This window comes from Elephas maximus, chromosome 8 (assembly GCF_024166365.1).
Source record: "Elephas maximus indicus isolate mEleMax1 chromosome 8, mEleMax1 primary haplotype, whole genome shotgun sequence".
In the NCBI taxonomy this organism is placed as follows: Eukaryota; Metazoa; Chordata; class Mammalia; order Proboscidea; family Elephantidae; genus Elephas; species Elephas maximus.
In genome coordinates, this window is record NC_064826.1 from 125,406,669 (window position 1) to 125,965,752 (window position 559,084).

A 559,084-nucleotide genomic window follows, 5' to 3' on the forward strand; every position below is an offset into this window, starting at 1 on the left:
GAAAAATAAATGAAATGGAATGCTTAAAAATCGATATCCTAATTTTTTTTAAGCATTAGGGATCTGAAATGGACTGGTATGGTCCATTTTGAATCAGATAATCTTATGGTCTACTATGTCAGGAATGACAAATTGAAGAGTAATGGCGTTGTGTTCATCATCAAAAAGAACATTTCAAAATCTACCCTGAAGTACAATGCTGTCAGTGATACGATAATATCCATACACCTACAAGGGAGACCAGTTAATATAACTATTATTCAAATTTACGCACCAACCACTAAGGCCAAAGATGAAAAACTTCAAGATTTTTACCAACTTCTGCAGTCTTAAATTGACCAAACATACAGTCAAGAAGCATTGATAATTGCTAGTGATTGGAATTCAAAAGTTGCAGATGAAATAGAAGTATTGGCAGTTGGAGAATATGGCCTTGATGATAGAAATGGTGCTAGATGTCACATGATAGAATTTTGCAAGACCAATGACTTCTTCATTGCAAATACCTTTTTTCAACAGCATAAACTGTGACTATACATGTGGAACTCACCAGATGGAATACACAGGAATCAAATTGAATACATTTGCAGAAAGAAACAATGGAAAAACTCAATATTATCAGTCTGAACAAGGACAGGGGCCGGCTGTGGAAGAGACCTTCAATTGCTCACATGCAAGTTCCAGTTGAAGCTGAAAATTTTTTTTAAAAATCCACAAGAGCCAAAGTACAGCCTTGAATATATTCCACCCAAATTTAGAGACCATCTCAAGAATAGATTTGAGGCATTGAACACTAATGACCGAAGACCAGACCAGTTGTGAAATGACATCAAAGGCATCATACATGAAGAAAGCAAGAGGTTATTAAAAAGACAGGAAAGAAAGAAAAGACCAAAATGGATGTCAGAAGAGGCTCTGGTAGTTGTTCTTGAACATGGAGTAGCTAAAGTGAAAGGAAGAAATGATGAAGTAAAATAGCTAAACAGAAGATTTCAAAGGGCAGCTCAAGAAGACAGTAAAGTATTATAATGAAATGTGCAAAGACCTGGAGATGGAAAACCAAAATGGAAGAATGCACTCAGTATTTCTCAAGCTAAAAGAACTGAAGAAAAAATTCAAGCCACGAGTTGCAATATTGAAGTACTCTACTGGAAAATATTAAATGATGCAGGAAGCATCAAAAGGAATACACAGAGTCATTACACCAAAAAGAATTGGTTGGTGTTCAACCTTTTGAAGACATAGCATATGATCAAGCTACACTAAAGACATTGGCGAAATACAAGGCTCCAAGAACTGGCAGAATACCAGTTGAGATGTTTCAACAAATGGATGCAGACTGGAAGTGCTCACTAGTCTATGCCAAGAAATTTGGAAGACAGCTACTTGGCCAACCTACTGGAAGAGATCCATATTTGTACCTGTTCCAAAGAAGGGCGATCCAGCAGAATGAGGAAATCACGGAACAATAACATTAATATCACACACAGGTAAAATTTTGCTGAAGATAATTCAAAAGTTGTTGCAGGAGTACATCAACTGGGAACTGCCAGAAATTTAAGCCAGATTCAGAAGGACGTGGAATGAGGGATATCATTGCTGATGTCAGACGGAGCTTGGCTGAAAGCAGAGAATACCAGAAAGATGTTTACCTGTGTTTTATTGACTATACAAAGGCATTCTGCTGTATGGGTCATATCAAATTATGGATAACATTGCAAAGAATGGGAATTCCAGAACACTTAATTGTGCTCATGAGGAAACTGTACATAGACCAAGAGGCAGTCATTTGAACAGAACAGGGGATTCTGCATGGTTTAAGGTTAAGAAACGTGTGTATCAGGGTTATATCCTTTCACCATACTTATTCAAACTGTATGTTGAGCAAATAATCTGAGAAACTGAACGATATGTAGAAGAACGCGGCATTAGGATTGGAGGAAGACTCATTAACAACCTGTGATACGTAGATGACACAACATTGCTTGCTGAAAGTGAAGAGGACTTGAAGCACTTACTGAGAAAGATCAGACTACAGCCTTCAGTATTGGTAAAGAACATAAAGAAAACAAAAGTCCTCTCAGCTTCACAACTGGACAAATAAGCAACATCATGATAAATGGAGAAAATATTGAAGTTGTCAAGGATTTCATTTTACCTGGGTCCACAATCAACACCTTTGGAAGCAGCAGTCAAAAAAGCGTTGCATTAGGCAACCTGCTGCAAAAAACCTCTTTAAAGTGTTAAAAAGCGAAGATGTCACGCTTTTTAAAGCCACGGTGTTTTCAATCGCCTCATATGCATGCAAAAGCTGGACAATGAATAAGGAAGACCAAAAAAAAAAAAAAAATTTTTTTTAAGAAGAATTGATGCCTTTGAATTATGGTGTTGGCAAAGAATGTTGACTATACCATGGACTGCCACAAGAACAAACAAATCTGTCTACAGCTAGAATGTTCCTTATAAGCAAGGATGGCAAGACTTCATCTCACATGCTTTGGACATGTTATCAGGAGGGATGAGTCCTGGAAAAGGACATCATGCTTGATCAAGTAGAGGGTCAGTGGAAAAGTGAAAGACCCTCAACGAGATGGGCTGACACAGTGGCTGCAACAGGGGGCTCAAGCACAACAATGATTGTGAGAATGGCACAGGACGAAGCATTGCTTTGTTCTGTTGTATATAGGGTCACTATGAGTTGGTTCTTACTCTATGGCATCTAACAACAACAACCCCAGAAATGAGATAATTTTATGGAGAAAAACATATAATACTCAACAGTACCCAAAAATAAGGCCAAGACATCAAAGGAGATAAGTCTGGGAAAGCGATGATTTGGTTCAGCAATTCAAAAACTCCTGATGACCTCAGGGACCAGATGGCAGTAGATTAAGCAGCAAATGTGAAGTAAGGAGTTGGGGGAAATGATTATTGACTCTGCCTTTAACGCTACCAAAAATATCAACTAGTAATGTTTTCATCATATAACTCTGGTGTCTGATATCGTCGTGATGATTCAGTTTGATGGAAGTAAAATTATTCTATTTTGACAATAGTTTCATGTCTCCTATGCCTATTTTTTTAATAAGTTAAATATTTTGCTCAAAAAAAAGTGCTTTTTTCCCATCAGCCACAGTCATCCTCTGACAATGACTCTTTTTGAATGTATATTTATTACATTTTTATTTTTTGAATAGTCAATACATACACATGACTTTTTTAAAAGACTCATAGCATACAGAAGGATATGAAGTAAAAAGCAAAGCTTTCTCTCCCTTGTTCTCCCATTAAAAGCACTATTACCAGTCTCTTGTCAATATTTCCAGGGGTCATAAATGCAAACACAAGCATGTAGATATATTATTCCCTTCTCTCCACCACCTGTCTGTCAGCGTGTGGTACTTTGGTAGCTTATGCGTTGCTGTGATGCTGGAAGCTATGCCACCAATGTATCAAATACCAGCAGGGTCACTCATGGTGGACAGGTTTCAGCAGAGCCTCCAGACTAAGACAGACTAGGAAGAAAGGCCTGGAGATCTACTTCCAAAAATTATCCAATGAAACTCTATGAATCACAACAGATTATTATCCACTATAATATTGGAAGATGAGCCTCTAATGTTGGAAGGCACTCAAAATACATAGTAGCTGCAACAATGGACTCAAGCATACTAACAGTCTTGAAGATGGCACAGGACCAGGCAATGTTTCATTTTGTTGACCCAATGGCAGCTAACAACAATTCCTTTTTCTCACAAAGGTTGGCATCTAGATCCACTGCTCTGTACCTCGCTTCTTCTACTTCATGCAGCTCTGCGAATGCTCCATATTGCCGCTTATAGATCTGCCTCCCACTTTTTAATGTCTACATGATATTTCCTTGGATCAATTTATTGCATTGTATTTTATTAGACTCCTGTTGATGAACCTTTAGGTTGTTTCCATTATTTTGCTGATATGATCAGGGTTGCAGTAGATGCTCTTACACATTTCTGTGGATGTAACTGTAGGACAAATTCCTATCACTGAAATTGTTAAGTTAAAGGGAATGTGCCCTTAAAATTCTGGTAAATATGCTCGAATTATCAAACAATGTATGATAACGGCAGTTCCACTACACACTCACCCAATGCATGTGTTATGATGCCTTTACTCTTTGCAATATTACGATCAGAGACAAAAGGGTTAATATCAACCTGGGCCGACCCAGGTATGCCTAGGAAAATAACCTCAGAGTCCTGTTTCCTTGGAAACTAAATATCAGGTAAAGATGCATGTAGAATGTGGTGTCCATCTTGTCTGCAGAGTGGGCCTGCTCCTGTGAGCTGATATGCAGGCTCCAGGCCACAATACATAGAAGGGTATAGAAGAATGTGTCGGGGTGACCCACATACACCTTGGTGCTTGTTCACAGCAATGATATATACCCTGTGCAGGTAAGGTGGCAAGAGAACCTGTCTATGTAGGAAGTTTCTTTTCCTCATCAGCCACAGTCATCCTCAACCAATAACTCTTTTTTCAATGTATGTATTATTTTTTATTTTTTGAATAGATAATACATACATGTGACTGCCTCTCATCTGATGAAATGAAGATGCTGCGCAATTGTATTAGCTGTCCCTGTATCTTTAAAAAAGTTAAGTAACTTCAGCATTAAAGTTGGTCTTATCTCATGAATCTGTGCAGGTACACAACTCGTTTATTTAAATTTACATTTATTTTATCATCAGTAAAGTTGAGCATTTTTCCTATAATTTCAAAGGGAAATTTTTTCCATTTTTTGTGAACTATTAAGATCTTTGCCTACTAGGGTGAGGGTGAGGGGATGATGTTTATATTCTTATTGATATATAAATACTTTTTATATATTACAGAATACATGCTTTTGCCACATGTTGCAATTTTTTTCCAATTTTCCATTTGTCTTTCAACTGTGTTTAAGGTATGTTCTTTAACATGAAGAATTATTTCATTTTTATAGAGTCATATTTATCCATCTTTTTTCCTATGACTACTGAGTTTTACAATGTTCTTTCAAAAGTCTTTTCTATTTTAAGATTATAAAAGTTTTCCATCATGTTTCCTTCTAGTTCTTTTATTTTTTTCCTTATTTAAGTTCTCAATATAACTGGATTTTACATTTTTGTATAAAGAGTGAGGTAAAGATCTAACTTTATTTACTTCTTCCAGATTACTACCTAAGTCAGTCTGTTGATAATAAAAGCTTTCATACTCTACTACAGGATTGTTTTATATGTTCTTTTTCAGAGTTAGCAATATTAGGCTCTCAAAATACTTAAAAATTTTATCAGCAATATAGATCAGATTATGCCAATAGAAATCTATGGGCATCTAATGCTCTATTCCTACTTTTTAATAACCTATTGCTAAAACACTCAATATAAAAGGATTTGGAAACTTTCAACAGGAATTGAAATTGCAATGTAGGTAAACAGCTGCCAGATGCGCAGAAGATTGTTCATGAGCCAAAACAAGATAAAGGCACCTACCACCACTGCATGCTTCTTCACAAAGAAGAGGATTTTACTGACAAAATGGGAAGCCACAACCAGATAGGGAGGGTGCAGCTCTCTGAGGCTGCAAAGGATGAATCAACAGGCATCCTTCCCACATTTGTAGCTTTTTTCTAGAGATTCTAGAGTTTAGTTCACCAACTCTAACTCCCCGCTGCATAAATCAAAGGTATAAGTGAATGTGAATCTGATCTTAAAGTTTGGTACGTGTAGTAAAGAGGTCAGCAGTAGGCAGGAGCTAGGCCTTAATGCCTCTCGGAGTGGGACACAGCTGGGCATGGAGCTGGGGGTGGAGAGAAAAGAGGAGAGAGTGAGATCTTCCTTCCTGTTTTCTAGAAACAAAGCCACAGTGTGATCCATGTTACTCACAAATCAGGGAACTCTTTGTAGCAAATAACAAAGAAATGGAACCAAGAAAGTTCTTCATAGTTCAACAGGTCGGCACTAAATAAGTAATTGCCGAACACCAGCAAATGTGGTTGGGGGCTGTGCGTGTTAACCAGCCCCTTAGCATAAGTCCTGAGATGATGACACTAACAGCAACAAAATTAATGGTGAAATTAATCCACCAGCTGATGAGAAAACACTAGACAGTAGACTAGATCGGTGCTGTCAGTAGATTTCTTTTAGATCAGCCAGAGGCAGTTTATGTAGCATTTAATAAAGAGCCCCAGAATTGCCAGCAAGGCTGCAGAATTGGGCTTGGAAAATGGTCAGGATCAAGGAGAAAAGGCACCACCACAAACACAGCTGAACTCCTTCCACAAGACAGGCCTGGGGCTGGCATGTCAGTGGCTGAACAGAGGGGGCAATGCCTGCATCCCACCCCCACATCCCAATCTGCGTGCTGCTCCTGCACCATCGCTTTCTGCCCCTGGAAATCAGCCATAACCGCCACCACTGAAGATACTCCATAAATTCGGTACTGACCTGGGTCTTGGTTTCACTTTCTTCAGACTCAAAACCCTAAGTAAGTACATGTAATCGGCCCTGTCAGGTGCCTTGGTCGGACTTCCTACAGAGTTGGAAACTGCCCATCTGGCTATTTAGTTTCCACAGCATGAGATTTGCTCAGCCCTCCAATAAGACCATACACTGGGAAGTAAAGGCAATGACAAATGTCTGCTCTATCAAAGAAGAGGATGAACAAATCTGTCTTGGAAGAAGTACAGCCAGAATGCTCCTTAGAAGCAAGGATGGCAAGACTTCATTTCACATACTTTGGACATGTTATTAGGAGGGCCCAGTCCTTGAAGAAGGATGTCATGCTTGGTAAAGCAGAGGGTCAGTGAAAGAGAGAAAGACCCTCAATGAGATGGATTGACATAGTGTCTGCGACAATGGGCTCAAATATAACAATTGTGAGAACAGTGCAGGATAGGGCAGTGTTTCGTTCTGTTATGCATACGGTCCCTATGAGTCGGAACTGACTCAATGACACCTAACAACAACAACAACATCAACAACCTGACATGAACAGTCTGGATGATCCTGCTGAACTCCAACATTGCCAGCCCTAAATACCACTGCACTGCACCTGTCTCAGAAAATGAATTGTACATGATCCTTTGTCTTTCCCTCTCCCAGTTCATGTCCTGGGAAGAAGCATCTAAGGGACCAAGCTCAGATCATATATCAAGCCCTAGCTGCCAGAAGAAAAGAAGGAGAGAGCACCTGGGCCCTTAGGTTTCCAAAGAGAAAAGCAAGCAGTAAATATATACCAAAACTAAACCCATGGCCATTGAGTCGATTCTGACTCACAGCAACCCTATAGGACAGAGTAGGATAGCCACACAGGTTTTCCAAGGAGCTCCTGGTGAATTTGAACTGCCAACCTTTTGGTTAGCAGCCATAGCTCTTAACCACTACACTACCAGGGTTTCCACAATAAATATAGCACCCGAAGTTCAGAAGAAGAAATTAATTTTGAAAATTAATCTTTATGCTTTGGTTTCTCATTTAAATTACAGAAAACACAGAGTCCCTAAACCAAAAAGAACAGGGATCTGATTAAGGGAAGAATATAAAGGTATTAATAAGGTCACATTTGGATCTAATATTACTTTAGACATTGCAGAAAACAGCCATTAAAGAGAGGAAAGTCTCAAAACCTCTCTCTTAATTCAGAGAAGAGCACAGAAATTTAAAAGATGAAAAATATAGAAGCAACGGGCATGAAGAGTGACATAGACATAAATACTACACCTTAAGAAGACATACATGTACCACACCCAAAACCATTGCCATCAAGTCAATTTCGACTCATAACAACCCTATAGGACAGGGTAGAACTGCCCCATAGAGTTTCCAAGGAGTGGCTAGTGGATTCAAACTGCTAACCTTTTGGTTAGCAGCTATAGCTCTTAACAACTGTGCCACCAGGGCTCCATAGTAAATTGAAAATAAGCAATCCTCAGAGATATAACACAAGAAAGCATTTCTGAAGCAAAGCAATACCTTCTGATACCTCAGATCAAAGTTATTCTTAAATAACCAAACATAATTAATGAAAAAGAATGACACACAGATATAGCCTGGTGACTTTAAAAATTACAACAATTAAGAGAGAATTCTATAAACTGATGGCACTAAAAAAAAAGAAAGAAAGAAATGCCTCAGGCATTTCCTTTCAGGCATACCAGAAGACTGGAACACCCTTAGTGAAAAACTTGTTATGGTTGAATTGTGTCCCTCAAAAACATGTGCTGTGAATCCTAACCCCCTATAACTGTGGATGTAATTCCATTGGGAACTAGGACTTCTTTGTTGTGTTAATAAGACCATATCAGTGTAGGGTGTGTCTTAAGCCAATTACCTTTGAGATATAAAAGAGGAAATTAGGGACAGAGAAGGAAGCATAGAGAGGAAGATATATGCCACATGAAGATGGCCAAGGAATTGAGAGACAGAAACTGAGAAGAGACAAGGACTTTCCCTTACAGCCTACAGACAGAAAGCCTTCCCCTCGAGCTGGCAACCTAAATTAGGATGTCTAGCCTCCTAAACTGTGAGAAAATAAATTTCTGTTTGTTAAAGCTATCTACCGTGGTATTTCTGTTATTACAGCACTAAGAAATTAAGACAACTTGTTTTAAATCTATTGTAGGCAATCTAAATAAAAATCAAGCTAAGAAATACATAAGTAGAGAAACTAAGGTGTAACAAGTTAGTAACAAGCATTGAAATTACTTAAGTATAAAGTAGTTAAAATATTTTTCTTAGTTAAAAGAATAAAGCAAATGCCAAATTTTATTCTATAAGATAAAAATCAACAAAATTAATAATTATCATTTTTTATTTCTTGTTTCTTTTATTGTTGTAAAAATCTATTTAGCACAACATATGTCAATTCAACATTTTTCAGGTGTACAACTTAGTAATATCAACTGCATTAATCATGATGTTTAACCATTATCCTTAATCAATAACAAATTTCCCATCTCCATAAACAGAAACTCACAGCTTCTCAAAGAGTGACTACCCTTTTCCCCTCTCTCCCACACCTGGTAACCACTGATAAGCTTTGGACTCTATACATTTGCCTATTCTTGTCATTTCACATAAATGAGATCATACAATATTTGTTCTTTTGTAACTAACTTCTTTCACTCAAGGTTCATCCACGCTGCAGCATGTATCAGGATTTCATTTTTCTTTACGGCTGAGTAATATTCCATTGTATGCATACACATTTTGTTTATCCAGTCATCTGTTTTTGTTGTTGTTGTTGAGTACACACACAGCAAAACATACACCTATTCAACAGTTTCCACATGTACAATTTAGTGGCATTGATTACATTCTTTGAGCTGTGCAATCATGCTTACCCCCATTCTCTGAGTTGTTCCTCCTCCATTAATATAAATTCACTGCCTCCTAAGGTTTCTAGCTTATCTTTCGAGTTGCCATTATCAATTTGATTTCATATAGATAGTTCTTAAAAGAGTGTAATGTTCAAGGCAGACTTTTGTTTCTAGTTAAGCTAAACTATTGTTTGTATTTGAGAAGACCTCAGGGGATATTTTTGGTTTAAGTTTTAAAGATTGTCTCAGGGTAATAGTTTTAGGGGTTCATCCAAACTTCACTGTTCCAGAAAGGCTAGAGTCCATGAGAAATTGAAATTCTTTTCTGAATTTTCCCCCTTTTGATCAGGATCCTTCTACAGAATCTTTGATCAAAATGTTCAGTAATGGTAGCTGGGCACCATCCAGTCTCATGGCAAAGGAGGTGGTTGTTCATGGAGGCAATTAATCACATATTCCATATCCTCCTTTTATTCCTGACTCTCTTTCTTCCTCTGTTGCTCTAGGTGAATAGAAACCAACTGTTGTTCCTTAGATGGCAGCTTGCAAGCTTTTAAGACCCCAGGCACTATGCAAGGAACCAGGAGGTAGAACAGAAGCACTAAACACATAATTAGGCTAATTAACTGAGATGTCCCATGAAACCATGGCCCTAAACCTTCAAACCAAGGAACCAAATCCCATGAAGTGTGCACAGCTTGGCTGCTAACCAAGGTCAGTGGTTCAAATCCACCAGCCACTCATTGGAAATCCTATGGGTCAGTTCTACTCTGTCCTATAAGGTCACTATGAGTCAGAATCAACTCAATGGCAATGGATTTTGTTTTGTTTTGTGTTTGAAGCAGCCTCAGCAGCTACTGTTTTGCTGTTGTTGTTGTAAATATATCTATCGCACAACTTTTATCAATTCAACTTTTTACAGGTGTACACCTTATTGATACCAAATACAATAAACAACACGAAATTTGAGGAAAAAACTGTGTTTTTCCTCATGTTAAAGTTGAGGAGGAAATAGAAATATTTTATTTTTAATACTGATAATTAAAGGAAACTATGATGAGGTGTTTTGAATTAAATATATTTATTTGTAGAATTCAATACTAGTTGCGTAACTTGTAAATTACTACAGGGTAAAGAAAAAATCAGATGGAACAGTCCATATCGTAAAATATGGAGGATGGGAAATATGAGTAGACTTTTGGAAAAACAAAAAGCAAAATGAAAAAATATGGAATTAGATGTGTAGTTTTTGACAATAAGTGTAAATTAGTTAAACTATTATCCTAAAGGAGTTCCTGGATGGTGTAAACAATTAATGTGCTCAGCTGCTAACCAAAAGGTTGAAGGTTCAAGTCCACCCAGAAATGCCTCAGAAAAAAAGGGCCTGGCAATCTACTTCCAAAAAACCAGACATTGAAAACCCTATGGAGCACAAATCTACTATGACACACACCACACACAGGAATACCATGAGTCTGAATCGACTCGACTGCAACTGGTTTTTATCATTTTAAAACAAAAGCACTACCAAATAAAGACACAACTATTGGTCTGCACTCAGCTGGAGCAAAAAAGAAAGAAGGAAACCAAGGAGTCAAAGAAGAAACTAGTCTACAGGACTAATAGCCTACACAAACCATGGCCTCATCTATCCTGAGACTGGAAGAACTAGATAGTGCCTGGCTACCACTACCGACTGCTCTGATCAGGGACACAATAGATGGTCTCAAATAGAACAAGAGTAAAATGTAGTGCAAAACACAGATTCCTAAAAAAGGCCAGACTTACTGGTTTGGTAGAGACTAGAGGAACCCCTGAGACTGTTGCCCTGAGATACCCTTTAAAGTTAGAACTGAAGCCACTCCCAGAGATCGCCTTTCAGCAAAGTAACAAATTGGCTCATAAAATAAACAATATCATCCATAACTACTGTGCTCCTTTAAATTATCATCTATATGAGACCAAATGGTCAACGTTTACCCTAAAGCAAAGATGAGAAGGTAATGGGGGGCAGGAAAGCTAGATCAGTGGAAACAGAACAACCAGAATGGAAATAATGAGAACGCCGATACACTGAAAAATCTAATCAATGTCACTGAACAATATGCATAGAATTGTTTTATGGGAACTTAATTTTCTATGTAAACTTTCACCAAAAACACAATAAAATATTATTTTTAAAAAAGGCACTACAAAATAACTGCCAAAAGTGCACCTACAAGCTGTTTTCAAGAATCTGAAGCAAAAATAACACAGAAAAGGTAAAAAATCGAGCAACGGTAAACCAGACAATAAAAGTAGAGGCATAGCATTCATAGCAAACAATGTAAATTCCAAACCATTAAAAAGTGTTAAACTGGACAAATATAATCATTTAACTTTGGTAAAGGCACATTTTACACGACACTCCAATATTTAAAGAAAAAAGCTTAGATACCAAGTGACGTATAACTAAATATATGAAGAAAAATCTGTTGGAAATACAAGAAGAACCTAAAGGAAACACTATATGTATCTGAGAATTTAATATACACATAGAACATGTAAAACAAAAAATAGAAAAGAAACGAAAAAGGATCTAAAGTATGGTTTTCAGACTGTGGGAAGAGGCTGTGGTGAGAAGGAAGGTATGAGACACTGAGGAGGCAAAGTGTTGACCAAAGATCCTGCAAACATCAGGGTTCCATATGACCTCGCATTTAGGAAAATACATTGCTGCTTAAAAAAAAAACAAAAACAAAAATTTGAAAAACTGAATAGAACTGTGATCTCCAAAACACACATTTTTTAAAAGTTCTTGCTGATCTTTTACATAAATGATAAAGACATGGCTGTCAGTGGGTTTTTGGGTCATTAAACATTAGCAGTGGTGTGGGCTGAAAATTATATACGTATGTATATATATATTTTTATATACACGCATTTATTATGTACGTAAGTATATATACATAACATATAATTATGTAAAAGCCTGTTGCCATCAAGTTGATTCCAACTGACAGCAACCCTACAGGACAGAGTAGAACCGCCTCACATGTTTCCAAGACTATAATCTTTATGGAAGCAGATTGCCAGGTCTTTTGCTCTCGAGGAGCAGCTGGTGGGTTTGAACCTCCAACCTTTTAGTTAGCTGCCAGTAATTACTACAGGGCTAACATATTCTTTTCATAATAAAGCACACACAAAAAAAAACTAGAAATTTTAAAAAGATAAAATTTCATTCAAAAATATGAAAAATATTTTACTCTTCTTGAGAATATTATTAAGGACCCTAGGTGGCCCAGTGGTTAAGCGCTCGGTTGCTAACCGAAACATCGGCGGTTCAAACCCACCATCTGCTCCTTGAGAGCAGAAGACCTGGCAATCTGCTTCCATAAAGTTATAGTCTTGGAAACCCTATGGGGCAGTTTTACTCTTTCCTCTAGGATTCCTATGAGTCAGAATCTACTTGATTCCACGATGGGTTTTTTTGGGTTTTGTAGTTTAAGAATATTGTTATTAATAAAATAACTTTTTTTGGTTTGTGAAAGCAATTAGTTTGAATACACTTTATTGTTTTTTAAGATCTTGGTAACACTGATTCACAAATCTAGTTCTAAATTCAGTTTAAGTTAATATTTACTTTTAATGGGAGCTATCATCAAAAAAAGCCACTCCACAGACCCAAAGGAAGCAGCACACCCTTTGCCGCCCTTTCTGAATTCATTATGCAAAGCTTTTTGCTGAAACTCTGCTAGTAAATCTCCATACTCCCAGCTGTCAATCAGTGAGTCATGCCAAATAGCTGGAAGGTAACGTTCTGATTTTTTTGAAAATTAAATAAGCTCAAAATTAACAAAATTCTTTGAATAGTGTTTTAAACAACTTAGAATATTTTATTCCAAGTTTTTTAGGTGTGCATTGTGAATGATAAGTGACATAAATTGTCTTCAGCAACAAAACCATGAAGGAGGAAACGTTCCTAAAATTCGCTTTCAAAATGCTCTTTCCTTGCACAGGTTTCTGTCAAAAAGCAGTTTCTGGCTTTTTGTTAAATGTTTCTGTTGTTAAACGTTCTCTTTGCCTTAAAGGGATAGATTAAATGTGTTTGTTTCTTCAAAAATGTCTGCTTGGTAGTACCATTAACTGCCCCTTGTCACCACAGAAAAAAAGTCAGCAAATTTGAAATACTTATCTTTCTGTGCAAGAAAAATGTGTTTAACTTATCTGTAAGTTTGACAAATCTTTCAAACACATTGCCATGAGAAAACCAGTATTTCTCTGAGAGGTACAAATAATACACTTGGTCCCTCCCCTTCCATTTAGATGTGTTATTCTTCCTCTTTGTTTCCTTTTTTAACTGCATCAGTGACACTTCTGGCTTCAATCGAGCTGGTATATTTCCTTCCTCTGCTGGATGCCATAGATGCATCTCACATGTGGTGTGGCCCATGAATTCACCCTGCCAGTTGCCATCGGATGGATCCTGACTCATAGCAGCCCCATGTGTGTCAGAGGAGAACTGTGCTCTGTCACGTTCCAATGGCTGATTTTTCAAAAGTACATCACCAGGCCTTTCTTCGGAGGTGTCTTTATGTGGACTGGAACCTCCAACCTCTCAGCGAGAAGCAGAGTGTATTAACCATCTACACCACCCAGGGACTCTGAATTTACCCCAAACCTGTCGCTTTCCAGTTGATTCCAACTCATAGAGACCCTTTAGGACAGAGTAGAACTGCCCCGCAGGGTTTCCAAGGCTTTACAGAAGCAGACTGCCGTATCTTTCTCCTGGAGAGCAGCCTGTGGGTTCAAATTGCCCACCTTTTGGTTAGCAGCTGAGTGTTTAACCATTGCACCTCCAAGGCTCCTTGAATTTGCCCTAGAATCCGTTTTATTCCGGTAGAAGCAGCTGCTCCATCAGAAGCGACATAGTTTTCCACTCCCTTCCCCCCTTAAACAGCAACATTTTAAATATATATATAAAAAATAATATGCAATTGAAAACCTATCTTCTCTAGCACATTCAGAGAATGTACTAAAGTGGCTCAACACACACACACACGCACCCACAGACTGTCTTAGTCTCCTAGAACTGCCATAACAAAATGCCTCAAACTAGGTGGCTTTAAAGAACAGAAATTCATTTTCTCACAGTGGTGGAGGCTAGAAATCCAAATCCAGGGCATTCGCAAGGCTATCCTTGGCTCTCGCTCTTTCTCTCTCAGTTCTAGGAGAAGATCCTTCTTTGTCTTGTTCATTTTCTGGTAGCCCTGAGCATTTCTTGGCATTCCTTGGTTTTCCTAGTCACATGGCATCTGTCTTCCCCTGTGTGTGTCTCTCCTTTTATAAGACACCACTCAGAAGGGATTAGGGTTAGAAGCAACCTTACCCTGGTATGACCTCATTGATTTAACTGGTCACATCTGCAAGGAAAAACCTTCTCTCCCAAACAAGGTCACATTCACCAATGCATGGGTTAAAAAAAACCCACTGCTGTTCAGTCAATTTCAACTCATAGCAACCCTATAGGCAGAGTAGAAGTGTCCCATAGGGTTTCCAAGGAGAAGCTAGTGGATTCGAACTGCAACCCTTTGGTCGGCAGCCATAGCTCTTAACAACTACAGGGATTAGAACTTCAAAATACCTTTTGGGTGTACGTAATTCAAATCATCATGCACACACACGTACACAAATGTGCTTTGTGCATTTAATTACTGAACGACCCTCTAGTAAACATGCTAAACTGAAACATCCTAGAGACATCTACACTTTTACCCAACTAGATAACAAATCTCCCATATTGAAAAATGTGTTTTAAAATTTGTTCCTTCAAATATATAACACAGATATTTAAATTTTTTTATTATACTTTAGATGAAGGTTTATAGAACAAAGTAGCTTCTCATTAAACATTTAGTGCACATATTGTTTTGTGACATTGGTTGCCAACCCCACAACAAGTCAACAGTCTCCCTTTCAACCTTGGGTTCCCTAATAGCAGTTTTCCCGTCTCCTCCTGCCTCCTTGTCCCAGAGCTGGTATGCCCATTTAGTCTTACTTTGTTTTAGGAGCCTGTCTAATCTTTGGCTGAAGTGTGAACCTCAGGAGTGACTTCATTACTGAGCTGAAAGTGTGCCCGGGGCCATACTCTTGATGTTTCTCCAGTCTCTGTCAGGCCACTAAGTCTGGCCTGTGTGTGTGTGTGTGTGTGTGTGTGTGTGTGTGAGTTAGAATTTTGTTCTGCATTTTTCTCCAGCTCTGCCCAGGACCCTCTATTGTGATCCCTGTCAGAGCAGTCAGGGGTGGTAGCACCGTCTTGTTGGGCTGGACTCAGTCTGGTAAAGGCTGTGGTAGCTGTGGTCCATTAGTCCTTTGGACTAACCTTTCCCTTTTGTCTTTGGGTCTCTTCATTCTCCCTTGCTCCAGACAGGGTGAGACCAGTGGAGTATCTTAAATGGCCACTCACAAGCTTTTAAGATCCCAGACGTTATTCGCCAAAGTAGAATGTAGAACATTTTCTTTATAAATAATGTTATGCCAATTCAGCTAGATATTCCCTGAAACCATGGTCCCCAAAGCCCTCAGCCCAGTAATTTGGTCCATCAGGGAGTTTGGATGTGTCTATGGAGCTTCCATGATCTTGCCTTGGACAAGTTGTACTGGCTTCCCCAGTACTATGTACTGTCTTACCCTTCACCAAAGTTGCCACGTATTTATTGTCTATTTAGTGTTTTTCCATCCCCACCCCTCCCCTCCCTGGTAACCATCAAAGATTGCTTCTTTTTGTGTGTAAACCTTTTTCATTAGTTTTTATAGTAGTGGTCTCATACAATATTTGTTCTTTCGTGACTGACTTATTTCACTCAGCATAATGCCCTCCAGATTCATCCACGTTGTGAGATGCCTTGCAGATTCATCCCTGTGCTTTATTTTTTCTTAGCATTCCATCGTGTGTAGTTTGTTTATCCATTTATCTGTTGATGGGCATCTAGGTTGCTTCCATCTTTTTGCTGTTGTGAACAATGCTGCACTGAACATGGGTGTGCATATGTCTATTGGTGTGACAGCTTGTATAATTTTTTTTTTTTTTATATTCCTAGGAGTGGGATTGCTAGATCATATGGTATTCCTACTTCTAGCTTTTCAAGGAAGCTCCATTTCATTTTCCAAAATGGTTGTATCATTTTGCATTCCCACCAGCAGTGCATAAGAGTTCCAATCTCCCCACAGCCTCTCCAACATTTGTTATTTTCTGATTTTTGATTAGCGCCAGTAATTTCGGGGTGAGACGATATCCCATTGTGGTTTTGATTTGCATTTCTCTAACGGCTAGTGATCACAAACATTTCCTCATGTGTCTGTTAGCCACTTGAATGTCTTCTTTGGTGAAGTGTCTGTTCACTTCCTTTGCCCCTTTTTTAATTGGATTATTTGTCTTTTTGTTGTAGAGGTGTTGGATTTTCCCGTACATTTTAGAGATTAGACCTTTGTCGGATTTGTCATAGCTGAAAATTTTTTCTCAGTCTGTAGGTTCTCTTTTTACTGTTTTGGTGAAGCCTTTTGATGAACAGAAGTGTTTGATTTTTGGAAGATCCCAGTTATCTAGCTTATCTTCTGGAATTTGCGTGTTGTTAGTTATGGTTTATATTCTCTTAATACTGTGCATTAGGGCCTCTTGCATTGATACTATTCTCTCTTCTATGATCTTTATAGTTTTGGGTTTTATATTTTGGCGTTTGATACATTTTAAATTAGTTTTTGTGTGTGATGTGAAGTATGGGTCCTGTTTCCTTTTTTTTTTTTTTTTGCAGATGGACATCCAGTTTTGCCAGCACCATTTGTTTAAAAGACTTCCTTTTCCCCCATTCGATGACTTTGGGCCCTTGTTGAAGATCAGGTGATGGCAGGTGGATGGATTTACATCTGGCTTCTTAATTCTGTTCCATTGGTCAACGTATCTGTCATTGTACCAGTACCAGGCTGTTTTGGCTGCCGTAGCTGTATTGTAGGTTCTGAGGTCAGGTAGTGCGAGTCCTCCTACTTTATTCTTCTTCTTTAACAGTGCCTCTTCCCTTTCCATATAAAATTAATGCTTAGTTTTTCCAACACTTTAAAGAATGTTGTTGGTATTTGGGTCAAGATTGCATTACATTTGTAGATCGCTTTGAGTAGAATTAACATTTTCACAGTGTTGACTCTACCGATCCATGAACATGGTATTTTTTTTTTCCATTTATGTAGATCTCTTTTGGTTTCTTGCAGTAGTGTATTGTACCTTTCTTCGTGTAGGTCTTTTACATCCATGGTTAGATTTGTTCCTAAGTATTTTAGCTTTTTGGGGGCTATTATAAATGCTGTTGTTTTCCTGATTTCCTTTTCATTGTTCTCTTTATTGGTGTCTAGGAATCCAGCTGGTGTTTGTATGTTCATCTTACATTCTGCTGTATCTTTCTGTTAGTTTCAGTAGTTTTCTCATGGAGTCTTCTGGGTTTTCTATGTATAGTATCATATCATTTATAAATAGGGACATTTTTACTTCTTCATTACCAAAATTTTGATATCCTTTCTTTTTTTTTTTTTTGCCTTACTGCTCTAGCTAGGACTTCCAGCACAATGTTAAATAGGAGTGGTGATAAAGGGCATCCTTGACTTGTTCTCAAGGGGAATGCTTTCAGCCTCTCTCCATTAAGAATGATGTTGGCTGTTGGTTTTCTATAGATGCGCTTTATTAGAGGAATTTCCCTTCTATATCTATTTTACTGAGAGATTTTATCAGAAATGAGTGTTGGACTTTGTCAAATGCCTTTTCTGCGTAAATTAAGAAGATTATGTCTTCTTTTATTTCATTTATGTGATGGATTACATTGATTGATTTTCTAATGTTGAGCCATCTTGGTATGGATCCCACCTGGTACGGTGCATTAGTTTTTTGACATGATGCTGAATTCTATTGGCTAGAATTTTGTTGAGAATTTTTGCATCTACATTCATGAGAGGTATTGGTCTGTAATTTTCTTTTTTTGTGTGGTCTCTTTGCCTGGATTTGGTATCAGGGCTATGCTGGCTTCACAGAATGAATTCGGAAGTATCCCTTCCTTTTCTATGTTCTGAATTAGTTTGAGTAGTACTGGTATAAGCTCTTCTTTGAATATTTGGTAGAGTTCTCCAGGGAAGCCATCTGGGCCAGGGCTTTTGGCAGGGAGGGGAGAACTTTTTTTATTACCTTTTCAGTCTCTTCTCTTGTTATGGGTCTTTTCAGGTTTTCAACTTCAGTTTGTGTTAGTTTGGGTAGGTACTGTGTTTCTAGAAATTTGTCCAATTCCTCTAGGTTTTCAAATTTGTTGGAGTATAAGTTTTAATAATACTCTGTTATGGTCCTTTTTATTTCAGTTGGGTCTGTTGTAATTTCCCCCATTTCATTTCTTATTTGGGTTATATGTCTTCTTTTTTTCTTTTGTCAATTTGGCCAATGGTTTGTTGATTTTGTTGATCCTCTCAAAGAACCAACTTTTGGTTTTGTTGATTCTTTTTATTGTTTCTCTATTTCCTATTTCATTTATTTCTGCTCTGATCTTTAGTATTTCCTTTCTTCTGGTGGCTGTGAGTTTCTTTTGCTGTTCTCTTTCTGTTTGTTTGAGTTGTGTAGCTAATGTTTTGATTTTTTCCCTTACTTCTTTTTTGATGTGTGCATCTATTGCTATAAATTGACCTCTGAGGACTGCCTTTACTGTGTCCCAAAGGTTTTGGTATGATATGTTTTCATTCTTGTTTGGTTCCAGAAATTTTTTAATTCCATCTTTGATTTCTTCTGTTACCCAGTGGTTTTTAAGCAGGGTGTTATTCAGATTCCACATTGTTGTTTGTTTTCTTGCTATTCTTGTTAATTTTTACTTTAATGGTGTTATGATCAGAGAAGATACTTTGTATTATCTCAGTGTTTGGGATTTTGTTGAGAGTTGCTCCGTGGCCTAAGATGTGGTCTACTCTGGAGAATGTTCCATGTGCATTGGAAAACAATGTGTACTTTGCAGCTGTTGGGTGGAGAGTCCTACATAATGTTTATGAGGTCAAGTTAGTTGATTGTGGCCTTTAGATCTTCTGTATCTTTGCTGAGTTTTTTTCTAGATGTTCTGTCCTTTACTGAGAGTGGTGTGTTGACACCTCCTACTATTATTGCAGAACTGTCATTTTCTCTTTTCAGTGCTGTTAGAGTTTGTTTTATGTATTTGAAGCCCTGTCAATGGGTATGTAGATATTTATTATGGCTATGTCTTCATAATGGACTGTCCTTTAATCATGATATAATGTCCTTCCTTGTCTTTTATGATGGATTTTGTTTTAAAGTCTATTTTATCTGAGATTAGTATTGCCACTCCTGCTCTTTTTTGGTAGCTGCTTGCTTGATATATTTTTTTCCATCCTTTGATTTTTAATAAATTTACATCTGTGTTTCTAAGGTGTGTCTCTTATAGACAGTATATTGATAGGTCCTAACCTGTTTCTTTATGGGTGCATTTAGGCCATTGACATTCAATGTAATTATTGATAGCTGTGAGTTTATTGCTGTCATTTTGTAGCACTTTTTTTTTGGTGTGGTGCTGATGTTTTCTTTGTTCCTCTCACTCTACTGTGCTGAGCTTCTTTTGGTTTTGGATTGTTTGTGGTTTTTTATAGATTTTGTGTTTACTGATAATTTTTGTTTTTCTTCTTTATTTTGATGAGTAGGTTTGTTAACTTTCTTTGTGATTACCTTTAAAGCTACCTGTATCTTCCTAACTTTGAACCAGTCTTTATTACTTGGTATCCCCTTTTACTTCCTCACCATTTGAAAGTTGTATACCTACAAAGTTCGTTGCCTTTTTTATTGTTCTGATGTTGTTGTCATTTACAGATTAACCTCTCTTGTTCCCTGCTGTAAGTCTTTTAGTTTTATTTTATCCTTCAGAGTTCATTACCTAGGTTGGTATCTGGCTGATGTGGTCCTGAGTCCTAGGTTCAGACTGTTGTCTGATGTCATTGGCTCGCTAACCAAATGATTCTCTTTAATAATTCTTGTAAGTTTAGTTTGGTTTTTACATATCCCCTTAATTTGTGTTTATCTGGAAATGTCCTAACTTCACCATCATATTTGAGCATGGGTTTTGCAGGATATATTGTTCTTGGTTGGCAATTTTTTTTTTTTCATTCAAGATTTTACATATGTCATCCCATTGCCTTGTTGCCTTTGTGGTTTCCGCCAAGTAATAAGAGCTTAGTCTTATTGTTTCCCCTCTGCATGTGACTTTTTGTTTTTCCAAGCTGCTCTCAGGATTCTTTCTTTGTCTTTGGTTTTAGTAAGTGTGATTATGATATGCCTTGTTGATTTTCTTTTAGGGTCTATCCTATATGGGGTTTGTTGAGCTTCTTGGATGGTCAGCTTTTCATATTTCGTATTAGAGAAGTTTTTTGTCAGCAATCCTTCAATGATTCTCTCTGTGTTTTCCATTTTCTCCCCCTGTTCTGGAACTCCCATCACTCACAGACTTTTACTTTTGATTTTATCCCACATAATTCTCAGAGTTTCTTCATTTTCCTTTGCTCTTTTCTCTGATTTTTTCTCAAACAAAGTGGTATCCAATGATTTGTCTTCAATTTTTTTGATTCTGTTTTCCATTGTTTCAAATTCACTCCTCATACCTTCTATGACACTGTCCATTTCTGAAATCTTGTTATCTTGTGAATTTCTAATTGCTCTTTTTGTATGATTTCTAATTCTGTTTATTTTGACATTTTGTTTCTGTATTCTTTTCCTGAATTCTTCCATTGTTTTGTCTGTCTTTTCCATGATTATGTCAGTCTTTTCCACGATTATGTCAGTCTTTTCCATGATTTTGTCTATTTTTTCCTCATTTTTGTCTTCTTTTTCTTTCATCTCTTGGATAGCCCTGAATATTAGAGATTTGAATTCCCTATCTTGTAGTTCCAGTGCCTTTCTTCCACCAAAAGGTTATATGATGCTTTATTTTGGATGCCATCTGGAAGCGTCCTGTCCTTTTTTTTTTTTTTAAATATGTTTTGATATAGTCTGCTGCCTTTGGGACATTCAGTAATTATTTTCACCATTTATTGATTGTAGATTTGTTTGTTTCATCCTGCTTTTTTGTTTTATTTGGTTATGTCTGAGCAGACAAGCTGGGTGTTTGTTGTTTGCTCATCTGTGGGCACGATACTTCTCACTACCTTGTCCAGTGGGCAGGGCCAGTCACTCAGCTATGGTGCAGCAGGGCAGCTCCAGCAGAGGAGGAGAGCCTGGGATAGGTCACCTGCAGCACTTACTGGGGTTGACAGGACAAGGCCGGGGGCAGTGCAGGGGAGGGTCCAGTTTGTCATGCCCGTGCCACTCAGGAAGCGATGCTCAGCACACAGTTCAGATAGGCAGGAGGGAGGGGGGAAGATATGATATGTGGAGCTAAGTTGGTGTGGGAAAGAAGAGAAAGGAGAAACAGAAGACAAAAAAAAAAGTGCTGAAAGAGCCTACCATTGGAGTGGCAAAGATCCAGGGAAGCCATATGCCAGTGGCTTTCTACCCAGGTGGTGTGGTACAGCCCATCAAGAAGTGGCAAATACAGCTCATACAGCTATGTGGGTGGGAGAAAGGAACAGAAGGAAGGGAGAGGGAGATAAGAAACTAGATTAAAAAAAAAAGAAATGCTCGTGTGGCCAGGTGGTTGGGAGAAGAGAAAAGAAGGAAGGTAGAGAGCAACAGGAACCAGAGAGAGGGGGAAAAAAAAGATGTCAGGTGGTTGGGAGGGGAGGAAATTAAGGAAGGTAGAGAGAGAGAAGAAATCGAGAAAAAAAAAAAAGAAAACGAAAATATGCCCCAAGGGAGCCCACTGGAAGTGAATCCCCAGCCAAGGGGCACTGCCCATCAAGAAAGAATGGAGATGGCACACAGCACCAGGTGTTCAGGAAAAAGATAAGGAAGGAAGATAGAGAGATACAAGAAACCAAGGAAAGAAAGGAAGAGAAAAAATGCCCTGAGGGAGCCCACTGGCATGGTGGTGTAGACCAGGGAAGGGGCTTCTTAGCTGAATGGTGCTGCACAGCCTGTCTAGAAGGAGTAGAGATGGCACACAGTGCCAGGTGTTCAGGAGTAAAGAAAGGAAGGATGGTAGAGAGAGATGAGAAACCAAGAAAAGAAAAAAGAAAGAATAATGCCCCCAGGGAGCCCACCTTTGTAGCAGCACAGACCAGGGACGTGGCTCTCCAGCAGAATGGCACTGCACAGCCCATAAGAAGGAGCAGAGATGGCTCATGGTGCCAGGTATTCAGGAAAATGACAAGAAGAAAGGTAGAGACAAGAAACCAAAAAATGAACAAAAACAAAAAAGAAAAAAATGCCCCCAGGGAGCCCACTGGCATGGCAGTTCAGACTGGGGACGTGGCTCCCCAGCCAAGTGATGCTGCACAGCCTGTCAAGAAGGAGCAGAGATGGCACAGAGACAGGTGTTTGAAAGAAAGGAAAGGAAAGAGGTGTGAGAGAGAGAGAAGAAACCAAAAGAAGCCAAAACAAGCAACAACAGCAAAAAAACAAATAAAAGGCACTGAAGGAGCCAGCCAGTGTGAGGGCGTGCAAATTCAAGCAGGAAAGAGCTGGTGCCTCCTGGCCCAGCAACTGCCCACCAGAAAGCAGCAGAGGCTGAGCAGGGGGAAGAAGGGTAGGGGGTGGGAAATTGTGTATCTCTGGTTACTGGGTGCTCTGACTCCTGGTGGGACATCCATGAAGCAGCCTTCCTGTACTCCCTGTCCACCATTCTTGGTGACTGAGGGGACCAAGATGGCAAATTTGTGCCTCATTAGCTAGTAGGGGACCTTGACTCCATAGCTCTCCTCGCTCTCTGTTCTCTATCAGTTTCTTATTCCCTTCAGTGTTTGGTTGAGTTTTTTATCCCTTAGGGTTCTAGGATTGACTTTTTTATGTCTTAGGGTTTTTTATCCCTCAGGGTTCTAGGATTGAAGTTTGTCTCTGTTTAACTTAGTTTTTTGGGGCCTTTGCTCTGTAGGGATGGCATGGTGCTTCTGTCTATAGCACCATGTTGGCTCTGCCTCCATTACAATAGATTTTTACTTGACTTCAAACTGTATTTGCTAAAAAAAAAAAAAAAATGCGTTTCTTGTTGGTCATGCTTTGGTTTTCTGAGTATAATTTCAGTTACTTTTACCATGCAAGGAAGAATAATTGTGTCCCCTGTGATGCACGGATTTTTGTCTTTTATGATAGAGAAAGAATCTCAAAAGGGTTTTTAATGTTTTATTACATTTGGATTGAATGTCATATGACTTAAACATTGCTGGAAAAGAATTGCAGAAGCTTGTCTTCAGATTCTGAATGCTCAGTTTTTTAAATGTCTTGCTATTGTGACAGCTTCACACTATTCAGAAATAGCATCTCAGGGTACATTATACTTAGGTACACCTCTTGTAAGATTGGATTAAATCATCATCATTTTTGCCTTTTAGTGTGACTGAAGAAGACTTACACTAAGAGTAAGAGAAGTGTTGACATGCCTTTTTCAGTTGTTGTTATTGTTGTCTTGCGTTTGCATCATTAGTATCATCTGTAATCTAAGATTGTTTTACAAGAACCTTTATAACCCATTTATCTTCTGTTCTGGGAATTAGTTTTGTTAAAATTAGGAAATAATCTTTAAATCTGTCTACCTGGGAGCAGACAAACCGTAATGCATCACAATATGCTGAAATCTAATGGAAACAGAATGGATCTGCTGCCACCCCTCTGGTTTGGAGACACCCACAGATATTTTGGGGAAACTTACATACGGCACATAGCATGTAAGCCTCTGGGATGTAGACACTGTACCGGTTATCTATAGCCAAAATAAAACTGTGTAACAAACAACAACAGAATCTTAATGGTATATAACAATAAACACTCATTTCACTCAGAAACCTGGGGGGTTCAGCTGACTGCAGCTAGGTTCACTCAGGAGTCCGAGGTCAGCTGCAGGTCAGCCTGATCTTGGCTTCTTCTCACATCTGCGTGTTAGCTAACTGTAAACTGGTCTGGGGTGGCGTTGGCTGGAATTATGGGATCGGGTTGGTTTTTTTCCACCTGTCTCATCTTCAAGCAGGCAAGCCCAAGTATATTCTCATGGCAGTGACAGACCAGGGCAAGAATGAGCAAACCCAAACATCAAAGCTGTTTTCAAGCCCCTGCTTATATCATGTTTCCTCACATCCCATAGGCCAAAGCAAGTCATGTGGCTGAGCTCAGAGTGGGAGAGGGCCAAAAAGTTACATGGCAAAAGCGGTAGATACAGGAGGAATGAAGAATGGGGGCTATGACTATAATTGCAATCGATCTGCTGTTATCAGAGTGAGAGTGACCATTTCACAAGAATTATTGATGTTAGCTGTTGTCGAGTTGATCCAAACTCATGAGACTTCATGCACAATGATACAAAACATCATCTGGTTCTGTACCATCCATAGGAAGTTGTTTTGTTTGTTGTGCTTTGTTTTGTGTATTTTGTACCAAGGTTAATGAGCTACAGCGGAAAAGGCCACCAATTTCTGAGGAGAATGCAAATTGGTGCCGTATTTCTGGAGGGCCATTTAGAACCATAGATCCAGTGTCTTTAATCAGGTCATCCTCTTTAGAAAACAACTCTAAGGAAATAACTAGAGGTGTGCACAGAGACATTTGTACAACAGTGTTCGCTACAGTGATACTGATAATGCCAAAAAAATTAGCAGCCACCTAAATATCAAACAATAGGGGCATACAGCAATAAGAGATAGGTTAAATAATTTGTATTACATCTCTATCAGGAAATAGCTATTAAAATCATGAATGAAGATTAATTAATGAGGTAAGAAATTCTTTATAGTGTAACGACAAAGTCAGACCATGTCTGATCACCTGTTTGTTTATGAGACTTGGAAAATAAGAAAATGTGCCATCATTTTAATGTTGATGGTAGCTCTCTTCTCTTTACTTTTCTGCATTCTAATTTTTACAATGAAAGTATATTACATTTATAAGTCAGGTGGAAAGTAATAAATCTTAAAAATATTACTCATTCAACATTTGTAAAAGTACAATGTTTCCCAAGGTCAGCACCTTAACAACTCTCCTAAATAATCCACTGTTCGCTCCAGTAGACTGAAGTCCTGGACTCCAAAGGCTGAAGACAGCCATTTCAGATTTTCCAGGGTTCTTTCACTCACACAGCAGGAAAATATAGACAATTGAAGTTTTGATTCACATTTTGAATGAGAGTATGTAACAAATTGAGCCAAGTGGCCAAAAGGAGCACACCGTTAAAAAATTTCCCAAATCAAGCTGCAGACTGTTCTATCATGTTGGAGTTGAAATTTTCTTTAAATCTGCTGGCAGAATGTAACATCGCAAAGCCAAACAGATATACCAGGACAAGCCATCAGTGGGGTGGCATGCTATGCCCTCCTTCACAGGCCTGTGGCCCACTTCCAAGTTTGGACAGTTCTCAGAACATCAGAACCCCAGTTCTCAGGAAACCAGTTATCCATAATCCTCAATATTTGAACAGCCCTGAGCCCAGCTAGAGAAAAGGAGACGCGGAGGAGGTAAAAACTGACTGCGATGGTGGGCGCTCAAACAGTCCAAGCAGGCAGCGTCTGTGAGGGAGAATAAGCAGTGGGAGCCCCATACAAAGGGAAGAGTGTGAGCGGGCAGAGGACGATGCCCAGGCGGGGGCAGATTATCCAATAGGCAAGGTAAGCACAGTGTTTACCTTGCTTACCAGATCATCTGTAGTGAACAATTTCACATTTCTTTTCACCATATCAAAGATTCTGCTTCTAGGTATGGTTGGCACCTGTCTCTCTCCCAAACCCACATCATCTTCCTACAGAATCAAATCCTCTTTTCAAGTTTACAATCCTTGACAGGGTCTGATGACTCAGTAAGCAAGGTAAGGATGGGTTTACTCGTGCTTACTTCTAATCTGTAGTGACCAATTTTACATGTTTTGGTGGTAAAAAACGTGAAATTTCTCACTACAGATCAGTCAGGAAGCACAAGTAAACCCATGCTTACCTTGCTTATGCCCAGGGTCTCTGCCATAAGGGGAGGGTGTTGTGCTTGCATTCATAACCTCCTTGGAGCCCCTCAACAGAGGCAGAGTAATTTGCCAGAGACTGGTGAGCAGGATCAAATGCAGATCTGTCTGGCTGCAAAGCTCCAGCTTATTTGACTGCACTCTTGCTGCGCAACAGCCTGGCATGGCGCCCAGCAGGAGACGTAGCTCAAACACTTTCCTTTTGCAGGGGCAGGTAGGCTTATGGCAGCCCAATCTCATCTCTCTCATCTTTGTATCCTCCTCATCCTTTCTCTGATTTCCTGCAAGAGTCTCTTGGCTCCTAGCTGGCCTTTTTATACCCCCTGGTCTGGACTGCTCCCTACCACCGTCATCATTGTCTCTAAATGCCCTATTCTGTCCCCAGGCTGTGCACCTTCTCCCATATGGCTGGAACTGCTAACTCACAGGGTTCAAGCCCTTTCCCGACCTATCCACCTTCACTCTAGCCATCCTCACAACAAGGCTCTGAACTGTAAAACGTCTAGAAGCCTTTGCAGTGCAGAACATTTCAAGAAAAAAATAAGACCCAAACCACTCCATAAAATAAACTATATATATAATGTATTAAATAAAGGAGACATTAACTACAGAGGGAAAGGCTATCCAAAAACAAGAAAGGCTACTAAAATTAAAGTAAATTTAGGAAACAGAACACCTATCTCCTCTTCACCATACACAAGAGTCTATTAAAAGGCTCAGAAAAGTCCTCCAGGTAAGGACTATTTTTTTTAACTCAGATTTCTTTGAGCACAGAAGCCTTTTGTAGGACACTTTTTATGGAACACTTATAATACAGTAATGGACTAAAGAACACAGTGTGATAAATGGTGATACTTACATTATATGTACACACATATATGTATGTACCTAACAGTGCAACACTAAATGCTACACTACATGCCAGGGGACAATGAGGAACGTGCCTGCCCTGGTCATGCTTTCAACTTCCTCTGCAGCTGTCTGTTCTGCCTCACTCCCTGGCCCACCTCTGGGATGGTCCCTGGCTCACATGCATGAATGAGCAGGGTGCTCTGGATTCCAGTAGACCTGGGCTCAATCCTCTGTGACAGGGATAACCTCATCAGCCTCAGATTTCCACTGGTCAAAGGAACATAATGACACCTATGTGTGACATACCTGCTATGGACCTGGGCTGCAATAATACACCCCTATACACAATTTTTTTATACACACACACAAACGTGTACACTCTGATTATTCTATCCTAAATTGATCTCTCCACTCTATCAAGGTTGATAGACTTATTCTGAGACTCTTCAAACTCTGTGTCTGAAAATCACTTCAAGTTTAGCCTTGCAAGCAAGAACTCCAGCAAGCGTGAGTCTATTTTTTTTTTTTAGCTATTTCCATTTTCCACTCGTTGGTGACAGGTGCATGCAATTACTAAAACTTCAGGAACAACATTTCCTTCCAAACCACTCTGCAAATATGTGCAACAGTCACAGGGCCAGATTACCTGATAAGCACAGTGTGCACAGGTTTATAGTAAGCAAGGCACCCAAGGAATGTACACATGGATTTAATTGTGTTTACTCACTAACCTGTAGTGCACAGTTTCATGTGGGTTTCACCACATCTTGGACGTGATGAAAAACAGGTGAAATTATGCATTAGATTTGTAAATAAGCACAATTAAGCCCATGTATACCTTGGTTATTGGGTAATCCATGCCTGGCAAGAGAACATCTTCTCCTCTTGGCTGCTTCATTGAGGTGGGGAGTTAGGGTTGTAGCTGGTCCTACCTTTGACAGAAGAGAACAGCTTCCAAGCTGAATTTTCCTGAACATCTCCTCACTTCTTGGGGTTTCTGTGCTCAGTGATTAGGTCCTGAGTCTCACTCTCAAACCCTCTCCCTCCCCACAATTTGTTTTAAAGCTATGCCACCTGCTTTACCAGGTTCGCGGTACAACCCTCCAAGGCCAAGCACACCTGCCCCACCTCATAACAAGCCTAGGCAGCAGTCAGTTCACTTGCAAAGAGTTACCCTTTGATCTTGGATGACATAACAGTGTATGTAATTACCCACAGAGACTAGAACTTGAAAATGCAATCACATTTTCCTTGTTACTTGTTAGAACAAAGGAGACTGCATCTTGCTCTTCAGGGCTCCCCAAGTCCTGGCATTTTCATTCCTGTACCGAGCTCACCACCTCATGCCATTCTTGCCCTGGAATGGGAAACTACTACTTCCAGACAGACATAAGGCTGGAGTCCTTGGGTAGTTAATATGTTTGGCTGCTAACTGAAAGGCTGGCAGTTCGAGTCTGCCCAGATGCACTTCAGAAGAAAGGCCTGATGATCTACTTCTGAAAAACCAGCCATTGAAAACCCTCTGGGGTACAGTTCTACTTCAGCATACATGGGGTCGCCTTGAGTCAGAATCAACATGACAGGAACTGATAAAGCTAGTGTTTGAAAAATCCCATCAGAAGAAAGGCTTCATGGCCTGGAGTTATCCATGAACCTGCCTGAATGAGCCCCTGGGGCTTTGCCTTCCAACCTGGGCCTCAGGGTTGACAGTTTATTGCAGAACAGACTTGAAATGAGGTCCCACTGAGGGCGTAGTATTCCCAGCCTGCAGGAGAGCGTGGTGGAAGAGCAAGGACTTGGGAGACTACTTGGATGACAACACCTGCCCCACTATTTATTGGCTATGGGATCCTAAGCAAAAAAAAAAAAAAAAAAATAGTTCATACAGTAACATATGTCAACATGACAGGGCCTCAGGGTTAAACTGCCTCTTTTCTCCCTTTGAAATAATTCACATGTCTTCCAATACATTTAACCACCATCACATAGGAGGCTCCAATAAAACCATTACACTGGGAGATGTTCTTGTCAAAGTGAGGCTTAGGCTTAACCTCTATATGGACCACCAAGGCCCCTGGAGAGGCCCTAAACAGCAGAAATGACCTCCACTTACAAAGGCAGATCCAACCTCCCAGTATCCTTCCAGGATATCTTCCACTTCACAGCAGGAAGAGGCATGTGGACTGGGCAGAGACGCAGAGACAAGGGAGATCCAGGTCTAAGGTGACAGCTCCTGGCTAGGTCCTGCCTTTTAGTTGGGCTTTACATATAGAAATGAATTTGCCCTTGATAACAAATGTTCTCTTTAGAAGAAGCTCAAGGAGCCCAGGTGGCGCAACAGTTAAGTGCTTAGCTGCTAACCAAAAGGTTGGAGGTTCAAATCACCCCCAACCCCCAGCATCTCTGCAGGAGAAAGACCTGGTGATCTGTTCCCATTAAAGATTATTGTTGTTGTTCCGATTCATAGTGACCGTATGTATAACAGAAGAGAAGGTTGCCCAGTCCTGCACCATCCTCAAACCTGTTCCTATGTTTGAACCAATTGTTGCAGCCACTGTGTCAATCCATCTTGTTGTGGGCCTTCTTCTTTTTTGCTAACCCTTTACTTTATCAAGCATGATGTTCTTCTTCAGGGATTGGTCCCTCCTGATGACATGCCCTCAGTAAGTGAGACAAAGTCCGCCATCCTTGTTTCTAAGGTTCTTTCTGGCTGTACTTCTTCCAAGACAGATTTATTTGTTCTTCTGGCAGTCCACGTTATATTCGGTATTCTTCACCAGCACCGTAATTCAAATGTGTCAGTTCTTCTTTGGATTTCCTTTTTCATTGTCCAGCTTTTGCATGCATATGAGGCCTCAAAGCCCTATGGGCTAGCTCTACTCTGTCATACAGGGTCACTATGGATTGAAATTGACTCAAAGGCACCTAACGACAACAGGAGAAGCTCACATATTATTTTCTTTAAGCCCCAAATATCATTCCAATGCACTCCTCCTTCCCCATACTTTTTGCCTGCCCCACCAATTCTCCCCTAAGCCCCTCTGTAGTTACCGACCTCCGGCCACACTCCTCTCCCTGCTATACTCCCCTTAACTGCCAAGGTGATATATCAAAAATAAGAACCTGGTCACTCTAACATTGTTTGGGCAATAGCCTATCCAAACAAACCCCCACTGGTCTCCTGACCATCTCTTGCTGTGTCCCATAATCCATACTCCATACAACAGCCAAAATGATAAGCTGAAAAATAGAAATTATAACATGTCCTTTCCCAGCTAAAACACCATCACACACACCTGGAAAATAATTCAGATCACAGGGTCCCATATGATGCTCAGCCCTTTACCCATTATAGTCCAACCACACGTGCCATCTTTTTATACATGGGACCCACCCAGTTTATTTCAACCTTTGCACTCGTTACATCTTTAGACTGGAACCCACATCCCCTGATCCTTGTGCGGCTGAGTCCTCTTCCCTCCAGCCTGACTACTCCCAGAGCCTTCCATGACTCCCCTGACTAAAGCTGACCATCCCCGGAGAATCTACATGTTTTTTGCACTTCTCCCTCCACTAGATGCAAACTCCTCAAGAGTAGAAAATGTATCTGTATTGCATTCTCTACTGCTCTGAGACTAGTACTTGACACATTCAATAAATATTTGCCAAATAAATGAATGAATGGAGAGATAATCATGTTTCTTCTTTGATTTAAAACCCTTCAGTGGCCTGCATAGCCCCAGGATGAAGTCTACACACCTCAGCATTGCAGGCAAAGCCCCTCACATCAGCCCACCTACCTCACCAGACTCATTGACCACCTCTCCCCAGTTCTTCAAGCTTGGGAACAAGGCAAAAAGATTTCTAATGCCTTCCGATGTCATACCAGCCCATTGTCTAGCAAGTCAACCTAAGAATCCCCTGATGTTCTATGGGAAAGTAGTTTTGACTTACTACTGATTAAGACTCAGGCTCTGCGGAGGTATACATTAACTTCAGAATATTGACATATTGCAAATGCTTTTTGTTGGTAGAGATATAAGTTAATTCTGTCCGTTAGAAAAAATAACCAAACGTTACCTTTTTGTCTCCATGTCAAATATTAACCAAGTTTCTATCTTAATTCAGCATTCTTTCTTATATTGACCAATTGACTATACACTTCAGGTTCTCATGTTCTCCTTCAAACCACCTTTATCATCCTGCTGGGTCCCTCTTTCTTGTGTTAAGTGAAAATCTGACATATGCTTATTACATACTTCTGGATATTGTGCTTTGACAATTACTAACAGTTACAAGGCTGCTCTGTTTTCTCACAACTCTGCAATATTTGCTCCGTTTGCTGGTGCAACATGTCCTTTCTCAGCCCTACCCTCTACTTCCTCTTCAGACCTGTTTTCCTCCAAGCTGTCACCTAATCATCACTCTAGGCTAAACTAAAATGTCAACTCCTTAAGAAGGCTTTCCTGACACACTCCAACACACACACAGGTATATACCTCCCTGATAAATATTCAGTTTTTCTCTGGATTTAGTGACCCATTCAAAGAAAAGAAAAGCAAAAATGATGGAAAAGGGGAAACTGGCCAGGCGTGCACGAAGGTCCGAACTAATATCAGTGTCCTTTACCTATGAAAGGCTGTAACCCAGCTCCTTCTGGGCCTTTAGGATCTACCAGGGTGGGGCACGGGAAAGAGAAACCTTCTCTCTGATTCTCTTCTGGAAAACCTCCTCTCCTCAGAACCCAAGCCTGTACTCCAAATAGCAGGTCAGTTCGAAACTTTTCTTCCATGATGTTGGCTTTGCTCATACTGCTGGGCATTGCAGCTACAGTCAAGCACACAGCCTCTGGATCCTGACTGTACAGGTTCAAACCCTGCTTTGGCTGCTTGATAGCTGTGTGACCTTGAGTGACTTACTTCCAGGTTCTCAGAGCCATGGTTTTCCCCTCCGTAAATGAGAATAAGAGTAGCACACACACCTCATGGCTGCTTTAAGAATCAAATGGATTGATGTAAATAGGGCACCTAGAAGAGGAACTGGCATATCAGGAAGTGACATGTGGGTGCTGCTGTGATGGATGTCATTCCAGTCTCCCGAAGCACTGGCATTCTCCTCACAGAGTCAGCAGGAGCTGCATACGGGAGATCTAACTGGCTAGGTTAGTGGGTAGGAGTTAGTTACTGCAGCAACAGTGGGGATAAATCCATTGTGTCCACATTTCCAGCAGCCATAAGCAATTGGGAATCATGAATGTCTCATAATACCTGGCACAGTAGTTCTTCAATAAATATTGCTTCTTCCCTCTGCTATCCCTATCCCACCCATTCCCAACCCCAATCCTAACCTTAGGGTCAAGTAAAAATTTGGATGCTTTCAGTGCTCCTGTGTAACATTGACTCAGAGGTAAGGGGCTGTTTCAGATCATAATTCATCTTTTCATTACTGTCATATTCTTTATTGATTTTTATGTTAAAATATTTTCCCAACATCTTAAAATGAGGTTCTTGCTTCAGCAGATCCCAGGTCTTAACATTTGATGAATTACAAACAATTGTGTGGGTTTTGTTTTTCTTCTGTTTTAATTTTTTTTTTAATCAATAAATATCCTGTGAAGCCTTTCAAAAAACCAAACCCAGTGCCGTCGAGTCGATTCTGACTCATAGAGACCCTATAGGACAGAGCAGAACTGCCCCATAGAGTTTCTGAGGAGCGCCTGGTGGATTTGAACTGCCGACCCTTTGGTTAGCAGCCGTAGCACTTAATCGGTATGCCACCAGGGTTTCCATGAAGCCTTTAGAAGATATTAAATAACACAATCAACTTAGATTTCATTATGAAGTTGATGTTTTCAACAGTGTCTGCACAAAATCACAGGGTTTGTGAGACCTTGAGGTACTGGACTTTCCAGAAAATTTCCCGTTAGGATTCAGAGTGGGATTGAAAGGGCCTGTGGAGGATAGCCCGGCCAGCAAAATGTTTGCAAATCCAAGGAAAATTAACAGATTTACTGGAAATTTTTTTTCCGTTCAAAATAAAAATAGCTTTATGAAGTGCTTTGGAATGGAAAAAAACAACAAAACATTACCTATTATTAAAAGAATAAAAGAACAGCAATGAGAGCACTGACGTATTTGGTCATTAAAATATTTATACATAGGCCATGCGAGGAGAAACAACATGAAGAAAGCTTTCTAATCACTGGCTGTGGAAATAGACGGAGATCAGATGCAGAAGCTGGGTACCCTGGAGAACAGATTTCTTTCCGGTTGCCAGGAGTCGGCTCTGACTCATGGTGACCCCGTGTGTGTCAGAGTAGAACTGCACCCCATAGGGTTTTTAATGACTGATTTTCGAAAGTAGATCTCCAGGCTTTTCGCTGAGCTTTTAATCATTTTCACCACCCAGGGGCCTGCTCCAGGTGACCCAGCCCCACTGATTCCCTGCCCAGAGCCCTTCCTATATTTCACGCTAAAGGCGCCACTCAGAAGATCACCAGCCACTCGCCAAGGGAAGTTCCTGCAGGCAGTGCCTGCAGGCTGGCTGCTGACCTGTTTGATATCTGGGGGTCAAGCTGAGGACAGCTATCTCCTGAGCTCCCCCACAGAGACAAGCTTTCTCTGTAGCTTGAGAAGATCTGCAATAGCAAGAAATTCAGTCTTCTCTGCAGCAGCTGGGTATAAAATTACGCACATGCACACACATTTTGTGTAAGTCTGGCTTTGCCCAAGTCTACGTGACCCTCTCTGACCCTAAAGTGCATTCCACTGTACACAATACAGGATAGTCAGTGGTCTGCTAACCCACACTCCCATTCCATGCTGCCTGAGCCTACTCCCTAACTAGTCCCTGCCCAGCGCCTCCTCCTGGTGGAGTTCCACCCTCACCTCCCAGCTCACTTGCCCCGGAATCTGGCCAAGGCTGGGAGGAGTGTTTGTCTAACCTCCTCAGTTCTTGAAATACCAGGTTGGGCAGCACCAGGCAAGCTTGGGAGTGCTGGCCGCTCATCTGTAGCTGAGACAACACTGACATCTTGTGGTCTGCAATTCTGCCGCTCCATACCTTGCCGGCCACAGCAGATCCTAGTCGTCCAAGGAGTCTTTCCCAGGCCTCTCCCAGGACCAGGCCTTGTGGACCCTGCCTGCAGGGAGCTCTCAGTCCAGGGGACACCCAAGGCCACCAGTAACATACATACCATTCTTGACAGAGAGCACACGTACCCATCCAGCCACACACTCAGACATCAAACCAGCTAGGATGTACTCAGAGTGCAGTGCCATGGGCAGCCCCAGGCCAGGAGCTAAGAAGATGCTCATAGCCTTGAGGGGCCAAACATGGAGACAAAGGCAATACGGTGAGCAAAGTGCCAGTGAAGGTATTTATAATTGCTGTCCACCATCTTCTGTCAGTTTTTGTCCGACGATGGTGCCTTGTGTGTTGCTATGTCCCTGATTCCCATTTGGGTCTGTACCGCCTCCCTACACAGCTCACCTTCTGATCATCAGTGTAGCCAGATGCTCAGCATAGCACAGCAAGGACCTATGGCAACATATGCCCACAGGTGGCCACAGAACCAGAGTTCCACCTCCCTAGGCCAGGCACTTGCTCAGCATCTTCCCCGTTCAAGGTGGGCCCTCAGCCACACCACAGCATACCCTAACTCTTCACCTGAAGTTGGAAGCCACTGAGCACGAGCAGCTCTACATGAGACCATCCAGTAGTTCTCAAGTGTGGCCGGGGACCCAGGGGAAGCCAGGTCTTTTCAGGGCTCTGTGAAGTCAAAACTACTTTTGTAATAACACTAAGGCACCACTGGCTTCCTCTCTCTCCTGCTGGCGTGAGCAGCAGTGGCTTTCTCCAGAGGTGATCTGACTTGTAAGGGCCTAAAGAAAATAGCAAAAAGTGTAAAAAAAAATGCCACTTCTCTCACTAATTTTTGTGTTGGAAAATAGATATTTTAAAATGTTATTTATATTTACAAGTAACACCTGTATTGTTTTATGTTTAGTGAATTTGTAAATAAACAGTTAAAATTTCTCATCTCTAATGTATAATAAGGTAAATATTGATAGATCTGCCTCACATAAACCAAAACTCTTTGGAGCCACCAACAATTTTCAAGAGTGCAAAGAGGGCCTGAGACCAAAATCTCTGAGGATGTCTGATCCTCTTCTCTAGTTTATTATTCTACACCCCTCCCTGACACCACCACCTGCCTCGGTCCACACCTTCAGGAGCCGGACAGACAAACAGACCTCCTCTCTAATCCTCCGGGCTCAGAGGGACACCATTTCCTAACGGATCCAGGGGCTCACTCGCTCACTCTCTCTCTCCCTGTTCCCTATCTGTGGCCCAGGCTGTGCTCTCAGCCCCAGGCTGGGCAGTCTAACAGCATCCTGGCTTCAGAGGGTTTTTCCTTCCTCTCTCCTGTTTTTCTGATACCTGTTACAGTCCTAGAGTCTGAATCCTGAAAGCTGCCTGTCTTCTTGCCTTCCAAGTGCTTCTAAAGCAGCATTTCTCCCAATAAATTGGCCCCTAAACCTCTTAAGGGGATCAGAGACTGAGGAACCTGGTAGAATGAAGTCAGCACCTGTTTTGTCGTCATTCAGCAATCGCTTCAGGAATCCCACTATGTGCCAGAGCTGAGGATCCAAAGACGGGTGAGACTCGTTCCCTCACCCTGCCCACAGCTTCCTGGGGAAATGCAGAGGGGCTAATAGCTCCATCTAAGAAAGCCAGGAATGCTTCACAGTCGATGCGACATTTGACGTGGCTCACACAAGATGAGGCGTTTACTGAGGGAAGAGCTGAAGACATTTCCTTAATCAGGAAGCGGTGCTCTCAGAGGTACACAAATGTGGAAAACACAGCATATTCAGGGAACTGAAGAGTTCTATGTGTGTAGAATACAGTGTATGTGTGCCCGTATGCAGGTATTGTGTGCATGTGTGCGCTAGTTGGCATGCATGCATATGTATGTGTACATGCGCATGTCTTTATATGATTTGTACTTATTGCATACATGTTTCTGTGCTTGTATACATGTGTGTGGACATATGTGCGTGCCTGTGTATGCATGCGTGTAGATTGTGTGCATGTGTGTACCTGGCTCTATGCATGCATATGTGTGCATGTGTGTCGCATTTGTGCACACAAGTGAATCGTGTACATGCACATGTGTGTTTGTGTGTGAGCACTATGGTGATGAAGCATGAGTGTGTCTTTTGGGCAATGACAGGAGGAAGCTGGAAGAAAGAGAATTGTGCTAAACATATTACACGTGTTACCTTATTTAGTCCGCACAACACTGTTGTGGTGTGGGTGTCATTATAACCTTGCACAAAAAGATAATTGCCCCAGGACAAACCAGTAACAGGTAATAAAGCTATAACTCAGATCAAACCTCACCCTGGAGACTGCTAATAACAAGCCCCCACCACGAGGACTGCCAAAAAGCCAGGAAGCCCAGACCTTCCCAAATACGCCCCTCGGTGGAACCTCACTGATTGTCATTGTCAGAATGTTGATGCACCCTCTGAGAACTTCAGGGCTAGGTGTTGATCTTTAAATAGTTCAACTGAGGCTAATGCTTTCCTGAAGTTTTTTGACCAATTCAGAGAGACAATATTAAACCACAAAACTAGGGTTTCTGGTCTTTTGTAATGGCCTACTGGGAAATGAAATGGAAGGTCAAAGGTTTGAGGAAGCTGGAAAGGCCTGTCAAATGCTCTCTGACAAGGGCTTGCTTTAGCTCTCCACAGAAATGTCCAGAAGAGGTCAGGCACTGCCAGCTTGCTGACTGGGGCCTTCCTGACTTCTCCTCTGTGCTCCACCTGGCCCACCCAGCACTGGTGGGTCCACCTGGACCCATCTCCTGCATCTACAGCAGCTGAGTGAAAAATGGACAACCCTCACACCAGCAAGCATCAGAGCATATTTCCTGTGCAGGCAACTCTTCTGAGGCTGTATGTACACACGTTCACTTAAGTTACATAGTTCTCTGTAACATACTTTATATTTCCTTACTGTATATTATCTGTGATCAATTTATATATCACATATTACATATATCAAGGCTATTTATTTTATATACTTAAATATTATGTGTTACTTAACATCTATTATATATTACATGATATATTTTACTAATACTTTTAGTACAATCCTTTGAAGCAGGTATTTACTACCCCATTTGTCAGGTGAGAAAACTAAAGCCCAGCAGTCTTGGACAACATTTCTAAAGTCCTGCAGCTAGTAAGCCATGACTAGAATGTAGACCTGTAACTTCCTGCCTCCTGGAGCTGTACCATTTCCTCTCTGTCAGCCCCCTCACTCTTAGTTACAGCCAGGACTTAACCAGAGGTGGCCAGGACCTCAGAGGACCTGTTCACTGTCACTCCTCTCCTCAGGTGAGAAGGTGGCAACCCTGTGCATGTACCTATATGTGCCTGAAATCACTCAGCAAATTGTGGCTCATTCAGAAAAACAATATTATGGAAGCATTAAAAATCATGTATACAGGAGGTAGAGCCAAGACGGCAGAATAGCCAGAGGCCTCCTGAGATCCCTCTTACAACAAAGACCTGAAAAAAAACAAGTGAAATGATTATATGTATGACAAGCTAGGACCCCTGAGCATCAAATGCAAAGTTAGAAAAAGGACTGAGTGGCAGAGGGAGGAAGAGATGGTTCAGAAGCAGAGAGGAGTTACTGGACACTCGGGCGCCATTCTCAGAAGTGGCTGCAGCAGGCTGATAGTAGCCTTCAGCCGCGGTTTCCTCAGAGAAAAGCAGCCAGATGCACAGCCTACTCACATCTCCAGAACCAGACAAGAATGGCACTCTCTGCAAAAGCTAAGTCCTTGTGTACATTTTACCGTGCCCCCCACCTCCAAGCTGGCTTCAGTGGCTGTGATTTCCCTGGGCCTGAGATATGCCCTGTTGAGCACCGGGAGCCATCCTCCCGGACTTGGAGAAGGAATAAATTCGCAATTGGGGGAAAAGATCACCTGCCAGCTCCACTAGCCTGGGAAGCTCAGGACAGAAGCGGCTCCAGTTCAGGCATAAACAGTCCATGGACTTTGAATATCTTTCCCCCCTGCATGAACCTGTGAGGGCCTATTTCAGGAGAATAGGCCCTTGTTGGCAAACTGCAACCATTTCAGCTGTGTGGTGGAGAGGTGAGTGTTTGATGTTTGACACCAGTTTGCCTATTAAACAGGGTCCTCACCTACCCACATCAGGGGAAAGAACTGATGGCTCCACCCAGGTCACCCAGCCACCCATGACAGGGATCCAAGCATAACTGGTACCTCCCAGTCCTTACAACCAAAAGCACTGGGTGCCCATGATCCGTCTGCAGAACCCACCTGCCTGTACACTGTAGGGAACAGGGACACGCTTTCCTCACAGACACTTGGAGGATGGTTGTCAGCCCCCTGCCTTGTTTAGAGCTTGATCCCCTGCTGCAACCAGATACCGGTACCTACACCAGTCAGCCCTGCCTCTCTAAGACTGTAGGACAGAGCCTGTACCATACACTTGATTATCAGCCACCTGGATAACTGAGCTGAATTCATACAAGAAAAGTGAATAAACCCCTAGACTGATATACCTGATAACAGCTTTAGCCACCTGGTGACAGGACGTTAGAGCTTCAAAGGTGAAAATAATCAAGCTAGCTCACTCAAGCAACCCATTTGGGAATGTCAAAACAAAACAAAGAAGCTAGAATACATTAAGCAAACATAAAATAAACTAAAACAATAACTTAAAGATGGCTTGGAGACAACAGTCAAAATCAAGTTACATAAAGAAACAGACCATGATCGCCTCAACAAGCTCTCAAAACAAGGAATCAATGGGATCTTCTGGATGAAGGTGGCTTCCTGGAATCACTGGATACAGAATTCAAAAGATTAATATAAAGAACTCTTCAAGATATCAGCAACGAAAATTAGGAAGATCAGGCAATATGCAGAACAAGGCAAGGGACACACAGATAAAGTAGTTGAAGAAATTAAGAAGGTTATTCAAGAACATAATGAAAAATTTCATAAGCTGCAAGAATCCATAGAGAGACAGCAATCAGAAATTCTGAAGATTAACAATAAAATTACTGAATTAGACAACTGAATAGAAAGTCATAGGAGCAGAATTGAGCACGCAGAAGGCAGAATTGGTGAGCTTGAGGATAAGGCACTTAGCAATAATACATTTAAAGAAAAATCAGATAAAAGAATTTAAAAAAATGAAGAAACCTTAAGAATCATGTGGGATTCTATCAAGAAAAATAACCTATGAGTGATTGAGTACCAGAACAGGAAGGGATAACAGAAAATACAGAGAGAGTTGTTGAAGATTTGTTGGCAGAAAACTTCCCTGATATTGCAAAAGATGAGACGATATCTACGCAAGATGCTCATCAAACTCCACATAAGGTAGATTTTAAAAGAAAGACACAAAGACATATTATAATCAAACTTGCCAAAACCAAAGATAAAGAGAGAATTTTCAGAGCAGCTAGGGATAAATGAAAAGTCACCTACAAAGGAGAGTCAATAAGACTAAACTCGGACTACTCGGCAGAAACCATGCAGGCAAGAAGGAAATGGGATAACTTCTATAAAGCCCTGAAGGAAAAAAATTGCCAGCCCAGAATCATATATACAGCAAAACTGTCTCTCAAATATGAAGGTGAAATTAGGACATTTCCAGGTAAACAGAAGATTAGGGAATTTGTGAAAACCAAACCAAAACTACAAGGAATACTAAAGGGAGTTCTTTGGTTAGAAGATCAATAATACCAGGTATCAACCCAAGACTAGAACACTGGACAGAGCAATAAGATGTCAACCCAGACAGGGAAATCACTAAAATAAATCAAGATAAAAAAAAAAACACACAAAACAGGGAAATAGTGATGTTATTATGTAAAAGAAAACAACATTAAAACGATAAAGAGGGACTAAGAAATGTAGTTGTAGATCTTTCCTATGGGAAGGAAGACAAGGCAATATAAAGAAATAAAAGTTAGGTTGAAACATAGAAAAATAGCGGTAAATATTCAGGTAACCACAAAGGAGACTATCCTACTCAACAAAATAAAATACAAGAAAAAAACAAAGACTCAGCAGGAACAAAATCAACAATAACAAATAAGAGGAAAAGACAATACGTAAAGATAAACTACTCACCACAAAAAATTAAGTGGGAAAAAGAAACTGTCAAGAACACACACACACAAAAAAAAAACATCAAAAAGCAGAACTGAGCTCACACCTATCTATAGTTAAGCTCTAAGTTAATGGACTAAATGCACCAATAAAGAGACAGAGAGTGACAGAATGCATTAAAAAACATGATCCATCTATATGCTGCCTACAAGAGACACCCCTTAGATTTAGAGACACAAAAACTTAAAGGATGGAAAAAAATATATGAAGCAAACAACAATAAAAAAAACTGACAAAATAGACTTTAAAGTTAAATCTACCACAAAGGACAAGGAAGGACACTATATAATGATTAAAGGCACAATACACCAAGAAGATATAACCATATTAAATATTTATGCACCCAATGACAGGGCTGCAAGATACATAAAACAAACTCTATCAGCATTGAAAAGTGAGATAGAGCGGGCGGAGCCAAGATGGCGGACTAGGCAGACGTTACCTCGGATCCCTCTTACAACAAAGACACGGAAAAACAAGTGAATCGATCACATACATAACAATCTACGAACCCTGAACAACAAACACAGATTTAGAGACGGAGAACGAACTAATACGGGGAAGCAGCAATAGTTTCCAGAGCCTGGAGCCAGCGTACCAGTCAGGTACGGCACAAGCACAGAGACCTGCTCCACCCCCCTGAACTAACCCCGGGAGGGGGACCAGCCGGTTCCACGGGCGGCGTGGGACGCAGCCGGTAGGAGAAGTCCCCGGGAGGCAGTGACTGATCTTGGAGCAGAAAGAGCAGCATCCGAGCCGGGGAACCGTCCCGCAGGGATTTGGACTGCACGCAGGTACGCCATAAACACGGAGAGTTGCTCCACCCCCTGAACTAACCCCAGGAAGGGGACCAGCCGGGTCGCGCGGGCGGCGTGGGACGCAGCCGGTAGGAGAAGTCCCCGGGAGGCAGCGACTGGTATTGGAGCGGGGAGAACAGCGTTCCAGCCGGGACACTCGGTCGCGGCACAAGCACGGGGAGCTGCTCCACCCATCTAAACTAACCCCGGGAGGGGGCCCACCTGGTTCACGGGGGCGGCACAGCCACGCGGCTGGAGGGACGAGAAGTCCCCGGAAGGCAGCGACTGATTTTGGAGTCGAGAGTGCACCGTCCCAGTAGGGGAGCCTTGACGCTGGGCGTGGGGCTGGAAGCGGAGGATCTGACCGTGACTCCAGTGGGCCAGACCCCCTGGGGGCAATCTCCACACAGCCAGCACACATAGGCGACGCACCCGCTGGAATCTCAGATATAATAGTCATTCCAAGCAAGACAAGCAACTCTGGCTATATTCTGAGGTGCTACTCTCCTATCTCTCTGTTCCCTCCCCCACCCTCCCCAGGCGGCTTCATTAACATCAGAATAGCCTGAGCCAGAGGGAGAACTCTGATAGGGATCTGACTGCAATTTTTTTTTTAGCGGATTTTCTGGAAAAACTAGTTTCCCAGTGATGGCTCGGAGACAACAATCCATATCAAACCACTTAAAGAAGCAGACCGTGACAGCTTCTCCAACCCCCCAAACAAAAGAATCAAAATCTTTCCCAAATGAAGATACAATTTTGGAATTATCAGATACAGAATATAAAAAACTAATTTACAGAATGCTTAATGATATCACAAATGAAATTAGGATATCTGCAGAAAAAGCCAAGGAACACACTGATAAAACTGTTGAAGAACTCAAAAAGATTATTCAAGAACATACTGGAAAAACTAATAAGTTGCAAGAATCCATAGAGAGACAACATGTAGAAATCCAAAAGATTAACAATAAAATAACAGAATTAGACAACACACTAGGAAGTCAGAGGAGCAGACTCGAGCAATTAGAATGCAGACTGGGACATCTGGAGGACCAGGGAATCAACACCAACATAGCTGAAAAAAATCAGATAAAAGAATTAAAAAAAATGAAGAAACCCTAAGAATTATGTGGGACTCTATCAAGAAGGATAACCTGTGGGTGATTGGAGTCCCAGAACAGGGAGGGGGGACAGAAAACACAGAGAAAATAGTTGAAGATCTTCTGACAGAAAACTTCCCTGACATCATGAAAGACGAAAGGATATCTATCCAAGATGCTCATCGAACCCCATTTAAGACTGATACAAAAAGAAAAACACCAAGACATATTATCATCAAACTCACCAAAACCAAAGATAAACAGAAAATTTTAAAAGCAGCCAGGGAGAAAAGAAAGGTTTCCTTCAAGGGAGAATCAATAAGAATATGTTCTGACTACTCAGCAGAAACCATGCAGGCAAGAAGGGAATGGGACGACATATACAGAACACTGAAGGAGAAAAACTGCCAACCAAGGATCATATATCCAGCAAAACTCTCTCTGAAATATGAAGGCGAAATTAAGATATTTACAGACAAACACAAGTTTAGAGAATTTGCAAAAACCAAACCAAAGCTACAAGAAATACTAAAGGATAATTTTTGGTCACAGAACCAATAATATCAGATATCAGCACAACACAAGGTCACAAAACAGAACGTCCTGATATCAACTCAAATAGGGAAATCACAAAAACAAACAAATTAAGATTAATTAAAAAAAAAAAATACACATAACAGGGAATCATGGAAGTCAACAGGTAAAAGATCACAATAATCAAAAAGAGGGACTAAATACAGGAGGCATTGAACTGCCATATGGAGAGTGATACAAGGCGATATAGAACAATACAAGTTAGGTTTTTACTTAGAAAAATAGGGGTATATAATGAGGTAACCACAAAAAGGTATAACAACTCTATAACTCAAGATAAAAACCAAGAAAAACGTAACGACTCAACTAACATAAAGTCAAACACTATGAAAATGAGGATCTCACAATTTACTAAGAAAAACGCCTCAGCACAAAAAAGTATGTGGAAAAATGAAATTGTCAACAACACACATAAAAAGGCATCAAAATGACAGCACTAAAAACTTACTTATCTATAATTACCCTGAATGTAAATGGACTAAATGCACCAATAAAGAGACAGAGAGTCACAGACTGGATAAAGAAACACGATCCATCTATATGCTGCCTACAAGAGACACACCTTAGACTTAGAGACACAAACAAACTAAAACTCAAAGGATGGAAAAAAGTATATCAAGCAAACAATAAGCAAAAAAGAAGAGGAGTAGCAATATTAATTTCTGACAAAATAGACTTTAGACTTAAATCCACCACAAAGGATAAAGAAGGACACTATATAATGATAAAAGGGACAATTGATCAGGAAGACATAACCATATTAAATATTTACGCACCCAATGACAGGGCTGCAAGATACATAAATCAAATTTTAACAGAACTGAAAAGCGAGATAGATACCTCCACAATTATAGTAGGAGACTTCAACACACCACTTTCGGAGAAGGACAGGACATCCAGTAAGAAGCTCAACAGAGACACGGAAGATCTAATTACAACAATCAACCAACTTGACCTCATCGACTTATACAGAACTCTCCACCCAACTGCTGCAAAATATACTTTTTTTTCTAGCGCACATGGAACATTCTCTAGAATAGACCACATATTAAGTCATAAAACAAACCTTTGCAGAGTCCAAAACATCGAAATATTACAAAGCATCTTCTCAGACCACAAGGCAATAAAACTAGAGATCAATAACAGAAAAACGAGGGAAAAGAAATCAAATACTTGGAAAATGAACAATACCCTCCTGAAAAAAGACTGGGTTATAGAAGACATCAAGGAGGGAATAAGGAAATTCATAGAAAGCAACGAGAATGAAAATACTTCCTATCAAAACCTCTGGGACACAGCAAAAGCAGTGCTCAGAGGCCAATTTATATCAATAAATGCACACATACAAAAAGAAGAAAGAGCCAAAAGCAGAGAACTGTCCCTACAACTTGAACAAATAGAAAGTGAGCAACAAAAGAATCCATCAGGCACCAGCAGAAAACAAATAATAAAAATTAGAGCTGAACTGAATGAATTAGAGAACAGAAAAACAATCGAAAGAATTAACAAAGCCAAAAGCTGGTTCTTTGAAAAAATTAACAAAATTGATAAACCATTGGCTAGACTGACTAAAGAAAAACAGGAAAGGAAACAAATAACCCGAATAAGAAATGAGAAGGACCACATCACAACAGAACCAAATGAAATTAAAAGAATCATTTCAGATTATTATGAAAAATTGTACTCTAACAAATTTGAAAACCTCGAAGAAATGGATGAATTCCTGGAAAAACACTACCTACCTAAACTAACACATTCAGAAGTAGAACAACTAAATAGACCCATAACAAAAAAAGAGATTGAAACGGTAATCAAAAAACTCCCAACAAAAAAAAGTCCTGGCCCGGACGGCTTCACTGCAGAGTTCTACCAAATTTTCAGAGAAGAGTTAACACCACTACTACTAAAGGTATTCCAAAGCATAGAAAATGACGGAATACTACCCAACTCATTCTATGAAGCCACCATCTCCCTGATACCAAAACCAGGTAAAGACATTACAAAAAAAGAAAATTATAGACCTATATCCCTCATGAACATTGATGCAAAAATCCTCAACAAAATTCTAGCCAATAGAATCCAGCGACACATCAAAAAAATAATTCACCCTGATCAAGTGGGATTTATACCAGGTATGCAAGGCTGGTTTAATATCAGAAAAACCATTAATGTAATCCATCACATAAATAAAACAAAAGACAAAAACCACATGATCTTATCAATTGATGCAGAAAAGGCATTTGACAAAGTCCAACACCCATTCATGATAAAAACTCTTACCAAAATAGGAATTGAAGGAAAATTCCTCAACATAATAAAGGGCATCTATGCAAAGCCAACAGCCAATATCACTCTAAATGGAGAGAACCTGAAAGCATTTCCCTTGAGAACGGGAACCAGACAAGGATGCCCTTTATCACCGCTCTTATTCAACATCGTGTTGGAAGTCTTAGCCAGGGCAATCAGGCTAGACAAAGAAATAAAAGGTATCCGGATTGGCAAGGAAGAAGTAAAGTTATCACTATTTGCAGATGACATGATTATATACACAGAAAACCCTAAGGAATTCTCCAGAAAACTACTGAAACTAATAGAAGAGTTTGGCAGAGTCTCAGGTTATAAAATAAACATACAAAAATCACTTGGATTCCTCTACATCAACAAAAAGAACACCGAAGAGGAAATAACCAAATCAATACCATTCACAGTAGCCCCCAAGAAGATAAGATACTTAGGAATAAATCTTACCAAGGATGTAAAAGACCTATACAAAGAAAACTACAAAGCTCTACTACAAGAAATTCAAAAGGACGTACTTAAGTGGAAAAACATACCTTGCTCATGGATAGGAAGACTTAACATAGTAAAAATGTCTATTCTACCAAAAGCCATCTATACATTTAACGCACTTCCGATCCAAATTCCAATATCATATTTTAAGGGGATAGAGAAACAAATCACCAATTTCATATGGAAGGGAAAGAAGCCCCGGATAAGCAAAGCACTACTGAAAAAGAAGAAGAAAGTGGGAGGCCTCACCTTACCTGACTTCAGAACCTATTATACAGCCACAGTAGTCAAAACAGCCTGGTATTGGTACAACAACAGACACATAGACCAATGGAACAGAATTGAGAACCCAGACATAGATCCATCCACGTATGAGCAGCTGATATTTGACAAAGGACCAGTGTCAATTAACTGGGGAAAAGATAGCCTTTTTAACAAATGGTGCTGGCATAACTGGATATCCATTTGCAAAAAAATGAAACAGGACCCATACCTCACACCATGCACAAAAACTAACTCCAAGTGGATCAAAGACCTAAACATAAAGACTAAAACGATAAAGATCATGGAAGAAAAAATTGGGACAACCCTAGGAGCCCTAATACAAGGTATAAACAGAATACAAAACATTACCAAAAATGATGAAGAGAAACCCGATAACTGGGAGCTCCTAAAAATCAAACACCTATGCTCATCTAAAGACTTCACCAAAAGAGTAAAAAGACCACCTACAGATTGGGAAAGAATTTTCAGCTATGACATCTCCGACCAGCGCCTGATCTCTAAAATCTACATGATTCTGTCAAAACTCAACCACAAAAAGACAAACAACCCAATCAAGAAGTGGGCAAAGGATATGAACACACATTTCTCTAAAGAAGATATTCAGGCAGCCAACAGATACGTGAGAAAATGCTCTCGATCATTAGCCATTAGAGAAATGCAAATTAAAACTACGATGAGATTCCATCTCACACCAGCAAGGCTGGCATTAATCCAAAAAACACAAAATAATAAATGTTGGAGAGGCTGCGGAGAGATTGGAACTCTTATACACTGCTGGTGGGAATGTAAAATGGTACAACCACTTTGGAAATCTATCTGGCGTTATCTTAAACAGTTAGAAATAGAACTACCATACAACCCAGAAATCCCACTCCTAGGAATATACCCTAGAGATACAAGAGCCTTCACACAAACAGATATATGCCCACCCATGTTTATTGCAGCTCTGTTTACAATAGCAAAAAGTTGGAAGCAACCAAGGTGTCCATCAACGGATGAATGGGTAAATAAATTGTGGTATATTCACACAATGGAATACTACGCATCGATAAAGAACAGTGACGAATCTCTGAAACATTTCATAACATGGAGGAACCTGGAAGGCATTATGCTGAGCGAAATGAGTCAGAGGCAAAAGGACAAATATTGTATAAGACCACTATTATAAGATCTTGAGAAATAGTAAACCTGAGAAGAACACATACTTTTGTGGTTACGAGGGGGGGAGGGAGGGAGGGTGGGAGAGGGTTTTTTTATTGATTAATCAGTAGATAAGAACTGCTTTAGGTGAAGGGAAAGACAACACTCAATACATGGAAGGTCAGCTCAATTGGACTGGACCAAAAGCAAAGAAGTTTCCGGGATAAAATGAATGCTTCAAAGCTCAGCGGAGCAAGTGCGGGGGTCTGGAGAACATGGTTTGCGGGGACTTCTAAGTCAATTGGCAAAATAATTCTATTATGAAATCATTCTGCATCCCACTTTGAAATGTGGCGTCTGGGGTCTTAAATGCTAACAAGCAGCCATCTAAGATGCAGCAATTGGTCTCAACCCACCTGGAGCAAAGGAAAATGAAGAACACCAAGCCCACATGACAACTAAGAGCCCAAGAGACAGAAAGGGCCACATGAACCAGAGACCTACATCATCCTGAGACCAGAAGAACTAGTTGGTGCCCGGCCACAATCGATGACTGCCCTGACAGGGAGCTCAGCAGAGGACCCCTGAGGGAGCAGGAGATCAGTGGGATGCAGACCCCAAATTCTCATAAGAAGACCAAACTTAATGGTCTGACTGAGACTGGAGGAATCCCGGCGGTCATGCTCTCCAGACCTTCTGTTGACACAGGACAGGAACCATCCCTGAAGACAACTCATCAGACATGAAAGGGACTGGTCAGCGGGTGGGAGAGAGACGCTGATGAAGAGTGAGCTAATTATATCAGGTGTACACTTGAGATTGTGTTGGCAACTCTTGTCTGGAGGGGGGATGGGAGGATAGAGAGAGAGGGAAGCCGGCAAAATTGTCAAGAAAGGAGAGACTGAAAGGGCTGACTCAAGACGGGGAGAGTAAGTGGGAGTAGGGAGTGAGATGTATGTAAACTTATATGTGACAGACTGATTGGATTTGTAAACGTTCACTTGAAGCTTAATAAAAGTTATTATAAAAAAATAAAAAATAAAAAGTGAGATAGACAGCTCCACAATAATAGTAGGAGACTTCAACACACCACTTTCGGTGAAGGAGAGGACATCCAGGAAGAAACTCAATAAAGACACGGAACATCTAAATGCCACAATCAACCAACTTGACCTCGCAGACATATACAGAACACTCCAACCAACAAGAGCCAAGTATACTTTCTTTTCTCGTGCACATGGGACATTCTATAGAATAGACCACGTATTAGGTCATAAAGAAGCCTTAGTAGAATACATAACATCAAAATATTACAGAACATCTTCTCTGACCACAAGGCCATAAAAGTGGAAATCAATAACAGCAGGACTGTCCCTCCCTCTGATTTCCTCCATTGCTGTCACCCAGGACCACATGGGTGGCTTCACAACTGCACATGTCTACTTACTTCTTCACAAACACTTCATTGGAGCATCCTCTGGGGAAGAGGACACAGGCAGCTCCCCTGGGGAGAGACTAGGGGTCTGCACCACGTCCAGCAGCAGTGGCAGGGCACTGGGTCCCTGAAGGGTGAGGAGAGATTCGTGGTTAGACAGAAAATGATCAACATTGTGTGCAGAGGAACAGCATGACAAAGGAGCAGACATGCAGCCTGGATCAGAGCATTTGGTCTTCATCGGAGGCAAGAGAGGCTAGCACCTCTTTTGCAGTGCCAGGAGCTTTGCAGTGCCAGGAGCAGGGATCCTTCCTTTTGGGAAATGGAGCTGCTGAGTCCATGAGTAGAGGAGCTATGACCGGGCCTTGCCTTAGGACAGGGACTGCAGGAGCACAAGGGAGAGGGCAGAAGGTGGAACCCCAAGGAAAGAAGTTGCGATGGACATCTTGTCTGCCCACCCCTGCTCTTCAGGGGAAACCATGGAGTAGGAGTAGTTTGGCAGAAATGAGAACTGATGCAACCTGGAGGATGCACAGGCCCTTCCGAGACCCAACCCTACCAGGGCACCTGGCCTGAACTGACCAGTGAGTCCTGCCCCTGGGAACTGGGCCATGGGACCGCAGGTTGATTCCATCTCCCTGGGGACAGCTGCTCTAGAGCCTGTTCATCTTATTGGCCAAGATTAAGGAGGGTCAGAGGAAGCTGTTCTGTAAGAAATGAAGCAAACCTTCAGGGAAAAACAGAGAAGAGAGATGGCAAGTGAGGACTGTCTAGGCTCGATGTTGCCCCAGCCTCTGGTTCCAGTCCTGAGGCCCAACTTAAGCCCTTTCCCTGCATTCCATGACAGTCTAATGCTTTTTTTTTTAATTAACACTACAAAAAAGTCCTAAATTACATAAAGCTCTTGTTCAAATTCAAGCCTGAACTAAGGCAGTCGTGGTGGGGCAGAAGAGAACAGGGATTATTTGAGAACTATTTAGATTATGAACTTGACAGACAGGAGACTGTCTGCCTTGTCAACTGTTGTTAGTTGCTGTCAACTCATGGCAATTTCATGTACAACACAACAAAACATTGTCCAGTCCCGCACCATCTTCATGACTGTTGGTATGCTCAAGTTAATTGTATGGCCGCTGTATATTTTGAGTGCCTTCCCACCTAGGGTGTTCACTTTCCAGCATTGTATCAGACAATATTCAGTTGTGATTCATAGGGTTTTCACTGGCTAATTTTCAAAATTAGATTACCAGGCCTTTCTTCCTCATCCATCTTAGCTGAAAGCTGTACTGAAACCTGTCCACCATGGGTGATCCCGCAGGTATTTTGAAATACCAATGGCGTAACTTCCAGCACCATAGCAACATAAAAGCCACCATAGTACGATGAATTGACAAATGGGTAGTGGTTTTGTCAGCTGACACCACCCACTGCCATCAAGTCAATTCTGGCTCATTGTTGTTCTTGTCAGGTGCTGTCGAGTCAATTCCAACTCATAGTGAACCTACATACCACAGAAAAAAACACTGCCCAGTCCTGTGCCATCCTCACAATCATTGTTATGCTTGAGCCCCTTGTTGCAACCAACGTGTCAATTCATCTCCTTGAGGGTCTTCTTTTTTTGCTGACTGTCTGCTTTACCAAGAATGATGTCCTTCCCCAGGGACTGGTCCCATTTGATAACGTCCAAAGTACATGAGACAAAATCTCGCCATCCTTGCTCCCAAGGTCTGACTCATAACAACCCTATATAGGATAGGGTAGAACTGCCTCATAGGGTTTCCAAGTCTGTAAGTCTTTACAAAAGCAGACTGCCACATCTTTTTCCCATGGAGCAGCTGGTGGGTTCAAACTGCCAACCTTTTGGTTAGCACCCAAGCATTTAACCACTTACCACCAGGGCTGTTTTGTCAACTAGCCAAGCTCAATTAGTCACAGACACCCTGCATGCCTTCCCAAGACATCCATGACCTTGAAAAAGGGAATGCATTGGGTCTGCATTATCAAGAAGCCACTTGTCCACAAGCGGATTCCAAGGCAGCTCAAGAGAGGCTAGCAGGGCCTCTTCCACCTGAGACAAGGACAGAGGGCTCTGGTGTCTGGGGACAGTCTTGGCCCCTACACCCACAGAGAGAATACTTGGATAACTGGCACTGCTGAACCACCCCAGACTGGGTTCTCGGAGGCCTAAGGATAAGAAGGCATTATGACCTTTGTGGGTAGCAAGTTGTCTGGTTGTCTGTAGCAGGCTAATGTGGACTGGGGCATCAGCACTGCCATGAACAAAAGGAGAGATGGAGAAAGTCTCGGGGCAGGATGGAGCTCCAAGGCTGGTCCTGGGACATTCACACTCCTCCCTCCCTCCTCCCACGGCTGTGTATGTCACTCAAAAGTCATTTCTCCCTTCGATTAGAAATGCGTACATTATATGCCAAAGTTCAGTGACTGCATTTTGCAGCTTGGGAAGTTTTCCATTTCAAAATAAAAATCATGCCGAGATTTTTCTCTGCTCCACATCTCAGAGCAGCAGCATGCTGGATGGTCTAGAAAGAGAACAGGAAGAGGGCTCAGCCAGCTTCATCCAGGCACACTTAGCATCATGCCTTCTGGGAACAGAGGCTCTAAGCCAAAGCAAGGGGGAACCCTTTCCCAGGTGAATGGAGTCTTAGAAATCTGACCCCCACCTACGTCCCAGGTACCATGGATGAAGAGTGCAGGTGTATGCAGCCTGGGAGGCAGTGGGAGAGGACAATTTCTTTTAGGCCTGAGCTTGTCTGCAGCCTAGCAAATCCAGGTTCTGCCACCCCTTGCATTTCCACACCAAAGCAAGCTCCATTTCAGCAAAGACAAAACACTACCTGCAGTCCCAGAATCAGACAATGGTTACAGCAAGCTTTCTCCTTTCACCACCTCCGGAAGATTCAGGGCTCCTGCAGGAAATAGTTAAGCATATATATCTTTCCTCCCTGGGGTGGAAAATCTCCCTTCTATTCCTGCAGAAGCCCCATTTTCTCTCCTCACTGGCTCTAAATGGGTCAAGGTACGAAGCCGACTCTCCTGGTTTGTATGACATTCCGCCCTGCCTGAGCTCACAAACCCTTTGTAACTTGTGCCCTGAGCCTTTTCACAGAAGCAGCTATGAATCTCAGAGCCAAAGAGAAGGCCCTAGAGGGGCAGGGACAGCTACAAGCACAGCAGAGGAGTGGAACGTGCTCTTGGCTTGATGCAGGTGGCTGCCTCGTCCCATGAAAATGTCCATCTTACATCCTGCATGGAAAAGGTGTGAAGCCCCTTATGCAGCTACAGCTGACAAATAGGCAGCTCCTCTTTGGTCCCCTGCGAAGGAACTGCTCTCATATATGCCTCCAGACATATGTTTATTGGGCAGACACCCTCACCTTCCATCTTCATGACATCTTTTCATTTCCTACTCCAGCACAGTCAGGAGAGTTCTAGACACAATTCAATCCATAACACCCTACCTTCCTCCACCGGACACGCAGGGCAGGGTGTGCCAAAGTCTCCCTGTGAGCCAGGAGCAAAGAGACCCATGGACCACGCGCACCATCCCCCTCAAAACCAAGAGAAGTGCAGAGGAACAATTGGTGCCTGGGAGCCAGGCTGAGGGAAAGCCCACGAGATGAAAAGACCATGGGGTCTCTTCGGACCAACGTTTTTTATTATTTATTGAACATAACAGAAGAAAGAAAGAAACTTATCCTCTGCTAAGACAAATTGTATGTTTCTTTTTGTTCAAAATAACGTATTGCTTTAATACACAGAACATCACACAACGTTTTAACAGGTTTGGGATTTCTCTCAATTAGCAGGTTTTCTGCCATTCTGGAAAACATTAGTTACACTTGCTAAAGATGAAAGTAACTTACAAGGATATAAAATCTTGTTAAAGATATATTTAAAAGTTTTCATATTTTGGCTTTTTTTTTTCCCCTAGCATTTACCACAGCAAAGTATTTCTATTTAGGCTGTAGTTTTTGTTCTCTCCCTGGATGTTTGTTTGTGGGGGTGTGCAATTTTCTGAAATGGAGACTTTTTTAATTTAAAAATTGGAGAAAAAAAGAATCCTCCTGCTCCTGTCGGTCATGCATCCTTAGGCCTCAGGACTCCAGCTGACACCAACCACCAACTTCAGGCCATCGCAGCTCCTTGGCTTACAGATGTGTGTCACAAAAATGCACAGCAGTGATAGGCTAGCCATAGACACGAAAAGGGGAAGTGAGAATGTGTGTGTGTGTGTGTGTGTGTGTGTGTGACGGTGAGTGTGAATTTGTGTGTCAATATGTGTGAGTGTGTGTGACAGTGTGTGTATTTGTAGTGTGTGTGTGACTGCGAGTGTAAATTTGTGTGTGAATGTGGGAGTATGAATGTGTAAGTGTGTGAGAATTAATGTGTGTGTTTGTGAATGTGTGTGTTTGTGAATGCGTGTGTTTGAATGTGCGTGTGCATATATGTGTGTGAATGTAAGTGCACGAATGAATGTGTGTAAGTGGGTGAGTGTGAATGTGTGTGAGTGTGTTTGAATTTGTGTGTGCGTGTATGTGTGTGTTTAATTGTCCCCAGTGCGCCCTCTCCTTTGAGAGCAGGATTTGCAGGTGGAAACGTGAGTTGTCTGGCCCCATATTTTTATTATTTATCCACCTCGTAGTGGGGGTGTCCTGGAGGCTCCTTCCTCAGCAGGCCTGCCTCCATCCAGTCCTCCCTTCTGGCAGGCAACACCTCCTGGGCAGAGACTGGGGGTAGTGGGGATGTGTCCAGAGGACAGCTGAGACAGCCTGGAGCATACACAACACATGTGCAAGGCAAGCATCTGCCCTAGCCCTCCGGAAGCTCCCTCTGGGGTCTGCAGTGTCCTAGAAGAAAGGCCCACTGTACGTGGGAGGCTCCACATTCCCTTGGATCAAGTCTTCACTCAGAGCCCTGTGAGGCTTTGTCCCCACACCTTGAGGGGAAGGGGAGTAGGGGAGTCTTCTGGGGGCCAAAGCCAATCTCCATTTTATTGGCAGGGGACCACATACCATCCACAGGCAGACAGACAAACAGCCATGGTTTCATCCACCCTGGCTGCCTCTTCCTCTGGACAATAAGTCTGCACTGTGCTCACTGGTTCTGCCTCATCCTTCCCCTCTCTGGATCTGAGAGCTTTCAGGATACAGGCAGAGCCCACAGAGGTGGGCATTTTTGTCAGAGAGTGGGAATGAGCACCCCGCAGCTGCATTAGGTAGCTGAGCATTTCACAGCTGCATCAGTGAGCTGGGTCCCACAGCTGCATAAGGTAGCTGGGCGTCCCACAGCTGCATCAGGTAGCTGGAGGAACAAGGGCACCACCACCTTGGGAAAAAGAGACCTAGACTTCTGCCATTTTTCTCACACCAGATAAGCTTGCGATTCCTTGGTAACATCATGAGGATGGTGAGACCTCTTATTAGTAACTGCAGTTGGATATCTTGCCAGCCAGGCAGGAGAAGTCTCAAAGCAAATTAACTCCATTTAGGAGAAGTAAAGTGGCATGTCATATGTCCTGTTGTCATGCGCTAAACTCACATGTGCTGCCGGTTAAAACCCATTGGCTGAATACGTACGACTCCATGATCAGATCCTAGCCCTCATTTCTACTCTAACCCACCCCACCGCTGCCTAACGTCTATCATACACCATTATCAAACAATGCCTGCGCCTCCTCATGTTTTTGCCTTTACAAGGTCTTTTCCCCTGTTTGGAATGCCTTTTCTTCCTTTGTCGCCTGTTGAAATCCTATCCAGTTCTGCCTAATTCATGAGGCACCTTTACGGGGCAACACTAGGTCCTCTTCCCAAACAAAAATGACCTCCCCCTTGCCTATGCTCCCATCTACATTCACTTGTAGCACTGTGACATTATCATGGTCAGTCTCATTATAAGTCTCTACACATTTGTTCCAACTTCCCACCAGGCTGTAAACTCCTTGAAGGAGTGATTGTTATTGTTGTTGTTAGGTGCCACTGAGTCACTTCCAAATCACAGTGACCCTATATACAACAGAATGAAACCTGGCCGGTCCTGCACCATCCTCACAACCATTGCTATGTTTGAGCCCATTGTTGCAGCCACTGTGTCAATCTTTCCCATCGAGGGTCTTCCTCATTTTTGCTGGCCGTCTACTTTACCAAGCATGATGTCCATCTCCAGGGATTCGTCCCTCCTAATAACATGTCCAAAATACAGGAGACAAAGTCTTGCCATCTTCTTTCTAAGGAGTATTTTGGCTGTACTTCTTCCAAGACAGATTTGTTTGTTCTTTTGGCAGTCCATGGTGTATTCAATATTCTTCAATACTGAATGTCAATAATTCAAAGACATCAATTCTTCAGCCTTCCTTATTCATTGTACAGCTTTCAAATGCATATGAGGCAATTGAAACTATCATGGCTTGTGTCAATATCACCTCAGTCCTCAGAGTGACATCTTTGCTTTTCAACACTTTAAAGAGGTTTTTTGCAACAGATCTGTCCAATGCAAAATGTCCTGTGATTTCTTGACTGCTGCTTCCATTGGTGTTGATTGTGGATCCAAATAAAATGAAATCCTCGACAACCTCAATCTTTCCTCTTTTTATCATGATGTTGCTTATTGATCCAGTTGTGAGGATTTTTGTTTTCTTTATGTTCAGGTGTAATCCATACTGAAGGCTGTGGTCTTTGATCTTCATCACTAAGTGTTTCAAATCCTCTTCACTTTCAGCAAGCAAGGTTGTGTCATCTGCACATCGCAGGTTGTTCATGAGTCTTCTTCCAATTCTGAGGTTGCCTTCTTCTTCATATAGCCTAGCTTCTTGAATTATTTGCTCAGCATACAGATTTAATAAGTAAGACAAAAGGATACAACCCTGACGCACACCTTTCCTGACTTTAAACTGCACAGTATCCCCTTGTTCTTTTCAAAGGACTGCCTCTTGATCTATGTACAGGTTCCTCATGAGCACGATTAGGTGTTCTGAAACTCCCATTCTTCGTAATGTTATCCATAATTTGTTATGATCTACACAGCCAAATGCCTTGGCATAGTCAATAAAACACAGGTAAACATCCTTCTGGTATTCTCTGCTTTCATTTAAGGTCCATCTGACATCAGCAATGATATCCCTCATTCCATGTCCTCTTCTGAATCTGGCTTGAATTCTGGCAGTTCCCTGTTGATGTACTGCTGCAACTGTTTTTGAAAGATCTTCAGCAAAATTTTACTTGTGTGTGATATTAATAATATTGTTCAATAATTTCCACATTCTGTTCAATCACCCTTCTTTGGAATGGGCACAAATATGGATCTCTTCCAGTCAGTTGGCCAGGTAGCTGTTCCAATTTTTTTGGCACAGATGAGTCTTCAGTGCAGTTTGGATTTCTTCCTTCAATACCATAGGTTCTTGATCATATGCTACCTTCTGAAGTGGTTGAATGTCAACCACTTATTTTTGGTACAGTGACTGTGTATTCCTTTCATCTGCTTTAGATGCTTCCTGCATCGTTCAGTATTTTGCCCATAGAATCCTTCAATATTGCAACTTAAGGCTTGAATTTTTTCTTGAGTTCTTTCAGCTTGTGAAATGCCAAGCATGGTCTTCCCTTTTGGTTTTCTAACTCAGGTCTTTGTCTTCTTGAGCCTCCCTTTAAAAATCTTCCATTCAACTCTTTAACTTCATCATTTGTTCTGTTCACTTTAGACACTCCACATTCAAGAACAAACCAGAATCTCTTCTGACATCCATTTTGGTCTTTTCTTTCTCTCCTGTCTTTTCAATGACCTTTTGTTTCCTTCATGTATGATCTCCAGCATAGTTTCTATCACCAATGACATATTTCCAACTACTGGTACTCCTTCTTTGCATCTAACTTTTTGCATCCCAATCACCAGTAATTATCAATGCATCTTATTTCATGTTTCATCAATTTCAGATTGCAGAAGTTGGTAAAAGTCTTCAATTTCTTCATCTTTTGCCTTAGTGGTTGCTGTGTAAATTTGAATAATTGGCATTTTAATTGGTCTTCCTTATAAGCATATGGATATTATCTTATCATATGGCTTTTATTCTATATTACCTGTTTGTGTCTAGGACAGTGTCATGGATTGAATTATGTCCCCAAAAAATATCTGTCAACTTGGCTAGGTCATGATTCCCAGTATTGTATAATTGTCTACCATTTTGTCATCTGATGTGATTTCTCTATGTCTTGTAAATTCTATCTCTAATGATGTTGATAAGGTGGGATTAACAGCAGTTATGTTAATGAGGCATGACTCAATCTACAAGACTAGATTGTGTCTTGAGCCAATCTCTTTTGAGATATAAAAGAGAGAAGCCTGCAGAGAGACATGGGAACCTCATACCACCCAGGAAGCAATGTCAGAAGCAGAGCACATCCTTTGGACCCGTGATCCCTGTGTCTGAGAAGCTCCTAGTCCAGGAGAAGATTGATAACAAGGACCTTCCTCCAGAGTTGACAGAGAGAGAAAGCCTTCCCTCGGAGGTGGCACCCTGAATTTGGACTTCTAGCCTCCTAGACTATGAGAGAATAAGTTTCTGTTCGTTAAAGCCATTCACTTTTGGTATTTCTGCTATAGCAGCACTAGATAACGAATACAGACCATGTCCTGTACAACACAGTTAAATATCAAATATTTGTTCAATGTATTAATGAATGGCTCAGTGAGTCAACAGACAAATAGATGGATCATGGATGGATGGATGGGTGGGTGGATGGATGGATGGATGGATGGATGGATGGATGGATGGATGGATGGATGGACAGATGGGTGGATGCAGTGGTCTGACAGTCCAATAGAAGGGATAATAATGGAACCTAGCTTTGCATAGCCCTAACTTAGCGTTCAAAAAAGCCTCCCTAAGCAAGTGTGAAGCCTAGGACTTGGAACACCTTGCCTATACACATGAGGGGAAGCATTGGAAAAAATCTCTGCTATATGCGTTTGGGAAAAAATGGTTTTGACTACATTTCTCAGTTTTTACCCAGTTCATGTAGAGATATGGCCTCTGACTTTCCGCCTAGGAAGGCTGGGTGAGGGAAAAAAAAACTGTATTCCTACAAGAGGGACAAACAAAACATGGGAACCCAGGCAGCAAACTCACCAAGCCTTCAGCCACTGCTCCTGCAGGCATAGCAAAGGGAGCCTGGAACACACACTGCAAACTAAGTGTATTTTTCGTAAAGTGTGGTCCTTCTGCCCACCCTGCACCATGATGCTGCCATATTCACTGAGTCTCTAGCCAAGAAAATCAACAGAGAAATTTGTCAGATTTCATCTTGGAGATCCCACAATGCCCTGGAGCTGGGGATGCCCAGGGCTTGTAGCATTATTTCTTGAATGGAAAACATGTCAAGAGCCATATCATTGAGTGCTATCCTGTGCTGTTCAATGCCAGAAGAGGGAGCAGAGGGAGGTAACTAAGTCAAGTATAGAGGGGAAAAAAGGAAGAGGTGAGAGAAGATGGCTTCAAGACAAATACAGGGGAAAGAAGAAAGAGAAAGATTGTCCTCCATCTGACTTTTCCAGTACAAGGCTATTGTGGTTTGGGTGGGTTCCCAGGTAGCATCTGTCCATGCTATTCAATAATTCAGGTAGTAATCTAGATCAGGAAGGAAATGCACATCTGTTGATGTGCACCTGTACAGTGCCATTGACCCATTCAACTCTAAAGACGTTATGAAGTAGGTATTAGTACTCCTGTTTAGAGATAAGAACCTGAAACTCAATAAGGACAGCTGATTTATCCACAGCCACCCAACTACGAAGCAGCAGAGTGAGAATTCATCTCCAATCTACCTCACTGCAAACCACCACAGTGACCAATCAGTGCCACTTCTATTCTTGTGAGCCCTGATGCATGGTGACCCCATGGACAGTAGAATGAAATGCTTCCCACTCCTACACCATCCCCATGATCAGTTGCAGATCAGACTGTTGTGATTCATAGGGTTTTCATTGACTAATTTTTGGAAGTAGATTACCAGGCCTTTCTTCTTAGTCTGCTTTAGTCTGGAAGCTCCACTAAAACCTGTTCAGCATCATAGAAACATGCAAGCCTCCAGTAACAGACAGGTGGTGGCTGCTCATGTGGTACGTTGTCTGAGAATCGAACCCTGGTATCCCACATGGAAGGTGAGAATTCTACCAATGAACCACTACTGAGCCCCCCAGTCCATAAACTAGACTCGATATGTATTAATTAATCCTTTAAGACACAAGTCCTGCAGTTTTACTGTGTTAAAAGTAAGGGTGGTGTTTTGAAGAGGCTAAATAATATAGTATTTAGAGATTAAGAGACGTATAAATTGTGCTCACCTCCAAGGATGCAGAAAACCCAGACAATGACAAAAAGAAAACAGGAACCAAAATATCACATCGTTATTAGCAGGGCAGTGGCAAGAACCCACAGAGTAGAACTCTAACAAGTCTGGTTCCAATATGCAGCTTAAGGTTGAGCCTATTCTTTCCTACGTCACAAAGGAAAACTTGTTTCTTCTCATTGTCTGGTGAACATGTCAAGCTGTGATCAGCCTCCTTCAGAAATACTGTGTCACTGTATAGAGGGTAATCTGAAAGTGCTAAAGGAGGCTTTCCCACTCCATACATGCTCTTTACTGAATGATGGCCTTGTCCAGTAAACAAGGCAAAATCAATGTCTTTACCCTTTCCTGCTTAAAGAAGACCCAAGAAGGTCTAAGCAGAGAGGAAGGCTTGGCACATGGAGAGGGAACTGGGAGTTTCCATTACCTCACTTCAACATACAGTTATTTTAGCAGGATGAAGAATGGCCCTGAAGACACATGGCATATGTATAAATGGGAATTAACCAAAAAAGGCAACAAGGGGACAATTTTTATAGAAATATGCTGACAACATGAAACAGATTGTATATATGTGTAATGGAGATTCATTCTATTTTTCCTACACTAAGGGATGCATAAGTTCAACTCCCTTTGATGACAAGGGTCAGAAAGATTAATGGAGGCAGCCAGTCTACCTTCATCCTGAGTAACCCAAATAAACTCACTAGAGTCACCAATAACATGAGCTCTACTGACCCCACACCAGTGTAGTGCAGGTGATAAGTAGGACAGGTGGGTTCAAACACACTAAGTGACCATGACTTGCCTGTGGCCCAGCCCGCAGGATAGACTACAGATGGGAATGTCCAATAGTTCTCAAATCTAAGGCCCAATGCCTTTTCCTTTATCCTCAAATCAAGCATGTCTCCACACATATGCAGCCATCATACTCGCCACAAACTCCTCTCAAGCATCAGACCAGTCCCTCTCTCTCTCCCTCTCTCTCTCCCTCTCTTTCTCCCTCTTTCTCATGATTGTCAAAAAAATAAAAATAAAAAGTCAGCCTACATTATATGGGTATTATGGGATAAAGCAAAAGGCAAACTATGTTGGTGTCGTTGAGACCAGGAATTTTCAGCACAAAGGAAAAAATATAGATTAATAAGATTAAGTAAAAACTCAACATTCCTGAATTAGAATTGGAAGTAGCAGTATGAACTGATGATGTATTTTATTTAAAAACAAATAGGCATTTGGATTCTGGGACAATGGTGTATAAACAGACCATTATTCTCATCCTCCCCCACAAATACAACAAGGAAACAGTGCTCAACTTTGAAAGACTCTAAATCAGTAAGTATAGAAAAGAAGCAGAAAACTGCAGACAGGCAAGAATCATTAAATAAAAAATGAGTTGCATATGGTAGGAAAATCACTTCTCCCACCATTCCCATCCCTACCCCCAGCCACACAGGTCACTAGCTGCTGTGAACTGAAAAGTGTCCCCAAAAGGGCCTGCTTCCCTAACAGCCACACCCCTGCTTGAACACAGAGACAGGACCTTAAGCTTATGCTCCAAAAGCAACAAGGCAGACCTCCCTGAGGGTCCTTTTGGGGTGTGCCAGCATGTCCCCCCACCCAGACTGTTAGCTGCAAGCCTACTGTGAATTCTTATAGAAGGCCTCTGCAGTAGAGTCTGCTCTCATCATCAACACTCCACCTGCCTCCCTGAACACCCCATAGCTCAGCTCTCTGAAATGAACAGGGCAGACCTCCCTAGAAAAAGAAAAAGTCACTCCTGGAACCCAAAGTGTCAAACGAAGAGATAAAGAATTCAACCAAGCACCAAATAGAATAAGAAACTGGCAGAGACAGACAGCCAGGAGAGGTAAGTGCAGAGGTTCCCTGTAAGCTAATGCAGCACAGATTCACCATCTTGGACTCCTGTCAGAGATCAAAGTACAGGCAGCATGGGAAAGCAGCTTCACGGAGCTCCCAGCAGGAGACAGAGCACCTGGTAACCAGCGATATATGCTTTCCCACCCCCAATCCTCTCCCCACTGCTCTACCTCTGCACCTTCTGGCTGGCAGAAGTGGCTACACCAGCCGGGAAGAGCAGCATCTATGCCGCTTGAAGTCACCCCACTCACTTAGGAGATCTACAGACAAGGGGTATGGGAAAGCAGCTTCATGAAGTTCCCAGCAGGAGACAGAACACACACTAGACCTGCCCTGCTACACCATAGCTGAGTGACTGGACCTGCCCATCGGCCAAGGAGATGAAAAGTATCATAACTACAGACAAGCAAACAAGAACGCACAGCTCGCCTGCTCAGACATAACCAAATAAAACAGAAAAAGGAGGATGAAGCAAACAAATCTACAATCAAGAAATGAAGAAAATAACTACTGAATGTCCCAAAGACAGCAAACAATATCAAACATATTAAAAAAAAAAAAAAAAAAAAGGACAGGATGGGTGCAGTAGGCATCTAAAATAAAACATCAAATGACTTTCCACTAGAAGAAAAGGGACTAGAACTACCTGACAGGGAATTCAAATCTCTAATATTCAGAGCAATCCAAGAGTTGAAGCAAAAAGCAGACAAAAATGAGGAAAAAATAGACCAGTTTATGGAAAACACAGACACATTCATGGAAAATACAGACAAAAAGAATGGAACAATTCAGAAAAGTAATACAGGAACAAAATGTCAAAATAAATTCACAACTAGAAATCATACGAAAACAACAATTAGAAAACCAAAAGATAAACAACAAGATTTCAGAAATGGACAGTGTCATAGAAAGGCTGAGGAGCAGGTTTGAAATGATGGAACAGAGGATCAGCAAAATTGAAGACAGACACTTGGATAAAACTCTGAGGAAAAATCAGAAAAAAGAACAAAGAAAAATGAAGAAACCCTGAGAATTATGTGGAATACAATCGAAAGCAAAAATTTGTGACTGATCAGAGTTCCAGAACAGGGGGAGAAAACGGAAAAAACAGAGAGGATTATTGAAGAATTGCTGACAAAAAAACTTCCCAAATGTCATGAAAGATGAAAAGCTGACCATCCAAGAAGCTTAATGAACCCCATATAGGAAAACCCCCCAAAAAAATCACCAGTGCATATCATAGTCACGCTTGCAAAAAACCAAAGACAAAGAAAAAAATCCTGAGAGCAGTTCAAAAAAAAAAAAAAGTCACATACAGAGGAGAAACAATAAGACAAAGTTCTGATTATTCACCAGAAACCATGCAGGCAAGAAGATAATGGGATGACACATACAAAATCTTGAAAGAAAAAAATTGCCAACCAAGAATAATATATCCTGCAAAACTCTTGTTTGAATACTATTGTGAAATTAGGACATTTCCAGATAAACAGAAATTAAGGGAATATGTAAAAACCAAACCAAACAAGAATTATTAAAGGGAGTGCTTCAGTCTGAGAACAAACAACACCAGACCACAGACTGAATCTAGGAAGCAAGATCGTGCAAGCAAGTCACCAACCTAGGAAATGAATTCTCAAGGACTATCCAAAAACAAAGGAAACACAACACGGAATGGGAGAGGTTAATCTGTAAATGACAACAACGTCAGAAAATAAAAGAGGGAATAAATGCTATAGATATAGAACTTTCTAATGGAGGGGAAGACAAGGTGATAACAAGTGATAATAGACTGGGGCAAACATAGGAAGATAAGGATAAATTTCAAGGTAACCACAAAGTTAACAAACCTATTCATCAAAATAAAGAAGAAAAACATAAAGTCTCAATAAAAACAAAATCTACCAAAAAAAAAATCCACAAACAGTAATTCAGCACACGAGAGTAAGAGGAACAAAGAAAATGTCAGCACCACAAAAAAAAACTACAAAATGACAGCAATAAACTCACCTATCAATAACTACACTGAATGTAAATGGTCTACATGCACCCATAAAGAGACAGAGTGACAGAACAGATTAAAAAACAAGATCCATCAATATGCTGTCTACAAGAGACACACCTTAGAAACGAAGACATAAGTTTATTAAAATTCAAGGGATGGAAAAATTATCTCAAGCAAAGAGCTACCAAAAAAGAGCAGAAGCACCAAAACTAATCTCCGGAAAAAAATAGACTTTAAAACACAATCTACCAGAAAAGACAAAGAAAAGCACAATATAATGATTAACGCGTTAATCTATCATGAAGACTTAACCATAATAAACATCTATACACCCAATGACAGGACTCCAAAATACATAAAACAAGCTCTAACACCACTGAAAACAGAAAATCACAGTACCACAATAACAGTAGAATTCAACACACCATTCTCACTAAAGGACAGAACATCTAGAAAAAAACTCAGCAAAGATATAGAAGAGCTAAAGGGCACAATCAGCCAACTTTACCTCATAGACATATATAGAACATTCCACCCAACAGCTGCAAAGAACACATTCTTTTCCAATGCACGAGGAACATTCTCCAGAATAGACCACACTTTTTTTTTATTAACTTTTATTGAGCTTCAAGTGAACGTTTACAAATCAAGTCAGATTGTCACATATAAGTTTATATGTATCTTACTCAGTACACCCACTTGCTCTCACCCTAATGAGTCAACCCTTCCAGTCTCTCCTTTGGTGACAATTTTGCCAGCTTCCAACTCTCTCTATCCTCCCATCCCCCCTCCAGACAGGAGATGGCAACACAGTCTCAAGTGTCTGCCTGATATAATTAGCTCACTCTTCATCAGCATCTCTCTCCTACCCACTGTCCAGTCCCTTTCATGTCTGATGAGTTGTCTTCGGGAATGGTTCCTGTCCTGTGCCAACAGAAGGTTTGGGGACCATGACCGCCGGGATTCCTCTAGTCTCAGTCAGACCATTAAGTATGGTCTTTTTATGAGAATTTGGGGTCTGCATCCCACTGATCTCCTGCTCCCTCAGGGGTTCTCTGTTGTGCTCCCTGTCAGGGCAGTCATCGATTGTGGCCAGGCACCAACTAGTTTTTCTGGTCTCAGGATGATGTAGGTCTCTGGTTCATGTGGCCCTTTCTGTCTCTTGGGCTCTTAGTTGTCGTGTGACCTTGGTGTTCTTCCATTCTCCTTTGCTCCAGGTGGGTTGAGACCAATTGATGCATCTTAGATGGCCACTTGTTAGCATTTAAGACCCCAGATGCCACATTTCAAAGTGGGATGCAGAATGTTTTTATAATAGAATTATTTTGCCAATTGACTTAGAAGTCCCCTTAAACCATGGTCCCCAAACCCCCACCCTTGCTTCGCTGACCTTTGAAGCATTCATTTTATCCCGGAAACTTCTTTGCTTTTGGTCCAGTCCAATTGAGCTGACCGTCCATGTATTGAGTGTTGTCCTTCCCTTCACCTAAAGCAGTTCTTATCTACTAATTCATCAGTAAAAAACCCTCTCCCTCCCTCCCTCCCCTCCTCGTAACCACAAAAGTATGTGTTCTTCTCAGTTTATACTATTTCTCAAGATCTTATAATAGTGGTCTTATACAATATTTGTCCTTTTGCCTCTGACTCATTTCGCTCAGCATAATGCCTTCCAGGTTCCTCCATGTTATGAAATGTTTCAGAGATTCGTCACTGTTCTTTATCGATGCGTAGTATTCCATTGTGTGAATATACCACAATTTATTTACCCATTCATCCGTTGATGGACACCTTGGTTGCTTCCAACTTTTTGCTATTGTAAACAGAGCTGCAATAAACATGGGTGGGCATATATCTGTTTGTATGAAGGCTCTTGTTTCTCTAGGGTATATTCCGAGGAGTAGGATTTCTGGGTTGTATGGTAGTTCTATTTCTAACAGTTTAAGATAATGCCAGATGGATTTCCAAAGTGGTTGGACCGTTTTACATTCCCACCAGCTGTGTATAAGAGTTCCAATCTCTCCGCAGCCTCTCCAACATTTATTATTTTGTGTTTTTTGGATTAATGCCAGCCTTGTTGGAGTGAGATGGAATCTCATCATAGTTTTAATTTGCATTTCTCTAATGGCTAATGATCGAGAGCATTTTCTCATGTATCTGTTAGCTGCCTGAATATCTTCTTTAGTGAAGTGTGTGTTCATATCCTTTGCCCACTTCTTGACTGGGTTGTTTGTCTTTTTGTGGTTGAGTTTTGACAGAATCATATAGATTTTAGAGCTCAGGCGCTGGTCGGAGATGTCATAGGTGAAAATTCTTTCCCAGTCTGTAGGTGGTCTTTTTACTCTTTTGGTGAAATCTTTAGATGAGCATAGGTGCTCCCAGTTATCTGATTTTTCTTTGTCATTTTGGTTATGTTTTGCGTTCTGTTTATGCCTTGTATTAGGGCTCCTAGGGTTGTCCCTATTTTTTCTTCCATGATCTTTATCCTTTTAGTCTTTATGTTTAGGTCTTTGATCCACTTGGAGTTAGTTTTTGTGTTTGGTGTGAGGTATGGGTCCTGTTTCATTTTTTTGCAAATGGATATCCAGTTATACCAGCACCATTTGTTAAGAAGACTATCTTTTCCCCAATTAACTGACACTGGGCCTTTGCAGAATAGACCACATTTTAAGCAACAGAGCAACCATGAACAAATTTCAGAACACTGAAATAATGCAAAGTATCTTCTCTGACCACAATGCCATTAAGTAGAAATTAACAACAGGAAGAGCAAGGGGAAAAAAAGTTACATGGAAACTGAATAACACCCTGCTTGTAAACCACCAGGTAGTAGAAGAAATCAGAGATGGAATAGAAAAATTCTTAGAATCAAACAAGAATGAAAAAACATCATACAAAACCTTTGAGACACAGCAAAGGCAGTCCTCAGAGGTCAATTTATACCAATAGATGCACACATCAAAAAAGAAGAAAGGGACAAAATCAAAATATTAGCTATACCACTTGAACAACTAGAAATAGACGAGCAAAAGAAGCCCACAGCCAACAGAAGAAAGGAAATAATAAAGATCAGGGAAGAAATAAATGAAATAGAGAATTAAAAAAAAAAAACAATAGAAAGAACCAACAAAACCAAAAGTTGGCTCTTTGAAAGGATCAACAAAATCAACAAACCACTGGCCAAAATGACAAAAGAAAGACACGGGAGGATGCAAATAACTGAAATAAGAAATGAAATGGGGACATTACAACAGATCCAAATGAAATAAAAATAATCATAACATAAAAATGATACTCCAACAAATTTGAAAACCTAGAGGAAATGGACAAATTTCTAAAAACACATTGTTTTTGTTGTTAGGTGCCGTCGAGTCGGTTCCAACTCATAGGACCCTATGCACAACAGGACAAACACTGCCCGGTCCTGAGCCATCCATACAGTTGTCCTTATGCTTGGGCTCATTGTTGCAGCCACTGTGTCAATCCACCTCCTTGAAGGTCTTCCTCTTCTTCGCTGACCCTGTACTCTGCCAAGCATGATGTCCTTCTCCAGGGACTGATCTCTCCTGACAACGTGTCCAAAGTATGCAAGACCCAGTCTCGCCATCCTTGCCTCTAAGTAGCATTCTGGCCACACTTCTTCCAAGACAGATTCATTCGTTCTTTTGGCAGTCTGCGGTATATTCAATATTTTACGCCAACACCACAATTCAAAGGCGTCAATTCTTCTTCGGTCTTCCTTATTCATTGTCCAGCTTTCACATGCATATGATGCAATTGGAAATACCATGGCTTGGGTCAGGTGCACCTTAGTCTTCAAGGAAACATCTTTGCTCTTCAACACTTTAAAGAGGTCCTTTACAGCACATTTACCCAATGCAATCTGTCCTTTGATTTCTTGACTGCTGCTTCCATGGCTGTTGATAGTGGATCCAAGTAAAATGAAATCCTTGACAACTTCAATCTTTTCTCCGTTTATCATGATGTTGCTCACTGGTCCAGTGGTGAGGATTTTTGTTTTCTTTATGTTGAGGTGCAATCCATACTGAAGGATGTGGTCTTTGATATTCATTAGTAAGTGCTTCAAGTCCTCTTCACATTCAGCAAGGAAGGTTGTGTCATCTGCATAACGCAGGTTGTTAATGAGTCTCCTGATGCCCCGTTCTTCTTCATATAGTCCAGCTTCTCAGATTATTTGCTCAGCATACAGACTGAATAGGTATGGTGATAGAATACAACCCTGACACACACCTTTCCTGACTTTAAACCAGTCAGTTTCCCCTTGTTCCATCCAAACAACTGCCTCTTGATCTATGTAAAGATTCCTCATGAGCACAATTAATTGTTTTGGAATTCCCATTCTTCCCAACGTTATCCATAATTTGTTATGATCCACACAGTTGAATGCCTTTGCATAGTCAATAAAACACAGGTAAACATCCTTCTGGTATTCTCTGCTTTCAGCCAGGATCCATCTGACATCAGCAATTATATCCCTGGTCCCACATAATCTTCTGAAACCAGCATGAACTTCTCACAGTTCCCTGTCTATATACTGCTGCAGCTGTTTTTGAATGATCTTCAGCAGAATTTTGCTTGCGTGTGATATTAATGACTTTGTTTTATAATTTCCACATTCAGTTGGATCACCTTTTTTGGGAATAGGCATAAATATGGATCTCTTCCAGTCAGTTGGCCAGGAAGCTGTCTTCCATATTTCTTGGCATAGACGAGTGAGCACCTACAGTGCTGCATCTGTTGAAACATCTCAACTGATGTTCCATCGGTTCCTGGATCGGTTCCTGATCATATGCCACCTCTTGAAATGGTTGAACATCGACTAATTCTTTTTGGTATAATGACTCTTGTGTGTTCCTTCCATCTCCTTTTGATGCTTCCTGCGTCCTTTACTATTTTCCCCGTAGAATCCTTCACTATTCCAACTCGAGGCTTGATTTTTTTCTTCAGTTCTTTCAGCTTCAGAAACGCCAAGCGTGTTCTTCCCTTTTGGTTTTCCATCTCCAGCTCTTTGCACATATCGTTATAATACCTTATTTTGTCTTCTCAAGCCACCCTTTGAAATCTTCTGTTCAGTGCTTTTACTTCATCAATTCTTCCTTTTGCTTTAGCTGCTCAACGTTCAAGAGCAAGTTTCAGAGTCTCCTCTGACATCCATCTTGGTCTTTTCTTTCTTTCCTGTCTTTTCAATGACCTCTTGCTTTCTTCATGGATGATGGCCTTGATGTCATTCCACAACTCGTCTGGTCTTCAGTCACTAGTGTTCAATGCGTCAAATCTATTTTTCAGATGGTCTCTATATTCAGGTGGGATATACTCAAGGTCATATTTTGGCCTCTCGTGGACTTGCTCTGATTTTCTTCAGTTTCAGCTTGAACTTGCATAGGAGCAATTGATGGTCTGTTCCACAGTCGGCCTCTGGCCCTGTTCTGACTGATGATATTGAGCTTTTCCATCATCTCTTTCCATAGATGTAGTCAATTTGATTTCTGTGTGCTCCATCTGGTGAGGTCCATGTGTATAGTAGCCATTTATGTTGGTGAAAGAAGGTATTTGTAATGAAGAAGTCACTGGTCTTGCAAAATTCTATCATTCGATCTCTGGCATTGTTTCTATCACCAAGGCCATATTGTCCAACTACTGATCCTTCTTCTTTGTTTCCAACTTTCACATTCCAATCACCAGTAATTATCAATGCATCTTGATTGCATGTTCGGTCAATTTCAGACTGCGGCAGCTGATAAAAATCTTCTATTTCTTCATCTTTGGCCCTAGTGGTTGGTGCGTAAATTTGAATAATAGTCATATTAACTGGTCTTCCTTGTAGGCTTATGGATATTATCCTATCACTGACAGCATTCTACTTCAGGATAGATCTTGAAACCTTCTTTTTGACTAGGAAAGCAACACCATTCCTCTTCAAATTGTCATTCCCAGCACAGTAGACTATATGATTGTCCAATTCAAAATGGCCATTTCACCTCACTAATGCCTAGGATATCGATGTTTATGTGTTCCATTTCATTTTTGACAACTTTCAATTTTCCTAGATTCATACTTCGGACATTCCAGGTTCCGATTATTAATGGGTGTTTGCAGTTGTTTCTTCTCATTTTGGGTTGTGCCTCATCAGGAAATGAAGGTCCCAAAAGCTTTACTCCATCCACTTCATTAAGGTCGACTCTACTTTGAGGAGGCAGCTCTTCCCCAGTCATCTTTAGAGTGCCTTCCAACCTGGGGGGGCTCATCTTCCAGCACTATATCAGACAATGTTCCACTGCTATTCATAAGGTTTTCATTGGCTAATGCTTTTCAGAAGTAGACTCCTGGGTCCTTCTTCCTAGTCTGTCTTAGCCTGGAAGCTCAGCTGAAGCCTGTACTCCATGGGTGACCCTGCTGGTATCTGAATGCCGGTGGCATAGCTTCCAGCATCGCAGCAACACGCAAGCCCCCACAGTATGGCAAACTGACAGACACGTGGGGAAGAAACACATTACCTACCCCAAACTAGCACAAAATGATGTTGAAAATCTGAATAGGCTCATAACAAGAGAAGAGAGTGAAAAGGTAAATTAAAAAAAAAATCTCCCAACAACAGCAACAAAAAAAAAGCCCTGGCCCAGATGGCTTCACTGGAGAATTCTACCAAACGTTCACAGAAGAGCTTAAGCTAATACCACTCCAACTATTTCAGAACATAGAAAGGAAGCCATACTTCCCAATTCATTCTATAAAGCCAGCATAACCCTGATACCAACACCAGGCAAAGACACCACAAAAAAAAATTACAGAGCAATATCTCTCATGAATATAGATGCAAAAATTCTGAACAAAATTCTAGCCAATAGAATTCAGCATCGTCACAAGAAAAAATAATACACTAAGACCAAGCAGGATTCATACCAGGTATGCAAGGATGGTTCAAGATTAGAAAATCAGTTAATGTATTCCACCATATAAATACAAGGAAAAAATCACATGAGCATCTCAATCGACACAGAAAAGGCATTCGACAAAGTTCAACACCAATTCCTGATAAAAACTCTCGATAAAATAGGTGTTGAAGGGAAATTTCTCAACACAATAAAGGGCATCTATGTAAAACCAATGGCCAACATCATTCTTAATGGAGACAGGCTGAAAACTTCCCCTTGAGAACAGGAACAAAACAAGTTTGCCCTTTATCACCACTCTTATTTAACACTGTGCTGGAAATCCTAGCCAGAGCAATAAGGCAAGAAAAAGAAATAAAGGGCATCCAAATTGGTAATGAAGAAGCTAAACTGTTCCTATTTGCAGATGATATGGTGCTATACATAAAAAAAAAAAAAAATACCCAAAAGACTCCATGAGAAAACTACTAGAACTAATAGAAAGATTCAGCAGAGTGGCAAGATACAAGATAAACATACAAAAATCAGTTGGATTCCTATACACCAATAAAGAGAATGATGAAAACAATACCATTTATAACAGCCCCTAAAAAAAATAAAATACTTAGGAATAAATCTAACTAGGGATGTAAAAGACCTATACAAATAAAACTACAAAACACTACTGCAAGAAACCAAAAGAGATCTACATAAAGGAAAACACATACCATGCTCGTGGATAGGTAGACTCAACATTGTGAAAATGACAATTCTACCCAAAACAATTTACAAATACAGTGCAATCCTGATCCAAATACCAACAACATTCTTTAAAGAGATGGAAAAAATTGTCATTAACTTAATATGGAAAAGGAAGAACCCCCAGATAAGTAAAGCACTACTGAAGAAGAATAAAGTAGGAGAGCTCTCACTACTTCACCTCAGAACCTGCTATACAGCTATGGTAGTCAAAACAGCCTGGTACTGGTACAATGACAGATACACTGACCAACGGAACAGAACTGAGAACTCAGGTGTAAATCCATCCGCTTATGGTCACCTGATCTTTGACGAGGGCCCAAAGTCCATCAAATGGGGAAAAGACAGTTTTTTTTTAACAAAATGGTGCTGGGAAAACTGGATGTCCATCTGCAAAAAAATGAAACAGGACGCATACCTCACATCGTACACAAAACTAACTCAAAATGGATCAAAGACCTAAATATAAAGCCAAAACTATGAAGTTCTTAAAAGAAAAAATAGGATCAATGCTAGAGGCCCTAATACACAGCATTAACAGGATACATACCACAACCAACAACACACAAACTCCAGAATATAAGCTAGATAACTGGGATCTTCTAAATATTAAACACTTACGCTCATCAATATACTTCACTGAAAGAGTAAAAAGAGAGCCTACAGACTAGGAAAAAAAATTTGGCTATTACAAAGCAGATCAAGTTCTAATCTCTAAAATCTACAAGAAAATGCAACACTTCTACAACAAAAAGACAAGCAATCCAATTAAAAAATGGGCAAAGAAAATGAACAGGCACATTCAAGCAGCCAACAGACACATGAGAAAATGGTCGCAATAACTAGCCATTAAAAATGCAAATCAAAACTACAATGAGATACCATCTCACCCCAGCATTACTGGCACGAATCAAAAAAAAAAAAAAAAAAAACAGGAAATAACAAATGTTAGAGAGGCTTTGGAGAGACAGGAACTCTTATGCCCTCCTGGTGGGAATGAAAAATGATACAACCGTTTTGGAAAATTATATGGCACTTTCTTAGAAAGCTAGATATAGAAATACCATACGATCCAGCAATCCCACTCCTAGGAATATATCCTAGAGAAATAAACGTTGTTAAATCAATTGACATATGCACACTCATGTTCATTTTAGTATTGTTGACAATAGCAAAAAGATGGAAACAACCTAGATCACCATCAACAGACGAAGGGATAAACAAACTGTGGTAAATACACACAATCGAGTATTACCCAACAGTAAAAAACAACCACAAATCTGTGAAGCATCTCATAACATGGAAGAATCTGGACGGCATTATGTTGAGTGAAATAAGTCAACCACAAAAGGACAAATATTGCATGAGACCATTACTGTAAAAACTCATGAAAGGGTTTACACACAATAAGAAATAATCTTTGATGGTTACAAGGGAGGGGGAGGGTGGGGATGGAAAAACACTAAACAGACGATAGGTAAGTGGTAACTTTGGTGAAGGGTAAGACAGTACACAATACTGGGGAAGCCAGGTCAACTTGTACAAGGCAAGGTCATGGAAGCTCCATTGTTGTTGTTGTTGTTAGGTGCCTTCAAGTCAGTTCCGACCCATAGCGACCCTATGCACAACAGAATGAAACACTGCCCAGTCCGGAGCCATCCTTACAATCATTGTTATGCTTGAGCTTATTGTTGCAGCCATGGTCTTAATCCACCTCGTTGAGGGTCTTCCTCTTTTGCGCTGACCCTGTACTCTGCCAAGCGTGATGTCTTTCTCCAGGGACTAATTCCTAGGTATGTCCAAAACTTCCTGAAGGACCAAATTAATGGGCTGAGGGCTGTGGGTCTCAGGTCTCCGGGAACATCTAGCTCAACTGGCATAACATAGTTTATAAAGAAAATGTTTTGCATTCTACTGTGGTGAGTAGTGTCTGGGGTCTTAAAAACCTGTGTGAGGCCATCAAGGATACTCCACTGGTCTCACCACATCGGAAGCAAGGAAGAATAAAGAAAACTAAAGATACAAGGGAAAGATTAGTTCAAAGGACTAATGGATCACATCTACCACCACCTTCACCAGATTGAGTCTAGTATAACTAGATGGTGCCTGGATACCATCACTGACTGTTCTGACAGGGATAACAGTAGAGGGTCTCAGACAGACCTGGAGAAAAACGTAAAACAAAATTCTAACTGAAAAACAAAGACCAAACTTGCTGGCCTGACTATATACATACACACGCTTTACTGGCTTTGCATCGCTAGAGAGCTCAGCCTAAAACAGACACCTTAAAAGATCTCCTGTATTCCAGATATAATCTTCTTTACCTCCATTATGCAACCCCAATCCGATTTCCTCTTGGTAGTCAGGATCAATCACACCAGTCAATGTGGTAACTCCCTTCTTTTCCTATTGATCCAGAGGCATGAGGAGCCCGAAGTGGATGGGTGGCATTCTTAAATTCCAGTTAAATGAAATCCACGGAGTCTCTCCAGGTGGGAGCATTCTTCCCTTTGGAACTAAGACCTCCAGACTCTCAAAACATAGGGTTGTGGAGACAGAAGGCAAAAACTTTTTCAAGTGGGTTACTAGGGGTAACAATGAATGGTGCCACTCTTTCCACCCTTGATTCATGGAATCGCAAATCCTGGCTATGGGAAAAACAGCACCATATATTAAATGTTAGTTTAGCGCATAATCAATCTCCTGGAGTATATTGTCCCAAATCTGCAAAGTACTGACATCTAGCTGGCACCTTAATTGCATCCTCAGGAGTTGTTATGGATTGAACTGTGTCCTCCCAAAAACGCGTATCAATTTAGCTAGGCCATAAGTTCCAGTATTGTATGGTTTTCTACCATCTTGTCATCTGATGTGATTTTTGTATCTTTTGTAAATCATATCTTTATGATGTTGTGGTGTGATTAAATACTTTTGTATGTGGCCTTTCTAGCCACAGGCTTGTAACTCCCACGAGGTGATTGTGTGATAGGGTAATTGTGGCCTACAAGGGGATTGGTCAGTTTTGCCTTAAAAGAAAGCCAATTTCAGAGCAGAGAGGAGGAGCCCACCACCAAAGCAGCAGAGACCTGGCAGCAGAGACCCAGCAGCAGAAGGCAGTACAGTGGGCTACCCAGCCCATGGAGATAGAAAGCTCAGTGCCTTTGGGCAGAGACGGAGGGCCAGGAGAGGCATGCCTGCGAGCACACCTGGGAAGGGGCTATCCTGATGCAAGAAGTGTATTTTGAGTGCTCCTGAGCCTGAACTGTAACTGTTGTTTCCCTAATAAACCCATAATTTTGAGTATGGTCTATGAGTTCTGTGTGGCCATTGCAATGAATTATCAAACCCAGTAGAGAGAGCTATGGGAGGGATGGTTGGTGTCAGAGTTGGTAAAGATGGCAGAGAGAGGCAGCTTGCCTGACCTCTGCCTCATAGGAATCAGCCTTGGGCTGTTGATCTTGGTTCTCCTTCCCCGTTGTGTGGTTGGGGGAGGACAGACACTGTCCCCATGCCATTTTTACACATGTTAATGAAGTGAGATTAGCAGCGGTTATGTTAATGAGGCAGGGTTTAATCTACAAGATTAGGTTGTGTCTTAAATCAATCTCTTCTGAGATGTAAAAGAAGCAAGCAGAGACACATGAGAAAGCAGTGCCGGGAGAAAAACACAGCCTTTGGAACCAGGGTTCCTGTGCTGAGAAGCTCCTACACCAGGGGAAGATTGATGACAATGGCCTTTCCCCAGAGCCAAAAGAGAGAGAAAGCCTTTCCCTGGAGCTGGCACCCTAAATTAGGACGGCAGTTCAAATCCATCATGTGCTCCTCAGAAGCTGTATGGGGCAGTTCTACTCTGTCCTATAGGCTCGCTATGAGCCGGAACTGACTTGACAGCAGCAGGTTGGTTGGTTGGTTGGTTAGCCTCCTAAACTGGGAGAGAATAAATTTCCCTTTGTTAAAGCCACTCACTTGTGGTATTTCTGTTATAGCAGCACTAGATAACTAAGACAGAGTCCATTTCATCATTCTGTCAAGACTGCTATTTCAGGATGAGGGTAACATGGTAAAACCAGTGAATTCCAGAAGCATGGGCTCATTGCCACACTTTATTTGTTGTGCATTAGACCCTAGATCCAAGACAATGCTTTGTGGGATACTATGACAGTGGATAAGGCATTCTGTGAGTCCACAGATGGTAGTTTTGGCTGAAGTATTGCGTGCAGGGAAGTTAAATCCATTTTCAGAATGTCTATCCCAGTGAGAACAAAATGCTGCCCTTTCCATGATGGAAGCAGTTCAAAGTAATGAACCTGCCGCCAAGTTGCTGGCTGATTGCCTAGATGAATGGTGCCATATTGGGGACTCAAAGCTGGTCTCTCCTGCTGGCAGATTGGGCACTTAGCAGTGGCTTTAGCCAAGTCAACCTTGGCGAGTGGAAGTCCATGTTGCTGAACACATGCATAACCTCCATCCCTGCCACTGTAACCTGACCCTACTAATGCCTGTAAATTTTCACTAGTCCTAAAAATAGCCCAAGTCAGATTGGGCCCACGCTACATGCACAGAAAGGCCAGTTGTGACTCCTGACTTTAACAGAGGACGCATCAATAGGTGGAATGAATCAGAAGGAAAATCATCACTCAGACTCTATTCTGAAACGAGAGGTCCAACAAAAACCACATCACCTCCTGTTTCCTGGCCACCTTCTAGAGTTTCCCCTCCCCATTATGCCTGTGCACCCAGCATCTTGCTACCCAAATCACATATAAGCCCTTCCCCAGAGCTTCAGGGAGCCAGATCTGAGGAACTTCCTCCCAGCTCCTTGCTCAGCACGTTGCAATAAAGTTACTTTCTCTTTCTCAAAAACCGGTGTCCAGGTAATTGGCAAGTCTGAGTGTGCCAAACAAGGACCCACCTTCTAGTGTTTGGAAACACTACCAGGGCCACTTTGTTCATGAGCCAGTTTGACAATGAAGGGAGTGACTGGGGAAAGAGGATAAGTATTTTACACAGAACATGTCATCCTACCCCTTTGATTGTTAAAATTCTCCTCTGCTGAGGTCACCTTTTGGTAGGCATTAACATGAGACACAAATATCTTCACTTTTTTGGCCCATTCAGAGAGGTCCATCCACATACCTTTTCCCCATACCTCCTAGTCTCCAATTTTCCAATCACATTCCTTCCGAGTTCCTGACTACCAAGCCAAGCAACTGACCGCAGCCCATGAATCAGAATACAATCATACATCTGGCCATTTCTTCTTTGAAGCAAAATGAGCAGCCAGGTGTAGTTCTTGGAGTCCTACCCATTGAGAAAATTTTCCTTCACCACTCTCCTTCAGAGAGGTCCTAGAAAGGGACTGTAGTGCTGCCACTGTCCACTTTCGAGTGGTGCCTCCATATTGCACAAAACCATCTGGTTTTTGAATGGGTTTTCTCTTTCTCAGTCAACTGATCAAAAGGAACTCCCCATGAGGTCATAGATGCACATAGAGCTACTTCCTCATGCAACTTACTTGTGCCTTCAGGTCCTGCGTGGGCCTGATGTCTTATATACCACTTCCATTTTATGATAGGGTGCCACTATGCACAGCTGATGTTATAGTTCTGTGAGTCAGGCAACACCTAGTTCATGCTGGGAAGCTCAGGCTGCATGGTGACTTGGTGGCCCATGGTTAAGTATTCATCTCTGCTAAGCCAAGTAACACACCAAAAGCTGTTTTGCAAAAGGAGAGTAGTCATCTGCAGAGGATGGAAGGGGTTTGCTCCAAAATAAGGACCTGCACTGTGACTGACAAATAGGAACCTAACAAAGATTCCAAACAGCATCTTTATCTGCCACTGAAATGCTTCAAGCACTATTGGATCAGCCAAATCATATAGGCCAAGTGGCAGAGTGTCTTGCACATAGCCAGAATTTGTTGCAGAGCCTACTCTTGTTCTGGGCCCCCCTCAAAACTAAAACCTTTTAGAGTCACTTGATAAATAGGCTGGAGTAACACACCCAAGTGAGGGAAATTTTGCCTCCTTTTTAGTTGTGGAAAACCCTGGTGGCGTAGTGGTTAAGTGCTACAGCTGCTACCCAAAGAGTCGGCAGTTTGAATACACCAGGCGCTCCTTGGAAACTCTATGCGGCAGTTCTATTCTGTCCTATAGGGTCGCTATGAGTCGGAACCGACTCGATGGCACTGGGTTTTTGGTTTGGTTTTAGTTGTGGGTGGGGCTAGATGTAACAACTTATCTTTCACTTTAGAAGAAATGTCTCAACATTCCCCACAACACTGGACTCCTAGAAACTTCACTGAGCTGAAAGGCCCCTGAATTTTTGTGGGACTAATTTCCCACCTTCTAGCAGACAAATGTTTTACCAATAAGATCAGGGTCATTGAATTTCTTCCTTTCTAGGTCCAGTAAGCATAATGTCATCAATGTAATGGACAAGTGTGACATCTTGTGGAAAGGCGATTAAGGTCCCGGTGAAATAAATTATGACACGGAGCTGGAGAGTTGACATACTTTGAGGCAGGGCTGCGAAGGTGTATTCTGTCCTTTCCAGCTAAAGGCAAACCGCTTCTGTGGTCCTTCAAAACCAGAAATGAGAAAAAGGCATTGGCCAAATCAATAGCCGCATACCAGCTACCAGGAGATGTATTAATTTGCTCAAGCAATGAAACCACGTCTAGAATAGCAGCTGCAATTGGAGTCACCACCTAGCTAAGTTTTTGATAACCTATCATCATTCTCCAAAGATCCATCTGTTTTTTACACAATTCTCCAAAGATCCATCTGTTTTTTACACAAGCCAAATGGGCGAGTTGAAGGAGGATGTTGTGGGAATCACCACCCCTGTATCCTTCAAGTCCTTGATGGTGGCAGTGATCTCTGCAACACCTTCAGGAACTAGATATTGCTTTTGGTTTACTATTTTCCCAGGTAGGGGCAGTTCTAATGGCTTCCACTTGGCTTTTCCTACCATAATACCCCTTACTCCATTTGTCAGGGATCCAATGTGGGGATTCTGCAATTATGCATTCTGCAACTGGTGAAATCACTATAGGATGGGCTCGGAGACACAGGGGAAACACCTTGAGACAAACCTAAGCTAAGATGCCGTTAATAACTTGATCTCCATATGCCCCCACTCTGACTGGTGGGCTACAGTGATGTTTTGGCTCTTCTGAAATTAGTGTCAGGTCAGAGCCACTATCCACAAATCCCCCAAAAGTTTGATTATTTCCCTTTCCCCAATGAACAGTCACTCTAGTAAAAGGCCATAGGCCCCAAAGAGGAAGGCTGGGAGAAAGACTAACAGTAAAAATATTGGACAGTGTAGTGGGTTCCTTCCTCAAGGAGACCCAGCCTCCCCTTCAGTCAAAGTGTTGTGTGTCTAAATTGGCCAAAGACTGGGAATTGATTGAGGACTCATGACTATTCTGGTGATTTGAGTTAGACTGCCATTTACTAGACCTAGAATAGTGGTTAAGTGCTATGGCTTCTAATCAAAAGGTAGGCAGTTCAGATCCACCAGGCACTCCTTGGAAACTCTATGGGGCAGTTCTACTCTGTCCTATAGGGTCACTATGAGTCAGAATCAACAGATCAAGTAAATAATTAGTAGATTTCCCATCTATTTCAGTCCTAGGGACACCATGACCAAGTAGCCAACACCATAAGCCCATACAAGTTAGGCTATTCTGGTTACTGCTTTGACTCTGCTGTCCATTATGGTAACCACGCCCACCTTGTCTTTGTCATTTGAGTGCTGTCACTTGGCCATTACCACCACAAGGTCCAGTCATCCACACTGTACTTAGGTGTCTTAATTCAGTTAGGGAAGTTTGCACTGTCAAATTTGAATTACATAAAATAGCAATCACAGCAGTCTTCAAGGATGCTGGGGCTCCCTTCACAAATTTGTTCCTCACTATTGTGGTAAAAAGTGTGTTCCCTGGGCACTTCATGTTTGGGCCTGTGGGTCTAACAGGATAAATCCACTCTAAAGATGCAAATATCCCTAAGCCTTTTGATGCCTTATTCTGTGGTATATCAAGGCAGATCTGATACTTCAACTTGATTTCATGTAGGCCACCGTGTACTCTATGCTTCAGTGAACCAACCAAATAAACTATTTGATCCTTCCTAACCTCTTTTTTTTTTTTTTAACCTCTAGAGCTGAAACACTGAATGAAGAATCTGTGCTTAGTGGGCCCATATTAATAAACTCATACTGATTCAACTTTATGTTCCTTGTGCCATTCCCACACATATTCCCTAGGTTTCTGTGTGTACATGTCAGAAAAGCTAAGCAGTTCCTTTGGAGTGTAGCATACCATTTCCTGGCTCACACTTTGTACTTCACCTTTTGGGGCTCACTGGCACTTAAGACTAATTATAGTTCTAAAAGCAAAAACGGTGGTGGTGGAGTGGGTCCTGGGAACATTCAGCAATGTCTTATAAGGCATCTACCCCCGGCAATGCTCCAGACAATGACTTAGACACCACCTCAGTCAATATCTCAAGGGCTGTTCAGACACAGTTATGTTAATCACAAAACATGGGTTTGAAGGGGATAATGCTTTTACTGGGGAGGGTGCTATATCAGATAAAGATGGAGTAATCTCTTCAGATGGGAGTTAGAGGGCTGGTTCTGTTGGCAGAATTGATCCAACCAAATTTAGGGGCTTAATAACTCCAGCTTCCTGATTATCTGACCATATGTCCCCATTCCAAGTTTCAGGATCCCATTTCTTCATAATAAATGCCCTCACTTTAACTTCAAATGCCATTTGAGTTTGGGAATTGAGTTGGAATTGTAATTCAGCCACTCTTATGAAAAGACTCTGAATTTGGTTTTCAACAATATCAGCTCTGTTACTACAAGAAATAAGGCTTTCTTTCAGGGCACAAGTGACTCTGAAGCCCTGAACTCATCTCTTTTTGTCACCATTTTTTGTAGAGGAAATAGGACCAATCAACCAACTCCCCTATACTTCTCATTCTGACAAAATGTAGAAACTATCAAACTTGCGATCACCCAGAGCCTTGCTTCTCACCAGTACTTGATCTACTGGTGGTGATACTGTGCGTATTAATGTTGCCTCTTCATGCCATGGATTAGCAGTGCACTCTTTAATACTGGAGACAGAGTCATTAGTGCCATTAAGACTAGTCAGACTTGAAAATCAATTTAAAAAATTCATCCTTACAATTTTGTTTCTCTAGAACCACTCTCAGTACCAAATGTCTTAGGCTGGGTTCTCTAGAGAAGCAAAACCAGTGAAGCGTGTATATATATATATATATATATACACACATATCATAACATACATATATATATGTATACGTTATGACAGCAACGGGTTTGAGTCAGTTCTGACTTATAGCTACACTATAGGACAGAGTAGAACTGCCCCATAGGGTTTCCAGCGAGCAGCTGGTGGATTCAAACTGCCAACCTTTTGGTTGGCAAGTGAGCTCTTAACCACTGCGCCACAATATGAGAGATTTACCTCAAGGAAATAAAAAAAATCCCTAGTCCTTGGGTCAAGCATCAGGCTGGCAGCTTCTCCTGACTCACATGGCTGCAGGGTTGATAAACTCAAGATCGGCAGGTCAGATAGCAGGCTGTTAGCTCACAGGCCGTGGAGGCTGATGAATTCCAAGATCAACAGGCAATACAACAGGTTGTTGGCTCAAGTTCTAAGAACCAGAGATCAGATGATGACTAGCCCAATGTAAGCTTGGCCAGAACATCCATGTATGTATTGGATGCCAACCACACTCCTGAGGAAACTCCCCTCACAACTAATTGGCTGATGATCACATTAGATCACATCATAGAGTTGGAAAGTACAGGTAGACAGCTCCACCAAACTGAATTTGGCAATGAACTCATCAAACACGTTCAGAGAACAAACTGAAAAAGATGAAAATATCAAAGAGGAGAAATTCAGCAATAAATTGTATCAGAACTTATGGCAAACAGGCTTTAACTTGAATTTGTAAGCAGGGAAAAAATGCTGAACTTGAACTTGTAAGCAGGAAAAAAGTGAAAGTAGAATATACAGGAGGAAAAAATCTTGAAACTGCAGGGGTAAAAAAGCAAAAGTAGAAATAGGTCCTCAATAAAAGCTCAGAAAGTTCTAACGCAACAGGGCGGAGCTCAAAATCTGAGAGGCACTCATCTCAAGGGGCTCTCGAAATGTCCACGAACAAATAGGAGAGTATAAGTAGCTCAGCTGTTTCCTGGGGGCTATCCTCCAGATTCCACTGTTCTGAGACCATTCTATGCTCTAGAGCTCAAAATCACAATTTCTGACATCAAATATGTTGAAGGGCTAAAAAATAAATAAATAACCAAACCCATTGCCACTGAGCCCACTCCAACTCATAAGGACCCTATAGGACAGAGTAAAACTGTCCCATAGAGTCTCCAAGGAGTGTCTGGTGGATTCAAACTGCTGACCTTTTGGTTAGCAGCAGTAGCGCTTAGCCACCACACCACCAGGGTTTCTCATTACAAAATCTGGTAAAATTAAAAGAGTTTTACAGGGATCACAAGAGAGAGTTCCCAAGAGAGCTGGAGAAAAATGAAGGACAAACTCTAACTCACAAAAACAGACCAAAATTATTGGTCTGACAGAGACTGGAGAAACCCCAAGAGTGTGGCCTCCGAATGCCATTTTAACTCAGTACTGAAGTCACTCCTGAGGCCCACCCTTCAGCCAACAATTAGACAGGCCGATAAAACAAAACGAGGCTGGATGGACACACCAACCCAGGTGATGAGAAAGCCAGAGGGGACAGGAAAACCAGCAATGGGTACCCAAGGTGGAGAAGGGGAGAGTGTTTACACGTTACCAGGTTGGCAACCAATGTCACAAAACACTATGTGTCTTGCTTGTTTAATGAGAAAATAATCTGCTCTGTAAACCATCTAAAAAACAATAAAAAATAATAATAAATAAATAAAAGTAAAGAGCTTTATTAAGGATCAAGAGCAGCCACAGCCACAGAGCAGCTATAGCTGGAGAAATACCAAGCAAGGTGTGAAGTGCTCCCTGCTAAGAGCTCCCAAGGGAGGGGATTTTATGGTACCTTTTGTACAAATTGGTTGACACTAAAAAACAATTACAGGATGTGATTAATGTTATAATGATGATGAGTCCTTGTCATAAGACTTCTATTCATGATTACTCACACAAACACATTGCATTATGAACATATCTTCCTGGGGGTGGTCTCAGCACAAATAATCTTAAGCAAAACATGATCTTACATATGTACTTTCTGAGAACAAAAACAGTTTTATGCAAAATACATTTTTTCATATATATCCTGGAGCATTTTCTCCTTGCTTAAGTATTATGATATTATTGCTACCCCCTTCTGTTGCTTGTAAAGCTAGTGCAGAGGTTAATTTTAAACAAAGAATGAAAGTGGGAACAGAAATAAAATGATGTTTTGGCCTACTCCTTTGTAAGCCCCTTCAGTAATGTCAACTACCTTAAAGTTTTGAGTGTTCTATGTCACTAGGAAGCAGGGATCTTTTTTTTGCTTTTTTGCATTGAGCAAATCAGCTGCAAAATATCTTCTTTTAATTGTACTTTAGATGAAGGTTTACAGAACAAACTAGCTTCTCATTAAACAGTTAGTACACATATTGTTTTATGACGTTGGTTAACAACCCTAGGACATACCAACACTCTCCCTTCTCGATCTTGGGTTCCCTATTACCAGCTTTCCTGTCCCCTCCTGCTTTCTAGCCCTTGCCCCCGGGCTGGTGTGCCCCTGTAGTCTTGTTTTGTTTTATGGAACTGTCAAATCTTTGGCTGAAGGTTGAGACACAGGAGTGACTTCATTACTGAGCTAAAAGGATGTCTGGGGACCATACTTTCAGGATTTCTCCAGTCTCTGTCAGGCCAGTAAGTCTGGTCTTTTTTTGTGAGCTAAAATTTTGTTCTACATTTTTCTCCAGCTCTGCCCAGGACCCTCTATTGTGATCCCTGTCAGAGCAGTTGGTGGTGGTAGCCAGGCACCATCTAGTTGTGCTGGACTCAGTCTGGTGTAGGCTGTGGTAGTTGGGGTCCCTTTGTCCTAGATGTCTGTTCACGGGCTTTTAAGACCCTGGACGCTACTCAGCAAAGCACAATATAGAACATTTTCTTTACAAATTATGTTATGCCAACTGAGCTACATGTTCCCCAAGACCATGGTTCCCACAGCCCTTAGACCAGTAATTCAGCTCCTCAGGGAGTTTGGATGTATTTATGGAGCTTCCATGACCTTGCCTTGTACAAGTTGTGTTGGCTTCCCCAATGTCGTGTACTGCCTCACCCTTCACCAAAGTTACCACTTATCTATTGTCTGTTTAGTGTTTTTCCATCCCCACCCCTCCAATCTCTCATAACCATCAGAGATTGTTTCTTTTTGTGTGTAAACTTTTCCATGAGTGGTTTCATACAATATTTGTCCTTTTGTGATAGGCTAATTTCACTTAGCATAATGCCCTCCAGATTGATCCATGTTGTGAGATGCTTCACAGATTCGTGGTTGTTCTTTACCGTTGGGTAGTACTCCATTGTGTGTATGTACCACAGTTTGTTTATCCATTCATCTGTTGATGGGCATCTAGGTTGTTTCCATCTTTTTGCTATTGTCAACAATGCTTCAATGAACATGGGTGTGCATATGTCTATCCATGTGACAACTTTTATTTCTCTAAGATATATTCCTAGGGGTGGGATTGCTGGACCATATGGTATTTCTATTTCAAGTTTTCCAAGGAAGTGCCACATCATTTTCCAAAATGATCGTACCATTTTGCATTTCCGCCAGTAGGGCATAAGTGTTGCAATCTCCCCGCAGCCTGTCTAACGTTTGTTATTTTCTGTTTTTTTTTTATTATTATTCGTGTCAGTAGTGCTGGGATGAGATGATATCTCATTGTGATTTTGATTTGCATTTCTCTAGTGGCTAGTGATCATGAGTATTTCCTCATGTGACTGTTAGCTGCTTGAATGTCTTCTTTGGCGAAGTGTCTGTTCATTTCTTTTGCCCATTTTTTAATTGGATCATTTGTCTTTTTTTGTTGAGGTGTTGGATTTTCCTGTAGATTTTAGAGATTAGACCTTTGTTTGATTTGCCATAGCCAAAATTTTTTTCCCAGTCTGTAGGTTCTCTTTTTACTCTTTTGGTGAAGTTTTTTGATTAGCATAAGTGCTTACTTTTTAGAAGATCCCAGCTATCTAGCTTATCTTCTGGAGTTTGTGTGTTGTTAGTTATGGTTTGTATCCTGTTAATGCCATGTAATAGGGCCTCTAGCACTGATCCTATTTTTTCTTCTATGGCCTTTGTACATTTTGGTTTTATATTTAGGTGTTTGATCCATTTTGAATTAGTTTTTGTGTATGGTGTGAGGTATGGATCCTGTTTTCATTTTTTTTGCAGATGGACATACAGTTTGGCAGCACCATTGGCTAAAAGGACTGTCTTTTCCCCCGTTTGATGGACTTCGGGCTTTTATCAAAGATCAGGTGACAGCAGGTCGATGGATTTACATCTGGATTCTCAGTTCTGTTCCACTGGTCAACATATTTGTCATTGTACCAGTACCAGGCTCTTTTGACTACCGTTGCTGTATAGTAGGTTCTGAGGTCAAATAGTGTGAATCCTCGTACTTTATTCTTCTTCAATAGTGTTTTACTTATCTGAGGCCTCCTACCTTTCCATATGAAGTTAATAACTAGTTTTTCCATCTCTTTAAGGAATGTTGTTGGTATTTGAACAGGAATTGTGTTGTATTTATAGATTTCTTTGGATATAATTGTAATTTTCACATTGTTGGTCTATCTACCCATTAATGCGGCATGTTTTTCCATTTATGTAGATCTCTTTTGGTTTCTTGCAGTAGTGTTTTGTAGTTTTCTCTATATAGGTCTTTTACTTCCCTGGTTAGATTTATTTCAAAGTATTTTATTTTTGTAGGGACTATTATAAATGCTATTGTTTTCCTGATTTCCTTTTCATTGTTCTCTTTATTGGTGTATAGGAATCTAACTGATTTTTGTATGTTTATCCTGTATCCTGCCACTCTGCTGAATCTTTCTATTAGTTCCAGTAGCTTTCTGGTAGAGTCTTTTGGGTTTTCTATGTATGGTATAATGTCACCCATAAATAGGGACAGCTTAACTTCTTCATTATTAATTTGGATGCCCTTTCCTTACTGCTCTAGCTAGAACTCCCTGCAAAATGTTCAATAGGAGTGGTGATAAAGGGCATCCTTGTCTTGTTCCTATTGTCAAGGGAAATATTTTCAGCCTCTCTCCATTAAGAATGATGTTGGCTGTTGCTTTTGCAATAGATGGCCTTTATAATGTGGAGGAATTTCCTTTCTATATCTATTTTACTGAGTTTTTATCAGGAGTCAGTGTTGGACTTTGTCAAATGCCTTTTCTGCATCAATTGAGATGATCATGTGATTCTTTTATTTATATGGTGGATTACATTGATGTTCTAATTTTGAACCATCCTTGCATACCTGGTATGAATCCTACTTGGTTGTGGTGTATTATTTCTTTGATATGGTGCAGAATTCTATTAGCTAGAATTTTGTTGAGAATTTTTCATCTATATTCATGAGAGATATTGTGTAATTTTTTTTTTTTTTTTTTTTTTTTTTGTCTTTGCCCGGTTTTGGTATCAGGGTTATGCTGGCTTCAGAGAATGAATTTCGAAGTGTCCCTTCCTTTTCTATATTCTGAAATAGTTTGACTAGTATTGGTGTAAGTTCTTCTCTGAATGTTTGGTAGAATTCTCCAGTGAAGCCGTCTGTACCAGGCCTTTTTTTGTTGGGAGTTTTTTAAATTACCTTTTTAATCCCTTCTCTTGCTATCAGTCTGATGAGATTTTCAACATCATTTTGTGTTAGTTTGGGTAGGTAGTGTGTTTCTAGAAATTTGTCCATTTCCTCTAGGTTGTCAGATTTGTTGGAGTATAGTTTTTCACAGTACTCATATGATTCATTTTATTTCAGTTGGGTTTGTTGTAATGCCCCTTATCCTATTTCTTATTTGGGTTATTTACATCCTCTGCTGTTTTTCTTTTGTCAGTTTGGCCAGTGGTTTGTTGATTTTGTTAATCCTTTCAAAGAACCAACTTCTGTTTTTTGTTGATTCTGTTGTTTTTCTATTCTCTATTTCATTTATTTCTGTTCTGCTTTCTTCTAGTAGCTTGGGCTTCTTTTGCTGTTCTCTTTGTATTTGTTCAAGTTGTGTAACTCGTGTTTTGATTTTGTCCCTTCTTTTTTGATGTGTGCATCTGTTGCTATAAATAGACTCCTGAGCACTGCCTTTGCTGTTTTCCAAAAGTTTTGGCATAACATGTTTTCATTCTAGTTTGATTCTACCAATTTTGTTATTCCATCTTTGATATCTTCTATTATGCAGTTGTTTTTAAGCAGGGTGTTATTCAGTTTCCATGTAATTGATTTTTTTTTTTTCCTTACTCTTCCTCTTGCTAATTTCTACTTTGATGGCATTGTGATCGAAGAAGATACTTTGTATTATCTCAGTGTTTTGGATTTTGTTGAGGGTTGCTCTGTGGCCTAAGATGTGGTCTATTCTGGAGAACTTTCCATGTGCATTGGAAAAGAATGTGTACTTTGCAGCTGTTGGGTGGAGCATTCTATATATCTCTAGGAGGTCAAGTTGGCTGATTGTGCCCTTTAGCTCTTCTGTATCTTTTTTGAGTTTCTTTCTAAATGTCTTTTACTGATTGCTGTGTTGAAGTCTCCTACTATTATTGTGGAACTATCAATTTCTCTTTTCAATCCTTTAGAGTTTGTTTTATGTATTTTGGAGCACTGTCATTGGATGCATAGATGCTTATTATGGTTATGTCTTCATGATGGATTGTCCCTTTAATCTTTACATAATGTCCTTCTTTGTCTTTTCTGGTGGATTTTCTTTTCAAGTTTATTTTATCTGAGACTAGTATTGCCACACCTGCTTTTTTTTTTTGGTACCTGTTTGCATGATATATTTATTCCACCCTTTGATTTTTAATAAATTTATGTCTTTGTTTCTAAGGTGTATCTCTTGTAGACAGCATATTGATGGATCCTGTTTTTTTATCCATTCTATCATTGTCTCTTAATGGGTGCAGTTAGGTCATTGTTTATTGATAGGTGTGAGTTTATTGCTGTTATTTTGTAGTGCTTTTTATTGTGGTCCTGATGGGTTTTTTTTGTTATTGTTGTTGTTCCTCTTACTCGCCTGTACTGAATTCCTTTCGTTTGTAGATTATTTTTTCATTTATTTTGTTTTTGTAGATTTTGTTTTTACTGAGACTTTATGTTTTTCTTCTTTATTTGAACGAGCAGGTTTTTTAACTTTCTTTGTGGTTACCTCAAAATTTACCTTGTATTCCAAGGTTTAAACCAGTCTTTTATGACTTAGTATCACCTTGCCTTCCTCACCATTAGAAATTTCTATACATACACTGTTTATTCCCTCTTTTATTGTTTTGATATTGTCATTTACAGATTAACCTCTCTAGTTTCCCACTGTAAATCTTTTGATTTTGAATAGTCCTTGAGAGCTCATTTCCTAGGTTGGTATCTGGCTGGTGCGATCTTGCATCCTAGATTCAGGCTGTCATCTGATGTTGTTTGTTCTCAAACAGGACTCCCTTTAATAATTCTTGTAAATTTGGTTTTGTTTTTAGGTATTCTCATAATTTCTGTTTACCTGGAAATGTCCTAATTTTGCCATCATATTTGAACGAGAGTTTTGCAGGATATACCATTATTGGTTGGCAATTTTTTTCTTTCAAGGTTTTATATATGTCCTCCCATTGCCTTCTTGCCTGCATGGTTTCTGCCAAACAATCAGAGCTTAGATTATTGTTTCTCCTATGTATGTGACTGTTCATTTTTCTCGAGCTGCTCTCAGTATTTTTTTTCTTTGTAATCGGTTTTAGCGAGTGTGATTCTGATATGCCTTGGTGGTTTTCTTTTGGGATCTATCCTGTATGGGGTTCATTGTCGGCTTTTCATCTTTCGTGATATTAGGGAAGTTTTCAGTCAGCAGTTCTTCAATGATCCTCTCTTTGTTTTCTGTTTTCTCCCCTGTCCTGGGACTCTGATCACGTGCAATTTTTTGCTTTTGATTGTATTGCACGTAATTCTCAGGGTTTCCTCATTTTTCTTCATTCTTTTTTCTGATTTTTCCTCAAACAGAGTTGCATCCAAGTGTTTGTCTTCAATTTCACTGATCCTGTCTTGCATCATGTCAGACCTGCCCCTCAGCCCTTCTATGACACTGTCCATTTCTGAAATTTTGTTGTTTATCTTTTGGATTTCTAGTTGTTTTTGTATGATTTCCAGTTGTGAATTTATTTCAGCACTTTGTTCCTGTATTATTTTCCTTAATTCTTCCACCTTTTTGTCTGTATTTTCCATGAATTTGTCTGCCTTTTCCATAAATTTGTCTATTTTTTCTTCATTTTTGTCTGCTTTTTGCTTCAACTCTTCGATAGCTCTGAATATTAGAGATTTGAATTCCCTGTTATGTGCTTTTATTGCCTTTTCTTCTACTGGAAAGTCATCTGGTATTTTATTTTGGACACCTACTGAAACCATTCTGTCCTTTTTTTAAAGTATGTTTTGATATTCTCTGCTGTCTTCAGGACATTCACTAGTTTTTTTCTTTGTTTATTGATTGTATATCTGTTTGTTTCATCCTGCTTTTTTGTTTTATTTGGGTATGTCTGAACAGGTAGGCTGTGTGTTCTTTGTTGTTTGCTTGTCTGTTGGCATGATGCTTTTCACCTCCTTGTCCAGTGAACGGGGAAGCCACTCAGCTATGTTGCAGCAGGGCAGGTCCAGCTGAAGAGGAGGGCCTGGGATGGGTTGTTTGTGGCATGCACTGGGGCTGACAGGGCAGGGTCAGCGAAGGGCAGGTTCCAGCAGGCCATGCTTGTGCTGCTCGGAGGTGCGATGTTCACCACACAGTGCAGATAGGAGGGAATGGGGAGGTTGTGATTTATGGAGTTAAGTTGGGTATGGGAAAGAAGAGAGAGAGGAGAGGGAATCAGGAGCTAAAACCAAAAAAAAAAAAAAAAGATTGCTGAGGGAGCCTGCCATTCGAGTGGAGAGACAAGAAACCAAGAATTGAAGAAAAACTAAAAGAAAAGATAAAGTAAATCATTTTTAAAAAGGGATCCCACCAGTGACCAAGGAAGTGGCTTCCAGGCATAGAGGTACAGACCATCTAGAAGGAGTGGCAATGGCACACAGCATCAGATATTCAGGAGAAAGGAAAAGGAGGAAAGTAGAGAGGGATGAGAAACTGAGAAATGAATAAAAACCAAAAGGAAAAAAGAAAAAAATATATATATAATAAAAAAAGAAATGCCCCAGGGATCCTGTCTGCTCCCTGGCCTCAGGACACAGCCCATCTATAAGGGGTGGAGATGGCGCACAGCACCAGGTATTCAGGAGACAAGAAAAGAATGTAAGTGGAGAGAGATGAGAAGCCGAGAAACGAAGAAAAACAAAAAGGAAAAAAAGAAAACAAACAAAAAAAGGCCTCAGAAATTCCTTCATGGTGGCAGCATGGACCAAGGAAGTGATTCCCCAGCCAAGCAGTGCTTCACAGCCTGTCAGGAAAAAGCAAAGATGGCACATGGAGCCAGATATTTGAGAGAAAGAAGGGGGAGAAGGTGAGAGGCAGGGAAGAAACCAAAACAAGCCAAACAAAGCAACACCAGCAACAAAGAAATGGCACTGAAGGAACTGGCCGGTGTGGGTGGGTCGAATCCAAGCAGTATGGAGCTGACTCCTCCCAGCCAAGCAACCTCAGCCCACTGGGAAGCTGCAGAGGCCAAACAGGGCTAAGAAGGGTGGGGGGTGGGAAAACATGTATCACTGATTACCGAGTGCTCTGTCTCCTGCTGGGAGCTCTGTGAAGCTGCTTTCCTGTACCCCTGTCCACTGTCTCCAACAGGAGTCCAAGATAACAAATCCATGCTGCAGTAGCTGATAGGAAACCTCGGTTCATATCTCTCCTTACTCTCTTTTCTGTCAGTTTCTCATTCCATTCAGTGCTTGGGTAAGTTCTTTATCTTTTCATTTGGTGCTTAGAGCTCCAAGATTGATGTTTGTCTCTATTTTACCTAGTTTTTCAGGCCTTTACTATGGAGGGACAGTGTGGTGCTTCTGTCTATAGTGCCATATTGGCTCCACCTTGAAAGCAGACATCTTGAGTGGAGGCTACACCCACAGCCAACATACTACAGAACAGGCTTTGATAGCAAAAAGGCAGACCTCTCTGGGGGTCCATTCAAAGCACAACAGCATGCCATAGCTCAAGCCTCTGAAAACAACAGGACAAACCTCCCTGGGAGTCAGTTTGGGTCAGTCTCCCCCCTCCCATTGTAGTTGGCACTGAGAACTGCTGACTGAGGCTGCTGCATTCTAGGAAGCAGGCGTCTTGAGTGGAGGCTGCCCTCACAGCCAACAGTCTTCTGGGGTGAGGGCATCTAATAGCATTAAGGCAGATCTCTGAGGGATCTGACCTAAGCATGACACCCACTCCCCAACCTGCTAACCATTGGTTGCCAGGGTGCTGAAAACTGCTACAGAAGGCCACTGGAGTGGCGTTTGATCACACAGTCACCACTCTGTCTGCCTCCCTGTGCACCTCATAGCTCAGGCCTCTGAAACCAACAGTACAGACCTCTTTGGAGGTCAGTTTGAGTCTCTCTGCTCCCCCTCCTGGTCAGCATTGAAGGTGCTGACTAAGGCTGCTATGTGCTAGGAGAAAGGTATCTTGAGTGGAGACTACATCCACAGCCAACATACTACATAACAGCAAGGAAAACCACCCTGGGGGTCTTTTCAGAGTATGACAACCCCTCCTCCACCTGGTAACTGTCAGCTGATAGACTGATACGAACTCCTACAGAAGGTTTATTACAGTGGAGCCAGGAGGAGGGTCACCTAAGTGAAGACTGCTCCCTCAACCACCAAAGGGCTCTGAAACCAACAAGACAGGTCTCTTGGGGATCCTTCTGGGGAGTGCCAGCTCCTCTTCCTCCAGAAATGGAGGAAAGTTTGCCTGTCCTTCTCCTGAATGCCCACTCAGACATAAGCATCTCCCACACAGCAGGAAAAGAAGACTTGGGCAAAACCAGAGGGCAACAGCCAGAATCAATGGGGGCTTGTGGGGTCTGGGTTTTCTGACTGAAAATGTGGTTGTAAATACAGAGAAGGGGAGGGAGTAATAACCAGAGAAAAATGACTGCACCCCCTGATGGACAAATTGATTAGAGCACAATACCTTGCCTAAGTAGCTGTGCCTGCTGGTGGACTGATTGACCAAAGAGTGTTCTCTGGTGTGTCTAAAAGACATTGAAAGTTGAAAACCAAGATCTGGAATGTTCAGACCCTAATTAAACCAGGGAAGAAGAAGGAGCTATCCCAAAGAATGAGAGGAAACAGTAAGCAAAGGCAAAAGGCTCTGGTCACCTAAGAGTTTTTTGCATAAAGTAGTGCAGGCAAAAACTTCAAAAACTGGGAAGAACTGAGGAATTTACCCTCAAAAATTCCAATATCCCAACAAAAAATCACAAGACACACAAAGAACAAAGAAACAATGTCCCATTCAAATGAACATGACAAAGGGAATGAAAGCACATCTATAGAAGACCAAATAATGAAGAAGATGGAGAATATAACATTAAACATATTTAAAGATCTAAGGGAAAACAAAGAGCTAAAAAGAAGAAAAACAGTGCATGAACAAAATGAGGATCTAAAATATATATATATATATATATATATATATAGCAACTGAAAGAGACAATAACTGAAATAAGAAATGCAATAGAAAGACTTACCCAGAGATTTAATCAGGCAAAAGAAAGAATTAGTAAATTAGAGGATAAGATAGTTAAAACTACTGAGGCTGAAGAGCAACAAGAATGGAGGCTCAAGAAGACTGAGCATATTTTAATGGAATTATGGGACAACAAGAGACCTAATGTATGCATCATGTGAATCCCAGAAAGAGATGAAAGATAGAAAAAGAAAGAAAGAATATTTGAAATAATGATGAAAATTTCTAAGGAAGGGCATGAATCTACAAATCCAAGATGGTGTAAGAACCCCAAGCAGTATAAACCCAAAGATATCTACACTAAGACACATCATAGTTAGGCTCTCAAAAAATAGAGAATTCTGAAAGCAGTGAGAGAGAACCAGCTACAAACAAAAGATTCCCAATAAGATTTCTCCTCAGAAACACTGGCAGCCAGAAGGCAATAGAATGATATATTTAAAGTGTTTAAAGGAAAAAAAAAAAAACTGTCATCCAGTAATACTATAATCAGCAAAACTGTACTTCAAAAATGAGGGTGAAATTATGACATTCCCAGACAAATAGAAGCTAAGAGAGTTCAAATCCACCAGACCAGCCCTAAAAAAAATACTATTGGGAGTTCTGTGTATGGAAGGTAAGAAACACTAGAAATTAGTTTAAAGCTATACATGAAAAAACTTTTTTTTTTAATACATGAAAAAACAGACTCCTAATAAAGGGAACTGCATGGGCAAGTACAAGGGATAGTAATAAGGTATTCATGTTTGATAATTCTAATTGTTTTGTTCATCATGTTTTTTAATAACAAATATATAAAAAGCAAGGACAAAATTATATTACAGGGCACAGGAAATATAAAGACATATTTAAGCATAACATCAACAAAATGGGGGAATGGTATAGACAATGGAATTTTTCTATGTTACTGAAATTAAGTTGGTACCAACTTACTCTAGGATGTAATATAAGGTGTTAAATATAATGTTCATGGTAACCTCCAAGAAAATATCTAAAAATATATATATATATATAAGGAAAGGAGAAGGGAACCCAAATGGCTCACTACAATAAGACAACAAAACACAAAAGCAAGCAATAGTAAAAGATGAAGACAAAGAAGGCTTAAGACACATAAAAACACAAAACAAAATGGTAGAAGTCATTTCTTATTGGTAATCACAGTGAATGTAAATTGACTAAATGTTCCAGTCAAAAAGCAGAGAGTGGCAGAATGGATTTTAAAAAACATGATCCAATTATATACTGTATACAAGAGCTACACTTTAGACCCAAGGACACAAATAGGTTGAAAGTAAAATGGAAAAAAATATTTCATGCAAATAACCAAAAGAGAGTTGGGGTGGCAATCTTAATATCAGACAAAGTAGATGTTAGGATAAAATCTGTTAGAAGAGATAAAGATGGACATTATATAGTGATAAAAGGGCCAATTCATCGAGAATATTTATCAACCGTAAATATATATGCACCCAACATCAGAGAGCACCCAAATATATAAAGCAACACTGGTAGAATTGAAGAGAGAAATAGACAGCACTACAATAATAGTTGGAGATTTCAATATTGAATAGAATCTCTAGAAAGAAGATCAACAAGGAAGCAGAGGGTCTGAATGACACTATAAACCAACTAGACTTAACACACATATATAGAGCACTCCACCCAACAACAGCACAATATACATTCTACTCCAGTGCATATGGATCATTCTCCAGGATATGCCACATGTTAGGTCACAAAGCAAGTCTTGATGAATTTTAAAAGACTGAAATCATGCCAAGTATTTTCTCTGACCATAGTGGAGTGAAGCAAAAATATCACAGAAAAAAAAAGATGTAAAATACATAAACACATAGAATTAAACAACAAATTATTAAACTACTGATGGGTCGAGGAACAAATCACAAGTTTCTTAGAGTCAAATGAAAATGAAAGCACAACATACCAAAATCTAGGGGATGCGGTGAAGGCGGCATTCAGAGGGAAGCTTACAGCAATAAATGCCTTTTTTTGAAAAAAGAAGAAAGATCTCAAATCAACAGCCTACTCCACAACTCCAGGAACTAGGAAAAGAAGAGCAAACTAAGCCTAAACCTAATAGAATAAAGTAAATAACAAAGATTTGAGCAGAAATAAATAAAAATGAAAACAGAAAAACAGTAGAGAGAATCAGTCAAACCAGAAGTTGCCTGTGTGAAAACATCAATACAGTTGACAAACCTTTAATATACTGACAAAGATGCCGATAAACAAAATATGAAATGAAAGAAGGGATATTACAACTGACCCAATGAAAATAAAGAGAATTATGACAGAATATTTTGAACAACTCTCCAGCAACAAATTGGATTACCTACATGAAATGGATAAATTTTTACAAGCACACAACCTACCGAAATTGACTCAAAAGGAAATAGAAAGTTTCAACAGACTCATAACAAGTGAAGAGATCAAATCAGCGATCAAAAACCTCCTATATATATATATGCGCAACAGAACGAAACACTGCCTGGTCCTGCTCCATCCTTACAATCGTTGTTATGCTTGAGCTCATTGTTGCAGCCACTGTGTCAATCCACCTTGTTGAGGGTCTTCTTCTTTTCCACTGACCCTGTACCCTGCCAAGCATGATGTTCTTCTCCAGGGACTGATCCCTCCTCACAACATGCCCCCCCATGTGTCTGTCAGTTTGTTGTACTGTGAGGGCTTGCATGTTGCTGTGATGCTGGAAGCTATGCCACTGGTATTCAGATACCAGCAGGGTCACCCATGGTGGACAGGTTTCAGCTGAGCTTCCAGACTAAGACAGACTAGGAAGAAGGATCCGGCAGTCTACTTCTGAAAAGCATTAGCCAGTGAAAACCTTATGAATAGCAGCGGATATATATATATCCCGGACTAGACGTCTTTACTGGGGAGTTCTACAAACATTTAGAGAAAACATTGACACCAATGCTGTTCAAACTATTCCAAAAGATAGAGAAAGAAGGAATACTCCCTTATTCATTCTATGAAGCAAACATAACCCTGATACCAAAACCAAAGACACCACAAGAAAAGAAAACTACAGGCCAATATCTCTGATGAATACAGATGCAAAAATCTTCAGCAAAATTTTTTTTTAATAGCATATTAAAAGAGCCATATACCATGACCAAGTGTGATTTATTCCAGGAATGTAGAGATGGTTCAACATTAGAAAATGAATCAACCCAACACATCACAGCAATAAAACAAAGGAAAAGAACCACATGATCATTTCTATAGATACAGAAAAAACACTTGATAAAATCCAACACCCTTTCTTGATGAAAACACTAAAGAAGATTGGAATAGAAAGGAAATTCCTGAATATGATTCAGGGCATATATCGAAAAACAACACCCAACATTATACTTAATGGAGAAAGACTGAGAGCTTTATACTTGAAATCACTAGCAAGAAAAAAGTGCCTGCTTTCACCACTTCTACTCAATATTGTATTAGAAGTTCTAGCTACAGCAAAAAGATGAGAAAAAGAAATAAAATGTACCCAGATTTGAAAAGAAGAAATAAAATTATCCCTTTCATGGATGATATGATCCTATATACAGAAAATCCCAAAGAGTTTGAAAGAAAACATCTAAAGCTAATAGAGAAATTTAGCAAAATTGCAGGATACAAGGTCAAGAAAAATCAGTTGGGTTTCTATACACCAGAAATGAGAAACCTGAAAAGGAAATTAGGGAAACAATTATATTTACAATAGCATCTAAAAGAATAAAATAACTAGGAATAAATTTAACCAGGGATGTGAAGAACTTATACAATGAAAATTATAATTAAAAAAAAAATGCTGCAATAGATTAAAGAAGACTTAAATAAATGGAAAGGTGTTCCATATTCATGGATTGGAAGACGTAATATTGTTAAGATGTCAGTACCTCCCAAACCAATCTATAGAGTCAGTGTAATCCTGATCAAAATTCCAACAGCCTTCTTCACAGAAATAGAAAAACCAACTCTCCACTTTACATGGAATGGAAAAAGGTCCCAAATACATAATGCAATATTGAAAGAAATGAACAAAATAGGAGAACTCACACTTTCTGATTTTAAAACATACTAAACAGCTGTAGTGATCAAAACAGACTGGTACTGATATAACTATAGACACATAGACCAATGAAATAGAATTGAGAGTCCAGAAATAAACCACACATCTGTGGTCAACTGATTTTTGACAAGGATGATAAGTCCACTATATGGGGAAAGGAGAATCTCTTCAATAAAGTGTTGAGAAAATTGGATTTCCACATGCAGAAAAGAAGAAACAAGATATCACACACACAGCACATACAAAAAATAAATTCAAAATGGATTAAGGTCCTGAACGTGCAAACTAAAACCATAAAACTCTTAGAAGAAAATGCAGGGTCAACACTGTCAGGCCTAGCTTTTAACAGTGGATTATCTAATATAGCAATAAAAACATAAACAGTAAAAGACAAAATGAATGGAACCTCATAAAATTAAAAAGTTTTGTTCACCAAAAAACTTTACCCAAAAAATGAAAAGACAAGCTACTGACAGGGAGAATATCTTTGGAAACCATATATCTGATAAGAATCTAATGACCAAAATATACATAAAATTTTGACAGCTTCACAACAAAAAAACAAATAACTCAATCAAAAAAATGGGCAAAGGATTTGAATAGACATTTAACCAAAGAGGACATTCAAATGGCCACCAAACACATGAAAAGGTACTCAATGTCATTAGTCATGAGAGGGTTGCAAATAAAAACCCCAATGAGATACCATTTCACTCCCACTAGGATGACTAAGATAAAGGAAGGAAGGAAGGAAGAAAAAAAGAGGGAAATAAAGGATGAAAAAGGGAAAGAAAGGAAGGATGGAAGGAAAGGAAAAACAGCAAATAACAAATGTTGATGAGGATGTGGGGAAACTGGAACCCTTATCTACTGCTGGTGGAAATGCAAAATGGTAAAGCCACTGTGGAAAACTGCAACAATGGACTTAAGCATAACGATTGTGAGAATGGCACAGTACGGGGTAGTGTTTCGTTCTGTTGTACATGGAGTAGCTATGAGTTGGAACCAACTCAGTGGCACCTGACAACAAAAACAACAGTTTGATCCAAAAATTCAAAAGACTTGAAAGCAGAGACTTTTATCCCAGTGTTCACTGCAGCACTATCCGCAATAACCAAAAGGTGGAAACAACCTATATGCCCAACAACAGATGAATAGATAAACAAAATGTGGTACATACAATGGAATGCTACTCATCCAGTAGGAGAAATGAAATACTGATACATGCTACAATATGGAAGGAGCTGGAAGACATTATGCTGAGTGAAATAAGTCAGTCACAAAAGGACGAATACTGTATGAGACCATTATTATAAAAACACATGAAAATGTTCCACACAGAAAGAAAAAGTATTTGATGGTTACAAGGGAGAGAAGGAGTGGGGAGGGAAAAACACTAACTAGTTTTCTCTCTTCCTGAGAGACCTCAAGTTACTGGGCTGAGGGCTAGGGGCCATGGTCCAGGAGGACATCTAGCTCAACTGGCATAACATAGTGTATAAAGAAAAAATTCTACATCCAACCGTAGTGAGCAGTGACTAGGGTCTTAAAAGCCTGTGAGTGGCCATCTACTATACATCTACTGGTCCCATCCCAGCTGGAGCAAAGGAGAATGAAGAAGACCAAAGACACAAGGGAAAGATAAGTCCAAAGGACTAATGGACCACAACCTCCACCAATTTGAGCCCAGAACAACTATATAATGCCAGGTAACCACCACCAACTGCTCTAGTAGGGAAACCAATAAAGGGTCCCAGAGAAAGCAGGAGAAAAGTGTAGAAGAAAATGCAAATTCACAATTAAAAAAAAAAAGAAGAAGGAGACTAGGTTTGCTGGTCTGACAGAGACTGGAGAAAAGCAAGAGTATGGTTCCTGGACACGCTTTTAATTCAGTACTGAAGTCACTCCTGAAGTTCACTCTTCAGCCAAAGATTAGACAGAGCTACAGGGCCAAAAATAACACAAGTGAGGAACGTACTTCTTAGTTCAGTCAAATATGGGAGACCAAATGGGCAGCTCCTGTCCAAAAGCAATACAAGAAGTCAGTAAGGGACAGGAAAACTGGAGGAATGGTCACGAGGAACCCGGGGTGGAAAAGGCAAGAGTGCTGTCACATTGCGCAGATTGCAACTGACATCACAAAACAGTATGTATATAAATTTTTGAATGAGAAACTGACTTAAGCCATAAACTTTCACCTAAAGCACAATAATTTCTTTTAGAAAATTAAAAAGAAAATGGGAAAAGAACCAGCAGTAATAAAGAAGAGGAGCCCCCAATTTAAACTGGAGCCTAGAGACTGTTGAAGTCGTGGGTACCATGGCCAAAGTGACAGAAAAAGATAGCTGTTCAGGACACCTGCTGAGTAGCAACTCCCAGAAAACTTGTGGAGTAACAAGGTAGGTAACCAGGTACGAAGAGGTGGGGTGGCCCCCATGCAATGGGTCCCTTCAGGGCAACGGGGCCACCTGTTCATCCCTAGCTCACTCATGCCCCATGCTTGACCTGCACTTCTGTCTGGCCACACTGGCACTGGGGTCTCTGCACGTCAGCTACTGGGGGCTCAACCTCACCAGTGTGACTCAGGCTTTGACTTTGCCCATGTTACTTCCAGACTCCAACTGGTATAACCTATTTGTTCTAATAACCTTATGCGTAGAGCTCAGGCCTTAGTAAATTTAAATTATCCATGGGTCAGATTCTGAGGATCAAAAGCCATAGGCAATGCGTAGGTAAATACGTCTATGTGACTGTATGAACATATATTCTTATATATAATAAAGCACAGAGGGGGCACAGTTACAGATATTTTTAGACAACCAAAAACCTCAAAGGATTAGTTTTCTGGGTTTGAAGGACCATAGCCTCATGTGACATCTTGGTCGACTGGCATAATATAGTTCATAAAGTTATGTTCTACATCTTAGTTTGGTGTGTAGTGTCTGGAGCCTCAAAAGCTTATAAGTGGCCATCTAATACAACTATTGGTCTTGTTTGCACCAAAAGAGAAAAAAGGAAACCAAAGACTTGGAGAAGAAGGTAGTCCACAGGACTACATGAACCACTGCCTCATCTGCCCCGAGACCAGAAGAACTAGATGGTGCCCAGCTACAATTATTGACCATTCTAATGAGGATCATGACAGATGGGCCCTGATAGAACAGAAGAAAATGTGGAACAGAACCTCAAATTCCTTAAAAAAAAAAAAAAAGACCTACTGGACTGGTCAAGACTGGAGAGCTCCCCAAGACTACTTCCTGGAGATAGTCTTCAAACCTTAAACTGAAACTAACCCCTGATGTCACCATGTAGCTAAATAACAAAATAGCCCAAAAATAATGAATTTCATTTGTAGTACTGTGATCCTTTTAAAAATCACCTATAAGAGACCAAATAGTCAACAATTACTTTAAAACAAAGATAGAGCTGAGCCAACATGGTGATATAGACAGAAGAATCATGCCATCTCTCCACAGCAAAGACCCAAAAAACTAAGTAAAACAGAGACAAACATCAGTCTTGGAACCCTAAGTATCAAATGAAGAGATAAAGAACTTGACCAAGCACCAAGTGGAATAAGAAACTCACAGAGAACAGAGAGCAAGGAGACATACAGAGCAGAGTCCACTATCAGTTAACTCAGCACGGATTCACCATCTTGAACCCCTGTCAGAGACTGGCAGACAGGGAGTACAGGAAAGCAGCTTCACAGAGTTCCCACCAGGAGACAGAACACCTGGTAACCAGCAATACATGCTTTCCCACCACCAACCCATCTTCCCCCAGTTTGGCCTCCACAACTTCCCAGTGGGCCAAGGTCATTCAGCCAGAAAGTGCTGGCTCCATGCCACTTGTATTTGCCCAGTCCACACTGGCTGGCTCCTTCAGTGCAATTTCTTTGTTGCTGATGTTGCTTTTTTTTTTTTTTTGGCTTCTTTTGGTTTCTTCCCTCTCTCTTGCCTCCTCCCCTCTCTTTCTCTCAAACACCTGACCCCCTGTGCCATCTCCGCTTCTTCTTGACAAGCTGTGAAGCACCACCAGGCTGAGGAACCACTGCTCTGGTCCGCACCACCATGCTGGTACAATCCTTGGGGCTTTTTTTTTTTTTTTCTTTTTCTTCATTTTTCAGTTTCTCATCTTTCTCTCCTTACCTTGTTTATTGTTTCCTGAATACCTGACACTGTGTGCCATCTCCATCTCTTCTGGACCGACTGTACCATGTGGCTTGGGAGGACATCCCTGGTCTGTGCTGCCCCACCAATGCGATCCCTTAGAGCATATATTTTTTTTCCTCTCTCTCTTTTTTGTTTTTCCTTTTTGTTTTTCTTCATTTCTCATTTTCTTGTCTCTCTACTTTCCTTCTTTCCCTGTCTCCTGAATACCTGGTGCTATGTGCCATCTCAGCCCCTTCTAGATGGGCTGTGCTGTGAGGCCTGGGAGACACTTCCCTAGTCGCCAGTGGAATTCCTGAGGGCTTTTTTCTTTTTTTGTTTTTGTATTTCTTCATTTCTTGGTTTCTTATCTCTCCAATACAATGGCAGCTTCCCTCAGCACTTTTTTTGGCTCCTGTTTCTCTCTCCTCTTTCTCTTCTTTCCCATACTCACTTAACTCAATACATCACAACCTCACCCCTCTCTCCTGCCTGTCTGCACCCTGCACTGAACATTGCACCCCCGAGCAGTACAGGCATAGCCTACTGGAACCTGCCCTGCAACCACTGGCCCCCCTGTCAGCCCCAGTACATGCCACAAACAACCCATCTTAGGCCCTCCCCTTCAGCTGGACCTGCCCTGCTGCACCATAGCCAGAGTGACTGGCCCTGCCCTTTGGACTAGGTGGTGAGAAGTATTGTGCCCACAGACAAGCAACAAAGAATGCACAGCCTGCCTCTTCAGACATGACCAAATAAAACAAACAAAAAAAAAAGGATGAAACCAACAAATCTAAAATCAATAAAGGAAGAAAATAACTATTGAATGTTCTGAAGACAGCAGACAATATCAAAACATATTTTAAAAAAAAAGGTAGGACAGGATGGTTCCAGCAGGTGTCCAAAATAAAACACCAGATGACTTTCCAGTAGAAGAAAAGGCACTGGAACTACCTGGTAGGGAATTCATATCTCTAATATTCAGAGCTACATTTTTTTTTTACCCAAGAGTTGAAGCAAAAAGACAAAAATAAGGAAAAAGTAGACAAAATCACGGAAAAGGCATACAAAGACACAGAAAATACAGACAAAACAATGGAAGAATTCAGGAAAATAATAAAGTAACAAAGTATGGAATTAAATTCAAAACTAGAAGTCACACAAACAGCAATTAGAAATCCAAAAGATAAACAACGAGATTTCAGAAATGGACAATGTCATAGAAGGTGTGAGGAGCAGGGTTAAAACAATGGAAGACAGGATCAGTGAAATTGAAGACAAATATTTGGATATCATTTTGTTTCAGGAAAAATCAGAAAAAAGAACGAAGAAAAATGAAGAAACGCTGAGAACAATGTGGGATACAAACAAAACCAAAACTTTGCTCATGATTGGAATTCCAGAAAGGGGAAGAAAATGGAAAACACAGAGAGGATCTTTGAAGAGCTGCTGACAGAAAACTTCTCTAATATCATGAAAAATGTAAAGCTGACTATCCAAGAGGCTCAATGAAAACCATATAGGATAGACTCCAAAAGAAAATCACCAAGGTGTATCATAAAGACACCCACTAAAACCAAAGACAAAGAAAGAATTCTGAGGGCAGCTCGATAAAAATGAAAAGTCACACACAGAGTGAAAACAATAAGACTAAACTCTGATTACTCGGCACAAACCATAGAGGCAAGAAGGCAATGGGATGACATCTGTAAAACCTTGAAAGAAAAAAACTGCCAATCAAGAATGATATACCCTGCAAAACTCTGGTTCAAATATGATGGTGAAGTTAGGACATTTCCAGATAAAGAGAAATCAAGGGAATACATAAAAACAAAACCAAACCTACAAGAATTATTAAAGGGAGTCCTTCAGTTTGAGAACTAACAACATCAAATGACAGCCTGAATCTAGAATGCGAGATCACACTAGCCAAATACCAACCTAGGAAATGAATTCTTAAGGATTTTTCAAAACTAAAAGATTTACAACAGGGAACCAGAGAGGTTAACCTGCAAATGACAACAAACCAAAATCCAAACCAAACCCAGTGCCGTCGAGTCGATTCTGACTCATAGAGGCCCTATAGGACAGAGTAGAACTGCTTCATAGGGTTTCCAAGGAGCGCCTGGAGGATCTGAACTGCCGACCCTTTGGTTAGCAGCTGTAGCACTTTACCACTACACCACCCGGGTTTCCAAATGACAACAACGTCAGAAAAATAAAAGGGACTAAACTATGTAGGTATACAGCTTTCTAATGGTGAAAAAGGCAAGGTGATACCAAGTAATAAAATACTTATTGAAATGTAAGAAAATAAGGGTAAATTTCAACGTACCAAAAAAGAAAGTTAACAAACCTACTCATCAAAATAAAGAAGAAAAACAAAATCAGTGAAAACAAAAGAAATCCACTAACTAAAGGAATTCAGTAGAGTAGAACAAAGAAAATGTCAGCACCACAGAAAAAAGCAGCACAAAATGACAGCAATAAACTCACACCTATCAATAAGACAGAGACTGACAAAATGGATAAAAAAACAGGATCCATCAATATGCTGTCTACCAGAGACATGCCTTAGAAACAAAGACATAAATTTATTAAAAATCAAAGGATGAGAAAAAATATATCAAGCAAACAGCTCCCAAAGAAAAGCAGGAGTGGCAACACTAATCTCAGACAGAATAGACTTTAAAATAAAATCCACCAGAAAAGACAAAGAAGGGCATTATATAATGAATAAAGTGATGATCCATCATGAAGACATAACCGTAAAAAATATCTACGCACCCAATAACAGGGCTCCAAAATACATAAAAAGCTCTAAGGGCACCGAAAAGAGAAACTGACAGTTCCACAGTAGTAGTAGGAGACTTCAACACTCCACTCTTGGTAGAGGACAGAACATCTACAAAGAAACTCAACAAAGATACAGAAGAGCTAAAGGCCACAATCAGCCAACTTGAACTCATAGACATATATAGAACATTTCACCCAACAGCTGCAAAGTACACATTCTTTTCCAACACACTGAGACCGTTCTCCAGAATAGACCACATCTTAGGTCACATAGCAGCCCTCAACAAAATCCAAAACACAAAGATAATACAAAGTATCTTCTCTGATAACAATGCCATCAAAGTAGAAATTAATAACAGGAAGAATAAGGAAAAAAAAATCAATTACATGGAAACTGAATAACACCCTGCTTAAAAACCACTGGGTAATAGAAGAAACCAAAGATGGAATCAAAAAATTTCCAGAAATAAACAAGAATGAAAACACATCATATCAAAACTTTAGGACACACAAAGACAGTGATCAGTGATCAATTTAAAGCAATAGATGCACACATCAAAAAAGAAGAGACAAAATCAAAACATTTGCTATAACTCAGGTAGAAAGAGAACAGCAAAAGAAGCCCACAGCCACCAGAAGAAAAGAAATAATAAAGATCAGAGCAGAAATAAACGAAATAGAGAAAAGAAAACAGAAAAAATCAACAAAACCAAAAGTTGGTTCTTTGAAAGGATCAACAAAATCAAACCACTGGCCAAACTGACAAACGATAAAAAGGAGAAGACACAAATAACCCAAATAGGAAATGAAATGGGGGACATTGCAACAGACCCAACTGAAATAAAAAGAATCATAACAGAGGACTATGAAAACCTATACTCCCACAAATTTTAAAACCTAGAGGAAAAGGACAAATTTCTAGAAACACACTACCTACCTAAACTAACACAAAATGATGTTGAAAACGTGAAAAGATCCATAACAATAGAAGAGATTGAAAAGGTAATTTAAAATACTGCCCACCCCCCTCCCCCCAAAAAAAAGCCCTGGCCCAGACGGCGTCACTGGAGAATTCTACCAAACATTCAGAGAAGAGCTTATACCAGTACTACTCAAATTATTTCAGAACATAGAAAAGGGAGGGATATTTCCAAATTCATCTTATGAAGCCAGCATAACTTTGCTAAAACCAGGCAAAGACACCATAAATAAAGAAAATTAAAAATCAATATCTCTCATGAATGTAGATGCAAAAATTCTCAAAAAAAAAAATTCTAGCCAAATCAATTCAGCATCATACCAAAAAAATAATACACCGAGACCAAGTAGGATTTGTACCAGGTATGCAAGGATGGTTCAAAATTAGAAAATCAATCAACGTAATCCACTATATAAATAAAAGAATCACATGATCATCTCAATTGACACAGAAAAAAGCATTCGACAAAGTCTAACACCCATTCCTGATAAAAACTCTCAATAAAATAGGTATAGAAGGGAAATTCCTGCACATAATAAAGAGCATTTTTATGCAAAACCAACAGTCAACATCATTCTTAATGGAGAGAGGCTGAAAACACACCCCTTGAGAACAGGAACAAGACAAGGATGCCCTTTATCACCACTCCTATTGAACATTGTGCTGGAAGTCCTAGCTTGAACAATAAGGAAAGAAAAAGAAATAAAGGGCATCCAAATTGGTAATGAAGAAGTAAGCCTATCCCTATTTGTGGATGATATGATACTATAGGAAACCCTGGTGGCATAGTGGTTAAGTGCTACAGCTGCTAACCAAGAGGTTGGCAGTTCATATCTGCCAGGCACTCCTTGGAACCTCTATGGGGCAGCTCTACTCTGTCCTATAGGCTCACTATGAGTTGGAATTGACTCGACAGCAGTGGGTTTGGTTTATTGTTATGATACTATACAACGAAAACCCAAAAGGCTCCACAGGAAAACCACTGGCACTAATAGATTCAGCAGAGTAGTAGGATACAAGATAAATACACAAAAATCAGTTGGATTCCTATATACTAATAAAGAGAATAATGAAAACAATACCATTTATAATAACCCTTAAAAAAATAAATACTTAGGAATAAATTTAACCAGGGATGTAAAAGACCTGCACAAAGAAAGCTACAAAATTCTACTGCAAGAAACCAAAAGAGATCTACATAAATGGAAAAACATGCCATGTACATGGGTAGGTAGACTCAAAATTGTGAAAATGACAATTGTACCCAAAGCAATCTACAAATACAATGCAATCCTGATCCAAATACCAACAACATTCTTTAAAAAAAAAAGAGAGAGATGGAAAAACTAGTCATTAACTTAATATGGAAAGGGAGAGGCCCCAGATAAGAAAAGTACTATTGACAAAGAAGAATAAAGTAGGAAGACTCTCACTACTGGACCTCAGAACCTACTACACAGCTATGGTAGTCAAAACAGCCTGGTACTGATAGAACAACAGATACACTGACCAATGTAACAGAATTGAGAGCCCAGAAGTAAATCCATCCATCTACGGTCACCTGATCTTTGAAAGTGCATCAAATGGGAAAAAGACAGTCTTTTTAACAAATGGTACCGGCAAAACTGGATGTCTATCTGCAAAAAAAATGAAACAGGACCCATACCTCACACCATACACAAATACTAATTCAAAATGGATCAAACACCTAGGTATAAAACCACAGACTATAAAGATCGTAGAAGAAAAAATAGGATCATCACTAGAGGCCCTACTACATGACATTAGCAGGATACAAACCACAACTAACAACACATAAACTCCAGAAGATAAGCTAGATAACTGGGATCTTCTAAAAATTAAACACTTATGCTCATCAAAAGACTTTACCAAAAGAGTAAAAAGAGAACCTAGAGACTGGAAAAAAAAAATTGGCTATTACAAATCAGACAAAGGTCTAATCTCTAAAATCTACAGGAAAACCCAATACCTCTACAACAAAAAGACAAATAATCCAATTGAAAAATGGGCAAAGGAAATGAACAGATACTTCATGAAAGAAGACATTCCGGTGGCTAAGGACACATGAGGAAACGCTGGCAATCATTAGCCATTAAAACCAAAACCAAAAACCAAACCCATTGCTGTCAAGTCAATTCCGACTCATAGCGACCCTATAGGACAGAGTAGAACTGCCCCATAGAGTTTCCAAGGAGTGCCTGGCAGATTTGAACTGCCAACCTTTAGGTTAGCAGCCATAGCACTTAACCACTATGCAACCAGGGTTTCCCATCAGCCATTAGAAAAATGCAAATCAAAACCACAATGAGATACTATCTCACCTCAGCATTACTGGCATGAATCAAAAAAACAGAAAATAACAAATGTTGGACAGGCTGCGGGAGACTGGAACTCTTAAGCACTGCTGGTGGGAAAGCAAAATGGTACAACCATTTTGGAAAACGACGTGGCACTACCTTAAAAAGCCAGAAATAGAAATATCATATGGTCCAGCAACCCCACTCCTAGGAATATATCCTAGAGTAATAAGAGCTGTCACAGGAATAGATGCATGCACACCCATGTTCATTGCTGCATTGTTCGCAATAGCAAAAAATGGAGACAACCTAGATGCTCATCACCAGGTGAATGGATAAACTATGGTACATACACACAATGGAGTATTACTCAACTACAAAGAACAACGATGAATCTCAGAAGCATATCACAACATGGATGAATCTGGAAGGTATTATGCTAAGTGTAATAAGTCAATCACAAAAAGACAAATATTGCATGAGACCACTACTATAAAAACTCATGAAAAGGTTTACACACAATCTTTGATGGTTACAATGGAGGCGAGGAATAGGGATGGAAAACACTAAATACACAATAGATAAGTGGTAACTTTGGTGAAAGGTAACATAGTACACAATACTGGGGAAGCCAGCACAACTTGCACAAGGCAAGGTCACGGAAGACCCATAGACACAACCATACTCCCCGAGGGACCTAATTACTGGGCTGGGGGCTGTGGGGACCATGACCTCGGGGAACATCCAAGCTCAATTGGCATAACATAGTTTATAAAGAAAATGTTCTACATTCTACTTTGCTGAGTAGCATCTGGGGTCTTAAAAGCCTGTGAGTGGACATCTAGGATGCTCCACTGGTCTCACCTTGTAGGGTGCAAGAGAGAATGAAGAAAACCAAAGACACAAGGGAAAGATTAGTCCAAAGGACTAAGGGACCACAACTACCACGGCCTCCACCAGGCCAAGTCCAGTACAACTAGATGGTGCCGGGCTATCACCACTGACTGCTCTGACAGGGATCACAATAGATGGTCCAGGACAGAGCTGGGAAAAAAATGTAGAACAAAATTCTGAACCACAAAAGACCAGACTTACTGGCCTGAAAGAGACTGGAGAAACCCTTAGAGTACAGCCTCCCGGCACCTTTTTAGCTCAGTAATGAAGTCACCCCTGAAGTTCACCCTTTAGCCAGAGATTAGACAGTTTCATAAAACAAAACAAGACCAAAGGGGCACACCAGCCCAGGGGGCAAGGACCACAAGCCAGGAGGGGACAGGAAAGCTGGTAATAGGAAACCCAAGGTCAAGAAGGGAAAGTGTTGACATGTTGTCAGGTTGTTAACCAATGCCATAAAACAATATTTGTACTAAATGTTTAATGAGAAGCTAGTTTGTTCTGTAAAGCTTCATCCAAAGTACATTAATTAAAAAACAAAGGGAGGGGGACATAAGGAGGGCTGGGAAACTAGATTAATGGAAATGAAACAACCAAAATGGAAATATTGAGAATGTCCATGCATTGCGAAGAATGTAAGCTATGTCACTGAACAACTTGTGTAGAAATTATTGAATTGGAACCTAAACTGTTGTGTAAACCTTTACCAAAAACACAATATATTATTAAAAAAAAACAAAAAGCCACAGGTTTGCACACATTCTCAGTCTTAGCCATGCTGAAACCAAGATCCTGGGTCACGCCAGTTCCCCTTCATCACCAGAGTCCCCTCCCTGCCCAAGGACCTATTTGCATGAATTGGCACATGAGCAAAAGAGAAAGAGATGCAGAAATGAAGGGCAGATCGATGTCTCTTTCTAACATACCTGCAGAGTTCCTTCCATAAGTACCTATGGAACCCGGTAAAAGGTATCACTGAATGGGGACTCTGTTTCTCCCTTGCACAGACCCACGCTTTGATTCAGGAAGAGGGGGGCATATGCAATACCATAGAGCTCCTAGTGGTGTGCTGCCATTTAGGGATCACCAGGAGGCAGCAGTTGGAGTGAAAATCAACAGGGGTCGGGGAGGTAAGGTGGGGTGCCTCTCTCAAGTGGCAACCAGCAGAAGGAAATGAGTGGACAGGTGGCAAGCACATCTGACACTCCCCAGGGACTCCAAAATCTCCAAGTACAATCAGGAGCCTAAGATTCTGCCTTCTCTAGTGGGGTATAATGATTAATTTTATGTATCAACTTGGCTAAGCTATGATTCCCAGTTGTTTGGCCAAACACTAGTCTAGTTGCTGTTCCATGATGTAATGTTATATAGTATAATGTAATCAATCAGTTAAAAAAAGAGGTCTCATAAAGGATGGAATAAAGAAATTCAGAGAATCCAATAAGAATGAAAACACTTCCTATCAGAAACTTTGGGACACAGTGAAAGCAGTGCTCAGAAGCCAATTTATATCAATAAATGCACACATCCAAAAGGAAGGGCCAAAATCAAAGAATTATCCCTACAACTTGAACAAATAGAAAGAGAGCAACAAAAGAAACCCACAGTCACCAGAAGAAAACAAATAATAAAAATTAGAGCTGAACTAAATGGAACAGAAAACAGAAAAACAATTCAAAGAATTAACAAGACCAAAAGCTGTTTTTTTTAAAAAATGAACAAAATTCATAAGCCCTGACAGGGAACACAACAGAGAACCCTTGAGGGAGCAGGAAAGCAGTGGGATGCAGACCCCAAATTCTCATAAGACCAGACTTATGGTCTGACTGAGACTAGAAGCACCCCGGTGGTCATGGCCCCCAGACCTTCTGTTGGCCCAGGACAGGAACCATTCCCGAAACCAACTCTTCAGACATGGTTTGGACTGGACAATGGGTTGGAGAGGGATGCTGGTGAGGAGTGAGCTTCTTGGATCAGGTGGACACTTGAGACTATCTTGGCATCTCCTGCCTGGAGGGGAGATGGGAGGGTGGAGTGGGTTAGAAGCTGGCGAAATGGACATGAAAAGAGAGAGTGGAGGGAGACAGTGGGCTGTTTCATTAAGGGGAGAGTAATTGGGAGTGTTTAGCAAGGTGTATATGGGTTTTTGTACGAGAGACTGACTTGATTTGTAAACTTTTACTTAAAGCACAATAAAAATTATAAAAAATAAAATATAAAAAAATGTAAAAAAAGAGGTCTCCTTAGGGTATGTTCTGCCTCCAGAATATAAATAGATATTTTGGCATAACTCTGTCTCCTAGCTCTGCAGTCTTCCTTTGCCTGACCTATGGATATTGAGACACAAACCTGCAACAGTCACCAGCCAATTGCCTTATTTACAAATTTTGGACTTGCCAGGCCCCACAGTCACCAGTCACCAGCCAATTGCCTTATTTACAAATTTTGGACTTGCCAGGCCCCACAGTCACATAAGCCAAAGGCAATTCCTTGAAGTAAGTTAATATATTAGCCCCCTTCATTCAGATGATTAATCTTGAAGTTATCTTATTATAAATATGTGCTGATGATCTTGGGCGGCATTCAGGTCACACACAAAGACATAGTGAGCCCTTCTCCAGGAGATGCAGGGAAAAGGGGACTAGTTTTAGGCACTGAGACATGACCCCAGGGGCAGACCCCTCATGGATAGGACAGAGTTTATATTTGACCGGCAGACCAACTATAGCCACACACAAAGGCCCACAATCTTAAGCCGAAGGGATAGCACAGAGGACAAGAAATTTGAAATCCAGAGAAGCTCAAAGTCAGTGTGTGCTGAGGGCTCTGGGGAGGCTGATCAGACAAGATTCATTTGTCCTTTCCCTGAACATCTAGGGAGCCCCTCCTAGGAGATACTAGGCCCTCCTCCAAGCTCTGGGGATGCAGGGAGAAGCCAGAGCTGCCCTCAAGTGCCTCAGGCTTCTTCAGGGAAAGCTAATTATGTGGGCTTGCATCAATTGCTCCATACCAGCGACCACTTGGGCCACCCAGGGAGGCAGGGGGCACAAAAGCTTCACATGCTCCAATCTTAAAGAAAGGAGCCAAGACTATCCAGGCAGGGGACAGAAGAATAAAGACACCATGAGCTGTGCACAGCACTGTCTGTCCCTGGAGGGTCTGTGTGCTTGGGGTGTCTGGGAGCAGGGAGAGGCCAGGATTAGGAGTAAAGATGGTGCCCAGGCCCAAAGGGTCTTTGAACCATGATCCCTGGCTCTGGGGAAAAGAAAATGAATAAATATTGTCCCTGCTAATTGCACCAAACTGTTGCCAAACTGCCAACCTAAGGTCCAAGGTTGCCAAAAAGGACACAATGTACACACAGGCACTGGATGGAACATTTTACTCACATAGAGATGAGACGGCACAAGGGCAGCCTCAATCGTAGGCGCCAAACCTCCAAGGCCAGCCAGTGGCTCCCGCAGCCAATGCAGGGCTGGTGTTCTGCATGCACGTCTCTTCCAGGCTGTGGCTGAAGGGTGTTATTCCCTCCACACTGGGAATGGATGCAGAAATGGGGTTGGCCAGGTGCCAAGACCAACACGCAGGAGCAGTGCAGAGAGTTTACGTTGTACCCAGAACAGGGAAGGAGTTTCCCAGATAAGGATAAGAAACTGGGAGAGAGAAAGAGGCTCCTCCATTATCAGGGAATGCTCGGGGCTGAGGCTCCTGATTAGGCACACCAGGTGAGAGTCGCAGGGGCCAGGGCAGACCACTCTCCCAACAATAAGGTTTGTCAGTCAGAGGAAAGGGCATGAGAGGGAATCCAGAGGGTCAGGAAAGAGAAGGCCCTGTTCTCTGCCCATCATTGTAGCCTTGGCAAGTCCATCACCTCCCCTGGACTCCCCCGTTTTCTCCTCTTAAGCAGGAGTCACCTCACCCCGTGAAGTAAAGACCTGTGAACTGTGGTTCCTGGGAGTCCTGCCACTGGCTACAAGTGCCTTACAAATGCCAGGGCCATCATTGCTGTGAAGCCTCCAAGCAAATCCCACATGTCCCGGGCACCATCCAGCAAACAAACAACCTGCTTAATAACCATTCATGTAGCTTGTATCCAGGAATGTCTGGCTGTTCTGCTCTTGGTGGAAACCAAATCAAGTGATTTATTTTAAGTGAGAGTTACACAAGTCATTACCAAGTATGGATTTGAGCTTTAAGAATTAATGAAAGGAAAAAATTGCAAATGCACCCAAACCACAGTTTGAATGAAGCTTTGTCCTTGAACAATAGGAATTTAAGATTCTCATCTGTGTGCCTGATAATGAAACGAGACTTCTCCAAATAATAAAAATTGATTTTTGACCAAGGCCAATACATAGCTCCAGATCATTGACTTCAGAGAATAAATCATTTTCTGATGCAGTAAAACCGTTTCCTGGGGGCTTGAGGTCTCAGGCGGCTGGTAAGGGAGAACTGAAAGCCTCCTTCAGCTGGAAGCAGCTCTGAAGAGGACAAAGCAACCTCCCTTTTCTGATTTTGGGGGCTTCTTTCAGGCATTTGAATCCCATGTAGGCCTGCATGCTTTCAGAGCAATGCCATTGAAGCCTTCTCATCATGAGGCTTGGATCTCAGCTTTTCCTTCCAGAACACCTTCTGCCCATCTGAACTCAGGTCAGACTCCGACATCGAGGATGGAGCTGACTCAGCAGCAGCTGCCTCCTGTGACTGGTCATGTCAGCCAAAGCCCAAGAGCAGAGCAGGAGAGACACGGGGTATCGCCCATGGCTGAGATCCACAGGGTTTATTCTGAATCACGAGTCAGAAATGCCATAAGCAAACCTCATTACCACCCATAGGAAGGCAAGATTGTAAGACAGGAAAGAGTGTACTCTTCTCCCTCAGCCATGAGCACACAAATATCTTCTCATGTTTCTTACTGCAAATGACATAAGGACGATGTCGGTGTCTGCGATTTCTCCACCTGGTGCTGGCGGTGCAGTCCACACGCACTGAGAGCGGGGCAGAAATTAGCAAAGGCGTAAAGTCCGTGGGTGGCACGAATAGTTAAGTGCTCAGCTACTAGCCAAAAACTGAGCAGTTCAAACACACCCAGAAGACCCTCAGAAGATAGGCATGGTGATCTGCTTCCAGTGGCCACAGCCTTGAAAGCCCCATGGAGCAGTTCTACTCTGCAACACATGGGGCACCATGAGTCAGAATCGACTTGAAGGCAACTAACAACAACAAAGGGCCAGCAAAGGATATAGATGGGATTATGACGAGCCTTCATCTTGATTACTTTGAACACATCATGAGGAAAGACCGATCGCTAAAAAAGGACAACATGGTTGGTGGAGAGTCAACAAAAATGAGAGAAATGTGATAGGCTGACACAACAATGCACTCCTACATACAAATGATCATGAAGATGTTGCAGGGCCAGGCAACATTTCATTCTGTTATACATAAGGTCACCATGAGTCAAAGCCAACCAGACAGCAACTAACAACAAGGGACAGATTAGTGCTGGAACCTTTTTACCTGCCACTTCACTGGATTCTACAGTAAAGGTTTGAGAAGAGTATTGTTGAACCTTTTATACAGATTAAAAAACTGAGGCTCAAAGCATCTTAGTAACTATTCCCAGACCACACATCTAGTGAGAACCAGAGTCACAATTAGCACCTAGGCCTCGGATTCCCCAGCCCCTGCTCTTCCCACCAGCCCTGCAGAATCTGGGGAGAAGGCACTCTCCCGCAGCCCATTGGTCTGGGGACCATGGAGCAGAGAGGGTACCCCACATGCAGTGGTGTCAGCATAGTGGGGATCCTGGGGCCCAGAGAAGTCCCAAGTACCAAGGTCTTTTCAGTCACAGGGTCATGTGGATGGAGGTGTTCTGAGACAGTCAGTGGGCAGGATTCCCCACATGGTGTAGGCAGCCTGTGTTGAGCCAGCCGCCATAAGAGAGTGTTCCTGTGTTAAACTGCACCCTCCTGTAGTCCCAGTCAGCATCCCCTGTGACCCTGGGGTTGGCAAAGTGTCTCCCTGGCTCTCCTGGCTATGACATCACAGTTCAGAAACACCTTGCTTCTGAGCTCACAGTAATCCCATGGGTGAGCCAGGTGTGTTCAAAGTAGCCGTGACACACACGTATGTTCAGGGTTACACGGGGTGACAGTGGAAACATTTAACCTCTCATGTGGCCAGATCAGCCTCAACAGGGCACATACCAGCTGAGTGCAAGTGCTGGGGCTGGCTGCATCTCATGTGGACCCTGAAGTTAGGCTGGGCTGGCAATATTCTGTCTCCTGAGAATTCTGAGTCTCCTGAGATTCTGGTCTCTTTGTGGATGAGAAGAAAACTATAACACTGGGGCCAAAGTTGACATCCCATGGACCAAGAAGCAAATAAAGTCCAGATGCCAAGCAAGAATGGAGCTGAGGAGAAGAAGGCAGAGGTGAGGGTCAGTGATTGTCTCATGGGCTTCTCAGCTCAGGGCCCTTGTCCCTTCCTAGTGCAGCTGCCTTTCTGCTCTTGGCATCCATTAAACAACACTTTATTTTAAAACCAAAATCTTGCTTTGCGTACGCAGCAGGGTCAGTGGTCTTCGGCAGCCACACTGTCCCCAAGTCCTCAGCCACCTTGTTCATCCTTCTCCAAAGGGTGTAGAAATTGTTCTGGATTTTCCCCAGGCTCTGCTGGAGCTGAGAGAAATGAGGCAGGTTGGCCGGGGCTAGCCTGGTTCCTCTCTGGCTCTGGAGGGTATTTCTTGTTTTAGCCACCCAGAATCCAAACATCTTCCCTGCTGGGGGAACCCCAAGACGGAGGGAGGAAGCACTATCTCTAGAAGCCATGGGATAGGTGGGGTGGGGGAAGAACAGACAGCTCCTTTCCCCAGCTACATGGGCCTGTGGCCCAAGAGCAGCCTACCAGGTGCTGCCACCAGGATTGCATTAGCTCTGTTCCGAAGAAGGCTGAGGTGGGGTGCAGAGTGAGTCCATCAGTCTGGTGGCAGCAAGGCCAGTGGCGTAGGTGAAGAGGCCCCATTGTCAGCTGTCCGTGTCACAAAAGGACAGCTTCAGGCAGTGTCTTGCTGCACCCTGTCTTCTCCATACCTGTCTGCAGCTTCTTACCAAAGCCAGGACAACATACACATCAAAGACCTATTTCATCCCAGAAGTGAGAGCAGGAGGAGGGGGAGGGGTCATTTCTGAATGTGGCTGAATATTTAAGCAAAAGTACTATGTTTTAAGGGGGTCAGTGTTGGTTCCATGGTCAAATTCTCACCTTCCGTGCAAGGGACTCAGGTTCAGTTTCCGGCCAATACTCCTCATGCGCAGCCACCACCCCTCTGTCAGTAGAAGCTTGCGCGTTGCTGTGATGCTGAACAGGCTTCAACAGAGCTTGTGGAAGAAAGGCCTGGTAATCTGCTTTGGAAAATCAGCAAGTGAAAACCTATGGATCACGATGGTCTGATCTCCGGACAGTCACGTGGATGGTACAAGACCACGCAGTGTTTTGGTCTGTTGTGCATGCGGTCGTCATGAGTGGGGGCCCTACTGCACAGCAGCTAACAATGACAACAGCAACGCGTTCAACCAGAAGAGACTGAATTACTAAGATTAAAGTTGGCTGGTGGGTGGTGACATGAGTGGTTCTGCCTTCAGAGGAAACAAGGGCTTGTGAGCATGTTTGGTTCGGTAATACAAAAAATGGAAATTTTTATGCCTAGCGGAGACATTGAGAATAAAAGCAAAGGTGAGAGAGCAACATCACCATAAACCTGGGCAGGGTAGGCTTCTGTGACCAAGTCAAAGTGGAACTGGAACCCGCTTTACCTGAAAACTCTGTGTCTCCTGCTGAGCCGCAGCTGGGGATGCTGACCTCTGAGGCTGGACCAGGTCTGGGCCCCTGTGCAGTCATGGGAGCAGTCCCTGCAGCTTCGCTCATGGAAATAGCCTCCCTTAGAAGCAAGAGAGCTGGGGACCGCCAGCGGGTTTCAGGACAGCGCTTTTTTATTTTCCTTGAGTGTTCTTGTCTTTTCTGACTCCCAAGGGTCTTCCCTGCTGCCTTTTCCCCAGAATTGCACTCTCTCGCCTGCCCTTGGATGATGGTGCCCTTGGCATTCTCTGTCTTAGACACTGTCCTGAGTTAGATGCACGACAGCTCTTGGGGAAGTATCACCCAGCTCTTGTTCCCACTTAGACCCTGGTCCCAGTCCGCCTGGAGGGGTGCTTAAACAATTGTGACATCCTCTCAGGAGTGATGGGTAGAAGGGAATGGGGCAGTGGACCAGACTGTACCAGAAATGATGGGAGTCCCTGTGTGGCGGGATGATGACTTTGACTCAGAAAGGAGCATAGGGATTTGGAAGTGGCACGGGGACCATCACAGCCTCCCAGAAGCCCTCAGCAGACACCCCAATCACCAGCAGACAGGAAAGGGGAGGCGGGCTATGGGAAAGAAGGACTGGGGAACTCTAACGCTGCTTGTGCTTACACCCCTCTGGGCTGAGAGTCTTCAACAAGTCAGGTACATGGCTCCCCAGAGCTCCGGAGGGTAGGGGGAAAGAATTGTCTTCCGGTGCCCTCATTTCCTTAAGGAATGGAGAGCAGATACATCAGTGAGTTTCTTTTCCTTTTTTATGTGAAGGGGAGGGAGGCAGGCAGAGGAAGGGAGCTCACATTGCATTGAGCTCCATGCCCTGCACTTTCCAGACTTTATCTCCCTTATCCAGGCAGCCCTTTCAACAGTTGGCAAAACTGAGGCTCCTAGAGGTGAAGTGATGAGCCCCGATGTGACTGGCACGAAAGCCTCTCTCTTCCTTCTGTGTCACAGTTCCTGGGAGACTTGAACAACCACCCTGGTCTTTCTCCTCTACTGTCCCTGATTCACACCCTCTCCACAGCCTCTCCACCCTGGAGCCTGGTTTCATCCTCAGTAATTCATTTCCTGCCATTTCCCTGGACCTGGAAATTGGAAATCATGCTGAACACTTCCCTGTCCCCCACAGAGAGATGGACGTGAAGGCAGATCTTTTATATAGCTACAACTCTGAATCAGAGGTGCTGCCTTTAAAGTGTGAAAACGTGCCCCTCAAAAGTGGGGGCTCTTCTTTATTAAATGTCACTCGTTTTTCACAGACACAATTCTCACGCTTGTTCAGCCAGCCCAGAGATTGTGGATCCCAGACAGAATTTCTTCTAGGATAACTGCGCCAGACATAAAACATCTCATTTCCTTCCTAAAACTGTCTCCTGCCCCTCTATGCAGGGCTCAAGGGGCTGAGGGCTTCTTTTCCTGGGACTGTGTTCACAGCCCTCTCCCCATGTACCCCCTCACTGTGTAAAGCCGGGGGAGCTTCTGAGTCCAGAAACTAAGGCAGGGGTTGCAGGGTGCTGGCCAGGAGTCAAACAAGCACAACACAGGGTCCCAGGGGCTCTGGGACCCACCGCAGGAGCCACATACCCTGAGGAGGTGACGTGTCTGTTGAGATTTGACAGGTAGATACAAGTCAGCTAAGAGTTGTATGCACCTGTGTGCTTGGAAGAGTGTTGAGGCAAGCTGTGCACTGGGGGTTTGTATCAAGTTCAAGTTCAGACATGGTTATTCAAATTCAAACATTTTTTTTTCTGCTTATGAAAAGAGGAACTAACAGGGACCATATTTACCCTGCTGCCTGAAACAACCAAAATCCAGATCAAATGTATGAAAGAATGTTTTTCAGGACACAGGGTTTGGGCTCTGAAGGACTGTGTTCCCTAAGAGACAGAAAACGAGATGAGCTTACTGACTTGAGAGAGCATCCAGGCTGGAGTGCAGGAAGGGACCCAAGGGAGCCCAGTGGAGTCCCTGAGAGGGGGTGACAGAGTGAGAGACCACGGCAGCTGGAGTTCAAAAGGCAGTGCCCACAATTGCCCAGAGAAGGTCCCAGAAGTGTGCAGAGCCTCTCAACGACCAGCAGAGATCCGCTCAGCACAGGTTTGAGCTCACAGAACCATCTGAGGCTGGGGGGATACAGGACACCCAAAAGGATTAGAAGGCCAGTACCCAGTGGGGCTGGCAATAGTGCTCACTCCCAGCAGCCAGACCGGAAGACCAGAGTCACAAAATGGGGGCCACAGTTTCGGTGGTCTCTGGCTTTTGCCCCTGGGTTAAAAGCCCTCACTAGCCCCATCAATTAAGATCCCGCATCTGGGTGCCGATCACCAGGAGCTGCTGGACAGCCATGCCACTCCTTCTTCCTGCCCAGCCCATCGCCTCACTCCTGTGCTGACTCTGGGCCTGTGGTCATTAACGGCCATCATCCTGCCCAGCCGAAGCTTCAGCTCCCGCTGCCACCCCTTCCTGTGCTGCAACTCCCTCATTCTTCATTTCCAATCATTGCACTCGGGCAGCATTTCTTTGTTGCACATGGCAGGCTGGACCGCCATGTGTACCTTTCTTTACAGCTCTTCCATTTGGCCCACAGTTCCAGATGATTTGAAGTGTCCTGTCGTCAGGAGCCTGGCTCGGGTCTTCTGAGACTGAGCAGACAACAGATGTGGTACTAGGGTGATGGTCTCAAAGCCCTGCTGCCACACTGACCCCGTGCGCATGATCCCCCCTCCTGCCAGAGTTACTCCCCCATACTACACATCACCCAAAAGGCCATCAGTACAGGAGAGGGTGAGCCAGAGAGCAAAGAGGAGAAGAAATAGGATGAGGAGGAGAAACCGACGATTTGCCAGGCTTTGCCCCACCGCAGTGCCATGGGATCCTGACCCATTCTTCTGGCAGCTGCCTTTGCCCCCTGCTCCTCACTGAGTGTCCAAAAGCCCAGCCACTGAACAGACAGTGAGCCCCTCACTTCGCCTGCCTGCTCTTGACAAAAAAAAAAAAAAAAAAAAACAGGTACACACAGGGCTGGTTGATGCCCACTTTGTAGGAGGGGAAGTTAGTGAGGACTGTGTAACACAGCTTTTAGTCTGCCCAGTGTCTGTGCCAGACTTCTGCTCCCCACTGGATGGTTTAACTTGCCCTCTGCAGAGAAAAGCTGCCATGTTTCCACTGCCCAGCATCCAGTCCCTTCCTGTCGGAGGGTAAAGTAGTTAGGAATGCTGCTCACCAAGGCTTCCATACTCCTCTCCCTGGGCGTGGGGCTCACCTTGGCCAAGGAAGTGAAGCATGTCACTTTTGAGCAGAAGCTTTAAGAGCTGGTACACACATCTCTGTAACTCTCTCCCACTGTGGCAGCAATCACAAAGGCACTGTGAGAATGGAGCTTTCACTCTCCCCGGACCCTTAGTGGCAGAGCCGCCTTGCCAGCCAGGAGCAAGATGAGTCACTGAGGTTTGGAGCTTGTTACCGCAGCAGGGCACAGGCTGTCCTGGCTGATAGAAAGGCCGTCCACCCTTGGTCGGCTGAACTACCCCAGTTCTCACTATACGATCCGAAGTCGGGGTATTCTCCATCTCCCCTCCCACTGACAGCCAGGCCACGTAACCAGGTTTCAGGAAAAAGTTGCAAGGACCGGGGGGCATTCGGGGGGCATTGGACTGGGCAGCTGCAGTTGCGGTGGGATCACGAGTAGCAGCCTCTGTGACCAATGCAGTGGTCTCCTGCCACAGAAACGGTGCTCATCTGTTCCTACCAAAACCACAGGAAAACAGGATCCTTCGCAGTTTACCAATACTAGGCCTGCAGAAAAAAACGTGAGCACAGCAGGCCTGAGCTGTCATCCTTGGAACGGCCTGCTTGCACAGCGGGCCCTGGGCTGGTGTCTGGGAACTTATATTTCAGGGGAATCCCCACCACTAACTGACAAGGTGGCTCACTGTGCCAAAGCGCAGATAATGTGGTTCATGCCGAGCACCTGCTTCCCTTCCGGGAGCCTGGAATGCGGGTACGTGCAGCATAGGCAGTGCCTACGTGGCCAGCCCCCGATAAAAACCTCGGGCGCTGCAGCTACAATGAGCCTGGATGGTTTGCAACATTTTACATGTGTTGTCACACTGTTGCTGGGAGAATTAAGTGCATTCCGTCTGACTCCACTGGGTGAGGACTCTGGAAGCTTCCGCATGGATTTCTTTGGCTTCATCCCATGTGCCTTTTCTGATTGCTAATTTTGCTTTGTGTTCTTTTGCTGTAATAAATCACAGCCATGGGTATGACTATATTGAGTCCCATGAGGCTTCCCAGTGAATCATTGGACCCGGAGCAGTCTTGGGGACTGTGACACACTATGAAATGCCAAATCCCTTCTGTATATAGGCAAAATCCTAAGATGGTCCCCCATGATCCTGGCTTCAGGTGTGCACACACCTTCTCCAAGTTATTCAATCAAACACTGATCTGTTGTGAACGGATACTGCTGATGAGGTGAAGGCCCCAAACCAATGACCTTAAGGTAGGGAGATTACTTAGGAGGGCCTGACCTAATCAAATGACCCTTTAAAGCAGAGTATTTTCTCTGGCTGGCAGCAGAAGGGAAGTCAGAAATCTAAAACACAACAAGGATTCAATACAACATTCCTGGCTTGAGGTTGGTGGTGGGGAGGGAGAGCCATGTTGCAAAGAATGTGGGCAGGCTCTAAGAACTAATAGTGGTCCCAGCTGACACTCAGCAACATGAATCTCAGTCTTACAATTGCTAGGAACTAAATCCTGCCAACAACCTGAATGAGCTTGGAAGCAGATTTTTCCTCAGAGCCTCCAGACAAGCACAGAAACCCCAGCTGACACCTGAATGTCAGCCTGGAACGTACTGGACAGAAAACTCAGACACACTGTGCTGGACCCAGACCTACAGCACTTGGAGCTAAGAAATAGGTGTTGTTTGCCACTAATTTTGTGATAAATTTGTTACCCAACAATAGAAAGCTAATATACCTTCCGGTAAAGTATTTTTCTAATTCAGATAGAGTGAATTTCAGTTGTTTATAACCAAAGCCCTTGATTAGTAAAGCTAGTACTAAGAAGTGCGTTTCAGGCAAGAGAACATTGATGAAATGGTGGAATCTGGCACTCGTTATCTGGCCTGGCTAGGTGGAAGGTAATCAAAGAAAAGTTAATATTCTGGAATATGACTGGTAGCACATGAACCAAGGGTAGTAGCTGACAAAATTATCAACTGTGTTTACCTAGAATCATTTGCTTCTAAAGGAAAATATTTAGGGGAACTGCTTTCATAGACCACCATCTGTCTATAAGTTTGTCCTACTCTGGTGGCTTGTGTGTTGCTATGATGCTGGAAGTTATGCCACCCATGGAGGATAGTTTTCAGTGTAGCTTCCAGACAGACTAGGAAGAAAGGTCTGGTGATCTACCTCCAAAAACCAGCCATTGAAAACCCTATTGAGCACAACAGAACATTGTCTGATATAGGTTGGAAGGCACTCAAATATACAGTACTGGCAATGATGGACTTCAGCGTACCCAGGTTTCGTTCTGTTGTACACGGGGTTGCCATGAGTCAGAGCTGACTCAACAGAAACAACAAGAAGCTTTCATAGGCTGTGAACTGCTGTCATATGATATAAAAAGAACATGAGGAATTCAAGGTCCATGGCTGTGGGAGTATGTGATGGTTAAGGTTGTGTGTCAACTTGGTTGGGCCATGGTTCTCAGTGGTTTGGCAGTTGTGATGTAGTTTGGCAGCTATGTAATGATACAATCACTTCCATGATGAGATCTGATATAATGTAATCACCTCCATGATGAGATCTGCCACGAGCAGCCAACCAGATGAAAGAGAGTTTCCTTGGGAGTGTGGCCTTCGTTAAATATATGGACTTTCTGGCAAAGCTCACTCTGGATCATGGATCCCACTTATCATCATCTGACCTCCGGCTCTTGGGACTTGAACCAGCAGTCTGCTGTCTGACCAGCCAATCTTCGATGTGTCATCCCCTGCAGCTATGTGAGTCAGGAGAAGCCTCCAGCCTGAAGCCTGACCCACAGGCTTGGGACTTTCCAGCCTCTACAACTGCATGACAATTTCCTTGATATAAATCCCTCTCTCTGTCTCTCTGTCTGTGTCTGTCTCTCTCTCTCTATATATATATAAAATATATATACACACACACTTCATTGGTTACGCTTCTCTAGAGAACCCAGCTTAAGACATTTGGTACCAAGAGTGGTTCTAGAGAAATAAAATTGTTAGAGTGAGTTTTATAAATTTGTTCTTAACTCTGGTTAGACTTAAAGGTGTTGATAACTTTGCTTCCAGTAGTGAAGAGGGCACTGCTAATACATGACATGAGGCCGCAATAGAAATATGCAAAATATCACCACCAAGAGATCAAGTATCGGTAAGAAGCAAGGCTCTGGGTGATAGTACATCTGAGACTTTCCTACAATTTTGTTAGAATAAGAAATATCAGGAAGCTGGTTGGTCGGTCCTGTTATCACAAGACAAAGCGGTGAAAGAAAGAGATGAGCTCAGAGCTTCAGAGTCAATGCTCAAGCACCATATAAATGGCCTGAAGATTGCCTCTTTTTCCCCGAAAGAAAGCCTTATTTCTTGTAGTAACAGATCTGATATTAACAAAAACCCAACCCAAGGTCTTATCATGAGAGTGGCTGAATTACAATGCCAACTGAATTCCCAAACTCTAATGTGTCTAAAGTTAAAGCAAAGGCATTGATTGGGAACAAATGGGATCCTTAAACTTGGAGTGAGGACATATGGGGAGATAATCAGGAAGCTGGGGACACTGAGCTCCTAAATTCCATTGAATCATTCCTGCCAACAAAACCACTAGCCCTGGGTAGGCAGAGAAAGTATGGTGCTCTAGACAGACACATCATGCCATCCCTCTCCAACAAAGATAAAAAAAATAAGTAAAACAGATACAAACATCAATCCTGGAACCCTAAGCAACAATAAAACAAAGTTAAAGACAAAAACAAGAGGAAAAAAGATGTCAATCTGTATGTGACAATAACATCAAAACATTAAAAGGGAGAATAAAAGATGTAGGTATAGAATTTTCAAATGGAAAGGAAGTCAAGGTGATATCAAGTAATAAAAGACTGGTTCAAACCTAGGGATATAAGGGTAAATTTCAAGGTAGCAACAAAGAAAGTTAACAAACCTACTCAATGGAATAAAAAAGAAGAAAAATCTGAATTCTCGGGAAAGACAAAATCTGTAATAACAAAAGAAAAGAAAATCCACTGAAAAAAGGAACTCAGCACAGAAAAGTAAAAGGAACAAAGAAAATACCAGCAGCACAAAAAATAGCACAACAATGTGACAGCAATAAACTCATATCTGTCAATAATCACACTGAATGTTAACTGGCTTAAATGCATCTATAAAGAGATACAGAGTGGCAGAATGGGTTTTAAAAAAAAAAAGCTTGACCCAACAATATGCAGTCTACAAAAGACACACCTTAGACACAAAGACAAAAATATATTAAAAATGAAAGGAAGGAAAAAAATATATTAAGCAAATAGTAACTAAAAGGGGGCAGGAGTGACAATACTAATCTGAGATAAAATAGACATTAAGACAAAATCAACCGTAAAAGACAAGGAAAAAATGTATAATAATTAAAGGGACAATCCACCAAGAAGATATAACCTTAATAAATATCATCGCACCCAACGAAAGGGCACCAAAAGACATAAAACAAATTTTAACAGCTCTGAAAAGAGACATAGATAGTTCCACAATAATATTAGGAGACTTCAACACACCACTCTTAGTAAAAGATAGAAAATATAGAAAGAAACTCAGCCAAGATACAGAAGATCTAAAGGTCAAAATCAACCAACTTGAGCAAATAGACATGTATAGAACACGCTACCAAAGAGCAACAAAGTATATATTCTTTCCAAAGCACATGGAACATTCTCCATAATAGACCACATTTTAAGCCACAAAGCAACACTCAATACAATAAAAAACACCAAAATAATATGAAGCATCCTCTCTGATCACAACACCATCAAAGTAGAAATTGATACCAGGAAGAGCAATGGGAAAAAATCAAATACATGGGAACAGAATAACACCTTGCTTAAAAACTACTTGGCAAAAAAAAAAAAAAAAAATCAAAGGTGGAATAAAAAAATTCCTAGAATGAAAACACATCATACCAAAACATTTGGGACACAGCAAAGGCAGCACTCAGAGCTCAATTTATAGCACAGGACACAAACATCAAAAAAGAAAAAAAACAAAGAAGAAGGGTAAAATCAGAATGTTAGCTTCACAACTCAAACAAATAAAAAGAAGAGCAAAAAGAAGCCCACGGGCACCAGAAGAAAGGAAATAATAAAGATCAGAGCAGAAATAAATGAGAGAATAGAAAACAATAGAATCAACAAAACCAAACTTGGTTCTTTCAAAGAAATCAACAAAATTGACAAATAATTGGCCAAACTGACAAAAGACAAACAGGAGAAGAAGCAAACAATCCAATAAGAACTGAAATGGGGGACATTAAAACAGAACCAAATGAAATAAAAGAATCATAACAGAGTATTATGAAAAAAATGTATTCCAACAAATTTGAAAACCTAGAGGAAATGGACAAATTTCTAGAAACACACTACCTACCTAAACTAACACAAACTGATGTAGAAAATCTGAACAGAACCATAACAAGAGAAGAAATTGAAATGGTAATTTAAAAACTCGCAACAAAAAAAGTCCTGGCCCTGATGGCTTCACTGGAGAATTCTACCAAACATTCAGAGAAGAGCTCACATCAGTACTACTCAAACTATTTCAGAGCATAGAAAAAGAAGGGATACTCTTGCATTCATTCTATGAAGCCAGTATAACCCTGATACCAAAGCCAGGCAAAGACACCACCAAAAAAAAAAAAAATTATAGACCAATATCCATCATGAATAAAGATGTAAACATTCTCAACAAAATTCTAGCCAATGGAATTCAGTGTCATATAAAAAATAATAATACACCGTGACCAAGTGGGATTCATAACAGGTATACAAGGATGGTTCAATATTAGAAAATCAGTCAACATAATCCACCACATAAATAAAACCAAAGAATTACATGATGATCCCAATCAACACAGGAAGATATTTGATAAAGTCCGAAAGTCATTCCTGATAAAAACTCTCAATAAAACAGGAATGTTGTTGTTGTTGTTGTCGTGTTGTTGTTAGGTGCCTTCAAGTCGGTTCCAACTCACAGCGACCCTATGTAGAGCAGAACAAGACACTTTCCAGTCCTGCGCCATCCCCACAATCATTGTTTTGCTTCAGCCCATTGTTGCAGCCACTGTGTCAATCCATCTCGCTGAGGGTTTTGCTCTTTTTCTCTGACCCTCTACTTTACCGAGCATGATGTTCTTCTCCAGGGACTGATCCCTCCTGATAACATGTTCAAAGTATGTGAGACACAGTTTCACCATCCTTGCTTCTAATGAGCATCGTGGTTGTACTTTTTCCAAGACAGATTTGTTCACTCTTTTGGCAGTCCATGATATATTCAATATTCTTTACCAACACCACAATTCAAAGGCATCAATTCTTCTTCAGTCTTCCTTATTCATTGTCCAGCTTTCACATGCATAGGAGGTGACTGAAAACACCATGACTTGGGTCAGGAGCACTTTAGTCTTCAAGGTGACATCTTTGCTTTTCAATACCTTAAAGAGGTCTTTCCAAACAGATTTGCCCAATGCAATATGTCTTTTGATTTCTTGACTGCTGCTTCCATGGATATTGATTGTGGAGCCAAGTAAAATGAAATCCTTGACCACTTCAGTCTTTTCTCTGTTTATCATGTTGTTGCTTATTGGTCCATTTGTGATGATTTTTGTTTTCTTTATGTTGAGGTGTAATCCATACTGAAGGCTGTGGTCTTTGATCTTCATCAGTAAGTGCTTCAAGTCCTCTTCACTTTCAACAAGCAAGGTTGTGTCATCTGCATAAACCAGGTTGTTAATGAGTCTTCCTCCAATCCTGATGCCCCGTTCTTCTTCAGGTAGTCCAGCTTCTCAGATTATTTACTCAGCATACAGATTAAATAGGTATGGTGAAAGAATACAACCCTGATGCACATCTTTCCTGACTTTAAACCAATCAGTATCCCCTTGTTCTGTCTGAACAACCACCTCTTGATCTATGTAAAGATTCCTCATGAGCACAATTAAGTGTTCTAGAATTCCCATTCTTCGCAATGTTGTCCATAGTTTGTTATGATCCACACAGTCGAATGCCTTTCCATAGTCAATAAAACACAGATAAACATCTTTCTGGTATTCTTTGCTTTCAGCCAGGATCCGTCTGACATCAGCAATGATACCTCTGGTTCCACATCCTCTTCTGAATCCAGCTTGAATTTCAGGAAGTTCCCTGTTGATATACTGCTGCAGCAGCTTTTGAATGATCTTCAGCAAAATTTTACTTGTGTGTGATATTAATGATATTTTCCAATAATCTCTGCATTCTGTTGGATCACCTTTCTTGGGAATAGGCATAAATATAGATGTCTTCCAGTCAGTTGGCCAGGTAGCTGTCTTCCAAATTTCTTGGCACAGATGGGTAAGCACTTCCAGCACTGCATCCATTTGTTGAAACATCTGGATTGGTATTCTGTCAATTCCTGGAGGCTTGTTTTTCACCAATGCCTTCAGTGCAGCTTGGATTTCTTCCTTCAGTACCATCAGGTCTTGATCATATGCTACCTCCTGAAATGGTTGAACATCAACCAATTATTTTTAGTACAGTGACTCTGTCTATTCCTTAGGTGCTTCCTGTGTCATCTAATATTTTTCTCATAGAATCCTTCAATATCGCACCTTGAGGCTTGAATTTTTCCTTTAGTTCCTTCAGCCTGAGAAATGCTGAGCATGTTCTTCCCTTTGGTTTGCCAAATCCATATCTTTGCACGTTTCATTATAATATTTTACTTTGTCTTCTCCAGCTGCCCTTTGAAATCTTCTGTTCAGCTGTCTTACTTTATCATTTCTTCCTTTTGCTTTAGCTATTCTACATTCAAGAGCAAACTTCATACTCTCTTGTGACATCCATTTTGGTCTTTTCTTTCTTTCCTGTCTTTTCAATGACTCCTTACTTTCCTCATATACAATGTCCTTGACATCACTCCACAACTCATCTGGTCTTCAGTCATTAGTTTTCAATTCATCGAACCTATTCCTAAGGTGGTCTCTAAATTCAGGTGGGATATACTCAGGTTGTCCTTTGGCTGTCTTGGACTTGTTCTAATTTTCTTCAGCTTCAACTCAAACTTGCATCTGAGCAATTGACAGTCTCTTCCACAGGCGGCCCTGGCCTTGTTCTACTTTCTACTTTCTCTTTCCACAAATGTAGCCATTTTAATTCCTGAGTATTCCATCCAGTGAGGCCAATGTGTATAGTTGCTGTTTATGTTGTTGAGAAAAGGTATTTACAATGAAGAAGTCGTTGGTGTTGCAAAATTCTATCATAAGATCTCCAGCATCTTTTCTACCACCAATGCCATATTTTCCAACTACTGTTTCCTCTTCTTTGTTTCCAGCTTTCACATTCCAGTCACCAGTAATTATCGTTGCATCTTGACTGCATATTTGACCAATTTCAGGGCACAGAATTTGGTAAAAATCTTCAATTTCTTCATCTTCAATGCCGTTGTTGTTGTCGTTGTTGTTGTTAGGTGCCACCGAGTCAGTTCCAACTCATAGCGACCCTATGCACAACAGAACAAACACTGCCCAGTCCTGCACCATCCTTGCAATCGTTGTTATGCTTGAGCTCATTGTTGCAGCCACTGTGTCAATCCACCTCGTTGAGGGTCTTTCTCTTTTCCACTCTGCCAAGCATGATGTCCTTCTCCAGGGAGTGATCCCTTCTGACAACATGTCCAAAGTACGTAAGACGCAGTCTCGCCATCCTTGCCTCTAAGGAGCATTCTGACCACACTTCTTCCAAGACAGATTTGTTCATTCTTTTGGCAGTCCATGGTATATTCAATATTCTTTGCCAACACCACAATTCAAAGGCATCAACTCTTCTTCGGTCTTCTTTATTCATTGTCCAGCTTTCACATACATATGATGTGATTGAAAATTCCATGGCTTGGGTCAGGCACACCTTAGTCTTCAGGGTGACATCTTTGCTCTTCAACACTTTGAAGAGGCCCTTTGCAGCTGATTTACCCAATGCAATGCATCTTTTGATTTCTTGACTGTTGCTTCCATGGCTGTTGATTGTGGATCCAAGTAAAATGAAATCCTTGACAACTTCAAACTTTTCTCCATTTATCATGATGTTGCTCATTGGCCCAGTTTTGAGGATTTTTTTTTCCTTTATGTTGAGGTGCTGGGTCCCTAATAAAAAAACAAAAACACCCGGTGCCGTCGAGTCGATCCTAACTCATAGCGACTCTATAGGACAGAGTAGAACTGCCCCCTAAATATATAGCATAAATAGGATACAAACCATAACTAACAATACACAAACACCAGAAGATATAGTAGATAACTGGGATCTTCTAAAAATTAAACATGCTTATTAAAAGAGTAAAAAGAGAATCTACAGGCTGGGAAAAATTTTTAGCTATGACATAGCCAACCAAATCTAATCTCTAAAATCTATAAGAAAATCCAGTGCCTTTACAACAACAACAACAAAAAAATAATAATCCAATTAAAAAATGGCAAAGTGTATGAACAGACACTTCCCCAAAAAAGATATTCAGACAGTGTGACACATGAGGAAATGCTGAAGATCACTAGCCACTGGAGAAATGCAAATCAAAACTACAATGAGATACCATCTCACCACAACAATACTGGCACTAATCAAAAACAAAACAAACAGAAAATAACAAATGTTGGAGAGGTAGCAGGAAAATTGGAACTCTTATGCACTGCTGGTGGGAATGTAAAATGGTACAACCACTTTGGAAAATGATATGGCACTCTCTTAAAAAGCTACAAATAGAAATACCATATGATCCAGTAATCCCACTCTTAGGAATGAATCCTAGAAAAGTAAGGGCTGCCACATGAATAGAGATATGCACATCCATGTGCATTCCAGCATTATTCAAAACAGCAAAAAGTTGGAAACAGCCTAAGTGCCTACCAACGGATGAACGGATAAACACACAATGCCACACAATGATAAAGAACAGTGATGACTCTGAAACATCTCACGATACGGATGAATCTGGAGGGCACTATGCTGAGTGAAATAAGTCAATTGCAAAAGGACAAGTACTGTATGAGACCACTATTATAAAAATTCAAGAAAAGATTTACACACAGAAACAAACAATCTTTGATGATTACAAGGAAGGGGAGAAGTGGGGAGCAAAAAACACTAAGTAGATAGTAGATAAGTTGTAACTTCAGTGAACGGTAAGACAGGACACAATAGTGGGGAAGTCAGCACAACTTGACCAAGGCAAAGTCATGAAAGCTTCATATACACATTCAAACTCCCTGAGGGACCAGGGTACTGGCCTGAGGGCTGGGGACCATGGTCTCAGGGGACATCTAGCTCAACTGGCACAACATAATTTGTAGAGAAAATGTTCTCATCCAACTGTGGTAAGGAGCATCTGGGGTTTTAAAAGCCTGTGAGTGGCCATCTAAGTTTCATGTACTGTTCCCAACCTGTCTGGAGTAAGGGAGAATGAAGAAACTAAAGACACAAGGGAAATATTAGTCCAAAGGACTAATGGGCTACAACTACCACAGCCTCCATCAGACTGAGCCCAGCATGAGATGGTGTCCGGCTATCACCGCTGACTGCTCTGACAGGAATCACAGTAGAGGGTCCAGACACATCGGGAGAAAAATGTAGAACAAAATTCAAATCTACAAAAAAACCAGACTTACTGGCCTGAGACTGGAGAAACCCCTGGAGTATGGCTCCCAGACACCCTTTTAACTCAGTGCTGAACTCACTCTTGAAGTTCACCCTTCAGGCAAAGATTAGACAGGTCTATAAAACAAACAATAACACACGTGAAGAATGTGCTTTGTAGTTCAATAATGTATCCAAAATTAATGGGCACACCAGCCCAAAAGCAAAGATGAGAAGGCAGGAAGGGACAAGAAAACTGGATGAATGGAAATGGTGAACCCGGGTCAGAGAAGGGGGGAGTTTTGACACATCGCATGATTGGCAACCAGTATCACAAAACAATTTGTATGTTAATTGTTTAATGAGTAACTAATTTGCTCTGTAAACTTTCACCTAAAGCACAATTTTAAAAAAAAAATTACTCCTGTATTTTTATCTAAGGGTTTTATCGTCTTATCTACTACATTTAAGTCTATGGTTCATTTTGAGTTAGTTATTGTGTATAGCATGACATAGAGGCCTAACTTCATTCTTTTCCATGTGGATATTCAATTGACTCAGCAATCATTTGCTGAAAAGACTATTCTTTCCCCCTTTGAATTGTCTTGGAAGTCTGATCAAAAGTCAATTGACCATAATTGTAATGGCTGATTTCTGGACTCTCAATTCTATTCCATTGATCTATATGGCTGTCCTAATGCCAGTATCACACTGTCTTGGTCACTATCGCTTTGTAGTAGGTTTTAAAACGGGGACATGTGAGTCCTCTAACTTCATTCTTCTTTTTCAGGATCGTTTTGGATATTCTGGTTTCCTTGGATTTTCATATTAATTTTAGAATCAGTTTGTCAATATCTGCAAAAAATAAATAAAAGAAACCAGCTGGGATTTTGATTGGGATTGTGTTGAATCTGTAGATAAATTTGGGAGTGGTACCACCTTAACTATCAAGTGTCCCAAATCATGAACATGGGATGTCTTTTCACTTATTTAGGTGTTCTTTAATTTCTTTAAACAACATTTTTAAAAATGTATTCCTAAATATTTCATTCTGTTTGATGCTGTTGTGAATGGAATCCCCTTGATTGTGGGCTGGACTTAGTGACTCAAACCCAAAGAATAGAGTATGAAAAGAGAAAAATAGTAAAATTAGAGATATTTGGCAGACACCACTTTAACCAAGTTGTCACGGATTTAATTGGGTCCCCCCCAAAAGATATGAAGTCCTAATCCCTGTACCTGTGAATGTGACCCTGTTTGGAAATAGGGTTTTTCTTTTGTTATATTAATGAGGTCATAACAGAGTAGGGTGGATCCTAAGCCTATCCCTTCTGAGTAGTGTCTTGTAAAGGGGAGAAGAGACCCACAGAGAGACACACACAGGGAGAAGACAGGCGCTACGCAATGATGGAGGCAGATGCACAGTCAAGCCCAGGAACACCAAGGATTGCCAGCAGCTGCCAGAAGCTGAGAGACAGAAGGACCTGATACTTGAGTTGATGCGCTCATTTTTATTTTCTAGACTCCAGAACTGTGAGAGAATAGATTTCTGTTCTTTAAAGCTCCCATTTGTGGTATTTCTGTTATAGCAGCACTAGGAAACTAACACACAAGTGATCCGGTAATAAGTTCTGTTGATATTGTGAATTCCCTGATACGACGTGATGAGCACAATCGCCCCTGTTGATTCATAACCAGAGACTAATCATGAGAAAATATCAGACAAACAAAAATCAGGGACATTCTAAAAAGTACTTCACCAGTATTCTTCAAAAGGTTCAGGGTCATGGAGAACAAGGAAAAATTGAAAGCAGTCACAGATGAAGGAGACTAAGAAGACGTGAGAACAAAATGCAAAGTAGGACCTTGTATTAGATCCTGGAACAGAGAAACGGCATTAGTGGGAAAACGAGAAATCTAAATAAAGCCGGTACTTTAGATAATAGGATAACCAACCTATTGAGGAGGTTCCTGGCCGTGGAACTTTCAGTGCTAAAACCACAGAACAGCTGGTATAGATGACAATTTCTCAGTTTTGGCTGATGTGTCTTGGTTACGTACGATGTTAAGATTGGACGAAGCTGAGGGAAGAATATGCAGGAACACTCTGTACTATTCTTCCAACTCTTCTGTAAACCTAAAATTATTTCAAAATAAAAAGTTTGAAATAAAAAAAAAAAAAACTAGGAAAAATAGGAGGAAGGAGGGGAAAGGTGAGAGGAAGTATAAGTATACTGCTATCCTCACTTTTCATGGAAAAACTTGATAAATGCATCCAGGCCTCAGGAGGGAGCCAGAAATTGGAAAGTCTGGAACTAGACGAACTTCTCTGTCTCCCCAGGCTGTGTCAGTGGATGTCTCTGCTCTCTCAGCCCTTCATCTCCCAAAGCCCTGCTTTGTCTTTTTTCTCCTCAGCTTTCTTGGCATGCATGGTCATCCCAACTCTCCAGGCAGCCTCACTCCCACGCTCAGCATTAACTCAGTAGCAGCTCAGTCCTATTGAAAATTCCAAGTTGAGCAAATCTGGGTCTTGTATCCACTTCTGACCCAGTCAGGTACAACCAAGGGTGTTGGTGACACAGCCCACTGCCCCCTCTCAGCAGTCTGAGGAGGTGGGTGACAGAGCAGTTCATTAATGCTCATAGTGGGGGAAACTGAAAAGAATACAAATTATACCGAGGAATAAGTAACGCTATTGAGCATCTTAGTGTTGCTGCTTGAAAACACTGTTGTTTTTTGGTTTTTGATGGTACATGCTCATTAAGGCTCAAGGTAGAGAGAAGGACTCCCTGTCTGGGTCACATACAGACTCCCCTGACATACATTCTGCTGGCCCCTCCTCTCCACCCCAGACGACTGTCTCTCTGCTCCCAGATGGCGTGAGAAGAAGTATCCTCATTCATCCTCTGTTTTCTTCCTAGTCTTATCATTGTGCTATAAACTCTGTGCCTTGCTTCACTCAGGTCTGCCCTTCTCAATCTTAAAAGCCTCTTTGGGAATCAAAAAACTGAAATTTGACTATTTCTTTTCCTTCCTACTTACTTTACTTATCCTGAAGACCTTGTGGATGTCTTGACTGACTGCGTAGGGATCAAGGAACATGTACAAGAAAATGAGGGGCAGGGGGAACAGTAACAAGGTGTAAGATTAATACTTCATGTTATTATTGCACACAACAAACATGTATCTGGAAAAAAATGCTTAGTATGTGAAAAACTAGTAATAGGTTTACATGTTGAGAGAAGTTCCTGAGTTGTGCAGAGGGCTAACATGCTCAGCTGCTAACTGAAAGGTTGGAGGTTCGAGTCCACCCAGGCCTCAGAAGAAAAGCCTGATGATTCACTTTCAAAAAATCAGGCATTGAAAACGGTACCACGCACAGTCCTTCTCTGACAAATGGGTTGATAAATCACAGCTGGCTCAATGGCAACTGGTTTGGTGTTTTGGTTTATTCTCGGAAAGGAAAAATAAACATGTAATCCCCAGTTACTTCTCACAAAAGATGCAGAATCTTTGCCTCTCCTCCTTAATTTTGTTCTTTTCCTTCACATCCAAACTCAGAGTCAACTGGTTCAAGCCCAGAGAGCATCAGATTCAAGGGAGAGATTTATTACTTTTGATATGCCTGTGAGAGTCCTAAATTTTGGGGTGCTTGATGGTGAGGGGAAACCCTGGTGGCACAGTGGTTACATACTACGGCTGCTAACCAAAGGGTCGGCAGTTTGAATCCGTCAGCCACTACTTGGAAACCGTATGGGGCATTTCTACTCTGTCCTATAGGGTCGCTATGAGTCGGAATCGACTCGATGGCACTGGGTTTTGGTTTTTGGTTTGATGTTGAGGACTGCTAGCCCAGACTTGGGATCAATAATTTACCGCTTTTGTTAACTTGTAATCTTTAAACAGACACTCCGATATCTAAAGAACTGTTTTCTTTGTAACCAAACTATGCAAGCCACTCCTGGGAACCACGTTATATAAGAAAGGCAAGTTAACAGAAAAGAATGTTCTGTAAGCACTCTGTAAATTGCCTATAGTCTCTAAGTAGTAACGAATCAAAAAAGCACGCATATCACCAAGCAGTAACTAATCAACAAAGACTCTTTAAACCAATCGTGTAAACCCACATACGTTGTATTCACCAATCACTGTGAAGCCACCGCTTTTGTTAACCTGCCTTTGACTTTTACAAATCACTAATAAGTGGATTAGAAAACTATATTGTTAGTTCCTGGTTTAACAGTAGAAATATCCCCTGGATGCCTATAACTCCTCAGAGCGCTGTGGTTTTACTTTGTGGGTGGTATGTCTCCCCAGTTTACACTGAATCTTGCCTTTAATAAAATCTTTTTGCTTTTATTTTAACAGAGTGTGTGATCCTACTCTTTGACACATCTAACGACTTCCAACTTTGACTCAATTGTTTTAAATTTATGAAACCTGCACTTATCTATGCTTTCATTTTTTTTCCCATACCCCCTCATTTTTATCAAAGAAGGACAAAACACCACAAAATCTTCCAGTATTGTATAAATGCACACTGCTGCCTAGACAAAGGAGGGTGGGCAACCCTGCACTACTGGCCAGCAGACAGTGCGACAGCCCCAGCTGGAAGAGGCATTTATCAGCAGAGGTACAAATGTGTAGATTTAATCACGCAGGGCTTCTTCCTTTTCTCAAATATTTTATTAGATGTATTTAATTTTATAAAAGTTTTATGTGCTCATTGTAAAGAGTTATGTGAAAAGAAAGTTAATTCTCTTGTCTCCTACTTGCCCCTCCACCCCAGTCCCATACCTCAAGATAAAAAATAATCAATATTAATTATTCCATGTGTTTCTTTACACATCTTTCCCTACACAAACATGAATGTACATAAACGTGTGTACACATTTGTTATTTTATGCTTTGCTATATTATTTTTAACCTCAGTGGATTTATACTATGGACTTTACCTTGCAACTTGCTTTTTTTTAGTTAGTAGCATACAATAGGTAATTTTCTAGACCTCTGTATAAAGATCTGGAGCCCTGGTGGCTCAGTGTTTAAGAACTCAGGCTGCTAACCAAAGTCAGCAGTTTGAAACCACCAGCCTCTCCTTAGAAACCCTGTGCAGCACTCCTATTCTGCCTTATAGGGTCACTATGAATCAACTGACTTGATGGCAATGGGTTTGGGTTTTGTGGAATATCAGATCTAGAGTCCCTGGGTGGTACAAAAGGATAATACACTTGATTGCTAACCAGAAGGTTAGAAGCTCCAGTCCACTCAGGGGTGCCTTGAAAGAAAGGCCTGGTGGTCACAGCCATTGAAAACCCTAGGGAGCACTGTCCTGCTCTGAGACCCATGGTCGCCATGAGTTAGGGTCAGTCAGAGGAGGAGGATATAAAAGTCTAATTAATTTTGTTTAATTTCTGCCTAATATTTCACACTACAGATATATCATAATTTATTTAACCACTCCCCAGTGATAAACCTTCAGATTAGTTCTAGTTTTTAGACATTGCAGTAAATTTCCTTGTACATTTGCAAGGGAAAAAATGGTGTTATTATTTCAGTAGGAAAGATAAACAAAACTGGCTTTACTAAGTCACAGATTCTGTGAGTGATTTATCTCATTAGTTCACACCATATTACTTTCCCAGAAGTCCCCACCAGCAATGTGTGAAAGTGCTCATATCCCCACTTTCTTACCATCACCAGATGTTACCAATTGTCTTATCTCTTGCCAATTTGGTGAGTGAAGAATGGTATCTCTCTGTTTTCTTTTGCATTTACCTGCTTCATTAGTGAAGTTGAGTATTTCTTCAAATGTTAATTGGCTAAGTACTCCACTACTAACATGGAATCGACTCTAGGCAACCAACAACAACAAATGTGGGACGGGCTAATTCTGTGGCCTGTTTGTTCCTGTTCTTTGCCTGTTTTTCTGTTGGGCGGTTTGTCTTTTTCTGGCTGTATTATTTTTCTATTGCTGCTATAACAAATCATCACAAATTTAATGGCTTTAAACACTGCCAATTTATTGTTGCAGTTCTGTAGATCAGAAGTCTGAATGGGTCTCACAGGGCTCAGATCAAGGCATCAGCAGGACTGCCTTCCTTTCTGGAGGCTCTGGGGGGAACCCATTTCCTGGTTCTTCCCAGCTTCTAGAAGTTGCCTGTGTTCCTTTGTTTGTGGCCCCATTCTTCCATCTGCAAAGCCAGCAGTTACAGACCAAGTCCTTCTCACACAGTCATTTCTCTGGTTCTCTGCAGCCAGGAAAGAGTCTCCATTTTTAAGGACTCATGTGATTTTTTTTTTTTTTTATGTGATTACATTGGGCCCACCTGGATAATCCAGGAAAATCTCATCTCAAAGTTCTTATCTTTAATCACACCTGCAAGGTCCCATTTACCACATAAGGTAGCATCTTCACATATGCTGAGGATTAGGGCATGGGCATCTTCGGGGGCCGTTATTCTGCCTACCGCACTTAACAGTGCATGCAGGCACTCTTTTAAAGTATATTAGATTAGATTAGATTAGATTAGATTAGATTAGATTAGATTAGATTAGATTAGATTAGATTAGATTATTGTAGACACAAATGTTGCACATATTTCTTAAAACTATCTTTTGCTTTTTATATTGTTTATGACTGCAGCTCTCTTTCTAATTACAAATAACTTTCCGTGTTACCCAACTTAAAAACAAACCACACCCATTGCCATCGAGTTGATTCCACTTCATAGTGACCCTATAGGAGTAGAACTACCCCAAAGGGCTTCCAAGGCTGCAAATCTTTACCAAAGCAGACTGTGACACCTTTCTCCCACAGAGCAGCTGGTGGGCTCGAACCACCAACATTTTGGTTAGTAGCCAAGTGCTTAACCACTGTGATACCAAGGCTCTTCTTTCAAAGCATAAGTAGACTGAAAATCCAGAATTACAACACAAATTGAATTCATAGCTTCACCACGTCTCTCGTGTGAAAATTAGGGTAATAATTAGGAAGAACCCTCATAACTGGAACGTGGTCATTTGGGAGGATTTGGATAAGCCTGAGTACTTTGAACTCCCAAATTCTTCTGAGCCACCTTTTGCAGCAGAAGCCTCTCCTCTCCCTTCATTGTTGGATGCATAGCTCTGACTTGCTTCAAGACCCTATGAACTTACCCAGGGTCAAGGGGATTCTTATTCACCTTAAGAGCCACCTCTATCACTCCCTCTTTCCTAAAGACCCATAACTAGAATCAGATCCCAGAATAATGCAAGTGTATGAGTATATATCCACCAGTCGCTCCTTGGAAACCCTATGGGGCAGTTCTGCTATGTCCTATAGGGTCACTATGAGTCAGAATGGACTTGATGGCAATGGCTTTGGTTTGGTTTTGGTTTATGAGTATATATATCACACAAGAAATGAGCTAAGACACTCAATTACAACATTTTGCTAATTGTATCAGCAAATACCTGGAGATTATTATGGGAGGAGATTCTAAGGGCACTAGACCAGGGAGGAAGAAGCAGAATTGTGATCCCAGACTAGCTTATCCACATGAATACTCTAACCAGATGTTCTTGATTCAGTATAGTAGACCAAAGACTCTGGGACTGGCTCTGGTAGATTGCACAGCTGGTCACCTGAAGTCTGGCCTCAGTGATGCCTATGATAAATTCAGTGGAGATGCTAAAATTTCTTTAGTATAACTTCCTTGGGGAAAATAATTCAAAGACTGGGAGATAGGAATGTTGGAGTGGATTTATCATGTGGACCTACTCACACAGCCCATAAATATGTCTCCTAGGGATCCAGAGGAACTTAATTTAATGAGGTGTTGAGAAATAAAAGAAAAATTTTTGAGAAATACATTGATGAGAGCACCAGCTTCCTTGCCAAAGCTCTGTACTGGCCATCTTCTACTGAACAGGGATGACACTTGTCAGCACCAAAAAGGGTTCCCTGATTTCAGTGGGGATGATTGGATGTAGCAGTGTTTCTCAAACTTTAGTGAGCAACATAATCACCTAGAGGGCTGTTAAAACACAGATTGCAGGGCCCTACTCCCAAAGTTTCTGTTTGAGTGAGTCTGTGGTGGGGCCTGAGAATTTGCATTTCTAAAACATTCCCAAGGGGCCACAATCTGAGAACGCTGGCATACTGGAATGTATTTTAAAAGGAAAGGATATAAACATGCATACGTATTTATATACATTAATGTGCTCATAATATATAGCATATGTACACAAAAATATACACAGGAAATCATTAGCAGTGGTTATTTTAAGGAATCAAACTGATGATAGAAGGATTTTGTATTTTGTAGTGTTTAAATTTACCGTGTGCATATATTTATTGATAGTAATTTATGCATAGAGATATACACACACACACATAAACACAATATACATACACACAAACACATTCACACACTCATTTACACGAACATTCCTTGCCTTAAAAGGTGGCTATAAATTTTTTAAATGTTGGCAGACATTGGTAAAAAAATAACGACTTGAATCCTGGAGTATTGATCTAATTACCAGTCCCAAGAACAGGCTTAGTTCAGGACAATAAAGCATTTCCTCCAATTTAGGTGCCCAGTCCTGCTATAAACAGGTCATTGAACAAACTTCAGGGTGGGAATCAAAGCAAGGGTCAGTCCTACAGAGGGAGAGAGGGTTCAGCTTAGTAAGTTCTTGACCTCTAGAGCAGGTCCAAATAATTCATACACCATGCACCCTGTAGCTAATGCATGTAAGCCAGGGATACTCCAGACCCATCATTGCTCAGCACATAGCACTGCTCCCCTTCTTTTGACCTGAACACTCCTCCTGATCCATCCCAGCTCTTCCTGGTTCCTGGCTCTGGGTTCACTTTCTCAGTTTTATTTCTGGTTTCTTCTGATCTTTAGAATTTGAGTAAAGTGTCATTTCCTTGTGTGCCCTTCCTTATCCCCAAGAGCCTTGGTTCCTTCTACTTTTAGCTCTCTTGGGTAGATAACCATCCCCTACCCTTTAAGATCCAAATCACAGACCTAGTGCACTTAGCCTTCCACGTCTGTGCAATTATACAAAGATCAATAGTTTCAAAACTATTGAAAATAAGATAGTTTTTTTGTTTTTGTTTTTTTCCCCCTGTAGCACTCAGAATTCTTAAATGTAAACAACACACACCAATTCAGGCTACTTTAAACAGAAATGTGTTAAAAGATATGAAAACTCTGGGAGAGACAGAGAATCAGGCATGGCATTCAGTCAAAGGAGGTCCCCCAAATTACTCCACAGACCTGGAAAGTGAAGACACCATTACCATGCCTCTAGATATGGACATTGCAGCCTGCACCATCAACCCCATGAGTGTTAAACGCACTGCCATCAAGCTGATTGCAACTCATCGTGACCCTATAGGACAGAGTAGAACTGCCCCATAGAGTTTCCAAGGAGAACCTGGTGGATTCAAATTCCCAACCTTTTGGTTAGCAGCCGTAGCTCTTAACCACTACACCACCAGGGTTTCCCCATGAGTGTTAGGCACTGCCTTTTACAACTAGAAATTCTGCCTCTGGAAACTCCACTTACTGCCTCAAACCATGCCAGAATGCTTCAGCACATCTTCCTATGTCATTGTATTCTGATTCAAGGTCTAGAAAAGTATAATTAATCAGAAAAGCCAGCCTCAAATGCCTGAGCCTCAGCTACAAAGGATGCTCATATATTTGAATACCTGGCTTCCATAGGTGAGATGTCTCTGCCTCCTATCAAGATTCAAAAAGTGCTAAATTCCTCAAACATAGGAAATATGCTCAACACTTCTGGGTGGCCAAAAAGAATGAGCAATGTCCACTATGGTCCACCCCTTTAACTGTCCAGAATCAACATATATCTTTCTTCCATATTTAAACTTCCAAATCACAACAATAATGGTTCCACCTAAAATGATGAAAATTACCTACCCCAGGAAAATGTTACTCATGTTCTTCCCTAAAACAGGGATGATCCAAAGGCTTTTTGGGTATTTCACCCAATCCCACAACTAGATTTACTGGATACAATGCCTATTCCTCTTCTAGTTCTATAATTGTTGATATTCTGTGAATGACTGACTAAATGGTAGGGTTCAACATCAAAATACACCTATATAAATTTATAGAAAAAGAAGAAAAATACATGTTTATATCTATGACACAGAAAGGGGAAAATAGCTATATTTAAACTTCTAAACAATACATGCTTCCAGCTAACATAATGCAATTGGCATAAATGTTTGATAAACTTCTCCCCGAAAACTGGGAGATCCAAAGCCCAAAAGTTATTCTATCTATGTTTGGGTTATGTTTATTCTTAATCTCAATCAGTCACAATTCCCTTTTCCTCTCCTGAGTAATCTAAAATGATATAAGCATAGATAGTTGATATATAGAGAGACAGACACATAAAAATACAGATAAATAGATGATAGCTCCATAGAGTGGACTCCAAATCATGGAGACATTGTGTACAACAGAACAAACTGTTGTCCGGTCCTGCATCATCCTCAAGATCGCTGGCATGTTAGGGTTCATCATTGTGGCCACTATACCAATCCACCTTACCTAGGGTTTCTCTCACCCTCACTGGCCCCCTACTTAGCCAAACATGAGCCTGTAACCAAATGCCACTCAGAATCTTGTCCCGTCCTATTAGCTGATTAAAATAAGATGGACACTAATTGCAAAGGAAACAGAAAGTGGCAGGTTTATTGTCTGTGCATACAAGGAGCGATGTGAGGTCTAGCAACCATAAGGCCATGTGCTCCCCATCTGAGGGGGCTGGGGGAGCTTTTTGTTTCCAGTGGTGTCAGGGCTTGGGTTTGGTACCCAGGACTCTCTGCTCTTAGCCCTCCCATGCCCATATTTGGAGGTCCGGATATTAAATCATCTTCTGTTGGATGTCCATGTAGTAGGACCCCTCACTTCTAAAATGGAATGGAGTGAAATCAGGCTGGGAAATAGCATTCTTTCTGGTGACAGTCGGGTCCGGGTGTGGTTGAAAGATGTGATCTCTTCAATCTGTGCATGCTTCAAGGTGTAGCTTGGGCTAGTTCAATGGATGTAGCTACTACCTGCTCTGACTTCCTGAAAAATGTTGCTCAAAACAAGCTCGTGGTTAGCAAGACAAAGAAAGAGGGAGGAAGGATGTTGATTGGGGTTTTCAAGTCCTCCTCTGGCAACTGACTGGTTAAAATTTCCTATTTCCACTACCAATCCCATAATCCCTTTGCCTTCAGCCAGCCTTATGTTGCCAGGTGGAAGCCCCAGGTTCTGCTTGGCAAGACTTGTCTTAGCCAATAAGCAAGAGACCGAAGTGGGAGAGTGGAAAGGCGCCTTTATTTCATTGTGCAAGGAAAGGAAACAGTCAGGGCTCCTGCTGCCAAGACTGTTTATTGAGGGCGAGGGGGAACGTTACTTGTAAAGTGTCTGCAAGTAGGAAGTTCATACAAGCTACATCAGCAACATTCATAACCATACTACGCAGGTGCAATGGGATTTACATATAACTTCATGTATTGTGTGTTCAGAAAATTGCAGTTAAATTCTATCCAGAGGTGGGGAAGTTACTATGCCTGAGGTACTTTAATGAGCTAAAACATTATCCTGAATGTCGACATGGCACCTAAACTGACTTCCGCCGATTTCCTCTAGTTTCAGGCAGCAGTCAAAGAGAGGGGAACCAGTATTTTAAAGTAAAGATACAGGGTGTGCCAAGCAAGCTGCTTGAGGCAGTGGAATTTTTCACAGCCTGGGGACCTCTGTCTTACTTAGATGGTGGCTATTTTCCCAATCAGCCTAACTCTGTCCAGCAGTGCTCAAAAAATGGTTGCTGGAGAATTCCTCAGTGAGCCAGGCAAGTATGACTAAGGAAGTAGGATGTGAGAGACCAGCCCTGTCTGCTACTGACCTGGCCATTGCACGCTCCATCTTCCCCAGGCCGGGGCCCTTCTGTCCAAGGTCCACAAATACCTGGAAGGACCTCTGACCCCAATACTCCCCAGGATGTTTTTTCCTTTTTCAAAATGGATGACTGAGAGCTTGATATAACTAATGCCGGGATGAACCTATAAGTTCTCCTCCCTCTGCCTGCCTCCTCTTTCACATACCTCTGTTAATGGCTTTGTTTTGACCTAATGCTAATGACTTTGTCCTTTGTTTGACCTGATACAAACAACTTTGTTTTCTTCCTTCTGACCACCTGTGACTTACAAGCCCCCCACAGGGGAAATCAAAGCCCAGGTGTCTGATATGTATGTCTTTGGCCTGATAAAGATGATATATCTCTTTAGTCTACAGTCTTTTGTCACTATCTTGTAATGAATAACTCCTCCACCCAGGCCATCTGTGGACTACAAAGTCACTTCTAACACTTGTAGGATTCTATATAAGCTCTAATGTAAAATTGCTCTTTGGGGCTCCATAGAGACAGCCTGTGTTGCTTCCTGGTGATATATAAACCAAAAAACCAAACCAAACCCAGTGCCGTTGAGTTGATTCTGACTCATAGTGACCCTATAGGACAGAGTAGAGCTGCCCCATAGAGTTTCCAAGGAGGGATATATACATCCCCTTAATAAACTTTCTCACTCTTTCTGACTTGGAGTATGTTTCATTGGCTCAACTGCTCCAGGGCACAGATCCTAATCGGGTAACAGACCCACTAGCATGGGATGAGGTCTGGTGGCTTCACATCCACTGCAGGCTCTGTGAAGAAGAAAATGGGTCTGCCTTGGTCTGTTGCCAGAACTCAGTACAGTGCTTGTCTCATAGTGAGAAGGCAAAATAACATTCGGATCATGAGCATAGATCTGGTGCCAGATAGCGCTAAATGTGAAGATAATCTCCAATTCTTGTTAGCTCTACAGTCTTGTGCACAATTCTTAATATCTCTGAGCCTCTGTTCTTTTTTAAATGTAACTAAAAATGGCAACTCCTTTACAGGATTTTTCTCACCATGAAGTGAAATCATATACACAGGTGCTTAGAATTGTTCTGGGACGTAGTAAATGCTCAATACATTCAACTAATATCATTTCTTTTTACTATTACTGGCACATGTAGGGTGTACAATTAACTTTACTCAAAGAATTTGGTTTTTGTACCTGATGCCCAGGAGCTAATCTCTAAACCCTTGAAATTTCCCCGGTGATTCAAGTCTTTGTTATTCCTGGAACGACTCCATATCACACATTACAGATTATGCTAATGAGATAACTCTTGGATGGGGGCTGGCTCAGCTTCCAGGGAGAGGTGGGGTGGGGGGGACTGCTGAATATTGACTTCAACAAAGTGGACAATGATTCATTCAATCATTAAAATGATGAAACCCCAATAAAAAGTCTGGACACTGAAGCTCAGGTGAAGTTTTTGATTAGTGAAAGGTATCAACACAAGGAAGGTGATGTGTCCCTTGAGACATGGAAACTGCATTGGGGCTCTTCCCAGACCTCATTATATGTCTCTTCATTTGTATCCTTTTTGCTATATTAAACCTGTAACATGTGTTCTTATTAAACCAGAGCAGGTAGTAGAAAACCCTGAATTTGCAGCCAGCAGGTCAAGCAGTTCGAATCCACCAGCTGCTCCTGGGAAAACCTATGGAGCAGTTCTACTCTGTCCTATAGGGTCACTACAGTCAGAATCGACTCAACAGCAATGGGTTTGGCTTTTATGGAAGTGAGAAGTGAGGCGATTCTGGAATCCCTGGGCTTACAGCTGGTGTCCACAGGTAGTAGTGGTAACCACGAATTTAGAACCAGTGAGTCAGAAGCTAAGGAGGTCCTAGAAAATCCTGAGCTTGTGGCTGGTATCCTGAGGGGACAGTGGAAATCTACAAATTTGTAGACAGTAGGTCAGAAGTGATGGGATTGGAGTCCCCCAAGGTTGATGTTGGTATCTGCAATCTTGGACAGACTTGGCAACTTGGAGGACTGTGCCCTTTAACATGTGAGCTCTGACCACGTGGCTCTAGCCAGAAGAGAAGAATTGCATTTGCAGTTGATATCAGAGAGGATATTTAGAGTTAGTGTGAGAAAACACACACAGACACACTATAGCACTCAATACATGTTTTTTGACTTGGTCAGGGAGCCTGGAGTCCCTAGCCCAACCCGGTATTCTAGGGCCTGTTCTGCTCCTAATAGGAGGGCTGGGACTGAAGAGGTTTCCTGACCCAGAGCCCTGCCTACTGTCTAAGTCCCAGGCCACCTCCACAGAGCCCCTGCATGGTCCATTCTTGACTTTGCCAGGCCTGGCATCGCCCTAACATGCTCCCAGGAACAGAGGCCCACCACTGGCTTAATCATCAATCCCACCACCACCCAGAGACTCCAGCTGTTGGGCTCAGTCTCCTGCCTTAGGGTTCCCTGCCCCAGCCCTCCCTGAGATGGTGATGCCAAACTGAATGACACCTTCAGCCCCTTGCTGTCTATGGACAGATGGTTAGCCTCTCTCAATTGACCTTCCCCACTTCAGTCTCAGCATACCTGGGCTCCACAGCCTTCCTGGGGAAGGAAACAGACAAACTCACTGAAAATCAGTTTGCCAAGCCCAATTTGTATATGTTTGAGTCATCAAATTACTAAGAACTAATTTTTGTTTTAGTTTCATCATTGCTTCCTTGCAGCTATTTAATCACAGAGCAGCCCGCCTAGGTCAACTGAATATTAAATTCTTATATGCTTCATTGATTAAAGGCAGAGCATGTTTTGAATGGGCAGCATTTAAACATGAACTGTTGGACTTTCTCTTAAATGCAGTTCCCTACCTTTTTTTCTTTATTTTTAAGGACCTTTGCCCTCTCTTCCCTTTGCTTCTGAGTTTCTTTTGCGTATGCTTCTTGCTCTGACAGCAAAACGGCTGTAGCCACCTGTCCTAAACACTGCAGAGGGTTTGACATTTCTCAGTGAATTAGCTGTTCAGTGATTTGATGATTCAGCAAATTGATTTTCAGCAAATTAGCTTCTGGTGAATTGAGTCTTGGCAAATTAGCTGTTCAATAAATTAGTTTTCATTGAATTGACCTAGATCCATAAAGCATTGTAAGTTCCCAAGATTATTTTACAATAAAATACCTACTGGTAGCAAAGAAAGGGCCATATTTTCCTCACACTCCAAGAGAACTAGAGCTCACTGCCTGTTAATCAGTGTGTGTACCTATATCCAAGTACATGTGTACACACACACATACCCTCTTTTAACAAGAGACGCAGATGCCACGGTACAGCAGCCAGGATCTGTTCAGACTGATCCTGCAGTCCTCAAGAGAAAGGAGGTAAAGAGGATGGAATGATGCCACTTGGCACGATGTCAACCAGAAACAAAGGATTGTAGAAGCCTGAATATACTCAAGAGCTGGTTGCTGGGGGGAAAAAAATCACTGATTAAGAGTCAAGTTCAAAAGCAAAAATATGGAAACAACCTAAGTGCCCATCAGTGGACAAATGGATAAGTAAAATGTGGTACACATGTACAATGGAATACTACTCAGTGATAAAGAAAAATGAGTTCCTGAAATATCTTGGAACACAGATAAGCTTGGACAACATTACTTTGAAAGAAATAAGTCAACCACAAAAACAAATATTGTATGTTCTCACTTTTATGAAATGACATGAACAGGTAAATACATAGAAAATAATGTTCATTAGTGGTCGCCAAAGATGTGGGGGGTAGGGGAAAAGGGGATTCACTCTCTAGATGATAGACCCTTGTTATTTTTGGTGATGGGAAAGGTAACATTGAGTGAGGGTGAAGTGTACACAGGCTGAGAAAGGTAAATGATGTCACTAAAATGTACACAAGAGAAAAGGACCTGTTGTTAATTGCTATGATGTATATAATTCTGAAACAACAGCAAAAAACCCCCAAAAATATATGTATGGGTATATACGTACGTACATAGACATATATGTGTATAATAATGTGTATAGGTATGTATATAAGTGTGTATATATAGGTACATGTATATATATACGCATCTACCGTAGTATATGCAAGTAACACACATTTTCTACGTATGTTTGCCAAGTGCGCCCTCCTCCTGTGAGGTATTTTCACAAGGTCTTCTATGCCAATTTTTTTTTTTTACATATTTTTGTAAAAAATATTAGCATAGTGTGCTTATGAGCAGGAAAAGGGTGCAATTGGCAAACAAACATAGAAGGTGAGCATTATTTGTGTGAAAATTTGGTATGTGACGGTATGCACACATATTTAAATACATAATTAAGCACATAGTGGGCACAGTTACAAAGAAACTTCTTAGACATAACCAAACACTTTGCAGGATTAGTTTTCTGGATTTGATGGACCAGGACCATAGTCTTATGTGACATCTCAGTCAATTGGCATAATATAGTTCAGAAAGTTACATTCTACACCCTAGTTTGGTAAGTAGTGTCAGGGTCTTAAAAGCTTGCGAGTGGCCATCTAAGATATAACTATTGGTCTCTACTCGTCTGGAGCAAAAGAGAAAGAAGAAACTAGTCTATAGGACTAATAGTCTACATGAATCACAGCCTCATCTACTCAGACCAGAAGAACTAGGTGGTGCCTGGGTACCACTACTGACCTTTCCAATCAGGGCCACAGTAGATGGACCCTGGTAGAATGAGAGAAAAATGTGAAACAGAACCTCAAATTCCTAAAAAAAAAAAAGGCTTACTGGACTGGTGAGACTGGAGGGCTCCCCAAGATTATTGCCCTGAGATACTCTTCAAGCCTTGAAATGCTAACACCTGAGGTTACCTTGTAGCTAAATATCAGATTGGCTCACAAAATAATAAATAACACTCATAAGTACTGTGCTCCTTTAAAAAATAACCTATATGAGACCAAACAGTCAGCAATTACTTTAAAACAAAAACAAGAACATAAGGGGACAGGGAAACTAGACTAATGGACATGGCACAACCAGATTGGAAATGAGAATGTTCATACATTGTAAAGAATGTAACCAATGTCACCAAAAAATTTGTGCAGAAATTATTGAACGAGAACCTAAACTGCTATGTAAACCTTCATCAAAAACACAATAAAATATCATTTAAAAAAAAAAAGTCAAGTTCAGTGGCTTCCCTCTAGGCCACCCTAGACTTCTGGGCCTAATATTTCAATATCCTATAGATATTGAACACTTTCTAAGCACAGGCACTGTCCTAAGTCCTATGTCAACCCTGGAAGTAAGTCCTGTTATTTTTCCTATAACCCAGATAAGGAAACCAAAAAACAGAGAAGTAAAGTAACTGGTTCAATATCACACAGCTAATGAGTGATGAAACCAGTTGCTATTGACTTCATTCTGACTTATGGTGACCCCATGTGTGTCAGAGTAGAACTGTGACTCATACTGTTTCAGTGGCTGATTTTTCAGAAGTAGATGGTCAGGCTTTTCTTCCAAGATGTCTCTGGGTGGATTTGAACCTCTCCAATCTTTCAGCTAGCAGCTGAGCATGTTAAACATTTGCACCACCCAGGGACTCCATGAGTGGTAAAACCAAAATTCAAATCTCTAGCCCAAGCTTTACACCACACTCAGCTACACTGCTTCCCCAGGGATAGCTGAAGCTTGGTCTCAACTCATATGAAAGGTTGGGAAGGATGGTGTCAAGGTCACAATCCAACAGTGTGGAACAAAGCCATAGCCTGAAAGAGAAAGGGAAGAAAGAAAAGAAAAGGAGAAACTGAAAGGTATTGAGCTCCTACTTTGTTTAAAAACCTATGCCAGCACTTCCTCCCAACTGCCTGATCATTTCAGCAGTGTCTTAAGCTGGGTTCTCTAGAGAAGTGAAACCAGTGAAGCATGTAAATATATATATACAGAGGGAGATTTATGTCAAGGAAATGGCTCACATGGTTGTAGAGACTGTGAAGTCCCAAGTTTGTGAGTCAGGCTGGAGGATTCTCCTGACTCACATAGCCACAGGGGCTGATAAATCCAAGATCCGAAGGTCAAATAGGAGGCCTCTGGCCGCGGAGGCTGATGAATCCCAAGATTGGCAGGTAAGACCGCAGGTAAGCTGCTAGCTCAATTCCTGAAAACAAGAGGTCAGATGAACAGGGGATAGCTTCAGGATTCAGAGTGAGCAAAAGCCAGAAAGTCCACTTATATTGGATGCAGGCCACACCCCCAAGGAAACTCCTTTTCAACTGATTGTCTGCTCACAACAGATCTCATCATGGAGGTGATCATATTACATCAGATCTCATTACGGAGGCGATTACATCATTAAAACCCTGCCAAACTACAACATAACTGTCAAACCACAGAGGATCATGGCCCAGCCAAGTTGACACATGAGTTAAGCCATTAGAGACAGCATTCCTGTAGCACAGAAGAGGGAACCGAAGCCCAGAAATGTCAGGGAAATTGCTTGATGTTCACAGCCAGAAAGTGGTGGAGACAGACTGAGAATTCAAATAGGTCTCACTGTAAAGCCCACAGAAATTGAACTCAAATTTGGGTCTGGAAATTTGAGAAAAGAAGACAGAAAATGGGAAGATTATCTGTGTGAGGGCAGTGGTTGTTCAGTGATAGGATTCTCCCCTTCCATGTGGGAGACCCAGGTTCAATTCCCAGTCAACGCACCTCAAGTGCAGCTATCACCGATCTGTCAGTGGTGGCCTACATATAGCTATGATGATGAACAGGTTTCTGCCAGAACTTCCAGAATAAACTGATCAGAAAGAAAGGCCTGGTGACGTACTTCCAAAAATCAGCCAATGAGAACTCTATGAAAAATTTTTGGCTACAACATATCTGACAAGGGTCTAATTTCTCAAATTTATAGAAAACTCCAACAACTCAACAACAAAAAGACAAACAACCCAATTAAAAAATGCGCAGAGGACATTAACAGACACTTCACCAAAGAAGACATCCAGGCAGCCAACAAATACATGAAGAGGTGCTCGCAATCATTAGCCAATAGAGAAATGTACATCAAAACTACAATGAGGTATAATCTCACACCAGTAAAACGGCACTGATCAAAACAACAGAAAACAACAAATGCTGAAGAAGCTGTGGCGAGATTGGAACTCTCTTACACTGCTGGTGGGAACGTAAAATGGTACAACCACTATGGAAAACCATACAGTGCTTCCTCAAAAAGTTAGAAATAGAAATACCATATGATCCAGCAATCCCACTCCTAGGAATATATCCTAGAGAAATAAGAGCCATCACATGAATGGATACATGCACACCCATGTTCATTGTAGCATTATTCGCAATAGCAAAAAGATGGAAACAACCTAGATGCCCATCAACGCATGGATGGATAAACAAACTATGGTACATACACACAGTGGAGTACTACGCAACAGTAAAGAACAGTGATGAATCTGTGAAGCATCTCACAACATGGATAAATCTAGGGGCTTTATGCTGGGTGAAATTAGTCGATCACAAAAGGAAAAATACTGTATGAGACCACTATTACAAGAAGTCAAGAAAAGTTTTTCACACAGACAGAAACATTCTTTGATGTTTACCAGGGATGGGAGGTATGTGGGAAAACCAGTAACCAGATAGCACACACATACTAACTTTGGTGAAGGGAGAGATAATACACAACGTGGGGGAAGTCAGCACAACATAATCAAGGTAAAGGACAACACTGAAAAGAATAAAAGGCTGCAATGGTAAATACTAAAGCATATACAATCCCGCAACAACAGTCGTAACAAACAATACTGTACAAGTGGATACATAGGTAGATATGTAAGCTGAACAGGGGCGGGAGGGCAGATGGAAGTCCTCCCATGCACATACATAAGTGTACATGCTGTAAATGAACCCATGTATGTAACAGTGCACACAGGGGGCACAATCATGAAAATTTCATAGCCATAACCATACACCTCCCGGGACTGAGATACTGGGCTTGAGGACTAGGGACCACAGTCTCAGGGGACATCTAGGTCAATCGACATATCATAATCCATATAGACAATGTTCTACATCCTACCTCGGTGAGGAGCAACTGGGGTCTTAAAAGCTTGCAAGCGGCCATCTAAGATACAACAACTGGTCTCTTCCTGTCCGGAGCAAAGAAGATTGAAGAAAACCAACGACTCAAGGAAACAGTCCAAAGGACTAATGGCCCACATGAACTATGGCCTCCACTAATCGCAGACCAGAACTAGATGGTACCCAGCTGCCACTACTGACCGCTCTGCCTGGGACTACAATAGTAGGTCATGGACAGAGTAGGAGAGAAATGTAGAACAAAATTCAAACTCTTCAATTAGACCAGACTTACTGGTCTAACAGAGACTGAAGGATACAGAGGCTGGGAAGCTGCTGGGTGAATGGACACGGGGAACCCAAGGAAGAAGAGTGGAGAGTACTGACACATTCAGGGGTTTGCAACCAATGTCACAAAGCAAGCTGTGTATAAATGGCTAAATGGGAAACTAATTTGCCCTGCAAACTTTCAACAATGATAAAATGTTCAAAAATAAATAAATAAATACCCTATGGATGACAACAGTCTGATCCACAACCCATCATGGGGATGATGCAGGACCGGGCAGCATTCTGTTCCACTGTGCATGGGGTCACCATGAGTTGGGGGCTGACTCGATGGCAACAATAAGGTAGGCAGGCCCTGGTTTCATCAGGAAGACCACCTCCTCTCCAGGAGGTAATATTTGAGGAAAACCCAAGACCAGAGAGCCATCACTTGGCCCTTGGAAGTATTTCCGTGAAGGATGTTATAGAGAGGGCTTCTCTCTCCTGGAGGCTGCCAGGCTCCTGAAACCCCCTTCTAAGCCCCCACCCAGTTGTCAAACACAGCCGAGCCAGGCATTTAATTTGTCAGAGCAAACGCTGGTTATCAATTAGAAGGCTTATCAAATGTCAATTAGTGCTCTGCAGTAATTGACGTCAATTAACATACCATTGTGTGTTGTTTGATGCCAATTAAATGCCTAAACAGTGCTTCCCATTTTATTGCACCAACAAGACAGTAATCGTATACTTCTCAGCTCAGCAACTTTGGAGTTAATTTTATTGTGAACCTTTTGAAATATGAAAACCCAGGGAGAGCTCTTAGGTAGGTATTTAATTGATATTACTACTTAGACATTGGTGAAACACATCTTATGTTCTGTATCCTGCCACGATTACCTAAGGAGGTGATCTGTCCAGCGCACAGGCACTGGAGCCTGTGAGCGGCTGGGCACGCTGGGCAGCCTCTGTCATACCTCGGCCATGCTCTAACTGCCTCAGAGCCCAGAGGGACCACTTGGGCTGGGGCTCCGCCTGCTGTCAGGGCTTGGTGCTGAGTCTGCGGCCTCACTGCCTACCACACCCTCAGGCTCCTTGGGCAGGAGCCTCTCCTGGGCCACGCCCCCAAGATGCCAAGGCAAGTGACCACTTAGCTGGGCCTCTTTCCCACTCTCTGGAAGTTCCCATCAAATGGCGAAGCTGGGCTCAAATGGGTGGGGGCCAGGGACTCACCTTCTGTTCTCACCAGGAAACAGCAGGATCTGTTAGGAGCAATGGCCTTTGATGACAGGCCCAAAGACAGGGTCCCAATGCCTGCAGGGGCCCCCAGAAGGGGAAATGCACCCCAAGATGTCCCCCATTGAGAGGGGCTGGTGGTGAGAAGCAGCACAACCTGGTGTGATGGGAGCTGGAAACGCACTCTAGAAAAGTGTCTCCCTGGGACCTGGAGCTCATTTTTGTGCATGGGATTCGGCCAAATACTCTGCCAGAAGTCACAATGCCATCAACTGGATAATGATTTTTTCACTTGTTTTGAAATGACACTTTTATGAACTAAATTTTAGTATTACTTGAGTGTGTTTCTGGATTTTAATATTGCCCACTGATATATCCACTTCTATGTATCCACTTCTGTGCCATATTCTTTTAATGGTTATGTCTTTATAATAGGTTTTAATATCTGAGGAAGTTTAGTATCTGGAAAATGTTCATACCAGGATTTTTCTTAGCTATTTTTGTGTGTTCATTATTTTAGATAAACTTTAGGAACAATTTGATTAAATGTTTTTAAAAACTAAAATACGACCAATACCAATAGTTATCAATTCTGACACGGCAACCCTGTGTGTGTCTGAGAGGAACTGTGCTCCATAAGGTTTTCAATGGCTGATGTTTCAGAAATAGATCCCAAGGCGTTTTTTCCAAGGTGCCTCCTAGGCCTTTCTTCCAAGACACTGCTAATATTTTAATTGAGCTGGAATTCAATTTATAGGCAAACTTAGGGAGACGTGCTATCTTTGCAAGGCTGAGTGTTCTGATCTTTTCACTCATTTATTGAATAAACCATTCCTGAGGGTTCCTATGTGCCAGGTACAATGTCAGCTATGATCCCTGCCCCCTCAGAGCTTATCTTAAACTTCATTCATTTAAAGAAGACTTCACACATATGGAAAAGTTGCATTCTGGCCACAGAGTGGCTGCAGGCAATGATTAGGCGTCACAGCAGGGGTGTCAGCTCAAGGCTCACCAGCTGCCCTGCCTCTGTGTGTATGTTCCCAGGTGGGGGGCCTGCATGCCAGCTTAATGATACAGAACAGCAGCAAGATGGGAGAAAATTGAAAATAAGATGTCAAAAGCTGCATCCTGAGGACTCATACTAATAGGTTCAACTTGGGAAGGGGGTCAGGAGCCTGGCTTGTCCTAGGAGTGACCAAATTGCTTGCTGCCCCCCAAAGAGCTTAGGGAGGCCTCATGTATAACAGTTGTTGTCAGCAAAGTCAGTAAGGCCCAAAGGACTGACTCCTCATGGGCAGAGGAGTTAAGAGCGCTCCTGGATCCAACACCCTCCCCAACCACCAACCTGGCCTGTGGAAAACCTTGTCTCCCAGGTCCTCAAAGGGTCTACTTCCTCTGCCTCCTCCTCCCCTCCCTTCTCTACCCCTCACAGAAACTTTCTTTAAGTACAGCCTTTGACCATTGGCTCTAATCCCTTCCCAAGCTCCAACTTTTATCTTCAGCCTGGTATGGTCTTCCCTACCTCGCTGTTCACTCTGATCCTATTTCCCCAGTGTCTGGGTTCTAGAAGACCTATCTCCTCCTAAACAGACCCTGTGCTCATGCAGCTCTCCCCAACCCTTCCCCCTCCAACCACAACAGTTCAGCTCCCCAGGTTCCATTCATTGTTTCCTTTTCCACAAGTGCTAACCCTGTGTCAGATATGTCTGACACTGAGGAGGCCGCAGGGACATAGAGATGAACAAGGCACAATTGAGTATGACAGAAAAAGGGGCATCTCCAGGATGCAGAGGGACAGATAACACATTAGAAAACCAGCGATGCACAGAAGAGAAAGTGTGAATGACCAACACAGGAAAAGAGGCTCAGCCTCTTTGGTAAACTGGGGAAATGCAAATGGCAGCAGGAAGCCATTTTATACTAGTCGGATTGACAACAATTAAAAAGGAAGTGTTGGTGAGGTTGTGGGGAGTCCAGAACCAAAACTGGTCTGGTGGTGTGTAAACAGATACAGTACTTTGGAGAGGACTTTCGCAGCATCCATTAAAGGTGAAGATGCCCATATCCCACAAGCCAACCATCCCATTAGTGGTTGCATCTGCTGGTTAGTTCTCATCTGTGACACAGGGAGGCACACATAGGATGGTCATTGCCGTAGCTTGTGATGCTGAAAACCAGAAACAAATCCACTCATCAGTGGGGAAAAGTATAAGTATTTTGGATGGAGTTGTATGTCCCAGAAAAATATGCTGAAGTCCTAACCCCCAGGACCTGTGAATGTGACCTTGTTTGGAAATAGGATCTTTGAAGATGTTCAGTTAGCATGAGGTCATACTGGAGGGAAGACAGCCATGTGAAGATGGAGACAGAGATTGTGGGATGTACCTACAAGCCAAGGACTGCCAGGAGCCACCAGAAGCTAGGGAGAGAGAAGGAAGGAATCTTCCCCTAGAGCATTTGGAGAGAGCATGGCCCTGCTGATACCCTGAATTCAGGCTTCTAGCCTCCGGAACTGTAAGCAAATAAGCCTCTGTTATTTAAAGCCGCCCATTTTGTGGTTCTCTGTTGCAAGAGCCCTGGGAAACTGACACAATAAGTAAACTGTGGTTTATACTTACCATCCAGAGTTCTCCATTGTGATACAAATGAACAGTCATGTTTACACAAATCACACGGACAAATCTCGAGAGTACGATGTTGAATAGAGATTTGAGAGTACGATGTTGAATAGAGATTTGCTCCAATCTCAGGAGTGTGAGAGGGGAGTGGATTGGGGCTTAGTTGTGTTTGTTAGCATTTTATGTCTTCAAAGATAAATGTGGCAAACGGTGATTATTAAGTCTGGGTTGGGGATACTTTTTTTTTTTTTCCTTTTCTGTGGTGGTTTTCTGATGTTTGAAATTTTTTATAATAAAAAAATGAAGAAGAGTATTTTATAGCACAGTCCTTCGGGAGCTTCCCGGCTCCTGGAAACCGGAGCCGAGGAGGCAGCTGTTAACACTCGGATAAATAGAAAGCCAGCATGGAGTGCCAGGGTGCAGATGATGAACAAAAGCCTGGGAAAACTTGGGGGAGGAATAGTAGGAGTCACACAATTGGAGTCCTGAGGTATACATAGGAGTTTTCTAGCTGGAAAGGTGGGGCATCTCAGACAGATGCATGTGCAAAGCAAAATGACAGGGGAGCTTGGCTTTAGGGGACCTGCAAGAGAGGGGGAGAGAGGCTTAATCAGAAGCAGCTCTGTTGCCACCCTAAGGGCTTCATCCTGTGGGAGCAGGGAGCCACTGGGCTGTGTGAAGAGGAGTGGCACATTGAGGTTCTGTGTCCTTCACAGATTTCTCAGACAACGGTGATTCGGGCAGGAAAAAGAGACACAGAGGCGCAAAATAAGGCAGTCACCACACAGGTGAAAAGGGGACGGACCAGAGGGAAGGGAATCCCACATTTGCGAGCCATGCTGGTCTGCCTTCCCACATCTTCCTGTCTGCTGAGGGCCTTCCGCCGTGTAGTTCACAATAGCTGTCGACCACACTTGACCCCTGACTCCCGGTAATGTCCAGTTTGGAACCAGCACCTGGGTGTGACTCAGGTGGAGCCCATACCCAAGCCTCGCCAGTCAGTCCTCCTGGCCATGTGATGTGTGAGGGACACACACAGGACCCCATCAAAGTATGCAATGACTCTTGTACTGGGTTTCCTGAAAGGGGCTCCCCGTCTTTCCTGAGAGCCTGAGAGGATGCCAGTGGACTGCTGGGGGGGAAGGTGGGAGGGTGGAAGAGAAGTCTGAACATGAGGGGCAGCTTGAGACCACAGCCAACGTGGAGGAGAATTGGGCACACACGTGGTGTTATGGATTAAATCGTGTGCCCCAAATTATGTGTTGGAGTCCTAACCCCTAGGCCTGTGGATGCAATACTGTTTAGAAACAGGATGTTCTTTGTTATGTTAGTTAGATCACACCTGAGTAGGGTGGCTTCTAAATCTCACCACTTCTGAGTTATAAAAAGAGCAAAGGGCATATGGGGGAGAGAGAGGCCATGTGAGGATCACCAAGGAACAGAGGAACACCCAGGACAAGGAAGAAATTGACACGACCGAGACTGATTCGGACTGTTAGCCTCCAGAACTGTGAGAAAACAAATTTCTGTTCTTTAAAGCCACCCACAGGGACCCTGGTGGTGAAATGGCTAAGAGCTTGGCTGCTAACCAAAAGGTCAGCGGTTCAAACTCACCAGCCACTCCACGGGATAAAAGACCTGGTGATCTGCTCCTATGAAGATTATAGCTTAGGAAACCCTCTGGGGCAGTTCTACTCTGTCATATAGGGTCACTATGAATTGGAATCAATTCAACGGCAAACAACAACAAAGCCACCCGTTTGTAGTATTTCTGTTACCAAAGCAGTAACTAATTAAGACAGAGGGGAAATGAGAAAGAGCATCCTGATGGCTTCCTTTAAGCCCAGATCAAGCTATGCTTGAAACTTTCTGTCAAATCAGTTTGGATCCAGTTTTCTGTCATCTGCCTGAGTCAAACCATGGCCTCATCCCTAGTCCAGCTTGGGGTCATGTCCCTGACTGCAGTTTTAGGCCCTTTCCATTGGCCTCTTAGATCTTGGTCCATCTCCTCCAGGGTCCTGCGATGCACAGTCTCATGGCCTAAGGTTTGCATATATTTCAGGCCCCTCCTTGGATCATGCCTGGGGACCCCAGCCCTATCTCTCCAGAACTCACTAGACCTAGAGGGCTAAGTGTCCAGTGAATGAAGACCAGAACTACTATTAAAAGACTTGGGGGCAAGGGGCAGCTTCTTATAGTTGCTGAGACTCAAAGGGGCACAAACATCCCTGTCTCTGCCAGGACCACAGTCGCACGTTGTTGTTCATCCTCTTTATCAAAATGGGGACCTTCCATCGCTGCTGCTTTGTAACAGGCATAGTGAACATCACTGCTCTCAGTCTGTGACAGCCATTTCTGCATTCCCCTCTCATCACCACTAACAGAAATAGCTCTGAAATGATGCTGGCCTCCCCAAGCATCACTCTCTGTTTATCTTATTATGAATTAAACTGTCTTGACATTTGGGTAAACTCTGTTTCAGATGTCACGGGGCAATTCTCCCTTCTCATTGCACCACACCAAGAGCAGCTGGGCGGCTGCTGGAACTCTGCTCTGTTTGGGGTTTCAGAAGCAGCATTTCAGAGGAAGAGAAGAAGCTCCGACATCAAGTGCAGTGAATGTTTTTGGGGTCCCTGCATGGAGTCCACTTTCATGACACCTTCCTGTTATTTTTCTGTCTTTGCACAAAAGCCCACATGTGGAAAGACATGTGGGGGTTGGGCAGTGGAGATGGGGAGGGGCCCGGGCCTGGCCGGAAATGCCCCCCCAACCCACTGAGTTCAATTGGCAGTGAGGGGGGAGGGGCAGACTGTTTGGTGGCCAAAGTCCAGTTGTCAGCGTTCCCCCTACAGCCTTTGCGGTCAACCCAGAAGGTGAAAACTTTGCGATCCTGTCCTGCCTTCTCTTTCCTGGAGTTCTCATCTCAAATCTGCATGGGATGTAACCTGCCCACCAAACCTCGGCCCACTGCTAACATAATGGCTTTTCTCAGCTGGAAGCTAATTCCTTTAGAACACCTGTGCCTGCCCTGAAGGTCTCCATCCACAGTGTTCTATGGCTCAGAAAGGAAACTACTTATCTTGTGTATAAACTTCGCACAGATCAGGGTCTTCAGAGCATGAAGTTGTATTTAAATTCTGGGAGGACCAAGATGCCGGTTACACTTGGAAACACCACTCTGATTGGCGGTGGCAACTTTCAAGGTTCCAGAATGGATGCATGGTAACCACCCTGCCCCCCACCCCAACAAGGGAAAAAACAAAGTTAGAATCTTTTCCTCCTTCCTCTTTTTCAATAAGAGATACATGGGTGTCAGCTGTTAGAAGTGGACAGGTATGTGATTGGAAGAAGACTGTAAGGTTGCTGCAATACCAGGCCGAGCTCATCTACAGCGTCTCTGCCAAATTCCATCCCAGGTGTCCCAGGTGGGACCCCAGCCACTCCCTTTGCACTCAAGGTGCAGGCCATTTGCCTGAATCCTGACTGGGGATTGTTATGTTCTCCCCTCACCCCCCTGCCACACACACACACACACACACACACACTCTTCTATAGGAAGGCAGACAACAGGTGGCCCGCACAGTCTAGAAATATTATTGTCTCTAGGCTATCCTTTGACATCAAGGAAGTGGGCCGTAACTGTTTCAGGCCTGATCCAGAGAAGGACAGAAGTATGTTGGACAATGACCACAAACGCTCAGTGGTGTATAACAAGCACTTACTCTCATGCTTATGAGTGTGGTCTATTGAGGATAGGATTGCCAATCCAGGCTAGGGTCAAAGAGGGGCTCTTTGTCAAGCTGTGGTAAGGCTGGGCTCAGCTCCTCACTCCACATGCCTGTTCTACATGTGCTTACTCTGGCTCCCAGGATGAAAGGGCAGCAGCTACCTGGGCTAAGCTCTCCTCATGTTTGGTCAACTGTGGACAGAAGGCCAAAGCCAATCTCTCAAACATATTGCAAAGCCTCTGCTAACCTCACATCTGCTAACATTACACTGGCCAAAGTTAGTCATATGTCCAAGCCCAAAGTCAAGGGTCACAGAGCACAGTTAGCACAGCAGGAGCCCACAGCAAGGGTAGATAGAGAATCCTATTACAGGTAGTTAGGAATCAGAACAAATAATTCAATCTACCTCAGATGACTTGTCAGGGGTTTTATGGGTGAGATGCTCGGATTTCTAAGCAGTCAGTTGAAAACTCCGTATTTTCACAAGAGCACAAGTGTTTAAAACTGGGGACAAAGCAGAAATTTAACTCTTAATCGGAGGCATTTGCCTGGAGACTTGGGCTCAGGGACTCAGACGCAAGAAACTTTCTCACGATGGGTCACGGGAGTAGGGGAATGGGGGCAGGATAGCACAAGCAGTAAATTAAAATATGGATGACGATAGACCCACAATCAGCCTTGGGAGCTTACACGCCTCTGGGTCAGCCTAAAAGGGGAGGAGGGGCTCAGTTGAGTCTAGCTGCCCACCTGGTGACTTGTGGATGTGAGTGTGTGGAGGGCAGAAGGAAAAAAAGGAAGTCTTGAGAGTCTGTGTCCTGGACCTAGGACAGAGTCTATTCTGCACCTGGGAGGCCAGTGGGCCAATACAGGGATCAGGGTCAGGCAGAGAAGGGGAAAGGAGTCAAGGGTTGATCAGGGCCTACGAAGCCCGTTTCAGCCTTGCAGGAGGAAGGCTGGAGATGAAGGTAAGACTGAGGCTAGTGAGGGCAGGGGAAGCAGGAGGGACAGTGGCCATCACATGATCCTGGCTGGACCAGTGACCCCCAACTAAGGCCAGGGGGACAGAAGATGCCATTGGATGGGAGCCCACCTGGCCCCAGCCCTACCACTGTGCCAGGCAGGGAGGACGGGACATCTGAAAGAAGGAACAGAGCAGTTAATGCTTGATTCACTAATTTAAATGAAAAGTAACTGATTTATCTTGGATTGTCAAGGTTTTGGCTCTGGGGTAGAAATGGGGACTTGAGAGCCAAGTTGAGTTTGGTTGTAAAGAAATAAAATGTGCTACTATTTTGTCTGCCCAAGTTCATGGGAGTAGAGTTCACCCTGTACTAAGTGCTGGGGGGGTGGGGTGTCAAATGAGTTGAAGTACCAAGTGCGCCCAGGGGAAGGAGTAAAGAGCAACGTAGGGTGGGGTCGCCCCTCTGAGAGGTGGACATGCAGGCAGACAGGGCTGCCTACTCAGCAAATGGAGATAAGGGACCAGAAAGAAGGGCAGCCGCAGAGCCAGAAAGATGGGAAATCGAGGCCTCCTTCTTAGATGACTCTCTCCCTGCACATGCCCTGTGGCCCAGGTCAGGCTGTGCCTGGGCCTTGGAGCTATGCCCCACACAACACGTGGCAGTGCTGAGGGGCCTCCCCGAGCCTGCGTGGGAACAGAATGGCCTATGGGATCGACGGGCCTTCTGGCCTGGCCACAGCCTCTGCTGGGGGACTTGGAGCCCTGAGGACCATGCCCAGCTCTGCCATGCCCTGCTGAGGACACTGCTGGCCTATCCCCCACCCTCTGTGCCCACCCACATGCAGCCTTCCTTGGGTGCTGAGCAGAGGCCTTACCCTTCCACCTGCACAGGGACAGGCAGAAGAGGTGTGGGCTCTGACAACCAATCCAGGGGACACCAGAGCCAAGCAGGACAGGACACTCGAGGCAGGGGATGCCTGAAGTCCAGGCAGGAATTGACATCTGCAGAGCTTGGCCCCAGAGTCAAGGGCATGGAAAAAGGGCCCAGCCTCTGCCCTTGGGGTCAGGATTCCACAGACCCTCCACAACACTCCACTCAGGAGCAACATGGTGTACGGAGGGAAAAGCACTTAGAGTCATTTGACATGAGTTTAAATCTTAGCTCAGTGTTTCCAGCCATGCGACTAGGGTCAGGGTTTTGTCCCTCTGAGCCTCAGTTTCCTGCTCTGTAAACAGGACAATAACACCTGTCTGTAGGTGTGCTTTCTGTGGCCATCCTTCCACACTCACCTCTGCACTGGTCACAGCCAGCAGTTCTGATTGCGCCCGTGAGAGCTCTCACTTGGGGTCTCCACACTGAAGCTGGGGGAAGCCCTCTCCGCTTTCAAGACTCTGACCTCGTGGGGGGTACTAGATTGCCCTACATGCTGACCGCCCTCAGGGGGTCAGGCTGCCCTGCTGTTTTCAAGCCCCCGGAGTCCACACCTCCGGGCTAAGTCTGAGAGATCTGCTCCTCAGCCAAGGCCTGTCCATGTTGGGAGCCATGGCCCAGGGAACCTTGCACCCCTGGGAGTGCCCCAGTAGGATGCCTGACACAGGACAGGCAGGAGGCCCTATAGGCCAGGCCCTTCCTCTCTGAGCTGGGCAGGACCCATGTCCTTCTCCGGCCAGAGGCTGAAGCCAGTCAAAAACCAGTCTTGTCTCTGGCCTGAAAGAGCTGGGCAGAGGGCCCAGGGAGGCAGAGCCAGCATTGCTACCCTCCAAGTGGGTGCAAGTGCAGCCCAGCCCCTTGCCTTTTTTCAGCCAAGAGAACAAAGCAGGAGCTGTCCCCCGGCCAGACAGGAAAAGGCACCACTGTGCTGGCGGGGGGCATAAGCGGGGCTGGGGGAGAAGCCCAGGAGTCACAGGCCAAGGTCTGGATTCACCCTTTAGGCTTGGCACAGGTGGTCGAAGGTGGGGATGGGCCAAATGAGCCCCATGCATTTATTGTTCTTTTCTCTCCATCTGCTTCCAGCCATTCAGTGGACAAGAGGGTGCAGCTGCCACTAGAAGGTTCACAGAGCGAGTGGTCAGCTCAGCCCTGGGTCCTTGGCTCTGCCCATCCCCTCCCCAGCCCTCACACTGTAGCCCTGAGGGAAAAGAAAGTGGCCAGCACCTCAGGGCCAGGGCTCAACACACCCCCAGGCCCCACTCAGTCCTCAGGCCAAAGGCAAGTGGGAACCCTGAGGCTGAAAAGTCAGGTCCACTCCTTCCTGTGGCAAAATGACTAGGCAATGAGCCTGGCCAGGGACCGCCTCCTACTGAGGGCCTGGGCTCTCGTGGCAGGCACACACACTCAGAAACACACACACACATAAACACACACATGCTCAGAAACACACACTCACATAGGAACACACTCAGAAACACACATATCCACTCACAGACACAAAAAGCATGCATACATACACAAAAACATACACATTCAAAAACACACATTCTCACTGACACACAAAACACACACACACTGAGAAGCACAAGCATACACACTCGCACACAGAAATACACAGAGAAACACACTCACAACTGGAGGCCCATCTACTCATCACAGAATCCAGAAGCCTCTGTAGGCCCACCTCTGACATCCCACACAGGCCCTGTGGCACTCGTGAGCTCCCAGATGGGTGAAGCAGGAAGTCCCTGCAGAGGAACAGGCTCCACTGAGGAGCTGGCTCCTTCCCCTGACAGCCAGGCTCTGTGGGCCTCTGTCCACGGCTGCAGGCAGTAAGACAGGGAAGCGCCTTTGACTACAGCCCAAGAGAGGCAAGTCTAGGGACTTCTCAAACTTGAAAGAGCTAGAAGATGTTGCTCTGCACAAATCTGTGCAGAGTTAAAACCCTTTAAGCTCCTGAACTGGGAGAGCTGGGAGGTGCACACAGCAGATGAGGCCCTGCTCTCCGGGGCTTCAAAGGCTGGTGGAGACACTGGGGCGTCACTCAGGGGATGCCGCCTGAGCTGCGTGCATGAGAAGTCGGAGGAGGGGTTCCAGAGAAGGAGTGAACAAACGTCATCTGCAAGAGACAGAGCGTGTGCAACACCCTTCTTAGGAAGGAGAGGGGAAGAGACACGGGCCACACCTCCCAGACCCTCCTCTCCAGGTACTTTCTTCTTGCTATCATCGCACTCACTCTCTAAGGAGGAATACCGAGGCTCAGAGAGGTTAACTGACTTACTCTGGGCCACATAGCAGGTTTGGACTAATGTCTGTTGGACTATAGGATTCAACAACAAATACCCTCAGCCCCAGCCTGGGGCCTGGGTGCAGCTCTGTCTGGCCGTGAGCAGGGCTCTTGCAGGAACACAGCATCAGATGGGCAGCCCCAGGAGGTCATCCACAGGCCACAGGTGGGGAGGTCCGGGGAGGTCACCAAGAAGCAGGATGACCAAACCTCCAGCACTAAAGCCAGGAAGTCCCAGGCAAATATGGAGAAGGCAGTGAACCTCCTGGGCAGTCAGAAGAGGTCTGAGCCAGGTCCAGGGCTCCTGACTTGTATCACACGTGCACGTGGGTCTGGGGCATCCACCTGTGGAGGAAGGGGCAGTGAGCATACGGTGCTGGCAGAAAGCCCTGACTCCACCCATCCCAAAGGGACTAAGGAGTTTCTACAGCCAGGATTCATGGGCAGGGCCCTGGGGGCACATACGGGGGTCTTGGCCTGGTAGCCACCTCCTCAGCACTTAGCTGGTGGAACGTCTAATGTTCTCAGATAAAAGTGTTTGAAGGTCAGATTTCAGAGTGTTAAATTCTGCATACAGTAGAGTCAAATATATTACACTTGTAACTAGCGACTTGTCCCTGAGGACATTCACTTTTTGGTAGTTTCTCGTCTTCACGTGTTTTACAGGAACCACTGTGTCTGAAGCTCTGAAGTCTATGACCCGTCATTTCTCTACAGATGCCAATGCTGAGAACTCGGAGCCCTTAATATGCACCCCCATCTGGACCAAGCCTCCTGGATATGCTTCTCCAGCCCCTGCAGTGGCTGGTCAGAGGGTGGGGTTATCAGCTCACCACTTGGGCATACAGTGGAAGGGCAGCCTCTGGGGGTAGGCCTGCCCTGGCATCTCCATCAGAAATGAAATTCCCTTCATGCACACACACTCAGACACTCTTACACACACTCTCTCACACGTACACACACATTCACATACATACACACTCTCACACACACACATACATTCTCACACACACACGCTCATGCAGTCACACACACGCACAGACACACACACACGCATGTTATAGGCATACCTCAAAGATATTGCGGGTTTGGTTCCAGACTACCAAAATAAACCTAATATACCAATAACGTGAGTCACATGATTTTTTTTTGTTTCCCAGTGCATTAAATGTTATGCTTACACTATACTGTAGCCTATGAAGTGTGCAATAGCATTATGTCTAAAAAAAATGTACAAACCTTAATTAAAAAAAATACTTTATTGCTAAAAAATGCTAACCATCATCTGAGCCTTCAGCGAGTCATAATATTTTTGCTGTGGAGGGTCTTCCCTCGATGTTGATGGCTACTGACTGACCGCAGTGGTGGTTGCTGAAGGTTGGGGTGGCTGTGGCGATTTCTTAAAATAAGACAACAAAGAAGTTTGCCACATTGATTGACTCTTCCTTTCAAGAAAGATTTCTCTGTAGCATGTGATCCTGTTTGATAGCATTTTACTCACAGTAGAACTTTCAAAATTGGAGTCAATCCTCTCAAACTCACTGCTGCTTTATTAACTAAGTTTACATAATATTCTCAATCCTTTGTTGTCATTTCAACAAAGTTCACAGTATTTTCATCAGTAGATTCCATCTCAAGAAACTACTGTCTGTTCATCCATAAGAAGCAACCGTTAAAGTTTTATCATGAGATTGCAACAATTCAGTTACATCTTCAGTTTCCATTTCTAATTCTAGTTCTCTTGCTATTTCCACTACATCTGCAGTTCCTTCCTCCACTGAAGTCTTGAACCCCTCAAAGTTATCCATGAGGGTTGGAATCAACTTCTTACAAACTCCTGTTAATGCTGAAATTTTGACCTCCTCCCATGAATCATGAATGTTCTTGATGGCATCTAGAATGGTGAGTCCTTTCCAGAAGGCTTTCAATTTACTTTGCCCAGATCCATCAGAGGAATCACTATCCATGGTAGCTACAGCCTTAGAAAATGTATTTCTTAAATAATAAGACTTGCAAATCAAAATTACTCCTTGATCTGTGGGCTGCAGAATGGATGTTGTGTTAGCAGGCATGAAAACAACATTAATCTCTTGTACATCTCCATCAGAGCTCTTGGGAGACCAGGGGCATTGTCAATGAGCAGTAATACTTGGAGAGGAATCTTTTTTTTTTTTTTTTGAGCAGTAGGTCTCAACAGTGGGCTTAAAACATTCACTAAACCAACCATGTTGTAAACGGATATGCTGTCACCCAGCCTTTGTTGTTCCATTTATAGAGCACAGGCAGAGCACATTTAGCATAACTCTTAGGGGCCCTAGGATTGGCAGAATGGTAAATCAGCACTGGCTTCAACTAAAGTCACCAGCTGCATCAGCCCCTAACGAGAAAGTCAGCCTGTGCTTTGAAGCTTTGAAGCCAGGCCTTGACTTTTCCTCTCTAGATATGAAACTCCCAGATGGCATCTTCTTCCAATATAAGTCTATTTGATAAAATCTGTTGTCCAGTACAGCCTCCCTCATCAGTTAGCTAGGTCTTCTAGACAGCTTGGTGCAGCTTCCACATCAGCACTTGCTGCTTCACCTGCACTTTTATGTTATGGAGACAGCTTCTTTCCTAAACCTCATGAGCCAACCTCCGCTGGCTTCAAACTTTTCTTCTGCAGCTTCCTCACCTCTCTCAGCCTTCGTAGAATTGAAAAGAGTTAGGCTTTTTCTCTGGATTAGGCTTTGGCTTAAGGGACTGTTGTGGCTGGTTTGATCTTTGTGATCCCTAAGGCTGTGTGTCAGCTTGCTGGGCCATGTCTCTCAGTAGTTTGGCAGTTACGATGTAGTTTGGCAGTCATATAATGATGTCATCACCTTCCTGATGATATCTGATATAATGTGATCACCTCCATTATAAGATCTGCTGGTGTGGCCTACATCCAATACATGTGGACTTTCTGGCAAAGCTCACTGGCTTTAGCTTGTTTTGGATCCTGCAGCTGGCTCCTGTTCATCTGGCCTCCAGTTCTTGGGACGTGAGCTAGCAGCTTACCTGCCATCTTGCCTGCCAATCTTGGGATTCTTCATCTTTGGAAGCCTGTGAGCAAGAGGCCTGTTGTTTGACTTGCCAATCTTGGGCTCACCAGCCCCTGTGGCTATGTGAATCAGGAGAAGCCTGCAGCCTGACCCATGGATTTGAGACTTTTCAGCCTCTAAAACCATGTGAGCCATTTCCTTTACATATATAAAAAAAAATACACACACATATATATATGTGTGTGTATATATATATATATCCCCCACGTGTCTGTCAGTTTGTTGTACTGTGGGGACTTGTGTGTTGCTGTGATGCTGGAAGCTATGCCACTGGTATTCAGATACCAGCAGGGTCACCCGTGGAGGACAGGTTTCAGCTGAGCTTTCAGGCTAAGACAGACTAGGAAGAAGGAACCAGGAGTCTACTTCTGAAAAGCATTAGCCAGTGAAAACCTTATGAATAGCAGCGGAACATTGTCTGATATAGTGCTGGAAGATGAGCGCCCCGGGTTGGAAGGCACTCAAAAGGTGACTGGGGAAGAGCTGCCTCCTCAAACTAGAGTCGACCTTAATGAAGTGGGTGGAGTAAAGATTTCGGGACCTTCACTTGCTGACGAGGCACAACTCAAAACGAGAAGAAACAGCTGCAAACATCCATTAATAATCGGAACCTGGAATGTACAAAGTATGAATCTAGGAAAATTGGAAATCATCAAAAATGAAACAGTATGCATAAACATCAATATCCTAGGCATTAATAAGGTGAAATGGACTAGTGAGGTGAAATGGCCATTTTGAATTGGACAATCATATAGTCTACTGTGCTGGGAATGACAACTTGAAGAGGAATGGTGTTGTTTTCATAGTCAAAAAGAAGGTTTCAAGATCTATCCTGAAGTACAGTGCTGTCAGTGATAGGATAATATCCATACACCTACAAGGAAGACCAGTTAATACGACTATTACTCAAATTTACGCACCCACCACTAGGGCCAAAGATGAAGAAATAGAAGATTTTTATCAGCTGCTGCAGTCTGAAATTGATAGAACATGCAGTCGAGATGCATTGATAATTACTGGCGATTTGAATGCAAAAGTTGGAAACGAAGAAGGATCAGTAGTTGGAAAATATGGCCTTGGTGATAGAAACAATGCCGGAGATCGAATGATAGAATTTTGCAAGACCAATGACTTCTTCATTGCAAATACCTTCTTTCACCAACATAAACAGTGACTATACACATGGACCTCACCAGATGGAACACAAAGAAATCAAATTGACTACGTCTATGGAAAGAGACAATGGAAAAGCTCAATATCATCAGTCAGAACAGGGCCAGGGGCCGACTGTGGGACAGACCATCAATTGTTCATATGCAAGTTCAAGCTGAAACTGAAGAAAATCATAGCAAGTCCACAAGAGCCAAAATATGACCTTGAGTATATCCCACCTGAATTTAGAGACCATCTGAAGAATAGATTTGATGCATTGAACACTAGTGACCGAAGACCAGACGAGTTGTGGAATGACATCAAAGACATCATCCATGAAGAAAGCAAGAGGTCTCTGAAAAGACAGGAAAGAAAGAAAAGACCAAGATGGATGTCAGAGGAGACTCTGAAACTTGCTCTTGAACGTTGAGCAGCTAAAGCAAAAGGAAGAATTGATGAAGTAAAAGAACTGCACAGAAGATTTCAAAGGGTCTCTCAAGAAGACAAAGTAAAGTATTATAATGACATGTGCAAAGAGCTGGAGATGGAAAACCAAAAGGGAAGAACACGCTTGGCGTTTCTCAAGCTGAAAGAACTGAAGAAAAAATTCAAGCCTCAAATTGCAATAGTGAAGGTTTCTATGGGGAAAATATTAAATGACGCAGGAAGCATCAAAAGAATATGGAAGGAATACACAGAGACATTATACCAAAAAGAATTAATCAATATTCAACCATTTTGAGAGGTGGTATATGATCAGAAACTGATGCTACTGAAGGAAGAAGTCCAAGCTGCTCTGAAGGCATTGGCGAAAAACAAGACTCCAGGAATTGATGGAATACCAATTGAGATGTTTCAACAAACAGATGCAGCACTGGAGGTTCTCACTCATCTATGCCAAGAAATATGGAAGACAGTTTCCTGGCCAACTAACTGGAGGAGATCCATATTTATGCCTATTCCCAAGAAAGGTGATCCAAAGTGGAAATTATAGAACAATATCGTTAATATCACACGCAAGCAAAATTTTGCTGAAGATCATTCAAAAACTGCTGTAGCAGTATATTAACAGGGAACTGCCAGAAATTCAGGCTGGTTTCAGAAGGTGATGTGGAACAAGCGATACCATTGCTGATGTCAGATGGATCCTGGCTAAAAGCAGAGAACACCAGAAGGGTGTTTACCTGTGTTTTATTGACTATGCAAAGGCATTCGACTGTGTGGATCATAACAAACTATGGACAACACTGCAAAGAATGGGAATTCCAGAACACTTAATTGCGCTCATGAGGAACCTTTACATAGATCAAGAGGCAGTTGTTCGGGCAGAACAAGGGGATACTGAGTGCTTTAAAGTCAGGAAAGGTGTGCGTCGGGGTTGTATTCTTTAACCATACCTATTTAATCTGTATGCTGAACAAATAATACAAGAAGCTGGACTATATGAAGAAGAATGGGGCATCAGGATTGGAGGAAGACTCATTAACAACCTGCATTATGCAGATGACACAACCTTGGTTGCTGAAAGTGAAAAAGACTTGAAGCACTTACTAATGAAGATCAAAGACCACAGCCTTCAGTATGGATTACACCTCAATATAAAGAAAACAAAAATCCTCACAACTGGACCAATGAGCAACATCATGATAAATGGAGAAAATATTGAAGTTGTCAAGGATTTCATTTTACTTGGATCCACAATCAACAGCCATGGAAGCAGCGGTCAAGAAATCAAAAGACGCATCACATTGGGCAAATCTGCTGCAAAGGACCTCTTCAAAGTGTTGAAGAGCAAAGATGTCACCCTGAAGACTAAGGTGTGCCTGACCCAAGACATGGTATTTTCAATCACATCATGTGCATATGAAAGCTGGACAATGAATAAGGAAGACTGAAGAAGAGTTGACTTCTTTGAATTGTGGTGTTGGCAAAGAATATTGAATATACCATGGACTGCCAAAAGAATGAACAAATCTGTCTTGGAAGAAGTGCGGCCAGAATGCTCTTTAGAGGCAAGGATGGCGAGACTGCGTCTTACATACTTTGGACATGTTGTCAGGAGGGACCACTCCCTGGAGAAGAACATCATGCTTGGCAAAGTACAGGGTCAGCAGAAAAGAGGAAGACCCTCAACGAGGTAGATTGACACAGTGGCTGCAACAATGAGCTCAAGCATAACAACGATTGTAAGGATGGCTCAGGACCAGGCAGTGTTTCGTTCTGTTGTGCATAGGGTCGCTATGAGTCGGAACCAACTCGACGGCACCTAACAACAACATATATATTTATATACATATACTTTACTAGTTTCGCTTCTTTAGAGAACCCAGCATAAGACAATCTTCATCTAGACCACTAAAACTTTCTCCTTATCAGCAATAAGGCTGTTTCGCTTTCTTATCATTCGTGTAGTCCACTGGAGCAGCACTTTTAATTTCCTTCAAGAACTTTTTCTTTGCATTCACAAGTTGGCTGTTTGGCCCAAGAGGCCTAGCTCTCATCCTATCTTGGCTTTCGACAGGCCTTCCTCACTAAGCTTAATCATTTCTAGCTTTTGATATAAAGCGAGAGATGTGCGACTCTTCCTTTCACTTGAACACTGGAGGCCATTTTAGGGTTATTAATTGGCCTGATTTCAGTATTGTGTCTCAAGGAATAGGGAGGCCAGAGGAGAGGGAGGGATACAGGGGAACAGCCGGTCGGTGGAGCAGTCAGAACACACATATTTACTGATAAAATTCACCGTCCTATATGGGTGTGGTTCCTGGTGTGCCAAAACAATTACAATAGTACCATCGAAGATCACTGATCACAGATCACCAAAACAGAGACAGTAATAATGAAAAAGTTTGAAATGTTATGAAAATTACCAAAATGTGACACAGAGACATGAAGTGAGCACACGCTGTTGGAAAATGGTGCTGACAGACTTGCTCAACGCACGGTTGACACAAACCTTCAATTTGGAAAAAAACACGTCTTCAAAGCACAATAAAATGAGGTGTGCCTGTACTTGTTTCCTGGCCTGCTTCGTTTTTTCTATAGCACGCTTCAACCATTTAACAGTCTATTCAACGGATTCATCTTATTTTCTGTCTCTTGTACCAATGTGGCATAAAGGCAGAGATGTATGTCCTCCCCACTCCCTGGTGTATCTGGAGATACACCTAAAACCGTGTCTGACACAGAGCAGGCATTAATACATATTGATCGAATAAATGAACTCCAGGCCTTCCCTTATAAAACACAGATATACTCCTGGGAGTTGCCAGACAGCGGCCCTTTGACACCTCACTGGTCCTTCCTAATTGGGGCTCGGAGCCCTGGGTCAGCTGCTGGTTGGGCAACGATGGGGAGGAGGGGGCAAAGCAATTTCCTTGATCAACACGCAGGTGGACCTGCCCAGAGTGCCTTACACAGGAGATATGGGATTGCATAGACAAGGATGCTGGGCTCAGACAGGAAGCTGAGAAGCTAGAGGGGACTCCACCCTCAGGGGGGTCTGGGGCCGGAGGTCTTAGCGTGGGGATGGGCATGCCAGGTGTGAAGGGTCTGCCCTGCATCGCTGCTGCCTGGACGCTAGCCCTGCTCTGCCACCTGACAGCTGGGTAGTTCCGGGCAAGTTCCCAAACCGGCCTGGGCTCAGTTTTCTCATCTGGAAATGGCAGCCGTGCGTCACCGCGTAGAGGTGAGGGCAGAACCCGACAGCACAGTGAGGCAAGAGCGTCGGCCTGTGTCAGCGTTCGGCGCTTCAGCCTGAGCCCGCAGCCACCTGGTTTAAACCTGTACGAGACCTGGAGACAGGGTCGCGGAACCGTTCAGGGCAAGACCAAGGCTCGGGCATGGCCGCCTCGGTCGGCAACTTTTCTTCCTGAAAGATTGATGCAGAGACCGAACGTAAGGCGGCAGAGGCACTGAGCGCAGGCGCCGGCCCACCCGTCTGCCCCCGGAGCCCTCACAGCTGCAGCGCGGTCCCCACCCCGCCCCGCCCCGGGACGTCCTCGGCGCCGGGACCAGCTCCCTGAGACCAAGTCAGGGCAACCTGACACTCGGGACGGTCACGGAACAGCTCCCGCCTCCCGTTCCCCCAACTGTTCGCTGGCTTTCTCCCTCGGTCTGAACAAAACCCCAGGGCTCTGGGTGGCTCCCCACGGGGAGCCTGCGCAAGCGCTTGGGCCGGGTGCCCCCGCGTGGCCACACCTGGTACCGCAGGTCCTGGAAACCTAAGGGCCGCCCTGGCTCTGAGCAGGCTGGAGAGAGTGGGAAGAAGTACCACCTGGGCACTGCGGAGTGAGAAGCCCCGGAGTCCCTAGGAAGACTTCACTCAATATCTGCGTGTTGGAAGGCCCTGGACAGAACTAGATCTCCTGTGACAGCCACGGAGAGCATACTCCTGAGGGATGGGTTGCTGGGTCCTCAGCCCGCTCCTGCACTCAGGGTCCCCGGTTGGGGGCTCACTGAGCTCATTGTAGCCCAAGGGCTTTGCTCCCCTAGGAAAGCTGTAGCCCAAGCTGGGTACAAGGCCCCTCCAGGGCTGTCCTGAAGACTCTGGGCAACACAAGAGCAGTGGTGTGGAGTAAAGGGTGGGCTTCATCCCTTCCTCTGCAGGGCTCACAAACTGCCGGCTGCGTGCCAGGCACCACAACGGGCTCTGAAGCTGGGCCCCCCACAGGTCTGGCCGAGGGGCTTTGAGCCCAGGAAAAAACCTCAGGTACATCTGGTTCCCTACCCTCATCTCGTCTGGTGTGGCAATTCTCATTTGAGGAAAGGTTACTGAATGGGGGCCACACACATACCACTGACAATTTGGATGGGCGCTGGTCCTACCCAGTCTTAGCCAAAAATTGGAGTGTGGCCTTAGATGCACTGAGGGCAACCTGGAAGCTGATGCAGCGCATACAGGCAAGTCACAATCACCTTTTGGCTGACCACGCAGGGCGCACAGGAGATCTTGATGCCATCTTTCAGATTTGACCAAAGATCCCCAAAGTTGCCATCGGAGGTGCTCCCAGGACTTGCTAAAGGAGTATCACTTTATTTAGTCATTGTGAAGAGCATGCTGCACTGGGACCTGCTGACATCCGCCAGATGTGACTGTGAAAAGTGTTATTGCTATAATTGGTGCTAAAAACAGGGGACTAAAGATTCTGGGAAATTGACTCTTAATATTGTATCACGTGCTGTAGAAAGGCGGAAGGACAGTAATGAAGAGCTTGGTTGTGTGACTGGGGCCTTGGGGCCGAAAATGCATGCACTTGCCTGTGCTTGGAGTTTTGCTCCTTTATATTAACCTGATGCTCTAATCTCCCTGCCTCCAGCCTTTTCAAATCCCTAAAGGAAATTTGCAATGATTTGCCTCTGAGAGCTGCAACTGATGCAAGAGCAAATCAGTCCACCCCTACAGTGTGGAACCCAAACCCTGACCTCGATCCCACAAATGGACTGAGAAACAGGCGCTTGGAGATTGGAGAACGGTTTTAAAAAGAGAAACTGATTTCAGGTACAAGGGGGTATTGATTCAGGACCCCGGAACACAGACGTGCTTTCCTCCATCTCCTCTCCCCAGTGTTCACCAAATGTGCCCCTTGAGGCTGTTTACACAGAAATGGAGAACCAGATGCCCCAAAGCCAAAGCAAAGTTGTTTGAGACCACGGAGTATTTTAGCCAAATTTACCAAGTCTAACCCAGGTTTCTTGACTCCCTGGGTGGTACACACAGTTAATGCCCTCAGCTGCTAACCAAAGCGTTGGAGGTTCTAATTTACTCAAAGACACCTCAGAAAAAAGGCTTGGCAGTCTACCTCCAAAAACCAGCCATCAAAAACCCTAAGGAGCACAGTTCTCTGACACACATGGTGTTGCTATGAGTCAGGTCGACTGACAGGCAACTGGTTTTACTGAAGACTAACCCAGTTTTGGTGTGGGTCCTATAAGGCTCTTGAAAATCCCCCTTGAAAGCCAGCATGGAGGACAAAGGACCAGGTGTCTCCCCTTGCACCACAGTAGATTCTCAAGGCCCTTGGGCATCACACCTGGCCACCATACCCCCATCCACCTGCTCTTTGTTCAGAGACTGGGGCGAGAGGAAATGGTCCAGACCAACATGGTAGAATAGAAACACAATGCAAACTACATATGTAATTTAATTCTTTTAGAAGGCACATTTTAAAAAGTAAAAAGAAACAGCAAAATTAATTTTAATAATGTATTTTTTAACCCAATATGAAATAATTTACCTCAGAATGTAATCACTACAAAAATTACTAATGAAATCTGGTGTGGATTTTACACTCATTTGTTGTTGTCGTTAGTTGCTGTTGATGCAGCTCCAACTCAAGGTGACCTTATGTATAATAGAATGAATGAAACGCTGCCCGCTCCAGCACCATCTTCATGATCACCGGCATGTTTGAGTCTTGTTGTGGCTATCATATCATTCCATCTCATTGAAGGTTTCCCTCCCTTTCACTGACCCTCTACCAAACATGGGGTCCTTTTCTAGCGATTGGCCTTTCCTGATGACTGCAGCACATCTCATTTCAGATTAGCACATTTTGAGTGCTCAAAAGGTATAGGTGGCTCGTGGCCTACCAGAACCCTGCTCTGGAGCTCAGTGCACAACTGAACACCCTCACTGCTACCCCGCAAAGTCCAAAGAAGGGTGCCAGGTCCTGAGTGCTACCCTTAAAACATAACTGGGCCCTCACTACCATAAATATGGGGCACCTGGGTCCTGAGAGACCTAGTAGATTGAGTTTGTGAAAGTCCTCACAGGCATTTCCCCCCTAGAAGTAGCAGCCAGAGGAAAGGAGGTAGAGGCTGAGCCTGGGCTCCTATCTTAACAGACATACCTGTGCAATGGGACCCTAGGTCAGTTTTCCAGGTAAATGATTGAATGTCCAGATGGAAAGCATCTCCATGATTTTTAGTGCTGTTTGCATTTAGTTACTCATAAAGTCTGAGGCCAGGAAAATGCTCGTGATGCATGGATCTACTTTTTATTGAGCAGCAACAGCAATGGAACACCTAACTTTTCCCTCTTTGCCTTGGCTGCCAGGAAACTTACAGCCATGTCTATTCTCAGATAAAAGCTATTTCCTCAGCCCAATTATTATCTACATATTGTTTTTTCACTCTTATTTTAATACTTTGGGGTTGTGCAGGGTTTGTGCTTCTGAAATTTTAAGGAACTTCAAACCGCTTTTGGACATGGGCAGAGTATGTATGAGTAGAGTAGCCCTGGTCGTGCAGTGGTTAAGCACTCGCCTGCAAGCCAAAAGGTCTGCAGTTCAAACTCACCAGCAGCTCTGCGGGAGAAAGATGTGGCAGTGTGCTTCTGTAAAGATTTACAGCCTTGGAAACCCTATGGGGCACTTCTACTCTGTCCTAGAGTTGCTGTGAGTCGGAATCCCCTCTAAGGCAGTGAGTTTGTTTTTGTTTTTTAATGCATGAGTAAGGAAGCATCCATATTTTATCACTAGGTGGCAACATTGTGTAACAGGAAAAAACACACTGACTTCAGCCCCCCCCCCCCCCAGTCAAGAGAAAGTTGGACAATGAATAAAGAAGACCCAAGCACATGTAAGCGTGTGCATTTTCAGCCACACAGGAACCACAATTGTAAGGATAAGTTTTCTAAACTCGTTCTCAAGTCTGGTTAGTCTCAAAGATGTTTACAACTCTAAAAGATGGAACTGCTAATCCATGATGTGAGGTAGCAATAGAAATTCACAAAATATACTACCACTAGATCAGGAATTGGTGAAAGGTGAGGTTCTAGATGATTGCATGTTTGATACCTTTCCACAATTTTGTCATGATGAGAAGAATAAGGAAGCTAGTTAGTTGGTCCTACTTTTGTTAAACAAAGTGGTGAAAAAAAGAGATGACCTCAGGGCTTCAGGGTCAAAGACCAAGTGCCACATAAATGACCTCAAAGTTTCCACTTGTTCTTTCAAAGAAAGCCTTATTTCTTATAATAGCACAGCTGATTTTGCTGAAAACCAAACCCAGAGTCTTATCATAAGAGTGGCTAAATCACAATGCCAGCTGAATTTTGAACCTTGAGTGATGTCTGAAGATAAAGTGAGAGCATTGATTGAGAAGAAATGAGATCCTGAAACTTGGGATGGGGACCTCCTACCATCAATAAAGCAGAGTTGGGAGCAGATCACTTCCTTTGGGCCCAGGGTCCCTGTGCTGAAAAGCTTCTACACCAGGGGAAGATTGATGACAATGACCTTCCCCCAGAACCGATATAGGGAGAAAGCCTTTTCCTAGAGCTGGCGCCCTGAATTCAGACTTCTAGCCTCCTAGACTGTAAGAGAATAAATCTCTGTTTGCTTAAGCCATCCAACTACGGTATTTCTGTTATAGCAGCACTAAATAACTAAGACTCTATCTATCTATCTGTCTGTCTGTCTGTCTGCCTATCTATCTCTGTAACCTATCTATATCTATCTACCTATCTATCTATCTGTCTGTCTGTCTATCATCTATCTAAAGTGTTTAGAACAATGCCTGGCACACAAAGAACATCAAAGGTTTTGATCTTTCATTATCATTATTAACATATAAAGCACGCATCACAGCATGTGAAATACACTCATTTAGACACCAAAGTCTGTGCTAATGTGCCTGAGAGTGTATAAGACATGTGAAACAGGACCTCCATTCGGCCTATGGCTCATCCATATGGCCAGGGGCTATGCTTTGACCTCTGGCTCTGCTGCTTTCTGGGAAAGGGGCTGGATGTAGAAGGATGGTGGATGAACAGGAAGGAAAGGTGCTTCTGAGTGGCTTGGGGTGTGGGTGAGGCTCAGACATGGGTGGAAGGGTGGATGAACCCCTCAGTAGACACCTTCTGTGCAGACATTTGAATCCCATCATAGTTTCTGAGCAAAGCAATAAAGGACCAGCACTATCATGAACTTATTTGTGGCTACTGGACTGTTTTATTTTTTTCCACTGCACTCTACACCAACACATTTTTAATGTTTGCAAAGCACTGAACTCTGTTTTTAGCAAATAGAAAGTCCTCGGCAAACGTGTTTATTATCTGACCGAGCTTGCTGATTCACACCAACCTGGAGGCCATGATAATGTCTTTCCCCAGCACAAAGCTGCAGAACTAAGGAAATCTACAAGTTCCTTGCTCCTTAAGACTCGCTGTGTCCTCTGCAGGGTTCACAAAAACTGCAAGCTGTCAAAGGTGAAATGGAATGCATGAAGATCAATGTCCTAGAATTCATGATCTGAAATGGACTGGTACTGGCCATTTTGAATCAGAAAATCATAAGGACTACTATGCCAGGAATGACAAATTAAAGAGGAACACCATTGCATTCATCATCAAAAAGAACATTTCAGGATCTATCCTCAAGTACAACCCTGTCAGTGATAATAATATCCATAGGCTTACAAGGAAGACTCGTTAATGGCTATTATTCAAATTTACACACTAACCACTAATGCCAAAAATGAAGATATCAAAGATTCTTACTAATTTCTGCAGTCTGAAATTGATCAAACATGCAATCAAGATGCATTGGTAATTATTGGCGATTGGAATGTGAAAGCTGGAAACAAAGAAGAAAGATCAGTAGTTGAAAAATGTGGCCTTGGTGATGGAAACAACAATGCAGATCGCATGATAGAATTTTGCAAGACTATCGACTTTTTTTTTTTTTTAATCGACTTAATCATTGCAAATACCTTTTCAACAACATAAATGGTGACGATACACGTGGACCTCGCCAGATGAAATATGCAGGAACCAAATCAACTACATCTGTGAAAAGGATGGTAGAAAACTCAATATCATCAGTCAGAACAAGGCCAGGGGCCAACTGCAGAACAGACCATTAATTGCTCATATGAAAGCTCAAATAGAAGCTGAAGAAAATTAAAACAAGTCCACAAGAACCAAAATATGACCTTGAGTAGGTTAAGAAGGGAGAGTGTTGACATGTCATGGGGTTGGCATCCAATGTCACAAAACAGTATGTGTACTAACTGTTTAATGAGAAGCTAGTTTATTCTGTAAACCTTCATCTAAAGTACATAACAAAAATAGTAATAAAAATTTTCATAGAAAAAAAGACAATTTTCTGAATCACAAGAGGGTGACAGTTTGATTGCAAATATTCCACAGGACCCTGTCTTGAGGACTGATTAAACTAATTACTGATTTACCCTAAAAAAAAAAAAAATGGCCTTGTGTATACTTCACCTGAATTTAGATACCATCTCAAAAATAGATTTGATACACTGAACACTAATGATCGAACACCAGATGAGTTGTGGGATAACATAAAGGACATCATACATGAAGAAAGCAAAAGTCATTAAAAAGACAGGAAAGAAAGAAAAGACCTAAACTGATATCAGAAGAGGCTCTGAAACTTGCTTTTGAACGCAGAGTAACTAAAGCAAAAGGAGGAAATGATGAAGTAAAAGAGCTGAAGAGAAGATTTCAAAGGCCAGCTTGAGAAGGCAAGGTAAAGTATTATAATGAAATGTGCAAAGGCCCAGAGTTAGAAAACAATGGAAGAACACTTGGCATCTCTCAAGCTGAAAGCACTGAACAAAACATTCAAGCCTTAAGTTGCAATATTGAAGGACTCTAGGGTTGCTGTGAGTTGGAATTGACTCAATGCAACAGATTTGTTTTTTGAGGTTTTTTTTGTTTGTTTGTTTTGTTTTTGGTTTATGAGCAAAATATTGAACGACACAGGAAGCATCAAAAGAAGATGGAAGGAATACAAGAGTCAGTGTACTAAAAAGAATTGGATGATATTCAGCCATTTCAGGAGGTAGCATGTGTTCAAGAACCAATGGCACTGAATGAAGAAGTCCAAGCTGCCCTGAAGGCACTGGTGAAAAACAAGGCACCAGGAATTGACGGAATACCAATCGAGATGTTTCAACAAACAGAAGCAGTGCTGAAGATGCTCACTCATCTATGCAAAAAAAATTAGGAAGAGAGCTACTTGGCCAACTGACTGAAAGAGATCTATATTTGTGCCCATGCCAAAGAAAGGTGATCCAACAGAATGCCGAAATTATTGAAGAATATCACACGCAAGTAAAATTTTGCTACAGATAATTGAAAAATGGTTGCAGCAGTACAGGGAACTGCCAGAAAGTCAAGCCAGGTTCAGAAGAGGATGTAGAATGAGGGATATCATTGGTGATGTCGATGGGTCTTGGCTGAAAGCAGAGAATACCAGAAAGATGTTTACCTGTGTTTTATTGACTATACAAAGGCCTTCGACTGTGTGGATCATAACAAATTATGGATAACATTGCAAAGAAGGGGAATTCCAGAACACTTAATTGTGCTCATGCGGAACCTGTACATAGACCAAGACTCAGTCATTCAAACAGAACAAGAGGATACATAACAATTTAAAATCAGGAAAGGTGTGCATCAAGGTTGTATCCTTTCGCCATACTTATTCATCCTGTATGTTGAGCAAACAAACCGAGAAGCTGGACTACATGAAGAAGAATGGGGCATCAGGATTGGAGGAAGACTCATTTACAACTGGCGTTATGCAGACGAAACAACCTTGCTTGCTGAAAGTCAAGAGGACTTGAAGCACTTACTGAGGAGGATCAAAGATTACAGACTTTAGTATGGGTTACGCCTCAACGTATAGAAAACAAAAACCCTCATAACTGGACCAATAAGCAACATAAACAGAGAAAATGTTGAAGTTTTCAAGGATTTCTTTTTTTTTTTTGGATCGACAATCAATGCCCACAGAAGAAGCAGTCAAGAAATCAAATGCAATATTGCATTGGGCGAATGTGCTGCAAAAGACTTCATTAAAGAGGTATAACAATGTCACTTTGAGGACTAAGATGCGCCTGACCCAAGCCATGGTATTTTCAATTGCCTCATAAATATGCAAAAGCTAGACAGTGAATAAGGAAGACTGTAGAAGAATTGATGCCTTTGAATTATGGTGTTGGAGAAGAATATTAAATATACCATTGACTGCCAGAAGAACAAACAAATCTGCTTGGAAGAAGCACAGCCAGAGTGCTCCTTGGAAGCAAGAATGATGAGACTTCATCTCACATACATTGGACATGTTAACAGGCAGGACCAGTCCCTGGAGGACATCATGCTTGGTAAAGCAGAGGGTCAGCAAAAAAGAAGAAGAGAGGCGGAGCCAAGATGGCTGAATAGACAGACACTTCTGGCCAACCCTCTTTACAACAAAGACTGGAAAAAACAAGCGAAATGAGTATATTTGTGACAAGCTGGGACCCCTGTGCTTCAAAGCCAAGCTTAGAAAATGAACTGAGGGCCAGGGGAAGGAAGAGATAGTTCATGAGCAGAGAGGAGTTACCAGACCTGAATCACGGGGAGCCCTCAGGCACCATTCCCGGAGCGGCAGCGGCAGTAGCGGGCTGGTACTAGCATTCGGCAGCAGTTTCCTCAGGGAGAAGCAGCCAGCACACGGCCTACTCGCACCTCAGGAACCTGAGAAGAACAGCGCTCTTGGCAAAAGCTAAGTACTTTCATGTATTTTATTGCGCCCCTCCACCCCCAAGCCAGCTTCAGCAGCTGAATTCCCTGGGCCTGAGATAGGTACTGTTGAGCACCTAGAGCCATCCTCCCGGACTTGGGAAAGGGAAAAAATTTGCAATTGGGGGAAGAGATAATTTGCCAGCTCCACTAACTGGGGGAGCTCAGGACAGAAGTGGCTCCTGTCCAGGCATAAGCTGTCTGTGGACTTTGAGCACTTTTCCCTTGTGGATGGACGTGTGTGGGCCTATTTTGGGAGAATAATCCCTTGTTGGCAGACTCCAACCGTTTCAGCTGTGCCGTGGAGAGGTGGGTGTTTGATGTTTGACGTTGCTTTGCCTATTAAACAAGGTCCTCACCTACCCACATCAGGGACCTAAGGACTGGTAGCTTCACTCAGGTCATCCAACCACCCGCGACAGGGGTCCAAAGATAACTGGTACCTCCCAGTCCTTACAACCAAAAACTCTGGGTACCCATGGTCCCTCTGCAGACCAACCCACCTGAATGCTCTAGGGAACAGGGACGCACTTTCCTCAGAGACACTCGGGGGTTGGTTCTCAGCCCCCTGCCTTGTTCAGAGCGTGACCCCCTGCTGCAATCATATACCAATATATATGCCAATCACCCCTGCCCCTCTAAGACTGTAGGACAGAGCCTGTACCACACACTTGATGGTCACCTACCTGGAAACCTGAGCTGAATTCACACAAGAAAACTGAAAGGACTCCTAGACTGATATACCAAATAACAGCTCTAACCATCTGGGGACAGAACGTCAGAGCTCCAAAGGTGAAAATAATCAAGCTAGCTCACTCAAGCAACCCATAGGGGTATACCAAAACAAAACAAACCAAGAAGCTACGACACAGTAAGCAAGCATAAATGAATACAATCACTTATAGATGGCTCAGAGACAAAAGTAAATATCAAGTCACATAAAGAAACAAAGCATGATGACCTGAATAGGCTTTCAAAACAAAGGATCTTCTACATGAAAGTGCATTCCTGGAATTACCAGAACCAGAACACAAAAGATTAATATACAGAACCTTTCAAGACATCAGGAAGGAAATGAAGCAATATGCAGAACAAGCCAAGGAACACACAGGTAGGGCAGTTGAAGAAATTAGAAAGAATATTCAGGAACATAATGAAAAGTTTAATAAGCTGGAAAAATCCATAGACAGACAGCAATCAGAAATTCAGAAGATTAACAATAAAATTACAGAACCAGACAACTCAATAGAAAATGAGAGGAGCAGAATTGAGCAAGCAGAAGCTAGAATTTCTGAACTTGAAAATAAATCACTTGGCACTAATATATTTAAAGAAAAATCAGATAAAAGAATTTAAAAAAATTAAGAAACCTTAAAAATTATGTGGGACTCTATCAAGAGAAGTAACCTACAAGTGATTGGAGCACCAGAACGGGGAGGGATAACTGAAAATACAGACAGAATTGTTAAAGATTTGTTGGCAGAAAACTTCCCTGATGTCGTGAAAGATGAGAAGATATCTATCCAAGATGCTCATCAAACTCCACATAAGGTAGATATTAAAAGAAAGTCACCAAGACATATTATAATCAAACTTGCCAAAACCAAAGATAAAGAGACAATTATAAGAGCAGCAAGAGATAAAAGAAAAGTCACCTACACAGGAGAGCCAATAAAAATAAACTCAGACTACTCGGCAGAAACCATGTAGGCAAGAAGGCAATGGGATGACATATTTAAAAAACTCAAGGAAAAAAATTGCCTGCCAAGAATCATATATCCAGCAAAGCTGTCTCTTAAATATGAAGGTGAAATTAAGACATTTCCAGATACACACAAGTTTAGGGAATTCATAAAAACCAAACCAAAATGACAAGAAATGATAAAAGGAGTTCTTTGTTTAGAAAATCAATAATATCAAGTATCAACCCAAGACTAGAACACTGGGCAGAGCAACCAAAAGTCAGCTGAGACACGGAAATAAAAAAAAAAACAAAGCAAGATTATTAAAATAAAAAAAAAAAGCTCAAAACAAGGTAACAGCGATGTTATCATATGAAAGAAGCCAACATAAAAATAATAAAGAGGGACTAGGAAATGTAATCATACACCTTCCATATGGAGAGGAAGATAGGGTGATACAAAGAAATAAAGGTTTGCTTTAAATTTAGAAAATAGGAATAAATAATAAGGTAACCATAAAGGAGACAAACTATCATACTCATCAAAACAAAATACAAGAAAAAAATACAGACTCAGCAGAAACAAAATCAACAACAACAAATATGAGGAAAGGACAATATATAAAGATAATCTACTCAGCACATAAAATTAAGTGGGAAAAAGAAACTGTCAACAACACACAAAAAAAGACATCAAAATGATAGCACTAAATTCATACCTATCCATAATTAACCTGAATGTAAATGCACTAATAAAGCGACAAAGAGTGGCAGAATGGATTAAAAAACAAGATCCGTCTATATGCTGCCTACAAGAGACACACCTTAGACTTAGAGACACAAACAAACTAAAACTCAAAGGATGGAAAAAATATATCACACAAACAACAATCAAAAAACAGCAGGAGTGGCAATATTAATTTCTGACAAAACAGACTTTAAAATAAAATCCATCAGAAAGGATAAGGAAGGACACTATATAATGATTAAAGGGACAATACACCAAGAAGATATAACCATATTAAATATTTATGTACCAATGACAGGGATGCAAGATACATAAAACAAACTCTGTCAGCATTGAAAAGTGAGATAGCTCCACAATAATAGTAGGAGACTTCAACACGCCACTTTTGGTGAAGGACAGGACATCCAGAAAAAAGCTCAATAAAGACATGGAAGCTCTAAATGTCACAATCAACCAACCTGACCTTATACATATACAGAACACTCTGCCCAATGGCAACCAAGTATACTTTCTTTTCTAGTGCACATGGAACATTCTCTAGAATAGACCACATATTAGGTCATAAAGGAGCCTTAGCAGAATCCAAAACATCGAAATATTACAAAGCATCTTCTCTGACCATAAGGCCATAAAAGTGGAAATCAATAACAGGAAAAGCAGGGAAAAGGAATCAAACACTTGGAAACTGAACAATACCCTGCTCAGAAAAGACTGGATTATAGAAGACATTAAGGATGGAATAAAGAAATTTCGAGAATCCAATAAGGATGAAAACACTTCCTATCAGAACCTTTGGGACACAGCAAAAGTGGTGCTCAGAGGCCAATTTATATCAATAGATGCACACATACAAAAAGAAGATAGGGCCAAAAGCAAAGAATTATCCCTACAACTTGAACAAATAGAAATAGAACAACAAAAGAAACACAAAGGCACCAGAAGACAACAAATAATAAAAATTAGAGCTGAACTAAATGAAATAGAAAACAGAAAAACAATTGCAAGAATTAACAAGACCAAAAGCTGGTGTTTTGAAAAAATCAACAAAACTGATAAACCACTGGCCAAACTGACAAAAGAAAAACAGGAGAGGAAGCAAATAACCTGAATAAGAAATGAGAGCAGTGGTATTACAACACACCCAACTGAATTAAAAGAATCATACCAGATTACTAAGAAAAATTGTACTCTAACAAATTTGAAAATCTAGAAGAAATGGATGAATTCCTAGAAACACACTACCTACCTAAACTAACACAAACAGAGGTAGAATAACTAAATAGACCCATAACAAAAGAAGAGATTGAAAAGGTAATCAAAAAACTCCCAACAAAAAAACAGCCGTGGTCCAGACAGCTTCACTGCAGAGTTCTACCAAACTTTCAGAGAAGAGTTAACACCACTACTACTAAAGGTATTTCAGAGCATAGAAAAGGACAGAATCATACCAAACTCATTCTATGAAGCCACCATATCCCTGATACCAAAACCAGGTAAAGACACCACAAGAAAATTATAGACCTATATCTCCCATGAACGTATATGCAAATATCCTCAACAAAATTCTAGCTAATAGAATTGAACAACATATCAAAAAAATAAGTCACCATGACCAAGTGGGATTCATATCAGGTATGCAGGGATGGTTCAACATTAGAAAAACAATTAATGTAATCCACCACATAAATAAAACAAAGGACAAGAATCACATGATTTTATCTATTGATGCAGAAAAGGCATTTGATGAAGTCCAACACCCATTCATGATAAAAACTCTCAGCAAAATAGGAATAGAGGGAAAATTCCTCAATATAATAAAGAGCATTTGTACAAAGCCAACAGCCAACATCATCCTAAATGGAGAGAGTCTGAACACATTCTCATTGAGGTCGGGAACCAGACAAGGATGCCCTTTATCACCACTCTTATTCAACATTGTGTTGGAGGTCCCAGCCAGAGCAATTAGGCTAGATAAAGAAATAAAGGGCATCCAGATTGGCAAGGAAGAAGTCAAAGTATCTCTTTTTGCAGATGACATGATCTTATACACAGAAAGCCCTGAGGAATCCTCCAGAAAACTACTGAAACTAATAGTTCAGCAGAGTATCAGGATACAAGATAAACATAGAAAACTCAGTTGGATTCCTCTACACCAACAAAAAGAACATCGAAGAGGAAATCACCAAATCAGTGCCATTTACAGTAGGCCCCAAGAAGATAAAATACTTAGGAATAAATCTTACCAGAGGTGTAAAAGACTTATACAAAGAAAACTACAGTACACTTCTGCAAGAAACCAAGAGACTTACATAATTGGAAGAACACACCTTGCTCGTGGATAGGAAGACTTAACATTATAAAAATGTCTATTCTACCAAAAGTGATCTGTACATTTGATGCAATTCTGATTGAAATCCCAATGAAATTCCTTAATGAGATGGAGAAACAAATCACCAACTTCATATGGAAGGGAAAGAGGCCCCGGATAAATAAGGCATTACTGAAAAAGAAGAACAAACTGGGAGGCCTTACTTTACCTGATTTTAGAACCTATTATACTGCCACAGTAATCAAAACAGCCTGGTACTGGTACAACGACAGATACACGGACCAATGGAACAGAATTGAGAATCCAGATATAAATCCATCCACATATGGGCAGTTGATACTTGACAAAGGCCCCAAAACAGTTAAATGGGGAAAAGACAATCTTTTTAACAAATGGTGCTGGCATAACTAGATATCCATCTGCAAAAAAATGAAACAAGGCCCATACCTCTCTCCCTGCACAAAAACAAGCTCAAAATGAATCAAAGACCTAAATATGAAATCTAAAATGATAAAGATCATGGAAGAAAAAATAGGGACAACGTTAGGAGCCCTAATACATGGCGTAAACAGTATACAAAATGTTATAAAGAATGTAGAAGAAAAACTAGATAACTGGGAGCTCCTAAAAATCAAACACCTATGCTCATCCAAAGACTTCACCAAAAGAGTAAAAAGACTACCTACAGCCTGGGAAAAAGTTTTTAGCTGTGACATTTCCGATCAGCGCCTGATCTCGAAAATCTACATGACACTGCAAAAACTCAACTACAAAAAGACAAATAACCCAATTAAAAAATGGGCAAAAGATATGAATAGACACTTCACTAAAGAAGACATTCAGGTAGCTAACAGATACATGAGAAAATGTGCATGATCATTAGCCATTAGAGAAATGCAAATCAAAACTACAATGAGATTTCATCTCACTTCAACAAGGCTGGCATTAATCACAAAATAATAAATTTGGAGAGACTGTGGACAGATTGGAACACTTATACACTGCTGGTGGGAATGTAAAATGGTACAACTCCTTTGGAAATAGATTTGGTACTTCCTTAAAAAGCTAGAAATAGAACTACCATAGGGTTCAGGAATCCCACTCCTCAGAATATATCCTTGAGAAATAAGAGCCTTTACACGAACGGATATATGCACACCCATGTGTATTGCAGCACTGTTTACAATAGCAAAAAGATGGAAGCAACCAAGGTGCCCATCAATGGATGAATGGATAAATTATGGTATATTCACATAATGGAATATTACACATCGACAAAGGACAGTGAGGAATCTGGGAAACATTTCATAACATGGAGGAACCTGGAAGGCATTATGCTGAGTGAAATTAGTCAGTTGCAAAAGGACAAATATTGTATAAGACCACTATTATAAGAACTCGAGGAATAGTTTAAACTGAGAAGAAAACATTCTGTTGTGGTTATGAGATGGGGGAGGGAGGGAGGGGGGCAAAGGGGTATTCACTAATTAGATAGTAAATAAGAACTACTTTAGGTGAAGGGAAAGACAACACACAATACAGGGGAGGTCAGCACAACTGGACTAAACCAAAAGCAAAGAAGTTTCAGGAATAAACTGCTTCAAAGGCCAGTGTAGCAGGGGCCAGGGTTTGGGGACCATGGTTTCAGGGGAGATCTAAGTTAACTGGTGTAACAAAACCTATTAAGAAAACATCCTGCATCCCACTTTGAAGAGTGGCATCTGGGGTCTTAAATGCTAAAAAGCAGCCATCTGAGATGCACCAATTGGTCTCAACCCTCCTGGAGCAAATGATAATGAAGAACACCAAGGACGAAACGTAATTATGAGCCCAAGAGACAGAAAGGGCCACATGAACCAGAAACTACATCATCCTGAGACCAGAAGAACTAGATGGTGCCCAGCTACAACCAATGACTGCCCTGACAGGGAACACAACAGAGAACCCCTGAGGGAGCAGGAGAGCAGTGGGATGCAGACCCCAAATTCTCCTAAAAAGACCAGGCTTAATGGTCTGACTGAGACTAGAAGGACCATGGCCCCCAGACCTTCTGTTTGCCCAGGACAGGAACCATTCCCAAAGCGAACTCCTCAGACATGGATTGGACTGAACAATGGGTTGGAGAAGGATGCTGGTGAGGAGTGAGCTTCTTGGACCAGGTGGACACTTGAGACTATGTTGGCATCTCCTGCCTGGAAGGGAGATGAGAGGGTAGAAGGGGTTAGAAGCTGGCGAAATGGACATGAAAAGAGAGAATGGAGGGAGGGAGCGGGCTGTCTCATTAGGGGAGAGTAATCGGGAGTATGTAGCAAGGTGTATATAAGTTTTTGTGTGAGAGGCTGACTTGAGTTGTAAACTTTCACTTAAAGCACAATAAAAATAATAAAAAAATAAAAAAAAAGAAGACTCTCAACGAGATGGATTGACACAATGGTTGTAACAATGGGTTCAAACTTAGCAATAATTGTGAGGATGGCACAGGACCAGGCAGTGTTTTGTTCTGTTGTACATAGGGTTGCTATGAACCAGAATTGATTCGAAGGCATGTAACAACACAACATGATTTTGTTAAATTTAATTTTTTAATTTATATTTCAGCAAAAGAAGTTCAGATTTGGAAAACAAAATTAAAAGTATAATATTGAGGAGGCAAGGCCCAGAAGGTGGTATAGTCAGATGCTTCCTGTGGTCTCTCTTACAATAAAAACCTGAAAAAACAAGTGATTCAATTATACGACAATCTAGGAGTCCTGAACATCAAACCAAAGTCGAGGAGTCAGGCTGAGCAGCAGGGGAAGGGACAGACGGTTCAGAAATAAAAAGAAATTGGCAGGCCTGATCTGGCGGGAACCAGCACCCTGCAGGCTGGATCCGCTGGTGCAAGCATGCATTTTCCACATCAGGAGGGACCGAGCAGTGGACAGTCTACTCACACCTCTAGAAACAGTAAAAAGTGGTGCTCAATTGACAAAAGACAAGTACATGTGTCTAACCTACTTCATGGATAAAAAAACACCCCTTTGTGAAAAATCTCTCTCCCACTTACGGCCCCCATCCTGCTCTGCGCTGGGTCTGAGCTGGCTTCAGAGAGTGCTGCATCCCCTGGGCCAGAAGTAGGAACCTTCATTCACCCTGAGCCATTCTCCCAGCCTTGGAGAGGGAACAGAAACCGCTCCTTTGCTTAGGCACAGGCATAAAGGGTTCACAGGTTTTGAATACCTTTCACCCCTGCTTAGACCTGTGTGGGCCCATTTCAACAGCATAGGCCCTCATTAGCATAGTACAACAGAGTATATGCCTGAAGTCTAACTTCAACTATTTCAGCTATATGGTGGAGAGGCAGGTTCATGACAGTTGACACTGTACTGCCTATTAAACAGGGTCCTCACCTACCCACATGAGCAGTCTGAGGACTGGTGGCTCCACCCACTCCACCAAGCCACACATGACAGGGGTCCATGAATAAGTGGTGCCTCCCAGTCCTTACAACCAACAGCACTGGGTGACAACGGTCCAGCTGCAAAACCCACCCACCTAAGTGCTCTAGGGAACAGAGACACGCTTTCCTCACAGACACTCAGGGGAGGTTGTCAGGCCCGGCCTTGCTCAGCACATGACACCCTACTGCATCCAGATACCTGTACCTACACCAATCAACCCTGCTCATCTAGGACTGTATGTGAGAGCCTACACCACACACTTGGTAACCAACTACCTGGACACCTGAGCTGAACCCACACAAAAAAATAAACAGGCTCAGGGGCTCATATACCTAGTAACAGCTCTAACCACCTGGTGACAAGACGTGAGAACTTCAAAGATGCCAATAATCAAAATAGCTCACAAGACCAGCCTATTTGGGCATATCAAAACAAAACAAAACTAGAAGCTAGGACAGAGTAAGCAAACATAAATGAATATAATTTGTTGAAGGCTCAAAGACAGAGGTCAATATCAAATCACATAAAAAGGCAGACCATGATGGCTTCAGCAAGTGACCAAAACAAAGAATGAACAAACTTCCTGGAGGAAGAAAAGGTCTTGGGATTATCAGAGGTAGAATTCAAAAGATTAATATACAGAGCTCTTCAAGAGATCAGGAAGGAGATCAGGCGAAACACAGACCAAGCCAAGGAACACACAAACAAATAAGCAGAGGAACTTCAGAAAGTTATACAAGAGCATAATGACAAGTTTAACAGGCTGCAAGAATCCATACAGAGAGAGCAAACAGAAATCCAAAAGATTAACAATAAAATTTCAGAATTACACAATTCAATAGAAAGTCATGGGAGCAGAACTGAGGCAATGGAAGTCAGAATTAGTGACATTGAAGATAAAGAACTTGACACCAATTTATTTGAGGAAAAGTCAGATAAAAATTTTAAAAAGTGAAGAAACCCTAAGAATTATGTGGGACTCTATAAAGGGGAATAACCTATGAGTGATTGGAGTACCAAAACAGGAGGGCATAACAGAAAATACAGAGAGAATTGTTGAAGATTTCTTGACAGAAAACTTCCCTGATATCATGAAAGATGAGAAGATATCTATCCAAAATGCTCATTGAACCCCACACAAGGTAGACCCCAAAAGAAAGTCACCAAGATATATTATAATCAAACTTAACAAAACCAAAGATAAAGAGAATTTTAAGAGCAGCTAGGGAAAAACGAAAAGTCATCTACACATGAGAGTCAGTAAGACTAAGCTGTGACTGCACCATGAAACCATGCAGGCAAGAAGGCAACGGTATGACATATATAAAGCCTTAAAGGAAAAAATTGCCTACCAAGAATTATATATCCAGGAAAACCATGTCTCAAATATGATGGTGAAATTAGGGAATTTCCAGATAAGCAGAAGTTAAGGGAATTTGTAAAAACCAAACCAAAATAACAAGAAATACTAAAGAGAGTCCTCCAGTTAGAAAATCGATAACATCAGATAACAACCCAAGACTAGAATACAAGTCTGAGCAACCAGACACCAATCCAGATAGGGAAATCATAAAAATAAATAAAAGCTAAAAGGCTCAAAACAGGGAAACAGAGATGTCATTATGTAAAAGATGACAACATTAAAACAAAAAAGAGAGATTAAAAAAATGTAGTCATAGATTTTTCACATGGAGAGGAACTCAAGGCAATAAAAGAAATAACAGATTGGTTTAAACTTAGACAAATAGGGGTAAATATTAAGGTAACTACAAAGGAAACTAACAATCCTACACAGCAAAATAAAAAACAAGAAAAACATAAAGAATTAGCAAATACGAAATCAACAACAAAAAAGATGAAAAGCAAATACATAAAGAGAAATGATTCAGCATAGAAAATTAAGTGGAACAAAGGAACTGTCAAAACACACACACAAAAAAGACATCAAAATGATGGCACTAAACTCATAATCAGTAATTACACTGAATGTAAATGGACTAAATGCACCAATAAAAAAAGAGTGGCAGAATGGACAAAAAAATTTTTTTTAAAAACATGATCCATCAATACGCTGCCTACAAGAGACACACCTTAGACTAAAAGACACGAAGAAACTAAAACACAAAGAATGGAAAACATATCAAGCAAATAACAATTAAAAAATAGCAGGAGTGGCAAAATTAATTCCTAACAAAGTAGACTTTAAAGTAAAATTCATAACAAAGGATAAGGAAGGACTCTATATAATGATTAAAGGGTAATACACTAGGAGGACATACCCACAATAAATATTTATGCACCCAATGACAGGGATCCAAAACACATAAAACAAACTCTAACAGCATTGAAAAGAGATAGACAGCACCACAGTAATAGTAGGAGACTTCAGCACACCGCTTTCAGTGAAGGACAGAACATCCAGAAGGAAGCTCATTAAAGACACAAAAGATCTAAATGCCACAATCAGTCAACTTTACCTCATAGATATATACAGAACACTCCACCCAACGGCAGCCAAGTATACTTTCTTTTCTAACACACATGGAACATTCTCCAGAATAGACCACGTATCAGGCCATAAAGCAAGCCTTAACAGAATCCAAGACATTGAAATATTACAAAGCAGCTTTTCTGACCAAAAAGCCATAAAAGTAGAAATCAATAACAGAAAAAGCAAGGAGAAAAATCAAACACATGAAAACTGAACAACACATTGCTCAAAAAAAAAGGGTTATAAAAGAAATTGAGGATGTAATAAAGAAATTCATAGAACAAATGAGAATGAAAACACATCCTACCAGAACCTTTGGGACACAGCAAAAGCAGTGCTCAGAGGTCAATTTACAGCAATAAATGCACACATCCAAAAAGAAGAAAGGACCATAATCAAAGAATTATCCCTACAACTCGAACAAATAGAAAGAGAGCAGCAAAAGGAGCCCTCGGGCACCAGAAGAAAGCAAATAATAAAAACTAGAGCAGAATTAAATGAAATATAGAGAATAGAAAAACAATTGAAAGAATTAATACCAAAAGCTGATTCTTTGAAAAGATCAACAAAATTGATAAACCCTTGGCCAAAGTGACAGAAGAAAAACAGGAGAGGAAGCAAATAACTCAAATAAGAAATGAGATGGGCAATATCACAACAGACTCAACTGAAATTAAAAGAATCATAACAGAATACTGTAACAGATATGAGGACATGTTCACGATCATTAGCCACTACAAGAAAGGCAAATCAAAACTACAATGAGACATCATCTCACCCCAACAAGGCTAACATTAATCAAAAAAAACACAAAATAATAAGCGTTGGAGAGATTGTGGAGAGGCTGCAACACTTTTACCCTGCTGGTGGGAAAGTGAAATGGTATAACCACTTTGGAAATCCATTTGGCACTTCCTTAAAAAGCTAGAAATAGAAATACCATAGGATCCAGCAATCCCACCCTTTGGAACATATCCTAGAGAAATAACAGCCCTCACACGAATAGGTATATGCACACCCATATTCATTGCAACACTGTTTACAATAGCAAAAAGATGGAAACAACCTAGATGCCCCATCAATGGATGAATGGATAAACAAATTATGGTATATTCACACAATGGAATACTACTCAACAATAAAGAACAACGATGAATCCGTGAAAAATCTCATAATATAGATGAATCTGGAAGGCATTATGCTGAGTGAAATTAGTTGCAAAAGGACAAATATTGTATGAGACCACTATTATAAGAACTCGTGAAAAGGTTTAAACACAGAAGAAAGCATTCTTTGATGATTAGGAGGGTGGGGAGGGTGAGAGAGGAGTATTCACTAACTAGAGAGTGGACAAAAATTATTTTAGGTGAAGGGAAGGACAGCACACAATATAGGGGAAGTCACCACAACTGGAATAAACCAAAAGCTAAGAAGTTTCTTAAATACAACCAGACACTTTGAGGGACAAAGTAGCAGGGGTGGGGTCCTGGGGACCATCATTTCAGGGGACATCTAACTCAGCTGGCATAAGAAACTATATTAAGAAGATGTTCTGCATCCCACTTTGGTGAGTGGCTTCTGGGATCTTAAAAGCTACCAAGCGGCCATCTAAGATGCATCAATTCCTCCCAACCTACCTGGAGCAGAGGAGAATGAAGAAAACCAAAGACACAAGGAAAATATTACCCCAAGAGACAGAAAGGGCCACATAAGCCGCAGACTCCATCAGCCTGGGATCAGAAGAACTAGATGGTGCCCAGCTACCACCAATGACTGCCCTGACAGGGAACACAACAGAGAATCCCTGATGGAGCAGGAGAAAAGTGGGATGCAGACCTCAAATTCTAGCAAAAAGACCAGACTTAACGGTCTGACTGGAACTGGAAGGACCCCAGAGGACATGGCCCCCGGACTCTCCATCAGCCCAAAACTAAAACCGTTCCCGAAGCCAAATCTTCAGACAAAAATTAGATTGGGCTATAAGACATAAAATGATACTGGTGAGGAGTGTGCTTCTTAGCTCAAGAAGACACATGAGAAAAAGTGGGCAGCTCCTCTCCAGAGGTGAGATGAGAAGAAAGAGGGGGACAGGAACTGATTGAATGGACACAGGAAATTCAGGTGGAGAGGAGGGGTGTGCTGTCACATTACAGGGAGAGCAACTAGAGTCACATAATATGTGTATACGTTTTTGTATGAGAAATTGATTTGAATTGTAAACATTCATTTAAAGCATAATAAAAAAAGAATTACAAAAAAAAAAATAACTAATACTTGAAAGGATACCAATAAAAACGTCAGCACTCCTTCCCTCCACTCTCTTTTCCTGTCGACTCAGCCAGCTTCTGACACCCTCTGCCCTCTCATCTCTCCTCCAGGCTGGAGCTGCCCACATACTCTCATGTGTCTACGTGATGCAAGAAGCACACTCTTCACCAGTATCATTTTCTATACCGTAGTCCAGTCCAATCCCTGTCTGAAGAGTTGGCTTTCGGAATGGTTCCCGTCTTGGGGTAACAGAAGGTCTGGGGACCATGACATCTGGGGTCCTTCTAGTCTCAGTCAGACCATTGTGTCGGGTCTTTTTACGAGAATTTGGGGTCTGCATCGCACTGCTCCCCTGCTCCCTCAGGGGTTATCTATTGTGATCCCTGCCAGAGCAGTCATCAGTGGTAGCCTGGCATCATCTAGTTCTTCTGGTCTCAGGATAGGAGTCTCTGGTTTATGTGGCCCTTTCTGTCTTTTGGGCTCATAATTACCTTGTGTCTTTGGTGTTCTTCATTCTCCTTTGATCCAGGTGGGTTGAGACCAGTTGATGCATCTTAGGTGGCTGCTTGCTAGCGTTTAAGACCCCAGACGCCACTCTCCAAAGTGGGATGCAGAATGTTTTCTTAGTAGATTTTATTATGCCAATTGACTTAGATGTTCCCTGAAACCATGATCCCCAAACCCTCGCGCCTGCTACGCTGGCCTTCGAAGCATTGAGTTTATTCTGGAAACTTCTTTGCCTTTTTTTTTAATAATTTTTATTGTGCTTTAAGTGAAAGTTTACAAATCAAGTCAGTCTCTCACACAAAAACCCATACACAACTTGCTACATACCCCCAATTACTTTCCCCCCCCATGAAACAGCCCGCTCCCTCCTTCCACTCTCTCTTTTCGTGACCATTTTGCCAGCTTCTAAGCCCCTCTACTCTCGCATCTCCCTTCCAGGCAGGAGATGCCAACATTGTCTCAAGTGTCCACCTGAACCAAGTAGCTCACGCCTCACCAGCATCCCTCTCCAACCCATCGTCCAGTCCAATCCATGTCTGATGAGCTGGCTTCGGGGATGGTTCCTGTAGTGGGCCAACAGAAGGTCTGGGGGCCATGATCACCGGGGTCCTTCCAGTCTCCGTCAGATCGTAAAGTGTGGTCTTTTTATGAGAATTTGGGGTCTGCATCACACTGTTCTGCTCCCTCAGGGGTTCTCTGTTGTGTTCCCTGTCAGGGCAGTCATCGGTTGTACCCGGGCACCATCTAGTTCTTCTGTTCTCAGGATGATGTAGTCTCTGGTTCATGTAGCCCTTTCTGTCTCTTGGGCACATTATTATCCTGGGTTCTTGGTGTTCTTCATTCTCCTTTGATCCAGGTGGGTTGAAACCAGTTGATGCATCTTAGGTGGCCGCTTGCTAGCATTTAAGACCCCAGATGCCACTCTCCAAAGTGGGATGCAGAAAGCTTTCTTAATAGATTTTATTATGCAATTGACTTAGATGTTCCCTGAAACCATGGTCCCCAAACCCTCGCTCCTGCTACACTGGCCTTCAAAGCAACGAGTTTATTCAAGAAACTTCTTTGCTTTTGGTTTAGTCTAGTTATGCTGACCTCTCCTGTATTGTGCGTGGTCTTTCCCTTCACCTAAAATAGTTCTTACCTAATATCTAATTAGTGAAAACCCCTCTCCCTCTCTCCCTCCCTCCCCACTCTCTAAACCATCAAAGAATATTTCCTTCCTTGCTTAAACTATTTTTCGAGTTCTTATAATAGTGGTCTCATACAATATTTGTCCTTTTGCAACTGACTAATTTCACTCAGCATAATGCCTTCCAGGTTCCTCCATGTTATGAAACGTTGCACAGATTCATCGTTGTTCTTTATTGATGTGTAGTATTCCATTGTATGAACGTACCATAATTTATTTATCCATTCATCTGTTGATGGGCACCTTGGCTGCTTCCATCTTTTTGCTATTGAACATGGGTGTGTATATATCTGTTCGTGTAAAGGCTCTTATTTGTCTAGGATATATTCCAAGGAGTGGCATTGCTGGATCGTATGGTAGTTCCATTTCTAATTTTTTAAGGAAGCACTAATCAATTTCCAAAGTGGTTGTACTATTTTACATTCCCGCCAGCTGTGTATACGTATACCAGTCTCTCCACAACCTCTACAACATTTATTATTTTGTGTTTTTTGGATTAATGTCAGCCTTGTTGGAGAGAGATGGAATCTCATTGTAGTTTTGATTTGCCTTTCTCTAATGGCTAATGATCGTGAGCTTTTCCTCATGTATCCGTTAGCTACCTGAATGACTTCTTTAGTGAAGTGCCTGTTCATATCCTTTGCCCATTTTTTAATTGGGTTATTTGTCTTTTTGTATTTGAGTTTTTGCAGTATCAAGTAGTTTTTAGAGATCAGACACTGATCAGAAATGTCATAGCTAAAAACTTTTTCCCAGTCTGTAGGTAATCTTTTTACTCTTTTGGTGAAGTCTTTGGATGAGCATAAGTGTTTCATTTTTAGGAGCACCCAATTGTCTAGTTTCTCCTCTGAATTGTTAGTCATGTTTTATATACTGTTTATGCTATGTATTAGGGCTCCTAGTGTTGTCCCTATTTTTTCTTCCATGATCTTTATCATTTTAGATTTTATATTTAGGTCTTTGATTCCTCTTCAGTTAGTTTTTGTAAATGGTGTGAGGTATGGGTCTTGTTTCATTTTTTTTTGCAGATGGATATCCAGTTATGCCAGCACCATTTGTCAAAGAGACCGTCTTTTCCCCATTTAACTGACTTTGGGCCTTTGTCAAATATCAGGTGCTCATATGTGGATGGATTTATGTCTGGATTCTTAATTCTGTTCCATTGATTTATGTATCTGTTGTTGTACCAGTACCAGGCTGTTTTGACTACTGTGGCAGTATAATAGGTTCTAAAAACAGGTAGAGTGAGGCCTTCCAGTTTGTTCTTCTTTCTCAGTAATGCTTTATTTATCCGGGGCCTCTTTTCCTTCCATATGAACTTGGTGATTTGTTTTTCCATCTCATTAAAGAATGCCATTGAAATTTGGATCAGAATTGCATTGTATCTATAGATCACGTTTGTTAGAATAGACATTTTTACAATGTTAAGTCTTCCTATCCATGAGCAAGCTATGTTTTTCCACTTCTGTAGGTCTCTTTTGGTTTCTTGCAGAAGTGTTTTGTAGTTCGCTTTGCATAAGTCTTTTACATCTCTGTTACGATTCATTCCTAAGTATTTTATCTTCTTGGGGGCTACTGTAAATGGCATTGATTTGGTGATTTCCTCTTCGATATTCTTTTTGTTGGTGTAGAGGAAGTCAACAGATTTTTCTATGTTTATCTTGTATCCTGATACTCTGCTGAACTCTTCTATTAGTTTCAGTAGTTTTCTTAAGGATTCTTTAGGGCTTTCTGTGTATAAGATCATGTCATCTGCAAATAAAGATAATTTTACTTCTTCCTTATCAATCTCTAACTAGCCTAATTACTCTGGCCAGGACCTCCAAAACAATGTTGAATAAGAGTGGTGATAAAGGTATCCGGTTCCCGATCTTTCAGACTCTCTTCATTTAGAATGATGTTGGCTGTTGGCTTTGTATAAATGCCCTATATTATGTTGAAGAATTTTTCTTCTATTCCTATTTTGCTGAGAGTTTTTATCATGAATGGGTGTTGAACTTTGTCAAATGCCTTTTCTGCATCTATTGATAAAATCATGTGGTTCTTGTCTTTTGTTTTATTTATATGATGGACTACATTGATTGTTTTTCTAATTTGGAACCATCCCTGCATACCTGGTATGAATCCCGCTTGGTCATGGTAAATGATTTTTTTTGATACGTTGGTGAATTCTACTTGGCTAGAATTTTGTTGAGGATTTTTGTGCCTAAGTTCATGAAGTATATAGGTCTGTAATTTTCTTTTTTGTGGTGTCTTTACCTGGTTTTGGCATCAGGGATATGCTGGTTTCATAGAATGAGTTTGGGAGTATTCCACCCTTTTCTATGCTCTGAAATACCTTTGGTTGTAGTGGTGTTAACTCTTCTCTGAAAGTTTGGTAGAACTCTGCAGTGAAGCTGTCTGGGCCAGGGCTTTTTTTTGTTGGGAGTTTTTTGGTTACCTTTTCTATCTCTTCTTTTTTTAAAAAAATAATTTTTGTTGTGCTTTAAGTGAAAGTTTACAAATCAAGTCAGTCTCTCACATATAAACTTACATAGACCTTACTACATACTCCCATTTACTCTCCCCCTAATGGGTCAGCCCACTCCCTCCTTCCAGTCTCTCCTTTCGTGACCGTTTTGTCAGTTTCTAACCCTCTCTACCCTCCCATCTCCCCTCTAGACAGGAGATGCCAACACAGTCTCAAGTGTCCACCTGATACAAGTAGCTCACTGCTCTCTCCAACCCATTGTCCAGTCCAATTCATGTCTGATGAGTTGTCTTTGGGAATGGTTCCTGTCCTGGACCAACAGAAGATTTGGGGACCATGACTGCTGGGATTCTTCTAGTCTCAGTGAGACCATTAAGTCTGATCTTTTTATGAGAATTTGAGGTCTGCATCACACTGTTCTCCTGCTCCCTCAGGGGTTCTCTGTTGTACTCCCTGTCAGGGCAGTCATCAGTTGTGGCTGGGTAGCATCTAGTTCCTCTGGTCTCAGGATGATGTAAGTCTCTGGTTCATGTGGCCCTTTCTGTCTCTTGGGCTCATAGTTGTCGTGTGACCTTGGTGCTCTTCATTCTCCTTTGATTCAGGTGGGTTGAGACCAATTGATGCATCTTAGATGGCCACTTGTTAGCATTTAAGACTTCAGATGCCACACTTCAAAGTGGGATGTTTCCTTAATAGAATTTATTTTGCCAGTTGACTTAGATGTCCCCTGAAGCCATAGTCCCCAGACCCTTGCCATTGCTCCACCGACCTTCAAAGCATTCAGTTTATTCAGGAAACTTCTTTGCTTTTGGTCCAGTCCAATTGAGCTGACCTTCCCTTTATTGAGTGTTGTCCTTCCCTTCACCTAAAGTTGTTCTTATCTACTATCTAATTAGTAAATAACCCTCTCCCTCCCTCCCTCCCCACTTCCATAACCACAAAAGAATGTGTTCCTCTCAGTTTAAACTATTTCTCAAGATCTTATAATAGTGGTCTTATACAGTATTTGTCCTTTTGCATCTGACTAATTTCACTCAGCATAATGCCTTCCAGGTTCCTCCATGTTATGAAATGTTTCACAGATTCATCACTGTTTTTTATTGATGCATAGTATTCCATTGTGTGAATATATGATCATTTATTTATCCATTCATCTATTGATGGACACCTTGGTTGCTTCCAGCTTTTTGCTATTGTAAATAGTGCTGCAATAAACATGGGTGTGCGTCTATCTGTTTATGTAAAGGCTAATATTTCTCTAGGATATATTCCAAGGAGTGGGATTTCTGGGTTGTATGGTAGTTCTATTTCTAACTTTTTAAGGAAACGCAGATAGATTTGCACAGTGGTTGTACATTTTACATTCCCACCAGCAGCATATAAGAGTTCCAATCTCTCCACAGCCTCTCCAACATTTATTATTTTGTGTTTTCTGGATTAATGCCAGCCTTGTTGGAGTGAGATGGAATCTCATCGTAGTTTTAATTTGCATTTCTCTAATGGCTAATGATCGAGAGCATTTTCTCATGTATCTGCTGGCTGCCTGAATATCTTCTTTAGTGAAGTGCGTGTTCATATCCTTTGCCCAATTTTTAATTGGGTCGTTTGTCTTTTTGTGGTTGAGTTTTAACAGAATCATATAGATTTTTGAGATCAGGCACTAGTTGGAGATATCACAGCTGAAAATTCTTTCCCAATCTGTAGGCGGTCTTTTTACTCTTTCGGTGAAGTCTTTAGATGAGCATAGGTGTTTGATTTTTAGGAGCTCCCAGTTATCTGGTTTCTCTTCATCACTTTTAGTAATGTTTTGTATTCTGTTTATGCCTTGTATTAGGGCTCCTAGGGTTGTCCCTATTTTTTCTTCCATGATCTTTATCGTTTTAGTCTTTATGTTTAGGTCTTTGATCCACTTGGAGTTAGTTTTTCTGCATGGTGTGAGGTATGGGTCCTGTTTCATTTTTTTGCAAATGGATATCCAGTTATGCCAGCACCATTTGTTAAAAAGACTATCTGTTCCCAAATTAACTGACACTGGGCCTTTGTCAAATATCAGCTGATTATATGTGGATGGGTTTATGTCTGGGTTCTCAATTCTGTTCCATTGATCTATGTGCCTGTTGTTGTACCAGTACCAGGCTGTTTTGACTACTGTGGCTGTATAATAGGTTCTAAAATCAGGTAGAGCGAGGCCTCCCACTTTCTTCTTCTTTTTCAGTAATGCTTTACTTATCCAGGGCTTCTTTCCCTTCCATATGAAGTTCGTGATGTTTCTCCATCACATTAAAAAATGTCATTGGAATTTGGATTGGAAGTGCATTGTATATATAGATGGCTTTTGGTAGAATAGACATTTTTACTACGTTAAGTCTTCCTATCCACGAGCAAGGTATGTTTTTCCACTTAAGTAGGTCCCTTTTAATTTCTTGCAGTAGTGCTTTGTAGTTTTCTTTGTATAGGTCTTTTACATCTTTGGTAAGATTTATTCCTAAGTATTTTACCTTCTTGGGGGCTACTGTGAATGGTATTGATTTGGTGATTTCCTCCTCGATGTTCTTTTTGTTAATGTAGAGGAATCCAAGTGATTTTTGTATGTTAATCTTGTAAGCTGGAACTCTGCCGAACTCTTCTATTAGCTTCTGTAGTTTTCTGGAGGATTCCTTAGGGTTTTCTGTGTATAAGATCATGTCATCTGCAAATAGAGATAATTTGACTTCTTCCTTGCCAATCTGGATGCCCTTTATTTCTTTGTCTAGCCTAATTGCTCTGGCTAGGACCTCTAGCACAATGTTGAATAAGAGCGGTGATAAAGGGCATCCTTGCCTGGTTCCAGTTCTCAAGGGAAATGCTTTCAGGCTCTCTCCATTTAGAATGATGTTGGCTGTTGGCTTTGTATAGGTGCCCTTTATTATGCTGAGGAATTTTCCTTCAATTCCTATTTTGCCGATAGTTTTTATCATGAATGGGTGTTGGACTTTGTCAAATGCCTTTTCTTCATCAATTGATAATATCATGTGGTTTTTGTCTTTTGTTTTATTTATATGGTGGATTACATTAATGGTTTTTCTAATACTGAACCAACCTTGCATACCTGGTATAAATCCCACTCAGTCGTGGTGGATTATTTTTTTGTTATGTTGTTGAATTCCTTTGGCTAGAATTTTGTTGAGGATTTTTGCATCTATGTTCATGAGGGATATAGGTCTGTAATTTTCTTTTTTTGTGGTTTCTTTACCTGGTTTTGGTATCAGGGATATGCTGGCTTCATAGAATGAGTTAGGTAGTATTCTGTCCTTTTCTATGCTCTGAAATACCTTTAGTAGTAGTGGTGTTAACTCTTCTCTGAAAGTTTGGTAGAACTCTGCAGTGAAGCCGTCTGGGCCAGGGTTTTTTTGTGTTGGGCGTTTTTTGATTACCTTTTCAATCTCTTCTTTTTTTATGGGTCTATTTTGTTGTCCAATCGCTGTTTGTGTTAGTTTAGGTAGGTAGTGTGTTTCTAGGAATTCATCCATTTCTTCCAGGTTTTCAAATTTGTTAGAGTACAATTTTTTGTAACTATCTGATATGATTCTTTTAATTTCAGTTGGGTCTGTTTTAATATCGCCCATCTCATTTCTTATTTGGGTTATTTGCTTCCTCTCCTGTTTTTCTTTTGTCAGTTTGACCAATGGCTTATAAATTTTGTTAATTTTTTCAAAGAACTAGCTTTTGGTCTTGTTAAGTTTTTCAATTGTTTTTCTGTTTTCTATTTCATTTAGTTCTGCTGTAATTTTTATGAATTGCTTTCTTCTGGTGCCTGAGGGTTTCTTTTGTTGCTCTCTTTCTATTTGTTCAAGTTGTAGGGATAATTCTTTGATTTTGGCCCTTTCTTCTTTTTTGTATGTGTGCATTTATTGATATAAATTGATCTCTGAGCGCTGCTTTAGCTGCGTCCCAAAGGTTCTGATCGGAAGTGTTTTCACCCTTATTGGATTCTGTGAATTTCTTTATTCCATTCTTGATGACTTCTATAGCCCAGTTGTTTTTGAGCAGAGTATTGTTCAGTTTCCAAGTGTTTGATTAATTTTCCCTGCTCTTTTCTGTTATTGATTTCTTTTTTTATGGCCTTATGGTCAGAGAAGATGCTTTGCAATATTTTGATGTTTTGGACTCTGCTAAGGCTTGTTTTTCCAAATCGACGGCACTGGGTCTGGGAAGGCTGGCTTTATGACCTAATATGTGGTCTGTTCTAGAGAATGTTCCGTGTGCACTAGAAAAGAAAGTACACTTTAGTGCTGTTGGGTGGAATGTTCTGTATATGCCTATAAGGTCGAGTTGGTTGATTGTGGCATTTAGATCTTCCATGTATTTATTGAGCTTCTTCCTGGATGCTCTGTCTTTCACCGAAAGTGGTGTGTCACAGTCTCCTAGTATAATTTCAGAGCTGTCTATCTCACTTTTGAATGCTGTTAGAGTTTCTTTTCTGTATCTTATAGCCCTGTCATTGGTTGCATAAATATTTAGTATGGTTATATCATCCTGGTATATTGTCCCTTTAAACATTATATAGTGCCCTTCCTTATCCTTTGTGGTGGATTTTACTTTAAAGTCTATTTTGTCAAAAATTAATATTGCTACTCCTGCTCTTTTTTGATTTTTGTTTGCATTATATATTTTTTCCCATCCTTTGAGTTTTAGTTTGTTTGTGTCTCTAATTCTAAGGTGTGTCTCTTGTAGACAGTATAAAGACAGATTGTGTTTTTTTTATGAATTCTGCCACTCTGTCTCTTTATTAGTGCATTTAGCCCATTTACATTCAGCATAATTATGGATAGGTATGAGTTCAGTGTTGTCAATTTGATATCTGTTTTTGTGTGTTGTTGACAGTCTCTTTTTCCCATTTAATTTTTTGTGCTGAGTAGTTTATATATTTTCCTCTTATTCATTATTGTTGATTTTGTTTCTGCTCAGTCTATTTTTTTCTCATATTTTATTTTGATGAGTAGGGTTGTTAGTCTCCTTTGTGATTACATTAATATTTACCCCTATTTTTCTAAGTTTAAACCTAACTTTTATTTCTTTATATTGCCTTGTCTTCCTCTCCATATGAAAGATCTATGACTACATTTCTTAGTCCCTCTTTATTGTTTTAATGTTGTTTTTTTTTTACATAATGACATCGCTGTTTCCCTGTTTTGAGCGTTTTTTTATCTTGAATTATTTTTGTGATTTCCCTAACTGGGTTGATATTTGCTTGCTCTGTCCAGTGTTCTAGTCTTGGGTTGATATCTGATATTATTGATTTTCTAAACAAAGAACTCCCTTTAGTATTTCTTGTAGTTTTGGTTTCATTTTTATGAATTCCTTAAGCTTCTGTTTATCTGAAAGTGTCCCAATTTCATCTTCATATTTGAGAGACAGTTTTGGTGGATATATGATTCTTGGCTAGCATTTTTTTCCTTCAATACTTTATATAAGTCATCCCATTGTCTTCTTGCCTGCATGGTTTCTGCCCAGTAGTCCAAACTTATTCTTATTGACTCTCTTTTGTAGGTGATTTTTTGTTTATCCCTAGCTGCTCTTAAAATTCTCTCTTTGGTTTTGGCAAGTTTGATTATAATATGTCTTGGTGGCTTTCTCTCAAGATCTACCTTATGTGGAGTTCGATGAGCATCTTGGATAGATATCTTCTCATCTTTCATGATATCAGGGAAATTTTCTGCCCACAAATCTTCAACAATTCTCTGTGTATTTTCTGTTATCCCTTCCTGTTCTGGTACTCCAATCACCCATAGGTTATTTCTCTTGATAGAGTCCCACATGATTCTTAGGGTTTCTTCATTTTTTTTTTAATTATTTTATCTGATTTTTCTTCAAATATATTGGTGCCAAGTGCTTCTGTTCAATCTCACTGATTCTGTCTTCCACTTGTTCAATTCTGCTCCTCTGACTTTCTATTTAGTTGTCTAATTCTCAATTTTATTGTTAACTTTCTAAATTTCTTATTGCTGTCTCCCTATAGATGCTTGCAGCTTATTAAATTTTTCATTATGTTCTTTTTAATTTCTTCAACTGCTTTATCTGTGTGTCCCTTGGCTTTTCCTGTGTATTGCCTGATCTCCTTCCTGATCTCATTCCTCAGGGCTTGAAGAATTCTGTATATTAGTCTTTTGTATTCCGCATCCTGCAATTTCAGGATACCACCTTCATCCAGAAGACCCCCTGATTCTTTGTTTTGAGAGCTTGTTGAAGTGATTATGTTCTGCTTCTTTATGTGATTTGATATTTACTGTTGTATCTGAGCCAGCTATAAGTTATTGTATTAGTTTATTTTATGTTTGCTTACTGTATCCTAGCTTCTTGCTTTGTTTTGTTTTGATATGCCCAAATAGGTCACTTGAGTGAGCTAACTTGATTATTTTCACCTCTGAAGTTCTGATGCCCTGTCACCAGATGGCTAGAGCAGTTATCAGGTATATCAGCCTTGGGGTCCATTGACTTTTCTTGTATGGGTTCAGTTCAGGTTTCCAGGTAGTTGGTCATCAAGTATGTGGTACAGGCTCTCTCCTACAGTCTGAGAGGGGCAGGGATGATTAGTGTAGGTACTGGTGTCTGTTTGCAGCAGGAGGTTACGCTCTGAACAAGGTAGGGGGCTGACAACCATACTTTGAGTGTCTGTGAGGAGAGTGCATTCTTGTTCCCTAAAGCTCACAGGGGGGTGGGTTCTGCAGGTGGAGCACGGGCACCCAGTGTTTGTAAGGACTGGGAAGTACCAGTTATCCTTGGACCCCTGTCGTGAGTGACTGGGTGACATATGTGGAGCCACCAGTCCTTAGGCCTCTGATGTGGGTAGGTGAGGACCCTGTTTAATAGGCAAAGTGGTGTCAAACATCAAACACCCACCTCTCCACTGCACAGCTGAGACAGTTGCAGTCTGCCAACAAGGGCCTATTCTCCTAAAATAGGCCCACACAGGTCCATGCATGGGGGAAAGGTATTCAAAGTCCATGGACCACTTATGCCTGGATGGGAGCCCGCTTCTGTCCTGAGGTCCCCAGGTTAGTGGAGCTGGCAAATTTTCTCTCCCCCCAACTGTGAATTTATTCTGTCTCCAAGGCCAGGAGAATGGCTCAGCGTGCTCAGCATGGCCTATCTCAGGCCCAAGAAAATCGACGGCCACTGAAACTGGCTTAGGGGCTGGGAGCACAATAAAATATACACAAGTACTTAGCTTTAGCCAAGAGTGCTGCTCTTCTCTGGCTCCGGAGGTATGAGGAGGCTGTGTGGCAGGCTGTGTCTTCCTGAGGAAACTATGGACGAACACTACCACCAGCCAGCTGCTGTCGCTCCCGGAAATGGTGCTTGGAGGATCCAGGCAATTCAGGTCCCGCAACTTCTCTCTGCTTCTTAACCATCTCTCCCTCCCCCTGTGACTCAGTCCATTTTCTAGCTTTGCCTTTGATGTTCAGAGCTCCTAGCTTGTCATAAATATAATCATTTCACTTGTTATTTCTGGTCTTTGTTGTAAGAGGGATCACCAGAAGTATCTGGCTACTCTGCCATCTTGGCCTTGCCCCCTGTGCTTTATTCTTAAAACAAAATAGCGCAATCAACTTGATGGTACTGTTCGGTTTTAAGAATAAAATGTTGTCCGAGTAAAACTGTGCTCTAAAGGGTTTTCAATAGCTGATTTCTCAGAAGTAGATAGCCAGGCTTTTCTTCCAAGGCACCTCTGGGTAGACTTGAAGCTCCACGCTTTTGGTTAGTGACTGATCATGTTAACCATTTGCGCCACCCAGAGTCCCCTCACTGGTAAGGGTTAATATATGATGACTTTTATGCAAACAATTTGGGTGTCACCATTTGGGACCCAAGTAGTCAGCTCCTGCTGCAAGGTGTGTTTGGAGAGGTGAGGTGAGGAATTGGTCACTTAAAGTCTTCAGCAGGGGTCCACAACCAGGGCGTCCCAAACTAGCAGTTCTGAGACCCTCTGCCCTCTGCACTTCCTGGACAAATGGGCCTTTGAGACCCACCTCTGCCACAGTGAGCCTGAGCTCCTCCCTCCCACCCCCAAGGCAGGAGAGCTGCTTTGACTCATTGTCACTGAGGTCCTGGGCCACTGAGGGCCACAGTGGGGCACGCCACAGGGAGGCACCCTCTCAGGTGTGCCCCAGTTCCTGCAGTATTGGCCTCAAGAGTGAAAGGGAGCTTTGCAAGCAGGTGAGGAAAGAAGAAAAGGGTGTCCAGATTGGAATGGAAGAAATAAGACTGACTTTATTGGGAGATATATGATCCTGCATGCAGAAAATCCTATGGAATTCACTAAAATGTTACTAGAACCAATAAATAGTACCATAAGTCACAGGATACAAGATCAATATATGAAAATCAGTTGTATTCCTATACACAAAAAGGAACTATCCAAAAGTGGAATTAAGAATCATTGTTTAGAAAGCATTATATTTCTGTTTCTGGTGATGGAAATTTTGGCAACAGGTATTGGTGATAGTTGCACAACACGATTAATGTAATTGGTATTACTGAATTGTGCACGTGAAAAAGGTTTAACTGGCAAATGCGTTATGTATATTTTTACAACAATTAAAAAAAGAGAAAAAAGAATACAATTCCTTTCAGAATAGCATCAACAAGAATAAAATATTTAGGAATAAATTTAACAAAAGATGTGTAAGACTTGTACACTGAAAATTACAAAACATTGCTGAGGGAAGTTAAAGAAGATCTACATAATGGAGAGACATTCCGTGTTCATGGACTGCAAGATTTAATATTATTAAAATGACTAATCGCCCCAATTTGAATAGATTCAATGCAATTCCTATCAAAATCCCAGCATGTTTTTTTTTTTTTTTTTTTTTTTTTGCAGAACCTGACAAGATGATCCTAAAATTTACCTGAAACTGCAAAAACCAAGAATAATCAAAACAATTTTGGAAAAAGAAAAGGTTGAGGGGCTTTAATTTTTTTAATTCAAAACTTTCTATAAAGCTACAAGTATCAAGACAGTATGGTACTGGTACAAGGCTAGAATAGAATCGACCATCCAGAAAAAAATCCTTATATTTAAGTTCAATTTATTTTCAGTAAAGGTGCCAAGACAATCCATTGGGTAAAGGATAGTGTTTTTAACAAATAGTGCTGAGACAATTGGATATCCACATGCAAAAAATTAACTTAACCCTCACTTCACACCATAAGCACAAATTAACTCAAAATTGATCAAAGATTTACATAGAAGAGCTAAAAGAATAAAACTTTTAGATAACATAGGAAAAAATTAAGAGTTTGAGTTATGAAGATTTCTTAGATATGATACCAAAAGCATGATACATAAAAAAAAAAAAATGACTTAAACTTCATAAAAATTAAAAACATTTGCACTTCAAGAGACATAACTAGTAAAATGAAGACAAGCAACAAATTGGAAAAAATCTCTACAAAACACATATTAGATAAAGGACTTGTATCTAGGATGTACAAAGAACTCTTACAACTCAATAATAAGGCAAACAGATCAATCAAAAATGGACAAAAAATTTTGAATAGACATTTCACCAAAGAGGATATATGAGTAACTAATAAGCACATAAAAAGATGCTCAACATCCCATCGAGTTAATTCTGGCTCATAGCAACCCTATAGGACAGAGTAGAACTACCCCCATTGAGTTTCCAAGGAGCGCCTTGTGGATCTGAACTGCTGACCTTTTTTGGTTAGCAGCCATAGCACTTAACCACTATGTCACCAGCGTTTCCCATTAGCCATTAAAAAAAAAAAAAAAAAAATTTCTGTAGCCATTAAAAAAAAAAAAAATTTTTATTATTAGACAGATGCAAATTGAGATCACAATGAGATACCACTTTACATCCACTAGGATAGTAATAGGAGCCTTAGTGGTGCAATAGTTAAGCACTCAGCTGCTAACAAAAGGGTTGGCAATTCGAACCCACCAGCAGCTCCATGGGAGAAAATATCCAACAATCTATTCCCATAGAGTACAACTAAGGAGGTGTGGCCAAGATGGCTAAGCAGTAAGATGCTTCCAGTGGTCCCTCTTAAAACAAAGTCCCAAAAAAGCAAGTGAAGCGATTATATATATGACAAGTTAGGAGCCTGGAACATCAAAAGTAAAGTTAGGAAATCGGACTGAGCAGCAAGGGAAGGGAGAGATGGTTCAGAAGTGGCGAGGAGTTGCCGGACCTGACTTAGTGGGAACCGGCACCCCTCAGGCATGATACCTTTGTGCAGCCACGGCAGGGCTGGTGGTAGCGTTCGGGAAGCAGTTTCCTCAGGGAGAGACAGTGAGCTGCACAGTCTATTGACACCTCCAAAATCAGACAACAGCCCTCTTGGCAAAAGCTCAGTACCGGCACCTAATTTACCATACCCCCAGATCTTCAGTCGCAGTTGATTTCCCTACGTCTGAGATACATCCTGCTGCATGTCCTGAGCCATCTCCCAGCCTTGGAGAAGGAATAAATTAACAACTGGAAGAAAAGACAATCTGCCAGCTCCTCTAAGCTAGGAGCTCAGGGCAGAAGTGGCAACTGTCCAGACACAAACAGTTCACAGTCTCTGAATGCCTTGCAGCTCTGCATGGATCTGTGTGGGCCCATTCTAGGAGCTTAGGCCCTTGTTAGCAGACTGCAATGGTGTATGTGCCTGAGATCTGACTTCAACTGTTTCAGCTGTGCAGTGAAGAGGCGGATTTTTGGCATTTGGCACCACTCTACGTATTAAACAGGGTCCTCACCTACCCACATCAGGGGCGAGAGGATTGGTGGCTCTGACCATGCCACCTAGCCACCCACAACAGTCATCCAAGAATAAGTGGTGCCTCCCAGTCCTAACAACCAAAAGTATTGGGTGCACATGCTCCAGCTGCATAACCCACCCACCCACCTGTGTGCTCTAGGGAACAGGGGTGCATTTTCATCACAGACAAATGGGGGATGGTTGTCACCACCCTGCCTAGCTCAGAGCGTGACCCCCTTCTGCAACAAGATACCTGCACCTACACCAATCATCCTGGCCCCTCTAAGACTGTAGGGTAGATCCTGCACCACACACTTGGTGACCAACTGCCTGGACACTTCAGCTGAATCCATACAAGAAAAGTGAATGGACTCCTAGGCTGATATATCTGACTATACCTCTAGCCATCTGGTAACAGGGTGTTAGAGCTTCAAAGGCTCAAATAATCAAGCTAGCTCCCTCAAGCGGCCTATCTGGACATATCAAAACAAATCAAACCAAGAATCTGGATACAGCAGGCAAACAAAATAAATTAATACAATAAAACTTATACATGGCTCGGAGACAACAGTCAATATCAAATCACATAATGAAGCATACCACAATTGCTTCAATAAGCTCTCAAAACAAAGAATCAAGGAACCTTCTGGACAAACAGCTCTTCTTGGAATTACCAGAGGCAGAATACAAAAGATTAATTTACAGAAATCTTCAAGAGATCAGGAAGGAGATCAAGCAAAATGCAGAACAAGCCAAGGAACACAGAGATAAAGCAGAGGAGGAAATTAAAAAGGTTATTCCAGAACATAATGAAAAATTTAATAGTCTGGAAGAATCCATAGAGAGACAGAGAAATTAAAAATTCAGAAGATTAACAATAAAACTTCAGAATTAGACAACTCAAAAGAAAGTCAGAGGAGCAGAATTGAAGAAATGGCAGTCAGAGTTAGCGAGATTGAAGATAAAACACTTGACACCAATATATTCAAAGAAAAATCAGATTAAAAAAAAATTTTTAATGACAAAACCCTGAGCATCATATGGGATTTTATCAAGAGAAATAACCTACAAGTGACTGGAGTACCACAACAAGAAGGGAGAACAGAAAATACAGAGAGAATTGTTGAAGATTTCTTGGCAGAAAACTTCCCTTACATCACAAAAAATCAGAAGATATCTATCCAAGATGCTCACTGAACCACACATAAGTTAGATACCAAAAGAAAGTCATTGAGATATATTAAAATCAAACTTAACAAAACCAAAGATAAAGAGAATTTTAAGAGCAGTTAGGGATAAACGAAAAGTCATCTCCAAAAGAGAGCCAATAAGAATAAGCTCAATAAGTATAAGAAACCATACAGGCAAGAAGGCAATGGGATGACTTACATAAAGCATTGAAGGAAAAAAATTGCCAGCCAAGAATCATATAACCAGCAAAACTGTCTCTCAAATGTGAAGGTAAAATTAGAACATTTCCAGATAAAAGGAAGTGAAGGTGACATAAAGAAACAAAAGTTTGGTTTAAATTTAGAAAAATAAGGGTAAATATTAAGTAACCACAAAGGAGACTAACAATTCTACACATCAAAAAAAAAAATACAAGAAAAACATAAAGACTCAGCAAAAATAAAATCAACAACAATAAAAAAGAGGAAAAACAATATATAAAGAAAAACTGCACAGCACAAAAAATTAAGTGGAAAAAGAAACTCTGTTAACAACACACAAAAAAGACATCAAAATGACAGCACTGAACTCATACCTATCCATGATTACGCTGAACGTAAATGGGCTAAATGCACCAATAAAGAGACAGAGATTGGCAGAATTCATTAAAAAAACACGATCCGTCTATATATATATATGCTGCCTATAGGAGACACACCTTAGACTTAGAGACACAAACAAACTAAAACTCAAAGGATGGAAAAAAATATATCATGCAAACAATCAAAAAAGAGCAGGAGTGGCAATATTAATTTCTGACAAAATAGATTTTAAAGTAAAATCCACCACACGGAATAAGGAAGGACACTATATAATGATTAAAGGGACAATATACCAGGACGATATAACCACATTAAATATTTATGCAACCAACAACAGGGCTTCCAGATACATAAACCAAACTCTATCTGCATTGAAAAGTGAGATAGCTCCACAATTATAGTAGGAGGCTTCAACACACCACTTTCAATGAAGAACAGAGCATCCAGAAAGAAGCTCAATAAATACACGGCAGATCTAAATGCCACAATCAACCAACTTGACCTCATAGACATATACAGGACACTCCACCCAACAGCAGCCAAGTACACTTTTTTTTCCAATGCAAATGGAAACATTCTATAGAATAGACCACATATTAGGTCACAAAGCAAGCCTTAACAGAATCCAAAACATTTAAATATCACAAAGCATCTTTTCTGACCATAAAGCCGTAACAATAGAAATCAGTAACAGAAAAGGCAGGGAAAAGAAACACTTGGAAACTGAACAACACCTTGCTCAAAAATAACTGGGTTATAGAAGAAATTAAGGACAGAATAAAGAAATTCATACAATCCAGTGAGAATGAAACTGCTTCCTATCAGAACCTTTGGGACACAGCTTACACAGTGCTCAGAGGTCAGTTTACACCAATAAATGCACACGTCCAAAAAGAAGATAGGGCCAAAATCAAAGAATTATTCCTACAACTTGAGCAAACAGAAAGACAGCAATAAAAGAAACCCTCAGGCACGAGAAGAAAGTAAATAATAAAAACCAAAGCAGAATTAAAGGAAATAGCGAACAGAAAAACAATTGAAAGAGTTAACAAGACCAAAAGCTAGTTCTTTGAAAAAATTAACAAAATCAATAAACCACTGGCAAAATTGACAAAAGAAAAACAGGAGAGGGAGCAAATAACCCAAATGAGAAATGAGATGGGCGATATCACAACAGACCCAAATGAAATTAAAAGAATTATATCAGATTACTATCAAAAACTATAACAAATTTGAAAACCAAGAAGAAATGGGTGAATTTCTAGAAACACACTACCTACCTAAACTAACACAGAGGTAGAGCAACTAAATAAACTGATAAAAAAAAAAGGAGAGATTGAAAAGGTAATTAAAAAAATTCCTAACAAAAAAAAGCCCTGGCCCTGACAGCTTTGCTGGAGAATTCTACAAAATTTCAGAGAAGAGTTAACACCACTACAACCAACATTATTTCAAAGCATAGAAAAGGATGTAATACTCCCAAACATATTCTATGAAGCCAGCATATCCCTGATACCAAAACCAGGTACAGACACCACAAAAAAAGAAAATTACAAACCTATATCCCTCATGAACTTCTTTTTTTTTTTTTATCCCTCATGAACTTAGATGTAAAAATCCTCAACAAAATTCTAGCCCAATAGAATTCAACAACATATGAAAAAAAAAATTCACCATGAGCAAGTGGGATTCATACCAGGTATGCAGGGATAGTTCAATATAAGAAAAACAATCAATGTAATCCATCATATAAATAAAACAAAAGACAAGAACCACCTGATGTAGAAAAGGCATTTGACAACGTCCAACAATGACTTGTGATAAAAACACTCAGCAAAATAGGAACAGAAGGGAAATTCCTCAACATAATAAAGGGCATTTATACAAAGCCAACAGCAAACATCATCCTAAATGGAGAGAGTCTGAAAGCATTCCCCTTGATAAGCGGAACCAGACAAAGATGCCCTTTGTCAACACTCTTTTTTTGTTTTTTGTGTGTTAAGTGAAAGTTTACAAATCAAGTCAGTCTCTCATACAAAAATTTATATACACTTTGCTTTGTACTCCTTGTTGCTCTTGCCCTAATGAAACAGCACTTTCCTTCTTTCCACCCTGTATTTCCTCGTGTCCATTCAGCCAGCTTCTGTCCCCCTCTGCATTCTCATCACCCCTCCAGACAGGAGCTGCCCACATAGTCTCTTGTGTATATAAGCTCACTTGTGTATATAAGCCAATAAGCTCACTCCTCACCAGTACAATTTTCTCTCTTATACTTTAGTCCAATCCCTGTCTGAACGAAATGGTTCCAGTTTTGGGCTAAAAGAAGGTCTGGGGACCACAGCATCTGGAGTCCTTCTAGTCTTAGTCAGACCATTAAGTCTGGTCTTTTAATGAGAATTTGAGGTCTGCATCGCACTGCTCTCCTGTTCCATCAGGTTGTGTTAGCTGGCACGGCAGTCATCGGTTGTAGCCAGGCACCATCTAGTTCTTCTTGTCTCTGGTTTCTTTGGGCTCATAATTACCTTGTTTCTTTGGTGTTCTTTATTCTCCTTTGTGCCAGGTGAATTGAGACCAGTTGATGCATCTTAGATGGCCACTTGCTAGCGTTTAAGACCCCAGATGCTGTTCGCCAAAGTGAGATGCAGAATGTTTTAATACATTTTGTTATGCCAATTGACCTAGGCGTTCCCCTGAAACTATGGTCTCCAGACCCCCACTCCTGCTATTCTAGCCTTCTAAGCGTTCGGTTGTATTCAGGAAACTTCTTTGCTTTTGGTTTAGTCCAGTTATGATGACCTCTCCTGTACTGCGTGTTGTCTTTCCCTTCACCTAAAATAGTTCTTGTCTCCTACTTAATTAGTGAATACCCCTCTCCCTCCCTCCCTACCCTGTAACCATCAAAGAATATTTTCTTCTGTGCTTAAGCTATTTCTCAAATTCTTATAATAGTGGTCTCTTACAATATTTGTCCTTTTGCAACTGACCAATTTCATTCACCACATTGCCTCCCCAGATTCCTCCACATTATGAAATGTTTCACAGATTCACTGTGGTTCTTTATCATTGCATAGTATTCCATTGTGTGACTATATCATAATTTATTTATCCATTCATCCGTTGATGGGCACCATGGTTGCTTCCATCTTTTTGCTATTATAAACAGTGCTGCAACAAACACAGGTGTGCATATATCTGTTTGTGTGAAGGCTCTTATTTCTCTAGGATATATTTCAGGGAGTGGAATTGCTGGATTGTATAATAGTTATATTTCTAGCTTTTTAATGAAGTACCAAATCGATTTCCAAAGCAGTTGTACCATTTTACATTCCCACCAGTTGTGTATAAGGGTTCCAGTCTCTCCAAAACCTCTCCAACACTTATTATTTTGTATGTTATGGATTAATGCCAGTCTTGTTGGAGTGAAATGGAATCTCATTGTAGTTTTGACTTCCATTTCTCTAATGGCTAATGATCGAGAGTATTTCCTCATGTATCTGTTAGCTGCCTGAATGTTTTCTTTGGTGAAGTGTCTCTTCATAACCTTTGCCCATTTTTTAATTTGGTTATTAGTGCTTTTGTTGTATTTTTGCAGTATCATGTAGAATTTAGAGATCAGATGCTGATCAGAATTGTCATAGCTAAATTTTTTTTCCCAGTCTGTAGATAATCTCTTTACTCTTTTGGTGAAGTCTTTGGATGAGCAGAAGTGTTGGATCTTTAAGAGCTCCCAGTTGTCTAGTTTCTCTTCTGTTGTTTGTGCATTGTTAGTAATATTTTGTATGCTGTTTAAGCAAGGTATTAGGGCTCCTAGTGTTGTCCTTATTTTTCCTTCCATGATCTTTATCTGGAAACCCTGGTGGTATAGTGGTTAAGTGCTACAGCTGCTAACCAAAGGGTCAGCAGTTTGAATTCGCCAGGCGCTCTTTGGAAACTCTATGGGGCAGTTCTCCTCTGTCCTATAGGGTCGTTATGAGTCGGAATCGACTCGATGGCACTGGGTTTGGTTTTGGTTTTTTGGACCTTTATCGTTTTAGATTTTACGTTTAGGTCTTTGATCCGTTTTGACTTTGTTTTTGTGCAAGGTGTGAGTTACGGGTCTTATTTCTTTTTTTTTGCAGACGTGTATCCAGTTATGCCAGCACTACTTGTTAAAGAGGCTGTCTTTTCCCCATTTAACTGATTTTGGGCCTTTGTCAAATATTAACTGCTCGTATGTGTATGGATTTATGTCTGGATTCTGTTCTGTTGGTCTATGTGTCTGTTGTACCAGTACCAGGCTGTTTTGACTACTGTGGTGGTATAATAGTTTCTAAAATCAGGTAGTGTGAGGACTACCACTTTGTTCTTTTTTCACTAATTCTTTACTTATCCCGGGCCACTTTCCTTTCCATATGAAGTTGGTGATTTTTGTCTCCATCTCATTAAAAAATGTCATTGAGCTGCAACAATTGTCTCAACCCACCTGGAGCAAAGGAGAATGAAGATCATCAAAGACACAAGGGAAGTATGAGCCCAAGAGTTAGACTGGGCCACATAAATCAAAGACTACATCAGCCTGAGACCAGAAGAACTAGATGGTGCCTAGCTACAATCAATGACTGCCATGACCGGGAGCAAAACAGAGAATCCCTGATGGAGCAGGAGAGCAGTGGGATGCAGACCCCAAATTCTAGTAAAAAGACTAGACTGACCGGTCTGACCGAGACCAGAGGGGCCCGGGAGGCAATAGTGCCCAGACCTTCTATTAGCCCAAGACAGGAATCATTCTCAAAGCCAACTCTTCAGACAGGGACTGGACTGGACTACAAGACAGAAAATGTAACTGGTGAGGAGTGGGCTTCTTGGAACAAGTAGACACATGAGACTATCTGGGCAGCTCCTGTCTGGAGGGGAGATGTGCAGGATGAGGGGGACAGAAGCTGGCTGAATGGACACAGAAACACAGGGTAGAAAGAAGGAATGTGCTGTCTCATTAGGGGGAGAGCAACTAGGAGTACATCAACCAAAACCAAACCCACTGCCGTCGAGTCAATTCCGACTGATAGCAACCCTATAGGACAGAGTAGAACTACCCCGTAGAGTTTCCAAGGAGCGCCTGGTGGACTTGAACAGCTGACCTCTTGGTTAGCAGCCATAGCACTTAACCACTACGCCACCAGGGTTTCCAGGAGTATATAGCAAGGTGTATATAAGGTTTTGTATGAGAGACTGATTTGATTTGAAAACTTTTACTTAAAGCACAATAAAAATTTCTTTTAAAATGTCATTGGGATTTGGATCAGATTTGCAGTGTACCTATAGATTGCTTTGGGTAGAATAGACATTTTTACAGTATTGAGTCTTCCTAACCATTTTTTTTTTACCATTAGCTAGGTATGTTTTTCCACTTATGTAGGTCTCTTTTGGTTTCTTGGAGTAGTGTCTTGTAGTTTTCATCGTATAGGTCTTTTATGTCTCTGGTTAGATTTATTCCTAAGTATTTTATCTTCTTGGGGGGTATTATAAACAGTATTGATTTGGTGATTTCCTACTTCGAGGGTCCCTTTATTGGTATAGAGGAATCCAACTGATTTTTGTATGTTTATCTTGTATCTTGATTCCCTGCTGAACTCTTCTATTAGTTTCAGTAGTTTTCTTAAGGATTTTTTTTTTTTTTTTTTACTGTGTGTAAGATCATGTTATCTGCAAATAGAGATACTTCTACTTCTTCCTTACCAATCTGGACCCCCTTAATTTCTTTATCTAGCCTAATTGCTCTGGCTAGGACCTTCAAAACAATGTTGAACAAGCGTTGTGATAAAGGGCATCCTTGTCTGGTTCCTGTTCTCAAGGGGAATCCTTTCGGGCTCTCTCCATTTAGGATGATGTTGGCTGTTGGCTTTATATAATGCCCTTTATTATGTTGAGGAATTTTCCTTCTATTCCTGTTTTGCTGAGAGTTTTTATCATGAATGGGTGTTGGACTTTGTCAAATGCCTTTTCTGCATCAATTGATAAGATCATGTGATTCTTGTCTTTCATTTACATGATGGATTACATTCATTGTTTTTCTAATGTTGAACTAAACCTGCATACCTGGTATGAATCCCACTTGGTCATGGTGAATTATTTTTTTGATACGTTCTTGAATTCTATTGGCTAGAATTTTGTTAAGCATTTTTGCATCTAAGTTCATGAGGGATATAAGTCTAACTTTTTTTTTTTTTCTTATGGTGCCTTTACCTGGTTTTAGTATCAGGGATGTGCTGGCTTCATAGAATGAGTTTGGGAGTACTCCATCCTATTCTATACTCTTAAATACCTCTAGTAGTTTTTGGAGTAGTGCTATTAACTCTTCTCTGAAACTTTGCGGAATTCTCCTTGAAGCCCTCAGGGCCAGGACTTTTTTTTTTGTTGGAAGTTTTTCAATTACCTTTTCAATCTCTTCTTCTTTTTTTTTTAATCGGTTTATTTAGTTGTTCTACCTCTGTTTGTTTTACTTTAGGTAGGTAGTGTGTTTCTGGAAATTTGTCTATTTCTTCTAGGTTTTCAAATTTGTTAGAATACAATTTTTCATAGTAATCCAATATGACTTTCAATTTCATTTGGGTCTGTTGTGATATTTCTCATCTCATTTCTTATTCCTGTTTTTCTTTTGTCAGTTTGATCAATGGTTTATCGATTTTCTTAATTTTTTCAAAGAACCAGCTTTTGGTCTTGTTAACTCTTCTAATTGTTTTTTCTGTTCTCTATTTCATTTAATTCTCCTCTAATTTTTATTATTTGCTTTCTTCTGGGGCCTGAGGGCTTCTTTTGTTGGTCTCTATTTGTTCAAGTTGTAGGAATAATTCTTTGATTTTGGCTCTTTCTTCTTTTTGTATGTGTGCATTTATTGCTATAAATTGACCTCTGAGCACCACTTTAGCTGTGTCCCAAAGGTTCTGATAGGAAGTGCTTTCATTCTCTTTGGATTGTAAGAATTTCTTTATTCCATCCTTAATTTCTACTGTAACACAGTTATTTTTGAGCAAGGTGTTGTTCAGTTTCCAAGTGTTTCTTTTCCCTGCTTTTTCTGTTATTGATTTCTACTATTACGGCTTTATGGTCAGAGAAGATGCGTTGTAGTATTTCAATGTTTTGGATTCTGTTAAGGCTTGCTTTGTGACCTATATGTGGTCTTTTCTAGAGAATATTCCATGTGCATTGGAAAAGAAAGTATACTTGGCTGTTGTTGGGTGGAGTGTTTTGTATATGTCTATGAGATCAAGTTGGTTGATTGTGGCATTTAGATCTTCCGTGTATTTATTGAGTTTGCTTCTGGATGTTCTGTCCTTCACCAAAAGAGGTGTGTTGTAGTCTTCTAGTATTATTGTGGAGCTGTCTGTCTTCCTTTTGGATGCTGTTAGAGTTTGTTTTATGTATCTTGCAGCCCTGTCATTGGGTGCATAAATATTTAATATGGTTATATCCTCCGGGTATATTGTCCCTTTCATCATTATATGGTGTCCTTCCTTATCCTTTGTGGTGGATTTAACTTTAAAGTCTATTTTGTCAGAAATTAATATTGCCACTCCTGCTTTTTTAATTGTTGTTTGCTTGATGTATTTTTTTCCATCTTCAGAGTTTTAGTTTGTGTCTTTAAGTCTAAAGTGTGTCTCTTGTAGGTAGCATATAGACGGATTTTTTTTTTTAATCCATTCTGCCACTCTCTGTCTCTTTATTGGTGCATTTACTCCATTTACATTCAGCATAATTATGGTTAGGTATGAGTTTAGTGCTGTCATTTTGATGCCTTTTTTGTGTGTGGTAGACAGTTTCTTTTTTCCAGTTAATTTTTTTGTCCTGAGTAGTTTTTCTTTATATTCTGTCTTTTCCTCTTTCTCATTGTTATTGATTTTGTTTTTGCTGAGTCTTTGTTTTTCTTGTATTTTATTTTTATGTGTAGGATTGTTAGTTTACTTTGTGGTTACCTTAATACCCCTATTCTTCTAAGTTGAAACAAAACTTTTTTACTTTATGTTACCTTCACTTCCTCTCCAAATGAATGATCTATGACTACATTTTTTAGTACCTCTTTATTGACTTAATATTGCCATCTTTTACATTATGACATTGCTGGTTCCTTGTTTTGCACATTTTTTTATCTTGATTCATTTTTGTGATTTTCCTGTCTGAGTTGATATAAAACTCAGGTTGCTCTGTCATGTGTTGATATCTGATGTTATTGACTTTCTAATCAGAGGACTCCCTGTAGTATTTCTTGTAGTTTTGGTTTGGTTTTTGCAAATTCCCTAAACTTCCTTTTATCCAGAAATGTCCTAATTTTGCCTCCATATTTGAGAGGCAGTTTTGCTGGATATGTGATTCTTGGCTGGCAATTTTTTTTCTTCAATGCTTTATATATGTCATCCCATTGGATTCTTGACTGAATGGTTTCTGCAGAGTAGTCTTAGCTTATTCTTATTGACTCTCCTTTGTAGGTGACTTTTTGTTTATCCCTAACTGCTCTTAAAATTCTCTTTATCTTTGGTTTTGATGAGTTTGATTATAATACATCTTGGTGACATTCTTTTGAGATCTAACTTATGTAGGGTTCAATGAGCATCTTGGATAGATATCTTCTCATCTTTCACAATATCAGTGAAGTTTTCTGCCAATAAATCTTCAACAATTCTCTGTATTTTCTGTTCTCCCTTCCTGTTTTGGTAGTCCAATCACTCATAGTTTATATCTCTTGATAGAGTCTCACATGATTCTTAGGGTTTCTTAATTTTTTAAATTCTTTTATCTGATTTTTTTTTTTAATATATTGGTGCCACGTGTTTTATCTTTAATCTCACTAATTCTGACTTTCATTTCTTCAATTTGTCCTCTGACTTTCTATTGAGTTGTTTAATTCTGAAATTTTATTGTTAATCTTCTGAATTTCTGATTGTTTTCTCTCTATGGATTCTTGGAACCTATCAAACTTTTCATTTTGTTCTTGAATAACCTTCTTAATTTCCTCTACTGCTTTATCTGTGTGTTCCTTGGCTTCTTCCGCATTTCGCCTGATTGCCTTCTGGATCTCTTGAAGAGTTCTGTAAATTAATCTTTTGTATTTTGTCTCTGGTAATTCCAAGATGACGTATTTGTCTGGAAGATACCTCGATTGTTTTGAGAGCTTGTTGAAGCGATCATGGTCTGCTTCTTTATGTGATTTTATATCGACTGTTGTTATTGTATTTTTAATTATTTTTAATTTGTGTTTATGTACTCCACCCTAGCTTCTTGCTTTGTTTTGTTTTGATATGCCCAAATACATTGTTTGAGAGAGCTAACTTATTTCTGCCTTTGAATCTCTGACATCCTAACACCAGATGGCTAAAGCTGTTACCAGGTATATGAGCGTAGGAGTCCATTCACTTTTCTTGTATGGATTTAGCTGAAGTGTCCAGGTAGTTGGTCACCAAGTGTGTGATGCAGGATCTACCCTACAGTCTTAGAGGGTAAGGGGTGACTGGTGTAGGCAAAGGTATCTGGTTGCAGCAGGGGGTCAAGCTCTGAGCAAGGTATGGGGCTGATAACCATCCCCCGATTGACTGCGAGGAAAGTGCATCCCTCTTCCCTAGAGCACACAGGTGGGTGGGTTATGCAGCTGGACCATGGCACCCAATGCTTTTGGTTGTAAGGACTGGGAGGCACCACTTATCCTTGGACCCTTTTGTGGATGGCTAGGTGGCATCAGTGGAGCCAGCGGTTTTCAGGCCCCAATATGCAGAGGTGAGGACCCTGTTTAATAGGCAGAGTGGTGTCAAATGCCAAAAACCCACCTCTTCACCGCACAGCTGAAACAGTTAAAGTCAATCTCAGACACATATACCATTGAAGTCTGTCAACAAAGGTCTAATCTTCTGAAATGGGCCCACACAGGTCCATGCAAGGGTGAAAGGCATTCTAAATCTGTGGACTGTTTGTACCTGGACAGGAGCTGCTTCTTCCCTGAGTTCCTAGCTTAGGGAAGCCCGCAGATTATCTTTTCTCCCAATTGTTAATTTATTCCTTCTCCAAGGCTGGGAGAATGGCTCAGAATGCACAGCAGAGCCTATCTCATGTCCAGGGAAATCAACAGCCACTGAAGCCTGCTTGGGAGCTGGGAGTGTGGTAAGATAGATGCAAGTACTTAGCTTTTGCCAAGAGCGTTGTTTTTTGATTCCGGAGGCATGAGTAGACTGTGAGGCTTGGCGTCTCTTCCTGGGGAATCTGCATCCCGAACGCCACCAGCCCTGCCGCGGTGCCACCAGGGGATGTTGCCTGAGGGCTCCGGTTCCCGCTGAGTCAGTTTTGGCAACTCCTTGCAGCTTCTGAACCATCTCTCCCTCCCCCTACCGCTCAGTTCGATTTCCTAACTTTGCCATTGAGGTTCAGGGCTCCTAACTTGACATACGTGTATAATCACTTCACTTGTTTTTTCAGATATTTTTTGTAAGAGGTATCACCAGAAGCATCTGACTGCTCTGTCATCTTGGCCCTGCCTCAGGAGTACAATTTTTCATAGTATTTTGTTATGATTCATTTAATTTCAGTTGGGTCAGTTGTGATATCACCCATCTCATTTCTTATTCAGGTTATTTCATTCCTCTCCTGTTTTTCTTTTGTCACTTTGGCCAATGGTTTATCGATTTTGTTGGTATTTTCAGAGAACCAGCTTTTAGTATTGTTAACTCTTTCAACTGCTTTTCTATTCCCTATTTCATTTAATTCTGCTCTCATTTTTTATTATTTGCTTTCTTCTGGTGCCCAAGGGCTTCTTTTGCTGTTCTCTTTATATTTGTTTGAGTTGTAGGGTTAATGCTCTGATTTTGGCCTTTCCTTCTTTTTGGATGTGTGCATTTATTGCTATAAATTTACATCTGAGCACTGCTTTTGCTGTGTCCCAAAAGTTCTGTCATACTGACCCTATAGGACATAGTAGAACTGCCCTGTAGAGTTTCCAAGGAGCGCCTGGTGGATTCGAACTGCTGTAGCACTTAACCACTACACCACCAGGGTTTCCAAAAAAAGTTCTGGTAGGATGTGTTTTTATTCTCATACGATTCTATGAATTTCTTTATTCCATCCCTAGGTTCTTCTATAACCCAGTAGTTTTTGAGCAAGGTGTTGTTCAGTGTCCATGTGTTTAACTTTTTTCCTTGCTTTTTCTGTTATTGAGTTCTACTTTTTTGGTTTTATGGTCAGAAAAGATGCTTTGTAATATTTCAATGTTTTGTATTCTGTTAAGGTTTGTTTTGTGACCTAATATGTGGTCTATTCTGGAGACTGTTCCATGTGTGCTGGAAAAGAAAGTGTACTGGCTTCTTTTGGATGGAGTGTTCTGTATATGACTATGAGGTCAAGTTGGCTGATTGTGGCATTTAGATCTTTTGTGTGTTGAAGTCTCCTACTATTATTGTGGAGCTGTCTATCTCTCTTTTCAATGCTGTTAGAGTTTGTTTTATGTATTTTGGAGCCCTGTCAGTGGGTGCATAAATATTAATTATGGTTATGTTCTGCTGGTGTACTGACCCTTTAATCATTATATAGTGTCCTTCCCTATCCTTTGTGGTGGATTTTGCTTTAAAGTCTATTTTGTCAGAGATTAATATTGCCACTCCTGCTCATTTTTGATCATTGTTTGCTTGATATATTTTTTCTATCCTTAGAGTTTTAGTTTATTTGTGTCTCTATGTCTAAGGTGTGTCTTTTCTATGCAGCATATGGACAGATTGTGTTTTTTAATCCATTCTGCCACTCTCTGTCTCTTTATTGGTGCATTTAGTCCATTTACATTCAGGATAATTTTTGATAGGTATTGAGTTCAGTGCTGTCATTTTTATGCATTTTTTTTGTGTGTGTGTGTTGTTCACAGTTTCTTTGTTCCACTTAATTTCCTGTGCTGAGTTGTTTTTCTTTATGACTTTCTTTTCATCTTTTTCATTGTTGTTGATTTTGTGTTTGCTGAGTCTTTGTTTTTCTTATTTTGATGTATGGTATTGTTAGCTTCCCTTGCGATTACCTTAAGATTTACCAATATTTTCCCTTATGGAAACCAATCTTTTATTTCTTGATATTGCCTTGACTTCCTCTCCATATGAAAGTTCTGACTGCATTATTTAGTCCCTTGTTTTAATGTTGTGATCATATTGATGTCTCTGTTTCCCTATTTTCAGTGTTTTAGGTTTGATTTATTTTTGTGACTCCTCTATCTAGGCAGGTTGATATTTGGTTGTTCTGTCCTGTGTTCTAGTCTTAGGTTTTTATCTGATGTTATTGATTCTCTAACTGGAGGACTCCCTGTAGTATTTCTTGTCATCTTGGTTTGGTTTTTACAAATTCCCTTCTCTTTACCTGGAAATGCCCTAATTTCACCATCATATTTGAGAGACAGTTTTGCTGAATATATAATTCTTGGCAGGCAAATTTTTTCCTTCAAGATTTTATATACATCATCCCATTGCCTTCTTGCCTGCATGGTTTCTGCTGTGTAGTCACAGCTTAGTCTTATTGACTCTCCTCTGTAGATGACTTTTAATTTATCCCTAGCTGCTCTTTAAATTCTCTTTGGTTTTGGCAAGTTTGATTATAATACGTCTTGGTGACATTCTTTTGGAATCTAACCTGTGTAGGATTCGATGAGCTTCTTGGATAGGTACCTTTCCATCTTTCACTATATCAGGGGAGTTTTCTGCCAATAAATCTTCAATAATTCTCTCTGTATTTTGTTATCCCTCCCTGTTCTGGTACTCCAATCACTCTTAGGTTATTCCTTCCTCTTGATAGTCTCACATAATTAAGGGGTTTCTTTTTTAAAATTCTTTTATGTGATTTTTCCTCAAATAAATTGGTGTCAAGTGCTTTATCTTCAATCTCACTAATTCTGACTTCCGTTGCCTCAATTCTGCTCCTATCACTTTTTATGGAATTGTCTAATTATGAAATTTTGTTGTTAATCTTTTGGATTACTGTTTTCTGCCTCTCTATGGATTCTTGTAGCCTGTTAAATTTGTCTTTATGCTCTTGTATAACCTTCTTAAGATCCTCTGTTGCTTTGTCTGTGTGTTCCTTGGCCTGGTCTGCATTTTGCCTGATCTCCTTCCTGATCTCTTGAAGAGCTCTGTATACGAATCTTTTGAATTCTACTTCTGGTAATTCCAAGGCCTTCACTTCCTCTGGGAGGTTTGTTGGTTCTTTGTTTTGGTCACTTGCTGAAGCCATCATGGTCTGCCTCTTTATCTGATTTGATATTGACTTTTTTATTGTCTCCCAGCCATCAATAAGTTATATTTATTTATGTTTGCTTACTGTGTCCTAGCTTTTCATTTTGTTTTGTTTTGATATGCCCAAATAGGCTGGTCATGTGAGCTACTTTGATTATTGGTGTCTTTGAAGTTCTCTCGTCCTGTCACCAGTTGGTTAGAGCTCTTACTAGGTATGTGAGCCCAGAAGCCCATTTACTTTTCTTGTGCGGATTCAGCTCAGGTGTCCAGGTCGGTCACCAGGTGTGTGCTGCAAGCTCTCGCCTACAGTCCTAGATGGACAGGGCTACGTAGTGATTTTAGTAGGCACAGGTATCTTGCTGTAGTAGTGGGTTATGTGCTGAGCAAGGGAGCTAACACCTGTCCCTGAGTGACTGGATGGAAGGCATGTCCCTGTTCCCTAGAGCTTGTAGGTAGGTGGGTTTTCTAGCTGGACTTTGGGCACCCAGTGCCGTTTGCTGTAAGGACTGGGAGGCACCACTTATTCTTGGGCCCCTGTTGAAGGCGGCTAGGTGGAGTGGGTGGAGCCATCAGCCCTCAGGCCTCTGATGTGGGTAGCTGAGGACTCTGTTTAATGTTTAATGGGCAGGGTGGTGTCAAACGTCATGAATCCGCCACTCTCCCTTAGGTGTTGCAGTTGAAAATAAAACCCAAACCAAATCTAACCCACTGCAATCGAGTTGATTTCGACTCATACGACCCTATAATAGGCTTCAGGTATATACCCTGCTGTGCTGTGCTGTGCTAATGAGGGCTTATGCTGTTTAAATGGCCCCACACAGGTCTAGGCAGGGATTAAAGTCATTCAAAGTCCATGGACACCTTACGCCTGTGCCTAGGCAAAGGGCTGTGCCTGCCCTGAGTTCCCAGCTTAGAGGAGCTGACAGATTATTTTTCCCTGTTTGTCAATTTGTTCCCTCTCCAAAACCAGGAGAATGGCTCAGGGTGCGTGACAGATACCACTTCTGCGACTGGAGCAGAGTGGGGAGGGGGCAGGGTAAATGGGAAAGAGATACTTCCCAGAGGGAGGAAGTATTTTTTGATCCCATGGAGTAGGTTAGACGCTTGCACTTAACTTTCTCAGAATCAGCACTGCTTCTCCCTGGTTCCAGAGGCTTGAGCAGACTCTCCACTGCTCAGCTTCTCCAACTGCAGAAAACACGTCCTGAGCACTGCTCCTTGCCTCAGCCTGTGTGTGCCAGCTGATCCAGCCTGTGGGGGTGCCAGCCAGGTTAGGTCTGGCAAAACCTTGCTGCTTCTGAACTGTCTTTCCCTCCCCCTGCACCCTGTTTGTCTCCTCAACTTTGTCTTTAATGTTCAGGGCCCCAAGATTGTCATATATAATCAATTCACTTGTTTTTTTTTTTTTTGGTCTTTGTTGTAAGAGGAACCACAGGAAGCATCTGACTACTCAGCCATCTTGGCCCACCTACTAGCTGTGTATATTTGGATAAATGACTTAACATTTTCTGATAAGCCATCCAATGACAGGAGGTTGTGAACAGAAATCACTCAAATGCAGAGGCTATGTCTGCCAGTAACCAGAGAGTGAAGGGAGCCTGTGACCCATGTATTCCTGCTCCAGAAAAGTGTGCTGGGGTGCAGGCTCCCAGGGCACAGAAGACCATGAGACAGGGGGAAGTGCAGGCAGATTTCAATGGGGAGGGAAGAAGGGACAGCTCTAATGCTTACTGTGTCCTAGCTTCTTGTTTTGTTTTGATATGGCTCTGTTGGGGGTACTGGTCAGCTCTGATGAGTGCTGGTTGGCTCTGTTGGATACTAGATGATTCTGACAGGTATCGAGTGGCTCTGCCAAGTACTGGCCAGCTCTGATGAGTGCTGGCTGGCTCTGATGGTACTCAGTGGCTCTGATGGGTACTGGCCAGCTTTGATGGGTACTGAGAGACTGGTGGGTACCAACTTGCTTTGATGAGTGCTGGCCAGCTCTAACAAGTTCTGAGAGGCTCTGATGGGTGCTGGCCAGCTCTGATAGGTACTCACAGGCTCTAACAAGTACTGAGAGGCTCTGCTGATGGGTACTGGGTACTGGTCAGTTTTGATGGGTACTGAGAAGTTTTGATGGGTACTGGCTGGCTCTGATGGATGCTGGCCAGTTGTTTGGTGCTGGTCAGCTCTGATGTGTATCAAACAGCTCTGATACTGAGAGGTTCTGATGGGTGCTGGCTGGCTCTCATGGGTACTGGTTGGCTCTGATGGGTGCTGGTCGGCTCTGATGGGTACTGGCCAGCTTTGATGAGTACTGAGAGGCTCTAACATGTATTGGCTGACTCTGTTGGGTGCTGGGTACTGTCTGGCTCTAACGGGTAGTGAGAGGCTCTACTGGGTACTGGCTGGCTCTGATGGGTACTGGCTGACATGTAGGCCAGGGTGATGGTCCTCACAGAGGCTGGGAAGTGGCAGTCATGCTGCCTATGAAAGCCTCTCAAGCCCTTGTAGTTTTCTTCTTTGGCTCTGTCTAAGCGTCATCACTACCCAACACATTTCATCTCTTCTTTGAAAATCTCCCCTCTAGGGTTTCACTCACTTGTTGACCAGATTCACGTAAGTACCTCTAAATATTAAAGAAAATCCAGCATTTCTGCATGCCATTTAGAACATTAAACATCTGTGCATTTTAATCACAGCACTCCCAGTTTGTGCCACATGACCCTGGACATGTATGTCTCTGCTCGAAGACAGGAGACAGAGCAGTGTTTTGTTGGGGCAGTCTATTTTGATTTGCAATGCCACTTCACATCCTGGTACAGCAGGTTTTTAGAAAATTAAATACCCTCCATTGCAAATGTCTTCATTTGTAGCTGTGAGTTAATACGAGAAAAATTTAAAGAACTGAAATGCCCTGCTCTGTTCCTTATCCTTTCTCACCTTCAGCTTAACTGGCTGGAGGACAGGGCATTCTAAAACACATGGTCACTCTTATCGCAGGCCAAAGAGGGCAGTCCTGTTGGTGGCAGGGGGGAGTCTCAGAGGGCCTGACGAGCCCGTCTATGTGGTGAGTGTCCCCATCAAGGTGACTTCCAGGTGTTCTGCAAACACCTGGTGTCAGTGAAGACTGGACAGATGGACTCTTGAAGGATGAGTTCCACAAGCTGACCAGGAAGGGCCAGAGGCCTGTCCTGGGGGATGTCTGGCTGCACTGAGGTTCCCGTGGTCTGCTATTTGTCTCCCTTGATTTTATTAATTATGTATCTAATTCCTAGCCTATGTCAGCTGGGCTCAGGAAAGACCGTGTCAACCCGAAGTTCAAAATGTAAACAAAGCCTGATTCACAATCTACCAAGGAATGGTGGTAACAGCCCTAAGTTAAAAATCTCTAAGGACAAGGTAGCAAGTGACTCTCCCTTCACACAAGACCTTTTATCTAGTGCTCAAAACAGAGGTCCTTTAAGTGTGTGTGAGCGGAGGAACAGGAGGAGCAATTATGGAACGCCTGTGTGCCAGGTGCTTTACACATGAGGCCTAAGAAATAGAAACGACCTCTATTATTAAAAAAAATACAAAAAATGCTTTTCTCTCATTATAAGAGGCACAGTCTCATGATTAAAAATAGAAAACATGTAAGACCAAGATGAAACCACCTGCATTCCTACAGCCACTACAAACATGCTGCTCTTTTGGAGAGGTGTAACTAGCACATAAATACTGGGATTGTACTGCACTTGCAGCTTTGCTTTACCCTGTTACCAAAAAACCAAAAACCCAGTGCCGTCGATTCCAACTCATAGCGACCCTATAGGACAGAATAGAACTGCCCCAGAGTTTCCAAGGAGCACCTGGAGGATTCGAACTGCCAACCCTTTGGTTAGCAGCCGTAGCACTTAACCACTACGCCACCAGGGTTTCCCTTTGCCCCATTACAATGTGAATATTTTGAGTAAATATTCTTCAAAAGCATCAACTGACTATCAGCTGTTTTGTTATATGGATCGGATATAACTTAATCATTCTCCCACTGTCTGGCATTTGGGTATAATCTCTAATTTTCTGCTCTTTTAAATAGCTCTTACATATTAAGGTACCTAAACAGCCGGCATTCTGTTTTGCATCTCTTTGACTACTAGCAAAGTTCAAGTATATTTCACAAATCTGTGTGTCATCTTTGCGCAGGAGCCTGGCTAATCGCTGTATCTTTCCAATTTTTATGTACTGCCCAAGTAAGCACAGAGTTCACATACAATGTTCACATGTGTTTCATGTGTTACTGACCCTTTGTAATTCTGTGGTTGTCCATCCTGTGACTTAAGTAAAAAAAATAACACTCTGCTATTCACAAATGACTCTAGAATATGTCCAGTTCTCTCCTGCCTCACATGCCTGGGACATCCCAAGGGCAGGCGGTCATTGTGTACCCCTCCCCTGCCCCTCGCCAAGCTCTCTTCTGAATGAAAGCAGTCAGGCCAAGGCCAGGGATTCCAGGGCAGAGCTGGCGAAGCTGTCCCGGTCTGGCCCCGACTTTTTGCTGAGCACCCCCTTGGGCCCTGTCTCACCCTGGACCACTATGCCTGACAGAGACAGCACTGGCAGCGAGGCCTTTGCAGGAGTGTTCGTGTTTGCATCTCAGCATTAGTCTGTAACTCAGTTTAAGAAACAACTTGCATTAAATAAGTAATCACAAATCCTATTACTGTTTTTCAATTCATACTCACACTTGAACTACCTTTATATTTCATAAACGCAAAGTCTCAACTAAAACTTGTCATGAAAGCTTTAAAAATTCTCCATAACTCAGAAGTATTTTGAACTGATTATGTGCTAAAAAAAAAAAGGTGTCTGCTTGGTTACAATTACCTGCTATCTGCCTGGGTGGCATAGCGGTTAAGAATTTGGCAGTTGGAATCCACCTGCCGCTCCTCGGAAACTCTATGGGAAAGTTCTACTCTGTCCTACAGTTGCTGAGTCAGAATCGACTCAACTGTTTTTTTTTTTTTATTTTTATTTTGGTTTGCTATCTACTCTACCACCACCTTTCAGTGGAGGCTTACCTGTTATGATGCTGAACAGCAGAGCTGCCACACTTAGAGTAGGAAGAAGGTCCTGGTGACCGACTTCCAAAAATCAGCCAGTGAAAACCGTACAGGTCACAGCAGTCGAATTCCCAACCAACCAGGGAACAGGTCACAGCAGTCGAATCCCCAACCAACCATGGGAACGTGCAGGACCTGGCAGCACTTTGTCCCGCTGTGCCTGCGGATGCCACTACTTGGGGGCTGACTCCATGGCAGCTAATGACAGCAACAAATTTTTATTTAGCTGAATTAAAAAAAAAAAAAAAATTCTAACACAAATGCATATTTGCCAAGGAAGAATCGTTCTGGAGCCAAGTTCATCTGTGCCCCCAAACATGCCTTACTGTACACTCAGCCCCTTCGGGTTGTTTAGGTCTGCTCTCCTACGGGCATCCAGTCTCTGCCATGACACTCCACCTCATTCAAGCTCTACCTCATGAACAAGCACAGGCTTGCGGCAAGCACTGCAAAGACGTTTACTGTGGGGATAAGAGAAAAAGAAAAACACTGCCCTTCACTTTTACAGGTTAGCATTTGGCGTGTATTTTTACAGCAGAAAATATTCGCTCTGTAATCATTTAACATCTTACCAAAAAAGCATGACTCAAACTCACAATACCTGTGAATGAATGAACACACGTGTGGAATAAACAAAGGGTCACGTTTCTGGACCTGGAAAATAGCATTTTTTTATGTTTGAAAAATCTCTCGCGTTTCTGTACAGGATGGATGCTAACTTGAGGGTTGTTTGGGGAAATCCATGAATGAGGAAAAAGTTCTTCTAGGTGACCGAAATCTCAGATGTCACGGCAGGTAGCAGCAGGTGACTAAAATCAGCTAGACCATGGTAAACTCGGCCTATTGAAGTTAGTAGGGAAGCCTGGCCACAAGTGGGATGTCAGACATCAGAAGTGAGGCCTTGCAGGCTGAGGTTCTAAAAGGGAAGGTGGCTTAGGTGAAAAAACAAAACTGACTCATCGCCTAAAGAAGAAAACGCAGAGTAGTTAAGCATATCTGATATGGCTAAACAGAGTTCCTGAATAAAATCAGATTATACAAGGCAAGGTTTTCAAAGGAGGGAAATAAAGGTATGTAACCAAGAATAAACATAAAAACAAAGATGAGAAGAGTGCAAGGGAATAAAAACTCAGGATGAATTGAAACTTGAGGGGGAAAGTCATCAAAAAGCAGTTTTACTGTTAGGTTCAAATCAAGACAAGGTGGAGGGAATACAGGGAAGGGCACCACCTGTAAGTGGGCGGCAGGCAGTGGAACACCTGTCGGCTGTGAGCTCCCCGGACAGGGCCACGGCACACCCATCTCCACAGCCCCAGCAGCTAGCACAGCGCCCGGCACCCGCCACCCTTCAGACACTCCACCAAGATTACTCGAACTGAATCAACAGAGAGGTCAGAATTATTTCTGTTCAACTCCTCTTTGTGGGTGGGGGGCGGTATGGGGAGATTTTCAGAATGAAAAATGTGGAACAAAATAAATGAGAAACACTGAAATGACTACACTCGATGGCAGACTAACAAGGAAAAATGCTGATTTAGTATAAGTACTTGCTAATAACTCAGATGGTCTTAATACAGTTATCCTAAGAGGTAGTAAGTGCTATTATCAAATTTATTACCAGTGAAATTTCCTTCACTTATTTTCCCCCATTTATGTCACCATTCTGGATTACTGACCTATCACGGCATCAACTTTTTATATTTTATTATATGAATATCATATATGATTACATTAGAAAGTAAAATAAATTATAAATCCCTATTCCCTCTGCTCCTAAGAAATTACATAAAATTTCATTAAACATCCTTCTCCTTGCTTCAAGCTATTTTGTGTAAGCAACATTTTAAAACAAAATAATTAAAATGACGACAGTGAAGTCCCCCTTTATACAGCACTCTAATCCAAGGTGCTGAAGTGTTTTCCAGTAAAAATTATTCATTATCCCCAACATTTTTTAAGATGAAGTGGATATTTTATTAAAATGGAAACTGAAATACTAGAAATCACATACAGAGTCCATGAAAACAGAACAAACTATTGCTCAACTCAGTAGTTGTTCAGCAAATATTCAGTCCGTGTTTCTCTGGGGTGCGGTGTTCTTAGGGGAAGTGCATGAGACAAAAGCCTCGGTTTGGGAAAAAAATCAACCCAGTGGACACAGTTCTAGACTTTTGTGGAGAGAAGATAACAGATGAAAAGTAAACCGTGGAAGTCAATGCTGAAAGGACAAGATCATTTTTATAACCATGAACTTTATTTACTATGCCAACATTTTCAGGAAAGGGATTTTACATCTGGTTTTTATGATTAATTTTACAGGCAAATTCTAATATACAGTATTTACTCTGAACTGGTTTTTAAAATCAATGGAAAACAATACTGCAGATATTAAAGATCATGGTGTTTTTGTTTTTAGTTAGCAATGACTAAGAGGCTTTAAGTTCTTAGGGTCAGCATTCCTTTGTTATGGCAATACTTTACCAAGAGAACGGTGGGTAGCTTTACCCTAAGAAGATTAAACACATGATGTATCTTTAATTAATGACATAGTTGGAGACTGGCAGCCACCATCATAATCATTTATTCAAACATCTTCTTTCAAATTGCTGCAGCAGAGAAAGGAAAGGGAGATGTGGAAAACCATTTGAAAATAGAATTCAAGCATCAGAATTAAGAAAATAGAAAGGCCTCACCTCCAAAGAAAAACATCAGGTATTTTCTATTACAGTATAATTAATTTTTGAATGTGTGCGTAAGCATGCAAACATAACCACTCCAACGAATCCAGCAACATGAGAACTACGGTGCAAGATGGACAGTAAACGGACACTGTGCTGCAGGCTTATTGGTCGTCCTTACAGGCCCATTTGGCGATTCCAAAGTACATCCCCAGGACTCAGCGACAGGAACCCATCAAGACCACTGCGCAGAAGCCAGAGTGCACCTCTGGGTAACACCAACTATGCCACAGGAACATTTAGACAGCTATGGTGGATCTTTGATACGTTGAGTAAAATACTTAAGGGGACAATGGAATATTCAAAGAAAACAGTGCTTTCAGGGGGAAAGTGACATGCTGGGGATGTAATTCTGTGGAAGGCTGTACTGATATCTTCAAACAGCAACAATTACAGAGAAATTCATTTCAACAAATGACGCCACACCCAATAGGAGGCATTTCGATATTTCAGGCACAACTCCAAGCAATAAAGCGCATTTAAAGTGCAAATCTGATATTCTCTTTCAGATTTAAATTTTACTTGTTAAAATATTTATTAAGTTCCTTAGTATCTATATAAATACAATGAACAGTAGTCAATACACCTGGAAATATTGCACAAATCAAAATGAGACTCCAAAAGAAAAATGCTAGAGAGTCTCGGCTATTAGAAACAGTCTAAATAACTACATCATCCTTGTTTAATGCCTTAAAACCATCTGCATCTGTACTGATTAACTCCTTTGGCCAAACTTTCTTCAAAGAGCTGGATACGTATCCCATCAACAGTCCTATATATAATTCTCCATACTGTATTTTCTTTCACAAATGTGAAACCTAACTAACCCCCGGAAAACTTCATCCTCAGGAATTACAACTCATGCACTGCAACCATCTTCACCAGCGTTACCAGAACTAAGACAAAAAGTGCTGTGTAGTTCCTGTGGAGGAGGGTCTGAAACAGAGCTGACGTAGGGAAGTAACCGACAGAGGCCCAGCCAGATCTGAGGCGGGATCTCCCATTACACCCCCACTGCCCTTTCTGACTGAACACTTACTCACTAAGGAGCAGACGAGCACAACGTTCTCGCAGTTTTTAGAGAGAACGGCAGGCAGATACTTGTGTTGTTTTGTGCAAGCATGCTAGATTTTTTTCTCTTAAATACATTATGCTTTATAATTACATCAGTGAGCCTATCTTCCACCAAGATTAAGGCTCAATAAAGCTGAACTGATGGGTTAATATTTCTGAAAATTCATCTGGGAGCAAAAAATGGGGCAGGAAAAAGATTAAACAAATTCCTGGAGTCAACATTTTATATAATGGACAACAAAGATATTTCCCTTGGACTAGGAGGTTAAAAATACATTAAAAATATGAAACTTTTCCCCTAAAGATAAAGGACAACTTGTAAATAATGTTTCTTAAGACTCTATAACAACTTCCAAATAAACCAAGAACCTACTAATTTCATCAGTGTGTTTTACTTCAGGGAAATAAGGTACATCATCTCAGTTGCAATACGTGAGGCCAGTTCTCGTTTTCTTTCAAAATTAAAGCCCAGGTATGAATGCCCACTGGAGCTGCCGTGTCTCCAGGAACCACAGTGCTCTGCGGACAGACACGTCTGCTCACAGCATCTGGACTCTGAAGAACTCTCCAAGCTTCCGTGATTCTCTGCAGAAACGCTGTCAAGTGAGAGTAGGATGTGACTTGTGTTGGTCACATATTAACAAATCCATGAATGGTTTGTGTCCATTCGATGGCCAATTCACCTGAATGGTTCTCTGATAGGTAAGGGAACACTGTGTCAAAATGGCAACAAATGCCACTTTTGATGTTTCCATTAAAGCATTTCCTGTTGATGCTCTCACAAAAAAAGGGGCAGATAATTTCACCAGTATATACTTTTTAATGGAATTCTTAGAAAATTGAGTGACTTTTTGGCCGTCAATCCTCTTGATGCATTTTTGGCCAGCTGATCGAAACAAAACTTGACCTTGAAAGGTTATCTATCTGGAAGATATTAATTCCAATTAAGCAGCTAGAGGCGAACCATCTAAAGATGACATGATTTAGAGGACGACAGGGCATATGGCCTGGCCTGTCCTATCCTGACAAATGGTCTGAAACATGATTAGCATCGTGCACATGGTCCCTTTGAGGCTCCACAGCTACTTTCTGTAGCACATTAAAATAAATAAGCATATTGCCTTTGAAACACTTTTCAATTACCTTTTAATAAAACACAATTTCTCCTCCCCAACTCTATTTCTCTTCCCAAATCCTATCTGATTTTCAAGAAATTGTCATTCAAACATACAACATAAAAACGAAACCTGGAAAACTCAGGAAAAACAAAATTATTAAGAATTCCAGCTTTTCTCAAGATAGTCTTACTTAAATTTGTAATTTTTCTCAAAATATTTTAACTTTTTTGTTATACAAAATATTTTTAAATGACTATGTGTCCATCAAAGTTTTGTGCAAATATTTCAAGTCTGTTATCCCAGCCTTCGGATATTAGCAGAGAGTCAATAAATACAAACATTACAATAAAGGCTTAATTTAAAATACATGCTGTGGAATCTTAATTAACAGCTATCATGGACCCATAAGCCTATAGGGATCAAAACTGAATTACCAGCAAAACTCTAGCACCAACATATTTTATAATGGATACATCTGTAGGTACAGGTTTCAAGATATATCTTAAGCTTTTTTTCCAAAATTTACCCAGAAGCAAACGCAAACACAAATGGTGGGGGGGGGGGTGGGGGGGCTGGGGACTGGGGCATAGCAAGATGTCAAAGCAACAGAAAACTGGTTCATATACAATATGAAACATTTTCAGCCTATGAAATTTTTCTGGTAAATTAATCAACAGTAACACTTGTTTGCTGATACTAGAAGGGAAAAAATAAAACCTACATAGACTTCCCATTAAAAAGCCTGGTATCCTTTATTCATCACAGAGCTTTTGCATAGACCTTTTAATTACACAAAATACTGGTCAGAACTCTGCGTACTGACTGCCATCTTCCATTATCACCAGGATTTTAGATAAAACAGTAGCCTTATTCATAGGAGGGACAAGTGAAAAAGAACATTTCTGATAACCACAACTAATACAGACCTAACCAAAAAGAAAAAAAACCAAACCCATTGCTGTCGAGTCAAATGACTCATAGCAACCCTACGGGACAGAGTAGAACTGCCTATAGGGTTTCCAAGGCTGTAAATCTTTACAGAAGCAGACTGCCACATCTTTTTCCCACAGAGCAGCTCCGCTGACCTTTTGGTTAGCAGCCGAACACTTTAACCACAGCGCCACTAGGGCTCCATAATATAACCTTAAAAGGACTAAATTAGCAAAGCACATTTCTTGCCTGCTAAGTGAGTATTATGCATTTTATGATGTGCAGAGGAAGGACAACATGATTAGAGCCTTCAGCAGGCTGCTGAGACGGGTAAGCAAGTGTCTGCATTTACCTGAGACAAGTATGTTCACATGGCACGTACTTCAACCAGGATATGAAATGGAAGAGCCAAACTAGTAGAAGATTCCACGTTTTAATATTTAAGATTTGCAGGCTTTCAATGGAACCTCCACCTTGGTAGCAAATGTACATAAAGATATTACATGGCAGATGAGCTTGTTTTACAAAAGCAAACTGGCAGGTGATGGCTATGTATTTAATGTATCTTTGGTTTAGGAAGACGAGAATATCGATTAGCAGCCAAACAATCCCCAGAATGAAAATTGCCGTTCAGAGTCTGCACAATTTCTTTTCTTCTTGTTAGTGGTCTTGGAATGCTTGTCTTGGCCTGGAAGTTTTGAGGCTCTAATTGGGAGTTGCTTATTTGTTTCTGTTTGAAAGAGTCGGAAGGGGGACGGAGCTTAGATGGTTTCAGATTAGGATTATTTGTAAGACTTGTCTGACTAGATGTTGGCTGAAGTTTTGATGAATTACATGGCGTGATTATCGGTGACTTCTTACAAGTGGTAGTCTTACTTGGAGATGATTCAGCGACTGGAGGAGGTTCCAAAGAATTCAAAATGGATGGCTTTAGAAGTTGCAAGGCCTTGGGCTGTGATGCGTAGCCTACTGGTGAAGACTGATCTCTTACAACTCTCTTAGCCTGGTCTGCTATACTTGACTGGGGAAGTGTTTGCAGAGAAGTGGGTACAAACTGCATGTCACTAATGTTATTACTTGCCAAATGATAAGGCTCTGCAGCATTCACAGTTATGTTCAAGTTTGCTTCAGAAGGTGTACTATTAGCCACGTCCTTAGTGAACTGTGGGCTTGATGAAAAACGCAGGTCATCCAGACCATACTCGCTGTCTTGTTGCAAGCCATGTGTGAAGCTTTTGTTCAGATGTGCAACCCTGTGATGTGTGCCCTGAGGAGTGCACTCACTGTGGGCCTCGGTATGCTGCGGCTTTATTAGTTTTCCCTGGGCGTGGTCTGTGGGTCTGGGAAGGCTGCTGGAAGGCTGTAGTACTTGAGGCTGTTAAAATTAAAAACAACATTAGCAACAATGTGTCTTTGAAATGCCACCCATAATTAATATAAGTTCCAACTGGGCTGTTTTGGTATATATTATGATACAATACAGAAAGAATGTGTTGTTGTTTTTCATTTGAGAAATGAATTGTAATATTCGAGTGAATTTATGAGACACATACAAGAATGATAATGCAAACACAAAATTATACAGGCAGTAAACACTAAACAAGACCCAAAATTAAACAAGGGAAAAGAAAACCTTAAGGTACTGATTTATTGCAGAAAACAATTTCATGCCTTACTTGATTAAGAATTTAAAATTGTATATTTAAGAGAGCTTGACGGAATAATTCCCATAGCACTTTGGCTTAATCTCCATAAATCATTCAGACTGTGACCATAAGAATACTATCTCTTTTGAAGTTTCTTTTTCCTACCATGCTACCACTGCTACGGCTGCTAACTAAGAGGTAAAAGTTTGAATTCACCAGGCGCTCCTTGGAAACTCTATGGGGCAGTTCTACCCTGTCCTATAGGGTCACTATGAGTGGGAATTGACTCAGCTGCAATGGATTTGGTTTTTTTGGTATGTTACCACACTTGACTTGAGAACACTCTTAAAGGTGTCAAAATGCTGTGTCTCTGTTGCAAAAATTACCAGGAGATCAACAAGGTTCAGAATGAAGATTGAATTCAATTGAAGTGAAATTCTAACTATATGAAAAAAAAAAAAGATCAAAACATTTAGCTAATGCTAATCTATCTTTAATATTCTTGTTGAAAAGTTCAGAATGAAATGTTTTCAAAGCTTATTTAACCCATCTCATTGCCATACAAGGGACCTGCTAAGGTTCTGTTATGCTGATAATGTGGAAAATACCCAGACTTACCCTGCTCAAAATGAACATCCATTTAGTAAATTAAAAATTAACAGCCTTTTGAATGATGGCTGAGAGTAAAACAAAGTTGCAATCACCTCTATCTTGAACTCAAGAGAGGTCTCCCAAGCAGAGAAGCCTGGATAGCACAGCTCTTAAGGCCACAGACCCACATCTTTGGAGTTCAATGTGTGGTTACGTTCTGTACAAATCAGAGAAAACATGCAATTGCCATTACTTTTGGGCCTTTGGTAAAAGATTATGAATCTTAAAGTTCTCTTTCAATGGCCCAAATACTTAAAATATATGAGGCAGAGTCTACTGTTCATGTACTGATGGCCAGGGGTGGCTGCTAGAAAGGTATAATCACACACACACGCTCTTTCTCTCAATTAAATAATATGGGCTGGAAATGTCAAGCAGTTTGGGAAAGGGCTTTGAAACATGAACTTTAGAGGATTATTTTGTACCAGTAAAAAACAGACATATGTATTTTTCACTACGCTAAATCCACGAACACAAGCTATACGTTATCTCTAACTTCTGCCATAGATAGCGCAGACTTATTTATACCGCATTATTTGTGTTTTTTCACTTCCTTCGCCTTTCCATCTCCTTCTTGACCAGCACTGGACAATGCTCCCCAAGGCCAGTGGTCAGGGATTAATTTATGGCAGGGTTGAGGGTGACAGAGAACAAAGCAAGGCTCACTTACTTAGGGAGGGATGGTTGGCCAGGATGGCATAGGGCTGGCTTGCTATTTAAAAAGCAAAAATCAAGACAATGGCACTTGAAATTAATCCTTATAGAGGTATGCTACATTAAACTCTTATTTATTGCATCATGTTTAAAATAAACAAGATATTCCAGTTGTTACCTCAAGCTAAGTGTCTCAGAGTTTAAAGTTAAGTGGGAATTTTCACAAAAAATCACCACAGAGATGAGGATACTCTCCCTTAAGATAAAAGGCAAAGGTCACCATGCAATTAATTCAGCAGACTCGTTGTGAGGTTTCCTGGAAAAAATGACCATCCCAAAATGGTCACAAACCTCAGAAAGATTAGTGACAAAACAGAGCAGGACCACAATCAGCAAACCAAAGTCTACCAAAGAAAAAGAGAAGTAGCCAGAGAGGAAAAAGGGGTAGCACCAAATGGCTGACTAAACGGGAATTTGCTTTCCCTTTTCACCTTCAAACACAATAAGATATTCTAGAGTTACAGTTCTGGAAGCCCTGGTGGCATAGTGGTTAAGTGCTACAGCTGCTAACCAAAAAGTTGGCAGTTCAAATTCACCAGGCGCTCCTTGGAAACTCTATGGGGCAGTTCTACTCTGACATATAGGGTCGCTATGAATTGGAACTGACTAGACAGCAATGGTTTTTTTTGGGTAGTTACAGCTCTTAAAGCAACTTAAGAACTTTGAAAATACCAGTGAAAATTTTTTAAAAATGACTTGTAATATGTCTATTGCTAGTTAAGAAAAAAATGATATAACATGTGCTTGCAGCTCAAAACTTACAAAAAGGTATGATTTTCAAACTAAGACAAAGTTATAAACTGATTATTAGGACAACCAAGCCTGTAGAAAAAGGGTATTGTGATCTACAAGTAACTTATTCATTTGCATTGTTCTTATGACCACTGCCCATCAAATAAATACAAAGTGGGTAATCAGAGACATGTTGCTCATGTTAAATTCAATAAAGCTCCGTATTAAACATTAAAGAACTAAAGTGAATAATAAAAAAACTGAGTCCTTTAATTGAGAGGAATTAAACTAATTATATAAATAAATACATAAACTATAAATTAATTACATTAAATAAATTAGTGGTTTTTATACACTAAAAAAAATTTTTTTTTTTTTTTTTATACACGAAATAACCCTGGTGGTAAACTGGTTAAGCATTTGGCTGCTAATGAAAAGGTCAATGGTTTGAACCCATCAGCAGCTCCTTGGGAGGAAGATGTGGTAGTCTGCTTCCATAAAGAACCCTATAGGCTGTTCTCCTGCCTGGCTATCTACTGTACGTTGCTCTGAGTCAACTACTAAGGAATCGACTTGATGACAATGGGTGTGTGCTTAATAGGAGTCTTTGGGTGGTGTAGGTGCTCCACTGCTAACCAAAAGGCTGGATGTTGTGAAACTGCCACAGAGGCTTTCCCCCCTCCCTTGCAGCCTACCAAGCTGCAGTTTTTAACTGCCATTTGAATTTGGTGCCAGAATCCCACATATGCATGAACCAGGATATTGGCACATGGGCAGGACCTGAAGAGCCGTGGCCCTGAACTTGACCCCCGACTTGAACATCACTGGAGAAGACGTTCTCCAGCACACACCTGTACCTTTAGCCCATTTATAAAGCAAAAGTTCCCTTCCTTTACAAATGACTCAGCACCTGGATCTCCAAATATGGACATGGAGGGGATTGGGGTATCAGATTTGGGGCACCAATCCTGCCCCTAGGGGACTGGAGGGCATAAATGCTCCAAACTCCCCTGGGACAGGGAGTGCGTGGTCTTTTGGCTGCGAGGCCCCATGTTGTTCCTTGTTTGTACAAACAATAAATTTCCAATTTGTTTCCCTTGCAACTGGTGGTGTGGTGTCTATCTTATTTTGATCAGCTAATAGGACAGGACAAGAACTCGCGTTCGGTTACAGCTGGAGTCCACCCAGAGCTGCCTTTAAAGAAAAGCCATGTCATCTGAAAAATCAGCCATTGGAAACCCTATGGGGCACAGCTCTACTCTGAAACACATGGGGGAGGGAGGGCACCACGAGTCAGAATCAACTTGACAACTAGTGTTATATGCTAAATAATTGGTGTAGATTTTATCTTTTTATTACAAGTTCATTTTTGTAGTATAATTTCCCTATTCTTGAAAAAGCTTTATTATTATTTATTTGAAAATTCTAGTTTGGAAAATGAATTCCACTACTTTTAAACAAAAGGTTTCTCTGAAGAATAAAAAATTACTATAATTTGAGGATTAAGGACAGCTGGCTATTGATACATGGAAGACTATGTGGAATTGATTACCCACTAAAGACCGGATTGTTATTAATTACATGCTGCAAAGTTGAACAACAAGCTACAGACCTACCACACAGAGATATGTTTTGATAGCTTGTTTGCAATACAATTTCCCCAAATTCTAAATACTCAACTGTATTAGTATAAAGGCAAGATGTTAACAATTCATCTTGCCCACATCCACTACTGCCTCTATGGTCATAAAAAGCTATCCTCAAGACTTAACATTGTAATTATGTCTATTCTACCCAAAGTGATCCACAGATACAGTTCCAATCCAAATCCCAATGAAATTTTTTAATGAGATGGAGAAACAAATCACCAACTTCGTATGGCAGGGAAAGAGGCCCCAGAAAAATAAAGCATAACTAAAAAAGAGAACAAAGTGGGAGACCCCACTCTACCCGATTTTAGACACTATTATACCACCACAGTAGTCAAAACAGCCTGGTACTGGTAAACAACAGGTACATGGACAAACGGAACAGAATTGAGAATCCAGATATAAATCCATCCACATATGTGCAGCTGATACTTGACAAATGCCCAAAGTCAGTTCAATGGGGAAAAAACAGTCTTCTTAACAAATGGTGCTGGCATAACTGGATAGCCATCTGCAAAAAAATGAAACAAGACCCATATCTCACACCATGCACAAAAACTAACTCAAAATGGATCAAAGACCTAAATATAAAATCTAAAATGATAAAGATCATGGAAGAAAAAATAGGGACAACACTAGGAGCCCTAATACATGGCATAAACAGTATACAAAACATTACTAACAATGCAGAAGAGAAACTAGGTAACTGGGAGCTCCTAAAAATCAAACACCTATGCTCATCCAAAGACTTCACCAAAAGAGTAAAAAGATTACCTACAGACTGGGGAAAAGTTTTTAGCTATGACATTGCCGATCAGCACCTGATCTCTAGAATCTACATGATACTGCAAAAACTCAACTATAAAAAGACAAATAACCCAATTAAAAAATGGGCAAAAGATATGAATAGACACTTCACTAAAGAAGACATTCAGGTAGCTAACAGATACGTGAGGAAATGCTCATGATCCTTAGCCATTAGATAAATGCAAATCAAAACTACAATGAGATTGCACCTCACCCCAACAAGGCTAGCATTAATCCAAAAAACACAATAAATGTTGGAGAGGTTGTGGAGAGACTGGAACACTTATACACTGCTGGTGGGATTGTAAAATAATACAACCACTTTGGAAATCGATCTGGTGCTTCCTTAAAAAACTAGAAATAGAGCTACCATATGATCCAGCAATCCCACTCCTTGCACTATATTCTAGAGAAATAAGAGCCTTTACATGATCAGATATATGCACACCCATGTTCACTGCAGCACCGTTTACAATACCAAAAAGATGGGAGCAACCAAGGTGCCCATCAACTGATGAATGGATACATTATAGTATATTCACACCATGGAATACCATGCACCAATAAAGGGCAATGATGAATCCGTGAAACATTTCATAATATGGAGGAATCTGGAAGGCATTATGCTAAGTGAAATAAGTCAGCTGCAAAAGGACAAATATTGTATAAGACCATTATTATAAGAACTGGAGAAATAGTTTAAACAGAGAATATTCTTTGATGGTTACGAGAGGGGGGAAGGATGGAGGGAGGGACAGAGGTTTTCACTAATTAGATAGTAGATAAGAACTATTTTAGGTGAAGGGAAAGACAACACCCAATACAGGAGAGGTCAGCACAAATGGACTAAACAAAAGCAAAGTTTCCTGAATAAACTGAACGCTTCGAAGGCCAGCATAGCAGGGACGGGGGTTTGGAGATCATGGTTTCAGGGGACATCTAAGTCAACTGGCATAATTAAAATCTATTAAGAAAACATTCTGCATCCCACTTTGGAGAGTGGCATCTGGGGTCACAAACACTAGCAAGTGGCCATCTAAGATGCATCAATTTGTCTCAACCCACCTGGAGCAAAGGAGAATGAAGAACACCAAGGACACAAGGTAATTATAAGCCCAAGAGGCAGAAAGGGCCACATAAAGCAGAGACTACATTAGCCTGAAACCAGAAGAACTAGATGGTGCCCAGCTACAACCGATGACTGTCCTGACAGGGAATACAACAGAGAACCCCTGTGGGAGCAGGAGAGCGGTGGGATGCAGACCCCAAAGTCTTGTTAAAAGACCAGACTTAATGGTCTGACTGAGACTAGAATGACCCTGGGGGTCATTGTCCCCAGACCTTCTGTTGGCCCAGGACTAACCATTCTGAAAGCCGACTGTTCAGACAGGTATTGGACTGGACTATGGGATAGACAACACTTTCGAAGAATGAGCTTTTTGGATCAAGTAGACACATGAGACTATATTGGCATCTCCTATCTGAAGGGGAGATGAGAGGGTAGAGGGGGTTAGAAGCTGGCTGAATGGACGCGGAAAGAGAGAGTGGAGGGAAGGGGTGTGCTGTGTCATTCGGGGGAGAGCAATTAGGGGTATATAGCAAGGTGTTCATAAATTTTTGTATAAGAGTCCGACTTGATTTGTAAACTTTCACTTAAAGCACAATAAAAATTAAAAAAAAAAAAAAGGTATCCTCGGTATTTTTACAATGAAGTCTAAACATAAAAGAAAGCTCCAATATCTTCATGTGTGATAAAACCACATAGGAAGGCCTGTGAGAGACCAGTCATTCAGTTTTTAGGTACCTATTACGTATCATGGAGTCCCTGGGTGGTGCAAATGGTTAAGGCACTTGGCTGCTAACCAAAAGGTTGAAGGTTCAAGTCCACTGAGTTGCCTGGCTATCTACTTCCAAAAATCAGCCACTGAAAACCCTATGGTCCACACAAGTCTGCTGTGACACACATCCGGTCGCCATGAGTTGGAACTGACTTGACAGCAACTGCTTTTTTATTTAACTTTGTATCATACACTGTATCCTTTCTGTCCTGAGGGGTCTAGTGAGGGTGTAAGGAGCCAGTTCTTCAGACAAGGCAGGCAGCCATGAATTTCTCCTTTCCTTTCCCTGCTACCACCTTAGGCCTCAGAACAACACCCCCTCACCCCCCACCCCCAGGCCTGATGTTTGTTAACAAGATTAAAAAGATACAATTCTGGGCTAAGCACCCACCCCCTCAGGAAGTCAGGGGGGTATGATGCAGCAGGATGTTTATAAGCAAGGTTAAAAAAAATACAATTAGTCACTTAGGCTGGGGATATAAAATATCTGGGAGAGGAAGTTTTCTTAGTCTTCTCAGCCACGGTGCAGGTAGGGCACTTATCGCATAAACTTACAGTCCACCTAAGTGGCCCTACCTGCCCAGGGGGAGACCAGTAGTAGATAGGGTTGTAATTAATCCCCTCACCCATGGCACAAAGTGGGGTGTGCAAGGAAGAGTCATCATCTCTGTCCAAACAGCTTTTGAGTGGGGGAACTGCTCATTATGGAACTTTTCTGGTTATATGTTGTCTGATTCTTGTAAGTAATAAAATCTACTTTCCTAATGTGAATGCAGGCTCTGATCAGAAGGACATGATGTTTGCAGAGCAATTCATAATTAGTTATTGGTATCCTTTTTCTAATGGCCTCCTGGCTGTCTAGGATACAATCTGTGAGTACCACACAGATTTGGAGTGTTGTCCTACAGTGATGGCATGGGCGAGCAGGGCATGCTGTCCTACAGAAGAAGTCAGTCAGCTAAATAAAGTTGGATCCGGTCTTAACCTAACAACATAGGGGAACAAAATGAAACCATATGGCTGGCCGAGAAAAGCAAATATCTGTGCTGAGTCCTAAAAGGATGTGCAGGAGAGCTTGCCAAGGAGACAAGAGGGAATGAACACTCACTCGTGTCAAGAGTCAGTACATGGTAAGGGCACAGAAGCAACAAGCAAATGAATGACTAACAAATATAGCATGTTCCAGAAACTTCAAATGGTTAAACTAATTTAGGAAGCACAGTGTAGGCTGGAGAGTGTAGGCAAGGGCCAGCTCATGGAGGTCAAGTAGTTCTGGCTTTGTACTATAGATGACAGGGAGACACTGATGAGTTTTAAGTAGAGGAATCCTAAGATCCAATTTGTGTTTTAGAATGATCATTCTGGTGGAAGCTGTAAGGAACATAATGGGGGGTGAATGATGAGAATGTAAGCGAAAGAACTATTGCTAAATAGCTCAGATCATAAATTACACAGATCTGAAATTAAGAGAGTGGCAGAAAGACTGGAGACGACTGAAAGGTTCTGAAGATGGGACAAATAAGTAGCTGTTTGGGAGGACTCTAAGACGAGTTCCAGGTTTCCGGCTTTGGAGATGCAGGATGAGGTACTGCCTGTATTTAAAGAGGCCTCTGGGGAAGCTACCCACCTGTCATTCGTTTCATAGCCTTGCAGCTCACAAAACCCAGAGGGCAAAAGGAATGCCCCTCACTACTGCCTAAGGGACTTCAGGGAGCCCCGTGAGTCACAAATGAATACAGCCCATCTTTTAACTGGAAGACATCACTGAAGCTTCAAAATGCGAACCCATCTACAGAGGAAAAGAGTTAAATGCCTCTGAGCTGGACTCAGCTCCTTCAAGTCTTACTTAGATACATAAACTTCAGAACACCATACAGAGGAATTCTCAGGACAAATGGCTGCATGTGTCGAGGTCAAGAGGTCAACAATAGGTACTACCGGGTAGTTGTGCAAGGGGCTGGCAAGCACATTTCATGATAATTTTATATGTCTCCTCTGAGCTGCTTACAAAGACAACTAGAGACTAAGAGTTCCCTACAGGCATGCAGCAACCATGAATCATTATTCATTAGTTGTTCCTGCTGTTGACAGTCCTAGTAGCTGGCACACAGTAGGCGTTTAATATATACTTGCTGGATGAATGAATGAGTATTAGTGACTATATATTAGAATGAATATTCTAGAATTGCTTCTTTGGCCATATATGATCATATGTTACTTCCCTATTAGGTCAATGATGCAGCATTAATGATCAAAAGTTTTTTTCAGTTTTTAAAAACACTGATAAAGAGGAAATATAATAGAAAAAAGCTTTGTTTTCCCCAACTAAGTTTGAGATTAGCTTAATGATTCATATTTAGAAGGACAGTGTTAATCTGAACACAACTACTTCCCATAATGACACAAAAGCTTAGTCACCAAACCTTTTTTACTTGAAGACTAGACGTTTCTGATGAAATAAGTTGGGGAAACTGTCTTGATAAACACTCAGCCACTTTTCATTTGCAACTCTAATAGGTAAATATAAATACACATGTAGAACACTTGGCATAGGACCTTTGGCACATAGTAAATGCTCAATAAATGTCACCTCTCATCAAAAAGGTGTGAGAGAGATGAGTTTAATCTAGAGACCTTTTGTAATTGGGTACTGGGGAAAAGAGTAAGTTCAAAAAGCAGCATAATAATAAACTAGTTGCAGAATAAGAGATGTTTAGGTTTCAAATGTACCACAGCTACATGCGTTCCATAAACTATATAGTTCAATAATATCAGTCATAGTTAAATGTTTTATATCCACAGCAAACATATCTGAATTGTTGCCCCTCAGCTGCCTTCCTGGAGATGCAAGTGAAGCGAGGACATTTCAGGCACTCTAAAGTTCAGGAAGAATTTACATATGGCGATATGGCACCGAAGCACTTAGTTTTTACAGTCAGACTGATCTGGGTTTGAGTCTCGGCTCTAACACATAATTACTACTCGTGAGATGGTGGGCAATTGTCATTATTATTCTGAGAGTGAATTTTATAATTTATAAAATGAGAATAACAGAATCCATACCTCACTGAACTGTTATAAATAACAAACAATATCATGCACACAAAGTGCTCAGTACAGTGCCCAGCACATTACAAATGCCTGGAAATGTCTGGGGTCTGAGAGAACAGGACTACCCTTCTCTCCAAGGCGAGTCAAACTCTAAGTTTGCATGCATGATCTCTAATTACCACACCCTAGGTAGAAAGTATTGTCTTCTATTTGTAAAAGTAAACTGAGGTTAAGAGAAGTGAAGTGGCATGTCCAAAGTCACACACTTCAGCAAATGGCAAAGCCAGAATTTGAACTGTCAGAGAATTTAAAAGCAGCTCTACAGCTTTATTATTCAACTCTTCAAACAGTTAACCTAAAGCTATTCAGGTAATTCTGATGAGTTCACAGGCTCCCAAAATATGCAATACAGCTAGATGACAATTTCAAGTTTTAATATATTTAAAAACTCTACAGGCAGATTCAGTATCAACAATCAGGTACTAACTCTCCTGGAAAATGCCCTATTTTCTTCGTAGCTGATCTATCCTACACAGGATGACTCTCAGACACCACACTGCAGAGCAGTGTTTCTGGCAAGAGGTGGTTCCGCAGTGACCCACAGAGAAAATGGAGAAAACACACTGAACATGAGGAAAGGTGAGTTAACACTCATCACTGTGAAAAGCTCTTCACTTTCACTGTTTCATACCACTTCACATTAGCATAAGAAAAATGACTCATATTCATTTCTGTAAACATTCTTGTTCCGGGGTCATCAGCAATAAGATGGCAGCTAGAAACGTCAAGTCCTGATTGGAGACAAATATGCCAAATATACAAGTGAAGGTGTAGGAAATATTCTTAAGTATAATATGGCTACTGCATTACAGACATAGGAACTACCTAAAATTATGTTCTGCACACACATAAGTTTATTATTAGTATTAAATATATTTTAAAGGTTAAAAAGAAGATGGAAATGGAACCACCTATATAACATGCCTATAATTCATGCAGGCTCTGACATGCATCATGCAAACTGGGGCAAAAAAAAGTGATTACGAGGAAGGTGGTAGAAAAAATCTGAAATTGTACTATACCACGCTTTGTCAGAGAAGTAATGGACTAACTTCTCAACTCCTTGCCAATGGCATAATGGGAGCGCAGAGACAAGAGAAAGACAGGACAATGGTGTCAGAGACCACATGTAACACCAAGGAATTGCCGTGACTGGGGGCAGTCCAAAGGATCTGCTTTGGTTTTGTGTTCTTATAGGCATCGTTCACAGTTTTATTTAATATATTTGTATTTAATGAAAACACCTTTGTCTTGTTAAAGTTGTTTTCAAGTTAGTACAAATATTTATACCCATAGAAAGGTATATGTAAAACTTTTCACATTTAAGACCTGAAAAGGCTTAGTCCCATGTAACCCTTTATGAAGGAAACAGAATTATTTTTAATAATATTAGAGATTCTTGCACATTATACAACTAATCGAAATTCAGTATTTGTTAGCTTATTTTATTACTGCCACCACATTAAACACCAATGAAGGTATAATTTCATCTTCATATATGTCAAATATCATATTCTAAATTATAAGCAAAGCTCCACACATCAGTATAGAGAGGGAGCTATAACTTGACCTTATTATAACTAGATTAAAAGAACTCTGATCTAACATTCACATAAACCCAATCACACCAAGGCTTCTTGGAAACCAGGAATGCTTACTCCTCTAGATGTCAAAATCTTGCCTCTAGATTATCAGGCAATTCACAGACGATACCTGATTGATACAGATTTATCAATAAATTCTCAAACAAGGAGTTAAATGGCTTTTCTAAGTAGATGACTAATTGCTTTTGAAAACTGTCATAGTGACTAACAGTAACTTAAGCATTTACTGTGTAGGATACAATTAGAGATGCTTAAGACATGGACCTGTATCTCAAAAGCACAGAATCCATCAGTATCTACCTCTGGGATGCAGAGTGGTTCAGAAAAAAAAAATTAAATGATATCATAATAGTATAATTTCATTGTTATGACTCATATGCATGGTATATTTATTCAAAGTAAGATATGGCAAGCATGATGGTACAGCAGCCAATACTGGCTAAGGAAACAATTCCACGATCTGCATAGCAGGATGTTGCAAAGGGCTTTATAAAACAAACACTATTTGCCAGGTGTCCCATCACTGTGATATGCTGAGAAATTAACCCGTGCCTAGGTCTACGGGAAAGCCTACTGGAACATGAGTTTGATGCACATTTCTAGTCAAGTAAGTAGAATAACGACTATGTAAGACAGCACCTGAAGTTAAGTTGCAAAAAATGTACACAGTGCCATATTCCGCGTTAGCCACATTTAAATAAAAAACTAGCTTATTGTAAAATTGAGTCCATTCGGTTTTTACTGAGGTACCATAGTTTCCATTTCACTTAAACTGTTTTATTTTTATGAAAAGTCACACCCAGAGCCAATTTCTCATTAAAGCACCTCAGCTGAAGCTATTCTTACATGTAAAACTGATTACAGTCACATGTTGGAGTCAATCAGGTTGAGCCATGTTAGTTTATCCTTCATGAGCATGTTTGACAATTCAACAACACATATCAAGTGCCTCTAGAAGCAGCAAACCCTTGGATCGGGTAATAGCCTTCAAAGAATCTGTCTGAGCAGGAGAGATGCTAATATTGATTTATATACCAGGATAAATTTCAGTGAAATAGAATCCGTATGTAATGGGGAAAACTGGAAACACCAGTGCTCAATAAAAGACAGTGATCTACATTAATGCATTATCATGCAGCCCACAAAACCATGTTTTCAAGAAGTATTTACTATATGTAAAGTGCTCATGATGACACCAAAGTGCTGAAAAAAGCAAAGCAAAAAACTGAATATATGTAGTATTCCAGTTTCACAAAATAAAGTAAAAAAGACTAGAAGGAAATACATCAAAATATTTTTGTATCTTTCAACTCCTCCATAATAAGATACTATTATAATTATGGAAATGAGAGGTTTCTAAGAAAAGGTTTATGGTACTTACATAAATATTGAAAGCTCAAGCTTTGGAATTAAAATGGAATTTGAATTCTGGCTTGCTCACCCTGAGTAAATTACTGCACCATTTTGATTTATTTATTTACAACACTTTAAAACTGGGATAAAAAATTACAACATTATAAAACTGAAGATACTAATAGTTTTGACTGGAAGATCTGCTGAAAGATTTAATGATAATTTAAATAAAATATCTAGCAAATTACAATCACAAAAACTTTAAAAGTACTAAAATTATTAATAAGTTTCATTTTTTAAAAAATGTATGGCTGAATTTTTAAAAAGTAAATGTAAAGGTTTTCTAAACGAATAGATTTGTGAGAACATAAGTTCTTCTGGGAATTTTGAAGTAGTTTTTAGAAAGATTTTGTCCTTAGACAAAAAAAAAGGCAATTCTCCAGCTGAAAGGACTGCAACAAGTGCAAAGCAAGTGAAATATAAAAGTGAGAAAGCATAGTAGGGATAAGCAGGTCTATGAAAACAGTGAGCATCCAAGCAATCATCATTTTGGTGGAACTGAGTAACTCGATTCTCAAACATGACTCATCAGCCACTTCAGCCACTCAAGATCCCCAAGTGGCACAAACGGTTTATACTGGAAACTAACCTAAAGGCTGGCAGTTTGAGTCCACCAGGGGGTACTACAGAAGAAAGGCCTGGCAATCTGTTTCTGTAAAGATGACAGGCAAGAAAACCCTATGACGCAGCTCTACTATGTAACACATGGGATTATCAAGTGTGAATCCACTCAACGTTTTTTTTTGTTGTTGTTAAATCCAACAAAACATTTTTGCTGGCACTGGCTTAATCCTTAGTAACCCAGTGCCATCGAGTCGGTACCACTTAAAAACACCATGATTACGTGCCAGCAAGAATTTCTGGGGAAAAAATTAAAAAAAAAAAATTATATACACATAATCTATATTATTTAAACACTTTAGCCTTCATATTTAAAGTCAGTGCATTAAAACGTAATGGTCAGACTTATATGGGCAAAATAGGCCAGTGTTTTTTAATTAAACAGAAAAGAGAAGAACAGAAAATATCAGCATATCATATGTCCTAAGGGAAAGCATTGTTTCATGCATCTTTTTCTCTAAATTTTACATATACACTCATGTATGTGTGCACTGAGTTGTGATGTAAAATTAATTTATTACTGCCACTTGACAAAAAAGTTTATATTATACCCCTTGCAAGTTATAAGAGGAGGAGAACATAAGACAATATGATTCTGCGGTTTTTCATGTAATCTTGGTGAACGTAATTATTTTTTATAATATAAATTTAGAAATCAGTCAGTACTTTATCAAGAAACTGCTAACATGTTAAGACATATGTAGATGTATTTAAGTCATTTTTTTTTATAAAAACAATGTTTTTCTTCCCATTTAAGTTACTATATATGAAGATGAAGGTAGCTAAGATTTCTAGATTCTTTCAAGCAAGGTGTTCAAGAGTAAATTTTAGAAGCCTGTGTAGGCACTCCTAAGAAATGGCTATTATTTGAAAATATACTTTAAAAAAAGTATTTAGAAGAAGTAAGTAGTCCTATTAACATGTACTCTTGCAAGAAATACTATCTGGGATTACTATCAAGTCATTCTACTTGCCAAAAGCAATTCTTTTTACTAATTATTCTTACTTTAAGGTGGTTTTTTTTTTTAATCACTGCCATTTCCACGCTGTTGGAAATGAGAGTAGGAAGACTGAACAAATACCAGTTAAGTAGATTTGGACAAAATCTGAAATTCCTACAGACAATGGAAAGACCTCTGTAGGTTTAAATGCAGATGATATTTTCTGCTAACTCAAATAAAAACTTAATTTGAAATGGGAAGAAAAGCATCATGATGTAGAGATTAGTAATGTATTGAAGAATAAAAAGTTGAAATTCCCTAAGGGGGGCAAAAAAAAAAAAAAAATTTAAAGACCATGAATCTTCCTTTTGCCTCCATTTTCCCAGGGTTACTCCTAAATTTAGCAAGAACATTCGCGGTCAGTCCAGCTTTGTGGAGTGACCAGTTAAGTGTTCCCCGTTATTCACTCTCTCTGCCTGTATCTACAGCAGGCTATCTCTTTACACTGGAAAGTCTACTGCTCTTCTCACTTGTTAAAAACAACAGACTGTCCTTACTGAAGACAACAGACACCCCAAACCTCACTGGCATCTGCGTTGAGAAGATCACAATAGTTCACTCCCAGTCACGTTTAAGAGGACATCAGAAAGGATTTATTAATGAAACCGGCTATCATGAAGAAAAAAACCTTTCGACTGTCTACCATCACACAGAATTAACCTCTCCAAAATGTAGCACTAAGTATAAAAAATTAGAAACAAGTATTTCACTGAATGTAAGTTTTATGTAGAAAAAAGGAGGATCTATCTAAAACCCTCTGTAAAAACAATGGATTTACTCCTACAATTCCGTACCTTCTCCTTTTGTATATTTTATCACTAGAAAAAATTAACTTTATAAGTAAACTGCTTCCACTGTTCTCAGGGTGAATCCAAAATAATGTAGTAGTTTAGAACACATTTCTCCTCTAAAGGAATTTTTCAAGCTCAGGAAGAGTTATCAAAAAAAGTTCTAAACAGGTCCTTTAGTTATTACTTTCCACAAACAGGGTCCTACAAGTCTCAAAGTCCCAGGACCCGTTCTCATTGCTTATGCCATGAGAACTCATCCAGGAAAAGACTGCACTGTATGTGTATTTTCCTAGGTGGCTTACATACCCAAGTTTTCAAAAACCAAGATTTTCTTTTTGTCCATCTGGAGATGATGGCAGAGAAAGAAGGCTGATCTAGAAAAGCCAGAAAAACAGACCTTGGTAGTAGTGTCCCCAGGATGGTGCTGCTTCACAGTTAGAAATGAAAAAGGCAGTTTTGAACTGAAGGGGAAGGAGGATGAAGTACTTGAAAAGGGAGAGCCAATGACTCGAGGAAGGGAAAAGAAAATTCTAGAGCTACAGAAATAAGAAGCAAGTGAAATGAGTGTTCCTGAGAAACATTAAAATAAAAAAAAAATCTAAAGCTCTATTTACAATAAAAAACAATACTAAATACTAATCCTCAATCTTAATTCCATATTACAGCTAAGGGAAAAAAGGGTGGAGGAGAGTGCTGGGGGAAAAGGATAGGAAATAAAAGGGGCTTCAGTAAATACCCAGGCAGCTATGTTAATCTGAGGCCAACCTGTCACACCACACTGTTAACTGGCTAAGTCTAAGAGAATACATTATCATTCGTTGTAATTGCCTTTTAAAATTGAGATCAGTCTACCAGCAATTTAGTATAATTTCGTATGTGCTAGGAATCCTTAAATAGGCAAAAAGAGAAGTAAAAAGAACTGTTTATAGAGATGGTGGGAGATAAAGAAGAAGGCAGGGAAGGAGGAGGAGGAAGGGCAAGAAACTCCTCAATGCTTACACTAAACGAGTTACTGTGCACATAAGTAAGTGAATATAAAAGTCTATACAAACCCTCTATTCTATTTTTTGCTTTAAAACAAAAATACAGAAGGGAAGGAAAGAGATAATACCCCAAAAATAAACTTTACCCTTTGTCTGGAATTCACATTGACACTTCGTAATTTTGACTAACTCAAGAAATAAAATTTGTTTAAATAAATCACAATTCTAATGGTTTAAAAGTTTCCCCTTTTTAGACCTTTGATACACATAGGTTAGGATAATTAATGACATAAATTGATACAATCATAAACGAGGCTAAATCCAAGGAGAGGGCACAAAAGTGGCTCTGATTGACTGTTTTTTTTTTTTTACTAATATTAGCTTTTTGGGGGTGACTTTTCAGAAAAGATAAAATACAACCAACTTACCACATATACTTAAATACATAAGAAAAAAAATAAGCACTGTTTTGAAAAGCAGATGTAACATAATACGACAATATTTGAATGTCAAATAATTACTAAATCATCAGCAATGTTGGTAAACCAGGCATATTCAAAGTCATGTCTTCTGGGCTATAAAGTAGCTGACACATTTCAGACATATTAGTTATTAAAAGCACTCCTGAAAGCATGATTATAAAGAGCTTCCTTTTAGATGACACTGAAATGCAATCAAAAGGCCTATGAAATATTTAGAGAAATGAGCGATGGTCTAGCAAGCCTGCTCCCTAAACAGTATGCATCTGCCCATTACACAAATGCAAACAGTATGCACATTTGTTAACATGACTAGATAAAAACCAATTTTTTATTCACATATCTCAAGGTTTTCAAAAAAGAAAATGTATTACAGACAGATGCATGCCGTAGGTCTAGGGTCACTGGCAATAGGTTTAAATAGCTTTAGAATAAAATGAACTTCTGACAGTTTTCATAAAACTCTACATAGTGGTTTGCTGACATGCAGTCAAAGGAAGTGTTAATTAAGAGAGTAGGCCCGCAGGGAGTGATGTGGCACATGCCCGCAGGTCACTCTGGACAGCAGGGAAGGGGGTGCCAGGTAGGGACAGGGCATGCAGAAGGAAAGCACCATGAGGGGAGGGCGGAGCGGGGTAGGAGTGAGAGGCCCAGACTCACTCTGTCTGCGGTGCGGTGGAACAGTCCGTGGGATCCCTTGGAATGAGCCCTGCCAAGGAGAGAAGGAGGGAGCGGAATACCCACCCTGTGCAGAGAGAGATGGGGTAAGGAGGTATAATAAAAAGGGGGACCGAAAAATAGAGAAACCAAAGTCATACTTTTCTTTTAAACAACAAAAATCATTAGCGTTAACAAAAAGACAGATTTCATACTTTTATATATAAACCAAAAAACCCCAAACCAGATGCCATCAAGTCGATTCCCTCTCACAGAGACCCTATAGGACAGAGTAGAACTGCCCCACAGGGTTTCCAAGGAGCAGCTCGTGGATTCGAACTGCTGACCTTTCGGTTAGCAGCCGAGCTCTTTACCACTGAGCCACCAGGGCTCCGACTTTTATATACAGGCAGCTCAAATTATTGAAAATACATCGGAATTCAAATCTAATTGCTCTTTTTCATATATTTTTAAGAAAAAAATTATTTCCCTCTAATACTTGGAATCTGTGTACAAGAAATAATATATTCTTTTTGGTATACACTTATCATCACATATTTCTTTTTAAAGTAACAAATCACAGTCTTTTACAGAAAAGGAAAGCATTTAAAAAGAAGGCAGATTTCAGATGCTAAACAAACAGAAATTATATCAATTATGAATTAGGCAATTAAAAAAAAATTACCACACAAAAAATTTTTATTTCTTCTTTAATTACAGGTTTTCAGACCATTAGCAGATAAAGATAAAGAACATTAGCTGAAGTTAGTAGAACCAATGTAGTATTTAAAAAAAAAAAGGATGCAATTTTTTGTGAGCATAAGACCTGTACCAAGAGCGCGTGACATGCAGGCCACTGGATAAAAATGCATGCTTTCTAATTTGAGTAACTTGTGGCTTCTTAGCTTCTAATCACAGGTCATCAGAGCTGGAATAAACCTGAAATGTCATTTACTTCAATTTTTTCAATTTCCAGATGAAACTGGGTCTTCAATGTCACACAAACATAATCAGACTAGAAACTGTGTCTCGTGGCTCTCTGTTCAAGGCTCCTTGCTTCCTCCACTGACACATAGTCACATACACGACTACTGAGACATTCTAAAATATCAGCAGTGAGCCTGTAAATCATCATTACATCCAGCTAAATGTGCAAAAGAAAGTATATATATTTTCAGGCCAATTACCCTGACATAGAAAGAATGCTATATTAGAAAATTATATATTAATATAGTCTATCTGTGCTTACATGTTTCTGAACAGTTTTCCAAATAAAAATTGCTTTCCCATCTCTGTATCAACAATCCTTGACTCAGTTCACTATAATCTAATACTTCTTTACTTAAATTTAAGAGTAATCCCATATTTCTCAATGTAAGACAAAGAAAAAAGATCCATTTTCTATGTGGATGAGGGGAAAAAACAGCTACAAGAAACTCACTGCGCCTAAAGATCAAGAGTCTAGTAAATAAAGATCCTGTCTTTTGAGACTATACTTTTGTCACAACCCACTGTTGTTGTTGTGTGTAGTGGAGTCAATTCCAACTCACAGCGACCCCATGTGACAGAGTAGAACTGCCTCATAGGGTTTCCTAGGTTGTAATCTTTATGGGAGCAGACAGTCCAATCTATTCTCTCAGGGAGCCACTGGTGAGTTCAACCAGGTGACCTTTTGGTTGGCACCCGAGTGCTTAACCATTGTGCCACCAGGGCTCCTCATTCAGGCATGGACATTTGCAAAAATAGCTTAGAAAATATTTAATTGGGTGAAGACCTCAGGTGTTGTCCATACAAATTACCTGATACAACTCTACTTTGCTGTTTGGGGAATGTTTTTGGTTTAAAGGCTTTACACAGCACAAGATCTCGGCCAAGAAGGGGCACGCACCTCCTTCCCTATGAGTTGCTCCAGGACAGAGCTTCTACCGCCTGAATGGGGTTAAAAAAAACCTTCAGAGGGGACTTCGTGGAAAAGTGACATGAGCTTTCAGAAATTCCTTCATCAGAGAAAAGAGTTCCTCTGGAGGTTTGTATGAACAGCAGTGACTAGTCAGGGGATCTATGTCCTGAGCCTCAGTTTCCTCATCAGTAAAATGCAAGAGTTGGAATGGTTCATCTCTAAGAACGCTTCTCACTTTTAGTTCTTGTGGCTGAGTTACTCATATGTACATCCCTATCCCTGGTGGGGTAGTGGTTAAGTGCTACAGCTGCAAACCAAAAGGCTGGCAGTTCGAATCCATCAGGTGCTCCCTGGCAACTCTATGGGGCAGTTCTACTCTGTCCTATAGGGTTGCTATGAGTCAGAATTGACTTCACGGCAATGCGTAACAGTAATCCCTACTTCAGAGTTATGGTGGCACAATGGTTAAGCACTTGACGGCTAACCGAAAGGTTGGTGGCTCAAACGCATCATCTACTCAACAGGAGAGAGATGTGGAAGTCTGCTTCTGTAAAGATTTACAGCCTTGGAAACTATATGGGCGATTCCACTCTGTCCTACATGGTAGCTGTGAGTTGGAATTGACTCGATGGCACACAACAACAAAACAAATTTATACGGCATTAAAAATAATCAACTTCGTACTGAAGTGTTCCTCCTGCTAAATCATTAACTCTTCGAAGCAATTTTAGTGAAAATATTCTTCATAGAACCTGGCACTTGGGCAGAGTTTTAAAAGATGTTAAATGCCCCACCATCTCTAGTCTACCAATCCCCAGCACACAGCAGACTAAATAATTGTTCACTGACTTAAGCAAATTAAATCAAGTTTACTATGTTTATCCAGAGACAGAGGCCTGGTCACAAATTACAATCACCTAAGAATCTTTAAAATAAAAAACACTGATGTCCATCTTCATTCTCCCAAGATCAATATATCAGAATTTCTGAGGGAAAAACAACCTTGTGAAATAAATACCTAAACAGCTCTGCCAGCTACTGACAACAACACCTATTTATTAAGCTGATCAGACAGTTGTCTGCCATCTGAATTCACACCTACAAAGGCAAATAATGTTACTCATTTACTTCTGCCACCTCAATCGCCTCTGTCCACTTCCCTACCCATCTATCAAAATCCGATCTAGCCTTCCCAGCCCATTTTAAACCCATTTCCTAAAAGCTTTTCCTGATCCTACCTAAATGAATTATGATCATTCTGGCTTCTAAACATCCACAGCCCTTGGTGGACACTTGTCCTAGGGAATTTTTCTTCCCCTTTTCATTATGTGGATTTGAATATTTTTCTTATTCTTCTCCTAAACATAGCCACCCTAGGAATAATAGCTTTCTTCCTATGCATGGTGTCAACTACAGCTTCTTGACTGACTAAAATTTAACAGAACTTCTGATTCCGAGAGAAGATGAAGCAGACATACTTTTCCCTTTCCTTTCCACTAAGCACAGTTAAAAATCTTGAGCATTATATATGAAAACATGAGACTCTGAAAAGTGGAGAAGAGATGGCAGATGAGCTGGGACCTAGGGGCCCAAGGAAGAACACAGCACAGAATTCCCTGGGTTTTCTTTTTGCCTAGTACATCCCAGACTGAGTGATGGAGAGGAGCTCTGGTGGCACAGTGGTTAAGAGCTCAGGCTGCTAACCAAAAGGTCGACAGTTCAAATCCACCAGCCACTCCTTGGAAACTCTATGGAGCAGTTCTACTCTGCCCTATAGGGTCGCTACGAATAGGAATCGACTCAACGGCAATGGGTTGGGTTGGGTTGGGTTTGGTTTTGAGTGACGGAGAAGCCAGCAACCCAGAAATGCCAATGGGATCGGACACACACAAAAAAAAAAAGCCTCAAGAAAAGTCTGCATTCTTTAGCCAAAGGACCAGGAAAGAGGTTGCCTAACAAGACAGAAAACTTTTACATAATAACCAGTCAAACATCACAGAAAAAATGGCAGCCTCACTCCATCCCCGTCCCCTTCAGCAAAGGCCAAGTGGGAAGCCCAGAATTCCCATGCTTGCCTGGCTATAACAAGATAGACTTTCTACCTGCTGGGGTACAGAGAACCAGTAGAGAGCAGGGACTTTGAACCATTGCCGGTAAAGGGCTTGTGAGGAGCAGTAAAAAAGTATCCCTCCCTTTCCCAGCCAGGTTGGTGTCAGCAGAAGCCTAGTGGGAGCCTGATGTTCCATGCCATTCCAACGGTAACAAGGTGGCACACCCTCTTCTCCCACTAGCTTAGCGTGAGAGGAGGCCTGCTAAAGCAAGATTTAAATAGGATCTAAAATTTCACAACATAATCTCCAAAATGTCCAGGATGCAATAAAAAAAAAATAATTCATCATAGCAGGAATGAGAAACCTCAACTTGAATGAGAAAGACAACCAAAAGGTATTAACACAGAGAAGATACAGATGTTGGAATTACATGGCAAGGATTTTAGAGTAGTCATCATTAAAGTGTTTCTTGAAATCAATGAAATTGAAAAAAGTGAAATAGAGAAAAATCAATGAAGCAAAAAGCTCGTTCTTTGAAATAATAAAATTGACAAACTGCTAGCAAGACTAAGAAAAAAGAGAAAAAAACAAATTACGAAAGTCAGGAATGAAAGAAAGGACTTCGATACAAACCCTTTAGCCATTAAAAAGGTAAGGGTGTACAGCAGCTTTACATTCATAACTCCAACAATTGAAAAGAAATGGACCAACTCCTCAAAAATCGCAAACTATCAAAACTCAACCAAGATGAGAGATCATTTCCATAAACTGCTGACTACTAAAGAAATTTAATTTGTAATTTAAAAATTCCCAAAAAAGAAACCCCAGGCCAAGATGATTTCCTTGGAGAAGTTTAAAAAGATGTTTAAGAAAGAATTAACACCAATCTACACAATCGCTTGCAGAAAGTAGGGGAGAACAGCTTCCAAACTCATCTCATGAGGTCAGGATTACCCTAACACTAAATCAGGTAACGACAGTCCAAAAAAAGAAAAGTACAGAACACTATCCTTCACACACATAGACACAGAAACCCTTAACGAAATATAAGCAAATAGAATTTAAAGCAATATATAAAAAGAATTATACGCCATGACCAAGTGGAGTTTATTTTAGGTCTGCAAGACTGGTTCAATATTCAATAACCGATCCAACAATGTAGAAAATCCCAGGAAATCTACAGAACTAATAAGTGGGTTTAGCAAGGTCACAGGAAACAAGATCAATATAAAAAATCAACTGTATCTCTATATATCAGCAATGAATGCATGGAAACTGAAACTAAAAATAGAACACAATTTATAATAACTTCAAAAAATTCCTTAAGTATAAATCGAAAAAAGCATGCACAAAACACAACTACAAAAAGTTGATTAAAGAAATCAAAGATCTAAAGTAAGGGACAGACATATTCATGGATTTGAAGACTCAATATAGTAAAGATGACAATTCTCACAAAAATGATATTTAGGGTTAAGGCAATTCCTATAAAAATCCCAGCATGATTTTTTTAAAGACACAGACAAGCTTCTTCTAAAACTACATGGAAAGGCAAAGGAAAGAGGCCATCTAAACAATTTTGAAACAGAAGGAAAAAGCAGGAGGAATCACTGTATCTAACTTAAGACTTACGCAGCTTTAGTAATCATGACACCTTGGTGTTGGCAGAGGGGTAGACACATAAACCAATGGAAAAGAAAGGAAAACCAAGAAATAGATCTGCATAAGTATGGTCAACTGATTTTCGACAAAGGTGCAAAATCAAGTGGGTGTGTTTAAGCAATAATGACTTAACAAAAATCAACTCAAAATGGATCACAGATTTAATGTAAAAGAAAACCAAAAAAACTATAAATATTTTTGAGGAAAACATAGGAGAAAATCTTCAGGATCTTAAGCCTGGTGAAGAGTTCTTACATATGACACCAAAAGTAAAACCCACTAAAAAAACAAAAAATCAGTTAGTTGGACTTCATCAAATTAAAATATTTTGCTCTGTGAAAAACCAGGCCAAGATAAGACAAACTACAGACTTGGAGAAAATACTTGCAAACCACATATCTGACAAAGAACTCCTATTTCAAATATATAAAGAACTCTCAAAACTCAACAGTTAAAAAAAAAAAAAAATTCCATTTAAAAAATGGGTAAAAGACACGAAGAGACATTTCACTGAAGAGGATACGTTGTCCTTGTTTCGTACGCTGTTGAGTCGATTCTGACTACTTGTAGCAAGCCCATGTGACAGACTAGCACTGCTCCACAGCGTCTTCTGGGTTGTAATCTTTAATAGAAGCAGATCATCACGTCTTTCTCCTGCAGAACTGGTAGGTGGGTTCAAACCGCCAACCTCCTTTCGGTTAGCGATTAAGTGCTTAACCCCCATTTGTGTCACCAGGGCTAATAAGCCCATGAAAAGATGTTCAACATCATAAGCCATTAGAGAAATGCAAATTAAAGTCACAATTAGATATCACTATACACCTATGAGAATGCCTAAAATAAAAAACAGTGATACCACCAAATGCTAGTGAGGATGGGGGGATGCTGGGTCATTCATAAATCACTGATAAGAATCTAAAGTAGTACAACCACTCCAGAAAAGAGTTTTGCAGTTTCTTTAAAAACTAAACATATAGCTAGCATAAACCCAGTATACGACCCAACAATTACACTCCCGACCATTACCCCAGAGGAATGAAAATGTATGTCTACACAAGAGCCTGTATTCTTGGCAGCTTTATTTATAATAGCCCCCAAACTGAAAAAAACAAAAATGTCTCTCAATAGGTGAGTGGTTAAACAGTATTCCTGGCAATAAAAAGGAATGAATTATTAGTATATACAACAACTTGGATGGATCTCAAAGGCATTATGCTGAGTGAAAAGAGTCAAGCTCAAAAGGTCATGTACTGTATGATACCATTTACGTAAAATTCTTGAAATGAAGAAATTATAGAGATAGAGACCATATTATTGGATGCTAGGGGTCAGGTAGAATGGAAGAGGGGTAGAGCAGCGGTGACTATTAAGAGGTAGCAGAGGGAGAACTGTGCAATAGAGCTCTGTATCTTGATGGTGGTGGTTACATGAATCAACACAAGTGATAAAATGGCACCTCAGAATTACACACACACACCAATGTCCATTTCCTGGGTTTGATACTGTACGATAGTTACATAAAATGTAACCACTGTGGGGAAACTGGGCGAAGGGTATGAGGGACCTTTCCATACTATTTTTATAACTTCCTGTGAATCTATATTTAAAAAGCATAAAAAAAAAAAATGAAACTAAAATGCACATTAGAGAAAAATTATTTGAAATGCTAACTGTACAATACAGTCATATATTCTTAAAGAGAGAATAAAAACTTTCTTAAAAGAGAGAAATTTATTCTCTCACAGTCTAGGAGGTTAGAAGTCCAAACTCAGGGTGCCAGCTCCAGGGGAAGGCTTTCTCTCTTTTTGTCAGCTTTGGGGGAAGGTACTTGTCATCAATCTTTCCCAGTTGAAGAGCTTCTCAGTGCATGGACTCTGGGTCCAAAGCACGCACAATTCTCCTGGCTCTTGTTTCTTGGTGGTATGAGGTCCCCCTGTCTCTCTGCTTGCTTCTCTCTTTTATATCTCAAAAGATTGAATTAAGACAACTGAGTCCTGCCTCATTAACATTTAACTGCCTCTAAAAAAAAAAAAAAAAATTTTTTTTCTTTCTTTTTTTTTTAATCCTACCTCCAGATACCCTGGTGGCATAGTGGTTAAGAGTTTGGCTGCTAACCAAAAGGCTGGCAGTTCAAATCCACCAGGCACTCCTTGGAAATCTTATGGGGCAGTTCTACTCTGTCCTCTATATATTTAGGGTTGTTATGAGTTGGAATCAACTCGATAGCAAGGGGTTTGGGATGTTTTGGTTTTAATGTCCAGAACTGGTCTAATACACAATCTTACAGAACACCAAGCAACCCTGAGACCGTAATAAAATGAAACAAGACCGCTTCCGAATTATGTCTAAGTAGAGACAAAAGTAAGGTCACTGTGCCACCCAGATAACACCCAATCATAGAACTTTTCACTTTCTGACAGTATCCAATTTAGAGGAAGCCTTTAGCGGTTCCCCAATTGCCCATCAAAGCCCAAATTTGGTAACGGGGTATTTCTAACATGCTCTCACTGAGACAATTCCCGATGGCATGCATTTTCCTTCACTTCAACAAATAATAAATCTAAATTGTTTAACTACAGGTGGGTTCCTGGTTATCCTTGGCTGAAGGCCAATAACATTTCGCTGCCTTTGAATAATCAGGACAGCTATATTTGTTTAGAAATTTTAGATTCAGGTAAAAGAACTAGTATGATTCTCTGCTGTTAATGTAACTTTTTAAAGAAACCCTCCAAACACAAGACAAAAACTCCACTTGTTACCATTATTGAACAAGCTCCCTCAGAAGTGATTAATTTTGACATTAAAAGCATTTTTTTCCTAAAACATCTATAGAATGTTTTTATAATCACCTAAGGAAAAGAAATTGTTACTGTTCCAGCAAATAAACCCTTAATAAAACCCACTGCTGTCAAGTCAACTGGTAGATTGACCAAAGGGGCACTCTCCTTACCTCCCAGGGAGGACTTCATCTGAAGGTTGATTTGTTCATGCTGTTTCTAGAAAGGTAAAAGGATCACCTGTTTCTCACTGACTGCTGTTTAACATTAAACTCCATGAGGAAATCCTGTGTCTTGCCTCTATCCTCAAACAACAAAACAAAACGGGTTCCAGGCGTGGAAAACTGGTTCTATCCTTTGTTTCCTAATCATAGTGCAGACAAAGTTTGCTTTTTTTTTCACTGTACACTTGAAAACAAACTTTCAAAAATGCCTGCTACGGTTCTGATATTTGGTAACAGAGGGTTCAGATTTGCTGTCGTTATTGTTGTCAGCTGCCGTACAGTCAGCTCCAACTGACGGCCAAACAAAACCCTGCCTGGTCCTGCGCCTCGTCCGTGATCGCTGGCAAGTTTAAGTCCTTGGCTGCAGCTGTCGTGTCCAATCCATCTCAGCGAGGGTTCCACTCCTTTTCATTGGCCCTTTACTTTACCAAACATGATGTCTCTTTCTAGCAAATGGTCTTTTTACATACTCCTAAATTTAGGACCAGCTAAATCATCTGCTATAATTTCCATATTTTATTTCTATTTCTAGCCTTTAAAAAAATTGTATTTTTCAGTTATTGGTTTGAGATTTACCCACCTTACTTTGTCTGTGCATAAAAGACACACGACAGAATTCTTGGTATGTTGCCATAGTTACGTGCATGCTAGAATGTGAAGTTTCAGCATTACAGATGGCATCTGTCAGCATTTAGTGCCCTGCAACACGGGCTGTATGTGATGGCCACATGTTTAGTACTGATTAAACATGAAATAATTTTAAAATAATCGCATAACTGAGACAGATAGGTTAACTGTGCTGGAGGAACAAAAGAGCTTTTAAAAGGATTATCATCTAGAAGTTGGGTAAACAGAAACCCACCCTGTCAACATGAGATAGAGGACTGGGGAAGCTATCTCTTTCTTAGTGTCTTTCTAGCCCCCTCCTCCTCTGCAGGCTCCTATGCACAGAGGAGCAGAGTGTGACTGCTGTTTGACCTTCCTTAGCCCTCCGAAGATGGTGATATAGTACCAAAGATCAAGTGTGCTTGTGCTATGCCCCACAGTAAGCGATGCCACGGGGGGCTGCCGAGAGGACCCCACCTTGAGTGTCAGCGGGTTCCATCCTGGAATCCAGATGCCTGTGCGACCTAATTAACAGGCACCACCATCCTGAGAAGTCCCCGCCCCTTGAAAGAGGCCCACTAAATATTCGCTACTCCATCGTCTCCACCGAGCTCACCTAAGTCCTAGTGGAGAGGCTTGGATCCCCGCTGACTCCTTTTGCCTGACTCGAGCAAAATAAAGCTTGCTGAAGATAAAGTTTGTCTTTCATCTGTATTCTTACTCAGGAAAAGACAGATTGGCAATTGGTAACATAACCACATTATAAATATTAATTGTTTAAACGCCAATGTATATTTCACTTAAAATACTTTCTAAGTGGACTATATTAATAAAAAAGAACCTGAGAAAGGAATAAATCAATCCCTTAATTCCCTTTGAAAATATACATACATACATATATGTACATAGGAAACCCCGGTGGTGTAGTGGGTAAATATTACGGCTGTTAACCAAAAGACAGGCAATTCAAATCCACCAGGTGCTCCTTGGAAATTCTATGGGTTTGTCATGGATTAAATTGTGTCCCCCCAAAAGCATGTGTCAACTGTGTTAGGCCATGATTCCCAGTATTGTGTGGGCATCCTCCATTTTGTGATTGTAATTTTATGTTGAGAGGATTAGGGTGGGATTGTAACACCCCTCTTGCTCAGGTCAGCTCCCTGATCCAAGGTAAAGGGAGTTTCCCTGGGGTGTGGTTTGCACCACCTCTCAAGAGATAAAAGGGAAGAGAAGCAAGCAGAGACTTGGGGACCTCAAATCACCAAGAAAGCAGCACCAGGAGCAGAGCGCGTCCTTTGGGCCTGGGGTCCCTGCACCTGAGAAGTTCCTCGACCATGGGAAGATTGAGGACAAGGACCTTCCTCCAGAGCCTAGAGAGAGACAAAGCCTTTCCCTGGAGCCGATGCCCGAATTTGGACTTGTAACTATACTGGGAGAAAATAAATTTCTCTTTGTTAAAGTCATTCACTTGTGGTATTTCTGTTATAGCACTACTAGATGACTAAGACAGGGGCAGTTCTACTCTGTCCCATAGGGTCGCTATGAGTTGGAATCGACTCTACGGCAATGGGGTATATACACGTACATTTATATACAGTAATAGTCTATTTTAGTGCTATGTTTTTCATATTTTTATTAGTGATCCTGCTGTTTAAAATGACCCCTAAGTACAGAGCTGAAGTGCTATCGAGCGTTCCTAAGTGCAAGAGAGCTGTGATGTGGATAAGCTTTTTCAGGCATGAGTCACAGTGCTGTTGGCTATAAGTCCAATGTTAATGAATCAACAATTATATTAAATAAGGTGTCTTTAAACAGAAACACACATAAAACAAAGTTATCTATTGACTGGATGATGAATATACGTGACCAGTAGCTGGCAGAAACCTAACCTTGTATTTCCTCTGGGAGTAATGGTTCAGTATTTGTTAATTCAATCTTCACAGCGACTTTATGGAACATCACTACCGTGAAAAATGTCAATCAACTACGTGTATGTATACACAGGTACATACATACACAACATATTTTTACACAAATGAGCAACTTCTATGTTTGTCTGCCAACCGTGTCCCCTCAATGAGGTATTTTTGTAAGTGCACTATGCTAATTTTTTTTTTACAGCAACATGTACAAAAAAAATTGGCACGGTGGTGCTTACAAAAATACCTCCTGGGGGAGGGCACAGTTGGCAAACAAATGTAGAGGGTGTGCACTATTTGCATAAAAATATGGTATGTATATGTATGCATACATACACATATATGTACAAAATATACTGTGACATGGATTAATGAGGCTTTGGTGGTTCAGTAGTAGAATTATTGCCTTCCATGTGGGAGACAGGTTTGATTTCTGACTAACGCACCTCAAGTACAAATACTTGTCAGTGGAGGCTTGCATGTTTAATCGGAGCTTCCAGACTAAGACAGACTAGGAAGAAAGGCCTGGCAACATATTTCCAAATATCAGCCAATGAAAACCCTATGTATTACACGGTCTGATCCACAACCCATCATGGCGATGGTGCAGGACTAGGCAGCATTTAGTTCTGTTGTGCACGGGGTTGCCATAAGTTGGTGGCCGACTTGATGGCAGCTAACAATAGCAACATGGATTAATCTTTGATTCCATACTAGACACTAATTCCAAAGAGCATTTTGAAACTTATATATAATCATCTTTTCATACGTCTTTGCTATATATAATAGAGTTAATTCTTAAAGTATGAGAGAAAACTACTATCATGTCACATTGTGAGCATAGTTTTAACTACCGACACCACTGTCTCCCACTGATACTGGTATAACATTCTGTTTATTCCTACACTCAAATTTCACTCAGAGCAATCCATGACAGGCCACAAGATCCTTCAGTCCATCATGTGCTCCCTGCCTAGAGACTCGGAGGGATAATCAGGGGGTGGTTCCTTTTCTGATATTTTAGCCTTTCTGGTTAATTTAAAATGTTCAAACAAATGCTCTGTGAAGAGAATTTTCAAGACGGTGATGTAGGTAGCTGAACTATGCATTTCCCCACAACAATTTAAGAAAAAAAAAAAAAAAAAAGGAAAGAAAACAGCACAAACAATGTGATGGAATCAATGGACTTGAAGCTCTAACGACCAGTCCAAGAAATAATGCACCTTGCTAAAGGCAGATGGAAGAACAAGACTACAGTGGGAAAATCTTTCTCTTCTTGGCTTACAAGTCCCCCTGCGGAGTCCCTATGTAAACAGGGAGCCAAAAACACACTGAGTGGTGGGTAGAACTGCACTCAAAGCACAGTGAACCAGCTCCTTAGGGCTAGGAGAACAGCAGAGGTACTTACTTACCTTTTACTGACAGTCTGCTTTTTCAAAATCTTAGTATCTTTCAGGCAGTGGTCAGGAAAATGTACCCACAAAAAGAAACCCAATCAATTAATCATCAAAGCCCAGATTCAGTCATAGGGTCTTTCTGACACTCTCTTACTGAGACAATCCCCATGGAGTGTATGATTCTTTGACAACATCAATAAAATTGACAAACCCTTAGCTAGGCTGACAAAGAAATAGAGAAAATGCAAATAACCAAAATAAGAAATGAACACAGAAAAATTATAGCTGACCCAATTATAGTAAATAGATGAACTATACTCCAACAAACTTGGTAACTTAGATGAAATGGGCAAATTCCTAGAAGCACATAAACTATCTAAATTGACTAGAGGAAGTAGAAAATCTCAATAGACCCATAACAAATGAAGAGACTGATTCAGTTAAAAAAAAAAAAAAAAATCTCCAAACAAAATCCCTGGACCAGATGGCTTCACTGAAGAATTCTACCAAACGCCGGAAAAAGAACTGACACCAATCTTTTTCAAACTCTTCTAAAAGGTGGAAGTTACTTCCTCACTCTATGAAGCCAGCAGTACCGTAACACCAAAGCCAAGCCAAAGACATCATAAGAAAACTATAGACCAGTATCCCTCTGAATATAGATGCCAAATTTTTCAGCAGAATACCAGCAAACAGAATCCAACAGCATATTAAAAGAATTATACACCACAATCAAGTGGAATTTATGCCAGGAATGCAAGGATAGTTCGACATTAGAAAATCAATCAATGTGATAAACCACATTAGTAGAACAAAGGAACCACATGATCATGTCAATTGACACAGAAAAGGCATTTGATAAAATCTAACACTGTTTTCCTGACAAAAACTCTCACAAGACAGGAATAAAATGGAAGTTCCTCAATATGATGGGCATTTATAAAAAACCAACAGCCAACATTATACTCAATGGAAGAAGACTGAGACTTTTCCCCCTTCAAAACAAGAAGACAAAGATGCCAGCTCTCACCACTTCTATTAAATATTGTAGTAGAAGTTTTAGTCATAGCAATAAGGAAAGAAAAATAAATAAAAGGTATCCAAATTGTAAAGAAAGAGGTAAAACTATCTCTATTCACAGATGACCTGATCCTGTATATAGAAAATCCCAAAGAATCCACTAAAAAGCTTCTAAAGTTGACAGACGAATTTAGCAAAGTTGTAGGACATGAGGTCAATACGCAAAAATCAGCTGGGTTGCTATACACCAGCAATAAGAAATCTGAAAAGGAAACTAAGAAAATAATTTCATTTACAATAGCATCCAAGAGAATAAAACACCTAGAAATAAATTAATCCAGGAATATGAAAGACTTATAACAACGAAAATTATAAAACAGTGCTAAAAGAGACTAAAGAAGACCTAAACAGAGGGAAAGATGTTTCATGCTCATGGATGGGAAGACTTAATACAGTCAAGATGTCAATACTACCCAAACTGATCTACAGATTCAATACAATCTTTATCAAAATTCCAACAGCATATTTTACAGAAATGGAAAAATTAATGCTCAACTTTATGTGGACAGGCTAGAGGCCCCAAACAGCCAAACCAATTTTGAAGATGAACAAAGTAGGAGGCCTCACACTTCCCAGCTTCAAAACATATTACGTAGCTACAGTAATCAAAACAGCCTGATATATTGGTTTAATGAAAGACACATAGACCAATGGAATACAACTGAGAACACAGAAATAAATACATATATCTATGGTCAACTGATTTTTGACAAAAGTGTTAATTCCATTCAATGGGGAAGGAAGAGTATCTTTAACAAATGTGCTGGCAAAATTGGATTTCCACATGGAGAAAAATGAACCAAGATTCATACGTCACACCATACACAAAAATAATTAAAAATGGATCAAGGAACTAAATGTTAAATCTAAAACTATGAAGTTCTTGGAATAAAATATAGGGGGAAGTTATGGGACCTAATTTTTTTTTTCATAGATTATCAAACACAATAACAAATGCACAAGCAGAAGACAAAATACACAACTGGGACCTCATAAAAATTAAATACTTCTATTCATGATATGACTTTATCAAAAGAGTAAAAAGACAACCTACAGACTGGGAAAAAATCTTTGGGAATCACATATCTGATAAGGATCTAATATCCAAAAAATATATAAACCCCATAGGGTTTTCTAGGCTGTAATCTTTACAGGAACAAATCACCAGGTCTCTCCTCTAATGGAGCTGTACTTTCAGTTAGCGATTAAACATTTAACCAGGGTTCCTAAAAACCAAAAAACTCAATTGCCCTTGAGTCAATTCCGACTCATAGCAATCTTACAGGACAGAGTAGAACTGCCTCATAGGGTTTCCAAGGAGCACCTGGTGGATTCCAATGCCTGACCTTTTGGTTAACAGCCATAGCTCTTAACCACCACACCACCAGAGTTTCCCCAGGGCTCCTAGAGAGATGTGAATCAAAACTACAATGAGATAACACTACACTTCACTAGAATGACAGTGATCCAAAAAACAGAAAATAACAAATGTTGGCAAGGATGTGAGGAGATCAGAACTCTTATCCATTGTGGGTGGGAACATAAAATGGTACAACCATTGTGGAACACAGTATACTGACTCCTCAAAAAACTAAAAATAGAACTATGACACTCCTAGGTATATACCTTAAGAACCTAAAAGTAGTAATGTAACCAGACACATGCATACCTACGTTCACTGCAGGACTACTCACAATAGCAAAAGGTGGAAACAACCTAAGCGATCATCAACAGATGAACAGATAAACAAAATGTATTATATACATACAATGGAATACTACTTAGCAACAAAGAGAAATGAAGTCCTGATACATGTTACAACTGGATAGACCATCAAGATATTACGCTGAGTGAAGTAAGTCAGACACAAAAGGACAAATATTGTATGATCCCACTTTTAAGAAATACTTAGAACAGCAAACACTGCACAGCCTCACTGTCATGGATTGAATTATGTCCCCCAAAAAATGTGTGTATCAACTTGGTTAGGCCATGATTCCCAGTATTGTATGTTTGTTCTCCATTTTGTGATTTTAATTTTATGTTGAGAAGATTAGGGTGGGATTAGGGTGAGATAAAAGAAAAGGAAAGCAAGCAGAGCGTGGGGGCGGGGGGCAGAGAAGGACCTCATACCACCAAGAATGCAGCACCAGGAGCAAAGCGCATCCTTTGGACAAGGGGTCCCTGTGCCTGAGAAGCTCCTCGACCAGGGGAAGGTTGAAGACAATGACCTTCCTTCAGAGCTGACAGAGACAGAAAGCCCTCCCCTGGAGCCGACACCCTGAATTTGGACTTGTAACCTACTAGCCTACTAGGCTGTGAGAAAATAAGTTCTTTTTGTTAAAGCCATCCACTTGTGGTATTTTTGTTATAGCACTACTAGATGACTAAGACATTCACTTACATGAGGAGCCCTGATGGCACAGTGGTTAAAGAGCTCAGCTGCTAACCAAAAAGTTGGCAGTTCAAATCCTTGGAAATCCTGTGGAGCAGTTCTACCCTGTCATAGGTTCACTGTGAGTTGGAATCAACTTGATGGCAATGGGTTTAGTTTGGTTTTGTTCACTTATATGAAAAGACAAGAATTAAGTAAGTATATAGAGACTAACGGCTATTAGTGATTACCCATGGTGGGAAGGGGGAGGGAAGGAGGAAATTATTTTCTGGGAAGTAGTGGGTTTATGTTTATGGAAATGGGAAAATTGTCATTGATTATGGGTACTGGTTGCACATCCTCATGAGTGTAACTGGTATCACTAAGTTGTATACCAGAAAAAGGGCAAAATGAAAAACTGTGTTATGTATAATTTTATAACAGCAACCAAAAAAAAGGGGGGGGGGGCAAAAGTGGCTGATACTACTTAAATATATTCAAAAACTTCTGTTGGTTCAAGGTCTGTACAGGGTCATGGCTTCATGGGACTATCCAGTCAAACAGCCTAATAATTGCTTTTAGATTTACTTTTCTACTCCCTAGTTTGGTGAGTATGATTATTAAGGTTGTGTGTAATCTTGGCTGAGCCATGATTCTCAGTGGTTTGGCAGTTATAATGTAGGTGTAATCACCTCCATGATGGTATCTGCTGTGAGTAGCCAGTCAGTTGAACGGGAGTTTCCTTGGTGATGTGGCCGGAAGCCAATATAGGCAGACTTTCTGGCAAGGCTCATGGGCTTTTGCTTGTACTGGACACTGCAGCTGGCTGCTGTTTGTCTGACCTCTGGTTCTTGGGACTTGAGCTAGCAGCTTACCCGCCTTCTTGCCAGCCAATCTTGGCATTCTTTAATCTCTGCAGCCTGTGAGCCAGAGCCCTGCTGTCTGACTTGCCAATCCTGAGTTTGCCAGCCCCTGTAGCTACATGAATGAGAAGGCCCCAGCCTGACCCACGGACTTGGGACATTCCAGCCTCTATAACCTTGTGAGCCATTTCCTAATATAAATCTCTCTCTATATATATTTATACACTTTATTGGTTTTGCTTCTCTAGAGAATCCAGCCTAAAACAGTGAGTAAGGAGCTTTGGTGACACAATGGTTAAGCACTCAGCTACTAACCAAATGGTTGGTGGTTCAAATACACCCAGTGGCTCCATGAGAGAAAAGACTTGGTGATCTGCTTCTGTAAAGATTACAGCCTAGGAAACCCTATGAGGCAGTTCTCTATCACACTGCATTGCTGTGAGTCGGAATCAACTCAATGGCACCTACCAATAGTTCAGTGAGTATCACCTAGGGTCTTAAAATCTTGCGAGAAGCCATTCAAGATACAACAGTTGGTCTCTATATCCCTGGAGCAGCAGAGGAAAAAAGGAGACCCAGGAACCAGAGAATGAACTGGACTGCAGATCTGCCTCCACAAACTACTGCTTCTTTAGCCATGAGACCAGAAGAAATGGATGGTGCCTGGCTACCATTATGAATGTTTTGATCAAGGAATCAAAAGGGGGGTAAATGTGGAATAGAATTTTCAATTCTTACAGAATTCAGACTTACTGAACCTATTGAGACTGGAGGAACCCCAGAATTTATTGCAGTGAGAAAATCTTCAAACTGTGAACTGAAATTATTCCTTGAAGTCATCTTTGAACTAAACAACTATGTAGCTAAATTAGTAAAGGAAGTTTGCCATGAGTGTTGTGCTCTTTTAAAGAATCATGTATATGAGATCAAACTGTCAACAGTAACTCTGCAGTACAGAGAAGTTTATGGGGTAGTGAGTCTAAGTCAATGTTGGTGAAACGGTTTGGGTAGAGATAGCGAGAATGGTGACACAAGATGAAGAACGTAACCAATGTTACCAAATTGTACAGAGAAATTGATCAATTGGTGTATGTTCTGCTGTGTGTATTTTCACCAAAATTACAATTTTTTTTAAAAAAGTATGTATCATGAAAATCTAGAATTTACTTAATGTGTAAAGTAACTATTCATAATCTGCAATTATGCTATTAAAACAATATTGGAAATATATAATAATCACTCACAATTCAGTCCAAGGTGATGCTATTTCTAAGGATATGTTTGTACATGGCTCAGAAAGGCTACAAACAGTTGTATAGGTTTGCATGTTTAAAATGAATCTTCATTTCTCCTATTGTTACCACTCTCCTGTAGCATTCCTAGGGTCTTGATTATTTTTGTGTGAACACTTAGCTACCTTCCACATAGTTTATTCATCTTTCTAAGTTATGTGTTTCACCATTTTATCTGGATACGTTTTCCCTTGGATGAGGATATCTGATCAGAAGCAGACCTACCCACTTGACTATGAAAGTACTATCTTCTGCTCCTACTGCTCATACTTAGCTCTTTTTCCTCTTCTTCCTACCTCAACTTGAACTCCATCTTGATTTTCCTTTATTCCAAAAATTGGCTTTTTTCACTTCCTCTTTACTTACTACCCAGGTAGCTTTCCCAAAGCCATTTAAGCAGATACCATTATTTCTAGAGCTGCTCTTTCCAATATGATAGTACTAATCACATGTGGCTCATGGACACTGCACTGGACATCACAGTAAATTCTACTGCACAGCACTGCTCTGCACTATCCTTTCATTCTCAGTTCTGAAGCTGGATCCCTCTCTGTCTGCCTTCTTCTTACAATGCAGTGCTCAGGGCACTACAGCATTCCTTTCCCAAGCTGAGAAAAGGTAAAGAAATGCTTCACACCAGTTCCCAATGCTGGGAACACTGCCCTTGAATACAAAGTGTACTTTAAAGTGTCCTGTCATATGCCTATGGAGTACACTGGCACAGTGGTTAAGAGCTACAGCTTCTAACCAAAAGGTCAACAGTTCAAATCCACCAGTCACTACCTGGAAACCCTATGGGGCAGTTCTACTTTGTCCTAGAGGGTTATGAGTTGGAATCAACTCGACTACAACGGGTTTGGTTTCGTGATATGCCTGCAGCATGTCTTTGGTAGCTCCCTAAAGCAGAAGAATTTTTTACACTTTAAATCGATAGCACCCACCAGGTGCTTAACTACTATTCCCTTATTAGGGTTCAATTTCACAAATAACACCCAAATCAAAACCAAAACAGTTCTGAACTTTAACTCAGCATCAAAAGCACTCATGCCATGAAAGCCAAATATTACCACAGGTAGAACGACACTCCCAGAATTTTGAGAATTAAAATATATAATCAATACCTAACAGCTGAGATTGGATACATGTAGAAAATAGCTGAGGGAAGGAAAGTCAGGATTTCTAAGGTAAGAAAACAAGACAAAACAGGAATGATCACAACAGAAGTAGTTGGGAGCGGCCTCTTAATACTACCTGAAGTGATAGTGTGATTGCGTGACAGTGTAGGGAAAACAGCATGTAGAATATAGTTCCATCTAGATAGATAAATCACCAAAAAAGTCTAGAAGGCCATATATGAAATGTCAGTGGTTAATATGATTTAAGTAATTTAAAACTTTCTTAAATTGTTTTGCTTATTTTCTACTTGTTACAGAATAAATACATATATTACCTTTATAAGTCTCTATATCAAAAAGCACAGGAAAGAAGAAAACCACTGATAGTGTTTTTCTTTTAAGCCTGTACATTTTTTTTTTTTTTTGCTCCTTGTCATTCATAAAATACCCTTAAAAAAACCCTTAGCATTTTATTTTTAAGAACACATGTTGAGTTTTACTATTCTATTGAGAAAATGGCATGAAATTTACTTATGTATACGTACTATGTCAATAGACTTCTCTATAGTAACATTGGATTAAACCTAACTACCTTAGTGGAGAGTTTTCTCTTATGACCTCACCGAAACTATGCCTTTACAATCATAAATACTTTTCTCCCAGAAATTTTAAATACTGTGTTGCATGGATTATCACAATGGACTGCTAAGATCTCTACCACACAGCTAAACCTAGGCAACTGTTTTTCTCTCTAAGGGAAGTGTCTGTCATAATCTCTCAATGAGATCATGCCTCTGCCCTCCATTCCCATTCCAGAGCTACAACACGTTCTCTCCTCTCTATTCATTCTAGTCATCTCACCTCCTCCTGCAGCCATTCAAAAAGGAGGCAACTATGATGTTATCCACAAGTTAGAAAACCTGGCTTTTGGTAATATAAGCTGTACAAATACTTGGACAAGTCACTTAGTCTTAGCTTCTTCATGGGCAGGAAAAGAGTGAGACTAAGACCATCTGGGTTCACTGTATGTTTCTGTAATCTCTGTGAGAGCTGGGACTGTATCTTCATGTTTACACTCCTAGATCAGGACAGTGCCTAGCATGCAGTGGGCACACAAACATGTGCTGAATGAGTAAGTGAATATCTGCTTTTCTTCCTTTCTCCTGTTCTACTGTCTTAGTTTTCCCTCTTAGTACTTCCTGTTGGCTTTCTACTTCAAGGATCTCTTTGGCAGCTAGAAGCCAACATTAAAATCCCCTGGCACAAATCTGTGAAAAAAACTTATACTGGGCTCAGGACATTCACATTTCCATTGCTCTGCTGTTGGTGGTGGCCTGCCACTCTCCTCCTCCTACAGGCTCTGCCTGAGATGTGTTCATCTTATCTTTGTCTTATTTCTTCCCACCTCTTAAATGGCTACTAGCAAATCTTACAGTAGCCCTCTCTTCTCCACTACCCTCTTCCCTTCCACTGCATCCAGATTTCTCATGTCCAGGAAACATGCAGAGGAAATGCTCACCCATGCCTCATAACCCTCTTCTATAAACCTCAAGTAGTGGCAAGAAGGACATTTAAATTTCCCAGGGAATGGAGAAGAACAAGGACTCAGATTATAGTTCTCATCCTTAACAAAAGCTCAGCCAGAAGAAAAAAAAAAAATTTATTTACACTAAGCTGGGGATTTTTAATGTAACACGTTTTAATTCCCAAACTGCTACCTAACAAACTAAAACAAAAAAACAAACTAGATGTTGCCAAAGAAGAATACCACTGCATCCCCCATCCCTATTATCAGTTATCTTTAAATAAGTTGGATGCCTGCTAAAAAATAACAGTTAAAGTGCAACTTTTTCAAAGAGAAAAGAAGGTCTAATTGTAGTAAAAAAAAAAAAAAAAGTATAGCAAATTACAGTAACTAGTAAATTACGCCAGAAAAGAATAATAACTATACCAAATTATAGTATAGTAATTTATTTCGAATGAATTCCATTAAGTCTAGAGAATGGAAAAATCAGGTACTAAACACATTAATATTTAACTAAATAAATATGTAAGATATTTGAAGCAATTACTGGATAAAAATTTGAATTGTACCTTAAAATGAGCTTTATACTAACTTCTGTTATCCCAGCCAAAATCATGTACTTACTATTGCCTCAAGGATCTCTCCCCACTTCTCTGTCTTCACTTCAACTGTTCCTTTTGCCACAGAGATTCCTCCCATTTCAACGTGCAAAACCTTCACCTACCCTTTAAGGCTTCTCAGTGCGCTTTAGGGGGAAGGAACCTTGGATTGGCAGTCAGGAGTTCTAAGCTACAGTACTAGTTACAGTACTAGCTTAGCCATTTATTAATTATGGAAACTTTAATGTGCCATTTAACCTCCCTGGCTTTTGTAACCTTTTCTGCAACACAAAGGTACTGGCCCAGGTCATTTCTATAGAAATCGATATCAGGAAAGCCTGAAGTCTAGGTCTGTTAATGAATGCTAAACCTGTTAAACCAAACCTATTGCAGTCAAGTTTATGCCAGCTCATAGTGACCCTATACGACAGAGTAGAATTGCCCCACAGAATTTCCAAAGGAGCTGCTCGTGGATTCGAACTGCCCACCTTTTGGTTAGTAGCCAGAGCTCTTAACCACTGTGTCACCAGGGCTCCTAAGGGATGCTAGGCCTGGAAAATTGACCTTCACTTCATCTAAGATCATAGTAAAACTAACTCAAGAATATATTCAGGATATATTGGCGTTGTTTTATACTTGTTACTTTTACCTGATGAGCTGGCTGACTAATAGCCAGTTTCAGAACAGTGAGTTTGTGGGAGCGAGAGAGGGTATAAAGACTCCCAAGAGAATGGCAAAATGAAATTTCTCACACTTAATGAGATCATCAATCTGCAGGCACATTCCTCCCTGTGGGGAACCTGGAGAAACCTGGGAAGACCACACCTCCATCTAGAAGCAATGGGCATGGTCTTTTATTTTGTAATTATCTCCATATCCTTTGACATTAATTTTGTATCATCTGTGTCAAATCACATCACAACTGACTACCAAGCAAGTCCTTTCTGTGTTTTTCTATGATTCAGACACTACCTTCACCTTCTTCACCAAGCTCCTTGATTCCTCCAGCAAGACCTTCCCAATCCTGTGAACCTTATAGAACTACCTGTACTTTAACTATATCAATACATTGCCAGTTCCCTTAATAAGCACTTTTTAATGGGGAATCCTTATTCATCTGTATATTTCCTTCCTCAATCCCCCATTTCTACTTCAAGAGCCACGATAGGAGGGGCTCACCAAGCTTTCATTGAATATATTAATTCCTAGTATGGAACAACCTTATACAGAGTACCCACAAAAGGTAATTATTTATTGGATGAAAAGAAACAACTATTTTATACTTTAAAGGACAATAGCTTTATAAACGACTTCACTGATTACAGTAATTAACATATTTCCCTACTCATTTGTGTTACAACGACTCCACCTCTAAATACAAGGCAAAAGATAAGTCAAGGCTGGTTTAGCCAGCATCCGCTTAAGGAGAAACCTCTACCACTGGCCACTGCACAGTAAGAGAATGATAACTGATGGCTCTAACGATACTTCTCCGGCTCAGGCACATTCGGAACTGAGTTGTAGAGGACTCAGGTCAAATTACAATCAGTGTATTTTTAGCACCAAATGTTTTGAGATATATACAGATAAAATTTTTGGAAAAATGATAAGCACAGATTATAGTAGATGGCTGTTTTCTACCCTAACTATGCCTAAAACATAACATACAGTGTCTTAATGCACCGATATTTTCCAACAGCCTCAACATTTGAGTAATTATAATAGAGCATATGTGAAAGGTCTCAACAAAAAAAGGAACATGCTAAAAAGAAAAAAGTTTTTTTTTTTTTTTTGCTACATCCCATATTTTTAAAGTGTCCTGTGCTGCTGAAGAGGGAATGCTGCATATTGGGCTTCTGTTGTGGAAATCCTGCTCCCACGAATACATGCAGTAAGAGAAGACTAGACACTCAAACAAAATGAGCTACAGTTTGCAGGATGGAAAAGCTATTAATGCACATTCACTTACATAAAACACGTAAGAAAAGCTTTAGAAAGCACGTGAACATCTAAGGGACCCTCTCAAAAAAACCAAAAAAAATCTTACCTAAAAACAATTAACAGCCAAGACAGATTAAGAATTATTAGAGATTAGATTAAAAAGGGTGGAACAAAGCATCAAAAGAGTAAACAATGGGAGAAAAAGTTAAGGGCATGTGTTACTCACAGAAATTCTTCTCCAGGGTGTTTGGGTATATTTATCGGCATATGTGCATTTTTCCTCTTTAGATTTTTGGTGGCAATTACACCGAGTTGCCTGAACAAAAGCACAAATTTTTACATTGGTGTCATTCTGTATACACACAAATAAGGTATCTACAGGTTCTCTTGGGGGGGGACCAAAAAAAATCAAACGTTGTAAAATAGTTGTCACTACCTTTATCAACAAAAACGTGGCTGTGTCGTGCTTACGGCAAATAATCAGTCTATTCAGTAGTGTCTCATCTTATTTGTGATTGGGTTCCACAGTCAGCCAGTAAGGACAGACTTGTAAAAAGTCCAAATTACCCTAGAAGAGCTCTTACATTGCCCAGAAAGCACAATATACACGATCTTATGTACATAAAGCTACACAGTACTATGAATGCAGATGTAGAAAATACACTGCTCTCTGTGCTATAAAGAATACAACAGCACAACTTATTCTCCCAAACTATTAGGATACTACAGTCACAGCAGCATAATGACCACTATGCCACACAGTTTCTTAATGGTATTTTGAGGGGACTCCACTGGATATTAAATCCTACCAATCTACAAAACAAGGCTGTCTGTTCACATATGCAGTGTCATGAAACCTGTTTAATGGGTTGGCTTACTGGGAGTGTTCTGAAGGGTCTCTGCCCTTCGACAAGATCCATAGACCGTCTGAGTTCATAAATGAATTAATTACACCTGACTCTATTTAAAGCACATTCCTTCATATAACACAGAGTAATGTACCCACTGTGCAATCTTGGTCTGTCAAATAATCATTAAAAAAAAAAAAAAACACATAGAAAGACTGATAGTAAGAATTGCCTCTTAGCCTTAAAAGCTTGCAAGCAGTCACTCAAGGTACAACAACTGGTCTCTACATTTCTGGAGCAACAAAGGAGGAAAGGAAGAAGGAGAATCAGGAATAGGAGAAGGAAATAGAATGTGTGGCTAATTGCCTTCATGAACAACTACATCATCTGCCATGAGACCAGAAGAACTGGATGGTACCTGGCTACCACTACTGAACATTTTGATGAAAGATTCTATACCAAAATCCTGATAAAAAGGGGGGAAATGTGAAACAGAATTTCAAACTCTCATGGAACCCAGGTTTTCTGGAGCCACCGAGGATGGATGAATCCCAGAAATTACTGCTCTGAGATAATCTTTGGAAACACTGGTGGCATGGTGGTTAAGTGCTAGGGCTGCTAATCAAAGGGTCAGCAGTTCAAATCCACCAGGCACTCCCTGGAAACTCTATGGGGCAGTTCTACCCTGTCCTATAGGGTAGCTATGAGTCAGAATCGACTTGAGGGCACTGGGTTTGGTTTTTTGGTTTGGAGATAATCTTTAAACCTTAAACCAAAAATATCCCCTGAAGTCTTCTTTAAACCAAACAACAGTTTAGCTTAATTAGTAAAGAATGCCTGCTTTGAACATTATGCTCTTTTAAAGAACTATCTGTATGGTATCAAACTGACAACAGCAACTTGAAAAGTTAGAAAGGATGCTTTGGGAGAAGTAAGTTTATGTTACTAGCAGAGGAACAGTTCGAAAAGGGAGGGTGAAAATGGTTGCAAAACTTAAACAACGTAATAGGTATCACTGAATTGTACATATAGAAATTGTTGCACTGGTGCATGTCTTGCTGTGTATATTTTCAATAACAAAAAAGAATTGCCCCTTAGTATGAAGCTGGAATATAAGCATTCTATTAAAAAAAAAAAAAAATTTTTTTTTTTTAAACAAGCCCATAGATCACTTGCCATGAAGTTGACTCATGGTGAACTGATGTGTCATTTCACGATTTATCATGATACTGATTATTGGTTCGGTTGTGAAGATTTTTGTTTTCTTTATGTTGAGGTACAATCCATACTGAAGGCTGTGGTCTTTGATCTTCATCAGTAAGTGCTTCAAGTCCTCTTCACTTTCAGCAAGCAAGGTTGTGCCATCTGTGTAACACAAGTTGTTAATGGGTCTTCCTCCAATCCTAATGCCCGTTTTTCATATAGTCCAGCTTCTCAAGTTATTTGCTCAGCAAACAGATTGAATAGGTATGATGAAAGGATACAACCCTAACACACACCTTTTCTGACTTTAAACCATGCAGTATCCCCTTGTTCTGTTCGAATGGGACACTTGATTCATGCACAGATTCCTCATGAGCACAATTAAGTGTTCCAGAATTTCCATTCTCCACAATGCTATCTGTAATTTGTTATGAATGCCTTAGCATAGTCAATAAAGCATAGGTAAACATCTTTCTGGTATTCTCTGCTTCCAGTCAGGATCCATTTGACATTAGCAATGATATCCCCGGTTCTGCGTCCTCTTCTAAATCTGGCTTGAATTTCTGCCAGTTCCCTGTCGATATACTGCTGCAGCCACCTTTGAATGATCTTCAGCAAAATTTTGCTTGCATGTGGTATTAATGATATTGTTTGATAATTTCTGCATTTGGTTGGATCACATTTCTTGGGAATAGGCATAAGTATGAATCTCTTCCAGCTGGTTGGCCAGGTATCTGTCTTCCAAGTTTTGGCATAGACGAGTGAGCACTTCCAGTGCTGCATCCGTTTGCTGGAACATCTCAGTTGGTATTCTGCCAACTCCTGGAGCCTTCTTTTTCGCCAATGTCTTCAGTGAGGCTTGGACTTCTTGCTTTAGTGCCATCGGTTCCTGATTATATGCTACACCTCCGGCAATGGCTGAACATCAATCATTTCTTTTTGGTATAGGGACTCTGTGTATTCCTTCCATCTTCTTTTGACGCTTCCTGCATCCTTTTTTTCCCCACAGAATCCTTCAGTATTGCAAATCAAGGCTTAAATTTTTTTTTTTTTTTTTTTTCAGTTCTTTCAGCTTGAAAAATGCTGAGCGTTTTCTTCCTTTTTGATTTTCTATCTCCCGGTCTTTGCACATGTCATCATAATACTTTGTCTTCTTCAGCCACCCTTTGAAATCTTCTGTTCAGCTCTTTTACTTTACCTTTTTTCCTTTTGCTTTAGCTACTCGACGTTCAAAAGCAAGTTTCAGAGTCTCTGACATCCATTTAGGTCTTTTCTTTCTCTCCTGTCTTTTTAATGACTTCTTGCTTTCTTCATGTATGATGTCCTTGATGTCATTCCACAACTCATCTGGTCACTAGCGTTCAATGTGTCAAATCTATTCTTGAGATGGTCTCTAAATTCAGGTGGGATTATACTAAAGGTCTTACTTTGGCTCTTGTGGATTTGTTCTAATCTTCTTCAATTTCAATCTGTACTTGCCTATCAGTAACTGATGGTCTGATCCGCGGTCGGCCCCTGGCCTTGTTCTGACTGATGACATTGTGTTTTTCCACCGTCTCTACAGATACAGTCGACTTCATTCCTGTGTATTCCATCTGGTGAAGTCTCTGTGTACAGTTGCCGTTTATGTTGGTGAAAAAGGTTATTTGCAAAGAAGTCATTGGTCTTGCCAAATTCTATCATGAGATCTCCAGCATCATTTCTATCACAAAGGCCATATTTTCCAACTATTGATCCTTCTTGTTTCCAACTTAGGCATCCCAATCTCCAGTAATTATCAGTGCATCCTGATTGCATGTTTGATCAATTTCAGACTGCAGAAGCTGATAAAAATCTTCAATTTCTTCATCTTTGGCCTTACTGGTTGGTGCATAAATTTGAATAATAGTCATATTAGTTGGTCTTCCTTATAGGTGTATGGATATTATCCTATCACTGGCAGCGCTGTACTTCAGGATAGATCTCAAAATGTTCTTTTTGAGGATGAACGCAACGCCATTCCTCTTCAAGTTGTCATTTCCAGCATAGTAGACCATATGATTGTCCGATTCGAAATAGCCAATACCAGTCCGTTTCAGCTCACTAATTCCTAGGATATCTTACCTTTATGTGTTCCATTTCATTTTTGACAATTTCCAATTTTCCTAGATTCATATTTCATAATTCTAGGTTCCGATTATTAATGGATGTTTACAGCTGTTTCTTCTCATTTTGAGTCATGCCACATCAGCGTACAAAGGTTCTGAAAGCTTGACTCCATTCATATCATTAAGGTCGACTCTACTTTGAGGAGGCAGCTCTTTCCCAGTCGTATTTTGAGTATCTTCCAGCACTGTATCAAACAATGTTCTGCTGCTATTCATAAGGCTTTGATTGGCTAATTCTTTTCGGAAGTAAACCGTTGGATCCTTCTTCCTACTCTTAGTCCGGAAGCTCAGCTGAAACCTGTCCACCATGGGTGACCCTGCTGGTATTTGAACATCGGTGGCATAGCTTCCAGCAACACAGAAGCCCCCAAAGTACAACAAAGAGACAGATGCGTTGGGGCAATTTCCTTATACAGCACAAAATCTAATCATTAAAAATCTCTATAGTTCAGATATATTTCCCGTCCCTCAAAAATAAATTCATTGACGTGAAATTCAATACATAAGCAAGTCAACTTGGGAGTCCCTTGAATTCACTGTAACAAGACTTAATTCCCTTCTAACACATATAACCAAAACTCATTGCTATCAAGTTGATTCCAACTCATAGCGACCTGAGAGGACACAGTAAAGCTACCCCTTAGGGCTTCTAAGGGACAGCTGGTAGATTTGAACTGCTGATCTTTTGGTTAGCAGCTGAGATCTTAACCACTGTGCCACCTGGGCTCCTCCAAGACATACAGGAGGTAAATTAAGGAGAGACAAAATAATGCAAAACATTGTATCTCAACGCAGACACATTATTCTATTCCAAGGAATGCAATTCCGGGAAAAATTTCCACTTTGTGATCTATGTGATAACACATGATGAATAATACTTGGCAAATATTTGAACTTTTTATAATTTGGAAAGTATAGCTTTCAGTGTTATCTCAAAAGATGTAAAATATCATTCTTTCTCCATCTGCTTTCTTTACTGCTGATAATCTCTTCAGGTATTCAATTTCATGGTTCTGTATTGAGGGAAGTTAATATCATCTCTTGCCTCAAAGCGGTAAGATTTTGATCAGACTGAGCCCATCTGGTTAATCCTACTCCTCTGTGCTTAGGAAGGGACAAACAGCCAACGAAACATGAGTCTGGAGTATTTCTGAGAAAGTGTGCTGAAGTGCTCAGCTGCAAACCAAAACAGCAGTATGAACCCACCAGCTGCTCCATGGGGGGAAAGAGTTGGTGATCTGCCCCCATAAAGATTCTATTCACATTGCCATCAAGTCAATTCTGACTCATAGTACTTACTACCCTATACGACAGAGTAGAACTGCCCCATAAGGTTTCCAAGGCTTTATGGAAGAAGACTGCCACATCTTTTCTCCCATGGAGCGACTGGTGGGTTCGAACTGCTGACCTTTTGATTACCAGCCAGGTGCTTAACCACTGTACCACCAGGGCACCTTTCGTATTACAGCCTAGAAAACCTTATGAGACAATTTACCCTGTCCTATAGGGCCTCTATGAGGTGGAATTGACTTGATGGTACAAAAAACAGCAACAACAGAGAAGACAGACCCTTTTCCTGTTTTTGCATAATACTGCATGAGAATGTGACACATAAAACTACAGCAGACATCTTGTGACCACAAAGAAGCCAAGAGGGCCCCAACAAAGTCAGCCTAGAACTTCATCAAGCTAACTAAAGTAGCCATAGAACTGGATGGGACCTGTATATTACTTGTTAAATATGTGAGTTTACAAATGTTATGATTTTAAAAGTCATTTTTAGTTCAGGACTCCTGCTTAGAACTTAAAACATCATAAAAACTGATTTACTAGCTAGGTGATTTGGGACAAATTCTTAAAAAGAGTTACTGTTTATCTCACCACTCCTGGCCCAGGCATAGCATTACATAGTTTATGTAATAGTTCATTTACCTGTCACAACCCTATATGGTCAGTATTATTTTTACTATCCTCCTTTACAGAGGGCTTAGGAGAAGATTAAGTAACTTCCCTAGGGAAGTTACTTAGAGAAGGCTATTAAGTTTCAGAGCCAGCATTTAAACCTGAGTTATTTCAAATATACTAAACTCTAAACTGCTTGCCTATGAGTTGGAATCAACTTGAAGGCAATGGGTTTAGTTTAATTTTTTTTTTTAATACTGCTAGTCTACTTAACCTGAATTCCACTTTCGGCATCTCCAAAATGAAAATAAGTTTCACATAAAATATGAATTCAACACTTTATATTATCACTTTATTTTCCTGGAAGTTTATAAGCAAATTTTTAATTGAGTTGAATGCATTTTTAAAAAGATAAAGAAGTATGAAAGGCTAAAACTGGAAGGGGATTTTGAAATCACCTAGAAAACCCTTCATATTTTAGATAATGCACTAGGGAGACGGTGAACACTGTCAATGTTGCTCAGCTAATACTGGAGATAAGAACAGTCCTCGGACTCCTACTCTAGGGCTCTACTGATGACATTCTGCTGTTTTAAGAGTAGTTCAAAGACATAAGGAAAAAAAAAGAACGATAAATTTTAAATAGAAAGGCAATTTTAATTTTGATAATGTGAAAATGCTATTATCTCTCTCTACTTTCAATGGTTTTAAAATATTTAAAAATTTTTTTGAACAAGTGACTTTGTGAAGTTCCAGAACTAATCTTTGTTTTACTACAATCTTTCTGAATGACTTCTAACTCCCTACTACAAAAGCAACACTTGGCCCATTAAAACTCATTCAGTATGGCTTTAGCTTTACGGAAGATCACTGCTCGCAATGAGAAGCAACGGATCCTGCCGGATCTTCCACCTTTCTGTTGAGAAAAACCACATTAACAATAGTCTCTAGATTCAAGAACAGGAACTGCCAAGTAAGCTTCACAAAGTTCTCTTGGTACAGGCCACAATTTCTTTGCCGCATGTAAATAGGTTAATGTGATTCTGAGGTACTTCCACATGGGGTTTCTGGTTGAATGTACCACAGCCTCTGAGACAATCCACAGGCAAACTATCCAAGCACCTAGGAAGAAGGTGACAGGCTTTTTCATAATAAATATGATTTATAGGTCTAATATATCAAATGCAGAGAATTTCACAGCACATATGGCTAATGATTGTTGCATTCATTTTTCTTCTAGTTTCTTTCTTTAGAATTCTCTTAGGTATCATCAAGATCTTTTCAAAAAATTATTTTCTTGGTGAGATAATATCAGGAGAACTGGCCTAGTCTCTTCAACAATAAAAAAAAACAGTTCTAGATTTAAGAGATACAACCAGATGTTCTGCATGGTCCTCGACTGGATTATAGTTTGGACAAATCAAACATACAGTGTGTTTTTAGGACAACTGGAGGAATATGAATATGGATGGGGTATTAGATGATATTAAGGGATTACTATTAATTTGGTTAAAGATGGTAATATTATTGCAGCTATGAAGGTAATTATTTTTATTTTAAAAGATGAATACTGAGGTTAAAGAACATTTTATTAAAACCTTACAAGATGAAAAGCTTTTCATTACTTATTAATAATCAATATGAAGTAGTGATCCTTTTTATAATTTTGTAATTAAAAAATTCAGTATTAAAATTTACTTTTCTAATTTTAATATTGAACCTCATTTTTTGATGAGAATAATTTTACACTCCCTCTTTCAACTTATGTTTGTTCAGCCTTGAGATTTTACTTTAGGTAAATTTTTTTTTTAATAATAAAAATCAATGGATTTTGCTTTAAAACCTCAATGAAACTCTGTGCCTGAGATGTCCACTTACTATTGTCCTGGTTACCTGTGGTCTAACTTCATCACCTTAGTTGCTGGTTTTTAGGTTTTCCTTGATATTTTTCTATTTTATATGTCTCTTTTTACTTTTTATCTTCTGCAAGACACATTATTCCAACATACTACTACTTATCTTGGAGCATTTCACAACATTATGTATTGCTACTATATTTAACCATACCAAAAATAATCACACTGGATACCCATTTGTACAAAATATGCAGTACTTCTGACCTCCTTCAGCATATTCCTTATCTCCTTCCTCATGCTTATTTAATTTAATTAACCATTCTAATAACAGCAATTTAAATTTTAATTAATTAAAAATAATAAAAATTTACAACTCAAATTCTAAAATTCAAATGATGTATAATCACTTTAGATAAAATAATGAGCAATAAGTATTTTCCCATTAGTGGTTGGGAAAATTATCCCACTTAGTATATCTTTGGCTTCCATTTCATTACTCATTTATTTTAATCTTTACTTCCTTATTCTTGAGTTATTTTTCAATTTCTCTCTCAGATATTTGAAATACATCATTAAGCAATTTTATAAAGATAACTGGGTGATATACTTTTCAAGACTTTAAAGGTCTGAGAATTTTCCTTTGTACATAAATGAAAACTTGTTCGGATATAAAATATGGAGTCGTAAGAACAATTTCTCGTGTTCCCTAATCCACATTTGCAAATCTGAAGCTTACCTCACTTCCTAACGCTGTTTCTTCTTCTCCACCTCTTCATTACCTCCCCACCCTCCTGAGGGCAGGCTGAGTTCTTGTCTTTATTTTTGAAATACCAACATTACGTTTTATTAGTTTTCTTTTTAATTTTATTTTTGGTAGGACCTCAATTTTTAATATTAGAGTTTTTTCCTCAGATTTTAAGTTTTCTTGGTACCTTTAATCATTTAACAATTTGATTTTTCTACTTATTTATTCATGAGCTGGATCTCTGTGATCTGACCTCAGTATCTCAGAGTTCAGTTTACTATGTCACACTTAAAAATTACATGCATATCTTTTATATTCTGAGTGAGATTAATATTCCATATGGCTGAACTGCTTTGCTGTATCAAAATAATTTTGATTTCCAACGAAGATTTTCTTTTGCCTGTTGTGATATTTATGCCATTGTGTTCTCTTTATCCTGGCCTTTTATATTAGTACAAACTAAATTATCATTAAATTCAAGACAGTGTATTTACTGGGTCCCATATGAGACTAAAATTTGAAATTGGAACAATTTATAACAATAACAAATTATAAAGACTCCAACCTATTAAGTGACTCTGAGGTATCTCTCTACAGCATCAGTGGGAATGGAGCATTTTTTTGGAAACAGCCTTCATTCTAACCGACAGCCAGATACCTAAGCCTGCCCAGTTTCATTCTGCTCACAGAGAAAGGAAATGCCCTGTTTCCAACTCAGTAGTACCAGTTTCTTTAAACAGACGTGGAAGTGAGCCATTTACCCTGAATCAATAAAATGAATCTGAACAGGTAGCTTTTATATCTCCAAACAAAACTGATCGAAAACAGATGAACAAAATTCTTTCTTCACACGGAATACTAAAATGTTTAGACAGATGGTTAAATCACATACTTTTAGAATAAAAAAATCTTGGTTTTTGGGGGTTATAATCTAAAATAAAATAGTACAGCTTTGAAAGTCAAAAGTCAAACTCCAAATACTTTTATTAAAAAATTACATATTACTCAGTGAAAAAAGCCTCCATTTTACATACTATAATACTTACAAGCTGATGTTCTAATAGTTGGATTTTTTCATCTTTTTTCTTTATTTCTTCTTTAAGTTGCTTTATTTCATTTAATAAATCTTCATTCTGTAATATTTTTAAAAAATTACGATGAGACACTTAACTGCATTTAAAATATCCTGATAAGAAACATTAAATCAATGATGGAAGCGCAGAAATGAACGAACTGCTCATTTAGTGGGAGGAATGCTTCTAAAGCAACCTGTATACACCAGGTACTGAATTTCAAAAATAAAAAAGAATCATTCTGCTCTTCTAAGAAGTCATTGTCTAACACAGTCTGACATGGAAAGAATGCACAGTCGTCATGGCTACAGGTAACATTTACTGAGTACTTATTACGCAACAGGAACTTTTGAAAATTTAGCCATTTGATCCTGACAACGCTGAGGTAAGCACTAAAATCTCATTTTACAGATAAGGAAACTGGCACATATGGCCATAACCAAACCAAACCAAACCAAACCCGCTGCCACTAAGTCAATTCTGACTCTTAGCGAACCTACAGGAGTGGCTGGGAGATTCAAACTGACAGCCTTTTTTGGTTATCAGCAGAGCTCTTAATCATTGTGATACCAGGGCTCCACATAGGCCACACAGTGTAATAAATTACATGCAAAGCAAGAACTTTCACTAGATTTCAAGAGACACAGAAGAGATGCCTGTCAGAGAAAACAAAGAAGAGCACAACAATCAGAGGGAATGGCATAATTCAGGGGAGAGTCATTTACCAGTTGTTCACAGAAATCAGCCAAAACATAAATGTGCCTGAGGAGCAACAAGGGTGAGTGTGGTAAAAAAAAAAAAAAAGAGTCTTTTTCCATGAGCTACTTCCCTGAGGTGAGCTGCCTGGATCAACTTAATCCGTAAAAAATGTCTAATGCTATTAAATGAAAACCCATTGTCAAGTTAAGGAGGAATCAGGTTACTTTTCCAAAGTGTAGTTTCATTACCATATAGTTAACCTCTTTTGTGTATCACTATTTTTTTTTCCTCAGTTATTCAGGAGTTCCTTGTACTCCTGCTGAGAACTAGCGCAAGTGGGGAAATTAAGTTTCCTGAAGAGAATATCAGAAGAGACACGTTACAAAGGCTTTAACATGTCAAATCAGTATCACAAAGCAATGGGGGAGAAAAAGATTTTTATAATACTGTGGTTATGTATACCACAATTGGAAAAGACTGTCTATCATATACAAAAAATGATCTCCACTTGAATTTAAAAAGAGTTTAGAAAATTTTAAAAACTGAGAGAAAAACAAGATGGATTACAGATCATTTCTAAACTGTGGCAAATGAAGCTATTATGAAATGATAAATATATCTAATTATGTAAAATTTTAAAGCTTCTATATAACATTAAAAAGTAGAATATAAAATCATATCTATACATAACAAACTATTTGATGGGCCAGATAGGCCAATGGAACATGTAAAAAATAAAAACATCACTCGCGTAAAATAGTTGGGATTAAGATTTTTTTTCTTTAAAAAGGGTTTCTTTAAAGGTAAAAAAACTAGTTTCACAAAAAATAAAACTCAGGAGTAAAGATCAACTTTGCTTTTAAAATGTCAATAGTTCTCAACTGCGTGTGTAACTAAAACTTTTTCAAAATAGAGATGCCCCCTGTAGACCTGCTAATTTAGAATATCATAATACTGACAAGAAGGTGGAGGCCCCAAGACAAAATGATTTGAGCAGGAACAGGTAGATAATAAGTAAAAGAGTTAAGATCAGAATAAGTAGCTGTGATTGTCAGCCCATATTATTTTGATTCTGAAAGCTCTATATACAATCTTTTTCCCAGTAAGTTGCTCCCCCTCTTAAGAGAAAACTATGCTTCACAGTGCCCCTAATATCTGGCTTGGCAACTTGACTTGCTTTGCCCAAGAATAAAACATGAGAGGAAATAACTAGGCAACATCCAAGCAAAAGGCACGTGTGGTTCTGCTAATGCTCTTTTCCCTCTGTGACAAGAACATTTTCCAGGGTAGAGCCTGATTCTTCAGCCTGGAGCAGAATGAAGATGACATATGAAGCAGAGTCCCAACTGATCTACAGCCATATGTAACATAAAATGAGAAAAAAAACTTTTTTCTGATTGCAAGCAACCATCTAAGATGCATCAATTGGTCCCAACCCATCTGGAGCAAAGGAGAATGAAGAACACCAAAGACACAAGGAAAATATTAGCCGAAAAAACAAAAGGGCCTCGTAAACCAGAGACTCTATCAGCTTGAAACCAGAAAAACTAAATGGTGCCCAGCTTTCACCAATGACCACCCTGAGAGGAAACAAAACAGGCAGTCCCCGATGGAGCCGGAGAAAAGTGTGAAGCAGACCTCAAATCCACATAAAAAGACCAGACTTAATGGTCGGCCTCAGACTGGAGGAACCCCCAAAGCCATAATAGCCCCCAGACACTCTGTTAACCCAGAACTAACACCATTCCCGAAGACCACTCTTCAAACAAAGTTTAGACTGGACTATAAAACATAATACTCGTAAGGAGTGTGCTTCTTCTTAGTTCAAGCAGATACACGAGACCAAAGGGGTGGCTCCTGTCTAGAGGCAGAATGAGAAGGTACGAAGGGACAGGAACAGTTGAATGGACACAAGAAACCCAGAGTGGAAAGGGGGAGTGTGCTGTCACATTATAGGGATTGCAACTAATGTCACATAATAATATGTGCATACATTTTTGTATGAGAAATTAAAACACAATTAAAAAAAAAGAAATCTTTTGTTTTATAAGCCATCAATGTTTTGAGGTTATTTGTTGCTGTGGGATGTAAAAAAAAACAATAATTTTACTAAAAGATATTAAATAAAGCAAGAATACTACTGTGTGCTTAAAAAAATATTTCAAAAAAAGGAAAGCACTTTCTGCAACTGAAAATAAACCTAAAGATATTAAAAAAAATATTCTTTCACTCAGGCGATATCTGGCTTAATTGGCATAACATAGTTGGTAAAGAGAATGTTCTATATCTTACTTTGGTGAGTAGTATGTGGGGTTTTAAAAGTTTGTGAGCAGCCATGTAAGATAGTCCACTGGTCTTACCCCGTCAGGAGCAAGGGAGAATGAAGAAAACCAAAGACACAAGAGAAAGGTTAGTCCAACGGATTAATGGACCACAACTACCACAGCCTCCACCAGACTGAGTCCAGCACAGCTAGATGGTGCCCAGCTACCACCACCAACTGCTCTGACAGGAATCACAATAGAGGGTCCTGGACAGAATTGGAGAAAAATGTAGAACAAAATTCTAACTCACAAAAAAAGACCAGACTTAAAAGCAAATAAGTTTCCTGAATAAACAGAATGCTTCGAAGGCCAGCATAGCAGGGGCGGGGATTTGCGGACCATGGTTTCAGGGGACATCTAAGTCAATTGGCATAATAAAATCTACTAAGAAAACATTCTGTAGCCCACTTTGGAGAGTGGTATCTAGGGTCGTAAATGCTAGCAAGTGGCCATCTAAGATGCGTCAATTGGTCTGAACCCACCTGGACCAAAGGAGAATGAAGAACACCAGAGACACAAAGTAACTACAAGCTCAAGGGACAGAAAGGGCCACATAAACCAGAGACTACATCAGCCTGAGACAAGAAGAACTAGATGGTACCCAGCTACAACCGATGATGACTGCCCTGACAGGGAACACAACAGAGAACCCCTGAGGGAACAGGAGAACAGTGGGATGCAGACTCCAAATTCTTGTAAAAAGACCAGACTTAATGGACATGAAAAGAGAGAATGGAGGGAGGGAGCAGGCTATCTCGTTAGGGGGAGAGCAACTGGGAGTATGTAGCAAGGTGTATGTAAGTTTTTGTGTGAGAGACTGACTTGATTTGTAAACTTTCACTTAAAGCACAATAAAAATTAAAAAAAAAAAAAAGACTAGACTTACTGGTCTGACAAAGACTGAAGAAACCCCAAGAATATGGCCCCCTTTTAACTCATTACTAAAGTCACTCCTGAGGTTCACCCTTCAGCCAAAGATTAGACAGGCCCATCAAACAAACAATAACACATGTAGTTCAACGACATATACGAGACTAATGGGCATACCAGCCCTGGTACAAGAATGAGAAGGCAGAGGAAGGGACAGTAAAGCTGGACAAAAGGAAATGGGAAACCCAAGGGTAAGAAGGAGAGAGTGCTGACATGTCACAGGGTTGCCAACCAAAGCCACAAAACAATATGTGTATTAATTGTTCAATGAGAAACTAATACACTCTGTAAACCTTCACCTAAAGCACACACACATAGAAATTATTTTGACAATTCCACTTACAATAGCATTTAAGAGAATAAAATACAGTCAGTGTTCCATACCTGCAGGTTCCACATCCGCACCTTCAACCAAGCACGGATCAAAAATATTCAGTGGTGAGGGGGAGAAAAAAGAAAGTTCCAACAAGCAAAACTGGAATTTGCTGCATGCCGACGAGCACTACACCAAATCCATGCAAATAAAGTGGTGCCGGCAGCCCCTGCTGCAGCCTCCTGCCATTTCACAGATCCTCAGTCTCTCTCTAGCACTCATTGTCTAAGCATTGTTTGCCTCGTGTATCCTTTGTTCACTACTTGTGTTGTGTGGACCATTTGTGTCTGCGAAAAAATGGCTCCCAAAAAGCAATTAAGTGGTCAAAGCAATCCCTCAAAGGTTAAATGTGACAGGGGAGCCAGAGGAAGGAGTTTAGTAAGGGATGGCTCGCTAGCTACGTAAAGCGCTACATCCCCAAGAACTTAAAAAATCTTGGGGGAATCGGCATCATGTGATGTCCAGGCAGCATCAGATCCTCAGAAGAGCTCAAGAAACTTACAGAGGAAAAAGGCTACCTTCCAGAGCAAGTCTTAAATTGTGATGAAACAACTATTTACATAGCATTTACACTGTATTATATATTATAAATAATCTAGAGATATTTACAGTATACAAGAGGATGTACACAAGTTCTATTAAATACTACGCCATTTTATATAACAGACTTGAGCACTCGTGAGTTTTGGTATCCGTTGTGGGGGTGGGTTCTGGATCCAATTCCCCACAGATACCGAGGGGTGGCTGTACCTAAAAATAAATTTAACTAGGGATGTGAAAGACTTACACAATGAAAATTATAAAACACCACCGACAGAGATTAAAGAAGGTCTAAATAAATGAGAAGACATTCCATGGTCGTGGACTGGAAGACTTAACATTGTTAAGATGTCAATACTACCCAAAGTATTCTACAGATTAAAGTAATTCTAATAAAATTGCAGAAATGGAAAAACGAATCCTCAAATTTATATGGAATTTCAAGGAGTCCCAAATAGCCAAAGCAATTTTGAAGAACAACAAGAAAGCAGGAGGAATTATACTTCCCTATTTCAAAACATACTATAAAGCTACAATAATCAAAACGGTCTGGTACTTATATAACAATAAAAAAAAAATAAAATAGACACACGGAAAAATGTAACAGAATTAAGAGTCCAGAAATAAACCCATACATCTACAGTCAATCAATTTTGACAAGGATGTTGAGTCCATGCAAAGAAGAAAGAATGGCCTCTTTAATAAATGGTGCTGGGACAACCGGGAAGCTACATGCTAGACTCATACCTCATACCGTACATGAAAATTAACTCAAAATGGATCACAAGAACTTAAATGGAAGAATTAAAACCATAAAAGTTCTAGAAGAAAATACAGAGGTATGGTTTTGGACCTAGTTTTTAACAATGGCTTCTCAGGTATGACAGAGAAGGCACTAGTAACAAAACAGATAAACTGGAATCCATCAAAACCAAAAAGTTCTGTTCAGTGAAAGATTTTAACAACAAAGTGAAGAGACAGACTGGGAAAAAATTTCTGGGAACTATATACTGGATAAGGGCTTAATAGTCAGAATATATACAGAATTTCAATACCTCTTTCACCAAAGAAGATATAAAAATGGTCAACAAACACATGAAAAGATGCTCAACTTCATTAGTTGTTAAATCCATTGCCATTGAGTTGATTCCGACTCATAGCAACACAGAACTACTCCATAGCGTTTCCAAGGACTGCCTGGTGGATTTGAACTCCCAACCTTTTGGTTAGCAGCTGTACCTTTTAACCACTATGCCACCAGGGTTTTCTCATTACCCATTAGGAAGATGCAAATCAAAACCACAATGAGATATTACTTCACCCGCTAGGATGGCTAAGACAAAAAAACTGAAAACAACAAATGCTGGCAAGGATATGGAAAAACTGGAGCCTTTATTCACTGCTGGTAGGAATGCAAAGTACAGCCACTGTGGAAAACAGTTTGGCAGTTTCTCAAAAGGTTAAATATAGAGCTACCTATGAGCCTGCAATTCCACTCCTAGGTGTATACATACCCAAGGGAGTTGAAAGCAGCAACACAGACAGACCCACATACACCAGTGTTCACTGCAGCACTGTTCTCAATAACCAAAAGGTGGAAAAAACCTAAATATGCATCAATAGATGAATGGATAAACAAAAAGTGGTATATACATACAATGGAGTATTACTCAGCCATAAAGCCAAATGAAGTCTAAATATATGCTACAACATGGAATTATCTTCACAACATTATGCTGAGTGAAAAAAGTCAGTCACAAAGGGACAAATATTACATGATTTCACACACATAAGATAGCTCGAAGAGGCAAATGTATAGAGACCAAAGTTTATTAATGGTTACCAGGGATGGAAGAGGAGGGGTAGGGGAGTCACTATTTAGGAAGCACGGAGTTTCTATTTATGGGGAGGGAAAATTCAGCAACAGAGAGTGGTGATGGTGGCACAACTTGATTAATGTAATTGGTGTCACTAAATTATGTATGTGAAAAACACTGAATTAGCAAACGTGTTGTATATATTTTTACAAAAATAGAAACTACTTTCAAACACTTGCTAAAATGCATCTGGATAGTATAATTATATTTTCAAACATGAAAATAAAGATCAACACGAATTAATCTAATTTTGAGTATGCTTCTTCAAAGTTGAGATTATACGTGAGAAATAACTTCTCAATTTTGATCTTTATTGGTAGTTATATTAAAAAATCTGTTATTTATAAGTAATAATACAAGGCGTAGTGGTTAAGTGCTACAGCTGCTAACCAAGAGGTCGGCAGTTCAAATTCGCCAGGCGTTCCTTGGAAACTCTATTGGGCAGTTCTACTCTGTCCTATAGCGTCGCTATGAGTCGGAATCGACTTGACGGCAGTGGGTTTAATACAAGGACAAATTAAACTGATAAAAAAATTCAAATTAAAGCAACAAGGGATTATCATTTTAAAAGTAAATCAAGACAGCAAAGATGTAGGCTAATGCTTTATTGTTTCAGTAATAAAAAGGAATTCTGAAAAATTCAACCTGATTACCTAGCCATACCTTATATGTCTGATCACTGTCTTCTGGTTCCGGACTAGATGGCAATGACAGCTGAATGTCATGCAATGAACCACTTCCATCATGCTGTCAGAAAGAAGTTCAACACAAGAGATTAATAACTGCAGGCATTCAGTTCTACCTGAATTCATCCACACCAAATGCCAGCACTGCAAAAAACACAGGGGAAATAAGATTTTAGAAATCTGCATTTCTTCTCTATGCACTGTTTAAAAAAAAAGATTATGAATCTTCAAATTTGAGAAGCTCAGTTTGTAAGATTTAAAAATACACAAAAAGTATGCTTTCTGACCACAATGAAATTTAAGTAGAAATGGGTAACAGGAGAATAATCTCCAAACACTTAGAAAGTAAATAAACACATCTCTAAATGATACCGAAGAGTCCCTGGGTGGCGCAAAAGGTTAATGCACACTCTGCTAACCTAAAACTTTAGTGGTTCAAGTCCACCCAGAGGCACCTCAGAAGAAATGCCTGGTGATCTGCTTCAGCCACTGGAAACCCTACAGCGCACAGTTCTACTCTGACAAACATGTGGTTGCCATACATCACAGTCAACTTGATGGCAACTGTTCTGTTTTCTAAATGATCCATTGGTCAAAGGTAAATTAGAAAATATACTGACATACCAAAATTGTAACATGCAATTAAAGCAGTTCCTAGAGGGATATTTACGTTATTAAACAACTATATTAGAAAAGAATAAAGGTGTCAAATCAATAATGGGAGCAAAATAAAGCCAATAAATGGAAAGAAAAAAATAATAAAGAGAAGAATCCAATGAACTTGAAATGAAATTTGAAACATAAAGAATAGAGAGAAAGGGAGGAAACCAAAGACAGGTTCTTTGAGAACTGCTAAACCTGTAGCAAAAATGAGAAAGAACAAATGATACAAAGCACATACCAGGACACAGAGGACACATATCAAGAATGAAAGCAGGGATATCAACAGAGACCCCAGAGACATTAAAAGTAAATAAGCAATACTATGAATAATTCTATGCGTGCAAATTTGACAACCCAGATGAAATAGACGAAGTCCCTAAAAACCACTATCAAAACCCACCCAAGACAAAATAGGTCATCTGAGTAGACCATTAAGGAAAATAAATTCATACTTTAGAAGCCTCACATAACCAGTATTTTTGAGAACTGAAAAAATTACTCTAAATAGTATAAAGTTACAGTATAGCTCAAAATAGTTAAGAGTTATTAATGTTTAAGTTATTGCTATACTTAAAAACAATACAAACTATTTTTTTTTTAAACGGTTTAGATTTGGAATGTTAAGGGGAAATGCGATTATTTCCATCAAAACTTAAGAGCTTATAGATGATCACGAACATAATCTCCTACTGAATCAATTAATAAAATCACATCCTTTCTCAAGAACTTTGACACCAACCAATGACAGTACCCTCTATTAAACCTTAATCAAGACAAGAAGTGTCTGGGCCAAAATTAGGACACATTTTGAGAAAAGCTTTCTTAAGCATCAGAGGGTGGAAAAACCTCCTCGAATGGTCAAAAGTATCCCCTTTTTAAAGAACACTGAAGAAATGGCCATATACACACAACGTCCGTGCTTCACAGCACACGTAATAAGCAGCTGGCATTTACTGAACACTTGCTACGTGCTGGATATCGTGCTAAGCGTACTGCATAAAGGAGCCCTGGTGCTGCAGTGGTTAAAGCGGTCAGCTGCTAACCAAAAGGACAGTGGCTTGAGCCCACCAGCCACTCCAAGGGAGAAAGGTGTGGCAGTCTGCTTGCTCAAGATTTACAGCCTCGGAAACCCTTATGGGACAGTTCTCCTCTGTCCTACAGGGCTGCTATGAGTCAGAATCAACTCGATGGCAGTGAGTTTGGTTTCGGGATACTGCATAATGTATTTAACAAATACACAGGTGCAAAAACAATACATAAAAATTACATCACTGCACAAAAATTAAGTAATTCAATAGTAGTTAAGTGATATTTTGGGTTGCTTTACTGAGTAAAGTGTCTTAGCCACTTCTATGGGTTCCAGTTAAGATTCTGAACTTATTAATACTATGTTATTTGTATTCGTTACTAAAAATTGAGAAAGGTGAATGAATCCTCCTCTATCTAAGAGCACTAGAGGACTATTATCAGCAAACTATCTTCTACTTTATTTTTAAAGAGAAAACAAATCAAGGAAGAGTTTCTTTTCTGACACAGCATCAAAATAGGCTTTTGCTCTGATATTTGAACTTTCCCAAACGAAAACCTGCTGGAGAATCCTATAATGAATTCCATCTTACCCAGGTGGTTCTCTCAGGAGTTTGTAAAAACGGGGATCTTCCTATGAGTTCCAGGGCAGCTGAAATGGACATGGCTACTTTGAGTGACTAACAAAAAGGGCTGGCTGCACTGAACAACCCCTGCTAACAAGCATCATCAGTGATGTCAACAAAGCTGCCTTGTGTTTCAGATAAGCTACAACACAAACACAAGAGGCATCCTGGCAAAGGAAGCAGAGGAAGTGGAAATGCTGATTTTTTTTCTTTTTAAAAAGGCAGTCAAACTAGAGCTTCCAACCGGTTTGTTCCAGTTCAAACCCCTGCTGAGTACTTGCATTTCCACCCCAGATACACTGAATCTACAGTTGAACAAGTTCCCCAGATGATTCTTATGTATGACAAATTTTGAGAACCATCACTCTACTGCATTACTAAAAAAACAAGCAAAAAAAACCAAAACTTGTCATTGTGTTGGTTCTGACTCAAAAATTGATCCCTAACCAGCAGTATTACCATCACCTAGGAACTTGTTCAACAGCAGTGGGTGGTGGTGGTAGGAACTTGTTAGAAACTCATATTCTCAGCAGGGGTTTGAACCAGAACTAACAGGTGCAAAGCCTTGACACACAACACAGACACACACAACCGTACGTGGGCAAACAATCACATCGTGTCACACAGACTCTAGATTGCACACTGAAGATCATTTTACAGTGACACTCTAATGCACCTGTGGGATTATACAGTATAATGGCTCAAGCTATATTTGAGAGGATTTAACAAATACAAACTTATAAGGCCTGATTTTCAGTAAGTGCTTCAGATATGATATAATCCTAACAGATGGTTGGGGCAAAGACATTTTAAACAAAGAAAAATTAACTAACATTCCAATCGACTAGAATGGTGTTATATGCGGATAGATCTTTCATCTATAGTATTCTAAGCAAGTATTATATTGATGGTTAACGTTATGTGTCAACTTGGCTAGGCCACGGTTCTCAGTGGTCTGACAGACATTATGTAATCATCCTCCATTTTGTGATCGGATGTGAGCAGCCAATATTTGGAAGGGGAGTTTCCTTGGGGGTGTGGCCTGCATCCAATATATACAAGTGTTCTGGTAAAGCTCACTCTCAATCCTGCATTCATCTCATCATCCTTGGACCCCCAGTTCTTGGGATGTGAGAAGCCTTCAATCTGGTGCCTGCAGATTTTAGATTTGCCAGCTCCCACAGCACTGTGAGAGGGCAGTCTGCTGCTCCTGCAACCACGTGATTCAGGAGCGTTCCCAGCCTGTGGCCTGACCCTCGGATTTGGGATGTGCCAGCCTCCACAACTGAGTGAGCCATTTCCTTGAAATAAATCTATGCATATATATTTATATATATGCTTCAGTGGTTTTGTTCCTTTAGAGAACCCAGACTAAGACAACTACTTAAAATTCTATTTTCTTGTTTGAATTTGCTTTTTATTAAACAGAATTTTTTTTTTTTTTTTTTTTTAATTTACACATACCTAAATCAAGATAGCCCTTCCTGGAGGTTTCTTTTGTCACTTAAAACTTAAATATTTAATTTTTTTCTAAATTCTTTTTTTATACCTTGAATTAAAAAAAAAAATTTTCAACTCTTTAAGCCATCTGAATTTACTAAAGTATAAGACAAGGAACAAAGTAATTTGTTCTATACTACTAATGACTTTTCTTCAACAACTTTACTGTAAAATCCTTCTATGTCCAATTGTTTTATTGTAGATATTTCAGCACGGATGTCTGGGTTTTCCATTGCTTTTTCTATTTGTGTCAGTATTCTACTCTGCTCTGAAGAGTTTCCTCCCCTTCTTTTTGTCTTTCTTAATGCACACAAACCACTTTCTTTGGTGTTCTCATTTTGATGAAACCCAAAAATAAACCTGCTGAGATTTTGGCTGAAATTATATTAAATCTCTAATTAATACCAGAAAGAACTGTAGGTCCTCATCATACGTTCAGATTTCACCTTACGTTTGCCCTATGTTAAACATCATTCTTGTAATTGTTTAATACTTGTCTGTCCTCCTAAACTATAAACCTACTGCCCTGGTTAGGACGCTAATATCCAGGGATTAAATTGATGTTGACAACATTTAGCCTTCCTATAGAATGCAAATCTTCTCTTTGACTTGCTTATTATACAAAGTTTTGGAGATTTCCTTGTAAAACATCACAAACATCTCTCAATAAATTTATCGATGATTTAATGTGACCCCAATATGCCCCAACATGTTTTCTCCTTTTTCAAAATGGGCAACTGAGAGCTTGACATAACTAACGCCATGAAGAACCTCTAAATTATTCTCCTTCCTCTGCCTGCCTCCTCCTTCGCATACCTCCCTTAAAGACTTTGTTTTGGCCTAATGTTGATGGCTTTGTTCTTTGTTTTAAACTGATGCAAAGAACTTTGTTTTGTTCTGTTGGACCACCTGTGACTTACAACTCCCACAGGAAAATCACAGCCCAGGTATCTGATATGTATCTCTTTAGTCTGATAGTCTTTTGTCACTATCCTGCAATGCATAACTCCTCCAGCCAGGCCATCTTTGGACTACAAAGGCACTTGTAACCCTTCTATATAAGCTCTAATGTAAAACTGCTCTTTGGGACTCCGTAGAGACAGTCTGTGTTGCTGCTGGGTCCCTGGTGATGTATACAACTCTTTAATAAACTTGCTCACTCTTTCTGACTTGGAGTATGTTTCATTGGCTCAACTGCTCCAGGGCATGGACCCTGATCAGGTAACAAGTTTTTGGCACCCAACTTGGGGCTAAAATTATTCAGGCTCTGGTTCTGTCTCCCTAAGGACCGAATCCCTGGGATGGACCAGGGAAGAGAGAAGGGAGAGAAGGGAGAAAAGGGAGAAAAGGGAGAGAAGGTGCACCCCGCCTTGAATTGTGGAGGTCTCTCAACCTGTGGTGACCCAGAGGGCTGGCAATGGGGGAGGACTCCATGGCAGTGAGCTCCAAACAGAGGGAGAAAGTTTCTGTTGACCATGGTAGGTAACTGGGCATTGGGTGGCAAATCCTCTGTAAAAGCCACAGGGGCATCGGTTCTCACAGACTCCCTTCAAGAATGGCTGACTAGGTCCCAGGAGGTTGGATGAGAGACTGGTGAGGTTCCCCATTGTTGCTAGTGGGTACCCAGGAGCTAAGGTTCCGGCCGAGAGTCCACTAAGAACTGGGCTTATTTAGGATGGGATTCCCTAACAAAGAGACATCTTAATATTTTGCGTAATCAAGTGTGGTCTGTAAATGGTTCTGGAGATTTTGGTACTATTACGAAGCTTGATCTGTTCTGTACTGGAGCTAACAAGTGAGATGAAAAGCTGTATGTAAAATGTTTTATAACTTTATGGCATGGAAAAAGGGTAAAGCCTCTGTTTTAGACCCTCTTGTGCAGGTGAATGATGATGACAAGATTAAGAGATGAAGAACTGGAGGATGTTCTTCTCCTTTCCCCACCTCAAAAAACCCCACTTATGACCCTCCGAGGTGGTACCAAAAGATAAAGACAGGACGGCATTGAAACGGGGGGCGGAGGAGGTGGGACAGATATGGTCTTCCTACGCCATATTAGCAGTGGGGTATGATTTAGCCCAGTTCCCCGGAGAGGGCTTTACCCACTCCGGGAGGTGCCGGTCCCTGCTGTAGAAGGGCCACTTCAGATAATGTGAGTCCATAATCCGTTCCTGGTGTCTGAACGCATTTAAGGCCTTTACCAACAGAGATCAGGTAAAAGAGGTCGAGAAAAAGAAAAGACCAGAACATGAAGAAACAGGCCAATCTACTGGCCACTGTTCTAGGATCATCTGAGGGAAGAAAATGAGACCGCGGTAAGGATGCACCCTGACTAAAAGAAAAACCAAACTGCATTTTGCAAACAGCGGGGACACTGGAAAAATAAGTGCTCCAAAAAGAAGAATGGAAAAGGGCCAGGCAAGATTGAAAGGGGGGAGAAGCTTTTTCAAGGAATTATGAAAGAGCAGGAGGAGGACAACCGGTAGACTTTTTGGTTGATATGGGAGAAGCCTTCTCAGTACTCAGCCAGAACCCTAAAGGAACTGCCTCGACCAGCAGTACTCAAGTTGTCAGGGTGACTGGAAAAGAGGTTACTCGATTCTTTTTTGCAGCCAATAGACTATGAAATCAGAAAAGCTAAGCTATGCCCCGAGTTTCTATACATGCCTGAATTCTCGATCCCCCATATGAGACGGGATTTCCTAAGTACATGCCGAAATCTCTTTTGATGAAAAAGGCCTGTCTCTGACAGTTCTGCCAGCAAACACCTGGAAAGGCTCTTAGCACTCATTGAACCGGTGCTATCCCTGGCGACCATCTCACCCACAGTTCAAAGAGTGGTTGATGACATGGCCCAAGCGATTTGGGCCAGTGGCTGGCTAAGACGAGCTTGGACTGTCCTCTCTGTGACGGTGGAGCTATTACTCAATGTCATGCCTCCTTGAGGCTCACCTGGGGCTACAGGACTAATCACCGGATACCCAGAGTAAGGACTGTTGCTGGAGTGCCAATCCCCATTCAACACTCCTGTTCTCCCAGTGAAGAAGACATCGACCTCGACCAGTGGCTACGCTTTTGTTCAAGATTTGCAGGTTGTTAACAAAGTTGTGAAGACCTTATACCCAGTAGTCCCAAACCTATGTGCCCTACTATTGCCCTTCCACCTTCCAGGACTCCTTTCACTGTTTTGGATTTAAAAGGCTCTTTCATATCCCACTGACTGCAGAGCCAGCTAATCTTTGATTCCAAATGGAAACGGGAGAAAAGGGAAGAAACAACTCTGTTAGACTGCTACCTTGAGGATTTAAGAACTCCCCACTAATTTTGAAACAGTGCTGGCCCAAGATCTAGAGTGATTACCTCCCTTCAGCTGAGGAATATTCTTTTTTATGTGGACCTCCTGATAGGGAATAAGTCTGAGAAAGATTCTTACAAATACTGTGACTGTCTTAAACTTTTTGGACCCGGTGTCTTTAAGAAAGTTACAAGTTAACCTCAATCAGGCTACTTAGGGGGCAGAGAGAGATCCTTTCAAATGGACTCCTGAGTGTCAAAGAGTCTTTTGTGATCTAAAGTTGTGGTTAATGAAAGCCCCAGATTTCATTAACCAGATTATCAAACACCCTTTGAATTATATAGAAAAAAAAAAAAAAAAAGAACTGTTGGTATATTAATCCAGCTGTTGGGACACTGGAGACACCCTGTTGCCTATTTATCTAAAAATCTGGACAATGTCTCAAAAGGCTGGCCGGCCTCCCTCCGAGCAGTTGCCTAGCACCTAGCAGTATCAAAGGTGGTTGAGTAAATTTCTTTGGGACACGATAGTATCACGTTTGTCCCTCACGCAGTGACTGTAATGTTGGAAAAAAAAGACGTTTGTGGCTCACCTCCAGTCATCTAGCACTATATCAAACCCAGCTTTTGAAAGAAATCAAATTTAACTTTTGTGAAGTGTTCAAAACTAAACTAAACATCCGATGAAATATTTACTGGGTGTGTGTAGATTCTTGTTCAGGATGGAAAGAGACTTTTCCCTGCCAGACCAAGATGGCTAGAGAGAGGTACAACAGGTTTCAACTGCTTTAAGAATAAAGTGAAAACTCCGCACAACATGGAGGCCTCAATCTAGTGAAAAAGGCTGAAATAATGAATCACACCATGAAACGATATCTTAGTAAACTGTGCCCTAGACAGATGTTTTGCCACTGGCCCTCCTGAGTCCGTATTGCACCCCGGGGAAAACTTAAAATCAGTCCTTTTGAGACAGTTTGTGGGAGACCATATTGTCTCAACCAACTCTCCCCACAATCCTCCACCCACCCCCTAATGTAATGATGTCTAAATATTTGCTTTCTCTTACCAAAATTCTTTCCCAGTTATATCAGATAAAAGTTCCCTCTTGAAATAGCTGTGACCAGGTGCTCCTCCAGAAGTAGAAAGACCTCCCGTTACAGCCTAAGTGGACTGGACCCTTCACTGCCCCACTCAAAGCTGACACAGTTGTAAAGCTTGCAGGAGTCAAACTGTGGACCCCTCATTCCAAGTCAAGCCCTGCCTGGTCTACAGTGAAAAGGAGTGGAAAGCCCAACTGATCTTTGTGCCTGAGATAAACATCCCCCAACCCCTTGTTAAAAGATAAAAATTTTTAGGTCTGTATTACTAGAGAAGAGTTAAACATTACTGATTTCTGTCTGGACAGAGGGTTACATGCCAACTCGGCCTGCGAGTTCTGTCTCATCAGGGTTTATACTCTTATACACAGAGTTAAAATATTCTGATATTTATAGCTGGGGGCCTGTTACAAAATTCATGAAGGATTTGATTTTCTCGACTGACCTCTTGGCTGCCAGACTTACCTGGCTAAAAATCTTATTAGTGAAATTAGATTGGTTGTTATAGGCCTGTTAATCTGTTGCTGTCGCCAATTTATGCCTGTATGTGTGATGACATTCTCTGTCCGGAGTCAAACTGCCCAATGGATGGCTCAAACCTGTCGCAGGCAGAAGGCCCAATCCTTTCACCTGAAACACTCTGATCTGTAAAGAATAAGTTGAAACTTGGTACCGATAAATGTGGTCATCCAAGTTTCAAAGGGGGGAATATGTGACCCCAAAACTTACCAGCATGTTTTCTCCTTTTTCAAAAGGAGAAACGGAGAGCTTGATATAACTAATGCCATGATGAACCTGTAAATTCTTCTGCTTGCTCTGCCTGCCTCCTCCTTCACAAACCTCTGTTAATGACTTTGTTTTGACCAAATGTTAATGGCTTTGTTCTTTGTTTTAAACTGATGCAAATGACCTTTTGTTATGTCTGACCACCTGTGGTCTACAAGCCCCACAGGAAAAGATGAATATCTTTAGTATAATAAAGAAATGTCTGGCAGGGGACTACAAAGACACCTGTAACCCTTCTAAGATTCTATGTAAGTTCTAATGTAAAACTGCTCTTTGGGACTCCATAGCCAGACTGTGTTGCTGTGGGGTCCCTGTTGATATATGCATCTCCTGAATAAACTTTCTCACTCTTTCGGACTTGGAGTTTGTTTCATTGGCTCGACTGCTCCAGGGCACGGACCCTAATCAGGTAACGTTTAATATTTTATTGGCGCAATGATAATTTCATTATTCCCAATTTAAATTTCAGCTCTGATTTATTAGCCTTGCAGTCTCAAAATATAGTGTACTGTTTATATACTAGAACAGAGCCTACTGGCACAATGGTTAAGACCTCCAATGCTAATCAAAAAGTTGGCAGTTCAAATCCGCTAGCAGCTCCTTGGAAACCCTATGGGGCAGTTCTACTCTGTCCTGTAGGTTCGCTATGAGCCAGAATCAACTTGACGTCAATGGGTTTTATATACTAGAACAGCATTTTTTTTTCCTAACCATGGCCCACAGTAAGAATTAAATTTTATATTACAACCAAATACACATATATATGAATATGAATGCATGTGTGCATATCACATTAAAAACATATTTCACCAAATATTTGTCCTTATTATATATAATTTTTCTGATATTTTCTGTATTATAGTTCATCAGGAAAAAATTATGGTCACAATTCAGTAATCAACTGATCCAATGACCACCTGATCCAATAACCAGCTGTAACCTGGAATCCGAAAAACAATACACTAGGTAAAGGAGAATTGTGTCCTCTTTCTTTTTATCTTCAGTGAGTTAACACAATCTCAGCCCATAAAGTATGCTAAATGATGAAATAACAATAAACAAAAACTGCAGTAAATTAGCTTTATGGGCAGCTGTGTAAAATTGTGCACAACACAAATAATTAACCTTTGACCTTCACATTATTATTGTTGCTAAGGTTGTTGTGAGCAGCTAACATTCATTAATTGATTTCTATGTATCAGGCACTAGCACTTTTCAAAACGGTCCTTAGCAAAACCAAAACCAAACCCATTGCCTCCAACTCACAGGAACCCTACAGGACAGAGTAGAATTGCCCCACATGGTTTCCAAGGAGAGGCTGGTGGATTCGAACTCCTGACCTTTTGGTTAGCAGCTGTAGCTCTTTACTACCATGCCACCAGGGCTCCAGTCCTGAGCTAGGCACTATTATTATCACTATATCATTGAAGAGAAAAACGAGGCACAGGAAGTTTAAGTAATTTACCCCAGATCACATAGCAAACAAGTGTAGAACTGGTCTGAACCCAAATCTCTGCCTTAGAATTGCCTGTTCTGATTTTTTGAAATTACATTTATTCTTATTATCATCATTAATATCTACCTTGAGATTCAGCATAAAATTTGAATTTGTATTTATTATCAATATTTGCAATCAATCACAGTTCGCGTACCTTCTCTATTCTCTCCTGCCCCAACGAGAAAAGACTACTGCTACCAAGAATCTTTGGTGTACTTCTAATTCTCGTGCTTTCAGACACTGATTTTTCAGTTCTACTTTCAATTTTGTGTACTTCCAATAAATTCACTTTTTGTTAAGTTTGCAAGTTTTGATGCTTGTAATCAAAGAAGCCCAACTGATATAAATCCAAAATGTAATACCTGGGTTTCTGACTCATTTGCCTATGTCTTAATATCTAATTACCTATGTCAGAACCCACTCCATTTTTTATTAAAACTCTGTCTTGCCTTTGGAAATCCTTCTTTATAGTTCACGTCCCCTTCTCCTTCACCCAGACTCCAGGATTAAATTCTTATCCCTGAAAACCAGTCTGTAGCCAACAGCCTAAAGCAGACTTTGATGGTGCCCACGAGTCCCAAGATGTTTCGTGCCATGCTCTGTCCACATATTGGGAGATGTCTTTCACTCCCACAACCAAACATTGCATATATGTCTAGATAGTCAGCATCAGCCACACAGTGTTCCATCATCATGACTGGATGCCACAGCAAACCTATCCCACTCAAATGAGCTGTCTGCCTCAAAGGCACAGCCTTTCTTTCCAGAGCTCTGTATCACAATGCAGTGAACCAACAAATCCCTTCTTAAAACACGCCAAATGACACAGCATGCTACATTAAATGCTTCAGTGCCTAAAGTATCAGCTGAGTGACACCAATAAAGTTAAATTATATGGCTCTATTATCCCCACATAAAATAGTTCACTTCGTTTTTTCAATTTCTCTTCTAAATATCTTCATCTGTGGCTTCTTGTGCTATTTCAAGATAAAAAACAGATCTTAAAAGCAGTCAGAAGATTAAAGGGAACAGCAATACAAATTATGGCTGATTTCTTAACAGAGAGAATGACGTCCAGATGCAACAGTATCTTCAAAGCACTAAAAGGGAGAAAACAAAACCAAAATTGACAACCTAGAATTCTATACCCAGCAAAAACAGTCTTCAAAAATGAAAGCAAGATAAAAACATTCGCAGATAAAAATAACATCTGAGCAAATTTGTCTTCAACAAACTTTCACTATGGAATATGCTGAAAGAAGTTCTTTACATTAAAGAAAAATGCCAAAACTGCAATAAGGAAAGAACACACATACACAGGAAGTATCTTAAAATGTATTGATTACTTAAGGCAAAACAGTAAACATGGGGACTCGGGCAGACATGTCTGGCAGCATGCTCACCCGTTTTCCAATATTTGCTTATTCTGTAATATTTCCTTGGACTCAGGCAGACACAGAATTGGCGGCATGCTTGCCTGTTTTCCCACTTCTGTCTATTCTATAATTTCCTTAGACTCAGGCAGACATGGCTCTAGCAACACGCTTGTCCATTTCCCACTTCTGTCTTTTTGAATATATGCTGAATAAAACTTTCTTTTTGCTTCAAAAAAAAAAAAGTAAAACTGTACTGTGGGGTTCACGGTCTAAGTAGAAGTGAAATATAAGATAATCAGAGGACAGAAGATGAATGCAATTATTATACTGTTGTGAAGTTCTTACATTGTTCATGATGTAGTATAATATTGTTGGAAGGTTGACTGTGACAACTCTATACTTTGCAATCTGTAGAGCAACCACACACATACCTACACACACAGACACACATACACATGCACACACACACACGGGTTATAAAAGCCAATGTGGCACATAGACCAATGGAACAGAATTGAGAACCCAGATATAAATCCATCCACATATGAGCAGCTGATATTTGACAAAGGCCCAGTGTCAGTTAAATGGGGAAAAGACAGTCTTTTTAACAAATGGTGCTGGCATAACTGGATATCCATTTGCAAAATAATGAAACAGGACCCATTCCTCACACCATGCACAAAAAATAACTCCAAGTGCATCAAAGACCTAAACATAAAGACTAAAACAATAAAGATCATGAAAGAAAAAATAGGGACAACATTAGGAGCCCTAATACAAGGCATAAACAGAATACAAAACATTACTAAAAATGACTAAGAGAAACCAGATAACTGGGAGCTCCTAAAAATCAAACACCTATGCTCATCTAAAGACTTCACCAAAAGAGTAAAAAGACCACCTACAGACTGGGAAAGAATTTTCAGCTATGACCTCTCCAACTAGCACCTGATCTCGAAAATCTGTATGATTCTGTTAAAACTCAACCACAAAAAGACAAATAACCCAATTAAAAATTGGGCAAATGATATGTACACGCACTTCACTAAAGAAGATATGCAGGCAGCTAACAGATACATGAGAAAATGCTCTTTATCATTAGCCATTAACCCAGTGCCGAAAACCACGATGAGATTCCATCTCATTCCAACAAGGCTGGCATTAATCCAAAAAAACACAAAAGAATAAATGTTGGAGAGGTTGTAGAGAGGTTGGAACACTTATACACTGCTGGTGGGAATGTAAAATGGTACAGTCGTTTTGGAAATCTATCTGGCATTTCCTTAAAAAGTTAGAACTACCATACAACCCAGAAATCCCACTCCTCGGAATATATCCTAGAGAAATAAGAGCCTTACATGAACAGATATATGCACACCCATGTTTACTGCAGCACTGTTTACAACAGCAGAAAGCTGGAAGCAACCAAGGTGTCCATCAACGGATGAATGGATAAATAAATTATGGTATATTCACACAATGGAATACTACGCATTGATAAAGAACAGTGAGGAATCTGTGAAACATCTCATAACATGGTGAACCTGGAAGGCATTATGCTGAGTGAAATTAGTCAGATGCGAAAGGACAAATATTGTGTAAGACCACTATTGTAAGATCTTGAGAAACAGTTTAAACTGAGAAGAACAAATTCTTTTGTAGTTACGAGAAGGGGGGAGGGAGGGAGGGTGGGAGAGGGTTATTTACTGATTAGTTAGTAGATAAGAACTACTTTAGGTGAAGGGAAGGACAACACTCAATACAGGGAAGGTCAGCTCAACTGGACTGGACCAAAAGCAAAGAAGTTTCCTGAATAAACTGAATGCTTCGAAGGGGTTTTGGGGATTATGGCTTCAGGGGACATCTAAGTCAACTGGCAAAATAAATTCTATTAAGAAAACATTCTGCATCCCACTTTGAAGTGTGGGGTCTGGGGTCTTAAATGCTAACAAGCAGCCATCTAAGATGAATCAATTGGTCTCAACCCACCTGGATCAAAGGAGAATGAAGAACACCAAGGTCACAAGGTAATTATGAGCCAAAGCGACAGAAAGGGCCACATGAACTAGAGACTTACATCATCCTGAGACCAGAAGAACTAGATGGTGCCCGGCCACAACCGATGACTGCCCTGACAGGGAGCACAACAGAGAACTCCTGAGGGAGCAGAAGACCAGTGGGATGCAGACCCCAAATTCTCATAAAAAGACCAGATTTGGTGGTCTGACTGGGACTAGAAGAATCCCGGCATTTATGGTCCCCAAACCTTCTGTTGGCCCAGGACAGGAACCATTCCAGAAGACAACTCATCAGACATGTATTGGACTGGACAGTGGGTTGGAGAGAGATGCTGATGAGGAGTGACCTACTTGTATCGGGTGGACACTTGAGACTATGTTGGCACCTCCTGTCTGGAGGGGAGATGGGAGGGTAGAGGGGATTAGAAACTGGCAGAACGTCACGAAAGGAGTGACTGGAACAAGGGAGCAGGCTGACTCATTAGGGGGAAAGTAAGTGGGAGTACGTAGTAAGGTGTATATAAGTTTATATGTGAGAGACTGATTTGATTTGTAAACTTTCACTTAAAGCACAATAAAAATTATTAAAAAAAAAAAAGCCAATGTGGCAGAAAAAAATCAATTAGTATAAAATGGGCAATTCATCCAAGGTAGGAAAAGAAGAACTGACGGAAAAAAAAATAAATGGGGTAAAAAGGGGAAAAAAAACCCAATTCTACCAACAATTACATTAAATATAAACACTCTAATTAAAAGGCAGAAGCTCTCAGACAGGATAAAAAAACCAAGACCCAACTGAACTCTGTTCTCAAAATACACACATACTTAAAAGGCTAACTATAAGACAGGTTTAAAGTAAAAGGGCAAAAAAATTATATCAGGTAATACACTAACCAAAAGAGAGCTGAGGTAGCAATATTAATGTAAGATAAAGCAGATTTTAAGACAGGATGTAGAAGTATTACTAGAGACAGAGGTGCACTTCATAAAGATACAAAGACTATTTCAATGGGAAGATATAATCCTTAATGCCATAGTTTCAACATACCTGAAGCAAAAGTTAACATAGTTTAAAGGAGAAATAAATAAATCCACCATTGTTTTTAGAGAATTTAGGACACTTCTCTCTATAAATGTCAGGAAAACTACACAATCAGTAAATATATAGAAGATCAGAAACACACTACTAACCATCCTGACATAATTAACATTTATAAGATACTATACTCCAAAGCTACAGAATACACACTCCATTCCAGTGTGTGTGGAATATTCACCAAGAAAACCATATGCTGGAACCATAAAAAAGTCTCAACAAACTTAAAAGTAATTAAATAAGAGTATTATTTTCAAATCACAATGCTTTTAAATTAAAAAATAGTGAGGGAAGATGGACATCCAGGCACGACAGCATGAAGAACTCCACTGACCCACTCACTACTCAGTGAAGCTGGTGAAAACTGCACAGAAAACGACACTGTAAAAGCCCCTGGAAACGGCAAACAGCAAGGTAAGAAACATCTACTCAAAAAAAATCTATGAAAATGTGGTAAGAAAGATGAGAATCTGTGGTACTTGAAGGCGGACTGCTCCCTTCCTCCCCTTCCTGCCCCAAGAACAAAGGGTTCCCTCTCTTCCCAGCTCCCAGTTGGAGGTCTTTCTTCCAGGGAAGAGCAAGACTTCAGCATTTCTCATCCTGTCACCTGCTACTTGTTGCTAGGGCTAAGTCCCACATGGATGTGGTCAAAAGGTGGGAACTCCTTTCTCCCACACAGTTTCCGCTCTTGGAACAGAGGCTCTACCTGGAACACAGCACACGGAAAATACTGGTGTCCTGATCATTCATGACGCATCTTGATGCAATGATTCCATGAAGGAGAGGCAGCTGAGAAGATTTCAGGCTGCCATCCTCCCTGCCTGCCGCTAAGCACTCAGTTCTTAGAGGTATCACTCAGAAAGAAAACTGCCTCTGTCCCCAGAACAGGATTTTGCCTGGGGGAAGAAGTGGGCCCTAAAACAGATAGCTCCTAATCTCTTCCCAAAGGAATTAAGTCCATATGCAACCAAGCCTGAAGGAGTTCAAACCCAGGGGTGGTCTCAAGAACACACAAGGTTATACTGAAAGGCAACAGGGAAAACCTGAACTGGGTCTGAGGGTATGCATCAATGTTGGTTTCCTGATTTTGATGATTATACTGTGGTTGTAGCAAGGCTGCTGGATAGAAACTCAAATAAAAGGTGACTGCATTTCTGTTACCTGCAACAATCCATTAGAAAATGGTAGCATTTACAACAGCAACAAAAACTGTTAATACTAGAAATAACTTAAGAAAAAATCGTACAAGCCCTTTACTGAAAAATATATTTTTTGTACTGAAAAAATTACAGAAAACTAAACAATGAACTTATATACCATGTTCTTGATTGTTGCTGGTGCCACCAAGTCAGTTTTCAACTCATAGCAACCGCATGTGACAGAGCAGAACCAGCCCACAGGCTTTTCTAGACTGTAATCTTTACGGGAGATCACCAGGTCTTTCTTCCACAGAGTGACTGGGTGGGTTCGAACCACCAACCTTTAAGTTTGGTTAAGCCAAACACTTAACCAATGCACCACCAGGGACCCTTACGTTCTTGATTAAGTCTAAATTTTGAAAGATGTCAATTCTCCCCAAATTGATCTATTGATCCATTGCTATTTCCATCAAAATCTCAAAAGGGTTTTATAGAGGACTCAACAAAATGATTCTAACGTTTTTTAAAAAATCAAAAGACTAAGAAGAGTTTAGACACTTTTTAAGAATTAGACGAGAATCATGATGATGTACTAACAAGTCTTATTACAAAAGCTACAGTTAGACTGTAATTTTGCACTGGGATACAAGATAGATTAAAAGAATGAAGGAGAAGGCCAAGATACAAACCCTCACACATATGAATATCTGATTTTTGACACAGCAGGTACTGCATATCATGAAGAAAGAATGGGCTCAATACTTTTAGTCCTGAACTCACAGATTATCAATACAGAAAAGAACAAAAGTGATCTCCACTTCATATCTCACATACACCAAAATCAATTCCAAGATATTTTAAATTTAATTGTGAAGGTCAAAACTCTTATTGTTTTTAGAAAGGAAAACCACCTCAAGAAAAGGATTTCTTAAATAAGATACTAAAACCACAATCATAAAAAAAAATTCTGATAAATTCAACTATATTAGAATAAGAACTTCTGTTCATCAAAGGATACCAGAGAATGAAAAAGAAGGCCACAGATTCAAAGAAGACATTTGCAACATATATAATCAACAAAGTACTTACATCTAGAAAAAAAGAGAGGGGGAAAAAAAAAAAACCTCTAACACACATACACATACACAATGAACAAAAGACATGACACAAAAATATTCTATAACATACAAAGAGGCTTAACTTCATTAATGGTCAAGAAAGTGCAAATTAAAACCACAACTAAACATCACTATATTCCTTTGCATTATGCTGTTGATGAAGAATACTGAATATACTATGGACTGCCAGAAGAACAAACAAATCTGTCTTGGAAGAAGTACAGCCAGAATGCTCCCTAGAAGTGAGGATGGCAAGACTTTGGCTCACTTACTTTGGACATGTTATCAGGAGGGATAAGTCCCTGGAGAAGGACATCATGCTTGGTAAAGTAGAGGGTCAGCAAAAAACAGGAAGACCCTCAATGAGATGGATCAACACAGTGGCTGCAACAATGGGCTCAAGCATAAAAACGATTGTGAGGATGGAGCAGGACTGGGCAATGTTTTGTCCTGTTGTACACAGGGTTACTGTAAGTCAGAACCAAATCGACTGCACCTAACAACAACAACATATTCCTATTACATGAGAAAAATTAAGAAATCGGATGTTAAAAAGATGTGGAGCGATGTGATGCAACATCTACTATCCAAGGGGTGTGAAAACAGATTAAACAACTTTGGAAAACAGACTGGTATTTCTAGAGTAGAACGTGCAGCAGGAAAATGTTCATAACAATATTACCTCTAATACCATAAAAACTTGAAACAAACCAAATGTATGTCAAGAGCAAAGGGACAAAAAATTACAGTTTGTTTATACAATGGAATAATTAAAAAAAAATTGCCGTCAAGTCGATTTCGACTCATAGTGACCCTATAGGACAGAAGAACTGCCCTGTAGTTTCCAAGGAGCACATGGTGGATTTGAACTGCCTACCTTTTGGTTAGCAGCCATAGCACTTAACCATTGCACTACCAGGGTTTCCAACGGAATAATGGAGAAATGAAAATTAATGAGTAGAACTAAGCATATAAATATGAAATCTCAGACATAGTGTTGAAAGAAAGAAGTTAAATCACAGAGTAACACAGTATAATTTTTAAAATCTTCCATCAAGATAAAAAAAGGTCAAATACAATGGAAAATGGATTAGATGTACTGGAATTCCTAGTAGTTAAAACTGGATCCCAAAGAGCAATGCCTTCAAGTTTTAAGGGAAAACTCACTTCCATCCTAGTATTCCACACCAGCCAGAATATTAATATCAATCAAATGTGAGAGGAAAATAGATTTTCATTAATGTAGTTAAAAAAAAAAAAAAAATTACCATCCATTCATCCTTTTTTAGAAAGTAAATTAAGAATATACTCCAACAAAATGAGAGTGTAAACTCAGAAGAAGAACATATGGCATCTAGGAAGTAGTGGATCCAATCCACGAATGTGGCAAAAGGAAGTCCCAGTATGACAACTCTATAGAAGCTTTGCACAGTGATCTGTTTAGAGTAGAACAGGTTGACTAAGGCAGGAAGGTGGGTATAAGTACTGTTTTTTCATTAAGCCTTTAGGTACTATGTAAATTTTTCTTTAAACCATGTATCACGTTTTTTTAATTTAATAATACTAAAAGATAAAAAATTAAAAGGGACAGTTACATGAAATCTTAGACTCAGCTTTTCTACTAGCATTTTGGAAAACTAAACACATTCTAAAAAGATTCTGAAATTTTCTTAATTTTGTTTTCACTGTGTAACAAAAAGTAAAGTCAATCTGATCAGTGTATATTGTCTAAAATTCCTGAGGTCATAATGACCAAAACGAGATACATAAAGAGATTCACAATGTTACAAAAAGTGCCTCAAAAAACGTTTTTCAATATTTATGGTATTAATCACTGGTTACCAGTTCCCCTACTGCCTCCAGAACTATGCTTCTTCTCTCACTCTTAGAAGTGGTCTGATCTGAATAGCTGATATTTAAGATGTTTCATGATTCAGAGCAGTAAACCCAGCACAACAAAAGGTACGTGGTATAACTAATACAATGACTGGCTCAGGGCACATATTTGACATATGTTAATTATTTGGAAAACCTCAATATCATCAGTCAGAACAAGACCAGGGGCTGACTGTGGAACAGACCATCAACTGCCCATATGCAAGTACAAGTTGAAACTGAAGAAAGAGCAAGTCCACAAATGCCAAAATATGACCTTGAGTATATCCCACCTGCATTTAGAGACCATCTGAAGAACAGATTTGATGCATTGAACACTAGTGACTGAAGACCAGACGAGTTGTGGAATGACATCAAGGACATCATCCATGAAGAAAGCAAGAGGTCATTGAAAAGATAGGAAAGAAAGAAAAGACCAAGATGGATGTCAGAGGAGACTCTGAGACCTGCTCTCGAACATGGAGCAGCTAAAGCAAAAGGAAGAATTGATGAAGTAAAAGAACTGAACAGAAAATTTCAAAGGGCAGCTCGAGAAGACAAAGTATTATAATGACATGTGCAAAGAGCTGGAGATGGAAAACCAAAAGGGAAGAACATGCTTGGCATTTCTCAAGCTGAATGAATTGAAGAAAAAATTCAAGCCTCGAGTTGCAATAGTGAAGGATTCCATGGGGAAAATATTAAACAATGCAGGAAGCTTCAAAAGAAGATGGAAGGGTACACAGAGTCATTATACCAAAAAGAACTAGTCGATGTTCAACCATTTCAAGAAGTGGCATATGATCAGGAACCGATGGTGCTGAAGGAAGAAGTCCAAGCTGCTCTGAAGGCATTGCCAAAAAACAAGCCTCCAGGAATTGATGGAATATCAGTTGAGATGTTTCAACAAACAGATGCAGCGCTGGAGGTGCTCACTCGTCTATGCGAAGAAGTATGAAGACAGCTTCCTGGCCAACTGACTGGAAGAGATCCATATTTATCCCTATTCCCAAGAAAGGTGATCCAACCGAATGTGGAAATTATAGAACAATATCATTAATATCACACGCAAGCAAAATTATGCTGAAGATCATTCAAAAACGGCTGCAGCAGTATATCAACAGGGAACTGGCAGAAATTCAGGCCGGTTTCAGAAGAGGATGTGGAACCAGGGATATCATGGCTGATGTCAGATGGATCCTGGCTGAAAGCAGAGAATACCAGAAGGATGTTTACCTGTGTTTTATTGACTATGCAAAGGCATTCGACTGTGTGGATCATAACAAATTACGGATAACATTGCGAAGAATGCGAATTCCAGAACACTTAATTGTGCTCATGAGGAACCTTTACATAGATCAAGAGGCGGTTGTTCGGACAGAACAAGGGGATACAGACTGGTTTAAAGTCAGGAAAGGTGTGCGTCAGGGTTGTATTCTTTCACCATACCTATTCAATCTGTACGCTGAGCAAATAATCTGAGAAGCCGGACGACATGAAGAAGAATGGGGCATCAGGATTGGAGGAAGACTCATTAACAACCTGCGTTATGCAGATGACACAACCTTGCTTGCTGAAAGTAAAGAGGACTTGAAGCACTTACTAATGAAGATCAAAGACCACAGCCTTCAGTTTAGATTGCACCTCAACATAAAAAAACAAAAATCCTCACAACTGGACCAATGAGCAACATTGTGATAAACGGAGAAAAGACTGAAGTTGTCAAGGATTTCATTTTACTTGGATCCACAATCAAGAGCCATGGAAGAAGCAGTCAAGAAATCAAAAGACACACTGCATTGGGTAAATCTGCTGCAAAGGACCTCTTCAAAGTGTTGAAGAGCAAAGATGTCACCCTGAAGACTAAGGTGCGCCTGACCCAAGCCGAGGTATTTTCAATCACATCATATGCATGTGAAAGCTGGACAATGAATAAGGAAGACCAAAGAAGAACTGATGCCTTTGAATTGTGGTGTTGGTGAAAAGTATTGAATATACCATGGACTGCCTAAAGAACGAACAAATCTGTCTTAGAGGAAGTACAACCAGAACGCTCCTTACAAGCAAGAAGGCGAGACTGCGTCTTACATACTTTGGACATGTTGTCAGGAGGGATCAGTCCCCGGAGAAGGACATCATGCTTAGCAGAGTACCGGGTCAGCAGAAAAGAGGAAGACCCTCAATGAGGTGGATTGACACAGTGGCTGCAACAATGAGCTCAAGCACAGCAACGACTGTAAGGATGGCTCAGGACTGGTCAGTGTTTCGTTCTGTTGTGCGTAGGGTCGCTACGAGTCAGAATTGACTCGACGGCACCTAACAACAACAACAATTATTTTCCACCTTTTCCTTTGACTCTGAAGCTTCTCATAAGAAAATCTGCCTAGACCAGCAAGCAGAGAAATATTATAGACGGGAGCCTACCTCCTAGCTACAGTTAAACTAAGTTGTAAGGTCTACATTTGAAAATTTCAATTACGGAATCTCTTTCTACCTCTGGGAAGAGTCTAAGAATACCAGATCCTAAAAGGATTCCTCCTTTTCTTGCTCTCAATGTAGCACAGAAAAGTTTCCTTTCAAAAATAGTTCCTTTCAAAAAGTGTATTCATAAGAATATACAGTCCAGATAATCTATTGTTGTTGTTGTTAGGTGCCTATAACTGAGTAATATAAAACAATGTACATGACTTTAACAGAATATTACACTAATCGCTATTACTAACTCCAGAGCCAGATTTCACTTCAAGAAGCATTTACTGAGCATATACCATGGATTCTGTTTTGATGGCCTCCAGGAATTTTAAGACTTGGTCCTTACTCTTAAGAAGTTAATAAATACAACCCTGAAAAAAGTGACCAGAGAGTAAGATGAACAGCAGAAAGAAGCCAGACTGTTCTTTCTCAACCAGTTTTAAGCCAAATGTGGCTAGTCTACAAAATACAAATATAGGTTTAAAAATAAGCAAAAAAGTATCCAAGATTTAATTACCATTTTTTTCCTTGATTTTCTGTTTTGCATCTGATCTTATCTCTACGTCCTAAATGCTTGAGCAGAGGAAGTACTACTGAAATCAGAAGCCAGATTCTACCATTAGCTTACTCTGTGACTTTGTAAATCACAACACTGCCGTAAGTCTATATTTTTGCAAGTAAAAAATGAGAGAACTAGGGTAGATTAAACTTGAATGTTTCAACCGAAAATCAAATTATGTGACCAGTAAATTATATGACAATTACATTCAAGGGTCGCTATGAGTCGGAATCGAGTCAACGTCAACAGGTATACGCAAGTAAACACTGCTAAGGTTTCTTATTTCCCACTTAGCTGAAATTACAGTAGCAGCCATTGATCACTGAATGTTCAGGTATCAGACTGCATGATTTATACCCATTATTTCTAATTTTCAACAACTTTTCAATGTAGGTTCTATAAAACTGAGAAAACAGAACGAGAACAACTAATTTACCAAATATCACATAGGCATAAATGCTCGGGACTGTACTGAGACTTGATGCAAAATCCCATGTTTTACCCTCCCATACAAATTCATATTATGTACTATTTACATGCATTATTTCTACAGAGATCTAAATGAAACCAAAACCAGTGGCCACTGAGTCAATTTCAACTCACGGCAAGGCCACGTGTTGCAGAGTAGAGCTGCACCATATTGTTTTCATAGCAGATCACCAGGCCTGCCTTTCTAGGTGCCTCTGGGTGGGTGTGAATCCCCAACCTCTCAGTTAATAGTTGAGTGCTTAACCATTTGCACCACCCAGGGACAACCTAAATATGCATTACAAAACCAGGCAACTTTATTTTTTTAAAAAGTCAATCCATTTTGCAATTCAAACTAGCAGAGCTGGAAATATTCAGTATCAACTCACTTGATGCAACAGACGTTTCAGCTTCAGTAGCTGAGTTTTCACAGCAGTGCAGTCCTGGACCATGTGTCGGAGGGTCATTTCATCCAGTATCACAGTATTTTCTGGTACATCTACAAACATCTTCTGAGCCTGGAAAAAGGGAGTCCCTCCATAGCTTTCAAAATGACCCAAAGGCGATTCTCTATAGGGAGAGCCTCTGAAAGTGCAGAACAAAGTGGGGCATGGGGAAAGATACACAGTACAATTTTAATAAGGAATAAAGATATTACTGCAATAATTATTACAAATCATTTATCGTTATCATAAAGCTTGTAATTTGAACTCACCTCAGTCATGGAATTTGTTTCCACTGAAAGATCCAATCAGCTCTAGTTGTCATTAATAAAATCATCCTCTACTCTCCTATGCCCTTTCTGGTGTATTTTACACTATGGTTGAATAAACTTTCTTCCTTAGCAGAGAAACAAAATACTCTGGAAAAGTCTTACCTGGCAAAAAGTATGCTTAGTTTTCCTTTTCTACATTGATTGCTGTTCTTAACTTTGGGTTTTGCCAGGTCTCTTCAGCTTCACACCTTTTTAGCCTCCCTAACTATGCTCCAAAACCCAAACCCGGGTCTCTTCAGCTTCACACCTTTTTAGCCACCCTAAAAATTCTTTTTTTTTTTTTTAACTATGCTACCCGATTTTAATTCCCAACTTGCAAATACTCCTGGACTCACATTTCCTATGCGATTCAGCAGAAAGGTAACACAAGTGTACTGTTATTTTTTCTGTTGTTCTCACTTGTTGATAAATCACTTTTTCAAAAAAAAAATTAAACAAGGTTTTATGAAAATATTATATTTCCTAATCTTAAACTGCATTTTTCTTTTCTTTTTTATTGTACTTTAGATGAGGGTTTACAGAACTAGTCTCTCATCAAACAGTTAGTACACACATTGTTCTATGACACTGGTTAACAACTCCATGACATGTCAACACTCTCCCTTCTCAACCCTGGGTTTCCTATTACCAGCTTTCCTGTTCCCTTCCGCCTTCCAGTCCCTGCTTAGGGCTGATGCGCCCCTTTAGCCTTGTTTTGTTCCATGGGCCTGTTTAATCTTCAGCTGATGTGTGAGCCTCAGGAGCGCCCTCATTACTGAGCTGAAAGGGTGCCTGGGGCCATAGTCTCAGGGTCTCTCCAGTCTCTGTTAAGCCAACAAATCTGGTCTTTCTTTTTGAGTTAGAATTTTTTTTTTTTTTTAATTTTTATTGTGCTTTAAGTCAAAGTTTAAACGGCATTTTAAAAAAAATCTACTAAGAATTTTACGGTTCTCTTTAGTTTTGGCCAATAATGTACATGTGGAATAAGAGTAAACACAGTAGATAATATATTTCATGGGAACTGAAAACATAATTTTTTAACCAGAAGTCACAACTGCAGCAATTTAAAAATTATTGCATTCATTCACATGTGATTCCAGTTGCTTCTTAAATTAAGAATTTATTACATATATGAAGTCTCAATACTTAAAATAATACAGCGAAAAAAGTATTTGCTCCAATATAATGACCATGTCAACATATTAGGATTAAAGTTAAATTCACCATTAATTAAATTTGAAAAAGTCTGATCAAGTTCTACAGAAATATGATTTCTACTAAATTTTCTACCTTTTAAGAAATACTTCCAAATACGTGAATTCTTAAATAGTCAACATAAGTTTGGTTTTTATTAGTTTTTCTTTTTTTTTTTTAAAACAACCTCTCATACTTAATTTCAGGCCTGGCTTTCTTTAACCCCCAAAAAAGATTTTTAAGAAATTTTAAAATTGTTCTTTCAAAAGTAAGTTCCTACTTTAGAGACACACAACTCTATTTTTATTTGTTCAAAACTATCAATTTTCAAATACTGATCGATTAATTAGTATGAATTTACCCACCCACGACTGTGGTGATACACAATCTATTCATGGGGTAATGAAAAATGTATAATTATAAAAAGGCACTCAAACTATACTACAAACATACAATCAACTGACAAATGAATAGTAAAGATGTAAAGTGTTATGTTTTCAGAGAAAAAAATTGACATACTTTGGGAAATTTTTCTGAGTAAGAAAGAATTTGGGAGGAGGGATAAAGTACAAGGTTTGGGTTTGCCTGGATAAAGACTTTCCAGAAAACGAAAATGAAACATAAAAGCCCAAGATAAGTTTTTTAGAGATATGCATGAGAACTCTTAAATACGGTGTACAAGGCTGCAGAAAACCTGAACTCAATTTATTCTTCAGCTTTACCCTCAACATATTGCATTCCTCAGACTGACTTCTTAAAATCTATACCTAACTGCAGGAAATTCCCAAAGCATGCTACCATCACCTTCATCTCCAAATCCATGTCCTCTATCTCTCTGAATTCTTGCCCAATCTACCCATCCTATCCTCCACTCCACACCTGATCTGGAAAACTCCTCTTCATCTCGAATCTGTTGGCACTTCCTCAGGCAGGATTTGGCGCTCCCATAGGTGTTCTGAGGCAGTGCTGTAGTGTGTCTCATTACCGTCCTTATCACAGTGTATTTGTGTTTGTCTGCAGTCTGTGCCAAATTTTAAATTCCATGAGGAGACGGACTGTGTATTGCTCTTCTTTGTCCCTCCGAAAGGAGTTTTTTGTTTGTTTGGTTTTGGTTTTTTTGACTGAATGTCAAGGTAAGGAGCTTGGATTTTAATCATTAGGTCATTATTTTTTTAGGCTTCTATCTCTAAGATTCTAATATTATGAAGTTTTGACATGAGAAAAAGCAATGCTTTAGAATTTACAATCTGGAAGTCACTTTAAATACAGCCCTAATTAGTATTCAAGTCAAAATTTGCTTCTTATTTGTTAAAAAAGCATAAGACAAATTAGAGAAGGAAGATACTGAAGAACACTGGTCTGAAGTCTAGCCACATCATGAGAAAAAAGAAAATAAAAAGCCCAAACCTACTGCTGTCAAGTCAATTCTTACTTATGGCAACCCCATGTGTTACAAAGTAGAACCGCTCCATAGGGGTTTCTTGGCTATAATCTTTACAGAAGCAGTTCTCCAGGCTTTTTTTTTTTTTTTTTTTATTAGTAGCCAATTTCAAGTTGCTTGCATCACCCAGGGACCTTCTATGTCATGAAAACCAAGTATAAAATAAGAGCTTATATAAGGTTGACATAAATGTGAGCCAATGCAAGGAACTAATGACTTAAAAACATTTTGAAGGAAGAGTCAACAAGTCTTCGTCACTAACTGAATATAGGGGCAAAGAGAATGTCATCTAGAAAAGTGTGAGTGGCGTAAAACAGCTAGCTCAGGCCTAGGATTTATGTTTAAATCCTGGCTGGTGATAAATAGCTACTGAAAATACTTACTATCTTTGGGCCACAGTTTCTTCAACTGTCAATGTTCTCTTCTGCTTACTGAATAAAGTGTATATGGCTTAGAAGCTACATTTCAAATACCTCCATCACGAGATCTAAAACTGAATGCATAACTTCTCCTAGGTCTGAAATGCTACCTCCTCCATCAAGCCCTTCCTGATCCCATGTATTAGATAAAACTGCAGTTTTATGAGCTTCAACTTATTTTACAGCATAAATTATAGGAATTTGTATATGTATCTACCCTAATTAGACTGCAAGTCCTTTGAAAACAGGGACTGCATCTCATTCATTTTTATAATACCCACACAGATCACAAGTGTTAAAATCTCAGCTCTGTCACTAACTAGTTGTATAACACACTAAGAAAGTAATTTCATCTTGCTATGCTTCATTTTCTTTATCCACAATACCAGGATAATAACAGTACTAACCTCATGAGGTTGGTATAAGAATTAAATGAGGAAATACCTGTCCTAGTGCTTAGAACAGTAATTACCATTACAGTAAATGTTAAATAAAAGCCTACTTTTATTGTTACTATGAATAATTTCCAACTTCCTTATAATGAAAACATTTTCAATCAGAAATGTCAAAAGAACCACCATATACCCTTCACCTTTATTGCTGACTGTTAAAACATTGGCACATGTAGCTTAAATCTGTGTATGTTTGCTAAACCCTTTGACAATAAACTGCAGATAACATAATACCTCATTTTAAGACCATGTGAAGTTTGCTGGAAAAGATGAATATAACTAAGAAAGCCAAAAGACAGAAGGACACAGATAAAGACAGAACAGAAAGCAAATGTATAATAGCAGTTACTTTCAGATAATAAAAGGAAACTATGAAGGAAGAGGAAAAATAACATGAAAGAAGGATAATGAGAATTATGAGATTTCATATTCTGAGACGATGCACTTCATATATGAGAACCTGAATCCTCCAAACAAAACGGAAAGCCTAGTCAGAGCAGTAAGACAAGAAATAAAAGGTATCCAAATTGGACAAGAAGAAATAAAATTATCTCTATTCGCAGATGACATGGTACTATATAGAGAGATAATCCCAAAGAGACTGCAAGAAAACGTCTAGAACTAATAGAGGAATTTAGCAAAGCTGCAGGGTACAAGGTCAACAAACAAAATCAGTTGGGTTTAATACACCAGCAATGAGAAATATAAAAGGGAAGTAAGAGAAGCAATTCCACTTACAATAGCATCATAAAGAATAAAATACCAAAAATGAATCTAATCAGGGATGTGAAGTACTTATACAATAAAAACTATAAAACACTTCTGAAAGAGATGAAAGAAGATGTAAGTAAACAGAAATGTTCTATGTTCATGGATTGGAAGACTTAATATTGTTAAGATGTCAATACTACCTTAAACAATCTATAGATTAAATGTAATCCCAAACAAAATTTCCACAGCCTTCTTTACAGAAATAGAAAAGCCAGTCCTCGATGTTATGTGAAATGTCAAGAGGACCCAGATAGTTAAAGCAATGTTGAAAGAAAAAAGAACAAGGCAGAAGGGCTCACGCTTCCTGATTTTAAAACATATTATACAGCTACAGTAATCAAAATAATCTGGTACTGGTAGAACTAATAGACACATAGACCAATACAATAAAATTGAGAGTCCAGATATAAACTACGATCAACCGATTTTTGACAAGGGCGTTAAGTCCATTTGACGTGGAAAGAAGAGTCTCTTCAATAAATGGTGTTGGAAAAACTGGATTTCCTCATGCAAAACAATGTAACAGGATCCATGCCTCATATCATACACAAGAAAAAATACAAAATAAATTAAGGATCTAAGTGTAAAAGCTAAAATCCTAAAATCCTTAGAAGAAAATGCAGGGGCAATGCTGTCAGGCCTAGCTTTTAACAATGGATTATCAAATATGATGACAAAAGCACAAACAACAAAAAACAAGCTAGATAAATTGGACTTCATAAAAATTAAAAACTTTTGTTCATCAAAAGACTTTACCAAAAAAGTGAGAAGATAAGCTCCTGGCTGCGGGATTATCTTCCAAAACCATATAGCTGATAAGAATCTAAGTACCCAAAGTATGTATAAAACTTCAACAAACTTAACAACAAAAAGATAAATGACCCAATCATAAAACAGGCAAAGAACGCGAATAGAAAAAGGACTTGAATAGATCAAAGAGGACATTCAGATAGCCACCAAACACATGAAAAGATGCTCAGTATCATTAGCCATCAGAGAGATGCCAATCAAAACCACAATGAGGTATCATTTCACTCCCACTAGGATAAGGAAACCCTGGAGGCGTAGTGGTTAAGAGTACGGCTGGTAACCAAAAGGTCAGCAGTTCAAATCTACCACGCACTCCTTGGTAATCCCATGAGACAGTTCCCCTCTGTCCTATAGAGTCGCTATGAGTCGGAATCAATTTGATAGCAATGAGTTTTTCTTGTTTGTTTTGTTTAGGATGGCTAGGATTTACAAAAATAAAACAAGAAAATAACAAATGTTGGTGAGGATGTGGAAAAACTGGAACATTTATCCACTGCTGGTGGGAATGCAAAATGGTACAGCCGTTGTGGAAAACAGTGTAGCAGTTACTCAGAAAACTAAAAATACAACTACCATATGACTCTGCAATTCCACTTCTATGTTGCACACCCAAACGACTTGAAAGCAGAGACTCAGAGACTTGTACACCAATGTTCACTGCAGCACTATGCACAACAGTCAAAGGGTAGAAACAAACCTACATGCCCATCAATAGATGAATGTATAAACAAAATGTGGTACATACATAAATGAAATACCACTTAGCCAGTAAGAGAAATGAAGTTTTGATACACGGTACAATATGGACAGAGCTTGAAGACGTTATTATTTTTTTTCTTTTGAAGACATAAGTTATGCTGAGTGAAATAAGTCAATCACAAAAGGACAAATATTGTTTGATTTCACTGACATAAAAAAACAAGAAGAGGTTAAATGTATAGAGATCAAAGCCTATCAGTGCTTACGGGGCGGGGGGAGGGGTTTATTGCTTATGGATTACTGAGTTTTAGTTTACGGTGACGGAAAAATCACATTGATTAACGGTATGGTTGCATGGCCGATTAATGTAATTGCTATCAATAAGCTGTACACCTGTAAAAAGTTCAACTGGCAAAAGTTGTGTGATACATGTATTTGCAACAACGACCAAAAAAAAAAATAGAGTAGCTGCTGAGGCTGCTTATGTACAACCAAAAACCTCATGGGATTTGGTTCCTTGGTTCGGAAATTTAGGGTCATGGTTTCATGGGACATCCCAGTTAATAATTAGCCTAATAGTGTGTTTAGTGCTTTTGCTTTATCTCCTAGTTCACTGCATAGTGCCTGGGGTCTTAAAAGTTTGCAAGAGGCCATCCAGGGCCCAACTGGTCTCTATTCACCTGGTGTAACAGAGGAACAAGGGGAGTCAGAAATCAGAGGAAGAAATGGAATGTATGGCTAATTGCCTCCACGAGCAACTGTCTCCTTTGCCATGAGAGCAGAAGAATTAGATGGTGCCTGGCCACCATTACTGAGCGTTTTGATTAAGGATTCTATAGAAGAACCCGGACCAAAAGGGTGATGCAGAATAGAATTTCAAACTCTTAACGGAATGTAGACTTTCTGGAGCCATGAAGGATAGAAGAACCTTCGAAAATATTACCCTGTGGTAATTTTTAAACCTTAAACCAAAAATATCCCTTGAAGTCTTCTCAAAACCAAACAATAGTTTAGCTTTAACTAGTAAAAAACATCTGCCTTGAGAATCATGCTTTTAATATCATCTATATAGGATCAAACTGACAACAGTAATTCGAAAGATTAGACAGGAACCTTAGGGGGCAGTGAGTATATGTTAATTAGGGAGGAACAACTCGGAAAAGAAGGGTAAGAATAATTGTACAACCTGACTGTGTAATCAGCGTAACTGATATGTACACATAGAAACTTGTATTGGTATATGTTTTTGCTGTACATATTCTCAACAACAACAACAAAAAAACAACATAAAATCCATTAAACCACTGTCATCGAGTCGATCCCGACTCACAGCAACCCTATAGGACAGAGTAGAACTGCCCCATAGGGTTTCCAAGGAGCAGCTGGTGGATTCAAATTGCTGACCTTTTGGTTGGCAGCCAAACTCTTAACCACTGTGCCACCAGGGCTCCAAACAACAATATAGGAGGTAAAAATCTCCTTCTAAGCGTGAAAGGATAAATCTAGGGTTGAAGAAAAATAATAATAGAAAATAAACATAAGACAAAGAGGGGGATTACTGGCCATAACAGCCCGCTAATAGGCATAAATTTGTACCTGAGTATAAATTGTAACAATAGTGGATTTTTAGCCCAGAGAGGCAGAGAAATCAGGTGATAAAAACTACCAAAGGCAGTGACTTGGGATGGGGATACACTGGAAGGCCCACAGTGTATTAGCTAAAGGGGAACCTGTGTGGCCCGTCACAGGCCAGGCTGGCTAGCAGAAAGGAAGAAATGCACTAACAGAGATATGAAAGAATGCAAAAGCAAATTTAGTGGCCACAGAAGCGTGAGAAAGAAATGCCCACCATCACCAATATTTTGTAACATTATTTTGTAAGTAAAAAAAAATAAAATTTTTATATATTTTTTTGTTTTGTAAGTACTGCCAATGAAATCAAAAGGAAAATAAAATAAACCAAAGAAAAACTATCAAAACGAATCTTCAACAGGTAGCCTTTTTTTTACCCCGTATTGATTTGAAGGCTTGAATTCATGTAACTCGAGGCTTAATACTTTCCATGGGGAAAATATTAAACGACGCAGGAAGCATCAAAAGAAGATGGAAGGAATACACAGTCATTACACCAAAAAGAATTAGTAGATGTTCAACCATTTCAAGAGGTGGCATATGATCAGGAACTGATGCTACTGAAGGAAGAAGTCCAAGCTGCTCTGAAGGCATTGCCAAAAAACGAGGCTCCAGAAATTGATGGAGTATCAATTGAGATGTTTCAACAAACAGATGTAGCGCTGCAGGTACACACTTGTCTATGCCAAGAAATATGGAAGACAGCTTCCTGGCCAACTGATTGGAAGAGATTCAGATTTATGCCTATTCCCAAGAAAGGTGATCCAACTGAATGTGGAAATTATAGAACAATATCATTTTTGTAATCATTTATCATTTTTATTTATCATTTTTATCATTAATATCACACTCAAGCAAAATTTTGGTGAAGATCATTCAAAAACGGCTGCAGCAGTTTATCGACAGGGAACTGCCAGAAATTCGGGCCAGTTCCAGAAGAGGACGTGGAACCAGGGATATCACGGCTGATGTCAGATGGATCCTGGCTGAAAGCAGAGAATACCAGAAGGATGTTTACCTGTGTTTTATTGACTATGCAAAGGCATTCGACTGTGTGGATCATAACAAACTATGGATAACATCGCGAAGAATGCGAATTCCAGAACACTTAATTGTGCTTATGAAGAAACTTTACATAGATCAAGAGGCAGTTGTTCAGACAGAACAAGGGGATACAGATTGGTTTAAAGTCAGGAACGGTGTGCGTCAGGGTTGTATTCTTTCACCTTACCTATTTAATCTGTATGCTGAGCAAGCAATACGAGAACCTGGTCTATATGAAGAAGAACAGGGCAACAGGATTGGAGGAAGACTCATTAACAACCTGCGTTATGCAGATGACACAACCTTGCTTGCTGAAAGTAAAGAGGACTTGAAGCACTTACTAATGAAGATCAAAGACCACAGCCTTCAGTTTGGATTGCACCTCAACATAAAAAAAACAAAAATCCTCACAACTGGACCAATGAACAACATCATGATAAATGAAGAAAAGACTGAAGTTGTCAAGGATTTCATTTACTTGGATCCACAATCAAGAGCCATGGAAGAAGCAGTCAAGAAATCAAAAGACACATTGCATTGGGTGAATCTGCTGCAAAGGACCTCTGCAAAGTGTTGAAGAGCAAAGACGTCACCCTGAAGACTAAGGTGCGCCTGACCCAAGCCATGGTATTTTCAATCGCATCAAATACATGTGAAAGCTGGACAACGAATAAGGAAGACCGAAGAAGAACTGATGCCTTTGAATTGTGGTGTTGGCGAAGAATATTGAATATACCATGTGCTGCCAGAAGAACGAACAAATCTGTCTTGGAAGAAGTACAGCCAGAATGCTCCTTAGAAGCAAGGATGGGGAGACTGCATCTTACATGCTTTGGACATGTTGTCAGGAGGGATCAGTCCCCGGAGGAGGACGTCATGCTTGGCAGAGTACAGGGTCAGCAGAAAGGAGGAAGACCCTCAACGAGGTGGACTGACACAGTGGCTGCAACAATGAGCTCAAGCATAAGAATGATGGTAAGGGTGGCTCAGGACTGGGCAGTGTTTCGTTCTGTTGTGCATAGGGTCGCTATGAGTCAGAACCAACTCGACGGCACCTAACAACAATTGAATAAATTGAATCCACATAGTTTACCAACATCTGATATTCCATTCACAGGCTACAAATTACACTGGTGCATAATCATTATATTATAGTTTTCACGGAATCCCCCCAAATTATAAGGCTAAATACATATATATTTATGAATATACTTATCCTTTCCCATTCCCATCCCAGCTTCACAATTGCTAAGATGTGTGATTTTGTGCTAAGTTTAAGGTCAGACAGGCAGATGCAGGAATGCATGTGTGTATGTATCAGAAAAAGGAAGGTGTTTCTTCATTTCTTTCCTAATCCAAGTCACAGTTTTTACCTCACAAAGCCATTTTAGAATTTCTTTTCTCACTATTAATAAAAATTATACATTAAAAGTTAAATACATTTATTTTTATGTTCATGGCTATATTTAAAAAAATGTGTGACTGGACAAAGCACTTTTGGAATGGCTAGGTTAAGACCTCCAAAAATCCCCTCCCCCTCTATAAATAAAAACAGTCAAAATCAACTTTTTCAAAAATCTGGAAATCAACTAAAAGCCTGTGGCATTATTCCATGGAACATTATTTCATAAAGACAGTTAAATCTTGACAAGAACAGTGAGCTTTGTGATGTCTTAGTTTATCATATTCCCATTTTGACCTCCCAGCTCTAACACAGCTTTAAAAACTAAGATCATCACACACAACAGCTGTGAAATCCAGCTGCACCTGGAGGGGCAGAGTGTGTCTCGAACTCTCCAAAAAGACCCATCCCCAAAGAACTGTTACCATTTGACCTGTCTGGCAGCTCCCTAGACAAGGCTCATTATTTGACCCAATTCAGAGTTCACACAGGGCAATCAGCCTTACCTCAGGGTGTCTGTTGAAAAAACCAGCTGTAATTGTTTAAGGATAAACACAGATCAATGATAAAATTGAGAGTCCAGAAATAAACCCTTACTTTTATGGCCAACTGATCTTCAACAAAGATGACCAGACAATGCAAAGAGGAAGAATAGTGTTTTTCAACAAATGATGCTGGGGAACTAGATATGCATATGCAAGAAAATGAAGAAGAATGCCTAAACCACACCAAGGAGAAAAGTTATTGTAATGGAAAAGATCAATGACACAAGTTTCTTAGCATTTGAGAGAATCCCAAGGAGCACAGCAGGAGATGTGGGTAGGAAAGGGAAGTCAGAGGAGAAAAAAAGAGAGCTAGAGGATCCATGGGGGGTGGAGGGGTGGCAGGGGCACAATATAATAAGAATATGAGAGAAAGTAAATTAAATGATTCTCAACTACCAGTCTTGCAGACACTCCCGGGTTAGGGATGAAGTCTAATCCTGTAGTTAACCACGACAATGACAGGCATTGTGGAACAGAGTAAAGAAGCAACACACAAGAAGTAACAGAAAGGTAAGAGGGACTTTTGCACAGGTAATATAAAAAGTGTCCCAGGTTCAGTGCGCCCAAACCTTTTTTGAAATAACAAGGCATAGAGAGAAGATAAATTTAGGGTATGCTGGGTAAGGCTTCTCTTGGAGGAAGTTTCTCTCTAAACTCCACCCCCATAACTGGCCCTGGGAAAACTGTTGTTTTTAGCTGCTGTCAAGTCAGTTTAAACCCACAGCAACCTTATGAACAACTGAACTTAAAAATTGTTGCTATGTTTGAGCCCATCATTGCAGCTACTGTGTCAGTCCATCTCATCGAGGGTCTCCCTTTTTTTGCTGACCCTCTACTCTACCAAGCATTGACGCCCTTCTCCAGGGACTGGTCCCTCCTGATAACATGTCCAAAGTATGTGAGACGTAGTATCACCATCCTCACTTCTAATTCTGTACTTCTTCCAAGATAGACTCATTTGTTCTTCTGGTACTCCACGGTATATTCAATATTCTTCGCCAACACCACAATTCAAAGGCATTAGTTCTTCTTGGTCTTCCTTATTCATTGTCCAGTTTTCACATACATATGAGGCGATTAAAAATAACATGGCCTAGGTCAGGTGCATCTTAATCATCAAAACGACACCTTTGCTTTTTTTTTTTTTTAAGCTTCAAGTGAACGTTTACAAATCCAATCAGTCTGTCACATACAAGTTTACATACATCTTACTCCGTACTCCCACTTGCTCTCCCCCTAATGAGTCAGCCCGTTCAGTCTCTCCTTTCGTGACAATTTTGCCAACTTCCCTCTCTCTCTATCCTCCCATCCCCCCTCCAGACAAGAGATGCCAACACAATCTCAAGTGTCCACCTGATATAATTAGCTCACTCTTCATCAGCATCTCTCTCCCACCCACTGACCAGTCCCTTTCATGTCTGATGAGTTGTCTTCGGGGATGGTTTCTGTCCTGTGCCAACGGAAGGTCTGGCGACCATGGCCACCGGGATTCCTCTAGTCTCAGTCAAACCTTTAAGTATGGTCTTTTATGAGAATTTGGGGTCTGCATCCCCCTGATCTCCTGCTTCCTCAGGAATTCTCTGTTGTGCTCCCTGTCAGGGCAGACATCGATTGTGGCCAGGCACCAACTAGTTCTTCTGGTCTCAGGATGATGTAGGTCTCTGGTTCATGTGGCCCTTTCTGTCTCTTGGGCTCTTAGTTGTCGTGTGACCTTGGTGTTCTTCATTCTCCTTTGATCCAGGTGGGTTGAGACTAATTGATGCATCTTCGATGGCCGCTTGTTAGCATTTAAGACCCCAGACTCCACATTTCAAAGTGGGATGCAGAATGTTTTCATAATAGAATTATTTTGTCAATTGACTTAGAAGTCCCCTCAAACCATGGTCCCCAGACCCCTGCCCTTGCTCTGCTGACCTTTGAAGCATTCATTTTATCCCAGAAACTTCTTTGCTTTTGGTCCAGTCCGATTGAGCTGACCTTCCAAGTGTTGAGTGTTGTCCTTCCCTTCACCTAAAGCAGTTCTTATCTACTAATTAATCAATAAAAAACCCTCTCCCACCCTCCCTCCCTCGTAACCACAAAAGTATGTGTTCTTCTCAGTTTTTACTTTCTCAAGATCTTATAATAGTGGTCTTATACAATATTTGTCCTTTTGCCTCTGACTCATTTCGCTCAGCATAATGCCTTCCAGGTTCCTCCATGTTATGAAATGCTTCACAGATTCGTCACTGTTCTTTATCGATGCGTAGTATTCCATTGTGTGAATATACCACAATTTATTTACCCATTCATCCGTTGATGGACACCTTGGTTGCTTCCAGCTTTTTGCTATTGTAAACAGAGCTGCAATAAACATGGGTGTGCATATATCTGTTTGTGTGAAGGCTCTTGTTTCTCTAGGGTATATTCCGAGCAGTGGGATTTCTGGGTTGTATGGTAGTTCTATTTCTAACTGTTTAAGATAATGCCAGATAGATTTCCAAAGTGGTTGTACCATTTTACATTCCCACCAGCAGGGTTTAAGAGAGTTCCAATCTTTTCGCAGCCTCTCCAACATTTATTATTTTGTGTTTTTTGGATTAATGCCAGCCTTGTTGGTGTGAGATGGAATCTCATAATAGTTTTAATTTGCATTTCTCTAATGGCTAATGATCGGGAGCATTTTCTCACGTATCTGTTGGCTGCCTGAATATCTTCTTTAGTGAAGTGTGTGTTCATATCCTTTGCCCACTTCTTGATTGGGTTGTTTGTCTTTTTGTGGTTGAGTTTTGACAGAATCATATGGATTTTAGAGATCAGGCGCTGGTCGGAGATGTCATAGCTGAAAATTCTTTCCCAGTCTGTAGGTGGTCTTTTTACTCTTTTGGTGAAGTCTTTAGATGAGCATAGGTGTTTGATTTTTAGGAGCTCCCTGTTATCTGGTTTCTCTTCATCATTTTTGGTAATGTTTTGTATTCTGTTTATGCCTTGTATTAGGACTCCTAGGGTTGTCCCAATTTTTTCTTCCATGATCTTTATCGTTTTAGTCTTTATGTTTAGGTCTTTGATCCACTTGGAGTTAGTTTTTGTGCATGGTGTGAGGTATGGGTCCTGTTTCATTTTTTTGCAAATGGATATCCAGTTATGCCAGCACCATTTGTTAAAAAGACTATCTGTTCCCCAATTAACTGACACTGGGCCTTTGTCAAATATCAGCTGCTCATACGTGGATGGATTTATATCTGGGTTCTCAATTCTGTTCCATTGATCTATGTGCCTGTTGTTGTACCAGTACCAGGCTGTTTTGACTACTGTGGCTGTATAATAGCTTCTGCAATCACGTAGAGTGAGGCCTCCCACTTTCTTCTTCTTTTTCAGGAATGCTTTGCTTATCCATGGCTTCTTTCCCTTCCATATGAAATTGGTGATTTGTTTCTCTATCCCCTTAAAATATGACATTGGAATTTGGATCGGAAGTGCGTTATAGGTATAGGTAGCTTTTGGTAGAATAGACATTTTTACTATGTTAAGTCTTCCTATCCATGAGCAAGGTATGTTTTTCCACTTAAGTATGTCCTTTTGAATTTCTTGTAGTAGAGCTTTGTAGTTTTCTTTGTATAGGTCTTTTACATCCTTGGTAAGATTTATTCCTAAGTATCTTATCTTCTTGGGGGCTACTGTGAATGCTATTGATTTGGTGATTTCCTCTTCGGTGTTCTTTTTGTTGATGTAGAGAAATCCAAGTGATTTTTGTATGTTTATTTTATAACCTGAGACTCGGCCAAACTCTTCTATTACTTTCAGTAGTTTTCTGGAGGATTCCTTAGGGTTTTCTGTGTATACAATCATGTCATCTGCAAATAGTGATAACTTTACTTCCTCCTTGCCAATCCGGATACCTTTTATTTCTTTGTCTAGCCTAATTGCCCTGGCTGGGACTTCAAGGACGATGTTGAATAAGAGCAGTGATAAAGGGCATCCTTGTCTGGTTCCCGTTCTCAAGGGAAATGCTTTCAGGTTCTCTCCATTTAGAGTGATATTGGCTGTTGGCTTTGCATAGATGCCCTTTATTATGTTGAGGAATTTTCCTTCAATTCCTATTTTGGTAAGAGTTTTTATCATAAATAGGTGTTGGACTTTGTCAAATGCCTTTTCTGCATCAATTGATAAGATCATGTGGTTTTCGTCTTTTGTTTTATTTATGTGATGGATTACATTAATGGTTTTTCTGATATTAAACCAGCCTTGCATACCTGGTATAAATCCCACTTGATCATGGTGAATTATTTTTTTGATGTGTTGTTGGATTCTACTGGCTAGAATTTTGTTGAGGATTTTTGCATCTATGTTCATGAGGGATATACGTCTACAATTTTCTTTTTTTGTAATGTCTTTACCTGGTTTTGGTATCAGGGAGATGGTGGCTTCATAGAATGAGTTGGGTAGTAGTCCGTCTTTTTCTATGCTTTGAAATACCTTCAGTAGTAGTGGTGTTAACTCTTCTCTGAAAGTTTGGTAGAACTCTGCAGTGAAGCCATCCGGGCCAGGGCTTTTTTTGGTTGGGAGTTTTTTGATTACTGTTTCAATCTCTTTTTTTGTTATGGGTCTATTCAGTTGTTCTACTTCCGAATGTGTTAGTTTAGGTAGGTAGTGTTTTTCCAGGAATTCATCCATTTCTTCTAGGTTTTCAAATTTGTTAGAGTACAATTTTTCATAATAATCTGAAATGATTCTTTTAATTTCAGTTGGTTCTGTTGTGATGTGGTCCTTCTCGTTTCTTATTCGGGTTATTTGTTTCTTTTCCTGTATTTCTTTAGTCAGTCTAGCCAATGGTTTATCAATTTTGTTAATTTTTTCAAAGAACCAGCTTTTGGCTTTGTTAATTCTTTCAATTGATTTTCTGTTCTTAGTTCAGCTCTAATTTTTATTATTTGATTTCTTCTGGTGCCTGATGGATTCTTTTGTTGCTCACTTTCTATTTGTTCAAGTTGTAGGGACAGTTCTCTGATTTTGGCTCTTTCTTCTTTTTGTATGTGTGCATTTATCGATATAAATTGGCCTCTGAGCACTGCTTTCGCTGTGTCCCAGGCGTTTTGATAGGAAGTATTTTCATTCTCGTTGCATTCTATGAATTTCCTTATTCCCTCCTTCATGTCTTCTATAACCCAGTCTTTTTTCAGGAGGGTATTGTTCATTTTCCAAGCATTTGATTTCTTTTCCCTAGTTTTTCTGTTACTGATCTCTAGTTTTATTGCCTTGTGGTCTGAGAAGATGCTTTGTAATATTTCGATGTTTTGGACTCTGCAAAGGTTTGTTTTATGACCTAATATGTGGTCTATTCTAGAGAATATTCCATGTGCGCTAGAAAAAAAAGTATACTTTGCAGCAGTTGGGTGGAGAGTTCTGTATAAGTCAATGAGGTCAAGTTGGTTGATTGTTTTAAGTAGATCTTCCGTGTCTCTATTGAGCTTCTTACTGGATGTCCTGTCCTTCTCCGAAAGTGGTGTGTTGAAGTCTCCTACTATATTTGTGGAAGTGTCTATCTCACTTTTCAATTCTGTTAAAATTTGATTTACGTATCTTGCAGCCCTGTCACTGGGTGCATAAATATTTAATATGGTTATGTCCTGATCAATTGTCCCTTTTATCATTATATAGTGTCCTTCTTTATCCTTTGTGGTGGATTTAAGTCTAAAGTCTATTTTGTCAGAAATTAATATTGCTTCTCCTCTTCTTTTTTGCTTATTGTTTGCTTGATGTATTTTTTTCCATCCTTTGAGTTTTAGTTTGTTTGTGTCTCTTAAGTCTAAGGTGTGTCTCTTGTAGGCAGCATATAGATGGATCGTGTTTCTTTATCCAGTCTGTGACTCTCTGTCTCTTTATTGGTGCATTTAGTCCATTTACATTCAGCATAATTATAGATAAATAAGTTTTTAGTGCTGTCATTTTGATGCCTTTTTATGTGTGTTGTTGACAATTTCATTTTTCCACATACTTTTTTGTGCTGAGACGTTTTTCTTAGTAAATTGTGAGATCCTCATTTTCGTAGTGTTTGACTTTATGTTTGTTGAGTCATTATATTTTTCTTGGCTTTTATCTTGAGTTATGGAGTTGTTATACCTTTTTGTGGTTACCTTATTATTTACCCCTATTTTTCTAAGTAAAAACCTAACTTGTATTGTTCTATATCGCCTTGTTTCACTCTCCATAATGCAGTTCTATGCCTCCTGTATTTAGTCCCTCTTTTTGATTATTGTGATCTTTTACCTATTGACTTCCATGATTCCCTGTTATGTGTATTTTTTTTTTTAATTAATCTTAATTTGTTTGTTTTTGTGATTTCCCTATTTGAGTTGATATCAGGACGTTCTGTTTTGTGAACTTGTATTGTGCTGGTACCTGATATTATTGGTTTTCTGACCAAACAATATCCTTTAGTATTTCTTGTAGCTTTGGTTTGGTTTTTGCAAATTCTCTAAACTTGTGTTTGTCTGTAAATATCTTAATTTCACCTTTATATTTCAGAGAGAGTTTTGCTGGATATATGATCCTTGGCTGGCAGTTTTTCTCCTTCAGTGCTCTGTGTATGTCGTCCCATTCCCTTCTTGCCTGCATGGTTTCTGCTGAGTAGTCTGAACTTATTCTTATTGATTCTCCCTTGAAGGAAACCTTTCTTTTCTCCCTGGCTGCTTTTAAAATTTTCTGTTTATCTTTGGTTTTGGCGAGTTTGATGATAATATGTCTTGGTGTTTTTCTTTTTGGATCAATCTTAAATGGCGTTCGATGAGCATCTTGGATAGATATCCTTTCGTCTTTCATGATGTCAGGGAAGTTTTCTGTCAGGAGTTCTTCAACTATTTTCTCTGTATTTTCTGTCCCCCCTCCCTGTTCTGGGACTCCAATCACCTGCAAGTTATCCTTCTTGATAGAGTCCCACATGATTCTTAGGGTTTCTTCATTTTTTTTAATTCTTTTATCTGATTTTTTTTCAGCTATGTTGGTATTGATTCCCTGGTCCTCCAGATGTCCCAGTCTGCATTCTAATTGCTCGAGTCTGCTCCTCTGACTTCCTATTGCGTTGTCTAATTCTGTAATTTTATTGTTAATCTTTTGGATTTCTACATGCTGTCTCTCTATGGATTCTTGCAACTTATTAATTTTTCCACTATGTTCTTGAATAATCTTTTTGAGTTCTTCAACAGTTTTATCGGTGTGTTCCTTGGCTTTTTCTGCAGTTTGCCTTATTTTGTTTCTGACGTCTTGAAGCATTCTGTAAATTAGTTTTTTATATTCTGTATCTGATAATTCCAGGATTGTATCTTCATTTGGGAAAGATTTTGATTCTTTTGTTTGGGGGGTTGGAGAAGCTGTCATGGTCTGCTTCTTTAAGTGGTTTGATACGGATTCTTGTCTCCGAGCCATCACTGGGAAACTAGTTTTTCCAGAAAATCCGCTAAAAAAAAAATGCAGTCAGATCCCTATCAGAATTGCCTTTGGATTATAACTGCCACCCTGTTCCCTGTGAGGATGAACGTCTGAGGTTTGGATCGTATATGCTTGGCTGTAGCTGGTTCTGTGTTTTCAGTCTAATTAGGGGTGGATTTTTGGTCCCTGGATTTTTTTTTTTTTTTATTGTTGTTGTTGTTCCTTCTCTCAGGCCGAAAGAGTGGATTAGGAAAAGTCCAAAAGAAAAAAAAAAAAGTCGGGGGTGGGGGGAAGAAAAGCCGCCGCGGAGCCAGAGGAGCCGTTCTCCCTCTGGCTCAGGCAATTCGGATGTTAATGAAGCCGCCTGGGGAGGGTGGGGGAGGGATCAGAGAGATAGGAGAGTAGCACCTCAGAATATAGCCAGAGTTGCTTGTCTTGCTTGGAATGACTATTATATCTGACCTTCCTGCGGGGCGTGTCACCTATGTGTGCTGGCTGTGTGGAGATTGCCCCCGGGGGGTCTGGCCCGCTGAAGTCACGGTCAGATCCTCCGCTGCCAGCCCCACGCCCAATGTCAAGGTTCCCCTGCTGGGACGGGGCACTCTCGACTCCAAAATCAGTCGCTGCCTCCCGGAGACTTCTCATCCCGCCAGCCGCGTCGCCGTGCTGCCTCCGAGAACTGACTGGGCCCCCTCCCGGGGTTAGTTCAGGTTAGTGGAGCAGCTCCCCGTGCTTGTGCCGTTACCGCGTGTCCCGGCTGGGACGCTGCTCTCCCCGCTCCAAGACCAGTCACTGCCTCCCGGGGACTTCTCCCACCGGCTGCGTCGCCACGCCGCCCGAGCGAACCGGCTGGGCCCCCTCCCGGGGTTAGTTCAGGGGAGTGGAGCAGCTCTTCGTGCTTGTGCTGTGGCTTCGCCCAGTCAAAATCCTGTCGGGATGGTTCCCCGGCTGGGACGCTGCTCTCCCCGCTCCAAGACCAGTCACTGCCTTCCGGGGACTTCTCTCACCGGTTGTGTCGCCACGCCGCTCCCGCCAACCGGCTGGGCCCCCTCCCAGGGTGAGTTCGGGGGGTAGGGCTGGGCCCCTTGTTTGTGCCGTCTGCTCCCCTGGGCTCTGCCCCAAATCGGGCGCCAAGGGTTACCTGACTGGTATGCTGGCTCCAGGCTCTGAAAACAATCGCTGCTTCCCCGTATTTGTTCGTTCTCCGTCTCTAAATCTGTGTTTGTTGTTCAGGGCTCGTAGATTGTTATGTATGTGATCAATTCACTTGTTTTTCCGAGTCTTTGTTGCAAGAGGGATCCGAGGTAGCATCTACCTAGTCTGCCATCCTGGCCCTGCCTTCTTCAGACCTTTGCTTTTTAACACTTTAAAGGGGTCTTTCACAGCAGATGTGCCCAGTGCAATATATTGTTTGATTTCTTGACTGCTGCTTCCATGGGCATTGATTTTAGATCAAGTAAAATGAAATCCTTGACAATTTCATCTTTTCTCCATTTATCATGATGTTGCTTCTTGGTCCAGTTGTGAGAATTTTCGTTTTCCTCATGTTGAGGTAATAATCCATACTGAAGATTGTGGTCTTTGATCTTCATCAGTAAGTGCTTCAAGTCCTTCACCCTTTCAGCAAGCAAGATTGTGTCATCTGCATATTTCAGGTTGTCAATGAGTCTTCCTACAATCCTGACACTGTGTTCTTCTTCATACAGTCGAGCTTCTTGGATTATTTGCTCAGCATATAGACTGAATAAGTATGGTGAAAGGATACAACTCTGACACACACCTTTGCTGATTTTAAACCATGCAGCATCCCTTTGCTCTGTTCAAACCACTGTCTCTTATTCTATGTACAGATTTCACATAAGCACAATTAAGTGTTCTGGAATTCCTATTCTTTGCAATGTTACCCATAATTTGTTAGGATCCACACAGTCGAGTGCCTTTGCAAAGTCAATATAACAGAGGTAAACATCTTTCTGGTATTCTCTGCTTTCAGCCAAGATCCATCTGACATCAGCAATGATATCCCTCGTTCCACATCTTCTTGTGAAACTGGCTTGAATTCCTGGCAGTTCTCTGTTGATGTAATGCTGCAACCACTTTTGAATTATCTTCAGCAAAATTTTACTTGTGACACTAATGATACTGTTCAATAATTTCTGCATTCTGCTGGATCACCTTTCTTTGGAATGGGCACGAATATGGATCTGTTCCAGTCAGTTGGCCAGGTAGCTGTCTTCCAAATTTCTTTGCATAGATAAGTGAACGCTTCCAGCATTGCATCCATTTGTGGAAACATCTCAATTGGTATTCCACCAATCCCTGGAGGCTTGTTTTTCACCAACACCTTCAGAGCAGCTTGGACTTTTTCCTTCAATACCACTATTTCTTGATCATATGCTACCTCCTGAAATGACTGAACACTGACAAAGTTTGGTACAGTGACTCTGTGTATTACTTCCATCTTCTTTTGATGCTTCCTGTTTCATTCAATATTCTGCCCATAGAATCCTTCAACACTGCAAATCGAGGCTTGAATTTTTTCTTCAGTTCTTTCAGCTTGAGAAACGTCGAGTATGTTCTTTCTTCCCTTTTGGTTTTATAATTCCAGGTTTTTGCACGTTTCATTATAATACTTTGTCTTTTCAAGCTGCCTTTTGAAATCTTCTGTTCAGCTCTTTTATTTCATCATTTCTTCCGTTCATTTTAGCCACTCTACTTTTTTATTTTTATCCTTTCAGGAGCAAGTTTCAGTCTCTTCGACATATATTGTGATTTTTTTTCTTTTCTTCCTTTCGTGTACGTGTGTGTGTCTACGTGTGTGTGTGTATGTGTGTCTACGTGTGTGTCGTGTACGTGTGTGTACGTGTGTGTGTATGTGTGTGTGTGTCTACGTGTATGTGTGTATGTGTGTCTACGTGTGTGTGTACCTGTGTGTGTACGTGTGTGTGTACGTGTGTGTGTACGTGCATGCATATGTGCTTTAGGTAAGTTTACTGCACAAATCAGTTTCTCGTTCACAAATTTATACGCAAGTTATTCTGTGACAATGGTTGCAGTCTCTGCGATGTGTCAGGACTCTTCCCCCTTTCCCTTTACACCCCAGGGTTCCTCATGTCCATCCATCCAGTTTTCCTGTCTCTTCCTGCCTTTCTGTCTTTGCTTTCGGGCAGGTGTGGCCACTTTGGTTTTACAGGCCTGTCTAATCTTTGGGTGAAAGGTGGACTTTGGGAGTGGCTTTAGTTCCGAGTTAGAACGGTATCTGGAGGCCACGGTCTCAGAGGTTCCTCCGGTTTCTTTATGGCCTCTTTTCATGAATTTGAATTTTGTTCTACATTTTTCTCCTGCTCTGTTTGGGACCCTTTATGATCCCTGTCAGAGCCAGGCACCATCTGGTACTTCTGGGCTCAGGCTGGTGGAGGCTGTAGTCCATGTGGTGCATTAATCCTTTGGACTAATATTTTCCTTGTGTCTTTGGTTTTCTTTATTCTCCTTTGCCATGGATGGGATGGTACCAGTAGACATACCTTAGATGGCCACTTGCAAGCTTTTAAGACCCCAGATGCTACTCACCAAAGTAGGATGTAGAACGATTTCTTTATGAGCTATGTTATGTCAACTGACCTAGCTGTCCCCCAAGACCGTGATCCCCAACCCTCAGCCCCAGTAACTCAGTTCTTTAAGGTGTCTGGATGTCTAGGAAGTTTTGCCTTGGTCAAGTTGTGCTGATATCCCCTATATCGTGTTGTTTTTCCCTTCACCAAAATTAACGCTTGTCTACTATCTAGTTAATGATTTCCTTTTTGAGCCCATCCCCTCCCTCACAAACATCAAAGATTGTTTTCTTCTGTGTATAAATCTTTTCTTGGATTTTTATAATAGTGGTCTCATACAGTATTTGTCCTTTTGTGATTGACTCATTTCACTCAGCATAATGCCCTCCAGACTCATCCATGTTGTGGCATGTTTCACAGGCTCATCACTGTTTTTTACCATTGCTTAGTATGCTATTGTGTGTATGTACCATAGTTTATCCACTCACCTGTTGATGGGCACTTAGGTTGTTTCCATCCTTTTGCTATTGTGAATAATGCTACAAAGCACATGGCTGTGAATACGTCTATTCATGTGACAGCTCTTATTTCTCTAGGATACATGCCTAGGAGTAGGATTGCTGAATCCTATGATATTTCTATCTTTTTAAGAAGATGCCATATCCTTTTCCATAGAGTTTGTACCATTTTATATTCCCGCCAACAGTACATAAGAGTTCCAATCTCCCTGTAACCTCTCCAACTTTTGTTATTTTGTTTTTTTGATTAGTGCCAGTAATGTTGGGGCGAGACAGTATCTCATTGTAGTTTTGCTTTGTGTTTCTCTAATGGCTAACGAGGAGCCCTGGTGGCCTAGTGGTTAAGTGTTTGGCTTCGAACCAAAAGGTCGGCAGTTTGAATCCACCAGCCACTCCTTAGAAACCCTATGGGGCAATTCTACTCTGTCCTATAGGGTCACTATGAGTCGGAATCAACTTGACGGCAACAGGTTTGGTTTGGTATTTTTTTAATGGCTAATGACTGCAAGCATTTCCTCATGTGTCTGTTAGTTGCTAAAGTGTCTGTTCATACCTTTTTTCCATTTTTTAATTGGATTATTTGTCTTTCTGTTAATGAAGTGTTGAAATATCATATTGATTTTAGAGATTAGACCCTTGCTCAGGTATGTCAAGCCAAGAATTTTTTTCCAGCCTGTAGGTTCTCTTTGTACTCTTTTGGTTAAGTCTTTTGATGAGCATAAGTGTTTAATTTTTAGGAGCTTCCAGTTATCTAGTTTCTCTTCTGGTGTTTGTGCAATGTTAGTCATGATTTGTATTTTATTTGTGTCATGTATTAGGGCCCCTAGTGTTGTCTCTATCTTTTTCTTTCATTCTTGGATTCATTCTGAGTTAGTTTTTGTGTATGGTGTGAGGTATGGGCCCTATTTCATTGTTTTACAGATGGACATCCAGTTCTGACAGCACCATTTGTTAAAAGAACTGTCTTTTCTTCATTTAATGGACTTTGATCCTTTGCCAAAGATCAGCTGATCACAGGTGGATGGGTTTACGTCTGGGTCCCCATTTCTGTTCCAGTGGCCTATGTGTCTGTCCTTGTACCAGTATCAGGCTATTCTGACTACGGTGGCTGTATAATAGTTTCTGAGATCAGGTAATATCAGGCCTCCTAATTTGTTCTTTTCCTTCAATAATGCTTTGCTTATCTGGGGCCCCTTTACTTTCCATATAAAGTTGTTTATGGAATGCTGTTGGTATTTGGATGGCAATTGCATTATATCTATAAATTGCTTTGGGTAGAACTGACATTTGCACAATGTTGCAGCTTCCTATTTATGAGCATAGTATGTTTTTCCATTGTAGGTCTCTTTTGGCTTCTGCAATAGTGTTTTGTAGTTTTCTTTGTACAGGTCTTTTATGTCCCTGGTTAGGTTTATTCCTAAGTACTTTATCTTTCTAGGGGTCTTTCCTGTCAATTTAATGCTCTTGTGCTTTCTTCATGTATTATGTCCTCGATGTCATTCCACAACTCATCTGATCTTCAGTTATTAGTGTTCAATGTGTCAAATCTACCCTTGAGATGGTCTCTAAATTCAGGTGGGATATACTCAAAGTCATGCTTTGGCTCTTGTGGACTTGTTTTAGTTCTCTTCAGCTTCACCTTTAACTTGCATATGTGCAATTGATGGTCTGTTCCGCAGTTGGCCCCTAACCTAGTTTTGACTAATGTTATTAAGCTTGTCCATTGTCTCTTTCCACAGATGTAGTTGATTAAGAGATGTCCTAAACTCCACATGACTACTCCAAAGCCTGTAGGGGTCACTAAACCAGCATACCAGTAACCATCCTGGACATATCATTGTGCCTCAACCCACCTGGGAAATTCTGCCAACATGAATCAGATTAGCAGCTCCTAAGAATGTGCATTTCTGTCTCATCACTCAGAATCACTGATCCCTCAAAGTACACTGTGTAACAGGGATTTGTAGTCCTATGTATTAGGGAATGGCTACATATTTTATCTTTTATCATCTCTTGCAAAATTATAATACTACAAAAAAAAAAAAATACTACATGTACATATTAAAGGCATTACTGAGCCCTGCTATAAAAAACAGTAACAACTTTAACTTTTTCATTCCCATACTCATTTGACCAGAGCCCTTTTCTGTACCTGTTGATATCCAGGGAACAGAGTTTGGAAAATGCTGCTTAACTTTTCTGACAGATGACTAATCAGCCTAAGCTCTATCATTCCCAGGGACAGAGAGGGCTACTACCTCCAGGTAATTCATTCCATTTTGGACAGTCTGATTAGTAGTCACACTTCAAGCTGAAACTTGCCATTGTTTACTTTAAAATGCACAGATGATTCTTCTGCTATCTAGTGTTAGAAATCACATCTACTCATTCCTCCATATGACCCAGGGATCCAGCTATGGTAAACTTACAGTTGTACTCTGAAAATGTCATACCCTTTCACACATGCTTTTGCATATGCTATTTTTTCCATGTGGAATACTCATACTTATCCTATAGAAACTGCTCCTCTGAAATCTCTAAAGTCATACTTTTAGAATCAGTGAAATCATAGCTTCCTTTATACTATACTATCCCTAGCCAAAAATCAGTTGCTAGGTGCTCCTGGAGTCCCTTATAGATCACTGTACCGAGGCACCCATCACCACTGCCTTTATGGTTAGCAGCTGAGCGCTTAACCACTGTACCACCAGGGCTCCTTTTAGAACTATACAGGGCCATATACAGTAAAACCTGCTAAAGCTAGAACCTGTGTATGGTGGACATCTGTCCTGGAAGGAAAGCTCAAATAGTTTCCACTAAAACAAGGGTAGAAAAGTGGTGAGACTGCACCCTATCAAAGGTGGAAAACTTCTGAAACCCTGAAAAACAAGGCAGTTCCATCAGTTCCGGCTCTCACAGGTTTCACTGTATTATGGATTCTCCTATGTCAACTTCACATCTGATTATCAGTGCCCTTCTATTGTTTTGTAGAGCCCTAGTGGTACAGTGGTTTTTTGTGGTGGTGCAGTGGTTAAAAGCTTGACTGCTAACCAAAAGGTCAGTAGGTTGAATACACCAGTTGCTCCCTGGAAACCCTATGGGGCAGTTCTACTCTGTTACAGAGTCGCTATGAGTCAGAATTGACTGGATGGCAATGGGTTCTATTATTTCCTCTTTATTCCAATCTTATATTTATATTTAAAAAATGCTCCAAAATGACCTCGAATCCCTTGTGAAAAAATTAATAGTAACAATAACTACCACTGAGTGCCTACTGTAAACCAGACACGGCTCCAGACACTTTACCCTGGATCCTGGAATGGCGAGAGATGGTATTATTATTTTACAGATGGTAAACAGAAGGAGAGTGGTGCTAAATGAGTTATCTAAGCTTGCAAAGCTAATTTGTGCCAGGCCAGGTTTAGATCCCAGGTCGGAATAAATACAAAGTCCCACTGCACGTAAGGTCTGATCTAACTGAAGAACATCCTACAGTTCACAAAAGACAAGCCTTCCAGCATCACACAGTACCTTCTTCTGTTTCTAAGGGTACTTGAAGAATTCATTAAAAAATCTGAACTTATCACAAAAGAAGACAAGTAACTTGGCACTAATTTTATACATCATTATTTAGAAAAAATAATAAACTTTTGACAAAGGTAATATTGACTCATTCCCAAATGAGACTTAGAAAACCATGCCACAGCTAAAAGTCCAAATATCAGGTATAAATAAAATACTTACATTTATAGTGAAGCTAATGAAAAAGGATTAAGGCCAAAGGGAAAAAATTAGATATATTATTCCAGTGAGGACCATATAACTATGAAATGTTTTTTGGTGCCTCTAACAACCAGAAAAAAAAATTTTTTTGGTAGAAAATTATAATTCAAAATTAATCAGAGGTTATAAAACAAAATATAAGTTAGAATAGCGCTCACCTGCTCAAGTCACTTTTTCCATGGTGATAGTGGTCAGGATGGCTGAGGTGGTAGTGTTCCTGTGCACTCCACCTCTGGGGTGGCCGTTTCCAAAATCCCTCCTGCGACTGCCGAACATTTCTGTCTGATCGGTCAAAGCGGTTCATGTTGTCACACTCTGCCAGACAGATTTCAAAGCATAACACTATAAGCATGTGCACTCCGTATAAAAGTTAACTTAATAATGAGATGCTGCTGATAATATAAAAGTAGTATTCTAAAAATAACGGCCATTTATGTTAGCTAATCACAAACTCAAACTTTTCAGAGGAAAAACGAGTTCTTTCGGTGACAATAGTACTATAATACTGAAACTGAAAATTATAACTTTTTTGTCATAGTCACATATATCAACAAGTAAGTACTACACTGTTTTAAAGCAAGCAAATTATCCTTGAAATCAACATTACACGTTTTAAACAGCAGTAATCAGTTTTAAATGTTTTTTTATCCCTATCACTAGTACAGATTTCAGAGTGAAAATTATGTCAAAAAGGAGAAAATTTTAAGTGTAGTAAAGAATCCATTCCTAAAATAAACGCCACAATTAATTTTCATTGATTTCAAGAAGTACAGGTTAAATTCTCATCAGAAACAAGTCATATTTTTAAATGAAGCTCACATTTCTAGAAAGTAAGACTCTTCAAGTCTGCCTGCAGTACAGCTTGTTCAAAAAGTCTAAAATGCCACTGAAAACAAAGCCAGTACTTTACAGCAACAAACAGTGCACTCCCTGCAATCCGCATACCACAAAAACAAGAAAAGAATCTCTTTGCAACACCCCAGCTTCTCCTTCACTTACCCAAACACTCTTTCCTCACATATCTGAGCACTCACTAACAGAGCTACTTTGTACAAGGGAGACATTGTATTGCTTGGCAGCCTACTCAGGCAGCCGACTCAGACATCGCTGTATGCAAGGCACTGACAAACAGGCCTTCCTTCCTGCTCAGCTCCCAGCCCTCCCTTGGGAAGCAAGCCCAGTTTACCCTGTGACTCCATCTTCCCTCACTGCTTACATAGCTATTGAGTTAGGACTGTTACTAAAAATACAACTAGATACTAACCCAAGCCACAGAACAGAAAAGATTTCTCTAGGGTGAAAATTATTGCATGAGACAGTTCAAATCCTGCATGTTCACAATTCCTTGTGATAAAAAGCTTTAGTATTCAACATAATCCCCAATTTGAGAGCAAAAAAGTCATTTATTTAAATGACTCTAATATTTCACTTAACTGAAAACTTTTCAATTTGAAAAATGGTGAGTCATTACAGTATACTAGTTAAAAATAAACCTCCTCAGTCAAAAAAAAAAATAATACAGTTGGAATAAATCACAGATGTTGAATTCTCATACACTGAACTCAGTTTAATGTACTACTTTCTAAATACATAACAATTTAAATGTCTCTGAAAGGACATCGAAATTTTGTTTACATTTACATTAATTACGATTACCACATTTATTAGGAGGGTCAATTTTGGGGGAAAAATAACTACACATTTTAAGCAGACCCATACTTTTTTTTTTTTTTTTTACATTTAAAATTACTTCAAAAAATTCAAGTTCAAACAATTTCTTGTCACCTCATTTGGATAAATCAAGATTTTTAAAAAAAAGTTCAATTATAAAAAATCTGACTGTAGGATAAATATTAGCACGGTGACCATGATGCTGAAGAAAATCAGAAGTAGAAAATGAGATTGCAAAAGAGAAAAAAATTGAAAAAAAGGAACAAAACTAAAAAGGTTTTAAAACTGCTTTTAACTTAGTCCCTTTACCAACATCATTTATAAATTTATGTTTGTACTATGTTCACGGATTCCATTAAATACGTTCCATATTTCTACATGGCATTAAAATGTTACTTTAAGCAACTCTACATTGTTGTTAGGTCCCATCAAGTAGGTTCTGACTCATAGTGACCCTATGTACAACAGAACAAAGCACTGACCAGTCCTGCGTCATCCTCACAATCATTATGCTTGAGCCCATTGTTGCAGCCACTGTGTCAAGCCATCTCGCTGAGGGTCTTACTCTTTTTTCATTGATCGTCTACTTTATGAAGTATGATGTCCTTCTCCAGGGACTGATTCTGCCTGATAACATGTCCAAAGTATGTGAGACAAAGTCTCATCATCCTTGCTTCTAAGAAGCATTCTGGTGGTACTTCTCCCAAGATAGATTTGTTAGTCTTCCTGGTAGCCTGTAGTATATTCAATATTCCTCGCCAACACCATAATTTGAAGGTATCAACTAAAATGTTTATTTTAGTTTAAGCAACTCTATATAGCTAAGGGATAATCTGTATCTACTTTCAAATACTCTGAATTCATATTTTTCCTTAATTTTGCCAAGAAAAATTCCATTTATTCCCAAAGGCAGAAATATTAAGAAGCTGGTATGTTCTTAGCGTTATATAAACGTGGTGCACACAGAGTAACCAAAAGCAAACAAATCAGGCAAACAGGCCGGGAAAATAGGTTAAATATTGTGGGAAATTACAAAACAGAAATTGAGGTGCTGCTGCTTTTGTGTTTGCTAAAGGTTGTTGGAACCACACACTGCGGGCTACAAATTAAAGCATCTTTACTGAGACTTGAAGTCAACCATGGGCACAATCGTAAACAAGCACTCGAAACAAACGTTTGCCATGATCACAAAAGACTAAAGTTTAAATTGAAACAGAAGGGGCTTAAACTCTAAGAAAAATGACTGTCCCAAAACTCTGCAGAATGTGTTTAGCTTATATTCCTACCCAAGGCACCTGTCAATCACAAGTTCTATAGACTTCAAAATGGTCTATCTCGCTGATAAGAAGAGAATGCGAAATAACTAACGGTGGTGGTGGTTTCTTAGAAAAGATTAAGGGTTCCCTGACAGGATCAAAGAGATAATATAGGAAAGAATACAGAAAGTAAACAAAATTACGAAATGGACAGACTTCAGAACAAGCTTCCAGAAGCTGATAACTGGAGGAATAGGACAAACGAGACAATGAAAGAAAGTCTCTCTAAATGTACAATGCCATAGCGAAGGAACATCTGAACATTTTTAAAACAATATGCTGGTCAAAACTGTCTGCAGGCCAGGTTTGGCCCTGACTATGAATGTAGTACCCCTGCTGGAAAATGAAATATACCTTCTAAAGGAGGTCTCCTGCTCCAAAGGTATAAGGCAGCAGATTTTGGTAGTTCTTTTACTATGAGTAGAAGGCAAAGGAGGAGGCCTGGGTGCACAATGGTTAAGAACTCCGCTGCTCACCAAAAGGTGGGTGGCTTGAACCTGCCAGCCAATCCGTGAAAGACATGGCAGCCTGCTTCTGTAAAGATATACAGTCTTGGAAGCCTTATGGGAAAGGGAATTCAATTCAATAGCAATGGGTTTGGTTTTGGTTTTTAAGGAGGCAAAGAGACAACACCAGGGCTTTTACCATCTGTAATTGAAAAGAGGATCTAACACGGCTGAATAGTACGTGATGTGGGGATTCACACGTCCAACACTCATTACACCCATTTCTCCTGATTTGATACAGCAAGAAAATATGACACCACAGGTGGACCATAAGGATCAGCATGAATCCAATCCCTAAATATGAGTCCTTACATGCCCACTTCTCCATTCTCGTCACCAGCCGCCCCCACGGCACTCTCTTTCTGAACCTAGTCATCTGGAGCTAGGACAGAGCTCACATCCTAAAGGCTGTTAAATAGGCAGGTGCCAGCTGCATGTTTGGGGAATCCAAATGACACTCCAACTTTCTCACCTTCTGGACACAAATTTGGGGCTGGCTTCCCACTACCCACTCAGGATGTTGGCCTCTGGCTTTGGGGGTCCACATGGCACACTTTCTGACCTCCTGGCTCCTACCATCCCTTTGGGTTTGACAACTCAATGGAATAACTCAGAGAATTCACGGAGAGTATATACCACACCTGGAAACCCTAGTGGTGTAGTGGTTCAGAGCTATGGCTGCTAACCAAATGGCTGGCAGTTCAAATCCACCACTAGGCACTCTTTGGAAACCCTATGGGACAGTTCTACTGTGTCCTATAGGGTCGCTACTGGGTCACTTTGAGTTGGAATAGACTCGGTGGCAACGGGTTTCCTTTTTTATAGTTACAGCTACAGATTTATTATAACCAAAAAGGATACAAACGAAGAGACTGGAATGGAAGGTTTCTCAACATGGAGCTTCCATTTCCCGAGGGACATGTTTACTTCCCAAGACCAGATGTTCTCACCAAACAGGAAGATCTCCAAGCCTCTGTGTTCAGAGTTTTTATTGGTCAGTTCTGCATGACAGGCTAAATCACACCTCTTGAGGTGAGTTGACATCAGCCTCCCAGGTGAGTCTACTCTGGTCTGACCAGCCCATACTCACCAGCACAAATTTTCAAGTGTTGTCTGGAAGTCCCAGACCAAGGCACCCAATTACACCAAAAAAAAAAAAAAAAAAAAAAAAGATTCAACAGGCCCATAAAAGAAAATGAGACTAAAGGGGCACACCAGCCCTAGAGCAAGGACTAGAAGGCAGGAGGGGACAGGAAAGCTGGTAATAGAGAACCCAAGGTTGAGAAGGGAGAGTGCTGACATGTTGTTGGGTTATTAATCAATGTCATAAAACAATATATGTACTAACTGTTTAATGAGAAATTAGTTTGTTCTGTAAACCTTAGTCTAAAGTACAATTTAAAAAAAAAAAAAAGTGATGGTATGGAAGGAAGAAGTCCAAACTGCACAGAAGGCACTGGCAAAAAACAAGGCTCCAGGAATTGACAGAATACCAGTTGAGATGTCTGAACGAATGGATGCAACACTAGAAGCACTGGAATTTGGAAGACAGCTACCTAGCCAACCAACTAGAAGAGATCCATATTTGTGCTCATTCCAAAGAAAGGTAATCCCACAGAATGCAGCAATTACCAAACAACATTACTACTATCACACACAAGAAAAATACTAAAGATCACTCAAAAAAACAGTTGCAGCAGTACATTGACAGGGAACTGCCAGAAAGTAAGATTTGTACAAAGTAACAATATGTCTGCACATTGTTAGTTCTGGTTTTTTCTTGAATTTATGCCATGTAATAAAAATATTTTGTGCATCATTAGCAGTGGTTTCTTGTTTTATTGTATTTTATTTATGCCATGGAATGTGGCTGCAGCAGGAACTGCCAGAAACTGACCAGATTCAGAAGAGGATGTGGAACCAGGGATATTATTGCCAACATCAGATGGATCCTGGCTGAAAGCAGAGAATACCAGAAAGATGTTTACCTGTGTTTTACTGACAATGAAAAAGCATTCCACTGCATGAATCATAACAAACTATAGATAACACTAAGAAGAATAGGAATCCCAGAACACTTAATTGTGTTCATGTGAAAGCTGTACATGGACCAAGAGAAAGTCACTCCAACAGAACATGGGGATACTGCGTAGTTTGAAATCAGCAAAGGTCTACAGCAGGGTTCTATCCTTTCATAATACTTACTTAATCTGTATGCTGAGCAAATAATCCGAGAAACTGGAGTATCTGAAGAACACAGTAGGAAGACTCACTGAAAACGTGAAATGTGAAATATGCAGACAACACAACCCTGTTTGCTGACTTGAAACATTAACTGATGAAGGTCAGAGACTACAGTCCTCACTGTGGATTACACCTCAACATAAAGAAAACAAAAATTCTCACAGCTGGACCAGTAAGCAACATCATGATAAACAGAAGTAAGAATGACGTTGTCAAGGATTTCATTTTACTTGGGTACCCAATCAACACACATGGAAGTAGCAGTCAAGAAAGCAAACAACACAGTACATCACGCATATCTGCTGCAAAAGACCTCTTTAAGGTGTTAAAAAGCAAAGATGTCACTTTGAGGACTACCGTGCACCTCACCCAAGCTATGATATTTTCAATCACCTCATATGCATATGAAATCTGAATAAGGAAGACTGAAGAAGAATTGATGCATTGAAATTATGGTGTAGGCAAAGAATACTGAATATACCATAAGCTGCCAGAAGAACGAACAAATCTAAGGAGCCAGAATGCTCCTTAGAAGAAAGGCTGGTAAGACTTTGTCTTGCATACTTTGGACATGTTATCAGGAGGGATCAGTTCCTTGAAAACGACATCATGCTTGGTTAAGTGGAGGGTCAGCAAAAAAGAGGAAAACCCTTAACGAGGTGGACTAACACAGCAGCTGCAACAATGGGTAAAAAATAGCAATGACTGGGCAGGGCCAAGAAGGCGGAGTAGTCAGATGCATCCGGTGGTCCCTCCTACAACAAAGGCCTGATAAAATAAAGTGAATTGATTATATATATGACAAGCTAGGAGCCCTGAGTATCAAAGGTAAAGTTAAGAAATCGGACTGAGCAGCAGGGAAGGGAGAGATGGTTCAAAGGCAGGAAGGAGTTGTTGGACCTGATTTGGCGGGAACCGGCATGCCTCAGCCCTGATCCGCTGGCGTGACAGCAGCAGGGCTGGTGGTAGTGTTCACGATGTTCTTGGTGTTTTCAACAGCAAGAGAAAGTGAGCAGTAAGACTCTACTTAAACCTCTGGAATCAGTGAACAGCAGCAAAAGTGCTTCCATCTAATTGACTGCACAGATCAAAAAGCACCCTTTTGAAGAAACTCCCCTCATTTATCTGCTCCCCCCTCCCTCTCTCCAGCCCCCAAGCTGGATTCAGTGGTGGTAGATTTCCCTGGGCCTGAGATAGGTTTGGCTGCGCACCCTGAGCCATTCTCCCAGCTTTGGAGAAGGAACAAATAATAAATGCGGAAAAAATAATCTGCTGACTCCCCTAAGCTGGGAACTCAGGGTAGAAGCAGCTCCTGTCCAGCCACAAGGGGTACACACACTTTGAATGCCTTTCACCCCTTCATGGACCTGTGTGTGGGTCCATTTCAGCAGCTTAGGCCCTTGAGCACCTAGTGCAATGGTGCATGTGCCTCAGCTCTACCTTGAACTGTTTCAGCTGTGTGGTAGAAAGGGGGCTTTTTGATGTTTGACACTGCTCTGCCTATTAAGCAGGGTCCTCACCTACCAACATCAGGGGCCTGAGGACTGGCAGCTTCACCCATGCCACCTAGCCAACCACAACAAGGGTACAAAGATAAGTGGTGTCTCCCAGTTCTTACACCCAAAAGCACTGGATGCCCAGGACCCAGCTGCAGAGCCCACCAAACTGTGTGCTCTAGGGAACAGGGATGCCCTTTCCTCACAGATACATGGGGGACGGCTGTCAGCCCCCTGCCTTGCTCAGAGCGTGACCCCCTGCTGCAACCAGACACCTGTGCCTAGAACAAACATCCCTGGTCTTCTACAACTGTAGGTGAGAGCCTGCACCAAATGCTTGGTGAATGACTATCTGGACACCTGAGCTGAATCCATGCAAGAAAAGCGAGTGAGCTCCTAGGCTCATGTACACAGTAACGGCTCTAGCCATCTGGTGACAGGACATAAGAGCTTCAAAGGCAAGAGTGATTAGGTTAGGTCGCTCAAGCAGCCTGTATGGGTATATCCAAACAAAACAAAGCAAGAAGCAGAACACATTAGGCAAACATAAGATAAATTAATACAATAACTTACAAGTGGCTTAGAGACAAGAGTCAATATCAAAACACATAAAGAAGTAGACCATGATCACTTCAACAAGCTCACAAAACAAAGAATCAATGAATCTTCCGGATGAAGAGATATACCTGGAATTACAATACAGAAGATTAATACACAGAACTCTTCGAGAGATCAGGAAGGAGAACAGGCAAAATGCAGAACAAGACAAGGAAAACAAAGACAAAGCAGTAGAGGATATTAAGAGTATAATGAAAATTTATTACGCCGTAAGAATTCATAAAGAGACAGCGATCAGAAAATGAGAAGATTAACAACAAAACTTCAGAATTAGACAACTCAACAGAAACTCAGAGGAGCAGAATTGAGGAAATGGAAGTCAGAATTGGTGAAATTGAAAATAAAACACTTAGCACCAACATATTCAAAGAAATATCTGATAAAACAATTAAAAAAATGAAGAAACCCTAAGAATCATGTGGGCCTCTATCAAGAGTAATAACCCATGAGGGACTGGAGTACCAGAACAGGGTGGGATAACAGAAAATACAGAGAGAACTGTTAAGATTTGTTGGCAGAAAACGACCCTGATATCATGAAAGATGAGGCGATATCTATCCAAGATGCTCATCAAACCCCACATAAGGTAGATCTCAAAAAAAAAAAAAATCAGCAAGGCATATTATAATCATACTTGCCAAAACCAAAGGTAGAGAATTTTAAGAGCAGCTAGAAATAAATGAACAGTAGCCTACAAAGAAGAATCAGTAAGAATAAGCTCACACTACTCACCAGAACCATGCAGGCAAGAAAGCAAGGGGATGACATATAAAGAATTGAATGAAAAAAACTTCCAGCCAAAAATCGTATATCCAGCAAAACTATCCCTCAAATACAAAGGCAATATTAGGACATTTCCAGATATACAGAAGTTTAGTAATTCATTAAAACCAAACCAAAACTACAAGAGACATTACAGGGAGTCCTCATTAGCAAATCGATAACATCAGATAACAACACAAGGCCAGAACACAGGACAGAGCAACTGGATATCAACCCAGATAAGGAACTCTCACAAAAATAAATCAAGACTGAAAAAAATGCTCAGAACAGGGAAACAGTGATGTCATTACGTAAAAGATGACAACATTAAATCAATAAAGAGTGACTAAAAAATGTAGTCATAGATCTTTCATATGGAAAGGAAGTCAAGGTGACATAAAGAGATAAAAGTTTGGTTTAAACTTAGAAAAATAGGGGTAAATAATAAGATAACCACAAAGGAGACTAACAAACCTATACATCGAAATAAAATACAAGAAAAACAAAGACTCAGCAAAAACAAAATCAACAACGATTAAAAGGAAAAGACAATATATAAAGAAAAACTACTCAGCACAAAAAATTAAGTGGAAAAATGAAACTGTCAACAACACACACACAAAAACATCAAAATGACAGCACTAAACTCATACCTGTCCATAATTACACTGAATGTAAATAGACTAAATATACCACTAAAGAGACACAGAGTGTCAGAATGGATAAAAAAAACACGATCCGTCGACATGCTGCCTTCAAGAGACATACCTTAAAGACACAAACAAACTAAAACACAAAGGTTGAGAAAAAAAAATAAAACAAACAACAATTAAAAAAGAGCAGAGTGGCAATTTCTGAATTGCCACAATTTCTGAAACAACAGACTTTAAAACCCACCACAAAGGATAAGGAAGGACACTAGATAAAGATTAAAGGCTCAATATACCAGGAGGACATAAATATAATAAATATTGATGCACCCAATGAAAGGGCTCCAAAATACATATGACAAACTTTAACAGCATTGAAGAGAGAGAGAGACAGCTCCACAACAATAGTAGGAGACTTCACTACACCACTTTTGGTGAAAGACAGAACATCCAAAATGAAGCTCAATAAAGACACAGAAGATCTAAATGCCACAATCAACCAATATTAACTCACAGACATATACAGAACACTTCACCCAACAGTAGCTGAATTTACATTCTTTTCCAACACACATGGAACATTCTTTAGAACAGGCCACATATTGTCATAAAGCAAGCCTTAACAGAATCCAAAACACTGAAATATTGCAAAGCATCTTCTCTGACCATAAAGCCATAAAAGTAGAAATCAGTAACAGAAAAAGCAAGGAAAAGAAATCAAACAGATGGAAACTGAATACTACCCTGCTCAAAAACTATGGGGTTACAAAAGAAATTAAGGATGGAATCAAGAAATTCACAGACTCCAATGAGGAAGGAAAACACTTCCTATGAGAACCTTTGAAACACAGCTAAAGCAGTCCTCAGAGGTCAATTTATAGCAATAAACACATACATCCAAAAAAGAATACAGGGCCAAAATCAAAGAATTATCCCTACAACTTGAACAAATAGAAAGAGAGCAACACAAGAAATCCTCAGGCACCAGAAGAAAGCAAATAATAAAAATTAGAGCAGCATTAAATGACACAGAGAATAGAAAAAACAACTGAAAAGAGTTAACGAGACGAAAAGCTGGTCCTGTGAAAAGATTAACAAAATGATAAAACACTGGCCAACTGACAAAAGAAAAACAGGAGAGGAAGCAAATAACCCAAATAAACGAGATGGGCGATATTACAACAGAACTAATTGAAATTAAGAGAATCATAACAGAATACTATAAAAAATTGTACTCTAACAAATCTGAAAAACTAGAGGAAATGGACAAATTTGTAGAAACATGCTACCTACTTTGAACTAACACAAACAGAGGTAGAACAACTAAATAAACCCATAACAAAAGAAGAGACTGAAAAGGTAATTAAAAAACTCCCAACAACAACAAAAAAAAAGCCTGGCCCTAACAGCTTCACTGGAGAATTCTACCAAACCTTAAGGGAAAAGTTAACACCACGACTACTAAAGGTAATTTCAGAGCATAGATTGAATACTCCCAAACTCATTCTATGAAGCCAGCATTTCCACGATACCAAAACCAGGTAAAGACACCACAAAAAAAGAACATTACATACCTATATCTCTCAGGAACTTGGATGCAAAAATCTTCAACAAAATTCTAGCCTATAGAATTCAACAACATACCAAAAAAGTAATTCACCATGATCAACTGGGATTCGTAGAGATAGTTCAACATTAACAAAAACAATCAATGTAATCCATCAAATAAATCAAACAAAAGACAGGAACCACATGATCTTATCAATTGATGTGGAAAAGGCATTTGACAAAGTCCAAGGCCCATTCATGATAAAAAACTCCCAGCAAAATAGGAATAGAAGGAAAATTCCTCAGCATAATAAAGGGCATTTATACAAAGCCAATAGCCAACATCATCCTAAATGGAGAGAGTCTGAAAGCATTCCCTTGAGAACAGGAAACAGACAAGGATCCCTTTATTACCACTCTTATTCAACACTGGGCTTGAGGTCCTAGCCAGAGCAATTAGGCTAGAAAAAGAAATAAAAGGCATTCGAATTGGCAAGGAAGAACTAAATTTCTCTCCATATGCAGATGACATGATCTTATACACAAAAAACCCTAAAGAATCCGCAAGAAAACTACTGAAACTAATGGAAGAGTTCAGCAGAGTATCAGGATGCAAGATAAACACATACAAAAATCAGCTGGATTCTTCTACACTACCAAAGAGAATGTCAAAGAGGAAATCACCAAATCAATACCATTTACAATAGCCCCCAAGAAGATGAACATACTTAGGAATAAATCTAACCAGATACCTAAAAGACCTATACAAAGAAAACTACACGACACTACTGCAAGAAACCAAAAGAGACCTACGTAAGTGGAAAAACATACCTTGCTCATGGATAGGAAGACTCAACATTGTAAAAATATCTACTCAACCAAAAGTGACCTACAGATACAATGAAATCTCGATCCAAACACCAACGACATTTTTTAATGAGATGGAGAAACAAATCACCCATTTCATATGGAAGGGATAGAAGCCCTGGATAAGTAAAAAAAAAAGAAAAAGGCATTCCTGAAAAAGAACGAAGTAGGAGGCCTCACACTACCTGATTTTAGAACACATTATACAGCCATAGTAGTCAAAACAGTCTGGTACTGGTATAACAACAGATACATAGACGAATGAAACAGAATTGGGAATCCAGACATAAATCCATTCACACATGAGCAGCTGATATTTGACAAAGGGCCAAAGTGAAAGGCAGTCTCTTTAACAAATGGTGCTGGCATAACTGAATACCCATCTGCAAAAAAATGAAACAAGATCTATACCTCACAACCATGCACATAAACTAACTCAAAATGGATCCAATACCTAAATATAAAATCTAAAACGATAAAGATCATGGAAGAAAAAATAGGGACAACACTAAGAGCCCTAATACATGGCATAAACCGTATATAAAACATTACTAACAAGGCACAAACACCAGAGAAAATGCATAACACAGAGCTCCTAAAAATAAAAAACTTATGCTCATCCAAAGGCTTCACCAAAAGAGTAAAAAGATTACATACAGACTGGGAACAAGTTTTTGGCTATGACAAATCTGATCAGCGTCTGATCTCTAATATCTGCATGATACTGAAAAAAACTCAACAACAAAAAAGACAAATAACCCAATTAAAAAATGGGCAAAGGATATGAACAGGCACTTCACCAAAGAACACATGCAGGCAGCTAACAGATACACGAGGAAATGCTCACGATCATTAGCCATTAGAGAAATGCAAATCAAAACTACAATGAGATACCATCTCACCCCAACGAGGCTGGCATTAATCCAGAAAACACAAAATGCTAAATGTTGGAGAGGTTGTGGAGAGACTGCTGGTGGGAGTGTAGGCACAATCACTTTGGAAATTGATCTGGTGCTTCCTTAGAAAGCTAGAACTACTATATGATCCAGGGAAGCCCTGGGGCATAGTGGTTAAGTGCTACAGCTGCTAACCAAACGGTTGGCAGTTCAAATCCACCAGGTGCTCCTTGGAAACTCTAAGGGGCAGTTCTCTCTGTCCTATATGGTTGCTATGAGTCGGAATCGACTCAACAGCACTGGGTTTTGTTTGTTTTTTTTCGTATATGATTCAGCAATCCCACTCCTTGGAATATATCCTAGAGAAATAAGCCCCTTTACACAAACAGGTATATGCACACCCATGTTCACTGCAGCACTTTTTACAGTAGCAAAGAATGGAAGCAAGCAAGGTGCCCATCAACAGATGAATGGATAAATTACATATATTCACATACTGGAATACTACACAACAATTAAGAACAAGGATGAATCTATGAAACATCTCATAACATGGGCGAATCCGGAAAGCATTATGCTGAGTGAAATTAGTCACCTGCAAAAGGACAAATATTGTATGAGACCACTATTTTAAGAACTCAAGAAAAAGTTTAAACACAGAAGAAAATATTCTTCAGTGGTTACAGGGGTGGGGGTGGGGAGGAAGGGAGAGGGGTGTTCACTAATTAGATAGTAGACAAGAACTATTTTAGGTGAAGGGAAAGACAGTACAGGAGAATTCAGCACAATTGGACTAAACCAAAAGCAAAGAAGTTTCCTGAATACAACCAAAAGCTTCAAAGGCCAAAGTAGCAGGGATGGGGGTTTAGGGGCCATGGTTTCAGGGGACATCTAGGACAACTGGCGTAACAAAATCTATTAGGAAAATGTTGTGCATCCCACTTTGGTGAGTGGCGCACCTGGGGTCTTAAACACTAGCAAGTGGGCATCTGAGATGCATCAATTTGTCTCAACCCACCTGAAGCAAAGGAGAACACCAAAGACACAAGGTAAATATGAGCCCAATGGACAGAAGAGGCCACAGATCCAGGAACTACATCAGCCTGAAACTGGAAGAACTACGTGGTACCCGGCCACCACCGATTACTACCCTGACGGAACACAACAGAGACTTCCTGATGGAGCAGGAAAACAGTGGGATGTGGATCTCAAATTCTCGTGAAAAGACCAGACTTAATGGTCTAAGACTAGAGGAATCCTGGAGATCATGGTCCCCGGACTCTCTGTTAGCCCAAAACTGGAACCATTCCCAAAGCCAACTCTTCAGACAGGGATTGGAGTAGACTAGAGGATAGCAGGAAGCCCTGGTGGCGTAGTGATTAAATGCTAGGGCTGCTAACCAAAGGGACGGCAGTTCGAATTCACCAGGCACTACTTGGAAACTTTATGGGGCAGCTCTACCCCGTCCTATACGGTTGCTATGAGTCGGAATCGACTCGATGGCACTGGGTTTGGTTTTTGGTTTTTTATAGGATAGAAAATGATACTGGTGAAGAGTGAGCTTTTGGGCTCAAGTAGACACATAAGACTATGTGGGCAGCTCCTGTCTGGAGGCGAGATGAGAAGGCAGAGGGTGACAGGTGCTGCTCACATAGTCATGTTGAATGGACAGGGGGAATACAGGGTAGAGAGTAGAAGTGTGCTGTCTCAAGCGAAGAGCAACTAGGTGTACACAGTAAGGTGTTTAACTGTTTGTATGAGAGACTGACTTTATTTGTAAACTTTCACCTAAAGCACAATAAATAAAAAAAATAGCTATGATTGTGAGGATGGCACACGACTGGGCATTGTTTTTCTTTGTTGTACATAGGGTCACTATGAGTCGGAATCAACTCTATAGCAGCTAACAGCAACAACAATGGTCTCTTCCCTGAAATCCCCACGGACTCTCCTAGGCATGAGGTCATAGCAAACTCGGGTCTAAATCAAACCGAAATTGAAGACCTCAAGGAGGTGCCAGGCTTTTTTAGTCAAAAATTCTACATACTGTTAGAATTGCTGGGGTTGAACTCATCAAGGTTCAGAGGGGCCATTAAACCTCTATCCAAGCTTGAGTAATACCCTTGAAACCAGAGGCTAAGGGTACTAACATTAGTAGTCAAAAGTGCAATAAAATGTTCATGAAAATGTGTAGCAGTTCTTTGAACATTCCCATGCTCCCAGTGTAAAAGCAGATTGGGTAGGTATGTTCATTCAGGACCTCAGAAATGTAATTACGATAGTCATTCCCCACTTCCTGGTAGTATAAGCCACTGGAGGCTACATATTTTAGATTCATGTGCTGCCTTTTTTTAGTATCCCTTTAGGACAAAATGGAGCCCTGGTGTCCCAGGGGTTAAGAGCTAAGGCTGCTAACCAAAAGGCCGGCGGTTCAAATTCACCAGCCACTCCTTGGAAACCCTATGGCGCAGAACTGTCGTATAGGGTCACTATGAGTCAGAATCAATCCGATGGCAACAGGTTTGGTTTTTTTGCTTGTTGTTTATAACAAAACAGTCAAACCTTATTTGCCTTCTAGCAAAATGTATACTACATATATGTGTACTGTTACTTCCCCAAAATGTCCTCCTAGTTTTCAGAAGTCCCAACCCAGTCTTCAAGGACTTTAAATTTCCCTGTGATTTTATTTAATATGTGGATAACCTTTTATTGTGTTGTAAAGATGAGACAGGTTCTAAAATCAATTCCATTTATCTACATCCTGTTTTTTTTAGCTCAGAAAGGGTATATGGTTTCCACAGAGAGGCTGTTACAATTTTGTCAAAGTAAAATGCATTACCTAGGATGTGATTTATCCCAAGGAGGTAAATTCCTTTCTCCTGTTCAGGCTTTTCCAATTTCTGCTGAGTCTATTACAACTCATGTTGTTGTTGTTGTTGTCATGTGCCGTCGAGTCGATTCTGTCTCTTAGCGACCCCCATGTGTGTCAGAGTAGAACTGTGTTCTGATTTTTAATGGCTGATTTTTCAGAAATAGACTGTTGATCTATTTCAATGGCTGATTTCTCAGAAGCAGATCGTCAAGACTTTCTTCCAAGGTGCCTTTGGGTGGACTCAAACCTCGAACCTTTCAGTTAAAAGCTAAACACTTTAACAATCTGAACCAGCCAGAGACTTCTTTGTCAGACTACCAGACCTTAAAACTTCTCCAGGAGAGCAACTGAGACTAACTATTAAAAGGATTCCTGAGTTCCACTAGCTACTAAAAGCAATGGGTTTCCACTTTTTTTTTTCTGAAACTGCTGCACTAATTAACCAAGGCCTCCATTACCAAACCTCTTCCCTGGGAATCTGAACACGAAAAGTCCTTTTGTGATTTAAAATTAGCTCTTCGACAACTTCTCACTCTGTGCCTACCTAATTATCGTAAATCTTTCTACCTATTCTTACATGAGAGATATGGAGGGGCCCTTGGTATTCTGACTGGACTTCATAGGAATCATGCAAACTAATAGGTCACTACAGCCCTTCTTGTCACAGTGGCAAAAGCCTACCCACCTTGTCTACAGGTATAGCCACAAGAGCTAAACTACTGATAAAAAAAAAAAAAAAAAAACTACTGATGGCTTACGTCAATTTGGTTTTAGGGTCTTTTTTAGACTTAATGGTCCCTCATGTAATACAATCATTGCTGCTCACTGAAAATGCACATTTCTCAGCACACAGTCTTGTTGTTGTTGTCAGGTGCCATCGAGTTGGTTCCAACTCATGGCGACCCTATGTACAAGAGGACGAAACACCATTCAGTCCTGCGCCATCCTCACAATCATTACGCTTGAGCCTATTGTTGTGGCTGCCTTGTCAATCCATCTCGTCGAAGGTTTTCCTCTTTTTTGCTGACCCTCTACTTTACCAAGCATGATGCCCTTCTCAGGGACTGATCCCTCCTGACAACATGTCCAAAGTATGTGAGACGAAGTCTCACCATCCTTGGTTCTAAGGGGCATTCTGTCCTTACTTCTTCCAATACTGATTTGTTCCTTCTTTTGGAAGTCCATAGTATATTCAATATTCTTCCTCAGTCTGCCATATTCATTGACCAGCTTCGCATGTATGTAAGGCAACTGAAAACATCATGGCTTGGGTCAGGCACACCTTAGTCTTCAAGGTGACATCTTCGCTTTTCAACACTTTAAAGAGGCCCTTTGCAGCAGATTTGCCCAATGCAATGAGTAGTTTGATTTCTTGACTGCTGCTTCCATGGGTGTTGACTGTGGATCCAAGTAAAATGAAATCCTTGATAACTTCAATTTTTTCTCTATTTATCGTGATGTTGCTTATTGGTCCAGTTGTGAGGATTTCTGCTTTCTTTACATTGAAGTATAATCCATACTGAAGGCTGTAGTCTTTGATCTTCATCAATAAGTATTTCAAGTCCTCTTCACTTTCAGCAAGCCAAGTTGTGCCATCTGCACAAAGGAGGTTGTTAATGAGTCTTCCTCCAGTCATGATGTCATGTTCTTCTTCACATAGTCCAGTTTCTCAAATTAGTTGCTCACCATACACAGTCTTACCTCCTATGAAATCTAGTACTATTTTCTCTTACACACTTCATCATTACTTTATATCCTGCTACCTAAAATCCTGCTACTCTTCTTCCATTACTGACAAAAATGAAATCCATGAATGTCTAACAGCTGTGTGGCAAACTATGTAATGCCCCGAATAGATTTATTACAAACCCTCTAAAATCCCAGACTTAAACTCACTGGTGAGCTTTATCTTAAGGCTTAAATGTCAGTCAGGGTAACAGAACCCCTAAATATGACCCTTTGCCAGAGGCAAAATATGCTAGTCTATGATTTGGAAATAAGATTTCTTGAACTCCACATGACACCTATTTAAGAATGGTCAGCAGATTAAAGGACTTTAATGTTTCCTGAGGAGCCTCGGTAGTGCAGTGGTTAAGTTCTCAGCTGCTAACCAAAAGGCTGGGGGTTCAAACCCACCAGCCACCCTGCAGAAGGACGTGTCAGTCTGCTTCCATAAAGATAAGAGCCTTGGAAACCGTATGGGGCAGTTCTACTCTGTCCTACTGGGTCACTATGAATCAGGATCAATTCAATGACAATGAGTTAATGCTTCCTGAGGATGTGGCTATCACAAAAGTAGAAGCTCATACAAAAAGTGATGACACGGATAATAACATAACTCCCTGGCTCATCATTTCACCAGACTCTTTGCCCTTGCTATGATCCTAACATTAATAATATATTGCAAGTGGCCAATTATTCAGAGAAGTTCAAATAGGTTCAAGTAAGTTCGAATCGCAGAATACTCATGATTGCTTCTGAGTTAGAAAAGGAACAATGGTAGAAATCTGGATGCAAATTCCAGTTGTTGTCACAGTGACTCCAACTCATGGCAACCCCACATGTGCCCAAGTATAAGTGTTCCATACGGTTTTCAACAGATAATTTTTTGGAAGCAGATCTGTTATGCATTGAATTCTGTCCTCCAAAAATGTGTTGTAAATCCTAACCTCTATGTCTGTGGTTAAAATTCCATTTGGGAATGGGTTCTTTGTTATGTTAATGAGCTAGGATTAGTATAGGGTATCTCTTAAATCAATCTCTTGAGATAAAAAAGGCATTAAACAAGCAAGTCAAAGAAGCGGAGGTGGGGGAAGAGGGATGCTAAGCCACATGGAGATCTCCAAGGAACCAGGAATCAAGCTGAAAAGACAAGGACCTTCCCCTAGAGCTGACAGAGAGAAAAGCCTTCTCCTAGAACTGGCTCCCTGAATTTCGACTTTTAGCCTACTGAACTGTGAGAAAATAAATTCTGTTGGTTAGAGCCATCCACCTGTGGTATTTCTGTTATAGCAGCACTAGATAACCAAGACAGATACCTTCACACGAAGATAATTAGGAATCCTGCAGAGGCTGTCAGTCTCTGGAAGGCGACAGCTTCCATTCCAAACTGATAACTAAGATGTAGACAGATCCCACCCAAGATTCACAGTAAAAGTCCAGAGCTTGTCATATTTCAGTCTGCATTTTTTGTCCTTTATTTTCTTAAATATCTGCTTCTTTTTTTAGTTTAAAGTTATGTTTAACTTTGTTATCTACAAGGTCTCTACTTTTAATATTGCTTTTTGCACCCTTTGCTATCCTTGGTATAAATCCAATACTTGGGTGGTAGGCTGAGCAGTATCTCCTGGAATATGTCTACGTCCTCATCCCCAGGACCTGTAAATATTACCTGATGTAGCAAAAGGGACCTGCAGATGCGATTACGGATTTTTGTGAGAGTATACTGGATTATTCGGGTGGGTCCAGCATAGTCACAACGAGCCTTATAAGAGGGACACTGAAGGACTCAGACTTAGAAGAAGGTGATGTGATGAGGGAAGCAGAGGTTGGAGTGATGCACTTTGAAGACGGAGGAAAGGGCAATCAGCCAAGGAATACAGGTAGCTACTAGAAGCTGAAAAAAACAAGGAAAGAGGTTCTCCTCTAGAGCCTCCAGTAGCTTAAAAGAACACAAATTTATTATAGGACAGTTCTGGAGGTCAGAAGTCTGAAATTACCTAGTAAATCTAATTTTGGGCTTCTGACCTCCAGAACTGCCAAACAATAAATTTGTGTTCTTTTAAGCTACTAAATTTATGGTAATTTATTATAGCACAATAGGAAACTAAAACATAGCTACAATTTATTTGTGAACTGACTAAAGCATACAATTAAACTGACTTTTGCATTTGTCCACATTTTCCTGTGGGAGCCATCTAACTTCGCTTGATACCAGTTCCTTATAAGGAATCAGACGGTTACCAGGGTAACTGAGCTCAATCATTAGGTGACTGTTTAGATGGAAGACACCACAACAGGCCAGACAGCCAGGAATCTAGGACTACTATCCTGTCAACCCTACAGTTTCCTATTTCCACAAAAGCAACTTTCAAGGGCCTTTCATCAGAGCAAGCTTTGTAACCAAACTTTCACAGAAATAGAGCTTAAAGAGAACTAAGGAACAAATGGTACATGCTCTGAGGCTGTATCACTTTCACTACTTCTCTTTTGTCTTCAATCCACCTAATGATCTCAACGCCGCAAATGCTATTGCTGGGTGCCTAACCCCTCTTGATGAGCGGTACCCAAATGTTAAAACACTGTTAGACAGCCCCATAGGGGTCTTTTGTCCTGGACTATCTTTTCAAGTATATTTGTATAGCAAACTGCCTTGGAAGATAGAGGTAGTATCGCCCTCCAGAGCAAAGGGCTCAGTGTCATAGAGATAATGACTCCCTCCAGGGCAAAAGTCAGGCAAGCTTACTGTCCACTGTAAAATATTCAGGTTCTCTAAACTCAGGGTTCCTCTCTGGCAATGCACCCAACTGCACGGACAGGTATCATCTGGGCCCCTTCACATCTCTCTGTGGGAACTGGGGGTTGGGGGAAACAGCACAAACGTTGACAATGGCACTGCTATTGCCCTTGGTAGTCAATTTCATTGTCTCTGACCCAGAAGTTTCCCGTCATCTGCCAAGATCCGTGAACCTGTGGTAAGCTATCTCGTGGAAACTCAGGTCCTTTACAGTTTTTTCAAAGTAGAGGGAACTCTACATGCTGTGTTTGAGATTAGCAGGAGAGTTATACAATGCCAAGATTATAGGACTATTTGTCTAAAAAGTTCATGAAATTGGACAGGAATAGTTCAGAACAGAGCCATCTAAGATATAACATTACCTCTCAAGGGAAGATACGTGCTGTTTCAGGGGGAAATGTTGTGGCTATATAATTCTCTGGAATCTTTAATGTCATTGGAAAAAATTTTAGAAAGCAAACAAAGAGATCATGGTGATTTGGCTAACAATCCCACATTTAGCTCTTCAGAGGAGGGATGGGATCTATTCACTTGGCTTAATGCAGGCATTCCTGGCTCCCAGTTTAGAAATATATTATAAACTCTGATCATAACCCTTCTGAGTGTTTGTCTCTGTTGCAGTGCTCAGACATGTGGTCATCCTAGTCTTAAGTGACACTACGCGGCCACTATCCCACCAAATCATCCAGCAAAGGGTCATCCACAAAATAGGAAAACCTGACAGTTATGGGACTTAAAACAACCAAACCTAGAAACGTGACATGCAATCAGGATATCTCAAAGGGCACTGAAAATCTGGATTAATCATGTTCCCAGATATTAATGATTTATCCTTCAGTTCAGGCTGAAAAATTACTGTAAGGGGGGATACTGAGGGAACAATCTCCACTAAACAGCTGTTTACACTAAAATAACTTCCTATTTAGTTGTCTTCATTAACGTGATTTTACTATTCCAGGAAATTTTCCCAGGAAGATAAAATTGTAAATAACTTTATTGTTTATTTCAGGGCTTCCTGGAAATCCGTTTACCCGAACACTAAATTACTGAACTTAACCTCATCAGAGTAAATGCCCCCTACTCAGAACCCTGAATGCTGGCAGTACTAAGGGTTTATGCTCAACTACTAACCTAAGGTTGGCAGTTCACACCCACCCATCGGCACTGCTGAAGAAAAGCCTGGAGATCTGCTTTCATGAAGATTATAGCCAAGAAAACCCTACAGAGCAGTTCTAACCTGTAACACATGGGATCCCCATGAGTCAGAACTGACTTGACTGCAACAGGCTTGTTCTTTTTTTTTTTCCCACTCAGGACACCAGATAGCATCAAACAACTCTTTACTCTTCAAGATTCGTTTTGAAACTCCATCTTGCTGCCCACCAATCCTGAACTATTATGTCATAAAGTTGGTCAATCCTAATCAAAGGAATCAAATGACCCACCTGAAGCCAAACCTCAAAAAACTCGTCAGTACCTAGTCTTTGTCCTTCTCAGTCTGAGACTCTACTATGACTTTGCCATGTGAAGTGAATAATCTCCCTTACTTCGGTAAGCAATAAAGTCAGCTTTGCTTTGTCAACAGGTTATTTTTTGGTGCTATTTTCAGGAGCAATCATTCAATCACAACATTAATGGAAGGCCTTCTCTTTGCCTGTGCTCAAAACCAGACACAATCCTATTTACTGAAAGTAAGAAACCAAATATTGCCACTGAAATGTACCATTCCCCCATCAATGTATTATCCACCCAGGCCCTTCCTTCACTACCCCCAATAAGTTGAGAATTTTAACTATCACCCCCCTCCTCAACATATATTAAATTCTTTCAAAACTCCTTATTGGTGCCCTGGTGGCACAATGGTTAATAGCTTGGCTGCTAACCAAAAGGTGGGCAGTTGGAAACCCCCACCTGCTCCTTGGATACCCTATGAGGCAGTTCTACTTTGTCCTATACGGTCACTAAGAGTTGGATCAACTTCATGGCAACAGGTTTGGTTTGGTTTGGCTTAGTTTTACTAAGTATGTACACATATCCAGTCTCACTATCCATTTAGATTTGGAAGCCCTGGTGGTGCAGTGGTTAAACTGCCAGGCTGCTAACCAAAAGGTCAGCGGTTCGAACACACCATCCAATCCACAGGAGAAAGATGTGGCAGTCTGTTTCCATAAAGATTACAGCCTGGGAAAACCTATGGGGCAGTTCTACTCTATTGGAGCTCTGGTGGTGCAATGGTTAAATGCTGGGCTGCAAAACAAAATGTCAGCAGTTAAAATCCACCAGCCACTCCTTGGAAACCCCAGGGCCGCTATGAATTGAAACTGAATCAATGACAATAGGTTTGTTTTTTTTGTTTATATATATAAATAACACACAAAAAAAGTAAACCAAACCTGTTGCCATCAAGTTAATTTCGACCCATAGCGACCCTTCAGGACAGAGCAGAATTGCACCACAGGGTTTCCAAGGAGCAGCTGGTGGACTTTAACTGCCAGTCTTTTCGTTACCAGCGTATCACTTAACCACTGCACCACCAGGGCTCCTATCTACTAATACACGAGTTTAATTCACTTATATTTCTTGTTAGAGCTGACATATTTAACTCATTCTACCAATCTTATCCTTTGTTTTTTCTTAATCGTTTTTTCTTGCTTTTTTAAAGTTCTTCCACATTTTAGCTATCTGTTAGAGCAGCACCCCACTCTTCTGGTATCAAATTCTGTCTTAGTTATCTAGTGCTGCTATAACAGAAATACCATAAGTGGATGGCTCTGACAAAGAAAAATTTATGTTCTCACGGTCTAGGATGTTAGAAGTCTGAATTCAGGGTGCCAGCTCTAGGGGAAAGCTTTTTATCTCTGTCAGCTCTGGGGAAAGATCCTTGTCATCAACCTTCCTTGGTTGAGGAGCTTCTCAGCACAGGAACCCTGGGTCCAAAATATGTGCTATTCTTTCTCCAGGCTCTTATTTCTTGGTGGTATGAGGTCCCCAAGTCTCTCTGCTTGCTTCTCTCTTTTCTATCTCAAAAGGGATTGACTTAAAACACAATCTAATCTTGTAGATTGAGTCCTGCCTCGTGAACATAACTGCCAATAACCTCACTTCGTTAACATCATAGAGGTAGGATTTACAACACATAGGCAAATCACATCAGATGACAAAATGATGGACAATCACACAACACTGGAAATCATGGACTAGCCAAGTTGACACACACTTTCTGGGCGGACACAATTCAATCCATAACAGTTGCTAGAAGATAGAATCAACTCGATGTTATCTGTCATATTTCTGGGCGTGTGTCTTTTTTTACCAGTCCACCTCCGAACTTGGTGATTTCTTTCAGTGAGTAGATGCAGATCATTCTTCAGTTTAGGGACTACTTCTTCTATTATTTAACTGTGACCTATCATCCCTCTGTTTCCACATGTTAAATTTCTTGGATTACTGTCTCCTATTTTTCCCTATAATTTGTAATGCTTTATAGTTTTTCTCTATGCTCTACAATACTTTTCCACTTGCTCCTTCAGGCCACAAATTCAATCTCAACAATGACCACCGTTTTCTCTAACCTATTGAATTGTTCTGTTGGGAAATCTTGTTTAATAGCTACAGAAAGCAGTGTGCTGCAACTGAATCTGCTTAAGTGATCTCATTATTATCTCCTCCAGCCTCTCTAATTCTGGAAGTTCTGTTGTTTCCCTATTCTTCTTTCTGAGTGTTGATGCCTCTTAGATGTACTGGAGCTCAGTTTTGATTGCTGAAGTATCCCATGCAACGGCAGAAAATAAGCAGAAGACGGTGCAATAGTCTCTACCTGTGTGGTAGCCTGGATTATTGTTCTCAGATCTTCATTCTTTCCTTTGATAGAATTACACACCCATGCCCTTCACCAGGTGACTACAGAGCCTCTCACTAGTGAACAGAGCATACTTCCCAGTCCCATTGGTATTAGGCTTGGCCACGTGACTTGCTTTGGCCAATAAATTGTGGATATAAGTAACAATGTGCTGGTTCTAGGCCAAGACTTTAAGCGACATTGTATGCAGGTTTCTTGCTCACTCTGTTGCACTTTCACCACTGGCCAGCAGAGCAACAGCCCCAGAGTCTCAAAATGAAGAAATAAGGAATCCATAGCCTGAGCTGTCCTAGCTAATCCACAAATCCATGATGAGATAAAGAAATGTTTATTTTATAAGCCAGTGAGATTTTAAGAGTGACTGTTACACAGCATTCTGGGAGAGAAAAAAAAAGGCTGTTCAATATGACAAATATAAGCTGGTGGTATAGCAGCAACCAGGTTCCTAGCACCTAAATGAAACACCAGGAGAACGCTTCCCAGTCTGAAATATTCTTGCATCCTTATAGCATCATGTATAAAAACAGCTCCATCAACCCTTTTTAGTTCATCTCTGACCGCTGGGAAACGTGGAATACCAGGCAAATGTTGACTGTCAGGGTACCCTCAGATGTCTGGAGCCATTTCTTATCCCAAGATAGGCATCATTTCAATCCTTGCCCCATGGGCTTTCCTATGCTGGTCTCTGCTTCTTGACTAGCCCTTAAAATAGGAAACCCCACAAAGGCAACGTCAGTGGGGGCAAGAGAGCCCAAGGCCCTACTTGCATGTGGATTATCTAAAGCCCCACCCAGCAGTTACAGGATCCAGAAAGGGATATGGACTGGAATTAGGAGTAAAAAAGGGTACAATGATTCATGCAGATGGTGATCACTTGCCAGGAACTGCTCTTTTAAAAATTTTTTTTATCAATGTAGTAATTTTTATAGCTATTTTACAAGCCAAATAATATCTGTTTCTCTAATTGTTGTATTACTTCTTAGAATCAAAATGAGACAAAAGGAAGAAAAATTGGATATATATACACAGAAAAAAAGGGACAAATTCCATTTATCACTTGCTTTAAGGCACAGGTATATAATGTCATTGGATCATATAAATTAAACCTAGACCTACAAAATCAGGTTTTAAAAATTTAGATAAGTTTTCAAATTAATTTATTTTACTTCACTTAAGATTGGTTCTCAGTCTGCAAAGGCTTCCTTCCACTGAAATTAAGAAGTCTGTGAATAACAACAAATGACTGAGCCAAGTGACTTAACTATATGCCTCTGGAGGTTTAATATTGTCTTCATGAAACAGGCTGCTCAGCCATATCTTAAACAGCACCTGAGCCAATTCTTTTTTCCTTCTTCTTTCTTCTTTCTCTCCTTTCCCTCCCCCAGCCCATCCCTGCCTCCAAGTAAGATCCTGACGTTAGCTCCCCAAACGGTTAAGTGTTAACCAATGTTTCCTCTAAGACTGTGGAAAACAAGTAATATTGATCTAAGCCTGTCAAATAAGACGAAGGATGGCGCCAGCTACCCCCTAAGCTGATGGGATGATGGCAGGAAAAATCAACATGTTTGAGATACAACCACCAAAACCAGACAGAAGAAAGAGAGCACACATTCCACAAGTCCCTAAAACTTATGGCCTCTTTTCCCTTAAAAACCTGAGCTGACTGGTAATCTAGTGAGACAGACGACTTTAGGAGGAGATCATTCCCCTCTGTCTCCATATACCGGTATATCTAGTAAAGCTCTTGCTACCCACTTTCTTTCTACCCACCTCACCCCGTCTCAAGAACTGGCTACTTGCGGCAGGCGGCTCTCACTCACAATTTCACGGTAACACTCACTCACCATTTTCAATAGGTGTGTCTTCAGGCAGATCCACATCAAGCATAAGGTCATCATCCTCAAGGTCACATGATTCAAGATTATTCAGAATATCCTGTGAACAAAAGCAGTAAAAAATACTATAACCTAGATTGAAACGATTTGTGAAATCATTAGTTTTGAAAACACCATACCATACAATCAACCTGGCTTTACTCAATATTTGTATTATAAGAATAAAAGTTTTTAAAAATAAAATTTTAAAAATTAAAAAAAAAAAAAAAAACGATTCAACTGGTTTACTTATTTTAAGTTCTTTGTAACATCTTTCCTAGTCTTCCTCCCTACTAGATTTTTATTTTTAAAAACTTACATAGTGTATAGTACATGTGCCAGCTATTATTCTAAGCACTTTACAGATGTTAATTCATTTGTTTAATCTTCAAACAACCCTATGAGGTAGTGACTACTGTAATCCCCATACTACAGATGATGAAACTGTGGCCAAAGCCGGATCCGAACCCGAATCCACGCTTTTAACAACTACCCTGATAACTTGAATAATTTAGAACTGTGATGAATCACTCAAAGTTTTTTCATATTTGGTGTGGGAGGTTATGTTTGTTATCTCCAGGGACTGGACTGCTGACATAAAGTAATGACATAAGCCTTTAATGATGCCCATATTCCATTTCCTTTTTTTGTGGCATCACCTCCACTGCCACCACCTTGGTTTTGGTTCCATTTGTTCTTTCTCTCTGTAAAAGAACTGGACTACTCAAATTGATAAAAACAGCCCCTGATGGGTTCTATTTGCAATCTGGCTAGCTAACATCTCTCCCTAGAAAAGTAGTGTTTTGCTTTCAAAGGCTCTTGTTCCAAAACTAAAGAACAGAATAAACAAAAGCTGAGTTTAAGGTACTCAGTTCGACCTACAGCCCACTGGTGGATCAGAGTACCCTTCTAATAAGCCAAGAATTTATCATCTATTACAAGACCTTTCTTTAGTACATATAAGTAAAAAGGTTACAACTCCACAATTTTCTAAACAACCAAGATATTACAGACATGAAAAACTCTATGAAAGGAAATATCTATTTCATTACAGATAACACGAATCAAATGAGAACTGTTCCCTATGGCAGGTATTCCACTCAAATATTGCCCGCCTTCCGGGAGCCACTGAGGACTGAAAGTAACTAGACTAATTGTTATTTAAAAAACAAACAAAAAAACCTCTGGATAATTACTTAATCTTGACATAAGTAAGAGGTATTTCTCAGAATAACTTTCTATCCAGATAATATGTGCTGTCCATCAAGTCGGCCCCCGACTCATAGAAATCCCATGTAAAATGGAATGAACAATCCCCTGGTCCTGCACCGTCCTCAAGGTCAGTTGTGAACTGGACCACTGTGATCCACAGGGTTTTCACTGGCTGGTCCTAAATCTGGAAGCTCTGCAACACATCACAGCAACACACAAGCCACCACTGACAGCCAGGTGATGGCTGAGCTTTAGGTGCACTGGTCAGGTGCAGCCAGGTTTCCTGCATGAAAGCGGAGAACTCTACCACTGAATGACATCCTTAATATACAGTCTTCCTAAAAATCGATTAAAAAGATGAACATGATAATAAAACTGAACGTTAAAAAAAAACTAGCAAACTGCAATGAACAATTCATGAAATAAGTATAAAATAAAGGATCAATAGATATGGTGTAGAGTTTCAAAGATTAGAAAAAACATTAACCCCAAAGTTGCGACTTATCAGAGTAAGAGGAATACAGCACTCATTCAGTACTGCAGACAGAAATGTAGATTCATAATAAATTTTCTGGAGGCTAATTTACCAAAATTTAGCTAAAGCCTTTTTTTTAAAAAAAAATTTCTTTCCAATAATTTATCCCTCAGAGATAATCAGACAAATATGTAAAATGTATGTATAAGTATGGTCACTACAGCATATTCAGAATGGCAAAAGTAAAAATAACCTAAATTCTCAACAACAGAAAAATAGTTAAACAGAAAGTGTAGCACAGTCATACAATGGACTATTCTGCTGTTCTTAAAAAAGATAACAAAACGTAATTACAGACACAGAAATGTGTCAACCGGGGGAAAAAATAAAACCAGATTTGGGCATTTAAAACCTTTTGCTCTTATAAATAATGCTTCATGGATCCCTATAGATTGAAAGTAAAATGAATAAATCCATCTGTGTACCAAGTTGATGGCATCTACTCAGAAAGAAACTATTTCAACTTTTTTGGCAATTATATCATAAAAACCCACACCAAACCCAGTGCCGTCAAGTCGATTCCGACTTATAATGACCCTATAGGACAGAGTAGAACTGCCCCATAGAGTTTCCAAGGAGCGCCTGGCAGATCTGAACTGCTGACCTGTTGGGTAGCAGCTGTAGTACTTAACCACTATGCCACCAGGATTTCCAGTTATATCATAGTACTACTACTATTATTAATAGTGTTCTGAGCAATGAGATCTGAAATGCAGGAACCTGCACCACACAGATGACAAATGGGAGTTTGACAAGGTTTGCTGAAAAATGGATTCTCATCTTAGTAAAAAGGAGATGAGGATATAAAATCAATGAAGTGAAGTGAAAACTCTATATTTCTGAATTTGAATGGGAAGTATCAGTATGAACACAAGAAGTATTTCATCGTAAAAGGAAAAAACATCACTTGCCCTGAAAAGGCCTAGATGCCAACTGAAAAAATAAAGCAAGTCTCTAAAACAGCATGTAAAGGATAATCCATTTTATGAAAAGAAAAGTTATATAATATGCATAGAAAAAAGCTGGAAGGAAACCAAAACACAGGTTAGCTATTTTAGCATTATCAGCTTTTTCTTCCTTTATTGTTAAAAATATCTGCGTGCTTGCACTTTCTGCAATAAGCATAATGACTTGTGTAATTTTACCCACGTCCTCCCCACCAATATATATATATATATGTGTGTATGTGTATATATATATATCTCCTCTATAAAAACATATGACTGTTTGTGTACATATGTCTGAGTATGTGTGAAACAAGATGGCGTTGGGGTCCAGGCTGGATCTGACAACTAAGGCCACAACAAAGAATCAAAGGAAGTAAAAGCCTCCTACATTCTAGGTCCACAGCAGAGCTGCCGAGAAGCACCAAACCAGCAAAAGGAGAACTGCCACCTCTGCCAAAAATGTTGTTCAGCTGTTAATAAGTTAACTAAACTCTACACTTCTTTTGTGTGGCTTTCTGATATGTCTTATAATCAAAAGGGTTTAAAAAAAAAAAAAAAAACAGCCTTAAAGAACAGGAATGAGCCTGTTCTGACAAGTGCAAAAGTGATGAAATAATTATGGTATCATTTACGAAGAAAGTCTATTAGCCAGTGTAAAGGGAAGGGGGAAAACACCAATAGTTACTGGAAAGGAAGGAAGGGGGGGAGGGAAGAAGGAAGGAAAAATCTTTCATGTTTATGCCTAAAGTTAACACTCCTCAATAAATCAATTATATATGATTTATCAGAAATTTATCTAGTCACATGGAAAGATGATAATGGTATACCATAAAGTGGAAAAAAAGCAGATTATAAAACAATATGTACAATATGACTCCATCTTTAACACTGAAAAATACATTGAAATATCTAGAAGGTGATAAACCAAAACAATTAAAGCATTATAACTTTTCCTTAGGTGAGATGATAAGTAGGTATGCTCATTACACTCAATTTTATTTTTCTATAATAAGAACACAGTGATTTTATAATAAGAAAAACTTCATTCTGGAAAAAGCCTACCTCTCCACTGCTCACTGGTCACAGTCTTGTGTATCATTATCTATAGCTCATCTGTAATCCTGTAATGAAAAGTCTGACTCCATGTTTTATGTCTGACCACTAACAGCTTTTAAGCCACACATACCACCTTCGCCTCTTGCCCCACATCTGACCAAGCCGCTAAGAAAGCCTAGATGTCCCTCCCCAGGCACCAGCAGGGAAGTTCAGCCATGCAAAGCCAAACTGTGCTTGGGAACCTTTACCCTGGCCCATTCCCTAACCTCAATAAAAACCAGAGCCACTTACCCCTCCCTTCATTCAAGCCATTTGGACCAGGTAGGGGCCGGCCCTGTTCTTCCCGGAAAATGTCATTACATGAGTAATATATCTTTTCATACTCTCTCAGTACGTGTGTGGCATGGTCAGCCTTGACATCTGAACCAATTTTGGATGAGGGAGTTTATCCCACCTTCCACAGGACAACCATAAGACACAACCTCAATAATTCAACAAATATAGATAACAGTATACGCAAGGCACTATGTTGGGCGGGGGGATATAGCTATGTGAACAAGACATAATCCCCATCCTCCGAGGCTACTTGTCCCCCACCCCAAACAGGCAATTTCTATTACAGTACAGTAACTGCTCAAGCGCCAGGGGACACATCTAAGCCTTGGCAAGGCAGAGACAACCTAAAAATTAGTCAAATCAGAGAAAACCTAAAAAATAAAGCAAAAGCTGGCCTCCGGAGTATGGGAGAGAACACCTTGTGCACAAACAGTATGGTGAGGGCAAAGAAGCAAAAAGCATGATTTATTCTAGGGGTTGCAAAATTCTTAAAAAGGCCAGATAGTAAATATTTTAGGTTTTGGGGACCAACAGGCAAATTAAGTTAGTACTTAAGTAACTATTTAAAGTGTTAAAAACCATTTTTAGTTTGCAAGCCATTATTCAAACAACTAAATAGTTTATTATTAGTCAAATACAGAACGTAAGGGGAAGAAATGGAAGTTGATTTATATCATGAACAACTAGTTTGGCCACATTAAGGAGTTTAGGCTTTATTTCCAGACATGGGGGCTACAACTAAAGAATTTTAAAGAGAAATGACAAAATGAGATTTGCATTTAAAAAAATATTATTCTGACTACAATGCAGAGAATGGATTTGAGTAAGGCAGAGAGGCCACTATTGTGGCTACTGCAGAATCCACGTGACATAAGATGGCGGCTTGATGTTAGTTACGTGTTGTAAAAATGAAGAATAAGCAGATAGTTACAAAACATATTCAAGAGTTAGAATCTACAAAACTAAAGCTGACTGAGAAGCAAGGAAGGAGCCACGGATGACTCTTAGGTTCCTGACTTGAGAAATAGAATGGATGACGCATATTCACTGAAATAAAGTACAAAAAAGAAAGACCAATTTTAGCAGGAGATTTAGAAACTCAATATATAGTTTTGAAACCTGATGATTTTGATGTGTCTGCTGCATCTTTAGGAGACATATCCATGATACAATGGAATAAAGGGGCCTGGAGTCCAGCAATGAGATCTGAAATGCAGGAACCTGCACCACACACATGACAAATGGGAGATGTATGAATAATGAGTTTAACAAGGTCTCAAGTCAGTGCACAGTAAGAAAATGGTTTCTAACATCAATTTTTACTTTCTGTTTCTTTATCTTTATAGGAGGTCTATGTTTCTCTAGTATCACATTGTGAGAAGAGTTGTAACAGAAATACTGTTAGACCTTGCAATATGGGTCCAGGCAAAGGAAAAAGGAAAAAAAAAATTAATCTGTAATTTTTCTTTACCAGTTTAGAAATCTGTCGTCTGCACAGAGTATGATCTGAATTATTACAGGTAGAGAAGAAGCCTTATAGCAGACAGACTTACTAACGTGGGAGAGTTTCTTTCCCATGTTTGTTGTGGCAGCCTCCTCTTACTGTAACCGTGCACTTGTTGGGAGCCAATACCCACGTACATTTGGTTTACTTAATAGACCACCTACTGCAAGCACTGCCTTCGAGTACAACAATGAAAACTCAAATCAATATTATCTCTGGATTACAAAGACTTCCCACAGGCCTCAATGGAATCAAAACTCTTGACTAAGAAGGTATTAGCAGGGCTACCACAGAATTTCCTTGTTCTCTGAGAATGTCCTTCCATTCAAAGAGAGTAAACTTTGCAATGGAGCCTGCCTCCTTCACACCAGTTTCTCCTTCACTATAAACTGAAAGCGTAAATGTTTCTGGCAAACAAATGACACCATCACTAGTTCGTTTAATTATCATACAGTAAAATTACTATTTTTTAAGTTTACAGTTTTATAAATTTTAAAACACATACAGATTTAACCACCAACACCTCCACCTACCCTGGAAAAAACTAATCTATTCTCCATCACTATAGTTTTCCCTTTCAAGAATGTCATACAAATGGAATTATACATCATATAATCTTTTGACATGGGCTGCTTTTTTCTCAGCATAATGCCTGTGAGATTCATCTGAGATGCTGAATGTATCATTAATCCCTTCTCTTTTACTGATTAGTATTCTATTGTACGGACGTACCAGCTCGTTCATCCACTGAAGGACATTTTGGTTGTTTTCAGTTTTGGACTATTATAAATAAAACTATTTATGAATATTCATATAGATGCTTTTGTGTGAACATAAGTTTTCATTTCTCTAAGGTAAATACCCAGGAGTGGGGCTGTTGGGTAATATAGTGAGCCTGTGTTTAACCTCATAAGAAACTGCCAAAATGTTTTCCACAAGGGTTACCTTTTGTATTCTAATCAGCAATAAATGAGCGTTCCAGTTCCTCCACATCCTCATAAGCATTCAGCAGTGTCAGTATCCTTTATTTTAGCTATCTAATGGCACTGGGGTACTGGGTAATAGGTCTAATAGGTGTATAGGGTCACTATGAGTCAGAATCAACTTGCCGGCAATGGGTTTGGTTTTTTAATAGGTGCAGAGTAGTGGAATCTCATCATTGTTTGAATTTGCTAACAATATTAAAGGTCTTTTCATATGCTTATTTTACCACCCTTATATCCATTTTGGCAAAGTGTTCAAGTTCTTCATATATTTTGTATTTGGGTTGTTTTGTTTTGAATTATTCTTGACTTTTGAGACTTCTTCTACATTCTGAATACAAGTCCCTTGATGGATATGTAATTCGCAAATATTTTATCCCAGTCTACAGCTTGCATTTTCATTCTAACAATGCATTTGTTAAAGCAAAGGTTTTTAACTTTTTAAGATTACATACACACACCTATTTTAACAGATCGTGCTTTTGGTATAGTTTGTAAGAATTCTTTAACCCCAAGTCACAAAGATTTTCTCCTATGCTTTTTCCTGAAAGTTTTATACTTTGTACATTTAGATCTTTTGAGGTAATCTTTGTATAAAGTGTGAAATTTAGGTCACCTTTTTTTTAACACGTGGAAGGCTAATAGTTCCAACAGCATTTGTTGACAAAACTATGCTTTCACCATTTATTGAATCACTTTTCCACTTCTGCCAAGCATCAAATGACCATTTTTGTATGGATTTATTTCTCTTCTGGAGTCTCTATGATGTTCCATTGATCTATGTGTCTGTCCCTTAGCCAATACTACAGTGTCCTCATTACTACAGCTTTGAAGTCAGGTAGTATAATTCCTCCAACATTGTTCCTCTTTTTCAAAATTGTTTCTAGCTACTGTAGTTTATTTGCCTTTCTATAGATATTTTAGAGTCACTTTGTATTGGAAACCCTGGCAGCATAGTGGTGAAGAGCTACAGCTGCTAATCGAAAGGTCGGCTGTTGAAATCCCCAACCCCATGGGGCGGTTCTACTCTGTCCTATAGGGTCACTATGAGTCGAAATTGACTAGACAGCAATGGGTTTGGTTTTTGATTTTGGTTTCTCTATATCTACCCCCCCGCCCCCAAAAAAAAACTGTTGGGATTCCAATTGATATTGCATTAAATCTAAAAAATCACTTTGGGGAAGATTCACTATAATGAGTCTCCCAGTCCATGACTACCACACTGACTATTTACGTCGTCTTTCATTTCTTTCATCAGCACTTTTCAGTCTCTGGCATATAGATCCTGTACAGGTTTTGTCTGATTCACACCTAAGCATTTCATTTCTTTTGAACCACTACAAGTGGTATTATTTCATTAATTTTGGTTTCTAATTGGTCATTGTTTATATATAGAAATAAGATTGATTTTTGTGTGTTGGCCTTCTATCTTGCAACCTTGCTAAGATCATTTATTAGTTCTCAGAATAACCTGTAGATTCCTCGGGATTTCTTACATGTACCATAATGTCACTGCAAATAGAGACCCTTTTTTTTCTATCAATCCAATCCATATGCCTTTTATTGCTCTTTCTTGCCTTACTGTACCACCTAAGATTTCATGTATTATTTTGAATAAGAGTGGTGACAGTAGACATCTTTGACTTGTTCTCAAATTTAGCTGAAAAGTATTTAGTCTTTCCAGATTAAGTGTGATGTCAGCTGTACATTTTTGTAGATGTCTTTTATCAGGCAGAGGAAAGTCCCTTCTATTACTAGTTTGCTGAAAATCATAAATGTATATTATATTTTGCCAAATGCTTTTTCTGCCTCTCTTGATAGAATGTGTTTTTCCTTAAGACTATTAATATGTTGGTTATACTGATATATTTTCAAATACTGAACCAAACTTGCATTCCTAGGACAAACCATGATAGTATTATATATATATATATATATTTTTACATATTGCTGGTTTCAATTTGCTAACATATTGAGGATTTATGTGTCTACGTTAATCTGGGATATCGGTCTGCAGTTTTCTTTTCATACAATGTCTTTGGTCTTAGTATCAGATGAATGTTGGCTTTGTAAAAGGAGCTAGGGTGTCTTTCTTGGCTTTTGTATTTTCTGGCAGTGATGGAGTAGAACTGGTGTTATTTCTTCTTTAAATGTCTGGTACAATTGGCCAGTGAAACCACTTAGACCAGTAGATTTTTTTTTTTTTTGGTTTATTTTTTCAGAATGCAATTTCTTTAATGGTTATAGGGCAATTCAAGTTATCTATTTTATCTTGGGTGAGACTTAGTAGTTTGGGTTTTTCAGGGAATTGGTTGATTTCATCTAAATTTTCTAATTTATGTGTTCAGAGTTGCTTATAATAGTCTATTACCTTTTAAATGTCTGCAGGGTCTGTAGCGATACCCCCCTCTTTGAATCCTAGTAATTTGTATTTCACTCTGCTTCTGCCAGTCTTGCTAGAGGTTTATCAATTTTATTGACCTTTTCATGACCAGCTTTTGGCTTCATAGATTTTTTCTCTATTATTTTTTGAGTTTCAATTTAATTGATACTTGCTAATTACCTGTTTAATTACCTGTATTAGCTCCTTTCTTCTGCTTGATTTTGAATTATATTCTTTTCTACTTTCTTAAGTTGTAATCTTCAGTCACTGAGGCCTTCCTCCTTTTTTTTTTTTTAATATAAGTATCTAACACTATAAATTTCCCTGTAAGCACTGCTTTGGCTGCATCCCACAAATTTTGGTATGACATATTTTCATTCAGTTCAAAATATTTCCTAGTTTCCTTTAGAGAACTGCTTTTGACCTATGGATTATTTCAGAGCACACTGAAGATTTTCCTACTATCTTTGTTATTAATTTCTATTTTAATTTCATCATGGTCACATACACACTTAATATGATCTCAATTCTTTATGACCCAGGTTCCAGTCTTTCTTGCTAAATACTATGTGTGCTTGAGAAGAATGTATATTACGTTACTGTTAGGTAGACTGCTATATATATGTCAATTATTAGTGCTGTACTCTTTCCTGTACTCTTGTGAATTTACTGTCTACTAATTCTATCAATTACTGAAGGAGGAATTGTTGCAATCTCCAGCTACAATTGTGGATCTGAGTATTTTTCCTTTCAGTTCTGTCAGAATCTGCTTCATGCATTTTGAAGCTTTGTTGTTATGGGCATACCCATTTCAAACTGTCTGTCTTCTTGGTGAATATACCCTGTCATTAGCATATAATGTATCACTTCATACTTACCTCTGAAGTCTACATTGTCTGACATTAATATAGATACTCAAGCTTTCTTTTGATTAGGGTTTTCAAGGTATTATCTGTTTAAACCATTTTACTTTTAACATTAAATGTAAATTTTTACTTTTACATATAACATGTTTTTTTCATTTTAATCCAATGAGCTAAAAAAAAAACTGGTCAAAAGGAAAATGAAAATGGAACTAAAGCACTGAGAGAAAAAAGAATGAAAGAATTGAACAGATTTAAAGAACACGTGAAAGTGCCCTGGTGGCAAAAAGAGTTAAGTGTTCAGCTACTAACCAAACGGCTGGCAGTTTCAACCTACCCAGCTGCTCCACAGGGGAAAGACCTAACAATTTACTTCTGTAAAGATTATAGTCTAGAAAACCTTCTGTCAAATGCAGTCACTATGAGTCAGAATGGACTTAACACCACCCAATGACAATAACTGTGGTGGCATAGTGGTTAAGAGCTACGGCTCCTAACTAAAAGGTAGGCAGTTCAAATGTACCAGGCACTCCTTGGAAACCCTATGGGGCAGTACTACTCTGTCCTATAGGGTCACTACGAGTTGGAATCGACTTGATGGCAATGGGTTTGGTGGTTTTTTTTTTTTTTTTTTTTTTTTGGAACAATAACAAAGAACAATCAAATGGCCTAACATGCATGCAACTCAAGTCCCCAAAGCAGAAAAGGGCAAACAATGAGGGCCAAGCAATATCTGGAGAACTAATGACCAGGAATTTTCCAAAACTATAAAAGTACTTGTTCATCCTGTGTCTAGTTTCAACTTCTTTGTGGCCTTATATTTAAAGCCTGCTTGTAAACAACATGTAAGTTGGTTTAAAAACCCAGTTTAATGATCTTTGTCCCTTAATTTGCATGTTTAGCCCATTTACATTTAGTGTAATTACTGATCTAAATCGGTTTAAATCTTATCTTGATATTTCTTCCCATGGGTTCTTTCTCCTTTGCGCTTTTTCCTTTTCCCTTTTTTTCAGATTGCCTTTCTATTCCTGTATTTTTATCTCTCCATTAGATTTTAAGCTATACCTTTTGTATCATTTTTATTCATTAAGATTAAAATAAAAAAATTTTTTTTTATATACGTATCCTTAAATTTTTACTTTTATACATTGTACTTACCACTTTATGAACACTAGAAGACCACATAGTTTTATATACGTATCCTTAAATTTTTACTTTTATACATTGTACTTACCACTTTATGAACACTAGAAGACCACATATGAACACATAGTTGCCTTGCCTTCTTCCTGAGACCCAAAAGGAGTTGTAATAAAGTACAAAAGAGAGTAAACCCACGCAGTGTAATGGACTTCTTTTTGTGTAGCTTTCTAGCCATGGTCTTGTAACCCCAACCCAGATGATTGGGTGGGACTGTATGATAGGGTAATTGTGGCCCACCAAGGTCAATTTTGCCATCCCGCTGGGCTTGAAATGAGCCACCCGAGGCAGGAAAAAGAAGAGTCCACCACCACCAAGGAAGGAGAGACAGAAAGGAAAGACTTGCAGAAGACCTGCAGGAGACGGTGCAGTGGGCTTCCCGGCCCACAGAGCAAGAAAGCTAAGTGCCTTTGGGCAGAGATTGAAGGCCAGGGAGAAGCCTATGCCTGATCCATGAATTTGGGACTTTCCAGCCTCCACAAACGCGTGAGACATTTCTTTTATACAGCTTCTGAGTTCTGTGAGACACTGCAGTGAATTAGGGAGCCCAAAGACAGAAGGGAGAGTATGGAGGAGACGGAGTAGCCGATGCTAGAGATGATGAACTGACACAGCAGCTTGGAAAAGTTGAACATTTGGGACACCTTTAGCCTCTGTCTCATAGGAACGAGCTTTGTGCAGATACTTATTTAAAAAATTACCTGCTTAAGCCATAATAGCAAATACATGGAGAAGTCAACAGTGGGCTGGAAATAAACACATTTAGGAAACAAAGAGAGTAGATGATAAAGTACACCCTAAGACCCAGAATGGAAGAAGACATCATCCAGAATATGCAGGTGAAGGACAGCATATATTATGTGAAAGCTAAACTTCCCAGTGAATGCAAGTGAGGAGGGCTGAAAACAGAAAAATAAATAAAGACTGTCGCACTGTGTCAGCTGGTCATCATTTACCCCCTCACACACAGACCTAATCCCAGGGTGACAGGTGGTTTAGAATTTATTCTTGGACAAAAGACCAAATGGTTTCTTCTAAAGAAATTTAACTACCTAAAAAACTAGAATTTCAGACGTAGGTGTGAGCACCTCAGAATAAAATCTCCTTCATCCTATCACTTGACAGCCTCCTCACTCACGCCACCCAAAAGCACGGTTTCCAGTATACCCTAAAACAAAACTTTACAGTCAAAATAATGTTCCCTATGGAACAGTGATAGAAATTCCCACTGGAAAAATCAGGCTAGTCTTTCATTCTCAAACATGGAAAAATGGACAAAATGTTAAAAAAAAAAAAAAAGCACACATTTGAAGAAAGCCAAGAGCATGAATAAGAAGAGTCAAGATAAACCAAGAGACTGACCCCAGTTAAAATAGAAACCAGTGAACAGAAGAAAACTTTTGAAAATTCTAATAAATTCTCTAGGAGGCTGAGAAAAGATACTATAATAATGGAATAAGAACAAGGTATTGAAAAAGAAAAAAAAAAGTTTTTGGAAATTAAAAGTCATTCCCTAAGTATCTGACAAAACTACTTTCATATTTATCATTTGATCCAGCAATCACATTCGATAAACCTATTCCCAAAATACATAAAGACAAGGCTATTCATTGAAGAATTGTTTATAACAGCAAAAGCATAATATACATGCTTATAAGCTGAGGGAACACAATATATACATGTTTTCTTTTTGAAAAAAAAAAAAAAATGGAGTGATTAATAATAAATTTCAAAATTTAACCATATATCTATATATTCATACCTCTCCCCATTCTTAGTCTACATAATATGCTATTCTGGAATCATATGGATGTTTGGGTTGTTTCTAATCTTTTACTATTATACATAACGCTTCAATAAATCTCTAAAAATAAAAAGTAAAATGAAATAAATGAACCCAACCATGTGTCAAGTTGATGGCATAACCACCTAGAGGGAAACTATTTCAAGTAGGGAAAATAAAAGAGGAGAAAATCTTAAGTTGTTCTCATTAATTATATTGTTGTTGGTGGTATTTTTATTCTGAGACTGTTGTATACACTCATAAACCAATGAGTTATTACGTTGGTATATGTTGGAAAATGGGATTCTCAACGAAGGAAGGGGAAAAGATAGAGACGTAAAGTTCAGCAAAAATCCTATATTCCTAAATTTGAATGGGAAGTATCACTATGACCTCAAGATGCATTTAATTTTAAGGACAAAAAAAATACATTACTTCCTAGCTCTGTCTACTAAAAAGGGAGAAACCAACCCAATAGCAATGAGCACCTCTAACGCCCTGATCATAGACTTTAAATAACCATTTCCCACTAAAATTACCTAGGGTTCTATGGAAAAATGTCTGGTTCTAGGCTGGAGGCTGAAAATGTACAAGGACACATTGTCATACCAGAAAGCAAGGAGGCTATCAAAGGCAACTGGAGTCATAGTCAATGAACTCAGAAGCCAATCTGAAGAGACAACCACCGGCCAAAGGTAGGACAATCTGAGCTGCAATAAGAATTATAACTGCAATAGATTAAAATACATCAAATATGTTTAAATCCATGAGTCCATGAGGATACTCAAGAAATAGGAAAAGAAAAAAATCTGAGTTGGTTACCATGGGAAAATAGTAGGGACCTAGTTCATTATACTGAAAATCAGTAAAAAAAAAAAAAAAAAGGAAAGACTTAAGTACGCATTCTTCCATTAGGAGGTTTCTCTTTATATGAATATTCCAACTAATGTATGAAGAATTGATTAGCATTTTATATGCCTACATAAAAAGACAGTCAATCTGGCCATATGATGAGCTTTCTGTTGAAAGCACAAACCATCACCTAATGAAGAATTATTGGTGGGGGTGAGGAACAAGGAGGGGAGAATTCCATCTTAATCAAATTTTCAGATTTAAGAACGAAAACAGCCGGAAAAACATGATCACAGGAATACATTAAACAATACCACAGGTAGACAAACAGCAACATATAGATTCCGAGACTGAGAATCTCTACAATAGTGACACTGAAAGTGTAGTCCATCCATCAGCAGCATCAGCATCACTTGAAAGCTTGTGAGAAATGTAAATACACAAGACCCAGCCCAGATGTACTAAATAAAAGTACCTCCAGAGGTGGTGTCAAGGAATCTGTTTTAACAAGCTTTCAAAGCAGTTCTTGAGAAGCACAACTCTACTAGATAAATAACCTATCAACCTGGCAAAGAAACAAGGAAAACATAAATGAACAGGCACTTAAGACATACTAACTGACTGCAACGTACAGGCCTTATTTGGATTCTGACTCAAACAAATTAACCTTTTAAAAAATACTGTGAAAAAACTTTAACACACAGTTACTAGATACTCAACGGTAAGAATATAAAAGACATTAAGAATATTTTAAAAACAAGACCAAACTATATTTGGTCTACAAGAAACACATCTTAAGTACAAAGGCTCTGATAGGTTAAAGTAAAGGGGTATAGAAAGATACTCCATGTTAGCACTAATCAAAAAAAAAAAAAAAAAAAAAGCTGGAGTATCTGTATTAATTTCAGGCAAAGAAGACTTCAGGGATAAATAACGATAAAGGGGTCAATTTTCTAAAAAGACATAAAAATCAAAATATGTGAGGTAAAAATGATAGAAATGAAATGCGAAATAGACAAACCCCCTATTAAAGTTGGATATTTCATCAACCCCCTATCAGTAATTGATAGATCAAGTGGATCAAGCCTGAAGAAAATCAATAAGGACATAGTTGACCTGAACAGCACTATCAATCAACTTTATCTAATTGATACTTATAGACTACTCCATACAACAACATAACATGCATTCTTCTCATGCTTATATGGAACATTCACCAATATAGACCACATTCTGCCATAAAACATTTCTTACCAAATATAATTAAAATAATACAAAGTATGATATCTGACCATGGTGGAATTAAACTAGAATTAAATTGGGCAGGACAATCTCCAAATGTTTTCAAATTAAATAACACACTTCTAAATACCAAGTAAGTCAAAGAAAAAATCTCAAGAGAAATTAAGGAATTTTTTTACCTAAATAAATATGAAATACAATTTATTAAAATTTGAAAGATATGCAAAAGCAGTGCTTAGAAGTAAATTTATAGCATTAAACACACATATTATAAAAGGAGAAAAGATCTAAAATCTTTCACCTTAGGAAACTAAAGATAAGCAATTTATGACTAAGAGAGCAGAAGAAAAGAAATAATAAAAATTAGAGTAGATACCAAGCAAATTGAAAACAGGAAAATAATAGAGAAAAATCAATGAAACCAAAAGTTGGTTCTTAGAAAACATCACTAAAATCAATAAGCCTCTAGCCAGGCTAAGCGAGGGAAAAAAAAAAAGATGACTCAAATCACCAATATCAGAAATTAAAAAGTAGTCATCATGATTGAGTCCATGTACATTAAAAGGATAATAATGGAATACTACAAACAACCCTATGGCCACGTATTTGATAATTTAGATGAAAGACCTGGAAGACTCAAGCTACCAAAACTCACACAAGGAGAAACAGATCATTTGAATAGGCCTGCATCTACTAAGGAAACCCCAAGGGCATAGTGGTTAAGAGCTACGGCTACTAACCAAAAGGTAGGCAGTGCGAATCCACCAGGCACTCCTTGGAAACCCTATGTGGCAGTTCTACTCTGTCCTGTAGTACACTGTAATTTGGAATTGAAAGCAATGGGTTAGGTTTTTTTGGCATCTATTAAGTCAACTGAATCAATAATTCTTCCAAAAAAGAAACTGCCAGGCCCAGAGGGTTCCACCTGTAAGTTCTACCAAACATTTAAAGAAGGAATGACACCAACTCTATGAACCGGAGTTCAATCCTTATGTAGAGTCTTACAGACTCCATTCATTTGCAAAGTTACTTAGGTCAACACCTTACTCCCACACCTCCTTCTGTAAGGCTGTTTCATACATAAAAGTGTAATACATTTATAATCTTTTGTCACATTTTGCATTGCATCCTGGCAACCCCTGACCTCCTAAGCACTTTTTTTAATTTACATCTATTAAGGTTTACTTCTTGTGCTGTAAAATTCTATGGGTTATCACAAATGCTTAATGTCTTGTATTTACCATTACAGTATTACAAAGAATAGTTTCATCACCACAAAACATCCCCTATGCTTCATCTATTCCTACCACTGAACCCATGCTTCACCTATTCCCACCACTGAACCCATGGCAACCACTGATTTGTATACCATCTCTGTAGTTCTGCCTCTTCAAGAATGTAATATGATTGGAATCATATAGTATGTAACTTTTTAGACTGGCTTCTTGCATTTAGCAATATGCACGAGATTAATCCGTGTCTTTTTTTGGCTTTCATCATTTATTTGTTCTACTGAATAATATTTCATTGTATGGATGTATCACAAGTGTGTTTATCTACTCACTTACTGAAAGACATCCTGGTTGCTTCCAGTTTGGGGTCACTATGAATAAGGATGTTATAAACATTTCTCTGCAGGTTTTATGTGGACATAAGGTTTCTAATCAGCTGGGTAAATACCAAGGGGCATGACTGTTTGTGTGGCAAGACCATTTTAGCCTTAACAAACTGCCAAACCATCTTGCTAAGTGGCTGTACCATTATGCATTTTAGCTAGCAATGAGTGAGAGTTTCTGCTGCTTTGATCCTTGACAGCAGTTTACTGCTCAGGTAGGGAGTAGGTACGAAGGGATAAAAATGAAACAAGGTAGGCCATCAGTTGATCATTGTTGAAGCTGAGTGACTGGTACAGTGAACCCCCATGACTTTTCTTTCTAGTTGAGCATCTCTGAAATTTCCAGAGTTTAAAAAATATCAGGCCAATTAAAAAAATGTAATAAAAAAGGCTAAGAATTAAAATCTAGGAAATCTCTCAATACAGGACACAAAGACAAAAGAACAGAAAACAGAGAAAAGATAAATGGAGATATAAAATCCAACTAATAGAAGTTCTAGAAAATGAACACAAAAATAATAGACACAATAAAACCATCAAAGAAATAAGAAAATTTTTCAGATTTGAAAAAGGATAATGAAGCAAATTTCCATGAAAATAGGGGTTCAAAAAATGCTATTATCTTGTTCACAATTATTAAGTAGTACAGTTGTTGCTGTTGTTAGTTGTTATCGAGTTGATTCCAACTCATGGCGACCCCACATGTTACAGAGTAGAACTATTCTATATGGTTTTTTGGGCAGTAATCGTAATGGAGACAGATTGCCAGGCCTTTTCTTCTGTGGTACAGCTGGGTGGGTTCAAAGAGCCAACCTTGAGGTAAGCAAGCAAGTGCAAACTGTTAGCGCTACCTAGGGACCTTCCAAAAAACCTTAGGGAGTGAAAATAAATAAATCCACACTATTTTTTTTATTTTAATACTTAGCACCCATGACATCTAATCCACTGCTGTTCCCCGAAAATCCCTACCCAGAGAAATTTCAGATGTAGTATTGCCACAAAACTCTTCCTGGAAACTAGGCTCAGGCAGTTAATCTAAGCCTAGAGGAAAGTCAAATGGCCAGCTGCATTAAGAGTGAACAAGTTTAAATGAGCTTACAAAATATCATCACAATGCAGACATTATACTGAAGAGTTTTTCCTTAACACAGAGCTGGTTCCCAGGCCAAGAAAACAGAAGGGCTTTGTTGATGTGTCTACACAAATTCTCTACGAAGAATGCCCTATGAAACAAATATCCTGCTTAAAAAGAGAGAGAGAGACTATACTTCATGGTATTCTTTGTGAATTGTAAGCTAAAAAGGCTCCAGGGAACAGACTTCAGATATAGCTAAATTTTTTATGAATTTCTCTTGTCCTCTCAAGAAATGATTGCCTTCGATTTCCCATTTTTCCCAGGAACAAACCTATCTTAACACCCAGGAACACCTTTAAAAATATATACACATACCACATAAACTCACAAATCTTAGAGCCCCAGAGGAATAAATGAGTAGGAAAGGCATGGCCCCCACCAAGTCCCAAAGTACTTTCTTCAAAAGGCATGAAAGTGGGCTAACATTTTGGGGTGTTCCATGCTGGATTTGTGATTTCTCATAATATTAAAAGTAACACAATAAAAATAGGAGTTCCAGAGAAGTATTTTTTCTGATAGGCACAATAATTTATAAGAGAAAATGAAGTTATCATTTTTCCTTAAAAAAAAAAAAATTAGTCCACAGTTAGAGGAAGAGCTTTCTTCTCTGTGAGGGCTAAAGGGGAGAAACCCTAGTAAAAAACCAATCAAGAGCAATATAAAGAAAAAGCAATTTTTTTGAACACAATATTATTCAACTTTTCAAAATTATATAAAACATTACTGCATCAATAAAGTCTACTTGAAAGAACATGGATTTTGACACCAAAAAGATAGGAATTCCAATTCCATTTTTGAACCACCTGTGTTATATAACCTCATCTTCCTTGCCAATAAAACTGCTTAAGAACAACTCTACTAACAGAGCAGTAAGGATAAAACAATCTACAGTATAAACTAGTAATATTACTGGGCAATCTTAAGTCCTATAATCAATGACTATATGGAATTACTATAACATACTCGTAAATACTATCCCATGGTATTTTCATTACCACCCACCAAGAAAGTATGTTGTCATTTTTGTTGGGTGCCATCAAGTTGACCCTACGTACAACAGAAGGCAACACTGCCCAGTCTTGCGCCATCCTAACAATTGTTGCTATTTTTGACCACACTGCTGCAGCCACTGTGTCAATCCACCTCACAGAGGGTTTTCCTCTTTTTCGCAGACCCTCTATTTTACGAAGATTGATGTCCTTCTTCAGGAACTGGACCCTCCTGATGATATGCCCAAAGTATGTAAGACAAACTCTCACCACCCTCACTTCTAAGGAGCATTCTGGCTCCACCACTTCCAAGACAGATTTGTTTGTTCTTCTTGAAGTCCATGGTATATTCAATATTCTTCACCAACACCACAATTCAAATGCATCAATTCTTCTTCGGTCTTCCTTATTCACTGTCTAGCTTTCGCATGCATATGAGGCGACTGAAAATACCATGGCTTGGGTCAGGCACACCTTAGTCCTCAAGGTGACATCTTTGCTTTTTCGAACTTTAAAGAGGTCTTTTAGCAGCTCTGCCCAGTGAAATACATCGTTTGATTTCCTGACTGCTGTTTCCAGGAACGTTGATTGTGGATGCAAGTAAAATGAAACCCTTGACAACTTCAATATTTTTTTCCATTTATCATGATGTTGCTTTTTAGTCCAGTTGTGAGGACTTTTGTTTATGTGGAAGTATAATACATACTGAAGGTTGCAGTCTTTGATCTTCATTAGTGAGTACTTCAAGTCCCACACAAAAATTATACTCTGTGCTCTCCCTCCTCAGGTGCTACTGTTCTTAAGTGTTGGCCTACTTCTCTCTCATCCTACTAGAAAGCACCACAGAGAGAAGGGAACTAATATTTAAACAGTACAAAGTACCAGCAACGGGAATAGGATTGTTTAAAGACAGGAGAAAAAATGAGAAATAAGTCTAATTATAAACACTGAAGAAACTGGGTATATTAGTTTTCTCTTGCTGCTGTAATAAACTGCCACAAACTTAGTGGATTAAGACAACACAAATTTATTATCTTCCAGTTCTGAAGGTCAGAAGTCAGACATGGGTCTCAATGAGCTAAAATCAAGGTGTTAGCAGGGCTATGTTCCTTTCAATTTCCTTGCCTTTTCTGACTTCCAAAAGCTGCCCTTGGCTCATGGCCTCCTTCCCCCATCTAAAAAGCCAGCAATGTTGCATCTCTTTGACCATACTCTCTCTGACTCTCTTTTTCTGCCTCTCTCTTCCATATTTTAGGATCCTTGTGATTAAACTTGACTTACCCAGATAATCTGGGAAAATCTCCCTATTTTAAAGTCAGCCAATTGGCAACCTTATTTCCCCCTTTGCCATGTAGCCTAACAAATTCACAGGTTCCATGGATTAGAATATGAATATCTTGGCGGTGGGGGGGAATTATTCTACTACACAGATCAAATTTTGTGACAATAAGAGCAACAAAGGTCCACAAAGGAGAATGAAGAACACCAAAGACACAAGGTAATTATGAGCTGAAGAAACAGAAAGGGCCACATAAACCAGAGACTACATCAGCCTGAGATCAGAAGAACGAGATGGTGCCCAGCTACAACCGATGACTGCCCTGACAGGGAACACAACAGAGAACCCCTGAGGGAGCAGGAGAGCAGTGGGACGCAGACCCCAAACTCTCGTAAAAAGACCAGACTTAGTCTGACTGAGACTAGAAGGACCCTGGTGGTCATGGCCCCCAGACCTTCTGTTGGCCCAGGACAGGAGCCATTCCCAAAGCCAACTCTTCAGACAGGGATTGGACTGGACAATGGGATGGAGAAGGATGCTGGTGAGGAGTGAGTTTCTTGGATCAGGTGGGTACTTGAGACTACACTGGCATCTCCTGTCTGGAGGGGAGATGACAGGGTAGAGCGGGTTAGAAGCTGGTGGAATGGACAGGAAAAGAGAGAGTGGAGGGAGGGAGCAGGCTACCTCATTAAGGGGAAAGCAATTGGGAGTACGTAGCAAGGTGTATATAAGTTTTTATGTGAGAGATTTACCTGATTTGTAAACTTTCACTTAAAGCACAATAAAAATTAAAAAAAAAAAAAGAGTAACAAAGGTCCAAATATCAAAGATGAATATCGAAGAACAGACTATCACATTCAGAGACTTTTTAAAGGATGCTTTCAAGTGATGCAAGTCAAAGTGGTGGCTCAAGGGGATCAAAAGATGAGGAGGAAGATGGTACAAAAGTCCTCATATAAAATTTAAATTAGCACATGATAGAAATGGTTGATGAAGAAGACCTGAATGGCAGAAATAGACAACATGGCCTCTAAAGGGAGACGCATCACGTGGGAATAACCAATGGAAGCAGCAGGGGAACAAAAAAAACTCTCTTAAGACTCAACAGGTGTACCGAAAAATGTACCAACTCATCTTAGAAGTTTATTTCTGTCATCATTAGAAGAATTTCTGTCATTATAAAGAAAAAAGGTAATTTTTGAACCCACCCATCTGTCAGTTTGTCGTACTCTGGTGGTTTATATCTTACTATGATGTTGAAAGCTATGCCACTGGTATTTCAAATACTAGCAGAATCAACCACTGTAGACAGGTTACAACAGAGCTTCCAGACTGTCAGACTAGAAAGAAAGGACTGGCAATCTACCTCCAAAAATTAGCCAGTGGAAACACTATGGATCACAGGATACTGCTGGAGAATTTGACTAGCTTACTTTAGATATGTATGAGAAGGAACCGATTTCTAGAGAAGGATATCACATGTGGTCAAGTGGAGGGTCAACGAAAAGGAAGAAATCCTCAGTGAGATGGACTGACACGATAGCTATGACAATCGACTCAAACATACCAACAATCATGAAGATGGCACAGGACCAGGCAATGTTTTGTTTTATTATACATGGGCTTGCCAGGAGACGGAACCAACTAGACAGCAATTAACAACAATGATTTTTGGATAAGAGTGTAAAGTGACCAGAATGTTCTAGGAAAACATCAGGAGTAAGAACCATCATCATATTTAACACTGGCTAGCACTTGATATGCAGAATTTCTAAATAAGCCTTGAAGAAGAGTTGATATGGCTATAGGGTAGGTGATAGAAGTCTCCCTTTATCTAAAATGTGCACTAGAATATTCGTTGCTACAGTTTATAATTGTAAAATATTGGAAATAACCCTAAAACCTATTTTTAGAAGAGTAATTGAATAAACAGTGGTACATCTACAGAATGAAATTCTATGCACCTGTAAAAAAAACAAGAAAAATCTCTATGAAGTGACTTCCAGGATATACTCGTTAAGTAATAAAATCAAAGTTCAAAAGGGAAAAAAATATTTACGAAGTGTTATTATTCATGTAAGAAAGAAAGCCATAAAAGAAAATATAGGTGTATCTGATCAACTGAGCGACCGAGAAGGATAACCCAGAAATTATTAAGACCGGTTACCCATAGGGATGGGGAGTAACAGGAAGGTAGAGACAGGGGTGAGTGTTACTCTTCTGAGCGTATTGTTTTATTTAGCTCTGACTCTCAGATCCTTGGTAATATTTCCTATATCTAAAAAGTAAAAAGGTAATTAAAACAAAGATGTGTGAGAAATACAAAGTGAAACACGAACAGTAATAAATGAACCTAGAAGTATTACAAATAAATATGTCCATACAGAAGGGGATCAGAATGAAAAGGACTAACCTAAGTAAACTTGGAAAACGGTATTTTGACTGTACAATACACAAATATTGTAAGCTAGTGCATTTATTTTTTATAGGGGCAGATATCAGCAATTGTGAGATTATGTGTACACTAGGATTGAACAAATAAGTATATTGTGGTTAATGAGAGTCAGGTTTCTCACTTTCTGAGTAGGGTGTTAAAAACAAGGCATGGGGAAAAGTTAGAATGAACTCTACGGCACCAGGCTGGAATTAAAGGTATCAGTATAAATGCATAGTCTTTAGTATATACACAAAGATAGATACAGAAATAAACAGAAGTGTGTTCATGTGTGTGAACATACACTTCTAGCTCTGTCTGCTGAGAGAGCCTAAAAGCAATAATGCCCCAGTAGAATGAGCATATCTTCATCTCTAAATATCACCCTCCAGTAACAGGAAAACTTAGAAAAATGTTTAATTTCAGGGCTGAGGCAGGGAAAGTGCAAACTAAGCCTGGAACATCTGCAGTGCCAGCAAAAAAATAAGTGCTCCAAAATAATGAATCATATCAAAGAGTGAGGAACCAACCAAAAGAAGTTCCCAATACCCAAATCCAAAACAATTTGAACAACAAAATAAACAATGAATCATATCAAAAAGTGAGGAACCAACCTGAAGGAGCTCCCAATGGCCAAATCTAAAACAATCTGAACGACAAAGTAATGAATTATAATGTATAGGGAAATCCTGGTGGCGTAGTGGTTAAGTGCTACAGCTGCTAACCAAAAGGTCAGCAGTTCAAATCCACCAGGCGCTCCTTGGAAACACTGTGTGGCAGTTCTACTCTGTCCTATAGGGTCGTTATGAGTTGGAATCGACTCAACGGCAACGGGTTTTTTTTTTTTTAATAATGTATAAAATAAGTATCTATGGGTCCATACTGTCATAAATTAAAATTTGATAAATAGGGACAAGGAACAGCTCTTCCTTATAGCAGAATCCCAACTAATAAAGACAGAAGAACGAAGAAAATAGAAAAACACCCCTAAGCAAACACCACAGCAAAAATCATAGATGGTAAAAAATGGGCAAAACTATGATAACAGGATGTCTGCATAACCCAAACCAAAAACCCAGTGCCGTCGAGTCGATTCCGACTCATAGCGTCCTATAGTCTCAAGTATTAACTATAAAGGGAAAAATAATAACTCTGCAGTAGAGGAATCTGGCAGACATCAAGTGATCAAAGTTAACCTCACCAGTAATAACACCTATCAACATCAAGAAAAGGCACGACTCACTTCCCTGACACTCTTGCCAAAAATGCATAACCTGAATTTAATCATGAGAAAACATCATACAAGCTCATAATGAGGGTCATTCTACAAAACCAGCAGTCAGTGCTCTTCAAAACTGTAAAGATTATGAAAGATTGAGAACTGTCACAGGTTAGAGGAGCCCAAGGAGTTAGGACAATCAAATGCAATGTGGGATCCAAGATTTGGTTCTGAACCAGACAAAAAGGTTATCAGTGGGAAAACTGGCAAAACTCAAATAAGGCCTGTCGATACCAACATCAAACTGAATTTCTGAGTTTTGATCACTGTATGATGGTTAATAATATGTTAGCATTAGAAGATCAAGAGTGATCAGCATACAAGAACTCTTTGTATGGTTTTTTAATTTTTCTTAAGTTGAAAATAATTTCAAAATAAAAAGCTATAATAATCAAGTTATATCACATATTCCACATTATGGGATGGAAAAAAAGTTTTTATTTGTCATTTTCAGGTTCACTAGAAAGCCAGATCATTAATAAAAAGGTGCTCAAAATGAATAGGTAAAACTTAGGAAATTAAAAATTTTCAAGCAGACATTAGGTTATTTCAAAATTTTAGTATTTCACCATATACTAAAAGTTAGAAAGAGTCCAAGAACAACTTTCCAACTATGCCTCCACATAACCAAACTTAAGCCTATCAGGTTAGTAGCTACTACAAACAGAGGTCACCTAATCCCTAAAGCCAGCAAAGGAATAAAAGACTGAGAGAGTTATCACCTACATGCCATAAGATATGGCTTTTGTTTTAATCACTACAAACCCACTGGCGCCAAGTCGATTCTGACCCACAGTGACCCTAGAGGACAAAGCAGAACTGCCCTACAGGGTTTCCAAGGAGCAGCTGGTAGATTTCAATTGCCAACTTTTTGGTTAGCAGTCTATCACTTAACCACTGCACCATTAGGGCTGCTTAACCACTGCAAGACAATACAATTATAATCACTACAGGACAATGTCATAGACAGTTCGAGTTAAAAGATGTTTAATTACTCATTCAGGCTGGAAGAGCAACTTCAACATTAACACTCACCCAGAACTGGTGAAAGGCATTTAACTTCTCAGCATCAGTGTCGTCATTAACAAGCTTAAAATATTTCTCTGATCCAACTTAAAGAACTCAGTAATTTCTCTGTAAACTTTATTAATTATGCATCTACTCTATGCCAGGCACTGTGCTGGGTAAAAGACATGGTGGTGAACACATTTTCTTTTTTTTATTGTACCTTAGATGAAGGTTTACAGAACAAACTAGCTTCTCATTAAACAGTACACATATTGTTTTCTAACACTGGTTAACATCCCCACAACATGGCAACACTCTCCCTTCTTGACCTTGGGTCTTCTATTATCAGCTTTCCTGTCCTCTCCTGCCCTCTAGTCCTTGCCCCTGGACTGGTGTGCCTCTTTAGTCTTGTTTTGTTTTATGGGCCTGTCCAATCTTTGGATGAAGTGTGTACCTCAGGAGTGACTTCATTACTGAGCTGAAAGGGTATGTGGGCCATACTCTCAGGGTTTCTCCAGTCTCTGTCAGGCCAAGTAAGTCTGTTCTTTTTTTATGAGTTAGAATTTTGTTCTACATTTTTCTCCAGCTCTATCCAGGACCCTCTATTGTGATCCCTGGCAGAGCAATCAGTGGTGGTAGCCAGGTACCATCTTGCTGTACTGGACTCGGTCTGGTAGAGGCCGTGGTAGTTGTGGTCCATTAATCCCCTGGACTAACCTTTCCCTTGTATCTTTAGTTTTCTTCATTCTTCCTTGCTCCCAAAGGGTTGAGACCCCTGGAGTACCTTAGATGCTACTCACCAAAGTAGAATGTGGAACATTTTCTTTATAAACTATGTTATACCAATTAAGCTAGATGTTCCCCAAGACCATGGTCCCCATAGCCCTCAGGCCAGGAATTCAGTCTCTCAGGGAGTTTGGACATGTCTATGGAGCTTCCATGACCTTGCCTCGTACAAGTTGTGCTGGCTTTCCCAGTACTATGTACTGTCTTATCCTTCACCAAAGTTACCACTTATCTACTGTCTATTTAGTGTTCTTTCATTCCCATCCCTCCCCTTTCTCGTAACCATCAAAGACTGTTTCTTTTTGTGTGTAAACCTTTTCATGAGTTTTTATAGCGGCGGTCTCATACAATATTTGTCCTTTTGTGGTTAAATTTTTTCTTTTAACGATTTACTTTTAACTCTGAAATTCTGGCTTTGGACCTGGAATGGGCTTAACTTCATTTTTATGAAAGAAGAAAAATGCTCAGGAAAAAATACTCTGCTCATGATCCCATAGACAGAATTAAAGGGAAAGTATATGTATGAGAATTTGAATTAAGGATATTGATACAATATTCATATAATGTCCGTATTATACTATTTTTAAAATCTGATGAGTAAACATTGCAAAAATAACTTCTGTTCTTTCAGTTTGGGATACTAGATTTCCCTTCCTGTGTACCTTGTTATTTCTCTAGCTTCATTTCCAGATAGCCTCCACTTCAACCTTAACAATGCTGATACTCGTCACTCATATGACGATTTTGTGATACCTACATGGATTGTACATACTGTTCCCTATACGTAAAAGGCTCACTCTGATTTTTCCTAGGCCAACTGGTCAACTTTGTACTCATTCTTTAAAACTCAACTCAGCCATCACTTCTTCCAAACCTATGGAAGGAGGCGGGCCCGAGATGACAGAGTAATCAGATGCTTCCTGTGGTACCTCTTATAATAAAAACCCTAAAACTCAAGTGACTAGATTATATATGACAATCTAGGAGCCCTGAACATCAAAGGCAAAGTTGAGGAATCGGACAGAGTGGCAGAGGGAGGGAGAGATGGTTCAGAAACAGTGAGGAGTTGCCAGACTTAAATGGGGGGGAATCGCACCCTGCAGGCCAGGATCGACTAGCACCAGTGGTGACACAAACAGTGGCATATAGGACACATATTCCACATTGGGAGAAACTGAGAGGCAAGGAGTCTACTCACACCTCCTGAATCAGTGAAAAGTGGTGCTCAATCAGCAAAAGATAAGCACATGCTTCTAACCTACCGCCTGGATCAAAAAACACACATTTGGGAAAAAGCTTTCTCCCGCTTACCTGCCCCTTTCCCGCTCTGCACTGTCTGAGTCGACGTCAGAGAATGCTGCATCCCCTGGGCCAGAAGTAGTACCTGTCACATGCCCTGAGCCATTCTCCCGGCCTTGGAGGGGGGACAAATTAGGAAAAAGGGAAAAAACATTCTGCCAGCTCCCTTAAGACAGAAACTTGGCAGAAACAGCTCCTTTGTCTAGGCACAGGCATAAGGGGTCTAAAGTCTTTGAATGCCTTTCACCCCTGCCTAGGCCTGTGTGGGACAATTTCAACAGCATAGTCCCTCATTAGCACAGTACAACAGGGTATAAACCTGAAGTCTAACTTCAACTGCTTCAGCTATATGGTGGAGAGCCAGGTTCATGACATTTGACACCTCTCTGCCTCTTAAGCAGGGTCCTCATCTACCCCCATCAGGGGCCAGAGGACTGGTGTTTCTACCCACGCCACCGAGCCACCCACGACAGGGTCCATGAACAAGTGATGTCTCCCAGTCCTTACAGTCAACACTAGTGGGTACCCACAGTCCAGCAACAAAACCCACCCACCTACACACTCTAGGGAACAGGGACACGCTTTCCTCATATACTCTCAGGGGCAGCTATCAGCCTCCTGCATTGCTCAGTGCATGACTCCTCTATGCAGCCAGATACTGGTGCCTACACCAATCACCCCTAACCATTTAAGACTGTAGGTGAGGGCCTGCACCACACATGTGGTAACAGACTACCTGGACACCTGAGCAGAACCCATACAAGATAGGTAAACGGACTCCTGGGCTCATATACCTAGTAACAGCTCTAACCACCAAGTGACAGGAAGTGAGAGCTTCAAAGGCGCCAATAATCAAAACAAAACAGGAAGCTAAGACACAGTAAACAAACATAAAATAAATGAATACAATAAGCTTTTGACGGCTTGGAAACATCAGTCAATATCAAATCACATAAAGAGGCATACCATGATGACTTCAGCAAGCTCCCAAAACAAAGACTCAAAAAATCTTCCAGAGGAAGAGAACTTCCTGAAATTACTGGAGGCAGAATACAAAAGATTAATATAAAGAACTCTTCAAGAAACCAGGAAGGAGATCACATAAAACACTGAACAAGTCAAGGAGCACACAGACAAAGCAAAAGCAGAACTTAAGAAGATTAGAGAAGAGCATAATGACAAATAGGCTGCAAGAATCCACAGGGAGACACCAAACAGAAATCCAGAAGATTAACAATATCAGAATTAAGACAAACCAATAGAAAGTCACAGGTGCAAAATTAAGGCGACAGAAGTCAGAATTAGTGAGATTAAAGATAAAGCACTTGACACCAACATATTTAAGGAAAAATCACATAAAAGAACTTTAAAAAAAATGAAGAAACTCTATGAATAATGTGGGACTTTATCACCAGGAATAACCTATGAGTGACTGGAGTACCAGGGTAACAGAAAATACAGAGAGAATTGTTGAACATTTGTTGGCTGAAAACTTCCAATATTGTGAAAGATGAGGAGATATCTATACAAGATGCTCATGGATTCCCACACGAGGTAGATCCCAAAAGAAACTGACCAAGACAAATTATAATTAAACTTGCTAAAACCAAAGATAAAAGAGAGAATTTTAAGAGTGGCTAGTGATAAATGAAAAGTCACCTACAAAGGAGAGTCAATAAGACTAAGCTCGAACTACTCATCAGAAACCCTGCAGGCAAGAAGGCAATGGGATGATATATATAAAGCCTTGAAGGGAAAAAATTGCCAGCCAAGAATTACATATCCAGCAAAACTGTCGTTCAAGTATCATGGCAAAATTAGGACATTTGCAGATAAACAGAAGTTTAGGGAATTTGCAAAAACCAAACCAAAGCTACAAGAACTACTAAAGGGATTCCTTCAGTTAGGAAATCAAAAAAATCAGACAATAAACCAAGACTAGAACACAGGACAGAGCAACCAGATATCAACCCAGATAGGGAAATCACGAAAACAAAGCTGAAAGACTCAAAATAGGGAAACAGATTACATTATGTAAAAGATGACAACATTGAAACAAAAAAGAGGGACAAAAAAACGTGCTCATAGATCTTTTATATACAAAGGAAGTCAAGGCACTATCAAGAAATAAAAGATTAGCTTAAACGTAGGAAAATAGGGATAAATGTTAAGGTAACCATAAAAGAAACTAACGATCCTCCACATCAAAATAAAAAGCAAGAAGAACATAACAACTCAGCAAATACAAAATCAACAACAACAAAGATGAAAAGAAAACACATAAAGAAAAACAACTCAGCATAGAAAAGTGGAACAAAGAAACTGTCAACAATACAAAAGGAAAATACATCAAAACGACAGCACTAAACTCATACCTATCAATAATTACACTGAATGTAAATGGACTAAATGCACCAATAAAGAGACAGAGAGCTGTGGAATGGATTAAGATGGCATAATCCATCTATATGCTGCCTACAAGGGACACACCTTAGACTTACAGACACAAACAAACTTAAACTCAAGGATAGAAAAAAATTTATCAAGCAAACAACAATCAAAAAAGAGCAGGAGCGGCAATATTAATTTCTGAAAAAATAGACTCTAAAGTAAGTAGGTTTAAAGTAAAATCCACCACAAAAGATAAGGAAGGACACTAGATAATGATTAAAAGGTCAATACACCAGGAGGACATAACCGCAATAAATATTTACACACCCTACAACAGGGGTCCAAAACACGTAAAACAACTCTAACAGCATTGAAAAGAGAGATAAGCAGCTCCACAATAATAGTAGGAGACTTCAACACACCACTTTCAGTGAAGGAAAGAACATCGAGAAAGAAGCTCAATAAAGATGGAGAAGATCTAAATGCCACAACCAACCAACTTGAACTCATAGAGATATACAGAACACTCCACCCAACAGCAGCCAAGGGTACTTTCTTCTCAAATGCACATAGAACATTCTCCAGTATATACCACATATTAGGCCATAAAGCAAGCTTTAACAGAATCCAAAACATCGAAACATTACAAAGCATATTTTCAAAACACAAAGCCATAAAAGCAGAAATCAATAATAGAAAAAGCATGGGGAAAAAAAATCAAATACATGGAAACTGAACAACACCTTGCTCAAAAACTGCTGGGTTATAGAAAAAATTAAGGACGGAATAAAGAAATTCATAGAATCAAATGAGAAGGAAAACACATCCTACCAGAACCTTTGGGACACAGCAAATGCAGTGCTCACAGGTCAATTTACATCAATAAATACACACATCCAAAAAGAATACAGGGCCAAAATCAAAGCATTAACCCTACAACTCGAACAAATAGAGAGCAGCAAAAGGAGTCCTCAGGCACCACAAAAAAGACAATAATAAAAATCAGAGCAGAATTAAATGAACCAGAGAACAGAAAAACAATTGAAAGAATTAAAAAGACAGAAAGCTGATTCTTTGAAAAGATCAGCAAAATCGATAAACTACTGGCCAAACTGACAAAAGGAAAACAGGAGAGGAAGCAAATAACCTGAATAAGGAATGGGATGGGTGATATCACAACAGACCCAACTGAAATTAAAAGAATCATCACAGAATACTACGAAAAACTGTGCTCCAACAAATTTGAAAACCTACAGGAAATAGAGAAATTTTTAGAAACACACTACCAACCTAAACTAACACAAACAGCAGCAGAACAGCTAAATAAACCTACAACAAAAAAGAGAGACTGAAAAGATAATTTAAAAAAACTCACAACAACAGCAAAAAAAAGCCCTGGTCCTGATGGCTTCACTGGATAATTCTACCAAACTTTCAGAGACAAGTTAACACCACTCCGACTAAAGGTATTTCAGAGCATAGAAAAGGATGAAATACTCCCAAACTTGTCTTGTGAAGCCAGCATAACCCTGATACTTAAAACAGGTAAAGACACCACAAAAGAAGAAATTACAGACCAATATCCCTCATCAACATAGACGTAAAAATCCTCAACAAAATTCTAGCCAATAGAATTCAACAATATATCAAAAAAAATAATTCACCATGAACCAAGTGGGATTCATACCAGGTATGCAGAAATGGTTCAACATTAGAAAAACAATCAATGTAATCCATCACATAAATAAAAGACTAGAAGCACATGATCTTATCAATTGATGCAGAAAAGGCATTTGACAAAGTCCAACACCCATTCATGATAAAAACTCTCAGCAAAATAGGAATTGAAGGAAAATTCCTCAACATAATACAGGGCATTTATACAAAGCCAACAGCCAACATCATCCTAAATGGAGAGTGTCTGAAAGCATTCCCCTTGAGAATGGGAACCAGACAAGGATGCCCTTTTCATCAGCACTATTATTTAGCATTGTGCAGGAGGTTCTAGCCAGAGCAATTAGTCTAGAAAAAGAAATAAAGTGTATCCAAACAGATAAGGAAGAAGTATGAGTATCTCTATTTGCAAATGATATGATCTTACACACAGAAAACCCTAAAGAATCCACAAGAAAACTACCAGAACTAATAGAACAGTTCAGCAGAGTATCAGGATACAAGATAAACATATAAAAAGTTGGATTCCTCTACACCAATAAAGAGAATGTCGAAGAGGAAATCACCAAATCAATACCATTTAAAATAGCCCCCAAGAAGATAAAATACTTAGGAATAAATCTAACTAGAAAGGCCTATACAAAAAAAAACTGTAAGACCCTACTGCAAGAAACCAAAGGAGACCCACGTAAGTGGAAAAACATACCTTGCTCATGAACAGGAAGACTCAACATCGTGAAAATGTCTATTCTACCCAAAGCTATCTACACATACAATGCAATCACGATCCAAATTCCAATGACATTTTTTAACAAGATGGAGAAACAAATCACCAACTTCATATGGAAAGGGAATAAGCCCCAGATTAGTAAAGCATCACTGAAAAAGAAGAACAAAGTGGGAGGCCTCACACTACCTAATTTTAGAACATATTATACAGCCATGATAGTCAAAACAGCCTGGTACTGGTACAACAGATACACAGACCAATGGAACAGAACTGAGAATCTAAATGTAAATTCATCCACTTATGTGCAACTGATATTTGACAAAGGACCAAAGTCTGTTACCTGGGGAAAAGACAGTCTCTTTAACAAATGGTGCTGGCGTAACCGGATATCCATCTGCAAAAAAATGAAACAAGACCCATACCTCACACCATGCACAAAAACTAACTCAAAATGGATCAAAGGCTTAAATATAAAATCTAAAATGATAAAGATCATAGAAGAAAAAATTGGGACAACGGTAGGAGCCCTAATACATGGTACAAACAAACAGTATACAAAACATTACTAACGATGCACAAACACCAGAAGAGAAACTAGGTAACTGGAAGCTCCTAAAAATCATATACTTATGCTCATTCACAGACTTCACCGTAAGAGTAAACAGACACCCTACAGGCTGAGAAAAAAACTTTGGCTATGACAAATCTATTCAGTGTCTAATCTCTAAAATCTACATGATACTGCAAAAACTCAACTGCAAAAAGACAAATAATCCAATTAAAAAATGGTCAAAGGATATGAACAGGCACTTCACCAAAGAACACATTCAGGCAGCTAACAGATACATGAGGAAATGCTCATGATCATTAGCCATTAGAGAAATGCAAATCGAAACTACAATGAGATACCATCTCACTCCAACAAGGCTTGCATTACTCAAAAAAATACAAAATAATAAATGTTGGAGAAGTAGTGGAGAGACTGGAACACTTATACACTGCTGGTGGGAAGGTAAAATGGTACAACCACTTTGGAAATCAATTTGGCATTGCCTTAGAAAGCTAGAAATAGAACCACCATATGATCCTCGAATCCCACTCCTTGGAATATATCCCAGAGAAATAAGAGCCTTTACGCAAACAGATATATGCACACCCATGTTCACTGCAGCACTATTCACAACAGCAAAAAGATGGAAACAACCTAGGTGCCCATCAAAGGATGAATGGATAAACAAATTTTGGTGTATTCACACAATGGAATACTACCACAACGATAAAGAACAATGATGAATCCGTGAAACTTCTGATAACATGGATGAATCTGGAAGACATTATGCTGAGTGAAATTAGTCAGCCGCAAAAGGACCAATATTGTATGAGACTGCTATTCCAAGAACTCAAGAAAAGGTTTAAAAATAGAAGAAAACATTCTTTGATGGTTACGAGGGTGGGGAAGGAGGGTGAGGGGTATTCACTAACTAGTTAGTAGACAAAAATTATTTTAGGTGAAGGGAAGGACAACACACAATACAGTGGAAGTCAGAAGAACTGGACTACACCAAAACCTAAGAAGTTTCCTGAATACAACCAAACACTATGAGGAACAAAGCAGGAACCTGGGTCTGGGGACCACGGTTTCAGAGGACATCTGGGTCAACTGGCATAACAAAGCGTATTAAGAAAACGTTCTGCATCCCACTTTGGAGAGTGGCATCTGGGGTCTTAAAAGCTAGCAAGCAGTCATCTAAGATGCATCAATTTGTCTCAACTTACCTGGAGCAAAGGAGAATGAAGAACACCAAAGACACAAGGAAAGTATGAGCCCAAGAGACAGAAAGAGGCACATAAACCAGAGGCTCCATCAGCCTGAGACTAGAAGAACTAGATGGTGCCCAGCTGCCACCAATGACTGCTCTGACAGGGAACACAACAGAGAATCCCTGATGGAGCAAGAGAAAAATGGATGCAGATCTGAATTCTAGTAAAAAGACCAGACTTAATGGGTCTGACTGAGACTGGAGGGACCCCAGAGGACATGGCCCCTGGGCTCTCTGTTAGCCTAAAACTAAAACCATTTCCAAAGGCAATTTTTCAGACAAAGATTAGCCTGGACTATTACACATAAAATGATGCTGGTGAGGAGTGTACTTCTTTGCTCAAGCAGACACATGAGACTATGTGGGCAGCTCCTGTTCGGAGGCGAGATGAGAAGGCAGGGGGACAGCAGCTGGGTGAATGGACACGGGAAATAAAGGGTGGAGAGGAGCAGTGTTCTGTCACATTACATGGAGAGCAACTAGGGTCACATAACTGTGTGTATAAGTTTTTGTATGAGAAACTGACTTGAACTGTAAACTTTCACTTAGAGCACATTAAAAAAAAAAGTATGAATACACACACACACAAAGCACACACACAGAGTTAAATCTCCCTTCTGTGTGAATTTGAGATGCATACTAACCATAGCATGATATCACTTATAAAACTTACTATGACCATCTGTTTATAGCATCTGTCTCTCATCCTAGACTTTGACCTCATTAATGATAACGACATCCATCTCAGTACCCTCAGAATGTATGCCTAGAACAGAGTGGACGCTAAATAAATAATTGGATTGAACTTCATGTCATAACATACACTTAATCTACAAGAAACATTAATATAGAATAAAAAAATACAATTATGTTAAATGGATCACAATAACTGTATTTAAGTTTAAACTTTTTCCCTTAAACATAAAAGTTACGTTACCAGACCAAAAAAAAGCTATGCTAGTAAATTAAATGCACTTAGAAGATTCTCTAGTCTGATATAAAAAACTGAATTAAGAAAAACTTAATATCCATATCTCATTCTGTCTCATCTGTAAAATAATTGAGTTGCATTAAATCTCTTCTACTGCTTGGAGTTCTCATTCTGTGGGAGCGCACAGCTGAAAGTAACAACATGAGATTTTCAGTTACCGATACTAGGGTTGTCTCGACTTTCTGTAAGCTGTCCCTCCACTATCACATCTATGCTGGCACCACATTTTTAGTTACTTGCAGCTTCCTATTATGACACGTGATACCTTAGAAACTTACTTTGTAAATAGGTTATGTCACAATGCACATGGAAAAATACTGAACAGTATGAAACATTTAAACTTTAGTTTTTCATTTATTATTAATTAAATGGCAATATATATCTCATGTCATCGTGGCACCCATTTTCAGCAAACATTTACTGAGACCTCACTAAGTGTTTGAAACCTAATGAAGTGATGAGAGAGATAACAGAGTGTTAACTATATCCAATACACATGTAGCAGGAACTGGAGCAACAGGCCTGTATAAGCTGAGAACAGATCATGGCGAAAAGTCAGTCAAGAGAAATGTGACATTACAAGTCAAGCTGGAAATTTAGGATGATTCTGTCAGAAAGACTGGAAGCAGCCATACTAGCCATTACTTCTAAGGGTGAGGAGGTGACACTTTATACCCCCAACAGTACATCAGTTACAGAATCTGGTCAGTTGTGCCCCATAAATCCCCTTTCAAAACTGCCCACCTCTTTAGATCTCCACTCTGCCACCAACTTAGCCTAAGCCACTACTACTTCTCATTTGGACAACAATCTCATAACTGACCTCCCAGCATCTCGCCTAGGTTCCCCCAGTTCCATCTTCACACACACAGTGTTTTTAAAATATAAATCCAATCATGTCCTTTTCCAGGTGAAAATCCTCCAGTGTCACCTTCCACTTTTACGATAAAGACCCAAAGTCTTCACGTTCCATAAGCTCTGCACTGACAGCCTCCTTGTCTGCCACTCCTCCCTTCTGTCTCAGTACTAAGACTGCATTGGCCTTTTCTTAGTGCTTCAAACACATCACAATCCTTCCTTCCTCAAGGCTTTCCTAAAACTCAGAACATCCTCCCAATTACAAATACCAATTATATGTACTCTTTCACCTAGCTTATCCCTGGGTCAACTTGGCCTAAGTATCATTTCCTGAAAAAGCCTTACCTCACACCCCACACTAGACCAGGTCTTAAGTTGTAAGATACTCTCACACATTTTAATTCTTCCCTGCAGCACTTTCCCCAGGCATCAACTGAGGAAATTTAACTGAGAAGTCAGCTAATTATTTCAACTACAGCTACCCCTCCATTAGACTATAAACTCGAAACCTGTAGCTGTCTTGATCACTGTACCCCCACTGCCTTGCACTCAATATATGCACTCATCACCTTTTCATGAGTACGAATGAATGGGGAAAACAGCACTTTTTCCCAGTAGAAGGGATCATAAGGAGGCTGTTAATTCACAGCAAAAGAAAAGGACAAACGAGTTATAAGTTCAGTTATGAAAACAGTCTCATGGACCAGAGAAAAATCTTGAGACTTTATTCTAGATCAAAGCAGTTGAATTTAAATATGACTGACTGGTAAGAAACTTAAGGAAACCCTGGTGGCATAGTGGTTAAGTGCTACAGCTGCTAGCCAAAGGATCGGCAGTTCGAATCCTCCAGGCGCTCCTTGGAAACTCTGTGGGGCGGTTCTACTCTGTCCTGTAAGGTCGCTATGAGTCAGAATCAACTCGACGGCACTGGGATTGGTTTTGTTTGGTTTGGTAAGAAACTTAATACTGATGAAGGATCTATGGTAAAACCTGGGACAGACAGGGAGGAATAGCATAAGAAAAAATGAGAGTTTTACAAAATTAAGTATTTTAAATATAACTTACACCACTAGTGCTTTACTTCTCTGTGTTCCTGCAGTACAGTGAATTACTTAATATGGCCCTTCTAGTTACAGACTTCGTTTAACTCCCACTACAGGTCTGGGTGAGGCCTATGCAAATGAGGTGCTTATGGCCCACCAAAGGGATTACACAGCTTGCTAATAAGGCAAACAAGACGCACGATACCCTCGTGGGGGTGGGACTATGCAAATAAGGTATATGGAACCCTAACAAGGGGATTAATCAGCTTTGCCATCCCGCTACGTTTAAAATGAGCCATCCCAGAGGCAGGAGGATCTCACCACCACCAAGAAAGAAGAGCCAGGAGTGGAGCATGTCCTTTGGACCTGGAATCCCCGTGCTGAGAAGCTCCTGGACCAGGAGACTGAGAAAGAGCTATATAACATGAAGACAGCAAGAAGCAGTGGCAGAGAAATGGCAGCAGCAGAGGCAGGAGATCAACAGAAACAGTGCATCGTGGAGCAAGAAAGCTACGCTTCAGGTAGGAGGCTTGCTGGTGAAGTAGGGTGCCTCTGGGCACACAGTGGAGCTAGGTTTGCCAACCTACAGAGCTAGGGCAGAGTGCCTGCAGACTAAGACTTACTGACAAAGTGGGGTCCCTCTGGGCACTTATCAGCAGAGCTAAAAGAGCATTGTAGCACATGCCCAACAAGTGTAGAGGCCTGGCTGAGGGGCTGAGAGGCCAAGGGGCCACAGAAAAGGCGTGCCTGCGGGCACAACTGAGAAGAGGCTGTTCTGATTGAAGAAAAGTATTCTGAGGGTTCCTAAACCTGAACTGTAACCTGTTACCTTCCTAACTGTGAGTATGGTCTGTGAGTTCTATGTAGCTGCTGCAATGAATTATCAAACCCTGCAGAGAAGTAGAGAGTGCGGTGGAAGGAATGGCTGGTGTCAGAATTGGTAAAAGCGTTGGAGGGTGGAGGCATGTCTGACCTCCGCCTCACAGCAACCAGCCTTTGAGCTGTTGATCTTGATTCTCCTTCCTCCTTATGAAGTTAGGCAGGGAGGTCAGATGCCCCCGTCATGCCATTTTCAGAGGGATCATGCAAAAGAGTTGCTTGTGGCCCACCAAGGAGACTGGATAGCTTGCTAATAATATAAATAAGGTGCATGGCACCCTTCTGGGGGTGGGACCATGCAAATAAGACATATGGAACCCTAATGAGCTTGGTCAGTTTTGCCATCCCACTAGGCTTAAAGGGAGAGAGAGGAGCTGTAACATGGAAGGCAGTGAGAGACAGTGGCTCAAGACGGCAAGAACCAGGAGACCAGCACAAGACAGCTGTGATGGGGCTGGCGGGTCCATGGAGCTAAATCCAGGATGCCACCAGCAGGGCCTGGTGGCAGAGGGCAACAACAAGCTGTCCTGATAGAGGAACTACATCCTGAGTTCTTACTGTTACTTCCAAGTTGATCCCAATCCCAAGTTGTACCCTGTTATTTCCTGAATAAACCCCATAATAATGAGTACAGTCTGTGAGTTCTGTGTGGTCACTGCAACAAATTATCAAACCTAGTAGAGCAGTGGGGAGTGCTGTTGGAGGGACAGATGGTGTCAGAACTGGTAAAAAGGTTGGAGAGAGGAGGTATGTCTGACCTCCACCTCACAGGAATCAGCCTTGGGCTACTGATCTTGATTCTCCCTCCCCCTCGTGAAGGTAGAGGTGATCAGACACCGCCCCCGCATCACTTTTACAGTTCAAATTTCATTTCAAAAAATCAACAGGTTCTACCCTGGAATAGGAAGAAAGACAAATAAAATATAATCCTTGCCTTCACAAGTACTGCAGTGTAAAGCGGCCATCCAAGGCTCAACAATTGGTCTCTGCTCACCTACAGCAACAGAGAAAGGAGAGTTTGGAATAGGAGGAGGATATGGAATGTGTGGCTAATTGCCTCCATGAACAACTGCCCCTTTGCCATGAGACCAGAACTATATGGTGCCCAACTATCATTATTGAACACTTTGATCAAAGATTCCATAGAAGAATCCTAATCAAAAGCAGGAACATGCAGAACACAATTTCAAACTCTCATAGACTGTAGACTTTCTGGAGCCATGGCGGGTAGATAAACACCTGAAACTACTTCCCTGAGATAACCTTTAAACCTTAAACCAAAAATATCTCCTGCAGTCATCTTAAAACCAACAGCAGTTTGGTTTACCTGGTAAACAACGTCTGCCTTGAGCACTAGCTCTTTTAAGAACTATCTACATGGGATCAAACTAACAGCAGCAACTTAAAAGATTAGATAGGAACCTTAAGGGCCAGTGAGTTTGTTAATTAAGCAGGAACAACTCAGAAAAGGAGGGTAAGGACAGCTGTACAACTCAAAGAATGTAATCAGTGTCACTAAATTGTACATGTAGAAATTGTTGAATTGGTGTATGTTTTGCTGTGTATATTCTCAACAATAATAACACAAAAAAATAAAATTTAGGAGAAAAAGAAAAGTACTACAGTGTAGGTAGGGAGACCAATATAAATTAGGATACTACACGGCAAAATAAGGTGCTAAAACTAGGAGGAAGCAACATGCTTAGAAGCAGAAAGGAACAAGTGATTAATCCTAACTGAAAGGAACCCTTTACACACTTAGTGAGTATTAACATGCACTGGGGCAAAAAAAGATAAAAAGGGGCAGCCTTCACTTCACTATCTAGCTGGGAGGAGAAAAGCAGAAGATCAGAGAGTGATTTCAAGGTGCTGTAGGGTCTCACCAATGCACTACTAACCCCTAGGGTAAGGGAAGTGAGAGGCAGTATGACTCTGAACGCAGCCTCAAGGAATCATGGGAAAAGGGCATGCCAGACTAAAGCACAGCACAGGCAACGGCACAGAAACAGAGCTTTAGAGAAAAATAAATGACCTCTAATGGTCTGTGCACAGGAACAAAGGTAAGGCAGAAGCCATCTGATACCGGCCCCCTGAACACGGATACCATTCTAAAGAAGCAACAGCTCCGACAGCAGAAAAAGGCTGTCAAATGAGATGACAGCTAGCAGAAACTAGCCAAAGGGAGACAAGGTGCCACCATCCCTGAGAAAAAAGCAGCCCTGGTGGCACAGGAGTTAAGAGCTACAGCTGCTAACCAAAAGGTTGGCAGTTCGAATCCACCAGTTGCTCCTTGGGAACTCTAAGGGGCATTTCTACTCTGTCCTAGAGGGTCTCTATAAGTCAGAATCCACTCGACAACAACAGGTTTGTTTTTTTTGTTTCTTTGTTTTTACACTTTAAAAAGACTTAAAGCATCTCTCCCTCTCTCTTAAAGTAAAATAATCCAGATAATATCAACTAGCACACTGAAAAAACTAAATAATAGTAAGACCGTTTTGGTACAGAATTAGAGAGTAATTTAAACCTTCCTGAAATGTCCTCTAAAATTCAAAACAAAGCCAAATATAAGCCAGATCTGATATTCTGATATTCTTCTTCTACATTTCTGGATAAGAGAAAATTCCAAAATTCAGTACAAATAACCTAGGGAAATCGTATTTCCACCTAAACTACTGCTAAGAAAATTAACCCACCCCACACCCACACCCATTTATGTTTCAATAAAGTCTAACTGCTCAGTCACCAAGGTAGAAACCCAAATCTAGTAAGCCATAGTTGAAGAAATATGTAATAAAACGTTAAAAAAAAAGAAAAAAACTCGTTGCCATCAAGTCATGGCAACCCTATAGGACAGAGTAGAACTGCCCCATAGAGTTTCCAAGGAGCGCCTTGTGGATTCGAACTGCCAATCTTTTGGTTAATAGCCATAGCACTTAAGCACTACACTATACCACCAGGGTTTCCATAAAACATGTTAGCAATGTAAAAAATTAAGGCATAACCACTAATCGGTGTGTTAAAAGCATTCAAGCAGGCATTTGAATATATCTTTTAAAGTGAAAAACATTCTCAAGTAAATTATGAGTTAAACTTGCCTACTATGGGAAAATAAGTCAAGGTGTATAAAACACAGAAAAATAAAACTAGACCCTTTCAGGGATCATTTGGTTTAACCACTATTTTAGGTTTCCTGTAAAAATCCTTCCAAAGATAAAATCACTCCCTGTGACAATTTAAAATTATCACTTTGTAAATACTTGTGTCACGAACTCAGTCATCACAACACTATTGCCCCACACGTCTTCAGTGCACCTCACAGTGGTCACAGCATTGCAGCAAAGGGGAACCTAAGTATCGCTCACTGTGCTTATGAGAAGGAAAATGTTTTTGCCCATAATTGTGCACATACAGTATGACTATGATAATATTTACCAGGGAAAAACAGCTGTATTTTACTTTCAGAAAAAGCTTAATATCAGTTAGACGTTTATTCAGTTCAAAGATGTCCAGTTTCCTAAGCAGACTTACGGCTGAAAAGCAGGAACACCACATTGGGAGTATAATAAGTAAACAGTCTTATCAGTTATCGCTTTGCTCACCTCCTCTAGAATGCATCCTAATCTGAAACAAGAGGAAATAACTGGTCTATAGACACTTCAAAGAATTATTATAATAAATACATGTGATAAAAAATCATAATAACAAGTCCCTCAAATGATTATTATAAAAATATAAAAGATGACAAATAAAAAAAGATACTGTCATGAGTGAGCAAGGATAACTTCATGTTGCTTCTGTGTCAGGGGTTCCCAAAACCACCCAGGTTCAGTGACTCACTGAAATGACTCACAGGACTCGAAATAAAGTCGTACCTATGGCTGTAATTTTTTTACAGAAAAAATACACAAAGTAAAATGAACAAAGGAACAAGGCACCTAGGGAAAGGAAACCAGATGCAAGCTTCTAAGAGTCCTCCTCTCCCAGTGAAGTCAAACATGATACATTTAATCTCTTCGGCAATGAATTGTGCTAACACATGAAAACTCTTGTCTACCAGAGAAGTGCCCAAAGTTTTTATAGGGTTGGTCATGTTGGTCCCGAGACTCCCAGAAGGAAAACAGGTGTCCAGCCTAAGGCACACTGGTTATATAAACAGTTAAGGCCCAGTGAGCCACTTGTACCAGTTAGGGGAAGTTTTACATTGCTGTGGGGAACTGTTTACCAGCTAAGTTTCCAGACACCAACCCAAGGCCAATCTTTCAAGCAGCCCTTTCTAAAGATAGCAGTCTCAGGTCTGTTATGTTAACTCTTTTCTGCATCCGAGTATATTGGAGAAGAATACGAATAAGAGTAAGTTACTATGCCTCATCCGAACTTCACTTGGACTATGTCTTAAATGTAAAAAGTTAGAAGGCAATCTACGAAAGTGGTAACACATAGCTAAGTTACTGATCTCTTGCGATGTGCCTGGCATTAATTATTTTATATGCATGAACTTTAGTTAATGTTTACAGAAATTCCATGAGGGAGTCAGAGGTCATACTCAAAATGCTCAACAATCACTGACACAGGATTGCTTGCTATGCCGCTAGGCATGTACTTCCTGACACCAGCGCTGGAGGCAGGTAGCATTATTATCTCCATTCTAGAAAAGAAGAAATAAGCAGACTCCAAAGACACACAGCTACTATGTGGCAGAGGGGGCTTTAATTTAGCCTGGTTCCAGAGCCCTGGCTCTTATGCAATCTATACTGCCTTTCAATATACAAAATACTCGTATGGTCCTAGGATGTAAATGGATCTCTTACACACACAGTAAAAGCCATAAAGAAAAACAGTATTATATTTAATTATATCAAAATGTAAAACTTATGCATGGTAAAAAGCAAAGTTAAAACAAAAGCCACTGGCTAAGGGAACCATTTTGCAACATATTTAACAAGAATTAAATTCAAATCACATAAGGAATATTCCATATCAATAAACACATAAACAACCCAACAGAAAAAAATGCCTGTGGGAACAGGTAATTCACATAAAAGAAAACCGAATGGCCAGTAAATACATGAAGAAACTATAAAATTCACCAATAATGATGTAAATGCAAATTAAGACATACCATTTCACTATCACCAGACTGGCTAAAATTTTAAAGTCAGACAATACCAAGTGCAGTGAAGACGTAGGGAAACAGAAATCTTCATTCACTGCTGGGAAGTACATATTGGTAGAAACATATTAGGAAGAACTATGGCAGTATCTGCTAAAGTTGAAGGTATGTACCACATATTTATGCAAATAACACATGCCTTATGCAATTTTTTTGCCAGTCACACAACATTCCCACTGTGCGTTACTTTCATTACGTGAGGTATGTGTAGGTGGACGACTTATGTGGGTATGTTACGTCATCTATTTGTGAAAAAAACATGGTATATCTATGATCCAGTAATGCTCCTCCTAAGTTTATACACTAGAGAAGCTCTGACATATATGATCAAGGGGACCTGATTAAGAATGTTCGTTGCTGCCCTGTCTCTATATTATTAGTGAGAAACGAACCCAAATGTCCATCAGCAAGGGAACATTTTGATCAAAGATTCCACAGAAGATCTGGTATATTCCAAAGAAAACTTGATATACTCCAAACAAAGCCTGATATATTCAAATGATGAAATATTATACAGTAATAAAAATGAAAGAACTAGATCTATAATAAAAATACACATGTATCACAAAAACACACTACTTACTGAAGAAAAAGTTGCAGAACAAAATATCAATTATATAAATTGTAAAATATACACATGAAACAATATTATATATTGTTGATGGATACATAACGATGTATGTAACTATATACATACATACAACATGGTGACAAAGGTTAAAAAAAATAAAGGTGGCCTACACACAGACCTTAGAATTCATTGTTTTACAGTAAAGCAACATTAAAAGTTACAGACAGCAAGAAACTCACTGTTGTATTTACTATTAGGGTGTTGTTGAAGACATTATTCACTACATAATAAAGCCTTCTCTTTGTCAGAATCCATGCATATATGAGATTAAAAAAATTATAATAAAGGGTGAAAATCAATGATCTAGCTTCTGTGTTCTTTTCCTTGGAAAAGGAGATGAAAATAAAATGCAAAGAAAGTAGAAGGAAGGAAATAAGGATATGAACCAAAGTCAGTATAACAGAAAACAGGCAAATAATACAGAAAAATCAACAAAGTTGGCTCTTGAAATGAAGAAATAGAGAAAACACAAATTATACTATCAGAAATGAAAAAGGGGACATCACTACAAGAACAAAGATGCTAAAAAGAAGATAATCTTGAACAACTTTCACCAACAAACGACAAATTAGATGAAGCGGACAAATTCTTTAAAAAACCAACACAAGAAGGAATACACATACCGTATTTTTACACAACTAACACGTACCTTCAATGTTTATTTGCCAACCACGCCCTCCCACCATGAGGCACTTTTGTAAGCACCACTGTGCTAATTATTTTTTTCCTGTTGCTATTAAAAAAAAAAACCAGCATAGTGCACTAACAAAAATACCTCACAGAGGGAGGGAGCAGTTGGCAAACAAATGTAGAAGGTTCACGTTATCTGCATAAAAAATACAGTATACATCAAAATGAGCTAATATCTATTTTAAAAATTAAATCTGTTATTAAAATCCTTCCCAGAGAGAAAATTCCAGGTCCAGAAGGTTTCAGTAATGAATTCCTTTAAATATGTAATGAAAAAGTAAAATCAACTGTCACAAACTCTTTCAAAGAGCAGAAAAACAGGGAGGACTTCTCAGCTCATTTATGAGCTAGCATACCTTCCTACCAAAATTGGAAAATTACAGGGCTTTCTTGGTCATGAACGGAAATGCAGAAAAAACTAATTAGTAGATCAAATCTAACAAGAATTTAAAGGACAGTACATCACACCAAGTGAATTTATACTGAGAATGGAAAGGCTAATGAAAATCAAGCAATGTAATCTATCACACTAATAGAAAAAGTAAAAAAAAATCATATGACCATCTCAACACAGGAGAGAGCATTTGGTAAAAATTAATACTCGTTCACAACTAAAAATCAGTGAACTAAATAAAAGAGAACTTTCTTAATCTGATAAAAGGTATCTATAAACACATACAAAGAAACTTCAATGGTGAACCATTAAAGCTTTCCCTCTGAAATTCTGTCACCATTTCAATTCAACATTATGCTACACGCTGGAAGTCCTAGGCAGTGTATTTTGGGGGGCTGGGGAGGGGGGAGACTTCACAAATGTTATGACCGTGTAGGAATTCCAAAAGTATACATAGGCAAATTGTTAAAACTAATAAGTGAATTCAGCTAGGTCAATGGCAAAAAAGGTCAATGTACAAAAATCAAGTATATTTGTCTACATAGCAACAAAAAATTATACTGCAGCAAAATCAAATACATAGAAATAAACATCTCTAAAATTTTTACCAAAAAAGTAGCAAAACATTAGCAACAAATATTTTCATCACAAATGGGTGCTGGACTTTCTCAAATGCCTTTTCTGCATCAATTGATAAGATCATGTGGTTCTTGTCTTTTGTTTTATTTATGCGGTGGATTACATTAATTGTTTCTCTAATGTTGAACCACCCCTGCATACCTGGTATGAATCCCACTTGGTCATGGTGATTTATTTTTTTGATATGTTGTTGAATCCTACGGGCTAGAATTTTGTTGAGGATTGTTGTGTGATATTGGTCTGTAATTTTTTTGTGTGGTGTCTTTACCTGGTTTAAGTATCAGGGTTATGCTGGCTTCACAGAATGAGTTTGGGAGTATTTCATCCTCTTCTGTGCTCTGAAACACCTTTAGCAGTCGTGGTGATAACCTGTCTCTGAAAGTCTGGTAGAGTTCTCCAGTGAAGCTGTCAGAGCCAGAGCTTTTTTTTTGTTTTGGGGAGTTTTTTAATTACCTTTTCAATCTCTTCTTTTGTTACAGGTTTATTTAGTTGTTCTACCTCTGTTTGTGTTAGTTTAGGTTGGTAATGTGCTTCTAGAAATTTGTCTATTTCCTCTAGGCTTGCCAATTAGTTAGAGTACAATTTTGCATAGTATTCTGTTATGATTCTTTTAATTTCAGTTCGGTCTGTTGTGGTATCGGCCGTCTCATCTCTTCTTTGGGTTATTTGCTTCCTCTCCTGTTTTTCTTTTGTCAGTTTGGCCAGTGGTTTATCGATTTTGTTGATGTTTTCCAAAACCAGCTTTTGGTATTGTTAACTCTTTCAACTGTTTTTCTATTCTTTATTTTATTTACTTCTGCTCTAATTTTTACTATTTGCTTTCTTTTGGTGCCCGAGGGCTTCTTTTGCTGCTCTCTATTTGTTTGAGTTGTAGGGTTAATGTTTCGATTCTGACGCTTTCTTCTTTTTCGACGTGTGCATTTATTGCTATAAATTGACCTGTGAGCACTGCTTCTGTGTCCCAAAGGTTCTGGTAGGATGTGTTTTCATTCTAATTTTATTCTCTTAATTTCTTTATTCAGTCCTTGATTTCTTCTATGATCCAGCAGTTTTTGAGCAAAATGTGGTTCGGTTTCCATGTGTTTGGTTTTCTTTTCCCTTGCTTTTTCTGTTATTGATCTCTACGTTTATGGCTTTATGGTCAGAAAAGATGCTTTGTAATATTTTGATGTTTTGAATTCTGTTAAGGCTCGCTTTGCGGCCTAATATGTGGTCTGTTCTGGAGAATGTTCCATGTGCATTAGAAAAGAATGTACACTTGACTGCTGTTGGGTGGAGTGTTCTGTATATGTCTACGAGATCAAATTGGTTGACTGTGGCATAATTATTGACAGGTATGAGTTTATTGCTGTCATCTTGATGTATTTTCTTTCTGTGTTGCTGAGTTTATTTGTTCCACTTAATTTTCTTTGCTGAGTCGTTTTTCTTTATGTATTTTCTTTTCATCCTTTTCATTGTTGTTGATATTGTATTTGCTGAATCTTTATGTTTTTCTGCTTTTTTATTTTGACATGTGGGACTGTTAGTTTCCATTGTGGCTAACTTAATATTTACCTCCATTTTTGTAAGTTTAAACTAATCTTTCATTTCTTTATATTGACTTGATTTCCTCGTATAAAAGATCTATGACTACATTATTTAGACCTTCTTTTCTATTTTCGTGTTTTTATCTTTTACATATTGATGTCTGTTTCCCTAACTGCAGTGTTTCAGCTTTGATTTATTTTTGTGACTTCCCTATCTGGGTTGATATCTGGTTATTCAGTCCTGTGTTCTAGTCTTGGGTGGTTACTGATTATCTAACCAGAGGGCTCCTTTTAGTATTTCTTATAATTTTGGTTTGGTTTTTACAAATTCCCTAAACTTCTATTTATCTGGAAAATACCCTAATTTCGCCATCATATCTGAGAGACGGTTTTGCTGAATACATAATTCCTGGCTGGCAATTTTTTTCCTTCAAGGCTTTTATACATGTCATCTCATTGCCTTCTTGCCTGCATGGTTTCTGCTGAGTAGTCCAAGCTTAGTCTTATTGACTCTCCTTTGCAGATGACTTTTTGTTTATCCCGTCACCCTTAAAATTCTCTTTATCTTTGGCTTTCACAAGTTTGATTATAATGTCTTGGTGACTTTCTTTTGGCATCTACCTTGTGTGGAGTTCGATGAGCTTCCTGGAGAGGTCTCTTCCCATCTTTCAGGATACCAGGGAAGTTTTCTGTCGATAAATCTTCAACAATTCTCTCTGTATTTTCTGTTATTTCCACCCCCGCCCCCACCGCCCACCATTCTGGTACTCCAATTATTCTTGGACCCCTGTTGCGGGTGGCCAGGTGGAGTGGATGGAGCCACCAGTCCTCAGACCCCTGATGTGGGTAGGTGAGGACGCTGCTTAATGGGCAGGGTGGTGTCAAATGTCATGAACCTGCCACTCTCCCTTTAGCTGATATAGTTGAAAATAGGCTTCAGGTATGTACTCTTTTGTACTGTGCTAATGAGGGCCTATGCTGTTGAAATGGGCCCACACAGGTCTATGCAGGGATGAAATGCATTCAAAGGTCATGGGCCCCTTATACCTGTGCCTAGGCAAAGGGGTTGTGCCTTCCCTGAGCTTTCGGCTTAGGGGAGCTGGCAGGTTATTTTTTCCTGTTTGTTAATTTGTTCCCTCTCCAAAGCTGGGAGAATGGCTCAGGATGCACCATGGGTCCTACTTCTCGCCAGGGTATGGAGCAATTGCTGAAGCCACACTGGAACCCAGTGCAGAGCGGGGTGGGGGCGGGGGGCAAGGGGAGGTAGATGGGAAAGAGGTTCTTCCCAAAGGAGGTGTTTTTCTGATCCGCGCAGTAGGTTAAATACACGTACTTATTTTTTGCCGACTGGGTGTTGCTTCCGTAGACGTGATCAGAATCTCTGCCTCTTGGTCTCTCCTGTTGTGCAAAACTCATCCTGAGCACCACTGCTTGCTTCACCATGCAAACCAACCAACCCAGCCTGCAGCATGGCGGGGCCGGCCAGGTCAGGTCTGGCAACTCCTCGTTGCTTCCAAACTGTCTCCCTACCACCACCCCTCAGTCCAATTCCTCAACTTTGCCTTTGATGTTCAGTGATCCTAGACCGTCATATACAATCGATTCACTTGTTTTTTGTAATAAAAGGGACCACAGAAGCACCTGACTACTCTGCCGTCTTGGCCCTGCCTTGGCAACAAACATTTTTAAACTCTCAGTAGAGAGATATACATCATTAATGGACTAGAAGACTCAATATTGTAAATACGTCAATTCTCCCCAAACTGATCTATAAAGTCAATGCAACGTCAATCAAAATCCCTGTAAGTTCTTTGGAGAAACTAATAACCTCGTTTTAATATTTAAGTGGAAACGCAAAAGGTTAAGAATGAGGGCAATCTTGGAAAAGAAAAAAGCTGGAAGACTTACGTTACTGGACATCAAAACTTATTTTAAAGCTAAGTAATTAAAACAGTGAAGTACTGCCACAAAGATAAACAGACTAATGGAACCAAAGAGAGTCAAGAAATATATACACATTACTGATAATGACAAAGATGTTTTATCCAAAACAGAAAAAAATTAATCTTGACCTCTACCTTATACCATACACAAAAATAATTCCCAGATAAAACGTAGACCTAAATGTGAAAGGTAAAAAAAATACAGCTTTTAGAAAAAAACACTGGAGCATACCTTCATGACTTTGGGGTAGGCAAAGATTTCAAAACATTGCTAACAATAAAGAAAAAACTGGTAAATGGAACTACATTAAACTGGGAACTTTCCATCAAAAGGCACTACTGAAAGAGATTTAAAAAGCAACTCAGAGCAGACAGATCAAGTACAGATTTACGTAGGTGTGTGTGCATAAAGGCTTCATATCCAAACAACGCAAAGAATTCTTGCAAATCAGCAAGAAAAATACAGACAGCCTGATAGAAGGCACTTCACAAAAGGGAATATCCTAATGGCCGATAACCTGCAAAAGCCCTCTTTAAAGTGTTAAAAGGTAAAGACTTCGCTTTGAGGACTAATGTAGGCCTGATCCGAGCCATGATATTTTCAATTGCCTCATATGCATGCAAAAGCCGACAATGAATAAGGAAGAATGACAAAGAGCTAATGTCTCTGAATTATGGTGTTGGTGAAGAATGCTGCCAGAGGAACAAACAAATCTGTCCTGGGAGAATTACAACCAGAGCGTTCCTTAGAAACTAGGATGGCGAGACTTTGTCTCACGCAGTTTGGACATGTTATCAGGAGGAACCAGTCCAAAGAGAAGAACTTCAGGCTTGGTAAAGTAGAGGGTCAGCAAAAAAGAGGAAGAACTTCAATAAGATGGACTGACACAGAGGTGACAACGGTGGGTTCAAGCACAGCAACAATTGTGAAGATGACGCAGCAGTGTTTTATTCTGCTGCTATGAGTTGGAACCAACTCAAGGGCGCTTAACAGCAAAAACAATACGCAGATGTGAAGCCGCCCTACTTGAGCAGTTATCAGGAAACACAAAACAGAATTCCAAAGCAATGCTACTATGATCCCACAAGAATAGCAAAACCACAAAAGACAGACAACACCAGTGTTTGCAAGAAAGTGGAATTTCTGGAATATTCATTTACTGCCAATGGGAACGCAAACACTTTGGAAAACGGTTTGATAGTATCTAAACTTATACATAAGCATGCTCTATCACTCAGATAGGTAAAACTAATGTATAGTCACAGAAGTCAGAAAAGTGGATACGTCTCGGGGGGGTGGCGTTAGAGAACGATGAAAAGGAACAGGAGGGGAATGTTCTAGGATGATGGAAATATTCTATATGTTAATCGGGATGACTATTATGTGAATATATACATTTGTCAAAATACAATGAGCTGTACACAGAAGATTTGTACATTTTATTGTACATAAATTATACCACAACAAAATACTGTTAGCATTTAAGTAACAGTCTAGTTTCTAGACCAGTGTTATGTAAAGCAGTCAGTCTACAAATTGTTTGCTAGGGTCCAAGACAAGATAAAGAACTTGCATCTGAATGTAAATCAACACACTGCTTCCTTCAAAGAGAAAGTCTTGCTATAAAAGCGGTATTAGCTGAACTAAACACTGGGTTAAACTCAACTGTATCAGCAGCTGACGGAGAGTCTAGTGAAAGCGCCTTACCTCGATCTGGACTGAAATGAGCAGTAGTCTAGAGAAACACCACAGAGGTGGCTAGGCTAGGGGAGGGAAAGGACTTTGGTGGGAGGAGACAGGGACCGAGAAAAATGAGAACATGCTAAAGTTCATGGGTTAAGTTAAGAGGTATTAATTAAAAATACTTTGGGGGAAAAAAAGGAGAAAGAAGAAACATTAAAAAACCAAGGCAATTTAAATAAAAAATAATAACATGACAGAACAAAGTACATCGATAAATACAAAACATAAATAGACTAAACTCACTGGTTAAAGGGCACAGATCAGATTATTTCAACTAACTAGTTATTTATTATCAAAAAGGTCTGCTTCCGTAAGGATTATAGCCTAGAAACCCCTGTGGGGCAATTCTACTCTGTCACATGGGATCACTATGAATTAGGATCAATTTGACAGGCACCTAACAACCTAATAACATTTTGTCAGTAATTACAACAGCAGTGTGTGAACTGAAAATGGTGAACCTCTGCAGTGTCATGTCCTAAGTGGCTTACTGCTGCCATCTACTGAACACAATGTTCATTACCACTTTGAGCAGCTTAATCTCATGAAAAAAGTCCTGATAAGCACATAAATCCCTAAACTGTAATCACTTCTGAACCTCCTTTAGCTAATGAGACAAAGATGGCTCTCTAAATTAAATGTGCGTCCTGCTCTACGTTTGTGCAACTTTAATTAAATACCTACTGGTAACAATGTTTATTTTTTCAAGTCATAGGTTTTTCTGAGTGTAAAAAATTACACTGACTAAAATCCATATGAAATTTAATATACCCACAAAGACTATCAATTTCCCATACAACCACTGGAATATCACATTTTATATACTAGGTAACAATGGGTCAGTCTCAACACATCATTTTGCTCATATGGCATTTTGTCCACATTACTTGCAATGTTTCCTAAAACATAAAGTCCCCAAAACAGTTCTAGCCAGCATCTCAAATAAACCACTAATATTTTATATTGTCTTTTCTTTAATGTTACCTCATTCAACTTCACTGACTTCATTTATCTTTTTCTTTCTAAAAATTTAAATTTCCATAAGAAAAACATGTACATCAAGAATTCCCCATCAACAAATGAATGGATAAACAAATTACGGTACACAGACACAATGGACTACCACACAATGATAAAGAACAATGAGGAATCTGCGAAACATCTCACAACATGGATGAATCTGGAGGGCATTAGAGTGAAATAAGCCAATCACAAAAGGACAAATCCTGTATGAGACCACTGTTGTAAAAACTCAAGAAAAGGTTTACACACAGAAAAAAAAACCTTGGATGGTTACTAGAATGGGAAAGGATAAGGAGGAGAAATCACTAACTAGGTAGCAGTCAAGTGTTAACTTTGATGAAGGGAAAGACAGCGCACCATACAGGGGGAGGCAGCACAACATGACCAAGGCAAGGTCATAGAAGCTTCAGAGACACATCCAAACACCTTGAGGGGCTCAGGGCTGAGGACCATGGTCTGGGGAGACATCGTCAATTGACATAACATAGTTCATAAAGAAAATGTTCTACATCCTGCTTTGGTGAATACCATCTAGAGTCTTAAAAGTTTGCAAGCAGCCATCTAAAATATATCTGTCGGTCCCATCACATTCGGAAAGGAGAATGAAGAAAACCAGGCTCAAGAAAAATGTAAGTCCAAAGGACTAATGGACCACAGCCTCCACTAGCCTGAGTCCCTAACTAGGTGGTGCCTGGCTACTAGAGATCACAATAGAGGGTCCCAGACAGAGTGGGAGAAAATGTAGAACATTCAAATTCACACACACACAAAAAAAAGACTTACTGGTCTCACAGAGACTGGAGGAACCCCCAAGACTATGGCCCCTGGACACCCTGCTAATTCAGAACTGAAGCCACTCCCAAAGTCCACCTTTCAGCCAAAGGTTAGACAGGCCTATAAAAGAAACAGTAACATGTGAGGAATGTGCTTCTTCATTCAATCAAGTATACAAGACCAAATGAAAACGCCTGCCCAAAAGCAAAGACGAGAAAGCAGGAAGGGACAGGAAAACTAGATGAAGGGACACAGAAAACCAGGGGTAGAAAGGGAAAGGGGAAGAGTACTGACACATTGCAGGGACTGCAACCAATGTCACAAAACAATTTGTGTGTGAATTTTTGAATGAAAAGCTAATCGGCAGTATAAACTTTCACCTAAAACACATTAAGATTTTAAACACACACAGAAAAAGAATGATAGCTAATGAATTGATAGCTTGGGCTAATCTGTTGCAAAGGACCTCTCTGAAGAGTTAAAAAGCAAAGATGTCATTTCAAGAACTAAGGTTCACCTGACCCAAGCTATGGTATTTTCAAATGCCTCATATGCTTGCAAAAGCTGAACAAAGAATAACAGAGACCAAAGAAGAACTGATGTGTTCAATTATGGTGTTGGTGAAGAATACTGAATATACCATGTGCTGCCAGAAGAACAAACAAATGTGTCCTGGAAGAAGTATAGCCAGAGTGCTCCTTAGAAGTCCCGCAGAATGCTCCTTCAATTCACGTACTTTGGACATGTTATCAGGAGAGGCCAGTCCCTGGAGATGGACACAAGGACATCATGCTTGGTAACATAGAGAGTCAGGAAAGAGAAGACCCTCAACAAGATAGACTGACACAGTGGCTGCAATGATGAGCTGAAGCATAGCAACAACTGTGAAGATGGCACAGGACCAGGCAGTGTTTCATTCTGTTGTACACAGGGTTGCTACGAATCAGAACCAACTCAACAGCACCTAACAATAACAACAACAGTAATATCATCATGAAAGAATTTTGTAAGCAAAAGTTGTCTATCAGGATACTTGTCCAGAGTGACTAAAAAGCCTTTTCATCAATGAGCAATTTCTAAAAATCCGGAAAACGCAACCATGCCTCTAGTGAAAAAACAGCGTATTTTTTCAGAACGCATCTCAAGTAAACTATTTCAGAAGACAACTGATGCCAGACTGAAAATACATGGTAAAAATGATTATCTCCAAATTAATTTTATATGTTTAACACAATGCCAATCAAAATCCAAACAATTTTTTTTGGTGTATGTTTATGACAGGAGAATTTGACAAAATAATTCTAAAGTTCACTACATAAAAAAGCAATGTTTTTCACAATTACCTAGCTTGGCATTTAGGTTTGCAATAGCAAACTGCTCTTTAAAACGACAATGCCATGGTTTAATGAATAAAATGGAAAAATCTAAGAACTCCTGAGGTCTCTCCTCTGTCAACTACAAGTACATAAAAAACAAGTATAGTATGAGTATAAAGGGACACTCCGGCTATCCCAGTCTCAGCTTTAGGAAAGATAAGTGATACTCCAGGAACTAGTTAAGAAACAGAACTTCAAACTCACTGCCACTCAATTCTTGCCTGAAAGATGTACAATCCAGTCATTAATTAGCAGCACACAAAACCAGACAATAGAGCTTTGTACCTGGACTGCACTATATAGGCACTCTACAGAGTGCTCTATCCACTAGATGTCAGTAGTACCTCTCAAAGGTTGACCACCCTCTTAGTCATCTAGTGCTGCTATAAGAGAAATGCCACAAGTGGATGGCTTTAGCAAAGAGAATTTTACTCTCTCACAGTTGAGGAGGCTAGAAGTCCAATTTAAGGTCCCAGCTCCAGGGGAAGGCTTTCTTTCTCTGTCGGTTCCGGAGGAAGGTCCTTGTCATCAATCTTTCCCTGGTCTAGGGGCTTTTCAGTGCGGGGGCCCTGGATCCAAAAGACACACGCTCCTGGTTCTGCTTTCTAGGTGCTATCAGGTCCCCCGTCTCTCTGTTCACTTCTCGCTTTTCTATCTCAAAACAGATTGATTCAAAATACAACCTAATGTTACAGATTGAGTCCTGCTTCATTAACATGACTGTGGCTAATCCCACCTCATTAATATCAGAGGGGTAGGATTTATAACACATCAGATGACAAAATCGTGGGCAATCACACAGTACTGAGAATCACGGCCAGCCAAGTTGACACACATTTTTTGGTGACAAAATTCAATCCATAACAACAACTAAAAACGTCTCCAGACATTACCCTCCTTCCCCCCACTTTGGGACCCAATAGCCTAGCCTAATCTGACCAATATAGTCTGTATATATGCATGTATCATATGAGTCAGAATCAACTTGATGACAATGAGTTTGGTTTCTTTTTAATTATAAATATATGTGTGTGTAAGAGTATATTTAAGCAAAGTCTACATGCTTTATTATGTACAGCTGCGGTTAGGTACCATCGAGTCAATTTAGATTCACACCTTATGTGACAGAGAAGAACTGCTCCATGGGGTTTCCTAGGCTGTAATTTTTATAGGAGCTGATCACCAGGTCTTTTTTATGTGGAACAGCTGGTAGGTTCGAACTGCCAACCTTTCAGTTAGCAGCCAAGCACTTAACTGCTGTGCCACCAGGGCTCCTTTATTATGTACCAGGGTCATATATTTTGTGCACCCGTAACAAATAACACAGGACACATCTAAATAAAATGGAAGGCATATACAGAGTTACTGCACCAAAAAGAGCTGGTCGACATTCAACCATTTCAGGAGGTAATATATGATCAAGAATCGATGGTACCTGTCATGGATTGAATTGTGTCCCCAAAAAACATGTGTATCAATTTGGCTAGGCCATGATTCCCAGTATTATGTGACTGTCCATCGTTTTGTCATTTGATATGATTTTCCTACGTGCTTTAAATTCTATCACTATGATGTTAATGAGACAGATTAGTGGCAGTTATGCTGATGAGACCTACAAGATTAGACAGTGTTTTAAAGCCAAACTCTTTTGAGATATAAAAGAGAGAAGTGAGCAGAGAGATGGGGGACCTCATGTCACCAAGAAAACAGCGCCAAGAGCAGAGCGCATCCTTTGACCCCTGGGCTACTGAGTGGAGAAACTCCTAGTCTAGGGGAAAACTGATGATAAGAACCTTCCTCCAGAGCCTCCAAAGAAAGCCTTCTCCTGGAGCCGATGCCCTGATTTTGGACTTCTAGCCTACTACACTGTGAGAGAATAAACTTGTTTGTTAAAGCCATCCACCTGTGGTATTTCCATTATAGCAGCACTAGATGACTACGACAGTACAGAAGGAAGAAATCCAAACTGCACTGAAAGCATTGGAAAAAAAAACAAGGCTCCAGGAATTGACAGAATGAATACAAATTTAGATTCTTCAACAAATGGATACAACGCTGAAAGCGTTCACTCATCTATGCCAAGAAATTTGGAAGACAGCTGCCTGGCCAACCAACTAGAAGAGATCCCTATTTGTGCCTTTTTTTTTAGTTATCTAGTGTTGCTATAACAGACATACCACAAGTGGATGGCTTTAAAAAACAGAAATTTGTTTCCTCACAGTTTAGGAGGCTAGAAGTCTGAATTCAAGGTGCTGGCTCTAGGGGAAGGCTTTCTCTCTACCTTGGCTCTGGAGGAAGGTCCTTGTCTCTTTGAGCTTCTGCTGCTAAGTGATCTCTCTTCCCCCATCTCTGCTTGTAGTTTGCTTGTTTAATCTCTTTATATCTCAAAAGAGACTGACTCAAGATACACTCTACACTAATCCTGCCTCATTAACATAACAAACAGAACCCATTCCCAAATGGCATTATAACCACACACACAGAGGTTAGGATTTATAACACATATATTTGGGGGACACAATTCAATCCATGACAGTGCCCATTCCAAAGAAAGGTGATCCAACAATGTGGAAATTATCAAGCAGTATCATTAATATCAGCAAGGAAATTTTTGCTGAAGGTAATTAAAAACATCTGCAGCCACACATCAACAAAGAACTGCCAGAAATTCAAGCCGGATTCAAAAGTGGACGTGGAATGAGGATATCACTGCTGATGTCAGGTGGATCTTGGATGAAAGCAGAGAACACCAGAAAGATGTTTACTTGTGTTTTACTGACTATGCAAAGGCCTTGACTGTGTGGATCATAACAAATTATGGATAACATTGCAAAGATTGGGAATTCCAGTACACTTCACTGTGATCATGCAGAACCTGTACAGAGACCAAGAGGCAACCTTTTGAACAGAACAAGGAATACCGTGGGGTTTAAAGTCAGGAAAGGTGAGTGTCAGGATTGTATCCTTTCACAATACTTACTCAATCTCTATGTTGAGCAAATAATCCAAGAAGCTGGACTATACAAAGAAGAATGGGGCATCAGGATTGGAGGGAAACTCATTAACAACCGCGATATGCAGATGACACAATCTTCCTTGCTGGAAGTAAAGAGGACTTGAAGCACTTACTGATAAAGGTCAAAGACTACAGTATGGATTACACCTCAACATAAAGAAAACAAAAAATCCTCACACTGGACCAATAAGCAGCATCATGATAAATGGAGAAAATACTGAAGTTGTCAAGGATTTCATTTTACTAGGATCAACAACACCCATGAAAGAAGTAGTCAAGAAGTCAAATGACATATTGCATTAGGCAAATCTGATACAAAAAACCTCTGCAAAATCTTAAAAAGCAAAGATGTCGCTTTGATGACAAAAGTGCACCTGACCCAAGCCATCGCATTTTCAATAGCCTCATATGCACGCAAAAGCTGGACAATAACAAAGGAAGCCCAAAAAAGAAACCGATATATTTGAACTTAGGTGCTGGTGAAGAACACTGAATATACCATAGACTTTGTAAAATGGAAAGAGGACTGGTGGCACTGTAGTTAAAGCACCTGACTGCTAACCAAAAGGTCGGCAGTTCAAACCTACCAGCCACTCCACGGGAGAATGATGTGGCAGTCCGCTTCTGTAACCCTATGGAGCGGTTCTACTCTATCCTACAGGGTGGCTATGAGCTGGAATTGACTCAACAGCAGTGGGTTTGGGTTTTTTGGTTTTCGTGTAAAATGGTAGCAGTAGCAACAGAACCTGTCTAACTTCAGGTGGAATGATGAGAATCAAGATCAGCACAAAGCTTATTCCTATGAGGTGGAGGTCAGACATACCTTCACTCTCCAACCTTTTTACCAATTCTAATATCAGCCATCTCCCTACAGCACTCTACTTTTCTCCTGGGTTTGATAATCCATTTCAATGGCCACACAGGACTCCCAGATCATACTTACAGTTAAGTGGTTTATTAAGGAAGTAACTCAAGATTGGGATCAAGAAGCAGGTAGGCAAAATCTGGAAGGCTCTCGGAAGAGCACGTCCCTCCCTTCTTCCGTGTAGGACAGCTCTCTCAGCTCCTCTTAGCCGTGCAAGCAAGCAGGCCCTTTTCTCTGCCTTGTATGCCCCGTCTCAGCTGTGCTGGCCTCCTCTCAGCCCCCTGAAGACAGGCTTCCTCTCAGCCTCCTCAGAACAGGCTTTTCCTCAGTCACCTCAGGATAGGCCTCCTCTTAGTCCCCTGAGGACAGACCCTGTGCCTGTGGCCTCCCTGCCGTCAGCCTCTCCAATGCTGACTGACCCAGCTCATAGACACTGTAGCAATTTTGTTTAGCTCCCTTTTAGGTGCATTCCTAGGAACAGGTTTCTGCCGTCAGAACCAACTCTATGACAGGCTCCCTTCCAGTCCTGTAGCTGCTGGCTCTGCTGTAGTCTCTTCCAGCCCTCTCACCATCTTCAGCATTACAGCCTTTGACCTGTGTTACAGCTTTTTAGAAGGTTCTTTTCCTCCTCTCTCTCTCTGCTTCTTCTTTCTTCATGCCTTTATCTCCCTTTCCTGATTCTTTCTTTCTTCTTTCTGTCTGTCAACCTCTGTGGGGCTGGCTGCATATATAAGCAAACTCCTGGTCGATTTCAAGGCATGGCCCTCCCACCAGGGCCATGAACTGACCAATCCCTTCTCATTAAGTCACAGATACTTCATTTGCATAGTAGGCTATGGTCACTTCATTTGCATATCGACCAATCCCTGCACAGTGTGCAAAACAGACCAATCACAGTGCAGGTTGCAGTGCGAGGCCAGAGAAAAAGTACCAAACTACAACTTGTTTATAGCTTACCCAGGAAGTGTCAACCAACCTGGACAAAAGTAACAAACCCTCTGGGGTAGAAAACTAGGACAATGGTAACTCCTTAGGGCTTGGGAAAATCTCTGAAGCTGTTTTTCCAAAGAACCAAGGCAAAAGGCCACATGAAGGAACTCATTTCACTACAGACTGCCTGAAGAATGAATAAATCTGTCTCGGAGGAAGTACAGCCAGAATGTTCCTTAGAAGCAAGGATGGTGAGATTTCATCTTGCTTACTGTGGACACGAGCACTGGTGGTGCAGTGGTTAAGAGCTCGGCTGATAACCAAAAGGTCAGCAGTTCAAATCCACCAGCCGCTCCCTGGAAACCCTATGGGGCAGTTCTACTCTGTCCTATAGGGCAGTTCTACTCTGTCCTATAGGGTCGCTATAAGTTGGAATTGACTTGACGGCAACAGGTTTGGCTTTTTTTGGTAATCCCTGGGAAAGTCATTGTGATTGTTAAGGTTGTGTATCAACTTGGCTAGGCCATAATTCTCAGTGGTCTGCCAGTTATGATATAGTTTGGCAGTCATATAATGATGTGATCACCTCCATGATGGGATCTGCCGTGAGAACTAATCAGTTGAAAGGATGTTTCCTTAGGGATGTGGCCTGCATCCAATATAGGTGAACTTTCTGGAAGGCTCGCGGACTTTTATTTGCTCTGGGTTCTCCAGCTGGCTCCTATTCGTCTGACCTCCAGTTCTTGGGACTTGACCCAGCAGCTAACCTGCTGCCTTGCCTGCCAATCTTGGGATTCGTCAGTCTCCACAGCCTATGAGCCAGTGGCCTGATGTCTGACCTGCCAATCTTGGGTTCACCAGCTCCTGCAGCATGTGAATCAGAAGGCTTCAGCCTGACCCATGGACTTGAGACTTTTCAGCCTCTACAACCGTGTGAGCCATTTCTTTGACATAAATCTCTCTCTCTATGTGTGTATGTGTATGTATTTATGCACTTTACTGGTTTTGCTTCTCTAGAGAATCCAGCCTAAGACAGACATCATGCTTGATAAAGTAAAGGGTCAGCAAGAAAATGGAAGACCTTCAATGAGGTGGACTGACAACAGTGGCTGCAACAATGAGCTCAAACATACCTACTACTGTGAGGATGATGCATAATCAGGCAACATTTTGTTCTATTATACATAGGGTCACAAGGAGTTGGAAATGACTCAATGACACCTAACAGCTGACTAATGTGAATTTCCATTTCTCAGATTAGAAAAGTTAATTCATAAACTAAAAAAAATTTAATCACTATCACAAGTCTATTATAAAGTAAACAAAATATTATAAAAGGGTATATAAATCCATACATACTATGCTGTTCAACTCAGAAGACTCATAGCTCCCAACTGGATGCACATTTCCAATGGGCTCCAAGCCCTCTTCGTCCCACATGTATGTTCCATCAGAGCTATCAGATGGAGAGAGTTCAAAGGAAGAACCAGCTCTATAATCTGTATCTGGTGAAATCAAGTTATTTCCAGGTGTATGCTTTGTACAGTCATTGTCTTCAATTGATTTAAAAAAGAGAGAGAAAGAGAGAAGGCAGTTATTAATTCACAAAAATATCATTTCTCTGGTTCTAAAAATATAAGTTCTAATAATTTGATCTATTATAGCAAAAAGGTTGGCAAAAAATTCTTAACTGTAGCATTTTCTAAATTCTAATAAAAAATTAAAAATCAAGATGCAAAATCTCAAAGATAACCTACTGAAAGATTTTCCAGTAGATGTAAAGAAAATTCATTTAACCATCTTTCACTTCTAAAATATTCCTAGAAAAATAGTCTCATATTCTTTTAATATTTCCCAATTATTTACTTTTAACCTGGTAACACCCCTCCTCTGTAACTATAAAACCAAAACCAAAAACAAAACCAAACCCATTGCCGTCTAGTTGATTGACCCATTAATTATAAAGACTATTAGATAAGAAATCTAACTCCTCCTTTAAAAAATATAAGTTTCCTGGGATAAAAAAAATTCATTATATTGGACATAACCTACACAATCTCATTTATCCTCTGTTATAGCTTTGCTCTTAGCATATAGCGACAATCTACTACCCTAAAAGAAGAGATGGTTGTATGGAATGCCACTGGTGGGGCAAAGTGGGGGAAAAAAAAATAATTTTGAAGCACTATGTACACTAAATAGAAGTAACCCTGTACATGACAGCCAAGAAGAGGTGAGGAAAGGCTTGTTAGGCGAAGCGTGTTGTTACTGATATCATTATTGTTATGACAACAAAAGTTACTGAGCAAGAAGATAAATGTTGCCCTATTTCAATTTTATTTAGATCCATCCCTCCTTCTAACAGTCATTTAATATGGACTGTGAAATTGATAGTGCCTTGGTATTTATCAGAAGATAATCCTAAATATAAATTCAGTTATAAAAAATTCTAGAAGAAAACAAACTTAAATATTAATATTTACCAGCCACACTTATAGCTATCCATTCATCAGTTTTATGGAAAGATTTTTCATTTTCCTTGGGGGAATCAAATATATCCTTTGGCGGTACATTTTCATGCTTTTCTTCCTTGAGAGAAATTTCCTCTGGAGTTATCTGAGTTCTGTTAGAGTCTTCAATATCTATAAAATCATCACTAAAGTCTTCACTTAAATCATTCTTATCAGAAGATGACAAAGAAGACAAAGAAATATCATCCACATCATCACTCAGATATCTAATTTTAGCATCAGTCTTTATGGTCTGGTCATTTCCTGTTCTATAACCATCATTTTTAATTAGTTCTTGCTCCTTATTAGCAGCTCTGTCATTAGCCAAAACTGTAGCATGTTCCTCTATACACTTGTCAGCAGGTGCATTTTTATTACCATCAACTGTGATACTCCCAGCAAATGGAGGTCTATTGGATTTCAGCAAAGAGGGATGCATCATCCTATAACCCAAAGTGGAAGTCATACTGGATCCATTGGGTAAAACCACCTTCTTTCCACCAGCTGGATAAGGCCGATTAAATCCATACCCTAAATGTTCATTCCCATTGAGTACTTCCGACTGCCGGGAATTTCTTGTTAGCATACTTGACCTCAGAGGCACTCTAATGTGGAGCTGTTGGTTCTGATAAGGCTTAGTAAGATCTCCAGCTCTGTTGAAGGAACGTGATCTGGTTATAGATGAAGGTGGAAGGAATGAACTCTGAATGGAATGTGAAAAACTTTGTGACCTCACCATTTTTTCACAAGTAACAGACTTAATATTGTCTGGGGATTGTGCTAAGCTTTCTCCAGAGCTACTTCTGGTGGCACAGGAATTTGCTCTAGGCCTTTGCATGTTACCAGCTGAGCGACTTCCATAAAATCCATTCAACTGTGATTTGGGGGCACTGACTGAAGAATACGAAGTCCTTCCTAATAATGTACCTTTGGTGAATTTACCCAAATTAGATGGTCCAGACAAAGATTTCTGGTTTAACTCCTCTGTAGATGACACAAACACAGTGGATGGCTTTGTCACCTTTGAGGTAAGTACAGAGACACTTTTCAAACCTCCTTTTATCCTACTTTTATCAAACATTCCTTGAATAGGGGCATGTTTTTCAGGATCAATTAATCTATCACATGAATTTCGAGTATTGTTAGGTTCTCCAGCACTCTGTTCACTGAGTTGGTATTGGTTTGCCTTCCTCCAATTAAATGAATGGGACAAGAGACAATCTGAGCCATTATTTTTTATGTAACTTTTGACATTACCACCCTTGGAAACTCCTAGTAAGCTAGCAGGTGTCCCATTTGGCATCGGCTGCAGTGTACTTCTTACGGATTTTGTTCCATACTTTGGCAACTTTGAACCCAAAAATGTCTTGATTGGTGTTTTTTCTTCCATGAGCTATAAAGTGCATTTGTCCTTAAAGATTGACAGACTCTGAGGAGGAAAAAAAAAAGTAGAGTCAGCATTCCTAAATAAGCACACTTACAAAGATCATTACATAACATGAATACATATAATACTTATATAATTAGATGCAGCAAAGCCCAAACACTACTACTGATTCCTACAGGATTCTTAGATATTGAAGGCATTTATTAAATTAATAACATTACACTAGAATAAAGAACATTTTTTATAAACTTGGGTTACAGACGATGACATCCAAGTCCAGAAAAAATAAAATCAGACTATCCAATTTGACTGTAATAATAAATAAATAACTGTCACCGAAGGCACAACAATCTATTCACCTGGAGCAACTGAGGAAGAAGGGAAGTCTGGAATAGGAGGAGGATAGGGATCCCTCTATGAACAACTGCCTCCTTTGCTACCATTACTGAACATTGTGACCAAAGATCCCACAGCAGAATCCTGATCAAAACAGGGAAAATGCAGAACACAACTTCAAATTCTCATGGACTCTAGGCTTTCTGGAGCCATGGAGGTTGGATGAACACCTGAAGGTACTGCCTTGAGACAATATTTAAACCTTAAACCAAAAATATCCCCTGAAGTCATCTTAAAACCAACAATAGTTTAGCTTAACTAATAAAAAAATGTCTGCCTTGAGCATTATACTCTTTTAAGAACTATCTATATGGGATCAAATTGACAAAAGCAACTTGAAAGGTTAGATATGAACCTTAGGGCCAGTGAGTTTATGTCAATGACAGAGGAACAACTCAAAAGGAGCGTGAGAATGGTTGCACAACTGAAAGAATGTAATCAATGTCACTAAATTGTATGTGTAGAAACTGTTGAACTGGCATACATTTTGCTGTGTATATCTGCCACAACAACAAAATAAGTAAAATTTAGAAAAAAAATAAGTACTTCTACAGTACATCTTCTAATTTCTAATTATTTTTCCCCTTTGGGTAATAGTCTCTCCTTTAAAGTTAAGAAGATATGATCTCATTTTCTCAAAAAGTACACATGATCTTATAAAAACTAGAATACATTTAAAAATCTTAATTATTAAAGCCACAGGAAAGATGTGGTAGGAATAGAATAGCAACAAAAGAAAAAAATTCTTCTAAAGGGTAGGGATATCAACAGTCATTTTAAGCAACCATCTTAAAAGAATTTGCACCTACTAACATAAACAGACACTACAGTTATTGTCAGGATGGGAGTTCTAATAATTTAATAAACAAAGTTGATTAGTCTATTAATTTCAAGTTCTCAAATTTACTTTAAAAGTAATACAAACTGCAAACACAAAATATGTTCAACGCACAAACACAAAGAGCATAAAACTAGAAACAACCAGTGTCTCCGCTTTGAGTAGCTATTTAATAAATTACAACATACCATGTGGTGAGATTACAAAAATGCACTAGAAATATAAAACGTCTGACCTAACAATAAGTCAAATATAGTACGGTCACTACATGCTCACTGCGATTACAGTTGCCACTGAGTTGATTCCGACTCACGGTGACGCTACGTGTGCCAGAGTAGAACTGTGCTCCACAGGGTTTTTAATGGCTGATTTTTCAGAAATAAATAGGCAGGCCTTTCTTCTGAGGTACCTAGGAGTGGACTCAAATCTCCAACCTTTCCATTTGCAACTGAGGGTATTAATCATTTGCATCACCCAACCTCAGGGAACCTACAAATTTTCAAAAGTAGCGGCCAGACAAAGGTTCTGTACAATGTTGTACGGCTCCTACCTTACACTGCATGGAAACAGTAATGAGGAAAACAGGTAAGTCGGTAAAACTTAAAACTTTTAATAAGTGCCTTACAGTTTGGCTATGGGTATGATTTGACAGCACTGGAAAAGTCAAGGAAAACATATTGAGGACAAATCGTTTTTGAAACTTCAGCAAGAGGCAAAAGGAGCCACCAGGACTTGCCAACTTCCAAGGCACTATTGTGAGTTAAAGGAGTCCTGGTGGCACAGTGCTTAAAGCGCTGGACTGCTAATCGAAAGGTAGGCAATTCAAAATCACCAGTGGCTGCACAGGAAAGAGGTGTAGCAATCTGCTTCCCTAGAGATTTTACAGCCTTAGAAGTCCTATGGGGTCACTGTGAGTCAGAAAGGACTCAGCAGCAGTGGGTTTATTTTGTGTTGGGGGAAGATCTGAAACCCAAACAAATGCACAATACTCTTGGCAGAATGGAGCAAGCCTTGTACAAGACACTTAACAAGACCCAAAAAGAGACAAGAGAATCTGGAGCCCCAAGAGAACTCTTCCTCCAACACCACCTCATGCCCTTCAAATACAGAAAAGTAGATAACTAACAACATACACCCTCAGAAGGTGCACTGAGGTTGTATATAAAAGGAGAAGATAACAATGAGATTCCACTTCACTCCAACAAGGCTGGCATTAATCCAAAAAACACAAAATAATAAATGTTGGAGAGGATGTAGAGAGATTGGAACACTTATGCACTGCTGGTGGGAATGTAAAATGGTATAACCACTTTGGAAATCGATTTGGCACTTCCTTAAAAAGCTAGAAATAGAGCTACCATACAATCCAGCAATCCCACTCCTTGGAATATATCCTAGAGAAATAAGAGCCTTCACACGAACAGATATATGCACACCCATGTTCACTGTAGCACTGTTTAAAATGGCAAAAAGATGGAAACAACCAAGGTGCCCATCAACGGATGAACGAATAAATTATGGTATATTCACAAACGGAATACTACACATCAATAAATAACAGTGATGAATCTGTGAAACATTTCATAACATGGAGGAATCTGGAAGGCATTATGCTGAGTGAAATTAGTCAGATGCAAAAGAACAAATATTGTATAAACCCACTGCCTTCGAGCTGATTCCGACTCATAGCGCCAACCCTATAGGGCAGAGTAGAACTGCCCCATAGAGTTTCCAGGGGCGCCTGGTGGATTTGAACTGCTGACCTCTTAGTTAGCAGCTGTAGCACTTAAAACCACTACGCCACCAGGGTTTCCAAATATTGTATAAAACCACTATTACAAGAACTCGAGAAATAGTTTAAACAGAGAAGAAAATATTCTTTGATGGTTAAGAGAGGGGGAGGGAGAAGGATATTCGCTAATTAGATAGTAGATAAGTACTACTTTAGGTGACGGGAAAGGCAACACACAATACAGGCAAGGTCAGCACAACTGGACTAAACCAAAAGGCAGGAAGTTTCCTGAATAAACTGAATGCTTCGAAGGCTAGCATAGCAGGGGCGGGGTTTGGGGACCATGGTTTCAGGGGACATCTAAGTCAACTGGCATAATAAAATCTATTAATATTCTGCATCCCACTTTGGAGAGTGGCATCTGGGGCCTCAAACGCTAGCAAGCGGCCATCTAAGATGCATCAATTGTCTCAACCCACCTGGACCAAAGGAGAATGAAGAACACCAAGGACACAAGGTAATTACAAGCCCAAGAGACAGAAAGGGCCACATAAACCAGAGACTACATCAGCCTGAGACAAGAAGAACTAGATGGTACCTGGCTATAACCGATGATTGCCCTGGCAGGGAACACAACAGAGAACCCCTGAGGGAGCAGGACAGCAGTGGGATGCAGACCCCAAATTCACATAAAAAGACCAGACTTAATGGTCTGACTGAGACTAGAAGGACCCTGACGGTCATGGCCCCCAGACCTTCTGTTGGCCCAGGACAGGAACCATTCCCAAAGCCAACTCTTCAGACAGGGATTGGACTGGACAATGGGATGGAGAGGGATGATGGTGAGGAATGAGCTTCTTGGATCAGGTGGACACTTGAGACTATGTTGGCATCTCCTGCCTGGAGGGGAGATGAGAGGGTAGAGGGGTTAGAAGCTAGCAAAATGGACAGGAAAAGAGAGAGTGGAGGGAGGGAGCGGGCTGTCTCATTAGGGGGAGAGCAACTGGGAGTATGTAGCAAGGTGTATATAAGTTTTTATGTGAGAGACTGACTTGATTTGTAAATTTTCACTTAAAGCACAATAAAAAATTAAAAAAAAAGAGCATTTAAAAACTTTATTGAAAGACAGTAAGACCTTAATAAACAGAGAGACACACCATATTCATGAAAGCTCAATAATATCAAGATGTCAGTTTTTCCCAAAACACATAAAATAGATATAATTCAAATTAAAAAAAAAAGGAGAAGATAAGGTCACAGCTAAGGTGGGAAAGACATCAAGGGGAATTCACTCATATTGTATCAGAAGAAGTACAATTCACATCAATAATAAAATCTAGTCTGTCTTATAACTATGTGTGAGTCTATCTGACCCCTAATAAAGTAAGCTTTTGAAAGCATAAATGGAGCCCTGTTTACTTTCAGGCCCACCACAGTACCACACATTATAATTTTACAAGCCTAGTTAAAGTTAATGTAACATACAGTAAGTCAAGAATGAAAAATAACTTTGTTTTGTGGTCATGGGAACGACTGGTATTAGCTGCCTTGAGTAATGTTTGAAAAAGATTCTGAGGCTAAATGCAGACTGAGCAATAAAGTGTCATGATTAAACAACAACGTCTGCTGATAAGCAAAGAAAGGGAGAGTGGCAACATCCACACCAGGTGACTGCCATCCCTGTTTCTGAAGATGGTCTTCACCATAAAACATACTACCCACTCACCCACTCCAACACTTTCAGGACAGTTATAAGAAAAGTGGAATGATATTAGAGACATGGGTCATAATGCAAATCATTAAATGACACATATTAAATATTCTGTCCTCCAGCGACTCAGTGAGTCAGAAAGGCTTTAACATTTCCCGGCTGTCACCAGTAGACTGAAGGGGGAACACTATTCCTTCACTTCTCTAGGCCTCTACTTTCTGTCTAAAACAGGGCAATGTGTATTACCTCCCAAGAACATCCTAAGTATTAATAACTTAGAGGCACAAGATAAGCCCATAAGAAAAAACACAACTACTACAAAGTGTATGGGGTGCTATTACTTGAGGAAAAAAAAAAGATAACGTTAGAACCTGAGAGTACTATTTATTAACCAGAATATTTACTGATTTCTAAATGTATAAATAATTGCACAAAAACAGTATCAATCATCTTGGACTGTGGTCTAAAAATTAACCTAATGGCTCATCTATGAAGTTTCCATATCTGCTTACATTATAGGTATTGTCACTTCATCTGTTGATGGGCTACCATCTATCTTCAAACATTCATAAAGCTGCTTTCTCCTACATTTGCTTATAATTTCCCAATGAGATAAACAGACTTTGTGAGGCTACCTCATTTTGGTAGTTGTGCTGTCTTTGACGCACTTTACCTGAGAGGCAATCTCTCTGAAAGGGTAAAAAGACGCAATCATAAAAATTTTAAAAAGTACGTGTTTGCTGACATACTTTAAATTATCTGTGAGCTTTAATTTAATGCTGAACTAAGAATAATACCTGGTACAAAGCTTGGGAATGTCTGAAATTTTCTGAGGTAATTTCTGTAAGAAAAATTGTTTAAAGTATAGCATATTTTCAATACTAGTATTTCACATTTAAAACAATTTTTAAAACTACTTACGAATTCCTTTTTCAAAAACTAGTAAATCAAAGTTTCTTACTTTTAAAAGGACTCCACAATTGGAAACGGAGGGAAAAGGAGCAAACATCATCCACCAGGACAGGTACCATGCTTACCACTCTATCCCTGCTGACTCTTTAGTCTTCATAACAACATTATAAGGTGATGAATTTTATCCCCTCTTAAATAGATAAAGCGGGATTCGGAAAAGCTAAAATACTTATCCAAAGTCACAGGTTCGTAAACTGCTAAAGAGGATTCAAGTTCAAGACTATCTGATTCCAAGGCTCATGCAGATTGTCTTCCAGCAAAGGAGATAATTTTGCTTAGAATGAAATATTCTGAGGGGTTTACTGATAGCTACAGACAAGGGTAAAAGATGGAGCTGGCGCTGTCAGTGGAGCGAATAAAGACAAAAGGACCTGGGTATTAATTACAGGAGATGTTTTGCAGAGAAACAGTAACAGTTTTCACTTTTTCAAAGGCTTTTCGTATCCATGAGGAGCCCTGGTGGTGCAGCGATTAAGCACTCGGCTGCTAAAGTCAGCAGATGGAACTCAACAGCCGCTCTAAGGAAGAAAGATATGGCAATCTGCTTCTGTAAAGACTTACAGCCTTGGAACCCTACGGGGCAACTACTTCTACTTTGTCCTGTAGGCTTGCTATGACTCAGAATTGACTCGATGGCATCTTTTTTTTCCCCCCCATATCCATTACCTTATCATCTGAGGAACAACCTACTCATATTCTTTTTTTAGTTTTTCAAATAGCTTTTTGGAAGGTATGAATTGCTTGTATTTCAGAGATTTACACGGGCATAAATCCACTACTGAGGCCAAGAGCAGTTAAGTGAAAAAGGCTGATGACTATGTATAGGCACTTCTGAAACTTGGCCTCACATACATGTAAAACAAGTTGCCATCGAGTCAATTCCGACTCATGGGGACCGCATGCATGTTAGAGTACAACCGTGCTCCATAGGGCTTTCAGTGGCTACTTTTTCAGAAGTAGATCGTCACGTCTTTCCTCCAAGGCATCTCTGAAGGACTCGGAACCACTAACATTTCAGTTAGCAGCCCAGCACATTACCCGTTAACGCCACCAGGGACTCCTCACATTCATATACCAAAAACCAAACCCACTGCCATCAAGTCAAGTCTGACTCACAGCGACCCTACAGGACAGAGTAGAGCTGCCCCATACGGTTTCCAAAGAGCGGCTGGCAGATTCGAACCACCAAGCTTTTGGTTACCGGCCGAGCTCTTAACTGCTGTGCCACAAGGGCTCCTCACATTCATATAATCACCCTTTAATTTTTCAAGCCTTTTGTTTACTTATGCGCCTCAACCCAGTGTTTAAGAGAAAGACTGGGGGCAGAGCAGAGACTCGAGGGAGCCCTCTCTCAGTGGTACAGGCATTCAGGAGGTGACCAGAGGCTACCGGGGGACAAGCACTAAGCTCTGCTTGTTTCACTATATTCTCCTATCTTACAAAGCAAAAGCTTTAGCTGCTGGGGTAGGGCTTGCTCCCAGGGCACAGGAAGAGATCCACTGTACCTCAGAAAGGAGTAAAGTAAAATCCTTCTGCTTCTGATGGAGAAATAGAAAATCCATTGCTCCTGGGGGAGGGGCAGGAAACTGTCTTGGGCTTAAAACCCTACACCAAGCAGAGGTCCACTAGCACTAGGAGAGGAGCAGGAAAATCTCATCCACAACCAACCATAGATACGAGACACAGTTCAGCCACCATAGGGAAGAGGGATAGAAATGCTGGGAAAAACCCACCCCAGGCCCAGAGTCAGCAGAGGCCTAAGCCCGAACCTCCCCAGGTCCCACCCACTATCAAGTAAGGAGTAATACCAGTCTGCTAAGAGGGCAGATACAAGCGCAGGGAGAGAAGGCTCTTGTGTGGCATAGATAACTGAAACTGAGAATGGGGGAGCAGACAGCAGCAGCCCAACACTACAGGAACTGAATTGTGCAGTGATCTGAAGGAATGAAAGCAACAACCAAAGCATAACCACAGCTTAACTCTTGACTAAGTTAGCTAAACAACCTACCAAAAGAAAAAGTCTGCTCATTTCCAGGCATAAACACTTTTCATCTTGGTCTCTACTATACTTCTACACATGATAACCAGTATTCAATCACAAATTATGAGACATCTAGAAAAGCAAAAACACAAAACCAAAAAAGAAAAAAAACAAAACAAAAATTATTAAGACATACGGCAATCAACAAAACCAGACTCAGTTGGCCCCAACCCACTTTTACCAAAGGAAAATGAAGAACACCAAAGACACAAGAACAATATTAGTTCAAAAAACAAAAGAGCCACATAAACCAGAGACTCCATCAGCCTGAAACTAAAAGAACTAGATGGTACCTAGGAACCAAAATAACCACCCTGACAGGGAACACAACAGAGACTTCCTGACAGAGTGGCAGAAAAGGGTGACACAGAGCTCAAATTCACATAAAAAGACAAAACATAATGGTCTGACTGAGACTGGATGAAACCCTGAAGCCATGGTCTCCAATGCTGTTTTAGCCCAGAACTAAAACCATTCCCGAAGACCACTCTTCAGACAAAGATTAGACTGGTCTATAAAACATAAAACAATACTCATGAAGAGTGTGCTTCTGAGTACAAGCAGATGCATGAGGCCAAATGGGCAGCTCCTGTCTGGAGGCAGCCTGAGAAGGCAGGAAGGGACAGGAGTTGGTTGGAGGGACCTGGGAAACACAGGGTGGAAAAGGAGAGTGTGCTTTCAGATAGCAGGGATTGCAACTAGTGTCACATGACAATATGTGTATAAAATTTTGTATGAGAGATTAACTTGAGCTGTAAGCTTTCACCTAAAGTACAATAAAAAAAAAAAATGTTGAAATGACAAATATTTTGTTAGAAAAAAAAAAAAGAGAGAGGGGTCTACCTATGTGCTAAATTAGATGTTCCCATCACCTTGAATTACTAAGAGTGAGAAGAGGTTACAGGAGCTCTTCTGAGGATCAAATCCGACAAGGTAAATCAGGGTCCCAGGACCATCAGAAGGAGGCAGAAAACGCCCAGGGTTCATTGATCCCACACTGAGAAGCTCTTCTACTCACTAAATTTCAACACATGAGCTTTTGTATATGTGAACAAAACTACTCACTGAAATAAAATTTTCTCAACAATGTTAAGAAAGATCTTAACAATTGTTTACAAACAGATTTGCCAACAATCTTTCAGAACTTATAACTATAAATAAATGAGTTTCTGTACCTGAAAAAGAGTGGAGACGGAGATTGGGAGTCCAGGGGAGGCAATCACAGATTAAAATTACTTTGGAAAGGCAGAAATAGAAACATTAACGTTGTAGGTGATTCCATCCATTATTCTACTCAATAAGAACACATTATAAGGTGAATTTATGAGGGAAGAGATGATTCTCTTTTTCCTCAACCAGTCTTAGTTCACACATGCTTGTCATCTTACCACTAGTGTGATACTAATATCTGAATATACAAACTTTTTGTATAATTAAACTACTTGAACTGGTGTTGATCTAAAGGTAAAAGAAAAAGATCACTAGGATGAACACAGGTTACCATCTGATTTTTCAAGGGCAATTTTGACTACACAAGATTTTTAAGCTACACGCTAACTTTAAAACCTAACCTCACACAAACTGCCCTATTTTGTAATTATATGTGTCCTCCAAATGGTGGAGGCAGGGGGAACATAGGTAAGGAACTCAAGAAGCAAGTGGGCTCTCTATGCAGTCTAGAGGGCTAAACTTCACCCAGAGGGGAAGAAAAGAAAACCTTGGCTGCAAATGAAAGACAATAAAACCCAGAGCTGAGAAACGTGCATTAAATCACATTCTCTTCTCCAAGAGAGCTATTGCTATGTACTTTCCACAAAACAATTGCGGCGCTATCCATAGCACCATCTGTTTGTTTACTAAGTGTTTACTGAGTACCCATTATATGCCAGGTACTTCTTGAGGTACTGGGGACACAGCTGTGACTAGAACAAACATGACAGAGCTAATGGTTCCACAAAGATTAGACAGCAAAAATAAAATTAATGCTGTAAAAACATAGTACAGGTAGTCCCTGACACACGACGGGGTTCCGTTCTGACAACTCCATCACAAGTCAGTTCCAACATGAGTCGAATACCTCTCTTTTTTAGTTTTCACTACTATTGCCTTTTATTATCAGTATCTTTATAAATTCAATCTGTCTTTGGGGGTTAGAAACATTACATATAAACTTACAGATGACAGCATCATGAAATTACGCACTGTAAACTCCGCTTATAACAGTCCCTTTTTTTTGGTACATCTTATCGTTTTAAAAAAAAAAAATGATAAGATGTACCAAAAAAAAGGGACAGTTATAAGCGGAGTTACACTTACAGTAAGTCAAATACACCGTAAATCAGGGAATACCTGTATATAAAAAATGCCACAGCTTAACACAAACTGATGGTGTATTTTAGTATACGAGGTCCTATAAGACTGGCTTATAAGATCCAGCTTATCAATACCTCGGTAAAACAGGCACCCAAATTCATAATTTGTTTTCTCCTACCTCTCTCATAAACCACACTGGGTTGCTGAACTTAACAAACCAATCTCTTTCCTGATGGCTTCCTTCTTGCATAATAACGTATTCTAATTCGGAATCTCAATCCCTACCCACATCCATGGTGCCTAATTGTAGTTTTTTCAAGAAGGAACTTAAAACTCTTGGCATAAAACATTAAAAAAAAATTGTATGAAAATGGGACCTGACACATTCTAAGTATGACTGTGATCTTTCAAATGCTGACTCCCTTATGATTTAATTACAAAGTAGATAATTACTCATACAATTTTTAATAGCAACTAGGACACTCATACTTTAAAAGTTTTTTTAAGTAAAAATCATGAAACCAGTAACCAGTTAGCATTTAATCAATCCCCAGAGTATTGACACTGAGATTCTTCTCAACTTACCAAATACCAAAATGATTAAAGTTGGGCATTTGCATCCATAAGTTGACTATGATTGAAGACATGATGACCACAGAACATAAGGACGATCAATCTTACTGTGCTTGGGAGCAACACAATTCAACTTCTTCCTTTGCAGGGAGTCCCCAATGAATCCATTACCCACCTCCAACTAAATAGCACTTTTTAATTAGACGCTTATGAGATACCCAAACCCACTGCTGTCAATTCCAATTCATAGCAACCCTACAGGACAGAGCAGAACTTCCCCGTAGGGTTTCCAAGGAGTAGCTGGTAAATTCTGACGGCCAATATTTTGGTTAGCAGCCAAGCTCTTAATCACTGAACCACCGGGGCTCCCTTAAGAAACAAAACCAAAAAAACCCAAACCCGTTGCCATCGAGTCAATTCCAACTCATAGCAACCCTATAGGACAGAGTAGAACTGCCCCATAGAGTTTCCAAGGAGCGCCTGATGGATCTGAACTGCTGACATTTGGGTCAGCAGTCGTAGCCCTTAATCACTACGCCACCAGGGTTTCCCCTTAAGAAACAAGATCCTGAAAAATAAGCACAGTGGGTAAGACATAAAACCTGCTATGAGAAGTTCATAATATGGTAAAGGGAGAAATGTCCTCATGACTGTAATTACTTACAACACATTCATTCAGTCATCAAACGTTTATTGAAAGCCTATTATGTATCGGAGCCCTGGTGGCGTAGTGGTTAAGAGCTCAGGTGCTAACCAAAAAGTCAGCAGTTCAAATCCACCAGCCTCTCCTTGGAAACCCTATGGAGCAGTTCTACCCTGTCCTACAGGGTTGCTATGGGTCGGAATCGGCTCGATGACAATGGGTTCTATCAGCAATCAGGCTCTGTGCTACAGGCTATGGATATAAGGCATTCCAATACAGGGAAAAAGACATAAAGGTAAGAGAAGGGCAATGAAGTCCTATAGCTGCTATGACAGATTATATAGGGTAGTACATGGGGACACAAAGAAAAGGGCTCAGTTGGGAGAGGGGGATATCATAAAAGGCTTTGTAGGGAAGGCAATGTTTGAGCTGAGTCTCATAGGTAAATAATAAGGACCTGGATGTGAAAAGCAATCCAGGATAAGTAAAGAGCATAAACAGAAGCAAAGACCTACATAAGGAGATGGCACATCCAAGAAACTGTAATGAGTTGAACAAGGGTAAAGAACAGGGTTCAGAAAAATTTATCAGGAGAAGGGAGAATGATGGAAAAAACAACCTGCAGAGGGTTGTGTGTGCCATACTAATAGATGAGGGCTTAACCACGGGCAATGAGGGGACCAAAGGGAAAACAATGATCTGACTGCAACCTGGAGGACAGAATAGAGGAAGACGGACAGATGCATTAGAAAGATGACAAAGGCCTGAGGCAAAAAAAGTTGAAGAAAAGGTACAACAGATATCCGCAATATTGAAACTTGAGAATTTTGTTGCAGTGCCCATTGCCTTCGAGTTGATTTCGACTCATGGTGACCCTACAGAACAAAGTAGAACTGCCCCGCAGTAGCAGGCACAAAATAAAAGCACAATTAATTAATGAATAATTGGCTAGCTGATTAGATGCAGGAGATGAGAGAGAGCAAAGAGTTCAGGATTCCAGGCTGGTTTGACTGGAAAAAGGGTGATGCCGTGAACTGCTGGTAAACATTGTATCTGAAGCAAGAGATCATGATTTAGCATGTCAAGCTCAGTTTAAGGTGCCTAGAGAGGGTGCAGGTGGGGTGTTGACTAGATAGTAAAAGGTCTGAAATTCAAGGACAAGGTCTGGATGGGAGATGATAATTTGGGAATTATCAGCACGGGGATGAGGTCAAAGGTCCTACCAGAAACACGTGAGGTTACCCTAAGAAGATGCAGAACAAGGAGAGAATGAAGCTCCGTCCTGGGAAACACCAATATTTAATGCACAGAAGAAAACAAAAGCAACAGAGAAGGCCAAGAATGTACAACCCGAGAGGAAAGAAGAGAATCACAAGAGCAGTCAAGGGGGGAAGAAGTGAAAATGGCAATAGGCAGTAGGGTCAAAATGCACAGATAAGCAAAGAAAAATGAAAAACTAAAACAGTGGTGGACTTGGCACTTTTCAAGTTAATGATCACCTCTGCAAAACCAGTTTCAGGAGACAAATGAGGCAGAGACACCTGACTGCAGTGCGTTGAAGACAGAAAGGAGGTGAGGAAAAGGAGTCTGGAAACGTAACCCATTCTTTAAACATATTAGCGCTGACAAGAGAAAAAAGACAATAATTTAAGGGAACATGAAGGCAATAGTTTTTTTTTATAATTTGCCTCTTTTTCTGTTTATAAGCTGCAGGAGAGAGCTAAAAGAGAAGGTTGGAAAATAACATGGTAGGAACAACAGTCGGAACAAGATCCCACAGTATGTAAGATTACGGGGGTTTCCAGGCCCATTACAAGACTTGGAATGCTAGACAAGAAACAAGACAGAGGCTCTGATTTACAGATAAGTGGAGAAGGAGGTAGCATCCTGACAAGCACACTGTTCAGGGTTCTCTCCCCAGGAACACTGAACACCAGTCTGGAGCAACTATAGCAGGCCCCACTCACCAACCTTAGTCTGGACTGGCTGAACCTGCAGGCTGAGGGAATTGTGCCTGCTGCTGAATGAGGCTAGGGAAGACAGGGACTACCAACAACCAAACCCGCTGCCATCAAGTCAGTTCCAACTGATAGTTACCCTACAGGACACAGAAGAATTGCCCCACAGGGTTTCCAAGGAGCGCCTGGTGGAGTCCAACTGCTGGCCTTTCGGTTAGCAGCTGAGCTCTTAATCACTACACCAACAGGGCTTCAGACAAGAGCTGTTGTTGTTGTTAGGTGCCGTCAAGTTGGTTCCTACTCATAGTAACCCCATGCACAACAAAACAAAACGCTACCCAGTCCTGTGCCAGCCCTACAATCATCACTATGCTTAAGCTCATCATTGCAGCTATTGTGTCAATCCACCTCATTGAGGGGCTTCCTTTTTTCTGCTGACCCTGTACTTTGCCAAGCATGATGTCCTTCTCCAGGGACTGATCCCTCCTGACAACATGTCCAAAGCATGTAAGATGCAGTCTCGCCATCCTTGCTTCTAAGGAGCATTCTGGCTGTACTTCTTCCAAGACAGATTTATTCTTTCTTTTGGCAGTCCATGGTATATTCAATATTCTTCGCCAACACCACAATTCAAACGTATCAATTCTTCTTCAGTCTTCCTTATTCACTGTCCAGCTTTCACATGAATATGATGTGACTGAAAATAGCATGCCTTGGGACATGCACACCTTAGTCTTCAAGGTGACATCTTTGCTTTTCAACACTTTAAAGAGGTCCTTTGCAGCAGATTTGCCCAATGCAATGCATCATTTGATTTCTTGACTGCTGCTTCCAGGGCTGTTGATTGTGGATCCAAGTAAAATGAAATCCTTGACAACTTCAGTCTTTTCTCCGTTTATCATGATGTTCCTCATTGGTCCAGTTGTGAGGATTTTTATTTTCTTCATGTTGAGGTGCAATCCATACTGAAGGCTGTGGTCTTGGATCTTCATTAGTAAGTGCTTCAAGATCTCTTCACTTTCAGCAAGCAAGGAAGGTTGTGTCATCTGCATAACGCAGGTTGTTAATGAGTCTTCCTCCAATCCTGATGTTTGGTTCTTCTTCATAGAGTCCAGCTTCTAGGATTATTTCCTCAGCATATTATTGATTGAATAGGTATGGTGAAAGGATATAACTGTGGTGCACACCTTTCCTGACTTTAAACCAATTAGTATCTCCTTGTTCTGTCCAAACAAATGCCTCTTGATCTATGTAAAGATTCCTCATGAGCACAATCAAGTGTTTTGGAATTCCCATTCTTCGCAATGTTATCCACAATTTGTTACGATCCACACAGTCGAATGCCTTTGCACAGTCAATAAAACAAAGGTAAACATCCTTCGGTATTCTCCACTTTCTGCCATGATCCATCTGACATCAGCAATGATATCCCTGGTTCCACATCCTCTTCTGAAACCAGCCCGAATTTCTGGCAGTTCCCTGTTGACATACTGCTGCAGCCATGTTTGAATGATCTTCAGGAAAATTTTGCTTGAATGATATTGTTCGGTAATTTCTGCATTCGGATGGATCATCTTTCTTGGGAACAGGCATAAATACGGATCTCTTCCAGTAAGTTGGCCAGGAAGCTGTCTTCCATATTTCTTGGCATAGACAAGTAAGCACCTCCAGCGCTGCATCCGTTTTTTGAAACATCTCAATTGATATCCTGTCAATTCCTGGAGCCTTGTTTTTCGCCAATGCCTTCAGAGCAACTTGGACTTTATCCTTCAGTACCATCGGTTCCTGATTATATGCTACCCCTTGAAATGGCTGAACATCAACTAATTCTTTTTGGCATAATGCCTCTGTGTATTCCTTCCATCTTCTTTTGATGCTTCCTGCATCATTTATTATTTTCCCCACAGAATCCTTCACTATTGCAACTCAAGGCTTGATTTTTTTCTTCAGTTCTTTCAGCTTCAGAAACGCCAAGCGTGTTCTTCCCTTTTGGTTTTCCATCTCCAGCTCTTTGCACATATCGTTATAATACCTTATTTTGTCTTCTCGAGCCACCCTTTGAAATCTTCTGTTCAGTTCTTTTACTTCATCATTTCTTCCTTTTGCTTTAGCTGCTCGATGTTCTTAAGTGTCAGAGTCTCCTCTGACATCCATCTTGGCCTTTTCTTTCTTTCCTGTCTTTTCAATGGCCTCTTGCTTTCTTCATGTATGATGCCCTTGATGTCATTCCACAACTCGTCTGGTCTTCAGCCACTAGTGTTCAATGAGTCAAATCTGTTCTTCAGATGGTGTCTAAATTCAGGTGGGATATACTCAAGGTCATATTTTGGCTCTTGTGGACTTGTTCTGATTTTCTTCAGTTTCAGCTTGAACCTGCACAGGGGCAATTGATGGTTTGTTCCACAGTCAGCCCCTGCCCTTTTTCTGGCTGATGATATTGAGCTTTTCCATCGTCTCTTTCCACAGATGTAGTCAATTTGATTGATTCCTGTGTGTTCCACCTGGCGAGGTCTACATGTATAGTCACCATTTATGTTGGTGAAAGAAGATATTTGCGATGAAGTCGTTGGTCTTGCAAAATTCTATCGTTCGATCTCCTGCATTGTTTCTATCACCAAGGCCATATTTTCCAACTACCAATCCTTCTTTGTTTCCAACTTTCGCATTCCAATTGCCAGTAATTATCAATGCATCTTGATTGCATGTTCGATCAATTTCAGACTGCAGCAGCTGATAAAAATCTTCTATTTCTTCAATTTGACCTCAGTGGTTGGTGCATAAATTTGAATAATAGTCGTATTAACTGGTCTTCCTTGTAGGTGTATGGATATTATCCTATCACTGACAGCGGTGTACTTCAGGATAGATCTTGAAATGTTCTTTTTGATGATGAATGCAACACCATTCCTCTTCAAGCTGTCATTCCCAGCATAGCAGACCATATGATTATCTGATTCAAAATGGCCAATACCAGTCCATTTCAGCTCATTAATGCCTAGGATCTCAATGTTTATGCGTTCCATTTCCTTTCTGATGATTTCCAATTTTCCTAGATTCATACTTCATACATTGCAGGTTCCAATTATTAATGGATGTTTGCAGCTGTTTCTTCTCATTTTGAGTCATGCCACATCAGCAAATGAAGGTCCTGAAAGCTTTACTCCATCCACGTCATTAAGGTCGACTCTACTTTGAGGAGGCAGCTCTTCCCCAGTCGTCTTTTGAGTGCCTTCCAGCCTGGGGGGCTCATCTTCCAGCACTATATCAGACAATGTTCTGCTGCTATTCATAAAGTTTTCACTGGCTAATGCTTTTCAGAAGTAGACTGCCAGGTCCTTCTTCCTAGTCGGTCTTAGTCTGGAAGCTGAGCTGAAACCTGTCCTCCGTGGGTGACCCTGCTGGTATCTGAATACCGGTGGCATAGCGTCCAGCATCAGAGCAACACACAAGCCCCCCACAGTATGACAAACTGACAGACACATGGGGGAAAAGGCAGGAACTAGGTCTTATTAAATGCCACAAGTCAGCTCAACCATCAAGAATACGGGAGACTTGGGCAATACAAATAATTTCAAAAAAGAAAATGTCCATAATATATACTCAGTGGCTCAATGAAAAGACTCATTTATTTTTTAAATCCTCAGTATCTAGCACAGAACCTGGCAAATAATAGACATCACTGCATACAAATGAATGATATACTACAGCTGGCTCAGGCCCATATCGCAAGGGACAGGAAACCTGTCGAAGGTAGGCTCTGCAGAGTTTCCATGACCTGGGCAAGAAACTCTCCTTCCTATGGGACCATAGGGAAGAAAGGCCTAATTGTCCCTGCTAAAGGACACACACAAAGGCAAAAGAAGAGGTCAACATGACTGTGAAGGTCCTTAATGATAGTAGTTACCTTTACCAAGCATACAGTATATACCTGATACTGTACTAAGCAATTAATAAGAATTATATAAACTACGAGACAAATACACTTATTCCAATTTCACAGATGAAGAAACTTGAGGTTTAGAGAGGTTCAAGTAACTTGTCCAAGTTCATACAGACAGGAGAAGCAACAGCAATAGCTAACATTTACATAGCTATTACTACGTATTAGGCAATGTTCTAAGAGCTTCTTATATATTCACCCATTTCACCCTCACAAGAATAACGTGAAGTTGATAAAATCTGTATTTTACAAATGAAGAAACTAAGGTACAGAAAGGTTAAGTAATTCTCCCAAGGTAACACAGCTAGTAAGTGATGGAGTTGGGATACAAATCCACCACTACTCTATATCGTCTTTTTCCAACTCGTTTTCTTAAACTAACACTCAATACACCTGTGTTTGTCAAACTGCAGTTCAAGACATCACTTTACTGGTTTGTATCCAGCAATTTTTGTTAGTAAATGAAAAGAATAGAATAGAGCCAAAAAGAATAGAGTAGACTACTCCATTCTTTTCCCAGTACCCTCACTAGTGATGGGCAAGGTGCCTGAGATACTGGAGGTAGCAAACTGCAGAAAATTATATATAATGGATGTATGTAGTTTTTAACAGGTTGAGGAGGAAACAATCAAATTTAACAGTGAAAAATATTCAAGAACCTATTCATGGAGGACAAATCAGAAAGCCTGCTTTTTCTTCTGTGAGTGTAAACGTTGTGTATAATAGAGAAGAGAACAGACAATATGTTTAAGAATTATTCAAAGCAGCTACAGAGCCAATTTTAGTGAAAATAATAATAATAATCTATTTTCTGAAGAATACACTTCAAGGAAGCTTTCAGAAGAATATGAGAAAAAAAAAAACTGACGAAGGTCCTCAATTTAACTTAGAGAAGAAAAAAAAAAATGTAGCCACAGGAAACAAGTACACAAAATTAGGAAAAAAGATGGAGTTACCAGAGCCTCCCAATAAACAATATAAAAGGCAGGTTTTTTCAACATTATCACAGTGAGAAAAAATTTCATTCCTGAACGATGAACTGTAACATGAATAGAAATTGCATCAGAAAGTAACTCTCATTATGCAAACATAATTAAAACAAGGAAAACAGATGTCCTACAAACTAGACAACTACCACAAACAGAAAAGAATCAAGTTGCTTGAGTTTTGTTGAATCATAAGAGACTTCAGTACATTACACCAAAAAACATACTTTTCACCATCTCAAATTAGAGGTGGCTAAGAAATCAATAAAGGACAATGAAAATAAAAGTGTTATATGGGAAAGAGAGATAAGAGTACTGCAGCTAAAACTGGTTGGTTGAAATGATACATGGGTAAGCTTTGAAAGGCAGCTTAATCCTTAGATTTAGTAGGAGACCAGGATCACTGAAATGAGAAGAAATGTTGAGGAAAGGGAGAAATACTAAGCTAGAAGCCAGTCAGCCTGATCACTGTCTTAGGCTGGGTTCTCCAGAGAAGCAAAACCAGTGAGGCATATATACATATTGTTGTGGGAAGAAAACATCACAAAGTTTAGTAAAGCAAAAAGAAAGTTTTATTCGGCTTATGTTCAAAAGGGCAAAAGTGGGGAGTGCACAAGCTTGCTGCCAGAACCATGTCTGCCTGAAATATTATAGAACAGACAAAAGGAAATACTATAAAATACTACAGAACAGATAAAAGTGAGAAAACGGACAAGCATGCTGCTAGAGCCATGTCTGTCCGAGTCCAAAGAATATTACAGAATAGGCAAGAGTGGGAAAACGGACAAGTACGCTGCTAGAGCCATGTCTGCCTGAGTCCAAACAATATTACAGAATAGGCAAGAATGGAAAATGGACAAGCATGCTGCCACAGCCATGTCTGCCTGAGTCCAAAGAATATTACAGAATAGGCAAGAGTGGGAAAACAGACAAGCATGCTGCTAGAGCCACATCTGTCCACGTCCAAGGAACTATTACAGACAGACCAGTATGTATTAATGTTATAAAATGAGCAAAACCATTGAAATCTTCACCTTTTTATAGACTGGCTAGAAACTGTAATCCTGCATTTTGAATTGTCTTTCTTAACAATCACTGGTACACACACACAAAAGCCAAACCCAGTGCCATTGAGTCGATTCCAACTCATAGTGACCCTATATAATCACTGGTACAGGTTTTGTAAAGACAGTTAGCAGGGTCTTCATCGCTCCAACAAATTTTCTATGCACTAAATGCTAACAGTAAAAGATAAGAATGGGAAGGGTTTTGTGTTCTGTTTGATTCGTTTATGTGAAAGGTTCTAGCCATTGTCTTTATACCTCAGGGCCCACTTGATGTGTCCTTTTGAGTGCTTGTGAGTCCAGCTCCAGCTGGGTCACATTCTCTGTGCTCAAGGACAGGGAATAATGATTCCAATATTATTTCATAAATATATACATATGTGTGTGTGTACACGTATGTATGTATGTATGTGTAGAGAGAGAGAAAAATTTATCTCAAGGAAATGGCTCATGCAGTTGTAGAGGCTGGCAAGTCCCAAATCCGTAGCTCAGGTGTCAGGCTGAAGGCTTCTCCTAACTGACACAGCTCCAGAGGCTGATGAAGCCAAGATCAGCAGGTAGTAAGGCAGGCTGCTGGCTCAAGTCCCAAGAATCGGAAGTCAGATGATGATGAGCTGGATGTAAAATCTCGAGTGAGCAAAAGCCAACGAGCTTTACCAGAAAGTCCATATATATTGGATGCAGGCTACACCCCCAAGGAAACTCCCCTTACAACTGATTGGCTGATCATATCAAGGAGGTAATTACACTGTATCACAAAATGGAGGATAAGTACATCTTTACCAAACATGAAAAACCAAACCCGTTGCCATCAAACAGATTCTGACTAATACCAACCCTATAGGACAAAGAACTGCCCCATAGGGTTTCCAAGGCTGTATCTTTACAAAAGCAGACCTCCACATCTTTCTCCCAAGAAGCAGCTAGCGGGTTTCAACTGCTGACCTTTTGGTTAGCAGTTTAGTGCTTGACCACTGCCACCAAAGCTCCTCTGCCACATCATTTATAACTTCCAAACTGCATCTTTACATACTTGCTAAACCACTGAGAATCATGGCCCAGCCAAGGTGACACACAACCTCAACCATCACAATCATTAAAAGGAAGTTTTAAGAAACAAATAGGGGGAAAGTGGCTATAAAATAACAACTGAAAAAACTTCACTGAGAACAGAGGACAGACGAATAAAGATTGAGGAGGAAGCAGGTGAAGTTTTAAAAAGAGGAAGCAAGTGAAATTCACGGAAACCTTTAATAAGAACAAAGCAAAGATCATAAAATACAAAGATGTTGGAAGAGTATACAAATGTATGCACTGTTATGAATGAACAAAACAGCACGAGGAAACTGAGAAATCAAAACCAAAACTGTCTGAAACTGACGAGAAATTAATCTTACTTGGGATAAATTACATAGTAATACTGGAATGGATCATCATGAGGGGAAATGCAAGTGAAGGAGGGCAGAAATTCTGAAACCTCAAAAGACTTCATCCAAATTCTATAATCAAGCCAATCGAGCAAAGATTAGGGAGATTAAAGACGGTAAATTGGTGATCAGTATCATACAGACTGTCTCCTCATGTGAAGTGATTCCATTTATGTGTAGTAACAGTCCTATCTGTCAGACCAAAGAAACAAGGTATGTCATATTCAGTGGACCTTAGGGAAAGTAAGAAAGAAATTGGCCTGCAACTTTTTTTTTTTTGTCATCTGAAAAGGTACTGTGAAATGTATTTATTTTACACAAACATTTTTGCTTTTATAAGTGTCTCCATATAGGAATACCCACATATAACCTAAGATAGTTTCAGCTTCAGCAACTTTATAACGTTCAGTTGTTTTTAGGTTAAATTTGCTGCATTTTACAGAATCACTTTAAATTATGTTTTGAAAATTAGATTTATTGTAGTAAAAGACTAAAGCAGTCTTTTCCAACTTAACCATGAATACATGCCATTGCTGCACCTGCAACAGTAAGAACAGAAATAAGAACAGACACTATCAGAAGGCATCATGCACCGGGAGGACAACTGTTCTATGACACTTTAGATTTCAGTCATACATGCATGGATGTGTGTGCATTACGTAAAATGTATTTCTGCTGAGGGTGGTCACAGTCCAAAAAAGGTTGATAAACACTAGGTTACACTATGAAATGTAGGAGTCTTTCCCACAGGAAGTGAGCAAAGACCCCTTGAAGGTCCTGGATAGGAACCAGCATTGGAGTACTTCACTCTGACAGGTATGGCAGGTGGGCCTGAGCTGCACTGACCAGGCCAAGCCAGCTCTACTGCTCTATTGCAGCAATATTAGGCTCCATAATGTCACTTAGTTAACTCATTTACTGCAAAACAGAAGTAACCAACAGCCTACTGAAGAAGAATGTTATAGATTAAATTGTGTCCCCCAAAATATGTGTTGGGATCCTAACCCCTATACCTGTGGGTGTAACCCTGTTTGAAAATAGGGCTTTCTTTGTTATGTTAAATTCAATCATACCTGAGTTGGGGTTGAGGGGGTGCGGACAGACACCACATGAGGATTGTCTATAAGCCAAGGAACCAAGGAACGCCCAGTGCTACCAACAAGGAAAGAATCAACAGGACCAAGACTTTTAGCCTCCAGAATTGTGAGAAAATAAATTTCTGTTCTTAAAGTCACCCACTTGTGGTATTTGTGCTATAGCAGCACTACGTAACTAAGAAGAAACCCTGGTGGCACAAAGGTTAACTGCTCGGCTGCTAACAGAAAAGTTGGTGATTGAGTGCTTTGGACCTACCCAGCAGCTCGGTGGGAGAAAAGACGTGGAGATTCACACCCATAAAGATTACAGCCTAGAAAACCCTATGGGGCAGCTCTACTCTGTCACATTGCATCACTACAAGTTGAAATCAACTTGATGGCACACAACAACAATGGCAGGGAAATCAAAATCAAAACTGTCTGAAACTGAAGTGAAATTACTTGGGATGAATTAGAGAATAATACTGGAATGGATCATCATGAGGAAAAATGAGAGACTAAGACTAACCGCTGTTGTACAAAAAGGTCTTTCTGAAATGTGGCTCTTTTTTTGAGGTGTTCTGAACAGTGTAAGATTAAAATACATATTGGAAAAAAAAACACTTTTATGAAAATGTCCAAAAATTTTTTTCTCCATTGGCACTGCTTGAAATATAAAGACCCTACCAACAAACTTCTGCACACACAGAAAACTTCTTGCACACTGGCTTCCACTCACCGGGACTGCTCACCTCATTCTTCGGCCTTGCACAGCCCTTCAGCTGACCTGAGGAGACAAGGCTATCTGATGGCCACTGCAAAGAACAGCATGTCTTGTGGCTCTGTTCTTCTCCCCATCCCATCTTCAGATTCCCATCTTCAGCCTCACAAGGACTGTACTCTACAAGTCTCCATCTGACCTGGGTTCACTCTCGTGAAAAATCCTATCCCACACAACGTCTCATTCCAGAGCTGTCCACATGACTTTCTGTGATAAGAGAAATGTTATATATCTATCCTGTCCAATACAATAGCCACTAGCCCCATGTGGTTAGTGTGACTAGAGAACTTATTTTTAATTTTTATTTATTTTAATTAATTTAAATAGCCACATGGGGCTAGTGGCTACCGTAACGGACAATGTAATCTTATATAAAAAAAAATCTTATATACAAACATAAAAACAAGTTATTTCTCCAGTCCACTTTCAGACTCTTCAAATTCTTGCCCAGTTGTTATTTCACGTGAGAGGAAAAAAAAAAAACTCTCCTTTGTTTTCATCCCATTTGCGAACCAAAAAATGTCTCTAAGCAAGACAGATAAACCTTGATAAAAATAGATAACCAATATAAAAATAGCTTTTTCTTAACAAGATAAACATTTTAAAGTGATATTACTTGAGAAAAATAAAAGTGCTATTAGTGTCTATAATCTTAAAAATGCCACTCTGTCATATAATGCATGTAAATGAAACAAGATGTTAGAATTGGGAAATTACAAGTCATATAGGAAACTGAGTCCAGAGAAGTTAATTGGTTTGTCCTTCATACTGTTTGTTAGCTGTGAAGTCAGCTTCCCTGACACAGCATGTGCCCAGAAATTCTTTCAGAATCCTAATTAACAGTCACTTACTGTTAATTACTAGATACAAAGAACAAGGCAGAAATAAAGCCACTCATTCTTCTCCAAATGTCCACTTATCTCCTTAATGCTCATCTAATAAAACCTGATTTGCTTCACATATCAATAATTAAAAGAATAATTTTAATCATTTCTGTTTTCTAGGTTTAATTACTAATATTATTTTCTATTCTTTTTAACTGAAAAATATAATTTTTTAATGAGAAAAACACTTTCCAAGTAGTAAATAAAAATTCAGACGTTACTACAATTCAATTTGAAAGATATTTTCTCTATAGAAACATAAAATAGATGTTTTTAAGTAACTATACTAAGTATTTTCTGAGAAGTAATTTTCTAAACTTTAGTTGCAAGTACCACTCAGCTTCAATTAAAAATAATATTAAAATGTTAACCTATTTCAGGACAGTAGAAATTCTATTATTGCTACAGAGTACTCAAATAACATACTAAAGTCCAAGGCTTCAGTACTTTAGGAAATATGTAATTTGTCACTGAGAGATACTAAGACAGCAAAGAACGCTCAGAACACTTACTTAGTCTATCTCAAGTCTCTGAGCTAATCTGATATATCACTGCAGAAAAATAAAAGTGCTTTTAAGCCTCAAGAAAAGAAAATTTGACAATTTTTGTCCCTTAATTTAACTTTAGCAATTTTAACTGACAAGTTAAAATGAATCAACAGTGTAATAAGGTCACAAAACAGACGATTTTAGATTACCCTGAAAAAAATACAGTATCTAAATCAGAAGAGTTATGCAGACTACTGAAGTCTCAATTCTATTTAGAATAGCATTAACAGTTCTGTACATTACCTTTTCTCCTTTCTTTTGAAAGTAACTATAAAAGTCTCCTTATTTTAAAATTTCTTCCCATAATTCTACCACCCTAACACAACTACTCTCACTATTCCACGTACTCTTCTAAATTTCGTCTACGTAGTTCTAAAAACTGCCTAAATAACAATGTTATGTCCTACTTTCTAAATATTATTATTTATATTTTCCACATTTCTAGAGTTTCATCTACTATTTTAATGGCTACAACATATTACATTGAATCAGTATGTTATAAATTATCTAACCACTGATTACTGGACCAAAGACTATGAACATCTTTATCCTTCAATATACCACTTCTGGAGTCTCCCTGTGAATTGGAGATACACAGAGGAGGGTAAAGGTGAAGAACTATGTCACATGACAAAAAGCTGAAACATGGACAAATGCTTTAGCCTAGCAAAACCAAAAGAGGACATGACAAAAACAAGAGCTGCATTGAGTCTATTCCAATTCATGGTCACCCCACGTGTAGCTGAATAGACCACACTCCATAAGGTTTTCAAGGTTGTGACCTTTCGCAAGCACGTTTCCAAGGCTTTCTCTCAAGGCGTCTCTGGGTAGGTTTGAATCGCCAAACTTGTGGTTAGTAGTCAAGTGTTTAATGATTTCACCACCCAGGGACTCCTGATGGCATAACCAAACCAAAATAACCAAACCTGCCGCCACTGAGTCAGTTCTGACTCACAGCGACCCCATAGGACAGAACAGAACTGCCCCACAGGGTTTCCAAGGAGCGCTCGGTGGATTCAAAATGCCCACCTCTTGGTTAGCAGCCAAGCTCTTAACCACTGCACCAACAGTTGCTGCCAAATAGTTTAAGATCTGACATGTAGGGAAACAAAAGTACTTTCTTCCTAGAGGAGCAGAATTAGGACCATTGTATGAAAAAAAAGAAAAATGGTTTTCAGCCCAAAATAAGGAAAACCTTTCAAATTATCAGAATTATTAAGGTGATAACTCTGGGCTGTCATAGAGAGACACTAAGCAGTCCACCTCTGAAAGCATTCAAAAACAAACTGTACAGACTCTGACACTGGGTGGGAGGGAGGACTAGATAACCTCTCAGGTTTTCTTTCATTTGTGTATTCAAATATTTCTTAATCACCTACTAGGATCCTTGAGTCGTAATCGACCGAACAGCAACAGGTTTGGTTTTTTTGGTTTATGAGCCTGGAGCCCTGGCGCATAGTGGTTAGAGCTCGGCTGCCAATCAAAAGGTCAGCAGTTCAAACCCACCAGCCACTCCCTGGAAACCCTATGGGGCAGTTCCACTCTGTCCTATAGGGTTGTTGTGAGTCGATGTCGACTCCAAGGCAACTCATTTGGTTTGCGGTTTTTTTTAATGATCCACTGTGCTTCATTTGAGGAATACAATAGCACACATGCCCCTATGCTTTTTGCACTTCCAGCCTAGTAGAGGAGAAAGAACGGAAAAACAGGCAATCAATGAAATGCTATAGGAGAAAACAGCAGACTAGGCATCAAGGAAAGCATCTCAGAGGAGGAATCCTCAACTGAGACCTTAGGGAAGAGGAACTAGCTGAGCAAAGAACACTCTGGTGCAATGAAAAGCAACTGAAGTGTATAAGCAGGAGAGTGACGTCATCTAATTTACATTCCGTGGGGGAATGAATTAGAAGAGAGAAAAAAATGGGAGCAGGGAAATCAGCAAGTCAGGAGAACTGATGGGAAAGATAACGGACGAGGCAGGCTGAAGCAGACAGAAAGGACGGATGGGTTCAAGGAGTGCTGCAGAGACGGACACTACAGGTCTCGGAAATGGGTTAAATATGTAAAGGAAGAGGGCAAGAGAAATCACGGATGGCTCTCAGGTTTCTGGCCTGAAAACTAATCAGATGGTACTGATATTTTGAGATGGAAAAGACTGGAGAGAGGGACAGATGTGAAGTAAAAAGGGAAACCAACTTTCAGTCTCTATGATTCTTTATACCCTTAATAGAAAATTTCTACCAAAAATCATGATTCATTCTCTGCTCATTAAAAAGTAGTCTACAGAGGGGGAAAAATGCTAAAAGGAGACTGAGTCCATTGAAAAAAAATGGAATACAAACGGTAGATTAAACTATTGCATCAATGTTAAATTTAGTGAAGTCCACAACTGTACAGCGGTAACTTAAAAGAATATCTCTGCGCTTAGGAAACGGACATTGAGGTACTTAGGAGTAAGGGACCATTGTGTACACAATTTACTCTCAAATGCTTGGCATATATATATGCACATGAATGATAAGGCAAATAAGATAAAATATCAGTAGGTGAATCTAGGTAAAAAGTATATTCAGATATTCTGTGTACTGTTCTTATTCTTCTAACTTTCCTGTAAGTATAAAATTAATTCCAAATAAAAAGTTCTTAAAAAATTAAAAAGGAAGGGCTATGGATTGAATTGTATCTCCCAAAAATATGTGTTGTAAATCCTAACCCCTATACCTGCAGAAAGGAACCCTGGTAGTGCAACAGTTAAGTGTTTGGCTGCTAACCAAAAGGCTGGCAGTTCAAACCCACCCAGCAACTCTGTAGGAAAAAGACCTGGTGATCTGCTCCCATAAAGATTAAAGATTACAGCCTAGAAAGTCCTCTGGTGCAGTTCTACTCTGTAACATAGGGTTTCTGAGTCTGAATGGACTGGACAGCACTTAACAGCAACATGCCAGGGGACATAATCCTACTTGGAAACAGGATTTTCTCTGTTATGTCAATGAGGCCATATCAGGTTAGGGGGTGCCTTAAACCAATCACTTTTGTGATACAAAAGAGCAGATGATGCACTGAAGAAGGAGCCCAGGGGGCACAACATTTAAGCGCTCAGCTGCTAACTGAAAGGTTGGTGGTTCAAACTCATCCAGCGGCCCCGCGAGAGAAAGACCTGGCAATCTACTTCCATAAAGATTACAGCCAAAAACCCATGGGGCAGTTCTGCTCTGTCACATAGGGTCACTGTGAGTCCATCAACTCAATGGCACCCAACAACAACTGGCACAGAAGAAAGCATACCCAGGGGTAAGACGCGACACTATCTGAAGAAAAGGGCCGGCGACCAGTCTACGAGGCCAGGAACTCCAAGGATGCAGAAGAGAAGCTAAGACAAGAATTTTCCCCCAGAGCAAACAGAGATTCTTCCCCTAGAACTGGCACCCTAAATTCAGACTTCCAGCCTCGTAAAGGGAAACTGCATTTCTGCTCGTTAAAGCCACCTACTTTTGGTATTTCTGTTATCGCAGCACTAAGAAACTAAGACAGGCAGTCATTATTCACACTAAATAATTCCAATTCCTTTTAACTCATCTCATTGCAGTCATCTTCCGTCTTTTGTATTACCCGGAGCAGTGTCCCCATCAGGGGGACAAGAAGCACGCACAACATGCTCTATAAAGGATGGACAACAGGTGGGGACTGCAGTAATAGGCTTCTTGCAATTTGCAATCTCCCATGAAGTAGAATCCCTAATTCTGCTCTCTGGAGTGTACTATGTCCTATGTCCTGATCTATTAGACTGCTAACGGACAGCTTCCTTTCTGCTTTATTTTCTTTTCTCATGTAATATATAGAAATAAATCATGCTGTAGAGTTGGCATGTTCACTTGGACAGCTTCCTGGATTAGGTGCTCCTCCTCCATGTTCCCATACCTCCCTGGGATAGCAATTATTAAGGAGCCCTGGTGGCACGACTGTTAAGTGCTTGGCTGCTAGCCAAAAGGGCAGCAGTTGGAATCCACCATGGGAGAAAAGACCTGACGATCTGCTCCCATGACAGCCTAGGAAGCCCCATGGGGCAGTTCTATTCTGTCACATAGGGTCACTATGAGTTGGTATCAAACTAGATGGCACACAACAACACAGCAATTATCACAGTATTTTATTTTTAAAATCATGTCTTCGCACGTTCTACTTTTTCCACTAGACTGGAAGCTACTTGAGAATAAGAATCATCACATATTTCGGATTTGTTTTATCCCCAAAGTTTATCATAATGCACAGAAATGGCAATCAATAGGTAACTACTGAGTGAAGTTAGTTAAAAAGACTACTGAAAAATCTAAATGTTATTACTGCAGTTCTACTAAAAGATACCTTTTTGGTCTTGGACCATGGCAGTATATATAAGAGTCTTAATCTAAATCTGCAGCAAAGGAGACGTAACAACTAGAGTTACTAACAAACAACTGAAAATGACAATTACTTCACATATAATCTCAAAGTTTTATTTATTCCAATAATTATAACTTTATAAAATAGAACTTATAAAAAGCAAAATGGTTATCTTAGGCTGAGGCCTGAATCTCAGTCACTCCTTAAAGTCAAAGTACATTTATATTTAGCCCATATTAGTAACTGTTCAAGGAGCCCTGATGGTTTTAAGTGCTAACTGAAAGGTTTGAGGTTCGCATCCACCAGCCACTGGGCTGGAGAAAGATGTGACGATTTGTTTCCATAAAGATTACAGCCTTAGAAACCCTATTGGGCAGTTCTACTCTGTACTATAGAGTCACAGGGTCACCGAGTCAAAATTAACTCAAGGGCACACAACAACAGAAACTGTTCAATAAAATACAAGGAACATCTCATTGACAAGAACATAGACGCCATAACATTCTAAACGAAACTTTGTTCTCTACTAATAATCTTTAAGCAAAATTACGTAAGAAAGTAAGAACATCCTACAAATTAAATACCAATCACTTTACTGTGAGAGGCAGTTTTTCAAATATTACAAATGAACTTGCCAAAGAAATAAGGATTAAATGAGAATGTATGTAATGTACTCAAAAAACAAAACTCTGTGGATGAAACGCATCTTTACACGAGATGATTACATGGTAGCACTTCACAATGTCCCGTTACCAAATGTTAAAAAATCAAGCTCATAAAGGGTACTTCTGAGCTATAAAATTAATAAAACTAGGAGAATCCCCAACTAGTAAGGCCTGATCCCCATTCAGCACTTAGAAGGGGCAGAACCCCAGGATTCAAACCCAAATATAATGCAGCACCGTCGCCTCCAGTTGTCATTCCAACCCCTTAGGAGCTGGTCCTTGCTCTGTTTCACACCTGGTACAGTTCATCTCTCAGGCACTCAAGGGTACTTCCTAACTCTTGGAACATTATCCCCATGTCCTGCCCAATTGCTCTAACCCCATCTGGGGTACAGGAGGCAGCCCAGCTGAGCCACAGGCCCTTGGCAATGGGGAATTCCTGCCTCTAACTACACTCTTCTATCATAAAAGAATACAATGTGCCTGACCAGCCAAGTCTTCTGTCCATATCCTTGAGATCTTCTTACCTCACTGAATAAAATGCACGTGTCAATTTGTAATATTCACAAACGCATCTCCTCTTCAACACTGCCTCACTTCTTAATCTAGAATCTTATCATCTCTAGCTAGTAGTATTCTAGCACACCTACTGCCATCCAGTCGGTTCCTACTCACAGCAACCCTATAGGACAGGGCAGAACTGCCCCATAGGGTTCCTAAGGCTGTAGATCTTTATGGAAGCAGACAGCCACATTTTTTTGCTGACCTTTTGGTTAGCAGTCGAGTGCTTCAACCATTCACCACCACTGCTGCTTTAGTATTCTAGCATAAACCTCCTTAATGGCCTGCCTTTGGTTTCTTCCCTTTGAATCCATTCTTCACACTCTTCCAAGAGTTAGTATTAAATATTTTAAATCTGATCATGTCACTTTCCAACTTAAAATCCTTCCATTGTTCTCCAAAGCACAAATGCCTTTAAAACAGTACCAACAACAGAAGCTGTTATCTATAAGTGTTTATCTCACAACAATCCTACAAGGTAGATATTTTTATTCTCATTTTGCAGATTTACACAAACTGAAACTTGGGGAAATCATATAATTCGTCCATAGACACACAGCTAGTAGGTGAGTACAGCTAAGACTGCAATGGCCTTTAAAATCTGGGCTTGGTATTCCTTTGCAGCAGCTCTCTCTCACCACTACCCAATAAACCCTGCCCTCCACCTATATCAAGCCACTTAAAGATCCCTGATCACGGCTATGGTCTCTCAGGATGCCTTATGAAAGCACACACTACACTCTCCACCCAAAATGTCACTCCCCTATCTTGGTCCACCTTGGGAGCCTCTTTGAAGCCTTTTTCCTTTCTTTCCTACATTCTCTAGGCAGAACATTATAAGCCAAAATAATACAAACACACCCTATTCTCAACTTCAAATGCTACAGTACAAAACACTCAAATAGATTTCTCGATGTAACCTCCAAATGAGAGTCTAGTGCTAGCCTCATAAACCCCTACATTCATGAGAAAGTGAATAAAGATCAATAATACATCAACAGCAAACAGAAATGAAAACACTTAGCATTTTGGAAAATATTCACAAGATATAAATTTAATTATTTTGGAATGTGGGCTAAATCATACAGAATATAGGGTATGTAATAATATCCCTTATATAAGTTTAAAGTACTTTTCTTCTGCAAATTTAAACTTTTTATCCTAAGATCTACTGTTAGTAAATCAAGAAAAATTTCAAGAATCTAAAGATCTCTTCTATTACTACATAAAAAAAAAAAAGTTACTATATAGGGATTCAGAAAATAACTCTTCAACACTCAAAGACTTGTGCTTATGAAACATTAGATGATGTAGAGGTACAGTTGTGACCCTAATACTCCCCAGCATGCCTTCTCCTTTTCAAAATGGGTGACTGAGAGCTTGACATAACTAATGCCATGATGAATCTGTAAGTTTTTCTCCTTCCTCTGCCTGCCTTCTCTTTTCTACATACCTCTGTTAATGACTTTGTTTTGATCTGAGGCAAGTAACTTTTTCGTAAAAAGTTCCTCCTTTTGATTTGATACTGATAACTTTGTTTTGTTCTGTCTGACCACCTGTGACTTAGGACCCCCCACAGGGAGGTTAGAGCCCAGATGTCTCACCTGTGTATCTTTAGCCTGATACGGAGATGTCTGGCATGTATCTGTTTAGTCTGATAAATAGTCTCTCGTAATTATCTTGTAATGAATAACTCTTCCAGCCACGCCATCTGTGGGCTGCAAAGACATTTCTAAGCCTTGTAAAAATCATATGTAAACTCTAACGTAAAGCTGCCTTTTGCGATTCCATGTAGACAGTCTGCGTTGCTGTCAGGTTTCCATTGGTGGACACCTCCTAAATAAACTTTCTTACTCTTTCTGACTTGGAGTACGTTTCAATGGCTCGACTGCTCCAGGGCACGGACCCTAATTGGGCAACACGGTGATTGTTACCACACCTGTCGCATCAGCACATTAGGTCATTCTCTTCCAGGAACATGAAATAATGGTATGTCTTGGGTGTTAAAAGACAGTTAAACGGCATCTCTTCCAAGTATGACTCAAATATATTAGCTTACACTTCCCCACACTAAAGCTCTCATTTTTTCATCTCACAGTCTCAAGATCTTCCTGTAGTTATTTGCTCTTTAACTGGCATTTGGACATTCAGAATACCAAGTGTTACTTGCAAACTTTCAACCTCTTTTCTAGCTCATTAAGAAAATGTCACATAAGTCATTTCCAGCACTTATCATCCCAGTGACACCCACTTCCATACGTCTTTTCTTGCTTTTTCCCTTTAAGTCTAACATAAAAAAAAAAAAATAACATATCATCTTCTTAATCCTTAACTAAATTGCTTATAAAAAACAAAGTATTTTACAACAATGCATCTAGTAGAGATATTTAGGAAATTCACTTTTAGTTGATACACAAGTAGTGGCCCAAAGTTCAAGCACTACTCTAGGGTGGCAGACCCAACATTATTTTGCCTTTGGTATTCCTGTTAGATATAACTAACATGCACTTCTCCAGTAAACGATATACTGAATATACAGGACCAAGCAGAAGACTTGCTCTGAAGGGCTTTTTACAATAGTCTACTCAGGAAATTCCACCACCCACCTGTCAGTCTGTTACACTGTGGTAAGGTGGCTTTCGTGTTGCTGTGATGCTGGAAGTTATGCTACTGGTATTTCAAATACCATCAGGTCACCTACGGTAGACATGCTTCAGCTGAGCTTCCAGACTCAGGCAGACTAGGAAGAAAGGCTTGGTGATCTTCTGAAAATCAGCCAACAAAAACTTTATGGATCACAACTGAATAGTATCCAATACAGTGCAAAGATGAACCCCCTAGGATGGAAGACACTATAAAAGAGCCACGACATTAGGCTCAAATGCACCGATGATCATGAAGATGGTGCAACACCAAGCAACATTTCATTCTGTAATGTGTAAAGTCACCCTGAGTCAACGCTGCTTCAATGACAACTAACAACAACTCAGGAAATTAGAGCCTAACCCAGGGAAACAACAGTAGAAATGAATAGGATACCAGTCTATCAGCAGGGGCCGATGAGTAATGAAAAATAAGGGAACAGAAGTCATGATGCTTCCCAAGTTTATAATTTGGGCAACTGTGAGTGACTGGTACCATCATTAAACCCCAAAAAAGCCAAACCCATTGCCATCGAGTCGATTCCGACTCATAGCAACCCTATAGGACAGAGTAGAACTGCCCCATAAGGTTTCCATGGAGCACCTGGTAGATCTGAACTGCGAACCCTTTGGTTAGCAGCTGTAGCACTTAATCACTATACCATCAGGGTTTCCAGATCATTACTAATAGGAAAATAAGGCAAATACATGGATATGGAGAACTCATCGTGATCAATTTTTAATGTATTTACATGCTTCCTGCTAGACATTCAGGTGGGCATTCTAAGCAGCAAACTAAAGGGCTGGAGATCTCAGGAGAGAAAGTGGGCTAAAGAAAAGAGCACAGAAATCGGGTAATACAAAACAACATGGTTTGAAAATTGTTACCAAATGGGGATGCAAAATGGTACAGACATTGTGCAAAAACAATTCCTTAAAAAACTAAACACAGAACCAACATGTGACCCAGCAACTCCACTGCTAGGAACATACCCAAGGGATGAGAAAGCAGTGATGCAAACATGTATACACCAATGTTCACTGCAGCATTATTCACCATAGCCAAAAGGTAGAAACCACCTAAATTCCCATCAACAGATGAACGGAAAAACACAATGTGGTACATACATGCAATGGGATGCTACTCAACCAGAAAAAGAAATGAAGTCTTGATATATGCTACAAAATGGATAGAGCTTAAAGACATCATGCTGAATGGAGTAAGTCAATCACCAAAGGACAAATATTTAATAACCTCACTTATATAACAGACAAGATCAGGCCAATGTGTAGAGACCAAAGTTTATTACTTATTCCCAGGGGTGAGAGGGAGGAAGAAAGAGGGTTAATGGTGATGGAATTATCACATTGGTTAAAGATTAACCTAACTGTTGTCACCAGGTTGTACACCTGTAAAAAGCAAAACAGGCGAAAGTTGTGCGATAGATATTTTACAACAACAACAAAAATGAGCAGCTGCAGAGGCTGCTTAAGTCCAACTAAACACCTCACAGGTTTTGATTTCTTGGTTTGGAGTTCATGGGGCATCCCAGCTGACTGACCTGATACCATGTTTATTGCTTCTGTTCTATTTCCTAGTTCGCTGCACACTGCCTGGAGTCTTTAAAAGCTTTCAAGCAGCCATCCAAGGTACAAAAATTGGTCTCTATTTGCCTGGAGCAACTGAGGAAGAAGGAGAGTCAGGAATAGGAGGAAGAGAGGAAATGTGTGGCTAATTGGCTCCATAAAGACCTGCCTCCTTTCCTATGAGGCCAGAAGAACCGGATGGTGCCCAGCTACCATTATTGAATGTTTTGATCAAAGATTCTATAGAAGAATCTCAATCTAAGGGGAGAAAATGCAGAACAGAATTTCAAATTCCCATGGAATCCAGACTTTCTTCTGGAGCTCTGGAGGCTGGATGAACCCCTAAAGCTACTGCTCTGAGATCATCTTTAAGCCTTAAATCAAAAATATTCCCTGAAGCCTTCTAAAAACCAAACAATGGTTTAGCTTAACTAGTAAAGAATGTCTGCCTTGAGCACTGTGCTCTTTCTAAGAATTTTCTATATAGAACCAAACTGCCAACGGCAACTCAAAAGATTAGACAGGAAACTTAGAGAGCAGTGAGTTTATGTTAACGATGGAGGAACAACTTGGAAAAGAAGAGTTGTACAACTTGAAGAATGTAATCAATGTCACTGAATTGTACATGCAGAAACTACTTAATTGGTGTATGTTCTGTTGTGTGTATTCTCAACAACAACAATAAAACAAAATAAATTATTTTTAAAAAATAACACGTGTTCAAGAAAACATGAGAGAATAAAGAAAAACAGATGTCAGGTTAAAACCCCAGAAGGCATGCACATCAAAGGATAGGGGTCAGTAAATACAGCTGAGAAAGAACAGATATGACAGAGAAACAAGAGACAGTGATGTCATAAAAGCCCAAGGAACAGAGGGTATCAAGAACATGGAGATGATTCCACTAAAACGTTCACACAGTACTTAACAATTAGGAGCTATGTCAGAGGATAAACACCATTACGTTAAGAAGAGAAAGCAAGGCAAGGACACTGCTGATAAAGGACATGATTCAAACAACCCAAAGCAGAGAACGAAGAGTGTGAAGTATGTTTAGAAGAGAATGTTGAAGAGTTTTCCTGGAACAGAGGGTTAGTTGTGTTAGCAGAACACAACGAAGGTTAAGTCTTAGTGGAATGCTTTGAATTTCAGATTCTATTTTATTTTGGATTTCATTCTGTGACCAGTAGAAAGACACATAGTTTTGTTTTAAGAAATCTACTCTGGTGCCAGAGTACAGGAGGAACTGGAATGACCAAAGAGTTAAAGCAGGAGGCGTTACTAAAGGTCTTAAAATTATTAAAACATATAATGAAGGCCTGAAAAAAGGTGGTGGTAGCCAAAGTGAAAATTAAGAGATACATGTAAGAGAAATGTTCTTGTACTACCAGGATGTCCTAGATATGCCACTATTATTACATTACTTTATCATTACATTCATTAAACATTATATCCTAATCATTTGTAGACTGGGACCCCATCTTAGCCTCTCATCACTAGTACTAACATGCCAGGAACACAGCAGGTGGTGAAAAACTGCTGACTTATAAAACAACTGTAACTGATCAGATACAGAGTAAGAGTTAAAAGATAATGCAGAGAAACCTAAGTGACTTACAGGATGTTGACACCAGAAAACTTTAATGGATATAATACAGATGCTGGGAAGGGGATAAGTTTAGAGACTAAGTTTAAGATATGCTGAGTTTTAGATTGGAGGGTGACATCCAAATAAAAATGTCCAAGAGGAAAAAAATGAAACAACAGGAGGGGAATGAATGCACACAAACACACACATTAAGACAAAAATAGAAATTTGGGATATATAGTAAAATCATTAATAAATCTCATTTCCTCATGTGAAAAATATTTAACAGAATTATTAATTTCCTAAGACACTTTAGGAACGCTTTTTGATACAGGGGAAGTCAGCACAACTGGACTAAACCAAAAGCTAAGAACTTTCCCGAATACAACCAAACACTCCAAAGGACAGAGTAGCAGGGGTGGGGGCCTGGGGACCATGGTTTCAGCGGACGACTAGGTTAACTGACATAACGAAGTTTATTAAGAAAATGTTCTGCATCCCACTTTGGTGAGTGGCGTCTGGGGTCTTAAAAGCTAGCAAACGGCCATCTAAGGTACATCAATTGGTCCCAACCCACCTGGAGCAAAGGAAAATGAAGAACACTAAAGACAAAAGAAAAATATTAACCTAAGAGACAGAAAAGACCACAGAAGCCAGAGACTCCATCAGCCTGAGACTAGAAGAGCTACATGCTGCCCAGCTACCACCAATGACCACCCTGACAGGGAACACAACAGAGAGTCCCTGATGGAGGAAGAGGAAAGTGGGATGCAGAACTAAAATTACAGAAGACTGACTGAGACTAGAGGGACCCTGGAAGACATGGCCCCCGACTCTCTGTTAGCCCAGAACTGAATTCATTCCCAGAGCCAACTCTTCAGGAGACGATCAGGCTGGACTATAAGACATAAAATGATACTCGTGAAGAGAGTGCTTCTTAGCTCAAGTAGATACATGAGACTAAATGGGCAGCTCCTATCCAGAGGTGAGATGAGCAGGCAGAAAGGGACAGGAGCTGGTTGAATGCACATGGGAAATCTGGGTGGAAAGGAGGAGTGTGCAGTCACATTATAGGGAGAGCAACTAGGATCACATAACAATGTGTGTATAAATTTTTGTACAAGAAACTAACTTGAGCTGTAAGCTCCCACTTAAAGCACAAAAAGATAAATAAAAAAGAAGAATGCTATTTGAATTGCTCATTTGTATGTTCTGTGCAAATTAAATGATGTAAATGCTCAACCAAACGTGTCAAACCAAAACTGAGCCAATGCTGAATAACCATTTGCTTTACTCCATCATTCATTCAACAAAATCTACTGAGTAACTAAAAGTTTGTGTTGGGGCAGGAGAGACTAGTCACAAATGCAAATAAACTACAGTCAATAGTACAAGAAATTAACTGCAAAATGTTACAAAAAAGGGGATGATGAGTGGTGGGGGCATGATGAAAATATGCCTTGAAGCTCTCGAGACATCTGTACTGAGCCTTTAAAAAGAAGAGCTGATTTAATGCCACAGCTAAGAAGTTGAATGGTGTTCTGGAAAAAACAGCATGTGCAGAAGCCTGTGATGTCAGAGTCTCTCATCTTCACAGAACCATGACAGAAGACGAAGGCCAAGATAGCTCCTACAGTACCTTCTGTGGCTGATAAAGACCTGGCCTTTATCCTGTGGTAGGCAACATCAGATGTGCATCAGAATCCTCTAGGGAGCACTCCGGGCCTCCTAAAACTGAGTGCGTGTGCCAGCAGGAGGTGGGCAAGAGACACGGAAGACAGCAAGCTACTGCAGACAACAGGGAGCCACAGAAGGCTTTTAAGCCATAACAGAACCCAATCAGATCTGTGTTTCAAAAATCCAAAAGTCATCACCCTAGAGGCAGACCAATGAAGAAGATTAAGAAGCTATTACAATGATGCTGCCGCGCTAAATACTGACTACTGCTTACTACTGCTTACTTAAACGTAAATGAACCACAAAGAGAGGCACACAAAGTGCTGTAACTGCAATAGGCACTTTCAACGTAAGATTCTGAACTCAGACATCAACTCAGTGATCAGAAGCAATTACAGCAAAAGTGTGGTGAAGCGCACTAGAAAAAAGGAAGGGGGTAGTGCAAGGAAAAAGAGTACCTATCAAATTTTCACCTTGGAAGTACTTCATTTATACTTCAGTTAAAAAGTAATTGAAAAAAGTTTTTTAATTTCTAAAAAGTATTTTACAATAAAGCTATCATTTCGGGCAAACAGTGCCAGTTGAAAATTTGGAACTCGTAACAGGCCAAGCACTGTGCAAAACTGCTGAGAATGATCAATGGAGAAAAGTCAGAAGAAAAATGGGTTAGCAAATACGAGGCCATTTAACCCACTTCCCAACAATATATAAAAAATTTTGTTACCCATATACAAAAACTACAGATTTGAACTGATGAAAATTCACCCTCTACTAGAAAATAATGGGGCTGGGGTGTCCTCCAATGCTTCTCACTAGCCGCTGTTGTCTTCATTTGCAAGAAATACGGAAATACATAAGGATATATATCTACACACACATATATACATATTATACAGATACACACACACACCTACTACTCATTTATCAGCTATTTCGTTACCCAACAGTTCGTATTACTACAACAGTAAAAAATCTACTATCTGACTATTTGGGGCATTAACAACGTACATCTGGAAGTAATGAATGCAGAGGTACGAGGTAAGAGTAACGCTGGTTGTGATGGTTGAGGTTATGTGTCAACTTGGCTGGGCCATGATTCTCAGTGGTTTGGCAGTTATATAATGATGTAATCATCCCCCATTTTGTGATTTGATGTGATCATCCTCCATTTTTGCATAACATCAATTTTTGTGTTAACAGCCTGCTTTTTGGAACCTAACCGTGTTGATAAGTGAAGAGTAATCAAAAAACCAAACCCACTACCATCAAGTCAATTCCGACTCGCAGCGACCCCATAGGACACAGTAGAATTGCCCCATAGGGTTTCCAAGGCTGTAAATCTTTACAGAAGCAGACTGCCACATCTTTCTCCCATGGAGTGGCTGGTGAGTTCAAACAGCCAACCTTTCAGTTAGCAGCTGAGTGTTTTAAGCACTGTACCACCAGAACGCCTTAAGTGAGGAGAGTGTGTGTGTGTGCATATGCTAATGATGGACCTTGGATACACGATTTAGAATAAAATTAGTGTCACTTACTTTTCCAGACCCTCTCCCTTGCATCTTCTTTTTCTTTTTTTAATTGAATCATTCTATCAGCTATATAAATATGCTACAAAAGCATCCACCTTTAAAAAAAAGAAAAATCCCTGACTACACATCCCCTCCAGTTACCATTCGGTTTCTCAGCATCACCTTACAGCAAATTTCTACAAAGAACTGCCTACCCCTGCAGCCACAATTCCTCTCATCCAGTTCTCTCTGAAACCCATTTCAATCAAGCTTTCACCTCCACCACTCCACCAGAAACAACTTGTTAAGGTCACCAATGATTTTAACACGCTGAATTTAACAACCACATGTTAGTCCTCAATCTCAGAGCATCTGACACAGCCGATCACTCCCTCCTCCTAAAAAATATTTCCCTTGGCTTCAGGGATAGCACTCATTCTTAATTCTCCTCCTTTTTCACTGACTGCATCTTAGTCTCCTCACTAGTTTTCCCCTGTCTCGTCTGCAGGGCTCCAAAGCTGTTTCTGGACTTCTTCAGCCACACTCATTCCCTAGGTTGTGTCCATCTCACAGCATTAAATACTACCTATATGCCAATGACTCCAAAATTTATAACTCAACCCAGACCTCTGCCCTGAACTACAAACTCACATATACCCAGCTACCTACAAAATATCTCTACTTAGATTCTAACAGGCATCTTAAACTTAACATACCAAAATCAAACTCATTATTTCCCCCTAAAATCTGCTCTTCCTGTACTTTCTCAACTCAGTAAGTAGCAACTTCATTCCCCCAGTTGTTCAGCTAAAAACCATGGCCCACATCTAACCCATCATCAAATTCTGTTGGCTCTGCCTTCAAAATGTACACAAAATACACGTACTTCTCACCATCTTCACTGCTGCCATCCCAGCCTAAGTTCATCATCATCTTCCACCTGGATTACTGCTATAACCTGCTAAATGATCTCCTTGCTGTCACTACCACACTCCCCTCATTCTCCATATGGCAGCTGAAAGGTCTATTTAAAGTAAGCCAAAACCCTCCAGTGCAATGCTGCAGACTTCAACCACCTTCAGTACCAGATAAAAGGAAGGCTGTAGGTTGGAGATGGTACGAGGAAGTGATCTTCATAAACCGTTTGTATATCCCGTGTCTAGGGATCTTAAAGAATGAGGCTTCCAGGTTGTCTACAGGCTTTTCTTTTACTTAATCATGTTTAGGAGATGACCATAGCTATGCTTCTAATGCTATTTGACAATTTGTTACACTATTTTAAATAATAAAAACTAGTCATTGCCCAAAAGCTGTGTGATAGATATATTTACAACAACAACAGGAAAAAGTAACTGCTGAGGCTGGTTATGTACAACCAAAAACCTCACAGAATTTGGTTTCTTGCTTTGAAGGTTGGGGGTCCTGGGTTTCATGCAACATCCCAGTTAACTGGCATAATAACATGTTTAGAGCCTCAGTTCTACCCTCCTAGTTCAATGCGTAGTGCCTGGGGTCTTAAAAGCTTGCAAGCAGCCATCCAAGGCATAACAATTGTTCTCCTTTTGCCTGGAACAACAGAGAAAGAAGGAGAGTCAAGGCTAGGAAGAGGGTACAGAATATGTGGCTAACTGCCTCCCTGAACAACTGCCTCCTTTATTTATTTCTTCTTGTTTAATTGAGATGAAATTTACATAACATAAAACTAACCATTTTAAAGTTTACAATTCAGAGCCATTTAGTACAACACCTGCCTCCTTTTGCCATGAGAGCAGAAGAACTGGATGGTGCCCAGCTACCATTACTGAACATTTTGATCAAAGATTCCAAAGAATCCTGATCAAATGGGGGAAAATGCAGAACAGAATTTTAAATTCTCATGGACTCCAGACTTCACAGAGCCATGAAAGTTGGATGAACCCCTGAAACTACTGCCTTGAGATAATCTTTAAACCTTAAACCAAAAATATCCCCTGAAGTCTTCTTAAAACCAAATAATAGATTAGCTTAATTAGTAATTAGTAAAAAATGTCTGCCTTGAGCTTTATGCTACTGTAAGAACTATCTATATGGGATCAAATCAACAACAGCAACTCAAAAGATTAGATAGGAACCTTAGGCGGCAGTAAATTTATGTTAATGGCAGAGGAACAACTCAGAAAAGGAAGGTGAGAATGGTTACACAACTCAAAGTGTAATCAATGTCACTAATTGGTACACACAGACACTGTTGAATTGGTGTTAGGTTTTGCTCTGTATATTCTCAACAACAACAAAATAAATATAATTATATTAAAAAAAAAAAAAACCTACATTGGCTTCCCACCTTCAAATAAAAACCTAAGCCCTTATAACTGCCTACAAAGTCATACATGATCTCACTCCCCATCCCCACTCAGCCTCTCTGACCTCATCTTCTGTCAATCATTCCCCTCAATGCCTGCACTGACCTACCTGCCACTCCTCGAACAGGCCAAACACACTTTAGCTGCGGGACCTTTGCATCCACTGCTCCATCTTCCTCAAATGCTCTCTCTCCCCCAGTAACTGCACAGATCACACTATTCCTTCTTTCAGACCTCTGCTCAAATACCATTAATCACTGAGGCCTTCCACAGCTACTTTATCTAAATCAGTAATACACCCCTCTCATAACCATGCTCTTTCTCCCTTATTCTGGTTTTTCTCTACAGCACTACAATAACTGATATGAACCAAAAAAGAAAAAAGTTGCCATCAAGTCGATTCCAACTCATAGCGACCCTACAGGACAGAGCAGAACTGCCCCATAGGGTTTCCAAGGAATGGTCTGTAGATTCACACTGCCAACCTTCTGGTTAGCAGCCTGAACTCTTAACCAGTGTGCCGCCAGGGCTGACACACACAAAAAAAAATCCACTGCCGTGGAGTCAATTCCGACTCATAGTGGCCCTAAGGAGCAGCTTGTGGATTTGAATTGCCGACCTTTTGGTAAGCAACCAAACGCTTAACCACCGTGCTACCAGGGCTCTACCAGGGCTGACACATTCCACATAAATTTATGTGTTTACTTTCTGTACCTTGTAATTGGAATGTAAGGGCTTCGAGGGCATAAAATTTGTTTTTTTTCCACTGCACGACCTAGCAAGTGCTCAGAGGGTACTCTTGACGGGATGAATGCATGAATGAGGAAAATCGAGCCTCAGGATCTGGTTTCAAATCCAGGACTGAGGGAATTTACATTGAAGAACTTCTCAGGGCCTGTAAAAATGCAGACATCAACAGTGGCCACAATAATGGCCAAGTCTACAATTTTTATTGGCACCAGTAATAAATAAGAGTTTATTTGAGATGCTAGGCCAAAATGAGGAAAATAGACTTGAGAAAATTTTAAAAAATAAAATGAAGAAGAAGGATGGGAAAAAAAGAAAACGGATGACCATCCCCAACTCCCCACCTCCTGAAAAAATTCACCAGGATAGGTTTCCTGTAAGCTGGCCTACCAATTCTGACCAAAATATCACCACGCCCACTCTAAGCACTTAAATAGCTATTATGAGTATTTCCTGCTTTTCTATGCTATGGTCTACAGAGCAGTTTGTGACTCCAAACTAACACTGGCTGCCAAGATGTAATGCTCAGAGAAAGCTCTCAAAGCACTCAGGCTGCAACCAAATATCATTAGTACGAGGACAACAACAATTCAAAGTACCTTCTAGTGTCTGCCCCTTTCCATCATCCCTAGTGTATTCTGGGCTTCAGTCATCAGAGATTTTATTACATTGGGGTAGGGGAGGGATGAGACAAAGACAGAAAAACTCAAAGAAACAGAACTGAAATATATTTTTCTGCATTTTAAAAAGAGGTAGACTGCGAGGGAATAGAAAGCTTCTAGTAAGGTATGAGGTGTCATATGGGCTTTTCAACACCAGACTCAGAGAAGGATCCAAATCCTGAGATGTCAAGTGTTTCTCGGCTAAAGAATTGAGAACTGTGCCTTCTATCTCCATTGCCACACAGAGAACTGAAGATATGGAGCAGAGACCATGCCAAAGCGAACAGCTGGGAGCAGTGATGGGGGAGGAACAACTGTGGAAGGGAAGGGAGGAGTAATTACACAGCTTCTTCTCTTTCCCCCTTTCCCATTGTGCTTACCAAGTGAAGAAACTGGGCAAGAGAAGGCACAAAGGGGAAGGTAAGGATGCTCTAAAGCAAACGATCGGAGGAGACACCAACGGTAAATTCCTTTTCAACTGACGCTTTGAAAAACAGACATATGAAGTAAGTAAGAAACTGACCAAGGAAATTTAAAACAAACTCCCATACTGTACATAACTACAGAAATGTGCAAAGAAAAGAGAGGTTCTTAATTATTTACAATGATGGCCCTCGGACATTTTTAATATCAACAATCCTCTGAGATGACCAACTATATTCAGCCTAACTCAACTGATCAACATGGAAAAGTAAACAGGTAAAAAACTTAGATTTCATAGACAGCTGGCTTCCCAATGGCTCCAAATCTCAAAATAACCAATGAGAAGCCTTTAAACACAAGGAAGTATAACTCTGGGGCATTCAAAAGCAATTAACTCAGCTTAAGCTAAAACAGGAAACCCTGGTGGCATAGTGGTTAAGTGCTACGGCTGCTAACCAAGAGGTCAGCAGTTCGAATCCGCCAGGCACTCCTTGGGACTCTATGGTGCAGTTCCACTCTGTCCTATAGGGTCGCTATGAGTCAGAATCAACTCGACGGCAGTGGGTTTGGCTTTTCTGGTAAGCTGAAACAGCAGAGACTACGTCAAGTATACCATAATTGATCAACTCACTTAAAAAGAAAGGAGTGTTCTGACTGGCTGATCTCAACAGGCTGAGTCATGCCCCAGCATCAGCACCTGTGGCAAGCAGAGGTTAGAAGCCAAGAGACAGGAAGCCACAGGATACTCTGAGAAAGGTATGGAGGGAAAAAGGAGTCAGTAGCAAAGAAAAGACAACTTAGCCCTATACAACCACTGACCATCAGCACATGCCAGCCACAACTGTCTGTAGCTGGAGATGGCATTCTACACATCCACTTCCGTGCCAATATTCCCCTCTCCTTGACACCCCTCCCCAACTTGACTTCTGGCTTCCTCACTGATGGTTCTCCTCCTCCTCCCCCACAGCTGTCACCTTCCAGGGCGCCTCCGCCTCCACCCACTCTTTGATTTTGCTATTCCCCACCCCCGTTCAATCTCTTGCTGTCTTCCTGCTTCAGCTCATCCCTGCCTTCTCCTTAGTCCCTGTCCCTGACCAGCCTCAATCCAGCGGGGCAGCTGGACGTGTCACTAGAAGAGCACATCAGAGTCAGTGCTATGAAAGTACCGTGTAACAAAGCACTGTGAACACATGTTCGTTTGCACCCACCAACCCCTGATGATGTTCTGTGTTCTCCACAACCACACTCCACCTTCCCACTCTAGTGTAAGTCAGATACTAAGTCCTGTAACTTTCCGTAACATCCCCATCTCCACTCCACCTTACCACCCAAGCCTTCGCTTTTCATGTAACTGTTTCAAACACTTCCTATCAGAAACATAATCCAATATATTTTCCACACCGCCACAACAGCTATCTTCCTAAAAGATATAATATACCATAGCCATCCCTTGCTTTGAAACATCTAATATCTTTTCAGTGCCTAAGAGATAAAGTCCAAACCCCTAGCACAGCAAATAAGGTAATATAATACACTTTTTAAAAAGCTCCTTTTAAGTAGTCACCCAATGAACCCTCAGCTAGACTAGGAGGTAGAACAGAAGGCAGCTAAAAGCAGGCTGACTGAGTTAAGGTCCACTTCCGACCCTTACCAGCTGTGACTTTTTGCAGGTCACTTTACCTCTCTAAATTTTCTTATCTGCAAAATGAGGAAACTAAAACAGCCTACCTCGTATGGTTGTTGTGAGGATTAAATAAGAAATTACATGCCGAGTGCCACCACAGTTCGCAGCACTCAATGTTAACTGTTATCCTGGACTAGCTCATCTACCTAGCATGCCTTGCTCCCCAAAGGAGCAGATAATCAAGGTTTTACTTTCATGTATCTTAGAATGATTAACAATAAGAGAAAATCTAGTTGGTAATCCTGAGCTAACAAAGATTTCAAGTAGCCAAAATACTGGTTTGATGAAAATTTGGTTTGTCTAAATTTTACCACAGTTTATTTTTTAAAAAGTACTCATTTACATAAAAAAAAAAAAAAAAAACTAGATTCGTTTTTCTCCCCTATTCAAGTTCAGGAAGAAAAAAAGGCAATAGTTTACCAATGGTATTCTACAGAAATAAAGAATCCATATAAAATAAATGCAGTTCCAATTGCATATAATTTTCTAAAGACATACATAATTTTACAAAATAAACTCTAGAAGCTTAAAAAGATAAAAGTATGCATCACATGCTGGAGTGACATTCATATTCAGGCCTCACTATCAAAAAACAAAATCACTAATTCTTTTTAAAAAATTCATGATTTTCATAATGTTTAAAACTACAAAGCCTACAACAATAACAAAATGAAAGACTAGGACCATTTCAAAGGATTAATGTATTAATGGTCTGAAGTGTTAATGAAAATTGCTAAGGGTCTTGTAAATTTATGGACAAAAGATAATTCATACAAAGGACAAAATTAATAAAAGTAGAAAAATACTACATTTGCTATTGTATGGTGCACGGCAATTTAGATGATAGGTACGTTTATAGCCACTTTGAAAAACAAATTTTAAAAATAAAAGCCTGTAAAAAAATAAAACTGATCATCCAAACTCTGCTGGAGGCACTGTAAATCAATACGGTCTTTCAGAAATAATCCTGGCAAATTTTTCAAAGGTGACAAAAATTTTCTTACAATCTGAACCTTATAATTCCACCCTTGGGACCTTATCCTAAAGAAAAGACACAAAAGGAAGCACAGCTACATGCTAACTGCTTTACCTGGAAAACGGGCAGCAACCTGGATGTCTATTAACACGTAACTCAGCTTACGGTAACACTGTTCAGTGACCAGCAGAAAGAAAACACACTATATATAGAAGCCCGTTTTAAAATTATGTTTTGATAAAATAAAAATTCTTAATTATTATAAAATCATGTATGCGTAACAAAATAACAAATGAGAAAATTTTTGTTTTTTTATTTTTATTTTTTCCTTATCTATGACCATTTTTTATGACCTTTTTTTTTATGACCATTTTTATGACCATTATGCTGTTTATAAAATAAAAAGCTGATTGGAAGTGATGGGACCCACCACACTAAGTGCACATTTCAAAATTGACTTCCAGAGGTCAAAAATCACAATCGATTTTTTTCCTAAAAAAACTATGGCATGGGAGTAATCAAATGGGCTATTCTCACATACAGGCTAGCCACGCGTGTAATTTTAGCCACGCTATTAGCCAGCTGTAACATTACATTAAAATCTCATTTTACCGTCAAAATGTATACAACACGTACGTAGACTCTCCATATGGTAAGCACAACCCACTTGTTATGTGACATCTGGAGAGTGCCCCAGGGACCGAGGTTAAAAAGAATCAAGGCACATGTAATGGGGAAGGTTGGGTTTCTCCCATATCCTTACATGAATTATCATGTATCTCAGCCACTCAAGGACTCTAAGCCCCTAGGAGTAGCAGCTAAGGATTTATCAAGCAAGAGTGTGCAAGTGCATTTGCTCTCCCTCTGAAAACAGGTCAATTCCTCATTTTCCCCCAAAGCATCCTGGAGTCCATAAACATAAGGTCAGGAGAGATGAGATACAATTGAACCTAAGAAAAGCAAGTTACTTCCCTTTTCAGGCTTTAGTCTTTTAACAGGTAAAAATTTTAAAATTGAACCAAATAATCTGTTAATTCAAGTTCCATATTCCCAAGCCTACAAACACTTCTCCCAGACTGTAAAACAATCATTAAGAGTTAAGAATTAGAAAACAGGGCGGGGAGGGGTCAGAGGCAGGGAGGGGGCAAGGGTGAAGTACACAGATGACCGAAAAACCTGGAGTATAATCCCAGCTCTGTCCTTTTCTACCAGTGTCACCTTGGGCAAATTACTTCTTCTCAAGTGAAAGTTTAGGATCTATGAAGCAGCAATCATTACTCGCCATTCCTTTTATTCTTGAGTCCTAAAACGGATGTTTTTTCCCCATCATAACTGGGGTTTCATTCCTAACCAGCAGTAACAATTTTGACTTTGTTCTGGAAAACTTACAAGTACCTTATGATTCATTCTAAGTTTTCTGATAATGAAAAGAGGCAGTCTGCAGCATTTTTGCTGACCTTAACACCATACTCAGGACTGAAGCCATTCTTACAGTTCACGAAGTTCATGTTCTGCATTCTAGGGAGGTGAGTAGCGAGCGTCTGGGGTCTTAAAAGCTTTCAAGTAGTAATCTAAGATACAACTACTGGTCTCTACTTGTCTGGAGCAAAAGATAAAGAAGGAAACCAAAGTCTCAGAGAAGAAACTAGTCTACAGGGCTAACAGCCTACAAGGGCCTCGGCAGTATCTACCCTGAGGCCAGAAGAACTAGATAGTGCCCTGCTACCGCTACTGATGGTTCTAGGGATGCACCCTGATAGAATGGGAAGAAAACATGGAACAGATTGCAAATTCTTAAAAACTCCAGACTAACCAGACCAGTTGAGACCAGAGGACTCCCTGAGACTATCGCCCTGAGATTCTCTTTAAACCTTGAACTGAAACTATCCCAAGGTCACCTTTTAGTGAAATTGGCACACGAAATAAAGGATATTACCAATGATTACTGTGCTCCATTAAAAAACCATCTATATGGGACCCAAAGGTCAATAACTACTTTAAAGCAAATATGAGAAGATAAGGGGGCAGGGAAACTAGAGCACTGAAAACGGAACAACCAGAACGCAATTAGAGAGAATGTGGGTACATAGTAAGAAATGTAGTTAATGTCACTGAATAACCTGTACTGAAATTGTCAAATGGGAACCTAATTTGCTTTGTAAACTTTCACTGAAAACACAGTAAAATATAATTTTTTTAAAAGAGCTATTACAAAAAAAAAAGATTGAAACCATTCTCATTCTTCAAAAAGTAATTCATTTAATACTTTTTGAGCACCTGTGCCTCGCAATAGCGTGTGCTAGAGTTGCAAAGGTCCCTTCTTTCCCCAAAATCTGGTGGCGGAAATGCATACATAAATAACTACCAATGGACAAACGCTAACTGTGGAATGTACACTGTACTACTGGATGCAGTACAGAAGGACAAGTCTCTATCAGTCAAGACAAGCAGGTCGAAATGTCTGGACAGATCAGAGGAGGTATTTCAGTTAGGTCTTATAGGGCAAGTTGTTAACCAGGTAGAGGAGAAAAAGAGAATTCTCAACAGAGGGAACAGGGTAAGTTAAATACAAAAGAAAAGGTCTTCTGAGAACTGCGAGTAGTCTCGCATACAGAGGGCAGAAGTAATGGTAGAAGATAAAACTGGAATGGAGTGCAGGCATGTACCAGAAAAGGTGAAGGACTTTGAGTCTTACCAATACAGGCTATAGAGAGTCACTGAAGGACTTTTAAACAGGTAATCAAAGTCTCCCTCTTCCACCATACAAGGAAGTTGAGTAAAGGTAACAAGCAAAATGCAGGTCTGGATTTCAAAAGGTAACCCAGTGCTGTAGAAGAGTGATTTAAAAAGCGGGTGGGGCGGGGGGGGGGTGACACTTCCTACTCCCAGGATGACTTCTAGCAGCTTCTGACTATGGCATATTAATACAACATTGAACTAAGACAATACACACAGCTAAACGGTTCAAGAAAGTGTATGTTTTTATTCAAAGATTATTTAAAACATTAAAGAAAACAACCAAATAAGAAACAGTAAGTAGAGGCAAACAGTAATGAAGAAGGTGGACTTCAGGCCAAACATTCAAGAACGTTTGCATCCTTATCATATATTGATTACAAATAACAAGACATATTTTGTAAAGATCTTTTGCAAAGGAGAGTATCTTAAGGTTGAAGAAGAGCTGCCACCACTTTTTTTTTTAAAAAATGATGCTTCCAAAAAAGAAGGGGGGGGGCAAAATTAATAGGTTCCATTAATATTTCAACGCTCAGGGAAAAAAAAGAAAGGGAATGCCTTTTAAAATAGCTGTTTTCAAAAGGTTAACAACCCAATTATCTCACCCATAGGAATGAAACACTGAGATTCCAATCGGGGACCACGACGAGTCCAGCTATCAGTCGTTTCCAGACGGTTCAGGCCTAACCTGGGAACAGCAAGCTGAATTGGCTGGGTAGTCTACAAAGATGAATTTGCAATTATTGAAATTCAAACTCAAGCTCAGCCACCGAGGGACAGCTTTTCCAAGGAGTCATCCTTCCTTTCCTAATGACAAGAAAGTAGGTGCATAAAAACGTCCGTACAAAAACCGCAGGTGTCTACCAAGGAGCGAGAAAAGCATCCGTCCCTACGGCAGCACCGTGGTCCGCCAAAGTTTTACCTCGGGGTGTGTTCAGGGTGTGTCTTTGTTCGGGCCTAGTAATGAACAACGACGAGAGCCCCTGTTCGGGGCACCCCGGGACTCTCCTCCAGCAAGCCTCACAAGCATCCTGGCTCCGAAACCCCTGGGCACCGCAGCCGCGCCCCGTCTTCTCCTCAGAGAAAGGCGCTGCCCCGCGGCCCTGGCGCGCCTGTCACGGCCCGGGGGCGGGGGGCGTCCAGCCGGTGCCGCCGACCCCGCCCCGGCAGCTCGCGGGGCGCGAGGGGTAGCCCCCGAGGCGCAGGACGCCGCGCCGCCTCGCCCGGGGAACCGGCCTCCGCGCGCCCGGCCGCGCCCCCGGCCCCTACAGTCGCAGGCGCCCGCCCGACTCCGCCCCGACCCCGGCCCGCCTCTCACCGCGCAGAGGTCGCGCTGCCTCCTCCGCCGTGGCCGGCCTACGGGCCCCGGCGGCCCTCGGGCCCAAGGACGGAAGGAGGAAAGGTGCGGCGAGAGGCCGCCTGTCACATCCCGGCCGCCCGACCCGCAGCTGCCAGCAGCGCACCCGCGGCCTGAGGGAGCGCCAGACCGTGCCGCCGCGCACCCCTCACCGGCGCCCGCCCGGGCTCCGCCCTCGGGCCGCGCACCACGCGCGCACGCAGCCCTGCCCCTCCAAGCGCGCGCAGGCGCAGACCCCGCAGGCCGGGCCCCGCCCAGCCGCCCGCGCCGGCCTCAGCCCACCGCCGGCCTGGCCACGGGCCTGTCGCCTGCCTCCCCAGGCTCCGCCTCCTCCTCGGGCCCGCCCCTCCACTGACCTTGCCTCCCTGCCCGCTGACTCAGGTCTGCTGGTGGCCTGGGACTCCAGCCCGCGTCTGGCCCCACCCCCAGCCGGCCTCCCGGGCTGACGTTTGCTACTTGACGATGGTGAAACCTGTCAGTTCCACCTGCAGACCCGAAAAGTCGGGGGGGCGGGGTCTGAGCATCGGGATGAGATGAGCGCTCCCCAACCTTTGGTGAACTAAACATCCCCAACATTTTGTGCTTCAAGTCCATCCCTGTTCCCTGCCTCCCCGTGCTCCAGAGCATGTCTGAGCCCCAAACCCGGCCTGTCACGCCCACAAGCAGGACCTTGCTGAAATCCAGGAGAAGGGGCCCCGAAATGCTGAGATTTGGAACGACTCGCTCCAAATCAACCTGGGGACCAAGAACCAGGCCCTCCTTCTCTTCGGCACTTCCATCCCCCACTGGCTTGCTCCGAGGCTCCTTTCCTCCCCGATTGCCAGGCCTGCCCTTGAGTGCCCTCACCGGTCCAGCCGGCTGGAAGCCCTGGAGCTGTTCTGATCTGTGGTAGACTAGCTGCTCTCTGAAACCCTCACCGGCCACTTTAATCAACACTTTTGTCTCCACGATGAAGGGATGGAGGGCTATAGGACTGGGGTAAGGGGGCAGGTGTAATTTGTAAAGCTACATTTCATTTAGTAACATACTTTTTTTTTTTAATTGTGCTTTAGATGAAGGTTTACAGAGCAAATTAGTTTCTCATTAATCAATACACATACTGTTTTGTGACGTTGGTTGCCAACCCCACGACATGTCAACACTTTCCCCTTCTCGACCTCGGGTTCCTCATTTCCATTTCTCCAGCATTCCTGTCCCCTCCTGCCTTCTCGTCCTTTCCCCTGGGCTGCTGTGCCCATTTGTGCTACCAGGTCTGCACTGGATGTAATTACTTACCAGTGAGTGCAATTGAGAGAAGAGATCAGGTTACTCCATTATAAAGAGGTAGGAACAAGTAAAGTAGATTGAAAAGTAGGGGTGGGGGTGGGGGACAAGAGATTGTGGGGTTCTTGAGCCAAGGAAGAAAGTGTATCAAAGAGAAGAATGATCAATTGTGTAAAATGCTGCTGAGAGGTCAAGTAAGATGAGGGTTGCAAAAAGATGAGGGTTGATTTATTGGTATGAAGGTCACACAAGGGTAGTTTAGGTGTAGTGGTGGTGATAGGATACTTTGAGAATGAAAGAAGAGGGATTAGTGACAGCAAGCATGGTCAACTCATTTGAGGAGTTTTGCTGCAGAGAGCAAAAAAATGGTGCTGTGGCTGAGGGTGAAGAGTAGAATAAAAAAAAAATTGTTGATTTTTAAGGTGGAAGAAATAACAGCAGGTTTTATCCCTTGTATACTATTTCCTTTTTGAGGTGGTTTTTACCTTTCTCTCTTTCACTATTTTGTTTGGGCTGCTTTTTATGACAGTTGTGTGTGTGTGTGTGTGTGCTTTAAGTGAAAGTTTATAAATCAAGTCAGTCTCTCATACAAAAATTTATATACACCTTGCTTTATACTCCTAGTTGCTCCCTAATGAGTCAGTGCACTCCTTCCCTCCACTCTCTATTTTCATGTCCAATCGGCCAGCTTCTGACCCCCTCTGCCCTCTAATCTCCTCTCCAGACAGGAGCTGCCAGCACACTCTCACGTGTCTACTTGATCCAAGAAGCTCACTCCTCACTGGTATCATTTTCTATCCCATAGCACAGTCCAATCCCTGTCTGAAGAGTTGGCTTTGGGAAAGGTTCCTGTCTTGGGCTAACAGAAGGTCTGGGGACGATGACCTCCGGGGTCCTTCCAGTCTCAGTCAGACCATTAAGTCTGGTCTTTTTACAAGAATTTGAGGTCTGCATCCCACTGCTCTCCTGCTCCCTCAGGGATTCTCTGTTGTGTTCCCTGTTAGGGCAGTTACGAGTTATAGCTGGACACCATCTAGTTCTTCTGGTCTCAGGCTGATGTAGTCTCTGGTTTACACGGCTCTTTCTGTTTCTTCAGCTCATAATTACCTTGTGTCTTTGGTGTTATTCATTCTCCTTTGCTCCAGGTAGGTTGAGACCAATTGATGCACCTTAGATGTCCGCTTGCTAGCGTTTAAGACCCCAGACACCACTCCCCAAAGTGGGATGCAGAGTGTTTTCTTAATAGATTTTATTATACCAATTGACTTAGATGTCACCTGAAACCATGGTCCCCAGACCCCCGCCCCTGCTACGCTGGCCTTCGAAGCATTCAGTTTATTCAGGAAACTGCTTTTGGTTTAGTCCAGTTGTGCTGACTTCTATTATTGTGTTGTCTGTCCCTTCATCTAAAATAATTCTTATCTACTATCTAGTGAATACCCCTCTCCCTCCCTCCCTCCCCACTCTTGTAACTGTCAAAGAATATTTTCCTCTTTGTTTAAACTATTTTTCGAGTTCTTATAAGTGGTCTCATACAATATTTGTCCTTTCGCAACTAATTTCACTCAGCATAGTACCTTCCAGATTCCTCCACGTTATGAAATGTTTCACAGACTAATCATTGTTCTTTATCGATGCGTAGTATTCCATTGTGTGAATATACCATAATTTATTTATCCATTCATCCATTGATGGGCACCTTGGTTGCTTCCATCATTTTACTATTGTAAACAGTGCTGCGGTGAACATGGGAGTGCATATATCTGTTTGTGTAAAGGGTCTTATTTCTCTAGGATATATCCCAAGGAGTGGGATTGCTGGAACCTATGGTAGCTCTATTTCTAGTTTTTTAAGGAAGCACCAAATTGATTTCCAAAGTGGTTGTACCATTTTACATTCCCACCAGCAGTATATTAGTGTTCCGGTCTCTCCACGACCTCTTCAACAATTATTGTTATGTGTTTTTGGATTAATGCCAGCCTTGTTGGAGTGAGATGGAATCTCATTGTAGTTTTGATCTGCATTTCTCCAATGGCTAATGATCCTGAGCATTTCCTCATGTATGGGTTAGCTACCTGAATGTCTTCTTTAGTGAAGTGCCTGTTCATATACCTTGCCCATTTTTAATTTGGTTATTTGTCTGTTTGTAGTTGAGTTCTTGCAATATCATGTAGAATTTAGAGATCAGAACCTGATCAGAAATGTCATAGCTAAAAACTTTTTCCCAGTCTGTAGGTAATCTTTTTTTACTCCTTTGGTGAAGTCATTGCATGAGCATAGGTGTTCGATTTTCAGGAGCTCCCAGTTATCTAGTTTCTCTTCTGCATTTTAAGTAATGTTCTGTATACCTTTTATGCCATGTATTAGGGCTCCTGGCATTGTCCCTATTTTTTCTTCCATGATTTTTATCATTTTAGGTTTTATGTTTAGGCCTTTGATCCATTTTGAGTTAGTTTTCGTGCACAGTGTGAGGTATGGATCTTGTTTCTTTTTTTTTTTTTTTTTTTTGCAGATGGGTATCCAGATATGCCAGCACCATTTGTTAAAAAGACTGTTTTTTCCCCATTCAACAGACTTTGGGCCTTTGTCAGATATCACCTGCACATATGTGGATGGATTTATGTCTGGATTCTCAATTCTGTCCCACTGGTCTGTGTATCTGTTGTTGTACCAGTACCAGGCTGTTTTGACTACTGTGGTGGTATAATAGGTTCTAAAATCAGGTAGAGTGAGGCCTCCCACTTTGTTCTTCTTTTTCAGTAATTTTTTACTTATTTGGGGCCTCTAATTCCATATGGAGTTGTTGATTTGTTTCTCCATCTCACTAAAAAATGTTGTTGGAATTTGGATTGGAATTGCATTGTATCTATAGATTGCTTTCAGTAGAATAAACATTTTTACGATGTTCAGTCTTCCTATCCATGAGCAAGGTGTGTTTTCTCACTTAGATAGGTCTCTTTTCGTTTCTTGCAGTAGTGTCTTACAATTTTCTTTGTATAGGTCTTTTACATCTCTGGTAACGTTTATTCCTAAGTATTTTATCTTCTTGGGGACTACTGTAAACAGTATTGATTTGGTGAGTTCCTCTTTGATGTTCTTTTTGTTGGTGTAGAGGAATCCAACTGATTTTTGTATGTTTATCTTGTATCCCGATACTCTGCTGAACTCTTCTATTAGTTTCAGTAGTTTTCTGGAGGATTCCTTAGGGTTTTCTGTGTGTAAGATCATGTCATCTGCAAATAGAGATACTTTGATTTCTTCCTTGCCAATCTGGATGCCCTTTTTTTCTTTGTCTAGCCTAATTGCTCTGGCTAGGACTTCCAGCACAATGTTGAATAAGAGTGGTGATAAATGGCATCTTTGTCTGGTTCCTGATCTCAAGAGGAATGCTTTCAGATTCTCTCCATTTAGGATGATGTTGACTGTTGGCTTTGTATAAATGCCCTTTATTATGTTGAGGAATTTTTCTTCTATTCCTATTTTGCTGAGAGTGTTTATCATGAATGGGTGTTGGACTTTGTCAAATGCCTTTTCTGCATCAATTGATAAGGTCATGTGGTTCTTGTCTTTTGTTTTATTTATATGATGGATTATATTGATTGTATTTCTAATGTTGAACCATCCCTGCATAACTGGTATGAATCCCACTTGGTCATGGTGACTTATTTTTTTGATATGTTGTTCAATTCTATTGGCTAGAATTTTGTTGAGGATTTTTGCATCTATGTTTGTGAGGGATATAGGTCTGTAATTTTCTTTTTTTGTGGTGTCTTTACCTGGTTTTGGTATCAGGGATATGCTGGATTCATAGGATGAGTTTGGGAGTATTCTGTCGTTTTCTGTGCTCTGAAATGCCTTTAATAGTAGTGGTGTTAACTCTTCTCTGAAAGTTTGGTAGAGCTCTGCAGTGAAGCTGTTTGGGCCAGGGCTTTTTGTTTTGTTGTTGGGCGTTTTTTGATTACCTTTTCAGTCTGTTCTTTTGTTATGGGTTTATTTAGTTGTTGTACCTCTGTTTGTGTTAGTTTAGGTAGGTAGTATGTTTTGTTTTCAGAAATTTATCCATTTCTTCTAGGTTTTCAAGTTTGTTAGAGTACAATTTTTCGTAATAATCTGATATGATTCTTTTAATTTCAGTTGGGTCTGTTGTAATATCGCCCATCTCATTTCTTATTCAGGTTATTTGCTTCCTCTCCTGTTTTTCTTTTGTCAGTTTGGCCAATGGTTTATCAATTTTGTTGATTTTTTTCAAAGAACCAGCTTTTGGTCTTTGTTAACTCAATTGTTTTTCTGTTCTCTATTTCATTTAATTCTGCTTTAATTTTTATTATTTGCCTTCTTCTGGTGACTGAGGGTTTCTTTTGTTGCTTTCTTTCTATTTGTTCAAGTTGTGGGGATGATTCTTTGATTTTGGCCCTTTCTTCTTTTTGTATGTGTGCATTTATTGATATAAATTGACGTCTGAGCACTGCTTTCACTGTGTCCCAAAGGTTCTGATAGGAAGTATTTTCATTCTCATTGGATTCTATGAATTTCTTTATTCCATCATTGATGTCTTCTATAACCCAGTGTTTTTTGAGCAAGGTGTTGTTCAGTTTCCAAGTGTTTGATTTCTTTTTTCTGCTTTTCCTGTTATTGATTTCCACTTTTATGGCCTTATGGTCAGAGAAGATGCTTTGTAATATTTCAATGTTTTGGATTCTGCTAAGGCTTGCTTTATGACCTAATATGTGGTCTATTCTAGAGAATGTTCCATGTGCACTAGAAAATAAAGTATACTTGGCTGCTGTTGGGTTCTGTATATGTCTACATATCTATGAGGTCGGGTTGGTTGATTGTGGCCTTTAGATCTTCCATGTCTTTACTGAGCTTCTTTCTGGATGTTCTGTCCCTCCTTGAAAGTGGTGTGTTGAAGTCTTCTACTATAATTGTGGAGCTATCTCACTTTTCAATGCTGATAGAGTTTGTTTTATGTATCTTGCAGCCCTGTCATTGGGTGCATAAATATTTAATATGGTTATATCCTCTGGGTATATTGTCTCTTTAATCATTATATAGTGTCCTTCCTTATCCTTTGTGGTGGATTTAACTTTAAAGTCTATTTTGTCAGAAATTAATATTGCTACTCCTGCTCATTTTTTATTGTTGTTTGCTTGATATATTTTTTCCATCCTTTGAGTTTTGTTTGTGTCTCTAACGTGTGTCTCTTGTAGGCAGCATATAGATGGATCGTGTTTTTTTTATCCATTCTGCCACTCTCTGTCTCTTTATTGGTGCATTTAGACCATTTACATTCAGCAGAATTATGGGTAGGTAATTTTTTTTTTTTCATGAGTTTAGTGTTGTCATTTTGGTGTCTCTTTTTGTGTGTTGTTGACATCTCTGTTTTCCTGTTTTGAGCATTTTTTTAATCTTGATTTATTTTTGTGATTTCCCTGTCTGGATTGGCATCTGATTGCTCTGTCCAGTCTTCTAGTCTTGGGTTGACATCTGATATTTTTGATTTTCTAACCAGACAACTGCCTTTAGTATTTCTTGTAGTTTTGGTTTGATTTTTATGAATTCCCTAAACTCCTGTTTATCTGAAAATGTTCTAATTTCACCTTCATATTTGAGAGACAGTTTTGCTGGATATATGATTCTTGGTTGGCAATTTTTTCCTTCAATGTTTTATATAAGTCATCCCATTGCCTTCTTGCCTGCAGGGGTTCTGCTGAGTACAGTAACATACTTTTTATATGTGGTAAATAAAGTGTCATTTTTTTAAATCAACCACTAAAAATAAAGATTGAGTTTCTTGGATAATAAGGTGCATGCTTATATAAAGACTAGGTCTAAAGAATATAATTTATCTTTGAATTAAGTCAAGTAATTAGAAAAGCAAACACCAAACTCAACTCTTGAACACAGCTACCTCTCCTTCAAGAGATGCATTTACTAAATGTGCTTTGGGGGTTATAACATCAGCAAAATTGAGAGATGATACAAGCAATGGCCCCTACCACTTGTCTTTGGGGTTGGGGAAGATGCTGCACAGTTAACAGCCTTCCTATGAGCATTTGGGAAAGGAAAGGAAGATCTCTCCATTCCCCAAACTGTTAAGTTTTATCTTGTGATTCCCTGAACACTTGAGGTGATTGTGTTTTCTCACATTTTGGCAGCTGGGAAGTAGTAAGTCATCCTTCCTCCTCTACAAAACATAAAAGCTTACTGGTTTCTTGTGGTGCCTGAATATTTCCCAGCTTCATCTAATTTTCCCTATTCCTCTTCCTTTCTTTAATTTCCTCACTTACTTGGTTGTTGTCATATCACATTGATGCTATTTCTATTAAACCACAAACCAAACCCATTACTGTGGAGAAGATTCCAACTCCTAGCAACCCCATAGGACAGAGTAGAACTGCTTACAGGGTTTCCAAGGCTGTAAATCTTTACAGAAGCAGACTGCTACATTTTTTTTCCCCACAAAGCGGCTGTGGATCCAAACTGCTATCCTTTTGGTTAGCAGCCAAGTGTTTCACCACTGCACCACCAGGGCTCCTCCTATTCCTATTAGCTACCTCCAATGACATTTAGAAAAAAAATATGTATGCATATATGTATTCACAAATCTGTCAGTTTGTTGTACTGTGGTGGCTTTAGTGTTGTTATTATGCTGGGAGCTATGCTGCCTGTATTTGAAACATGAGCAGTCATCCATGGTGAAGAGGTTTCAGCAGAGTTTCTGGACTAAGACAGACTAGGAAGAAAGATTTGGTGATCTACTTCTGAAAATTAGCCAATGAAAATCGTATATACTGCAACAGAATACTGTCCGATTCATCAGGACATATTATCAGGAAGGATCAATCACTAGAGAAGAATGTGAAGTATAGGGCCTATGAGAGTGAGGAAGATGGATTGATACAGTAGCTGCGATGATGAACTCAAACATGCCAGCAATCTTGAGGATAATGCAGAAGTAGGCAAAGTTTGTCCTATTGGATACAGGGTCTCCATGAGTTAAAGCTCACTTAAAGGCAGCTATGGATCTGCGTACACATATATGTATATATATGTGTCTGTGTACCCCAGAAGTCTGCCGTCTGAGGGTCTGAGTCTTCTTAAGACTGAGGTTAGGCGTGAGAGGAAAGACCAAGCCAAGCAGTAATCCTTAAATTTTAGTATGCATCAGAATCACTGGGAAGGCTTGTTAAAACGCAGATTGCTGGGCGCCATCCCCAGAGTGTCTGTACAATAGGTCTGGGTGGGGTCCAAGAGTTTGCATTCCTAATAAATTCCCAGGCAATACTGATGCCCCCAGAAACCCTGGTGGCATAGTGGTTAAGTGCTATCACTGCTAACCAAAAAAGGTCGACAGTTTGAATCCACCAGGCACTCCTTGGAAAGTCTACAGGGCAGTTCTACCCTGTCCTATAGGGTCACTATCAGTTGGAATCTACTCGATGGCAACAGGTTGGGGTTTTTTTTTTTTTTGGTACCCTTGCCCGAGGGATGCACTTTGAGAACTGCTGCACAACTGATGCTACCACTACCCCAACCAGGTAGAAAGGCCTCTTGGATGACAATCTCCCAGGAACCTGTGAAGGATTGATGAGAGACAAAGGTCTAAGCGTCATGTGCTGTCATGTAAACAAAAATCACAACTGTGGCAACTTTCAATGCAGGCTAAGCAGGGGAGATAACAGCTGAGAAAGTTAGGCCATGACCCAGCCCCTTGAGCTGGTGGAGTAGGAAGAAAGATGAAGAGTCAGAGGCAGGTGGCAAAAACACTGCAGTGGGAATGTCCATGGTTTGACTAAGTCTCCTGGTGTTTTTTTTTTTTTGGATGGCCCAGTGATGTCAGAGCATGGAGACTAGGAGTCAGATAATCTTGCTGGTTGCAGATTAGACTTGCTTGTTAAGAAACGAACAGTACGATAGCCCAGGATGTCCAAGCAGGAGAGTCTGATTTGCCAGACGTCTGTATGGAGACGAGTCTAGAGAAGAGTCGGGGAGTATACTGTAAACATCTTTTGAGTGTTTATTTTTTTGTTATATTAAAAAATGTGTCTAAAGTATAAACATAGAAGACTTTGCCCACAATTGTTTCTTATACACACACATATACTTAATTCAATTCCAGTAGTGTTTGAGTATATCTTCCTAATTGAATAGATATCCTTGATATGTTTTGGGTTAATGTGTTTTCAGACCTTTTTGTTATTATTGTTTTGTTTTGTTTTTGGCTTAAACAACAGAAATTTATTATCTTACTATTATGGTGGTCAGAGTCTGAAATGGGCCTCATTCAGCAAAAATCAATGTGTTGGCAGGGTTGTGTTCCTTTCTGGAGGCTCTAGAGGAGGATATGTTCACTTGTCTTTCTCAGCTTCTAGAGGTCACCCTCCTTCCTTGGCTCCGGGCTACCTACCTTCATCTTCAAAGCCAGAAATGACAGTTTGAATCCTTCTCACATAACATCACTCTTTCTTTGGTGCCTCCTCTTCCTCTTCCAAGAACCGTATGACTACACTGGGCCCACCAGAATAATCCAGGCTTATCTCCCTCTTTTAATGTCAGTTGATTAGCAACCTTAATTTCATTTGCAGCCTGAACCCTTGTAAGGACCCTTTTGACATAAGAAAAAGAACTTTGGGGGAAGTTCCTGGGTTTTGTGACAAACAAAACAATGAAAGAGTTCTTATTGTTCCCAGTAGGAAGTGATATCCTCAAGCATTCTGGAGACTACCCGAAATGCAACAAACAAGACTCTGATGAAATCTCCTTCCTTTCTCTAATATTTACTGAACATGTACTGTGTGCCAGGCACTCTTCTAAGTGCATGGGATTAAGCCATCAGCAAGGACAGTACTCAGCAGGATTGATTTCATGAAAGGAATCACCAGGTCTCCCCAGAGAGTGGTGTGGTGAGAACACTTTGAATCTCACAATAACACAAGGGCATCTTTGTTGGTCTGCATTTGTCTGTCTTCGGGTATTTTGATGCCTTCTGTCATCTGGCAACAAGAAGCATCTCCAACACTAAAGGACAGAGTACCCAGGTGAAGATGGAGAAAGCCTACCTCTCACACCTGAACATGACAACAGGGAGGGAAATAGAAAGGATGCCTTCTATTCATTCTTTAAGGTGCCTGGGCCAGGCCAGAAGGTGAGAGGTACCACAGCAAGCATGATGCCTGTGCATGGCCATGTTTCCCTCATCCCTTGTGCAGGGTTCACAAATGGACAGCTGCAGATCAAAGTCAGCTAATAGTTGCTTTTTTTTTTTCTTGGCCCACGCCTACTGAGAAAAGTTTTGAGTTAGTTACCAACATTTGAAAATGGATAAATTTCACATAAAAAACAGATTTCCAGTCGTATGCAATTTGCCAGCGTTCCACAATGCCCTCTGGTCTTACATTTGACTCAATCCACTCATTCCTTTGCTTGGTTCCTATAAATACTGCAGTTTGCCTCCTTGCCATAGTTTCTAATTGATTAAGTTTAACATTTCATGGATAATTCACATTGGTTCTATATTTTCATCTCTGGTAAATGAGCAAACATGATTCTGAATCAGATACATACTAAATTTTGTGCTAAGTGCTTATTATATTATTGCTAGTTGCTGTTGAGTCACGTCCAACTTGATGACTCCATATACAACAGAACAAAATGTTGCCCAGGGAGGCAGAGCCAACAAGGAGCGCTACACAGACAAACCATATCATCCCTCTACAGCAAAGATCAAAAAACTGAGTAAAACAGATACAAACGTCAATCCTGGAACCCTAAGCATCAAATGAACGTGTAAAGAACTAGATCAAACACCTAATGAAAGAAGAAACTTACGAAAAACAGAGAACTAGGAGAGATATGGAGTAGAGGTCCCCTGCCAACTAATATGGCACAGAGCTGTCATCTTGAAGCATAGACAGCAATGACCCCAGACAAGGGGTTCAGCAAGGCAACTTCATGGAGCTCCCAACAGGAGACCAAGTACCCACTAATGGGGAAACACACTTTCCCAACCCTCAACCTTCTGGTGAGTAGAAGCAAGAACCCACCCATCCCAGCAGCTCCCATTGTCGGGGTCCACAATATGAGCCTTCCCCTGTACCCTCCACACCACCTCCCACCACACAGGTTTTTTGTTTTCCTCCTTTCTGCTTTTTTTCCTCCCTCCTACCTAGCCTCATACACCACCACCACCCTTTCTCACCAAACCTTATTGAGCTGTTCTGCTGCAGCTAGAGAGGCACTAGACAACTACCATCCTGGGTCCACCTGCCTCCACCTGCTGGATCCCGTAGTACTGCCATTTTTTTTTTCTTTCTCCTTTTTTTCTGTACAACCTAGCCCCATGCATCACCTCCCCTCTCTTCTCACCAGACCTTAGGTCAACCCCACCCCCACACGCCGACCCCCATGCTGCAAGTTTTTTATTTCTTTTCTCATTTTTCCTTTTTTATCTCCTTCCTATCTAGCCCCACATGCCACCAACCACCTTCCTGCAGGCCCATGCAACATTGCCATGGCTAGAGAGCCACCAGCTTGCCACCGCCTCCATCCACAGTGCCCCACGTGCCAGCTCCTGCCATGTCACCATTTTTTTCCCTCTTCTTTCTTTTCTTTTGCCTTTCTACCTAGCCCATATGTCACCTCCCCTCCCTTCTCACCAGTCCTTGGGTATGCCACACTCCCACTCGCCAGCCCCTATCATGCTGCCAGTTTTTTTTTTTAGTTATTTATTTATTTTTCTCTTTCTTCCTTTTGTTTCTCCCACCCACATAGTCCCGTATGCAACCTCCCCCCTAACCACTGGCCCCTGTAGCACCACCGTGGCTAGACAGCCACAGGCATAACAGTCCATTGCTGCCTGGGTATTTCTTGCCCCCTCCCACCAACCCCCACTGCATCATCATTTTTTTTTTCTTTTTTCCTTTCTTTTCTGCTCCCCCCCCCACCCCACGCACACACCTAGCCCAGTACCTCACCTCGCCTCCCTTCCTACCAGCCTCCAAGTCTCCCTTGCCCCACATGCTGGATCCTACTGTCCCACCATTTGTTCTTCTTTTTCTTTTCTTTTCTCTTTCTTGCTTTTCTTACCCCTCCCAACTAGTCCCATATGCCACCTCTCCCACCTTCTCACTGCACCCAACCAAGCCACCATTCCTAGAAAGCCACAGGCCTACTGCCTTCCCAGATCCACCTTGCCCTACCTCTGGTTCCCACCATACCACCATTGTTTCTTCGTTCTTTTCTTTCTCTCTCCCATCTGGCCTCATAAGCCACCATCCCTCCCTTCACGTCAGCCCCTGGGTCCTCCTCACCCACACTCACCAGCTTCCACCACACAACCATTTTTTTCTCTCCTTATTATTCTCTCTCCCTCACACCTAGCCCTGTATACCACATCCCCCATTCCCACCAGCTGCTGCCATACCTCTGTACCCAGAATGCCACTGGCACACAAGACTGCCACTACCCCAGGTCTGTCCTGCCCCCACCCACAGGCCTCCAGGGCACTGCCATTTATTTTATTTTTTCTTTTTCTTTCTTTCTTTTCTTTCTGCCTCCCACCTAGCCGCATACATGACCTGGCCACCCCTACCCAACTACTAGGGTGGACATATATAGAATACTCCACCTAACGACAGCAAAGTATACATTCTTTTCCAAAGCACATGGACATTCTCCAGAATATATCACCTTTTAGGCCACAACACAACCCTCAATAAAATCCAAAACAATGGAATAATACAAAGCATTCACTTTGATCACAACACCATAAAAGTAGAAATCAATAACAGGAAGAGCAAGGGAAAAAAATCAATTCATTGAAACCAAATTACAGCTGGCTAAAAAACAACTGAGTAATAGAAGAAATCAAAGAGAGAATCAAAAAATTCAAGAATCACACAACAATGGAAGCAAATCATACCAAAATATTTGAGGCACAACAAAGGCAGTTCTCAGAGGTCAATTTATAGCAATAAATGCAAACATCAAAAAAGAAGAACAGACCAAAATAAAAATGTTAGCCCTACAAGCCAAATAAACAGAAAGAGAACAGCAAAAGAAACCCATAGTCATAAAAAGAAAGGAAATAATAAAGATTAGAGCAGAAATAAATGAAATAGAGAACAGAAAAACAATAGAATCAACAAGACCAAAAGTTGGTTCTTTGAAAAGGCCAACAAAATCAATAAACCACTGGCCAAACTGACAAAAGAAAAACAGGAGAGGAAGGAAATAACCCAAATAAGAAATGAAATGGGGGACATTACAACAGACCCAACTGAAATAAAAAGGATCATAACAGAGTACTATGAAAAACTGTACTCCAACAAATTTGAGAACCTAGAGGAAATGAACAAATTTCTAGAAACACATTACCTACCCAAACTAACACACACTGATGTTGAAAATCTGAATAGGCCCATAACAAGAGAAGAGATTGAAGAAGTAATTTAAAAAACTCCTAACAAATAAGCCCTGACCCAGATGGCTTCGCTGGGGAATTCTACCAAACATTCAGAGAAAAGCTTACACCAGTATTACTCAAAATATTTCAGAGCAAAGAAAAAAGAAGAATACTCCTGAATTCATTCTATGAAGCCAGCATAACCCTGATACCAAAACCAGGCAAAGACAGCACAGAAAAAGAAAATTACAGACCAATATCTCTCATTAATATGCATGCAAAAATTATCAAGAAAATTCCAGACAATAGAATTCAGCATCCCACGAAAAAAAAAATAATACACCAGGACCAAGTGGGATTCATACCAACTATGTAAGGATGTTCAACATCAGAAAATCAGTCGGCATAATCCACCACATAAATAGAACAAAAGAAATGAATCACATGATCATCTCAATTGACACAGAAAAGGCATTTGATAAAGTCCCATACCCATTCCTGATTAAAAAAAAATTTTTTTTCAATAAGTTACAAATAGATGGGAAATTCCTCAACACAACAAAGGGCATCTATACAAAACCAACAGTCAGCATCATTCTCAATGGAGACAGATTGAAAGCATTCCTCCTGAGAACAGGAACAAGACAAGAACGCGCTTTATCACCACTCCTACTTAACGTTGTGCTGGAAGTCTTAGCTAGAGCGATAAGGCAAGAAAAAGAAATAAAGCATATCCAAACTGAAAAAGAAGACGTAAAACTATCTCTATTTGCAGACAATATCACCCTATACATAGAGAATCCCAAAGATTCCACAAGAAAGCTATTGGAACTAATATAAAGAATCAGCAGAATAGCATGACACAAGATCAAATACAAAAATCAGTTGGATTCCTATAAAACAACAAAGAGAACTTTGGAAAAAAAATCAGGAAAACAATACCATTTATAATAGCCCTTAAAAAAAAAAAAAAACTTAGGAATAAATCTAAACAGGGACATAAAAGACCTATACAAAGAAACTGCAAAACACTATTGCAAGAAATCAAAAGAAACCTTCATAAATGGAAAAACATACCATGCTCATGGTTAGGAAGACTCAACATTGTGAAAATGTCAATTCTACCCAAAGCAATCTACAGATATAATGCAATTCTGATCCAGATACCAACAGCTTTCCAAAGAGATGGAAAAACTAATCATCAAATTTATATGGAAAAGAAAGAGGCCTCAGATAAGCAAAGCATTACTGAAGGAAAAGAACAAAGTTGGAGGCCTCCTACCACCTGAACTCAGAAACTACTATACAGCCGTGGTAGTCAAAAGAGTCTGGTACTGGTATGAAGGCACATAGATCAATGGAACAGAATCAACAAAAGAGACATACATCCATCCACCTATGGTAAGTTGATCTTTGACAAAGGACCGAAGTCCATTAAATGGGGAAAAGACGGTCTTTTCAACAAATGGTGCTGGAAAAATTGGATGTCCATCTGTAAAAAAAAAAACTAAGCAGAAACTGTACCTCATACCATATGCAAAAACTGACTCAAAATGGATAAAAGACCTAAATATAAAAACTAAAGCTGTAAAGATCATGGAAGAAAAAATAGGGACAACAAAAAGAGCCCTAATACATGGCATAAATAGAATACAAACCACAACTAACAATGCACAAATATCAGAAGATAAAGTAGTTAACTGGGAGCTCCTAAAAGTTAAACACCTATGCTCATCAAAAGCCTTCACCAAAACAGTAAAATCAGAAACCCACAGGCTGGGAAAATTTTTTTGGATACAACATATCCCAAAGGGTCTAATCTCTAAAATCCATTGACTACTTCAACACCTCAACAACAAAAAGACAAATAATCCAATTAAAAAATGGACAAAGGATATGAACTGACATATTGCTAAAGATGACATTCAAGTGGCTACCATACCGATAAGGAAATGCATGTCATCACTACCCATTAAATCCAATAAACCCAAACCCATTGTCGTTGAGTCAATTCTGACTCATAGCAACCCTACAGGATAGAGTAGAGTTGCCCTATAAGGTTTCCAAGGAGCACCTGGTGGATTCAAACTGCCGAACTTTTGGTTAGCAGCCATAGCTCTTAACCACTGCACCACCATTAGAGAAATGTAAATCAAAACTTCAGTGAGATACCATCTCACCCCAACATTACTTGCATGATAAAATGTATATATATATATAACAAATATTGGAGAGGTTGCAGGGAGATTGGAACTCTTATGCACTGGTGGTAGGAATGTAAAATGATACAACCACTATGGAAAAGGATATGGCACCTCCTTAAAAATATAGAAATAGAAATACCACACTATCCAGCAATCCCAATATTAGAAATACATCTTAGAGAAATAGGAGCCATGACACTAATAGACATATGCATACCCACGTTCATTGCAGCATTATTCACAATAACAAAAAGATAGGAACAACCTAAGTGCCCATCAACAGATAAATGGATAAACAAATTATGGTACCTACACACAATGGCACTGGGGTGTATGCACAATGGAATACCAAACAATGATAAAGAACAATGATGAATCCACAAAACATCTCAAAACATGGATGAATCTGGAGAACATTAGGCTAAGTGAAATAAGCCAATCACAAAAGGACAAATATTGTATGAGATCACTATTATAAAAACTCAAGAAAAGGTTTACACACAGAAAAAAACAATCTTTGAAGGTTACAAGGGAAGGGAACATGTGGAGGGAAAATCACTAACTATATAGTACACACGTGTTAACTTTGGAGAAGGGGAAGAAAACCCACAGTATAGGCGATAGGCGAAGTCAGTGGAACTTGACCAAGGCAAAGTCATAGAAACTTCCTAGAAACATTCAAATACCTTGAAGGACTGAATAACTGGGGCTGGGGGCTGGGGACTATAGTCTCAGGGAACATCTACATCAATTGGCATAACATAGTCCATAAAGAAAATGTTCCACACCTTACTTTGGCGAGTAATGTCGGGGGTCTTAAAAGCTTGCAAGTGGCCGTGTAAGATATATCTATTGGTGCCACACCATTCAGAGTAAAGGAGAATGAAGAAAACAAAGACACAAGAAAAATATTAGTCCAAAGGACCAATGGACATCGTGAACCACAATCTCCACCAACTTGAGCCCAGAAGAACTAGATGGTGCCCAACTACCACCACAGAAGTCTCTGACAGGGATCACAATAGAGGCTCTAGGACAGAGTAGAAGAAAATTGTAGAAAAAAATTCAAATTCACAAAAAAACAAAGCAAACAAAAACAGACTTAACTGGTCTGACAGCGACTGGAGGAACCCGCGAGACTGTGGTCTCCAGACACTGTGCTAACTCAGAACTGAAGCCACTCCTGAAGTCCACCTTTCAGCCAAAGATTAGATAGGCTTATAAAACAAACAATAACACACGTGAGAAACATTCTTCTTTGTTCAATCAAGAATACGAGACCAAATGGGCAACACTTGCCCGAAACCAATATGACAAGGCAGGGAGGAACAGGAAAACTGGATGAATGGACACAGAGAACCCAGGCCATAAAGGGAAAGGAAGGGAGCCCTGATGAATCATGGGGATTGCAAGCAATGTCACAAAAAAATTTGTGTGTAAATTTTTGAATGAGAAACTAATTTGAACTGCAAACTTTCACCTAAAGCACAATAAAATTAAAAAACGAACAAGCAAAAAAATTTTTACCTAGTCCTGCACCATGTTTATGAGCTTTAGTATATTTAAGTCGTAATATATAACATATATTAAACTGCTTAATCTTGCTAATAGTGACATAGGAGGGTGCCCAAAAACTAAGAAATATTTTTCTTATGCGAATTAAACATACAAAATAAGAAGCAAGTTAATCATAATAACATGTGGGCTAACAATAGACACTGAAGAGACTAAATTATTAGAAAACTCTGCATATAACTCATTCTATGGTTATATTTGATAATCTCAATGAAAGATAAAATTCCAAAAAAATTCACCAAATTAATTCCAAGGTGGAAGCAGTCAGGAATATAAAAACAAATACTAAAAGAAATTGATAAAAATCATCCCAAAAAGTTGATACAATAAAATACTCAACCTTGAATATTTGAAAGTGAGTTATCTCATGTTTTCAAGGAAAAAACAATAATCTCAGTGTAAAATCTCTTCCAGATCATAAAAAAGTCCAGACTGTAGAAAAACTACAGGGAAATGTTTCCTGATCTGTGGAGGACACATAACCAGTTAAACCGTTGCACCTGGGTTGATTCTAACTCATGGCCGATCCCATGTGTGTCAGAGAAGGACACGCTCGGCATTGCTCAAGCTGAAAGAACTGAAGAAAAATTCAAGCTTCAAGTTACATTATTGAAGAATTCCATAAATAAAATATTGAACAAAGCAGGAGTCATTAAAAGAAAATGGGAGGACTACACAGAGTCACAGTATCAAAAGGAATTGGTGACGTTCACCCATTTCAGGAGATAGCATATGATCAAGAACCAATAGTACTGAAGGAAGAAGTCCAAGCTGCACTGAAGGCACTAGCAAAAAACAAGGATCCAGGAATTGATGGAATATCAATTAAGATGTTTCAACAAATTGTTGCAATAGTGGACACACTCACTCGTCTATGCCAAGAAATTTGGAGGACGACTCTCTGCCCAACTGACTAGAAGAGATCCATATTTGTGCCAGTTCCAAAGAAAAATGATCCAACAGAATGCAAGAATTATTAAACAATATTATTAATATCACACACACATAAAATTTTGCTAAATATAATTCAAAAATGGTTGCAGCAGGACTTCTGGCCACATGTGCCATAGACAGAAGCACCATGCCTTCCCTCCACAGCAAAGACCTGAATAACTAAGTAAAACAGAGACAAACGTAGCTCCTGGAACCCGAAGTGTCAAATGAAGAGATGAAGAACTCAGCCAAGCACTGGCTTGACACAGACTGGAGAAACCCTGAGAGTATGGCCCCTGGACACTCTTTCAGCTCAGTAATGAAGTCACTCCTGAGGTTCCCGCCTCAACCAAAGATAGAACTGGCCCATGAAACAAAATGAGACTAAAGGGGCCCACCAGCCCTGTGGCAAGGACCAGAAGGCAGGAGGAGGGACAGGAAAGCTGGTAATGGGAAACCCAAGATTGAGAAGGGAAAGTGTTGATGTGTCGAGGGGTTGTTAACCAGTGTTATAAAACAATATGTGTACTAACTATTTTTTTGGGTACTAACTGTTTAATGAAAAACTAGCTTGTTCTGTAAACCTTCATCTAAAGTACTATAAAAAAAAAAATTTGGTTGCAGCAGTACATCAACAGGGAACTGCCAGAAATTCAAGCCAGACTCAGAAGAGACAGAACAAGGGATATCATTGTTGATGTCAGATGGATCTTGGCTGAAAGCAGAGAATACCAGAAAGATGTTTACCTGTGTTTTACTACCTATGCAAAGGCATTTGACTATGTGGATCGTAACAAATTATGTATAACATTGCAAAGAAGGGGAATTCCAGAATACTTAATTGTGCTTGTGAGGAACCTGTACATAGTCCAAGAAGCAATTGTTCAACCAGAACAAGGGGATACTGTGTGGTTCAAAATCAGGAAAGTTGTGCATCAGGGTTGTATCCTTTCACTACACGTATTCAATCCATACGCTAAGCAAATAATGGGAGAAGCTAGACTATATGAAAAAGAATGTGGCATCAGTACTGGAGGAAGATGCATTAATAACCTGCATTATGCAGGTGACACAACTTTCTTGTTGAAAGCAAAGAGGACTTGAAGCACTTACTGAAGAAGATCAAAGACAACAGTATGGATTAAGCCTCAACATAAAGAAAACAAATATTCTCACCACTGGAAGAATAAGCAACATCGTGTTAAACAGAGAAAATATTGAAGTTGTGAAGGATTTCATTTTATGTGGATCCACAATCAACACCCATGGAAGTAGCAGTCAAGAAATCAAATGACATATTGCATTGGGCAAATCTGCTGCAAAAGACCTCTTTGAAGTGTTAAAAAGTAAAGATGTCACTTTGAGGACTAAGGTGTGCCTGACGCAAGCCACGGTATTTTCGATTGCCTCATATACATTCGAAAGCTGGACAATGAGTATGGAAGAAGAATTCATGCCTTTCAATTATGGTGATGGCAAAGAATACAGAATATACCATGGAATGCCAGAAGAATGAACACATCTGTCTTGGAAGAAGTACAGCCAGCACGTTCCTTATACGTGAGGATGGTGAGACTTCATCTCACGTACTTTGGACACATGATCAGGAGGGACTGGTCCCTGGAGAAGGACATCATGTTTGGTAAAGTAGACGGTCAGCAAAAGAGAGGAAGACCCTTAACCTGATGGATTAACACGGTGGCTACAACAATGGGCTCGAACACAGCAATCATTGTGAGGATGATGCAGGACCGGGCAGTGTTTCGTTCTTTTGTACATAAGGTCACTTTGAGTCAACTCTACAGCACCTAACAACAACAATATTCATCAAAAGATAGAATTAAGAAACTGAATAATCAAGCCAAATTTGGAGACAATATTCATATGACATATGTGACAAATAACTTATATTAAAAATATTTAAGGGGAAAGAGGAGCCATTGCTTAGGGCACTGAACTGTTAGGGGAAATAGAAAAAACTGGAATCAGATAGGGGTGATGGTTCCACAACATTACAAGTGTAGCTAATGTCACTGAAATGTACATGCAAAAAATACTGAAATGGCAAATGTTGTATTATATATATACTTACCATTTACTGGTTTTTTTTTTTTTATCATAGTAAAAAAAAAAAAGTACTTCAAATCACTAATAAAAAGACTAGAAATCCAAAATTTTAAATGGGCAACAGACTTGAATAGGCACTCCCTAGAAGACGATACGTGAATGAAACACATGAAAAGGTGCTCAACGTCATTAGTCACCAGAAACAAACTAAAATTCAAGGGAATATCACTTCACGCCCACTATAATGGCTAAAATATAAAGGATTATTTACAACCTCAAATGCTGGGAGGAACATGGATCAACTGAAACTCTCACATACTGCTGGTGAGAATGTAAAATGGTAAAGTACCTTGGAAATTAGCCCTGTAGTTTCTCATAAAGTTAAACATATGCCTGTCCTATGACTCAGCAACAACATTTCTAGATAATTACCCAAGAAAAATAAAAACATATGTCCACAAAAAAAAAAACTTACACAAGAATATTCATAAAAGCCAAAATCCTGAAACAATCAAATATCCATGAACAGGTGGTGAATGGATAAATATATTGTATTCTATTCATACAATGATCAGCATTAAAAAGGAATGGCCTACTGATACATGCTAAAGAAGCTACACACAAAACAGTACATACTGTATTATTTCATTTATAGGAAATTCTAGAACCGGAAAAATTAACCTACGATGGTAGAAATTAGCAGAGCCGTTGCCTTTCGAGGGGGGATGCCGTTGAATGTAAAGTAGCAAGAGAAGACGTTCTGGGTTCTGGAAATGTGCTATATCTTGTTTGACAAGCTGGTTTAATTGATATATAAATGTGTCAAAACTCACTGAACTGTATGAATAAAATATGTCCATTTTTATATGATAATTACAGAGTTGCTGTGAGTTGGAATCGACTTGATGGCAACCAGCTTGGTTTTGGTTTCATACTTCAATTAAAATGACATTTTAAAGCGTATATTTTCCCTACTGATTTGAGATGCTGCTGTTATCATATATTGCTTGCCACATGCAATTGAGTCTTTTTCTGTATTTTTAAATTCTGTTCCATTGGTCTTTCTGTATATTAATAGACCAATAAAAAGTGTTTTAATTATAGAAACTATATAATATATTCTAATGCCTGGTAAGCCTAGTCCCCACACCTGTCTTTGCTCTCTTTATTTTAGGGCTTTCTCGGCTATTTTTTCCCTATGTTCTTCTGAATAAACTTTATAATCAACTCATCTAGTTCCAGAAAAAAAAAAAAAAAGATGGTATTTTTATTGGAATTGTATTAAATTTAAAATGTAGTTTAGGAGGAACTGACATTTTTATGAGGTTGAATCTTCCCATCCAGCAGCTTGGTATGACTGTTCGTATTTTAAACATTCTCTTTTGTGATTTCAGAATTATTTTATAGTCTTTCTCTTTTGAATATTATCTGTTATTGTGTGTGTGCGTGCATATGTGAATGTGTGCTATAGTACATGGGTCTTTTTTTCCATTATGTTTTTGTGCTCTTACATGTGTGTATCTTGGAAAGTCTTTGATTTTTATATGTTAATTTGATTTAAAAAAATTGGTACTTTACTAAATTCTCTGTTAAGAAATCAAAAGACGCACTGCATTGGGTAAATCTGCTGCAAAGGACCTCTTTTAAAGTGTTGAAGAGCAAAGATGTCACCTTGAAGACTAAGGTGCAACTGACCGAAGCCATGGTATTTTCAATTGCATCATATGCATGTGAAAGCTGGACAATGAATAAGGAAGACCGAAGAAGAATTGACACCTTTGAATTGTGGTGTTGGCGAAGAATATTGAATATACCGTGGACTGCCAGAAGAACGAACAAATCTGTCTCGGAAAAAGTACAACCAGAATGCTCCTTAGAAGCAAGAATGGTGAGACTGTATCTTACATACTTTGGACATGTTGTCAGGAGGGATCAGTCTCTGGAGAAGGCTCTCATGCTTGGCAAGGTACAGGGTCAGCGGAAGAGAGGAAGACCCTCAACGAGGTGGATCGACACAGTGGCTTCAACAATGGGCTCAAGCATGACAACGATTGGGCAGTGTTTCGTTCTGTTGTGCATAGGGTCGTTATGAGTCGGAACCGACTCGACGACACCTAACAAGAACAACAATTAAATTCTCTTATTTGTAGTTTTCCCATTAATGCTTTAGGAGTTTTCCAGATATATAATCATGTCCTTTATAATGGAATTGACTAATGCCTCCAACTCTATTTTACATAGTAGAGGAGATAGTAACATCATTGTTATGCCCATTACTTTCACAGAAAAGCTAGTAAGATGCTGACTTTTTAACTCTGGATTATACTTTATCATGCTAAGGACATATCTATCAATTCCTCATTTATTGAATGTTTTTAAAAAAATTATTTGACTTTTGTTGGATGCTTTTCTACATCTGTGGAGATGGTCACATATTAATGAATTTCCTAATGTTGGCCCCCTTTTCATTCTTGGAATAAGCTTTACAATGCCTTTTAAATTTGCTGTGAGGTTATGCTTAAGATTTCTGTATTGAAATTCTTAAGTGAGGATGGCCTCTGGTTTCGTGTGTATGTGGGGGCAATCTTTGTCAGGTTGAGGGATTAATATTGTGGTTAGGTGCCGTCAACTTGATTCCAACTCGTATCGACCCTATGCACAACAGAATGAAACACCGCCCAGTCCTGTGCCATCCTAGAAATTGATGCTATGTTTGAGCCCATCGTTGCAGCCACTGAATCAATCCATCTCATCGAGGTCTTCTTCTCTTTTGCTGACCTTCTAGTTTACCAAGAATTGTTCTCCAGGGACTGGTCCTTCACGGTCATGTGTCCAAAGTATGTGAGATGAAGTCTCACCATCCACACTGCTAAGGAGGGCTCTGGCTGTATTTCTTTCAAGATAGATTCGTTCATCCTTCTGGCAGTCCCTGGTATACTCAATATTCTTCATCAACACCATAATTCAAAGGAATCAATTCTTCCTTGGTCTTCCTTATTTATTGCCTAGCTTTCACATGCATACGAGTCGACTGAAAACACCATGGCTTGGGTCAGGCACACCTTAGTCCCCAAAGTGATATCTTTGCTTTTTAACATAACATAAAGAGGTCTTTTGCAGCAGATTTGCCCAATGCAATATGCCGTTTCATTTTTTGACTGCTGACTCCATGGGCTTTGATTGTGGATCTAAGTAAAATGAAATCCTTCACAACTTCAATATTTTCTTTGTTTATCATGATGTTGCTTATTGGTTCAGTTGTGAGGAATTTTGTTTTCTTTATGTTATAGGGGATTAATATTACATGTGATTTCTAAAATCATTTAAGTAACAATGGAATGATCTGATCATTAAAAATTATGTAGAATTATCTTGTAAAACCATTTTGCTTGGTGTTTGTTTTTGTAGGAGAGCTCTTTAAACTTTTTATTTCTTTATGGTAATTGGTTTGTTTAGACTTTCTCCTAGGGTCAACTTTGGTAACTTGTGTTTGCCTGAAAGTATCTATTCCTTTTAAGTTTTCACATTTATTTGCATAGAGTTGTACGAAGTACTTTCTTTATTAAAAAATTCTGTCTTTATGTTTTATCCCCTTATCATTTTTAGTTTTGCGTATTTGTGATTTTTCCTTTTTTAAAGCTTATTTTGGGTAATGGTTTCTCTATTTTGTTGAGTTTTTCATACGACCACTTTTTGAATTTATTAATTCTACTTTTTTATGTTTTCTAAACAATTCATGTGTAATTTTATCCTTATTAATTACTTTCGCCATCTTTATTTTGATTTTCCTTGTTATTTAGCTTTCCACTTTGCATGTTTAATTCATTTATAGTTGTTTTCACCTTTATTGTTCCAGATATTTAAAGCTATAAATTTTCCTGTGATAACTGTTTTAGCTGTATCCCACAGATTCTGTGTCATACTTCCATTGTTACTATGTTTCAAAATTCTGCAGTTTTATTTTTCGTTTCCCATTTAACCCAAGAACTGTTTAACAGGTTACTTCTTGATTACCAGGTAGATGAATTTTTAGATTTTTTAAAAAACTGTTATTAATTTCTACTTTTACTGCACTGTGATCAGAGAATGCTATGTGTGTATTTCTATTCTTTGGAATTTTTTGACATTTTCTTGGTAGCTTAATAGTTGGTCAATTTTCATGAACATTCCATGTGCACTTAAAAAGAATGTTTTTTTTTTTTAATGTAGGTACAGAGTTTAATATAATTTATGCTATCTATTTGTTCCCCCCTCACTTTAATCATGAACAGAAAACCAAAATTATAAGACATTTGAGGAGAACCTATAACACAAAAAACAGTGACCCAAACAAAATAGACCTGAAAGGAAACAGATACTCTGCAGGAAGAAGAAAACTACTCCTATGTACCTATACACCCCTGCACTCACACAAAAAATATAAATAATATATTTACAGAAGCAGGGGAGACTACCATGTTCATGAAACAAGAACAAATATCATAAAAAAGATACACTCTGAAAACAAACTAACAAAAAAAGCCCTTGGAAATTATAAAAATACAGCAGAAATGAAGTCTCAATAGAATGGATGGAAAATAAAGTTGAAAAAAATCTCAAAAATTGGAACAAAAAGATAAAGACATTGAGAATAAGAGGAAAAACCCCGATTTAATTAGATCTCCTGAAAGCTTGTGAAATTCCTGGAATGCTAACAGGAAGCAAGCTGCTCACTGGAAGATGAGTTGTTAGGAGGGCACATGGTGGGTATTGTTTAACCAGCTCTTCCAAGAGGCTGGGCCAAGGGGCAGCCGGGTTTTAAATCCCAGGCAGGGAGCACTCCTGTTCCGCAAGTCTCCTTCCCACTAAGTAGTCTGCTTTGGGTTGCCCCCAAGTCTGTGCAGGATATCACTTTCTGATCCAATATCCCTCCAGCGCACTCCAATAGAACCCCTTACAACCACTTCCCCCTGTTCACACTACAGCTGACTCTTTCTAGTTCACATTCCACAGATGGGACCACTCAAACTAGATTCCGAGACCCAGAGGTCTTCTCCTTGTCCCTTACCCCTAACCATTTCTTAGGGTGCTGGCTCCAAATTTCCAAATTTGTTTGGTACCACGCCTGTAAACCCTCTTCTTTTTTTTTTTTTTTTAATCATAATACGGCTTAAAGTTCTATCAGGCAAAGCTTCTCAAAAAATTCTGTTAGCAATGCAAAAGCACTAGTCTCCAAATTAAAGAGGGTCCCCACTAATCCTTAGGAAAATAATGGCCAATCTCTATTCCTGTGGAGGGGAGAGGGAATGCTTTCATTCTTTCCCTATGAGTCACCACTGTTCCTGAAGATAGACAAAGGCAAAGACACCAATACAGGTTTATTTGTTATACCTTGGAATAAAACATGGAATACTATGTGGCTGTTAAAACAAATGGACTAGGTATATGTGCACTGACCTGGAAAATTATTCAAAGAGTATGTTAAAGAAAAAAGTAAGTCCATGTGCTGGTAAAGAGCATGGCTCTGGAGCCCAACCTCCTGGCTCTGAATCCTGGCTTTGTCACTTGCCACATATGCTTTGTGAGACTTTGGACAGGACAAGGTACTTTATTTCTCTGTCCTCAGTTATATCTAAATGGGGATTAAATGGGTTCTCATGAAAATGAAATGAGTTAATATATGTAAGCACTTAGAACACTGCCTGGCATATTAGAAGTGCTAAATAAGTACTAGATATTATTATAGCATGCTCCCAGCTATGCTAAAAATTAAATGTTTAATGAGGATACAGTATATTTACACTCCTCAGATATACAAAGAAACATAAATTCCTTTATTTTGATTATAACGAAGTTGGCCTTTATCCTGAGTCCTTACTGGCTATTTTCTGAGAAAAAAAAATTACTAAAGTATCAATCTATTTAAAACTTGGACCTAACTGAAATTTCAAAGCCTTTAGTATGGATGTGAAGAAAATGGAAATCTTCAAAACTGGACTAATAAACAACATCATGACAACTGGAGAAAAATTTGAAGCTGTCCATGATTTCATTCTACTTGGATCAGCACCCATGGAAGAAGCAAATAATGTTTTGCACTGGGCGAATTTGCTGCAAAAATATCTTTTTAAAATTAAAAAAAAAACAAAGATGTCACTTTGATAACTAAGCTGCATTTGACGCAAGCCATGGTCTTTTCAATTGCCTTGTATGCATGTGAAAGTTGGATAGGGAAAAAGAAGAATTGATGTATTCGAACCGTGGTGTTGATGAAGAATATTGAATATACCGTAGACTGCCAAGAGAATAAATACATTAGCCTTAGAAAAAATATAACCAGAATGTTCCTTAGGAGTAAGAATGGTGAGTGCAATGTACTGAGTCCACAAGTTCTTAGTGTGAAGGACTGTTTAGAGAAGAGCACAGACCAAACACTGTTCTAATGGCATGATCAACAGATGTTTATCACTCACAGAATAAACAGCACAGGGATGAGTAGAACATTGAATATCATCATCAGCCAAGGTCCCACAAAGTCAAGCTCCAGTTCCAGGGTGAGAATGTTACAATCACATCCAAGCATGCCCCACTTTGCACCATGGGTGTGGAACCCCAAAGACCCTCTCCCCCGGAGTTAATATACTAGCAAGCTACAATGATTACGTGCCAAACGGCATGTACAGAAATAGAGGAAAGAAGTAATAAAAAGGAAGGGACAGTAATAGGGGAATCCCCCCGCAACGGGCAAGGAACATTACTCATTGTAGGTGGGTGACTACCTCCTGATTGACCATTCTAGACTTGCTGGCCTCAGTGAACAATCCTTCCTCCTTCACCCCAAGATAAACAATAATTGTTTTGAATCTCTCAGGCAGCAATCATCTCCCCCTAAGGCACATATTTTGTGTCTATTAGTGGCTATTCTGTCCATTAGTAGCTATGGAGACAGTGGAAGCAACTACAATATAGCATACTTGGGCAACTAACAGTGAGACTTGGACTCGCTTACTTTGGACAGCTAATCGGGAAAGACCACTCCCTAAAAAAAGACATCGTGTTTGGTAAAACAGAAGGTTATTGAAGTGGAGGGAAACCTGTCATGAGGTGGACTGACACAATATCTGCAACAATGGACTCAAGCATACAACAATCATCACAATGGCACAGGACTGGGCAATGTTTTCATCTGAGTTGGAGCCAATTCTATGGCAACTAACAACAGCTGATATTTTAAAGAATATCTTTTAAGAAGTGTTCAATCACTTCTGGGTAAAAATGTTCAATGGCTGCCCCAATTCCCTGCTTCTCTCTCTAAGGTGATATCTGAGTGTATGGGGGAGGACTGTAGCTTTCAAGACATATGGTAGTGGGGAAGAATTGAAGTCCTCAAGTGTGATGTCTCCTGTGTCCTCTGATCTCTGAAGCAATGTACCTTGTCCCAAGCTCTACCTGAATGGCTTGGCCTCCTGCCTACACAAAAGACCCCTCTGATGTCTGTCTATGATCCCACTCAATCCCATCCTGGACAGTTGGCCCACCACTGGACCAAGGAGGAAAGGGATAATGGTTGATCCTAAGGCCAGGACAGCTGAGGTCATATCTATAGGGAGGGCCCCCAATAGTGTGGAAGGGATTTCAAGTTAGCATGCAATAGGCATAGTAAAATATTAGATCTATTATGACCTGGTATCCATCACAATCTGACATGATGGATGAGGTCCATAACCAGCTTTTCTACGTAGTGCGGATATTCCAAGTCAGTTGGCAGGAGCAGAGCATTTCCAAGTGACCCACCTGGGTTACAGCAGGGAAGAGGGCAGAGGGCCAAAAATCAGCAACCCCAGGAAGCTTCTCTTGGAAACTACACAAATTAACCTGGACCTTCAAGCTAGGTAAACAGGTCCATGTACCACCAACCAATGTTGGAGCCAGTGATTGTGAACCATCTGTATACCAAGCTTCCTTACCTCTTCCCACCTTTTCCTATGCTGATCCTGCCTCCAATTTTTATGGTACTTTGGAACAATTGTGGACAGGATTCCTAAGTGGATTCAATTATATCCCTCAAAAAGATATGTTGAAGTCCTAACCACTGTACTTGTGAACTTGACTATGTTTAGAAAGTGTTACCAGTTAACACGAGGTCATACTGGAATAGGGTGGGTCCTAATCTAATCATACTGGTGATTAAAAGAGGAGAAGAGACAGAGGCAGAGACAGACAGAAGAAAGAAGGCCCTGTGAAGATGTGTCTAAGCATATTCATGCCTGGGGTATAAGAAGCTGGGAGAGACAAGAGAGGATCTTCCTCTACAGCCTTCAGCAAGAACACGGCCTGCCGACACCCTGAATTTGGACTTTCAGCCTCCAGAACTGTGATACAATAAATTTCTGTTGTTTAAAGCCACCCACTTTATGGTACTTTGTTATGGCATCCCTAGTAAACTAATACACCATTGTAGGCCATTTCTGAGGAACAGATCATTAGAACAGTTCTTTCTTCCAAGAGAGATAAGAAGAGGGTGTATGACCCTGAGGAGCAAGCAGCCTGCTCATGGTGGAGAGAGGCAAGAAGTTGTTCTTACACTCTAGGTGAGGCAGTTCTTGGTTTGAGGTTCTGTGAGCATGTAGGTGCCTGGGATGTAACCTGGGTAACCAGAGTATGTTGGAATCAAACCTCCTGAAAAAACAATTCCAAACTCCTATATGCCCCTTTGAACCCTCCACATGCACTTCCCAAACCCCCCTCTCTGGCTCATGCACTAAGTAGGGACGAGGCTTCAAGCTGAAGGATTTACTATGTAGGCTGGAAAGGCTGGGGCTGAGAATGACTGACAGCTTTTCAATCAACATCTTTATATTAACCATTGCTGTCTGCAGGGATTTAAAAATAAACATTAAGCAATGATAAACAACCATGATGAATCCACAAAACATCTCACAACATGGAAGAACCTGGAGGGCATTAGGGTGAATAAAATAAGTTAATCACGAAAGGACAAATATTGTATGAGATCACTATTATAAAAACTCAAGAAAAGGTTTACACACAGAAAAAGAACAATTTTTGATGGTTACAAGGGAGGGAAAGGATAGGGAGGGGAAACCACTAACTAGATAGTAGACAAGTGTTAACTTTGGTGAAGGGAAAGACAATACATAATATACGGGATGTCAGCACAATTTGACCAAGGTGAGGTTATAGAAGAGTCCTAGACACAACCAAATGCCTTGAAGGACTGAGTTACTAGGGCCAATGGCTCTGAACCTTAATCTTGGGGGACTTTAGCTCAATTGGCATAACATAAGTCATAAAGAAAATGTCCTACATCCTACTTTGGTGGGTGGAGTCTGTTTAATAGCTTGTGAGTGGCTACCTAAGATACATATATTGGTCCCATCCCGTCCAGAGCAAAGGAGAATGTAGAAAACCAAAGACAAAGGGAAAATATTAGTCCAAAGGACTAATGGACCACATGAACCACAGCCTCCACCAGCCTAAGCCCAGAAGGACTAGATGGTGCCTGGCTACTACCACTGACGGCTCTGACAGGGATCATAATAGAGGGTCCCGGACAGAGGGGGAGAAAAATGTAGAACAAAATGCAAATTTATGAGAGGGAGCAAACATGGCACCCTGGACAGACACACCATACTGTCCCTTTGTAGCAAAGACTCAAAAAACTAAGTAAAACAGATACAATTGTCAATTCTGGAAACCTGAGCATCAAATGAAAGGATGAAGAACTAGATCTAACACCAAATGGAAGAAGAAACTGATGAAAAACAGGGAATAAGAAGAGATATGGAGTGGAGTCCCCTGAAAACCAGCATGGCACAGCATCACCATCTTGAAACATAGCCAGCAACAACCCCATACAGAGAGTACCAGGAGGCACCTTTACGGAGATACCAACAGGAGACACAGCAACTGGTAATCAGAGAAACACTTTCTCACCCCTCACTCTTCTGGTGACTAGCAGCAAAAACCACCCCATTCCAGCAGCCCCCACCACTGGGGTCCACAATACGAGCCCATCAACAAACCCCACAGCTTGCCCTACCACTCCCTCTGTGCAGCTTTTTTTCTTCCTTTTCATTTTCTCTCCCACTTAGCCCCATAAACACCTCCCCCACTTCCTGCCAGCTCCCACTGTGCCACCATTTTTTTTTTTTAATTTTTTTCTTTCTCCCTCCCACCTAGCCTATATGCAACCTCCCCTCCCTCCTTACTGGCCCCCAGGTCCGCCCTGCCCCCACTCACTGGCCCCCACTGTGACATCATTTTTTTCTCCTTCTTCCTTTTCTTTCTCCCTCCCACTTAGTCCTGTACGTCACCTCCCCCCATTCATGCCGGTTCCCATCATGCCTCCATTTTTTTTCTTTTCTTTCTTCCTTCCACCTAGTCCCATAAGCCATTTCCTCTACCTTCCCACCGGCCCCTGGGTCTGCCCCCCCACTCAGTGGCCCCCACTGCAGCATCGTTTTTTCTCTTTATTCCTTTTCTTGCTCCCTCCTACCTTGCCCCATATGCCATGTCTCCCCTTCCCACTGTCCCCCATGATGCCACCATGGCTAGAGAGCCACCAGAGCCCACTGACGCCCTGAGTCTGCCGCACCCCCATCCGCTGGCTCCTGTCACGCGACTATTTTTTTCTTTCTCCCTCCCACCTCGCCTCATATGCCATCTCCCATCCCGAGTAGCCTCTAGGTTTGCCATGCCTCCATACATTGGCTCCAGCTGTGTCACCATTTTTTTTCTTTCTTCCTTTTCTTTCTCCAACACACCTAGTGCCGTATACCACCTCTCCTCCCTTCTTGTCAGCTCCCAACATGCTGCCGCAGCTAGAGAGCCACTGGCCCACTGCCATCCCATGTATGCCCTGCTGCCAGCCACTGGCTCCTGCAGCACTGCCATTTTTTCTTTTCTTTTTTTTATTTCTTTTTTTTCCTCTCCCACTTAGCCTTGTAGGCCACCTTCCCTCCCTTACCACTAATCCCTGGGTCTCCCCACCCTTATGTAAAGACATAGACTCAGTAAACAAAAAAATCTACAATAATGAATGAAAAGAAAATCCCCAAACAAAAGGAACTCAGCACAGAAAAGTAAGAGGAATAAAGAAAACAACACCAAAAAAAAAAAAAAAAAGGCATGGCAATATTACAGTAATAAACTCACACCTATCAATAATCACATTGAATGTAAATGGCTTAAATGTACCCATAAAGAGACAGAGTGGCAGAATGGATTTAAAAAAAAAAAAAGACCCATCAATATGCAGTCTACAGGAAACACACCTTAGATGCAAAGAAATAAATACATTAAACACCAAAGGATGGAAAAAAGATACATCAACAAACAGGAACAAAAAAAGGCCAGGAGTGGCAATACTAATCTTAGATAAAATAGTCTTTAAGACAAAATCCACCATAAAAGACAAGGAAGGATGTTATATAATGATTAAATTCAACAAGAAAACATAACCTTAATAAATATCTACACACCCAATGAGAGGGCTCCAAAATACATAAAACAAACTCTAACAGCATTGAAAATAGATAGCTCCACAATAATAGTAGGAGGTTTCAAAACACCAATCTCAGTAAAGGACGGAACACCTAGAAAGAAACTCGACAAAGATACAGAAGATCTAAAGGCCACAATCAGCCAATTTAACCTCCTAGTCACATATAGAACGTGCCACCCAACAGCTGCACAGTACACATTCTTTTCCAGTGCACATGGAATGTTCTCCAAAATAGACCACATCTTAGGACACAAAGCAACCCTCAACAAAATCCAAAACATTGAGATGATACAAAGTGTCTTCTCTGATCACAATGCCATCAAAGTAGAAATTAACAACAGGAAGAGCAAGGAAAAAAAATCAATTGCATAGAAACTGCATAATACCCTGCTTAAAAACCACTGGGTAATAGAAGAAATCAAGGATAGAATAAAAAAATTCCTAGAATCAAATGAGAATGAAAACACATCATACCAAAACCTTTGGGACATGCAAAAGTAGTGCTCAGAGGTCAATAGATGCACACATCAAAAAAGATGCACACATCAAAAAAGATGCACACATCAAAAAAGATGCACACATCAAAAAAGATGCACACATCAAAAAAGAAGAAAGGGACAAAATCAAAACATCAGCTACACAACTCAAAAAAATAGAAAGAGAACAGCAAAAGAAGCCCACAGCCACCAGAAGCAAGGAAATAATAAAGATCAGAACAGAAATAAATGAAATATAGAATAGAAAAAACAATAGAAAGAATCAACGAAACCAAAAGTTGGTTCTTTGAAAGGATCAACAAATTCGACAGAACACTGGCCAAATTGACAAAAGAAAAACAGGGGAGGACACAAATAACCCAAATAAAAAATGAAATGGGGGACATTACAACAGACCTAAGTGAAATAAAAAGGATCGTAACAGAGTACTATGAAAAACTTCACTCCAACGAAATTGAAAACCTAGAGGTAATGGACAAATCTCTAGATACACGCTACCTACCCAAACTAACACAAACTGAAGTTGAAAATCTGAACAGACCCATAACAAGAGAAGAGATTGGAAGGTTAAAAAAAAAAATCCCAACAGCAGAAAAGTGTGCATTTTTTTTCCAAAGCACATGGAACATTCTCCAGATTGATCCACATTTTAGAATACGAAGCAAACCTCAATAAAATCGAAAACATTGGAATAATACAAAACAATATTTCTGATCATACGTCATGAAAGTAAAAATCAGTAACAGGAAGACCAAGGGAAAAAATCAAATACATGGAAACTGAATAATACCTTGATTAAAAACAACAACAACTGGGTAATAGAATAAATCAAAGAGGGAATCAAAAAAATTACTAGAGTCAAATGAGAATGAAAACATATCATACCAAAATCTTTGGGACACAGCAAAGGCAGTGCTCAGAGGTCAATTCACAGCAAAAAACACACATGTGGAAAAAGAAGAATGTGACAAAAATCAAAACATTAGCTACATAACTCAAACAAATAGAAAGAGAACAGCAAAACAAGCCCACAGTCACCAGAAGAAAGAAAACAATAAAGTTAGAGCAGAAATAAATGAAATTGAAAATAGAAAAACAATAAAAAGAATCAACAGAATCAAAAATTGTTTCTTTGAAACGATCAACAAAATTGACATACCATTGAACAAACTGAGAAAAGAAAAACAAGAGAGGAAGCAAATAACCCAAAATAAGCAATGAGATGGAGGATATTACAAGAGACAAAACTGAAATAAAAAGGACCATAACAGAATACTACAAAAAACTGAACTCCAACCAATTTGAGAACATTAGAAGAAATGGACAAATTTCTAGAAACACACTACCTAACAAAACACAAGCTGAGGTAGAAAATCTGAATAAATCCATAACAAGAGAAGAGGTATTTAAAAAAAATTACTCAGAAACAACAACAACAAAAGCGTTGGCCCAGACATCCTCACTGGAGAAATCTACCAAACATTCATAGAAGAGCTCACACCAGTACAACTTAAGCTATTTTAGAGCGTAGTAAAGGAAGGATTACTTTCAAATCCATTCTATGAAGCCACTGTAAACCTGAGGCCAAAACCAAGCAAAGACACTATAAAAAAGAAAGTCACGGACCAATAGCTCTCATGAATATAGATGCAAAAATTCTGAACAAAATTCTAGACAATAGAAGTCAACACCATATCTATATATATCTATAATCTGTATATCTATGTATCTGTCTGTCTGTCTATCTGTCTATCTATCTATATCACGACCAAATGAGATTCATGCCAGGTATGCAAGGTTCAACATCATAAAATCGTCGGCATAATCCACCACATAAATAGAACAAAAGAGAAGAATCACATGATCATCTCAATTGACACAGAAAAGGCATTTGATAAAGCTCAGCACCTATTCATGATAAAGACTCTCAGTAAAACAGGAATATAAGGGAAATTCCTCAACATAATAAAGGGCACCTGGACTGGGTGGGTATACAAAACCAACAGCCAACATCATTCTCAATGGAGAGTGGCTGAAAGCATTCTGCATGAGAACAGGAACAAGATAAGGATGCCCTTTATCACCACTCCTGTTTAGCATTGTGCTGGAAGGCCTAGCTAGAGCAATAAGGTAAGAAAAAGAAGTAAAGGGCATCCAAATTGGAAAGGAAGAAGTAAAACTGCCCCTATTTGCCAATGATATAATACCATACATAAAAAATAGTGAACCATAAAGATTCCACAAGAAAACTACTGGAACTATTGGAAAGATTCAGCAGAGTAGCAGAATACAAGATCAACATACAAAATTCAGTTGGATTCCTCTACACCAACAAAAAGAACATCAAAGAGGAAATCACCAAATCAATACCATTTACAGTAGCCCCCAAGAAGATTAAATATTTCGGAATAAATCTTACCAGAGACGTAAAAGACCTATACAAAGAAAACTACAAGGCACTACTGCAAGAAACCAAAAGGGACTGCAAGAAACCAAAAGGGACCTACATAAGTGGAAAAACATACCTTGCTAATGGATAGGAAGATTCAACATTGTAAGAATGTCTATTCTACCCAAAACGATCTATAGATACAATGCAATTCCAATCCAAATCCCAATGACATTTTTTAATGAGATTGGAAGGGAAAGAGGCCCTGGATAAGTAAAAAAGCATTGCTGAAAAAGAAGAACAAAGTGGGAGACCTCACTCTACCTGATTTTAGAACCTATTATACCACCACAGTAGTCAAAACAGCCTGGTACTGGTTCAACAGCAGATACGTAGACCAACGGAACAGAATTAAGAATCCAGACATAAATCCATCCACATATGAGCAGCTGATATTTGACAAAGGCCCAAAGTCCGTTAAATGGCAAAAAGACAGTCTCTTTAACAAATGGTGCCAGCATAACTGGATATCCAACTGCAAAAAAAAGAAACAAGAACCATACCTCACACCATGTACAAAAACTAACTCCAAATGGATCAAAGACCTAAATATAAAATCTAAAATGATAAAGATCATGGAAGAAAAATTAGGGACAATGTTAGGAGCCCTAATACATGGTGGCATAAACAGTACACAAAACATAACTAACGATGCAGAAGAACAACTAGATAACTGGGAGCTCCTAAAAATCAAACACCTATGCTCATCCAAAGACTTCGCCAAAAGAGTAAAAAGATTACCTATTTATTGGGAAAAAGTTTTTAGCTATGACATTTCCAATCAGGGTCTGATCTCTAAAAAATCTACAAGATACTGCAAAAGCACAACAACAAAAAGACAAATAACCCAATTTAAAAATGGGCAAAGGATATGAACAGGCACTTCATTAAAGATGGCATTCAGGTAGATAACAGATATGTGACGAAATGCTCATGATCATTAGCCGTTAGAGAAATCTAAATCAAAACTGCACTGAGATTCCATCTCTCTCCAACAAGGCTGGCATTAATCCAAAAAAACACAAAATAATAAATGTTGGAGAGGTTGTAGAGAGATTGGAACACTTATACACTGCTGGTGGGAATGTAAAATGGTACAAACACTTTGGAAATCAACTTGGTGCTTCCTTAAAAAACTAGAAATGGAACTACCATACGATTCAGCAATCTCACTCCCTGGGATATATCCTAGAGAAATAAGAGCCTTTACACGAACAGATATATGCACACCCATGTTCACCGCAGGAAAACAATGGAAGCAACCAAGGTGCCCATCAACGGAAAAACGGATAAATAAATCATGGTACATTCACGCAATGGAATACTATGCATTGGTAAAGAACAATGATGAATCCATGAAACATTTCATAACATGGAGGAATCCAGAAGGCATTATGCTGAGTGAAATTAGTCAGTTGCAAAAGGACAAATATTGTATGAGGCCTCTATTATAAGAACTTGAGAAATAGTTTAAACAGATAAGAAAATATTCTTTGATGATTATGAGAGTGGGGGGGGGAGGGAGAGGGGTATTCACTGATTAGAGAGTAGACAAGAACTATTTTTTTTATTATCTTTTATTGAGCTTCAAGTGAACGTTTACAAATCAAGTCAGTCTGTCACATATAAGATAATATACATCTTACTCCTTACTCTCACTTGCTCTCCCCCTAATGAGTCAGCCCTTCCAGTCTCTCCTTTCGTGAAAACTTTACCAGCCTCCAACTCTCTCTATCCTCCCATCCCCTCTCCAGACAGGACATGTCAACACAGTCTCAAGTGTCCACCGGATATAATTAGCTCACTCTTCATCAGCATCTCTCTCCCACCCACTGTCCTGTCCCTTTCATGTCTGATGAATTGTCTTCGGGGATGGTTCCTGTCCTGTGCCAACAGAAGGTTTGGGGACCATGACCGCCGGGATTCCTCTAGTCACAGCCAAACCATTAAGTATGGGACAAGAACTATTTTAGGTGAAGGGAAAGACAATGCACAATACAGGAAAGGTCAGCACAACTGGACTTAACCAAAAACAAAGAAGTTTCCTGAATAAACTGAACGCTGTGAAGGCCAGTGTAGAAGGGGTGGGGGTTTGGTGACCATGGTTTCAGGGGACATCTAGGTCAATTGGCATAATAAAATCTATTAAGAAAACATTCTGCATACCACTTTGGAGAGTGGTGTCTGGGGTCTTAAGTGCTAGCAAGCAGCCATCTAAGATGCATCAATTGGTCTCAACCCTCCTGGAGCAAAGGAGAATGAAGAACACCAAAGACAAAAAGTAATTATGAGCCCAAGAGACAGAAAGGGCCACATAAACCAGAGACTTCATCAGCCTGAGACCAGAAGAACTAGATGGTGTCTGGCTACAACCGATGACTGCCCTGACAGGAAACACAACAGAGAACCCCTGAGGGAGCAGGAGAGCAGTGGGATGCAAACCTCAAATTCTTGTAGAAAAGACTCAATGGCCCCCAGACCTTCTGTTAGCCCAAGTCAGGAGCCATTCCCTAAGCCAATTCTTCAGACAGGGATTGGACTGGACTATAGGATAGAAAATGATACTAGTGAGGCTTGAGCTTCTTGGATCAAGTAGACAGACACATGAGGCTATGTGGGCAGCTCCTGTCTAGTGGGGAGATGAGAAGGCAGAGGGGGTCAGAAGCTGGCTGAATGGACTCGAAAATAGAGGGTGGAGAGAAGGAGTGTGCTGTCTCATTAGGGGGCGAGCAACTAGGAGTATATAAAAAAAAACTATATACTAGGAGTATATAGCAAGGAGTATATAAATTTTTGTATGAGAGACTGACTTGACTTGTAAACTTTCACTTAAAGCACAATAAAAATTAAAAAAAAAAATCTGTTGGATTCCTATGCACCAAAGAAGAGAACTTTAAAAAGGAAATCAGGAAAAAAAAAAAAAAAAAAAATACCACTTACAATAAAAACCAATGGCCCCTAAAAATATAAACTACTTAGGGATAAATCCAACCTGGGACATGAAGGACATATACAAAGAAAACTATAAAACGCTACTGCAAGAAACCAAAAGAGATTTACATAAATGGAAAAACATACCGTCCTCACGGATAGGAAGACTTAACATTGTGAAAACGTCAATTCTACCCAAAGTGATCTATAGATATAATGCAATCCAGATCCAAATAGCAACAGCAGTCTTTAATGAGATGGAAAAATTAACCACCAAATTTACATGGAAAGGAAAGAGACCCAAGGTAAGCAAAGCATTAATGAAGAAAAAGAACAAAGTAGGAGGCCTCACACTATCTGAACTCAGAGCCATGATTCTGAGCCATGGTAGCCATGGCTGTACAACCATGGTAGTCAAAACAGCCTGGTACTGGTACAACAGCAGACATATAGACCAATGGAACAGAATCCGGAATCCAGATGTAATTCCATCCGGTTATGGTAAGCTGATCTTTGACAACAGACCAACATCCATTAACAAATGGTGCTGGCATAACTTGATGTCCGTCATACAATAATGAAACAGGATCCTTACCTCACACCATACACAAAAACTAGTTCAAAATGGATCAAAGACCTAAATATAAAAACTAAAGCTATGAAGATCATGGTAGAAAAAATAGGGACAATGCTAGGGGCTCTAATACATGGCATAAATAGAATACAAACCACAACTAACAATGCAAAATACCAGAAGATAAACTAGATAACTGGGAGCTCCTAAAAATTAAACACCTATGCTCATCAAACGACTTCACAAAAAGAGAACCTACAGACTGGAAAAAAAATTGGGGCTACAACATACCCAACAAGGGTCTAATTTCTAAAATCTATAGAATGCTTCAATACCTGAACAACAAAAAGACAAATAATCCAATTTAAAAAATGGGCAAAGGATATGAACAGACAGTTCATCACCTAAGACAATCAGATGGTTAACAGACACATGAGGAAATGCCCACGTTCATTAGCCATTAGAGAAATGCGAATCAAAACTTCAATGAGATATCATTTCACCCCAACCTTACTAGCACAATAAAAAGAAAAAAAAAAAAAAACAGAAAATAACAAATGTTGGAAAGGTTGCAGGGAGATTGGAACGCTTATGCTTTGCTAGTGGGAATATAAAATGGTACAACCACTATGGAAAACAATATGGCGCCTCTTCAAAAATCTAGAAATAGAAATACCACGTGATCCAGGAAACCCACTCCTTGAAATATATCTTGGAGAAATAAGAGCCATGACACAAATAGACATATGCAAAACTATGTACATTGCAGCATTATTCACAATGGCAAAGAGATGGAAACAATCTAAGTGCCCACCAACAGATGAATGTATAAACAAATTATGGTACATACACATAATGGAATACTATGAAACATAAAGAAAAATGATGAATCCTCCAAATATCCCACAACGTGCATGAACTTACAGGGCATTAGGCTAAGTGAAATAAATCAATCACAAAAGATCAAATATTGTCTTGTTGTTAAGTGCCATCGAGTCAGTCCCAAATCATGGTGACCCCATGTGTGACAGAATGAAACATCGCCCAGTCCTGCACCATCCTCACAATTGTTCTTATGCTTAACCCTGTTGTTGCAGCCACTGCGTCAATCCATCTCACTGAGGGTCTTTCTTTTTTTTCCGTGACCCTCTACTTTGACAAGCATGATGTACTTCTCCCAGGACTAGCGCCCCTGATAATATGTCTGAGGTGTGTGAGACGAAGTCTTGCGATCCCTGCTTTTAAGGACCATTCTGGCTGTACTTCTTCCAAGACAGATTTGTTCATTCTTCCGGCAGTCCATGGCATATTCACTCTTCTTTGCCAATGTCATAATTCAAATGAATCAATTCTTTGGTCTTCTTTATTCATTGTCCAGCTTTCACATTTTGAAGAGGTCTTTTGGAGCAGATTTGCCTAATGTAATACGGCATTTGATTTCTTGACTGCTCCTTCCATGGACATGGATTGTGGATCCAAGTGAAATGAAATGCTTGACAACTTCAAACTTTTCTCTGTTTATCGAGACTTTGCTTACTGGTTCTGTTGTGAAGATTTTTCTTTTCTTTACATTAAGGTGTGATCCATACTTAAGGAAGTAGTCTTTGATCTTCATCAGTAAGTGCCTCAAGTGCTCTTCAATTTCAGCAAGCAAGGTTGTGTCATCTATATATCACAGGTTGTTAATGTGTCTTCCTCCAATTCAGACGCTGCATTCTTCTTCATATAGTCTAGATTCTCAGATTATTTGCTCAGCATACAGATTGAATAAGTATGGTGTGATGATACAACTCTAAAAGCACATCCTGCCTGATTTTAAACTACACAGTATACACTTGTTCTGTTTGAACAACTGTGTCTTGGTCTATGTACACATTCCTCAAGAGCACAATTAAGTGTTCTGAAATTCCCATTCTTTGCAATGTTACCCATAGTTTGTTCTGATCCACACAGTTGAATGCCTTTGCATAGTCAACAAAACACAGGTAGACATCTTCCTGGTACTCTCTGCTTTCAGCCAAGGTCCAACTGACATCAGCAATGCTGTCCCTTGTTCCATGTCCTCTTCTGAATTCGGCTTGAATTTCTTGCGGTTCCTTGTCAATGTACTTTTGCAACCACTTTTGAATGATCTTCAGCAAAATTTTACTTGTGTATGATATTAAAGATATTGTTTGATAATTTCCACGTTTGGTTGCATCACCTTCTTTGGAATGGGCACAAATATGGATCTCTTCCAGTTGGTTGACGAGGATGGAAAGACTTCCAAATTTCTTGGTGTAGACCAGGAAGCCCTTCTGGTGCTGCATCTATTTCTTGAAACATCTCACTTGGTATTCTGTCAATTTCTGGAGCTTTGTTTTTCATGAATGCCTTCAGTGAAGCTTGGACTTCTTCCTTCAATACCATCAGCTCTTGATCATATGCTCTCTCCTGAAATGGTTGAAAGTCAACCAATTCTTTTTGGTACAGGGCTCTGTGTATTTCTTCCATCTTCTTCTGATGCTTCCTGCATCATTCAATATTTTCCTTGTAGAATCCTTCAGTATTGCAACTCTAGGCTTGAATTTCTTCTTCAGTTCCTTCAGCTTGAGATATGCCAAGTGTGTTCTTCCCTTTTGGTTTTCTATCTCCACGTCTTTGCACATGTCATCATTATATTTTACTTTGTCTTCTGGAACTGCCCTTTGAAATCTTCTGTTCAGCTCTTTTACTTCACCATTTCTTCCTTTGCTTTAGCTACTCTATGTTCAAGAGGAAGTTTCAGAGTCTCTTCTAACATCCATTTTTGTCTTTACTTTCTTTCCTGTCTTTTTAATGACTTCTTGCTTTCTTCATATATGATCTTCTTGATATCATTGCACAACTCGCCTGGTCCTTGGCCAGTAGTGTTTAATGAGTCAAATCTATTCTTGAGATGGTCTCTAAATTCAGGTGGAATATATTCCAAATCATACTTTGTGATGACTTCCAATTTTCCCTGATTCATACTTTGTACACTCCACATTCCTATTATTAATAGATGCTTGTTGCTGTTTCTTCTCATTTTGAGTTGTGTCACATCAGCAAATGAAATTCCCAAAAGCTTGATTCCATTAAGCTCGACTTTACTCTGAGGAGACAGCTCTTCCCCAGTCGTATTTTGAGTGTCTTCCAACTTGAGGGGCTCATCTTCTGGCACTATACAAGACAACGTTCTACTGCTATTTGTAAGGTTTTCACTAGCAAATTTTTTCAGAAGTAGACCACCAGGTCCTTGTTCCTAGTCTGTCTTAGTCTAGAAGCTTGGCTGAAACCTGTCCACCATGGGTGACCCTGCTGATATTTGAAATACTGGTGGCATAGCTTCCAGCATCACAGCAACACGGAAGCCACCACAGTACGACAAACTGACAGAAGTGTGGTTATTGTGTGGCTTATTGTATGAGACCACTATTATAAAAACTCGAGAAAAGTTTTATACACAGAAGAAAACAATCTTTGATGGTTAAGAGGGAAGGGAGTGTGGGGAGGGGAAATCAGTAACTAAATATTACACAAGTGTTAACTTTGGTTAACACTTGTTAACCAAACAGTATAGGGGAAGTCAGCACAACTTAACCAAGGTAAAGTCATAGAAGCTTACTAGACACATCCGAACACCTTGAAGGACTGAGTTGCTGGGGCTGATGGCTCTGGACCTTAATCTTGGGAGACTCTAGGTCAATTGGCATAACACAGATCATAAATAAAGTGTTCTACACCCTACTTTGGTGACTAGAGTCTGGGGTCTTAATAGCTTGTGGGTGGCCATCTAAGGTACATCTATTGATCCCATCCTGTCCGGAGCAAAGGAGAATGTAGAAAACAAAAGACAAAGGGAAAATATTAGTCCAAAGGTCTAAAGGACCACATGAACCACAGCCTCCACTAGCCTGAGCCCAAGAGAACTAGATGGTGCCCGGCTACCACCACCGACTGCTCTGACAGGGATCACAATTAAGGCTCCTGGACAGAGTGGGAGAAGGCAAGAACTTTGGCTTGCCCATTGGAAAAGGAAGAGGAGGGTTGAAAGGAGGAGAGAAACCAAGCACCAATCTCAATATTTCCAAATTTGCATTATGTCTAAATTCACATTATTATGGGGTAAACTAAGGTGCCATGGATTGAATTGTGCCCCCCCCCCACAATATCTGTCAACTTGGCTAGGTCATGATTCCCAGTATTGTATGATTGTCTACCATTTTGTCATCTGATGTAATTTCCCTATATGTTGTAAATCCTATCACTGTGATGTTATTGAGATGGATTAGTGGCAGTTATACTGATGAGATCTACAAGATTAGATAGTGTCTTAAGCCAATCTCTTTTGAGATATAAAAGACAAAATCGATCAGAGGGACATGGGTACCTCACACCATGAAGAAAGTGGTGGCTGGAGCAGAACGTGTCCTTTGGACCGGGGGTTCCTTCGAGGAGAAGCTCCTAGTCCAGGGGAATATCAATGACAAGGACCTTCCTCCAGAGCCAATAGAGAAAGCCTTCCTCTGGAGCTGATGCCCTGAATTTGGACTTCTAGCCTACTAGACAGTGAGAGAATAAACTTCTGTTCGTTAAAGCCATCTACTTGTGGTATTTCTGTTACAGTAGCACTAGATAACTAAGACAAAAGGCAAGATTTTAATATCTTTGGAAGCTAAAGACAACAAGAATGCTACGTGTTGAACTAATGGGACACAGCCAAATCATATAAAAAGATAAACATGTAGCCTTAAATGTTTAACATAAGCAGAAAGAAGCAAGGAATGGCACTTCTGTGAAGGGATTATGCACAGGGAGAAACGGCATAAAAGATTTCCACAACAAAAACCACACATATGGCATGATCCCATTTATATAAAGTTACATATCTACCTGAGCATAAAAAAATATTTTTTAAGTTCAAAATGATGAAAACAGATAAACTAAGAATTCCGTTCAAGATGTTAGAAAATTAAGAAAAAACAAAAACAACAAAAAAAATGAAGAACAAAAGTACTAAACCTGAACACAGGAAAAGAGCAGAAATAATGAATAAAGCCAAGTAAGTATCAACAAATAGATGTCCGGCAAATGTAATAGAGGAAAGGATAACACAATTACTATGTGTAGCAGGGATGATACATTGAAAATATCAAACTGATGTGGTTTTAAAACCCTTTAAGTCATGCTCCCCAGAAACCACTCTGCCACCAAGGCCCCACGGAAAGGGGCCAAATGCCCACCCCAGGAAGCAGAAAGCTTGGACAATGGAGAATCGACTTCTGGACAAGAAGGGGAAAAGAAGGAAGACTTTCTGGTGCTGGTAGGAACATATCTGGTTTCTTGAAGGAAATTAGAAGAGAGGAATGAAAGAGACAAGCCATGTCAGATGCCAGTGGCCATATTTGGGTTCTAATGTTAAAATGCAGGGAAGATGGTAGAGAAAAATGACCCCCTCAGATCAAAAGCCTAAAGTCAAGGGGGCTGTGTCTCTCTTCCCATCTGGTGCTTGTGAAGTATCCCTCCCCCAGGGAGCATCCACATCAGTATGGGGTGAGGAGGCAGCACAGAATATTCATCAGAGGGAGGCTAGAGAAAGTCCCCCTGCCCTCTTGTGGAACGCAGGGGATCCCTGAGTTCTCTTAAGCTCCCAGCAGCATGTGGGGAGGCAGCTAAGTTGAGAACCAATTTGCTGAGTGACCCCAAAGCACACCCCAAGGCTGTGGTGATGTAGACTAGTGTCACTCGGTGTGGCCTTTGACCAGCCTCTCCGGCAGCTTGTTAGAAATGCAGATCTGGAATCCCAGTCTCTGGGCGTGGGGCCCAGGAGTCTGTTTTGACAAACTCTCCACATGATTCACAGGCATGCTGAAGTTTGACAAGCACTGACTGCCCAGAAGACTGGCAGACAAACGTCTGTGCTCAGAGGGTTTGCAGGAGTCGAGAGACGGCTCAGGCAGCAGAGGGAGTCTCCTGTAAGACTTCAGGTGTCTGCCCGACCCCACAACTGAATGGGCCAGGACACTCGAGGACCGGCCTTTCACCCCACCAGCACCCACGGTGCTCCTGTCAACCCAGACATGCATTTCAGAAGCAGGAGACTGAATATTTATAAGAGCTATAAGCTAGAAGAAATAGGTAGCTAAGTTTTTAAATGGCACATTTAAGTTTTTCTCATCACCACATAACATAGAAACGAGTGAAGATTAGAACATTGCAGAGAAATTTAAAAGCTGCACTCTTTTGCACCTTTTGAGTGTGCAAAATTTTTACCTCATCGAACACACAAAATTTGAAATAAGAAAATGCTGTTTCTAATTGACCATGGGTGATAATAAAGAATGACACAACCGTGCAAAAATATTATGCAGCTGTTAAACTGTACATTATTGATTTTTTTCTAACAAGTGTTCATGATTTATACTTAACTAGTAAAAAGAAAATTATAAATATATATACACAGTGAGATTTATTTTTATTAAGAGTTGCATATAAGTACACATGTATGCGTACAGAAAAAGACTTGAAGTATATACACCAAATATAGAGTGGTTATCTTTGGAAGGTAATATTATAAGCAGCTTTTGTTTTCTTTTTTGCTCATCTGTATTGTCCATTTGTTTCTGTAATGAATATGAATTATTTGTGTAACATAATTTCACAAAAAATTATATAAAGGATGTTTATCGAAGTGAGCTTCAGAAAAAGAAACACTACATTTTAAAATAAAGATGGTCAGATAAAAAATGGTAATAGCTAGAATTTTGGGGGCAGTGGTGGTTCAGTGGTGGAATTCTCGGCTTCCTTGCGGGAGATCTGGGCTTGTTCCTGGCCAGCGCACCTCACGCACAGTCACCGTCCTTCCGTCAGTGGAGGCTTGCGTGGTGCTATGATGCTGAACAGGTTTCGGTACAGCTTCCAGACTGAGATGGACTAGGAAGAAAGACCTGGCGACCTATTTTCGAAAACCAGCCAGTGGAAGCTCTATGGATCACAAGGTCCGATCTCTAACTGATCATGGGATGGTGCAGGACCTGGCGGAATTTCATTCTGTTGTGCATGGTGGGCAGACAACAACAGAATTTATCGGTAGCTTACCAAGTGGCAGGTCCTGCTCTAGGCATTTTGCATATATGCGTTTATTTAAATCTGGCAACCATTCTGTGAAGTAGGTACTCTATTACTTCATTTTACAGTTGAGGAAACTGAAGCACACAGAGAATTTAAGCACTTCCCCGGGGTCGCACAGCTGGTCAGTGGCAGGGCTATCACGCTAGCCCAGAAGATGAAACTCATACATTTTTAACCACCGCAATGTGATGCGTCCGGATTTCCTACTAAGGTGGTATACCCGCTCAGTGACTCAGTTCTACCAGCTACCATTTAGACCCAGCTTCCAGAGGGTAGAGATTTCGCGGGAGGAAAATGCCCATGGAATAGTGTTAAGTGAATAAAGCTAGCTACAGAACTGTGTGAAACAGGAGTGTCTCCCTCCCCTTCCCCATCTGAGGCCAGCTACCCCTCACCTGTGGTGGTAGGGAAGGTTCTGACAAGCCTCTCAGCAGGGGTCTGACTCCCCCAGTCTTCAGCTTCAGGTGCTCTTCCCTGGAGGGCTGGTTGCTGCGGGTTTCTGGGTCCTGGCTCTGCTTCCACACCAGGGCAGCAGACTCCCCACAGGAGAGGGGAGTCCCCTCCTCAACCCGCCCCTGCGATCTTCAGCACTACAGCTCCGAAGGCCAGGCTGCGCGCTTTTATTTTCCTAATGGTGGGGGGCAGTTTTCCCTCCTAGATTCAACATCGTTTAAATAAAAGTTATATGCCAACCTGGGTTAGAGTACTGAAAACCAAAACCAAACCCGCTGCCATCGAGTCGATTTCAACTCACAGCGACCCTATAGGACAGAGTAGAACTGCCCCATAGAGTTTCCAAGGAGCACCTGGTGGATTCAAACTGCCGACCTCTTGGTTAGCAGCCGTAGCCCTTAACTACTATGCCACCAGGGTTTCCAAAGTACCAGAAGGATAGTAATAATAATAAAGCAATGCCTTGCACCGCCTCTGAGCACACCCAGCCCTCCCTCCCCAGGTAAACCACCCTAACATCTCTAAAATGTTACAAATAATATTTATAAATAATACACATATTCTGCTTCTCGTGATTTACTGATTTTTGACACTCTCTCTTTACTTCCTGTAGGTAACGGATTAGCTCTCTTCCACTCTACTCCCCCCCCGCCCCCCCGCCCTTCATTCTATTACTATTTTTGGTTAAACCGGTATACAGAGGTTACCTTATCACGTCTGCATCAACACTGTTCTTGGCCGAGCCAGGGCATGTGCTGGGACTGCACTTCCTTCCTTTTCTAGCTTTGGCTCTTTCCTGGAGTTCTAACTTAACTTCTTTTTTTTCCATTAAACAATAATCACAAACGCAGAGCCTCCTGGTGTCGGATATTCTACCAAAGTCTGTCCCTTTTTCCCCAGAGACAGCGTCGCCTCCCAACGGCCTCTGTCTGTCCACCCGATCTGGGCTGGCGGCTCTCCGGGCCTGCTGCCGCCCGCCACTCGGTGCCTGCGACAGGGCAGTTCAGGAAGAAGGTTTCCCCAGAGCAGGTTGTGAGGAGCATCTCCCCCGGGATCCAAACCGACACCACCAGGAGCCGATGAAGATATTTTTGCGCCTCCTGCAGAGGGTGTTGGTTGAGCCTTTTAATATAATAAACCAGCTGCCATCAAATCGATTCTGACTCAGGGCACCCGTATAGGACAGAGTAGAACTCCCCCATTGGGTTTCCAAGGAGCATCTGGTGGATTCAAGCTGCCGACATTTTGATTATTGGCCGAGCTCTTCACCACTGCGCCAAGTCTACTCATTCGTTTGCTTTATTCCAACTGCAGCCCTGGTGGCACAGTGCTTATGATTTTGGCTGGTAACCAAAAGGTTGGCAGTTCGGCTCCATCGACAGCTCCTTGGAAACCCTATGGGGGAGTTCTACGCTGTCCTATAGGGTCGCTATGAGTCAGAATCGACTCGATGCAAATCACAAATTGACAAATTGAAGAAAACAATGTCATAAAAATGTAGGCGGGCCCTTGTCAGTTTGCGCCTCTCGAGAGCTTCCACAGTTGGACGCGCCGGGGCTGGTGAAGCTCCAGCTTCTGTCCCAGCTGCTTTCAGGGCCTCTCACAGGGTCGGTCCCACTGGGAGTGCAGCATCATGAGTGGTCTGGAGTCGTCCTAGCCAAGTGGGGAACTTCTCCTGCGAGATTAAAACAGTAATTAGTTTCTCAAATATGACAGTATTTTCTACAGCAGGGCTTCGAGCGCCCTACTTATGTCACTGTGCCACCGTGCACAGTTTGGGAACACCTATATAAACGTATGTTAACTACTTGATATTTAGTTTGTTGTGATTGCGCCTTAGTCAAATTAATTTTTGACACACGTCGAATTTAGCGTCCCATTAAGTCTGGCACCCCTGGCGGCCACCCGTAGAGCCGCCCCACCTTAATCCGGTCCTAGACAGCACCCAGCGAGAAGAGCCCCTTGCGTGGTTGGGACATCCTCAGGCACCGTCCCAGTTCCTAATTCGGCTCTCCCGCCCTCCTGCTCACGCCTGACCCCAGCTTTTCGGAAACACAACCCCAGGCAGAGGAGTGGGATCTGGTGTGCCCCACTTTCACCTATCCCTTCACAGGGCTTCAGTACCTTTCCCCAAGTCTGAGTTTCTCATCCCAAGCAGCTCCCCTGGGTGTCAGCAGGATGATGGGACGCCCCCCTCCCAATCCCTTGGTGTGCAACCTGGGCTGGAGGGCCAGCTTTCCTTTGCAACACCCACCCCCCATAGCAGTGTGAACCACAACCTTTCTGCTTCCTCGGATTGTGCACCTGGGAAACCAAGCATCAAACACCCACATCTCCCAAGGATAAACATTATTAATTGCCAGGGAGGGTGCCCAGACCCACAGGGTGGAAGGGGTTATTTCCTTCACAGCCCAGTAATTAAAGGTGCACCTCCTTTTTTCCTGGGTGTCAGAGAGCCACATTGTTAAGGCTGTGTCCTGTTTGTTTGCTTGATTTCCTGCCTGCCTTGGGGCTTGCCAGAGAAATAAAGGAGCCATATTATCCTTCAAAGGAGCCTCCCTTGGTTACCCTAGAGGGGCTGGGAAATGGCCCTTCTAATGAGGCCTTCATTTCATTCTCAGCCAAGAGTTTTTGTTCCCCTGGAGACCATCAGAAGGAAAGGGAGAAAATGCCCAATTCTTTCTGTTACAAGGATCTGTAGCAGGTTTCCAACTACATATATAGAAATAGTTGTATATATACACAACTACGGAAACCCTGGTTAAGTGCTACGGCTGCTAACCAAAAGGTCAGCAGTTCGAATCTGCCAGGCGCTCCTTGGAAACTCTATGGGGCAGTTCTACTTTGTCCTGTAGGGTCGCTATGAGTCGGAATCAACTTGACAGCACTGGGTTTGGTGGTTTAATAACCTTGTTTCACTTCCAGATCAATAATTCTCCTTTGCCTCTTGCTGCTGCTGCAGAATTCTCCATGGAAATTTCAAACCTCGTCTCTCCTCAAATATTCCCACTCTCTTCCACTTCTCAGAGTAAATAGAAGCCCTGAAACCCACAACTGCACAGATTTCCTCTAGGTACAGTGAAAGAGATGCAGTTCCTCCTGCTTCAGGCCAGGTTCTTCACTTACACTCTAAACCTCAAGCCGTCTCACCTTCTTGGGGGAATCCACACCATAAAGCAAAGAGTAGACACAGCAGGGGCCAAGTTACATGTAAATGTAACAGATAGATATATTTTTCATATTATTCGAACTTTCGGCAGCATTTGAAAGTGCATATCGTGAAAAAAAAATCATGAATCTCCACCTCTCATTCTAGCTCCTCAGGCTTTCACATGCTCGACCACCTGTTTACCCTGGTATGGGACCTCAGACATACATGTAGTCAGACCACGTGGTATGGGACCACGGGGCATGGCTGTAAGGATTTTGTACTGTTCCAGAGCCAAGCTCCGTCTGGTCACTGCGGTTTTCCTTGTCCCTGCAGCAATCAGAAAGGGAGTGCTGAAATCCAGGGGAACACCTGGGCCTGCCTGGGACACAGCACCCTGGGGAGTGGAGCAGCTGCTGCACTGTGTCCCACTTGGGAGGATCCTCAGTCCAGAGCGAAAGGTGGGGACCTGAATGGATGGGAAAGCTTCACAATCCCTTTGGCACAAGTGGGAGGAGCAGTCTGGAGTGAGGAAGGGCCCAGGAAGTGGAGAGCAGGACGGCTCAGTTTGTTACAATGAGCTTTTTTGTGCATCTGAGACCCACAGGGGCCTCAGGGGTATCGACTTGTGGGGAAGATTAGGGAGCCAGAGGAAGTCATCACAGGTCTGGGGTACCCCCACTAGAAAGCAGCTGGTGCTTCACAGGGGAATGGCACTGCTCAACTGGGCCAGGGGTCACAGTGGGAGCGAACCAGGTAAGCAGATTGTGCCTCCAGTCCCCCGACAGTCAGCACTCTCACACAGGAACAGCCTCAGCTGGCATCCCAGGGCATGGGGAGTGCTTCTCCCCAACCCCTGGGCAGGAAGCCACAAAGATCAGGCCAGGGTTCAGGCACAGACAAGTGTCCGGCAGAGAAAACCAGCCAGAGGCCAGGCCAGATGGCAGGGACAATAGGGCAGAGACAGGGAGGCTTGGCATGGCACAGCTGCTGGGTCGTGGCTGCAGATGTCTTCCATTCTGGTTGGGAATGGCTCAGGAAGTGGGTGGGGTGGCACCTGAAGAGGAATGTCAGCAGGCAGGCCTGGGGCAGAGGCCAAGTTCATCCTGACTTTCCAGCTCTCCTTCAGGAACTGTTCACAAGTTGCACCTTTTCCTTCCGTGACCTGCATCACTGCACAGCAATGATAATGATCACAGTAAATACAGCTGAAGTTTATTGAATACTTTCCTAAGGCCATGCATGTAGCACGCATTTCATACAACCAACCCTTTTATCAAACCCATTTTGCAGATGAGGAAATCGAGCTTTTATTTTGTGTGTGTGAAAATTTATAAACATTCATTTATTCATGAAGTACAATGTCTAGTATCCTTGATATTTCAATGATGTTTCCACATCATAAAACATTCACAACATGTATTCTCTGAAATCCACACCAAGTCATGCTGACATTCTTCTCAGGTAAGTCATAAGCATTTCTTCTGTTAAAAGCTATAATATTCATTTTGATTGTAAACAAAGTACTTGAGCCAAATTACTTAAAAATGTAGAAGAGGACAATGATTTAAAACAACAGCAACAACACATCTCTGAATCATCAAAACCCAAAGAAGTATGCAACTCTAACCTAGTGTCATCCTAATGGATGAAGTGGCCATTTACGACAGCATGCAATTATCAATGACAAGAGTTCTCATCTACGTTTTAGACGTGCTTTCTCAAATAATAAACATTTGTTTTTATACTTTTTAAAGGTAAAGAAAGCGGAAAGATGATAGACATTAACATTTTACATTTAAATTGCTGGCAGGTTGTATTTTAGAAAAATAATAATAAAGGTAGACTGTAATTACTTCCCAGATAAGGAATGCCAAGTAACTTTTATTCCTAATTAGTAAGAAATACACAAAAAAGCCATGATCATTAAGTAGTCGCAAGCTGAATTATTCTGATACTTCCACACAGAGTTCAGTGTGATTAGAGCATTTTTAAAGGGGAAAAGTAGTGATTCTCAACTCTGGGTACTCATTAGAACGCAAGCCTTGGTAAATGCCCCAAATGACACAGCTGGTAGAAACTGAATGTGCACTCAGGTAATTGGAGTTTTAAGTGGGCAGTTGACCACCATGGTATTATCTTAGTATAAAAATTTCATCTGAAAGTGTGGTTATTGCTGACCTGATCACATCTCAGTCATGGCTTACAAATGGGCTCCTGGGCTCAGTGTGGAAGGCCCATTTTTTCATTTTTTTTTTAATTGCGTTTTAAGTGAAAGTTTACAAATCAAGTCAGTCTCTCATACAAAAATTTATATATGCCTTGCTATATACTCCTAATTGCTCTCCCTCTAATGAGACAACCCACTCCTTCCCTCCACTCTCTCTTTTCATGTCCATTCTGCCAGCTTCTAACCCCCTCTGCCCTCTTATCTCCCCTCCAGATAGGAGATGCCAACATAGTCTCGTCTACTTGATCCAAAAAGCTCACTCTTCACCAGCATCTTTTTCTATCCCATCGTCCAGTCCAATCCATGTCTGAAGAGTTGGCTTTGGGAGTGGTTCCTATCCTGGGCTAACAGAAGGTCTGGGGGCCATGACCACCAGGGTCCTAGTCTCAGTCAGACCATGAAGTCTGGTCTTTTTATGAGAATTTTGGGTCTGCATCCCACTGCTCTCCTGCTTCCTCAGGGGTTCTCTGTTGTGTTCCCTGTCAGGGCAGTCATTGGTTGTAGCTGGGCACCATCCAGTTCCTCTGGTCTTGGAAGGCCCATTCTGTTCACAGTTTTCCTAAGCACACACCAGGACTTCCCTAGGTTGCTGTCAAGCCCTTTGGCTTAAGGATTTCCCTAGGACATTGCCAGCCCAGGTCTTCCTTTTCTGGGACAGTCTCACTTTCTCCCACTGAGTAGGAATATGGCTATTTGGGGGCTCTTTCCAGCACCAGGAGAAACTCCCCCGAAAGTTGAAGAAGGAGGAGGGTATGTAAGAAGAAGTATCCTCAGGCTTCAAGCAGAGCACCTTTCACAATAATAAATAATATTTATTAGTTATTTATTAAAATTATAGTTTTTAATAAATAGTGTTTATTGAATGCTCTTTAGTTCTTAAATAGATCCGGCTCTGAGTGTTGTTGACTTTTGGAAATAGCAGCATCTGATGTGTAAGGAGCTGGGACTCTGGGCTGAGGGAGATCTAGAATTAAATTCCTTCCCCACTTCTGCTTAGCTGGATGACCTCCATTGAAATGCTTAAATTCTCTGAGCTCTGGGATCTTCATCAGTAGTACAAGAAAACATTGTATAGATGTCTTGGTTTTCTAAGACTGCCGTAACAGAATACCACATAGCGGACAGCTGTAAAAAAAAAACAGAAAATTATTGTCTCACAGCTCTGGAGGACAGCAGGGTGAGTTCAGAGTGTCAGTAGGGCCGTGCTCTCACTCTGTTGGTCTTAGGGAAAGATCCTTCCTTGTCTCTTTTAGCTTCCGGCAGCTCTGGGCATTTCTTGGTGTTTCTTGATTTGGAGATGGGTCTTCACATGGCATCTTCCCCCTCTGTATGACTCACTTCCATGTCTGTTCTCCTTTTATAAGACACTACTCGGAGGGGATTAGGACCCACCCTATTCCAGGGTGCCCTTATTTAACTGATAACTGAAGAAAAGCCCTATTTTTAAGCAAGACCACATTCATAGGTACGACCACATTCATAGGTACAAGGGCTAGAACGTCAATGTATCTTTTTGGGGGACACAACTCCATAGCAATAGGGCTGTGAGGACTGAATGAAATAATGTTTATAAAGCTCCTGGCTCAGTAATGAACACAGAGTACAAATCCTATCAATGTCCATTCTTTCTTTCTTCCTCATCTAAAAAGGTAAAGGCAGCTCACATTAGGCCAGAAGGCCTTGGCTGAGTCTTCTCATTTCATTCTATCTTAGGAGACTTTTGGTTCCTAAGGGTCCAAGTTCTGCTAAGGAGTGTTCCCCATGGTCCCCAGAGGGGAGCTGAGCCCATACGTTGCCACTGGGTAGAAGTCAGATCCCTTTTGAGGGGAGCCAGGGGGATCGTTGGACACTTAGGTCAGAGACAGCATCTGCATCCTGGGGTCCCTTATTTCAACTCTGGGGTTCAACTTCTAGCCACAGTGCTGAAGGAAATTTTCCTAGAGTGCTCTCTCTTCTCTCCACTTCCTTGGATCATGGAGCAGCTCACAGGCCTTGTGGTCAGTCTGGGCCTGGCCTCTGGTCAGTCCGCACAGCTAAGCTCCACAGCTCTTCACTAGGGACATTTGTCCAACCTAGGAAGATATTGAGTCAGGTTGGAAATTAGGAGACAGGCCAGTTCCAACAACTTCTGATTCAGAGCTCACCCTAATGACCAGCTTCCTGCTCTAGAATGTAGTAAGAACAATGATGCTGAGAGCTAGCATTTGCTGAGTCCTTGCTATGTTCCAGGAACTGTATCTGGTGCTTTACACCTATGATTAAATTAAGTAATGACAGAGAAGAAGCTTGGATGGATACATAGTAAGCAGTAAAAAACTTGCTTTTGCTGCTGTTTGCTTGTGTTTTTTCCCACTTAATTTTCTCAAAACTCTGATGAGTTGATGCTGTCATCCCATTTTATAGGTGAAGAATCTGATACTTACTGTCACGAAGGAGTATACGTGGAGGCCACTCAGCCAGTAAACAGCAGAGGCACAATTAGACCCCAGGTCTTTTGGCCCTAAAACTGTTGTCAAAACATTATACTACTTTCTTGAGACGCCTTTTGTCACATGCCCCGAGGTCAGCAGGACTAGTTGGCCCCAAGGCCTGGTCCCTCTATTTCTTCTGAGTCCAGTCCAGGGGTGGGCTGGAGGCAGTGTGTGCACCTCTTCTCTTCTTGCTGCTCAGTGACATCACAGTGGCAGTGTAAAATTACCCGTGTTTGGAGTACTTAGATCACAGTATTTGGTAAGCATTGCAAATCAGGGCTTATTTATTTATTTATTCTCTTCCCCAGAGATCTGACTTACCAGGGTACCACTCTTCCAGTCTGTTAGTACAATAGCTGTCATTTATGCTTGTGGTTTTCAATATGTGGTTTTCTGATGATAGATTGATTGATAGATAGATAGATAGATAGACAGACAGACATGAAGTCCCTGGGTGGTGCAAATGGTTAACTCACACAGGTTTAAGTTCACCCAGAGTTGACTTAAAAGAAAGGCCTGGCTATCTATTTCCCAAAAAACCAGGCATTGAAAACCCTAACAGTTGTACTCTGACACACACAGGGCAGCCATTAATCAGAACTGACATAATGGCAACTGTTTAGATATAGATGTGGATACAGATACACGCAACATGCAAGGGAATAAGAATTAACATGATTGGTGCATCTACTATCGCTGCATAACAAATTACCTTGAAACTCAGTGTCTTAAAACAACAAGTATGTATTATCTCTTACAGTTTCAGTGCTCCAGGAATTTGAAAAGAATATACCCAAGTGGTTCTAGTTTGGGGTCTCGTATAAGGGTGCAGCGAAAACGCCAGCCAAGCCATCAGTCATCTGAAGCTGGAGCTGGAGGATCTGTACGAAGTTGGCTTACACACATGGCCAGCAAATTCATGCTGGCCCTGGGCAGGAGGCCTCAGCTCCTTGCCATATTGACTCCACCACAGGGCTGCTTGAGTGACTTCATGACGTGACAGCTGGTTTCCACCAGAGTGAATGATTAAAGAAGAACAAGGTAAAAGCTGCAATGTCTCTTGTGACCTAGCCTCAAAAGCCATATTCTGCCATTTCTACAATATTGTATTGGTTACACGGGTCAGCCCTGTAGAGTGTAGGAGAAGGTGTGAGTACCAGGAGACTAGAATCATTGCGGAAATTCTGGAGGCTGGCAGCCACAACTGGCATAGAGAAATCATGATTCATTGATTTTTCTGGGCTGATAGGAAATCATTCTCTCCTAAACCACATTGCCACCTACCTGATATGTGTAGCAAATAGTTTGTTTCTAAGCAATAAAGAGGGGGAATGACTGCTGGGTAGGCAAACAAATGACAGCGTCTGCCACAATGTTATACACTCCCAGACAAGAAGCCCTTCTTGTGCCCACCATACAATTGGACTCTACATGGCTTCTTCCTGCTTATTAATCAGAATGAATTGCTCCTGTGTCTCTTATGCTTGGTTTGCACAAGCCAACTCTGTCTCTCTGACTGAATAGACAGCCTTCTCATGGGGTGGGGCTGAACCTAAGAATTGCTCTCTGGGCAGTAAGTAAGGGAAAATAACAAGGCCAATGTGGAAAAGAGAATTAGTTTCTTCCTGTCTCGGGAGCCAAGAGTAGATAATGCGTTGGCCACTTTAGCCTAACCACAGGTGCTTAATTCTGAAGCTGCAGCTTGCTGGGCTAACGTTCGGGGGAAAGGAGCGTGTTCGGTGACTGTTCCCAAGGCAGTTGTCTTTGGAAGTATTTGAAGCATTTTCCGAGGTGTGTACAATGAAGAAAAGAGAGATAAAAGCAGTTTTTATCAAACAATGTTTATGCTTATTAACATTTGATGCTTTGGTGATATAAATGGCACAAATGAGTTCCAAGGAAGGGTGACGTTGTCTCCTTGATATTGTAGGCTGTGCTTGTCACTTAAAACTTTAGTGCAAAGAGCTCAAAGCAAGAAGTGGTTAATAAATCTTTACCTTGTGCAAGGATTTGGATAAAGTAACCCAGTGCCATCGAGTCGATTCCGACTCACAGAGACCTGCGACAGAGTAGAACTGCCCCATAGAGTTTCCAAGGAGCGCCCAGTGGATTCGAACCGCCGACCATTTGGTTAGCAGCCGTAGCTTCTCCAACTGAGTTGTGAATGCTAGAGATGGGGCTTTGGACAAGAATATATTTAAAGCTTATAGGAGAGAGAAAATGAACCTCACTTCAGGTTCATAGAGATTGTCAGTTGAGACCTTTCAAAGCAATCAGTTATGACTCTCTGCGGTATTGCCGTGCAGCTCCCATTCTTCATTTCTGTCCTCATGATCATAGCAAGACACTCACCGTGTGCCTTGGTGAAGTCCAGGCACTCACTGTCTAAAGCAGGTCTTTAATTTGCCTTTCTAAGCGAGCAACTGGCTCAATTGAGTCTGGCCTGCTTTATGCGTGTTGTGATTTTCTATACAGTGCCTTCATTATAGATGAACAGGACAGTTGAACTAATTCATAAGGAAAGCTACATTCAAAGCATTTTTATCCCAGGTAGAGCTATCTCAGGAGGAAAAATACTCTTTTTATTTGAGAACCCTTGGATTCAAAAATTCAATTTGGGGCTTGGAGGGTGTAGGGAGGGGAATTAGTACTGTCTACTTTATCCAAGGAAACCCTGGTGGCGTAATGGTTAAGTGCTGTTAATGGTTACGTGCTGTTAATGGTTAAGTCGGAATCGATTCCATAGCACTGGGTTTGGTTTTTGGTTTTATATACATACATATATATATAAAGGGTGGCGGCAGTGTCAAAACTCCTTGTCTAACTTCATTAAAAAAAAAAAATTTTTTTTAATGAAGTTAGACAAGGGAAAATCAAGATCAACAGCCTAAGAGGCAGAGGTCAGACATACCTCCTCTCTCTGCCATCTTTACCAATTCTGACACCAACCATCCCTCCCATGGCACTCTCCACTTCTCTGCTGGGTTTGGTAATTCATTGCAATAGCCACACCGAACTCACAGACCATACTCATGATTATGGGGTTTATTTGGGAAGTAACGGTTACAATTCAGGATCAGAAATGACTCAGGATACAGTTCTTCGGTCAGGACAGCTTCTTCTTAGTGGTGCCTGCAGGCAGGGCTGTCTCTGGCCCTTGGCCCCTCAGCCTGGCCTTTGCCCTACTCAGACAAGTTTTACAAAGCTCTTTAGCTCCACTGGTAAGTGTCCAGAGGCACCCCACTCTGCCAGTAAGCCTTGGCCCAAAGGCACTCAGCTTTCTTGATCCGTGGATCAGGAAGCCCACCGTGCTGCCTCCTGGCGGTCTCCAGGTTCTGCTGCCTCCGCTGCTGACTTTACTCTGTGGCTGCTTCTCACCATCTCTCACAGTCTCGGGGGTTACAGCTCTCTGTGTCTCCTGGGTCTGGGAGGTTCCCAGTGCAGGAATCCCGGATCCAAAGGATTGCTCTGCTCCCATCTCTTCTTCTTGGTGGTGGTGAGATCCCCCCCTTCTCTCCTCTGGGATGGCTCACTTTAAGCCTAACAGGATGGCAAAACTGACCAATCCCCTCATTAGTGTTCCAGTCACCTTATTTGCATGGTCCTTCCCACAACAGTGTCATGCACCTTATTTGCATTATTAGCACGCTGTCCAATCCCCTTGGTGGGCCACAAGCACCTTGTTTGCATAGTCCCACCCAATCATTTAGTGGGAGTTACAAAGACTATGGCTAAAAGGGCCGTATTAAGTAATTCATTGCACCATGTATATATATTATATATGTAATATATATTACATATATAGCATATATGTATTTTATATATACATATATATAAAACCTGGTGCATTATTTAACTATGTTTAAAGCTGGCAAAATAGTCTCTATAAGTCTTATCTTCATATCTGATACTAGATCTTAAAGTTTTCAGGGCAGGTTGGGAAAGGAGGGGGAAGGAAGGGAAGATGGATGACAAGTGGGTGAGAACAAGGACAAGCTAGAACTCACAGCATGAGCTGGCACCCACCCCAAGAACTGGAGCCAATGTCAGTGTCTCACCACCTCCAACTATGAATGTATGGGTGATCTTCAGGAGAAACCAATGGCCTTCCTCATGGAGTTAAACACATACCTGGCCATGAGTAGGGAAAGCTACAGGAAGATTCAGGGGAGGATGGAGCAGGTGCTGGCCTGGCTGCTGTCCTGTGGCAATGAGATGAGGCAGTAGATAAAAGACAAGGCGAGAGCTGCCCACACAGACCTACCGAGTGTCAAAAAAATATGCGTATGGTTTCACTTTTGCACTCCACATTCCTTACAAATTGTCTCTTACAGCCAAGACTAAGTGGACAAAAACAGGGAAAGGATTCTGGGAAACATACTTCCACCTAGCCAAGGTGGTATGTTACAAAGCCACGACACCGCCTCAAAGACTAAAGCATTAGGCTCCTGGACCACACTCCTGTTCTTCACCCTAACATCTGCCCATAAATCTGAGGATGTCAACATCCAATATTCTGGACTCCCTTTTCCTGGACCTCCTTTATCTCCAGTGAATTTCTAGTCCACTCCACCTTTTTCATGATTCCCACAGTCATCCTTGATCATGTTTCCCCTTCAAGCTGCTCCACCCTCAGCCTCTCGTTCAGACATCCTTCTCCCTAACAGCTCCCTCCGTCCAGCCTGCACTTGCACTTACCCCAGTGTTCTTTGACCTCATTGGATCTCCAGTCCGTTGCGTCCTTTGCTTTCACTCAAAGCATCAGCTCTCTTCTTTCTTCGTTATCTTCCTTATTCAGATTAGATTCTGTGGACTGTTACTTTAATGGCCCTAAACTCTGGATGGACCCAAATAGCTTCACTCTCAGGGCCTCACCTGAGCAGCAAGAGCTGCTAGTGGAAGTTAAACAACAGGGCAGATTGCTAACACCGAAAATGTAATGATAACTGATCTCAAATTGGTCCTTGCTACTGCCTCAAACTCCATTCTCCATGAGACAGAGACAGAATTATATATTCCCACCAAGGCATGAGAAATAAATCCCTTGTACACTCTGCCTAGCTCCCCCAATGGTAACATCCTGCAAAATTATAATATCACAAGGATATTAACATTGATCTCATTCTGATTTCCCATTTTACTTGTACTAATTTATGTGTTTTTCTGTTTTCAATATTACATATTCATTTGGGTGGCCTTCAGCTGGTCTCCCTGCATTCACTCTGCCTCCCAGTGTCAGTTCTCCATGCTGCAATCAGAATGATTTTTTTCATAACATAAATAGGGTCTTATCAGCCTTTTCGGAAACCCTAGTGGCATAGTGGTTAAGAGCTACGGCTGCTAACCAAAAGGTCAGCAGTTCAAATCCACCAGGTGCTCCTTGGAAACTCTATGGGGCAGTTCTACCCTTTCCTATAGGGTCGCTATGAGCCAGAATTAACGGCAGTGGTTTTGCTTTATCAGCTTTTTCACTACCTTCCCATTGACTTAAGTCCAAAATCATTGACTCGACCTGTAAGGCCTCATTGTGGTGTAGACCATGCCTCCTGTCCAATGTTAGCTCAACCATTTCCCCCCTTTTGCTTGTTACTCCAGCCCCAATGGCCTTTGATCAGTGCCTCCACTCTCATCTCAAAAAGATCCCAACTACAAGGGAGTGACTTTCTCAAACCTCAGCAGAGAGAAGACCATCTCCTGTTCTAAAGATGACCACTCCCTGCTCTAGGACCTCGAGTTAGGACTCCACTCTACCCAGCACCGCCCATTCCCATATCCAGCCTTCATCCACGGTGCCTCTTGGATGCTGCCACCATGGTTCAACTGTTATTTCTGTTCTCCTTCACATTCAAACTAATCTGGATCATTGCTTCCTTGTCAGCATCACACTTACAGCGTCTCAGTACTTGGCACAACCATGCTACATGTCACAGGATATTTACAACCCAACCAACGCTCAGCCCCTGGAAACTTCCTTCCCTTACAATCCCATGGGCAGCCCCCATCCTCCCCTGCTTCAGCCTTGAACATGGGGTAGATATAGCATTCTCATGCAAGACAGCTTCTGGATGCACAGGTGTGCTACGTTATAATTGCCCCCATCACTGTCTCCCTAGCTCTAATAGACACAATAACTACTAAGGGACAAAAAGTATTTGCTTTAGGGGAGATGAGTGCCCACTGAAGAAACCCAGAACTCTTTAACTATCTTAGTGGGGTAAAGGAGGAAGGACTGCTCTCTGGCACTAGTAAATCTAGAATAGCTTGAACATGGGCAATAAATGATGTCGATTCCCTGCAGGGGCTTTCCACTTTTATTATGCCTTTTACCCTTTACTACCCTCTGTCATTGCTCCTTCCCCTACCTGCTTTCTGTACCTGCTATTTGGCATGTTGACATGGCTGTCTGATTAGTATTTAATCCCAGGAGAGAGGAATTTAGACATTCTCCTCCCAAGACGTGAACTGGGGCATGCCTGGATGCTATCTAACCCTGTGAATGGGAGCATAACTTTGGGGAAACTAGGCTAATGAAGATGCACGCTGTTCTACTCATCCCTGTTGTATTTATTCTGTGAGTAATAAACACCTGTTGATCACACCTGTCTGGTTTGTGTCCTGCTGCAAACGGTCCTTCACTAAGAACTTGTGAATACAGGGACATTGCGATGGCTATTGGAGTGTGCTTTAAACATGACTATGAACAAATGTATTCAGGCAGAAAAGAAACTCCTGTGGAAGGATGGGTAGACAAATGGGACTTGGAGGATTTTGTGACAGTGTTACAAAGCTTGTACAGAAGGACAGAAAGGCACTATGAGGAAGTGTTGTAGGGTGAGGTAAGACCTTTCTATTCTGACAAAGCATTGTTTTGGAAAAAATTGAGAGTTCACTATATTTCACAGCTGCGAGAGCTATGAAGAGGAGACCTTCGGGGAAGCCTTCCTGTCACTTTTAACTTTTGTCTCCTGTGAACTTCCGTAGTTTGTATATATGTATTTAATTTATTGTGATGTAATTCACACAGCATAAAATTCACCCTTTTAAGGTGTACAGCTCAGCACTCTTGAGTATATTCTCAAAGTTATACAATTGTTGCTGTTGTTAGTTGCTATTTGAGTTAGCCCCTGACTCATGGCAGTCCCATGTACAACAGAAAGAAATACTGCTTGGTCCTGTACCATCCTCATTATCAGTTGTGGATCAGATTGTTGTGATCCCTAGGGTTTTCATTAACTAATTTTTCCTAATCCATTTTAGTTGGAAGCTCCAATGAAACCCTTTCAGTGTCAGAGCAACACGTTAACCTCCACTAATAAATGGGTGGTGGTTGCATATGAGGTCCACTGGCCAGGAATCAAACCTGGATCTCCCACATGGAAAGGGAGAATTCTACCACTGAACCACCAATGTGCCCTCATATAATCATTTCAAAAACAAAACAAAACAAAATAAACTCATTGTTGAGTCAACTGCAACTCACGGCAATCCCATGTGTTCCACAGGGTTTTCTTGACTGTAATCTTTATGGAGACAGGTCTCCAGGTCTTTCTTCTGTGTTGCTACTGGGTAGGTTCTAACCACCAATATTTAGGTCAGCAGCTGATCACAGCTGGTTACATCACCTAGGAACCTGCATGATCATTAAAACCCATGGCCATCAAGCTGATTCCGACTTGTAACAACCCTGTAGGGAAGAGTAGAATGCCCCATAAGATTTCCAAGGCTGTAAATCTTTATGGAAGCAGACTGCCACATCTTTCTCCCATGGGGTGGCTGGTGGGTTTAAACTGCTGACCTATTGGCTAGCAGCCGAGCACTTTACCACTGCGCCACCAGGGTTTCCATACAATCATTACCACCATCTAATTTCAGGACATTTTCACCAAAAAGAAACTTTACCCCTTGCAATCACTCTCTATTTCCCCCTTCCTGGCAGCCCCTGGCAACCAATAATCTACTTTTTGCCTCTATGGATATGTCCACAAATGAAAGCCTGCAATATATGGCCTCTTGTGTGTTTTTTTTTTGTGTGTGTGTGTGGTTTCTTTCACTTGTCATACATATTCAAGGTTCATTCATGTTGCCCTAAGTAGTAGGACTTCATTCCTTTTTTATGGCTGAGTAATATTCCATTGTGTGGGTATATCACATTTTGTTTTTCTATTCATCAAATGATTGACATTTGGGTTGTTTCCACTTTTGGCTATTATGAACAATGCTACTATGAATGTTCATGGACAAGTTTGTGTGTAAGCGTGTTTTCGGTTCTTTTGGGTATTTAGGAGTGGAATTATTGGGTCATAATGGTAACTCTGGAGCCCTGATGGCACAGTAGTTAAGAGCTCAGGCTGCTAACCAAAAGGTCAGCAGTTTGAATCCACCAGCTGCTCCTTGAAAATGCTATGGGGCAGTTCTACTCTGTCCTATAGGGTCGCTGTGAGTCGGCATTGATTCAATGACAACAGATTTTTTTAATGTTAACTCCATGTTTCACTTTTTGAGGAACTGACAAACTGCTTTCCAAAAGAGTTGCACCATTTTACATTGCACTTGAAATTGATAAGGGTTTTGATTTCTTCATATTCTCACCAATACAGGGTATTGTCCTTCATTTTGATTACAAATATCCTACTGGGTATGAGGCAGTATCTCATTGTGGTTTTGATTTGCATCACTCTGAAAAAAAAAAAATTTTTTTTTTTTTTTTTTATTCACTTGGAAACCCTGTAGGGCAGTTCTAGTCTGTCCTATGCCCAAAAAAAAAACACCAAACCCAGTGCTGTCGAGTCGATTCCGACTCATAGCAAACCTATAGGACAGAGTAGAACTGCCCCATAGAGTTTCCAAGGAGCACCTGCTGGATTTGAACTGCTAACCCTTCACCACCAGGGTTTCCAAGTCTGTCCTATAGGGTCACTATAAGTCTGAATTGACTCAAAGGCAACAAATTTGGTTTTTAACATCTTTTTTATGTTCTTATTGGCTATATATCTTCTTTGGATAAACGTCTATTCACATCCTTGGCCCATTTAAAAATTTGAGTTGTTTGCCTTTTATTGTTAAGTTTTAGGAGTTCCCTTATCAGATACATGATTTGCAAATATTTCTCCCCTTTCTGTGGGTTGTCTTTTCAAATTCTCGATAGTGTCCTTTGAAGCACAAAAGCTTTTAATTTTGATAAAACCAATTTGTCTATTTAGTTGCTTTGTGTTTTTAGTGACCTATCTAAGATAAATTTTTTTTTTTTTTTTTTTTTTTTAATCTAAGAAGCAAGGAGCCCTGGTGGTGCTGTGGTTAAATACTCAGCTTCTAACCAAAAGGTTGATGGTTGGAACACACCAGCTGCTCCACAAAAGAATGACTTGGCAATCTACTTCCGTAAAGATTACAGCCTTGGAAACCCTATGGGGCAGTTTTACTCTGCCTTATAGGGTTGTTATGAGTCAGAATCAGCTCGATGGCACACAACACCAACATCTAAGAAAACATTGCCTAATCCGAGGTCATGAAAATTTACACCTTTATTTTCTTCTAAGAGTTTTACAGTTTTTCTTTTACATTTTAGATTTAGATTTTGAATTGATTTTCCTATGTGGAACAATGTAGAGGTTCAACTTTATTCTTTTTCATGTGGATATCCAGCTGTTCTTGCACCATTTGTTGAAGACTATTCTTTCCCCATTCAATTGTCTTGGTACCCTAGTTGAAAATCAGTTGACCATAAATGTAATGGTTTATTTCTATTCCACTCGTCTATATGTCCATCCTATGCCAGTACTACACAGTACTGATTATTTCAGCTTTCTAGTAAGTTTTGAAATCTTGAAGTATGAGTCTTCCAACTTTGTTCTTTTTCAAGATTGTTTTGCCTATTCTGAGTTCCTTGCATTTCCATGTGATGTTTAGGCTCAGCTTTTGTATTTCTGGGGAAAAAAAAAAAAAAAGCCAGGTGGGATTTTGATATGAATGGCATTTAATCTGTAGATCAATATGGAGAATACTACTATGTTAATATTTCTTTCCAGCCTATGAACTTGAAATGTCTTTCAATTTTTTTACATTTTCTTTAATTTCTTTTGGTGATGTTTGTAGTTTTCAGTGTAAACATCTTGTCCTTTTTTTCATAAATTTATTCCTAAATATTTTATTATTTTTGATGCTGCTATGAATGAATTGTCTTTTAATTTTATTTTTGGGTTGCTCATTGTTAGTGTATAGAAATATGACTGATATTTGCATATTGGTCTCATACTGTAAAACTGCTGCATCCATTTATTAGCTCTAATAGTTTGTGTGTGTGTGGATTTCTTAGGATTCTCTATATACAAGGTTATGTTATCTGAATAAAAAAAAAGAATAGATACTGTTTATTTCTTCCTTTCCAGTCTGTTTATCTTTTATTTCTTTTTCTTGCCTCATTGCCCTGTACGTCCAGTGTAATAATAACAGCAGTGGTAAGAATAAACATCTTTTCTCTCATTCCTGATCTTAGGGAAAAAGATTTCAACCCTCCACCATTAAAAATAATCTTAGGTGTAGGTTTTTCATAGATCCCTTTATCAGGTTGAGGAAGTTTGCTTGTGTTCTTGGTTGTTGAAAATTTTTATCATGAAAGGGCATTGGTTTTGTTAACTTCTTTACCTGCATCTATTGAGATAATAACATGGTCATGTGGTTTATTCTATTAATATGGTGTATTACATGGTGTACACATATAATGTATTGCATGGTATTCTTTTCCATTCTTTCACTTTCAACCTATTTGTGTCTTTGAATGTGAAGTCTCTTAAAGACAGAGTATCGTTGGTTTGTGTTTTTTTCAATCCATTCTGACAATATCTGCCTTTTGATTGGAATGTTTAATTTATTTACACTTAATGTAATTGCTGATGATGTATGATTTGGCTGACATTGTTATTAGTTTTCTATATGTCTTATGTCTATTTCCCTCTGTATTTCTCTATTATGAAACAAACAAACAAACAAATCCCTTGCCCGTGAATTGATTCCAGTTAATGGCAATCCCATGTGCTACAGAGTAGAACTGCTTCACAGGGTTTTCTTGGCTGTAATCTTTATGGAAGTAAATTGCCAGGTCTTTCTTTCACGGTGTCATTGAGGGGGTTCGAGCTAGCAATCTTTTCGTTAGTAGTTGAGTGCAAACCATTTGCACAATCCAGGCACCTTGTTTCTTCATGTCCTTCTTTTGTGTTGAATAATACATTCTAGCGTACCATTTTAATTCCATTGTCATTCCTTTTACTATGTTTTTTGGAGTTATTAGTGGTTGCCCTGGGGATTACAATTAACACCTTAATTGATAACAATATACTTTGGATTAATACCAATTTAATTTTAATTGTTTAGCAAAAATTTGCTTCTATACAGCACCATTTCCTCCCCCTCCTTTGTACTATTATTGTTGTACAAACTGTATATATATTTTGTGCCCAGCAATACAGATTTATAATTATCTCTTTACTGAATGATAGTCTGTTTGGAGAGACATTGTTTCCACACTTTACTTAGCTCTTTGATGGTTTCCATAGTTCTTGGAAAATATTTAAAATACCAATTTAAGATTTTTGTTTAGTAAATCTAGTGCCTAGTCTTTCTCAGGAACAATTTCTATTGGCTATTTTTTTTTTCCTCAATGTATGGGACAAGTTTTCTTGTTTCATTGTATGTCTCATAGTTTCTTGTTGAAAACAATATCCAACTGTTTTTATTGAATAAACCCTTCTGGAATCATTGCAAGCCTTTGGATAATTTCCAGAGTTAAAAAAAAGATTATTTTGACAACTTTTTGCCAATTTTCTCATTGCTCTTGTCACGGAGAGGATTCTCAGAGGTCTTCATTTCATCAATCTTGCTAATGCTTGCAGTACTTTGAACTAACCTCTATTACAGGGCCTGTAAGGCATGGCAATGTTTGGCCTGCTGTATTTTCTTGCTCATCTGTGAGCCCCTAGAGGAAAGGGACAGGTTGTATGTTTGTTTTTACCTCCTTGTCTTCTCCCTCCAGAACAAACCTAGTTGTTTAGTAAATAGCAGCCCATTGTTGAAGGAATAAATGATTGAACCCCCTCCCCTCAAGAAGGTAACTACTGAGAAGGTTATTGTGTTGTCTTGGGATGCCATTGCTTTCCTTTTAATCCTAGAGAATTAGAGAATCCTGGGAAGTCTATGCTTACATTTGTATCTTGATAACTCTGAGGGGTTCTATTCCAACTGTGCCACTTACTAATAAGGCATCCTTAGACAGCTTCCATAATTATGCACAGCTTCAGTTTTCCATATATGAAATGCAGATAATAATACTTAAGATCATAGTATTGTGATCATGGTACTGCTTAGAAGACTAGATGAAATAACGTATGTAAAGCTCACAGCACAGTGTCAGGCATTGCTGCTTCATAGTTACGAACATTTTTTCTCCTTGTGTTTCCTAACTCTAGGGAGCCCTTGAATCACATACTGTTTAAACTGAACAAGGATTTGGCAAATGCACCTGCCAAAAGCAACAGATGAACAGTGGAGTCTGTAGCTCTCTGCTGTCAGAGCTTCACAAAGACCTTCATTGAAAACCAGGCTGAACAACTAAGATGAGTGAGTCCTCCGTCCATGAGGCTTATGAGGTGACAGAGAACAACTGCTGCTTGTGCTGCTGGCCCTAGATGGGGCCATGCTGCCCCTGACAGGTGTGGAGAGAGGGGCTGGGGACCTCGTTTCATAGAGCACTTGAAGACTGCCTAGGAAAAAAGAGCCTGCAGATTCCTAGGAAGCAAAGCAGAGGGGTCGTCAGAACTTCCAGGAGGTGGCTTTCAGGCTACACTCTCTGGGGCCTCCCTACAGGAGAGGGATGGGCTTCTCCTGACACCTCGCTTTAAACATTTGATGGGAGAAGTTTTGCTGGGACCTCTAATTTCTTTACACTTCCTGATGTGGTTTTGCACAAAGAAAATGCTATAATTTTTTTTCTAAGTTTGAAAACTACTGAGCTAATCCAAACACTTTATTAGACAGATGAGGAAACTGAGGCCCAGGAAAATTCTGTATCCCTCCTAACGCTATACAGGAAAGGGGAGGCAAAGCTGGAACTCCAAAGTGGGTACTTGGTCCTGACCTAGAGACCAGGGTTCTTTCCACCTCACTGCTGACTCCCTATTAAGCTACCTCCCACATCTGAAAAAACAACTTGGCATATGCTGCCTTGAGACATTTGATATCTTCGTTTGTGTATCTCTTGCCTCCTAGAATAGATTGATCTGGTCATAGATGTTTGGGTCTGTGGGGGTTTGAGGCTAGACTTGGAGTCAATAGGATCAGGTTCAAACTCATGCGCTGCCGCTGATGGTGTGATCTGGGGTGTCACCAGCAGGTGCAGGGTACCAGTCAATCTATGTATGTCTCAGGTTTTCCAACTGAAAAATGGAGCTCAAGATCCTTTTCTTGTTCCCCATTTTTTAGTTGTTCCGAGGATCCCTGAAACAAAAGACATGGCTAGGGTTTTTTTTTTTTTAATAATTTTTATGTGCTTTAAGTAAAAGTTTACATATCAAGTCAGTCTCTCACACAAAAACCCATATATACCTTGCTACACACTCCCAATTACTCTCCTCCTAATGAGACAGTCTGCTCTCTCCCTCCACTCTCTCTTTTCATGTCCATTTTGCCAGCTTCTAACCCCCTCCACCCTCTCATCTCCCCTCCAGGCAGGCGATGCCAACATAGTCTCAAGTGTCCACCTGATCCAAGAAGCTCACTCCTCACCAGCATCCCTCTCCAACCCATTGTCCAGTCCAAACCATGTCTGAAGAGTTGGCTTCGGGAATGGTTCCTGTCCTGGGCCAACAGAAGGTCTGGGAGCCATGACCACCGGGGTCCTCCCAGTCTCAGTCAGACCATTAAGTCTGGTCTTATGAGAATTTGGGGTCTGCATCCTCTTGTTATCCCACTGCTTTCCTGAGCCCTCAGGGGTTCTCTGTTGTGTTCCTTGTCAGGGCAGTCACTGGTTGTAGCCAGGCACCATCTAGTTCTTCTGGTCTCAGGATGATGTAGTCTCTGGTTCACGTGGCCCTTTCTGTCTCTTGGGCTTGTAATCGCCTTGTATCCTTGGCGTTCTTCATTCTCCTTTGATCCAGGTGGGTTGAGACCAATTGATGCATCTTAGATGGCTGCTTGCTAGCGTTTAAGACCCCAAACACCACTCTTCGAAGTGGGATGCAGAATGTTTTCTTAATAGATTTTATTATGCCAATTGACTTAGACGTCCCCTGAGACCATGGTCTCCAAACCCCTGCCCCTGCTATGCAGGCCTTCGAAGCATTCGGTTTATTCAGGAAACTTCTTTGCTTTTGGTTTAGTCCAATTGAGCTGACCTCCCCTGTATTGTGTGTTGTCTTTCCCTTCACCTAAAGTAGTTCTTATCTACTATCTAATTAGTGAATGCTCCTCTCCCACCTCCACTCCCTCCCCCCTCTCATAACCACAAAAGAATGTTTTCTTCTCAGTTTAAACTATTTCTCAAGTTCTTATACTAGTGGTCTTATACAATATTTCTCCTTTTGCAACTGACTATTTTCACTCAGCATAACGCCTTCCAGGTTCCTCCATGTTATGAAATGTTTCACGGATTCCTCACTGTTCTTTATCGATGCGTAGTATTCCATTCTGTGAATATACCGTAATTTATCCATTCATCCTTGGTTGCTTCCATCTTTTTCCTATTGTAAACAGTGCTGCAGTAAACATGGATGTGCATATATCTGCTCATGTAAAAGCTCTTATTTCTCTAGGAAATAATTTTTTTTGTTGTTGGAGTGAGAGGAAATCTCATTGTAGTTTTGATCTCCATTTCTCTAATGGCTAACGATAGTGAACATTTCCTCATATATTTGTTAGCTGCCTGAATGTCTTCTTTAGTGAAGTGTCTATTCATATCTTTGGCCCATTTTTTAATTGGGTTATTTGTCTTTTTGCGCTTGAGTTTTTGCAGTATCACGTAGATTTTAGAGATCAGGTGCTGATCAGAAATGTCATAGCTAAAAACTTTTCCCCAGTCTGTAGGTAGTCTTTTTATTCTTTTGGTGAAGTCTTTGGATGAGCATAGGTGTACGATTTTTAGGAGCTCCCAGTTATCTAGTTTTTCTTCTACATTCTTTATAACATTTTGTATACTGTTTACGCCATGTATTAGGGCTCCTAACGTTGTCCCTATTTTTTCTTCCATGATCTTTATCGTTTCAGATTTTATATTTAGGTCTTTGATCCATTTTGAGTTAGTTTTTGTGCATGGAGTAAGGTATGGATCTTGTTTCATTTTTTTGCGGCTGGATAGCCAGTTATGCCAGCATCATTTGTTAAAAAGACTGTCTTTTCCACAGTTAACTGTTCTGGCGCCTTTGTCAAATATCAACTGCTCATATGTGGATGGATTTATGTCTGGATCTCAATTCTGTTCCATTGGTCCATGTATCTGTTGTTGTACCAGTACCAGGCTGTTTTGACTACTGTGGCTGTATAATAGGTTCTAAAATGAGGTAGAGTAACGCCTCCCACTTTGTTCTTCTTTTTCAGTAATGCCTTATTTATCCGGGGCCTCTTTCCCTTCTATATGAAGTTGGTGATTTGTTTCTCCATCTCATTGAAGAATATCCTTGGGATTTGGATTGGAATTACATTAAATGTATAGATCGCTTTTGGTAGAATAGACATTTTTATAATGTTAAGTCTTCCTATCCACGAGCAAGGTATGTTCTTCCACTTATGTAAGTCTCTTTTGGTTTCTTGCAGAAGTGTACTGTAGTTTTCTTTGTATAAGTTTTTTACATCTCTAGTAAGATTTATTCCTAAGTGTTTTATCTTCTTGGAGGCTACAGTAAATGGCATTGGTTTGGTGATTTCCTCTTTGATGTTCTTTTTGTTGGTGTAGAGGAATCCAACTGATTTTTGTATGTTTATCTTGTATCCCGATACTCTGCTGAACTCTTCTATTAGTTTCAGTAGTTTTCTTGAGGATTCCATAGGGTTTTCTGTGTATAAGATCATGTCATCTGCAAATATAGATACTTTGACTTCTTCCTTGCCAATCTGGATGCACTGTATGTCTTTGTCTAGCCTAATTGCTCTGGCTAGGACTTCCAGCACAATGTTGAATAAGAGTGGTGATAAAGGGCATCCTTGTCTGGTTCTCGATCTCAGTGGGAATGTTTTCAGGCTCTCTCCATTTAGGATGATGTTGGCTGTTGGCTTTGTATAAATGCCCTTTATTATGTTGAGGAATTTTCCTTCTATTCCTATTTTGCTGAGAGTTTTTATCATGAATGAGTGTTGAACTTTGTCAAATGCCTTTTCTGCATCAATGGATAAATTCATGTGATTCTTGTCTTTTGTTTTATTTATGTGGTGGGTTACATTAATTGTTTTTCTAATGTTGAACCATCCCTGCATACCTGGTATGAATCCCACTTGGTCATGGCGAATTATTTTTTTGATATGTTGTTGAATTTTATTGGCCAGAATTTTGTTGAGGATTTTTTCATCTACACTCATGAGGGATATAGGTCTATAATTTTCTTTTCTTTGGTGCCTTTAACTGGTTTTGGTATCAGGGATATGGTGGCTTCATAGAATGAGTTTAGTAGTATTCCGTCCTTTTCTATGCTCTGAAATACCTTTAGTAGTAGTGGTGTTAACTCTTCTCTGAAAGTTTGGTAGAACTCTGCAGTGAAGCCATCTGGACCAGGGCTTTTTTTGTTGGGAGTTTTTTGATTATCTTTTCAATCTGTTCTTCTGTTATGGGTCTATTTAGTTGTTCTACCTCAGTTTGTGTTAGTGTAGGTAGGTAGTGTGTTTCTAAGAATTCATCCATTTCTTCTAGGTTTTTAAATTTGTTAGAGTATACTTTTTCATGCTAATCTGATATGATTCTTTTAATTTCAGTTGGGTCTGTTGTAATATCACCCATCTCATCTCTTATTCGGGTTATTTCCTTCCTCTCCTGTTTTTCTTTTGTCAGTTTGGCCAGTGGTTTATCAATTTTGTTGATTTTTTTCAAAACACCAGCTCTTAGTCTTGTTAATTCTTTCGATTGTTTTTCTCTTTTCTATTTCATTTAGTTCAGCTCTAATTTTAATATTTGTTGGTTGCTGATGCCTGTGGGTTTCTTTTGTTGCTCTCTTTCTATTTGTTCAAGTTGTAGGGATAATTCTTTGATTTTGGCCCTTTCTTCTTTTTGGATGTGTGCATTTGTTGATATAAATTGGCCTCTGAGCACCACTTTTGCTGTGTCCCAAAAGTTCTGACAGGAACTGTTTTCATTCTCATTGGAATCTCTGAATTTCTTTATTCCATCTTTAATGTCTTCTACAATCCAGTCTTTTTTGAGCAGGGTATTGTTCAGTTTCCAAGTGTTTGATTTCTTTTTCCTGCTTTTACTGTTATTGATTTCCACTTTTATGGCCGTATGGTCAGAGAAGATGCTTTGTAATATTTCAATGTTTTGGATTCTGCTAAGGCTTGCTTTATGACCTAATATGTGGTCTATTCTGGAGAATGTTCCATGTGCACTAGAAAAGAAAGTACACTTGGTTGCTGTTGGGTGGAGTGTTCTGTATATGTCTACAAGGTCAAGATTGTCGCATTCAGATCTTCTGTGTCTTTTTGAGCTTCCTTCTGGATGTCCTGTCTGTCCTTCACCGAAAGTGGTGTGTTGAAGTCTCCTACTATTATTGTGGAGCTGTCTGTCTCACTTTTCACTGCTGATAGAATTTTTTTATGTATCTTACAGCTCTGTCATTGCGTGCATAAATATTTAATATGGTTATATCTTCTTGGTGTATTGTCCCTTTAATCATTATATAGTGTCCTTCCTTATCCTTTCTGATGGATCTAACTTTAAAGTCTATTTTGTCAAAAATTAATATTGCCACTCCTGTTATTTTTCTATTGTTGTTTGCTTGATATATTTTTTTCCATCCTTTGAGTTTTAGTTCGTGTCTTTAAGCCTAAGGTGTGTCTCTTCTAGGCAGTATGTACATGGATCTGTTTTTTTATTCAATTCTGCCACTCTCTGTCTCTTTATTGGTGCATTTAATCCATTTACATTCAGCATAATTATGGATAGGTATGAATTTAGTGCTATCATTTTGATGTCTTTTTTTGTGTATTGTTGACAGTTTCTTTTTCCTACTTGATTTTATGTATGTGCTGAGGAGATTTTCTTTATATATTGTCATTTCCTCGTATTCCTTGTTGTTGATTTTGTTTCTGTTGGGTCTGTATTTTTCCCTTTTATTTTATTTATTTATCCTTTGTGGTTACCTTATTATTTACCCCTATTTTTCTAAATTTATAACTAACTTTGATTCTTTGTATCGCCGTATCTTCCTCTCCCTATGGAAGGTGTATGATTACATTTCTTAGGCCCTCTTTATTATTCTAATGTTGTCTTCTTGTATATAATAACATCCCTGTTACCCTGTTCTGAGCTTTTTTTTTTTTTATAATCTTGCTTTGTTTTTTTGGATTTCCCTGTCTGGGTTAACTTCTGGTTGCTCTGCCCAGTGTTCTAGTCTTGGGTTGATACCTGATATTATTGAATTTCTAACCAAAGAACTCCCTTTAGTATTTCTTGTCGTTTTGGTTTGGTTTTTACGAATTTCCTCAACTTGTGTTTATCTGGAAATGTCTTAATTACACCTTCATATTTAAGAGACAGTTTTGATGGATATATGATTCTTGGCAGGCAATTTTTTTCCTTCAATTTTTTAAATATGTCATCCCATTGCCTTCTTGCCTGCCTGGTTTCTGCCGAGTAGTCCGAGCTTATTCTTATTGGCTCTCCTTTGTAGGTGACTTTTCTTTTCTCCCTCGCTGCTCTTATAATTGTCTCTTTATCTTTGGTTTTGGCAAGTTTGATTATAATATGTCTTGGTGACTTTCTTTTAACATCTACCTTATGTGGAGTTCGATGAGCATCTTGGATAGATATCTTCTCCTCTTTCACAATATCAGGGAAGTTTTTTGCCAACAAAAATGGGCCAAAGATATGAACAGACACTTCACTAAAGAAGACATTCAGCTAGCTGAGAGAAATATGAGGAAATGTTCATGATCATTAGCCATTAGAGAAACGCAGATCAAAACTACAATGAGATTTCCTCTCACTCCCACAAGGCTGGCATTAATCCAAAAAACACAAAATAATAAATGTTGGAGAGGCTGTGGAGAGATTGGAACACTTATACATGCTGGTGGGAATGTCAAATGGTACAACCACTTTGGAAATCTATTCGCACTTCCTTAAAAAGCTAGAAATAGAACTACCATATGATCCAGCAATCCCACTCCTTGAAATATATCCTAGAGAAATAAGAGCCTTTACGTGAACAGATATATGCACATGCACATTTATTGCAACACTGTTTACAATAGCAAAAAGATGGAAGCAACCAAGGTGCCCATCAATGGATGAATGGATAAATAAATTAGGGTACATTCATACAGTGGAATACTATACATCGATAAAGAGCAGTGAGGAATCTGTGAAACATTTCATAATATGGAGGAATCTGGAAGGCATTAAGCTGAGTGAAAATAGTTGCAAAAGGACAAATATTGTATAAGACCACTAGTATAAGAACTTGAGAAATAATTTAAACTGAGAAGAAAACATTCTTTTGTGGTTATGAGAGAGGGGAGGGAGTGAAGGTGAGAGAGGGGCATTCACTAATTAGATAGTAGATAAGAACTACTTTAGATGAAGGGAAAGACAACACACAATACAGGGGAGGTCAGCACAATTGGACTAAACCAAAAGCAAAGAAGTTTCCTGAATAAACTGAATGCTTCAAAGGCCAGCGTAGCAGGGGCAGGGATCTGGGGACTATGGTTTCAGGGGACGTCTAAGTCAAATGGCATAATAAAATCTATTATTTTGAAGAGTGGCATCTGGGGTCTTAAACACTAGCAAGCAGCCATCTAAGATGCATCAATTGGTCTCAACCCACCTCGATCAAAGGAGAATGAAGAACACCAAGGACACAAGGTGATTACAAGCCCAAGAGACAGAAAGGGCCACAAGAACCAGAGACTACATCATCCTGAGGGCAGAAGAACTAGATGGTGCCCTGCTACAACTGATGACAGCCCTGACAGGGAACACAACAGAGAACCCCTGAGGGCACAGGAAAGCAATGTGATGGAGACCCCAAATTTTCATACGACCAGACTTATGGCCTGACTGAGACTGGAAGGACCCCGGTGGTAATGGCCCCCAGACCTTCTGTTGGCCTGGCACAGGAACCATTCCCGAAGCCTACTCTTCAGACATGGATTGGACTGGACAATGGGTTGGAGAGGGATGCTGGTGAGGAGTGAGCTTCTTGGATCAGGTGGACACTTGAGACTATGTTGGCATCTCCTGCCTGGAGGGGAGATGAGAGGGTGGAGGGGGTTAGAAGCTGGCGAAATGGACAAGAAAAGAGAGAGTGGAGGGAGACAGTGGGCTGTCTCATTAGGGGGAGAGTAATTGGGAGTGTGTAGGAAGGTGTGTATGGGTTTTTGTGTGAGAGACTGACTTGATTTGTAAACTTTCACTTAAAGCACAATAAAAACTATTTAAAAAAATTCTTCAATGTTGTAACTCGAGGCTTAATTTTTTCTTCATTTATTTCAGCTTGAGAAATGCCAAGTGTGTTCTTCCTTTTTTGGTTTTGTAACTCCAGGTCTTTGTACATTTTGCTATAATTCTTTACTTTGTCTTCTCGAGCCACCCTTTGAAATCTTCTGTTCAGCTTTTTTACTTCATCATTTCTTTCTTTTGCTTTAGCTACTCTATGTTCAAGGGCAAGTTTCAGAGTCTCTTCTGACATTCATTTTGGTCTTTCTTTCTTGTCTTTTTAATGACCTCTTGCTTTCTTTGTGTATAATGTCCTTGATGTCATTCCACAACTCATCTGGTCTTCAGTCATTAGTGTTCAATGTGTGAAGTTTATTCTTAAGATGGTCTCTACATTCAGGTAGGATATACTCAAGGTCATACTTCGGCTCTCATGGACTTGTTCTAATTTTCTTCAGGTTCAACTTGAACTTGTATATGTGCAATTGATGGTTTATTCATCAGCTGGTCCCTGGACTTGTTCTATCTGATGATATTGAGCCTCCCCATCTTTCCTTTGCACAGATGTAGTCAATTTGATTCCTGTGTTTTCCATCTGGTGAGGTCCATGTGTATAGTTGCCATTTATGTTGTTGAAAAAAGGTATTTCCAATGAATACATTAAAATCCTCTCATGCAATCTCTGGTGTCATTTCTATCATCAACACCATATTTTAGAATTACTGATACTTCTTTGTTTTAACATATGGCACCCTCAAAAGTCTAGGGGGTCATCCTTATGCCATCTCATGGCCTCAAACCTAATATCGTCCACATAAAAGAAATTATAATTTTCTTCCCAACATCTATTATTCTCTCCCCCATAACTTAGCATCTATGCCATTAGAGTAGGTCTGACCACACCCCTATCTTCAAGGTGGTCCTTGCTAGGTCCAAGCCAATTAAGCTAATTTCATGATCTCTTAGCCACATGTGATTGGTTTTAGTAACTCTGATCTAAGCTAATCAGTTCATTAGGAAAAGGGAACGAGATGGTGGTATTAAGCCAACCAGCCCAACTGATTACTGGCAAAAGGTGTTTGTTTAGAAATGAGACAATCAAGCCCAAGCTAAAGATTTTTGTTTTATGGTTGTTACAAACGATGCTCGCTCCTCCTCCATGTGAATGAGGAATCTCTGTGAATGAAGTCATCTTGCAACCATAAATGAAGTCAGCATAAGGGTTAAAGTGACAAATGGAAGTTATGGGAGATGTGGCAGGACAGAAAAAATCTGAAAAATACAGGTAGAGTCCTTGATCAAATGTTGCCTGAAGTCCATCTTCCACCACATTTTTCATTTGTGCGAATCTATAAATTGCTCTTGTTTAAAGAAAAAAAAAGTTAATGTTGGTTTTCATGCAATGAAAAGCATCCAAACTTAATGAACTTATTCAAACCACTAGCAAGTCCTGTTGAATCTGTTTCTAAAACCACATACCAAATCTGTCCAGGTCTCACTATTATTACAGCTACCACCCTAGTTCGAGGCACCCTGGGCTACTGTAACAGCCCGTGTTTAGTTTTCCTACCTCCACTGTTGGCTTCTCCAACCTAGCTCCCACACTGGAGCCAGAGAGATCAGCTAAAAATGAAAATCAGATCTACTTACTTTCCTGATGAAAATCTTGCAAAGGCTTTCATTTGATTGTTAAAACAACAACAACAAAACCAGTCTTCCCTCCCCCTGCCCTCTGTCCTGGTAGATATGACCCTGCCAACTCCTCTGGCTTCTCCCTGGCCCCTCTGCTCCAGCCAATGCCTCCTCACTTGTCTTCCCACCCTGGGACCCTTCCACGTGATGATTTCTCTGCCTGGAATGGGTTTCCCTCCCTCTTCGCCTCATTCTGTAAGTCTCCGCTCAAGCATCACCTCCTCGAGGAGGCCTTTCCTGACTCCTTCTCCCAGTCACTTTCCATTACTGCTTGTGTATGCCCTCCAGAGAGCTTATCATGATTTCTAATGATCTTTTTATACATTTAGTTATTTATTGTCACTAGAATGGATGTCCCTCATGAGAACCTTGTCTGTCTTACTTAAACTGTGTCTCTGACTTATTGACTTATAGTTAAGCTCAATAAAGATTGTGGAAACACCCAAGAGCTGTTCTGCAAGATGAAATCTCCTATGGAGGTGTTCCCAGAGTGCCATCTGTTGGCTGGTTGAGGCCTGGCTTAGAAGTCATCAGTTCCCTTGAGCCCAACTGTTGTCAGAGTAGGTCGGGAGTCATGGCAACCCCGATACACAATGGAAGGAAACACTGCCTCTTCCCGCACCATCCCCACGACCTGTTGTGAATCAGACCCTTGTGATCCGTAGGGTCAAATCCACTGACTGATTTTCAGAAGTAGACTGTCTGGACTTTCTTCCTAGTCCATCTTAGTCTGGAAGCTCTTCTGAAACCTGTTGAGCCTTATAGCCGTGTGCAAACCTCCACTGACAGAGGGGTGGTAGTGTGCCTAAAGTGCATTGGCTGGGAATTGAACCTGGGCCTCCTGCATGGAAGTTGAGAATTCTACCAGTGCACCACCAATGCCCCCTTTGAGCCCAATTACACAGCTTGAAACCTTTGTCCAAATCAGCTGGAAGGTGAAAGACTGGACAAATATTCCAGGCAGCTGCTGAAAAGCAAAGGAAAGCAGCTGGGGTCACTGTGCACTGCTATGGCCAAGCACTTGACAGCTCCAGCAGCCTCCGCTTCAAGTGGAGCTTCTTAGAAGATCTGATCTTGGCTCCCTGCTCCCCGCTCCCCTGCCCAGACCTACTCTATGAGAGTCTGCATTTAACCAAACCGACTGCCTGCACAGATTTTGGAAAACCCAGGGCCAGGACTCAGGAGCCAAGCGTCCTTGTTTATTTATGACCTTAAGCAATATCTCTAACCTCTTTATGCCCTAGTCTTTCTATCAGTCAAAAGACCTGGGTGGTCTTGTTACCTTGTAGATGATATTACAGTGATACAATGAAAAGCCTTGGAGCTGAGCTTCTCCTGCTGGCCCATTTCTGGAATTTTAGAAATTAGAGAACAGTGAGAGGAAGCCATAGGACCGGATGGGGGTGGCTGAAGAATAAATGGACTTATAGAGTAAAAAGAGTTTATAAAACAACAAAGAATGACCTCAGAAATGACCTAGAGTAGAGAAAATTGAATACCTTCACTTCTCAGCCCTATCACTCTTCATTCAAATGGAAGTATCCAAACACCCACAAAAGCCATGGTTCTCAATCTTGGCTGCACATTACAGTCACCTGGGAGCTCCTGGAAGCCCAAGGCCGGGCAGCACTTCAGACCAACGACACCAGAATCTCCGTGGTTTGTAAAACCTCACTGAGTGTTATGGGTTGAATTCTGTCCCCGCCTCCCCCCCCCCCGGCCAAAATGTGTGTCAACTTGGCTAGTCCATGATCTTTAGTATTGTGTGATTGTCCACCATTTTGTCATCTGATGTGATTTTCCTATATGTTGTAAATCCTATCTCTCTCATGTTAATGAGGTGGGATTAGTGGCAGTTATATTAATGAGGCAGGCTCAATCTACAAGACTAGGATGTGTCTTCAGTCAATCTCTTTCGAGATATAAAAGGGAGAAGCAAGGAGAGAGACGGGGGCCCCCACAGCACCAAGAAAGCAACCCTGGGAGCAGGGTGTGTCCTTTGGACCTGAGTTTCCTACAATGAGGAACTCCTAGACCAGGGGAGATAAGGACCTTCCTCCAGAGCTGAAAGAGAGAGAAAGCCTTCCTGTGGAGCTGATGCCCTGAATTTGGACTTCTAGCCTCCTAGACTCTGAGAGAATAAATTTCTCTTTGTTAAAGCCACCCACTCGTGGTACTTCTGTTATAGCAGCACTTAGATAACTAAGACACTGAGCTTCTCACGTCCCTGGGAGGCCACAGGGTTTGTGCTCAACTACTAAACTAAATTTGGCAGTTTCAACTCACCCAGTAATACCTGGCGGTTTGCTTTCCATAAAGGCTATAGCCAAGAAAACTCCATTTTTTTTTTTTTTTTTTTTTTTTAGCACAATTGTCCTGTGTAACACATGGGGTCGCCATGAGCCACCACTGGGTTTGGTTTGGTTTTTTGGCTGTGCTTCAAGGGGCCCACAAATCACCTGGAATCTTGCTAAAACGCAGATCTGGATTCAGAAGGTCTGGGGTGAGCTTGAGACTCTGTATTTCTAACACCTTCCCTGGTGAGGCTGATGCTTCTGGTCCAGACAGACTTTAAGTCACAAGGCCCCAGGTGATTCACATTTGCAGACAAGGGTGAGAACTAGGCTTTTGAGGATGTTGTAGGGATTGGTAGTCATCGTAATTCTCCTCTACACCCTGCGGTGGTTAATTTTATGTGTCCACCTGGCTAGACTATGGTGCCCAGTCATTTGGTCAAACAGTGGTCTAGATGTTGGTCTGAAGGTATTTTGTAGATGTGATTAACATTTACATCAGTTGACTTTATGAGGATATTCAAGCAGCCAACAAACACATGAAAAGATGCTGATGATCATTCATTAGCCATTAGAAAGATGCAAATCAAAACTACAATGAGATAGCATCTCACTCATGCTAAAATGGCACTGATAACAACAACAACAACAAAAAAAACTTAACAACAAATGTTGGTGAGGATGTGAGGAGATTGGAACCCTTGTCCACTGCTGGTGGGACTGTAAAATGGTATAACCACTGTGGAAAATGGTATGGCACTTTCTCAAAAATCTAGAAATAGAACTGCCTATGATTCAGCAATCCCACTCCTGGGTGTATATACTATACCCTAGAGACCTAAAAGTAATGACATGAACAGACACAGGCACAGATGTGTTCATTGCTGCTTTATTCACAATAGTAAATAAGTGGAAACAACCAAAGCGTCCACAGCGGATGAATGAATAAGCAAATTGTGGTGTACACATACGGTGGAATACCACCAAACCATAAAGAACAATGTTGAGCCCACGCAACATATTATAACATGGATGGACTTGGAGGGCATAATGCTTAGAGAAAGGAGTCAAGCATATAAGGACAAACATTGTAAGAGGGCTTAGGACCACAGTCTCATGGGACAACTCAGCCAATTGGCATAGTCATGATCTCCATCCTAGCAAAGTGAACAGCATCTGGGGTCGTAAAAGCTTTTCAGCTGCCATCTAAGACACAACTATGGGTCTCTATTCAACAAGAGCAAAACAGTAGGAAGGTAACCAAAAGCACAAGGAAGAAACAAGTCTATATGAGCCACAACCACATCTACCTTGAGACCAGAGCTAGATGGTGCCCGGCTGCCACCACTGGCCATTCTGACCTGGGTCACAATAGCTGGTCTCAGATAGAATGGAAGAAAAATATGGAGAACTCAAATTCTTATCAAAAAAAAAAAAAAGCCAGACAAACTGGGACAGTAGAGAACAGAAGACTCCCTAAGGCTATGCCCTGAGACACTGTTAAACCTAGAACCAAGCTTATTCCCTGAGGTCACCTTTTAATGAAACAACAGAGAGGCACGCAGAATAAAGGACAGCACAGGTGAGATCAGTGCCCTACTTAAAAACCATCAGTATGAGACCAAAAGGTCAACAGTTACTCAAAAGCAGAGATGAGAAGATAAGGGGGCAGGGAAACTAGAGTCCTGGAAAGGAAACAAACAGAACAGTTAAGGAGAATGTTGACACATTGTGAGAAATGTAACTGATGTTACTGACAATTTGTGCGGAAATTGTCAAATGGGAACCTAACTTGCTGTGTAAACTTTCACCAAAAACTCAACAACATATTTTAAGGAAGAAAAAGAAAGAGGAAGAAAAGAAGGGAGGAAAGGAGGTGGGGAGGAAGGGAGAGAGAAAGAAAGAAAAGCCTACAGAGCACAGTTTTACTCTGACACACGTGGGGTTGTAGCTGGTTTAGACTTTCAGTTACTTTCATAGGCAGAGAAGGGGCGATTGTCTGAGGCTGTCAGGGAGCCCTCTGGCCAACGGGCATACAATTCTGTTTCAAGAAGTAACCTAACTGACCTAACGTATTGCCCTCCAGTCGATTTCGACTCATAGAGACCCTACAGGACAGAGTAGAACTGCTCCATAGGGTTCCCAAGGAACGCCTGGTGGATTCAAACTGTCGACCTTTTAGTTAGCAGCTGTAGCTCCTAACTACTAGCCACCAGGGTTTTTAAGATGTAGAATTGCACCATCGTTTGCATTAGAGGCAGCTAGACATCAGGCTTCTGTAGCAAAATCGGGGAGAGGAGAGCTTGTCAGAGATCTTGCAGGCATCAATAATTCACCCACAAGGCCGTGCAAGGAAACTCCCAGACCTTCAGAAAGGCCCCTCCAGGAATTTACCATTGAGACTGCACTGCCACCTTGTGGCAGTAGCTGAGCATTGCAGCAGTTAGCCTGCATAGCTGCTCTTCGCTCCCCCACCCCCTTCCCTTTATTTAGCTTAGTTGCTGGCCAGGTAATAATCATGTTTACTGAGAAGAGGAATGTAAAAGGAGGCAGATGTGGTGGGAATAAGAGGGACCTTGTATTTGAGATTGAACTAGGAGTGTCTCTGACAGGGAAAACAATAGAAATCCTATGAATTGCTCGGCAGAAGAGAGATAAAAATAAATTAGACCAACTTCCATACCCTGAATTTATTTATCTACTTAGAAACTTTGCAAAAATCTCACCTTTAAGCGGAAAGATAGAGTTTTGGCTATATTCAATTTACATTTAGATTTTTACTCATCAATCAGGTACACAGCCCCTTCCTGACCCAGGAAAATTGTCTCAATGGGGGTCTCGGGGAGGGGCCAGGACTTGTACATCCCTTTACCTCAGCAGACACCTTGGCACTTTATTTGTGATGTTAATTCAAGTCCTTTTGGCAACAGGCAGAGCCATCTTTGCCAATAAGAAAATAGAGTGGGGTGGGAGGATATTATGCCTCTCCACTTACATTTCTTTGCTAAAGACGTTAAATAAATTCTGGAATCAATGACTCTTAGAATGTTGAGATTTTAGAAAATAAATCGTGTAGAATTGCATAATACTGGGTTTTATACAATGCTGGTGTTTCCCAGAAGTGCCCCTGGGTATTTGGGGGGGGGGTGGCATCAGCCGGGCTCTTCTCCTCCACCCCGCCCCCACTGTTATCTGTTTTAAACAATGAGCTTTGGCATAACTTTTTGTTTGAAAAAGTGACTTTTGTAAATTGTAGTAAATATATATGTAAGGAAACATTTGCCATTTCAACATTTTTTGCTTGTACAACTCGGTGACATTATGTTCATCATGTTGTCCAGTTATCACCGCTATCCACTTCCAAAGTTTTTCATCACCCTTAACAGAAGCTAAAAAAAAAAGGAAAAAAAAAATTTTTTTTTTAAATTTTTTTAACAGAAGCTCGTTGTCCCGTAAGCAATAAGCTCGCCTTTCTCCCCTCCCATCCATCCCTTGTTGCTAGGTGCCATCAAGTCGGTTCTGGCTCATAACGACCCTATGTACAACAGAACAAAACACTGCCTGGTCCTTCACCATCCTCACAATCATTGTTAGGCTTGAGCCCATCGTTGCAGCCACTGTGTCAATCCATCTCATTGAGGGTCTTCCTCTCTTTTGCTGACCTCCTACCTTACCAAGCACGATGTCCTTCTCCAGGAATTGGTCCCTCCTGTTAACGTGTCCAAAGTATGGGAGATGAGGTCTCACCATTCTTGCCTCTGAGGAGCATTCTGGCTGTTCTTCCAAGACAGATTGGTTCGTTCTTTTGGCAGCCCATGCTATATTCAGTATTCTTCACCAACACCATAATTCAAAGGCGTCAATTCTTCTTCAGTCTTCCTTATTCATTGTCCAGCTTTCACACGCATATGAGGTGATTGAAAATACCATGGCTTGGGTCAGGCGCACCTTAGTCCTTAAAGTGACATCTTTGCTTTTTAACACTTTAAAGAGGTCTTTTGCAGCAGATTAATACAGTGTAATACATTGTTTCATTCCTTGACTGCTGCTTCCGTGGGCATTGATTGCAGATCCAAATAAAATGAAATCCTTGACAACTTCAATATTTTCTCTGTTTACCATGATGTTGCTTTTTGGTCCAGTTGTGAAGATTTTTGTTTTCTTTATGTTGAGATATAATCCATACTGAAGGCTGTAGTCTTCAATCTTCAGCCATAAGTGCTTCAAGTCACCTTCACTTTCAGAAAGCAAGGTTGTGTCATCTGCATAACGCAGGGTGTTAATGAGCCTTCCTCCATTCTGACACTGCATTCTTTTTCATATACTCCAGTTTCTCAGATTATTTGCTCAGCATACAGATTGAATAAGCAAGGTGAAAGGATACAGCCCTGGCGAACATCTTTCCCGACTTTAAACCACGCAGTATCCCTTTGCTCTGTCTGAACAACTGCCTCTTGGTCTAAGTACAGGCTCCTCATGAGCACAATTAATTGTTCTGGAATTCCCATTTTTTGCAA

The 559,084-nt window shown here is 40.3% G+C and overlaps 1 protein-coding gene and 1 pseudogene across 6 annotated transcripts; both read right to left on the minus strand.

Moving 5' to 3' along the window:
• Positions 1–224,206: 224,206 nt before the first annotated feature.
• On the minus strand, positions 224,207–224,307 carry LOC126082323 (uncharacterized; annotated as a pseudogene).
• Positions 224,308–227,418: 3,111 nt separating this feature from the next.
• CCSER2 (coiled-coil serine rich protein 2) lies at positions 227,419–476,319 on the minus strand. Of its 6 annotated transcripts, XM_049894610.1 has the most exons (11): positions 476,082–476,319; positions 425,289–426,744; positions 424,165–424,358; positions 364,949–365,039; positions 339,442–339,598; positions 313,254–313,449; positions 290,231–290,314; positions 282,798–282,884; positions 273,277–273,366; positions 249,729–249,813; positions 232,209–232,403 (listed from the first exon to the last, which is right to left on the minus strand). In XM_049894610.1, exons 2-11 carry the CDS (start codon positions 426,703–426,705, stop codon positions 232,309–232,311), a joined length of 2,496 nt encoding a protein of 831 aa, XP_049750567.1. In that variant the 5' UTR covers positions 426,706–426,744; positions 476,082–476,319; the 3' UTR covers positions 232,209–232,308. The 6 variants fall into 6 exon arrangements, with proteins under 6 accessions (XP_049750565.1, XP_049750566.1, XP_049750570.1 ...); XM_049894608.1 differs by lacking the exon at positions 249,729–249,813 and having other exon boundaries at positions 227,419–232,403; XM_049894609.1 differs by lacking the exons at positions 249,729–249,813; positions 273,277–273,366 and having other exon boundaries at positions 227,419–232,403.
• Positions 476,320–559,084: the final 82,765 nt, after the last annotated feature.

What these genes read in the sequence shown, in the direction of transcription:
- CCSER2 (XM_049894608.1), bottom strand. Translation starts at nt 426,705, where the DNA reads ATGGAAGAAAAAACACCAATCAAGACATTTTTGGGTTCAAAGTTGCCA. An exon ending in TGAAACGTCTGTTGCATCAA is followed by an intron (nt 290,315 to 313,253) that starts GTGAGTTGATAC and finishes TCTTTCTGACAG; the next exon opens with CATGATGGAAGTGGTTCATT. An exon ending in ACAGTGATCAGACATATAAG is followed by an intron (nt 282,885 to 290,230) that starts GTATGGCTAGGT and finishes AAAATATTACAG; the next exon opens with AATGAAGATTTATTAAATGA.